The sequence below is a fragment of the Zootoca vivipara genome, chromosome 14 (assembly GCF_963506605.1).
Source record: "Zootoca vivipara chromosome 14, rZooViv1.1, whole genome shotgun sequence".
NCBI classification, from domain to species: domain Eukaryota; kingdom Metazoa; phylum Chordata; class Lepidosauria; order Squamata; family Lacertidae; genus Zootoca; species Zootoca vivipara.
The window spans coordinates 2,369,822-2,946,537 of NC_083289.1; the positions used below are offsets into that span (position 1 = coordinate 2,369,822).

Sequence of the window (576,716 nt, forward strand, 5' to 3'; positions counted from 1 at the left end):
AATGTAGAAGCCCAGCCAACCCAAAGCCCACCCCTACTCAACTGATCATGAAGGCTGGGCTGGGGCATAGGGGGGCTCTGGGCTGGGGATTAGCCACCCCTGGCTTAAGACATGCCTTACCTTGAAGCGCCGATTATTTCCAGAAAGGTAGATGTGAGAAGCTGCTGCTGGCAGAATTTTTCTTTTGATGGGGCAGCCCTACCATGAGGCAGAATGAGGCAGTCGTCTCCGTGAAGGAGGATATCCCATCCCCAGAGTCCAGCTGTCAGTCTGGGTTGCTTTTATAGTTGGAATGGAGGGAGGCGCCATCTTCTTGTCTGCCTCCACTCTCTGCTCAGGGATCCTCTGATAACCTTTGTCTGCTGGCCCTCCAAAGTGCACCAGCTCACAGCCTTCCCACTCCAGCTATTCCTATTGCACCAGCAATGGACTCGTTCTTTATTATTACTGTGTCCTGTAAAGAAACTCAGAGTGGTGTTCATGGGGGTTTTGCCTCATAAGGACCCTGGGAGGCAGGTTCAGCTGAGAAATGCTGGCCTTTAATAGGAGAGATGTTTGACCTGAGACAACGCCCCACTTAGTATTTTTCACTGCCTCTTCATGTATGATTTCTGAGGACAAGAAAGGAATCGGAGGTTTCCAGTCCTAAGGAACAGGATCCACTGAAAAGCTAGACTTCCTTCTGAGTAAAATGTATTAAACGGTGCTGTAAAGCACAAATCATTGTGTCAGGCATTTTAGTCCAGCAAATATATCCAGACAGAAAACTTCTTTCATTCCAAGGGCCACATTTCCTTGTGGACAACATTCTGGAGGCCACATGCCAATGGAGGGTGGGGCCAAAGGTATAATAATAATGATAAAAATTTTATTATTTATACCCCACCCATCTGGCTGGGTTTCCCCAGCCACTCTGGGTGGTTTACAGCATATCTAAAAACATAATAAAAACACCAAGTGTTAAGAACCTCCCGCTACAGAGCTGCCTTCAGATGTCTTCTAAAAGTTGAGTAATTCCACAGGGAGGGTGCCACTACCAAGAAGGCCCTCTGCCTGGTTCCCTGTAACTTTGCTTCTCGCAGTGAGGGAACCACCATTGGAGGAGGACCTTAGTGTCCAGGTTGGATGATGGAGGTGGAAAAGCTTCTTCCGGCATACAAGGCTGGGGCCACTGGCTTTGAAGGTCAGCACCAACACTTTGAATTGTGCTCGGAAATCTCCAGGGTCCCAGCAGCCACTCCCAGTCACCCGTCTAGCTGCCACATTCTGGATTAGTTGTAGTTTCTGTGTCAGTTTCAAAGGTAGCCCCACATAGAGTGCATTGCAGTAGTCCAAGCGGGAGATAACTAGAGCATGCACCACTCTGGCGAGACAGTCTGCAGGCAGGTAGGGTCTCAGCCTGCATACCAGATGGAGCTGATAGACAGCTGCCCTGGACACAGAATTGACCTGTGCCTCCATGGACAGCTGTGAGTCCAGAATGATTCCCAGGCTGCGCACCTGGTCCTTCAGGGGCACAGTTACCCCATTCAGGACCAGGGAGTCCCCCACACCCACCCGCTTCCCTGTGCCCCAGAAACTCCACCCCCATCATTCTGCCCAGACTCTGAGGTCCAGTGCCGAGGGCCTTCTGGCAGTTCCCTCGCTGTGAGAAGCCAAGTTACAGGGAACCAGTCAGAGGGCCTTATCGGTAGTGGCACCCACCCTATGGAACGCCCTCCCACCAGATGTCAAAGAGAAAAACAACTACCAGACTTTTAGAAGACATCTGAAGGCAGCCCTGTTTAGGGAAGCTTTTAATGTTTAATAGACTATTGTATTTTAATATTCTGTTGGAAGCCACCCAGACTGGCTGGGGAAACGCAGCCAGATGGGCGGGGTATAAATAATAAATTAGTAGTAGTAGTACTTCTGTCTTGTCGGGAGGAGGGCATTGGATGTGACTTCTACACACACACACCACCCTCTGTCCAAATAAGCAAAAGGCATTTTCACAGTTTAAGAGCAGACGCTAGGAGTGTCTGAATCAGGGTCAGGGATGGTGTGATCCAGGGAGAGTCATGAGAGCCAGAGAGTCTTGTGGCCGCAACGTCTGACCTATGCAGTTGAAAAATAAAAACAGTGAAACCCAAGGCACATATCCATAACTCAAAAATATTGTTTTTGGATTATATCTGTGTGAGAACCACAAGACAGAAACATTTTCACTCAGATTCTAAAATGTCCATAACTGTTTCCATATAAAGATTTTCTAAAGAACTGGGAATTTTTACTCAGTCATCTGGAAGGGTATGTTTAAAGTCTATGAGCCAAGTATAGTTCCCTTTTTATCCTTTATTTTTTAACTCTTGATGTAAATCTTCAACTTTCTGAGTTGGTTACTGTAAAAAGAGCAAGAAATTGAATCCAAAAACTGACAGCTAAGTCCAACACAATTCTGCTGGTGGAGGCAGGAGAATACTGCAACCATTTTAAAAGATGCATCTTATACCAAATTTAAGAACATCTAGGGCAGATCTAAAACCAAGCTAATAACTTTGCAACCTGATTCACAGGCGGCTGCAAAATCTCTCTCTCTCTCTCTCTCTCTCTCTCTCTCTCTCTCTCTCTCTCTCTCTCTCTCACACACACACACACACACACACACACACACACACACAATGGCCCTGTTTGTTAATGCTTTAGGTGGCGGGTGACAAAGAAGGAGTCCTTCAAGGATCAGTATTGGGAGCTGTGCTTTTTAACTTGTTTGTGAGCAATCTGGAGTCTGGGTGAGAAGTCAGGTGGTCAGGTTTGTTGGTGATACTAAATGGTTCAGGGTTGTTAAAACAAAAATGATTCTGCTCAGCTCCAAAAGGACTTCTCCAAACTAAGTGAATGGGGGGGCAAAATGGCAGATGCAATTCAGCATATATACTCAGGGTGTGTAAACTTTCTGCTATGACTTTGGGGTCATAGCCACTCGATGAAGGTGTTTACCCACTTTGCAGCAGTTCTGAAAACAGCAAATTCCATGCTAGGAATCATTAGAAAAGGAATTGAACATAAAATTGCCGCTGTCAGAATGGGATTATACAACTCTATAGTGAGACCACACTTGGAACATGGTGTACAGAATATGATAGAGTTGGAAAAGGTTCAGAAAAGGGCAACAAAAATGTTTAAAGAGGGAAGATGGCAGCTCCCTGGAGGGAAGCGGGACAATACCCCGTTAGGAAACTACTAAATCTGATCACAGCAAAACAACCAAATCTCCACTGACAGTCATGTCTCTAGACATCCTTAAAGCCTTTGATTGTATGGAACGGAAATACTTAATAGAAGTATTAAACAGCATGAAATTCGGCCCTAACTTCCTAGATATCCTTAAACAAATTTACTCTATGGTTTCAGCAAAAATCAGAATCAACAATCAACCATGCAATAGAATGAAAGATCATTCTCCCCACCCCCTCCTCTCTTTCCCCCCAACTGCATAATGCATATGATAACAGTATCTCATACTGAATGTAAACAAACTTTTTCAGACTCTGAATGGAAAGTAGAGACTCTATATGTAGTTTTCTTTGTGTGCTTGTTACATGAGAAAATCTTTAAGAAAAACTACAATTCTTAAACATCAAAATGTTTAAAGAGTTAGTGCAACTTCCCTTTGAGGTTGCAACATTTTGGGCTTCTTGATTTAGAGGAAAAGTTGCTTAAGGGAAGAGATGATAGAGGTGAGATTATACATGGTGTGGAGGAAGCGAATAGGGACCCCCCCTTCTCTCATAACACTGGAATTCATTGCCATCCAGTGAAGCTGAATGTTGAAAGACTAACTGTGGAGAGACAAACTGAAGTTGTTATTCACACAGTGCACTGTTGGAACTATGTGAAGAAGTACCTACTTTTATCTGTACTGAATCTTCCAACGGGGGTGCAAAAATTCTGCTGCTCCCCAGGGGCTGCCACTTCACCCTGCCTAATTGTAGGACTGGCCCTTCTTGTCTAGTATCACCTCATCAATGGCAGACAAAGACTTTCCACGGCCCGGGGCGGCACCGGGGGCGTGCAGCATTGCCACACACACACAACACATGCACAGGAGGCACGTGACGCATGCACTGTGCGCGGCAGCTCCGCGCATTTGTGATGCGCGACAGAACCGCTGGAGGACCTCAATGCTGTGCAGGGGTGCTGCCGCCTGGGATCCTCCGGCGGCTCTGCTGCGTAGCGGGGCATCGGTGGAGGTGGGGAGAGGGCGCTGCCCCCTGTCGCCCCTCCCTTCCTACACCGCTGCACCTCATGACTTCATGGAAGAGGCAGGATTCGAACTGTGCTGACATTACTAACCACAAAAGACAACTCACAGGATGGGATGTTTGTTCAATTTCTTTATTTCCCCCCCAATAATAAAAAATAAATTAGTCATTTAAAAAATCAAACTTTTTCCCCATTGGAGAATACGTATACAAATATGAAAAAGATGCTGTACAGAATTGGTTCAGGTGCATTGCTGGTGATAGATATTCCTGAACTAGTCCTTAAGTATTTTTAAACTTATACATCTCCCACTTTTTCTTTTAAAAAATCCGTTTGTAGAAGTGGATTATTAACCATGAATTAAAGAAACCATTAACTATTGATTTACAGTACAATACTTTTATATATGTCAATGTGGTATAAAACTCTAGGCCAGAGACTGGTTAGTATTGCCAAAAGAGCTGGACAGAAATATCAATGGCATATATAAATAAATCCACTTTTAGTCCCTTTTTGTAAAAAAAATGAACAAACAAATTCATATTCTAAATAGTAGAACTATTTTGATGCAGTGGCTTATTCCATATAGACACAGCTTAGAATACATATTTTCCTATAAACATCTTGTATTTACAAATATAAAAAATAAGTTATAACAAAGTACAGTATATCCTTCCTTGTTTCAGACAGGCTGGGTTAATTTCAGGTGGGTGGTGATCTGGGCAATTCTCCACTGCGTGGGCAGACCTGGCCGAGTTATGTATGTGTCTGTTGACTGAAGATGAGCCAACGTCCTGCCTGTGCTCAGATTGGTCCAGAAAGAGCAGATTTTTTCTCTCCCCTAAATCGGAAATGGCTCTGCTGGTCCCTGAGGCAATCTGAACTGATTTAGGAGCTGGGTAGGCAGGTTGGAGATGGGAGAGGGTGGGATTCTTCTTCCCCTCTGGTTGAATCAAAGCTGAACAAGAATCCAGGTTCATAACATTCTCCGTCTATTTGAGGTGAGCATTACAAGCCCCACAAGGCTAATATTTCCAGGCTAAGAAATACGAGTCTTGGTGCCATCTTTACCACTGACAACTTCTTTTGGCGTCTACACCAAAAGCGCAAAGCAACTATCAGGTTGTATCAGGGGTAATCAACACAGTGCCTTCCAGATGTTGCTGGCGAACAATTCCCTTTGTCCCTGACTGTTCGCCAGGGTGGCTGAGGCTGATGGATGTTGAATTTCAAGAGTCATCTAGTGGACACCACACTGACCTACAGCATGCTGGTTCTGTCATGGGCATATCTGAACATTGAATACAGAAACACTCTTTCCCATCACTGCTAATAGGAAGAAATGAGTATTACTGAACAACAGGAAAAGGAAGAGTGAGTACGTCATGCATTTGAGCTGGGATAGTCAACAAGGGGTGCCCTCCAGATGTTCTAGACTACAACTCCTATCAGCCACAGCCAATGCATGGCCAATGGACAGGGATAATGGGAGGTGGAGGCCACCATGTTGTCTACCCTTTTACTAGTATTACACATGAAATATGTAGGTTGCTCTAGCCATGTTGGCTTACAGAGGCCACATCACCAAAGAAAGGAATGTAGATCAGAAAAAAGAATGTTTAAATCACATGCTTATTTACTACAGATCATGTGGGGAACATTCTTCAGGACCTTTGGGGTCTGGGTCCTTATGATACAACCTTCCCCTGCTCTTCAGTCCTAATGGTGTTTGTCTTTTAATACGGCTAAGATAAAATGAATGATGAGTCAAATGTTGGGTGGGTGGCCAGCTAAATGAAGCTCTAATCCAGGCATCCCCAAACTGCGGCCCTCCAGATGTTTTGGCCTACAACTCCCATGATCCCTAGCTAACAGGACCAGTGGTCAGGGATGATGGGAATTGTAGTCCAAAACATCTGGAGGGCCAAAGTTTGGGGATGCCTGCTCTAATCACTAGGAAGGAAGGATGATACAACTTCCAGTCACGTCAGATTTTGCACACAGAGTGGAGAATGCCTCAGGCAACAAAATGGATTAGAACACTCTTGGGAAGCAATGACAAAATGGCTGCCATGTGGGGATGGGGTGGCATAACACAAAATTCCTGGCACTTCCAAAAGAGCAGAAAATGAGTTAGGGCCACAACATGGCCCCTGATCAGTGGGGGAAAGGCACCTGCTTCACTGCTCTCACATGCAAAGAGAAGTTCTTTGTGATTCTCCTGGGTGGAGAATGGATTGGAAGAGGATGGGTGTCCATTGCTAGCATCCAATGAAATGTGGGCATGGTTGGTTTGGGTTGGGTTTTTTTGCGGGGGGGGGGGGGCAGGCTCAATGCAGGACAGGCTGAGTCAATGCAAACAGGTACTGACTATGAAGAATGAACATTTTCTCCTGTAATGTGGATTTTTGAGGGGATATTTACTGAGACCTTTTGCAGGCACCATAGGAGGTATTGGCAGGCACATTGCTGCCTGTGGGCACTGTGTTGGTGACTCCTGACTCAAAAGGAGGCCATCTGAGGTGCAGAGCATTAAAAGTAAATGCACGGGTTGAATGTCATCAAATGCATCATCCCAAAAGAGGAGACAAATTTGTATAATAATTTTATATGCTTATTTATATGGATAGATGCAGATTTAGAAATAATGACTATAAGTTAGAAATAGAAACACAATACATCCCATCATACCAGGGACAGCAACCAGGGGGTCTGTGTGTTTGCTTAGTTGCCTGACCGGGTGTCGATGGGCAACTTGGATGCCCCATGTGCTCCCCCTTCATTAAACCGGATTACAAACAGAGGCTGGTCCTCTGAAAAGCAGAGAATGTGGCCACCTCAGCTACCGGCCAGGGAATGCAATGAATGTGCTGGGTGGAGAAAGAGTCTGACTTGGTATAAGGTGGCTTTCTGAGTTTATTTTTAAGTGATCACAAGACGGATTACCGTAATTGTAGTAGAGGGGGGCCATCTAGTAATTGCTGCCATCATGAAATTGGTCGTGTGCATCCTTTTTGACTTTGCCCCACAGTATTCAACAACTATTGGCATTTGCCAACACCAACAAAGAAAGCAATACAAAGGTAGGCTGCTGTGTTGGTCCATGGGGGGGGGGGACCCTGAACAAGGACAGCAACATAATCACCATAATTGGGACCAACAGTGTGTATGTGTCACAAAAAATGAGCTAGCCTTCAAATTTCACAGAGGTTTTCCTCAGGAATGATGTAAACTATTGAAAAGAAAGGGGAAGTGGTTGAAGGAGGAGTGGTTGAAGAGAGAAAAATATGTATGTTGCACTTGTAGCACTGTGGACTGGATGGATCCTTTGAGGGAATTGGGGCAGCATTGCCCAACTGCCCTCAGCCAGCCCCCACCTGCCTGACTTCTGATGTAGAAGTTCCCTCTTCCACTCCCAGCTGGAGGAAAGGGACAGAGCTGGAAGGCATTGACTCTGCCTGTTCTCGGCCTCCCTGCCTTTGGCTCTACCAGTCCAAATGGGCACCAGCCTCCATTGTTTTGCAGGGCGGGGGGGGGGGCCTCCCTGTCTGTGTTACAGTCTTAGAATGGTACTTCTGGAAGCTCTTTGAAACTTGCTCGGCAGGTTAGGTTATCCTTGGTACAAAGTATATATTTTGTTTGTTTGCAAAACTTATAGGCAACCCTTCAGTACAGTGGTACCTCGGGTTAAGAACTTAATTCATGCCAGAGGTCCATTCTTAACCTGAAACTCTTCTTAACTTGAAGCACCACTTTAGCTAACGGGGCCTCCCGCTGCTGCCGCGAGATTTCTCTTCTCATCCTGAAGCAAAGTTCTTAACCTGAGGTACTATTTATGGGCTAGCGGAGTCTGTAACCTGAAGCGTTTGTAACCCGAGGTACCACTGTATAAGTATTGCCAATTAATGAGGAAGTGTTTTGCTTGATATGCAAGACTGCCATCTGCAGCAAATAAGCAACAGGCAGTCGCCATTTGAAAATACAGGGGCATGAAAATAGCATGTTGTTTCTGCTTGCAGCTGACGACAAAATGTTAAAAAGCAGTTCAGCAATGGCGTAAATAACATGTAGTACCGTAAATGGAATAGGATAAAAATACATATGGGGCTATCAAAAGGCCTGCACCAGAAATGTTATGTATATATATGTCATATATAAAATATAAAGTCATTTTGGGAGGTTTTGTTCTTGGGTGGGTGGAGGAAAATGTTTTAAATGTGGAGGTTCCAACCCAATCAAGTTTTGGCTGCTGTGGTTAACCCCAGTATTAAATGCCCACTAACATCCAAGCCATTTGTGCAATGCTGTGGTTTTTTGGGTGTTTTAATTTAATTTCTTTTACAAAAAAGGCCTGACTAATTATATGTAATTTTATATGCGAAGGTATGTGCAAAATTTCAAAATGCATATATTATACATATAAAAGTGTCAGGCCCCAATGTGGCACTTTATTACTGCAGCATAATTTTATAAGCACTAATACAAAAGTATTTCTGTATAGTTATATGTATTCTTGTATGTATCTGTTTGAGAGTTGGTTGCTTTGGGAAACCTGGAGTGTATATGTATAGAAAATCATACATATAATAATGCATATAATCATTTATTAGAATAATGAACATGATGTGTGAGCATAGCTCGTTTTTTAGGCAGAACTGGGTTTTTTTTAAAAAAATAATAATCAAGATTTTCTGGAAATGTCATCCCTGGTTTCATCCTGGTGGGAACCATTTATTGTGTCCAAGCAGGAACTAGAAGCTCTGCCTTGATACTAGCAAAGTTTCCAACATTTTTATTAGGTATCATAGAAGTATTATGTAAAGGAAAATGGTTCTGAGGAAGAGTTTGATGCCAGTCAAGCTCAATGTTCTGGGATTTTCTCAGTGCAATCCTATGCATTGGAAGTAGGTTCTGCTGAGTTCAATGGGGCTTCCTTCCAGGTAGGTGGGTACAGGATTGCTGCCTTCATTGACCCCTACTGTCCCTGCATGGATTATTAGTTTGACTCTGCCTGAGTCAAACTAATAATTACATCTCCTTACACCTCCCAAGATGGGCTTTTGCTTGGCTGTGCTGAATGCTGTTTTGAAAAACAACAACCCAGTTTTACAGTGTACATTTCCAAAAGGGTTACCTATACAGTGTTCTAGTGATATCACAGAAGCGTGCACATTCTCAAGGGGTGCGCCAGTATGGGAAACCTCTCTTTTTAAAAGGTAGACTCTGTTTCAGTCCAAGCAGCCACAAATGACTGGGCAGAAGTCCAGCGATGCCAGCGATGGAGCCGTGGTTATCTGCGCCCCAGAAACCCAGACTGCCTGTTGGCCACTCTCAAGCAGGAAGTGCAACACGCTGTTTTGTAATATGTGTAGACACACAGCCGGGCTTGCACGACAACATTGCAGTTGTAATATTTGTCCTTGCAGTTTTCATCTGGAAAGGACAAAATAATTCCTTAAACAGGCAATGGCTAAGGGGTTACCTTGTGCCACAGGAACTTTTGCACTGACTGAGACCAGCAGGGAAGTCTCTGCTCCATGTCCCCACATTGTCCCCCTCACCACAGGGATACAGCTAGTGATGGCAGGAGCCCCTTTCAATAGTAGCACCTCAATCAATCTTCACCAACCCAGTGCCTTTCAGATGCTTTGGGCTTCACAGTGGCCATGAAGTTTAGTATGGAATTCTCATAGTAAACACATTTTCTGTATGCAGTTTTGATTAATTTTAGAAAGCAATTGTCCTTGACGTAATGCATTTTTGTATAGTTTTTGCATCAATCGACCACTTCAATCGGCAGAATTGGCACTACTGCAGGTCCCACATAATGCCCATTCTGCATCGGAAAGAACTTGGTTGTTTAGTGTGGCAGCACCTGCCCTTTGGGACTCCCTGCCTGGGGAGAGCAAGCGGGAGCCGGCACTGTCTTGTTTAGGCAACCCTTCCCAGGTACTTAGATATGCCAGTGTGAATTTTAATCTGTTTTAGCATTTTAACTTTTGGTATAGGCCTGGGTAGCTCAGTTGACTAGAGTGTGGTGCTGATAATGACAAGGTTGCAGGTTCAATCCCCATATGGGACAGCTGCCTAGTCCTGCACTGCAGGAGACTGGACCAGATGATCTCGGGGGACCTTCTACCTTGACAATTCTATGATTCTGTATGTTTGGCTCCAATTTTTTCTTTATTTTCTTATTTTTTCCTTTCCGTTAGCTGCTTTGAGGGTCTTTTAAAAAAGCATTGAAGCAGTGTATAAATTTAATGAAATAAATAAATAAAATGATGAATTTGTTTATTTTATATTATTTCATACAATTTATATACTGCCTGCTTGTAAGAAGAAAACCTCAAGCAGTTATTGTTCCTTTCATGGGTATATAAGATATTGGGCAATGCTGCAGTGAAGGCAAAACCCTTGGAACTCCTCAGATGAAATTCCACTCCATCAGGGTCTCCTGCTTATGAGAAACATCCATGGATATATATTTTTTTTGAAGAGAGCAAAATTAGGGTCTAAGGGCACTCTATCTGTGCCTTGTTAAGTTGACCCTAGAAAAGTTGCCCAGAGCCTTCCAGTGCAAAGATGTTTGGAAGGAGATGACATAAAGTTGTTTTGTTTTATTCTTGAAAGCAGAGCAGAGCCTGCCAGCTCTCCTCTGCTTCCAAGTTTTGGATTATGTTTGACATTCAATGGGGTGCAAGTTTCTTCCTGCAAAGCTGCAGTTTGAGCTGATCTGTAGGATTAAGGCTTTTTTAACTGTAGATATTAATATCAAATTTTGTTTCTAAAACTCTTCAGGGGAAAGTAGAAGTCTAGATGAGCATTTAACATTCACAGTGCTGCTTGGTGGTTTGTGTATGTTGGCGTTTTTTCTTCTTCCTAGGTTTGCTTAAATAATACATTTCCCTAAACCACATGGCTTAAATAATACATACACCCAATCACTTTTGTTCAAAGTCAAGTACAAATCAATTTCATTTTCATGATACCTAAATGCAAGGTAGCAAGCCGTTGTGTTTGACTGGCAGGCACTATAGCGAAGCGTTAATTGCTCAGCAAAACCCAGCTGTTTGAAGTGGAAGAGAAATTTCAAAAACAGTGGCAATTATTATTCATACAAATCCTACACTGCGGCAGATGCAAATCTTGAATTTGAGCCGTAGTCCTGGAATGTTGTACATGGGGAACTTCTTTAGCGACTTCAGCTTTGAAAACTTGACAGTAGAATGGGGGAATTAAAATTCCTATTTGACAATTATTTTTCTCCCCTTTTCTGAGGAGTTGGATCAGAAGTGGGAAATCTGTGCTCTTCCAGATGTTTTGGGACTCCAGTTCCCATCATTCTCTTCGTCTACATCAAGGGTAGCCAATGTTGTATCATCCAGATGTTGCAGAACACACATCCCACCGTCTCTGATCCTGTTGGTCAATGGGAGTTGAATACCACAACATCTGAAAAGCACATTACCTCTCCCTGATGTAATGCCATACAGGTTGCAGGTGGAATCTTTTAGAGACTTCCTGGGCACTCAAATGTTGTGTGTGTCAATAAAAAGACTAAAGCCTAAATGAAAAACCAATATACCTTTCAAAAGAAATTTGCTTAGGACTTCCAGTCTACCACCATTGCTGACCGGCGGGAGAATCTCGAGTTAGGAGTCTTGGCAGACCACAAACTTGACATGAGTCAACAGTGTGATGCAGCAGGTAAAAAAGCCAATGTAATTCTGGGCTGCATCAATAGGAGTATAGCCTCTAGATCAAGGGAAATAATAGTACCACTGTATTCTGCTCTGGTCAGACCTCACCTGGAGTACTGTGTCCAGTTCTGGGCACCACAGTTCAAGAAGGATACTGACAAGCTGGAACGTGTCCAGAGGAGGGTAACCAAAATGGTCAAAGGCCTGGAAACAATGCCTTATGAGGAACGGCTTAGGGAGCTGGGTATGTTTAGCCTGGAGAAGAGAAGGTTAAGGGGTGATATGATAGCCATGTTCAAATATATAAAAGGATGTCATATAGAGGAGGGTGAAAGGTTGTTTTCTGCTGCTCCAGAGAAGCGGACACGGAGCAATGGATTCAAACTACAAGAAAGAAGATTCCACCTAAACATTAGGAAGAACTTCCTGACAGTAATAGCTGTTTGGCAGTGGAATTTGCTGCCAAGGAGTGTGATGGAGTCTCCTTCTCTGGAGGTCTTTTAGCAGAGGCTTGACAGGCATATGTCAAGAATGCTTTGATGGTGTTTCCTGCTTGACAGGGGGTTGGACTGGATGGCCCTTGTGGTCTCTTCCAACTCTATGATTCTATATGTTTTTCTTTTTTATGTTTTTATTCCTTTTTTGTTTTGTTCTTTGTTTTTGTGAATTTTTGTTATTTGGAATGTTAGAAAATCAATAAATATTATTTGAAAAACAAACCATAGAAACTTGCTTATTTTGGTCTTGTTAAACAGAAAAACACACACACCCAAACTTTTACATCTTGTTAAAATCTGACCTTATTGGCTTGCCTTAGTAGGCACAGTGGGTCAGTTTCTTTTTTCCTCCACTAGATGGAGATCCCCAGTTGTCCTACCTATTTCGGGTATGCAGTCTTGAGTGTTGCATTGCTCCTTCTCTTCGGGTTTAAGCTGGGAGTCACATCTGCTGCTGGGCGTCATTTCATCGGAGAGACAACGCACCTCTCGGACTCGGAAGCCGCCTTCGCAGGACTTTGAGCACTGCAATGCATTTAAAATAAATAAACAAATGCTCTGGCAAAGTATGAAATTAAGAAAGAAAGCCACACTCACAGTGCAGCCCTATGTATGTTTACTCAGAAGTAACCCTCTCTGCAACGCAATCCACCACACTGTGACCAGTACCAACATTACTCAGTCATTTTGGGAATTGCCACAGATCAGGAGTGGCATGCCAGGTGTTGACCCACGATCAACCCCAAATCAAAACATCAACGGAACATCAGCTCTGTCATTTTGCAGCTTCTAGTTTACTGCTTTCTCAGAATGCTGTTCTCTTGCCTTAAAACAAGAGTGGTAAGAGTAATTTGCCCTTCTGTGTGTTCAAGAAAACCTATGCAGGAAGCAAAGCACTCAATGTAGATGAGTGGGCAGAGTTGGGACAGTCAAAGCAATTTCCTCACTTTAGCAGTCTGAAGCAATTTGGGATCATATTGTTTTCAAGGACTCTGGGAGGCAGGAGGTTGCAAGAATGAAATCAAAAGAGAACGAGAAGGTTCATCACACACACAGCCCTCTGAAGATACCCAAGTAAGAAGGAGCTCTTCACAAACCACTTGATGTCCACTAGACCTATTTTTATCTCAGTTGAAGGAGATACAGGAATGTTTTGACTTGTGCAGAAGAGACAGGTTTTCCTGCCAGCAGGGTGACTGTCAAGAACCTTTATATGCTTCTTTCCTTGTAACATTTACAGCCCACCTTTCTTCCAAGGAACCAAAGGTGGCATGTCTGGCTCTGGTTCCTCCCTTTTGTATCCTCATAACCTCCTAACCCAAAGATACCCAGTGATTGGGCAGGATCTGTAGTCCTAGTGCCCCAGGTATCCAACACTCTAACCGGGGACGGACGGACGGACAGACAGACAGACGGAGGACCTCCAGTAATGCAGTCAATTGTGATCCTCCAAGCTTCTCCATCTGATTCTCTTCAGGCCACACACACTACCAAGTCACACCATCTCCCCCCGAGGCCACACCGTACCCTCCTGGAGTGTTTTTGCTAAACTGGGATTTGCCCTTGCTTGCCTGGATGGAGGATAGAGCTAGCTCTCTCTCTCTCTCTCTCTCTCTCTCTCTCTCTCTCTGTGTGTGTGTGTGTGTGTGTGTGTGTGAGAGAGAGAGAGAGAGAGAGAGAGAGAGAGAGAGAGAGAGAGAGTTCTAGAAACTAGCTTACATGTCAAAGGCATAGCTGCCAAGTTATCCCTTTTTTAAAGGGATTTTCCCTTATGCTGAATAGGCTTCCTCACGAGAAAAGGGAAAACTTGGCAGCTATGGTCAAAGGTAAAATTCATATTAATTGTTCTACTCATTTTTGCCTCTGGCCCCACCCACCACCAACAAATGGCCCCTGGGGTGCTCTCCACAAGAGAAGGCGGTTCACAGTTTGAAAAGGGTTCCCTCCTTCAGCTCTAACCAAGGGTATTCAAGCTCCCCAGCTAAGATAGCTGATGTTCTGGGGTCTAGAAACTTATTAGTGGGAAATGGCAGCTGCATGGGTGAACAGGATGCTGATGACCAGCCAGTTGGGTTCCTTGCTGAAGATGCTTTCATCAGCGTCTTGGAAGCAGACTAAACAGACAATTCCTTACTTGCATTCCTTCAGTGTTAAATGTCACTGCACAGATTACTTCTTTAAGTCAAGTCCTCAAAAGGATTTGTTATACACTGAAAAACTTGGAAGGTGTCAGGTCTGGTAGCCTGGAGGCAGGCAGATGGTTCAGCAGAGAGGAGAGGGAAGCAGTTCAACAAGGAATCCAGCGGGAAGGCAGACTATGAGCAACTCATCCTGTATTTCATCAATGCATGGTACAGCTGAGTGACAGAGGTTCCCAGGTTCACTTCCAGCACCTCCAGGTAGGGCTGCAAAAAGCCCCTTGTCTGAAACACTAGAGTCACTGCCAGTCAGTGCTGACATGAGTGAGCTAGATAGAGATTCCTCTCTTCAGTTTGACCAGCCACTTTAAAGGTCTGTGTGGGAGCTCCTCAGGTCCCCTAATCCTTGGAGGACTAGAAGCTGCACCTCCACTAGCTATCATGTCACCTCTCACTTGCCCCAAACTCTGCAACCTTTCCTCCCAGGGGAGCCCCCCCACCCCCTGCTGCTAGTTTGGGGCTTCCCACACACCTCTGGTTGGCCACTAGGAGAAGAGGAGGCTGGACTAGGAGGGCCTTTGGCCGGATGCAGCAGAGCTCTGCTTAACCTCTCCAGGGCTGGCCATAGGAACAGACTTCAGCTGAGCATTTGTGTTTTGGGGCTGAGAGAAAGGCAGAAGAATTAACCAAACACAGCTGAGTACTTACCGTGCTCCATTCGGTGCTAAACCATTTAGCGCCACAAGGCTTGAGGTAGCAGGTCTGCTGGCTGGGAGGTCTCTCCAGAAATGAGCACTCCTCAGGGCTCAGCATGTCAAAGCTGCTTTCAGTTTTTCGAATACAAATCACTTCTCTCTGCTGAGTTCCACGGCCGCATTCAATGGAGCACTATATATAAAGAAACAGAAAACAGAGGTGGAGATACATACTCACTTACTTCATAAACTGTAGACTGTCTTTTTAGTTGAATGCTTAATTTTAATTGTTTTTTTTTAATTAATAGTCACATTTTTCTATTCTGTTTGGAAACCGCTCTGAGGTTTCCTGCAACCAAGTGGTTTATAAGTTTTATGAAGCAAAGAAGAGATTTACAGACAGAATAGAATAATACTCTTATCAGTAAAAGCAGATAAAAACAACTCTTTAATGTGCTCAAAAGGTAAAATCAGCAATAGACTAAAAACAGATTAAACCATACTTCAACACTCTACATGTCTAGGGGCTCGTCTACACAAAACTGTTTTTAGCAGGCGCTGGAAAGAGTGCAGAAAGGCCCCTGCCTGGCGTGAAGAGGCTCCGTGTCCCAGAGTGCAGGTGCTGCCAAACATCAAAGATCCATTTCTAACAGATGTTGAACAGGTATTATGGGGCACCTGTAAAAGGGCCAGTTCCATTGATCAAAGTGGTTGAGTGGGCATATATGGCATAAGAGGTATTCTTGCAGGTAAACAGGTCCCATGTTGTTAATGACTTTATATACTAATAGTATCACCTTGAACGTGGCCCGAGAGCAAATGGGCAACCAGTGAAGATCTCTGAGCACAAGTGTTATACCCTGACACGGCCTCACTCCTGCCAGCAATCATGTTGCAGTATTCTGCACTAACCACAGCTTCGGGATAGGTGCAAGGGAAGCGGCACAGAGCACATTGTAGTAAATGTAATGGAGGTAGCTCCACCCCCCACCTCAATTGGTTGCTTACCATTTTCAATAGGCAAATTTGATGAATTAAGATATTTCACCCGATCTCCATAAGTGAACTAGCTTCTCTCCCCACCCCCAATGGAGAGAGCGCAAAATATAACCATTTTTTCACCATCAATTTTTTTGCAGCTGTTAGCAAATTCTAAACAGAACTTTTAGAAGACATCTGAAGGCAGCCCTGTGTCAGAAAGTTTTTATGTTTGACATTGATTATGTTTTTATATGTGTTGGAAGCTGCCCAGATTGGCTAGGGAAACTCAGGCAGATGGGTGGGGTATAAAGAATGTTGCTGTTGTTGTTGTTGTTGTTGTTGTTGTTGTTGTTATACCGGTTGCTGGTGGATATTGTCAGAACTTGTCTGTATTTTTTGTTCCTGTTTGTTCCTGTGTGGTGAAGGAGAAGCAGCTGGTCTTTGGTTTTTACACTTTGCCCCTTTGTCTTTATCACAACTTTGTTCCCAAAGACAGATAATGCTGCAATCGTTTGACTTGAATCAGAAGGATTAATTGATTTTGCCCAGCAAGCAAAACAGACAGGAGGCTCCACCTTTCAGGTTTAATAACTGTTCTCTTTAGCAAAGCAGCTATATCAGTCCATGAGAATAAGGCAAATAGGTCAGGACTCTTCTCGCGCCACAGAAATGTCTTGTTCCACTTTAAGATTATGGAAATATATGAAGGGTCAAACTACACATTTGCAGTCAGTTGCATGAGACTTTGTTTGTTTGTTTGTTTACTTAAACAATGAATCCACAAGCAGTTGTCTAAAGCTGCAGTCAGCGAGGACTGATTATGTTTCTTTTCCCCATGGGCACATTTCTTATCAAAATATTACCTCCCAACAACATTTCTTGCCCTGTAACAGACCTTGATCTCTTAACCTGAGTCTCCTGATTTAATGGGATTATTTTAATTGCATTTTTAATAGTATGGTTGGTTATATTTCAATGCTTGTAAAAGGTAAGGTAAAGGTACCCCTGACCGTTAGATCTAGTCATGAACGACTCATTTCTCTCTATAGGCCGAGGGAGCCAGCGTTTGTCCACAGACAGTTTTTCTGGGTCATGTGGCCAGCAGGACTAAGCCGCTTCTGGCGAACCAGAGCAACACACGGGAACACCGTTTACCTTCCCGTCGCAGCGGGACCTATTTATCTACTTGCACTTTGACGTGCTTTTGAACTGCTAGGTGGGCAGGAGCAGGGACCAAACAATGGGAGCTACACCACAGTGCCACCCACGTCCCACATATTTCAATGCTTGTAAAATTTGTGAATTCACTTCAGTATTACTGAAAAGTCTATTTGGGCTTTAAGCAGTTTAGATGATGGTGATGGTTCTTTGCTGGCAGAGCTCTGAGGAAAGCCCTGAAATGGGGCATTCTGAGTGTGGGTGGCAGCAGCACCCACTGAGGCAGCATTGGGCCTTATCCAGGCTTGACTGCTGTGCCAGTCTTGAATTTCCCTGCCACCCTCACCCTTCACTGTGGCCATTGTGGGTGAGGCAGTAGCTCTGCCCCTCTGCAAAGTCCTGCCAGCAGTTGAGGTGGCTGGGTTGCAGTCTAACTAAATTAGGCCGGGGGGGGGGGGGGCGGAGTCTCCTCAGTGGTGCACTGTTCTCCTGAGAAAGTGGTGCATTTATCAGAGGTGAGGAATGGTGAAATTGACCCTGTTGGGGTTTGGTCAGGAACAGGAACACAGGCAGGATCTGGCATGCAGCAATGTTGTTCCCGCAACCTGGGGTGGAGTCTGACAGCTTTTTATCTCTGATGGGGTAATGGCCGGTCGCAATCCCCCGACGACTCACCACCCTGTCTCGCCCGAAGGCGAGCACTCCTCCTGCGAGTACTCAGGTCTCTCCTTCAATCAGACCTGAGTCTCTGCAGCTCGGGAGACGCTGGTGGGTTACTAGACCCAGGAGCCGCCTCAGCCTCTCCTGACTCAGCCGGTAGTGGACCAGCTGTTTGTGAAGACCCAGCTGACGGCAACAAAGTATTCCCTGCTTCTGGAGCCAGGACAGGCTCAGGCCCCTGACTCGGCTCAGCTGGTGCTTGTTGCAGGGGAATCTGTGCAGACTGAGGCTCCTCAGAATTAGGCCCCAGACTTGGTTCAGCTGATGTCCGAGGCAGAGGATCCAGTGCAGACTGAGACTCCTCTGGTTCAGAGTCCGAGCCCGAGTCCCAGGCCATCACATCCCCCATCCCTATCACCTGAACCAGAGCCTATCCGCCACGAGAGCACCCATGCTCTCCGCCAACCACTCACACCTGTAAACAATCCCTTAACCCCGCTGACACGGAGGTCAGCCACAAATCATTCCCAATCACAGACAGATGAACACCGCCAAGCCTGTAAAGGGACACATCACGGAAGGTAATGCCCGGGTGACAGATCACCGTCCTGCCCAAAGCTAGAACCTTCTTGGCCACTGCACTCTGGACGTGCCTCCTGGCCCTCTCAGTGGCAGCTGGGCATCAGCTTCCTCGCCACATACATTGCTGCAGCAGCTGCGACCAGAAAATTTTGAGTCCGGGAAGAGCTGCCTTCAACTCTTCCAAGTCCTCCTGCATGCAGGTCCGCAGGCTCAAGCCGGGAGCTTCTGGCAGATTGTTCTCGCCCAGCTGCACCACCACTGCCACAAGCATGCCTTCCGCAGACACCTTTGCCCGCACTGTTGGGAGAAGCTCCTCCCAACGCATTCCTCGTCTGGACACCCACGATACGCTCACGTGGTCAGGGAGCCCAAGCCTGCGTCCAAATCCAGACTCCACCACCCTCTAGCTGGCCCAGTGGACAATGCTGTGCCCGACTATCCAGATGTGCAGGGTGGGTGGACCTAGGAATGAACAGAACAATATTAATAACTGCACCTCAGCGCTGCTTCTGCACATAACCCCTGTATGCATCAGACTTTCAGTGGCCCAGATCCTTAATCCCATCAATGGACAGGCCCCAATGTGCAGCGGTGGAGGCTGCCCCAATGCAAAAGCAATGATGTGCAAACGCACCGGCCGACAGGCCGCACGTGGCCAGTGCCTTGCACATTACTGCAGCAAATTGCTGCCTCCTCAATGGTGACCCATCCATGTGGACCAGGAAGGGACCACCCCCAGGAGGGCGAAGTGACAAATATTTCTTGGCATCCTTAACCGGACAAGGGCCAGGCTTACCAGTGGCAAGCAGCTTCATCAAGGCACTTCTGCCCAATTGGTCCATTTTTGAATTACGAATAGTGAGCACCAGCTCAACGTCAGACGACTGAATATCCAGCAAAAGCAAGCCCTTGGGAGCCCTGCCCTGTGCTGACTCCAGCACCACTTCGCCCCCACGTAGTGCACCAAAGAATGCAGTTGAAAAAGCCACTAGAAAGAGTCTCACCTCATAAATCAACCGGCAAACCAGTCTCAGCTTGCTGCATACAGCGCATAAAATATTGAATGTGACTGGCCTCCTATCTGGCGACTTAGGTGGCTGCAACCTGGCCCAACCCTCAAGAGCCTTGTGCACCACAAACTTGTGCACAAGGGTCTCTAGAATAAAGAGACTTACAGAAAAATGAGATGGCAGAAGATTGAATTCGGATGGACTTTACAGCACAACCCATAAACTGAAGGTGAGCCAAATACTGCAACACCTGGTGCGTGGATGGTGACTCTAGACTATCGCTAGCGGAGTGCTGTGCTCTAAAACTTTAAAATCCACCCAGGCCTTCTTAGAAGACCTCAAAGTGGAAGGAGAAATAGACGCTACTACTCCCTGCGAGACTAATTGTTGCCAAGGTTCCAAAGCTGAACCGGGAAATATTCCGGAAACTGCTTGGCATCTGGAGCAAGGGATCTGAAGCGCTCCATCTGAAAACAGGATACGACGTCAGCAATATCGTTATTAGTGCCAGGAATAAAACAGGCAGAAAATACAATATTAAATTTGAGGCATCACAGCACAAATGCGTGTAACTCTTCTGGAGTGGGATGATTGCTTTGCCAACATGCTCACCCTAGCCTGATTATTGGACCAGAAACAGACCCACCGGTCCTTGAATTCCATGGTCCAGATGTGGACTGCCACTATGATGGGGAAAAACTCAAGAAAGGTTAAATCCTGGGTACTGGGGTACTGCTCAGGTTAAATCCTGTGTACTGGGGTACTGGGGTACTGAGGTGGTACTGCTCAGGCCACCTCTGAGTGCACCAACGGTCACGGAAATAAAGCCTGAAACCCAGGGAACCGGCAGCGTCCGAGTGAACCTGGAAATCAAACTGCAGATTCAAGGTATCCTGCCACAAGGATACACCATTGAACTCCCTCAGGAATTCAAGCCACGTTTCGAGGTCAGCCCTGACCTCGCTGGGCAACTGCACCCGGTGATGGGGTGAGCTCAGGCCTGCAGAGTTTAGCCAAGCATGTGCAAAAGGGGTGGCCAGGGGCAACTACCCTGTAGGCAAAATTCAAATGGCCCAGTAGGGACTGAATCTGCCTTAAAGTAACTTTTTCCCATGGCAAAAATTCCATAATAATGTCACGCAAAGCCACCAATTTTACTTTGGGGAAAGCGGACGTTTGAGCTACAATTTCCAATTGAATTCCAAGGTACGACAAAGACTGGTTTTAGGGGCATGACCCAACTCTTTAGTTAGGTCATAAAATGCTTGCAGTAATAACGAGCATTCCTCATTGCTTCTTGGCATTTTGGCTATGATCAACTGCAAGCATTCCTCAGAATTGGCTGCAGAACTTCAAAAAAAAAAAGTCATCCACATAATGGGTCATGCCCCTAAAACCAGTCTTGGTATGCAAAGCCCAGTCCAAAAATGTACTGAAAGCCTCAAAAGCTGCACAAGATACAGAGCAGCTCATCGGCATAGCCTTGTCCACATGTGGATGAACAGGAAGAAGGCGGAAGGCAGCTTCCATGTCACACTTTGCCAAAAGTGCACCTTTCCCAAAACTCCTGATCAACTTAACTGCTTAATCAAAGGTGGCATATTTCACAGAACACAACTCAGGAGGTATTGCATCATTTACTGATGAACCCTACGGGTAAGATAAATTGTGAATTAAACAAAATTCACCAGGGGCCTTCTTAGGCACAACACCCAAAGGGGAAAGGTGCAAGTCTAAGGAGGGTGCTCAAATGGGCCCGCCATCCTACCCAGGGCCAACTCCTTCCTAATCTTTTTCTTAGCAACATCAGGCAAATTTTCTGACAGACTTCTGGTTTTCAACCTTGGTAGCCCTGGGCGGGAATGTCACTGGGATACGAAAGCCCTCAGAAAATCCAAGCCAGATAGGAAGTGGCAGCTATGTCGGGGTACTTGCAGAGCCACGCCCACAAGGCGGGCAGCTTAATGGGAGTAAGGGCTAAGGTCAGTAAGACCTTACTTGACATCGCAGGCTGCTGAAGGAGAGGATCCTTTCTGTTCATGCTGAGGACCTCTCCTCGCCCCTCGAAAGGGCCGCTTAACTCCACATGAAGTAGACGGGTGACTCCCAAAGCACTTGTCACAAATGTGAGAGGACTTTCATCCCTGACGATGGCAGGGCCCTTTATTATACTCCCAACAAACAAGGCGCCTTCCTGGCTTCTTAACATCCTGCTTGTATTTTGGCTGCTCAGTGGACTTGCTTTCAAAGTTAGGAAAGACGTAAGTAGTCCACACATCCAGATCCTTATGATCCCATCGAACAGAAGGGATCTTGGCAGCCCGACGACAAAAATTCTCATCGTAGCTTATAGCTGCCGCCTCACCAGCCATTGCAAAGACCTTACACACCAAGGATTGATATATCCACCGGTGCAAATGTCTCTTGGGATAAGCTGCAGAAATTACCCCCGCAAAAACCTGAAAGGCATCAAGCCATCTCTCAAATGTTCACTCCACCTTAAGGGAGTCAGCCTTGCCCTTTCCTGATGTGACTTGCTTATCCATGTCTGGGCATTCATTTGGGGGAAGGAGTTTGAAAATGTCCACATAGTGACCACTGACTATCCTATTTCTCATCCTGGAAGGCACCAGGGATAATATCCACACTGGTCGATACTTTAGCGTCCTTGACCGGTTCACCATTGATGCATTCGAGGGGAAGGTCATACCTAGCCCTTTGTGTGTTGACTCTACGCTGCCATGCCCACCTGGGGAGTCCTGAAGCCCCTTCGCTGTGGCCCCAATAGAGACCCAGAACCACATCAGCATCAGCATCTGAGGACTCAGAAGACGTACCAGTAGAAGATGAGGAATCACAGTCTCCGCATCTCTTGGCCATGCATTTGGATCAGCGACTCTTCTGACGCTTGCCACAGGAAGGCAGGACATTTGGCACCGGGAGATTCTTTTTCAAAGACTGGAGGCTGATCGCCTCCCTCAAATGAACCTGCATAGAACTAAAAACATGTGAGGAGCTAGACTGGGAAAGAGTCCCCCTGCTAACATGCTGTGCAACTTGGGGGCCTGAACCCCCGACCCTGGGGGTGCTGACTGCGAGTGAGGCAGCCCAGGTCGGAAGGCCTGTTGCACCATGGCAGCCAAACTCCTAGGAAGACCCCTAGGACTGGCTGGAACTGGGATCCTTGAAGGCTGAAATTGAGAGAGCAGAGGGATCATAAGCCTCGCTCCCCTCGCTCGCATCTGAGGGGCCATAGGCTTCATAAACAGTGGAAGATGTGGAAGGGCCTGTCTGAGCATCAGGCTGCCTCCCAAACTGGTGAGCCAAAGACTCCAGTTCAGTATTGAGTCTTGTCAAGGCTGCAGGGTCTGACCCCATGTTAGCCATGATGGAATCCAAACAATCAAGCGCATACTGAGGAACAGCCGGGGCCTGTGCTGAATGGAGTGCCTGAGACGGGCCTCTAATCATCCTTTTTGAAGGGAGAGCAGTACTACGATTCCTTTTAACAGGCATCCTGATTCCTTTACCAAAAGCAGGGAGAACCCACAAAGGCCCAAAAGGAAACAAAGACTCAGCAAGTAAAACAAAATGGCGCTCCCGTCAAATTAAGATGGTGCTCAGCACCCACAAGATGGCACTTGTGCCAAAATAAAATGGCGCTCGGGCCAAAAGCGCTAGGAAAGGAGGCCGCAGTATACCGAAGGAACTCCGAGTACGTGCGGCTAGGCGAAAATAAAAAACAAGCTCAGAATTGGCTCAGAACTACAATCCACAGCACCCTGAAATGCATCCGCTGCTGTATCGATAGCCAAAAAGCCGCTGTTTAAACAGCGATAAGTAAAAAAAAAAAGTAAAAAAAAAAAGGCCCGCAACAAATCTCTCCAAGAGACTACGGATTGAATCATAGAGTTGGAAGAGACCACAAGGGCCATCCAGTCCAACCCCCTGCCAAGCAGGAAACACCATCAAAGCATTCTTGACATATGCCTGTCAAGCCTCTGCTTAAAGACCTCCAAAGAAGGAGACTCCACCACACTCCTTGGCAGCAAATTCCACTGCCGAACAGCTCTTACTGTCAGGAAGTTCTTCCTAATGTTTAGGTGGAATCTTCTTTCTTGTAGCTTGAATCCATTGCGTCGTGTCCGCTTCTCTGGAGCAGCAGAAAACAACCTTTCACCCTCTTCTATATGACATCCTTTTATATATTTGAACATGGCTATCATATCACCCCTTAACCTTCTCTTCTCCAGGCTAAACATACCCAGCTCCCTAAGCCGTTCCTCATAAGGCATTGTTTCCAGGCCTTTTACCATTTTGGTTGCCCTCCTCTGGACACGTTCCAGCTTGTCAGTATCCCTCTTGAACTGTGGTGTCCAGAACTGGACACAGTATTCCAGGTGAGGTCTGACCAGAGCAGAATACAGTGGTACTATTACTTCCTTTGATCTAGATGCTATACTCCTATTGATGCAGCCCAGACTTGCATTGGTTTTTGTAGCTGCTGCATCACACTGTTGACTCATGTCAGATTTGTCAACCAAGACTCCTAGATCCTTTTCACATGTACTGCTCTCAAGCCAGGTGTCTCCCATCCTGTATTTGTGCCTTTCTTTTTCTTTTTTTGCCGAAGTGTAGTACTTTACATTTCTCCCTGTTAAAATTCATCTTGTTTGCTTTGGCCCAGTTGTCTAATCTGTTAAGGTCATTTTGAAGTGTGATCCTGTCCTCTGGGGTATTAGCCACCCCTCCCAATTTAGTGTCGTCTGCAAACTTGCTCAGGATGCCCTCAAGCCCATCTTCCAAGTCATTGATAAAGATGTTGAATAAGACTGTGGTGTGGCACCCCACTTCTCTCCAGAATGAAGAGGAGCCATTGATGAGCACCCTTTGGGTTCGGTCAGCCAGCCAGTTACAAATCCAATGAATGGTAGCATTGTCTAGCCCGCATATTATCAGCTTCTTTAAAAGAATATCATAGGGCACCTTGTCAAAGGCCTTGCTGAAAACAAGATAGGCTATATCCACAGCATCCCCTTCATCTACCAGGCTTGTAATTCTGTCAAAAAATGAGATAAGTTAGTCTGACATGACCTATTTTTCAGAAACCCATGCTGACTTTTAGTGATCACAGCGTTCCTTTCTAGGTGCTCACAGACCGTTTGCTTAATGATCTGCTCTAGAATCTTTCCTGGTATTGATGTCAGGCTGACTGGGCGGTAATTGTTTGGGTCCTCTCTTTTCCCCTTTTTGAAAATAGGGACAACATTTGCCCTCCTCCAGTCTGCTGGGACTGGATAAGAGGGAAAACTAAATCTAGGGAGAAAAGGGGAGAATGGAAAGAAATCACCAAGATGAAACCGTCAAAGGCAAGTTGCGCTCTCTCTCGGACGCACAAAGGACACACTGCTGCTGTTCCAAATGCACACGCTGAAAGAGGAAGCTCTAGGTCACATGCATAGGCATATATAGGTCCCTCGATCCGTTTGGACTGTGTCCCATTGGCCAGATTGAACCCAGAAACGAGGGACCTACCAATCAGGTGTTGTGGCTGACCAATCGAACCCACCCACAACACAGGGGATCAGGTTCCAGGTCTCACTGCAGCACATGCCCTCTTTAAGGGAGGACCCAATTTACTTCTGGTAGATATTAAAAGCACAGGATGCTAACCAGCCCCAAGTAATCACTTTTAAATTGGCCCAGGGACACTCTTCAAAGGCCTGAAGGCCTCTCAAACAGAAGAGAGCAAAAACTTGACCGTTGCTTCTCAGGAGGAGAGGTGTATATGGCGAAGATGCATGTCTTCACCCTGGCCTTTGATACCTGAGGTGTGTGTTCGCAGGAACCTCCATGTTCCTGTGCATGTTAAGACTTCCGAACTGTTTTTTTACTTCAATTGTTTCCTACCAGGCCTTCAGCTTTGAATTATCTATGGCCTCCTTTGCTGGGTGGGACGTTTTAATCCCCCCTCCTCCTTCTATTACTACTACTACTGTATACTACCTCCCCTTCACCCTACGGTGCCAGGGCAAGTTATAACATGTGAAACAACATTAAAATATTGTCTTAAATTAACATGAAAACTTAAGATCTTTCTTGGGTCAGTGAATGGCCCATGTAGTTCAACATGTCCTCACAGTGGTTGACTCGCCCACAAGCGATACATGAGCGCAATTGCTCTCTCCTACTTGAGATCCCCAACAGGCGGCATTCAAATACATGCTGCCCTTGATCACTTTACCCCCCTCCATTCATTTGTCTAATCCCCCTTTAAAGCCACCCAGACTGGTGCTATCCACGCCATCTCCATCCTCTAACTACGGCGCAAAACAGGGTTTCCTTTTGTCTGTCTGGAATCTCCCAGGATTCAGAGGTTGCCCAAATTTCCTTGAAACATCATTTTCCATAGGAATTTGTGTGGCTGCTCTAGATGGCTGATATGAAGCATAGAATGATGGAATAACTTTTTCAAGCATGGTTGGAAACTGTCACAGGCTCATAATGAAAGCAATTTGGAAGAGACATTGATAATCTGCTCTAAACATGACTACAAATCAGGCAGCCGCCATTTTCACTACAAATCAATGTTCTACACATTTTTTTTTACAATATATTATATATTGTAGCTGACCAGAGGAGAATTAAAATATTATGGGTTTCTAAACATAGCTGCCAAGTTTTCCCTTTTCTCGCGAGGAAGCCTATTCAGCATAAAGGAAAATCCCTGTAAAAAAGGGATAACTTGGCAGCTATGGTTTCTAAATGTCCATGGCTGCATATTCCTGAATAATTTATTACTTTAGATAAACAAATTAGAAGCCTGGAGCAATATGGTAGATTTATGGATAAATTATCTGTGGGTGCTCGGGAGTTAAAGACATAATTCTTGTTAACAGCATTGTAAATTGCTGGTCCCAGAGAAAATTAACTCTTGGGATGCCAGTTAACATAACAGAACCTTGGAGCTGCTCCACCATTTACTGTACAACCTAGCATTACCATTCAAAGGTATATGCTGGGGTGGGGGAAGATGTTTATGCAAGAAGAACAAGGATTGGGTGCTTTTCCAGGACTATTAAGCAGATGCACCCTAACAGTGCCCCAATATGAAACAAAGCTGTAAGAGCATAGCTGCCAAGTTATCCCTTTTTTACAGGGATTTTCCCTTATGCTGAATAGGCTTCCTCGCGAGAAAAGGGAAAACTTGGCAGCTATGTGTAAGAGGCTGATTGTAAATGTTTGAGAGGGGCTTTCAAGTTGCATCAGCTTTTATCCTGAGAGAGAGAGATGGGGGGGGTCTGTGTGTGTTGGGCAAGTGCTGCATTTCATTATGATTCCATAGCTTGGAATTCTGTGAAATTCTCGGCTGGCATTTTTATTGCTTTGAGTTGCTTTTGTTTACATAGCTCACCACTAATCTAATTGAGATTTCCCCCCCCCCCCCGACAATATGTGTTAAGAGGGGGGGCAGAGGGCAAGAAGGATTAAGGGGGGGCAGTTCTATTGCAGAAAGCCTTGAAGTCCTAAAAGCTTTATCATGCATTTTGTCAGACTAATCAGTTTATTGGCATGATCAGCCACATCAGAGAGTCTATTATAAAAAATGATAGAATTCTGATAATCAAAGTCAGAGATATAGGCCAGGGGTCAGCAAACTGGGTGATCAGAGGCCCATCTCAGTAACTGTGTTCAGCACCTCCCCCAGCGGTTCCCCAGCATACGCTGGATCGTTTGGGTGCAATTATGGCTGATATTGGATCAGATCCTGCAGCCGTGTCAAGGTTTAATACTGAGGTGAAATCTTTGGCTTAGCAGTTTGGAAGGCAGCCTGTGTCTCAGCCCGGCCCTTCCATGTCTTCTACTCATGGTCCTTCAGATGTGAGCGAAGGGAGTGAGGCTTTTCTTTTGATTCTTCTGGTGCCTTGTTCTCCCAATTCCAACCTTCCAGGATTCCAGTCCCAGCTAGTCCTAGGGGTCGTCCTAGGAGTATAGGTGCTATGATGCAGCGGGCTTTCCAGTCTGGAAACCAGCTGCTGGTTCCCTGGGTTTTGGGCTTTATTTCTGTGACTGTTGGTGCACTCAGAGGTGGCCTGAGCAATGGCAGGGTGCAGCCATTACCTGTGATTTAACCTTTCTTGAGTTTTTACCCATTGTAGTGGCAGTCCACATCTGGACCACGGAGTTCAAGGACTGGCAGGTCTGTTTCTGTCCTGATAATCAGACTGTGGTGAGTGTTTTGGCAAAGCAGTCATCCCGCTCTAGTAGAGTATCTGCCCTGTTACACACGTTTGTGCTGCGGTGCCGCAAATTTAATATTGTATTTTCTGCCCGTTTTATTCCTGGCGCTAATAATAATATTGCTGATGCCGTATCCCATTTTCAGATGGAGTGCTTCAGATCCCTGGTTCCAGAGGCCCAGCAACTTCCTGAATATTTCCCGGTTCAGCTTTGGAACCTTGGCAGCAGCTAGTCCTGCAGGGAGTAGTAGCATCTATTTCTCCTTCCACATTGAGGTCTTACAAGAAGGCCTGGATAGACCTTTTAGCTTTCAAAGCACAGCTTTTGACTAGCGACAGTACAAATTTGCCATCCACACACCAGGTGTTGCAGTATTTGGCTCACCTGCTTTTATGGGCCGTGCTGTGAAGTTCATCCAAATTCAGTCTTCTGCCATTTCATTTTTCTGTATTTCCCTATATTCTAGAGACCCTTGTGCAAAGTTTGTGGTGCACAAGGCTCTTGAGGGCTGGGCCAGGTTGCAACCACCTAAGTCGCCCAGTAGGATGCCGATCACATTTGATATTTTGTGTGCTATGCGCAGCAAGCTGAGGCTAATCTGCTGGTGTTTATGGGGAGAGACTCTTTTCGGCAGTCTTTTCAATTGCAATTTTTGGTGCACTGCATGTGGGTGAAGTGGTGCTGGAATCAGCACGAGGAAGGGCTCCCAGGAGCTTGTTCTTGCAGAATGTTCAGCTATCTGATGCTGAGCTGGCACTCACAATTCGCAGTTCAAAAACTGACCACCATGTGCTCGTGTGGCGGATACGCACTTGTTCTGGTGATAGGGGTGGGAGAACACTCTCACCATCCCTATGTGAAGGGTATTCTGTTAAAGGAATCCAGGGACTCAAATGGTTTGGTCAAGGGCGTTGTGCCCATGCCTGAGTCCAGGGGGACATCTGGATGGCGGACATAGCCTATTCCGGGCTTTCTGCCTATCCAGGTGTTCACCCTTGGCTGAACTATGCTGGTGTCCTGGGTCAGCACTACCTGCAAGGGTTCAGGGAGCTAGTCGCACCAGAGCCTATGCAACCAATCACTTTCTGTAATCAATAAAGTTATGGCCTAAATTCTGCCAAAAACCAAACCAACATTTGAGTCATGTGTGAATTTATTTAGGGGGGAGGTTTCTGGGTCTGAACACGCAAAAGGACACATTGTACTCATGTAAAAACATGCTGATTCCCGGATTGGGCCGGATCCGACCCCTGGCCTTAGTTTGCCTACCCATGATATAGGCCTTTCCAGTGCTGAGGCTAAACCAAACTCCACTGAGAGTAATGGCTTGTCCACGCCAGAGTTTGCATTCCCATTTATTTATTTTTTAAATTTTAAAATAATCTTTATTAAGAATTATATCAACACAAATAAAGAGTAACACAAAAAATAACACAAATACAAAAATAAGACAATACATCAATACAATAAAAGAAGAGATCACATAATTAACAACCTCCATCACCTTGATCTTTAATATTTAATATCTCTTCAATTACTACTCATAACCCCCCATCCCTTTCTCTCCCCCTCCCCCCTACTTCCTTCACCTATTGGTATTTCCCTATTTTATTCTGCTATGTTGCTTATTTTTAATTTTAATATACACTTTATTTTTGTTATATTAACCAATAACCTTGCGATTCATAATCTTCTCTATTTCCTATTTCCTACTTTCCCTTTCCCTCTTTCTTCATCTATCTTTCTTCACTTTCCTATTCTTTATTTTCTTTCTTTCATATATAATTCTACGCTTTCCCATTCTTTGTTAGCTTTCTGGATAGAGCCTCCTCTCATGAACTCACAAATTTTTGATCTCCATTCCGACAATTCTGGTATTGTTGATATTTTCCAATTCTTAGCAATTAATATTCTTGCCACTGCTGTCCCATATAGAAATATATTCCTTTTATCTTTTGGGATGCCATCCGTTAGTAAACCCAGTAAGTATACCTCTGGTTTTTTGTGAATTGTTATTTTGATTTTTTTTAATTCTTCATGAATCTTAACCCAGAACTGTTTTATAGACCTACATTCCCACCACATATGATAGAGTTCCTACCTCTGCATTGCATCTCCAGCATAGATTGGAGTGGTTTTTATAGATCTTGGTCAACTTCACCAGAGTGAGATACCAGCGATGACACAGTTTCATAATATTTTCTCTTATTGAATAGCATGCGGTAAAGTTCATATCGTGGCTCCATAATTTTTCCCATCTGTCTAAATTAATTGCTTTGCCCAAATCCTGCGACCATTTTATTGTAGTTTCCTTTATAACTTCTTTTAACTCCCATTCTAATAAAATATTATACATTCTTGTTACCGTATTATTATTTTTTATCTGATTTTAATAATTCATTTTGTGATTTAGAAATTCCTTATTCAAAACCTTTCTTCTCGTCCTCTTTGAACAGGTTTGCAATCTGATAATATTGAAGCCAACTGCTACAATATATTTTAATCTCCTCATAAGGTTTTAATTTTACTACACCTTGTTCTTTTACTGATAACTCCTGGTATGTTGGCCAAATCTTTCCCATGTTTAATTTTAAGTCCTATAACCTCTAGTGGTGAAACCCACCAGCGTGTTTTTGGTTCAAGTAGCCTTCGATGGGTTACCCATACCTTATACAAGGATTTTCTAATTATGTGGTTTAGGAAAACTTTGTTTGCCGCCACCTTCCCATATATCAGGTAGGAGTGCCACCCAAAGGCGTTGTTCTACCCCTCCATAGCCAAAATCTCAGTATTTCTCAACATAATCCAATCTTTAATCCATCCAAAGCAGGCTGCATGATAATAAAGTTTCAAATTTGGTAGTCCGAAGGAATCTGTTAATACTTTATACTTTACCCTTGGCTTCTTTCCTTGCCAAATGAATCGCATGATATCCTTCCTCCAGTTTTCAAATATCTGATCTTTGGTAATTATTGGTAACATTTGAAATAAGAATAATTTAGGTAATACCACCATTTTTATTCTAGAGATCCTTCCCCAAAATGATAATTTTAATTTTTGCCAAATGTCCAATTGCTTTTTAATTTCTCTCCATGTTTTATTATAATTCTCTTCAAATAGGTCAACATTCTTCATTGTAATTTGGATTCCAAGATATTTTGCCATTTTTACAATTTGTAAGCCACTTCTCTCTTGTAATAATTTCTTCCGTTGACCGTCCAAATTTTTAACCATAATCTTAGTTTTTTCTTTGTTCACTTTGAGCCCCGCCACCGTTCCAAATTCTTCCATCCTAATCAATAATTTCTGTATACTATCTACTGGGTGCTCCACCATTATTAACATATCGTCAGTGAAGGCCCTAATTTTGTATGATTTTTTTCCTAATTTTATACCCTTTATTTCATCATCTCTCCTTGTTTCCTCATTCAAGACCTCCAGGGTTAATATGAATAATAAGGGGGAGAGTGGGCACCCCTGTCTTGTTCCCTTCTGTATTGGGAAATAGTCGGTCATCTCATTATTTATATTCAAATTCGCCGTTTGATTATTATATATTGGTTTTATTGCTTTTATTATGGGGATGCCCAATTCTAATTTTTCCATTAACTTCACCAAAAATTTCCAGAACACGTTGTCAAATGCTTTTTCAGCATCTATTAAAACAACTGCCACTGGTTTGCCTGGCTTCATATCCAAATATTCTATTGTGTCAATTAACAATCTTATATTATCCAACATTTTCCTTCCTGGAAGAAAACCCATTTGGTCTTGATTGATATGGTCTTTTAATATCCTTAATCTCTGGGCCAGGATGTCAGCATAGATTTTATAATCATTGTTGAGCAGGGATATAGGTCTATAGTTATTTATATTTTCTTTATCCTTGTCTTGTTTTGGGATCACCATGATATGAGCCTGGTTCCAAGAATCTGGGTTCTTCCCTTCTTTCATAATATGATTCATAAGTAAATGTAGTGGTTTTGATAGTACTTCTTCCATTTTTTATAATAGGCTGCTGTAAGTCTATCCGGGCCTGGTGCTTGCCCTTTTTGGCCCTTTGTATAGCTTCTTTGATCTCATTTATTGATATTGGCGCATTTAAATATTCTAATTCTCCTTTCTCTAATTTTAATGACCACTTATCTTGTAAATAATTTAGAATTTCTTTTTCTGTCTCTTCCCCTTCTTTGTATAATTTACTAAAATGTTTTACAAATATCTTTTTTATTTCCTCCTGTGTGGTTATAATTCCCCCCCCATCCTTAATTTTGTCAATTTGTATTTCTTTTTGTCTTTTTTAAAATTGCCATGCCAATAATTTCCCCACTTTATCCACTGATTTGAAGGTTCTCTGCTTCATATACCTTATACCCATTTAATTTGTGTAGTCCACATGATGTGACCCTCAAACCACATCAATCTCAATCCTTTCCCCTTGTAAATTTGGTTTTACCTGATAAAGGGATAATCCAATAAATTGGAGAAAATTAGGCTCAAAACTGCTTTCCTTGGGGTTTGCAGACTATTTGTTTTAGTGTTTTGGGGTGGGTGGATCCACTGTCACTTTCTGCTACTTCCCTTCCCTTGCCCACTAACTCATTACTTGAATTTCTTTACCACTTTTGCTTGTAACTATTTCTGGTGTGCTTCAGGAATTCCTTGTTCTTTCATCCTTCAGATTTGCACAAGCAATCACCATTAGACATTTCTACAGTAGATATATTGAGTAGCAATCTGAAAAGTGCGTGCTGAGAATTTACAGTTGCTTTCATTTTCTTTTCCAGTGTGCTAGTAAGGGTGAGTCAGGAGCTTAGCCACACACATATATTCTTTTGACCTCTCAGATTTGCACAAAACCAGAAAACTGCAGAAACAGATTTACGATTACTTGACATTGTGTTTTGCACAGTTCTTTGGTGGGTTTTTAAACCAACAACAAGCCTCTGCAGACATGCCCTGTCAGTACTTAACTGCCATAATAGAATCAACAAATTAGAATGCAGGGACATACACAAAAGCCTAGTCCTATGCACAGGAAACACTAACTTTGCTCCTCATATACTAATTCAAATGCATGTTGTGACCTGCCCTGGGACATTAGTATGAAGGACATGTAATAAATCAAGGGCTGAATTCAACTAAATAGTGACTGCATTGGGAGCCATCTGGAGCCAGCACAAGTCCTGCTGGCACAATGGGCTTCCCCTACTCTTCCCTGGAGAACCCCCAGAACAGCACACAGGGATCGAGAGACATTTAAGGCACAGATTTTCAACCTTTTCAAGTCCATGGCTCCCTTGACCAACTACATTCTTTCTGCAGCACCCCTGTGGGGCTCAGGAGCCCAGTTATGTCACCCTTGCCTGCAGAGCCAGCAGCCCCTCACCCTCCTTTATGGAGTGTTCCCTCAGCCTCCTCTCCTCTCCCCTCTCCTTGGGAATGCTCTGGGCAGCCACTGCTGCCCCCCCAGCCCCAAAGAGAGGTGCCTCCTTACACTGCCCCACAGGGGCCTGGGAAGAGGATGCCCCCAGCCTTAATAGCCTGACAGAGACTGACCAAAGGTGAACGTGAGGGTAGCACCTTACCTTGGGAGGCAGCAGTGGGTGCTGCCAGGCCTGCATGGCATAAAGGCTCCCCTTCAGCACTGGGCACTCAGCTCCCAGGCACTGGCAGAGGAAGAGGGGTGTGGGGGAGCGTACCACCCCTGGCAGCACAATCCCGGTGGGGTGCCATCACACACCCCCACCCGCACTGGGCGCCACACCGCCAGGACGTGCATCACGCCCCTGCGGGCAGCGCACCATGCCCCCGGGACACACGCTAGCCATGCCCCTGTCTGCTCTCCGCCCCTGGTGCCGGAGCATGAAGCTAGCCACTGCTCCCAGGCAGGCCTTTCTCATGGCAAGCACAAGGAAGGCCAGCACAATGCCTGCCTGCCTGCCTGGCCTCCCACTTGTTTGTCCATTCCCAACAGCAAGGGCTGGCAGACTGGCTGGCTGGGCTCCCTCGCCTGCCTGCTTGCTTGCTTGCTTGTTTGCTTACTCTGAGGCCACCTCAGTTCCTGGCAACCAGCACCCCCTGGCCAGCCCCAGAGGCACCATTCACCTTTGAAGCTTGTAGCCAGGGCTGCTGCGACAAACAGCTGTGCAAGCCTTTGGGAATCAGTGCCATGAGAGGGCATCAGAGGAGGGAGGGAAAGAGGCAGAAGCCCGTGTTGCCTGCAGTAACCCTCATCATCATTCAAGGCACCCCAGGGTGCCATGGCATACTGGTTGAAAACCACTGACTTAGGGATCAAGCCTTGCTACACTATTCCACATGTGGGCAATTGTTCAAGGGCTCACTTCCAGTGGCAGGCAGGACTAGAGGCAAACATGAGCAGAGCAATGAATGTAAACCTTACCTTTGCACAACATACTTAGCTTCTGCAATGGTGGACTCACCCACCCTTTCCTATCCAGACAAACCAGGGCCAGATACAGAGGTTTGGAGGATCATATTTGGACCCCAGGCCTAAGGTTTCCCACCACAGGTCCTAACACATTCCCAATGATGTCAGAATCCAATTTGGTCTGAGTGATCTCTTCTGGTTTTCATTTGGGCTTTGGTGTTTTGGGGGATTAGCTTAGCCCTTCTATTGCTAGCTAACTGTTATGAAGAAATGGCCAAATAATTAGGGAGAGGGACAGATCCCTAATTGATCTGTCAGCACCCGTTTCTCTCCCGTTTAACTGGTTGAGGGAAAGTGGCCAGAAGGAATACAACCATAGGAGCAGAGAGAGAAAGCAACACCATTCAAATCTCTTAATGAAATTGTGTAGGGTAAAAAGACATTGAGAACATATGGAGCCAACAAAGGATAATTCTTCAGGAATAATAATAATAATAATAATAATAATAATAATAATAATAATAATAATAATCCCAAACATTCTGGAATGTGATGATTGCCAAAAGTATTTTCTCTTTATATTGTGGGGATAGGATGGGGGGGGTTGAAGGGGGGGCAGAACATGTGCTGATGAAGATACCATGAGTTTGCCTCAGTTCCACCCAAAGTCCCAGTGATTTCAATGGGAGATTTGCACCACAGCCCTATTACTCAGAACTAAGTCCCATAACGTGACTTCCGGTTGAGCACCGACCATTTTCAGAAGCAGGTTTCCTCAGCTGAGGAAACTCTGGCACTTTGAAGGTGGGGGAAAACTGCATCAGCACTGCGGACCCCCGAAGAAACCCCAATTTGAGGGGGCTTGGGCTACCTGGCAGTCACCAGAGCGAACTCCCCTCTCCCTCGGAAAGCTCTGTTTGAGCCTACATGAGCGAAAGGGTCAGAGTCGCGGTGCTTCAGGGCTTTTGCTTCCTTCAAGAGTGTGAAGCTGCATTTTCTGGATGGTGCTGGTGGTCAATTCTCAGCAAAAAGGTCAAGATTACTTAATTTGGATTAAAGATTTGAACTAATTTGGCTACGGATTGGGAGTTTTAAAATGCGGAGGTCGCTCCCTTTCTCTGGATGCAGGGGGAAGCAGGGACGGAGATAGCCATGGACTGTTTGTTTTAACATTTTGAAACCCCTTAAGGAAGATTGTGAAATCTCCCCCCTCAGCAGGAGAGGTGGAGAGAAAGTAAAAGGACTTAAAGATCCTGTAAAATTGGTGAAAGGACTTTAAAAGCTGCCCCGCTGCTAGAAGCGGACCCCCCAGTGAGCGGAAGAAAAGACTTTATTGTGTGCAATACCCTTGTGGAATGTACTGCTTTCACTATCCTAAGCTAAATGTTACAAGGTAAGTGAATTTAATCAATTGGATACGAAAATTAAAAGTTGCTATTTTCTATAAAAGATAAGTTATATTTGGTGAGTTTTAAGGAGAATAAGATTTGAAGGAATTGTGGAAGGAAATAGAAAGCTCTCTTTTGGAAAAATGGACTGAAAAACGGGCTGTTTATTTTGCCATTTCCTGTGTTGGCGACCTTGGACGAAGACAATGAGTGAGGAGGCTATTTTAAGCCTGCTGAATGAAATTCTATATGAAATCAGACTGGCTAGACATAGCTTGCCTGAGCAGTAAAAAGAGAAGTTCACACATGATTCTAACCAGAAAAGCAACTTAAAGGAGACTTCATTACTGAGAGCTTTGCCAGAGAGACAGGAAGACAAAGGGAAGGAACCCATGAAGATGGAATTAATGGCCTCATGGGAATACCAGGACAATTACTGGATGGACTTTGGTGAAAATTTGAAGGGAATGGCAAACACTTTTATTGCATCACAAAAGGAAAGCAAACAGGAAAATGGGGAAAGGAGAGTTTTGACACTGATACAAGAGGACAAGTGGACATATTTGGTGGGCAGAGACTTGCTTTTTCTTTGGAATTGGCAGGATCATTGATGGGTTTATTGGGTGGTGAAAGCTTATAGGATGGGGATAGGTTGAAAAGGATAGATAAAAAATATATGGACTGATTTATAAGGTTTGGACTAGGAAAGGTAACATATAAGAAATTTCTTGAGCAGATTGGGGTGTGTGCGAACAGAAAGTGGGGTTAGTAGAAAATAAGAGAAAAAATGAAAGATGAAAATTATATTAGATTTAAACAAGTTTTATAACCTGAGGGAGGAAAGATGTAGAGCAAGGTTTGTCGTAGTGAATATGGGTTATAATTTTATATTAAATTAATAAATTTAAATAGGAGAGGTAGGAAAGTTTGGGGGGAAAGAAGTTGAATAATGATGAGGTTAATAAATAAAGGATTAATTAAGTTAACAATTGGTTAATTAGAAAATGGTGAATAATCTGCTAAAGAGGAAATAAAATGAAATCCAGAAGGGGGGTCAAGGGAAGTCACCAAACGATGTGAATGAAAAATGGAGTTATATAAGAAAATAGTTGTGTGTTTTTGTTTGGTTTTTTATGTTTTGTTGGTATTTTTTTCTTTGTTTTCTTTTTAATGTTTTTATAAAATGAATAAATATTATTTGAAAAAAAGAACTAAGTCCCATAACATTCATAAGATTGCAGCTTTTGTAAGTTGCTTTGAGTTTACCTTTTCCTGAAAAAAGACCAATAAATATAATAATTAATAAAAAAGAACCACATAATTAATTCACCTGTACTCCATTTTCCTTTATTTTGACTGGATCTTTCCCCAAACATTTTGAAGATGAACAGTACCTGGCTCCAGCTTCCAGCAAACCATTCCACTTTCCCCAAACATGGTCCATTGTCACAGGGTGTGGTCTCTGGTGGTCTGTTGTGTCCGCAGCCCTCCAGTGGCAAACTGCTGATGTGATTGGTCATGCATATGATGGAGCGTGTCCGGACACCAGAGCCACATTCGGCTGAGCACTGTCATCGTGGGAGACAACAAAGACATCCGTTAGCCCAACTGCTGCTTTAGTGAAAGCAGTTGTGAAATGCTTGGAAGATGACTCGAGGGCTCCTGGCACAAGAAGGGACACAAATCCAGATTAGGTTCTGACAGCAGGAAATCCACATTCTGCAATCAGAATGTATATTCAAAGAGGAATCTTGGTATGGAAGAGGAGAAAGGGCAAAATGGAGAGAGAAAAGACTGGGAGACATTTCCAAGGTGTCATCTGTCTCCTGCCACGTTTTCATGAAGCTTAGAAATCTGCTCTAGATAATGATGATGAGGATAAGTAAAAATTCACAGGGTGCTATATTCTATGCAAGATAGCATAATACGGTGATGGGTGACCTTCTGGGCAACTGAATTGAGGTTTCCATCAAAAATACTTGATAGTGACACTCTAGACAGTGTTATAGTACAGTGGTAGCTCTGGTTGCAGACACAATCTGTTCCGGGGTTTTGTTTGCAATCCCAAAAGTCTGCAACCAGAGCGGTGCTTCTGTGATTGCGCAAACTGCACAGAATGTTTCTGTGCGTGCGGAGAAGCTCAGAAGTAAACACTTCCGGGTTTGCTACGTTCTTAACCTGAAAAGACGCAACCTGAAGCAGATGCAACATGAGGTGTGACTGTACTTACACAGCCTATTCTGTTGGAAAGAGACATGCAAACTTTTGGGATTGAGGACCACAATCCCTTTGGTGAATTGGTGGTGCTGTAAACAGCCCAAGCAGAAAGTGGCTGGGGGACACTGTCTGTCTGTCTGTCTGTCTGTCTGTCTGTCTGTCTGTCTGTCTGCCTCCCTCTCTCTCTCTCTCTCTCTCTCTCTCTCTCTCTCTCTCTCTCACACACACACACACACACAGGCCTGATCATCCTGATTTGCTTGCAGAGTGTCTATACAGTGGTACCTCGGTTTACGAACACCTCGGTTTACGAACTTTCGGTTTACGAACTATCCTAACCCGGAAGTTAGTAAACCGAGGTGCCGGAGGTCTACTGAGTGTCCGATGCCTTCGGGGAGGCCGGGCCTTCGCTCCGATGCCTCCTGGAGGCCCGCAGCGAAGGCCCGGCCTCCCCGAAGGCATCGGAGCGAAGGCCAAACCTCCCCAAAGGCATCGGAGCGTTGGATACCTTCGGGGAGGCTGGGCTTCGCTCCGATGCCTTTGCGGAGGCTGGGGAGCCGCGAAAGCGGTCCCCGGCCTCCGCAAAGGCATCTGAGCAAAGCCCCAGCCTCCGGAAGGCATCGGAGCCGGGACTTCGCTCCGATGCCTTTGCAGAGGCCGGGGACCGCTTTCGCGGCTCCCAAGCCTCCGCAAAGGCATCGGAGCGAAGTCCCGGCTCCGATGCCTTCCGGAGGCCGGGGAGCGTTTCCGCGACTGGGCTGTGCAGCCGCGAAAGCAGTCCCCGGCTACCGGAAGCCGGGGACCGCTTTCGCGGCTGCACAGCCCAGTCGCGGAAACGCTCCCCGGCCTCCGGAAGGCATCGGAGCGGCTTCGCTACGATGCCTTTGCGGAGGCCGGGGAGCACTTTCGCGACTCTCCCCGGCCTCCGCAAAGGCATCGGAGCGAAGTCCCGGCTCTGATGCCTTCCGGAGGCCGGGGAGCGTTTCCGCGACTGGGCTGTGCAGCCGCGAAAGCGGTCCCCAGCAACCGGAAGCCAGGGACCGCTTTCGCAGCTGCACAGCCCAGTCGCGAAAGTGCTCCCCGGCCTCCGCAAAGGCATCGGAGCGACTTCGCTCCGATGTCTTTGCGGAGGCCGGGGAGCACTTTCGCGACGCTCCCCAGCCTCCGGAAGGCATCGGAGCCGGGACTTCGCTCCGATGCCTTCCAGAGGCCGGGGAGCGTTTCCGCGACTGGGCTGTGCAGCCGCGAAAGCAGTCCCCGGCTACCGGAAGCCGGGGACTGCTTTCGCGGCTGCACAGCCCAGTCGCGGAAACGCTCCCCGGCCTCCGGAAGGCATCGGAGCCGGGACTTCGCTCAGATGCCTTTGCGGAGGCCGGGGACCGCCTCCGCAAAGGCATCGGAGCGAAGTCCCAGCTCCGATGCCTTCCGGAGGCTGGGGCTTTGCTCCGATATCTTTGCGGAGGCCGGGGACCGCTTTCGCGGCTGCAGCCCAGTCGCGGAAACGCTCCCCAGCCTCCGCGAAGGCATCGGAGCAAAGCGGTTAATCCGTTCTAGGGGGTGTTTTTCCTCGTCTAGAACGGATTAATCAACTTCCCATTACTTTCAATGGGAAAGTTCACTTCGGTTTACGAACACTTCGGTTTATGAACAGACTTCTGGAACCAATTGTGTTCGTAAACCGAGGTTCCACTGTACATCTTTCTGCTAATCATTCATTTATTGTGCACTTTTCAATGCATTTCTCTATCCCTTTCTTAACCACAAAGTGTGTTTCTTAAAAAAACACCCCAAACCCCACCCCCACCCCATTGATTTGTTATGCTAGGGGGTAACAGAGCATTTTAATCCACTTTAACTTAAATTTCTTGGTATTGTTTGAATTCCTCCCACAAAACACTCACAGCCTGGTGGTACCATTTTGGGTCATTAACATTCCACATCCCCAAAGTATTTCAATTGGCTTCTGGTGCTTTCAGCACACTCAGCAAGCAATATTACTTGCTGAGGTTCTCCAGGAACTGTGTTCTGTTCTAAGTAAGCGGAACAGACGGATCACATTTCAAATTAGATGCCAACTAATAAGATACCGACTTGCCCCACTCTGTGCTGTGATATTTTAGTGCAGATTAACTGCTTGCAAAGGATATTAAAGGGCTTCAGCAGCAGACTTGGAGCCAGGATATTGTTGGGCTCTTGAGCTTTACTTCCATCTTTTAAAATTAAAACAAAGACATTTCTCTGTGAAAACCAGACACCCAACAGCATGCTTAAGCTTCTTGAAAACATCTGAGTGACATCATAAAAGCAGCAGAGGAGCCTTGCTGGCTCAGACCAAAGAGGCTTGTGTAGGCCAGCCATGGGCTCAGAACTCAAGACTCAAGAGCCTCAGGCTACAGACTTTCCTGCTGTGGACGGCCAGGGCAGGTGTCATGCTCTGAGCTTGTTGCTGGAGATCATGAAACAATGGAGCCTGAGAAACAAGAGCCCCCCGAGAAGAACCTCCTGGGTGCTCATGGGTGTCTTCACCTGAGGAACTGAGGGCCCACTGCTAGGATTGCCATACATCTGGTATTTGGGATTTGGCTCAACAACTTTGCAAAAAAAAAAAAGCTCAAGAACTTTTGTGTCCAGAGTTTCACTTTTTGAAATATGGCAACCCTGCCACTGCAGGACCCAGCCAGCTCAGGGAGTGCACCATGGAAGAGGCTGGGGAGCAGAGTGGGAGTGGCCATCTTCAGGTCAGAGGGCTGGCTCTTTAAGAATGCCCTAAGTCACGAGGGGGTGGAGCCAGAGAGGAGTTGGTTGCATACACACCACACACTTAAAACACACTTCTGCCTCCAAAGAACCCTGGGAGCTGTAATTTGTTAAGGGTGCTGGGAATCTTAGCTCTGTGAGGGCTAAACTACAGTTCTCAGGATTCTTTGAAAGGGGTGTGTGTCTCAAATTTGTTTAAATGCATGGTGTATATGCATAATTTTTCTGATGCTTTTGCCCACACCTTTCTTCCAGAGAGTTCAGGGCAGCATGGATGGTTCCCCTACTCCTGCCCTCGAGGGAATCCAGAGCACAGAGCACCCAGTGGGTGAGCTCATCATTACTCCATGTGAGCAGCAAGTGTGCAGTCTGGCTTTTAGCAATTGCTGTGCTAAAAGTTCTTAGGCTTGAAATGGTGGGAGCAACAGGGAACTCTCTTACTAGGGGTGGGGGGGTAGGGTGGGGATTTGGTTCAGTTCACATCTCATAGAATCCTAGAGTTGGAAGGGACCCTGAGGATCACACAGTGCAAGCTCCTGCAAGGCAGGAATAGGGATCGAACCTGCAACCTTGGTGCTGTCGCTCTAACAACTGGGCCATCTGTGCTAATGTGGACCTACCTACTTTGCACTTCCCAAAGCAAGGCACAAATCATAGCCATGCCTAAAACACACAGACCTCAGAATTTTCTTGTAAAGTTGTGCAACCAAAAATTTGTACAAAAAAGGTGTATATGTTAGGGGAGAGCATCCATAAGAAGAAGAAAATACAATCACTATTTGAAAAAAGGGCTTGCAAAAATATGTATAGTAGGAGAAATTGTGGGGTCAAATGAAGACTTAAAAATAATCACAAAGTGACGTGCAAATTGAGAGAACCGACAAGGGGTGTGTGTGTGTGTGAGAAACTGAGAAGAACCAAAATTGACAATTGTGTCCATGCTGAGTTTTTACCAGTGGCTACTGGCTGCCATTACTTTCCCACAACCACCATCAGCCTGGAAGCCACACTGAAATGGTGCTCTGTGAAGATGCCAGTGGTATGTTTGTGCATAATCCATAATGTCACCTACCTTTCTACCTTCCGAGATTCACAGCAGGTTTATTGGGTGATTTCAAATAAGGAAACAACACAAAGGGCTGAACATCTTTCTTCTCAAGTACTGAGGCCCTGATCCAAATCTCTCTCCCCCCCCTCACACACTGAGCAAACACACAGCTGCTTTCAAACGAGTTTTGATCATGGACCTCCCATGGGACCTTGACAGTAAGGCAACCGTATTTTTGTGGGTACGTGTGTTTGAAAGAAGTCACCTTAAAATCCAAACTCCAAAGGTAATAATGAGAGAACAGCTGGTGAATTGTGCCCAACACAGAAGCAAACATTTGGAAATGGTTAATATGAAGAATGCACCCAGTGTTTCTCTTGTTGTACATAAAAGCATGCATTGCATAAAAACAGATCTTACCCCACTTTTACACACACATAAAGGCACCTAGGACTTCCATTTCTCTGCTTCAACATAAATTAATGCAATAATTCGTTCTTTAAAAAACTATACAAAATTTACAACCTATCCTTTGGGCATTCAGCAAAAAATGTTCTAAAAGCATTCTCCAGCATAAAAATAAATAAATGAAGACATATTTTTAAACTTGTGTGGGAACAAATAGTACATTCAGTGGGAGGGGGGAAAGGAAAATGAACTCATAGCTGATCTGTATGTTCAAGCGGGTGGATTTGCACCAATCCTGGATCTAATCCAGAACGCTTTAGTCAGCTTATTTATATTTCGCTGTCTTGGATAATAATTCTTTTTCTTTTATGCACGTGAGACATTGCTCCAATAAATTTCTAAAGAGACGTTCATCTCTGTGTAAAAGAAAATAAGCAAACACACTCAAGAATACTTTGTGATTATAAATTAAAAATGAGTCTCTATTACATGAAGATCCTTTAAGCCTATGCCCTGACAAACAAGCTTTTGAGGAGTGGGGAGATTCTGGCAGAGCTCCACAACTGCTGGGAAAGAGGTAAGAATCATCATAAAAGGACTGGATTGGAAGACTTTAAAAAAGGGGTAAGACCCAGTTCCTTCCCTTCTCCCCCACAGACAGGAGCACCTACTCATCAGATCCCCATGTGCAACCCAAATGGCAGTGTAATCCCCACCCCCAGAGGCATGTTAGTACCTAGGAGGAAGCCATCTTATTCCAGGTCCAGCTAGCCTGTGCCAGGGCAGACTCACCTGTGGCCCCACAGCCGAACAGATGCCAACTCTTGCCAGCCGCAGACAGAATGGCAAATGGACAAGGGTGATGCCAGAAACACCCAGAGGCCATTCCTGGCCTACACTGGCTGGAGGCAGTTCTCTAGGGCCTCTGGCTGATGGGTTCCCCTCATCTGCTGCCTGCTTTTCTTTCTAAACTGGGGGTGTTAAGGTTCGAAGCCAGGTGTCGTGAGTCCCAAAGAGATGTGTTTTGAGGAGACATAGTGGAGGGCCTGATCAGACCCAGGCACAGGGTGAGGGAGCTGCCTGCTGCCGACTGTGGAGACAGGACCCAGCAGTTGAGGGAGAGAGCAGTTACCCCAGGAGGGAGTGACAGACAAGGAGCCAGATACCAGGGAGGGTCCCAGGGGGGTAGCCTGCCAGCCTCTTTCCCCTCTCGTCTGGCTCCATGCCAGCCTTGCCTCAGATCCCAGTGCCCCCTCTAGCACTGCCAGAGCCCACTCCTGGCCCATCCTCTCAGAAGGACTTGGGTGCTCACTTTTGCCTCCTCCCCTTTTCCATGCTGAATTTCTCCTGTTCCCACACAATGGGACCCAATGGGGAGGTGCATAGTCTGTTGGATCAACATCTTCGCTTGCTTAGCATCTGTTGGGTCTCTGAACCCCATTTTGCTGAGGTGATGTACTGATTTGAGCATTAAAGCACTGGGACAGAGACATACTCCAGAGTTTCATATCTTTATCCAGCAAAAGCCAGGGAACTGAGACATGATGCATGCAAAATACATGCCTCACCACTAAGCCTGAGCTGGAAGATGAGCATTACAAGCCTTACCCGGTCACTCCATTCTGTAAGGAACCAGCTTTTTGCACAAGGGCCCATGTCACAGTTCTCGATATCATTTGGGCGCAGCTTCATGTTACATTCTTCATCATCAACAACATCTCCAAGATTGCTGACACACTTCACATCTCGTGTCTTCTGACCCACTCCACATGGCACGGAGCACTAAAACAAGAAAGATCTCTCTGTTGGGCAGGCACACAGGGATTGCATGCATTTATTCATTTGGATTGCATTTCACTTCATTTGTACCCTGCCCTTCCTCCAAAAGCATCCAGGCAGCAAGCATCATAAAGAAGTACAATTCAATTTAAAATGACCAAAAATAAAACAGAGTTTTCCTGAGGTTTTGATAAAAATCAGTTGGCTAAGAGAGAGAAAATTAGAAGCTAAGGTAACTTCATATGTGACCAGAACTGTGTAAATCAAAGGTCTTCATCTGCCATGTTTGGCAACAAGAGCCTATTTTCACACAGTGAAATTGTGAAACCACAGTGATTGTGGTTAGTGAATTTTTAGAAAGATAGTTCAAATTGCATATTATGAAAATCTTCCCAAGTTATGATACTTCAGCAGTGCAGCAAAGCTAAAAATGTCTTTGTGGGACTGATTTCAAGGGATGTTGAAGTCATACAGAATACTAAATGGAGCAAAGCAACACTTTCGAGACAAACTTTTTGTTGCATTCTGAAATCTGCTGGGTTTCTGAATTTATGATTTCAAATGTGAATGTCAGATTTTGACATCAAAATTGAATACTGAGCCTTTGTGATTGAAATTAGACTTCAGACATAGAAAACTGATACTTTGGATTGGGAGGATAATGATGTTGTAGCTAAAGCCCTGCACCAATCTCACCTTGCCAAGAAGGAGTGCAAATATAACAATGACCTCATCCCTTTCACGATTCCCACTTCCCCTGTCCAGCTTACCAGAATGTGTATGTGTGTGTGTGTGTGGATTAATGCAGTGGAATATTTTTGAGCTTGCTAAAATTAAAATTTAAAAATGCAACATTCCCCTTCCAGAATTCAAGATCAAAGGCATCTCCATTTATGCTTTTTTAATGATGGAGGAATGTGGCCACTGAACATACAATTTTAAGCCATGTGTTTGCTTTTAAGATCAGGAGAATACTTCGAAAATTGGGGGCCTCCTTAGATTCCAGAAAGATTATGTAAATCAAGATGTTGTACCTCTATAATGCCCTCACCTTTTAAAGTAGTTTAAAAAGAATACTTATTTCCCAAATGAAAGGCTTTCATTTTTAGCTTTGTCTTGGGAATAAATGAAAAAATACATTTTTAGAAACATTGTGCTGGAGAAACCTTGAAGTCAAACACTTCCAAACCCCATTCTCAGGGCAGGATCCTCCCACCTGATCACAATCGTATGAAGCCAGCTGTCATGAATGAGCAGCCCAGACAGCTCCCAGTGAAGAGAGTAGCCAGGGAGAAAGAGGGTTTACTGCGAGAGAAGGGGAGCATAACATAGTGTCAACTCCCCCTCCTCTCTTAGGAATGCCAGCTGATAAGGAGCCGGAGCCCTGCCAACACTCTAAAGGTAAAGGTAAGGGACCCCTGACCATTAGGTCCAGTCGTGACCAACTCTGGGGTTGGGGTGCTCATCTTGCTTTACTGGCTGAGGGAGACAGCGTACAGCTTCCAGGTCATGTGGCCAGCATGACAAAGCCGCTTCTGGCAAACCAGAGCAGCACACAGAAACACCGTTTACCTTCTCGCTGGAGCGGTATCTATTTACAGTATCTACTTGTACTTTGAGGTGCTTTCGAACTGCTAGGTTGGCAGGAGCTGGGACCGAGCAATGGGAGCTCACCCTGTTGCGGGGATTCAAACCGCCGACCTTCTGATCGGCAAGCCCTAGGCTCAGTGGTTTAACCCACAGCGCCACCAACGCTCTAGAGAACTGCAAATACCACGGAAGCAGTTCCTGTGGCAGGAACAGAGACAGAGATAGTGACCCGGAAGAGCTTGGAGTTGATCCAATCTCTCACCAGAGCCAGCGTTTTGGGGGGGGGTTGCTAGTCAGGAAGCAAAAAGGACATCAGCTTCATACGTTCACTTTCTGTTTTAGAAAACAGAAGGGAAGAGTCATCCCTTCCGCTTTCTAAAACACTTTCCCACTTTCTGTTTTAGAAAGCGGAAGAAGAGTCATTGTAATTCATGATGGCAACAGCTGGGTTATGCTGTCCATAGTTATCTGTTGGTTCTGACAATAAATCATCATTTTAATTAACTACGCTTACTGTGTTATCAAGCCAGGGACCGGACTCCTGGCATCAGCCTTCTGCAATGTGGTTTCTTTCAGACAGCTCTTACTGTCAGGAAATTCTTCCAACTTCCTCAAGTACCTCAGGACCAAAGGTGGGCACTATATACCTGCAGTCATCAAATTGTTTGAGGCTAAATCGATTGCACAGCTGTTATATGGTGCCTAATTAGGCCCCTCCGCCAACTGCACACCACTAGAATTGGTACAATCCAAATTCTTAAGATCTGCTCTACAAGTGAAACACGTCTCAAATACGTCTTGAAACTGGATCCATAAGAATCAAGGCCAAAGTGTGGCTCGCCACTCTTAATCACTGGTTGAGACTACTGTATCTTTCTTCCCGAGCGGCCTTGCTCCCCTGACTATTAAGGACGATTGCCAATCGACATGGAAACGAGCAGTGAAAAATATGATAACTAATCTAGGCATCAACACACAGATTCTACTTGACATGGGGCATGAACAAGCTAAAAATAATAATTAAACATGTGGAAGACACTGAAAGCCAAGCAGGCCTAGCCAGGTTCCCAAAATTTCTAATCAGTGAAGCCAGAAGATACTTTACCTCCCAAATGTCATATATAACCAACCTTGAAATCTCAAAACAGTGAAGGACTTTCACCTTGGCTCGTCAGGCCAACAGGAAGGCCGCTATAGAAGGACACCATACGAGGAGAGGAAATGCCCACGTGGTTTTGGGCAGCAGGAAACAATGGAACATGCCTTTTTCCATTGCCAGTACTATGTAGACATATGAGCCAGGTTCATCCTGCCTATCCTGCACAAATTCCCAGGATATACAGAACAACTCAACATCTCCCTGCTACTCCAGGATGAAAACCCAGGTGTTACATACTCAGTTGCTAGATTTTGCGCTCCCAAGATGGATATTTGCCAAAGGGTGGTTTGTGCTACTAACCAGTCCTAAACTGAAGGCCCATATTGGAAGACATTTATTCCAAGGTCCAGCCCTTATAGTTGTTTTAATTGCATGTATTTTAGTCCTTATCTGTTTCAGTTACCAGTTATTACTCATCAATTATTTGTGTTTAATCTCGTATTCTATTCACATGTTTTATCCTATGCTTGTTTCTTTGTTCTTATTTGCTTCAACAATTACTTGTCTAAATCCTAACTGCTATTTTATTCATATGTTCCTCTTACGCTGTTCTGTGACTATTATGGTCACAGTTTTATATGTGTGTGTGCGCGCACACACAGTTGCAGGGCTGTTTTACTGCATTGCAATGAAGTCAGGAATTGATGGCTGTGGCAGTGATTGTATAAACCTGCCCTGCCAGGCAAAGAAATATCCGGGACTAAAATACTATATTCTATTATGTAATTGTTGCAAATTGGATGGAATACAGATTATGTTTTACAGTTGAAGCACATTTTAAATTGTGAACACTAATGTAACATTTGGAGCTATCCAACAAATGGCCTGAAATTTTGATGTTGAAAGTCTCTACTCTGTCCCACGTAGATGCATGGAAGATGAGGAAGTTTATAGGGCCACAGTACAATGGTCCTGAAGCTCACCATCAGCATTTCCAATGGTCTCAGCAAGAAGGAGCAGGTGCCCTGATGGATCAGGCTGAAGGCAGGGGTGGGGAAGCCTAGGCCAGAGGGCCAAAGGCAGCCCCCCAAACCTTTCTATTTAACCCTTAGGACTCTTCCCTGGCCTTGCTTTGCAGCTTCCAGGAGGGTTTCTGCCAGGCTCCAATATGTCCCTGAACTCTCTTAATGCTTCTTGTTTTCCTGGATGGAGGGCAGAGAAGGGTGTGCAATGTGGCCCTCAGGTTGAGAAAAAGCTATCCACTGCTTTCAGTTATATACTTTTCCCCTTAAAGGGCATCCATGTTCCCCAAGCTCACAGCTGCGGCTTTCCTGCTAGCCTCTTCTACCTGCCCTTTGGTAAAACATTTGGACAACTTCCACATTACGGGTGACATCCAGTGTTTCGGTTCCATGAATGGAAGGACGTTCTGATTGAGGAAGGAGAGTTGTGAAAGGAGTCCTTCCACAAATGGAGTGAGAACACTGGATGTTCCCCAGTGTTGCAGGATCAGGGCTGGTGCAATGTCAGCTGCAGCCACTGCTCCTGAAAGGTAAGCCTGTTGGGCGTGTTGTGTGCTGTGAATCATTCCTGTTTACCGATGTCCATTCTGTCCGAATTTGCCATTCGCTGCAGATCTTCAGCTGGCACGTACTTGTGGTCTCTGGTTTCTCCAGATGGTGGCAGTGGTGTGACTGGACCGTCAGGGTGCGGTTGGCATAGATCTGCCGGCACAGGACTTGGCGGTGCTGCATCCCGAGGCCACAGGTCTTGCTGCATTCCGACCACTCCCCTATATCCCAGCTAAGAAATGCAGGAAGGAAGAAGAGATGTGGGTCATTCAATATCTCTTTCGGGGTGGGGAGCCTTGGTAGGGAAATGGGGCCCTCTATACCTCTCTGTCTGGTCCTTGCGACTCTTCCCAGGCCATGCCTTCCCCAGCTCCACCCTCCACTGGCCTTGCTTCACACCCTCCTTGGGATATGAGGGGCTTGCGTGTGGGTAGAACCTAGCCCACTGTACAAAGACAATATTTGCCTTCATTGCCCCACCCACTTTTACCTTTGGCCCCACTCACCACTAGGATGTGGCCCCCAGAAGGGAATGTGGCCCTCATGCTGGGAAAAAAGTTTAGCACCCCATCTATCTACGTGCTGGACAGAAAAAGTGTTTGAGTTCAGCCATTGTTCTAGCCCAATGTTTCTCCAACATTTTTCTCTGGGCCACACTTTCAGAATAAAAATTTGCTTGTGCCACACTGTGTTTTAAATGTATGTGCGGATGTGGCCCAAATCAATGTACAGGGAGTGAAGTAGCATATATTATATTTGACTGGTGGAATTGGCACTGTTATAGGTGTTACATTTGTAAGAACTGCGGCCAACACCTACACTTGGGAATGCCCTGCCTATTGACATCAAGCAGGTGCCTTTGCAGTACTCTCTTCAGAGCCTGCTAAAAACAATTTTGCTTAGACAAACCTACTCAGGTGTTAAGAAAGTCTTAATATGGACTTAAATTATTCTTGTTGGTTTTCTAAGTGATAATGTTATTGTCCTACCTTTTTCGTAAACTGATTTTAAATCAATTGCTGCATAAATTTTATTAAATAAATAATATTCTCGATTGTTTCATTGTCTGGAGAGATAACGGAGCGCACCACAGGGGGTGAAGTCAAATGACTGCACCAAAGTGACCTCCCCAGGGCGAAAGCCTGGTCAGTGGGTATGGAGGTCCTGGACTGGCCAGGCGACTAGTCTCTCAGCCTTGCTGACGTGGTCCAAAGGAAAGCAGAGTAATACCAACCCTGATTTAACCGTACAAGTAATAAGCATCATCCTCTTACAAGGCTGGGCACGGGAAGGTGTTGCAGGCTTCCTCTTCCGGGGTGGGCTTGGTGCTGGTGTCACAGTAACTCTCAGACACCTCCTCGTGGCTATTTCGGTTGACGCAGCTGAAGATGGGATACTGTGAGCCTGGGGTGAAAAGCAAGGAAGGAAAAGTAAGAAGCAGTGGGGGGGGGGGGGAATCTCAGGGTCGTATGCTGGGTGAAAGATTCCTGTATTGCCCTGGACTAGATGAGATGACCCTTCCGGTCCCATTCAACTCTACAATTTTACGATTTATTCCCTTGGTTAGAGAAAAAGACAACACAGTTACTAAGTTCTTCCCGTACTCCACATTTTGCCTTTGGCAGACCAGGATCCCCCAGGGTAGAATATATGTGTCAACTGTCCACACACTCCAGACCGCCTGCCTACCTTTCCCACACGTGGCGGAGCATTCAGTCATTCCAACTTGCTTCCAGTTGTGCTCTCGGCTGCGTCTTGCTGGCTGAGCAGCAGGCACCTGGTTGTCTGGCTGATGAGAGGGAAACCTTCCTGGCTGGATCACCGGAAAGGTCCCCACAGGCTGCCCCATGTGAGTGCCTGTCTCCCCATGCAAATCCTTCTCCTCATAATTCACTGTCTCTGTCACATCCAACTGGCCATTGAATGGCTCCCCTGGGGGAATGGAGACAATAACTGCTTAAAATAGTAGTCATTCCTTTCAACCACGAGCCATTCCAAATGTAGTAAGGCAAAATCCCCGTGACAAGCTGGGATGTTTATGCAAGTCCAGAAGAGAGTTTTAATAGGAAAACACAACATTTCTTCATATATACAAAGGCTGTATGGTTCTTTTGGAACAAGGCACCTCATTTGTCACAAAGCAGAAAACTGATGAGCTCTCTTACTGGTATCACAATTAATTAATTAATTAATTAGAAGATCATTGCATTGGGGGGATATAAAGGCTGTTTACCAGTGGGGATCTCTCTGTTCATGCATTTGGAGATTTGAGGGGTGTTCCAATGAAGGCCTGAATAATGGGTCATACCTAATAGAGTCATACTCAGTATGAACCCATTGAAATCAATGAACTTCAGCAACTATTTTTGCAACGAAAGAGCATGATCTTAACTAGATATATCTAAGCTTACAGAGTTTTGTAGAATCATAGAGAGTTGGAAGAGACCCTAAGGGCCATCTAGTCCAACTCCCTGTAATACAGTTTGGTTCAGAGGAGCTGACTTGTGCCCCAAATTGCAGGGGACCAGTTTTGTGCACACACAATGTAACATCATGACATCATGCATGCTATCATATGCATGAGGTGCCAAGCGCACATCTTTGGGAGGAGGCCCCTCAACATGGTGGGAAGGGGCTTGGCCCTCTGCCTACAATATTGTTCGACCCCATAAAGATGGCGCCTATGGTATGTCAGGTAACTCTTTCAGAATAAAACAGTCATCTTACCTGGCCGTCGATGAAGAGGCACCTGAGGGCTGATGACATTGGGCCCTGGAATGATGTACTCATAATGTATACCTGGGTTGGGCTGCTGATGAATCATCTAAGGCAGAAAGGAATCAAATGAGTGTCTGGGCAGATAGGGGGCTTAAGCTTCTCCACAGCAAACATATCAACTAGAGACATTGATCAGACCCCAGATTCAGAGATAGGAGACTTGGGGGCTTGTAGTTCTTGCCTCAAATAAAAAGTGAGCATTGGGACCCCTGAATTCTTCTGCAGCTGAGATGGAAATGAAAGCCAACCTTCTTTTCAATTTTTAAACCACCCCTCATCACAATAGATACTTAAGCCATTTACAAACCATTATATGAAAGAGAACACAATCTGCAATAAAAGATATTGTTCAATTATTAACACAACAATAACAGAGAAACATTTTGATGAACATGGCAGCAGTCTGTTGTAACAACAGTACTAAAACCTTGACTAAGACAATTGATTTCTACCCCACACCAGGCTGAACAAATATGTCAAGGCAAACCCAGGCACCTACAGTTCCAAGGGGATGGAGTTCCACAGTTGGGGACTGCAAAGCAGTGTTTCCCCCCAAAATTCAGTGGTTTGCATACTAATAACTATCAAGGGTGGGTCTTCTAGGTTAGAGAGAGAGAGAACAAAATGTACTTGTAGTTAACTGAAGTGGTATTATTATGCCTAATATTTGCAGCTTACATAGACATCCAAGATTTCATTTGTTGGGCCATCTGCTAGAAAGGATTCCCCTGCAGTACTTGAGATTTCATTGGGGCGTTTGTAGGTGAACATTGTTCCTCCTCCCTCATATCGCCCAGGTCGATCAATTGCCCAGTTCCCATTGATAATAGACCGCCCTGATCGACTCCGCAGTGCTGTAAAAAACAAGGGGGGAGATAGCATGTGTTAAGTTATATAAATATGTATTTATGATATATAAATGTTCATATTGACACAGCAATATCTACATCAATAAAACCTGAGCACAAATTCCGTAAACTGTTTGGTGGCAGAACATGTGCTGTATCTGCAAAGTGTATCTCCAGACTCCAGGTGAGGCTGGGAATGATTCCTGCATGAAATCCTGGAGACCCGCTGCCAGTCAATGTCAACAATACTGAGCTAGACAGAGCAAGGGTTGTACAGTACTTGGTATATGGCAGCTTCCTGTGTTTCTGGGTGTCTAGAACACATCTCTAGGTGAGCTCTGGAAGCAGTAACAGGAGAAAATAATTCTTTTTGAAAATCTCACCAAAAAAGAAGAGGAAGAATTGCTTCCAGTGACTCTGTATCACTCACCATGAGCTCTTGGAACTGTTTCCTTTATGGCAAGAATGGGGAACCTGTGGTGTCCCAGATGTTTTGAACTACAACTTCCATCACTCCCATCCACTGATCATATTGGCAGGGGCTGATGGGAATTGAAGTTCAACAACATCTGGAGGGCCACAGGCTACCCATCACTACTTTAGGAAATTCTCAGGTACCAATCGCTTCTTTCCAGAATGCCCTGCATCACTCAGCATCCTGCCTTCATTGCAACACCACACCCAGAAGTGGCAACAGAATACCCACCGCCAGAGGGATAACACGGAGGCCTTTCTAATATAGAAAAAACGTGAATGGGAACATGATATGGGTCTATGAGGTTGTATACAGTGTGAAGGAAGTGGATTGATAGAGGTTTTATCCCTCTTTCATACTACTAGAACCTAATGAGATCACCCAATGAAGGTGAACTTTAATAGATGGGTTCCCCCCCCCCAATGATTCCTTCACACAGTGCATAGTTAAACTTCTTGCCTCCACAAGAAGGTGTGTTGGCTACTGACTTGGAACAGGGAAATTTATGGGCAATAAGGCTATCAATGGCTACTGGTAAAGATTTTTTATTTTTACTTATTTATATGCTGCTTAATACAATAGTTCCTAATGTGTACAATTGAAATGCATCCTAAAACCAGTTAAAATTAACCAGAGTGAAAACTGAAACAAATGCAAGTTGGTCACATATTCTCACCAAGATGAGAGGCAGTATGCTTGGGAGTGCTGCTGCACTTATATCATTCTGGTGGACTTCCCCAAGGCATCTAGTTGGCCATTGTGAGACCTGGATCCTGAACTAGATAGACCTTTGGTCAGATCCAGCAAGGCTCTTCCTATGTTCACTCCAATTATAAGCTGGTGTTTACCAGGCCAGATGGAGTTTAAGCCACAACCGAGGAGGTATTTGTCCACAGCAGGATCATTCCTCCTAAGATATATCTGCTTAGCGACATTAGTGATGTATCCATTTCCCCTGTGATCTGTCCATGGTTCTGACACCTTGCCAGTCACTTTCCATTTGAACTGGGTTTTCTTCGTATGTACAGTGGTACCTCGGGTTACAGACGTTTCAGGTTACAGACTGTTAACCCAGAAATAGTACCTCGGGTTAAGAACTTTACCTTAGGATAAGAACAGAAATCGTGTGTCAGCAGCGTGGTGGCAGCAGGAGGCCCCATTAGCTAAAGTGGTACCTCAGGTTAAGAACAGTTTCAGGTTAAGAACGGACCTCCGGGACGAATTGAGTTCTTAACCCGAGGTACCACTGTACTTCCTTCTTGCTGACACTTAATTCAACCTACCCCCTGGGCTGAAGGTTCTTTCCAAAGTTCTGTTCCATTACTGGGAAGGAGCTCCTCCACAGGGGTGAGCCTTGAATAGGCACCTGGCACAAATGAGGAACATCTACCCTTTGATTCTAGTTACAGGTAGGTAGCCGTGTTGGTCTGAGTCGAAGCAAAATAAAAAAAACTCCTTCAGTAGCACCTTAAAGACCAACTAAGTAGCACCTTAAAGACCAACATGCACACGAAAGTTCATACCAAAATATAAACTTAGTTGGTCTTTAAGGTGCTACTGAAGGAGTTTATCTACCCTTTGAATTAGCAGTGGAGAGCCTACACACACACACACACACACACACACACACACACACACCGATATTGTTGGACTCAAACTCCCATCAGCCCCTCTACTTGGGGATTATTCCTTTGAAATATTTTATTCCTTTGAAATATTTTATTTGATGGTGTTCACAAACAGTCAAGACCTTTTCCTCTTCTTTCCTTTAGCACAATGGAATGGAAATGTTTCCTTGCCATCATTGGGTCCCGCTGGCATGAGAATGTACTCTATGTGTATGCTGATGTATGCACATAAAGTCCATCCATACGAAGAGGGACCCTTCATATTGAGCCAGAATCCTTCCTTGTATAGAGCTCTTCCCTGCACTAGCTAAATGTGCAGATGGCAGGGAAGGGATTCTGTTGCATAGGGCTAGCACAGGGATAAGTTCCCAGTACAAAGTGCTATGGTCAATCTGCATGGCTCCACATCCCCACTCACATGTTCTGTCAACATGGAGAAGATATGAGAACCTCCCTCCTGACATGGGGAGAAGTGTGCATGATTAACATGGAAGGATTCCACCACTTGCATTCCTTTCTTTTCAGGATTCAAGGTCCACCTCTTGTTAAAAGGACAGGGTGGAAACTCTAAACTGTCTGCATCAATAACTCACAGTCGGCAATTTAATTAGAACACCTGTGCTACAGAGCTCTTTGGCAAGCTTTCACTTGGCCTAGACTTAAACTAATTTTTAATATGGAATACATCTATTAAAAGTGTAAATGTAGTTTTATTTGATGATTCCTAATGTAGTTCTCTGGTTCTTTTCTTAAATCAAAAGCATAGAAATAAATAGGAAAAATGCTGGCAAAGACCTAGTGGTGAACATTGCACAAAGCTTGGATTGGTGCTTGGAAGCTAGTTGGTCTTGTCAAACTCCAGCTTGATGATCAACCTACATTAGGGTCGCCAGTGCTATACTGTGATTAAAGCACCACCAAATGTGCTGTCAAAATGTTGGGAGACAATATGGAAATGAAGTTCTCCTGAGCAAAAGGCGGGAATGAACTTTTAGGGGTTATTCTGCAGTAGCAAATTTCTTCACAAACTTAGATTAAAAGAAGCCTTGGATCCCCAACAACCCATTGCTGCCAGCCTTTTCTATTCCACCAAACTGTTGTCAACCTAAGGCCCATGGGCCACAAGCAGCCCACAGGGGTCATTTAACTGGTCCACAAGTCGCCCCCGAACCAAGTCGCACACTTGGCTGCGCTAAACCAGCATAGTGCGGCACAGGGACTCACTTCTGCGGCTCTGAAATTCACATCTGTGCAGATGCAGACACCGAAAAGCACATTTGTGCAAATGCAGACACCGGAAATTGCATCTGCGCAGACGCAGGTGCCGGAAATCACAGGCAAGTGCACGATCCGGCCCACAGAGGGATCTCCGCTAGAGTGAACTGGCCCAGGCAAGGTAAACCTTGCTGACCCCTACTCTACGCTCTTCTTCCAACTATGCCTCAGGTGAATGTGGTGCCTTGAAGGCACACCTGAATAAGCCTCCCTGTCTGAGGGACTGCAACACAACAGCATTATCTCCTCTAAGGTCCTCTAAGGTCTGACAAATCCCTCCTTTGCCTCACTGACAATTTCATTTTCTAGAAGGTGGGGAAAGCAACAAGGGGATCTTCTTTCTTGGACCTGGTCCTCACCAACAGGGAGCAACTGATCAACAAAGTCGAAGTACCTGGAAACTTGGGAGGAAGTGATCAAGTTCTCCTGGGTTTCATGATACAGAGGCAAGGAAAAGCTGAGTGTAGCCAGACCTGCACTCTGGACTTTAAGAAGGCCAATTTCAAAAATCTTAAGGAGCTACTGGGTGAGATCCCATGGTCAGAAATATTCATAGAGAAGGGAGTCCAAGAAGGATGATAGTTTCTGGTAGAGTCCTTTAAGTTCTTGGGCTCTGTGATCTCTCAAAAATGGAATTGGTCAGATAACATCAATATTATTATTTAAAAGGTACACCAGAGATTGTATTCTTGCAGCAACTAAGGAAATTTAATCTGCCCCAAGAATTGCTGGTCCAATTTTATAGAGGTACTATTGAAACTGTTCTCTGTAATTCCATTACTGTCTGATATGGTACAGCCTCAAAGCTGGACAAGAAGAGGCTCCAAGGAGCAGTAATAACTGCAGAGAGGGTAATTGCTGTTAGTTTGCCTCCAATAGAGACAATTTATGCTGCTCAAGTCAGGAAGAGAGCAGAGAGAATTGCTGTAGACCCTTCGTATCCTGGCCATCACCTGTTTGATTTACTCCCATCCGGACGTCAGTACAGGACTCTATATACAAAAATGTTTAGGCACAGGGATAGCATTCTTCCTTGTGCCATAAAATTGTTGAATCTGTAGTTGTGGGCAGAAGGGAGGCCAGTTGGTGGTAGGGGGTCTTTTTGCTGTGCTGTTGTATTGTGAGGGGAATAGTGTTTGTATGAGGTACGTTTTTTTCTTTACATTGCAATGTAAAGGTAAAGGTAAAGGGACCCCTGACCATTGGGTCCAGTCGTGACCGACTCTGGGGTTGCGCACTCATCTCGCATTATTGGCCGAGGGAGCCGGCGTATAGCTTCCAGGTCATGTGGCCAGCATGACAAAGCCGCTTCTGGCAAACCAGAGCAGCACATGGAAACGCCGTTTACCTTCCCGCTGTAGCGGTTCCTATTTATCTACTTGCATTTTGACGTGCTTTCGAACTGCTAGGTTGGCAGGAGCTGGGACCAAGCAACGGGAGCTCACCCCGTCACAGGGATTCGAACCGCCAACCTTCTGATCAGCAAGCCCTAGGCTCAGTGGTTTAACCACAGCGCCACCTGGGTCCCTATATTGCAATGTAGTCAAAGCAAAATTTCAAGTATGGTTGATACTTGGCCAATAAATTATTCTATTCTATTCTAAAGGAGAAATATTGAAGGCCCAATTTCAATAAGAAACAAAAGTGGGAGGCATCTAAAGAAACCAGTGAGGCTGCATAAGGAGCTGACAGATGAGCTGAGATGTAAGAAGGGCATGTCTAAGAAATGGAAGAAAAGGAAATCACGAAGAAAGCATATATACGAGTAACCAACAGCTGCAAGGAAAAGGCAGGCAGGGCAAAGCTCAGAATGAGCTAGGACTCAGACTTGCAACAAAGTTTAAAAACAATTTTAAAAGGTTGATTTGGCTATGCTTGAAGCAAGAGGAAAAACAAGCAAGTGGCAGGTCCTCTTCATGCAGTAGACGGAGCAATGCTATTGGGTAACAGAGAGAAAGCGAAACTGCTCAACACCTACTTTGCCTCTGTCTTCACCCAAAAGGAAAGTGATGCCAACCTGGTGATAACAGGTAATGATGTAAGGAAAGAGCAGCAGCCCAAAATAGAAAAAGAGGTGGTAAGGGACCACCTAGATACTTAAATGAATTCAAATCCCCAGGGGCTAATGAGCTGAATCCAAGGGCACCAAAGGAGCTTGCAGATGTATCTCAGAGCCTCTGTCCATAAACTTTGAGAATTCTTGGATCTTCTATGATCCATTGGGCTAGGGATGTGGGGAATAACATAGAACAGAATCATGGGGAAAGATGTGGAAATGTGGGTTGAAATTCACAGCATGTTATACCTTTGAGGGAGAATTTTATGAAATTGGTATATAGATGGTACTGTACAACAAGAAAATTACCAAAAATGTATAAATAAATGTCAAATCTTTGTTGGGAATATAAAGAAGTAGAATGTTCATTTTACCATATGTGGTGGACGTGCAGTGTAGCTAAGGACTTTGGGGGAAAGATTTATAATGTGTTGAAAAGATATTTAAGGTAACTCTCCCCAAAATACCAGAAGCTTTCTTATTGGGGATAACTGGATCTCAAGGCTGTCACATGGAAGTGGGAACAAAGCTTGTTTTCTCCTGCCCTGGAGGCTAGGAACTGAACCAATGAAAGACGAGGACATTTTCCTTGTAGTGCTAGCCTGAAGGAGACAGTTACACAGGAAGTTTAGTTCCTGTTACTTGCATAATGGTCCTTGTGTCCCATTATGCTCCATTGGTCAGCATCAAGGAAATGTGCAGACCTTGGCTCACTAATCTGGAGGGGATCCCAGGAAAATGACCCAGACAGAGCAGAGGTGAGTCAAGACCAAAGAGCAGCACCAGTCAGGAGAAGCTAAATGGCCAAATACAATTAAACACAGCTCTATTTTTAATCTGTAATCAAGCCATTACATTAACAAAGGGATTTATTTAATTGAAGCCTTCATCCATAACATGCAATATTACTTTAGCTGCAGTGTTGTTCGTTTTCCTTTTAATTCCCTTGATCTGAAATCAGTCTCTGTGCCTTATTACACAATTCAGGTGAAGAGCTTAACAAAACTCAAAAGGATGATGAAGACATTTCTCTGGTGAAGGGAAAGGAAAAGCTTCACATCATAGTGGGCATGCTCAAAAAAGGGGTTTCGCATATGAATTCACAGGCAAGCACTGCCACGCCATTCTTCCCAGAGATTGCCCTCCTATCTCACTTTGAAATCAGGAAGGAAGAGCCATGGCGAGTCCATCTCCCTTATTTCTTCATTACAACAAATGTTTCATTGTCCCTGGTTTGCACAGGAATGGAGTAGAAGTTTCAGACCAAGACATTCTGCTGCCACAGAGCCTTTTTGCTCTAGATCACTTGTGAGCCACAGCCTAATCCAAGGTGTATTACAACAGGTACACTGACACCCTGCAAATATATGGTCAAAGAGAAAGAAATGGGTCCCCACATGCATATTTGGGCCTGAAAAGGTTGGTGGCACCTGCTCTAGACTTGAGGTGAGGGGTCACTTTTGTCTAGTGGTCCAGATAAAAAAGTGGCCACCTCTCTACAGACATTTGATAGGTGGGCAGGTACACCCATCTGTCAATCATCTGACATCATATGTGCTCCATCCAGAGTTTATGACCTATACAGGGGTGCCAACTTGAATAAAAAAATGGGTGGGGGAGATAGGTAAGCCTTGCCCCTCATAATCGAACACAAGGCACAACATGCACTCACCACTTGAATGGCAATGCTCATCAACTTTTTGGGAGGGCATCCCCCTCAAATATTTTATTGTGGGGGCTGAAGGGACCTCAGCCCTAGGAGCTGGCTCCTGTGGACCTATATCATGGTTTCATTTAATATACTGACAAGAGAAGTGACTTTTCTCTCTCATCCTTTTCCTGCTTATGTTACAGGGATGTGGAATCCAGACAGAACCTTGTGGCACCCCACTAGTCACTTCTCTCCAGGATGAAGAGGAGCCATTGATGAGCACCCTTTGGGTTCGGTCAGTCAGCCAGTTACAAATCCACTGAGTGGTAGCATTGTCTAGCCCACATTTTACCAGCTTCTTTACAAGAATATCATGGGGCACCTTGTCAAAGGCCTTGCTGAAATCAAGATAGGCTATATCCACAGTGTTCCCTTCATCTACCAGGCTTGTAATTATGACAAAGGAAAGACCCCTTCATCGTCTGTTTAACTCGTTGCTTGTTTTCCTTCTCTTCCTGTTTTGTGGGATGTAGGTTTTGTTGGGATAGTACCGTGTTTCTCATAAAATAAGACGCACCTTGAAAATTAGCCATGGCAGGATTTTCCTGGGTTGAAAAAAAATATAAGATACCCCCAAAATAAGCCATAGTGGTGGGAGCAGGTCTGGATGGCGCCATGGAAGAGGAAGATGCCTCTCAGCGCCCGGAACCAGATGCTGCTGCCCCTCCAAAATGCCCAGCAGTGTGCGCCGCACCAAGCGTTGACCTGACGGCGGGACGCAGCAAGAGCCACAGCACGCGCCGCTCCGAGCGCCGACCCGTGGAGCCCGGACCCAGCGGGACCCAGCAGCGGGCCCTGCTGAAGCGCCGACAAAGCGCCCAGCAGCGCAGCAGCCAGTTCCGGGCGCCTAGCCGCGACAGGAAGAGGAGGTAATTTTTTTAAATAATAAGACACCTTATTTTCTTGAGTAAAATAAATATAAGACGGTGTCTTATTTTATGAGAAACATGGTATGCAATGAATTTTAATATTTTTAATTATTGTTGTGTTGATATTTGTGTACAGGCATGGTCCTCACAATAAACGGATTTGTTGTTGTTGTTTGGGTCCTCTCTTTCCCCCTTTTTGAAAATAGGGACAACATTTGCCCTCCTCCAGTTTGCTGGGACACGTGCTGGCTATTTGTTTGAATTCCTCTCTGGTGGTTCCCCCTTTTTCCATTTTTTGTACATATCCCTTTTAAATCTTAATTCAGTTAAAAGCTCTTTAGATAGCCACCCTGGCTTCTTTAGGCACCTTCCATGTTTCCGTCTCATTGGTATTGGCTGAAGTTGTGCTTTTAATATCTCCCTTTTAACAAACTCCCAACCATCATGAACTCCCTTCCCTTTTAGTATTTCTGTCCATGGGATTTCACCCAGCGTTTCCCTAAGTTTTCTGAAGTCGGCTTTCTTAAAGTCTAGAATTTGAGTCTTAGTATGCTTGGTTGCTCCTTTCCGCTGTATAATAAACTCCAGAAGAGCATGGTCACTCCCACCTAATGATCCTGCCACTTCTACCCCGCTAACCAGGTTCTCCTCCCCTTGGTGGTAATAAAGCATGGAAATCTCAAATGGGGGTAATAAAACTGCTACTTTCTATGCTAGAAACAGATGCTCAGGCCGTGGCATGTTAGAACTAACAACAAATAGCCTTGCATTATCAAATGTCACAAGAGAAATGAAGGGACTTGAAGAAATCTGATCTTTTAAAAACCAGCTTGGATGGAATATAAATAGCATCAGGAACTTCATCAGGAACAGGTGAGGGGTGTCACCTACAAGCGCCAGGCAAATCAGTTTATTTTGGTTTCTCTTAAATTCTCATATTTTCAACCTTCATTTCTCCACATTTTTGCATCAGTTTTTTTTTAAGTCCTCATGAAAATTCAGCACTGAACACACAATTTTGTAAAAACATTTCCCCTAATTTAATGCATTTTAAATGCTATTTTTACACTAATGTAAGCATTTTCAGGCACATTTCCCTCTAGGATATGCATTTTTGTACACATTATTTGGCTTGAGAACTGAATTGCAAAATATGGAGAAGTTCAGGTTTAAAGGTGGGTGTGTTTTCGTTCGTGCATATTTTCAGAAAGTATGAATTAGGTTGATACTCTGTTAAATGTGAACTGAATCAAATTTCTCCCCCTTCTGTACTGACTACATACAAGCAATGCTATTTTTCAGGGGGTACTCAGTACCAACACTTCTTTGTGGTTATTAAAAAGTGTGGCATTTACTCTAACAACTTCATGGTGAGTTTCAGCACCTATTTTTCTAGAAAAAAATGCACTGCATACAAGTGGTTATGATTTTGAGTTGTATCCTAGGCTGGTCCCATTCAGAGCAGTCCCACTGAAATTGATGAACATGACTAACTTAAGTCCATATTGATCCCCAACATACAGTCAGTGTTGGAGACATGGTCTCTGTTGAATGATCTATAAGGGTGTGTTTCTCAATCAGTTGTTTTGTGCCCCCATTTCCCTAAACACTCCTGCTTTTCTTTCTCCACTTTATGCTGGAAAGCACCTCCAAAAGCTGCAGGGAAATTTCCAACCCAATGGTTCCAAAGAAACCAACACCAGCTGATACAACAACAGTCCCTTTTACGTGCTAGTCAACGAAATAATAGCACACATCTGCAATGAAAGCCTCTCCTCCTCTTACAAAAAAAAGGGGGGAGCCAAGGGCTGATACATCACAGAGCTGCAATGTAAATAATGAGTTGGCTGCACAAAAATGCATAATGGCTGTAAGTAGCAGTTTAGATGCTGCCAAGAAACAGTGAAAGATCTTTGACACTCACTCAGGTTTTCCAGCCAATCAGTTAAGCAAGGTTTCTCCTCTCACCAGGGAGAAGCGCAATACTTTGCTTTAACCCACCCTCGCTGCACTTGCTGGCTTCTTTTCACTCTACAAAGTGATTGACTGAGAAGTTTCATAGAATCATAGAATTATAGAGTTGGAAGAGACCACAAGGGCCATCCAGTCCAACCCCCTGCCAAGCAGGAAACACCATCAAAGCATTCTTAACATATGGCTGTCAAGCCTCTGCTTAAAGACCTCCAAAGAAGGAGACTCCACCACACTCCTTGGTAGCAAATTTCACTGCCGAACAGCTCTTACTGTCAGGAAGTTCTTCCTAATGTTTAGGTAGAATCTTCTTTCTTGAAGTTTCAACCAACAGGCATTAAAAAGAAGCTAGCATCAATGTCAAATGGAATATTTCAAGGAGATAAAGCATGATACTCCTAATCTCAGGGTCATTGGTTTGAGCCCCACATCGGGAAAGAGATTCCTGCATTGCAGGGGGTTGGACTAGATGACCCTCATGGTCCCTTCCAGCTCTGCAATACTGATTCTAAGAGTGGCGGTGGCAATGATTGTAAATGGATGTTCAAATGAACTTGTTTATCATAGTGATCCACAAAGTGTCATAACAGCAGGTGACAAAGTTTCAAACCTTTCCTAAGAAATTCTTGACACAGCACAGTTAGCGTTAGCTCACATATTAATCATGATTGCTTTTGAGTATAATGCCTTCTCCTTTGTATGTGTTGACAAAACGTTTCCTTAGGATTCTGATTTACTGCAGATCTAATCCAAAGATATTAACATATTTTCACAATTTAAATTAATTTAACAGGATTCCCAGGGATGGTAGTACAACCTTAACTTGTACCTTGTAACAACTCTGCAAAACTGAGCCTCTCCTTCTTGAAAACAGGCCAGACAATCTCTTGCCTTAGCTGCTTCTTAGGTGGCGATGCACCAGTGCTTTTTTTCAGGGGTATGCAGTAAAAAGTGTGGCACTTACTGTAACAACTTCATGGTGAGTACCGGCACCTATTTTCCTAGGGGGGAAAGCACTGAGAGGCTTTGTAATGGCAGCAGCAAGATTACACAAGGGGAACTGTAAGGCCAAAGTGACCCTGAAGTCCTATGCCAATATTTCTGTCACACCAAAGCACATAAATCAGCCATTCTCTCTATTCCTAGTCCTATTTTGCATTCTTTAAATGCAACTTGATGGCCTGGCTGGCTCTATCAAAGCTGATGCTATTCCCGACAAATGCATGGTTGGCAAGCGGGAGAGTGTCTGCCAATCGTTCACAGTCGCCAACAGCTATCAGTCAGTCAATCACCCGTTTCCACCACCCTTCTGAGTGATACCCCTCCCCACCCTTTCCCTACATAAGCGCCTGGGGACTTCTGCTTCAGTGCAACCAAATGGTTAGACTCAGGTCCAGGCAGATTGTAAAGTCTTCAGGGAAAGGTCACTGATCTAACAAGAGATTTCTAGCAGAACTAATTAAGTAAAGTTACTGACTTTATGATGTACAAAATGAGCTTCAGTCCAAATCTCAGTGTTAAAAAGCACCTGAAAAAAGTCTCCTACTCCAAAGTAAGAGGCAAAGAACCTATTGTTTCTTGCTTTTCAGAAAAGCACATCCCTGGTAAAGTCTTCCAACAGGTTACTGAATCCTGATTTCATTGTGGACTGTACAATTCCTTCTTAATGTGTGTTTGTTTTCCTGATCTCTATATGCTTCCATTTTTCTCTACTTTGCTTCCTAAGCCATCACAGAAGGTAGGAGTTTGTTTGCACCGTACTTATTGCCAAATTCATGAAAGGCGTAGCCATACTCAGTTTGTGGCATGAGGCAGCCTAATTCTGTTTTGGCTGCAGTAGGGTGATGGTAGTAGAAGTGGTAACTAGAGATGCTGGAGAATTCAAATGAAATGAGAGTGGAATTACTTATTTGTCCCACGTTTAGAAATCCATACAGCAAATACAATCAATATTAACTGTTGTTGCTGGTTTCAATATGTACAGTCATACCTCGGTTTATGTACGCTTCGGTTTGAGTACTTTCAGTTTAAGTACTCCACGGACCCGCCTGGAATGGATTAATCCACTTTCCATTACTTTCAATGGGAAAGTTCGTTTCAGGTTAAGTACGGACTTCCAGAACCAATTACACCCATCCTTTGGGTTAAGTACGCTTCAGGTTGAGTACTCTGCGGACCCGTCTGGAATGGATTAATCCACTTTCCATTACTTTCATTGGGAAAGTTTGCTTCAGGTTAAGTACACTTCAGTTTAAGTACTCCACGGACCCACCTGGAATGGATTAATCCACTTTCCATTACTTTCAATGGGAAAGTTTGCTTCAGGTTAAGTACGCTTCAGGTTAAGTGCAGACTTCTGGAACCAATTGTGTTTGTAAACCGAGGTACCACTGTAATTGATTATGCTGTTTTTTCCTCTCTATTTGTATTGCATTCCCTTTGCACTGAAATTGATGTGGGTGGAATAATCCAATGGTAATATAATTTACATAACTTAGTCACTGATGTAAATTAGGCAAGTTATATAATTTCACCAGAGCAAGCAGTGAGACAGTGTAATTTTTGGCAGGAGACAATCTGTAGTGGAATGGAAGCAGTGCTGCATGTGATGAATACAGAGCTCTTTAGCACTAAAATGGAACCAATGGCAATTCACACAAAACCCCATTGCCATTTGTTCCAATTCCATGCTAAGCCACGAGTTTTCCTAAGGGGAAGCAACAGAGCAAACAGAAGTGTGGGTGAGGCCTGAATCATGCTTAAAGTATACTTATTGAAAACAATGGGACTTCAGCCTAACTGATTTCAGTGGGTCTGCTCTAAGGGTTCAATTCTCAATACACTTATGTGGGACTCAGCCCCACTGAATTCAATAGAGCTCACTTTTGAGTAAACATAGTCCAATGGGGTCTCATCTGACAGTAAGATTTCTGTTCTCAGAATGGAGAGGTAAGCAATTTGCAGCAATTCTCCCTCCCTCCTGCAGCCCCGCTCCCCAAAGTTGCTCTGAAGCAACCCTCTGGGTCACATTTAGCAGAATGTGACTGATCTAGGGGAGAGGAAACTACTGAGCATTGCTTTCCTCCTTCTTTTGCTGACAGATTCTACCTTGCCATTATCTAAGTGATGCTATGAGATGCAACCCAACAACTTGATCCTACCCATAAAATGCAGCTCTGTTGTGTACATAACATGATGCAACATAAACAGCAAACTATTGTGCCAAAAACATATTGAGAAGCATTCTTTCCTGTAACAGAATTTAGAACACTACTTTAAAGTGATGAGCCAAAATCTCAATTCCAGCTCTGGAAAATACACTTTGATTTTAAATAACTATCATTTGGCCAGACAAGGAGAATGAATTAAACGTTGGGGGAAATACATTCCTGTATGTTAATTTTATGGCCCATTTACAACAAATGAAGCATTAATTGAATGGACTCCATGGTGTTGTCCCAGGTGTCTAATCAACCATTGCTGCTAGATACGGAGAACCACATGCAAAATATGTTAGACATGTGGCTGTGGGGAGAGGGCAAATACTGTTGAGGTTTAAACAAACAATAATAATAATAAAGCTCCACCCTTCAGGCAGGTTAGGATTTTTCAAACACTAGACTTCCAGTCTACCGCCAGCATCGAGCTCTGAGGTTCCTGGCACTGTGAGGGAGGGGGGAGTCGTGAGAGTGCCGCGGACCCGACCCCCCCAAAAAATACCCAGATTGAGCTTTCTGTGGACGTGAGAGCTCGGCTGTGCCCAGAAGTGACTCCTCCGCTCCCCGGTAAGCTCTTTTAAGAGCCCCGAGAGCGAGCGGAGTACAGAGTCGCGGGCACCATTTTTGAGCAAATCGCTACCCTCACAGAGCAAAGCTCTGAGCCAGCAGCGGAGGAGCGGTGGATTTTTCACAAAACAAAGGATTTGAAGTCATTGGACACCGTGGGTAAGGGAAATTTTTTTTAAAAAAAATATTAATAGGAATTGGCCACGGGAGGAGATTAAAACAGGAATTTGATCTCCCCCATTGAGAGAACGGTGATGCAGTTAATTTGCCTGCAGCTGGAAAGTTTGACAGGGATTTATTAACTTCCAAGGATTGGACTTAAAACCTTCCCCCTGAGGCAGGATAAAGGGGAGAAGGGACAAAGACATTAAAATCCCTGTAAAATCTTTAAGTTGGACTGGGGAAAGTCCCCCAGGAACTGGAGTCGGGTCCCTGGAGGGATCAGCCAGCCGCCATTATGGCATCACAATAGGAAGGAATTTGTTTACTTCTTGGAGGTTAGGGTTAGGGTTAGGCTCTTGAAAGAGCGCAAAATATAAGGCTGCGTACAAGAAGTTTGACAAATGCTCTTTTCAGAAATGGACATAAGATTTTTAAAATATGAACAAGAAATAAAAATGAGAGTTGGTAACCAGATCGGACGTAAACTTTGTTTCTGATGTTTCGAAATACGAACTGCGCCACTTCCTGCATTGTAATCTGTGCCGTTCCCATGGAATTTGAGACAAGCAGGATGTTAGTAGACACAACATCATGTGGCTCTTTAGACTTTATGGACTTTCAAAAGGAACTTTTGGAATTGCTTTTGGACTTTAAAAATGAAGTGCGGCAGAATAATATACAGATTGGCAAAATAAACCAGAACTGTGTGGAATGTGAAAATGGATTAATTCTGATAGAGAATGAAGAGAAGCAAGACGAACAAGCACCAGTCAATGTAATTGACCCTAAAGAAGAGGAGGAAGATCCATCAGTCCTGGACAATATAATTGAACTTTAAAAAGAGGAGGAAGATGTATGGAACATTGTTCCCCTAGTGAGAGAGGGGGAACAAGACTAATGTTCGATTCAAGGAGTCCTCAGAGAAGAACCAGCATGGAATAATGTCCTCCCAGTGAGAGAGGGAGGGCAGGATCCATACTGGGGCCAGAGTTTAAGTGGAATAAAAATTGAGATAGGGCTGAAAAGTGGAAAAATAGTTGGGTGGTACTGTGCTACAGTTAGAAAATTGGGGGGGGGCAGCAAGGGACAAAGAAGGGAGAGTGGTGGATAGGTGGCGAAAGAGTGGGAATAGGGTGAGGAGTAACAATGGGTTATTTTCTGATTGAGTAAGATGGTCCAAAACTGGAACGATTTATGGAGCTGGCTGATGCATCTGGGAGATCCGGAGTCCAGGGGAAGGGGGGGTAGAATTAGATATAAGTGGTTAAAGGTTATTATGATAGAAGAAATAATATTTGAATGTATGGAAATTGAATGTATAAATTGTGAGGCTAAGGGAAGAAATAGAGATGGATGGGAAAATAAATTTAGATTTGGATTAATTAATTAATGAATTTTAGGTTGAGGATAGTTGATGTTTGTTGTTTTGTAGATTAGAATTGGCTGTGAGATAATGGAAATTGCGTTAGAATGATTTAAGATGATAAATGAAATGATTTAAGATTTGAAAATGGACCAAGTTTACATTCTACTCATGTAAAAACATGCTGATTCCTGGACCATCCACGGGCCGGATTTAGAAGGCGATCGGGCCCCTGGTTTCTCAGGCCTCACACATTCCCCAGTGTCCCTGTGGCTTTGCCTGTGCCAAGGTGGATACTTTTAAAAACCTGTCACGGATGGTTCACTTTAAAGCTGAGGGTCTGGCTGTCAGGCCTCTTGGTGCAGTAAATCAATCTTTCCCCCTCCCAACAAGGAAGGTTCCCATGACTGCTGTTCCACCCAGCAGCTACCAGACACTTTGCATACACCATAAGGCAAGTGTCTTTCCTGTTTTCACAAGTTGCAACCAGTTGATGAGAGACTTGGAGAGGCCACACCTGCATTTCAGATGCAAAGCAGATAAGATGAAATCAAAGCCAGGGCATCACACAGGGCTGCAGGAGATGGATATAGAGAGCCCAGGCTTCTGTTTTCAGCCATACTATCACTAAGTAAGATGCAAAATACAAATGTGGATAAATATGGGAACATATATTTGTGTGTACAAATTGTATGCAATTTAAATGGTCTTTGTATATAATTTATATCAGTAGGCAATGGGTTAAAGGTAAAGGTAAAGGGACCCCTGACCATTAGGTCCAGTCGTGACCGACTCTGGGGTTGCGCGCTCATCTCGCATTATTGGCCGAGGGAGCCGGCGTATAGCTTCCAGGTCATGTGGCCAGCATGACAAAGCCGCGTCTGGCAAACCAGAGCAGCACATGGAAACGCCGTTTACCTTCCCGCTGTAGCGGTTCCTATTTATCTACTTGCACTTTGACGTGCTTTCGAACTGCTAGGTTGGCAGGAGCTGGGACCAAGCAACGGGAGCTCACCCCGTCACAGGGATTCGAACCGCCGACCTTCTGATCAGCAAGCCCTAGGCTCAGTGGTTTAACCACAGCGCCACCTGGGTCCCGGTAGGCAATGGGTTAGTATGTATTTATGTCACAACACTTGAGTGTAAAAGAAAATGGCCTTAAAGACTGAATGCATCTGAAACTATGGAACAAAGCCAGGCTGGTCTATCCCAATCGATCCCTCTTCTGACCTCCTAACATCAAGTTTTTAGTTTAAATGAGACATGACTTACCTAAGTAATTGTTGCTCTTGGACATTTCTGTAATGTTGATTTTTGTGGCGCCCTCTGGGATTTCTACTATCTTGTGGTAGCCAAGGTTGGTCAGAGTGTGCTTGAAGACCCCTGAGACCACTTGACAAGCTGTGTTGTCCCCTCCGCATATCCCACATTTGTCGACCACTTTGTCTGAGCCCAGATAGTCATCACAGCCAATGCTCTGTCAAGAAGAGACAAAAAGTGTAAATCAGTTACAAGGATAACTGAAAAGCTTCTATGCAATGCCTTGGCATTGGGTGTTGTTGTTGTTGTTGTTGTTGTTGTTAAAAAAAGCAGCATAACTAATAGGGAGTTCTCATAGATCACTGGAAGAACACATACTTGGCTTGCAGAATTTCCAGGATCTCCACTCATGGAGAGCAGGTAGTGGAACTGGAGCAGGAAACTTGAGGAACAACAGACTGACCAGGCAGCACAGGGCTAGATAGTGCAAAGGTCTGGATGAGGACAAGGCAGCTTCTTATGCCCCTTCTTATGCCTCCTTATTGAAAGGGCCACATGGGTTTGAGTAGGGGTGGGCATCCTTTTTTCTGTGGAGGGCTGCACTCTCTTGAGGGTAATCTGTTGAGGGCTACACATTGGTGGTGGGAAGAACCAGAGATTATTATGGATGGAGCCAGAGACAAAAGTGTTTTGGATTCATTAATCTGGGATGAAGATCACCTTGCTTCAGGTTTTCACCATAGTTACCTTGAATTCCCAATCTTACACATATGCACTCAGAAGCAAACCCTACTGTGTTTGATGGGGTTACTCTGAAATAAGAATATGAAGGAGGAGGAGGAGGATTTTAGTACAACAGACCAATTCGGCTATTAGAAACTAACCAATTTTAGTCTCCCTCCCTCCCTCCCTCCCTCCCTCAATCTCTCTCTCTCTCTCTCTCTCACACACACACACAGTCTACTAATTTGTTTTCAGACACCTTGAGGCTGGGGTGATTTATTCCCTCAAGCCATATGATTACAAATAAAAAGTTTTGAAAAATAAATTTAACTTTTTCAAAACATTTCCCCTTTGTTTGTTGTGAAACTACCTAAAATCAAGAGGAAACACTTTTAAAATCAAGGAAACAAAAGGAGGGAATGAACAGGAAGGAAAGAACTCTGATGGGATGGGAGGATAGACCAGTTTCAGAAGGTGAGGGGGCTACATGAAACAAGGGAATATTCTCACCGTAATTTATTGCCTCTTGATATTTGCGTAGCTTATTCTGGGTACAATGTGAGGTGTTGGCAGACTTAGAAAACTCAGTGTAATTATTGCCCTAGTCCTCCAAGAAGGCTTCCCTCATTGTGATGGGTGTTCCAGCACCACCTCTGCCACTGGTCAATAGCTACCTCCAAACTGTGCTATGAGTCAAATCTATTCAATGAGGGCAAAGAGGGAGACCCTGCTGCTGTTCACCATCCCTCTCCCTGCCTCACTCTCAGAATCATAGCTGCCAAGTTATCCCTTTTTAAAAGGGATTTTCCCTTATGCTGAATAGGCTTCCTTGCGAGAAAAGGGAAAACTTGGCAGCTATGCTCAGAATGGCCAAGGGGTCTTTCCTCCAAGTGGAGCACTCTGAGCCTGGTGACCAGGAAAGTGCCCACACCATGGGTTGCTAAAGTGGTAAGAAATGCTTTTTAAACTTGGGGGGGAAATTAAAGAACCAGGTAATGGTAAATGTTTTCTCTACGTTTAAAGAGCTTTTCTAGTCATGGCTGCAAACTGCAATGGCACCAAATAAGAACATAAGAACAGCCTTCTGGATCAGGTCAATGGTCCATCTAGATCAGCATCTTGTGCTCACAGCAGCTAGTCAGATGCACTGTGGGAAACCCCCAAGCAGCACTCAAGCACAAGAGCCCCTCCCCCCTGCAGCTTCCAGAAAATGGTATTTAAAAGCATCATTGTCTCTGCTTGACACCCTGCCTACCGTAGTAGCCACTGAAAGCATTCTCCTCTTTTAATTTGTCCAACCCTCTTTTAAAGCCATCCAAGGCAGGCTTAATCAAGTGCTATATTTTAACTATGTGCTACACGAAACAGTCCTTTCTTTATCTTCATCTTTTTCACTTAGCTTCATTGGACATCCATGGATTCTAGAGTTATGGGCAGGAAAGAAAAAAACTTTCTCTACCTACTTTCTCCTTGCCATGCATAATTTCAACAACTTCTATGATGTCACCTCTTAGATGCTCTCTCAGCTACCTCACATAAAATGCCTCATTCTGAGGAGTGACCCCTTGATCTTTGGACTCAGGGCTGAAAGGAAACATAGAATCATAGAACTGTAGAGTTGGAAGGGACCCCAAGGGTCATCTAGGGACCCCAAGGGTCATCTAGGGACCCCAAGGGTCATCTAGCCCAAGCCCCCTGCAATGCAGGACTCACAACTGAAGAATCTCTGAAAGATGGCCATCCAACCTCTGCTTAAAAACCTCCAAGGAGAGTCCACCATCTTCCTAACATAGCAGGCATCTATGTGGGCTGTGGGGTTCCAGGCACCCACAAATTTTCAGTGAAGCGCCCCCTGATCTTCTATTTAGCCATACATTGACATGACCATGTGATGTGACATCAGTATACCCTGGGCACCCACTGTTGCTGGGGCAAGGTGCCCTTGAATGCAAGAGAAGAATATGTGGTTTATCAACCACCACGACAACCTGGGCCCCAAAATCTGGGGACAAAACAAGGCTGCAAACCCCACATATACTAAGGACCCTCTTGCTCCAAGGATCTTCAGTGGAGACTGTGTTTCAGCATCACCAATGGCTTTCAGGGATGTAGCACATTGACATGCAACCCAATGGAATTAAGATTGGAGGAAATGGGTTAACTAATTTACAAACTGATTTGACCCAAGCCTAGAGTTGCTCACCCACTTTTACTCAGCATAATTTATGAGAGTTGCCATCAGCTTCTGAATTCAACTTTCATTGGGGGTGGGGGGCGGGGTGGGGTGGGGAATCAGACGTGCTATGCCAGACATTGGCATACAGAGAACTTCTGTATTCTGTTGGATTACCAGGAGTCTCCCCCTTCCAATAGAGGGAAGCAGATGTTTATAACACTGATGAGTTATGGCATATTGGACCAGACACCAGTAATTGGTGCAAAACTTAATATTATTGGTCTTGGGCCAAACTAATTTTAGGGGTGAAGAAAAAAGCAATTTTTCTGGCAGGTTACTTTCCCCCCAGTTTCTGTTTGTTTTAAAGGCAGCTGCTCAGTGGTGATCATAGCTTTGGAATGTTCAGCAAGGATGGAGAAAATTTTCAGTCTTGCAGCTCAACAGGAAAGGTGAGTTATTAATGGGAGATGGAGCAATGCTGGCAACCTGTTTTGTTCCATCCTTCATCAGGATAAATTGTGACCAGATGGTTAGAAGAAGAAAGGATAAAAACAAAACAACAGGAAGAGGTAAAGAATGCAAGCTGAGACAATAGAAGAAGGACATCACTCAGAGTAGACCTATTGAAATTAATGGCTCCCACTTGGTCATTAATTTCAAGGGATCTACTCTGAGCAGAATTTAGTTGAATGTCATCCGTTCCCTCGCAGGTTGGGCCTACAACTTGCATAGCTCAAAGTGGAGTCCATTTGAGCTATGGGTGAGGGGTGTCATTTTCATTGCTTCCCTGTGTACAAAAGTTCCAGGCAAAGAGTGGGACACCAATGAGAAAATATCTAAGTTAGGCTTTCAGTTTGGATAGAGTTTTTATTTTTCTTAATATTTTTTTAGCCCCACAACCTCCCCATTTGCAATCTAAAGTGGTACATTCCATTACTACAGAATGGTATGATGAAATATGAGGAGTGCTGCAGGTTCAGGCCAAAAGCCTATCTATTTCTCTGCTCTCCTGGTGGCTAAATCCCCCTGGAAAGCCCACAAGCAGAACTTCCCCTGCCATAGCAGCCACTAGCCTTATCCTCCATGAATTTTCCCAGTCGTCTTTTAAAGCCATCCAGTTTGGTGGCCATCATTGCCTCCTGCAGGAGCAGGTTTAACTGTGAACTGCATGAAAAAACACTTCATCTGTCCTGAATCCTCCAACATTCAGCTTCATTGGATGTTCCTAAATTCTAGTATTATGAGAAAACTTTTCTTGATCCCCTTGCTCAAATCCATACATATTTTTTATACATGTCTATTTGATTCCCCCACCAGCCTTTTCTCTAAACGAAAACATCCCTAATGGAGAGAAGTTCCTCCAGCTCCTTCCTGTCCTGTTGGAGGTGAGGCAACCAGAAATGCACACAGTATTCCAAGTGCAGTTGCACCATTGATTTGTACCTTGGTACTCAAACGGCTTAGCACCCAAACAAATTGGCTCCCAAACACCACAAACCCGTAAGTAAGTGTTCCGGTTTGCGAATGTTTTTCGGAAGCCAAACATCCAACACAGCTTCCACGGCTTCCGATTGAGTGCAGGAAGCTCCTGCAGCCAATCTGAAGCTGCACCTTGGTTTTTGAACGGTTTGGAGAGTCGAACAGACTCCCAGAACAGATTAAGTTTGAGAACCAAGCTACCGCTGGAATGGCATTATGATATTGAGAGTTTTATTGTCAGTCCTTCTCCTAAAGATCCCTAGCGCCACCATCAAAGGTGTAAGAAGGCACTGCTTTCCATTTTGCCCATACTCCTTGCATGCAACACATTTTCCAATTCACTGCAGTCCATCTCCCCCCAAAAACTCAGGATCCGTCTTACTGTCCAAGTGGAGAAATTATGTAACACAAGTTACATGTTATGTAATTGTGTTATTCTACTCCATTCATTTCTTTTTCTTTCTTTTTTTAAATGCTTTTTATTAATTTTTTCATTGGTTATTCATACACATATTCCAATAATATACCAGACAATATCAATATTTCTTCACAAGTGACTTTCCACCACCTCATTGCAACTTCTTCTATCGTCTTTCTCTTTTTGACTGTGTTGTTTGTCTTTATTACCTTTCTATTACATAATATAACTTATCTATCTGTTCTTAACTTTGTGAAATTTATTTGAAACATATCAAGGATTTTTTTTTGAGAACAATGTTTTCTAAATAGTCTTTTATACATTCCTACTTTTTAAAATTTTTTTGTTTTAGTTGGTTCCTAATTGCCTCTGTCTTTTTGCCAATTCCAAATACTCACACAATTTGATTTGCCATTCTTCCTATATTGGTGACTTATCTCCCTTCCAATTCCTAGCAATTAATATTCTTGCTGCAGTTGTAGCATATAGAAACACTTTTTGTGTGTGTCATTTGTCATATCAATTATGGGTATATCAATTGTCATAATGCCAGTTCTTTTATGATCTTTTCTTCAATATTCTCCTCCTGGTGTTCTGGTAGGCTCCTAAAACACAATGTCATCTTTTGTTGGTGCATTTCCAGTGTAGCAATTGCATCCCAAGTTTTTTCCTGTATTTTTTTCAGATCTGTAATTTCTTCCTTGACTTTTCCTTGGCTCTCTAATTCTTTCTCTACTCTCTTCTTATTTTATTTTACTTTTCCCCTAATTTCTTTGCTTCAAAGAAATATACCAAATTTATAAATATAAATTTATACCTTATACCATTTTTTTATTTGCAAACCTCAGTTATATACAATTTATTACCCACAGTTAACTCTAACACAAATTATTATTGCTTGTCTATACACACAGTCAATTCATTAAGGATTTATCAATATATAATAGAGGAGTTCTTAAAAATAAGGTTGGCAGGGAGAGATCTTATCGTGTGCTCTTTCGCTTATCTCCCCGAGATGCCTCTTGGTGTGCTGTCTCTGCCAAGGGTCGGGCTGCACATAAGTCTGTTTTCCCTCTCGAAAATGCTTTTAGGCTAGCCAAATTTTATACTTTTTAAAAACTATGTAATAATTTTTTGCTTTTGAGTTTCTCTTTCACAAAGTTCTTTTCCGCAGTTATTAAAACTGTGCTGAGGTGGACCTCCTTTTCTCCTTCACTCACGGTTCTGTTTTAATTCCAAATTATTGCTTTTCATTTCATGTACCTCCGTTATGCATAACTTGTTCTTTGTTGTTGAAAAGCAGTAGTTGTAGTTTTAATTCCAATTTATGGATAAATTTAGCACTGATTTGCTCAAATCTCAAGGTGTCTCACAGCTAGGAATGCCCTGTTCTGAGCGTTGAGGTTCTTCCCTCCTCCGTCACTTTTAATTAGTGTTGGAGTGATTGGGAAACTCCTTTCCTGCACCACTTGGTACTTCTGGGGCTTGAGATCCCCTCTCAAGGCTTTTCAGGGGTCAACGTCACCTTCGTTTCACCCCTAATTCCAATTTCTGTTATGGGGTACACCTCAGAGAGTGGACCCGCGACCCGATGCAGGACGTGCTAAACTGGAAGTGTAAATGTCTCCACCCCATTCATTTCAATGCAAAGGAAATGCAATGCAGATAAGGAAGGGGGAGGTTATCAATTGCATATCACTTGCAGACCGAAAGTAGAAATATTAGTGAATATGGGTCACATTCACTGGATTGGCTTCCATTCTGGATTGATTTTTTAATACTTTGTTTATATCATTAAAACAGCAAAATAATAGATTCTAACAAACAAGCCTCAATAAAGTAAATAAAGACAGCTGTTTACAAATACTAATAGGATCACAACAAATTGAAGACAGCCTAAGGCTGAGCATCATCATGAAACTTGTTATTCCAATGCATTGAAAGAATATCAATTTTTCCTTCAACTTATTAGGTTGATTTATGTGTCCTCTGTTATATTAACTTGACATTTCTGTTTTTATCAGAATTCTCTGACACCTCTAATCTTCATTAAGCTATCCACTGTGGCCCTAAGGTCAAACTGTTGGAAGGTTACAGCGCATGCTGTGGTTGTAGAGATTGATAAGGGAGAGACATGTACTGTTGCATCTGGGACAGATGAAGGCGTCTGGTGGTTGTGCTGCTGCAGATGCACCAAGGCATTTCTTCTCTCTGCGCTCCTCCCAGCAGTCATTCCTCCTCTGGCCACTGCTATGAATGCACAACCTGACTGTCTGTCTCCAGGCATTACAATCATGGCAGGGTTGATGTCAGCCTCCATGTCACATTTACAGACATCTTTGTGGTGCAGAGTTGGTCTGCCTGGTGCCTGAAGCCTTTCCCCTGTTGAGCACATCCTTGGGGATCTTCCATTCTGTGGATATGACGAATCCAGAGTAGATGTTGCTGAGACAAGAGTGCAAACATGCCGGGAATATGTGCTTGGGAGAACACAAATTTGTCTGACACTCTGTCCTGCCATTTGATGCCCAAATCTTCCTAATGCAGCGGATGTGGAAGGCACTGAGGCATCACTCCTGGCGCTTGTAAGTTGCCACAACTCGCTTCCATCAAGCAGCATGCTCAATATGCAAGACTAGTAGACCTTCATCTTGGTATTGGACATTAGCATCACATTCTCCCATACCCTTTTGGAAAGCATCATTTGCATACTGCACTTAGGTGAGTTAAGGTCACAAGGTAGCTTCTTAGAGAAGGCCACTGAGGCACTGGAAAGTGGATGCTAAACCTTCTTGCTTTTCAAGAGAGAGCAACTGTTTGAAAATTTTCAGCCTCCCATTTTCAGTTCACCTCTAGCATCAAACATTGCATCAAAATCACAGCCATGTGAAGTAAGAAGCTGAGAAGTAAAAGGGAAAGTGAGCAAGCAAGCCAGAAACTGCAACCAGATCAAGGCAGGAAAAGTGATCAAATTGATGTTAAACACACCCAGAGAGAGACTGATATGAGGAGTAAGACTCTGAGCTCGGTACTTTGGGGGGTTGTCCTACATGAGTTATGTTGACATGCCTGGGAACTGTGCACGAGTATGGAAGGATTGGGCCCTTAATGGTTAAAAAAATGTTTTGAGGACTGTTCTTTTTCCAAGGCACATAAATAGAGGATACAATGCTCTATGTGGGGCTACCTTTGAAGGTGACTCAGAAACTACAACTAATCTATATATATATAAATGTAAAAATCGTGAAAATCCAGGTTCCACTTTTCTCTGTAACTGCTTGACCGATCGTCCTGAAATTTTGACACAATGATCCAGGCCACTCCCCGCACGTTGTTGGGGGCAAAAATCCCTCAAATAGCACACCTGCGCAGGTACAGACCTGCTTTTCCACCAACTCAAACAGCGCCCTCAAGTGGAATTCCTCCTGCGAAATCTAATCCACACCCACAAACCAAATGACATCATAATCAACCAAGCAACTGATTCTCCAAGGCGGCCATTATCTAGGCCTTTGTTTTATGTAGGCCCCTGACAGGCCCGGGGAGGGGGGAAACCCACAGCAATGCACTTGGGGGCACGGCAAGGGGTTTTTACTTTACCATTTAGCACCACTACCCCCCCCCCAAAAAAAAACCACCAAAAAACCAACATTGCCAAGTGGAGGTTGGGGCCTGCCTGGGGGGTGGGGGTGGCACAGGTCGCAGCACAGCCTTTGATTTATGTAGGCCCCTGCACGGCAAGGGGTTTTTACTTCACAATTTAGCAACACTACCCCCCCCCAAATCCCCCACCAAATAACCACAAGACAAAAATAAATACCATCCTTCAAAACGTCATGAGATACGCCGGTCACGGAGAGGGGGGACACACAAACAGAATAGATAATGGATCGGGACACATGGGGCCAGTCACAGGGATTAGCCACAACATCTGACGTAGTCAAAACAAAATAAAAAAATTCCTTCCAGCAGCACCTTAGTTGGTCTTTAAGGTGCTGCTGGAAGGAATATTTTTATTTTGTTTCAACTGAAAACAGGCCTTTTCCAGCAACAAGGTCCAATGAATAGAAGGCAGGGATACGTAATGGGTCAGAAAGGGGGGGGGGAGAGACACAGGGATGAAACCTGCCCTCTCCACAATATCTCACCTCGGCTTTGCAGACTAGGCCGCTTTCCAGACTAGGCCAAGTGGAGGTGGGAGGGGCGAATATAGGGCAGGGATACGTAATGGGTCAGAACAGGGGGGGGGGGAACACAGGGATGAAACCTGCCCTCTCCACAGTATCTCGCCTCAACTCAGGGGGATCTGAAGGGGGGCTATTACCCTCCATTTCACATATACTACGACTGAATGCAACCCTCTGCGTCTTTTTTAAAAAAACAACAACAACCATGCACTTTCTCTCCCCAGTTTAAGTCCTCAGATATTTGCAGTGCCCAATTCCAACCCCCTCGATTTACAATGCCCTACTTCCCCTTGCCACTTCCTGGGTTTTTTATGGAACTGAACAACTCGGTTGCTTCAGAACGCACCTTCTGTTGCCAGGCCCTTGCAGGGCCAGACAGAGACCGGGGCCAGGTAGATAATGTGACCCTGTTTTTAACCCTTTTGTTACTTTTTTTTCATTTTACTGATTGTGAATATGCTGACCGAGGCCCCCTTTGGATTTGGAGGCCCGCGCCAAGTGGCCCATATGATCCCCCTCCTTCTGTCTGGGCCTCTCTGTTGCTACAGGGCTGTGGGGCTTCGCTATTTGACCCCCCCCCCGTCAGGATTTTAAAAGTAGTTCTCTGGGTCCCAGGGCACATCATCACCCCCAATCCTTAATCTAAATATATAGAAATGTTCACGATGCGTGCACAGGGGCCAATGTATGGAGATACAGGGGGAGGGGACAACAGAGGGCTCACACAAAAGTAAATACTGGGAATTGGAACCCAGAAACTGACAGTTCCTTCTCCAAACATAGCTGCCAAGTTCAGCCCAGAGAAATAAGGGACTGGACTGGAAGTAGCAGACCGGAAGTAGCGCTGCTGCCATTTGGGAACTGGGCGGAGCATGCTCAGAAGCTACTTTTGATGCTGCTCTGCCCTGTTCCAAAATGGCCGCCGCACCAGAAGTCGTGCTGCAGCCATTTTGGAACTGGGCAAAGCAGCATCAAAAGTTGCTTCTGAGCATGCTCCGCCCAGCTCCAAAATGGCCATTGCGCCACAATAAACCGGGGAAAAACAAAAAATTCCATTTTTTCGGCTGGGAACAGCTGGAAAAATGGGGGTTTCCCGGGGAATACGGGAGACTTGGCAGCTATGGGTGGGGGCCAATGTAGGAAGATACCAGGGGTAGGGGCCAACACTTCCCAGGAACAACAGAGATTTCAGACAAAAGTGCATGCTGGGAAATAGAACCCAGAACCTAACAGTTCCTTTTCGAAGGGTGGGGGCCAAGGTATGGAGATACAGGGGGTAGGGACCAACACTCCCCAGGGTCAACAGAGGGAAGGGTATCCTACGGAAACACAGGGATGAGCTGGGGTGGAGGGAGGAGGGGCAGGATACGTCATGGATCGTGACAGGGTGGGTGGGGATCACAGGAAAGAACCACAGCAACGTGTGGCCGGGTCAGCTAGTCCAAAATAAAAAATTCCTTCAGTAGCACCTTAAAGACCAACTAAGTTTTTATTTTGGTATGAGCTTTCGTGTGCATGCACACTTCGTCAGATACACTTGATACCTGTTTCAAGTGTATCTGAAGAAGTGTGCATGCACACGAAAGCTCATACCAAAATAAAAACTTAGTTGGTCTTTAAGGTGCTACTGAAGGAATATGTTTTATTTTGCTTTGACTCAGACCAACACGGCTACCTACCTGTAACTACAACTAATCCAGAATGCGGAAACTAGACTGGTGACTGGGAGTGGTTACCAGGACCATATAACATTGGTCCTGAAAGCTTTTCATTGGCTCCCAGGACATTTCTGAGCACAATTCAAAGTGTTGGTGCTGACCTTTAAAGCCCTAAACGGCCTCAGTCCTGTATACCTGAAGGAGCGTCTCCACCCCCATCATTCAGCCCGGACACTGAGATCCAGCACCGAGGGCCTTCTGGTGGTTCCCTCACTGTGAGAAGCCAAGTTACAGGGAACCAGGCAGAGGGCCTTCTCTGTGGTGGCGCCTGCCCTGTGGAACACCTTCCCGTCAGATGTCAAGGAAATAAACAACTGTCTGACTTTTAGAAGACACCTGAAGGCAGCAAGTAGCTCTGTATACAGAAGTTTTTATACATTTGTTATCATAACTGTTTTAGTTTAGAAAAGAAGCATGGTACAGGGGGACGAGATAGAGGAATAAAAAGATAAGTGAAGTGTGAAGAAAGTTGCTAGAGAGATTTCTCTCTCCCCCATGATACCAGAATCCTTCTAGAAAAAAAACGAATTAGTAATGAGACCAAAGAAAGTGCTTTGTCCTGCTTCTTGGTTTTCTACAGAAATCTGGTTGGCCAATGTGAGAGCAGGATGCTGGACTAGAGGGGTCATTGGCCGGATCCAGCAGGGGCTTCTGATTTTCTTATTCTTAGGGGAGCACCAAGGTTTGCGGAAGTAATGGGATGGGGTGGATGAGCTTCTGTCCACTAAATCTGGCTCACCTTTTTAGTCCGTTAAAGAAGCTCTGATCAATCATTGAAACTGTGTAGCTCTAAATTTAATTCTTATGTTCTGCATAGTCTGGACTTCGCAGAATACTAAATCAGAGCCCCATGAACATCTGTCCTCCTAAAATATATTTTGTAACAATAAGATTTACACTTAAGATTTAACTCTACTCTTTTTTTTTAAAAAAAAGCCATGCTACATGCCAAACATCTTTCAGATTCACAAATATATCCAGCAACACATTTCCAAAACCTTTATAAGTTGCAGATTCCTGCTACAGAAACTGTTCAAGACTTACGCCCAATTGTGTGCCAAATTTAATTTCGATGAAAACCCTGGAGAAAAACATGGGGCAATCTGGATGAAACATTCAGTGGTGGACTTCACAGGGATTTAAGGCAGTGTACACAATGGGAAGGGCTACTTGCCAGCCATTCACGGAGATGAAGTGCTGATTCTCCAAATGGAAAACAGATGTTAACATTTCATTGCTAAGTGAATGTATTTAAATAGGCGCAGCAACGGCCGTGTACATAATGGAAAGTGACAATCATTTGTTTTCGCTGATCTAGTGGCAGCAGATTGTGAATGATAACAAGAATTATGCGTTGATGAGGGACTCCAATACTGAAGCATTAGGACTGGCATAGTGGCAGCTGGTGATTAGGTGAGAAAAATGATCCAACAGCAGCTCACACAGAGTGGTGCATGCTAGGGATGAAAGAACGGAAATGCAAAGAGCCAGTCTAGTGTTGTGGCTACACAGCTGGGCTTAGCCTGCGGAGAGCTGGATCCAGACCTTAGCCACAGAGCTTGGTGGGTGAACTTGAGTTCAGGGGTGGGAGGTGGGGAATAATAAGGTCCACTTTACACAGCTGACCAACCCAAAGCTCACCTCAGATGGCTTATGTATGAGGATGCAGAGCCCAGTCATAGCAAGCGGCCTTATACCAAGTCAGACACTTTGGGTCCATCTAGGCTGGGTTTATGGGTTCTCTCCTAGCCTTCGCTGGGGGTGTCTAGGGGTTACATCTGGAACCTTCCCCCGCTGTATACGTGGGTCTTTCCCATGAGTGTCTGCTTTGCATTTAGTGTTTTTTAAAAAATGTATTGGCTGGTGTGCATGTGTGTTTAATTTTTTCTTTTTACTTCTCTTTACCTTGAGATGATTGTGCAGAAGGTGATTAATAAATTGATGGTGCTGATGATGTGATAACAATAGCACTCTTCTGCACCAAGAGTAAGCAACATGACGCCGTCCAGATGTGCTTGGCTCCAGTTTCCATCAACGTCACCTCACATGCACAATGGACAGGGATGACAGGAGATTTAGCCAAGCAACACCCGGAGGGCACTACATAAATTGTCTCTGTTCTGAGCAGACCATCATATAATCCCAAGACTAACATTCAATATAGTGATTTGGAGTCTTCAAGCCAAGTCCAAAGCCGGATAGTCTCTCATTCAAGTATAATCCACAGTGCAAATTCTTCACCCAATTATTTCTGATCTGCTGCACCAGATTTCATCTTACCAGAATTCTGGGCATCATGCCAGTGTATCAGCTTTGATTAATCTACTGTTTGTTTTTTCTTAGCAAGACAGATAGGATTTGTGTCAACATTTCAATTGGTGGCACTTTGGAAGTTCAATTCAGCATTTCCCTTCCCAAACCTTCTCACAGCATCCCATCCACAATCCCATCATCCATCTCTCTCTCTCTCTCTCTCTCTCTCTCTCTCTCTCTCCAATTTTGCTACCGAAAAAAATGTTTTTCTTCATCTCATATTAGCCCTTTCCAGACATACTGAAAGCACACAGAACATACAGAATCTGTGACCCACCAGTTGCTGCCCAAGCCAGCAAGGCCAATTATCAGGGATGATGGGAGCTGTAGTCCAATAACTTCCAGAGGGCCATAGGTTCCCCACCCCTGATCCAAAATCAACATGTGAAGGAAGGGAACAGGATTGTGTCCGCTGCTTCTGCCCCCAGCCCCACACCTGCACAAGGGAGAAACCAGGTAACTGTGGTGAATGGGAAGACTATGGTGGAGTGACTCTCCTATGAAGAAAAGTTGCAGCATCTGAATACCCTCCAACTTGTTGAGGGCGAAAACTGGGATGTACGTCTTCCTGGCCATGCCTCTGTGTGAGACACATGACCTGCATGAGAGCACTGAGCCCAAAATTGTGTGTTTTGGGGCTCCGTGATCTAGTGCAAGATTGTAATCTCACCCACCCAAGAATGGGATGTCCTGATTTAATTTGGGCAGTTGAGGAGTGTGCATTTGGGCCCTTTTAGTTCAGAGAAATGGTAAGAGGTGACATGACAAAAGTGTATAAAATATGCATGGCAAGAAGAAACTGGGTAGAGAAAAGTTTTTCTCCCTCTCTCCCTCTCTCATAACACCAGAACCCATTGTTTTTTGTAATCATTAAATCACAGAACTGTAGAGCTAGAAGGGACCCAAAGGGTTGTCTAGTCCAACCTCCTGTAATGTGGAATGTAGAAAAATGTGTGCGTGTGAATTCTGAATCATCCTTAAACTTTGCTTTGGGGTCAAGCAGGTTTGCCACCTGGTTGAACATGGCCTACAGGCTAGTCAGTGGTGGCTCATCAAAGGCTTAAGGAACCTCCTGGTTTTCTGCTTGTGAAAACCAAGCTCCCTTAGGTTTAGAAAAGTTTTCCTAACCAATTCACCACACCATCTCAACCATTATCTTTGAAAAACAGGAAGTAATAAAAAGATTTCATCGTCTCTGTGCTATTTCTAAACACACCAAGTAGTGAGCCACAGAAGGACAGTCGGATGGATTCCTCCCACCCCCAAAGTAATACCAAACTAGTTATCAAGTGTTTCCAATCAGATATCTTGGAGGAAAGAATCTGTGTTTCATCTCTTAGAATGTTTTCCATTTGTCTCCATGGATGTGCCAACAATGGATTTTCTCATCATCACCATTTTTATCTCCTCCGTGTCAGCTTTATGAAGTGAAAGCAGTTTAGAGCAGGTAGTAAACTTGATTAAAACTGGCCGAAGCTGTAAGGCCAGCTTTACGTCTCCAAAAGTGAAGGTATCTGGAGTCCCTTCATTCTGCACCCATGCTGGAAACCATAAACCGTTTAAACCAAAACAAATGTGCACATGCGGCAATTTCCTTCAGGTTCACCTTCTTAGTGATTTTCTAAGGCAAACAAACATACACACACACCTTTTCAATGCCAAAACCTGCTTCATGTGGATTTTAAAAGAAAAGGAACATTTACAGTGATGGGGGGAACTTGATTTCATTAAAACTTAAATGGCTCAGCACTTAAAATTATACCAGAAACTTACAGGGGAGGGATAAAGTATGACCGTGAAGAAAAGTTTGATAAGTTGAGTATGTTTAAATGGGAGAAGCAATGATTAAAAGAAAACATGACACCAATCTTTAAATATTTGAAGAGTTGTCACATAATGATGGGACATAGATGATGGGACAAATTTGTTTCCTATTTTTCAGAGGGTAGGACCCAAACCAATAGGGTTAAAAGAATAACAAGAAAGAGGATCTAGAAGCATTGCTGCCAAGTCTCCCGTATTCCCCGGGAAACCCCTGTTTTTCCAGCTGTTCCCAGCCGAAAAAACGGATTTTTTGTTTTGTTTTCCCCCAGTTTATTCTGCCGTGGTGGCCATTTTGGAACTGGGCGGAGCATGCTCAGAAGCTGCTCTGCCCAGTTCCAAAATGGCTGCAGCGCGACTTCTGGTGTGGCGGCCATTTTGGAACAGGGCAGAGCAGCATCAAAAGTCGCTTCTGAGCAGGCTCTGCCCAGTTCCAAAATGGCGGCAGCGCTACTTCCGGCCTGCTACTTCCGGTCCAGTCCCTTATTTCTCAGGCAGGAACTTGGCAGGTATGCTCAGAAGTCTTCCCAATGGAAGGAGTTGTTTGACAATGGGACAATGGAACTCCTTTGTTAGAGGTTTTTAAGTGGAGCCTGGATGGTTGCATCTAAGTGCTTCTGTGTCAGCAGGGATTTAGACCAGATGACCTTTCAGGTAACTTACAATTCTATAATTCTATGATCACAGTTCAGTGGTGGAGCCTGTGCCTTGCATGCAGAAGTCCCTAGGTTTAACCCTGCCTATCACATGCTAAAACAGCCTTCTAAAAGAAACTCTGGGTCTACAGATGTTGTTGGAATACAGCTACCTTTGGCTCTAGCCAGCATGGCAAATGGTCAAAGATGGCAGGGGCTGCAGCCAAACAGCATCTGGGGATATGAAGCTGGGAAAGGCTGAGTTTAAAAGACCAACCAGCAGATTCAAACACAGAGCTTCATGGTTGGGACCTAACATTGTAAGCTAACTGCAGGTTATGTGTATTTTGACCTCAGAGCTCTCTTCAAATGAAGAAGGTGGAAGCCTTGTTACAACATTGGTTTGCACTATAAACACATTAGGTTTTCTGAATTGTGGGGATGGAACACGGCAATCCTAGAATGTATATACCTCCTTAATGTCTTAAAAAAGCAAATCCAGAAAATCTAGTCCAACCGGCTGCAATGCAGAAATAGCAGCTAAAGAATCCCTGACAGATGGCCATCCAACCTCTGTTTGGAAACCTCCAGTAAAGGAAAATCCACCACCTTCTGAAGTAGTCCAACAGCTCTTTTCATCAAAATGAAAAAATTCCTTCCAGTAGCACCTTAGAGACCAACTAAGTTTGTTATTGGTATGAGCTTTCATGTGCATGCACACTTCTTCAGATAAGTGTGCATGCACACGAAAGCTCATACCAATAACAAACTTAGTTGGTCTCTAAAGTGCTACTGGAAGGAATTTTTTTTATTTTGTTTCGACTACGGCAGACCAACACAGCTACCTACCTGTAACTCTTATCATCAGTTCTTCTAACTGTTCCGCTGGAATCTCGTCATTTGAATCTGTTAGTTTGGATCCTGCCTTGAGCAGCAAAAAACAAGCTTGCTCCATCTTCCATGTGATAGCTATTATATCACCTCTGAATATTCTCTTTTCCTGGCTAAACAAACCCAGCTTCCTCAACCATTCTTCATAAGGCTTGTCATCCATCTTGGTCACTCTCTTCTGAATACCCAACATGACTTTTTACATAACGAAAAAAGCACGTACCTGGGCAGGAATAATGACTATAAGGAATGGAGAACAGACCCATTCATAACATGGGTTTATTTAGATCTTGTGACTGAATCCATTAAGTAGTGGTTGGTTGATTGTGTAAATGCATTGCTAATTTATTCTCAAAGAACATGTGGTGAACAAATGGATTCATTATGACAACAGAGATCCTTGAACTTCCAAATGAGCTACAGATTGTTGTGCATGCTTAATTAAGTATGACTTGACCTCTTTTAAATAAAAATACACTGTCAGGTTTACATAATATTTTGAAAGAAGGGCTTCAGGAGGTCAAAATGAAAATGGTTTGATGTTGAAGCTTACCATTAAACTGAGAAAACAACAACATGATATTGTCTAAATCTTGGGGTGGGGGGTGCTTAATATTTTATATTGCTCATTCAACCAGTTTCAGAAAAGGATAGACGAAGAGGAGTAGTGGGAGACACCAGCCAAGGAATCCGAAAGGGAAAACCCACAGGAGGAAGGCTCAGAGCCAGGGCATTGGTGGGGGGACAAAGAGGAGCACTCAGTGGGAGAAGATTGGTGGGAGGAGGTGTTAGAAGTTAAGGGGCAACAGGGTTTAGTGAGCAGGAAGAACCTGTGACAGGGAGCAATTCAGGCTCTGAGGCTGAAGCAGAGGAGAGGGTGTCAAGAGACCCCCCCCCCAATTCCCTTTTAAATTTCCAATCACGTATTGATCATTAATCTTTGCTCAACAGATGATTACAGATTAAATCCTGCTGAGAACAGATGCATAGCTGCCAAGTTTTCCCTTTTCCCGCGAGGAAGCCTATTCAGCATAAGGGAAAATCCCTTTAAAAAAGGGATAACTTGGCAGCTATAAACAGATGATGCATCCAATGCTGAGTTAAACCTTTTTCCTCCTTCTCACCAGCATATGTGACCAGTGACATCAGCTGGTGGGTAGGTGGGCATGGTTTGGGGAAAACACTCTGGTGTGACAAATTCAACCCCCTAGTGGTCAAAGATTGCCCCATGGGCTGGAAGTTCCCGCCCCCTGCTGTACAGGATGGGATAATGGCCAGTCTGAGTAGGTAGATACACTTCTGTCTGAGCTACTAGAAGGGGTCTCAGAGACTGTTTTGGAGAACCCAAGAACTTTAGTGTTGGAGAAATTCCATGTCCAAGTTGAGATTGCCGTGTCAGGTCTGGCTCAGGAATTCATGGCCACCATTAAAACCATGGGGTTGCCTCGCTACACCTTGGATCTAACCCACAGAGTGAGCTAGGCCTTGATCTGGTTTTTGCTAGTGAGCATCCAAAGGTTGGGGGCACCCAAAGGTTACTGGACTGCAACGCCCATCATCCCTGACCATGCTTGGCCGGGCTTGATGGGATCTGTGGCCCAACAATATTTAGAAGGTCGCATGCCCCATAAAGCCTGCACTAGGCAGTCAATTAGTGAGGCCATAATCTATTCCCACAGCTACATTTCTGGTTGTTGTGAAGGGTAAAAAAGAACCAGAACAAGTATTTTAAACACATGCTGACTTCTTACAAAATACCCAGGAGCCTTCCTTTGAGCCTTCCTGTGAATCTTATGCTCTCCCTCTCCCATGCATTAAAGCTTAAATTGGCCAGCCCTGGCTTTCACAGTCCAAGAGATCATAGGAAAGGTAGAGGGACCCCTGACCATCAGGTCTAGTCGTGACCAACTCTGGGGTTGCGGCGCTCATCTCGTGTTATTGGCCGAGGGAGCCGGCGTACAGCTTCCAGGTCATGTGGCCAGCATGACAAAGCCGCTTCTGGTGAACCAGAGCAGCACACGGAAACGCCGTTTACCTTCCTGCCAGAGCAGTACCTATTTACCTACTTGCACTTTGAGGTGCTTTCAAACTGCTAGGTTGGCAGGAGCTGGGACTGAGCAACGGGAGCTCACCCCACGGCAGGGATTCGAACCGCTGACCTTCTGATCAGCAAGCCCTAGGCTCAGTGGTTTAACCCACAGCACCACCTGCGTCCCTGAGATCATAGTACCGGTACGTAGCCATAAATCACTTTAAACCCAAGAGAGTCAGGGTGGTGTAGTGGTAAAGAGCGGTAGACTCGTAATCTGGGGAACCGGGTTCTCGTCTCCGCTCCTCCACATGCAGCTGCTGGGTGACCTTGGGCTAGTCACACTTCTCTGAAGTCTCTCAGCCCCACCCACCTCACAGGGTGTCTGTTGTGGGGGAGGAAGGGAAGGGAGATTGTTAGCCGCTTTGAAACTCCTTCAGGTAGAGATAAAGCAGGATATCAATTCCAAACTCTTCTTCTCTTCTTCTAAGTGCTGGGGCTTGACTGGGTTGCTAACTGGGCACTCAGCCTGCTAAATACAAACAGCTAAGTTTTTAGAAAGTTCTCGCACACCAATCTCCTGCTGACTTCCAGTCCTCTTGCTTAGAATTACCACTTTGCATATTGTGCCATTCACTGCCTAGGGGGAAAACAGCAGCAACAACATGTCTCTTTTAATACAAGCAGGCAGAAATACAGGCAGAAATCTCATGCTGTGCACTGTAAATGTGCATTGAAGAACCCTTCCAAATCTGGTCCACATTTCTTAGTAAGGAACATTTCAGCCATAAAACTTCAAGGACATTAAACATCTCTGCAGAAAGCTCTTCGTCTACTCCATTCCCACACTGTAACACAACAACAGCTTAGCAAAACCTTAGTGTTCTTCTCCCTGTTTAATAGCCACGGCAAACCCACATCAGCCAAGTGGCAGATGGTCACCATTTGCAAATATACATGTGTGAATACAGAGCAAAAAATAAAGAGGGGTCATTTCTCACATTAACAAATAAACACATCTGGTCTATAACCAGAGAAAGTCCCCTTCCTTTTCTGTAAGTGCAGATCTCCTACCTACATCTAAAGGCACGGTTTGTTTTAATTTTGCTGAAACAACTTGAAACAACCTTTTGATTTGGCCACCTATTTAATAAGAAATAGGGGAGGCAGTGGCCAATGGGGGTCACCCATCAAGGATGCTTAACTGAATCTGCTACACATTTAGCTATTGAAAACCTATCGCAAATCAGAGTGCATCCATTGCTTTCCTTTTCAAAAGATCTTGATCCCCTTTCAGTGTCAATGACAATAGCAACACAAAAGGTGTTTCTCATTAGAGACCCCCTTTCCCAAAGATGCACCAATATTACTAGCCACTAAGGTTTCGCATTCTGCCCTCTGCCATCCCCCTGAAAGGCAGGTGGGCCTCCAATGAGCTTCAGATGAGCTCACACGCCTCACAGGCGCACAATGGCGGCTAAATCTTCATTGGCTTAAAATTCTTTCCTCCCCAGAAACATACAATAGTGTTGCAGTGGGACTTTACAGAGTTATTGATGCAGGCAGAGATCCGGTTGCATTTCAAGTGTGTCTAAGGGCAAAAGAGGCTGCATTGCTAGGCGTTCTGATGTGTCTGGTAGAAACGCTATGTAGATAAAGGGCACTCCACGTTCCCCGTGTCGCCCCATCTTTTCAGTCTCGCCCATTGCTTTAAAATAGCCTGTGCTTAAGCTCATTACACATGTGCATAAACCCTCTAAGACATTTTGCTAGTCTTATTGTTTTCTGGAAATCCCGCCAACTACTTACCCAAGCAGGACTCTCCATATTTGCTTCAAAACATGCAGCAGTCTGAGCTCCTCAAAAGAAGAGCCAGATAACAGATCCGATGTTTTCTCCTCTGCTTATGAAATACAGAGTAATGTGCTTCAAAGCTCTGAATGGCTGGCATGGGAGTTAGATGCTTATTCTGTTTTCATTTCGGAAGTAGACTTTATCTTAAATCAGAGATGGAGAACCTGGTGGCTTCCAGACGCTAATATAGATCAGGCCAAGGGGGCTGGACCAGAGGACCCTGGGAGTCCCTTCCAACTTTATAATTCTATTATTTTAGTCCTGCGTCCTGTTCTCACAGTGGCCAAACAGGTGCCTGCCTGAGCTGAACATAAGAGCCCTCTCCCCTCCTGTGACTCCCAGAAACGGGTATTAAGAAAGATTGTGGAGGCAGCACTGATAGCCTTCTCCTCCTCCAAGAATTTGCACAATCCTCTTTTAAAGCCATCCAGGTTGGTGGCTGCCACTGCCTCCCGTGGTAGGGAATAAAGGTAGGGAATAAATACTTTATTTTATCTATCCTGATGATGTTGGACTCCAACATAATATATAAAATTTTAGACATTAAAAGAAAACCAGCCATTTTACCCCCTGAACATGTTCAGGCCCACTTAATCTAGGCTTCTTTAGGGGGAGTGGTTTGGAAGGAACGTTGGGCAGATTTATGCTCAAGCCCAGCTATGTGAAAAAAATTGATTATCCATTGATTTCAGCAAGGCCTTTGACAAGGTGCCCCATGATATTCTTGTAAAGAAGCTGGTAAAATGTGGGCTAGACAATGCTACCATTCAGTGGATTTGTAACTGGCTTACTGACCGAACCCAAAGGGTGCTCATCAATGGCTCCTCCTCATCCTGGAGAGTAGTGACTAGTGGGGTGTCACAAGGTTCTGTCTTGGGCCCAGTCTTATTCAACATCTTTATCAATGACTTGGATGATGGGCTTGAGGGCATCCTGAACAAGTTTGCAGACGACACCAAATTGGGAGGGGTGGCTAATACCCCAGAGGACAGGATCACACTTCAAAATGACCTTAACAGCTTAGACAACTGGGCCAAAGCAAACAAGATGAATTTTAACAGGGAGAAATGTAAAGAACTACACTTGGGCAAAAAAAAATTAAAGGCACAAATACAGGATGGGTGACACCTAGCCTGAGAGCAGTACAGGTGAAAAGGATCTAGGAGTCTTGGTAGACCACAAACTTGACATGAGTCAACAGTGTGATGCAACAGGTAAAAGAGCCAATGCAATTCTGGGCTGCATCAATAGGAGTATAGCATCTAGATCAAGGGAAGTAATAGTACGGTACCACTGTATTCCGCTCTGGTCAGACCTCACCTGGAGTACTGTGTCCAGTTCTGGGAACCACAGTTCAAGAAGGATACTGACAAGCTGGAACGTGTCCAGAGGAGGGCAACCAAAATGGTCAAAGGCCTGGAAACGATGCCTTATGAGGAACAGCTTAGGGAGCTGGGTATGTTTAGCCTGGAGAAGAGAAGGTTAAGGGGTCCTATGATAGCCATGTTCAAATATATAAAAGGATGTCATATAGAGGAGGGAGAAAGGTTGTTTTCTTTTGCTCCAGAGAAGCGGACACGGAGCAATGGATTCAAACTACAAGAAAGAAGATTCCACCTAAACATTAGGAAGAACTTCCTGACAGTAAGAGCTGTTCAACAGTGGAATTTGCTGCCAAGGAGTGTGGTGGAGTCTCCTTCTTTGGATGTCTTTAAGCAGAGGCTTGACAGCCATCTGTCAAGAATGCTTTGATGGTGTTTCCTGCTTGGCAGGCGATTGGACTGGATGGCCCTTGTGGTCTCTTCCAACTCTATGATTCTATGAACTTCTATGAACAAACACATGGAGTCAAGGAAAATTGTGTTTGTTTCTTTATCCCTGCTACGCTGAATAAAGATGAAGAAATCATACAAAATAAAATATTCCTAGTACAGGAGATCTATTAGCTGAGTAATTATTGGGGGGGGGGCATTTTATCATGACATATTAATACTAAATTGCTATTTTAGCAGCAGTCCTAACCCCACCCACCTGAGAATAATCCCTATTGAATTTCAACAGGCCTGGGTATGCGTGGCTAAGATTGTGTTATTCGTGTTTAATATGTAGGTGAGGAGGGTGGGTGGATCTCAAGGTTACCAACAGGCCTTGAATTCCAGGTGTACAAGGGCAGGTACCCCTACCTGACATGTGCTTAGAGGTTCTCAATTCTTCCTAATGTTGAGGTGGAATCTTCCTTCTTGTAGCTTGAATCCATTGCTCCGTGTCATTGCTTCTCTGGAGCAGCAGAAAACAACCTTTCTCCCTCCTCTATATGACATCCTTTTATATATTTGAACATGGCTATCATATCACCCCTTAACCTTCTCTTCTCCAGGCTAAACATACCCAGCTCCCTAAGCCGTTCCTCATAAGGCATCGTTTCCAGGCCTTTGACACTAGTGCACTAGTGTGGTCCAATGGAGAAATTTTTGTGTTACAGTACTTGCCTTTTCACCAAGGCAGGCATATTAAAATTTAAAGTTCTTAAATTGGATGTAAGCTATCTGGGTTCTGATTAAGAATGTTGCCAAACTTCCCAATGCAAGTGAACCTCAGTGACCTTCATGTTCACCTTAAATACAAGGCATATCACCACCACCACCCCACCTTTTTACCAGATTGGGACTCAAAGTGACTTACCCAATTTACCTCAAAGCTAAAATCATATAAAAGATAATGGATAAAAAGCAATTAATAGAATTAAGAGAATATTAAAAATGTGCATGCTGATAACAAAAGCAGCACAGCACTGCAAGAACAACTGTTGCTCCCAAGAAGCTGCCCTGCAGAGATATCATTTGTGGGTCTGATCCCAGAATTTGCATAGCCATGGTGACAGGCTGCCATTGATAGCCCGGCCTTCTACGAAGTCTCAAATCCACTTTTAACACCATATAGGTTTGTAGCTATCACCAGTTCTTAAAGTACAGTGGTACCCCGGGTTACAGACGCCTCAGGTTACAGACTCCGCTAACCCGGGAATAGTACCTCAGTTTATGAACTTTGCTTCAGGATGAGAACAGAAATCGTGCTTCAGCAGCGCAGCAGCAGCAGGAGGCCCCATTACCTAAAGTGGTGCTTCAGGTTAAGAACAGTTTCAGGTTAAGAATGGACCTCTGGAATGAATTAAGTTCTTAACCTGAGGTACCACTGTATCATTATCATTATTAATTAAATTTATTACTCACATTTTTGTCACACATTCAGACATTAAAATCAACATTAAAAAAACAACTAAAAGACCATTCTACTGTTAAAAACTAGATTAAAACATTCCACCCACACGAAAAGACCATAGATAATTAAAAGCCAAAGGCAAAAAGAAGAATAAATACTTTTGTCTGGCACAAAAATCATATGTAATGATGGTGCTAGCCAAGTCTCCCTGGGGAGAGCATTCGACAAGTGGGAGCCACCACTGAGAAGGCTCATTCTCGTGTTTGCTGCCCTCCAGACCTTCCATGGAGGGAGTACACAAAGGAGGGCCACAGATGATGATCCCAGGGTCCAGGCTGATTCCTATGAAGAAAAGTGGCCCTTGAGGCCTTAGGGTCCTGTGCCTCATAAGGCTTCATAGGTCAAAGCCAGCACTTTGAATTGGGCCCAGAAACTAATTGGCAGCCAATGTAGCTGAGCAGGATGGTGAATTCTACAGTTCAACAAATGCTCTGAAATATTTCAAATGGTGTTCCATCCTCCCCCCCCCCGGCCACCCCTACTGAAGTACCAAGAGCATCAGTGGGGAAGAGGAGAGTCCCTGAGACTCTCCCAGCCCTCTTCATGGTTCCTGTATTGGGAATATTTTAATGCAGAACATGGCTTGTTTAGACAGTAGACCTTATCAGTGGTCAGGGATGGTGGAAGTTGTAGTCCAGGGACATCTAACTCCCAATAGATTGCAATCTACTCACTTGTTAAGCTTTTAAGCCAAAGTTGTTGAGCTTTTTTTAGGAAGCTGAAGTTGCTGAGTTTTGGGGTTTTTTGATTTTTTTTGTAAGGAGATCCAGAGATCTACTGGGATCTACCAGGAACACCCTGCGATCTACCAGTAGATCATGATCTACCTGTTGGACCGGCCTAGTCCAACAACATCTGGTGTGCCATTGGTTCTCCATCCTTGTTTGAAGTCCTCTTTGGAATGCTTCACTGGGCTACAGTCTTCAACGAAACCTGCCAAGCCTCTTGTTTATTCTCTATGCAATTACGTAAGTGTGCTTTAAAGAAGGATCAGGGCCCAACATCTCTTCCAGAAGTCCATCTACTCAGGAAAACTTTTTTTAAACAGCTAAAGACCATGAAGAAAAAAGTCTTTTAACATTACCCCAAAAACATAAGCGACCAGCATTTTGTTATACTGTTTATTGTCAAGGATGAAGAGGAAAGGAGGAAAGGAGATAGGCTTAGGAGGTGATGAGTGCTTGGCCTTCTCTCCAAGCCCCGTTCCCCAGCCCCATCCATGGTTGGTTGCTCTTTCTAAACCAGGCAGGGAAGCAAATCCAACAAGAAAAATGACAGGCCCACATTTGGAGAGCAGATGTCAGGCAACAATATATATATATAGGCTGAGAAGGCTTAAGACTAAAGGGGGGGAGGCCTTGTTGTCATTCCAGTAGAATCCCACAGATAGATGTTTAAAGTATTAGGCCTCTGCTGTTTTTCTGGCTGAACTATTTAGATTAACATGATGTAAAATCAGAAAGCAACATCAAAGAATAGTTGCTATATTTTCCGGTTCCTTAATCCCCCATTTCTCATCTCTCTCTGTCTCTGTGTTTAATTGTTAATGCTGTGTTAGAAACCTGGCAATTAAACACAGAGACAGATAGAGAACTTTCGTAACTAGAGCTGAAACAAAATTTGCCACTCTGGTCATGTGTGGAAAATGTGTGTGTGTGTGTGTGTGTGTGTGTGTGTGTGTGTGCGTGCCATTTTTCACAGGGGGTGGACTTTGGTGAGAGCCTTATCTTTGGTGTCTATGACAGCTGTTTCTCCCTCATTTACTTCCTTCTGCTGTCATCCTAGGAATCAGTTAGGTCCACCGGTTTGTCACAAGCTACCCACTTGGAGCAATGCTAATCCATAATGTAGCATCCCATGGCCAATGGTCAGGGATGATGTTATAGTCAAACAGCATCTGGAGGGCACCAGGCTGGGGAAGGCTGTTGTGGTGTCGTTTTTGGGGCATTTAGAGAGAGCAGGTTATCATGGCTGTCTGCAGGAGCATCACTAGGCGGTAGCCAAACGAACATTCTTGGTGGTTGTTTTTTAAGGGAGAGGTTACCTTTCATTTCAACATGGAGTCAAGTTGCTCTTTTTTTAAAAAATGTAGAGAAACCTAGCAAGTCATCAACATTTATTTTGGTGCCTTTGACAATAGCCTTTCCACTTTTTTTTCTGTGCAAAACAGCCAATTAATTTTGAGGGCATCCAGAAGACTCAGTAAGCAGAATTTCTCTGGGATACTGGATTCACCTCCACTCTGGCTTTGGAAGGCTGTCTGCTGTCCTGGGCTTCTTGTGTGGAAAAGAACGGCATCAATAAATGTTTATTTGTTTAATGAAAGTTCAGGGTCCACATTGCCCAAATGCTTCCATAATGAAAACTGCAATCTTGTAGCCAACGCCTATGGATGGGCAAATCTGTCAATGCTGGTTTCTCATTTCCCCAACCTTATGTTCAGTTCAGTTCTTGACACTTCCACATCAGTTTGCAACGATGATTATTTAGCTCACCAGGATTTTAGTGTGAATGTCTCATAATGTACACATTCGTCTATGTATTTTTGGCCATTATAAACATTTTTTTGCAAAGCAAGTTCCCCTAAAACAATGCATTTTCTATGTTAATTGCACTACCATATGCATTTTTGCACACATTACTTGTCTAGAGAGCTGTGATGCAAATTTCAAAGGGCAGCTGTGTTTTGGTTTGCACATTGTGTCAGGCAGTGAACTGGGTAGGTTCACCTTTAAATGTGAATTGAATTTCTTTCCCAACTCTAAGCCAAGCCTGGGTTAGGGTTTCAAGAGCCTTCTCGTTCATATATCATCCAACTGGAGACACCTCTTCCAGAGCCAGCCTCCCCTGTGTTCCTTAATCCCACCTCCATCCCTTTGGTCATACTCCGCTTGGTCATTTTTCAGTCCACACCTGTGTTTGCTCCTGCCTCCAGCTATGTAAACAGTTGCTTCATTTAAAAAAATATCTGAACACAAAAACAGGTTGTTTTAGGTTTGGAAACTCAACATCTGGCTTCCTCTGCCAGTGATGGCAAATGGTGAATATATTAGCTAATTAATTCTGCTTTCCTGGCACACATCAATCAGACATATAAAACTTGATGCCAACTCATAGTGCCATGCAAGACGGCTTCCAAGGCATGATTATTTCGATACACAAGCCCCCATTGCCCCCTCATATGCACAGGCTCAAAAAGATCAAGGGGAACAAAACCCTCCACAGCACTAATACGGATTAAGGAAGGAACTCAAAGCCTGTACCTGCTTGTTTGGAAATAGGAATTAAATCAAATCCCACCCACGATGCACCGCATTGCCAGTGCATTAATGGAACATTGCATAAGAAACAACTGCGGGGCATTCCTGATGTACTTGTCAAAAATTCAGTGACGTTAAAGAGCTGTATTATCAACTCCTATTTCGAGACCCCTTCCATTTCAGAAGCAAGCAACTTCTGAAAATCATGTTCAGTTTTGTTAACTCCTCTTTTCTTACTTTCCCCAGGCTTCTGTTACACAAAAACTTCCTAGAAAGAAATAGGAATGGAACCCCCTTGCCCCTTCCTCCCCCCTCATTCATACACAAGCATACAAAGGGTGAGGTTCTGTGTGAGCCACACAATTCCAACTGTGTGGTTGTGAAGTTCACCATGGTAGTTACCTTTAAATGTATGTTTGCAGTCTTACAAATGCAAACATAACCTACTTTTTATTGCTTTTATTTCATAAATAGCTCAGCCATTTCATTTGATCGATAGCTCCATAGGAAGAGGTTGTGGGTCAGAAGTGAGAGGACGTGGTGGAAAGAATGGAAAGGGGGGGTTGGTGTTTTCCCCACCTGCTTCCCAATGGGCCTAAACTGCCCTTCACATTTCACAGGCCTTTCCATGGTTAGTGACAATACTGGCTAGCACTGGCTGTGCCAGTATCAGGCTGCACTTTCATGAATCACAAGAGTCTTTCAAGAGTTGGTAGCTGGATCTTATTTGAAACCAGAGCTTGAAACCGAAAACAAAAGCAGGGGATTTAAAATTATACTGGATTATGCAGTGCACTAAATAATCTTAAAGTAGCTATAATCTCATAATTATGGCATGTCTCTAATATTTTAATTTGTATTGCATTTAGATCCCTGTTTACAGTAAACATTAGCAGTGCTTAACAGTGACTGCTTAAAATGAAGGGATAATTGTAATTCATGTTTGGAAGATTGACATTTTGCTGGTCCCCTCAGTCTTAACTGGCTAATATATCACGCTTAGTACTATGAAAGCAAAAAAGAAAAGAAAAAATATTTCTTATGATACATATAGAGCAGGGATGGGTAACCTACTTCTTTTTAAAAAAATCTTTTTCTAAGCTCAAAACAGTTTATAATATATAACCATAGGTTGATACAAAAGCTAAGGAATACTAAAAGGTAAGACATTAAACAGCTTGTAGGAGTCAAGAAACACCTAATAGTAAAGGCATTGCTCATTTGTGATCCTGATCCCACATTCACACCATGCAGTTCTCCCACCTGCTAAGGTCTTGAATTCTGATTCAGTCTTCTGCAGCATTAGCTACCCCTCCCAGTTTGGTGTCATCTGCAAATCTGAAGCACATTCCATCAATTCCTTCATGCTAATCCTATATAATAAAGTGCAAGTGTCTCTGCGTCCAGTATTCCCTGTGTCCCTGTGTCCACGCTACTGCGCATGTGCCCCACAGACACAGGGATTGGACGCAGAGACTTGGAGCGCAGAGACCGGCCCCTCCTCCGCCTCCTCCCGCTGTCCCGAGTGGCGACTGCCTCCTCCTCCTCCCTTCTCCTGAGGAGAAGGAAGAGGCCTCTGCCGCCACCTCCCGCAGCGTGCCTCAGGTAAGCGCGCCGCCCCTCGCTCTCCCGCCTCGCTGCCCCGCGTCACTCTGCCGCAGCAGGGAGGTGGAGGAGGCCGTCGCCACTCGGGACAGCTGGAGGAGGCGGAGGAGGGGCTGGTGGGCCTCAGGCGCTCGATGGAGGCGACGCCTGCGCGGTCCCAGGGCTTCCCCTCCGTTCCCACCCGGCTAGCGCCCGTTTACTGAACGGGCTGAATGACACTAGTCATTTATAAAGACGTTGAGCAACAATGTGTCCAGGACAAAACCCTGTGGCACCCAACGTTTTTGGTTCAGCCAGCCAACCAGTCAACAAATCCACCTAAGGGTTACCTTGTCCAGTCCACATTTTAGTATCTTCTACCACATTTTAGCACATTTAAAGCTCTATGATACTACTTTAAACAACCATGGCTTCCCCCCAAAGACTTCTGGGAGCTGTAGTTTGTTAAGGGTGCTGTGAGTTGTCAGGAGACCTTTATTCCCCTCCCAGAGGTACAATTACCAGAAAGGTAAAATCAATCCCTTTTCATGAGGAACTTTGTGAATTCTAGCTCTGTGAGGGGACTAGAGGTCTCCTGACAACTCTCAGCATCTTTAACAAACTCTTTGTTGGCATCCATATGTCTCGAGAGGCAGTGGAAGTGTGTTCCTTTGGGGTAATGCCAAACTGTGGGAGAGGGACAGCACCTGCTGTGGCTGTAGGAAACCTTAACAAACTTTGTATCTCAGAATTCTTTGGGGGAAGCCATTGCTCTTTAAGTGATATCCTAGCACTTTAAATATATAGTGTGAATGTGGCCAGAGTCTGCAGTACAGGTGGACTAATCAATCTATTCACTGTCTGAGTCACTTTTGCATGTGTTCACTCCAAAGTCTGTTCCATTTCCTCATTAATTTTTTAAAAAGTGTCTTTCTATATCAATATCTGCATGAAAATATGTATTTATGAGCATATTTTCTCACAAAATACATATTCATAGATGTATTGTCTTCCAAAATGTACATTTTAAAAAAAAATGCATTTCTGAGCCAAGAACTGTGCTGGAACACTCAGGAAGTATGAATCCAGTGCAGAATGCAGTTCTGATCTATACATGAGTCTGATCAGTTCAGTTCATAGCAGAATTCACAAAGATCACAATTCTCAAGTATCCCTTTTTTGAAAATCTTATCAGATGATGTAAGAGGTGTCCTTGGTGGATCAGACCTGTCCTCCTTGTCCAGCATGCTTTGCAAGAATCTAGCCAGCAGGGGTGGAGGGACAAATCTGTCAGGTTTTGATACCTTCTGCTGTCCAGCCTTAAGTTTAGTTCACCACATTGGTTTGTGATTTATTTGTTTTTTACAAGTTGTCATGGAAATCTGCTGACATTGCATTTCTTCTAATATACTAGGAATGTTCACTGGCTCTGTACGGGGACCAAATAGTGACGAGAATTGGGGTGGTCACCTCCCAAGCAGAAGTCCAGGGTCAGTAACCCCACAAACTGTGGCCCACAGAAAGCTTCCCTCCTGAAGAATCCTTCAAGACACATATTCTGCATTTGTGGCTTTGAAGCACAGAACATTTGTGATTCCCAACAAATTTTGACTAGAATCAAAGGTGATAAAGTTATTGGCAGAGCATGCTTTGCATGTTTGGGTGTCATTTCCAATGCTGAGTTTTCAGCAGAAGTTTGGAAGATACAAATTGGGCAGTTTAAATGTGTCCCCACAATTCCCACCCACCTCCAGTACAAGATGGAAATCTTGCCATTGCCAATAAACTAGCTTCAACCTGATTTACATTAGAGTTCTGTTGATTCAAGTGTTCTCTTTTATGAAGAAATGCTTGGCTGCCTTTCAAGGCAAATGGAGTGGGGAACCTCCTTCAAGCAGTAAAACATTTTAAAGGACAGATGTCGAATCTTGTAATGGCAGGTAACATTACAAGAATATATCTGTGTAATAAACACTATATGCATTGTGGAGTTCTGAAACAGCTACTATTACTTTCTGCAGTAAATGTTAAAGTGGCAAAATGTAAAGAATGGGTCATTAGATGGGAAATCTACAGGCTATTACACCCTAGAGGATGGGGATTTGTGGTCTTCCAGATGTTGTTGGTCTCTGAAATTTTGCCTAGCCAGCATGGTCATTGTTCACGAAAGATGGGAGTTGTAGACCCTGTAGGGTCATGGGCTCTCTATCCATGCTGTACCTACTTTATCCCAAACATCTCTGTTCTCTACTAAAAATCCTTCAGAGCCACCCAAACCCCTTTGAGATTCCACAGGAGGGTTGCAAAGGCATGAAAGAGGTGAGGGGAAATATGTTCTGGTAAGACTAAAACCACCCACTAAAAGCACACTGTGGCTGCATTGGTGTGTGAACAGAATCTAAGAAATTTCACAACCACTTTTCAAAATCCTCATTGTATATTAACTCAGATACAACCTCCTTGGGGTTCATAATGCTAAACTCTTCTTCTCAGGGACTGGAATATTAACATCTTCATAAAATCTGAGCTAGAGAAGAATTCCTGATTTACTCCCACCCCTTCCTTTTAAGTCCTTTTACCCAAGTGAGTTAGTGGCAACTGCACTCTGGCCTTGGGGAGAGGGAACCCGTGAAACAGAGCCCAAGGCTCCATTGGCCCTTGGAAAACATAGTTTCTCCAACAGCAACTGACACAGCAATAGTACTGCAGGTACTATGAGGGAAAGAGTAGAGTCAGGGTTTCATGGGCATGAGGGCCTGGCACAGAAATAAGTCAAACCACACATGTGGAATAAGTGGGGAGAGATGTTTAGGGGCTTTATGCATCCCAATTTCCACACACACCGTTTTTTATTTCATTAGGGATAACAACAGGTAACCTGCAATTGCTTTGAAATACAAGTTGCAGTGGATTGTTTGCCCTTCTAATGTGACCCCCAAATGCCACTCAGAAAATGAATGATCCGCATTCTCTGGGCACTTATGGAAACTGCTTTCTCATTCAGCAATATGCTGCCTTTGCTCTGAGTGCAGGACGTCACCGCTTAAAAGCTTGGAATCCAATCAGACCTATCCATCTTCCTATCAAGAGTGAAACCACAATATTCTGGGAACTTGAGCCTGTAGAATACCCCACAGCACGCTTTATAGCAAAGGCTCCTAATCCATTTCTGTTCTGCTGGCTAATGTTTCCTCCACCTTTCATGCCAAGGCTTCCTTCAAACATAACATGGAAGATAAATAATATTTCCATGAGTCAAATGAGGGCAAGGATGAGAGAGTTTGGGCAAGTGGGAAGGATGAGAGCAAAAGAACAAGGGTTCATGGAGAAAGAGGAAAAGGAGATGGATGGTCAGCCAAAGCGGGTCAATAGTGGAGAGCAACAGCAGTTTGTATAAGACCAGCTGTGCCAAAGAAGGCATTGATTCCTTTGAGTTGTAGTAAGGCAGCTTCCAGGTAGAAGGTGTTCTTTAGCGATGGAACACGGCACATGGCTAGGACAATGCCTCACTAAGAAGATACCATAAGAACATAAGAGTTTTGATGGATCAGTGCCAAAGACCCATCTAATCCATCATACTGAGTCTCTAGAGTCTCTAGGACCAGGATAAAAGTGGTAATCTAAATCAGGGATAAGAAATTTGTGACCCTCCAAATGACAAGACCCATCATCCTTGGATGCACTGGGATCCAAGGCCATTGACCATGCTGGGGCAGGTCTGGTGGGCGTGCGAGTCCAAAACACAGGTTCCCTATCCCCCAAGATGCAAAGAAGCAACCCATTAGTGCACAGTACCAGAGTCAACAATTGATTGGAGCACAGGAATGTCACAGTCCTGGTTGCTGGAGCTAATAATCAGAATTTTGTAGCAACCTGGGTTATCCATTTGAGTGTTTTCGAACTGCTATTCAGCTTTGATATATTGGTGCATGCTGTTCAATACTAAGCACAGTTTCAGACGGATGGTGAGCATCTGAAAAGAAAATAGGGGAATCATTCATGGAATGACTGAAGGAGCAATGTATCCTAAAGTAAGATGTATGGAAATTAAATGGAGGGTGTTCTGACTGGTTTCCAATATTTAAATGACTCTTAGAAGAGGGGGGAAGACCTGTTCACCCTACCTACTGAAGGTAGGGTAAGGAGATAATTGTTTCAAAACTTTTAGCAGATTTATCTTAAACTTTGCAAATTGTTTCCAGAACATCCCAAAGCATCATGGCCACAAAACAGCCTTCTTAGGCAAGCTATAGAATCTCCTTGGTTGAAGGATGAATGCAATTATATGGGTGGTTCATAATTATTTAATTTATTACTATTAATATCATTATCATTATCATTATTATTATTATTAGAAGGGATCATGAGGGTCATCTCCTTCAACCTTTCCTCCTAAAATTTGGTCTCCAGGCCCCTCACCATTTTTGTCACCCTCCTCTGAACATCTTCCAGTTTGCTGATACACCCCTTAAACTGCAGTGCTGAGAACCAGGCACAGGACTTCAAATGAGATCTGACCAAAGCATAACAGAATTACTTCTTGTCATCTCGATGCTATATTTTTATTGAAGTCTTTCTTTCTTTCTTTCTTTCTTTCTTTCTTTCTTTCTTTCTTTCTTTCTTTCTTTCTTTCTTTCTTTCTTTCTTTCTTTCCTCCTGGTATATCAAAGCCCCTAGATCCCTTTCATACATACTGCTGTCAAGCCAAGCATCAGCTATCTTCAGGGGCGTAGGAAGATAGGGGCGGTGGGGGCGGTGCACCCCGAGCGACGCAATCCCAGGGGCGCCGTCACTGCTGCTGCCCGCCTCACCCCCAAAACGTGCACCCCGCCCCAAAACGCGCACCACGACGCGCCCCGCCCCAAAAACGTGTGCTGCACCCCGCCCCCAGAATGCACGCCACGTCACTGGGGGCAGCGCGCCTGCTCTCCGCCCCCGGTGGCGGAGCATGATTCTGTCTTCTAAGTGTTCAGTTCCCCTGGAATAAGTATCAGCAACACTTTGAAAGGTTTTAACAAACAGTTTGATGGGGACCTTCTGGAGATGTTTCAAGTGTACAACTACCGGCCATGGGATGGATGCATCAGTGGAGGAGATGACCCCATTCTTGTACTTTTTCAGGTCCATCTCATTAGGTCATGCTTGCTTGCCAGATGAAATGATTTCCTCAACTGGAATCTATCTGCATGGCCTTTTGCCTTTGCATTTCATAACCACTTAATAAATAACTCATGTAAAAGGGGTCTGAAGGTCCAGGTTCTGCCCACACTAATGCATACAAGCACCGGGGGGGGGAGGGGAGGGAACAAATCCTGAGTCATTTCCTTTTTTCAGCTCTGCCATGTGCCTGTAATAACCTAGCAAAACAAAAAGCAGCAAATTAAGTAGACCTTAATTTTTCTCTTGCACAGTGCTGGACAAAACCAGCAACCACAACTGAGTTTTCAATTTATAGCAGGGGAGCTATACATTTCTCTAGGCATGGCAAGGGATCCCCCCTTCCTCCTCACTTAAGAAAAACAGCCAAAGGATATAAGAAAACAGCCAGAGAAATATATCCATGACTGGCATGGGGAAATCTGGACTATATTTTATATATAAGAACAACTATTAATCTCCCACCTTGAGGACCGAGAAGCGAAAGAAAACCAGGGAGAGTTTCTTACTGGAGTAATTTAATAAGTTTGTACTGAGTGTTCAGTTCTTGGCAAGGGGTGTGTGTGTGTGGCAGAGGCCCTGGCCCATGCCTCTAAACCAAACACAGAAATACAGGTACAGAAGTGTAATTTTACATCCTTCAACCAACTTAGAATCAGAGTTGGAAGGGACCCCAAGGGTTATCTGGTCCAACCCCCTACAATGCAGGAATCTCAACGAAAGCATCCATGACAGACGGCTATCTAATCTCTGCTTAGAAAGCTCCAAGGAAGGACTTGCTTTATAGTTTATTTATATAGCATCGCCTGCATATGGCACTTGGAGTTACATACATAGGCAAACAGATATCAGGCCCCTGGACAGGAGAACCTACAATCTGAATTATGAGGGTGAAATGCATGGAGGGAAGAGAGGAAATGGAGAGAAGCCTACTGTGTGTTCCAGTTGCCCATGTTGACCAGTGTTTTTAAAGCAATCACTGCCCCTAAGTTGCCTTTTAGGGAGATTCAAAGAAATTCTTTTACAACATTTTGCACCTGTGTTGACATGTGCACAAGACCAAATGAATACTTTCCTTCTCTTGCATCTCTTCCCACCCCAATAACTGTCTTTCTAGATACCGTAGCAAGTGTCCTTCAATCCATTTGAGTTTCAGGACATAGCACAGTGGTGGACCATCTCATTTGCATGCAGAAGGTCCCAGGTTCAATTCCTGGTGTTTCCAGGTAAGTCAGGAAAACAGTTGCTGCCAGTCAGTGTAGGCAGTACAGAGTTAGATGGACCACTGGGTCTGAGTCAACAGAAGGCAGCTTCCTATGTTCTTTTGTTGACAGTGCCTACTAGTAACCCCTTTCTTTCCTCCTTCTGCCCACCTCTGACATAAACATTATCCTTCCTCAGAGATGCTGGAAAACAGACACCCCCAGCACCGGGTTGTTATGGAACATCACATTTGGGGGGGGGGGGCTGACCCTGACCTCTGAAATATTATGGATGAAAACCCTCCTCTACAGAAGAAGGTCCTGCATGCCACAAACATCCACTTGAATGAAATACTCTGACACCGCTGGAACCTTTTAGGGCCACAGCAGGGGCAAAAGTCCTCATATAGTCATCATTTATCACCACTAAAGTGTCACAAAGTGAGGAATGATCTATACTAAATACTTTTGTGGTGAGCAGGGAGAGAAGAGTTATGTTCTCCACTGACAGTTTGGGCTGCCTGTCCCAACACTGGCTGTTGACCTTGCTCAGAGCCCCAGAAAGGGCATCAGGAAGCAGGGAGGCTGCAATCCTGCCTCGGCTGCCCCGTGAGCATCAGGACTCTGTGGGACTGACATCTCAGCAGACATGCAGAGGTTGTGCCATGACAGATGCAATATATTAACCTGGCCTTTGGGCAGTTATTTTGTTTTGCAGAGCCCATCTTCTTTTAGCTGAATTTATATTTTTACGTTCTATTTGGAATGTTGTGGTTGTTTTTTATGTGCTTTACAACTTCAACGGTTTTGTTTTTAGAGTGGTATATTCTGTTGTTGTAACCCTGGGACCTTCTGGGGAAGGGACACTAAGGAATCAGAACAATAAATATTTCTCTTTCGTTTCCCCACATCCCAGTGTGGGTAGGAGAGGGTGAAGTAACTTGAGGCTGAAATATTTTGTGCACATGTTTTTCAGCCTAGGCAGCCCTGCCGGGGGGGGGGGCGGAACGTTTACTATCAGCTCCTGACAGGACCACCATTGGCCTGAGAGAGATGTTGGGGCAGCTCCTCCCCCACCTCCCTCCGGGGGTGATGGAGACCAGTGTTTCTGAAAGGAAGGCGGAGGTGAGGGATCGCAGGCCAGGACGAGCACGCAGACTATTCTCTCCTATTAGAAGGTAAGAACACAAGAAGAGCTTGCTGGGTCAGGCCAAAGGGGGTCCATCTAATCCAGCATCCTTTTCTCACAGTGGCTCCCCAGATGCCCCAATGGGAAACCCAGAAGCTGAACCCAAGCATGAAAGCCCTCTCCATTCCTGTGGTTACCAGCAACTGGACTTCAGAAGCATTACTTCTGAACTGTGGAGGCAGAGCATAGCCATTGTGGTTAATAGCCAGTGATAGCCCTCTCCTCCTCCATGAATTTGTCTATTCCTCTTCTTAGGCCATCTAGGAGTGAGGCAGTGGGGAGGTTGGCATGATGCGAACTCTCCTCACTCTCTCCTCCCCTCCTTTTCCCTCCAACATCACTAGTAATAATGCCGGTCAGGAGAAGAACACCAGAATGTTTCACACATCTATGTAAATCACCAGGTAACCCAATAGCCCAATTTGTTCATACTTGGGCTAACCCAAATGAAACCCATCTCAACCAGCATGGAGATTGAGGTAAGGCAGGAAGTGACCAGATAAAGTCTTCTCAGTGGTGGCACCTCATTTGTGGAATTCCCTACACAGGGGCAGGCAAAGGCTTTTTTTTTTAATCATCCCAAGAGTTTAACATATCTTTAATATATATCTTATTTAAGATACTGTAAAAAAAATGTTTTCAGGATCTTCAGGTAGCCCTGTATAAGGAAGCTTTTTAAGGTTTAAATTTTTGCTGTGTTTTTATATATGCTGGAAGCCACACAGAGTGGTTGGGGCAACCCAGACAGTTGGGCAGGGTCCTGTTTGTTTGTTTGTTTTCGATATTTCTATTTGTGCTTTTTACCTTGTTTCTGTAAACTGCTCTGAAATCTCCTCTGAAAAGTGAGGTGTGAAAGATTCAAGTAAATAAATTTACCTGAACACAAAGAATTGTGCAAACCTCCTGTTACAAATCTGTGCAATAGGGAAGAGCATCCACACTAATTCTCCAGCACGTGAGTGACAAGACGAATCTGACTGCTGGATCTGGCCAAAGGGAGCCCCTCTAGTCCAGCCAGGCGCGTAGCAAGAGGGGTGTGTTGGGAGCGCGATGCTCCTGGTTTCACTCGATTCCACTCTGGGGTGGGGGTGACACTTTGGCAGCCCCCTACCTCCACTGATGACGGGCGCCGCTGCCGCAACATGGCCGCTATTGCGGAGAGGCCCTGATGTTGCGCCAGCAACCCGCTCAGGAGCACACCCCACCTGCGCAATGTTTGTATTCTTGCCAAATGATGTTGGCAGCTACACCTTCAGCAATTGCAAGTTGGTTGCCCTACTAGAAGACAAGGTCCAGCAACTTCAGGCCCGTGTAGCTATGCTCCAGAGAATGAAAGAGCAGGAGCTTTTCTTGGATGCAGCAGAGCATCCAAGGAGGAGACAGGGGACATCCCTGAGGAGAAGGTCAGTTCCCCAACACAAGCCTATGAAGAGGCGTGTAGTGGTGATAGGGGATTCCCTACTGAGGGGTACAGAAGCAGTGATCTGTGGGCCTGACAAGATGTATCGAGAGGTGTGCTGTCTCCCCGGGGCCAAGATCCAAGATGTAACAGAACGGCTGCAAGGAATCATAAAACCCACTGACAAATACCCCTTCCTTTTGGTCCATGTAGGAACCAATGACACTGCAAGCCATAGCCTCCAGAAGATCAAAAGTGATAATGAGGCTCTGAGCACAAAGTTGAAGCAATTAAATGCACAAATTGTCATCTCATCTGTCCTCCCAGTTGAACGACATGGCCCAGGGAGAGAGGGGAAAATAGGGAAAGTGAACAACTGGCTTCGCAAATGGTGCAAATAGGAACGGTTTGGATTCTTAGATCACGGTCTGCAGTTTCTTGAAGACAGACTTCTGGCAAGTGATGGGCTGCACCTCACAAGGGTTGGAAGGAATGTTTTTGCCATGAAACTCAAAAACCTCATCAGGAGGACTTTAAACTGACTTATGTGGGGGAGGGAGACAGTGGTCCTGAAGGTAGAAGGTAGGAGTCTATCAAGTGCTGAAGATGATCATCCGAATGTCAAAGACCAAATGGAGTAAACAGCTCACAGTGGTGGGAGGAAAAAATCCTTAAATAATAGACATGGGGGAATGATCAATGGTCTTCAGTGTCTGTATACTAATGCACAGAGCATGGGAAATAAACAAGTATTTCTTCTGATACTCCAGGAAGTACGCAGTTATATTGACTAGTTGCCCTAGTCTCCTCCATACATGCAGGTGAAGCAAATGCTGCGGTTGTTCAGCGTATAGTTACCTAATCACTCACTGATAAATGTAAGGCAGTTCATTTTAAAAGCACAACAACAACAACAACAACAACAACAACAACAACAATCTTTATTACGGTCCATAGACCCATCAATTCGTTACAAAGTGATACCCAATAAGGACATCCTGCCTTCAGGTTTCAAAAACATTTTGTTGGGATCATTGATTCTTGCAACCACCGATATATATATTTTTAAGAGTATATCTCTGCTCCCCCATCTCTTTAAGAAGAATCTGACACTCTCTATGATAATCTCCATTGAGCCATGAGCCATAAATAGTTCTAAGGACTCGATCCAAACCCACTGAAGTTTGCTGAAGACTTGCCAATGGGCTTTGGAAAAGGCCCATAGCCGGTGCTGCTTTTCATGTGTTTCATATTATCCTAAAGTTTCAAGGCTTTCAAAATACCAAAAGAGAGTCAGTACAATTCCATCAAAGAAATAAAGAAAAAACCCTGTTTCAAAAGAGAGAGAGAGAGAGAAACTTGAGTTACTCCTTTTAACTCCTTCCTATGTTCTCTCCCTCTCTCCCCTCCCCCCTCCCCCCTCATGAAGAATGGATCAAGGATTTTCAATTCTCCTTGGGATCATGTGTCAATATTTAACAGAGAGGGTGAAGCACAATTATTCTTCAAACTGAAATCCTGGGATTCAGGGCTGAAAGGAATCACAGAATCATAGCACTGTAGAGCTGGAATGGAACCCAAGGGTCATCAAGTCCAACCCCCTGCAATGTAGGACTCTCTGGAGCAGGAGAAAACAAGCTTGCTCTATCTTCCATACAACAGCCTTTGAGATATTTGAAGATGGCTAGCATGTCTCCTCTCGGATGAAGATGCCTCCCAAGTCACTGAGAACTTATGCAGAACTGTTCTGTTTCGGTAAATTAATACAAAGAATGTAAGACAGCATCTGAATTTTCAGAAGAGCACTAAAAGCCTGATTCCATGAGCAGTTAGGTGTAGCAAAGCCTGTTGAACTTGAAATCCAATGTTCAGGTTTGGTGATGGGGAAAAATGAATAAATATCATTAAAAAGGGGGGGTTTGGAGCAGCACAAACTTAACAAGGATCAGTGGGAGGAAAGGATCCAGGTGTGGCATTAAGAAAATCGAGGAATGCTCAGAGAAGATGCCATATTGGAATATCTGAAAATTGCACAAGATCTGGAGATGTATGGTGTGAACTACTTCAGTATTAAGAACAAGAAGGGCTCAGAACTTTGGTTGGGAGTTGATGCCCTTGGACTCAACATTTATGAGCACAATGACAGGCCATGGTGCGCATCTGAGAGGGAGTGGAAGTGAGTTCTGGCGAGTTCTGGCTAGAAAAAGCCCTACTGCTAGTGATACTAAAAGTGGATACTAAAAGTGAATGCATGAATCAAGTGACTCTGTTCACGAAACAAAGGAAAAGGACAGGTGTGCAGGGAGCACACAGGTGGCAGGGCCCTAAGAGAGGAAGGTTGGCAGAAACATCTTCTAATTCTCTGACGGCCTCTGGTATCATTGATGTTCCCAAAGAAATAAAAATTCATTTAGCAAAAGGGCCAGTGCCAATTGTCATAATCTCCTATAAGGAAAGGTATGCTGCAGAAAGGAAAATAAAGATTCTGACCCGTTCGAACAAACGCCAGAAACATTCATGAGGTCTTAAAGTATTTTTGCATACTAATTAAGTACTGTATATACTTTATATACTTTAAATATATACTGCAATAAAACTTCCAGTTAATTCAAAAAAATAATAATGAAATCCAATGGCTTTGAGGAGAAGCCTAGCTCTGCTGGAAGAAACCCTGCTGCTACGGAAACCCCTGCTCTGAAGTTGGTCGGTCTGAAAGTGATCTCATGAGTGCCCGGCAGAAGGTCTTGTTTAGCTGTGACAAATGTAAGAAGATGAGGACTCCAGTTTACAAGGGGGGTCCCTGCAAAGTGCAGGAAAAGAATGACGTGCGCAAGCCTTGGCACAGCAGCATCCCCTCTTGCAGCTCTGGAGAGGGCAGGCTTTTCATTTCACCTCCTTTAAACTATGCTGCACTTTTATTCCCATGTGGTTCCATCTATATTGTGTTACAACAGAGTTGTCTGTTTTAATTCTGCAAGCTCTTCAGATATAAACAGGAATCAACTAGGAACTCTGGTGATTTGGGGCTTTGCTTGCTCTTGCTATGGACTTAGACTTAGGGTTCTGTCTTGGGCCCAGTCTTATTCAACATCTTTATCAATGACTTGGATGATGGGCTTGAGGGCATCCTGAGCAAGTTTGCAGACGACACCAAATTGGGAGGGGTGGCTAATACCCCAGAGGACAGGATCACACATCAAAATGACCTTAACAGATTAGACAACTGGGCCAAAGCAAACAAGATGAATTTTAACAGGGAGAAATGTAAAGTTTCTTGGGCAAAAAACCCCAAACAAGCCATGAAAGGCACAAATACAGGATGGGTGACACCTGGCTTGAGAGCAGTACATGTGAAAAGGTTCTAGGAGTCTTGGTAGACCACACACTTGACATGAGTCAGCAGTGTGATGCAGCAGCTAAAAAAGCCAATGCAATTCTGGGCTGCATCAATAGGAGAATAGCATCTAGATCAAGAGAAATAATACCACCACTGTATTCTGCTCTGGTCAGACCTCACCTGGAGTACTGTGTCCAGTTCTAGGCACCACAGTTCAAGAAGGATACTGACAAGCTGGAACGTGTCCAGAGGAGGGCAACCAAAATGGTCAAAGGCCTGGAAACTATGCCTTATGAGGAATGGCTTAGGGAGCTGGGTATGTTTGGCCTGGAGAAGAGAAGGTTAAGGGGTGATATGATAGCCATGTTCAAATATATAAAAGGATGTCATATAGAAGAAGGTGAAAGGTTGTTTTCTGCTGCTCCAGAGAAGCGGACACGGAGCAATGGATTCAAGCTACTGTACAAGAAAGAAGATTCCACCTAAACATTAAGAAGAACTTTCTGACAGTAAGAGCTGTTCGGCAGTGGAATTTGCTGCCAAGGAGTGTGGTGGTGTCTCCTTCTTTGGAGGTCTTTAAGCAGAGGCTTGACAGCCATCTGTCAGGAATGCTTTGATGGGATTTCCAGCTTGGCAGGGGGTTGGACTGGATGGCCCTTGTGGTCTCTTCCAGCTCTATGATTCTATGACTGCTTCATTATTCTATAGCCTCATGCTGTTTTATTTTGAATTTCTAAAACTGCTTTCCAATAAATACAGCAGACGCAGCTTCTCTTGTCTTTTGGGAACCCATTGAAGAGCTTCATTTTTCATTCAATTTGAAATTGTTTAAGTATGCCATTTATTCTATTTTTTAAAATAAAAAATTCACATTATTGTTGCTTTTGATCGTTAAATAGCTTTGAGATGCTTTAAAGGAAGCACTTTATAAATGTTGTCTGTTAACCACTTTGAGCACTTTCTGCTGTTACTCTTAAATCACAACATACAAATAATAATAATGATGATAATAACGATGATGATGATGATGATAATAATAATAATAATAATAATAATAATAATTTATTTGTCTCCCACCCATCTGGCTAGGTTTCCCCAGCCATTCTGGGCAGCTTCCAACAAAGATTAAAATACATTAAAATGCCACACATTAAAAACGTCCCTAAATAGTAAAATGCACATGTGGTGGAAATGTGCAGAGATAAGTAAATATTGGAATAACATGTATAAAGAGTTATAGAAAATGTTGAAATATAAGATTATAAAAAAACCAGAAATGTTCCTACTAAATACAATACCAGAAGAAATAAAATGTGCAAACAGAATATTACTTATGTATGATATCGTAGCTGCGAGAGTTTTAATCGCAAGAAACTGGAAAAGTAAGAACACACCCAACATAACAGATTGGCAAATTTTAATGAAGGAATATTCACAGCTAGCCAGGGCCACTGGGAGAATTAGAGGACAAACAAAACAAAAAATAAAAAAGGAATGAAGGATCTTTGACGATTATATATCAATGAGTAAAGTAATAAGATCATGAAGGCAGATTGGAACTGAACCTGCTGGAAAATAAGAGGAGAAAAAGCAGAGGTGAACTTTCTGGGTATAATAAGATGGACTAATATAAATTGCATAGGATATGATTGGAAGATCGTTGTTATTTTTTGTGTTTTATTATATATGTATAGGTTTTTCTTTTTTCTTCTGCTTTTTTTTTTCTTCGTTTTCCTTTTTTCCTTTTTCTTTTTTTCTATTTTCATTTAGAGGAGAAAATTTGTGTATAGACTAGGACATGTCGTGGTTGACATTGCTGTGGTCTTGCTTCCTCATCTTTTTTTCTATTATTTTGTAAATGATGACTCATGATTTTTTCTGTATGGTTTTAAAGATTGAAATAAAAAAAAAATTTTTTAAAAAAACTTCCCTAAATAGGGCTGCCTTCGGATGTTTGCTAAATGTCAGGTAGTTGTTTATCTCTTTGACATCTGGTGGGAGGGTGTTCCACAGGGTGGGCGCCACTACCGAGAAGGCCCTCTGCCTGGTTCCCTGTAGCTTTGCTTCTCGCAGTGAGGGAACCGGCAGAAGGCCCTTGGCGCTGGACCTCAGTGTCCGGGCTAAACGATGGGGGTGGAGACACTGCTTCAGGTATACTGGGCCAAGGCCATTTAGAGCTTTAAAGGTCAGCACCAACACCGCTGTTATGTGGTCTTGGCGGCCAGTCCCAGTCACCAGTCTAGCTGCCGCATTCTGGATTAGTTGTAGTTTCTGGGTCACCTTGAAAGGTAGCCCCATATAGAGCGCATTGCAGTAGTCCAAGCGGGAGATAACTAGAGCATGCACCACTCTGGCGAGACAGTCCGCGGGCAGGTAGGGACTCAGCCTGCGTACCAGATGGAGCTGATAAACAGCTGCCCTGGACACAGAATTGACCTGCGCCTCCATGGACAGCTGTGAGTCCAAAATGACTCCCAGGCTGTGCACCTGGTCCTTCAGGGGCACAGTTACCCCATTCAGGACCAGGGAGTCCTCCACACCAGCCCGCCCCCTGTCCCCCAAGAATAGTACTTCTGTCTTGTCAGGATTCAACCTCAATCCGTTAAACACCATCCATCCTTCAACTGCCTCCAGGCACTCACACAGGACCTTCACCCCCTTCACTGGTTCTGATTTGAAAGAGAGGTAGAGCTGGGTATCATCCGCATATTGATGGACACCCAGCCCAGACCCCCTGATGATCTCTCCCAGCGGCTTCATGTAGATGTTAAAAAGCATGGGGGAGAGGACAGAACCCTGAGGCACCCCACAAGTGAGAGCCCAGGGGTCTGAACACTCCTCCCCCACCACCACTTTCTGGATACGGCCCAGGAGGAAGAAGCGGAACCACTGTATAACAGTGCCCCCAGCTCCCAGCTCCTCTAGACGGTCACAAGGATGTTATGGCCGATTGCATTAAAGGCCACTGAGAGATCCAGCAGAACTAGGAAACAGCTCTCACCTTTGTCCCTAGCCCGCCGGAGATCATCGACCAGCGCAACAAAGGCAGTTTCAGTCCCATGATGAGGCCTGAATCCTGAATGGAAGGGATCCAAATGGTCCGCTTCTTCCAGGCGTGCCTGGAGTTGTTCAGCAACCACCTTGCCCAAGAATGGAAGATTTGAGACTGGGCGATAGTTGGCCATATTGTCTGGGTCTAAAGATGCTTTTTTAAGCAGTGGTTTAATGACCGCCTCTTTCAGTGGGTCTGGGAAGGCTCCCTCACAGAGAGAAGCATTCACCACCCCACGAAGCCCATCGCCCAGCCCTTCCCGGCTTGCTTTTATTAGCTAAGATGGGCAAGGATCAAGGAGACAGGTGGTTGGTTTCATGCATCCAAGCAGTCTGTCCACTTCCCAATTACTGGGAACATGGTGGAATTTATTAAAGGAAGGGAGCAAATTAATAAAGAAGTGGGGAAGTAAGAAAAGCAAAGAAGAAATGCGGTCAAGCAGAGGAGAATTGGAAGAAGAAGAAGATGCCTACAGCTACGAGGGCAAAGGCAACCAGGCAAAGGAATGAGAGTCTATGTAGGAAGCAGGCAGGCTCACCCCACAGCATACAATAGTAGGGGCTTCATTCCTTGCTCCCTTTGTCATCGGGGCAACTCTCAGGCAGAGTGAGTTACTGGCCTTTGCCATTCAGTGCACAATTAAAACTATGGAACTTGCTCCCCCAAGATATAGTGATGGCCACCAACTTGGATTCCTCTAAAAGGGGATTAGAAAAATTCATGGAGAGCAAATTGAACAATGGCTGTGGCTAAGATGGAGATGGAGCCTCTAACTACACCAGGGGTCAGCAACCTTTTTCATCCATGGGCCAGTCCACCGTCCCTCAGACCATGTGGTGGGCTGGACTATATTTTGAAACAAACAAACAAATGAATTCCTATGCCCCACAAATAACCCAGAGATGCATTTTAAATAAAAGCACACATTCTACTCATGTAAAAACATGCTGATTCTCAGACTGTCCATGGTCCGGATTGAGAAGGTGTTTGGGCCGCATCCGGCCCACGGGCCTTAGGTTGCCTACCCCTGAACTATACTGTCAGAGGCAGTATGCTGGGAATCATGAGTGAAGAGAGTGCAGTCACATATTCTGTTCACAGGTTTCCCATAAGTATCAGTTTGGCCCCAGCAGGTTCTTCTTATGGTCTCATTCTGCAGTGCCATCCAAATTATGGCCACAGAGGGGTCAACTGGATGAAGCAATTTGCAGAGTGGGGGCTAAGGGTCTGCCTGGCCTTATATAATTGCTGCCTAAGTCTGGATTCCTCAGTCTGAGGAACTTCCCAGGTGGGGTAGATGCTTTGGAGACTTCTGTGCCTCACCTGGCCTGCGCTACTACCTTTTGAAATGTGAACATCTGCCTGAATTTGACTACAACTTACAATGATGATATTACTGTGCTCCAAAGTAGCATGTGCATTAACTCTTGGTCAACCTTTCTTTCCCTTTGCCCTCATCTGCAGGTGCCTTTAGGGAAAATTCCCAAACAGTTAAAAATTTCTTCATTTCACCAGCCAGTTCTAAGATAATTGACATGACACAGCTCAAAATCATCTCACAGATGATGTCACAACTTGTGAGTCTGAAATTTAGGATTGAAAAGAAAACTGGACATTTCCTTGATGTGCCTTGTCATAAGTAATTTATCAAATGGTAAGACTACGCCGCAGAATACCATATACATGGCAAGAGACAGCATTGATAGGATAATGTCAGGGCTGGCCTGGGGGAGCAACTGGACCCAAATCCAGACTAGATTCTCGACACCCAGGGTCCCTAAGGTCAGCTGCTGGAGACTGAGGACTTGGGTTGCAGCCTGAATTAGAGCATGCCGAAGCTGCTAGTTTCGGGGGCAAATTCAGACATGTAGGTCATCACGACAGTTCCCATACCACATTGGTGAGCAGCATATATTGCCATGCCCCCAAGGGGAGTCAAAAAATGTGGACAGGTGATGCAAACACACAGCAGCACATAGCATAACTGCATTTTATATAAGATCAGCTCACAGTCACAAAAGAAGACCCAGGTAACTACCGACCAGTGAGCTTGACATTGATATCTGGAAAGTCGTAGAACAGATAATTCAACAGTTGGTCTTTGAGCAGTTAGAAAAGGATGCTGTGATTACTGAGGTCCAGCATGGGTTTCTCAAAAGCAAGTCATGCCAGACAAATCTCATTTATTTATTTCTTTTATGAAATTACAAGCTTGGTGGATCAGGGGAATGCAGTGGACATAGTGTATCTTGACTTCGACAAATCCCCCATGATATTCTTGTGGAGAAGCTTTATAAATGACTTAGCTGAAGGAATCAAGGGGATGTTCATTCAAGCTAACTAAATGAATTTCAATGGGGACAAACGTAGAGTTTTGCACATAGGCAGGAAGAACCAGCTGCAAAAATATAAGCTGTAATGATCTCTGGCAGGCAAGCAAGTAATAAGAAGTAATGACTCTCCAGCAGTTTTATGTACATTTATTTACCATAAAACACATCCAGAGCATGGCTTCTCACCTGCTTGCATTGACGATAGTTGGCCAGTTTGAAATTTCACCCCTCCCATAGCAGGAAGGACACCAAACTCCCGCCTTTCCCCTCTTGCCCTTCTGTTGTCCTCTGATCTTATCCAGTCTCCTAGAACGGGGACTGAGAGACTGGCCTCCCCCCTCCCCACTTTCACTTGACACAGTCTCAGACCTCTGCTTATCTGCTGATAGCCTAGCAACGCTCTGGCTGACTTCCAATTCTTCCTCTTCTTGAGAGCTAACAGTGTCTTCCTCTGGAAGGGGGGCGGGTCATACTGCCCATCTCAAGTTTGTCAGCCAGCTCTCATCTCCAGAGTCGGTCCCTCTTTCACTTAGTTCAATTTCTGAGTCTGACTCTTCCCTTGCGCTCTGGTGAGCCACGTTTCTGACATAAGATGGGGGACACCTGGCTTACTAGTAGTACATGTGGAAGGGATCTTGGTGGACCAGAGGCTTAACATGTGTCAGCTGTGTGATGTAGCAGCAGAAAAAGCTAAGGCTATTATAGACTGCATCAGCAGAAGTCTAGTGTCCAGATCAAAGGAAGTAATAGTACCACTCTATTCTGCTTTTGTCATACAACACCTGGAATCCTGTGTCCAGTTCTGGGCACCACAATTTAAGAAGGATGTTGACAAGCTGGAAAGTGCACAGAGCAAGGCAACCAAGAAGACAACAACACTGCCAAAGATGTTGCAAAGCTGCTGCTAATGAAATCAAGAGTCGACCATCCTGGCCCAGATAGTCCCACTCAGCGTAAGGCAGCTGCTGACATTTCAGTCATTAGCCATAGCGTGTGAGTGATGATGCAGCAATTTGCCTGTGTCATTCCTGACCATATCCAGTGATTAATGGTGAAGATATAAGCAACAGGGGAAATTTGTGTTTGTGATGTGCCATCCAAAGCAGAAGTCTTCAAAGCAAGAGCAGAAATCCCCTCAAATCTCTGTGGTCCTGTTATTCTTTGACATAAATCTCTCAGCAGCTTTTAATCATGTGTCATCTGCAACCACATCCAGCTGTTTCATAACCAAATAACCCACAGCAACCAGGCATAAAACTTTCTTTTAAACAAACAGTTCCACTAAATTCCCCAGCTATGGTTGTGACACCACCCCACCACCCCAAAAAGGGACAGGGCGCCTGTGTGTGGTGGCAGCACAAGGCCGGGGGGGGGGGGGAATTGCAGAAGCTTCATCACTGATATATAAATAAAGACTTTCATACATCCATTCATGTAGGCAGATTCCAAAACAACCAGACAAATAGCAAGTTGCAGTTGCTATAAAGGCATTCTTTCTACAATTTCAATAATGATGAGGCAGGTGGGTTTCATAGGCATCCCAGTGGTTACTAAAAGTAGTTATAACCATAGTGGTGCATTGCATGGATAAGATGGCAAAGCACCAGTGGTAAGGCAAAACCACACAAGACATTGAACCACTTGCCATCAGTTGCCTATCTATCTATCTATCTATCTATCTATCTATCTATCTATCTATCTATCTATCATCTATCTATCTATCTATATCATCTATCTATCTATCTATCTATCTATCTATCGCATGTGAGTCCTTCTTTACAGCTGGAAGGTTTGATTTGCATCACTGGAAAGTGGGTGTACCAGATTAGCCCCACCCACACAGTATTTTAGCTGCATGTAAGAAGTCTGCAAGTAACAGGCTATAATAACAATAATTTATTATTATTATTTATACCCCGCCCATCTGGCCGGGTTCCCCCAGCCACTCTGGGCGGCTTCCAACAAAATATTAAAATACAGAAATCCATCAAACATTAAAAGCTTCCCTAAACAGGTATGTACAGATGTTATTATGTTGTCTTTTGTACTAAATCAACCTTCATTGGTAGGGTGCTGGAACAAACAAGTGGGCTGCAAGCCATTACTTAATTAAAGTTTTGAACTACTGTAGATATATTATAAGCTGTTCAAAATAATGCAAATAGACAGAATGAAAAAAGATTGCAGCAGTTTAGCTTCAGAGAGAGACAGAAACAAAATATATTAATGCTGATGTATCACTTCCAGAATCCCTGTGACGGAATGAGCTCCCGTTGCTTGGTCCCAGCTCCTGCCAACCTAGCAGTTCGAAAGCACTGCGGGAAGGTAAACAAAGCAGCTTTGTCATGCTGGCCACATGACCTGGAAGCTGTCTGCGGACAAACGCCGGCTCCCTCGGCCAGTAAAGTGAGATGACCCCAGAGTCGGTCACGACTGGACCTAACGGTCAGGGGTCCCTTTAGTTATCACTTCCAGATATGTGGTAATAGGAGTCATAATGAATGTCTCTGATGGTGGTGGTGATAGAACCACACCCATCTGATTGGGTCTCCCCAGCCAATCTGGGCAGTTTACAGCATATACAGAAACATAACAAAACAACAAACATTAAAAACTTCCCTATACAGGGCTGCCTTCAGATGTCTTCTAAAGATTTTATAGTTACTTATCTCCTTGACATCTGATGGGAGGGTGTTCTACAGGGCGGGTGCCACCACTGAGAAGGCCCTCTGCTTGGTTCCCCGTAACCTCATTTCCCACAGTGAGGGAACCACCAGAAGACACTTGGAGCTGGTACTCAGTGTCCGGGCAGAACAATGGGGGTGGAGATGCTCCTTCAGGCATATTGGGCCCTGGCAGTTTAGAATGCAGCACACAGATCTACAGTGCAAGTCCTAGGGATGGGTAAGAAATGCAATTCAGTTTGCAATTATACCTAATTCATCCTTTCCAAAAAATACGTGAAGCAAAACACAGCCATCTTTTGACATTTGCACTTCTCCAAACTTCACAATGATGTCATCTGGTCAAGAAATATGTCCAAAAATGAATATACTGTACATTAAAACACAAAATTGAGTGAAAATAATATAGGCAATATATTATATAAGGAGAAATTGTTTTGCAAAAAAAGAAGAATATTCAGCAAAATTGCATACAACTGTGTGCATAACAGAAGAAATTCACATTTGGAGGCTGATGAATTTTCATGAGGACATTGCAAACAGATATGGAAATGCAGACACTCAGACTGAAAATTTAAAAAGTGAGAAACTGAAACTGAAATCGAAGAGTTAACAATCCCTAGTTCCAACACTGGCAGAAATTACTTGGTCATTAAAAAAATATCTTTACTGTGAAAGAAAGAAAGAAAGAAAGAAAGAAAGAAAGAGAAAGAAAGAAACCCCGCCCATGACAATTTCACTAAATTATTTCCCTCCCCTTTAATAATTTTCAAATGCAGTTTCTTTTTTCATGAATTGATGGGGAGTAGTAAAAAATGTGGAAGAAAATTTCAGCACAGCACTGCTTTGTTCATGTTATGCTGGATTTTCCTACCAGTTTACTTTTTACAAGTGCTTCTTATTATCATGCTAATTAAGTGAGAGAGAGATGGCTAAGAATGCTAATGAGTAAAAAAAAAGAACAACCCTCTCTATGAGAGCAGAACAAGAAATTGGAACCCAGGATCCAACGCTGGCAAAATTGTGACTTTGATCCATTGATGGGATTGCAGAAGAGCATTCTGAATTTTCAAACAGTTTCAGCACCCTGTGTATAAACAGAGTTGCTCTCAGAGGTTCTGTACTAAGTTATCCTTTTTCGCTTGCTAGGGTTCTATCATTTTAGTTTCCAAAAGAAAAGCACAATCACTGTATATGCATAGAACCATTTCAAAGGATCCAAAGGGTCATCAAGTCTAATCCCCATTATGCAGGAATCCCAACTATGAATCCCTGGCAGATGGCCATCCAACCTCTGCGTAAAAACTTCCAAGGAAGGAGAGTCCACCACCTTCTGAAGTAGTCTGTTCCACTGTCAAACACCTCTTCGAATCAGAAAGTTCTTCATTGGTTTGGGTCCTACCATCTGGTACAGCAGTAAACAAGCTTACTCAAATCTTCCATGTGACAACCCTTCAGATACTTGAATACGGCTCTCATACCACCTCCCCATCTTCTCTTCTCCAGGCTAAACGTACCCAGCTCCCTCAGCTGTCCCTTCTAAGGCTTGGTTTCCAGACCTTTTATCACCTTGATCACACACAAGTATCACCGCCATGTGTTTGAGTTTTCTTTGGGAATGAGTTAGCATATTTTATCCTGAAGGGTAGTACTGTATATTCCTGTGTATGAGACTACTTTTTAACCCAGGAAAATCTTCTCAAAAGTCGTATTTCTTATACAGTGAGTATATCCCAAACTCTATATTTTAACTGGAAAAGTTGGGGGTCGTCTTATATGCCCAGTCGTCTTATACACCGGAATATATGTAATTAAATTACATATACCGGGGAAGAAGAAGAAAAACTTTATTCAACTGAATCTGCCAAAAAAGATGGAAGTTTACACATGGAGTTGCATCAAATATTCTACAGTTTCAATTTTTATGATTTATTTATTTTATTTCTACACTGCCCGTTCTCGCTTTGGCACCTAGGACAGTGTACAGGTAAGCAAAAAATTCAAACAAAATTAAAATGTTAAAAACATTGTACAATATAATGCATTGACTCTTATCTGAATAATGAGGTGGATTGGAGTACTACCAACTCAGATTGCACCACTAACAAGGCATGTCAAGGTGGAGCAGAGATTCACCCATCTTCCAACTAGCTCAGTTTTTCCATAAAGCTAAATGCATGACCATCATCCTCACCTTTCTCTTCATTTCTCTGAGAACCAGAACCAGACTGACTGAACAAACTCAGAGTTCAGGGGGGGGGGGGGAGAAAAGGCAGCGAGGCGAAGGGAGATGGAGAAGGTGGAGAGATAGGAGGTCATCTTTCATTTTGACAGACAGGTCTAACCTTTAATTACAGCAAATTATTTCCCCTAAACACACCAATCCGTGATTTGGGACAGGAAGGAGAGATGTTGAAGGAAACACATGGATCATCCTTAACCTGAGTTTTGATCGTGACAAAAGGGCATTAGCAATGGAGTTGGACAAACAGGGCCCCCAGAATGCTCTATCAGGGCAACGCTATATCTCTAGGCAGCCTTGTTCAGCCATAGGGCTCTGGGCTGGGTGAGTTTCATCCCCTCTCCAAATTTACTGTGGTGCAGGGCCAGCTCTACCATGAGGCAGTATGAGCCAGCTGCCTCTGGTGACAAATCCTGAAGGGCAGAAAGGGGCTAGAAAGGCATGCCTTGTGGTCTGTCCTGCAGCCCTGAGGCTAGCTTCCTGCCCCAGCATGGCCAGCATACCAGTGAGAAGGTGTGAGGTGACCTGCCTTGGGCAGCATGCTCCACATGGGGCAAGAGATCTTGATCCGAATTCAGCTTCAGGTAAACCAAAAACATAGATGAAAGCCAAAGCCAGGGAAGCAGTGGCAACACCTCACAGAACGCCCCCTTTTCACCATGACTCTCTGTGGAAGTGGGACCATCCCACAGACAGGCTGCATTGCCACTGGCCTTCATGGGCCTGGATGGCAAAGGTTGTTGGGCCAGCCCTGCTTGGGAGTCAATCCATCCCACACATTTGGTTTGCGTTTTCTTCCAGTTTGTGTTTCTATTTGAACAGAGCTCATGGTCAAGATAAAAAATATGCCTGGATTTAGGCTAGGCCTGAAGTTGAGATCACAACCTCACCATAGATTGACCTTTCTTGGGAATCTGCACTTTGTGTATCTTAGGCCTCCTGTCTTTAACCCAGGCAAAGAAACAAATTCTGCATTTGTTTGTTTGTTTGTTTGTTGCATTTATATCCCACCTCTTTTTCCAAGGTGCCACACATGGTCCTCCCCCTCTTCATTTAGTGAAGTAGGTTAGGATAAGAAATGGTGACTGGCCCAGGGAGCTTCATGGCTGGGTGGAGGCTAGAATAGGGTTACCAGATGTCCCCGTTTCCCGGGTTTGCGAATAAGTCCCCGAACAAATTCCACCCCCGAAATGTCCCCGGATTTCATCTAATGTCCCCGGGAAACGCAGCAACGACAGTCTCAGCAGCCTGGAGCAATTGGTTCTGGCTGGCTTCAGGAGCTGCTTGGAAGTCCCCATAGGATGGTGATGCAGGGACTCAAAGATGCAGCTTCCGAGCTGCCTCCACCTTCCCTGACCCCAGCAACTAAGCTGTGAAGGGAGGCTTCATGCTGCCTATCAGAGCTTGCATGCAAGCAGGAGGGGACAGGGATCTCTCAGTTAGGCAACAGGAAGCCTCCCTTCCCAGCTGAAGGATCCCCGCCCCCTCCTGCTTGCACGCAAGTAGGAGTTGGGATGGGGCTGCTCTGAAAGGCAGTGTGGAGCCTCGCTTCCCAGCTGAGGAATCCCTGCCCCCCTCCTGCTTGCATGCAAGTAGGAATGGGATTGGGGCTGCTCCAATGGCAAGGGAGGCATCAAACTGCCTGAGCCTCGCCACTGCTGCTGCTCTCAGCCCTCCTTCTCCACCTTCCATGCCTGACCCACTGCACACTGCTTCCCCACCACCACCACCACCAAAGCACCAACAACTTAGGGGCTGCCCAGGCTCATGGAGAAAGGAGATAGAAGCCTTGGAGGAAGGGGAAACGTGGCGGTTGAGGTCAAGGCGGGAACCACCACCCTGCCACTGCCATTGCTGCAGCATCAACGTCCCGAATGTGTAGTAATTAATTAATTAAAGTGTCCCAGGATTCATTGAAAAAATATATTATACCCTTAGGCTAGAACCCCAGACTCCCAGGTCTGAGTCTCTAACCACCACAGCATGCTATCACTGTTGAATTCAATGATTCAAAAGAGCATTGCCCCACAACCCAGGAAACAGCCACACCAATTCTAGGGCGCAGAAGCATTGCCAGCCCCCTCAATATTCCTTAGCAGGGGGCTCCAAGCCCCGCCCCCAATATTCATGGGGCAGAGGAGGCCAAACTGCTGAGCTGAGTGCAATGCAGCATCAGAGGCCGTCTCCTCCTGAGCACTAGAGAGAAGCCATTACCATTGAAGCTACATGGTACTGGGCAAGGCAGCCTCCCGATGCCGTGCCTCCTCCTGACATCACACGCACAATGTGCCACTGCTCCCCTCCCCAATCTTTGGCGCAATGCACTGCCTCTGCAGTGGGAAAGGAGTAGGACAAGGTTGTATATTGTCTCCCTGCTTATTTAACTTATATGCAGAATTCATCATGCGAAAGGCTGGACTAGATGAATCCCAAACCGGAATTAAGATTGCTGGAAGAAATATCAACAACCTCAGATATGCAGATGACACAACCTTGATGGCAGAAAGCGAGGAGGAATTAAAGAACCTTTTAATGAGGGTGAAAGAGGAGAGCGCAAAATATGGTCTGAAGCTCAACATCAAAAAAACCAAGATTATGGCCACTGGTCCCATCACCTCCTGGCAAATAGAAGGGGAAGAAATGGAGGCAGTGAGAGATTTCACCTTCTTGGGCTCCTTGATCACTGCAGATGGTGACAGCAGTCACGAAATTAAAAGACGCCTGCTTCTTGGGAGAAAAGCAATGACAAACCTAGACAGCATCTTAAAAAGCAGAGACATCACCTTGCCGACAAAGGTCCGTATAGTTAAAGCTATGGTTTTCCCAGTAGTGATGTATGGAAGTGAGAGCTGGACCATAAAGAAGGCTGATCGCCTAAGAATTGATGCTTTTGAATTATGGTGCTGGAGGAGACTCTTGAGAGTCCCGTGGACTGCAAGAAGATCAAACCTATCCATTCTTCAGGAAATCAGCCCTGAGTGCTCCCTGGAAGGACAGATCGTGAAGCTGAGGCTCCAATACTTTGGCCACCTCATGAGAAGAGAAGAATCCTTGGAAAAGACCCTGATGTTGGGAAAGATTGAGGGCACTAGGAGAAGGGGACGACAGAGGACGAGATGGTTGGACAGTGTTCTCGAAGCTACGAACATGAGTTTGACCAAACTGCGGGAGGCAGTGCAAGACAGGAGTGCCTGGCGTGCTATGGTCCATGGGGTCACGAAGAGTCGGACACGACTAAACGACTAAACAACAACAACAACTGCCTCTGCCAGAAAGCATAGCCGTAATCCAGCTATAGCATAGAACCCTAAAGGAAGGGTGGGTGTCCTGATGCTAACAACCGAAAGGTCACACAGTTACTCAGCAAATAATGAGCCAGGTCCATTCCCTGATGGGTTTCTGGTGGAGATGCAGAATAATTCCATTGGCACACTTTTCTCTCCCAGACAGAGCTGAGCACACTCAGAAGAACAACTTGCCAGAAGAATGCTCCACATAGGAATGAGCCAAAATCATTCTACAGCCAATGTGCTAAAAGGGGGGGGGGGTAGACCAGAGTTTCACAATAACATCTAATGAACATGTATTGTGAGGCTTGAAAGCTATTTGTGTGTCTCTTTATGTCTCATGGTATCCGAGAGCTTCAGGGCAAAAAAACAACAACACACATTTCCGGATTGATACAGGGGGAAATCACAAGCACCATCTTTTTAAAGAGCTGTTTGGATAAGATGCATATCATTTCCAATATGGGGGAAAGAGTTGGTCAATTATTTTGGCATTTTTGCAAAAATGTGCCTTGCTGTCAGCAGGGCTTGGGGAAAATATTTTAAATTCCTGGGCACTGATATAAAATTTCAAGGTGTCATTTGTGCACAGGGATAGACAACTGTTTCAGATTCTGGGGGAATCATTTGCCTGGGCACCTGGGCACCACAGCACCTGAAACTCCCCAGCCTTCCTTTTAATATTATAAGACTCTAGGAAGGGAGGGAAATTTCATTTGATCTAAAGTGAGCTGTCTTGAAGGTGTGTTAGGGATGATATTTTTAAACATATAAAGAATTGCCACAGAACATATATAACTAATGCAGCTTGTATGATGTTGACTTAATATGAAATACTAATAACGACAGTTTGGGTTCTTGTAAAAAAAAAACCCACAGCCTTAAACATTGCTCTATTTTAGGAAATCATAACATGCAAGTAGATATTTCACAATTATTGAGATTTCACAAGTTTTTATGACATTTGATTTAGCTTGTAAAATTTGGCACTGAGAAGGAGAAACGTCGGGAGATCAAAGCCAACAACTTCCTCCCCTGTTCACAACCATTGTTCTCTTTTGCTGCTGCTTAAGTGCCATTGGCATGATCACCTGACAGCAAGCGCCCTCTAGCCAATCAGATCTGACTATGTGACAACATCACTGAGAGTGAAGAGTTTGGAATAAGGTGAACTGAAGGACCGCCATCCCATGTGCAGATGCCTTGCTCCACATCCGGCTGTCTTCAGAAGCCCAGCTATCAATGACAAAAGAACCAGGTTTCCTCAAGGACACCCAGGCTGTGGAATTCCCTGTGATGTTTCTGTGATGTTTTCTCAGAAAATTGCAGTGGGTTTTTTTTAACTCTGCAAAGTGAAGTTTTTATTTACTTTTTATTTATGTTTTCTGCTGGCTCTGGTTTGTGTGTATGTACGTATTTTGATATGTGTTTTGCATATACTCTCAATTTGTGTAGGGTTTACTCCTTAGCTTTTTCTTCTCCCAAACTTATCCCAAAAGCACCCCAAAGTTGATGGGCATTGCTATTCAGATGGTGTGTTGCACTGCATCTTGTGACTGATTATGTGGGACAGGGGTTACCTGCCCCCCTCCCCAATATTGTATTCAAGTTGGCACCCATGCCTGCATACAGGGCCGGTGCTAGGGTTTTTTGCGCCCCCTTTCCACTTAACCCTTGGCAAGCCAATCACACTCAGCTCACGCTTCTCTCCCTTACCAAACAGGAGCCCGGCAGGAGCCATGTGCGTTGCGCACCCCCAGTGAGGGGCTTTGGGGGGGGGCTCTTGGCAGACGTGCTGAGCTTCTCCCTCCCTTGGAAACAGAAACAGGAGGAGCAATTTGTTGTGGGGGGGGGGGGTGAAGGCTCTGCAGGAAAGCCCATCACAGAATCTGAGAATCCGCCACAATTTGCGAGCCTAGCGCCCGCACCCGCTGCACCCATCCTCCTCCTCCTCCTCCTCCTCCTCCTCCTCCTCCTCTTCCTCCTCCTCCTCCTCCTCTTAGTCTAGACTAGAGGATAGCAAGGAGAGGAGGAAGGCAGGCAGCCCACCCCTCCCTGGCTCCTTCCCCAGCCCCTCGCACGCGGCTCCCCCCAGCCTCCTCTCCCTCCCCTGTCCCTGGGGGCAGCCATTTCATCAGAGTGCCTCAGTGGGAGATATGGCAAGAAGCGTTCACTCCACCAGCTTTGCTGAAAGACCAGCTGCATCAGGCATCACCATAGCTGTCAAGTTCTCCCTTTTTTTAAAGGGAAATTCCCTTATGCTGAATAGGCTTCCTCGCGAGAAAAGGGAAAACTTGACTGCTATGGGCATCTATCCCTGAACTTTGCCAGCTGCTCATTAGAAGAAGAACTGAGGTGCCTGTCCCTTTCCCCTTGTGTGTGTGTGTGGAGGGGGATATTTTATTGGATTGTAAGCCTGCAGCCAGGGACTGTCTTGCTATAGTCGGTTGTATGAAAGCTGCTCTGAGATCCCTTTGGGCCGAAAGCAGGATACAAATGCTCTAAATAAATAAAATCAATAAATTGAATCCCCAACAGGAGAGGCATGTTTTGTGGGTGGGATGGAAGACACAAATGTTCACAAAATGCACTCTCTCCTTCCATTCAAGCAACGCCTTAGCTCTTCTGCGACTTTTATCATAGCAGATTCCACTCCCCCCTCCCGCCCCCGCCCCTGTTTCAGAGACAATAAAGCAGAGCCTGTTTCCACATTCTGTAGGCTCTGGGGCCAGAGAGCTAAATGGACTGGGGGAAGTCTAAAGCATGTGGCAGCCGGTTTCCAGTGTGAAAACATTCCATGCTGCACCTCCTCCCCTGGCCATTCATTTCCAGGTAAGAGCACAGCCCTCGCTTTAACGGCTAATAAGGGGAACTGGCAGCCCAACTCTGCTCTGCCGTTCTGGATTTGAGCTTTATATGGTTTTCTCAAGACCACATGTGTGCTCTGCGGTGACAGAAATACTTTCCATATGAGCAGCCACAGTCTCTCTCTAGCCAGGGCAAGGTAAGTCGGGGGAGGGGGGGCTCCAGCTAAGTGATAGAGCACATGCTTCTCATGCAAAAACCCTGGTATCTCCAGGGTTAGGGATGAGAAAGACACACACCCCCTGAAACCCTGGAAAGATGCTGCAGTCAGTGTATGCAATAATGAGGCACTTGGATCAATGACCTGACACTGATAAAGGCCACTTTCTATGTTCTTATGTCAGTCATATTTCACTGTTTGTCACCCATGGCTGTTACAGTATAAATCACACTTGTGCTCTTGTGGGATAAAGCCATAGCTCAGTAGTAAGCATCTGCTTTGCATGCAAAAGGTTCCAGATTCATTCCTCAAGCACAGCATTTCTGGGAGAGACCTCATGTGAAATCCTGGAGAGCCACTTTTGATCAGTGTGGACTATAATGAGGTAGATAAGAGAACCACTTGATTCGGCATTAGGCAACTTCTACAAATTCAGTAAGAAAAAAATCAGTGCAATAAATTTAAAGTTCTTTAAGAGCAATCCTGGGGCAATGGGCAGCCTCCTGGCACCATGAACTTCTATGTACTCAAAATTAGTTCAGACTCTGCTCCCAGGCGACCTGTGCATTTATATTTAATTACTGGTACATCAGACAAGGCAATTGCCAACCCAGAAGGACTTCCAAATAAAGCTCTGGTTTCAGAAATTGCCGGACTGATTCATCCTACATCTCCTCCACAGGCGCACAGTATATGGCTAGGAGTGAAAGTGATCTTCAGCCTCAAGCCAGCTGCCGGAGACACAGATGTAAGTTCAGCTCACTGCAACAGCAGGGAAAGTAGCTGAGAGGAACCTATAAAGCTGCTGGAAATGTCTGACAAGACTAACAAAAGGCAGAGCTTGAAAATAGAGTCTCTGTTCCTCCTAAGACTGACACTTTTCCACTAGTTTTCCTGCACACAAGACGACTTCTGTCCACTGGTCATTGTGTTGTTGTTTAGTTGTTTAGTCGTGTCTGACTCTTTGTGACCCCATGGATCAGAGCATGCCAGGCATTATAAGCAGACATAAATATGTACTTTAATTACACAACTACAACCAGAATTTTCATGGTAGTACTTAGAATAATCCAACCATTTTTTGTGACGTGTGGTTTTCCAAATCCATGTACTAGATCTCTGAGATTTTTCATTTAAGTACGAGAACATTTGACATGGAAAGCTTGGATATTAAACACAAAGAAGGAAGCCCCAATGATTTCAAATCATATTGCCTTAAAGTAAACAAATCACAGCATGTCTACTCAAAAGTAAGTCCTGCTGAGTACAAGAGAACTTACTTCCAGGTATGTAGGATTACAACTTCCATAAGAAACAGTAACAATCAACAACTGTAACAGTAACTATCAAACGTAACAAGAATCCAACTTCAGATATTCATTTCAATATGATTGTAACCAAACACATTCTAAATAAAACCACAAACATGCATTCAAAAACACAGGCAGCTTTCACAATTCCTTTGCTAGTGAATCCAAGACTTCTCAAAACATGTGTCATGGAGATGCTCATAACTGAAAGGGTTGGGATATTTTTCCAAAACAAGGCAACAAAAAGTAGTGATCAACAACTTCTATCACACACACATCTTCCTACAGAACCCTCTAACTGCAAAGCTTTCACAGAGTGTTGCAAACTGTCTAGCATTTAAAGTGATTCCTACTGTTCTGCAAAGCAGAAAACACAACATACCTCCTCCTCAAACAAAGCGAGGTGAACTAACTTTTTGGCAGCTGGTCCTGTCCCTTCCTTTGCACTGACGGCATTTAGCGCAGCCACCATGCAAAGCAACCTGCTGTCTTTTTGACAGGACAAGGTGGGACAGAAGAAGGACCCTGACAACAGAGGTGATTTCTGACAAAGTGTTCCACTCAGCTTACCTCTTCTTCACGTCTTGCTAGCCTCACAGCTTGAAAGTGGAGCAATGTCAATAGCAGGTAGCTGGAAAACATGATAACCCGACCTGACAAGTCTCACAGGGTTGGGATCCCTTTTCACCAAGCACTAACAGTTCACAGATGGACTGGTTTCTCCAAAGTTTATGCACTGTTGCTCAGTGGTCTCTCTCTGCTGCCTCACTCACTCTGCTAACTACCGGGAGCTTCTGAGCTCAGCCACTCTGCTCTGAAGACAAGTGGTAAGCTGATCTTTTCATGTAATGACTTCTCTCTGCTTGGGGAGGGGGCTCGTAGCAGCAATGAGCTAAGGAAAGGGGTTGGGTTGTGTGTGTGTGTGCATGAGTGAGTGTGTGTGTGTGTGTGTGCGCGCACACACACACACATTTAGTATTAAGAAGGGGAGGGACCAGGAAATGGGCAACAAGAAGTCTGGCATCTGCTCTGATTTATAAAACTTTTAAGCATCTACAGCAACTCCCCCACCCCTGCAAAAGGAATCTCACCAGTGCCTTATTAAGTTAGGCAGGCATGACTGGAGGATTGGAGGCTGAAGGTGCCTCTGGACAATTAAACAGTGCAAGCTTTTCAAGCTGCTGCCACTGCTCCAATTCCTTGCTATCTCCCCTCCCCAACATTTCTAGGAAATAATCAAGTATAACTTATTGGGAGGAAATGCAGAAAACCCCAATTTACAGATACCCTGAAAACCTAACATTTCTCTGCAGTGATACTAAATGCTGCAAGATATATACCTGCATCAGTGGCTATGCATCCCAAGCCGACAGCTTAGGAGAGTCAACAACTAGCAGCTCCTGTGCAATATCTGGCCCAGCTTCCACTTGTCCCCTCCACTGCCAACTCCATAATAAAAAGACAGGTGTGAAACTGGAACTTGGCAAAAATGAACTTGGGCAGGATGGGAACAGACTGAGGCCTACCACATCCACTCCATTCTTGAACTGGCCCAAGCCAGCCACTGACCAAGGCTGTAACCATGTGATGGAGAGCAGTTCTGCAATAGCCCTATAAGCCCCATATTCCCAGTTGCTTGTTGGTAACATTAGCACAGATGGCTGTCAAGCCTCCGCTTAAAGACCTCCAAGGAAAGAGACTCCACCACACTCCTTGGCAGCAAATTCCATTGTCAAACAGCTCTTACTGTCAGGAAGTTCTTCCTAATGTTTAGCTGGAATCTTCTTTCTTGTAGTTTGAATCCATTGCTCCGTGTCCGCTTCTCTGGAGCAGCAGAAAACAACCTTTCTCCCTCCTCTATATTTTATCTATATATAAAAAAAATGGTGAAGGTGCATGTGTGTTATTCCCCACTTTTCTCCCACAAGCACTTACCTGATCGTCCTGAAATTTGGCCACAACCTCAGAGCAGGTAATCGTGCACTTACACTGACCAGCTGACACACCGAACACAGGTAAAAACCTGGATTTGTGGTCAAAAAAATTGTGCCCTCCACTGGACATTCAACGAACAACAGACAAACATACTCCCACAATCCCTCACTCCCCAGAGACCACGCCTCCAACAGAGAGCAAACCGCCCTGAGACCAAGCCACTCCTCAGGGAACCAAGCCCGCCTCAGAGATTGCACATCCGAGACCAGGCCGCTCCTCAGGGAGCGCCTGCCCCAGGGAGGCGCCCACGCAGGAGATCACGTACAAGCGACCCCCTCCCCCCGACCAAGCCCTCCACAGCGACCTCCTCCCCCTGAGCAAGCCCACTCCACACACACACACACCCCACAGATCTTGCCCCCCCATGGCGACCCCCTCCCCCCGAGCAAGCCCACCCCACACACCCCCATCCCACGGATCGCACCTCCCGGGACCCACTCCCGCCCCGGAGATCACACCGATCCACCCCCACCCCACGGATCCCACCACCACCGATAACACCACCCCCACGGACCAGGCCGCCTCCACAACCCCAACCCCACCCCACGGATCCCGCTGTCGCGGATAACGCCACGCCCATGGACCAGGCCGCCTCCACAACAGGCCTAGCCCTCTCCAAACTACCTCCCGCGACCCCCCCAAGCAACCCCACTCCACACCCCCACACAGCACGGATCACACCCCCACTGATCCCGCTGCCTCCCGGGAACCACCCCTGCCCCGGAGATCACACCAATCCACCCACACCCCACAGATCCCGCCACCACCAATAACGCCACCCCCACGGACCAGCCCGCCTCCACAACAGCCCTAGCCCTCTCCAAACTAACTCCCGCAACCCCCCCTCCCCCGATCAAACCCACTCCACACACCCACACCCCACGGACTTACACCCTCCACACGCCTCTCCACAATCAAAGACCCATGACTCTCATGGACACTAATCCCCTCGGAATCCTACCACAAACCCCCCACTACAACCCTCTACCCCCAATACCCTCCACCCACAATACCCTCCCCAACCAATACCAAGACCCTCCGAGGACCCTCACCTTTCCTCAACCCTCCCCTCCCACCCCCCAAATGCCAGGATCACCCAGGGAACCACATCTCCCCTGTGTGGGGGTTACTGGGAAGAGGGAGTTGGGGGATTCACAGGGATAAGCCGATGGGGGGGGGACACAAACAGAATAGATCATGGATCAGGACAGGGTGGGGGAAATCACAGGTATTAGCCACAGCAATACGTGGCAGGGCCAGCTAGTATATTATATATTTGAACACGGCTATCGGCTTTCTTAAAATCTAGAATTTGAGTCTTAGTTTATTGCTATGGATTTCTCTCCACCCTTCACCATGCACTCTCAAGGTGGGTAACATACGGCTTAAAACAGCAAGTAAGCTACATAACACAGCACAATGCTGAATAACCAATTAGACTATACCAAGCAGCAAGCAAAAGCAGCAGCAACACTGGACTTGAACCCTGGTCTCCCAGGTCTACCCACTGTGCTGTACTGGATGACTATTGTCTGATGTGTGTTCATACCATTGCTGGTTTGTTCAATTGTGTTATAAAATTTCAGTAATAATAGAAAAACAACAGCCAGTTCCTCATCTTCTCCAGGGCCATTGGAACAGAAAAGACAGCAGACTCCCTTGCTACCACCCTTCTTCAGCTAGCTGTATGTGAGGTACCTCACAAGGTGGGAGCGCTCAGACAGGGACCTTTAAAGCACAGAGTTGTGCCTGGAAAGAGTGCAGCAAAATGACAACAAGGTCTGGCTTCCCTAGGGAGGGAGTTCCAAAGTCTGGGAGCAACCACCAAGAAGGCCCTCTCCCACATCCCCACTAAGCATACCTGGGAGGGTGGAGGGACCAAGAAAAGGGCCTCCCCTGAAGAACTCAAAACCCCAGCAGGTTCATAGGAAGGAACACGTCTTTCCAATAGCTTAGACCTAAGCCATGTAGGACTTCATAGGTGAGAACAAGCACTTTGATTTGTGCCTGGAAGCAGACTGGTAGCCGATGGAGCTGTTGTACTAAGGGAGTTGTCTTCTCCCTATAACCAGCCCTGGTCAACAATCTCACTGCAGCCCTTTGAGACAGCTGAAATTTCTGACCCCTTTTCAAAGGCAGCCCCATGTAGAGCATGCTACAGTAATCCAAACGGGATGTAACTAAAACAGGATGTTTTAATGTGCTTCATTTTTAATATAAGTGCTGCCAAAGTGAGCACTTATATGCTTCCTTTTTGACCCACCAGAATTACCGTTATTTTCTTTTATTCTCTGTAGTACATTAGAGTGAACCTCTGAGGGCAGGTGCCAAGCTTTGGTCTCTTGGGGTCTGTGGACACAACATTACACTGTATGCACCTATAAGTGGTTCAACATGCTTATAGATTCTGATGTGTGAGAAAGTCCTGCCATACTAGCATTGAAAGAGGCAGGGTAAGATGGGGACCCCCCCCCGCCTTCAGTGCAAAAGCTAAATTACCATATTGCTGCATTTATTGATTCAATTTGCATTTAAAGGCAAACCAACCTAATCCCAAAACAATACACAAACCGAAACACAACCATCCTTTAACACTCCTCCAACAGTTGCAAGGCAGTTTTCCAGCCAAGGAATGTATACAAACACCGCCATATACTATGAACTTATAAATGCATGTACAGTATTATTGAGAACAGCAAGCAAAAATGTGCTAATAAGGGGAACTGTTTTGCCAAAATGCATTTATTAGGTGAAATTGCATACAATAATCTGCATATTAGGGGATACTCGCACTAAAAAGCTGGTTAATTTTCATGAGGACTTTTTTTTAAAAAAAAAATCACAAGCCAATGTCGTACTGTGGAGAACTGAACTTAAAATGGGGGGGGGGGGGAGAAAGTGAAAGAAATCAAAATTGACAAATTCACCCACCTCTTCTTAATATCATAATAAAAGCCTCATAAATCAGGCCAATGGCCCATCTACCTGTTCTTATGATGGCTGACAAGATGCCTGTGGGAAACCAGTGATTTGCAGCAGCTGGAACATAGAATCCTAGAATTGTAGAGTTGGAAGATACCTTTGAGGGTCATCTAGTCCAACCCCCTGTGATGTAGCAATCAAGAACTAATGAATCTCTGACAAATGTACATTCAACCTCTGCTGAAAAACCTCCCAAGGACTTCTTTTTACCATTAGAACATTATCACAATCTTTTCATATGCCAGCAACAGGCCATTCTAACATTTTATAGCAACTGACAATTACTAAAAATACACATTGATACTGGAAACCAAACTTTATGAGGAATGGTTGAGGGAGTTGAGTATGCATTGCTTGGAAAAGAGGAGACTGAGAGAGGATATGGCAGCCATCTTCAAACACCTGAAGGGCTGCCACATGGGTGTTGGAGCAAGCTTGCTTTCTGCTGCTTCAGAGGAAAGGACCCAAACCAATGGTTTAAAGTTGCAAGAAAGGAGATTCTGACTACCGTAAATATTAGGAATCACCTTCTGATGATAAGAGCTGTTTGATAGTGGAATGGACTACTTGGGAAGGGACTGAGTGGCCACCTGCCAGGGATTCATGCATTGCAGGACATTGAACTAGCTGACCCTCGGGGTCCCCTTCAAACGCTATGAATCTAACAGGATTGTGGAAGTTGAGGAAGTGGACAGCATGGCACCATGTGATGCAAAACACAGCTCTTGCTGGGAAGACTGGGATGGGGGGGAGAGTTGGCAGCAGGCATGATGTGTAGCCAGGCCTGGAGGAAGTGATGTAAAGGAGAGAGTCACCATGATGCAGAAGGAACTGAAAACCACAATATTTTATGAGGTCACCGAAAGACACTAATAGACCCCGAGGAACCCAGCATAACAGAATGAGGTCAAGATCCATATTGGTGTGATATACCATATCTTTCTGTGTATAAGATGCCCCATGTATAAGACTATTTTGGGGGACTCCAATTTAAGAAAATGGAGGGAGATGGCCCAGAGTTGTTTAGCTTTTGGGGGTAGGTGCCGAAAATCACTCACCAGACTGACAGACGTCACTAAAGCCACAAAGCGTCTGCCCGATTGCCACCACCAGCCGGCAAGCGCTAGTGCATTTGCCGCAGTGGAAGCCAATCCACATCAGTCCTTGCCGCAGCCACCAATCACCCACCAAAATCACTGCTGACAACCTCCTGCTCGCAGCTGCAACAAATCGCCTGTCCCCCCGCCTTATATCCATGTATAAGACAATCCCTGATTCTGAACATTATTTTAGAGGAAAACAACCTTGTCTTAAACACTGAAAAAGTACATGGTGTGTGTGTGTGTGTGTGTGTGTGTGTGTGTGTGTGTGTGTGTGGTGCATTTATCAGTACAGTTTAAACAAGCCACACTGTGGTTCAATAGTTAAACGTCTTTAACCTGCATTGCGTGGTCTCCATTTGTATTTCATTAACACACACCCCTTTGGCAAAATAGCCAGGTGTGGACAACAGTGTGCAACAGTCCCAAGAATGCACAGCGCTGGGGAAGGAGCCGCATGGGCTTTCCTTGTCTCAACCCAATCAGGTTTCAGTTTACTTCAGGAAATCCAAGGGTGAGTAGCTTAGCAAATGGATTACTCATGCTCTTAAAAGAAAAAGAAAAAGAAAGAAGGAGAGGGATGCATATGTTTAAGTGCTTTCCTGGATCTGGGGTTAGTTGAAGACCTGAGACTCTTTCCTTCAAGATTAATTCCCAGGGACTGCCCATGCCCAGAGCCTTGCAGTCCATAATATGGACCGCATGGTTATTTCGCAAGCCTGTTCCAGACTAATTTTCTTCACCTCTCCACTCTGTAGATTGTTGTAATCCTTCCAATCTGCAAAACACACAACTTCTGGCTACAGCCATTTACTGGAACTTGGGTCCCTTCTATGTTATTCAGCAGCACCAAGAAATCTGGCATGGAAGCCTGATTAGATCAACTTGCCTATTTAAAGTTTTCCACCCTAGTCTATCTGGCTCTAACTGAAGTGCAATTTTCACTTAACCCCACCAACAAGGCCATATTTACACTGAGGCAGTCAACTCATACCTGATTTGATCCTCTGTGTTAGTGGTTCCCAAACTTTTCGGGGCCAATGGCTCCAGTAGCCTCCTCATCCTTCATAGTAGCAACTTTTGCCTTGCTCCAGTACTGGCCAAAGACTCCGTGTGCCTCTCTCACCTCTCCCCCTCTCCCCATCCTGACTCTGGTGCCATGGGCCAGCCACTGTAGTGCTAGCACGCTGGTGCATGGCACAGAGCAGCAGAGGAGGTGTCCGATGTGACTACAATGAGCATGCTGCAGCTGCCACTACTACCACCACAGCCACAGCAGGAGATGCATTCATTGGAGGCCAGATCCTGTGGATTCTGCTGCCCAAGGCAGTCACCTCATGTCGCCTCATGGGTGACCCAAGATGTAAGATCCAAGATGTAACAGAACGGCTGCAAGGAATCATAAAACCCACTGACAAATACCCCTTCCTTTTGGTGCATGTGGGAACCAATGACACTGCAAGCCATAGCCTCCAGAAGATCAAAAGTGATAATGAGGCTCTGAGCACAAAGTTGAAGCAATTAAATGCACAAATTGTCATCTCATCTGTCCTCCCAGTTGAACGACATGGCCCAGGGAGAGAGGGAAAAATAGGGGAAGTGAACAACTGGCTTCGCAAATGGTTCTTAGATCACGGTCAGCAGTTTCTTGAAGATGGACTTCTGGCAAGTGATGGGCTGCACCTCACAAGGGTTGGGAGGAATGTTTTTGCCAAGAATCTCAAAAACCTCATCAGGAGGGCTTTAAACTGACTTATGTGGGGGAGGGAGACAGTGGTCCTGAAGGTAGGAATCTATCAAGTGCTGAAGATGATCATCCAAATATCAGAGGCCAAATGGAGCAAACAGCACGCAAACCTAGTGTTGGGAGGAAAAAATCCTTAAATAGGAGACCTGGGCGAATGATCAATGGTCTTCAATGTCTGTATACTAATGCACAGAGCATGGGAAATAAACAAGATGAACTTGAGCTCTTGGTACAGCAAACTAAATATGACATAATAGGCATCACTGAAACCTGGTGGGATGAGTCTCATGATTGAAACGTAGTAATAGAGGGATACAATCTATTTCAGAGAAATAGACCAAACAGGAAAGGAGGAGGAGGAGTTTTATACGTCAGGGATGTGTATACCTGTGAAGAGATCCAGGATTTAAAACTTCAAAGCCAAATTGAGAGTATCTGGGACAAAATTAAGGGACAGAAAAATAACAGTGATCTCATTGTGGGAGTTTACTATAGATCCCCAAGCCAAACTTAGGACACAGATGAAGCATTCCTGGAACAGATGGCCAAGCATTCAAAAGGAAGTGAGATAGTAGTAATGGGGGATTTCAACTATCCTGATATTTGTTGGATGTCAAACTCAGCCAAGAGCATAAGGTCAAACAGATTCCTCACTGGCCTTGCAGACAATTTCATTGTCCAGAAAATGGGAGAAGCAACAAGAGGATCAGCCATTTTAGATCTGGTCCTAACCAATAGTGATGACCTGATTAGTGGGGTAGAAGTGGCAGGATCATTAGGTGGGAGTGATCATGCTCTTCTGGAGTTTATTATTCAGCGGAAAGGAGCAACCAAGCATACTAAGACTCAAATTCTAGACTTTAAGAAAGCCGACTTCAGAAAACTTGGGGAAATGCTGGGTGAGGTCCCATGGACAGAAATACTAAAGGGGAAGGGAGTTCGTGATGGTTGGGAGTTTGTTAAAAGGGAGATATTAAAAGCACAACTTCAGGCAATACCAATGAGACGGAAACATGGAAGGTGCCTAAAGAAGCCAGGATGGCTATCTAAAGAACTTTTAACTGAGTTAAGATTTAAAAGAGATATGTACAAAAAATGGAAAAATGGGGAAACCACCAGAGAGGAATTCAGACAAATAGCCAGCACGTGTAGAGACAAAGTCAGAAAAGCTAAGCACAGAATGAACTCAGGCTTGCTAGAGAGGTTAAAAGCAACAAAAAGGGCTTTTATGAGTATGTCCGTAGCAAAAGGAAGAACAAGGAAACAGTGGGGTCACTTAGAGGAGAAGATGGTGAAATTCGAACAGGGGACAGAGACAGGGCAGAACTCCTCAATGCCTTCTTTGCCTCAGTCTTCTCCAAAAAAAGAAAACAATGCCCGACCTAAAGAATATGGAGCAGATGATTCAGCAGGGGAAACACAGCCCAGAACAAGTAAGGAGGTAGTACAAGAATGCTTGGCTAGTTTAGATGTATTCAAATCTCCAGGGCCAGATGAACTACATCCAAGAGTATTAAAAGAACTGGCAGAGGTGATTTCCGAAACACTGGCAGTAATCTTTGAGAATTCCTGGAGAACAGGCAAAGTCCTAGCAGACTGGAGGAGGGCAAATGTCCCTATTTTCAAAAAGGGGAAAAGAGAGGACCCAAACAATTACCGCCCAGTCAGCCTGACATCAATACCAAGAAAGATTCTAGAGCAGATCATTAAGCAAATGGTCTGTGAGCACGTAGAAAGGAACGCTGTGATCATTAAACGTCAGCTTGGGTTTCTGAAAAATAAGTCATGTCAGACTAATCTGATCTCATTTTTTGTCAGAATTACAAGCCTGGTAGATGAAGGGAACGCTGTAGATGTAGCATATCTTGATTTCAGCAAGGCCTTTGACAAGGTGCCCCATGATATTCTTGTAAAGAAGCTAGTAAAATGTGTGCTAGACAATGCTACCATTCAGTGGATTTGTAACTGGCTGACTGACCGAACCCAAAGGGTGCTCATCAATGGCTCCTCTTCATCCTGGAGAGAAGTGACTAGTGGGGTGCCACAGGGTTCTGTCTTGGGCCCAGTCTTATTCAACATCTTTATAAACGACTTGGATGATGGGCTTGAGGGCATCCTGAGCAAGTTTGCAGATGACACCAAATTGGGAGGGGTGCCTAATACCCCAGAGGACAGGATCACACTTCAAAATGACCTTAACAGATTAGAGAACTGGGCCAAAGCAAACAAGATGAATTTTAACAGGGAGAAATGTAAAGTACTACACTTGGACAAAAAAATGAAAGGCACAAAAAATGAAAGAAGATTCCACCTAAACATTAGGAAGAACTTCCTGACAGTAAGAGCTGTTCAACAGTGGAATTTGCTGCCAAGGAGTGTGGTGGAGTCTCCTTCTTTGGAGGTCTTTAAGCGGAGGCTTGACAGCCATTTGTTAGGAATGCTTTGATGGTGTTTCCTGCTTGGCAGGGGGTTGGACTGGATGGCCCTTGTGGTCTCTTCCAACTCTTTGATTCTATGACCCAGCCCTGCTTCAGACTCTGGGTCATGATCATTGCTGGATTCTGGGGTCTTGACAGGTTTGGAGTGAAAGGGCAGGGGAACTGCCTTCTCTCCTTCTCATTTTGGGTAGGGCCCTTTAATTTTTGGGGTGGCGTTGAGACTCACCAGTGTTCTCGTATAGCACTTTATCAGCAGGCGCACACCCTTTTCACCACCAACACACCAAAATATATTCAGTTCCAATGAACTCTGGGAGGAAATAGCAATATTCCCAATTCCTCCCAGAACTGGGAATTTTTGAGAGAGAGGGAAAGTGGGTGTCAACCAGTCAGACCTCTGAGGCTCAAATCCCCCAAATGACGTGGTTTGAAAATAGGTATACAAAGCAGGAGGGCCTTAGATTTGCTCAAATTCTTCTAAAATGTCTAAAATGTATTTATGACTTCATTGGCTTTTCATTGTGCTAAAATCATTATCTTCTTTCCGTGCCCGGAAATATGGTTTAGATGCTTAGAGAGAAAGCAAGCAAGCAAGAGGTCCTCAGTTGCCACCTGCCTAGACTTGAGCTCAAGCATTTATTTTGTCTGGCCTGACTTCAATCTTCTGTGTTCTGATGACAGATTCCTGGTCTCCATCCCAGGTTCTCCCATTCAAAAGGGGGGGAAAACCCTCCAACCTTCTCTCTCATTCCTGACAGCAGTGAGACAGTGTATGAAGAACAAAAGCCTATTTATAAGGCACTGCTATCCCTCCAAACCCTCCAATTTGACTACAAACAAGGGACAACCTCATGCTGAACTTGCTTTTCATATGATTAAAAACCTGCCTTGTGCAGACCAATGTTTGGGATGTTGTCATTATGGAATGGTCTCTTTTGAACCCATCTCTTCTCAAAACAAACCATGAAGAACTTTAGCAAGCTCTTCTAGCCTTTAGAGTCATGCTACGCAAGTTCCTCACTTTGTTTATTCTGTTCTGAATGCTGCAGCTATGACCAGGACTGGCTCCAGGCTTTCATGGAAAGTGGGTGGGGCATGCTCCACAATTTCAATTTCTAATGCTGGTCTACAACAATATTCTAGCAAAGGGCTCTTCATTATAACAGAGCATACTCTGGTTTCAGAGAAGGTGAGATGCCGTGTGCGTAGATAGGAAGAAACCTGCACATCCTGCCGTGTTCGCCTGACAGGTTATTACAGCACAGTGCTCCTGCACTCTCTCACTCTCTCCACAGGAAAAATCACAACAGAGAAAAAGTCACAAAGCCATTCACCGTGCCATGAGATATCTATATCTTCTCTCCTAAAGGTTTATGTCCAATGCAGGGCCGTCTCAAGCACGCCGGACACCCTGGCGCTGTGGTGCGGAGATCGCCCCCGCCCCGCCCTGTTTCTTGCCGTGGCTGGTGGGCGGGCGCAGTGCGCCACGTGGCGCCCCCCTACCAGGCCGGCGCCCTGGCACCCCGCACCACCCAGACTACCCCTAGAGCCGGCCCTGGTCCAATGTCATGCTAGATTGCACCTTCTGCAGGACAGGAGGGTGTATCACAACAGAAATCCAGTGAACAAGAGAAAATATGCCTTTGGCATATACCATTGAAGAGTTTACTCTCTTAACTTAAGAAGTGACAGGCTGTATTTAGTGTATCATATCAGCAATGAGTAAACATGAAAAAGAGATACACACCTCTGTGATGCCACCAGCAACATTTATTCCTCTAGAGATGCCCATACTTCAGCAACATCCAGAATCAAAATCATCTATGCATAGAACATGCTACAGAGAATAAAGTTTTATTTCCAGATACATTTTAATATCAATTTATTGGAGAAATGCCAGGTTTCAGACCCCTGTACGTACTTGCAAATGCTGCTGAGAGGAACTACAGAACTGCAAACCAATCACCAAATGAACCCTTTGACGGAAATCTTGAGCCTTAATTGAAAGCAAGATCAAAACACACTGGATTAAACTTTGCACAGCTGGTGTAAAGGAACACCAATGCCCCTTCACCCCAAAAGGAAACATTAAAAAATAAGAACCAACAACAAAGCAAATTCCTAAGGCATTCTCCACACTGCAAGGAACCCAAAGAGAGCAGTCCAAGAACTGATCCTGTTCTTATATTACTAATACATCAGGCAGCGCCCCGGGGGTTTCATGGTCCTTTCCTACAAAGTTCTGGAATCACTGAAAGCCACAACTATTTCATAAGGTGTCCATTTTCTGTCCTTCCCTGGATGTATACAGACTATTGAAATCAGGGTGATTTATGCATGGTTAACTTTGTTCCTTGCATAGAAGAAGTGGCTGTAATGCTGGCCAAGGTGTCCGGAGGTGTTGGGACTACCAACCAGGACACAAGAGCTGGCATAGGCTGCTGCTGCTGCTGCTGCTGCTGCTCTTTGTGTCAAGCCTTCCAGGCTGTAGGTCACAGTGTTACCTGGCTGGTCAACTGCTCCCAAGTTCCAGAGTGACCTCATTAAGGCCAACAGTTAGGAACCTCTGAGTAACAACTGCCTTCACTGCATCCGACCTATTCTTATTTCTTTTCATGCATTTACAGCATATCCCACATTTCTTCCATCATGTAGCCTGGCAGTGTGCACGTGGTTTGTGGGCAATTACCCATCCAATAACTGAACATTGGAGACATTGCGGAGGGGCTCGTTGGATCAGGATAGGGGATGGAAGGAGCAGAGGAATCACCCCAGGAGGGAATTACAGTTTAGGAGTCAGATCCCAGGGAGGGTCCCAATGGCATAGTCCCCCTCCGCTCTGCTTTGTCCCCTCTTCTGTCACCCAGATACCCTGTGCCTACTTCAACCCCCGGCTCCCATGCCAGTCTCTTCTCCAATCCCAACGCTCTCTGGCACTGCTGGATCCTGCCCCTAGCCCATCCTCTCAGGAGAGGTCAGCCAGTCTGTCTGATTTAGAGCTCCTGCTGCCACTTCCCCCATCACCTAGGCAAAGGAGACACCAGCACAGAACTGAACAGATTCCTCAGCCCTCCAGAAGTAGTTCCTGTTTGCTTGCCCATTCCAAAGGAAGTTGTGCCACCCCATTTCCTAAGGGTGTGTGTTGTTAGTTGGATCAACCACATATGGAATACTGTGTCCAATTCTGGGCACCTGTCAGGGAGCCGGCAAGGAGAACAGGTTGTTTGCAGATGAGAGAAAGAGAGTGCAACGCTTGGCTAACTTACAGTTAGTTTCTTTATTAAGGAAGCAAAATAAAGAACACCCAGAGACTTCAAAAAGTTGCTCCTGTCTTGATGAAGCAGTTGTCTGGACTGGCTTGTAGCTCCCCCTTCACTCCCTAGCCCTCTGTGTCAGGCCCCTCTGTCTGCCTATGGCCAGTTCCAAGGGACCCTCTCTGTGTCTGCCTGGCTCTTTGCTTCGCAACATGCAATGAACATCTCGCTCGGGGGGGGGGGGGCTTGCAAGCTGTCAGCAGTGGCTCTGTGAGAGAACTGCCAAGTCTGACTCCTGTCCCTGGCCTGTGCTAGAGCACTTGCCTGTTTCTCTTCTTCACTATCTCTCAAGCTCCCTGCCTCCAGGACTTCCCAGGTCATCCCCTCCTCTAGGGTGTGGCCGGTTTCCCACCACCAGGAGCCAGCATCCAAAACCTCTCCCTCTGTGCTTTCCCTTAGGGACTCTTGGTCAGGTCAGGCTTCCATCACTCCTCCTCATCAAGCCAATCCCTGGCAGAACCACAACTTAAGAAGGATGTTGACAAGCTGAAAGGTGTGCAGAGCAAGGAAACGAAGATGACGAAGGGTCTGGAAACCAGGCCTTATGAGGAATGGTTGAAGCAGCTGGGTATGTTTAGCCTGGAAAAGAGGAGACTGAGAGGAGAAATGCTAGCCATTTTCAAATATCTCAAAGGCTGTCACATGGAAGATGGAGCAAGCTTGTTTTCTCCTGCTCTGTAGAGTAGGACTCCAGAATGGCTTCAAGTTACAAGAAAGGAGATTCCAACTAAACATCAGAAAAAAAACTTTCTGACAGTAAGAGCTGTTTGAAAGTGGAACAGACTCCCTCGGGAGGTTGTGGACTCACCTTCCTTAGAGGTTTTTTAAACAGAGGTTGGATGGCCATCTGTCATAGATGCTTTAGTTGTGATTTCTGCCTTTCAGGGTGTTGGACTGAATGATCCTTGGGGTCCTTTACAACTTTATGATTCTATGATACTATGATTCTTAGCTTGTTGGATCAAACTCTTAGCTTGCTTAGCCATGCATAAACTCTGGCTCCCAGCTCATGACACCTGGTTCTCTCTTAAGTAGTTCCTAAGCTCAGCACAGACACAGAGAGACCTGCTCAACCATGAGCCTTCAGTCTTGGGCAGTAACCCAGCGGGAGGGAGATGGTTTGACTGCCATTTTGTTGTAGTTGTGTTCTCATGCTTCTTTTAAAATTTTTTTAAAGAACTTCTAGAAGCACAAAAGCTGATGAGTACATATTGCTTCTCACTGAAGTACAAGCTAGCCCCAAAGCAGCAGTGTATTAATAGTAGCTACCTCTTGTCACATATTTAAGAAACAAAGCACAATTAAGTTGAGTCAAATACAGATACAATGAACCCTGGCAGCCAGAAAGTCGGGGAGGGGAGCATGGCCAAACAGCAGATCTGTTACATGCCTGGTACAAATTATAATTCTGACTCAAATGCAAGAACAAATGCCCAGAATGACTCTTGTTTTAATTAACAAAGGAAACAAAGATGGGGCAATTAACCTAATGAAAATAATAATTTGGAAACCACCCCATCACATCTTTGTTTGGTGGTGGGATTTATTGTGATTATCTATTCCAACACAGCATTTGTCTTCTGTTTGCCTCTTTTTTTTGTTTTGTTTTGTTTATTTTATTTTTGTTGGACAACCATTATATTGTCCCCTGTGTGCCTAATGCTCCACTGAGGACCTCTCCCTCTCTGAGCCCTCTGGTCTTCTAAGTTGCACTGGGAAAGCCCTGCTGAGACTCTCCATTCAGGAGGTGAACTCAGTGCTCGCTGGGGTGTTACAAGGCCTCCCCAATGGTCTCTCTGATGCAACTCTCTCTTTGATTAAAAGGTCTGTCTAAGTCCAACTCCGTAAGATGCCACAAAGCAATGTTAAGGTTTTAGAAGGCATTTCTGGAGCTGCAACCAGCAAAATACAATTCAAGTTCCAATCCTATGCATCCACTCCAGAACCTCCCACATCTTGCACCTAGCAATTAAAATTAAGAACCCTGGAAATGATTGCTGGAGATTGCTGGGGAGAGCCAGTGTGGCAGAGTGATTAGAGTGTCCAGCTAGGACCTCAGAGATCGGGGTTCAAATCCCCACTCATCCATGAAGCTCACTGGGTGACTTTCAGACAGACAGCCTCTCTCAATCTAACCTACCTCACAGGGCTGCTGGGAGAATAAAACAAGAGGCACACACCAGGGGTGCCACTTGACACACCCTTGAAGGAAATGTGAGGGAAGTGTGTGTGTGGCATATCCAATTGCCTACCCAGTGAAAGAGAAAAATAAAAAGATGCTCCCAGTGAGAAAGAAAATGGACCAAAAGGCAAATGGAATGGAATGTAACAGGAAAAGTATTTCAAATTGATACTGTACAACCTCAGCAGATTTGCCAGAAGTCTTCTGTGAGTGTAGTATGGAAAAATTGCTGGAAGTTTAAATTGACACACTTTTTACTCAACACAGCAGATCTTCTACAAAACATCTGTATTATATGCCCCAGGAACCAAGGTATATTGAATTTACAGCTTTGTGAGTATACAAAAGCCAGATTGGTCCTTTTAAATTGGACTTTCCCTTCCAGGTTGCCCACACAAGTTGCTTTTGAAATGGGCTGAAGATGCAGATTTACAAGGCTAGACAGGGCTTCCATACAATGTCTTAAACATCTGTTAGATGTCTACACCGAGTCAAATATGCAGACATACTCAGCTTTCACAGGAGGCTGTGCATTCCCCCACTCACTCAACCTGTTCCCTACAAAATCTCTTATTTCTTGGTCACAGTGATATTATTATCTAAACGGCAATCTGCTCCCAAGCAAACCTTCCAAGCCTTTAAGAACTTCCCTGCAGGTCCTTCTCCAGAGGAGAGCCATTTCAGCGGTGGTGAGGAAGGGGTGAATTTATTTCCATTTTACTTTCTCTTTTCTCATTTTCCCAACCTTCTACACCAGTTTGTGAGGGTTTTTTTTTCCAAGTCCTTATGAAAATTCATCAGCATTTTGGTGCCAATCTCTCTTGCTTTACACATTTTTGCATGCAATTTCACCTAATATACACGTTTCTGTATATTGAACGGCACCACTGATCTAGCATGCCTACATTTGTGAGACAAGAAAGAGAGAGGAGCTCCCCTCTTCCAACAGGCACATAATATCACACATAAGGCGGGTGCTCCACGGGGAGGATTTTAAGTGCAGGTCTGGCTCTACCTTTAGGCAGAGTGAAGGGGCTGCCTCAGTCAGCAGATACTGGGGAGCAGGAGCGGGGGCAGGGGCAACGTGTTGGAGGACAGATCTGTGTGCCCCAGGGGTGGCTTGCTCTGCACCCCCTAACCCCCCTAATTTCTGCCCTCTGAAGTCATGGAGGCTCTACACCATCCTGTTGCCAGTTGAAATAAGATTCAGCTGCCAGCCTTATTGGCTTTTGTGCATGGCATTTGGGAGGTGGTGCCATCTTGGCCTATACCCAGGGCTGCAAAATGTACTATGGCTGAATGCATATTATTTTCTCCCTCAAGTGTGCAGAAATTGTATAAACCAGGTCTGAGTCCCATTAGGGAAAAAGGGAAAGTTTAGCTCTGCCACCTACCTTTTCTAGGTAGCTATCTCCTGGTTCATAAAGCCACAATAGTGAATGATTTTAGGCTTTTTCCCTTGTGAAATGTTGCTAGTCATAGTGAAACCTCCACCCATTCATTTGGCAAATGAGGCTAGGCTATTTACTCTGTCATCATGCTTTTTCTGGATTAAAGTCAAAGCTGAAGCTGGTAGGAGAAAAGGATTCTTTTTTAACTGTCTGAACCAATATTTGGAACCAGTTTACCTTTTTAAGTACACACTTTTTCTGAGTAAATATTAGCTAAAAACCAAAGTACAACTTGCCATACATGCTACATTTTTCAATTATTCTCTAGTTAGCAACAGCGGGTGAATTCTGAATCTGTTCCAAGACAGGTGCTTTGTTATCTCTGTAGATGTAGTTGAGCTTGGAGAAAACCACAACATCCATTATTGGGTCACCCATAATGTTTGCATAGCTACTGTGCTCGGGGTGGTAGGTTTGACTTTAAATGTAGGGGAAAGGGAGAATAGATCCTTCTGCTAGTGCCATGGGTGCAATCTAAATCTCACACATCCTCAATTCAGTCTTGGGGAAACAGAGGCCATAGGTGAGCCAGAGGGATACAGATGCAGCAAGTAGTCTGTGGCAGAGAAAGGGGACAGGGAGAGCTCAATCCTGGGCAAAGGGAGGTTTTCAGGACCCTGGACAGAGACCATAGAGCAGCTAAGTTGCTCTGATAGGATTCAGTCTCAACGGGTTTGCCTCCATGCTGCGGAGCACAGATATATAAAGAGGCAGCTCTTTGCCCTGGAGTCTACCATTCCAGTGTAAATAAATGTTTTCTTGCTAGGTGCATTTCCTGATTACAAGAAAAAAAAAATCACCCTCCTCCCAAACCTAGGCTTGGTGGCAGCCTCGTTCCATAGACCTTTGGTGTTATATGTTCCATTCTCCCTGCTTCAGTTAATATCCTGGCAATCCCATTTTGAACCAGTTCATTAACTTTCTTCTATGGCTACTAATATCCATTTGCTTATCTCCGTCTCCCATTTAATGCCCCAAATGAATAACCCAAAAGTTAAAAATTATCGGGGCAAGGTGGAATAACAAGCCAATATGTGCAAGTCTGCATCACTTACGGTACACAAAGAAATGGGATGCATCTGAAAATGTGACTGTGCTTGGGAGGCAAGAACACCCAGTCTTCTCCCTAGGAAACTGAGCTGGCTTTGAGCCTTGGTTGGTGCAAGTAAGCTCTGTCTCTGGGGATGAGTGCTAAGCCTGAACCGTCAGGTTGGGCCTATGTTGTTGCTCCTATTTGGGGCAGGTGAAAGGTGTATCCTAAGGCCTCAGGGATTTGGGAATGTGTATTCATCCCACTCCCCAGATGCAGATGAGTGTCTCTTGAATCTCTCTAGGTACAATTGTAGCCGAAGAAGCCTGGGGCTACGAAATGCATGCTGTCCCATGTCTGGGTTTCCATTGTTTTTTCTCTTGTGTGAGTGAGTGGTTGATTCTGCAGCCTGGCTTCATTCTCTCTGGGGGGAGTGCATGTGTAGAGCAGGATGTATGTTGCTTCATTGAGTCTGGGAAGAATCCTGTAATAGCACATTGTGGGGGGAAACAAAGATGCTTTTTCCTTAATGTATAAATGAATATTTGTATGATTAAATTAACACACACACAAAAAGACAAAGAAACAGGATGCTTTTTGCTTATAAAATGGCAGGTTGTACAGCCAGAATACCCATGGTCCTGGATATCCTTTGCAAGTCCATAATTATCTCTAGCTTGTAGCAAATCTTCAGGAGTGTGTGTGTGTGTGTGTGTGTGTAATAAATCTCTATCTGGAATTAATTACATTTAATTACATCAACACGTTAGGGTCGTTTAAAACTCTGCTTATCCTCACATTTCAGCTAGTTTTTGGCTGATCTTTCCCAAAGGGTGTTTGGCAGTCCATTTGGACTCCTTGGAATATGTGAGATTCTCACTGACACTGGAACCATTGAAGTGCTGGACACAGATGCAGGAATCTGGTAAATTGAGACAAGGGCAAGTTTTCCTTGTCAAATAAACACAAACTAATGTTCTTTCTATAGTATCTGCACTGGGCAATTATTCACACGAATGAGTTTTTCTCCCAGTTTTCATGCAGCTAGATATCAGTTTTGTCAAATACAACTTTTTTGTAGCAAGCCAAGATTCCCTCTTCTATACATGTTGGAAAATGACTTCTTAAAGGTATGGGAAAGGGACTGACGGTCAGGGATAGAGCAATTGCTTTGCATGCAGAATGTCCCAGGTTCCATCTGCATAAGGGTAGGCAAGAGCTCTCTACCAGAAACCTTGGAGAGCTATTATCAGTCAATATAAATAAAATTGTAAAGATAACCTTGTTCAAAATCGATAATCTCCGGAAGTGCTTGACCAATTGCTTTGAAAATTTGACACAATGTTGTCACACCATACACAAGTGTTTTATATACCTAGATTATATAGATGTCTCACCTGTGACAGGTAAGAACATGCTTTTTTAGAAAAAAACATTGACATCTGCTAGATGCCTTAGCATCCAGCAGCAAAGCAGCAAAGATGCTTCAGCTACTGCCATTGGCTACAGACTATCTGTGACATCACAATAACATGGCATTGCCCAGCATTGCCAAGCCAGGAGAACAGGCCAGGCCCTTCCCAAGATGCACATGGGGTGTGCGGGTGGAAGAGAGAGAGGGGTCGGGGTGACATGCGCCATCAGGCGGGAGGAAGATGACCATGCGGGAGGAAGCGGGGGGACCAGAGAGAGAGGTGCCGTGACGTCTGGGGTGAGGAACATCTGGGGGGACATCTGGGGTAAGGAACGGGGGGCGCTGAGTGGAGGAGGGCCATGCCTTTGGGGAGGATGAATGGGTTGGGACGGGGTGGGGGGATTTAACAGAACATTGCTTTCTCTTTCTGAGCCACAGCAACACGTGGCCGGGAACAGCTAGTAATAAATAATAGGCATGAAATGTGATGGATGGGGCGCTCCCCCACCTCCTAGTGCCATACACAATGTCAGTAAACCTCCTCCGTGAGTCAGATGGGGCCCCCACAAAGCCCCATGTCATTTTGTACTTAAAAGCATAGCTTGATGTTGTCTTATATCTCAAAATTTGCCTAGGCTCATGGGTTTTGCATGAGGCTGTCCAAAATTCTGCTTGTGCAGCATTGAAGAACCTCTGTGTTTTGTTGTTGTTAAAGGGCAGCAGTGAGTGATTTTTTAATGGTAAGAAGCTTCATTGAAGGTTTTAACATACAAACAAACATGTTGCTCTGATTTCAAACAAACAAATAAAACAGAGCTATTCAAAAATCTGAAGGCTGCTGAAGAGCATCATATTCTAAGTCCTATATGTGGACACAAACTAGCACAGGAAATTAAACCAGCTTGAAACTGCAAAGTTTGTTTGTTTGTTTGTTTGTTTTTTAAAAAAACACCACAGAAGCAAGAATACACACCACTAAGCCACCTCTTAGGGACACAGGTGACGCTGTGCTCTAAACCACAGAGCCTAGGGCTTGCCAATCGGAAGGTCGGGTGAGCTCCCGTTGTTCGGTCCCAGCTCCTGCCAACCTAGCAGTTTGAAAGCATGTCAAAGTGCAAGTAGATAAATAGGTACCGCTCCGGCGGGAAGGTAAATGACGTTCCCGTGCGCTGCTCTGGTTCATCAGAAGTGGCTTAGTCATGCTGGTCACATGACCTGGAAGCTATACGCCGGCTCCCTTGGCCAATAATGCGAGATGAGCACGCAACCCCAGAGTCGGTCACGACTGGACCTAATGGTCAGGGGTCCCTTTACCTTTACCTTTATCCCTTGCCTGCTCGCTTGCTGCCCCAGCCTGACCAGTTAGTTATTAAAGAAGCTTCCTGCGGGGACCTGTCATCCAGTCACCCTGTTCAAAAACAAAATGGGATTCATGCAGCCCATCAGAACCACCCAATTTAACCACTTAGCAAAACAGAGGAATCAAAACAGTGGGTCACACTTTCAGAATAAAAACTTGCTCATCCCACACCGTATTTTGTTTATCAGAAATACATTGGGAAACAAAAAGAAACAACTCCCAACAGTGCTTGATTTACAACACAGAACACAACTACTTTAGAATATGATCACAAGACATCCATAAATGCAGTCCCTTACAGTACATATGTATCTGAAGTATGCATGCAGACTCAAAGTGTGCCAACTTGAATAGGATATTGTGGAGGCCCAGCTAAACCCCACCCCACATAATTGATCACATTATGCAGTGCACACACGCTGTTTGAATGTGGATGCCAATCAACTTTGTGGGGTCCCGGTCCCCTCAAATATTTTATTGGGGGCCTGAAGCCTCCATAGCCCCTAGAAGTTGCCTCCTATGGTTTGCAGTATCACTTGATGCTCTCCTCATTTTAGAAAGGTCATATTCATCATATTCTGCAAATAATATTATTTTGATAATATATTATACTACACTGAAATGTTTAAAGGTTTCTTTGATTGCCCTTGAATCTTCCTGCCCACACTTGCCATCCTCTCCTGCCACACCCTTTGAGAACCACTATCTTAAGATTAAAATAAGTTTCTAGTCCTCCATGTGTTTTGAAAGCACGTTGAAAGTACCTACCTACAATATATTCCAGTGTGAAACTTCAGGATGAAATTTTTCTGCAGCACATTTATTCATTCCTACAATATATTTTTTTGCAATTTAATAGGCAATGTCAATGATACAATCAGTCAAGACATTGACATCACAGTCTCAGATTTTACATTCCTCATTTAAACTGTTCCAATACATAATAAATGACTTCCAGATGTAGGGCTTTTCCACCCGTCTTTCTCTTCTCCTGGATGCTTCTCATGTGCTAGTTTATCCCCTTTAAGAATTATTTTATTTTATTTTAATATTTGTATCCCATCTTATACCTACGTTTCAAGGTGGCTTATCAAAACAACAACAAAACATCACAACAAAAGAACAGAAAAAAACACCCCATTTTCCTTACTTTATTCATCTACCTGAGGAAAATCGCACCAGGAAGCTTATTGCAGCCTTCCTCTAACCTAGGGGCCTCCAGCTGTTGTCGGACTTATGTGTGACAGAGACTTGGTTGGATGAAGCAGATGGGCCTGTTCTTGCCACTGCTTGTCCACCAGGTTTATTTTATGCACAGCAACCCAGGTCATTGTGGGTTGGAAGGGGGCATCACAGTGTTCTTTAGGAAGTCATTCGCTTGCACTAGGTGTCCTATTGGAAAGACCCAGTTTTCTGAGTGCATGTTTTGGAAGCTGGGCAATGGAGCAGTACAGGATTCCCACTGGTGTGCCAACCTCCTCTAGGATTCAGGCCTCATCATGGCACTGAAACTGCCTTGGTGGCACTGGTTGATGATCTCCGGTGGGCTAGCGACAGAGAGCGGCCTTTGATACAATCGACTATAACATCCGTCTAGAGGGGTTGGGATCTGGGGGCACTGTCCTACAGTGGTTCTGCTCCTTCCTCCCAGGACGTGTTCAGAAAGTGGTGGTGGTGGATGAGTGTTCAGACCCCTGCGTTCTCACTTGTGGGGTGCCTCAGGGTTCTGTCCTCACCCCCATGCTTTTTAACATCTACATGCCGCCGCTGGGAGAGATCATCAGGGGGTTTGGACTGGGTGTTCATCAGTATGCAGATTGAGGTTGAATCCTGACAAGACAGAAGTACTGTTTGTGGGGGACAGGAGGCAGGCAGGTGTGGAGGACTCCCTGGTCCTGAATGGGGTAACTGTGCCCCTGAAGGACCAGGTGTGCAGCCTGGGAGTCATTTTGGACTCACAGCTGTCCATGGAGGCACAGGTCAATTCTGTGTCCAGGGCAGCTGTCTACCAGCTCCATCTGGTACGCAGGCTGAGACCCTACCTGCCCACAGACTGTCTTGCCAGAGTGGTGCATGCTCTGGTTATCTCCTGCTTGGACTACTGCAATGTGCTCTACGTGGGGCTACCTTTGAAGGTGACCCGGAAACTACAACTAATCCAGAATGCGGCAGCTAGACTGGTGACTGGGAGCAGCCGCCGAGACCACATAACACTGGTCCTGAAAGACCTACATTGGCTCCCAGTACGTTTCCGAGCAAAATTCAAAGTGTTGGTGCTGACCTTTAAAGCCCTAAACGGCCTCACCCAAGTATACCTGAAGGAGCGTCTCCACCCCCATCATTCTGCCTGGACACTGAGGTCCAGTGCTGAGGGCCTTCTAGCAGTTCCCTCCCTGCAAGAAGTGAGGTTACAGAGAACCTGGCATAGGGTCTTTTCAGTAGTGGCGTCACCCTCCCATAAGATGCCAAGAAAATAAACAACTATCTGACTTTTAGAAGACATCTGAAGGCAGCCCTGTATCAGGAAGTGCACTCGGAACCGAGCACCAGCACCGCACACACACGCACACACACACACACACACATTCAGGCCTGTAGTGCCAGGAGGAGGGCTGCGCCTGCACATAAGCCTTGAATTTTAAAGGTGTGGTTTATTTGCGGGTGCATCTTATATTCGGGCCAATACTGTACTCCCTCCAAAGATGGACTCAGAGTAGGCCTAGTCAATTGCATTGTGTAAAGAAATACTTATGGCCAGTTTGACAACCTAATTTAAGGGTGAACAGGAGGGAGGGAGACCGTGGAAACAATTTGAAACCTCCCTTAAATTATTCTGTAGATGGAAAGAAAGAAATATTTGCCTTGCTACTAGAGTAGTTAAAGGTGATTAGATTGCACCTAATTAAAATGCTAAATGTTGGCTTGTGGCCAATTCAGGCTACCAATAACATTCCCACTGTTTAATGAGTTCCATTAAAAATATTTGGGAATGTTTTGCATTTTTGCACTCCATCTGTGCTTGCAGGAGAAGCAATAACATCAGATGTGGGGTCTGAATCCATTTATCAAATTATTTTTGATCAGGTTTGCCTCTACCCACACCACTTTTCCTGCCTGGCCTTTGCTTCCATGGTATTGACGTTTTAATTAAACCACAGCCAACACTATAAAACTATATCACTATGCACTGAACTGGGCTAAGAGCTGCATTTAATCGGCACCAGTGTGTACAGCACTGAAGCACTGTTTGATAGGGGAGGGGTAGTTAGTTGGAGGAGAGGCAGAAATAAAAGTAACCCGCAAACTAGGCAATTAATGCAGCTAAGTAAAGATTCTGTGGCATTTAAATGCTACACATTAAATTTATGCATGAATCCATAGCAGTTGACCCTCCAGCATTTCAGCAAGCTGCTAAGTAATTAAAATAAGCTTGATTAAAATAAGAAATAAAATTTGCTGAGTATTCTCAGCTCAGTGCAACAAAGAAAGCAGAAGGTATGCAGCCTCTGAAGTATGCCAGCCTTCCCCAACCTGGTGCCCACCAGATTATATTTCCGATCTGAAGCAGACAAAGGACAAGATGGGAAGTGATGAGAGAGTGACAGTGAGCATTGTAGATGCAGTAGCAGGGAGCCTCGTGGCAGCAAATAAAGAAAGATCAAAAAATTCCTGTCCGCTCCATTAACAGGGCTTTGAAAAATAAGAAAAGGTCTTTCTTTGTCTTTTTTGCTGCTCCTTATTCCAAATGTGACCCAAGTGGTGCTGTGGTTAAACCACTGAGCCTAGGGCTTGCTGATCAGAAGGTCGGCGGTTCAAATCCCTGTGACGGGGTGAGCTCCCGTTGCTTGGTCCCAGCTTCTGCCAACCTAGCAGTTCGAAAGCACGTCAAAATGCAAGTAGATAAATAGGAACCGCTACAGCGGGAAGGTAAACGGCGTTTCCATGTGCTGCTCTGGTTTGCCAGAAGCGGCTTTGTCATGCTGGCCACATGACCTGGAAGCTGTACACCGGCTCCCTCGGCCAATAATGCGAGATGAACGCGCAACCCCAGAGTCATTTAAATTAAAACAGTTTGTGGATTCAAAAGGTTTGCATAAAATTCCCTCGGGGGGGGGGGGGAAGACCCTACTCAATGAACTAATCACGATGCAAGAAGTGGAGAGAGCAGTAAGTCAGATGGAAATAGGCAAAGCACCAGGACCAGATGGTCTAACAGCAAAATATTACAAAGTCTTAAAACAATGGTTAATCCAACCATTAACAAATGTTTGCAACAAAATTATGAGGGGAGACAAAGCACCTGAGACCTGGAAAGAAGCTTCCATAACATTGATTCCTAAAGCAGATGTGGATAAAACACAAGTGAAGAATTATCAACCAATTCCGTTATTGAATGTGGATTACAAAATTTTTGCAAATATTCTGGCAAGAAGATTGAAGTATGTTTTGAATGAGCTGATTCATAAAGACCAGGCAGGTTTTCTGCCTGGCAGGCATATGAAAGATAATGTTAGAAATATAGTAGATATTTTAGAATTATTAGAAGCTAAAAAGAATAGTAACACAATTTTAATGTTTATTGACGCAGAGAAATCCTTCGGTAATGTTTCTTGGAGTTTTATGAAAAGAAATTTGCATAAAATGGATGTCAGTCAAAAAAATTTAAATGGCATTAATGTGATTTATTCCGAACAAAAAGCAAAAGTTATAGTGGTATCAGAAGATTTAAGAATTGAAAAAGTACCAGGCAAGGATGCCCATGCTCCCCTCTATTATTTATAATAGTCCTGGAGGTTTTGCTGAATATGATAAGGAAAAATGAAGAAGTAAAAGGTATTAGAGTAGGGTCAAAGCAGTATAAATTAAAAGCCTTTGCCGATTATTTGGTTCTGACATTACAAGAACCAGAAACCAGTGTGATTAAAGCACTAGAACTGGTTCAAGAATTTGGTTCGTATGCTGCTTTTAAACTTAATAAGAACAAAACTAAAGTTTTGAGTAAGAATCTTAAGAATGAAGAGGTGAATAGATTGGAAGAGTGTGGTGGAGTCTCCTTCTTTGGAGGTCTTTAAGCAGAGGCTTGACAGACATCTGGTCAGGAATGCTTTGATGGGGTTTCCTGCTTGGCAGGGGGTTGGACTGGATGGCCCTTGGGGTCTCTTCCAACTCTATGATTCTATTATTCTATGACTACACTAGGGATTATATAGCTACATCTGAAATTTCATGCATATCAGTTAATATCTTGACCCTGCTCCACTGAATTGAAATTACAGCCCTCACAACATAGGAAAACAGCCAAGTAAACAGCTATTTTCATGGAGGAGGGTCAAGATATTAACTGATATGCATGAAATTTCAGATGTAGCTATATAATCCCCAGTGTAGTAATTGTACCTTGGTAATTTGTCACACACACCCTCCATGATGGCAGACCACCCCCTGGCCCCCTTCCTACACCCCTGGTCAGTATTACACCAGGGAAACCAAATTATTCCCTACAAAACATGAGAAATGGTTCTGTTTATTCTGAGCTGAATAAGCCATAATATTATCAGGAGCAGTTTCACCTAATTTATGCATTTTTGCAAAGAATTTCCCCTAACACACTTTGGTATGTTATTTTCACTCATTTGTTCACATTTCACCTTTCAGTATACACAACTTTGTACACATTACTCTGCTGGAGAATTCCTTTGCTAAATTCAGCAAAGTGTGAATTTCAAAGGAATTCCCTTCCTCTCTTCCACCTGCTTAGCTGGTTTGTTCTTCCTGCTGTGGTGCCAGTCAGTTCTCTCCCCAAATGTCTCAGTTCCTGCCCTATATTGCCCAACCCTACAGCTGAGCAAGCCCCCATACTGCTTTGGTTCAAGCAGGGGGGCTTCCTCAGAGGCAGAGAGAGCCTGAGAAGCAGGTGCTTGCCCCTCTCAGGCTCCACACACCTGCCTCCTCCACATCTGCTTTTGCCTGAGTGGGTTGGCTGCCTCTTTCCTCTTTCCTCCAGGAGTGAACAACCAGGAGGAAGAGGGCAGCCTGCCCGCCCAGGTGAAGGTGGAGACAAAGACAGGCAGGTGAATGGAGCCTGAGGTGGTTCCAGGCTAGCACCTTCTTGGGCTCTGCCTGCCTGTGCCTTTGCCATCTGCAAGCAATTTAAGAGGGCAACACACCTCAGTTCCCCGGGCACCGCCAGCACAGCTCAGGCAGGCAGGCAGGCAGGCAGGCAGGAGGTGCTTTGTACTGGCCGTGGCTGGGGAACTGAGATGTATTGCCAACTCAAAACATCTGAAACTGGTCACACGAGCTGAATGCCATACTGGTTTCAGATAATTTATCAAAGTATTGCCCAGCTGTGGTGTAATGGTGTAGTGTGATGTAGTGGTTAAGAGCGGTAGACTCGTAATCTGGGTAACCGGGTTCGCGTCTCTGCTCCTCCACATGCAGCTGCTGGGTGACCTTGGGCTAGTCACACTTCTCTGAAGTCTCTCAGCCCCACCCACCTCACAGAGTGTTTGTTGTGGGGGAGGAAGGGAAAGGAGATTGTTAGCCGCTTTGAGACTCTTTCGGGTAGTGATAAAGCAGGATAGCAAATCCAAACTCTTCTTCTTCTCTAGTGTTTGAAGGGGGAGTCAGGGGGAGTCATGACATGTTGGAAGAAAAATCCTTCTTTAGGAGGAAGAGAATATTTCAATCCAGCCCATTGCACATTAGATAATGAGCAATTCAAGAAACCAAGCATTGCAATTACAATAAGTAACCAATACTTTGAAGACTGAAAATAAATCTAAGACATTTCTTAATAGCATCTTCTATGCCTGCTTATTTTTTAAAAAGAAAAAGGGGACTAATTAATCTCAAAATTGTTAACCAGCTCTCTGCTGTCAATTCTAACCAAGTTGGCCAGTTTATAACTTATTAATTTTATTTTTCTTTCAAGAGCAGTTGCAACTGCCCTATGCTAAGTCACTGACCCAGCAGACTGTTGTCTCAGGAATGGCTGAGGTGAGGGGAGACACTTTGAATGTTGTTGTTGTTGTTTAGTCGTTTAGCCGTGTCCGACTCTTCGTGACCCCATGGACCATTTGAATAATGAGGTCCAATGAGGACACTTTGAATAATGAGGTCCAATGCCCTTGTCATTTCATGGGATTATTCTAATTTATGGCCCATTAAAACCTAAATGGTAGTTCATTAGCCAAGTGTATTACATTAATGAAAGGAAATGGTGTCCCTCAAAGCAGAGCTGCAATCTACAGGTAAGCTTTAAAGACCTTGGGATGGAAAATGGGCATGCAAAGGGTCCATTTTCTTCCCCACCAGGTGTTCTGCTTTGGATATTGCTAGCTGAAAATCACTCCCTACATGGTTTAGTTTCACATTAAAGGGTCAGGGGCTTTGGGGAGACTTTTGTTTTGTCTCTTGTTTTGTTTTTGATAGAGAGTAAGGAAGATGTTTTTATTATGGCAGATAAGAGGCTCACACTCAACATCGGTTAATGAGTCACAGCATCTGTCATTATGCTCAGGCTAGTTGACAGGAAAGGTGAAACCAGCAGTCCAAGTTTAAGGAGTCTGAGATCAAGGTGGGGGGGGTCAAGGCAGGGGGGGGGTCAGAACTGCATGGTAGGAACAGAGCTGTCCCAATGGATTGGCATGCCCCCCACCAAGCTTTTGGGGGGTTGGGAGAAATTCACATATTGGAATGAATGGTTTTCCATGATAAGATATGAGGTAGCAGAGGGTTGAAGTCTTTTTTTTTTTCTTTTACTATTCTGTAAATCTAAAAGCACAATATTGCTAAATGTTGATCTGACATCAAAGATGGCTTTCCCCAATGCAATATGATGAATTTATGCATGTGTGCTTTTATGGAAGAAAATCTTTAATAATGTGCCAGGTGTGCTGGTTGATACTGCCAAGACCATGTGCAAGACCTAATTTTAATTTTGTAGAAGTTAAATCTCTGCAATGGCTACCCCCCCCCAAATTACTGCACCATATAAATGATGGGACACAGTGGTGCTCCTAACAAATGATGGCCCTCAGTATAGGAGAGCTTCATTATAGACTACAGTGAGCAGGCTGTGGAGGCTGAAATTGCCTCCATGTGGGTATGCCATAAGTTATTTTCAGAGAAATAGAGCTCTAAATGTTTGAATGGATGGCACTGTTCAATCCTGTGAACAGCCAGAGCCGATTTACATTGCTCATGCCTCTTGGCAAACACAACAGCTTCAGCCTTGCTGTAATGAATTAACAGGACTTCCTGGTTCCAATAAATTCCAAATTTAGTAAGTAAATGCCTATTTGAGTTGATGAGAGTTTAAAAGCTTTGCTGCCACTTTAAGTGAAGACAGTGCAATGGTAGGGAAGCCCAGCAGCATTCCTCATTGAGAATGACCCTATGGGAACGATGCTGTGTCATGACTGGTCATTTGGGACAGCCATTCATTTTTACCAAGAATGCAATATGGAGTGATGCTATGTCCTGATGTAGGTTTCCACTGGGCTAGAGCAGCCTTTCTCAAACTTGGTCTCCAAATGTTGTTGGATTACAACTCCCATTACCTCTGACCATTGGTCCTGGTAGCTAGGGATGATGGGCATTATAGTCCAACAACATCTGGGGACCCAAATTTGAAATAGGATGGGCTAGAGGAAACACACACCCACTGAAGGCCATTCTCCTGGTCTCTAAGCTGAGGTAGCCAATGTGGTACCTACCAGATAGCTGTTGGATTGCAGCTCCCATCATTCCTGACCATTGGTCATGCAGGCTAGGGCTGTTAGAGCTCAGCAATTCCGAGAGTGCAACATGTTAGCTACCTGTCCTCTCTGCACACCACAGGAACATAGGGAGCTGCCTTATAGTGAGTCAGACCAGCTATCCATCTAGGTCAACAGCATCAACACAGACTGGGGAATCTTTTCCAGCTCCACTTGGAGATTAAACCTGGGAGCTTTTGCATGCAAAGCATGTGCTCTACCACTAAGCTACTATCACACCAAGAAAGAAAACAATACTGAAGACTTACAGAGTTGCAAGTGCCATTTCTCTGAACAGAAATCCATTCTTTTTAGCAAAATGGAGTCACAGGCCACCTGTTGCATATAGACAAAGCCCTCCATTCCACCCAAGAACTCTCTGCATGCGCTGTACAACAGCAGTACAATGTTCAAGACAGCAAAACTCCCCAGCGTAAGGTGCTCAGCCATAACCCATCCTGCATAATGAAACCTCAACTTATTCTATCCATTAATGAACATAGTCAGGATAATCAGTTACTTTTCAACCTGAACAATTGTGGTCAAAGCTCACTGAATGGAAGAGTCTTCTGGCAAAGAAAAGCCTTCTTTGGTCTCACAAGTCTGATTTCAGCCTGCCTGAGAGCTCTGGCTACACCATCTATTTCTCAAGGCTGGCTTTTCAGTTTAATAGAAGTACAAACTCCTTGACCTTAACTGGTTTCCACAAAGACAAACCAAAGTTGATTGGCACACTGTGTTCTTCCGCCGACATCTTTCATGAAAAGACTCGTTCTTCTCCAGGGAGACATCTCAATGAATTTCAGCAGCTGCTATCAAATTCATTGGAGAAGCATGCTAATCTGAGAATAATTAAGCCATGTTTGTTTTCCCACACACACTTATAAAGGCAGACAATCGTCTTAAGGCCTCCTGTAACAAGCTGAGATTTGCAATCTCCCCAGCTGGGTCTGACTCTTTCCATGAGAGTATTGTTGTTCCAGGCTCTGCATTCACTCTCTGTGTGCAGCAAATCATATCTTCAAACAGGTCAGAGAGGCAAGGATTTCCGACAGCCAATGAGAGCCAATAATTCTCCTCCCCTGAAAATCATTCTTTTCAAAGGCAAGACAATTAAAAAAGGTGTGTCTTGTCCCTCAAACTTTGTAATGGATGAGAACAACATATAATGTTAACAAAAAACCAAATACTGTATTCCTTTGTCGTTTCATAAATTAAAGAGTGACACTGTCTTGTTGCTTAGCAGAAAACAACACATACATCTTTGGTGTTCTTTGCTATTTTATTTAAGACCATTTATATATTTTGGAGAGATTATGCCACAAGATTTTAATGCAATTGAAACCCACCTTCTTGCAATTGTAAACAAACTTGCACTGCTAAAATGTAAAGGTAGCTTTATATGGATGACAGACGGGGACACAGGAATATGGGGAACTACCTTTTACTCTGTCAGAGCATTGGTCGAACTAGCTCTGTATTGTCTACACTGACAGGCAAAGACTCTCCAGGATTTTTAGAGAGAGGTGTCTCCCAGCAGTACCTGGAGATGTTGGCAATTGAACCTGGGTTCTTATGGATGCAAAGCAGATGCTCCACTATGGAGCCACGACCTTCGTTTTGTCCCATTTTGTGCAAATTTGTTTGGACAGAATGCACAAAAAGTTCCCATTTAAATTGCACACATTCTGTAAACATTCAATAAGTAAAATGTGCACTTTTTAATTCACAGATAAACACTTTGCATCCACCCTTTATGTAACATTTTTGTGTGTACTTATTGCACAAAAAAGCAGCATCGCAAATTGTAGAGGAGTTGTCAGGGACTGGGCAGAGGAGGAGGAATGGTGGAGACAGCCTCCCCATCCTGACCCTTCCAGGGAGGAGGAAGAGGGAGACAGTATAGATTTACAACAGAGGTTTGAGGAAGGTCACAGCTCAGAGGCAGATGAGGGGGAAAGTCGGGAAATCATGGGTGAGCCAGAGCAACAACCGGCTGACATGTTGTCATTAGAAAGTATTCCAGACCCTCCATCTCTCAGAACCTGGCAAACCTTATAGGTAGGAAAGCAAAGAGCTTGAAGACAGAGGGCACGTAGCAGCACCTGTAGAGGAGACAATGAATGATTTCCCCAGGGCACTCGAATCACAGTGATTTGAGGCAGGAATAAACAGGGTCATTCTTCATGTGGGTCATTATTCTACTCCAAATTTTGGCTAAGAGAGCTGGGCATAAGAAGCAGAGTTATATTATTGGGATGGTCTGCTTTCCCCTCCAGTCTTTCCCCTAAGAAATATATCTCACTTCCTTCATGGAAGGGGGAGTTGCAAAGAATTCCGAACTGGGACCTGGGAGACCAGAGTTCAAATCAACTTAACCTACCTCACAGGGTTGTTGTGAGGAGTAAATGGGGGGGGGGAGAACCTTGTAAACCACATTGAGCTCCTTGGAGATAGAAAAGGTGGAATATAAATGCAATAATTTTTTTAAAAAGGTGAGAACTTTGGAAGGTTCCTTACCCAGGGGTGCTTCCCTCATGTCACCAGTTTCCCATCTGGTTATTTCCCCTCCCTCCCCCTTAAAAAAAAAAACCTAGGGAATTGAACATTATTTCAAATTTTCCACCTCTCCACTTGCATGAGAACCACTGCATCCATGTTTTTGAAATGTGGCCAGTTTCATCCTTTCAGATGGGGCATCCATGGCTGCAGTATGCATCCAATTGGGGCAGAGGGGAAGAATACTGAGTTTAAAGGTTCCCTTCACAAAACCCTGGATGGCTGTACTTGAACTTTGACAAGCACAATTAGTTGCCTGCAAATTGTGTCCACCTATGTGACAGGTAGCGCTGTGGGTTAAACCACTGAGCCTAGGGCTTGCTGATCAGAAGGTCGGCGGTTTGAATCCTTGTGACGGGGTGAGCTCCCGTTGCTTGGTCCCAGCTCCTGCCAACCTAGCAGTTCGAAAGCACGTCAAAATGCAAGTAGATAAATAGGAACCGCTACAGCGGGAAGGTAAATGGCGTTTCCATGTGCTGCTCTGGTTTGCCAGAAGCGGCTTTGTCATATTTGGCCCCATGACCTGGAAGCTATACGCTGGCTCCCTCGGCCAATAATGCGAGATGAGCGCGCAACCCCAGAGTCGGTCACGACTGGACCTAATGGTCAGGGGTCCCTTTACCTTTACCTTTATGTGACAAGGGGGCAGGGGGAGTTACAGCCATTTTTATATTCCCCATTATAGTAAATAAGAACAAAACAGAGTTTGGGATTTCAAATCCAAATCTGCAGCACTCCCAAAACATATTGAATCCGATTGACACAGAGGAGATCTGAAATAGAGATGCAAGGTGGATCTTGTGGTCCTTGTACACTCCAGCTATCCAGCCTCATCCTGAATCTTGCTCCATAGAGAGCTCTCCATGGTCCTGACCCTCTACGGTCTGACCTGCACTTTACACCATCTAAATGTCACCCACCCACCCACCCAAGTCCCATCCTGGAACAGGAGAGATGGGGACAAACACTCTATTTCAGTTGACCAAAGTTCTCTTCCTTGGCCATGCCTTGGTGATTCTTATCAGTAGTATTAATATTACTGACTTTCTGCAAAAAGTTATAAATGCAACTGTAGGTGCACACTGGGAAAACCGAAGGATTGCGGAACTGTCATTTTGTCAGCATAGCTTAACAGGTAATGGCTGATGTTTACCTTTATTTTGACGTCTTTTCATCTCACCAGAAGGAAGAGTAGGTGGGCAACCAGTAGACTCTGCCAGGAAATTCTTTATTTACATATAGTATGATGGGGGGGGGGAATATTGCTTTAAAAAAACAACTTGCATTTTTTTCTGGACCAAACAGCCCTGAAATTTGATCCACCGGCACTGTCCATAAATTCTTCATTTGAGCCCCATTTCAAACATTTTGGTGAATAAGACAGGGCAACTGATGAGTGCAAAGCAGCCCACGATTAGGAAACAGGCTTGTGGAACATGCCACAACAATTCAAAAGTAGTCTCAGTCAACAACTATGCCTCTTGTTGAATACAAAGTGCTCTATGGTAACTGCAGTGCAGATTTCCAGGCACCTACAGGCATCATTGTTTCCAATATAGTACATCTGAATGTGCTTAATGCAGAAAATCAGCCTTTTCCTAGAGTTACATGGTAGGTTTGGATTGGTTGACATCCAACTCCAGAGTAAACTATATCCTTTTAGGAAAGCTGAAGCGGCAGCAGCAGCAAAGTTTGCAGACAAACGCTACATTGAAAGACTGTTAATGCGGCACCATAAGCCCTCAAAGGACTATTTTTACTTAGGAATGAGCCTTCAGTTTCTCCTCACAATGGCAAGTCAATAGGAGCAGGATTTAAATGCACTGTGCTGTATTCTCTGTGCTTATGAAATCTCAACCTGTGGCTTTGTTTCTTAACTTCTAATTGTTGAAGCCCAAACCAGGCACATGTGTTTGCCATTATTCCATTGGCGGGGGCATTATTAGAGGAAAGGCAAGTGAGTAGGGATCAAACACACAGTTGTGGCATTGGATGCAGAATCTTCCTCGGAATTACAGCTTTCATTTTAAATGGAATATAAGTTCCTAGCCCTCAGAGCTGTGCTCCAAGTGCTTCGCAGATGCCTGGTGAGACCTCACAAGCCAGAGATGTCACTGCATAGTAATTCCAGTGATGGAGCAGGGCCTCCAGTAATGTTCACGGCCCACTTATCCTACTTATAATTAGGCAAAGCCAGACTGAATTAGGCAAACCAAATGGCATGGTTCAAATTTGCTCACTTTGCATAATTTACATGGTTATCGGAATCAAAAAGTTTTCGACAAAGAATCTGGAATTCCTGAGCACTGAATAATTATACTCATTAACATTTCTTTATTAAGAGGTGATGTAAGGGGTCAAAATAAGTAAAAAATGAATAAATCTCAAACTGCTTGTGAAAATGTCCTCTGCTTCTGTCCCATATCCCCATCTGTCCTGATGGATTACTGATGTAAAGACAAATGAGCCCCAAGGCTTCAATGGCAATGAGCAGTTAGTGGCTCACTTCTTTGGTTCTTCATAACCCGGCCCCACCCGGGGGGGGGGGGAGAGAAGCATAGCACAAAAGGTGGGGGGCGATGGCATTTTTGTACCCAAAGCAAAATTTAATTTCTCTTTGGGTTGTTAACTGTCCCAGAGAAATGCAATGTGTGTTGTGGTTGAAGAAGAGGCTTACGTCTGCTTTCCTGGATCTGGTTTTGTTTTTTTTGTTTCAAAAGCCAGGGGCTACATTTATATATTTTTATCCCAGGATGCTAATATCATCTGGGGCAAAAGAAGGGATTTCATGTTTTGCATGACTGTTTTGTTTTGTTTTGTCCAAGGCTCTTTTTGCAGCAATAGATCAATAGATCAATCTGTGGCAATAGATCTATTTTGATTGGATTCTTCTTTTTTTATCTCAACAAGTCAGTGTTGGCCAGGACAAAAAAAAATGGGGGAGGGGGACACTTCACGTGTCAAATTCAGTTGGCTTCCTAGGGATAGCTGCTTTTGTCCTAGGCACTTTTTTATTTTATTTTTTACAGAGTTCTGTAGAAATTTTGCAATGAGAAATGCACTGGGGTGTAATTTTGCCACAGAGGTCTAGGCGAAAGTAATTCATTTTTATTTCAGGCGACTGCTTTCAGGACTTCCTTTTTCATCTCACACAACATGGTTAACCAAGAAACAAAATAATCTATCAGGCCACATTCATGCAGCCTAGAACATACTAGAGTTTTGACTATTGTGCGGCAAGATTTTTTTTTGGGGGGGGGGAGATACAGAGAGAAGAAGAGAGTGTTGCATGGCCTCAAAATATAGGATCCATTTCCAGCTGATTTAGAGACAATATGACTTCCTTTCCCTTTTGGAGTACACACATCAAGAGTACAGGAATTGTCTTCCCCATCCCCAGGTTAGCAACAGCTGACTGCATTTGGCAGCCTCTCCCATCTTAGGAACCCAAACTTGATCCGAGTGGCCCAATGGATTAGAGATGGCCAAGGATTAGCAAAATCTCCTGGCCTAGTTCAAATGGTGATGGCTCAGAAAGAATGGACCAATTTCCCAAAACCCTGGAAAATTTCCCAAAATGCTGTGAAACAGCTTCATTTGTTATCAACCCAAGCCCATGATTTCCAGCCGGAATGAACAGAAATAACAAAGGCCGTGAAAACACTAAATCATATATATGCAACCGGAGGGAATGGAATACATAACACATGTGTTATCCCCGTTTGATTGGCAAAAGCGAACCGTTGCGGTTTGTGAGAGTTTTCAGCCTCGTTAAGTTTTAGTGTATGGACATGTTGATGAAGTCCATCCCTTGAAGAAACTGTACCAGGGAAACAGGGATAACACAAGCTAGCCGCCCGTCAGAGGACAGACGAGGACGTCTGAGAGACCTTAGCACCTTATTACATTGGACTTTTTGCACATTGAACTTGGCACTTTTCGAGTCTTATTCACCTCTTCAGAGACAATTGCATATGTGTTATGTATTCCATATATATGATTTAGTGTTTTCATGGTCTTTGTTATTTCTATTCATTCCTGTAGTAGTACCGTGTGGTCTGCTGTTTGTTGCTATTCTGTTTATGCAGACATGATTTCCAGCCAGCTAGCCCCCAAACCTTCCCCCTCCCACCCAGAAGCCAGTTCTCAAAGCAATGCCAGTAGCCCTTGGGGAAATGGCCGGGAGAGGGAAGGCCTGATGGCTAGTCACTGTCTGCTTCATCCACACAAACAGGTCCTTAAGCTTGGCTTGAGGTGCTAGCCAGAGGGCACTGGGCCTGAGGCTTTCAGCCATGGGCCAGAAGCCATTGCGTAAACCATTAAACAGTGGGGAGAGCTGGGTGCTCACCGAGGTGGTATTACTTCTATATACCAGCACAATAAGGAAATGTAGAAGGCAAGGAATTTGGGAAATGATTATGATTTGGTATTGCCAAGCACAACACAGACTGAACAGGACCTCAACTTGCCCCAAGAGCTGCAGCCGGACAAGATGGTTGACCGACTCTAGTCCCTTGTTGCAACAGCTCCACTGGCTACCAGTCTGTTTCCGGGCACAATTCAAAATGCTGGTTATGGCCTATAAAGCCCCATATGGCTTAGGCCCAGGTCACCTAAAGGCTATCCCATAAATGAAGCTGCCCATCTCTGAGGTCTTCTGGGGAGGCCTTTTGCTCAGTCCTGCCACCTTCACCGGCATGTTTGGTGGGGTGCAGGAGAGGGCCTTCTTGGTGGCTGCTCCCAGGCTTTGGAAATCCCTTCCTAGAGAGGCTAGACTGGCTCCCCCCTTGTTGCCTTTCACCAGCAGGTGAAGACCATTTCATTCTGGCAGGCTTTGGGGAACTGACTGGAAAAGGCTCTGCTGTTCTTGCTATCTGTATTTTAATAGATTTGTTTTTCACATTGCTTTAATGATAGTTTACCGTAATTACTTTTTAATTACATGTTTTATCCTTTAAAAAAATATTTGTGTGCCTCCTTTAGTCCAGTTTGGGGGGGGGGGGGAGAAGTGATGTATTAATAAATAAAATAAAAGCAAATGATAATACTGTAGTAATAATAATAACAACCATATAGCAGAAGCACCAGATGTGACTGGAGCCCAACTCCCACCAGCCTTCGCCTGCGAGCCAAATGCCCGCCTGTCATTGGCTCCCTCGTTTGGATAAGTGAACGTGGCTCTGGGTCACACTCAACTATGTGAGTATCTCTGAGCTAACACAAGCAAAATTAAGTGAATTCTAATTTATATGCAGTGAAAACGAATTCATTCTCTCCTGATCTTTATTTTATTTAACTTTTTTAAAATGCTGGCATGCAGCTACACGCTGTCTGTTTTCTGGGTTTGTTTGTTTTTAAAATGCAACCCTCCTTGATGTGTGCCATGAGAAATCCAGACATTTTTTGGGGCTCAGAGCAAAACGGAATAAAATTACTTTCTTGTCACAGAGCAGCCAAGCGCAACTCTTGCAGTGTCCCAGAAGGGTCTAAGTTCTGCCTTGCCTGTTTTGAGTTTGGAACCTTCTATTTCTATGAACTACTTTGGTGTTTTTTGTTTTTTTTTTAAGGTTCTCAGTGGCAGCCTCCTTTAAACAAAGTTCATGGGCCAAACAATATTCTCTTGTAAATTTCCCTCCCTCTCTCCCACCCCTCCCTACTTTATACACACATACGACTCCTACCACCAGAACTGTCGGACATGGGCCAATATGGATCCCTTCCATGTGGAACACAAATTCCTCCAAGGTTTTATTTTAAAAAGCAGGGATCTCACTCATTCATTCTGTACAGATGACTTAATTATATTGGCTAAGACCACACCTGCACAGTACATTCAAAGCAGTACTGTACCACTTTAAGACACCATGGCTTTACCCAAAGAATCTGTAGGGAGACTCCTATACCCCTCACAGAGCTACAAACCGCAGAGTGATTTAGCAGTCAACCCCTCATCCGAAGCATTACCCCTTCAAGGGTGGAGGCAAAACACAACTGCTGTGGCTAGATGCCATCAATAGCGCTGTCCTCCATGAATCTGTCTAATCCTCTTTTAAAGCCCATCCAAGTTGGTGGCCATCACTGCCTCCCATGGGAGTGTGTTCCATAGTTCAACTGTCTGTTGTATGAAGAAGAACTTTCATTTATCTGGGTAAGTGAATGTGGCTACACTGAGCTTCATTGGATGTCCAGGAATTCTAGTGCAACGGGAGAGGGGGGACAGTGTAAAACACATAATCTGCCAGAACACACCCACCCTGCTCTGGGGAGGTTTGTGTGCAGATGGTCCCAGGTTCAACCCCCAGCATCTCCAGGTAGGACTGAGAAAGGACACTCAAATCCTGGAGAGCAGCTACGACAGTCTTGTTTTGGGGGGACAGGGGACAGGCAGGTGTGGAGGACTCCCTGTTCCTGAATGGGGTAACTGTGCCCCTGAAGGACCAGGTGCATAGAGCTGGAAGAGACCACAAGGGCCATCCAGTCCAACCCCCTGCCAAGCAGGAAACACCATCAAAGCATTCCTGACAGATGGCCATCAAGCCTCCACTTCAAGACCTCTAAAGAAGGAGACTCCACCACACTTCTTGGCAGCAAATTCCACTGTCGAACAGCTATTACTGTCAGGAAGTTCTTCCTAATGTTTAGGTGGAATCTTCTTTCTTCTAGTTGGAATCCATTGCTCTGTGTCCGCTTCTCTGGAGCAGCAGAAAACAACCTTTCTCCCTCCTCTATATGACATCCTTTTATATATTTGAACATGGCTATCATATCACCCCTTAACCTTCTCTTCTCCAGGCTAAACATACCCAGCTCCCTAAGCCGTTCCTCATAAGGCATAGTTTCCAGGCCTTTGACCATTTTGGTTGCCCTCCTCTGGACACGTTCCAGCTTGTCAATATCCTTCTTGAACTGTGGTGCCCAGAACTGTACACAGTACTCCAGGTGAGGTCTGACCAGAGCAGAATACAGTGGTACTATTACTTCCCTTGATCTAGATGCTATACTCCTATTGATGCAGCCCAGAATCGCATTGGCTTTTTTAGCTGCTACATCACAGGATGCCAGCTAAGTATTGTTATCAATTGATTGTCCCATCAGTATGCATGATATTTTTAGATGTTAGAAGAAGGCAGGTCCCTGTGCTAAGGACCTTGCACTAATTACGCATCCAAAAGCAGAGGGAATATGCCTGAAAACCTGGAGAGCTGGCTGGTAGTAATTGCCAACAGTCCTGAGGTAGGTGGACCAAGAATCTGACTGTGTAAGACAGTTTCCTATGAGATTGCTCTATCCGAGCACTGAATCTAGACAGCCAAACCTATTATTGCCATTTTTCTTTTCCTTAATTCTGAGGAATTTTCCCATTGTTATGTTCAGAAAGTCTCCATCAAGGAAATATCAACCATGACATATTGGCTCTCAGCAAAGACAAATGACACATCCCAGGTTATCATTGGTCAAAACAGAAAATCTGATTACAGTAAGCCTGGTGGCATGCTTGTGCAAATTGAACACATTTGGTGGAAGCATCACTTACAAGACAAAATGCAACTGGCTGTTTGGTTTTAATGATTCTTAACCAGCACTACACATGAAGGACAATGAGACAGCACATCATTCTCAAGTATGAGTGGTAGCCGGATATGGCATCAAAGCTGAAGGTTTGCATAACTTTCTTCATAACAGCATAACGTAGAAAATATATGTTATGTTTAGCCATTCCCTATGTATAGCCATTCCCACCCACCCCCACCACCCTCTGTATATATATATAGGGTCTGACACTTCTGTTTCTAGTGTATCTGAAGAAGTGTGCATGCACACGAAAGCTCATACCAAAATATAAACTTAGTTGGTCTTTAAGGTGCTACTGAAGGAATTTTTTTTATTTTGCTTCGACTCAGACCAGCACGGCTACCTACCTGTAACTAGAAAATATAATTATGTGAACCACGTAAGAATATGTTGATTGTCTCAGAAAAGAAAGCAGTATGGGTGAGATCAAAACCCCACTAGCTGCAAAATTAGATTTAGTAGTAATGGACACTCTACACCACCACCACCCCAAAAAAACCATATCTTTGTGGTTTTACTTCTGGCCATGCCTCATTTCCCCTTGAGATCTCCTTCTCTTCTATTGCAGTAAGATGAAGAAAGGTGATGAAAACTCATGACCAATGACCTTTCACAATCCCACCATCCTCCTTGACAAGCTCATGAGGCTTGTGGGAGTTGGAATCCAGCAACATCTAGGGGTTCATAAGTTCCCCAACACTGCAGAACTATGGGATTGTATCAAAGGCTTCATGGAAAAGGTAGACTTTGATTCAGGAAGATGGTGTCACACAGGCATACTGGAAGGCAGTTTTGAACATAGGGGAGAAGGGGCTAAGTCATCAGAGGGGTGCAGGGGTGGTGGAGATCAAAGAGTCAAATGTCATGCGCAAGTCTGGATTAGAATCCAAGCAACAACAAAAGCCTGGCTTTTTATCATGTTCTGTTAAGGACTCTCCTTAATCCCCAGGCGCCAAAATGCAAGGAAATTAAAGATTCCATGCCCTTATTAGGCATGTTACTTAGGCAATGCTGATTTGGTATTTTATCCTGTGGTTAGTTCGAGCTTTACGTCAGCCAGACAAAAGTAAACCAACACCTTACAAAAGGCAGGTTATGTGTATTATTGACAGGGATCATGTACAGTTTGGCTTATTTGCACTTTTAAAACCATCCCATCTTTTCTCCTTATAAATGAGCAAAGACTCATTGAGCTTGCATTCTCCCTGCCCAGACCCCCATGTCAAAGCTGATGCCAAAACATTGTTTGTCTAGACTCTGCTATGTATAGCTGCACGTGTTTTACATACATGCTGTGAATGGAACTTAGATATCTTATTTTATGCTACACATGTTCTCTATTTCTCATTTGGCACCAGAACCAAAATACTGTATGCATTGCCTAGGAGCCAAACTTCGCATAAGGTATCTATTCAAAAAATGGACAAACTGAGGAAATGGGTCTCAAAGCAACATGACGAAAATTAAATGTTCCACAAGACCTCTTTTCCCACCCTCAGTCCAGGATGGTTTTATTTTGCACTTAGCAGGTCTGTATAGACAGCCAGAAGAGGAATTCAGCTTTCTCTCCCTGCCGCCACACCTCAAAAAACAAAACAAAAAAGATGGGGAGGGAGAAACCTCTTAAGGCTACACCAAGTATCTCTATTGGAGTTAAATCCATTCCCTGCTGTCGAGCTGGAGTGGAGAAGCTGTGCTAAATATTTAAGGAACAAATGGCAGTTCCAACTTGGCTACCTTTTCCATGAAGAGATTTACTGAAGGTCTCATGCAGATGGAGCTGAAGACTGTGATAATGTGAACAGGACATATGGCAGCCTGCATGAAACCACCCTCCTCCAGCTCACCTTCTGGACTCCGCAGCCCTAATGAGGATGGAGGATGGAGATCTTTGGAATCCCAGTGGTTGGTGGAAACCATTTCCCAGCTCCATCCTTGAATTCCCTATAAAAGTGAAGGCAGGAAGCATATGCCCCTACTTTGCTTTCAGGACAATGCCCTCTCATCTCACCATAAAGCGTTCTCATGAAGCCAGTGCTGAGTGAGGGCAATGCTCCCTGACCTCACTCTGGAGACCTTGGACGGGGTGGCATCACTTGTCTGCAATTGGGACTCTTGGAGTTGCTACCACTGCAATCGGTAAATCTCACACTCACACACAGAGAGAGACACACACAGAGAGAGACACACACCCACAACAAAATGTCACCACCCCCAAACTTCTCAGTGTGAGAAGAAAGCAGTGGAGTTTGTGAAGGTATTTCATTGTCTGGCTCTTCTTCAACATTTAGGGCCTGAAGGAAGCAGTGTCAACACAGAAGATGTTAGGATTCTTGCTCCGTGTTTGCAGTCATGAGATTGTTGTCTATCACATGACATTGTATGTTTTCATTCCACAGAGTGGGAAGTGACGGAGACAGGATGTTTGTGTTACTGTGTTCTGGAATGTAGGACTATTTTCTTTTGTTCTTTCTCTCTTTGCTGTCTGCTGAGAAAGAGGAAGCAACTAAGTCAGAACGCTCCAAGTGTATTATATGTAAATAAAAGTAGATTAGCCAAAATGCTGTGCTACTGAGTTCTGTTACGCAAACTGCGAATACTCTGCAGGATCCCTAATGTGCTGATGCTTCTTGGTATCAGTCTCTGTGATGTTCGGGCTGAAGAAAACTTTTGAAGCTCCCGAACAATCAACCAGGAGGGAGAGTACATCAGGGTCCTACATGAGAGTAGGGACGATCCTAACAGAAGACTCACACATACCCCTTATCTCTCAGTCAGAACAGAATGGGTTTTTCCAGGATGATATTAGCAGCCATATTTGCGATATTAGCAGCCATATTTGCGATATTAGATTTGCAAATATATCACAGCAGAATTATTTTCGAACACTCATTTCTTCCTGCGAAATGAGGGTGTCTCTTCAAAAATAGTTCACTACAATTTTGGGTTCTTTTAAATGAATAAAATGATTTAAATTAGTTAAGTTAATTGATTATTTGACCAAGGCTGCACTCCAATGAGCACTTACTCAAGAGTAAGCCCCATTGAACACAATGGGGTTTAGGAAGCTATCACCTCAGGTTACAGGCGCTTCCGGTTGTGTCTTTTCAGGTTGCGCCCTGTGCCGAACCCAGAAGTACCCGAACAGGTTACCTCCAGGTTTTGCCAATTGAGCTTTGAGCCGAATTGCGACCTGCGTGTGCGCAGATGTGGCACTGCGGGTTGCGAACGCGCCTCCCGCACGGATCATGTTCACAACCCGAGCATCCACTGTAGTTACTACATGCTCTAAAAAAATTATATTTTATATATGTATATAATTCTATCACAATTTGTTTGTTTAATTATTGTTTTCTTGATGTTTTTAGCAGTTCTTATTTTTATCTGTAAGCTGCATCACAGGGTATAAATTATTATTGTTGTTGTTGTTGTTGTTGTTGTTATTATTATTATTATTATTCTCCAAGAAGAATACCAAAGCCAATTCTTCCAGGCTTCTGGATCCCATGCAGGAGTGTTTCTAACTGATGTGTTGTTCATCATTCCAGTTCACAGTGGTGCTGCTCAGCTTGTGCCTGGCCTCTTAACCATCTTGCAAGATAATTCTCAAACAACCAAAAGGGAAAAATAATAGGATGTATTTGTTACCCTGTTTATGCCCTCAGTTGATGCTTTAAGATTCCAGTGCAATTTTGGTTTCAAAGAATGCTGTGCATTCCTTTGAAATGTGGAAGATGCTATCCAACCTACTTTATCAGATAAATTTTAACTCTGTCATCACAATTTCCCACAAACAGCTTTCAACAAAGTGTACAAAAGTGAATAGTCAATCTGTTTTTCCTAAAATGACTAAGACACAAACATAGGGGATGACATCATAATAATCACCACAAGAAAGGGTATAAATCCCAAAATAATTGCACAAGCTCCAAATTAGTTTTGCAGTTTACAAATTCAAGATTTAAAGGAGGACATTCATTCCCAGATAATATAGAGCGTACACACACACACACACACACACACACACACACACACACACACCAATGGATATTCAAGAATTCTCTTGCCCACTGATCCAAGCTGGAATTCTGCTGGGGGAAACAGTCTTACTGCACTGGTCTCTAGGTGAAGTTAACAGGAGACAAGAATGGCTGAGTAGCTACGGGAATTTAAGGGATGTTAACAATGGACATACTGTAGGAACAATGTTGCAGGTGACACAGGAGGACCATATTTGTTCAGAACATAGAGACACCACCAAACACAATGCCCTTTTGCTGAATTCTTCTGTTTTGGTCACTGAAGGCTCATGAGACACGATTGTGAGATGGAAGTGGAGGCTAACAGGTGAACCGGGAAGAGCAAGCAGCAGAGAGCAGATTGCAGAACAAAGCAAGATGGCAGGAAACAGGATTGGCCAAACACAGTATGCAGGACCTTGGACAGCTCCAAGGTACAGTGGTACCTCAGGTTGTGGACCCGATCCATTCTGGGTTGCTGTTTGCACCCTGACAAGCCCGCAACCCAAGTGGTGCTTTTGCACGAAATAGAGCGCTTCTGCGCATGCACATGCGGGGAAACCCAGAAGTAAACACTTCCAGGTCTGCCGTGTTCGTAAGCTGGAAAAACACAACCCGCAGCAGACGCAACAAGGGCTATGACTGTAAATTCCTCTAGCTGCCAGGGCTGAACTGAATGTTTATGCCAACCCTGATGTCTTTTTTTTAAAGCCCCACCGCCTTGATGAGGTGCAACATCATAAAGAGCTCATGGCCTACCTTGAAGACTCAATTTCTTTATATCCCAGGTTAAGGAAAGTTGAAGGAGTGACTTCATATGGGGCTCTGGATACTTGCTTCAGTCAACTGGGCCTAGGTTTGCATCTAGCAGTGCCATTCTGTTCATAGTTACAGGCAGGTAGTTGTGTTGGTCTGACATAGTTGAAACAAAATGAAAAAAAAATCCTTCCAGTAGCACCTCAGAGACCAACTAAGTTTGTCACTGGTATGAGCTTTCATGTGCATGCACACTTCTTCAGATACACTGAAACAGAAGTCACCAGACCCTTATATATAGTGAGAGGGTGGGGAGGGGTATTACTCAGAAGGGTGGTGGGAATGGGTGATTGACTGATAGGTGTGGTAAACCTGTGGACGATTGTTAATGACTGCAATTGGTCTTACAGGAAAAAGCAAGGGGTCAGATGGCTAAAGATAGCTTTATCATGTATAATGAGATAAGAATCCAATGTCTCTATTCAGACCAGGTCTCTCCACGGTTTTAAGTTTGGTAATAAGTTGCAGTTCAGCAACTTCTCTTTCCAGTCTATTTCTGAAATTCTTTTGTAATAAGACAGCTACTTTGAGATCTTGTATAGAATGTCCTTGGAGATTGAAGTGTTCTCCTACTGGTTTCTCAAAGTAGCTGTCTTATTACAAAAGAATTTCAGAAATAGACTGGAGTAACCAAGAGAGAGTTGGTCAAATTTGGGTTTCATTCTCCAAATAACAATTATATGTAAAATTATTCATTTGTAATCCTAAACGATAAAATAGTTTTGCTTCTTTCTAATAAATTGCCAAAGCTATTTTGGAATTGCTACAGAAGCTCCATGAAATGCACACTCTTGCTTGCTTTCCCTTTCCTCAGAATGTGTAGAATCCCAAAATATAACTACCTACACATGTTCTGAACCCAGTCTGCCATTGGATGAATAACAAAACATGTTATATAGCGGAAAAGTATACATCATTGATGCACAAGACGGGAAAGAATATTCTTCCCAGATCATGGCATCAAGGGATTCCCAAGCTTTTGCCGTAAGATCTACCCTCCCCTCAGGGCTTCTAACACACAATGTTTTAACACACTGAAGTACATGGTAATGTTTTCAATTGTATGAAAATGCTACAAGTAATGTGTGTGTGTGTTCACACACACACACACACACACACACACACACACACACACACACATATCCATAGTTTTCTAGCTTTACGTGAATTTTCTATTCGAAATCAATCTGTGTTTAGGTCAGCCTTCCCCAACCAGTTATATTGGAAAACAACTCCCATTATCCCTGGCCATTGAGCATGCTAGCTGAGGTTGATGGAAGTTGTTGACTAACATCATCTGGAGAGGACCAGACTGGGCCCTCAATGAACCTCCAGCACCTTGTGTCCCCTCCCACTGGACTCATACCATGCTTTTTATGGAATCCACCCCCTGCCAGGCAGGAATCTCAATTTAGAACATGTGATCCAATGAAAATTCAGCAGGGAATTTCTCCTAAGATACAAATACTTGGGAAGCAATTTCCCCTAACATAATGTTTTTTTGACTGCCATTTTCATACAGGCAACTCCCAATTTACATGGGGGTTACGTTCTGGGCCTCTGTGCATGTGACCGAAATGGCATATGTTGGGAGCACCCTGAAGAACCCCAAGAGGAGCAGCAGGGCTTACACAGCTGATGTGCGGGGGACGTGCAGGGAAGCGGCAGCTACTGCTGTACTACCCCACACGTCAGCTGTTAGGCGGGAAGGCTTCAACAAAGCCCCACTGTGCCTCTGGCTCACGGGGAGACCCTCCCCAGAGCCCAAAGATGACATTCTCTTCAGACTCAGCGGAAGGTCTCCTTGTGAGACAGGAGAAATCTCCAGGGTGCTCCCAATTTCTGGGTTTCACTTCTGGGTTCCTGGCACTCTGCATTTGCACGCAAATAAAGAGCGCATAAACAGGGAGCTGCCTGCATTTATCCTCGTGAGCCAGGAGAACTATCCAGAATGTTCTCCATTTCCAGGTTCCCATCACCATGCATATGTGCGGTTATGTGCAAATAGTGTGTGTGTGAATTGGGAATTGCCTCTATTTGTGCACACTTTCTTTAGTATGTACATTTTTGTACACATTGCTTTGGCTGAAAAATTTGGAGACATGTTAATTTCAAAAGATGGAAGTGTTTTTTGTTCTCATATTGCTTCAGAAAGTGCACATTATGTAGATTTTCCTTTAAAGGCAACCTGAATCTAATACCTCCCTCATCCCTAGGTTAAACACAATAATCACCACTTGATGCAGCAAAAATCAAATTTGTGGCCATTGTTTCTTTTAATTGTGAAGCTTCTCACATTTTCTCACGAGCTTCTTCTTTGCTTTAGAGAAGCTAACAAAAATACTGTATGTGGGATCACACAAAACTCCATACATACATACTACACAAAATCTGAAGAAGTGTGCATGCACACGAAAGCTCATACCAATAACAAACTTAGTTGGTTCCTAAGGTGCTACTGGAAGAAGAAGAAAATTTTATTTTGTTTATACTACACAAAGTTATAAAGCACCTGGTTTTTAAAAGAATGGCTTGTGTTTCATCCACTTGATTCATCATTTATTCTGCACCAGACCTAGGGCACGAAAGATACTGTTGGATTTAAAATATGGGAAGAAATCTGAAACTTTTTAGTTTAGAGAAAAGGTAAGCAAGAGGTGACATGATGGGAGTTTATAAAATTATGCATGGCAGGGAGAAAGTGGGTAGAGAAAAGCTTTTCTCCCTCTCTTGCAGCCCTCGAACTCTGGGCATCCAATGAAACTGAACAGGACAGATAAAACAACTGATTCATGCAGTGCACAGTTAAACTATGGAACTCACTCCCACAGGAGGCAGGGGTGGCCACCAACTGCCTCCACCATCAGCGGCAATAAATGCCTCTCCACACAGACATCTGGTTGGCTACTGTGCAAACAGGATGCTAGCCTAGATGGTCCAGTGGCCTCATCCAGCAGGTGGTTCTTATGTTCATATGTGGCCAAACCAAAAGGGTTCAGAAAATTAGGGGGTGGAATTTATGGGCCTCCTCTATGCCCCCCACCAAGCCTTATACAGCACATTCAGAATCTTCAACGCTCACAAGCATCCTGCAGAAAAAGCAAGGATATGAGCAGAAAATAACATTCATAATTAATCATTATGCTGAAAAGGCAAAGGAAGAAAATGTTATACATTTTTCCTGCTTTTTGGAAAGAAACTCTTAGGAGGTACATTAAATCCTTTCATTTCCTCTGCATGCCAGCCTTGCAGTGCTCCTAATTAACTCCAAGTTGGAGGTCAACTTGCAAACTGGAGCTGAATTAAGACAGGAGAAATGTATTCATAATTCAGAAAGGAATTAACGTGCACTCTGTAATTCTGCAATGCCAATGTTGTGTTACATAAAAAACTAAGAGACATACAAAACCCCTTTCCAGTTAGGTGAACTAAATTTCTACAGTTGAATTTTAGTGATTAAAGAAATTAGATGAGATGATGGATGACATTTCTTTTTAGTTTGAAACAGGTGGGGATCTGATCAAGAAATTGTTTCACCCTTTTGCTCACCCATTTCTCCAACCAAAATCCTCCAAAACTATTTCCTTCACAGTTACCCATAAGTGTTTGGTGTGTGTGTGTAAAGATTAGGAAAATAATGGAGAAGTGTTGATTCCGCCCAAAGTTCTACTCCCCCATCTGTCTCCCATTTTCTACAGCAGGAGTGGCCAATATGGTGCCCCTCATATGTTGATTAACTCCAGCTCCTATCTACCCCAGCCAGCCGGGCCAATGCTCAGGCATGGTGGGAGTTGTACTTTTTGTCTAATTTGGCCCAAACAAAAAGGGAGGACCCAAACAATTACCACCCTGTTAGCCTGACATCAATACCAGGAAAGATTCTAGAGGAGATCATTAAGCAAACCTAGAAAGAAACGCTGTGATCACTAAAGGTCAGCATGGGTTTCTGAAAAATAAATCATGTCAGACTAATCTGATCTCGTTTTTTGACAGAATTACAAGCCTGGTAGATGAAGGGAACGCTGTGGATATATCCTATCTTGATTTCAGCAAGGCCTTTGACAAGGTGCCCCATGATATTCTTGTAAAGAAGCTAGTAAAATGTGGGCTAGACAATGCTACCTGTCACAGTGGCCTGGGTGGGCTACTTCAGAGTAACGACTCCACACAGCTCTGCATTTTATCCTTTTATTGGTGCTGTGTATGTACAGAGCTCAAGGCAGTTTTATTTACAGATAGTGGTGCATGCTGTCAGTCTTCCTCAGTACCTCCGAATGGCGATTCGCACGTTTCCCCCCAGCAAAGTAATCTAGGCATGCTGAATCTCCGCCCCCTGTGCTTTTTACGCAATTTCGGAGTAGCTGGGATTGGCCTCCTCCCTACCGTCTCCCTGCTTCCTTGTTCCTTTCCCCGGCGGTGCCTGTGCTCCACTAAGGTACTCGTGCTCCCGTTTCCACTTCCTGAATCGCCACTCGAAGTCTCCCCCTCCCTGCTGGGGGAGGAGCTTGTATTCAGTATGGGAGGGGGCTCCCGGTATCTCTTATCCCTCACACTACCATTCAGTGGATTTGTAACTGGCTGACTGACCGAACCCAAAGGGTGCTCATCAATGGCTCCTCTTTGCTTTGCTTTTTTGTTTTTTTCCCCTTTCCCTTTTTTAATTTTCTTTTTTTGATATACAGTATTTGTATCTTATTCTTTCTTTGTAAGTGATTCATTTTGCAATTTGTATTTTTAAATCTTTTTTGTATTCCTTTTTTGTATTATTTCTTGATTTCTTATTGTACTTTTTAAAATATGCAAATAAAGATAAATTTAAAAATTAAAAGAAAGGAAGGAAGGAAGGAAGGAAGGAAGGAAGGAAGGAAGGAAGGAAGGAAGGAAGGAAGGAAGGCTGGATTGGATGAATCTCAAACCGGAATTAAGATTGCCAGAAGAAATATCTACAACCTCAGATATACTGATGACACAACCTTGATGGCAGAAAGTGAGGAGGAATTAAAGAACCTTTTAATGATGGTGAAAGAGGAGAGCGCAAAATATGGTCTGAAGCTCAACATCAAAAAAAACTAAGATCATGGCCACTGGTCCCATCACCTCCTGGCAAATAGAAGGGGAAGAAATGGAGGCAGAGAGAGATTTTACTTTCTTGGGTTCCATGATCACTGTCATGGACAGCAGTCACGAAATTAAAAGACACCTGCTCCTTGGGAGAAAAGCAATGACAAACCTAGACAGCATCTTAAAAAGCAGAGACATCACCTTGCCGACAAAGGTCCGTATAGTTAAAGCTATGGTTTTCCCAGTAGTGATGTATGGAAGTGAGAGCTGGACCATAAAGAAGACTGATTGCCGAATAAGTGATGCTTTTGAATTATGGTGCTGGAGGAGACTGCAAGAAGATCAAACCTATCCATTCTTAAGGAAATCAGCCCTGAGTGCTCACTGGAAGGACAGATCCTAAAGCTGAGGCTCCAATACTTTGGCCACCTCATGAGAAGAGAAGACTCCCTGGAAAAGACCCTGATGTTGGGAAAGATGGAGGGCACAAGGAGAAGGGGACGACAGAGGATGAGATGATTGGACAGTGTTCTTGAAGCTACGAACATGAGTCTGACCAAACTGCGGGAGGCAGTGGAAGACAGGAGTGCCTGGCGTGCTCTGGTCCATGGGGTCACGAAGAGTCGGACACGACTAAACGATAAACAACAACAACAACAAAGCCAAAGTCATTCTTTGGTTCACCATCTTGATTCAAAATGCTCCTTGGCAATCAAACATTGATGAAGACTGCTGCCCCTTCCTCAGGAACCCTCATGCAGAGTCTGGTGAGGATATATCAAGAGGGGACTAAACCCATGCCGTGCCAAAAACATGGGCAAAGTCATGCCAATGTGACATTTTGGTCTGCCATCTTGATTCAAAATACTGTCTGGCATCCAAATGTCAACAAAGGCTACCACCTCCAACTTGGGAAGGGAACCCTGGTACCACGTTTGGTCAACGGTGGGTCACGAAGAGTCGGACACGACTAAACAACTAAGCAACAGCAACAAAAACTTGAGAGGTGGCCAAATGCATAGAGAACAGACAAACCACCTTCCAAAATATATAGCAGATTATGGTTACAAGGGTTGTTGTTGTTAGTAGCAGTAATGATTGAACAGGTTTATATAAAACTCCCAGGCAGGGCTCTTAGCACACTGCTGCAGCACGGCTTTTCGTAGCCCCAGGGGAAAGAGGGATCTGGCTGCTGTACTGGGCTTAGCAAGACAGGGCACCATTGACCAAGAGCATCACCCCACGCCCAGGGCAGGCTCTTTTTCAAAGGGTTGTACTGGGGCAGCACAGGAAACATCCTAGTAGCTTTAGCAAACAACCTGCTAGATACCTAATGAAATAAAGGCCCACAAAAAAGCAGTTTCTGTAGCTGGGGAGGGTGGGAAAGAATGAAGTCCTCCTAATGACACAGAGGAACCTTTGATTTAAACTTCAAACATTTCAAGCTAAAGCAGCATGCTAAAAACTCAAAACAGAGTAGGTTTTTTTAAGAGCAAAGCTTACCGTGTGAATTCCCCTGTAGAAGTTCCAGTGAACAGTGAAAGCTATTTATTTAAAGCTCAGTTTTAATTGGAAACATATGTTTGGAACAAATGAATAAAATCTCAGTAAGTGTCAGGGACATGGCTCAACTGAGCGCAGGGGAAGAATCAGGTCCAGAAATTGACCCAAGTGAGAGAGAAGCCGGCTCTACAGATGAAAGCTGGTTGACAGAGCTGGGAAGGGGGAGTTGAACTCCCCTTCACAAAGAAGTCACAGTCAGATAGCTCTCAAGAAGCGGAAGAGTTAGGAGGCAGTCAGAGGGTTGCTAGGCAACCAGCAGAGAGGCAGAGGACTAAGAGTGTATCTAGTGTGTCTAGTGTCATTTTAATGTCTGTCTGCAAGTAACCCCCCACATACATACATACATACATACATACAGGTAAAGGGACCCCAGACCATTAGGTCCAGTCGTGACCGACTCTGGGGTTGTGGCACTCACACTCATCTTGTGTTATTGGCCGAGGGAGCCAGCGTACAGCTTCCACGTCATGTGGCCAGCATGACAAAGCCGCTTCTGGCAAACCAGAGCAGCACACAGAAAGGCAGTTTACCTTCCCGCTGTAGTGGCACCTATTTATCTACTTGTACTTTGACGTGCTTTCGAACTGCTAGGTTGGCAGGAGCTGGGACCGAGCAATGGGAGCTCACCCCCTTCGCAGGGATTCAAACCACCAACCTTCTGAGTGGCAAGCCCTAGGCTCTGTGGTTTAACTCACAGCGCCATCTGCGTCCCAGACAGATACATACATACATACATACATACATACATACATACATACATACATACATACATATTGTTAAGCATCACTGCACCCAACATCAGCACCAAGAATTTTCCATTTTAACTTCTCAGAAAGTGACAAGGAGAAGTACCTAAAAATGGGTCCTGAAAAAGCATCTAAGGGGGGTTCTGCTGAGGTCCTATCAGCTCCCCCAGGACAACACATGGCGGCAGCAAGCTTGGTCTCTTTAAGCCACACAGTCCCATCCTTTCCCCCCAGGGATTATAGGGGTCATAGTCCAGCAACATCTGGAGGGATGCAGCATCCCCCTCATCATCTTAGAAGCTCTGGCTCTCTTTTCCTCTTTTGCTCATGGGGTGGAATCAGTCTTCAAAATTAGCCTCAAAAAAAGCAACTTTCCCCGTGGGAAGCCCACCTGCTCAAGCATTTATGCATAACTCAAATGTAGACTAAACGGAACTGATAGAAAGAAAGAAGGAAGGAAGGAAGGAAAGGCAACCTTTTTAGCATATAAAGAACAGGCCTGTATTGTTGGGGGAATCGTTTTTGTGTGGCCAAAAAATATTTTTCCCCCATCTCTAATTTCTATTATTCCAACAGTCTGCCAACCTGCAGCTATCATGACTAATACTGGCACATTCTTGTCGAGGGAGAGAGAGAGAGAGAGATGCCTGGGCAAACATTTTCCATTCGGGATATAACAGAAAGCAGATCCTGAGTCCAAGCTCTGTCCTCCGTTTGCAACGAGCAATATATATGTAGCTAACGTATGTTTCCAATTTATACCACACAGGAGTCTGTAAAAATTACAGACAAGCCTAATTAAAATAAAATACTGCCAGGGAGCAATTGCAACTGCCTGGCCATAGGCATAACATGATAACAGTATATGGATGGATGGCGGCTAACAGATTGAGGTTGAATCCTGACAAGACAGAAGTACTGTTTTTGGAGGACAGGAGGCGGGCAGGTGTGGAGGACTCCCTGGTCCTGAATGGGGTAACTGTGCCCCTGAAGGACCAGGTGCGCAGCCTGGGAGTCATTTTGGACTCACAGCTGTCCATGGAGGCACAGGTCAATTCTGTGTCCAGGGCAGCTGTCTATCAGCTCCATCTGGTACGCAGGCTGAGACCCTACCTGACCGCGGACTGCCTAGCCAGAGTGCTGCATGCTCTAGTCATCTCCCGCTTGGACTACTGCAATGCGCTCTACGTGGGGCTACATTTGAAGGTGACCCGGAAACTACAACTAATCCAGAATGCGGCAGCTAGACTGGCGACTGGGAGCGGCCGCCGAGAGCACATAACAGCGGTCTTGAAAGATCTACATTGGCTCCCAGTACGTTTCCGAGCACAATTCAAAGTGTTGGTGCTGACCTTTAAAGCCCTTAACAGCCTCACCCAAGTATACCTGAAGGAGCATCTCCACCCCCATCGTTCTGCCTGGACACTGAGTCCAGTGCCGAGGGCCTTCTGGCGGTTCCCTCGTTGCGAGAAGCCAAGTTGCAGGGAACCAGGCAGAGGGCCTTCTCGATAGTGGTGCCCGCCCTGTGGAACGCCCTCCCATCAGATGCCAAAGAGAAAAACAGCTACCAGATTTTTAGAAGACATCTGAAGGCAGCCCTGTTTAGGGAGGCTTTTAATCTTTAATCAATTATTTTATTCTTCTGTTGGAAGCCGCCCAGAGTGGCTGCGGAAACCCAGCCAGATGGGCTGGGTATAAATAAATTATTATTATTATTATTATTATTATTATTATTATTATTATTATTAGAATGGGGAAAATGTATGAGTAAGAAATTAAAATGCTAAATTGCATCCAGGGAGGTTTTCCAGAAAACTTCAAGAAGTTTTGTTTCTTGAAGATTGGAATTATAATCTGCGCCATTTCCTGCCCCACAACTCTGCTGGGTTTATGAAACTTGAGAAGTGTAAGATGCCATCAGACACAACAGCACCTGACTCTGCTGACTTCCAAGTGGAATTTTTGGAACTGCTACGGGAATTAAGAAATGAAGTACATCAGAATAGAATACAGATTGAAAAAATGAGCCAGAAGTGTGAGGAAATTGTAAAAGGACTAATTCTACCAGAGAGCCTAGAGATGCAAGATGAGCACTTATCAGTCCTGGACAATGTAATGGATTCTAAAGGAAAAGAGGAAAGGGCATGGACTATTGTTCTTCCAGTGAGGGGGGGGGCAAGACCCATGCCCGAATCAAAAGGTTTTTGAAGAAGAACCAGTGTGGAATAATGCTCTGCTAGTGAGAGAGGGAGGGCAGGACATTTTACATTTTTGCTTTTTTGTATTTTGTATTGTTTTTTTCTTTATAAAATGAATAAATATCATTGGGGGAATAAAACTAGTTTTGAAGAGAGGGGTTTCAGGAGAACAAGTTTTGCCTTCTTTAAAAGTAAGAGCAGACAAAACTCTTTCATAAGGCAGGTCAATGCTTCACTGCATGGCTGGGCAGTATAAGAAATTCCCTTCTGCCATGCCCTCCACTTTGTGCCAAGGCAACAATGCAACCCTATATATGTGGTCTTTATGTCTATTCAAAATAAATTCTCATTTGAGATCAATGAGACTTACCCCAGGGTCATGAGTTTCCTTGTATTCCTCATCCCTCACCATCCACTTGTTCCTTTTGTGTTGTGTCTCTTTGAGTTGGAAGGGACCATGAAAGTCATCTAGTCCAACCCCCTGCAATGAAGGAACCTCTTGCTCAAACCCACAACCCTGAGATCAAGAGCCTCACGCTCTAGGGGCAGGGATTGCCTTGTTGTTGAGCTGCTGCCCTTATCAGTTAAAAAACAAAATAAAGACCACACAGAATGAAATAAAGCATAAATAAATGAAACACAGTAAGCATAATAAAATGCATACATTAGTAAATCAAATAAAGCTGCCATCCAAAGCTGCCAACTCACATTTGATGTAGAAACTACAGTGGTACCTCGGTTTATGAACACAATTGGTTCCAGAAGTCTGTTCGTAAACTGAAGCGCTCATAAACTGAAGCGAACTTTCCCATTGGAAGTAAAGGAAAGTGGATTAATCCGTTCCAAATGGGTCCGCGCTGTTCGTAAACCGAAAATTCATAAACCAAGGTTCCGCTGTAATAAATGCCTGTGACAGTAGGTATCTTTAAGTTAAATACAGTATGAGCCTCTGCCCACCTAGATGTTGTTGGACTCTCGTTCCCATTGGCCTTGGCCAGCAGGACCAGCATGTCAAGAATGATGGGAAATGGAGTCCAGAAACATCTGCAGCATCTGGGAAAGGCTGGCTTAAGAGCATCAGTATTCATTACCAGTGAATATTACTGCCTTATAAAGATGTGGGTTTTTTCTGTTAGACTTTTTATCAGGTCTAAAGTTTCATTTAAACTCCACCCCCACAAATCCTCACCTGGTTTCAAGTTTCCTTTTCACTCACTCTTTTGGGAGGCCCAGCTGACATGCCAAGTGGTGACTTGACATAACTCTGCCCAGGGCCACAATCCAGGCTGCATTCCTTTACACTACAGTTAAAATTTATTTGAACTCCAGGGATGTGAGATTTGAAAGTGATGGAAGATCTGCTTGGACCCCAGTGGATCAACTCAAGCTCCCAAGAGACACTTGAGACTTAAATGGGAAAAGGCTACGTTCTGGATTCTCTTAAACATACACAGTGAGGGGCACACATCTTGGTTGTTCCAGAGTTGAGGCAGTCGAGAGTCTTGCAAATTGCACAGAAATGAGTTGGTCAGACACCCCCAACCTCAACCAGCATGGCTACAGCCACTGGCAGCCTCCCCACCATGAATTTCCTTAATCCTTTTCAAATACATTCTGAACCTCTGGTCATAGCCAGGTCTGTGCACTGTGTGAAGCTAATCCTCCATTTGCTGCTCCTGAATCTGTTGCCTATCTATTTGACTGAGCAGCCACCAAGTTCTAAAATAAGGGGGGGGGGGACACAACAACGACTTTGCCCTGTTGATATGACATCATATGCTGGGGCTCACGTTTTCAAAATCCTTTCTCAAAAATGAGGAATAGAAGCTCGCTGGGAGGAAAGTAAACCAGGAAACTAAGTAGTTTATAATCAGATGTCAAGAAATTGGTTGCATGCTTTGATAGCCTTTCCCTTTTCAAAATGTAACTTAAAGTACATTTGCTTTTTTCCGCAGCTGCTGCTTCTGCCAGCTGGCAAGTGTCCTAATTTATGTCTGGGGTGCAGATGGCAGATCTGTCCACTTGCTGCTGGGTTTTGGAGCACCTTCACACAAGCAAGACTCTGTGTGTATGGTTGAGTGAGTCTCCTTCTCCATAAAGGCCTCTTTGGAGATCAGATTGGATATACATTTTCCTTGGCATGTGGGTTTTGGGTGGGGATTTATTTCATTTAACTTTTATGCAGCAGGGGGCAAAATGCTATAAACTACATTCTTGCTGAGAGTTCATTCATTTGGAAAAATCAAATTATAAGCCCACTGGGAAGCAAGACAGCTCAGTTGCACGCTGCTTTGGAAACAACGCTCAGGCAAAATCAGGTTGCATTCACAGGTGCACATTGTGAGAAGTAAAAAGTCCTATGCAGGCTTTCTCCTCCTTGGTGTGATTATAATCAAATAAGAAGAGAGAGGGACACAGCAGCTACCTCTGCCTTTTGCATTGTGCCTCCATCAACTGGTCACTCCCCATGGATGAAAGGCAGCCATCAGCAGGAGGCCCATGAGATTGGATCAAGTGGGTATCCTATTCCAGCTCCAGCAGTCTTTAATTTTTCCTTGCTTGCCCTCCAAGTCATGCAGAGTGATGAGGATGTAACTTGTTTGTTTAAATGTTTATAATCCACAGTTTCATAAAGTTTCATAAAATATATCAAGGCAGCTAACCAAATGTAACACCACCAGTCCATGAATATCCATAAATTATAATTTAAAAAATCAATAAATTGTGGGTGTGGTCGAAGATGGCTGGTATGTCTTCACTATGGGGAAGTGGTTGAAAGAACTGGATAGGTGAACCCTAGAGAAGAGAAGGTTAAGGGCAGGCATGATAGCAGTCTTCAAACAGAAGATATCAACTTTAAAGTGGAGATTTCTGCTATTGCTCTTTTTCTACTTGCAGAATGGTTCCTGGTGGTTATTTTGGATAGCAGTATCCAAAATAACCATCAGGAACCAGCCAGACCTGATTGTTCCTTCTTGAGTTTTACACACAATGTAGATTTCATTCTTTAGAGTGGAGCACCACTGTGTGGCCTTTGTGTGATGGAAATGAATTCTGTATAACCTTTCCATTCTCCACTGCAGTGCACATGTTCCCCATCCATCTTCTGCACTCTCTGTCCTTCTGGGAATGGGGTGGGGATTTAATTTTGCTTGTAGGTGTGCTGGGAGTGGACTTTTACAGTGAATTGAGGGAAATAAGAAAAGAAACAAAAGGAGAAGAAACAAAAGGAAACAGAGGATAACAACACTAGCACCAAGGAGGAGTTAAGAGACAGGGGGAAATGGGATAACCCAAAAACCATTATATGGGCAAATGCACACTCCCAGGAAAATCGCCATGTAATTGGTTCTGAAACCTTACCACATTACTGCTGGTGAGTGAAAAGTCAGTTTTTAGCCATGCAAAAATTGGCATCGCATCCAGTCAGTATAAGCATCATATGCTTCATCGGTGGGGGGGGTGAGGGAGGAAGTGAAAAACAAGGCAGTCGGTGTCCTTTGGGGGCCCCTTCCACAAATGCTTTCACCATTCCAAGTTCCTCTGAGTTAAGGAAGGAGAGGGCAATGTGTTTGGGGGTTAGAAAGGAGTTATGGGCTGACAACATCTTTCTGAGCCCTCAAATTGCCTTAGGAATTATTTTCCCAGGTTTCCTGTCTTCCTATCAGCTTCTCTGTGCGAACCAGCTGAGGTCTCCCAGGTGACATGGACTCTGTTAGGCAGTTGAATGTGCATGCGTACTCCATCCATTTCCTTCCCTCCCACTCACCCCTTCCGCATGGCCCAGGGCACTGGCAGTCCCTGCTACACCACTGGTTTAACTATACAGTGTGTGAAGAAGGCCTACCTTTTGATTTCCCTGCAACTTCATTCACTTTCATTTGATGACCCCACTGGGTTCCACTATCTCCCCAAGGAACTATGTCTGACATCAACCTTGCCACCTTTTAGGTGCCAGGCAAAGATGTTCCTGTTCTCCCAGGGTTTGGGATCTTAAGGTGGGAGTGACCTTTGACCAGTTTTGCTGTTTATCTTTAAGGGTGGTGTGGCATGGAATCTCCCGTGTTATTGTTGGATAAACACAATTTTATACAGTAGTTCTATCTATTTCATGATATGTTTATATTTTAGAAAGTTACTTTGCATTGTACGTATTTTTGTAAGTTACTTTGAGATTGATTTAAGTGATTAACAGATTTAGCAAAAAATAATAGCAGCAGTATTTCCAGGGGGAAGACTATTCTCTATCCACATTTTCAGAGGTCATTACAATATATGCCTTTCTTTTAACAAGTGCAATGGAATAGCAGATTGTCCACCAGGTGGCACCAAAGGTCAATTTAGCTCACTATGATATGTGGCCTGGGACAATTGGGGAAGAAGGAATTGGCAACCAGAACGGAATTTTACTTTTCACGATATGTGCAGCACAGAACCTTGTTATTACCAACACACTCTTTCAACAGAAAAATAAATTTAAAACTTCATGGAGGCATCCTCGGTCAAACCACTGGCACCTCTTAGACTATGTTATTGTCCGTGCTAAAGATCGCTGTGATGTGCTCCTTACCAGAGCTATGACGAGTGCCAACAACTACTGGACAGATCATCGACAAATATGCTCCACGATGACTATCAAGATTATACCTCAACGCAGACTTCAAGGAAGGAAGGTAAAAGGTAAAGGGACCCTGACCATTAGGTTCAGTCGTGACCGACTCTGGGGTTGTGGTGCTCATCTCGCGTTATTGACCGAGGGAGCCAGCATACAGCTTCCAGGACAAAGCCACTTCTGGTGAACCAGAGCAGCACACGGAAACACTGTTTACCTCCCTCCAGAGCGGTACCTCTACTTGCACTTTGAGGTGCTTTCGAACTGCTAGGTTGGCAAGAGCTGGGACCGAGCAACAGGAGCTCACCCCGTCGTGGGGATTCGAACTGCCGACCTTCTGATCGGCAAGCCCTAGGCTCAGTGGTTTAACCCACAGCGCCACCTGCGTCCCTCAAGGAAGGAAACCAAGGTGCAAAATGAACACTCAAGCCCTTCAAGATCCCATTAAGCGGGATTGCTTCCAAACGACTCTTAAGGACCATCTGCTTTCACAATTCCCTGATAACATCGAGGAACACTGGACCAAGCTAAAAACATCCATTATTGCAGCCTGGGAACAAACTATTGGATACCAAAACAAGAAACACCAGGACTGGTTTGATGAGAATGACAGTGAGATTGAATGCATTATTGACAAGGAAAGGAAGCCTTTCAGATCTGGCAAAGAGATAGAAACTGTGCCACTAAGACAAAAACCTATGCCAACGCTAAGGCTGAGGTTCAAAGAAGAACCAGAGAACTAAAAATCACCTGGTGGATAAAAAAGCTCAAGAGATCGAGCATTTAGCCGACACTCATGATGCACAGAGTTTCTTTAAAGCCACAAAGACCATCTATGGGCCAATAAATCATGGCATATGTCCCCTACACTCAGCAGATGGTAACACACTTCTAAAAGCTATTGCACTGCACTGGAGAGAACATTACCAACACCTCCTTAACGACAACTCCCCCATAGCTGCTGAGGTTCTGTCACAAATTCCACAAAACTAAGTTAGAGATGAGCTTGCAGTATCTCCAAATCTGGGTAAGTTGTGTACAGCTATTAACCAAATGAAAAACAACAAAGCCAGCAGACCTGATGGAATACCTGCCGAAATCTTCAAAGTAGGTGGAATTGAACTTACACAACAACTTCACAAGCTCATCAAAAAATCTCGGCTGAGACTGGCTCAGACTAGACTAGATTAACACTTTGTTGTTGTTGTTTATTCATTTAGTCATTTCCGACTCTTCGTGACCCCATGGACCAGAGCACGCCAGGCACTCTTGTCTTGCACTGCCTCCCGCAGTTTGGTCAAACTCATGTTTGTAGCTTCGAGAACACTGTCCAACCATCTCATCCTCTGTCGTCCCCTTCTCCTAGTGCCCTCAATCTTTCCCAACATCAGGGTCTTTTCCAAGGATTATTTTCTTCTCATGAGGTGGCCAAAGTATTGGAGCCTCAGCTTTAGGATCTGTCCTTCCAGTGAGCACTCAGGGCTGATTTCCTTCAGAATGGATAGGTTTGATTTTCTTGCAGTCCATGGGACTCTCAAGAGTCTCCTCCAACACTAGATGTCACTATACCCTAATTTTACAACTACAACTACTACTACTATTTGCACACACTGTACACTTCAGAACTATTTGAAATAGGAATAAGTCCCAAACACACAGAATCCCCAATTGCCATTCTTGGTTGCAGATACTTTTTGGGTCACTTTGCATGATATAGAAGAAAAGACACCCAGCTGCAGAATTCACACATGTTGCAGCGGGTGGGAAAGCTTTAATATTAATACATAATACTTGAGACCGTTCCCCTTCAAAATACTGACAGTAGATGGCCTGATCCTCTCCCCAGCTGCTGTTTGTACATATTTTAAAGGAGCAAGCTGAATTGCAACACTCTTGTTCTTTTCCGCCTGAGTCTCAGCATCTCTTGCTTTCCTGCATGAACATGAGAACATAAGAATGTAAAAAGAGCCCACTGGATCCGGTCCAGCATCCTGGTCTCCCGGCGGCCAGCCAGATGCCTACGGGAAACCAGTGAGCAGGATTCGAGCACAAGAGCATTTTGTGGTTTCCAGCAACTGGCATTCAGAGCCAATATGGTTAAATATGGTTAACAACCATCAACAGCCCTCTCCTGCATGAATTTGTCTACTCCTATTTTACTTGGTCTTTACACTCTCCAGGTTCCACCATTATGCCATGTAGTCAATGTGAGCACCCTGTGTCATTCCATCGTGGCACTGGGGAGTCCTGGGGCCCAGGAGGGAACACTTGGGACATCCCAGGGCTGGCCAACCTATGAGACAAGGTGAGGCAACCATCTCAGGCAGCAGGATCCATCTGGCGCTCCTCAGCAGCCTCCTCCACAGCAGTCTCTTGGCAGAGAGGAGCCAAAGCTGTTCTCCTCCTACCCTTGTTCCCGATGCAGATCTTTATCCCCTTGTTCCTGATGCAGATCTTCACTCACCTCTTCTTCCCTTGCAACAATTTATTGGGTCAGCCCTGGCACACGGCTTAGCAGCAGAGATATCCTGACAGCTGCCTCTTGCAGCTTTCAACCCCGTTCTGAAGCTGCTTCCTGCACAGCCGAAAAGCTTTTGTTCCAAGAGAGAAGCTTTAATCTCTCTGCTGAAAATGTCCAGGCCCTCAGGGGTGGCAGCTCTTGCTCAGGCACACCTGCACGGTGCCTGTGACAGGTAAACCAAAAGCTGGTCTACTTACCGCCCATTCTGTAAAAAAAGCATTTGGCTGAGGACTTCACATGCTTAGCTCATTCCTTTTTCAATTATTGTGCATTTCCACAGTGTATCTGGCACCCTCACAAATGCTATTTTGATAAGGACAGGGTAGAACCCAAACCAATGGATTCAAGTGGCAAGAAAGAAGATTCCAGCTAAAGTTTAGGAAGAATCTTCTGGTGATGAGAGCGGAATGGACTCCCTCAGAAGGTGGTGGACTCTCCTTCCTTGGAGGTTTTTAAGCAGAGGTTGGATGGTCATCTGCCAGGGATGCTTTAGTTGTGATTACTGCATTGCAGGGAGGGTTGGACTAAATGACCCTCAGGATCCCTGCCAACTCTACAATTCTATGATTAAACATAAACATATGGGGAAATTGTGCATGAAAATGCACATATTTGGTGAAAATAACACCTAACAGTACATATTTTTGTGAAAGTAACCTATAAGAAGAATCCTTGGAAAAGACCCTGATGTTGGGAAAGATTGAGGGCACTAGGAGAAGGGGACGTCAGAGGACAAGATGGTTGGACAGTGTTCTCGAAGCTACCAACATGAATTTGACCAAACTGCGGGAGGCAGTGGAAGACAGGAGTGCCTGGCGTGCTATGGTCCATGGGGTCACGAAGAGTCGGACACGACTAAACGACTAAACAACAACAACAACAACAACCTATAAGAATGCATTGTACTCCTAACATGAATGAGCAGTTACTGGGAGACACAGAGGTTGGCCCATTCGCCCATTCCTATGCACAAGGTTCAAGGCTGTTGCCTGAATCATCCACCTCCCTTCTGTTAGCATTAACAGGCTTTGCTAATAGGTTTGGAATGGGAAAGAAAGTCTCAATGATTATGTCAAGAAAGGAATGGCATTGCCAGCTGTAAAAGAAGAACAAAGAGAGGCTTGCCATGACACCATCCCACAATCCAAGTGAACTTTCTAAAAGGATTATGGTGCAAGACATTGCACAAGGCATGAGACACAATTATCCATGAGCCACGGTGAAAGCAAAATCGAAAAAGGAGATCCTACAGAACTCAATAGGAAGGGCTGGCAGCTGTAACACTGGACAACTCTAAATACACATGGCTCCATTGATAACCTAATTGTGCAATGGACATTCTCACCTTACCTCTTTGAATTGCTAAAAGCGTGTGTGTGTGTGTGTGTGTGTGTGTGTGTGTGTGTGTGTGAATAATTCATCATCACCACCCTGTTTGCAAGTGAAGATACAAGAAAAAGGAGATGGACTATCACTTTGTTTTTTTTAAAAAAGGTATTGAGAAGAAGAATTTTAGGGGAAAGAGTAACCCGAGACACAGTTCCCACAGGGGCGAAACTAGGCTTTATTTCACCCGGATCAAAGACCCAGTTTGGCACACACACACACACACACACACACACACACACCGCATTTGTGTACACACACAGAGAGAGAGGCTGGGAGCCTCAGTGGCGCCACTCGGGAGGCTTCATCTGGGGCAAAATACCTGGCTAGCCCTCACCCCCTGTAGCCACAGTTCTAGTTCCCATCCCATTTTTGCAGCAATTCAAGCTAAGTGAGAGTATGATGATGGGTGCAAATGTTTTCACCATTGTGCTTATTTCCTTCCTACTTCTAGAAAGGCATCATTTCCTAGAATCCTTTTAATTGGAGTTACCAGGGATTGAATCCGGGATCTTCAGGAGTCAATGCAGGTACCCTACTACCAAGCTCCATCACAAAGTAGTAATGTACATTAAAACGTCAATGAAGATTCAAGCATATTATGCATCAGTGCATCTTTTGATATTGTAATGCTTTGTAAATAAAAAAGAGATCCTAGAAGTGAAAGCACTAAGCAAAAGAAACAGCTAAAACAAGAAAGAGGGTGCTTTTTCTCTCTTTTTTTGAAACTGGCTAGCTCTCTCTGATGAATCTGAGGGCTGGAGGAGGAATTCAATACAAACCTACCAAATCCACACTTTCTGGAACAATATGTGAACTGAAGCACAGCCACACTTCTCCTGTATTTTACAATGCGGTTCTCCTGCTAAGGAAAGTGTAACCAACAACTGATTGATTGTTTTGGCAGGCATAAAATGCAAGAACATATCAGCTGGCAAATAACAGCCACTCCGCGTCATCTGTGAAATGCTATCGGATACAAAATATAGTCAAACACTAAATATCATGCTATCAGATCCATTGCATTCCAGCTATCAAATCCTGGCAAATAATATCAAATATTGACATCAGGATATCTCAAAATGTCAAGTAACTGGAGAATATCCAGCAAAATATTCAAAGGATTACTGACATCAGCGTTCAAAGGAGAGTGCAGGGAGGCAAATTAATTTAGTTGCTATGAAGTTCTCTGGAATACAGATTAGTTACATGCCAATTTTGCTTCTGAGGTTTATTGAACATTAGGTCATTTGAATGAAAGTACAAGTTCAACTACCGGTAATCAACTAGCAGCAATCTGTACATTCTTACATGACAGCTCCTTTAATTTTTAATCCCATCACTCTCCTGTTTTGATCAGAACCTGCCTAAAAGAGATTCCCTCTGTCAAGCACAGAGAGAACATAAGCTGATGAACAAGCAGAACATCGGATGCTGCCTGACACCATGCCAGAAAAGTGGTCCATACAGTCTAGCATTGTCTGCTCTGACTGGCAACAGCTCTTCAGGATCTCAGGCAGGGAGGGGTTTCCCCTCACCTGCTCCTAGATCCTGTTTCAAATGAAGATGCTGCCAGGGGCCTCCTGCAGGGGCTGTACCACTGAACCATGCTTCCTCCTGGCCATTCATTCCTTCAAAGCATTTGTTGCCCTCCTTTCCTCAGCAGGGCTCAAGGTAGCTAAGTACAATGCCATTAAAACAAGCTTCCAGCAGGTAAAAAACAAGTCATCCAAACTACTTATGGCACATAAGTCAGGCAAAACCTGACTTTCTGCAGGCAGATAGCATGAATAATATTAAGTTGTCACAAGATACATAAATATTGTTCTAGATATTACAGTATGGAGGCACTAAGAACGTTGTTGATGGAGAGATGTGGCTGAGTGGGGTGGGGTCTCCATGGATGAGGTTCCTGTAAGAGGGAGGTGTCTGGAGCACCTCTTCCCTGTCCTCCTTGGTCTCCCAGTGGAGTCCTATGCATCATGGATGACGACCCTGTGACCTTCAAGATGTGGTGGTACTCCAGCCCCCATCAGTCGTAGGCAGCATGGCCAGAGAGGATGGGAGTTGTAGTCCAGCCATATCTGTAGGGCCATAAGCTTGTCTTCCCCACTATTAATTCATTCATTCCTTTCAAATGTTATAAACTGATTTAAGATTGGTGGTCAGAAACAGAATATAAAGCATAATACAAATAAATAAATACAATAAATAAAAATAGAATGTTGACTCCTATTTTATTGAGTTTCAGCTTATAGTCGATTTTAATTATTTTTTGAACATTTCACATAGTTATTTCCCAGTGTTCTTATGGATAATTTCACCATTTTATACTTTTGAGGGCTTTTGTTAGCTTTTTTAATAATCAAGGGGCATATAATTTTTATTAAATAATTTAAATTAAAAAAAACAAAATAAAATACTTCAGAATGGCTTGGGAAAAGGGAAACCTTTCAACAAATGCCAAGAACATAACCATACTGGGACTTGCTTCACTTGTAAGAGAGGAGATTTCCAGAGAACCCGTCTCATAATGTGGCAAGCAGATGCCTGAGAGCGCCTGGCTGCAGGGGCCCATGTGGCACCATCAAGAGATCTTCATCCATTGATCTAAATGGCTGGTGCGGATGCAGGAGGGGAGGCAGGTTTTTCACACGTTTGCATTACAATCCTATGAATGTCCACTCAGAAGGATGCTCCATGGACTTCAGTGGTGCTTACTCTCAGATTAGCAAGCATGAGATGACTGCCATACTGTCCTCTGCATTTGTGTCCCCATCTCCCCTCTCCCAAAAACCACCCAGAGAGTGGCAAAGCAGCTACATTGTGAAGACCCCAGTTGAGCTTCAGGCACTCAGGATCAGAAGAGCCTTTGGCTTTAGGTCAAGAGATCGCTTGGTGAACAATCTGACCTTGAAAACACACCTGCCATCCACAATAAGGTCACCAGATATATATTTTTTCAATGAATCCGGGGACACGTTCCAACTTCCTACTAAATAGATGGATTTTGTCAGTGGACTGATTTGTAAAATCCGTGGACTGTCCCCGGGAAATGGGGACGTCTGGTAACCTTAATCTACAAGAAAATGCTACACTTCCAACTATGCTACAAACAAAGCCCAAGAACATGCACAAGGTTGTCTGAATATGGACAAACCTGGAGAGAGAGGAGAAAGAGAAAGAGGAAAGGTTGTCTTTGTCTCTGCGACGTCCCCTGGCATGGCAAACAATATATTTTAAACCAAAACATTCATCCACCCCATGCACATACTTTGCTGGTGGGTTTTTTTTAGTTTAGTTTTGATTTTGAGAAATCAGCACATAGAAATGACACATACAGAGAAAAGACACCCTCTCCAGGTGGGCATCATCCCTACCTTGCACTGCCCAGACACGCAGACGGAGGTTGCATTTTGGTCACACGGCGTTCCATCAATGACCTTCTCTGCTTGTCTCACGTAGAACCGATAACCTACTGCTCGGCAATTAAGTTCGCATTTCTGACTGCCCTTAACTGAAAGAAAGAGAGAGGGAGAAGGCCATGAGTATGGATAGGGCTGGGTTATACCACCATAGCGCAAACAGCAAGCTTGAGTGGGAAGAAGCTAATGGCGGGTTGGAGCTCCCCAACCCAGCCTTCACTACTTCTGCCTTAGGTGCACTTGGGGACACTGTTGGCCCTGGGTTCTATAGGCAAGAAGGCCCCAGTGGCCCTTCTCCCTGCATGGGCTACCTCTGCCTAGAGATGGAGAAGAAAATTTATGGGGTCACATTTTAATGCAAGCTCACCAGATTTTCACTTCCCCAAACAATACAGGCTTGTGATGCTTCAGAGCATGTTGGGATCCATCAACTGCCCTCAGCCCCAGCCAGCAAGGCCAATTGTCAGGGGTGATGGGGGCCATCATAGAGCAATGTCCGGATGGCCAGAGATTCCCCACTCTTGCAGTGCATGAAGCATTACAAAGCTCTTATTTGAAACTCAGACGTCTTTGAATTTTGCAATATAGTTATCAAGCCAAAGAATGGAAAATGACCTGTGAAGAAGTGGCAGGAGAGAGTGAGAAGGGCAGGCAAAGCCCACGTCCACCATCACTGGACCACCCACTACCAACTTCCCAGAGGGAAGGATTCCAAGGGAAAGGGAGGCAGTCAAAGTTAGCCCAGACCTCTGCTCTTGCTCCAGCTGGGCTCAGGTTGTTGTGTTTCCTTGTAGTTTTGCATATTCTTTAATGCATATGTGTATTTTGCAAGTTTGAGAGTGCCAGTCGAAAAGCAGGATAGGAAGAGCTTTTGACATGGATGTTAGCTGCAGAGAGGATTTCAATGACCCTGCAATAGAAAACCTTGAAAAATATGCATATGGTTGTATGGTATAAGAAGGGCTGTCCAACTTCCAAGAGACTGTCCAACTTCCACAACCACCATTTAAAAAAACTGGCAGTGATCTACCCATTCAATTGTCCAGAGTTGTTGATCAGGATCGACTAGGGGCATTCTGCAATCGACTGGAAATCATTATCAACCTGTTGGACAGCCCTGGTATAAGACTTACAGACTTTAACTATGGTAGCAGGGGACTCTCTCTCTCTCTCTCTCTCTCTCTCTCTCTCTCTCTCTCTCTCTCACACACACACACACACACACACACACACACACACACACACACATGCTGCATGTTTCAAGGGTGATGAGAGCATCCAGAACATGTTTATGTCTTCTGGTGGGACATTATTTCCTATGCTTCAGACTTTAGATGCTCAACATTCACCACCCATGCCAGCCTGGGAAATATTTATGCCTTCATTCATATTGGTGTGTCACCATGTTTTCCTCTCATTTGTTTGCTTTGTATATGCTTTGATGTAATACCCTGCTACCACACTTTAGGGCTGTTAATAATGTTGAGAAAGGTACCCCACAAAAGCTGTGTATAAATCTTATCAGTGTATAAATCTAATCTACGGTAACCATGCTTATTTCTGTGCAGTGAAATACTGTACTATGCCTACTCATTTCTGCAGATAACAGTGCTATTCAAAATGCACTGGAACAGGCCAAGTCTTCTCTCTTCCCTCCCCCCTACCAGTAAATTGGCATCCCCAGGTACAGATGCATCCCACCCTCCTTTGCTCCTGGCCACCCAGTGACCTTGTATCAGGATCTGGCAACACTTAAGAGATAAATGCTCACCAAAAAACCTCATTAATGACTAAAATTTTGGACACAAATGAGAAGGAAGAGTTATGCCAATTGACAGGACTAGAAATTAAAAATAAAACAAAATATCTGGGAATTTGGATAACACCGAAGTGTATAAATCTGTATGAAGATAACTATAAAAGAGCATGAAAGGAGATTAAAAGAAATATGGAAGTGTGGAATAAATTACACCTGTCGCTTTGGGGAAGAATATCAGTTGTTAAAATGAACATACTTCCCAGGATGATTTTTCTATTCTGGGCCATACCGATATTAGGAGGGGTAAAGTGTTTCCAAGAATGGAAAAAAGATGTTTGGAATGGTAAAAGACCAAGAATAAAACATCAGTTGTTAATGGATAAAAAAGAGAGGGGGGGGTTGCACTTCTGAATTTTGAGTTATACCATGCGGCGACAGGACTAACCTGGATAAAAGATTGGATAACTTTACAAAACCCAGAAATATTAGATCTAGAGGGATTAGACCAGGGGTAGGCAACCTAAGGCCCTGGCCGGATGCAGCCCAATTGTGGCCCGCGGATGATCCGTGAATCAGCATGTTTTTACATGAGTAGAATGTGTCCTTTTATTTAAAATGCATCTCTGGATTATTTGTGGGGCCTGCCTGGTGTTTTTACATGAGTAGAATGTGTCCTTTTGTTTAAAATGCACCTCTGGGTTATTTTGCTTGGATTACAAAAATTATTATTTTTTGCCTTTTCTTGGCCAAGCAGCTTGTAACATAGTAGTTATTGTGGGTAATTAGAAACTTCCTTCTCCTTTGGACCAGGATTTCTTTGCTTCCTGCTGGGCTGGAAATGAAAGCCTCATGATGGCAGGGCTAAACGGGGGGGGGGGAGGGGGAGCTGGGGTGGATGCCTCCCCCCCAACCCACAGAAACACTTTGTTCTGAAAGAGACAGCTACAGCTCTTCTGCGAAAGCACCAGACTCGCTCAGCAGGGGGCCTTGCCAAAATAGCACTGATGTCATTTCCATGGAGTCATAGCTGTTTAGGAACTAACCTTCTCCCTTGAGCCCTGCCTCCCTTTCCCCAGCCACCTTCCTCTCTTGACCAACTTGTGTATTTTTATGGACTGTAAGCTCCTTCAGCCAGGGACCCATTCTCTCAATCTTTATTAAGTGCCATGGAGACAGAAGACACAATCTAAACAAAAAATAAAAACAAGCAACAGAAAAAAGGATAAAACATATTTATTTATTTTTAATTAAATTTGTATACCACCATCCCTTGATCTCAGTGCAGTTTACAAGAAAAAAATGTGAGATAAAAACAAATAAAACATAATAAAAACAAGAACAGAAAACCCCACAAACCAATATCCCCTCCATCCCCTCACACAAAGACATTTAAAAGGGTATAGGATGTTAATCAGCCAAAGGCGTGGGAGAAGAGGGACGTTTTTGGCTGGCACCTAAAAACATACAATGCAGGTGCCAGCCAAACCTCCTTGGAGAGAGCATTCCACAAGCAGGGAACCACTGCAGAAAAGGTCTGTTTTCATGTTGCCACCCTCCAGACAATATAATAGTTAAAAGGTAATTGAACTATAACAGGATTAAAATTACGTCAAAACAAAACTTCACCTGCTGGCACACGGACAGCAAGGAGGGAGCCAGTCGAGTCTCTCTAGGGAGGGAGTCCCAGAGTCTGGGAGCAAGCAACCACAAAGAAAGCCCTCTCCCACATCCCAACTTTCTCCCAATAAATGTGTTTTTGTATGTTTTTTTAAACAAATGTACACATTTCTCAAGCATTTTCTCATCTAATGCATTTTTGTACATTATTCTCACTAGTATATTCATTTTGATGCGTATTTTCCACTAATATACACATTTTTGTAAATATTGCTGGAAGAACATCATCACAAAAATTGGACGTGTGAATTTTGAAGGATGGCCGTGTTTCTCTTCATCTTGTTTTAGAAAGCACAAATTTGATCAATTCTTCTTTTAATGTGAACTGAATTGAATTTCTCCCCCTTCCCAACCCAGAGCAACCTTCTATGAGATTCCCTAAGGCATAAGTGGGGGAATCCAGCAATGTGCAAACTCAGGAGCAGAATCAAACACAATGCCCACCTGGATCAGGACAGGATCTCCATGCCATCCTTAGTATATAAATGCTGTAATGATCTCAGGCAGGCAAACAACCCCCGATAAGAAGTAATGACTCTCTGGCAGTTTTATGTATGTTTATTTACAAAAAAAAAAAACCACACAAAAACACGCATTCAGAGCATGGCTTCTCACCTGCTCGCATTGACGATAGTTGGTGAGTCTGAAGCTTTGCTCCTCCCACAGCAGGAAGGACACCAAATTCCCACCCTTCCCCTCTTGCCCTTCCGTTGCCCTCTGATCTTATCCAGTTTCGTAGAATGGGGACTGAGAGGCTGGCCACCCTCCCCACTTTCACTTGACACAGTCTCAGTCCTCTGCTTATCTGCTGATTGCCTAGCAATGCTCTGGCTCCCTCCTAACTCTTCCACTTCTTGAGAGCTAACAGTGTCTTCTTCGAGAAGGGGGCGTCAAACTGCTCCTTCTCAGCTCTGTTAGTAAGCTCTCATCTGCAGAGTCTCTCTCTCTCTCACTTAGCTCAATTTCTGAGTCTGAGTCTTCCCTGCGCTCTGGTGAGCCACGTTCCTGACAAATTAAGAGGTTTTCTGCACTGGTCCAGTAAAATGCTTCAGCTGCGCTGTACAGACCAGGAACAGTTCTCTTTGCAGAGCATTAAGCACAGCGGCTGGATTCTTCTTGTGGTAAAATCCTTGTAGCTTTGCAGCAGAAACGACCCACGGAAGCCCAACTTTCGAAGACAGCTTTATTGCAGAAAAATAACAGAAACACCTCCAGAGCTTTTAGGCAAACAAAACAAACGCTCTATATATACTGAGCATCTTAACAACTTAATGACTTAACAACTTAAATCACATGACCTTGCTAATTTGCCAGCGTCTTAGGTTTAAAGTCCTAACACAAATGCCTTTAAAAGATAAATAACGTCAATCATTTTTATATAAATGTGGCAGTTCACCAGCTGCGGGTGGCCACACAATCCTGACTCGTACCACCTCCAAAATCTTAATTAAGCAGATAGAGAGATAATTTTCCCCCATATTTCTTTAAATATTGTTTTTTTCCACACATTAAGCACAACAGCCTGCTCCCAGGACCTCACTTTTTACCTGAGAGATTCTTCAGCCATTTTCTACAGTGGAGGAAAGAAACAAGAAGCCAGACAAAACGCATGGCAGTGTTCCAACTACCCCCTCCGAAAGTTGCCTCAGTAAGTTAATTATATACAGTTACTGCTCTTTCTTTGTTTAATGGGGGGTGAGGAGAGAGAGAGAGAGAACAGAACTCTCTCCCATGCAATGGGGCTATGATGTGGTGGAAATCACCAATGAGAAAGAACAACTTAGTTCTTTGTGGTAGAACAGGAGATCGAGAAAGATGACTGCATCAAGGAAGGCTTACAACCAACCACTTCTCAGGGTTCCAGCCAGCCATGCCCTTTCCCATTCTGGCCAGCATTCCATGCCTACTGAGCATGCTCCGTCCCCATTGGCCTTCCCTGCCCTTAGCGTTGTTTCCCCAAAACTATTCCTCCAAGCCAGCTGATTCCTCCCCCCCCCCCGATCCTGCATTTAGTTCTTGGTAAAGATGAGGAAGGGAGAGTTTATGAGTAGGTGCCAAAAAATCAGGAGGCCTGAAGGACAGACAAGGAGAGCTGTGAGAAAGTACACAGAATGACTTCTCTCCCAGTCTTGTCTAGAATCTTAGAATTGGAAGGGATCCTCTGCCTAGTTCTGGGCACCACATTTTAAGACAGATATTATTATTAATTATTATTACTATTACTATTATTATATTTGTATACTGCTCTATACCTGCAGGTCTCAGGTTGGTTCACAGGATATTGGCACAATGGAGCATATTGAGAGGAGGGAAACTAGGGAGACTAGGGTGGTAAAGGGCCTGAAAACCAAATCCTTGAGGGAGCTCTCAGAAGAGCTGGATATGCTTAGCCCAGAGAAGATTAACGGGAGACATAGTAGGTGAAAGGACCAGCATTCCCATTAGCTTGCATTTTTCAGTTTCATTATCGGGTTTATACTTAACAGCATTTAAAAACAACACAATAAAATACAATGTAATAAAAACCAACTAGTTAAAAAACAATAATTAAACATGCTTGGAATAAGCAATTAAAATACAGTTTGCCCTGGCAGCAGACCAGCCTCGCCTGCACCTTAGTTTCCAAAAGCCTGTCTGAAGAGGAAGGTCATAGCTTCCTGGCAAGGAAGAAGCTGGTCTGGCTCTCTCGCAGGTCACCACCAGCTGTGCTTCTGATGTTGATGGAACCAAGAGAAGGCGTTTACCCGAGGATCTTCACTGCACAGCCAGGAAGGTTCATATGGGGAGATATGATTTTTCAGGTACCATGGGCCCAAGCCATACAGGACTTTATAGGTCATAACCCACAGTTTGACTAGTGCCCAGAAACAGACTGGTAACCAGTAAAGTTGTTTTAACAAGGGAGTTACATGCTCCCTGTAATTGACCCCAGTCAGCAGTCTGGCCACAACATTTTGGGCCAGCAGAAGCTTCCACACACTTTTAAAAGGCAGCCCCTGCATGGAATTGGCTGTGGACTAGATGACCGCCAAGACCCCTTTTCACGATTCTACAGCTGTTCCTTTTGCAATCCCATTGTGAAACAATCACACAGTTTGTTACTCCACTGCAAGAGAGCAAGGTCTTTGGAAATTTCCATCAATATCTGAAGACTCCATACTTATAAGCTGTTTAGAAAATAACTGGAAGTTCCCAGCTGGACCACCATTTAAAAGCAGCATCTTTGAGAAGGCAAAGGCATCACGCTTGTGGTTCTTCCTATCTATGCAGGAAGGGGTTACAGATTACATTTGCTTTAAAACAAAACAAGCAAGCAAACACATTCTTTCTTTTCTCTTATGCAATCTGTTTGCATGTCTTAAGAAAAATGTGTTCACCCAAGGGAAGAGAAAAGAGGTAAAAAGGTGCTTATTTTGACTTTTAAATGCAATAGAATTTGGAAGGGCAGCAATGAACTGATTATACTCTGGGCACCTTCGCTGAATCAATCAGAATCTAAGTCACAAAGAAAAGGCAATCCAATAGGCAGACTTGAAAAGTGGAACTGCAACTTGTAAAGTCCCTCTTTAAAAATGGGGAGAGGAGAGGATTTGTTTTTCACAGGCTCTGTGAAGAACCCTATGAGATCACCTCTGTGGTGAGAGTCAGGATATGTTGCTGGTTCCCAAAAACCAGAGCCAAACAGCACTGGATGGCTCTTGCCTTCCTAAACCGAATGTCCACAGCAAGATTACTGTAAATTGCGAGTTACCGAACTAGGTTCGTTTTTCACCTTCCCAACCCAATTTTTGAAGCTACAGCTCTGTTCAGTTCTGCAGCCCTGCATTGCCCCCCCATTTGCACATTTACCCTCATGTCCATGCCTCCCCTCCCCCTCCCCTTCCCCCTTTTGTGTGACCCCCCCTTGCACAGATACCACCCCCATGGAAACTGCCTACATCTTCCTCCTCCCCCACATTGCAACTACTAAGCACCCTTTTCACCTTCTGCCTCCTAGTCTCCAGACTCCTTTCAAGCCCCTGCTTTCATATTCAGAACCATGCTGCCTCCTTCTCCCTCTTTGCAACCCCCATTTGTACCCTTCACTTCCTTGTCTCCTCCACTCTCCTGCTTCTTTCATCGCCTCTCTCTTTCATCGCCTTGCACACAGACCAACCCCATTTCCACGCCTCTCTCCTATTCCGCATCCTCCTTCATGGAGTGTGTAAGGTGCCCAGAATCTTAACAGCATGTCTGTCAGCTTGTTCAGTCAGAGAAAGTTTAGTTCAGCTGGTGGTGGTTGTAAATGTATGGCTGCTTGCTTCTCCTAAATTACTACACTGAATTGGGAACTTCATGTTCAAGACAGCACATGGTATCAAGAGTGAAATACATTGTAGGAAGGTGCTGTGGAATATTTGGGGGCTCTGCATCCTATATCTTTTTCATGTGAAGCAACTGACAAATGGAACAGGAAGAAGTTTAAAGTCAGGGCTCCCCCATCCCCACCCCACTTTTAGGGTCCATCCTTAACAATGGCAGAAGATTGAGTAAAGTGTTCTATTAGCTTTATGATGTTAGCCTCTTGGTTGTACCCATCTCTTTAATTTCTCCTTGTTGAAACTTGTCTGTTTGTTTGTTTGTTTTGAAAAAAAACCTGTGTGTCTCTTGCTTGGTTCCATTCTGGGCAACTGAATGGCATCGCTCCATCATTCAACCATCACTACTTCCATTAACATACCAATGCTTGAGAACTGCATTTATCCACTGGATAACCCTATTAAAAGTTTGTGGGAACAACCCTGATGGAATGCCATTTGTTTACTCCAAAAAACTGTTCTGCTTCATGAGTGTTCCACTAATAAAACGTACGCATTAACCTCTCCACCCTGCCCCCCCCCAAAAAACCCTATATGTTCAAACGAGTATAACTAAGCTTGAATATTTCACTGGAATAACTTGTTTAACTCTACAGTATTTTTATTACATTGTGTTGAGATATTTTCTCCTTATTAGGCCTCAAGATGAATCTTTCATTTTTCTTCTGGCAAACTTTTCTCCCTGTTCATATGGTTTTCCTTGCATTAAGTGGCTGCTGAGTGTTCATATGTCATACGTTCATAATAAACTGGATGTGAGGGACAGGGGATATCGCGAAGTCCCTCCCCTCCTGAGTTCAAGCCCGTCCCCGAGCAAAGGGGAAAGCAGGGAGAGTTCCGATTCCAGTGGGGAAGCAGGAAGTCGTGTCCGAGGCTCAGGCAAGGTAGAGGAGCCAGGGTCCCAGGTGGGACAGGAAGGGGCAAGCAAGGGGGGAAGACCCATCCCCCCAACTCCAGAATTACGCAGGAAGAGGAGGGGCAAGAGGATGGGTCTGCCAAAGCTTTTGTGTTGGAGAAAGACGCGCCAAAAGCCATTAGGAGGTTCTGAAACCGACTGACCACATCACTCCGTGTAAATAGCAATGACTTGAGCACTGTAAATACGCAGCACCAATAAAAGAATAAAATGCAGAGCTGCGTGGCGTCGTTACTCTGAAGTAGTCCACTCCGGCCACCGTGACAGCAACCTCCTAATCATTTTTGGGCTACTTTGGAGTTGCCGGGATGAGCGTGTCAGAGGCGGAGAAGTGGCGGCAGATCGCGGAGCAAGCCCAGCTAGAACTGCAGCAGCTGTCGCTGCAGGCGCAGGGAGAATTGAAGGCAGCTAAAGAGGAGACTAAGAAGGTCCGGGACGACCGGCTACAACTTGCGGAACAGGTGAGAGAGCTTCAGGAAAAAGAGCAGCAATTAAGGGCGGTGGCGGTAGACCTCCAAAACAAGCTGGATGCAGAGAAAAACAAGGCGGGAGGGGCACCCCAAGTCCAAGTGCTGCCAGGAAGGAGAGCTGGGACCCTAGTTAGCAAGTTCAATGGAGACCCGAAGGAATTTCAAGGCTTTGAGACTGAGATTGTGTATGCTCTTGAGCTGCACCACGATGAGTTCCCTGATGATGAGCACAGAGTAGCGTTTATTGTGGAGCACCTTACCGGGGCAGCCAGGGAGTGGCTAAGACCGTTAATTGCAACAAGGAATCCTTGCATGAAGAATGTCAAACTATTTCTAGAAGGTTTGAAAACGATGTATTCGTCCGATAGTCATATGGACCAGACTAAGGAGGAACTTCATAATTTACGCCAAGGAAATATGACAGTTCGCGCGTATTGGGCGAAATTCACCATGCTGGTGCACAGATTGGGGTGGGAACTGGGGTCCCCCCCAATGCAAGCGGCGTTCTACTTGGGGTTGCATGAGGAGGTGAAGGATGAGCTCTCGAGAGGTCCAAAGCCCAGTGATATGGATCAGCTGAGCAAAGCGGCTCTGGCGGTGGGGGTGAGACAGGAATCCCGGTGGAGCGACAAACAAGCAACGCGCGCAAAGCGGGCTTGGTTCCCACGGTCGCAGGAGAAACCACTCCCCCAACAACCCTTTCAAGCCACGCCTGGGGCCAGCCAGGACCAGGAACCCATGCAGATTGATAGCGCGCGCGCGCGGGCTTTTCAAACCCCAGCGGCGCCAAGACGCAAGGAGGGAAAGGGCGGGAATTGCTTTCTCTGCAACTCCCCCCAGCATCTCGTCAGAGACTGCCCACATCGCAGGGAGTGGCAAGGAAGGGCGGGAACGGTGGTGCCCTCCCCCACTGACGCAGCACCACAGCAGGGAAACGGGAAAGCCTGGCTGCAGGAGACAAGGGGCAGCAGCCAGGCACAGTCAGCAGACAACAGCCCCAGCCCACCCACCCGCACAGAGAGGAGCAGAGCCAGCCCACCCCTCCCAGAGCAGGAGTGGTTCTAGAAGTCACGCTAACGCTCCCTAATGGCTATCCCCTGACAGTCCTTGCCTTAATTGACAGTGGTGCCTCAGCGAACTTCTTCTCGAGAAACTTTGCAGAAGAGCACCAGATCCAGCTTCTGCAGCTGGATTTTCCCCTTCACGTGGCAACCATTGACGGCAGAGAGCTGCTGGGGGGGGCCATCACTCATCAAACCCCCCCCATGAGAATGACGGTGGGAAGGCACTCAGAGACACTGGCATTCAACGTCACCACCATCTCAGACCCCCCCATCGTCTTGGGCATGAGCTGGCTGGCGCGCCACGACCCCTCCATCAGTTGGCACCAGAGATGCATCACTTTTGGATCGGACTTTTGCCTGGAACATTGCATGCAGCACCAACCAGGGGAGGGGCCTCCGATAGCCACGGTGGCCACCATGCACGTCAAAGGGGGTGAGGCGATACCCAAGCCGTACTGGGACCTGCAGGAGGTCTTCAGCGAAGCGGAGTCCGACCACCTACCCCCACACAGGCCTTTTGACTGCCAGATCAACCTGGTGCCAGGGGCAACTATACCCCCAGCCAAGCTGTACGCCATGTCAGACCAGGAACTGGAGGATCTGCGCGCTTTCATCGACAAGAACCTCAAGCGGGGGTTCATCAGAGAAAGCAAGGCAGCAGGGGGCAGCCCGGTCTTCTGGGTGGACAAGAAAGACACGCAACAGCGCCGCCTGGTGGTGGATTTTAGACGGCTGAATTCGGTGACAGAGCCAGTGGCTTTCCCCATGCCCAGAGTGGATGATCTCCTGACAGCAGCACGCAGGGGCAAGATTTTCACCAAGCTAGACCTGAGGGGGGCGTACAACTTGATCAGGATCCGGGAAGGCGATGAGTGGAAGACCACGATGTTCACGCCTCTCGGCTCTTTTGAATATCTGGTGATGCCCTTCGGTTTGCAAGGGGGCTCAGCATGCTTCCAGGCCTTCATGCACCACGTCCTGGGGTCCCTCCTCTTCAAGAACTGCCTGGTCTTTCTGGATGACATCCTTATCTATTCCAATGACCCAGTGCAGCATGTGAAAGATGTCAGGGAAGTGTTGCAGCGCCTGAAGGAGAACCACCTGTATGTGAAGCTGGAGAAGTGCAAGTTTCACACCAAGGAGGTGGACTTCCTGGGCTACAAGCTGTCAGACAAGGGGCTGGCGATGGACAAGGACAAGGTGCAGGCCATCCTGGACTGGCACAGCCCCAGGACGCGCAAAGATGCCCAACGCCTACTAGGCTTCGCCAACTTCTACAGGAAGTTCATCAAGAACTTCTCTCGCGTTACGGCTCCCATCACTGACTGCCTGAGAGGCAAGCAGAAGTTCAGGTGGACACCAGAGGCGCAAGCAGCGTTCGAAAGCCTCAAGAGGGTGTTCGCCTCGGACCAGAACCTGTTCCACGTGGTCCAGGACGCGCCCCTACGCATTGAGACAGATGCTTCTGAGAAAGCTGTGGGCGCCATTTTGTTGCAACTGGACACCAACAGGGAGTGGAGACCCTGTGCCTTCTTCTCCAGGAAGTTGACACAGCCCGAGCGCAACTACACCGTGTTTGACAAAGAACTTCTTGCGATCCACGCTGCGTTCAAACATTGGAGGCACTTCCTGGTGGGCGCCAAGCACCCCATCCAGGTGTGCACAGACCACAAGAACCTGGAGTTCTGGAGAACTGCCAGGGTGCTCAACCAGCGGCAGATACGGTGGGCAGAGTTCTTCTCGAACTTCAACTTCTCCATACACTACATCCCGGGAGAGCAGAACGTCAGGGCGGATGCCCTCTCCCGCAAGCCAGAGTACATGGAGGAGGAGGAGCCACCAGCCCCAAGGCACATTTTCCCCCCGTCGGCATGGTCCTGCGGAGCAGCAGTGGTGAGCGAGGCAGAACTCACAGCACTGACGGCAGCGGATGACTTTGCCAACCGCATCTTCAGAGAACTGAGAGGGGGGAGGGAGCAGGCAAAAGACTTTGCAGAACGCAGAGGGCTGCTTTTCTACAAGGGGGCACTGTACCTGCCCACCACCCAGCTCAGACGTACGGTCCTCAAACAGATGCACGACAACCCAACGGCGGGGCATTTTGGAAGGGACAAGACCACTCACCTAGTCATGAGACACTTCTGGTGGCCAGGGGTGAGGGAAGATGTTCGAGACTATGTACGGGGCTGTGACACCTGCCAGCGGGCAAAGGTGGTCAGAGCAGCGCCACCAGGGTTGCTGGAGCCCTTAGCCACGCCACACAGGCCGTGGGAAGTGCTGTCCATGGACTTCATCACAGATCTGCCTTCTTCCCGGGGTAAGACCGCAGTGTTGGTGGTGGTGGACCTCATGTCCAAAATGTGCCACTTTATACCGTGTGCCAGGGCAGTCTCTGCAGAAGAGACAGCCAAACTGTTTGTTGATCACGTTTTCAGACTGCATGGATTACCTTTAAGGGTTATTTCGGATCGTGGCCGCCAATTTGTTTCCAGGTTCTGGCGGCGGCTCATGAACCTCCTGCAGGTGGAGGTCAGCTTGTCGACGGCTAGACACCCGCAGACCAACGGACAAGCGGAGAGGGTCAACGCCATTCTGCAGCAGTACCTGAGATGCTACGTCAGCCAGAGGCAAACGGACTGGGTGGATCGCCTGCCACTAGCAGAATTTGCCTACAACAATGCAGTGCACGTCTCCACAGGGGTGTCGCCCTTTAAGGCCAATTACGGGCGCGACCTCAGATCTTTCCCAGAGAGGGAGGGGGAGGAGGAGGAGGAGGGCCCACAGGCTGAGGATTGGGCAGAGGAACTGGAGACGGTGCACCAGCAGCTCAGAGAACACTTGGAGAGGGCCAAGGAAGCGTACAAAAAGGGGGCAGATCGCCACAGGCGACTAGGGGAGGTCATCAGGGTGGGGGACAAGGTGTGGTTGTCCTCGGAGGGCCTTCCCACCAGAGGGAGGTGCAAAAAGCTGGCACCCAAAAGGCTGGGCCCCTTCACGGTCACGCAACAGGTCAACCCGGTGGCATACAGGCTGGCACTGCCAGAGGACATGAGGGTGCATCCAGTGTTTCATAGATCGCTGCTGTCGCCGTACAGGGAAAGCAGCAGGCTCCGAGACAGCGAACAAACCCCCGAGGGAGGGGGGGAGAGGGAAGGCAGGGAGCAACTCAATGAGGCCACGGCCATCCTGGATTCAAGGTGGGGGGTGGGGGGACTGGAGTACCTCATGGCATGGGAGGATGCTCCACCGTCCCAGAATGAATGGGTCCCAGCCACTCAGATACAGGAGGAATTCTTGGTGGAAGAATTTCACGCCCTCTTTCCCCACAGACCCAAGCCCTGGCACATGGAAAGGGAGGGGGAGGAGGAGGAGGCACGGGAGAGCAGCTCACCATGGCGCTGGGAAGCGGAGTTTGAGGAACCAGAGGATGAGGTATGGGTGTCACCGAGATCCACCCAGTCAGAGGAAGGAGCAGATTGGCAGAACGTTTTTACCCCCACCAGCTCTGACGCCACGGACTTTTTGGGATTCCCGTCCGCCCAGGCGGAAGGGGGGGGCTCGCAGGACTGGGGGGAGGTATTCACACCAACGGGCTCGGAGAGCACTGAGTTCTTAGGCTTCCAGTCGTCACCGACACATGGGGGGGGGCCTGGGGAGGGGTGAAGGAGAGCTTGGGAGGGGGGTGGATGTGAGGGACAGGGGATATCGCGAAGTCCCTCCCCTCCTGAGTTCAAGCCCGTCCCCGAGCAAAGGGGAAAGCAGGGAGAGTTCCGATTCCAGTGGGGAAGCAGGAAGTCGTGTCCGAGGCTCAGGCAAGGTAGAGGAGCCAGGGTCCCAGGTGGGACAGGAAGGGGCAAGCAAGGGGGGAAGACCCATCCCCCCAACTCCAGAATTACGCAGGAAGAGGAGGGGCAAGAGGATGGGTCTGCCAAAGCTTTTGTGTTGGAGAAAGACGCGCCAAAAGCCATTAGGAGGTTCTGAAACCGACTGAACACATCACTCCGTGTAAATAGCAATGACTTGAGCACTGTAAATACGCAGCACCAATAAAAGAATAAAATGCAGAGCTGCGTGGCGTCGTTACTCTGAAGTAGTCCACTCCGGCCACCGTGACACTGTTTAAAGTGGTGATGGCAAACCTATGACACATGTGTCAGCACAGCGCCTGATATGCTTAAGACGGCCCTGGTCATGACTATTTGAAGTGTTTTAATAGCTTTCAATGAATGGTGTGAGTATGGACGTGGTCTCCCCCCTTGACCCTTTTTGAGTAAAGAATGCCACTGATATTGGGCGAAGTATTTGTCATTTGAATCACAGAATTGAAGGGGTCCCTTGAAGACCGCCCAGTCCAACGATGCCTCTCCTGCCTCTGCTCCAACCCCTCCACACAAGGCGATCCCACCACCCCTCTGGCTTATGGGTTCCACTTTCAAACTGCTCTTACTGAGGTTGTGTAATTGCTCCAGCAAGATGCCAAGCTGAATTGCACCGAATGGACACACAGTGAACTCAGGCTGTCAAGGAGGGGGCAGGGTGGATGCGAGCAAGGAGAGGAAGAAGTAGTAAATGGAGATACCTTTCTCTCTCCCCCTCCCCCCCAAACCCTGCATGTTTAAAATTCCAATTAAACACGTGGTAAGGAGCAAGGAAGAGGAAGAGAGGTCAAGCAGGTTGCCTGTGTCTCCTCTCCACCCAGCACCCATCCCACATGCTCTCTTGGGCCTCGCACTTCTTTGGCTTATGAAAAACAGCAGAGAGGGTGGGAGTGGAAGCGCAATGCATCTCTGTAAAGGGGGAGTCTCAAAGAGGCAATGATATCTCAGGAAGTATAGAAAGAAGGGGACTTTTCTCATGAGGAGCACCCCAAACAGAACATTGCTTTTTGAACACTGCTCATGGAAGGGCACAACGAATCTTGCAAAATCTGTGCACCCCTAATAGACACAGGAGAGCACATTTGCACGATCCTCCGTGATTAATGTAGATCACACTCTTCCTCCTTCGGTTGAAAGTAATCAAAATAAATGGTATTATAAGTAACAGATACACAAATAAATGTCACTTCTTTAAAGATGTTACATTAAATTAATCAAGCTGCTCCCTGGAAGAACAGTTTTAGGATGAAAGAACAAGGACACTTGGGAAATATAAATGCTAAATTATTTTGCAAATATTTTGGATATGTGGGATGCCGCCAATGAGCCTGGTTTTAAAAAGTTGAGGAGATGTGGGGTAGAGAAGTCTGGTGATACATTTTGCAAACCCTGGGAGAAATGCTGATAATATCATCTATAAACACTGATGCCTGTTTCTGATAATGGCATGACATAAAGCTATGAATATGTTTCCAAAGCATTGTGCCCTTGTTGGCTGGTGATCTGTATTCCGTGCCATTAGCTCAGCATGAGGCTCATCCAGATGCCCTTTTGTGCCATGTTTCTAGGCAGAGTTTTGTGCTTTAAAGCTCCATGTTCCAGCACTTTCTTTTCTCCCAGCACTTTCCCCACAAAAACCTACTCCTTGCTGCTGAAAACAATTTCATGGAAAACTCAAATTGCTGTTTGCTCCAATTCAGCATTAAAGAGTGGGTTTTCCTGGGGGAATTGGCAAGGCAAAAAGAAAGGGCTCAGCCTCAGAGCTTTAAACCACGGACCTGTAGAAAACACAGGGCAAAGGATCAGGGCTTCTAGACAGGCATTGTACGGAAGCAAGCCCTGCCTCACAAACTCCTGCTAGGCAGGTTCCCCTGGGGCTTTCTCATCCCTCTTTGACAGGAGAATGCCTGAGTGGCTGTCATGCAATGTGATCTGGATTCAACCTCAAGCCATAGTCCAACACAACAGACCAGCTAACACTCTTTCTGCACTCTCAGTCCAAAGGCATTGCAGGGCTCTTCACACTGGCAGTCCCAAATGTCCTTCCCTCAATATTTCTGGAGGGGATATAACTTTAAAATACCCTACCATGAGCGCAAGTCCCCCTGCAACTCTGCAGGTGTGACTGCAGCTCTGAAAGGGCAATAGGGGCTTCCTAACAACTCTCAGCACCCTTAAGAAACCCTTAAGAAACCACAAAACTGCTTAAAGTGATATCATAGTGTTTTGAATATACAGCACAAATGTGGCCTAAGAGAGGCAGCTTAGGTAAAGGAAAAGGAGCAAGACCTCTAGCACAAAACCTTAGCAAGAACAGATGCTGCATTTAGAGGAAGCGTCCACAAGGGGTCTCCACTGCTCCACACTGATGCAATGTAAAGTTCTCATCTGACAGGGCAGATGCAAATTCCTTAAGTTTCCTTGTAATGTTTTTTATATTTGCATAACTTTCTTTGCCCTATAGTTTATGGAAAGGAAAAGCTTCTCTATGCAACCAACCATCACATTGTTGTTGTTGTTGTTGCTGCTGCTGCTGCTGCTGCTGCTGCTGCTGCTGCTGTTTATAAGCCACCCATCTGACTGAGTTACCCCAGCCACTCTGGGCAGCTCCCAACAGAATCTTAAAAACACAACAAAACATCAAACATTAAAAACTTCCCTGAACAGAGCTGCCTTCAGATGTCTTCTGAAAGTCAGATAGTTGTTTCTTTCCTTGACATCTGATGGGAGGGTGTTGCACAGGGCAGGCACCACTACTCTGCCTCGTTTTCTATAACTTCTCTTCTCACAGTGAGGGAACTGCCAGAAGGCACTCAGAGGAGGCTGGACAACGGAGGTGGAGACGCTCCTTCAGGTCCGAAGCTGTTCAGGGCTTTAAAGGTCAACACCAAAACTGATTTGTGTTTGGAAATGTGTACATCCTTTAGGACTGGTGTTATAGGTCCCAACAGCAGCTCCCAGTCACCAGTCTAGCTGCCGCATGTACGTTCCTCAAGATAATAGCTCCTCATGGAGCATATTTTGAACAACTAGCTCTGATGAAGAGGCCAGGCCAGAGCACCTGCCATTTAATTAGAAAGCATCCACATCTATTGAGGAAAAACACATTTTGCCCATGTTGTTCATAATGAGAGCAATAAAACTATAGCTCAAACACATCTTACACAAAATACAACATAAATGCCTTAGACCAGCAGTCCCTTCACAAATTGCTACTTAATGGATCATCAGTCTCTCTCTCTGTATTATTTATTAACGTATTTTTGGATCCTGTCTTTTAAAAACAGTTGCAACAAGAAGTGAGCCAGACACTTATGGAACAGTTGTCTATCTAAAGAAATTGTTCTATCATCTATCTATCTATCTATCTATTTAACTTGGTGTGCTGATTTTATCCTTTTTATAACTTGTGTTTGTATACTTGCTTCTGTTTTTATCTTGTATGACACTTTGATGACTTGAAGGCTATGAAGCAATTTTTGTCATTTTTTTTCATTCACCAGTGTTCAGCTACCTCCCCCCCCCCCAGTCTCTCTATATGTTATGTATCTGAGAGATGTGGAATAAATTTTGCCTCAAATGCAGTTATGAACACTAAAAAGCACCATAGTTTGATGTCCCACGCAGTGCAGCGGCTCAAGTATGTATTGAGCTCATGATAACAGATTGTAATACGATTATGGGCATAGCTGTCAAGTTTTCCCTTTTCTCGCGAGGAAGCCTATTCAGCAAAAGGGAATTTCCCTTTAAATAAGGGAAAACTTGACAGCTATTGGGGGGGGGGGCTGCCAAGCATATCTTCAGCTGAAAGTATAATCATCCTTCTGGCTTTCAAATCAATAGAAGAAAAGCTATTGCAGAATAAATGAGTACACCATGAACCGGGTGGGAGAGAATCTTCAGGAATGCATTTGGGAGGGGGGTGTCTTTCAGGGTTTTACAAGCATGTAAGGTGACCACCTGCCCTTCTTTACAGAGGAGAGTATTGTTGTTGAGGGCAGTTGGCATTCTTTCCTTTGAAGGATTCCTCTGTTTGAACTTGGCTGTCTGGTCTAAGTCTTTTTGGTGGGGGATGCAAGAAGAAAGAGCAGAGGCCTTGACGCTGGGGAGAAGACTGAGAAGCACACCTGTTTGCATCAGGGGTCACCAAAGTGGAGGAGAGCTCCCATCAGCCCCAGGCAGTGTGGCAAGAGACAGGAATTATGGGAGTTGAAGTCCACACCATCTGGAGAGCACCTTGTTGGCCACCCCTGAATTAGATTATAGTAATTCTTTCTAAATTTCTTCCAGGTGCATAAATTAGCATATGCAAAACAGTAGCATCTTCTGTCCTCTTTTCCAATGTGTCAGTGAGCATTCTACAAGCTTGCCCCTGTGCTCATGTGTGACATCTTGAGAAGGGCATGGAAACATGTAATTGCAATAAGAAAAGACCCAGAAACAAAAGGAGGAGGAGTTGGAAGTAAATCATATAAAATAAAAGCCTTTGCGGATGATTTGATAAAAACTACAGTACTGAAAATCCGGCAGAAAGCAAACCAAAAATATTAGAAAGAATTTCTGAATTTGGGAAGGTGGAGGGATTTAAATAAATTTAAATAAAACTAAACTATTGGCAAAAAATATACATGCATGCACAAGAGAAAGAAGAACTGCAAATAATTTCAGGTCTGATAATAGTTAATAAGGTCAAATACTTGGGAATCTGGTTTACAAATAAAAACAGCAATCCTTTTAACGCTAATTCTATAATGATATGGAAAGAAATAAAAAAGGATTTAGAAATATGGAACAGCCTGAACCTGCCACTCTGGGGGAGAGTATCTGCAGTAAAAATGAGTGCGCAGTAAAAATGAGTGTGCACCCTAAGATGATATTTATGTTTCAGATGATCCCAGTAATTGGGGGGGGGGGCGGGATGTTTCGAGTCTTGGCAGAAAGACTTATCGATGTTTATTTGACAGTATAAAAAACCTAGAAAACACAAATTATTAATAGACAGGAAGAACTGAGGGGGACTCACACTGCCAGACCTGAAACTTTATTACGAATCGGCTTGCTTATGTTGGGTAAAGGGTTGGATGACACTGCAGAACTCAGATTTACTAGATTTGGAAAGTTTTGATAACCGTTTTGGGTGGCATGCATACTTGAGATATGAGAAAGTTAAAATTCATAAAGGCTTCCTGAAGCATGTTATAAGGAAACCACTATATAAGGTATGGGGAAAATATAAACTAATCTTTATTTCATGATGGAATAACCTTTGGGTGGTAATATATTTTCCTCAAAAAGCATTTTATTTTTTAAAAAAATCTGATTTAAATTTTAAAAAATCCGATTTAAATTAAAAAACTGATTTTTTAAAAAAAAATCAATTATTTTTATCCACCCTGCAATTAACAGTTCTTTCTAGTCTGGCCCTTGGTATGATTTAATCCTAATTGCTCCTGTTTTAAAGCTCACTTTGGCTGGCAGTATGCAACAGAGAAAGATGGATTGCTTTTGGCTCCTCCAAATTACAGTTAACATTTTCAGACGCAGCAGGCAAAAAGTAAGAGTACTAATTTCCAGAATGTTCCCTGGGTGTGCCAGCCTTGTCCTAGAATGTGTCTGGCTGCTATGTAAAATATCAGATGATCTATTGTTTGAAAAGCACCAAGTCCTCTCTCTAGGAAATTAGAATTCTCTCAATGCATTCTCCTGTATCCAAATTAGGCCAGACACACACTTCATAGCTAGAGATCAGAATTTTACATTTCTTAGGAATGGTGGTTATTTGCATCCAGAGTGTCTGCCTGTACTTGACGCTTCTTATCAGGCAGAAATTCAACATATAAAAGTTCCCTCTTCACTACATGTTCACACTAGGGAAATGTATAGTAACTGTGCTGAATGTTAACCGGTTGCGCAGCTTTTAAAGGTACAGCACCCAAGCCAGAGTCCCACATCTTTTTGCACAAGATAGTGACCACCGAGGACTCCTTATCCCTTTCCCTTCTCCCCTCTTCATTGTATGTCTCAGAATTATATTATATATAGATGGTTTATATGATTTTATTGTTATATATATATGCCAATAAAGGTGTTGAATTGAATTGAACTGACCAATCATGTCAATTCTGCTCCCCCCCCCCAAAAAAACGTAGCTACGCCCATGCTGGAAGGCCAGTAAATGCAGAGTCTAAAATTACCAAATTGTTTCTAAACACTTTAATAGCAACAAGTTATTTTTAAAAAAACTATTCTACCTCTCACTCCAAAGATGCTCAAGCTGGCTCCTCGATGATTTTTTATTAGCATCTGCGCACGATACCGGTGATTGCATGGCATTAATGCAGGCTTTCGCCAATCTGACAAGAGAATTGGGTGTTCCCCTAGCAGTGGGGGAAACGGAGGGTCCTTCCACTCAACTGATATACATAGGTATCCAGTTGGATACCATGTCTCAAATGTCGCGATTGCCCAATGATAAGTTAATTGCATTAAGAGAAGTGATTGAGGAAATGCTCCCCCTTGCCAAGGTGACTCTACGGCAGCTTCAGTTCCTCTTGGGCCATTTGAATATTGCATGCAAAGTAGTGGCTCCTGGACGCCCATTTTGTGCCCGTTTGATCAGGCTTACGGCCGGCCTTCGGGCCTCGTCTGTCAAGTAGCGAGAAGGCAAACCTTCGGGTCTGGTTGGAATTCTTTCAGGAATTCAATGGAGTGTCCTTGTGGCAGGATACCTTGAACCTCCACAACGACTTTCAAGTTCATTCTGATGCTGCCGGTTCCCTGGGTTTTGGTCTCTATTGGAAAGGGAAATGGTGCACACAGCGTTGGCCGCTTGCTTAGCAGGGGGAGGCTGTTACGCGGGATTTAACTTTCCTTGAGTTTTTTCCTATTGCAGTAGCAGTCCACATATGGGTGGTGGAATTCAAGGACCACTGGATGTGTTTCTGGTCCGATAACCAGGCGGTGGTGAATGTTCTCGATCACCCAGGGTATCGGCCCTATTACAGGCTTTCATGCTGCAGTGTTTGCATTTTAACATAGTGTTTTTAACTCGCTTTATCTCTGGGATTTCTAACGAAATTGCTGGTGCTCTGTCCCATTTTCAGATGGAGCGGTTCAGCTCTCTGGTTCCGGAGGCCCAACCACAACAAGAATTTTTCCCGGATCATCTCTGGAATCTTGGCAGCAGTTAGTTTTGCAGGGAGTAGCAGCATCTATTTCCCCTTCCACGCTTAGGTCTTATTAAAAGGCTTGGACTGGTTTTCTGTATTTTCGCGGTCAGTCCTTATCGGTTGAGGCAGAGTCACATCCCTCTACTTCTCAGGTGCTGCAGTACCTGGCGCACCTCTTTCAATTAGGGCAGGCTGCCAAATCTATTAGAATTCAGGCATCTGCCGTTTCCTTTTTTAGCAAATCTTTTTTCAATAGAGATCCCTGCACCGAGTTTGTCGTTCGTAAGGCTTTGGAGGGCTGCGGCAGGCTATGTCCTCCATGAACTCCGCCTAGGAAGCCTGTGACATTAGATTTGTTGACCAATATGTGCTCAAAGTTGTGAGTCGGATGTTGGTCTAAGTACGAAGCAAGGCTCTTTTCCTCAGCCTTTTCCATTGCATTTTTTGGAGCACCAAGGCTAGGTGAGGTAGTCCTGGAAACTTTTAAAAAACGGGGATTCCAGGGGCCTATTACTGTACTTCAAGACACCTGCTTGTCCCAGTCTGAATTGACCCTTACCATTAGAAGTTAAAAAACTGATCAGCGGCGTAGAGGCACTGCCATTTGCTTGCCTGCTACTGGCCAAGTAGGCCTTTGTCCCATCAAGGATATGTCTAGATACCTGGCCCTTAGACCTCCAGGGAACGGCCAATTGTTAAAGCATGAAAATAGGCTCCCTTTGGCAAGGCAGCAGTTCGCCAGGGTGATGCAGAAGGTGATAGTAGCCTGCGGCTTTTCAGCCACTAATTACGCTCCTCACTCTATTCGTATTGGGGCCGCCATGACTGCCGCCCATTGGGGTTTGTCAGTCAATAGGATCAAAAATTTGGGCCTGTGGAAATCTGATGCTTAAAAACATTATGTGAGAAAGCATTGTTAATTCCGGTTCTTGTTTGCCTGTTTGATTCTTCAGGTTTAGTGGTGCTGCACATCTGGATTGTGGGACACAGCATTGTCCACTGGGATGGCATCAGAGCGGGGGAGTCTGGCCTTGGCCTTGGTCTCAGCCTTCCGTAGCATGTGTGGGTGTCCTGAATGGGAAGACGTGGAATGCGGTGGGGGGGGAACGCCTCCCATTGATTCAGAAGTGGGTGTCATTGGAGGGACACCCCACAGCGATGGTGCTGCAGCTTGGGGAGAATGATTTGCCAGCCACTCACTGTTTTACTTTGCGTTCCACAATCCAGAAAGATTTGGGGGAGTTAGGGTTCTTGTTGCCTGAAGTAAAGATTTTCTGGTCCCAATTATTGCAAAGGCATGTGTGGTGTGGCAGTAGCTGCCCAGCTGCCATGGAAAAGGCCAGAAAGCGCACTAACAGTGCAGCGGACAAGGAGGTATTAGAGCTGGGAGGGTCGTTAATTCAGAACCCGGATATTAATTTTAAAGCCGCTGCCCTTTACCAGGATGATGGGGTGCATCTGTCATCGCTAGGGAGTGACACATGATTGAAGGCATGCAACAATTTAACATGTAGCACTTAAAACTATCTTTACTGCACCACACAAGGCAATAGGTAGGCAACCAAGTTGCTGAAAGGTCATTAATAAAAGTTAAATTGCCTGAATATAATTGCCAACTCTCCACTTGAACGTTCCCCTCAGGCACCGCTGTGGCATGTTAATCATATAATAGAGTTGTTACAAGGTTTTGGCATTTTCCAGCTCACTGTTCCCAAACAATTAAGAGAGTGCGTTTTTTCTCTTTGTGTGCTGGCTTGGGTGATTTTAAAAATTATTTTAATCAGTTTGACCTTTAAGGCCCATAAGAAAATGCCTCTTTGTTTTTAATGAGATAACCAAAACCAGGGCTTTTTAAAAAGGCACGGGCCTGCTGCTGTGACAAGGGAAAAAACTAATTCTTCAAAAGTTTTGTTTCTGCTGCCACAGGAAGCTTTCTGATCTTGGGCAATCATGGATCACATGAAAATATATAAGCAGGCAGGGTTCTCTGGGAGCTAGAGGAAAGAGGGCAGCGAGAGAGCAGAATTCTTTTCAAATTGGGAATGAGGGCTGTGGAAGCCAGTCTGGAGACAAAGTTATCGTTGTTGCGAAGATTTGTTGGTAGCTTTTCTGTGAGGTTGGGAGGAAGAGAGACTTTGACACTACTGGGTTGGTCTGCCAACGAAGGGGCTGTAGCCACAGAGGCTGGTCTGTCAGGGTGACTGGAACACTGCTCCACCAAACCTCCGCCAGCCTCACCTGTCAATGTCTTCCAACTCACAGCTCAACCAGGAGGTGCAACTGCTTGCCAGCTATCTGCACCTTAGTCTCTGGGTTGCTTTTGTATAACTCAGCTGCAAGGAGGAGGAAAAGGACAGGGACAAAACCAGAACTGGTTGGTTCCATCTGGCACCGCCTCCAGTTGGCCTCCCTTTCTTCTGCCCTGCGCACCAGCCACCACAAGGCCCTAGGTAACTTCAGGAAGAATATAGGGCTATTAAGAATGCACAGGTGACAGATTCCAAAGCAGACTCACCTGATTTGATCTGGGTGTGAAATGACCCACGTTGGATCATGAGACCGCTACAGAATCTGAAGTCCTGCAAGTCCCTTCAGCAAGGCATCCAAAGGTCACAGAGCTGCCTCTTTCTGGTCACATTTTTAATTCCATTTTAAGAACCCTTGGACATTTAGCTGCCTACAACCTAGAGCTAGTATGGAGGGCTCCTTGCTGTCAATAGAGGAAACCCACCACCCCTACTACCCCAAGCACACACACACACACACACACACACACAATTTATTTATTATACCACATTGCATCATAAGATCTCAGGGCAGTTCACACAATAAAAACCAGATGTTTCCTTGCTCACAGTGGGAATTCTATGGAAAAAAACTGGTGTGGACATAACTTTAATGGGCCTGTCCACCCCTCTGAGAAGTGCCATCCTCACAACTGTTACCAAAGGCAGAGTTGGTCGTCAATAGTATTAGGAAGAGCTAATACCCAGTGTTAGGTGTAGGCACTTCCGGAACCAATTACACTCATACCTCGAGTTAAGTACGCTTCAGTTTAAGTACTCCGCAGACCTGTCTGAAACAGATTAATCCACTTTCCATTGCTTTCAATGGGAAAGTTCGCTTCAGGTTAAGTACAGACTTCCGGAGCCAATTGTGTTTGTAAACCGAGGTACCACTGTTTACATATACATACATATACATATATATGTATTTGTATACACACACACACACACACACACACACACACACACACACACACACACACGTGTTTGTGTGTGTGTGCTTTGCAGGAGGAGCCTGAGTCAATAAATGAAAAGTTCTGGGGCCATCTTCTGGGAACCCTGATTCAAGAAAGCCCTGGTGTTTTACACGCCAGATTTTCCAGCCAGTCCAGAAAGGGTACCTGGGTGCTCTCATGAACGGTACAACCCCCACAACTCTGGAAGGTCAATTCTATATATGTGGAAAAGTGAACGGAGAAAAGTGAACAGAGAATGGTGCCTTTACTGGTTGCCAAAATTCCAAGAGGAGAAAGAGAAAGAAGCAGTGGGATATCTTTGGAGAACTCCTGTTGCGGAAAAAAATAATGCACTCCAAGCTGTAAGCTATAAATTATTCCTTTTTTTTTTCACCAAAGAGCAGCTTTCACAAAAGCTGATGTTATCCATTATGCACTCTCCATTATAACCATTCCACGTTGGCTCAGGCCCTCCAAAACACACACAGAGGGAGGGAGGGAGGGAGGGAGGGGTCACTGCCTTTCAACAGCTCCCTCCAGCCCTGAATTACCAACTGTTATTTTGCACACACACCCAAAAAAGTCAGATAGTAAATGCACTTAAAAGTCGCTTGCTGAACTTGATGCCCTGACTGCATGGAATATTTTAGGATGTGAAGAGTACCAAACCTAAAAAGCAAGTTAGGAAGAGGTGTTTTCTTAGAGACCATTCAATGTGTCCAGGCAGGAGAAAAAGCATTAAATACTTAAGGAGGGGTGGGAGGAAAGGGATAAAGTGGGCTCAACAATGAAATGAGACAAATGTTTTTATTGATTTTATTGGTTTGTATTGTTTTTTCTTTTTTTGATATCAATAAAGTTTATTTTAAAAAAATAAAAAAATACTAAGGATCAAACTAATATGGGTTTCAAGTCCCAAAGAGAAAAACATACATGCACATCTACAGATAAATGTCCTGAATAAAGCAACAGGTTTCTGAACTGTTATACTGCAGATCCATAATAAAAATAAAACCTAGCCACCTTTTGTGCTGGATGTTGTACAATCAATTATAGAATCATGTGTGTGTTTACATGGAAATATGCAGGGTGTCTCCCCATTTTACCCTCAGAGGGAGGTCAGGCTGAGAGATCATAGACTTGCACAAGGTCACTCAACGAGCTGCATGATCAGGTAGGGATTTGAAACCTGAGTTTCCTCAGTCCTAGTCCTGCTCTCCCACACATGCCTAGGCTGCAATCCTATACTTACCCAGAATTTAGTGGGGTTTACTTCCAAAGAGGCATGTCAAGGATTGTACTATTGCACTAAGTTATGGAGCTGGTTGGCTGCAATGTTAAACTCCAGCTGAGCTGAAGTCCGCTCTCCCCTCTTGGTGTGATGGCATTGCAGGACAGTAGAGGCTTCACTGGGGCCCCGACGAGAGAACTGGAACAGTGGTGCCCTTCCTGGTAGGCGGAGGGGAACTATCAGGAACTGGATCCTAGCTTGCACCCTGCTTTGGCTAATGAGGATGCAGGCTGGGAACTCAGGCTGTGCCAGGGGCCGGAGCCGTAGGAGCAGGTATGCGTCCCTCAGATCCGCCCCTTGCCCATTTAAGCAGCCTGCACATAGGGCACTGTGGGATATGTCAGTCAAATCCAACATTCTAAGAGAGGACTAACTGCCTCTATGTGACAGTCAATTTGTCAGTTGCTCGGTTGGTCTGCTGCTGGTAGGAGTGTTAAGTAGTAAATGCTCTGATGGAGTCTTTTTAGGACTCACTAATATCTAGCATATAGTTTATATGTTATGTAATCTAAGTATGTACTCAATGAATCTGACAGTAAAGTAGTTTATGTTATTATCATTCAGATTCATGTGTATTTTTCTTTAAAAGGGACAAAAAGGGATTATCAACCAGGAAGGCAAGAAGGTAGAAGGCATAATTATTAAAAGGCCTCAAACGAGTTAGCAATCCGCCTTCTGCGGTGTAAACTCAAACAAGGAATCTTTTAACTCTGCTATAATATATAAGAATTGATGCTTTTGAATTATGGTGCTGGAGGAGACTCTTGAGAGTCCCATGGACTGCAAGATTTGATTATTGCTACATCAAATGAAAATGAGTATGTACAAATTACAAGTAGGTATCTGAAGAAGTGTGCATGCACATGAAAGCTCATACAAGTGACAAACATAGTTGGTCTCTAAGGTGCTACTGGAAGGAATTTTTCTATGAACAAATTGTAAAACATTTTAGTAAAAAAGTAGATGTTAAGGAACTGAGAGAAGTACAGTAATATCTTGGAATTCAAATTGAAAGAGAAAAAGATGGATCATTTATTCTTAGTCAAAAGCAAAAGATCCAAGAACCTATCGAATGCATGCAAGATGCAAATACAGTAGATACACCCATGGTCACTGATTTCTTTAAGAATCAGCAAAACTCAAAACTGTTACCAGGCGATAATAAATATAGGTCAATTATTGGTAAACTTTTATATTGAGTCACTACATGTAGACCTGATATTGCTAATGCAGTGGGAATACTTAGTAGTAAAGTAAATGCTCCCACTGAATATGATTGGGCAGGTGTAAAAAGAGTGGTGTGGTATCTAAAGGGTACTATGTATTATAAATTAAGATTACCATCTGTCGGTAATCCTAGTTTGTTTGGGTATACTGATTCAGATTGGGCTGGTGACAATGTTGATTATAAATCTACATCTGTGTATACATTTATATTTGGAGATGGACCTATTTCATGGGGAAGTTATAAGCAGAACTGTATAGTGTTATCTTCCACAGAAGCAGAATATGTTGCAGCTACAGAAGCATGCAGAGAGGTTGCCTGGCTGCATCAACTCATTAAAGATTTTGGGTTGGTGAGCAAAGTACCTGTAAAACTGCTGGAAGATAATCACCCTATTTTATGTAAGTCTTAGGAACCCCCACCACATGTCAATTGCCCCATGCCCAAGCCAAACCTCTTTCATCTCTCTCTCTCTCTCTCTCTCTCTCTCTCTCTCTCTCTATATATATATACCGGTATATATATATGTAAACTGGGCATGTGTGTTCCTCTCAAATGTTCAACAAAACTGCTTGACCGATTGCATTCAAATTTTGACACTAAGTCAAATGTGACTGCAAGAGCAAGCTCAGACCATTTTCAAAGACAAAACCACCCCACTCAGATGAAAGTGCATGCTGGGAAATAGAAGCCACAAACTGCATCTCCATTGGCTGCAGACTATCAGTGACATCACAAAATTCCTTGGCAACCAACTGAAAATGGGCCTTTCGCAGCAACAAGGCCCAGCATTGCCAATCCAGAATAACTGACTAGGCCACCAGGGGCCTTTCACAGCAACAAGGCCCAGCATTGCCCAGCCGGGAAAACTGACTAGGCTGCAGGGGTTTCAGAGGGGGAGAGACAGAGAGGGGTGGGAAGCTGGGAAATAGAACGGTCTCCATTGGCTGCAGACTATCGGTGACTTCACAAAATTCTGTGACAACCAACTGAAAATGGGCCTTTCGCAGCAACAAGACCCAGCATTGCCAATCCAGAATAACTGACTAGACCGTAGGGGACTTTCACAGCAACAAGGCCCAGCATTGCCCAGCCAGGAAAACTGACTAGGCCACAGGGGTGTCCAAGGGGGAGAGATAGAGAGGGATGTTGTGACATCATGCAACAAGGGTGAGGAACGGGGGCGCTGAGTGACTTTGGGGAGGATGAATGTGTTGGGGCAGGGTGGGGGAATTTCATAGAACATGCGTGGGATGGGGAGTCAGGGTTGGGACAGGGCAAAACATGTGTATTGGGGGGAATGATTGTGTGCAAAATGAAGGGGGACTATGAAGGTGAGGGGCCTCTGAAGGGAGACTCTGAATGTCCATTTAACATAAAAAGGTCCATTTGACACAAAAAGCCACAGCAACACGTGACATAGCCAGCTAGTATTCAATAAAGTTGTGGCCTGTTTTGACCCAAAAAACCAGCCTCATTGGTCTCTTATTTGCATGGGTTGGGGTATAGGGAACCCGACGTCTGGTCCTACAACTCCAGAAACTCACAAATAAATGAAAGAACATTGTTTATTCATCATTCCAGCTAAAGTCCTAACTGGGCATGAATGCAGTGAACATCTACATTGGGGGGGGGGCGCTAATCTCAGCCACGCAGGGCCCTCATAATAAACATTAAAAAATTAAACATAATTTAAAAATTTGAAAAAAAAATTAAAAAACAAAAAACTTTCCTATACAGTGCTGCCTTCAGATGACTTCTAAAGGTGGTATAGTTTCTTATCTCCTTGGCTCAGGGGTCAGATAACTCCATAACTGCAATATGGATGGAGTGCAACTGTCTGCTCTTCCAAGCAATAGCCTAGCACCAGTTGAAATAGCAAGCAAGTGAGCATTTATGCATTCATTAGATTTTTATATTATATTTCTATGCTGCTCTCCCCCCTTCCACACACAGAGAGAGGAACAACAAACCATCTAGCCAGATCGCCCACACTTCAATGAGGCAGAATAATCAGCAATAGTCCAGCAATAGCCCAGCAGGCTCCTTGCCTTGGAAGGTGGGGAAACAAACCAGATATAACCCCAAGACGTCATAAATGAAATCTTGCAATGAAAAGCAGAGCACAATGACTAACAGTGATTGTGCTCAAATACTGAATCAAAGCCATACTCCTGCCCTGATCCAGAAACCACAGTGGTATTTTAAAAATGAGAATAGCATCAAATCAAATCCACCAGATTTTCTTTTTCTTTGTACAGTTTGGAGAACATAGATTACTATGATGACCCCAACATTTCACTCAAAATGGGTAGTGGGTGGGGATATCATTTAATATTTATGTTTAAGGTTTTCCAGATTTACTAATAAACATCCTAAATATTAGTTTATTCTGAAAGAACATTCACACACAATCATAAAGTTGTTGACTATACTCAGAAATATGTCAATAGTTCAATAAGTCTTAGACTGCCATTCTATAACCACTTATGTGGAAGTAATGAATAAACTCAGTAGGTTTTACATCAAAATATATATGCACAGAATTGAGCTGTTTGAGTTCAATATTAAATATATTTATTCAGAAGTGCCACTGAACTCTATGGTGCTTAATCACAAACATGCACTGGACTTCGAGTTTCATTGTATCCAAGAAATAAGATTGCATGTACTGTAGCTTCACTCATTCAACCCAATCTGTGTATAGGACTGCAATCTGCCTAAATCTCACTGACCTCATTATTGCTTACTTCTGAGTAGACAATGAGATAGGATCACACCAGTCAAACTGCATTTAGGCAGACTTGAACGCTCAATGGTGCAAACATAAATTAATAGCATTATTCATCCAGGTAGCACTCCCAAACGTAAAAGTCACATTCATTATATGGAGCAATTAAGAAAGACAATCAGTTAAAGAAAAGGTTCCCAAATTCATTTGACCTACCACCAATGCTATTTTTGTAGAAAAAGAGGTGCTGGAACTCACCATGAACAACCCCCCTGTTCTCTTAGAATGGCATGGTGCCCACCTGAGAGGTGCCGGAACTGAGTTCCAGCGAGTTCCAGCTGAAAAAAAGCCCTGCCTACCACCCCCTTTTCAGAAATCTGCCTTCTTTAAGTGAACAGATCTGGCACCACAACATGCCTGCCATTGGCCAAATAGGCAGGCAAGCTGCAATTCACTTCCCAAACCTGGGTGAAGCAAAAAAGGATCCACCAAAGCCCAGGAAAACTCCTCGCCTCCAACACGACTGCCGGAAACAGGGAAGGCATTGTTGCTGTCCTGCAATGGCACCCAAACTGGCAGTAAACCTCATTACACAACACAACACAAAAGATAAAACATGTACAAACATTTTTTTTCAAAATACTCTTCTCTTCTTTCTTTATGCTTTCCCCACCCCCTTAGTTTTATTCAATGCCCCCAACTGCACTGCACCCAAAGCTACAACTGCCCCCCTGGATCATTCCAATGCCGCTGCCCACCTGAGGGTGGTATCAGCCATATTGGGAAACTGAATTAAAGCATCAGCTCTTCAGTGCTGTCTGAAAAGGACCTCTCTGCACAAAAAAGTTGCCAGTGTTGTTTCCTTTCTGCAAGGCAGAAATCCCCTCAGTCAGTTCTTCCTGCAGCTGTTCAGGCAGAGAGAAAAAGCAAGCCTGAAGTTCCAAGCATTATCAGTGTGCAATCTGACCTTCCTTCAAATTGGAGTTTATCCAGTGTTCCTAACAATGCCCCAAGGGCAACTGAATCAGGAATGACTTTTTAAAGCAATCATCCAACAATAGGTTCAACATGTCTCAAATATCTTATCTTATGGAAGGTGCCTAAAGAAGCCAGGGTGGCTATCTAAATAACTTTTAACTGAGTTAAGATTTAAAAGGGATATGTACAAAAAAATGGGAAAAGGGGGAAATCACCAGAGAGGAATTCAAACAAATAGCCAGCACGTGTAGAGACAAAGTCAGAAAAGCTAAAGCACAGAATGAACTCAGGCTCGCCAGAGAGGTTAAAAGCAACAAAAAGGGCTTTTATGGGTATGTCTGTAGCAAAAGGAAGAACAAGGAAACAGTGGGGTCACTTAGAGGAGAAGATCGTGAAATGCGAACAGGGGACAGAGAAAGGGCAGAACTCCTCAATGCCTTCTTTGCCTCAGTTGTCTCCAAAAAAGAAAACAATGCCCAACCTGAAGAATATGGAGCAGATGATTCAGCAGGGGAAACACAGGCCCGAACAAGTAAGGAGGTAGTACAAGAATACTTGCTAGTTTAGATGTATTCAAGTCTCCAAGGCCAGATGAACTACATCCAAGAATATTGAAAGAACTGGCAGAGGTGATTTCCGAACCACTGGCAGTAATCTCTGAGAATTCCTGGAGAACAGGCAAAGTCCCAGCAGACTAGAGGAGGGCAAATGCTGTCCCTATTTTCAAAAAGGGGAAAGGAGAGGACCCAAACAATTACCGCCCAGTCAGCCTGACATCAATACCAGGAAAGATTCTAGAGCAGATCATTAAGCAAACGGTCTGTGAGCACGTAGAAAGGAACGCTGTGATCACTAAAAGTCAGCATGGGTTTCTGAAAAATAGGTCATGTCAGACTAATCTGATCTCATTTTTTGACAGAATTACAAGCCTGGTAGATGAAGGGAACGCTGTGGATATCTTGATTTCAGCAAGGCCTTTGACAAGGTGCCCCATGATATTCTTGTAAAGAAGCTGGTAAAATGCGGGCTAGACAATGCTACCATTCAGTGGATTTGTAACTGGCTGACTGACTGAACCCAAAGGGTGCTCATCAATGGCTCCTCTTCATCCTGGAGAGAAGTGACTAGTGGGGTGCCACAGGGTTCTGTCTTGGGCCCAGTCTTATTCAACATCTTTATCAATGACTTGGATGATGGGCTTGAGGGCATCCTGATCAACTTTGCAGATGACACCAAATTGGGAGGGGTGGCTAATACCCCAGAGGACAGGATCACACTTCAAAATGACCTTAACAGATTAGACAACTGGGCCAAAGCAAACAAGATGAATTTTAACAGGGAGAAATGTAAAGTACTACACTTGGGCAAAAAAAAAATATGAAAGGCACAAATACAGGATGGGTGACACCTGGCTTGAGAGCAGTACATGTGAAAAGGATCTAGGAGTCTTGGTAGATCACAAACTTGACATGAGTCAACAGTGTGATGTAGCAGCTAAAAAAGCCAATGCAATTCTGGGCTGCATCAATAGGAGTATAGCATCTAGAATAGATCAAGGGAAGTAATAGTACCACTGTATTCCGCTCTGGTTAGACCTCACCTGGAGTACTGTATCCAGTTCTGGACACCACAGTTCAAGAAGGATACTGACAAGCTGGAACGTGTCCAGAGGAGGGCAACCAAAATGGTCAAAGGCCTGGAAACAATGCCTTATGAGGAACGGCTTAGGGAGCTGGGTATGTTTAGCCTGGAGAAGAGGTTAAGGGGTGATATGATAGCCATGTTCAAATATATAAAAGGATGTCATATAGAGGAGGGAGAAAGGTTGTTTTCTGCTGCTCCAGAGAAGTGGACATGGAGCAATGGATTCAAGTTACAAGAAAGAAGATTCCACCTAAACATTAGGAAGAACTTCCTGACAGTAAGAGCTGTTCGGCAGTGGAATTTGCTGCCAAGGAGTGTGGTGGAGTCTCCCTTTTTGGAGGTCTTTAAGCAGAGGCTTGACAGCCATCTGTTAGGAATGCTTTGATGGTGTTTCCTGCTTGGCAGGGGGTTGGACTGGATGGCCCTTCCAACTCTATGATTCTATGATTTCCCAAACATTAATAGACAGTATTTTCATTTTGATAAGCATCTAGGCAGGTCAAAAGAAAAGCGAACAAACAACAACAACCAGGATTCATATCACTAGCATTTTGCTGATCCTGGACGCACAGAACTAGTCCTTGTCCTTTGCATGACACTTACAAAAAGTATGAGAAATAATTAAGATGGCTTCAAAGACTGGGGTACACCAGCCTCTGACCTCTCAAGAAAATGGAGGGATTTAAAGTATTTAGATGGGATTTACCTCTTGTGGCTGTGTGGCAGGGCTGCTCTCTTTTTAGTCTGACAACAGCAGATGACCTCTTGGTGATGGCCAGCTACTGACCACCGTTGTCCCAGATATAGTCTTGTTTTGGGAGCATTCAGATGGGGAAATGGTGCCCTCATGTCCAAGCTGTTCTTGATATCAGACTTGGTAGCTTCGTTGGGACTCTGCAAGGAGGCTTTGCACCTCAACAGAGCTCCCTCCCCCATATGTCTACCCTGGACCCCCCCAGCACTCTGAACCAGGCAGTGAAGTACCTGCCATTTAAATTGTTCGCAACACCCCGAGCCATACTCTGGAGCTAATCCGAGTAAGCCTGCCACAATGTTAGCTCACCCGGGAGGGGGGGGCACTGTGCTGTGCCCCTCCCTGCAGGTCTGGAATTGACTCTGTTTGAAATATTTCTATGCATCAATTTCCTCACATTCTTCTCTTATCCCCCACTTTGGAGCTGAGAAACCATCTCTATATATCCTTTCCTTGCACTGCCAAAGAGAAGTATTGGGCGGGGAGATGACACGTCTGAAATGGCTGTTAGTTGCCAGAACACTTAATCTAGCCACCACCCTAAATTTTAAAGGGGCCCCCCAGATAATGCCTTGAGGACTTTCCATTAAACTGTCTGTAACAAGCTGGAAGCCACTGTAGATTCCTGCTTCCTATGACAATTCTTGCCAAGGATGGGTTCAAGATATGTGCAACAGTTCCACAGCTTGTGTGTGTGCGCGCATGCACGCACTCGTGCACATATACATTATTAAAAAGAAATAAACCTGCATATCATCAATTCCTCCTAAGGAAAGCCTCAGTCTGCAAAAGAATTTGATCATTCTCATTTCAGCAACAGGGAACTATCACCCTGGAATTTTCCCCAACTTTCACTGAAAGAAGATCTACACTGATACTGGTTTCAAAATTGCCAGGGACTCCAAGACCTGCAACATCATTACTCTCTACCAGAATCCAAAATATTAAATTTCAGCAACATGTTGCTGTTTTCTTTTTTAAAAAAAATAACAGCAGCAGCAACAACATTGAGCATCTGTTTAAATTTAGGACAGTCATTTGACTGTATTCAAAAGCAGCAAAAAGAAAGGGCTGGAACTAATGTTTCTCTGCTCTCTCTCCCACTGGAGAAAAATTAAGGAATGAGCAGAAAAATGTATGCTTTAAAGTAAGGAATCAAAGAGCAATTTACAGTGAAAAAAATCACATCATCTGCATCAAAATATTAGGAATGGTAAGAGGAGGATGTTTGCTGTACAAAATTCAGAATACTCTTTATCTAGTTTATCAGTGCTCAAATGTATTCTGAACTGAGATATTTACACCACAAGTAAATGAAGCATCCTCAGCATACATGGAAAATGTCCTTTAATTTAGGTCAATTAACTTTGCCTATACTATTGGAACTTTGGGTTGGGAAATTGCCCAGATCTTGTTCAGAAAAGCTTAGGGACTACACAGCTCCTGCTCCTCCTTGCCCCCAGCTGGGGAGCATCCCTGGGTTTGCCCAGTAGTCTCTCCCTGGAAGTGTAGATTCAGGCTTTGGGGATATTTCCTTAGTTCTGTTTGAGCTCACATTGGTATCCAGAAAGGACGCACACACAGAGGCTAAATTTTAAAGCAAACCAATGAAATGCAAATAACATTATGGGTTTAAAACTTTCAGGCGGGAATTGAAGTCTTATGTATCCCCATGTCATATTCCAATGATGCTCCAGTTCTACTGTCCCAATAATTCTGTGTGTGCAAAGTGTTTCACATCCTTATAACAACCCTGAATGTGTAGACTACTGCTTTTCTTCCCATATTGTCTGGGGGGTGGGGACTGAGGCTGAGAGGAAGTGGCTTCTCCCAGGCCATCAAAGGAGATCACAGTTCAGTGGTGGAGCACGTGGCTGACATATGCTTCCCGGTTCAATTCCCAGTACCTCCAGTATGAAGGGTCATCTAGTATGGTGGGAAAGAACTCTGCCTGAGAGGCTGCAGGACCAGAGGCGCTCGACTTTGACGACTCCAAGCTAGGGGGACAAATAATCTGACTCTGTATATTGAGTGGTTAGGCAAGATTCCTGACACAGAAGTTGATCTGGCAAACTTGTGCATTTGCATTCATTCATAAGATGCTTGGAAGACGCTTCAGGAGTTGGAGGCAACCTCTACTTCCTCCAGACAGATACAGAAGAAACACAGAAGGCTGCCCGGGTGCATCCATCAGGCTAACTGTGTGTGTGTGTGTGTGTGTGTGTGTGTGTGTGCGCGCGCGCACACACACACACACACACACACATGAATAAGCCTCTCTCTTTCAACCCCCTCACTGGGTAACAGTTTCTTGATAGACTTGCTGTGAACATTTGAACAAGGGCACTGGCATCTAAGGGAGCACCCCACTGCTTGGTTCACTATCCAGAACCCCATGTGCAAAATCCCATGCTGAAATCCAGCTTTTACACCCACATTTAGCTTTGATCCTCTGCATCAGACTTCCTCAGCCTGATGCCCTCCAGATGTTTAAGACTACAGCTCCCATCAGTCCCAGACAGCATGTCTAATGGTCAGGGATGGTGAAGACTGTGGTCCAATATGCCTGCTCCAGATTGGGAAAGGTTGCAATTCACTGAAACCCAAGAAAGTCAGAGTTTGCAATATGCATGCAGAGAGAAGAAGCCACTTAACTGCTTCTTTATTTGTAGTCCTGCCCATTAGAAGTCCATGATTCCTAATATATTCAAGAGTTTTTTCTGTTTAATTTGCATCTCCTGCTTATACTCACATGTAAAATATAGGATTCAATGCACCTTTTAAGAGATTAAGTAATGATTTTAACATGTCCTTCAAACCTTTAAAATTCTTTGTTAGAAACTGCATGTTTGCTATTCAGACATAGTAGGCTAATAAAGTTCTCCATGAAATTACTTTAACATGAAATTACTTTAACTTGTTCAATTTGCAGTAGGAAAAGTTTATTTAATTAATTTCTATCTGCATGTTCTGGTTTTCGAAGGATGATCCCCAAGGGATTGGGCTAAGAAAACAGAGGATACTTCCCATTGGTTAAAACCAGCTGGGCACAAATAGCATGGATGGTGGGATTGTGGCTGTACAAAGAGAAAAAAGTTTAATCTTTGTTTAGCTTATAGGTTTTTAAAAAGCTGATAATGAAGGACCCTGGAATGGGTTTTTAATTGCTATTGCTCTTTTATCTGCATAGGATTTATGCTGGCCTGTGTTAATAGCATTGTTAAAACTGCCAATATCATAATGTCATTATACAAATGCAACTGAATTTGGAAGACTGTGTGTAGTTCTGCTTGCCTCACATCAAAAGAGACATTGTAGAGCTGGAAAATGTTCAGAAAAGAGCAACCAAAACGATGAAGGGATTGGGCAAGACTCCCCTAGGAAAATAGCTTGCAGCATTTGGGACTTTTTTGTTCAGAGAAAAGGAAGGAAGAGGTGACATGATAAAAGTTTATACATTTATACATGGCATGGATAAAGTGGATAGAGAAAAGCTCTCCCCCCTCTCTCATAATTCCATACCCTCCAAGTGTCCTGATTTTCCAGGGACAGTCCCGCAATTATGAAAGCCTTTTGATTTGAATTTCCCTATTTCTTCCTCCAGTGTTTGAAATCCTCTGAACTGTTATTTTGGAGTACTGTAGATTGAATCCAGCAGATTTAATGGGAAGCCACAAGATTAGAAATTAATCATAGCCATTAGAAATTAATCATCATGAGCAAGGTAGGGTTTAAAAACCTGGGAAATTTGCTTTAGTTTCAGATTGCATTTCTTTTTCCCATTCTAGGAAGGAACATATGAAAAGGCCTTAATCTAAGTTAGCTCAGTACTGCCCTCCGGCAACAGCTAGCATTGCAGACAGGATAACCTTGGGTTTATTAAAGACTGCAACAGCACCATCCTCTGTAGATTCACTCTGAAGCAAGTCCCCTTCTGTTCGACACAGCTGATTCTGAGGTAATTGCACATCGGATTGTGCTGTAATACCTGAAAGTAAGCTTCAGTGAACTTAATCGGACTTACTTATGAGTAAGCATAGGATTGGACTGTAGGAGTATTATAAAAAAAAAAATTCTTTCTATAGTAACAAACCTGCAGTGTGCATTCCATGGTATAAACAGAATCTCTTTCCCTGAAGCCACAGTCTATTTTGACAATTAATATTATCTATGTTTATACATTTCAGTGTTCTCCAAAAGCTTGATCAGCTGTTCCTTAAGTGCAGGCATGATTGTAGATTTCCAGTATCAAATCAAGGTTATATAAGCAGCCAATAAGGGATTTAATATAAGTACTGTTTATATAACGTAGAATCATAGAATCATAGAGTTGGAAGAGACCACAAGGGCCGTCCAGTCCAACCCCCTGCCAAGCAGGAAACACCATCAAAGCATTTTTGACATATGCCTGTCAAGCCTCTGCTTAAAGACCTCCAAAGAAGGAGACTCCACCACACTCCTTGGTAGCAAATTCCACTGCCGAACAGCTCTTACTGTCAGGAAGTTCTCCCTAATGTTTAGGTGGAATCTTCTTTCTTGAAGTTTGAATCCATTGCTCCGTGTCCGCTTCTCGTATCACCTGTATCATAAGGTAGTAAGGACTATGGGTCCAGTGCAGTATTGACACCCATAATTTGAGAGTACGGTACTCCCCCTTCAGAAAACCAGAGGCCAATAGGGACATGATTACACTCTTCCCAAAATTTCAACAAATGAGCACAAACTGCTGAGCTTTTTAATCTAATTAAACTTTTTATGTAAGCTGGCTGGTAGTGCTACTGATATATCAAAAATGTGCTGGTAGCAATCTCAATGACTGACTGGAAGAGGGCCAGGGGTGAACGACAGGGTAGGAGGAGGACGAGACTGGGGTATTCTGGAAAAAGTCTTGGTTGGCTAGAATCCTGAAGAGTCGGAGCATTCCAGATTGCATATGATATTGTAATAGATCGGTGGTGTTAATTTTTGTAGGTTTAGTAAATATTAGCTTTTGATTAGAACTTGTATGTTATTACTGGACTATATTATAAGACAGTCTCAATGTCAGTTTAAGGTTGCTTACAGATAAAAATAAGAACAGCTAAAAAGGGGAAAGAATTAACAAGCAATTAAACACTGATAGAATTAAAACCACACACACAAATTTTCTTAAAACTATACAAATAATTACAATAAAAACAGTACAGCTGTTTCAATGCACAGCCCTTTCAAATATGGCTTTTTGTGCACTTCAGCCTATCTTCCTATGACTGGGGGCGAGTGCTGGTGGGTGGCTGTAAATGTGCTGAAATACACTTGGGTTCATCGTATTTATGCAATAACTGCACCTTTGCATTCCATGCCAATTGCAACTACCCAGCAGGTTACCTTGGTGTCAGAATGCGCAGAGATGAAAAGTCCCAGATGTCAGATAGGCTAGACCCACGGAGCTCACACTAATCTGTAACAAATTTGAGGCACATCTGAATTGCTTGCATTTAGGGTTCTCTCACTTCTATGGAATTTACTTCCCTCACAGGGCTTTTGATCCCAAAATAGATTTGCTGGCAGTTGTCTGGGCTGTGGCAAGGTTATCAGGAGAGCCCTGACTTTTCAAAGCCGTTTATGTGGTTGCAAGCTGTTTTTAACTGTTTTTAATGTTGTGTTTTAATGTTGTAACCTGCCCTGAGTCCTTAGGGTGAAGGGTGAGTAATAAAATAGGAGAGGGGGGGGAGAGAGAGAGAAGCTGGCATGGCATCTGAAACAGAAAGGTTCACAGCCAAGAGGAGGAAGCCAAGGCAGCATCACTGAGCAGATGCCTGGGAGGCAGAAGGGTGGCCTTGCATCAGCAGGCCAAAGACAAGTTTTGCTTTAGCTCTTCCCTCCAAAAATAGTTGGTACAAGCTTGTGCTATCAATGGGATACCATGGCAAAGTATTTCCCTGGGTAGCAAGTGTGAGTTTGAACACACACACACACACACACACACACACACACACACGGGCTCCGGTGTGCCAGGAGGAACACTTCAGCCTAGATTTCTGCCTGGCTCCATATTTCTCTGTGTATAGTCCAGAATGAGGGGTGGGAGGAGTTGCCCCTTAACAAGCCTGGGGAGAGGCCAACTACCGGTACCTGGGTCCATGCCAGGGCCTCAGGAGACAGAGGGAGTCACAGGTGTGGAGTCAGATCCCAGGGAGGCCCCCCAGCGCCTCACTGTGTCTCCCTGCACATCACCCAGATGCTCTGCTCCTGCATCACCTTTGGCTCTTGCACTGTCCCTGCCTCTCATCCTGGCACTGCTGGACGCACCCCATAACCCATCCTCCCAGAAAGAGCCCACTGCTCAGTCTGATTCAGAGCTGCCACGGCCACCACCTCCATCATTTAGCTGACGGGGACACCAGAGCAACCCTTTCCCATATATGGGGACCCTTGTTGGATCAACGTCTTTGCTTGCCTAGCCATGCAGAGCACCTGCTGAGCCTTTGAACCCCTGCACTGAATTACAGAATCATTCAATGACAGAATGGTAGAGCTGGAAGAGACTCTGGTGGACTTCAGGTCCAACCCCCTGCAATACAAGAATCCCAACTAAATCATACGTAGCAAATGACCATCTCTGCTGATAAACCTCCAAGGAAAGAGAAACCACTACCCCACATGCACCTGTTGAACAGATCTTACTGTCAGACGTTTTTTCTGATGCTTAATTGGAAGCTCCTTTTTTGTAACTTGAAGCCATTGGTACAGGTCTGAGCCTCCAGAGCAGGAGAAAACAAGCTTGCAGGGAGCAAGAGCTTCCATGGGACAACTCTTTAAAGATGGCTATCATATCTCCTCTCAATCCCCTCTTTTCCAGGCTAAACATACCCAGCATCTTCAACCATTCCTCATCGGGCTTGGTTTCCAGACCCTCTATTATCTCAGTCACCCTCCTCTGCACACATTCCAGCTTGTCAACATCCTACTTAATTTGTGGTGTCCAGAACTGGACACAGGATTCCAGGTGTGGCCTGACCAAGGTTCTCCAACCTGTTAAGGTCATCTTGAATCCAATAAAGCTTGCAGTAGAAAGATACCCAAGTTCGATTCCTCCCTCTAGTGGGAGCCAGGACACCATTGCCAGTCACCTGCCAGTCCAGCTGCCTTCTGTACATGGAATGTGAGGGTGCAGGCTCCTTCTTGGCCGTCACCTGCAACAGAAACATGTCTAGGGCCGGTGTCATTGATATCAATGTCTCGATTGCAAATCTCTTGGGACAGGGACCAGCCAAACCTGTCACTTGTTAAGTGCTACATAGAGAAATGCAATAGTGATGGTGGTAGTATGAGGAGCAGCCTAGAAACAGAAGCACATAGAGAGTAGCCAAAGACGTGCATCAGCCCACAGAATAAAAAAGGCTGCATCATAGCCAAGATTTGCACATCTGGCAATCATGTCTGGCCCTTTGTACATCCCAAAAGAGGCACATCTCCAACAATTTCCTGGCCATTTCTCTCCAACGGGTTCCTTAAAAGCACAAATAGTAAAAATGTAACCCTAGAAGAGGCCTTGAGAAGAATGTGGCTTTAAGTAAACACTTGCAGAGTCAGAGAGACCACAAATAAGAGCAAATATTGACACGGAAGGGGGGGGGGAGATGGATAACTGGAAGAATTATATTTGTAGCCAAGAAAGCAGAGAGGGAGGAACCATCTAGAGTTTGCACTGCAGAGACACCATAAACTTTGCCCTGCCGGCACTACTATCTACATGACAAGCATCAACACATAACCTGAATTTTTTGCATTCTTCTTCCACCCTGAAACACACACACACACACACACACACACACACACACACAAACACCCCAGCAGATTTCCAAGCCATGACTTTATGCAAGCAAAACAGTACTGTACTTTGGTTTCTAATGTACTACAGAGGCAGAGGGAAGTAGTAACAATTTACTGAAATCTCTGGGTATCTAGTTTCTATAGTTTCAAACTTATTATTCAGACTTATTACTTATCCTAAGGACCAAGCTGCTGGATGTGATGCCATGAGATCTGTGCTTGGAATTCCTGCACTTTTTAAAAGATGAGACGCAGTGGGGAGACCAGATCAGACAATGGTTGCAGCATTAGTAGGGCCAGAATCAGGGGCCATTTGCTGGGGTTGCACCCCAAAAGGGGGCCCACTGCCAAGCCCTGGGAACCTTCTGGCTGGGGGAGGATGGGGGCAGAAATTAGATGCAGTTCAAATGGGAATGCAAACCTACGTAATCTGCACTTCCCAAAAACACGACCCGAACAACTGGCGTCCTTCATACCCTTCGGAATTTTGCTGAGCACGATATGTACAAAAATGACTATATGACAGGAAAGTGTACATAACAGTGCATAGATATATATAGATACACACACACACACACACACACACTTGTGAAAATAACATACATGAATGCTTTCAGTTAGGAGAATCATAGAATCATAGAGTTGGAAGAGACCACAAGGGCCATCCAGTCCAACCCCATGCCAAGCAGGAAACACCATCAAAGCATTCCTAACAGATGGCTGGCAAGCCTCTGCTTAAAGACCTCCAAAGAAGGAGACTCCACCACACTCCTTGGTAGCAAATTCCACTGCTGAACAGCTCTTACTGTCAGGAAGTTCTTCCTAATGTTTAGGTGGAATCTTCTTTCTTGAAGTTTGAATCCATTGCTCCGTGTCCGCTTCTCTGGAGCAGCAGAAAACAACCTTTCTCCCTCCTCTATATGGCATCCTTTCATATATTTGAACATGGCTATCATATCACCCCTTAACCTTCTCTTCTCCAGGCTAAACATACCCAGCTCCCTAAGCCGTTCCTCATAAGGCATAGTTTCCAGGCCTTTGACCATTTTGGTTGCCCTCTTCTGGACACGTTCCAGCTTGTCAGTATCCTTCTTGAACTGTGGTGCCCAGAACTGGACACAGTACTCCAGGTGAGATCTGACCAGAGCAGAATACAGTGGTACTATTACTTCCCTAGATCTAGATGCTATACTCCTATTGATGCAGCCCAGAATTGCATTGGCTTTTTTAGCTGCTGCATCACACTGCTGACTCATGTCAAGTCTGTGGTCTACCAAGACTCCCAGGTCCTTTTCACATGTACTGCTCTCAAGCCAGGTGTCACCCATCCTGTATTTGTGCCTTTCATTTTTTTTGCCCAAGTGTAGTACCTTACATTTCTCCTTATTAAAATTCATCTTGTTTGCTTTGGCCCAGTTGTCCAATCTGTTAAGGTCATTTTGAAGTGTGATTCTGTCCTCTGGGGTATTAGCCACCCCTCCCAATTTGGTGTCATCTGCAAACTTGCCCAGGATGCCCTCAAGCCCATCATCCAAGTCATTGATAAAGATGTTGAATAAGACTGGGCCCAAGACAGAACCCTGTGGCACCCCACTAGTCACTACTCTCCAGGATGAGGAGGAGCCACTGATGAGCACCCTTTGGGTTCGGTCACTAAGCCAGTTACAAATCCACTGAATGGTAGCATTGTCTAGCCCGCATTTTACTAGCTTCTTTACAAGAATATCATGGGGCACCTTGTCAAAGGCCTTGCTGAAATCAATATAGGCTACATCCACAGCGTTCCCTTCATCTACCAGGCTTGTAATTTTGTCAAAAAATGAGATCAGATTAGTCTGACATGACTTATTTTTCAGAAACCCACACTGACTTTTAGTGATCACAGTGTTCCTTTCTAGGTGCTCACAGACTGTTTGCTTAATGATCTGCTCTAGAATCTTTCCTGGTATTGATGTCAGGCTGACTGGGCGGTAATTGTTTGGGTCCTCTCTTTTCCCCTTTTTGAAAATAGGGACAACATTTGCCCTCCTCCAGTCTGCTGGAACTTTGCCTGTTCTCCAGGAATTCTCAGAGATTACTGCCAGTGGTTCGGAAATCACCTCTGCCAGTTCTTTCAATATTCTTGGATGTAGTTCATCTGGCCCTGGAGACTTGAATACATCTAAACTAGCCAAGTATTCTTGTACTACCTCCTTACTTGTTCTGGGCTGTGTTTCCCCTGCTGAATCATCTGCTCCCTATTCTTCAGGTCGGGCATTGTTTTCTTTTTTGGAGAAGACTGAGGCAAAGAAGGTATTGAGGAGTTCTGCCCTTTCTCTGTCCCCTGTTCGCATTTCACCATCTTCTCCTCTAAGTGCCCTCACTGTTTCCTTGTTCTTCCTTTTGCTACGGACATACCCATAAAAGCCCTTTTTGTTGCTTTTAACCTCTCTGGCGAGCCTGAGTTCATTCTGTGCTTTAGCTTTTCTGACTTTGTCTCTACACGTGCTGGCTATATGTTTGAATTCCTCTCTGGTGATTTCCCCCCTTTTCCATTTTTTGTACATATCCCTTTTAAATCTTAACTCAGTTAAAAGTTCTTTAGATAGCCACCCTGGCTTCTTTAGGCACCTTCCATGTTTCCGTCTCATTGGTATTGCCTGAAGTTGTGCTTTTAATATCTCTCTTTTAACAAACTCCCAACCATCATGAACTCCCTTCCCTTTTAGTATTTCTGTCCATGGGATCTCACCCAGCGTTTCCCTAAGTTTTCTGAAGTCGGCTTTCTTAAAGTATAGGATTTGAGTCTTAGTATGCTTGGTTGCTCCTTTCTGCTGAACAATAAACTCCAGAAGAGCATGGTCACTCCCACCTAATGATCCTGCCACTTCTACCCCACTAACCAGGTCATCACTATTGGTTAGGACCAGATCTAAAATGGCTGATCCTCTTGTTGCTTCTCCCACTTTCTGGACAATGAAATTGTCTGCAAGGCTAGTGAGGAATCTGTTCGACCTTATGCTCTTGGCTGAGTTTGACATCCAACAAATATCAGGATAGTTGAAATCCCCCATTACTACTACCGGTATCTCACCTCCTTTTGAATGCCTGGTCATCTGTTCCAGGAAGGCATCATCTGTGTCCTCAGTTTGGCTTGGGGGTCTATAGTAAACTCCCACAATGAGATCACTGTTATTTTTCTCTCCCTTAATTTTGACCCACAGAGAAGTTGCTTGCAAAAATATGTCTGTGAGGCAAACATGCATACAAAAGTTTTTACACAAAAATATTGGAAAAAAATAATGAGGACCTTGCAAAAAATATTGAAAACTGATTTGGACATGTGAAAAACTGAATGCAGGATTGGAAAAGTGAAGAACTGAAATGGACAGGTCCACCCATTCCTAGTTTCTTCTCTTCCTTTCTTTTGGTGCCTGTTCACCTGGCACCTCCACCCATCCCCCACCCCCAACCCGCCGCCGCCACCACTACCATCTCTCTCTCACCAGTGAGGCTGATTGGGCACGAAGGAACAAGGCAAGTGAATGCACAGGAGCAACAGTGTGTAAGGAGCAAGTGCAGGGCTCACTATGAACATTTTTTGTTTTCCAATAGTTGAAATGCTGAAACAGTGATGATAATGCATAACCTAAATTTTGGCCAAAGAATCTGTGCATAAGTGCAAAGTGAGTTTGCCCCCTTCCAGTGCACCCTTTGGAAAGCCCCTTGCATCAGTATTTGAAATGTTCTCTCTGCTTCTGCATGTGGATCTTCCAATTCCAGTCTCCAGGGCTGCATTTTGCAATGTATTTATTTTTAACCTAACTATCCACCACCCAGTATCACGTCTAGTTTGGTCCCAGCACTGAAATTTCAGAGAGAGCCTTGTTTGCCTCAGCTGTGCTTTCAGATGAGACAACCCCCGTAACAATAACACCCGTAAAATATTAATTTAAACAAGTGTAATACAGAAGAATAAATAAGGAAAGAAGTTTATCCAATGGGTAGGTTTGTTTATCTCCCATGACAGCCCACCCACAACTCAGTGGAGTGACAAAATGCATCTTGGTGATTAAAAGAATGAAATAAAGTTGTACCTAAAATAGCTAAATCCAAAATGTCAGTAACTGGAAGTTTATTTCTGCAGCTTGACACACTGAGCTATTCCAAAACAATGTTTTTTCTGCATTCCAGAGCAATGCTTCCACTTACCATTTTTAATTCCCTGGTTCTGCTCCTGGATTTACTGCCTCTGTGTTGAATACTTCAGTTCAGCAGCATCCACAAATATCACTGTTCAGACCTTATGACTAGAATACACAGAGTGGGATTTCACCTGATGGTCCTACTTCCTGCTATCTGTATATTCAGCATAATTTCACCATACAGGCCGTTAAAAGACAGGGACTCCATGATGCGTCTAGACTAGAGCCTTCGCAAAAGGGGTGAGGAACCTCAGACCAAATGAGCCACCACAGGCCAAATGAGCCATAGCCCAAATACAACACTCCAGGCCAAATGAGCTTCAGACCAAATGCACCACCCCAAGCCTTACAATGCAGTTCATCAGACCCTTCCTAGGTTCCAACCCCTCTTCCTAGAACAGACCCCTCACCAGGACTGGCACCAACAATTTTAATGTCAACCACTCTTAATATTTGATTTTATAGGTATTTTAATGACTATTTTATATAGCTTTGTGTGAACTGCTTAGATTGGGGGGGGGGAGGTTGGTTGGCTAAATTATATATAAATCTTGTTAAATATATAAATCAGAAATTTAGAGCCTAGGAGGCTGCCTTAAACCAACTTGGGCTGTCTGTCTTGCTCAATACACTGATTGGAAGTAGTTCTCTGGAAGTCTGCTTCAGAGAGCGACATCCCAAAGATGCCAGGGGGAGGTAAACAGGACCACCAGTGTGCAAAAGAGGGGCTCTATTGCTGAGCTGGGACGCAGGTGGCGCTGTGGGTTAAACCACAGAGCTTAGGGCTTGCTGATCAGAAGGTTGGCAGCTCCAATCCCCGTGACGTGGTGAGCTCCCATTGCTCAGTCCCAGCTCCTGCCAACCTAGCAGTTTGAAAGCACATCAAAGTGCAAGTAGATAAATAGGGACTGCTCCAAGCGGAGTTTCCATGTGCTGCTCTGGTTCGCCAGAAGCGGCTTTGTCATGCTGGCCACATGACCTGGAAGCTGTACGCCGGCTCCCTCGGCCAATAACACGAGATGAGCGCCGCAACCCCAGAGTCGGTCATGACTGGACCTAATAGTTAGGGGTCCCTTTACCTTTATTGCTGAGCTACAGCCTCTCCAAGCAGACAAAAGCAGCATCCCTCACACACAGGAAACATTTGGGGATTGAGCCAAGGTGAACACAAATGGAATTATAGACTTCCACTCCCAGGTGCCAGTAAATCAACTACTGGAAGATCGGGGAGAAGAAAATTGTGCCAAGTAATACAATGAATTACTGTGTGTGCTTTAATGAGTGCTTTGGAAGGTGGCAGCTATTAAAAAGTAATCTCCACTGATCTTTTATTCAAGAGAACTGAACACAAACTTAACACTTTCTTTTTTCCTTTTGAGGTGGTGGTTTAATCAGCCTGGATTCTAGCTCCCATTCTTCTGAAATTATTGCCAGGTTACATAAAGAAACTGCTGGAAACATCTGAGGTCCAGGAAACCCAATATCAGATTATTTACAATATTGTCAGTAGCCCCAGTGCCGAGAAGTCTGCTAAGTCCCGAAGCTGCTAAGTCCTTCTGCCCAACATCTCAGCTTTCTTCTCCCACACCCACCTTTGTGTGAGTGGCATGAATACTTTTAGCAGCTTTTGCAAATAGGGCTGTTTTATATGTGACCCTCTTGTCACAGTCAGATAATAAGTAGGAGAGTCAATGAGCACAATAATATATGAAGAGCCAAAGGCCCATCTAGTCCAGCATTCTGGGCTCCACCGTGTTCTCTGTGCACTAGGGAGAACCCTTGTGCTAGGAGATGGCAGAATACAACAAAGCAGTTGTGCTACGAGAAGCTAGTTGTACAACAGCTGGTTTTTGTTGTCCAACTTGTTGTACAACAGTCTTTGTTAATGATCTTGTGTTTTTGCTTATGCAACCGTATTCCATCAGTACAAGTACAAGTATCCTGCTAAATGACTAACAGGGTTGTGGTGGACACAGCCCCCTTTTCTTACCGTGGCCAAGCAGGTGCCCATGGGAAGCCCAAAGGCAAACTCTCCCCGCTTGTGATTCTCAGCAACTGGATTCAGAGGCATACTGTATCCGATAGTGGAAGCAGAACACAGCCATCCTGGCTAATAGGCATTGATAGCCTTATCCTCCACAAATTTAATCCTCTGTTAAAGTCTTTCAAACCATAATGTTCAGAACATGAGATGTAACAGTTCTACTATTTTCTGTTCTGTTCAGGTCACCTCTGGAAGCAGGTCTGGCTACCAGATTATAAGAAGGACATTGGAACTTGTCCAGAGGAGGACACTCAGGATGGCGAGGGTATCTGGAAACCAAGTCCTAGGAGAAATGACTGGGGGGGAGAGAGAGTTTGGCATGTTTTGCCTGGAGATATGACAGCTGTTTTCAAATACAGTCATACCTCGGTTTAAGTACACTTCGGTTTGAGTACTTTCAGTTTAAGTACTCCGCAGACCCGCCTGGAATGGATTAATCCACTTTCCATTACTTTCAATGGGAAAGTTCGCTTCAGGTTAAGTACGCTTCAGGTTAAATACACACTTCCGGAACCAATTACACTCATACTTCGGGTTAAGTACGCTTCAGGTTGAGTACTCTGTGGACCTGTCTGAAATGGATTAATCCACTTTCCATTACTTTCAGTGGGAAAGTTCGCTTCAGGTTAAGTACACTTCAGGTTAAGTACAGACTTCCGGAACCAATTGTGTACTTAATCCGAGGTAGCACTGTATCTGAAACGCTGTCAGCTCAAAGATGGAGTAGGATGACATTCTGTTGCCCCAGAGAGCACAACTACAACTAGAATCAGTGGGTGGAAATTGCAAGGAAGCAGATTTCAGCTGAATGTCGGAAGAAACTTCCTAATGGTAAGAGCCATTTAACAGTAGAACTGTCTGCCTCAGGATGCTGTGGGCTCATTTCATTGGAGGTATTTAAGCAGAAGCTGAAGGTCCATCTGTCAGGGGTGATGAAGCTGCATCCAGCTTTAGAGAGCCCACATTGAGCAAGGAGTTGGGTCACAGCATGCTCACATCAAAGGCAATGTGCCGGTTTGTTTTTGGATGAGCTTGGGGGGCTCCTGCTCTTACGTCTCAAGAAGCAGTGACTGCTCCTACCAGCAGCGGCGAGTTGTGCCCAACATCGTAAGGGCCCATCATGTGTCATGACATCACACACACAATGCCCTTCTCCCCCGCTGCCTGTGATCCTGATGGAAATCACCCTGCCCTGCAACTAGAAATAGGAGAAATGCTGCTCTTGACAGTATGAGGGATCCCACCCCACCCCCCGGGCATGTGAATTGTCAAAATCATGGCCAAGGAGGGAAGGGTTAATCCTTCTTTTCCCATGTGCTGCAAGGTGGGTGGAAAAATTGTGTCCCCATGCCTAGGATTTCAAAAAATTAATCCCCCAAAGTGAGGGGGAGCCAAATCTTTGGCCCCATAGAATCAGACAGATTATGGGAGAATGAACAAAGGCCAGTAGGTGTTCTCTGGCCAACAGCGTAGTGCTTTGGTTTGGAAGGCAATGTAGCAGTAGAAGACGAGTCAGGTTTGCACAACAAATTAGATTTCTCATGTCATCATTTGAATCCAACATAACTGTAACCACCCACTACCAGGACTCAACAATGCCTTCCCATATCTGCCATCAAAAGAGGCAGTTTTGTTATTTCTCTCCCTCACTGAAAAAACATGGGCTTGTACCCCTATTCATAAGAGCACAGGAAGCTGCCTTGTACTAAGCCAGACCCACTGGTCCCCACTGGTTCATATAGCTCAGTACTGTCTTCACAGACAGGCAGCAACTCTGCAGGTTTTCAGACACAAAGTCTCTCCCATCCCTAACTTGGAGGTGCTGGGGATTGAGCCTGCAGCCTTCTGCATGCAAGGCGGATGCAGCCCTTCCCCAGTCAATCTACTGGGCTCTCCAACCCACCAGCATGTCAATGCCCCTGCTGGCCAGTGAGTCATTTTGCACCCCTGGATTAAACACTTTGAATTCCTCCACAGATGCTTCATGGACTAGCCTTGTTTAGCTGGAGAGCATCTTAGTGTAGTTGCAGTATTGCAACTTACATGCACAGAGCTGCCTCCTTATCAGCGATAATGACACAAAGGAATACAGAGGGTGGAGGGAAACATTCTATATAAAATTTCCAACTCCAATGATGTCACCAGCTTTTTTTAAAAAAAAAATCCTGGCCCAGTGAAAATTGCAGGCCCCGTTCTTTGAGGTCTGTTTTTATACTTGATACCTAAAGAGGCAGCCCAAGCAGAGCCAAACAGTTTCTTGTGATCCTTTTCCACAGCTGTCACATTATTGTTTCACCAGCAATTGCACTACAAAAAGATTCTCATAACTTTCCCCCACTTCTCAAACCTTTGCATCCTCCTGTCCCACGAAAATGTCCCACAAAGGGCCAAGATTTGCATTTGCATTACCAGTATTTGCCCCTGGATCTAATCTGGAAAGCAGATTACACAATTAATAAAGCAACAAGCCATTGCAAATGTAGGATTCGTAAGACTCTTGGCTCACTTATTTTATTCATTTTTAAACATTCTTAGCAGGAGTAGAATATTTGCAGGAGTGGCTTAATAACCTTTCCTAGTATCCAGACTCAGTCTTGAATATTATTTATCATATCCTGAGATGAATCACATCACAATCCTAAACTGAAGATATGATTGTTGAGGATTTGGCAGAATGCAACACAGGTAGAGCGTGAAGATATGCCAATGGGACTCCTCAGAGATGCCAGCAGAACAAGGTGGAATGAGTAAGATGTGAGCAGCACAGAGACACAACGCTGTCACAAATCTATCCCTGAGACAAAGAGCCTCTATCACATTGATGTCAATGGGAGAAGAGAATTTAAAACAGCTGCCGCTTCAGTTTCAGGGGGGAGTGGATGGATACTAGCATGGAATCAAGAGATAGCGTATTTTCAAGAGGGGTTCTTGAGAGGAAATGGAGACTGGCCCCCTTCCCCACCCCATCTCAGAATGAAGCAACACGTTGCCATGGTGTGTTTCCACAGGCTTTCCAGGGGCGTAGCCAGGATCAAAACTAGGGGGGGGGGGCAAGCCATGGTCGTTCAGGGGCGGGGCCAAGGCACAGAAGGGGAGGGGCCACAAAGTGGGCGGGGCTAAAGGGCCAACGGGCCTGATGACATCGTGGCGGTGGCAGCAGCGGCCACCTTGTGCTTCTGGGGCTGGTAGCGTTGGCGGCTACCCTGCTTGGCTGGAGAGGACGGGAGGGTCGGGCAGGCGAGAGGGGGTGGCAGGGCGGGCGAGGGCGAGGCAAGACATGGCCGCAGCCACGACGGCTCCGAGGCGTTGCTGCATATCAGCATAATATTTCAACCATGGTTCAAGCCCCACCTTAGGGAAAAAATCCTGCATTGCAGGGGGTTGGACTAGATGACCCTTGTAGTCCCTTCCGACTACAATTCTATGATTCTATTGATATATTACCATAGCATATGCATCATTCTGCTTTCTTGAATTGTCCTACTCCTAGGCATAGCATCCAACTCCTGGAGGCCTAGGTGCCCCCCCCCCAATTACTGGTAAATACCGTATTTGAAAGAGTCATCCCCCCATGTTGATGGGCTTTCTATGTGGGGCTTATCTGCCCCCCCCCTTATTTTATTAAGGATGGAAGAGGGAGGGAAGGAAGGAAGAAATAGAGAGAGGGATAACTCATATTTGTGGGTGCCTCTGGGTGACACTGTGATGCTGGAACTCTGCATGTACAGGAGCCTTGTAAGCAGCTTTCTCTCTGCTTGATTTACAGCAGGCACGTCCAACAGGTAGATTGTGATCTACCAGTAGATCACTGGATGTCTGTGGTAGATCACTGGTAGGTCACTGGCACCCCTAAAAAAAGCTCACCCAAAATTTTCCTCCTCCCTCAAAAAAATTGAACTATGACCTGAAGCCCTAAACAAAAATGGGCCTCCCTCCCTCCTAAAAGAAGCTCAACAAGTTTGACCTAAACCCCCCAAAACAGGGCTTCCCTTCCTTTAAAAAAAAACTCAACAGCTTTGACCTGAACCCCCCAAAAGGGGGTAGATCACCCCCAGTTTTAAACTCTGAGTAGATCAGAGTCTCTTGGGAGGTGGCCACCCCTGATTTACAGTATACAGATGCAGGAGGAGGGGCAGACTGGAACACCAATGCTTTTTATAAGCATCACTGTGTCTGTCAAAGCTACAGCCCCCCCTTTCTTATTCACTTCCTTTTAGCCTTGCAGAGCCACCTTAGTCAAATTGAATCCTCTGAGTCTGCACCCTCATTAAATCGCCAATAGAACTCTTAATGCTCCTGAATGCTCATTAACAAGTCCCACTTAAGAACAATAGGGTGAAATGGTCAGCTATCAAATCTTGCCTGGGGATATATGCTCCATTGTCTTAACTGCTTAACTACTGGTAGCCACTTTGCTTTATTTATTTGATGTGTTTTTGTTACTGCTGTGTTCCCCCCCCCAGCAAGCGGAGACTTAGCTGCTCTTGCTAAAGCAAAGCCTTTTCCACTTCAGTTTTTGGAGGGGAAAAGTGCTGGTTATGGTCTGTAAAATACATTAATTTTTTTGCTTCTGGGGGGGGCAGCTGCCCCCTCCTGCCCCCCCCTGCCTACGCCCATGAGGCTTTCGGGGGAATCAAAATGGTGTCAAAATTACCAAGAAGGAGGTGATGATTAGAGATTCTATCCATGTTTCAGCTGCCCCCCTTTGACCACAATATCCCCCCAAAACTGAGCCAACAGCTCAAAACCACAAACCTTCAGTCCTAAGCAAAACCTTTTCATTGCATTGGTGCAAATCTGCCAGAGCGTTGCACATCAAAAGCATGCTAGTTCATAAATTGTTTTTATTAGATGTTTGTTTGTTTGTTTGTTTGTTTTGCTTTTCTTTTTACAGCTTCTCAGCATCCTGCCGGAGACCTGGCGCCTCCTTCCCAAAGCCGAGGAAACTTCTGCCTGGCTTAGGAAGGGAGGAGCATTACTTGTGTGTACAACATCAGAACATGGCAACGCCATGTGCGCAACATGCCCCCCATCACCTTTTCAAGCTGGCGCCTCTGGCCCGAACTGTTCCCCTATGAAAAATTTCATTGCATGCCATTTCCCACCTTTCCTCCAATCAAAAGCACAGGGCTGCTTCACTTAGGAAGTCATTAAAACAGCTATCTAAAATAAACATAACCATAAAATCACTACATTGCACTGGAAGTACAGCTGCCCAATCCCAGTTAAACCACTTTGGGAACTGCAACTGTGAGGGACTAGAGGTTCCCTGACAAGTCTCAGCCACCCTTAAACTACAGCTCCCACAATTCTCTTCATGCTTTAAATGTATGGTGAGAATGTGGCCCTATGGTTGACCACAGCCCTAAATTCCCCTCTCTGCATTAGCGCACTCGTGCATCAGGTCTGTACACACAGCACTATAATTTGAAAGATCCCAGTTCTTAAAGCATCTCTAAGTAGAATTTGCTAAACCGATGTATCATACATTTATGCATATTCAATCACTCGAGTCGAGATAGCTTTATAAGATACAGAGTTCTCTAATCAGTTTCTTCATTTCAACAAGGAATTGCACAAAGTGTTCCCACCCTTCAGAGGAAAACCAAGCCATGATCCACAGAAAGTTAAAATAACTTCAGCTTATAGTTTCAGAGGGAAATACACACCTGGCTTTTCCTTTAAAAAAAAAACAATTTTCCAGAACAAAATGACAGAAAGCTCAAAAGATTCACAATACATGGCTGGTTTCTGCACAGATCAGTGAAAACATCTGGAAAATAGAGTAGGGGGGGGGAGCTAAGCACTCTACTCTAGTTGTTTTACCATATGCTAGCATTAACATTTGAGAATTCCTAACAAACAAGGAAGCGATTAAGCCAAAGATGATCTACATGTGTTCTATTCTCACTGCTGAATCCATGGAATCCATTTCAATAAAATTATCCTCTCTACAGCAAAAAAGTTCACAAAAGTCACATTACACAGCAGTGCCCTTGCTCTGAATGAGCTCTGTTTACCAGTAGTGAGAGCACCCCGTAGCCAAATCTGGGTACATGGTGATATCATTGTTCCAAAGGAGAGCTCCTCTGAACAAACAAAGATGGTGCTGGAGCAAGGAGGAAAATGAGAAGCTGCCTTACTCCAGGCCAAAAGATTTCTCCAAAGGGCTACTATGATTTATTTCAAACTGGCAGTGAGTGGCATTCTAGAGTCTCTGGCAGAAGTCACCTACCCATCACCTGCTACCTGACTTTTTTATTATTATTAAGGAAGAGAAAACAAAAATTGAACTTGAAACCTTCTACATGCAGCTCATGTGCTCTGCCACTTACCTGTGGCATCTTCCTTACCAGATTCTGGGGCCATTCAGTGAAAATTAAGGACAGACCAAAGAAGGTACACACAGCACAGAGCTAAACTATGAAATTCACTTCCATGAGGTGTAATAATGGCAACCAACTTGGATGGCTTTAAAAGGGGATCAAACAAACCCATGGCTGATAAGGCTATCTGTGGCTGCATATCCCTTTTCACATATTGTCAGCCACCTTGGAGGCCTGTTATCAGGCAGGTAGGCAGGATATAAATGTTATCTTTGTATCAGCAAATAAATAAGTAAATGAAAGCCTCTGCTTCAATTTCAGATACAGAAAGTGAAGATGTTTCTTGAACCTATTGGGTGGGCCATCACCTCTCCACAGCCACAAAACCCCACACTCACACAAACCATCAGAAATGGAGTCCCTTCAGAGCATCACCCGAAAGGGAGGTCACGCTTCATCAGGAGGATGAGAGAGAGAAAGCCTTCATGGCATGAATCCTCTGTGTTTTGACTCAGCCCTCATGGCCTGTAAAATGCTGCACCCTTGATCCTTCATCATCAAACTTCTCACTGTTAACCCACCATCAATGTTTCTTCTAGAAGACATTCACTCACTTGCAATCATTGCCTACCGTAGTTGTTTTGTGAAATGCAACTTTCTTCTGTCAGGCAGTGACTTGGCCTCAAGAGGCTTTTGTCTCTACTAGGCTTTTAAAGCAGAGAACTTGGTTTCTTATGCCCAGGGGCAGCAAAGGGCAGAGGATCTGCATTACAGATTTTTGTTGGGTTCTGAAGTATGAGGCTTTGAAAAGGCTGATTCCGAGAGCTCAATGGAACAGGTTGTTAAGGCTTAAAAACCAGTCTATTGTTTCTATTTTTATAAAGTGATTCAATAGTATGAAGAGGTGTGCCAGTAAATTTTGGCAGCAGAATAGAGGCAGAGTTAAATTACTTCAAAGAAATAAGGACTGACTCCTCCTCCTCTCACCTCACTGTGTCTCGACACAGCACAAAATTAATGGCTACGTTGATGTGCTTCAGGAAAATAGCTTGTTTTCCTCCATTTGCCTCGATCTTATCTCCTATTTTATGTTTCCAACAACTGTTTAGCCAACAGCCTCACACATACAGAATCTCCCAGTCCCTTTCTGCTCTCTCTATGGCATCCATTTTGAGATGCCTCTAAGGCAGGGATGGGAAGCAGGAGGCTCTCTGGCCACATATGCTGGAAAGTAGGGCGGGGGGTGGGGGGAGAAGGAGAAGCATTAGGAGCTTTATACCAGGCATCCCCAAACTTTGGCCCTCCAGATGTTTTGGACTACAATTCCCATCATCCCTGACCACTGGTGCTGTTAACTAGGGATCATGGGAGTTGTAGGCCAAAACATCTGGAGGGCCGCAGTTTGGGGATGCCTGCTTTAGACTCTGGTGCCATCAAATTTTGGCTCTGCCCCATACATCATTGGCTTTCACCTGGCGGGTTGGAGCACTGCAGCCCATCCTAAATTAAGGGAATTGAAGAAGAGAAAACTGAGAGGTGTTAGAATAGACATCTTTAAATATCTGACAGGCTGTCACGTGGAAGATGAAGCAAGCTTGTTTTCTGCAGCAACATTAACCCATTGTGGTTACATAAATGATTGAGGTATTTAAAACATTATTGTTTCCTTCAACTTATGAAATGCATGAAGTACAGCGGTTATTTAGAAGGATTTAGATTGGATACAAAACTGGTACAATACAGCACAAGTTAAGCACTTTCAAGCCCCAATGATTCCAGTGGGAAAGATTCAAGCATGTGCCTCAAGCTCTCGTTTAAATGAATGAAACATAAGAGTGACTGACTTTGGTTGAACTGTGACCTGTGAGGTTCTGATTAAAGCAGAATCAAAATCTTGAGGAGGCGCCTGAATGTGAAAACAGAGGAAGAGATGGTTGGGTGACCAGCAGAAGACCATCCCAGCGATAGATCCAGAAGGGAAAAGGTGGGCAACAGAAAAAGCAAAACTAAAGTGTACTAATTGGCATTCGTATAGTGAAAGGTCTGAGAAGGATCATACTGAACATGCCTGGGGAATCTGTATTAGAATCCAGAGGTTCTAATGCCCATCACATCAGCCAACTAATTACAGAATCAACAGAGTAAAGGATGTTATGGTAAAATTTCTGTGTTTTAGAGTAAGGCATGGTTGAAACTCTAATATAGGACAGGCAAAGTTTCAAGCCTTTGCAAGTTATTTTTACTGAGTATAAAGTGAGAGGCATCTAAAGAATCTGGTTTGGCTGCCTAAGAAGCTTACAGATGGGCTGAGATTTAAAAGCAGAAATAGAAGAATGGGCAAATCATGAAAGAAGAGTATAAACAAGGAGCCAATACTTGCAGAGCTGAGGCTTGCAAGAAAGAGTAAATATAACAATAATAAAAATTGGTTATCTTTGAAGCAAGAGGAAGAAGGAGGAGGCAGTATCTCTGTTTGGAGAAAACGGATAAATGCTATTGGGTGGAACTTCTCAACACCTGCTTCACTCAAAAGGAAAACAGTGCCCAATCTGGTGGTCACAGAATAAGAGGAGGGAGCTGTAGCCCAACATAGGAAAAGAGGGAGCAAGGGAAGACCTAACTATTTTAAATGAATGGGGCCTGAAGAACTGCATCCAACTCACAGGTGTAATCTCCCCAAGGCTCTGTCTATAGCCTTTTAGAATTCTTAGAGAACAGAGGAGGTCCCTGAAGACTGTAGGTAGCACACTGACCCTGGCAATTCTACGATTCTATGATTATTATTGTCAAATATGTAATCTATTGTTTGATATTTTTAAACAATCAAACATATATAAATTTGATGAAATAGGTAGATAGATAAATAAACATATAAATACTTGCATTAATAAACAACATTTTTAAAAATAACATTTAAAGTGAAGAAGAGACAAGAAACCAGTAAGGATATTACAAATATGTGATATTATAAAAAATATTGATCTAGGTTCACTGCGATGATGCATGTGAATTGCTAACGGTTTAAATACTACTTGCAATTATCCATGCATCTGTACAGTCAGTCATGCCAAAGGCCTGATTTTATGAATGAAACTTATTTCAAGATGAACAATACACTTGGAGCACGACTGCTGATATTTCAGTTTATACCCACAGATGCAATGGCTGCATTGTGGAGAATTTAAACAGGACTGAAGTAATATTTTTTCTTGTGTAAAACAGGAACAGCTTGTAACCCTCACTAATGGGCTTTCTACAGTTCACTAGCATACTGGGGGGGGGGGGCGGAACACCCTGGGCAGCACTTTGGGGGGGGGTGGCACTGGCCCTGCAGGCGGCCGAGAGGGAAGGGGAGGGCACATCCACCAGCTGGCCGCAGTTCCAATCCCAGGAGCGGAAGCAGCGGAGAAGCAGCGGCAGCGTTGCTGCCCCTTTCCAACGCTGGGAAAATGATGATGATGGTGATGATGACGACAAAACAACAACAACCAGTTTATTATTTATACCCCATTCATCTGGCTGGGTTTCCCCAGCCACTCTGGGCAGCTCCCAACATATTAAAAGCAGAATAAAACATCAAACATTAAAAACTTCCCTAAACAGCCTTCAGATGTCTTCTAAAAGTCAGATATTTATTTCCATGACATCTTGTGGGAGGGCGGTCCACAGGGCGGGCACCACTACAGTACTGAGAAGGCCCTCTACCTGGTTCCCTGTAACCTCACTTTTCACAGGGAGGGAATCACCAGAAGGTCCTCGGAGCTGGACCTCAGTGTCCAGGGTGAATGATGGGGGTGGAGACGCTCCTTCAGGTATACTGGGCCGATGCTCGGAAACATACTGGAACCCAATGTAGGTCTTTCAGGATTAGTGCTATATCCTCTTGGCGGCCACTCCCAGTCACCAGTCTAGCTGCCACATTCTGGATTAGTTGTAGTTGCCGGGTCACCTTCAAAGGTAGCCTCGTGCAGAGTGCATTGCAGTAGTCCAAGCAGGAGATAACCAGTGCATGCACCACTCTGGCAAGACAGTCCGTGGGCAGGTAGGGTCTCAGCCTGCGTACCAGATGGAGCTGATAGACAGTCGCCCTGGACACAGAATTGACCTGCACCTCCATGGACAGCTGTGAATCCAAAATGACTCCCAGGAGACTGGCTGATCAAATAATTTGTTATGGATGGGGGAGCTCAAGAAAATGAACTGACCAGTCCATAGCTGCCAAGTCTCCCGTTTTTTGTTGGAAACTCCCGTATTTAAACCCGTCTCCCCGCTGTTATCCGGAATAGAGAAAAATCCCATAAATCCCCCGGATTTCCTACCTGTCAGGGAGGCTCCTTCTGCACATGTCTGGACATGCGCAGAACCGATTTCGGGTGCTGCTCTGCCCATGTCTGGGCACCAGAAATCGGGCAGAGCAGCACTGGAAGTCGCTTCTACGCATGTCCAGACATGCGTAGAAGCGACTCTGCTGGTCCTGAGGAGGACGGGAAGTAACATGAGGGAACGTTTGGAGCTTGCTGAGCTGACGAAGGGGCTGCACGGCCGGGGAGAGGAGATGGTGCAAGAAGTTTGGGGGGAAAATGGACTTTTATTTCCTGGAAAAAATCGTAGTATTATCTAATAAATATTATATTCCTTAGGGAAGTTATACAGGTTTTGGTATTGAATTAGGAGTTAGATTTTATAAGATAGAATATGATTTTAAAAGATAGAATGTTATAAAGGAATTAATCAAAGGTGGTTGTGTTAGGAGTTAGATTATATCCTCCACACCTGCCCACCCCCTGCCCCTCAAAAACAGTACTTCTGTCTTGTCAGGATTCAACCTCAATCCTGCAGAGGCAGTCTCTTCTCGCGGCACCCCAGGGCTTCAAGTAGGCCACAGCACGGAAGTGGTGAGCTCCCATGTGCCACCCTGCAGCACCCCCAGCCCCAAGGAGTGACCACAGACACTCGGCCACTGCTGCACTTCAAAAGCTGACTGCGCCCACATTCTCACTGCTCAACATCCCTCAGCATGGAAAAGTGAAAGCACTTTGGGACTGCTAAAAATTGCCTTAGACTTGGATTTCATGTTTGAACTTTTGGTTCGCTTCACTGGAGAATTCTGATCAGACAGAGCAGTTAGTTACACATTAAATACAAGACCTGCAGCCCCCATTCTCAGAGAGGCATTTTTCCCACATTGGGGGAATGGCTGGAGAATTTCTTAGTTAGCAACTTCGTTTTAGCAGTCTGAGGCTTCTCCTTTTTAAATGTGAGACTGTTCAGATCTTATGTAAACATATTTCTTCTTACAACTTTTCAAAGTACCATTCTTGATCCATAAGTTTTCAAACTGGGCCAACCCTACTGTTAGGTAAAGCGAAGTGATTGCCTAAGGGGGCAGGTGCAGGTGGGGGGCAACACCGGCATCCATCACTGCCCTGCTTCCCAATCAGGATAGGATGAGGCTTCAAAAGTAATTCCTTATGGGCAAAAGCAACAAAATGTGGAACACAGCATATACTTTACCTCATAGTAAATATTTACCCCTTGCCCCACAGACCTACATGCATCTCTTGCCATATGGGAAGTGCAGGTAGGTAGAAGAAGCATAACCTATTTGATCCTGTTATCTACTAATCAGAAGTAACACATTCCTTTAAAGCCAATCCTGTTCAGAGATACGAAACCCTCTGAGACTTGCTTTCACTACTCCACCTTAGGGAGCAAAATGTCTTAGGCCAATCCAGCCTTCAGATCATAAGTGCTTCTAAATATCAGCTCTCAATCAGAAGCTGTTGTTTGCTTCTCCACTTGCTTACAAGTCTCATGTATCACACAACACAATGATATAACTGACAGCATCTGGATCCGTTCCGCTAAGCCCTCATTTTCAACCAGCATGAAGTCAGACCTCCAGTATTTCATGGCTGGTTAGCGAAACTTTAAAACTTTATCCCTCCCTTTACATAAACCTACAAATCCCTTATGGAGATTAATGATAATTGGCTGTGCTAATGCATGCCTGCATTGCTCTATTGGCGAAAGGCGCTCATTCAGAGCTGGCAATGTTTGTTTCAAAAGAATTTCAAAAGCGGAAGAAAATGAAGGCATTGTATGGGAAGAGGCAGGGAGAGTGTTGACAGGTGGCTGAACTCTTGGATCACAAGTGCCTGAAGTACTTTACGGTGACATTTCTCAGGACCTTCTCCATTAGCTCTAGGATATCGCAAAGAGGTTTTTGTTGCTGCCATTGGTGCCATTATCCTAAGTGTTGACAGAGGAAGCTTACTGTATACAAGGAAAGCAGGAACAAAGCAGGAGGACGGGCATTGTGAACATACTTTTTATTAATTTTACAAAATACAAAAAAGCAAAAAAAAGGTACATACTTAAACCCCTTTTCCACCTCCTTCCTACCCACCCACATGGGTCCTCCCCTGCCACAGAAGTATCCCATGTATGTGAACAGTCAGAGATGGTCCATTTTATGCTTGGGTTTCTGTCCTCCCCCCCCTCCCCTGACCCCAAAGCCCCCCCCTGCCACCAGGGAGCTCCAGCAAACCAGGGCAGTACGCAGGAGGACATCCATCCAACCATCTATTGTCATACCAAAAAAAAAAAAAAGAAAAATAGAAATAGGAAAAAAGGGGAAAAAAAAGAAAGGGCGAAAAAAGAAAAAAGAAAAAACAATACAAAACAAAAAAATTTTCTTGCATTCATAGTTGTAAAACCATATTTTGTGGGCTTCCCCTCCCCCCCCCTTCCCCGGTTTTCATCCCTTTTTTATCATCTGCAACAGTTTCTTACTTTATAAAAATACACCTTTGCATCTTATACAACTTATAAATCAATTGTTAACATTTTCATCTAATATTCAAATCACTGAGAAATCAAACTCCCATTTTCTCTTCCCGTGCCTAATTTTTTGTTTTTTCTCCCTCTATAAGCCTCCATATTTTCACATTTTCCAAAATCCATTCACTTTTAAAACTATAACTATTCTCAATTTAACCTTACATCCCCGATTGCCGGCTTCCCCTCCCAATCCAGCAAATTCCAAAATCAGCAGACCAGTTATAAACCTGTTAATCCATCCTTAATCACAACATCACTTTCCCTTCACCCCACCCCCTGTTTACAGTCTTTTGTCATCCAGGCCACCATACAGGACCCCTGAATTTCTTCTCTTCTCTGCATATTTTTTCCTTCTTCCCTGTGGGCGTTCTGGAGTTCCAATGATACCAATCGTGCCCCCCTCAAAAGCAGGGCACTCCATCCAACTTTTTGTAGAGTAGAGTCATCATTTTTTTCGTGGTGTGCTTCATTTTGTGTTGAATCATCACAATCCTCATCTTCTTCTTTTCCTTCCCCATCATTGTCATTCTCACATTCATCTTTTTCAGTGTCAAAAGCTTCATCTCCTAAAAAATCATATTCCGCCATCACCTCCTGGAATTTTTCCTGTAACTCTTGCCGTCGTGTCTCCTCTTGACATAACTCTATTCTTGTTTCCCACATTAAGGTCAAAACAGACCGCTGGAACTCAGGGGAACACTTTTTTGTTGACATATTTCAGTCCTGCCAAGGTCAAAACTTGTCACGTGGGGTGGAATATGATCACAGTTTATTTTTCGACTCCATTTTAACAAGCTGGCTGCATTCTTCAAGTCTTATTGACAATAAAGTTCGAACTCACATTTCACAAACACTTAAGCCAAAAAAGAAATTCCACAAAGTCCAGAGATACAAAGTGAAGTAAAATTTGACTTATAAATCCTGACAACTCACTGGGTTGTCTGGGCTGCCGGCTCCCGAGTGGAAAGGTTTTTTCTTAGGCTGTACCTCTTATTGCAGGGCAGTCATAAACCGCAGTCTCTCTCCCCTTTTCACCCTGCATCAAAGGGGAGATTCTCTTTGATGCCTTTGAGGGATCCTTTGAATTGTAAATCTTCTGTTTATGGCTTCGGGTTTCTATTTACTGTCTCTTTTGTTGCCGTGGGGGGGTGGCTTCCTCTTTTCTCCCCTCTCTCCCAGATCCAAATTGTTTTATAATAATCCAAATCATGAGGTTACTTACAGTCTTTTCCAATCGTTTTATTTTCGGAAGAATCCAGCGCTCTCCGCCTTCGGCTTGAAGCTTCTCCCTGCTAGAATAACGTTGCCGCTCAAAATGGCCCCCGCGACTTCTACCCTCCTCGCTCCGGAGCTCTTATTAGAGCTAGCCGAAGAGTTGGGGAGTCCGGATTGGGTCTGTGCCGAGCAAATTGCCCTCGGGACGCCCTTCCCGAGGTTCTAAGGGGCGCAGCGTCGCTCTCGCTGCCCTCCCCACTCCTAGCAGAGACGGGCCGTCTCGGAGACGAGACGAAGCCCCGCCGATCGACGCTGGCGCTGAACCCGGAAGCCAGGAGGACGGGCATTGTGGAAGGATTGCTTAACTGGAGCAGCAGAAGGGCTGTGTTCCCTAGGTTTGCACACCTGGTTTGCACACAAGAGGAACCAAGTTTAGTCGCTGGCACCTCCAGGCAAGGAAAGACTAATCTGAAACTATGAAGAACCACTGCCAGTCCGTGAAGACATTACATCACTAGATGGATACTCAGCATAACGTAGCACCTTGTGTACCTCTCTTTTTCTTGTGGGATAGGACTCTGGTTCAGTGGCAGAGCACATGGTTCAATCCCCAGCATTTCCAGGTACGGATGAGGAAAAACTGCAACCCTGGAGAACTAACACCACTCACATAACTGAGCTTCACAGACTTGTATTCCTAAATGTGGACCACCCATTTGAGACTAACAAATCAATCCCAGAAGTTTGTGGTTTATCAGTTTCTCAGAACTAGCCACTCCTCCAAGAGAAGAGGTAGAATAGCTTCACATTGTGTCCCTTGGCATCATCCATGTCCTGTTCTTGTCATCTCCCACATAACCTTTCCATTTTTATTTATATCTCTATTAAATTTGTATGCCACCCTTCATCCGTTCGCAGCATACACATTACTTGCCCAATGCTATGGCATAAAAAGAGTCCCTGGTAGATCAAACCAACAGTTCCAGTGAGACAGTGGTCATAACTAACTTTATCTGGATCACGGCCACAGAAGGTAGGACAACCGATAGGCCATAGCAGCTAAATGGAATCTCCATGTTTAAATGCAGTATACAACAGGGTATACACAAACAACAGGGGACAAAAAATACAAAAAAATCCTTCCAGTAGCACCTTAGAGACCAACTAAGTTTGTTATACCCCTGACAAACTTAATTAGTCTCTAAGGTGCTACTGGAAGGGGAAACAATTGTTTTTTGTTTCGACCACGTCAGACCAACACGGCTACCTACCTGTAACTAGTAACAGGGGACAGTTATCAGCTTCATGACATGGTTTTTTTTGGGGGGGGGGGTCTTTCCAGAAACATCTACTGCCCCCCTTTTGGAGTCAGAATGCTACACTCCAGAAAGTCAGTCTTGTATTATTACTCACAGCCAACTCTTATCTGCAGCACTACTAGGCTCAAGTATCTTGCTTTCCTATGTGGAAGAATCAAAGCCAGTAAGCCTGTTAATTTTAATTGGTTTCATTTGGTTGCTTCAGCTTTGCAGATGATATACCGAGCCACATACTCAAGAATCTCAGATGACAGAAATTGTCTAAGACACATTTTACTTGAGTGCCTTTGACATCCCATATGTGACATATTTTCCAGGATTATGGAATTAGGAGGAAGTCTGATGTGGCTTAGCATCTTTGCAATGGGAATACTGTATTTTCCTGCACATAAGACTACTTTTTAATGCAGGAAAATCTTCTCAAAAGTTGGGGGTTGTCTTATACACAGCCACAGAAGCGATTTCTGGTGCTGCGAACATTTTGGATATGTGCATGTCCGGCCCATGGACGATCGTAGGAAGAGGGGTAGTCTTGTATGGCGAATTTATCCCAAACTCTATATTTTAACTGGAAAAGTTGGGGGTCGTCTTATACACCCAGTCATCTGATACACTGGAAAATACGGTATATACAAATGCCTTCACTAGTCACGTTTCCCCTTTCACATTCTCAAATTGCTCTGCACCTCTGCTTTCCTATGGCAATATTTCTGATGGCAAAGATAAACTTTAACAAAATGCAAAAGCAAAACAAAAAAACAAAGAACAGCGCAATGGTCATGCAAAGTGAAGTGACCATCTGTTCAAGGTTGTTGTTTTTTAACTTAGCTAAAAATTAAAGATGCTGCTTTAATAAGTGCTCATTGCTAGTAGATTCTTGTGTAATCATCTTGATGGCTGGTGGCAGAAAACACCCCACTTGCTTGTATAGAGACTGGAACGAGTGTACATTGGTGGAGGGGGATGGATGGTTTAATAACTGGCTTTTCACCAATGAAGTACTGCAGATTGCTAATAAAGAGGAGCCCTTTCTATCATGTCTCAAATTAGTGCATTAAATAGTGCGTTCCGTTCACTTTAATGTTCTCCCCTCAGCTATTTTGGAAGGAAGATTTAATAGCATTCCACAACTGAATCAGTTGCAAAGTTTGTATTTCTTGCTACAAAGATTTATATGGTTCTGAAGGGGGTCAAGGCAGTCTCTTATCTGGCTCCGGTATCTTTTCCTAATAGGAAATGGAACTTCAGGTTTATAAGGAATGCTGCAATCCTGGCAAGGTTCAGAACATTGTTGTTGTTTAGTCTTTCAGTCGTGTCTGACTCTTGGAGACCCCATGGACCATGACAGAGTTGATTCAGAAACTGCCAGACTGAAAATACACACTTCTCAAAATGGTAGGATCTAGCTCTGGCTATTTAGAAGCTTCCCCAAGGGGACACTGCATATTTCACTAACAACACTGTATTTACAGGTGTTATTTACCATTTCCAAGACAAATGCAGGCACAGCAGATGGCCAGGAAACAGAGAAATTGATTAAGCACCAGGTTCAGGAATTGCCTCATATTTTAAAAGTTGCAAACTCCCATCTGTTTTCCCTGATGCATCTTTCACAAACCAAGAATTAATGCAGCTAAAAGGAGATGCATGGTTTTCAATAAATAATCATTTGCTCCTTTTGTAGTTGACTAGATTTTGATTTTGCTGCATTATTTATTACAGCATTGGAAACATTTTGTCCTCAAAATTCCTGGGAAATGCAGTTTGACAGTGCTAAGAATTTCCTACTGGACACATCTAAGAACACAAGGAGAGCCCTACAGGATCTGACAAAAGGCCTGCCTGGTCCAAGCATCCTTTTCTCTCACTGGCCACCCAACTGCCTCAGAAAGACCCATACGCAGGAGGGCAATAGTCCTCTCTACTGTTGTTCTCCAGCAAGTGGTATTCAGACCCACAGGCTGCATTTGATCCTGGCGGCAATATAGTCATCGTGACTAGCAGCCCTAGCGTTTCTCACTTTGTGTAATTTCTTTTTAAAACCACCCAAACTGGTGGCCAACACTATGACTTTTAAAAAACAACAACTAAATTCCTTTATTTACAATGGGAAGAGATTATTACTTTGGAATATGGAGTAGATGAGGCACCACAGGAAAAACATGGAACAGTCAGGAGGCAATGGCGATCCAAGATGGAAAGAGACTAACCTTGAAAGTTGCCTTCCTCTACATCTCACTGCACCGGGCAATCACCACTGGCGGCCTGGGCTTGTTATCTGGACCAGTGGACGCATTTTCCATTTTTCTCTTGACATGCAGCCCATCAACTATTTTACCAAAGACTACATGCTTCCCAGCCATCCAGCCACACTTGGAGCAGGTGGTGAAGAATTGGCAGCCATTAGTGCTGAGGCCACTATTTGCCATGGACAGCGGGCCAGGAGCTGAGTGTTTCAGCTTGAAGTTTTCATCTGTGAAGGGACCCCAGTAGATGCTCGCCACTCCGGTGCCATCTCCATTTACAAAATCGCCTCCATGAAGTCCTTTATGACCCTGTGAAAAGTGCTGCCTTTGCAGCCGATAGGAACACCATCTTTCCTGAATTCACCTGTGCAAAACTGCCTTGGCATTAGGAGTTCCCCCACCAATTTTGACAGAAAAAGAAAGAAAGAAAGAAAGAAAGAAAGAAAGAAAGAAAGAAAGAAAGAAAGAAAGAAAGAAAGAAAGAAAGAAAGAAATCAGCCATGTGGGTCCAGCACAGCTTCCCACACACATATCAGCCAAGAGGCATCGCTCTAGGCCTGCAACTCACTTGTGACCCACTGCCATCATCTGCCAACACTATGATTTGTGGCAGGGAACTCCATATGTTAGCAATGAGCTCTGTGAAGAAGTACATCCTTTTTCTGTCCTGAATCTCTCAGGCATGCAACTCAGGTGCCCTACCACCAAAGCTATGTTGCTTCTCCACTAACACATATTCCCTGATGGTATTCTATACACCAGGAGAGTGGATAGCATCCTGCTTCATAACCACACCTCAACATGGGGGAGCCCTCCCAACATCCATCGCTCCCAGCAGCTGCCTGGTTTCTGAACATTAAAGAATTGTGATGTCTCCTGTTGGAACTTAAAACTTTCTCAATCACCCAACTCCTTTTGGTTTTAGTTTTCCCGCTGCCCTATCAGAGTTTTCAACAGTAGTTCATGCAAAAGTGAGAACAACAAAACTGGTTTATGTCATCCTTCTGTAACTGGAAACAATTAAAATGGAAGCTTAAAAAACAGATAATCCCTTCCCTACAAAATGAAACAGGAATAACAAAACAAAATCTCTAACAGGTGGAGTTAAAGAGTGAAGGCAGGGGGAAAGGGGATCTATCACCATGAGAAAGAGAGCCATAAAGCAGCTGGTACAGTGGAAGTAATAATTTACAGCTGGAAGAAAAGCAGCACAGCTGGATTACTTCTTGAGATAAGCATGCGGATTGTCAAAACATCTGCCAGGCAACCAATTTAGATTAGTTTACTCAAGGTAAATTGCAACTAACGAGATCATTCTTGACTTTGGCTGAAACAGTAAGTAACTGGGATGGTGACATTTTTGCATAAGTCAGAAGATTAGTATTGATTGGTCCCAAAATGAACATTTGTGGAAGGCACGATCTGGAAGGCCAAGACAACATCGGTTTTTGCTTCAGAGATGACCCCATCCGAGCCAAGAATTTACAGGCCCACGGGAAGCATCCATCATGGATTACCTTACTGTGTCTTCTCTGCAGATGTAAAGACTTAAACATGCAACCAAACCAATGCACTGGGCCATCCGAAAACATGTCTGCTGCTTCCCGTTCTGAAGGATGAGTGTCTGTGGGTTCAACTGACATCATTTATTCAAAGCTGGGCAAAACTTTAAAATAAATATTTTGCCCTGGGCAGAAGTGTAGCAAGCTCGGGTGGTACCCGGGGCGGAATTTTTTTTGTCACACCCCCCCCCCACACACACACACCGCTTTTTGACAGCCCCATTGACTTGGCTTGGGAGTCGCCAAGGTAGGCTTGGGAGTCGTGGGCGGGCGCCAAATGCAACCCCCCACAGCAATAACACCTGGGGTGGTCTGCCTCCCCTTCCTACGCCTCTGCTCATACCTACATGTCAACAAATGTGTGATATGGCACCCTAGGAGATCCAACCACACTGTGGAGCAACTGTAGCATAAACCATGTTTCTGGAGGCCTCCACACTGCTATCACGACCACCTCTTAAGAACTAATCTGCTGGATCGGAGCAAAGGTCTGTCTCCTCTAGCATTCTCTTTCTGCCAACAACCCTTGGCTGTCAGTCACCCTGGCATATGGTTATTGGGAGCTATGTTGACTAATATGGATGTTCAATTTAGTTATCATGGCTGGCAGGCTAGATCACTCTTTAATGGACTTATCAAATCCTTAACACACACACACACACCTTATATAAGCTAGTGGCCACCACAGTACCTTGTGGCAGTAAATTCATCCCCCCTCCCAAACAAATGCCCCTCAGATAATCCCAAGACACATAAAACCACTACTTGTCTTACAACCATAGGATAGTTAAAACAACCTTTTGAGGGTTCAAGAGGAGGGAAGGCAGGCAGGTAAAGGGGATGATGTACATTTCACGGGGAAGTTGAGAAGCAGGATCAGCGAGATTCCTGCCTCCTCCGCTTCCTCATTGAGGCGCTGCTGCCGCTCTGAGAAGGAGAGAGGGGAAAGGGGGCTGGGAGCCTCCCGCTTCCCTTCTGCCCCAGGACGAGCTGAGTGGAAGCCGAGGGACCACCCCACCCCTTCCCCCGGCATGGGCACAACCGCGTCACGGTGAGGCTCTTGCTCTGGAGCCAGAGCCAGAAACCAGAGCCAGAGCCTCACCGTGATCCTGTACAAACTGCACAGTTGTGGGCGGAGGGGAGGGACGTGCTAAGTGTCACACCCCCCCAGGGTGGCACCCGGGGCGGACCACCCCCAACGCCCCCCCTTGCTACGCCCCTGGCCCTGGGCCTCAGGAAATAACATTACTCATCCCACATTCCTCCAATGCAACCTTTCCATCCCACAGTGTCCCACAGTATTCACAATTCATTTGGGGAGAACCCCTAAACCATAGAAATTAAGAAATGGTAGGATTTTGATTATTTGGGATGTGAATGGAGAAGTACAAGAATTCCCGAGCTAACCTATGCAAAACAACCTGGCCAAGCTAGAGTCATTCAGAAGCAATACAGGCTCCTTGAGGGCCATTGGCAATGAAAGAAAACAGTCCGTTTCACACACCCCTGCCGTGAGGTGGGAACAGAAACTGGGGATTTGGAAGGTTGCCAGGGCAACTGGGTGTGAGGTGACGGGGAAAGAGAGTATTTAGCATGGTGTGCTGGTAAGAAGAAAGGGAGAAGAAAGACTGAGATCCATCTTGGGCAGGCTGGCTGAAGGCTGGCTGGGAGAGGTGCTTATTTGCATATGATTTGCATATGTTGATTTATATGTATAGATACAAATTTAGAAACAATTACTATGATTTAAATAGAAATGCATCTCACCATAATGACAAAGGCTGTAACCAACTGAGTTCTGTGCCAGCTCAGTTTGCTATCCAGTGCTGTTGATGGGCAGAGGCGGAGCTACCTCCGGAGTGGGGTGGGGTGGGGCTAGCCACCCATGGCAGCATTGTGCCTATTGGCCCACCTCCCACGCAGCGAGCATCCGGGGGTGTCACCCATGCAGCGAGCGGGAGAGGTGGTGCGGCGATGTCACCTGCCCTCATGGCTGACACCCGGTGCACACCGCACCTGCCTTCCTCCGCCACTGTTGATGGGTGAATTTCCTGCCCTTCCTTCTAATGGTTCTTTATTTTTAAAATGGACATTGATTGTTTATCCCTTCAAACAGAGAACACCTTCAACTGCAGGACTGTCCTCAAATAGTCCTGCAAATGATAGGTCTGTCCTCAATAAAGGTCTGTCCTCAACATATGGCCACACGATACACAATGCTATTGTGGAAGGAGAGACCCTGTTATTTGAAAATCCCCAACCATCAATAAAAACACAGAGAGAAAACTAGGGGTTCTGACCAATGTTTACTCTACTCAGAGTGAACTCCTTGAAATTAATGGACATAACTAACTTAGGTCCATGAATTTCAGCAGGTGTACTTGGAGTGGACTTGGGCCCCATTCAGGTGGGAATGCCCTCCCACCAGAGGTCAAAGAGAATAACAATTACCAGACCTTTAGAAGGCATCTCAAGGCAGCCCTGTTTAGGGAAGCTTTTAATGTTTGATGGATTTCTGTATTTTAGTATTTTGTTGGAAGCCGCCCAGAGTGGCTGGGGGAACCCGGCCAGATGGGTGGGGTATAAATAAATAAATTATTATTATTATTATTATTATTATTATTATTATTATTATTATTATTATTAATTCACACCATTTTAAGCATTGTGATACTGCTTCAAGCAGGCTTGACATCCCTCAAAGAATTCTGTGAGTTACAGTTTATTAAGAGTTGTTAGGAGACCATTCCCATCTTGGAGCTACAGTTCCCAGACAGGCTTAACAGTCAATCCCACTTCACAAGGAACTCTGGGATATGCAGGTTGCTTTTCTCTCTGCAGGGAGGAAGATGCAATCAACTACAGCATTTCCCCCCAAGGGAAGGTAGTAATTTTGGTTTGGGCAGGGGGAGCAGCCAGAGGGCATGGCCTTAGCCTGCACCTCTCTGCACCCCACCACCCGACACAAACACATTGTTCCACCGTTTAAACTGTGTGTGTGAGAGAGAGAGACATACAGAGACAGATTCTGGTTTGAATGCAACTATAAAGAAATCAAATAACATGGGAAAAAGTTTGTGTTTGAGAATGCAGCACCTTTTCAGGTGTGATTCCATATTGTAACTGTACTTACCCATGACGTACAATGTACGGTTGTACTGCTGTTACTGTTTTTCCTTTTTAAATTGTTTGAAAAACACACTTTAAAACCAATAAAACATTATACCTCAAAAGTGGGTGGGTGTGTGCATGTGTTTTAACATCTAGTTCAGTCGTGTCTAGTTTCAACCTTTTGCCAGGGCTCCAAAGCAGAAGGGTGCTTTCTGGTAATGGCAAGGCTTCCGGCTCTCCCTTGAGCCTCTTATCTGCAGCAAGGTCTGGGAATCCCAGTATTAGGGCTAGGAATCCTATCTCGGGATGATGTAGCTCAATGGTAGAGCATCTGCTTTGCATGCAGAAGGTTCCTGGTTCAGTCCATAACACCCACAGGTAGGGAAGACTACAGCCTGAAACCCTGCAGAGCTGCTGCCAGTCAGTGTCAAAGATACTAAGCTAGACAGCCAATGATCTGACACATGATAAGGCAGCTTCCAATGTGTGCAACCAACTTAGATGGCTTTAAAAGAGGGCGGAAAAAATTCATGGAGGAGATGGCTATCAAGTCATGATGGCAATGCTCTGCCTCCATGCTCAGAGGCAGCAAACAATGATGAATAGCAGTTGCTGGAAAGCACAGGAAGGAAGAGCATTGTTGCTGTGGGATCCTGCTTGTAGGCTTCTCACAGGAATCTGGCTGGCCACTGCAGAACAGGATGCTGGACTAGGTGGGCCATTGGCCTGATCCAGGAGGTTCTTTTTGTGTTCTTAAAGCTCCTTGATGTCATGAAGAGGCAATCAGCCCAGCCCACTTTGTGCATACATTGCTCTGTTTGATTCCGGCACCATTGCTACTCTACTGCAGCATTTTTGTTGTGGGACTGATACCAGGCAGAGCAGTGAGCAAGCAGTGGTTAAGTGTGGTTGCCATGCAGTGAGCCCACCCAACACCTCCTAAGCTAACTTGCTGCTCTCCCATATGGCAGAAGACTCAGCCCATCCAGCTTCTGGGGAGTTACATCTTGTCCTTCACCTTGGGCAGGAAAAGGTCTTGCACTGGCCAGGCAATGGAACTCATGCAGCCAAATGTCCTGGGAAGCAAGCAAGGAGCAACTATGCCCCCAAAGCTTCAATATATCTTTAATTAAGGGGCACAAAGAAAACCATCTCAAAATATATTTTTCATTGTTATCAACTTGTACAAGGTGGCAGAGTCAGCCAGCCCCACAGAATTGCCGCCTAAGGCAAAGAGCAAGATAATGCCGTCCTACATTCCACCAACAGAATCCCACTTAACTGGTACCAGTGCCTTCTCGGTAGTGGCGCCTGCCCTGTGGAACGCCCTCCCATCAGATGTCAAGGCAATAAGCAACTATCTTACTTTTAAAAGACATCTGAAAGCAGCCCTGTTTAGGGAAGTTTTTAATGTTTAATGCTGTATTGTGTTTTTAATATTCGGTTGGGAGCCGCCCAGAGTGGCTGGGGAAACCCAGCCAGATGGCCGTGGTATAAATAAATTATTATTATTATTATTATTATTATTATTATTATTATTATTATTATTACCACCATAATCGTTCTTCCGTGCCGGCAAAGGGACAACATGGATAGCAGGCTAACTTAGGGAACCGTGAGGGGGCCTGCTACCACCCGAGCATCTGTTTCACCCTGTCTAACAGTAGGGCCGGCCCTGTTAAAACATCTGCGCTAACTGCCCGTCTACTACCAAGACAGGTTCAAGGTCCTTGAATCAATTCCAAAAGCCCTGAACAACTTTGGTCCAGGGGGCCTCAGGGATTGCCTGAACCCTTTTGTCACAGCTCAATCACTCATTCTGCTTCAGTCTCTTCAGCCATATATTATTCTCCTCTCTCATTAGCAAAGTGAGAGGTTCCACTATGCCAGTAGCATCCTTCATTGTAGATTCTAAATTGATAGGGTTCTTCATCCCTTAAATATGGCCCCTTTTAATAAATACAAAAGTTTGTATTGGAGCAATAGCAAATAAAACATGGTTTAAAACTGCATCTGCACCACAGTGAATGAGGGAAAAATAAAACTGCATGCCTTACATGGTCACACAGAGATACTTTAGAGGTAGGGAAGGTGGTAAAATTATTTTGAACTACATCGTTAGGGCTTGGCTGTAAATTATGGGTGAGGTGCCATTCCAAGAGTTCCAATTCAAACAAGAGGTGTAAAATCCAACCCTTCCTATAAAGGATTGTGTTGTTAAGGAGAGCGAAACAGAAATGGTAGAAGCTATACATTGAAGCCCGCAAGCTTTCTTTCCTGGCACCATAGAGAATGAGTCATGGCTGGTGAATTGTGGGAAGGAGGAGGTCCCCAAAGTAGCACACACAGTGTTATTGCTTCAAGGAGCAGCAGGAGACCCTGCCCACAGTATGGAACCAATTACCATCTCTGTGCAATTACAACATGGCCTAGACGAGCATTCCCTGGGGCTGTCTTGCTCAGCAAATAAGTTGGCATGCTCACTCACTGTTGCCATGTGCGTACACACAGGCCATTGAAATACACAGTTGTGAAAATGACTACTTCCCTTACCTGCATTCCTAAACCCACTTAAGTTGGGGAGTAAATCCCATTGAGCTCAGTGGGATTTACTTCCAAGGAGACATGTATAGGATTACACTGCAAGTTGGCTATGTCCTTTTCTATAACACTTGTGGCAGAATTTTGATAATCCCACCAAGAGGAACTGTTAAAGCTAATTTTTAATAATCTTGTAGCATTATCATTATTATTATCATCATCATCATCATTATCCCTATGACAACTTTGTGGCCTACTCAATCCTGATAGTTTGGGGCAGGGCTCACCAGAACTAGGGTTGCCAAAAATTGTTGAGCAAAGAAATGTGATTTTTTTGATTGACTTGCCTAAAATCTAGGACAAAGCACCGCCTTTCGGAAATTCCTCCCAGACATCAATTCCACCTCCGAAATCCCGGTAATGTCAGGGTAAATCAGGACATATGGCAGCCCTACCAGAACTCAGTTCTGGCCCCTCTCAGGTGGGCACCATTGCCATTCTAAGAGAACAAGGGTGAGTTCACTGGTGAGTTCCGCCACCTCTTTTTTAAAGAAAGATAGCAGTGGTTTGGGGAAAGGTTTGGGAAATAACAGCCAAGTTTCTGCAACATGCAGTGAGGATTTGTGAATGTTACACAACATTAACTTGAGTGTTAGATGCAGATTTTGCTGAGTGACTTTAGTGTACTGATCCTTAATGGAATCTTGTATATATGCCAATAACGGTTTGAGAACTGATTGCATGAACGGGTGTCAGGGAACCACCAGGGGTCAGCGAAGCGCCTGGTGGGTCAGAGCGAGGGCTCCTGGACGCTGCCAGAGCCCCAGCACCTAGCCCCTGGCAGCTTCCTCCGGAAGGTGGGACTGAGGTTCAGGAGGAGTTGCAAACCCTTAGGGATTTTGAGGAGAGGGGAGCTCCAGAGAAAGAGTTGCAGAGGGCGGAACCAAACACTCGAGAGGAGGAGGCTCCAAGAACCACAGCACTGGCCCCTCAACTGACCAGCTCTAGTGGATAGGATGCTCAACCAGCACCCTCACCCCAACAGAGGATGGGGGGAAAGAGGAGGGAACAATGGAGGAGGATCCGGGAGGCGCTTCCGGATTCTGATTTGGATTAGTACAGTCAGGGCTGTTAGAACCCTTGCCCACACCTAGTAGGCCTTGGGAGGTGGTGTCTGTAGACTTCATCACAGACCTGCTGCCATCATGTGGCAAGACAGCCGTTTTGGTCATAGTGGACCTCCTGACCAAGATGTGTCACTTTGTAGCGTGCGCATGTGCGGTGTCAGCGGAGAAGACTGCCAAACTGTTTGTGGACCACGTTTTTAGGCTGCATGGGTTGCCCTCGAGAGTGATCTCAGATCACAGAAGGCAATTTACCTTTTGGCGCAAGCTCATTAGCCTCTTAAACGTGGAAGTGAGCCTCTCCACCGCTAGACACCCCCAAACCAATGGCCGAGCGGAAAGGGCTAACGCGATCCTCCAGCAGTATTTAAGGTGTGTGGCGTTTCACCTCTAGGGGACCAGCAAGAGTTAAGTTGTATGGGAGGTGAATAGCCAATAGGAGCTCTCCAGGCAGAAGCAGGGGTATATAGGGAGAAGCAGGCAGTCAGAAGGGGGTAGTTGATGAGTGAGGTGGAGAGGATTTGAGATAGAGAGAGGGTTAGAGAAGCTAGTGAGGTGAGCTGTGGTGTTGAATCTGAGAGAGTAATAAGAAGGGAACTTCAGTCGGGGAGGAAAAGGGGGGAACTAGTACTAAAGGTTAAGTTTAAGCAAAAGTACCTGAGAAACCGTGAAGAATTTATATGCTTGTAAGATCATCACTAAATAAACTTAATTGTTTGGTTTACCTTTCACCTGACTGGAATCCAATATATGTGTACCAGTACGCAGACGTACTGGTTGGTGGCAGCAAGGAAGAATATAGGCGAGGGAGGTACTGGGTCAATAGACCATGAAACGTCTGGGGGCCTTTACCGGGTCACCTCGCCACAAGGTGCTATGTCAATCAGAGACAAACTGATTGGGTGAATCGATTGCCCTTAGCAGAATTCGCTTACAACAATGCAGTCCATGTCTCCACAGATCTCACGCCCTTTAAAGCCAATTATGGGCATGACCAGCGTGTGTTCCCTAGGGGAGGGTTGGAAGCAGAAGAAGGGCCGGCAGCAGAGGAGTGGCGGAGGAAATGGAGCTGGTACACCAGCAACTTAAGGAGAACCTGGAAAAAGCCAAGGAGGCCTACAAAAGGGGGGTGGATCATCATCGGAGACTGGGGGAGATCATCCGGGAGGGGGATAGGGTGTGGCTGTCCTCGAAGGGGATCCCCACAGAAGGGAAATGCAAGAAACTGGCTCCCAGAAGGTTGGGACCCTTCAAGGTCTTGCAGCAGGTCCATCCGGTAGCGTTCCGCTTGGAGTTGCCAGTCCATGAGGATACACCCGGTTTTTCACAGGTCACTGCTCTCCCCCTACAGGGAGGGGCATAGGTTCCAGGAGGGGGAAGGAGGTGGAGGGTGGAGGAGGTGTTCGCGCCCACGAGCAGTGAGGAAGAATTTGGGGGGTTTCTGCCGAGCAGAGAAGGGGAAGAGGAGCAGGAGGCAGGGGACGAGAGCCTGCAGACTACAATGTGGGGGTGGGAAGTGGTTTTTGCAGACACGGATCAGCAGGAAAGCTCTTTCAGTGATTTTCTCAGCAGTTCGCCGGAAGAGACTGACTGGCAACAAGTGTTCACCCCCACAGACTCGGACGACACGCATTTCGAGGGTTTCCCGCCCTCGCCTCTCACGCAACCCAGCTCGGGAGGGGAGGGGGCATGGGGGTGGATGTCAGGGGGACTCCCTACAGGGAGCCTCCCTCCCACCATCCTAACCAGCACTTCGCCCAGCGAAAGCGGCAGCAGCGGGTCAGGGTGAGGAAATGAGGATGGGAGTGGAGTGGAGGAGGCAAGGCTCAGTGATGTATCAGAGCCCCTGCACCACTCCAACCAACAAGTAGGAGAGGGAGCACAGCTGCTTCCGGTGCCCGAATTGAGGCGCATGCCCAAACGCAAGGTTAGAGGGTGGCGTTTCGGGGTGCCCAAGCATCTTAACCTGTACATTAATTAATTGTTTTTTCTTTTATGTCTTATTGTAATTTTACTGTGTCAGCCGCCCTGAGCCTGGCTTTGACTGGGGAGGGTGGGGTATAAATAAAATTATTTTATTTTTATTTTTATTAATCTTTCTATCTATCTCTATCATCTCATGGGTAGGAGTAAAGATTTGACAAAAATCCACAGCTGATCCGTTCTCTCTCTCTCTCTCTCTCTCTCTCTCTCTCTCTCTCTCTCTCTCTCTCTCTCTCTCTCTCTCTCTGTTCCCTGAAAGCATAGGGGGGGAAGGGGGGCCTCTCCTGATCTGGTCTGCTGCTAAGAGGAAAAGTAACTTCCTGCCAATAATAGAGAGCTAGTTGATTTGTATTTCTTGTCAGCAGGTATCTAATATTAACCTGCAAGTGATTTTACACATCCTTGGAGGAAACTCTATAACAATATATTACTGCAGGGGCTTCAGAAATGTACACTCAAACCCTGCCAATGCTTTGCAAAGAGAAAATAATCAACATCTACATCGCACCTTTAATTAAAGCTGTTCCTAAGCAAATAGGTCAGCCATGAGGCTTTAAAAGCAATCCAAGTCTCAAACACACTGACCTCCAACATTTGTTCCTCAATTGTATTGTATAGCATAGTTTGATTGCACACTTTTTGTACAGCACCTTAGAGAATTGATTTTATAAGGCATTTTATAAATATAATAAATAAATAACATGATTGTAAAAATGCAGGGACAATATACCTAGCACCAGTTTCACAACTGAGAGTAGTCAATCACCCAAATCATTGCATGCTAGGTTACCAGTATTTGTGTCAAAAGAATCATGGAGTTGGGGGGGGGGGGGTCTTATAGGTCATCTTGTCAAAGGTCCCATTTGCACCATACATTTAAAGCACAATGATAGCACTTTTAAAAAGTTGTGGCTTACCCCAAAGAATCCTGGGAGCTGTAGTTTGTTAAGAGTGCTGGAAGCTGTTTGGAGACCCCTGTTCCCAGGGCCAGCCCATCCATGAGCAGAAGGAGGCAGCCGCCTCAGGCAGAGTGATCCCCCACCACTGCTGGAGAAGTAGCCGTGGCAGCTTCCAGGTTCCAGTGAGATCCTGCAAGTGCCCACAAGATCGCACAGAGGCCTCACAAAATCTCACCAGAAGCTGCAGCCGCGTGACCCTGGTAAGCAAGGCTTGGTCAGGGGTGGCAAGGGGGCAGGCAGCACACACCCAGGGTGGCTCGTTCCCATTTCACCTCACATGACGAAACAGGATGCCCCCCCCCGCCCGCTTGTTCCCCTAGCAGAGCTACACTTCTTAGAATGGCTCAACCCCCCTTCCCAGAGAAATCTGGAAACTGTAACTCTGTGATGGGAATGGAGAACTCCTAACAACTCTCAGAACCCTTAACAAACTACTGTTCCCTGGATTCTTTGGGAGTCCTAAAGTGGTATTAAATGTATGGCTGGGCTTTGCCTCAACTCCCTGCTTCATGCAGGAAGCCCAGAGCTGGCGTATCTATATCAGATGGTTGCCCAGCTTCTCCAACATAGAGAGCCCACCATGAGCCCTCCAGGTTCCCACTGCCAAAGTGATTGTACTGTCGAGACATTTCTCCTGACATTCAGCTGAAATCTCTCCTCCAGTTACTTAAGCCCATCAGATCCACACTATTGTCATAGGGCAACAGAAAATACGTCTCTTGGCTCTTTCATGAAATAGCCCCTCAATATATTTGATTATATTGAAAAGCCAAAAAGGTCATATTTAAAGGAGTGACCTCTAAATATCACACCCATGTTCATCCACTGCACCAAAAAAAGACCCCAAATGAAGGGTCCTGTGACATCTTGAAGATTGACACATTTGATGTGGCAGGTTTCATGGGCCTATGAATCAATAAGGACCATGTCAGAATATTTAGGAAGTACAAGAGCTGGTGTACAACTAAGTTCTGATCCATTCATTAGTCCGGGTCAGTTTGCATCCAATTCCTTAGGTATCCCTATTCAGCAGTGTCAGAGGTGTGCGGCTACTCGCGAGTAAAGACACTCCACTCCGTCTTCCTTTTTAAGGTTTTATTGTGCATAGTATTTACAGTGCGAAGAACTCAGCAAACATGACTGCCTAGTCCGTGTCAGAACCCCGCAATGGCTTCTTCCGGGTTTTCCTCCAACATAAAAGCCTCGGTACCCCAAAGTGCCGCCCTCTAGCCCTACGGGTGGCTGCTCGCCTCAATTCTAGTGTTGGAGGGACCGGCCTTCCCTCCAGCTTTCTGCGCTCTCTGGCTTTCCCAGCTCCTCCTCCCCTGCTCCTCTCTCATGGCGATGTCGTGGCTCTTTCATCTGCAACAGCCCTGACGCCTCCCTGCTCACTTCCTCATTCCTTTCTCCTGACTCGCTGTCACTCTCGGTGAAGAGCTTGTCAGGAGAACCGGTGGGGGCTCCCTGTACGTGTGTCCCCCGACAAGCAGCTTCAGCCCTTGAAGCTGTCATGTTGCAGGATGGTGACAGGGATGGGGAACCTCAGGTCCAGGGACCAAATTCAAGCCTCCAGGCTCCTCTATCCAACCCTCATGATTCCCTCCAAGCCACACCTGCTTTTCTCAGGACACACCAATTGCCAGCCTGCTTTGTGCTCTCCTCCTGGTGTGCTTCTGGATGGGATGTGTCCTTAAAGTGTTTACATACCTCTCCCTTTCCTTGATGGAGAAATTTATATGGTGGAAGGGATGTGAAGCAAGGCGCCAGAGACTTTTGAGGTGGTGGTGGTATGGTAGCCTGCTGGTATTCAAGACAAGAATGGCATCCCTTGTTCCACCTGCTTTTGCCTCTGTTTCCACCACCACCCCTGCAGTCCCTTGGGTTCCTCCCCCTCACTTTAAACTCTGCTGCAAAATATGTTGGGGGAGTGAAATGTTCCCTACTGGTTTCCACTGTTTTGTTTGAACTACCGTATTTGTTGTGCTTTTATCTCGTGTTTTTATCTTGAGAACCTCCGAGAGGTTTTGATGAAGGGCAGTATATAATGTAAATTTAAAAACAATAATAATAATAACACCAAAAAACCCACATCAGTTAAATATTGTGTGGTGGGACAGTGAAAGCCACACTATGTTGCCTAAAGGAAGAAGCTTCCCTTACCTTCCGCAAAAGGTTCCCACTCATAGAATCTCCCCATAAAAGGCTTGCTGTTGTAGAAGGAGCACTGCAACTCCCTGATGTTTCTGTTTTCAGGACACACCTGTCAAATAAGGTAGAATTAGATCAGAAACATGTGCAATTGGCATGGCTGCTGACATTCTCTCATGCATTAATGATAGATCACATCTGAACATCTGAATGATAGATCACATCTGTCAGTGTGATCTCCAACAGAGGTGTAATCAATTATTTGTGATATTAATTTTGGTGCATCAGAGCCAGGCCGTCCTATACATATGGAAATTACAAACAGGCAATGCTAGTATTATGGGAAGGTTTGCTTATTTATTGGCTTTCAAAAACTTTCTCAGTGTTATTGTTAAGTGTTTTTATTTATATGGAAAAATCAATAAAACATTTTTTTAAAAAAAATATGTTGGATTTCAAACATACATATTCAGGGGGAAAACATAATATCTCTTATATGTTTGCATGCATGTCAGTAAAGACAAAGGCAAGTAAAAGAAAATGCATAATAAGATATCCTCTGTGAGGTAGAAACAACCATATGCCACAATATATTTAAGTTATGTACAGATTATGAGACACTTAATTACAAGTCTTGGTGGCTACTGTGAATTTCTGTGTCTGCCCCCACCCCACCTCACCCCCCAGTTTCTTACTGTCTTGGAAAGCTGCAATCAGAGGCAAAGGGGTGGTTGGAAGTGGGGCATAGCATAGTTTTCCCTTTTCTCACGAGGAAGACTATTCAGCATAAGGGAATTTCCCTTTAAAAAAAGGGGGAGAACTTGGCAGCTAGGAAGTGGGGTGCTGCTTAACCCTTTCTACTGCTATTTGTCTGTTAAGCATGCCCACCAGCAGCAGCAGCAATTTTCCCACTCATAAGTGAAAAGTATTTGACCCTTAGCACATCTCTCAGTCTACCGCTTCTCTTCAAAGTAATTTACTAAAATGCATTTTGAAAACTGCCTCTGGAGACTTGTCCATTGTTTGGAGCTTTTTGGCCAAGTGCCCTGAAAATGCTACCACTCTCCCAGACACTTGTGACTTCAGACTGGTTGTGTCAGGGGATTGTTGCGGCTACTCTCGAGTAAAGATGCTCCAGTCCACACTGTCTTTAAGAGTTTTATTGTGCATACTATTTACAGTGCAGAGATAACAGAAAACATGACAGCCTAGTCCGATTCAGAACCCAGCAATGGCTGCCGCCTGCTTTTCAGCCAGCATAAAAGCCTGGGCACCCCAAACCGCCGCCCCTTCACCCTACGTGTGAGCGCGCGCCTCAATTCAGGCGCTGGAAGGAGAGGTTTCCCCTCTTGCTGGCTGGGGTGGCGCCTGGGCTCCGACGTCTCGCTGAGTCCCTCATCTGCTGACCCCCGACACGTCTCTGAGCCCTTCCTGCACGCTCTGTTCTGGCTGCTTTCTCCTCCTTCATACCTGTCCCCCTGCCGCCGACAGCAAGGACAGGTCCCGGGGTTCGGAGAAGTGCTGCGCAAGCGCTTCTCCGAACCCCGGGATGTCTCCTTCCTGTCGGCGGCTGGGGGAGAGGAAGGAAGGAGGAGAAAGGTCCGGCCCCGGACCTTAGTTTGGGGACCCTGCTGAATAGGCTTTCTCATGAGGAAAGGGAAAATTTGACAGCTATGCCAAGTGTTTTGAGTAATAAATTTTGAGGCAGGGGGACTCTGATCCTCAAGAGCACCTTGATAAGATGGTGTTGTGTGTGTATATATACACACACACACACACACACACACACACACACACACACACACCTTTTCTATTTCTGTAACATTTTTTATAGCTTGAAATACAAAGCCTGAGGTATAGAAAAGGATGAGGCACTAAATTGGAAGAATGGAAGAAAACCAATTGGCAGGGGTAAGATGGAGAGGTTCCTCCGCTCCCTTCTCAGATGCTCTGGGCACAGGGATTAATCTGGAGTTTGTATCACTGCCAGGAAGTCTGGGAAATAGAATTCTTAATGTGCCCTGAATCATTTCATTCACTCCATTTTCCAGACTCTCTGGCAGCTACGAATTCACACAAATGTATAGGACGTCCTTCATTCCACTTCTCCCTCCTACCAACCCTCCCCCAACTTAAGAATTGTGCATTTTAGGGAAAACAGGGGCCTGGATCAGGGGACACTGGAACCAGGTTAACCCCACTTCCAAGGCAGGAGGCTTGGGCTTCCTTCTTTTTCAAACCCCCTATGCCACATGATGTCGCAATAGTGAAATGATAGAGAGAGAAGCAACCATGACTAGCAACCCAAAAAGGATGCTTGGGAAAGGCTTAAATGAAGCTCGATGGCAATCACCACCATGTGGTAAGTCCTACATCAGGGGTGGGGAACCTGCAGCTTTATGGATGTGGTTGGACTCTGGCTCTCATCAGCCCCTGCCTACATGGGCAATGGTCATTGATGGTCAGTTGAAACCCAACAACACGAGGGGGTCACGTCTTATTCATCCCTGCCCTAGTTACTAACTTCACTGTAATGTGTTCTATGTAGGGCTGCCTATCAACAACGTCAGGAAACTAAAACTGGCTCAGAATGTGGCAGTCAGATTAACAGGGAAATATGTAGATACAATCTTATGGAAACAATCCTTGCAGCTTCCATTTTGTTTCCAGGCCCATCCAAAGGGTTGGTGATTACTTTCAGGGGCCTTCATGGTTTGACACCAGGACATTTGAAGCGCCACTCTCTCCTGTATGGACCTGCCCATCTGCTAAGGTATTCATGAGAGCTTCTATGCTGTGTCCTCAAATCCCTGAACTACTTTCGTTGAGATCAAGGGGATGGCTTTCTCAGTGGGCACACCTGGGAAGGAAGGCTCATCTTGCCTTCTCCTTAGTGGACTTCTGTCAGTTGGCAACTTACCAACTTTGAAGACAGCTCTGTGCTGTGTGCATTACAGTACAAATGTAACCAGGGCACATATAATTGAGGAAGGGTCCACTTTCAAAAGATAGAGTCACTGCACTGAATTGTTTGAATGGCTGTGATGCATCTTTTTATATTCTGCTACTTTCCGCGATATCAGGGGGTTGTTGCAGCTACTCTCGAGTCCGCGCTGTCTTTAAGAGTTTTATTGTGCATACTATTTACAGTGCAGAGATAGCAGAAAACATGACCGCCTAGTCCAATTCAGAACCCGGCAATGGCTTCCATCTGCTTTTCGGCCAGCATAAAAGCCTGGGCACCCCAAAACGCCACCCCTTCGCCCTACGTGTGGGTGCATGCCTCAATTCGGGCGCCGGAAGGAGAGGTCTCCTCTCTTGCTGGCTGGGGCGGCACCTGGGCTCTGACGTCTCACTGAGTCCCTCATCCGCTGACCCTCGACCAGAGCGGTGCCAAGGCTCTGATGCATCTCTCAGCCCCTCCTGCACACTCATTTCCCTATAGCCTTGCCAGGGATCAGGCGCCTCACTGAGCCCTCTCTCCATTCCGCTCCATTCCTCATTCCCTCCTCCTGACTTGCTGCTTGTGCTGTCGCTGGGCAAAGTACTGGTCAGGCTGACGGGGGGAGGCTCCCTGTAGGGAGTCCCCCTGACACGCAATTATTTACTTTATTTGTTTTTAACTTATTAGCCGCCTTGAACTTTTCAAAGGTAAAGCAGGATAAATATGTCTCAAACAAGTAGACAAACTACAAGAAGATAGAAGGCCTTGTTAAAAAGTGCTTTAAAAAGCGTACCCTCCCAACATTTATCCAATGAATAGGGACGTCCTAAGGAAAAGTGGGGTATTCGGAATCAAATCAGAAACTGGGACAGCTTCTGTAAATTGGGGGATGTCCCTGGAAAATAGGGACACTTGGAGGGTCTGTCAATTGAATACAATTGTTTAATAACAAGGGAGCAACACTTCAAAGCACCCTGGGGCACCCCCATTTAATAACAAGGGAGCAACACTTCAAAGCAGCCTGGGGCACCCCCATTTGACTACCAGTACATTCACAAAACCTCTGACCATTAGCCATGCTGGCTGGGGCTGATGGGGGTTAGAGCACAAAACACTTAGTGATTGCAGAAGTCTATTATTAATATTGTTTCTTTCTTTGTTTGTTTGTTTGTTTGTCTGTCTGTTTGTTTGTTTGTATCCCGCCCTCCCCTACTGAGGCCGGGCTCAGAGCAGCTAACATCATAAAAACAACATAATAAGCATAAAAACAGACATCAATTAATTAAAATACATCTTAAAATTAATTCAAACAAGTTAAAATCTGGGCAGGTGGCAATTATCAGGGTGGTCTACATGCAAGATGATCTACATGCAAATTTGATGAAAAGATAATCACATATACGCCTGAGCCGAAGATCAGGTTCAGCGTGTGGCCTGCTTGATGTGCGGGGCCCGAAACAAACTGGGAGAGCCCTAGTGTCGCCATGGAAGACACCAGCTCCAGAGCCTGCAAGGAGGGGGCGGCTTCAGCATGGATGTTGAAGTCCCCCAATACCAATAGATTGGGGAACTCCAAGGCCCAGCCGGTCACCACCTCCAGTAGGTCTGACATGCTGGTGCATTAGGTGGCCAGACATCCAAGCTCTTCTTGGAACCCCACACCAGGTTGACACATTCATTGCCAGGGATCGACGGCGATGGCAAAGCCCTGAAAGAACAATCTTCCCATATTAACAATGCCACCCCTCCCCCGGCCCTTGGTCTGTGACTGGTGGAGGACGAAGAAACCCGGGGGCACCATCTCTTGTCTCCATCACACAAGCCAGGTCAACCCCCTGCAAGGTAAAGAAATCTCGCAGGGTGGCTGCCTATAGACCTGGCATTGCACAACACCAGTGAGGGAGGTGGTTTTTGCCTATAGGATCTGCCCCCACCGCCATACCTCCCTTGCCCTTCTACGGTACCAGTAGTAATTCCATGTTCCATGCTTGCCTCCTTCGATAACATTGGTGTTATTATTAGAGCCTTATAAGCTGTGGTGGTGAGTATGGGGCCTGCCCCCATGCCCAAGGTGGGAAATGGGCTTCAAGGGGGAGTGGTCCTCCCCAATACTCACAGGCAGATCAGCAGCAGCAATGTCCTGAGGCCTTTTTTTACACACACACATTTGTTGTTGTTGTTGTTTAGTCGTTTAGTCGTGTCCGACTCTTCGTGACCCCATGGACCAGAGCACGCCAAGCACTCCTGTCTTCCACTGCCTCCCGCAGTTTGGTCAAACTCATGTTTGTAGCTTTGAGAACACTGTCAAACCATCTCGTCCTCTGTCGTCCCCTTCTCCTAGTGCCCTCAATCTTTCCCAACATCAGGGTCTTTTCCAGGGAGTCTTCTCTTCTCATGAGGTGGCCAAAGTATTGGAGCCTCAGCTTCACGATCTGTCCTTCCAGTGAGCACTCAGGGCTGATTTCCTTAAGAATGGATAGGTTTGATCTTCTTGCAGTCCATGGGACACACACACATACACACACGCAAACGAGAACTCCATACTGTATATCAGTGGTTCCCAACAGGTGGTCCGGGGACCCCCAGGGGTCCGCGAGCTATGCCAGAGGGGTCCGCAAGATGCTATTAGAATAAAAAATATATTAAATATATTTCGTATGATAACAGATTTTTTGTTTTGGCCGCTTTCTGCATGAGCAGAGTCTAGCGCAAAACTAGAATTAGATAGAGGCAGTAGTTCTGCTGTATGCCGTTAGGTGGCGCTTTACAAACACTACTGTTTTGCAAAGAGGCAGCGCGTGCATTCTACTAACGCTCACTTCCCCAAGATGCTTTGCGCGCGTCGGCTTCATTTGTGCGCTACTGTGCAGGTACCCTGTCTTCTCCATTCCCCTCCCTCCTCCCTGGCGCGCGCTGCCTCTTTGCAAAACAGTAGTGTTTGTAAACAAAGCGTTGTTTTTCGCGGAAGCTACAGTTCGCGTAGTTAAAAATGGACTGTTGGTTTAAAAGTGGTTCGTTAAAACGACAAAGGCCTACAGATGAAGAGGAAGAACTGTAAAAAACGTATAAATATAAAATGACTCTTAATTTGGCTCTCACTTTTTAATTTTAGGATTAGGAATTAATGGGGGTCCTTGTCACAATAGCGGCTCGATGAGGGGTCCTCGAGAAAATTTTGTTGGGAACCCCTGCTGTATATATATAGAATTCTATTTTGCTGCATCTGTATCTCTTTCTCAGAAGCACTGAATATTTCCAGAAAAGAGGCAGCCTCAGATGGCCCATTTAACATCACAATTCAGATTCAGGACTATGAAATAAATCAGAGGAGAAGGGTCATGCAAATTCACACCCAGGCTGACCCCCTTGTTAAGTATTCTCCCCAACTAAAATTGCTTTGCATATGTCAAGCACAGGCAGCTGAACTTGGCCAGTCTTCCCAGATCCTTGAAGGCCAAGAGCAGACAGCAAATCAGAGGGAATAAATTTGGAAAACAGGAAAAAATGTTCCTGTCGTCGTTTTTCCAAGTTTCTGTTGGAGCTCAGTTCACAGTGAGATGCAGAAGCAATGACGTCTTTGGTCTTGACTTTCCCATGGATCTTCTCTGAATGATCCCAGAAAGGCAACAACTTGAGGCCACTGCTATTTCGAGCAAATCCTCTAACTACTTTTACAAACCTGTCCAAATATCCCTTGCCTAGAAAGTCATATTTATAGAAAATGTGTGTAATGCAAGAGGCACTTGGTTAAAGGGATTTCCATTTGACAAAAACTGGCTGAAAGTTATTTCCATTTGACAAAAACTGGCTGATGGTTTGAAGGCCGTCCAAGCTCTAATCACCGTCTAGCTCCTCCATTGGCTGCACCAGGCAAAAGTGCTTAAAAATCAGCATTCCCTAACCAAGTGCCCTACAGATGTTTCTGAACTACCAGTTCCATCATCTCTGACCATTGGCCATGTTGTCTCAGGCTGATACGAGTTGAAGCCCTTCAGCATCCAGAACAGGCTGATGTAGTGCCATTCCATTTATTCTGGGAAAATAAATATGGTGGCCCCCAAACTAGAGTGTGCCCTAGCAGTCCGTCCCCCCCGAAATGGGGAACATACCACCACAAAATATGAAAGAGGAGGCCATATCACCTCCTGCAGTCCAGGTGTGGATTGGCTTTGCAGCTGACCTGAGAAAATTGAGTGGCATTGTGAAATAATGGCCATGTTCCAAGAAACCATTTTGGACTTCAGTAGGGTATAGGATCAGAGCTTTGGGGGGGCAACAGCAATATTTTAAGCAAGGTTTAAACTCCTGTATAATCTTATTTCATTAACAAAATTTGTATGCCACACCATTGTAACAAAACCTCTAAGCACTCTGTTGAAATTATTAATTTTAAAAAAAGTAAACAAATATTAAACAGCATTTTTAAAAGTTAAATTACTAAAAAGAATTGAATTAAGAATACCTATTTATGATTGTGGTTCTGCCCTCAAAAATGCAACCCAAGCCTGCCCAGGGTGGTAACAAGAAGTGCTTATCTTGAGAAAAATTATAATATAAACAAAGGAGACGAGTGGCATGAGACGAGTAGGAAGATTACACATTCCTTGGCTGAGAATCTTCAGAGACTCCAAAACCAGGGACACAGGCAGTTGGCAAGAAGGCTCTTGTTGACTTCTTCCTACCTGCAGATAAATCAAGGTCTGGCTTGTTTGGTGATGACAAGAACTACTGTTCCCTCAGTGAGTTCATCAACCTGCAACATGAATGCTATAGAAATGTAAGGAATTTGCTGCTCACTCTCCTGTCATAAGGAGGATAGGCCTGAAAAGTAGAATCATATGAAAGTACCCCATGGTTCATCTAGTGACTAGTCCAACCCCCTGCAATGCAGGAATCTCAGCTAAAGCATCCATGACAGATGACCATCCAGCGCCTCCTTTAAAACCTCCAAGAAAGGAGAGTCCAACACCTCCCGAGGGAGACTGTTCGACTGCTGAACAGCACTTACTGTCAGAAAGTTCTTCCTGATGTTTATTTGGAACCTCCTTTTTGTAACTTGAAGCCATGGGTTCAAGTCCTACCCTCCGGAGCAGGAGAAAACAAGCTTGTTCCTTCTTCCATGTGACAGCCCTTCAGATATTGGAAGATGGCTCCCATATTTCCTCTGTGTCTCCTCTTTTCCAGGCTAAACATACCGAGTTCCTTCAACCATTCCTCATAGATGCCATTGGACTACAACTTCCACCACCTCTGACCATTAGCCATGTTGGCTTGGACGGATGGGAGTTGCAGTCTAGCAACATGCAAAGAGCCATATCTACCACAGGTTGTTGAGGGGAAACACCTCTACCTGAGGCCTGGAGAAAGAGAGCTGCCACCAGTCAGCAAAGACCGCACTATTGCAATGCACTCTCTGTAGGGGCGGCCCTTGAGTCCAGTCCAGAAGCTACAGCTACTGCAGAATGTTGCAGCTAAACTGCCGTGGGGGCAGATGATTGATGGCATAGGACACCTTTGCTAAAATATCTGCACTGGCTGCTCATATGGTACTGGGCAAGGCTTAACATACAACACCCTGAATAACTCAGGTCTGGGGTGCCTTAAGAATCATCTGTCCTAGCCTGATCACTGAGATCATGCAAAGGAGCATTGCTATCTGTCCCCCATGTTACAGAAGCAGGGAAAGCAGTTATCTGGAAAACATTCACTATTTGCATTCTGGAAGAGTAGAAAGGGTAGCTTTGACTCTTAAAAGTTCCTACAAGGACAGTGATGGAGGGCGGGGGTGAGGCATCCTGCCAGTAGAAATTGGTCTGTCCTTCTGTCTGACACTCTCCTTTTCTATGTTCAAAAAGCCTCCTCCCACCATGGGAGGAGCATTCAAATAGGCCGTCCTCTGCCTGACACCTGAAATTGCCCAGACTTGTCCCACTTAGTTCTCCTGCAGAGGTGGGGAACTGGCATCCCTCCAGATGCCGTTTGATTCCATCTCCCATCAGTTCCAACCTGAAAAACCAACAGCCAAAATGGTGGGAGCTGCAGACCAGCAACATCTGGGTGGCCACGGGTCCTCACCACCACCATTCTGCTGTTTCTTTTTCTTTTTCAAATAATTAATATTTATTCATTTTAAAACAATACGAAATACAAAAAAATCACAAAAAGAAAAAGACAAAAAGACAAAAAAGAAAAAAGAGAAAAATATCAATTACAACAATCTTTCATTTTTACTTGACATTGTAGACTTCCTCAATTCCCCCCCTCACTGGGTCCATTTTAAAATCCAACTTAAGCAATTTTCATGTTATATCTTGTCTTGAATCATTTTAACACATTTTTTCATTATCTCTCAATTATTCCTAATCTATAAACATCAACTATCCTTAACCTATAATTCATCCATTATTCCAAATCAGAAATTATTTTCCCAACCATCTATCTTCTATTTCACCCCTTAGCCTAAAATTTATTACCAAAAATTATCCATAAATTCAGACATTACTTCTTCTATCCTAATAACATTTAAACACTTAGATCTGATTCAGCCCCCCCTCCCCTGGACTCGAGGTCAATCCAGTTTTGGACCCCCTTAATCAGTCAGAAAATAACATCCATTATTACTCCTTACCCCACTCTCACTCTGTCACTGCCTATCCACACTTCCTTCTTCATTCCCTGCTGTCTCCCCAATTCTCTAACTGTTACACGATACCGTCCATCTAAATTTCCACTTTTCAATCCTTTCACAATTTTTATTCATCTTAGATTCTGACCCCAGTACGCATCCTGCTCTCCCTCTCTCACTGGGAGGGCATTATTCCATGCTGGTTCTTCTTTAAAACCCTTTGAGTCAAGCATGGGTCTTGTCCCCCCTCTCTCACTGGGAGCACAATGTTCCATGCCCCTTCCTCTTCTTCTTTAGATTCAATTGCATTGTCCAGGACTGATGAATGTTCATCTTTATTCTCTACACTCTCTGATGAAATTAATCCTTTTTCAATTTCCACACACTTCTGGTTTATTTTTCCAATCTGTATTGTATTCTGATGTACTTCACTTCTTAGTTCCCATAACAATTTCAGGAAGTCCTCTTGAAAATCAGAGAGGTCAGATGTTATTATGTCTACTGGCTTCTTGCTCGTCTCAAATTTCATGGGAACAGCACAGGTTACAAAACAGGAAATGGCGCAGTTCGTATTTCCAAACTTCAAAGACAGCAATTATATCTGAACTGGTTGCAAACTAGCATTTTCAGTTCTTCTTCATACCTTAAAACTCATGTCCATTTACAAAAAGAGCATTGATCAAACTTCTTATTCACAACCTTATATTTTGCGCTCTCTTCAATACTGACAGTTCCCGACCTCAAAGAGGTAAACAAATTCCTTCCTATTGTGACATCATAATGGCGGCTCGCCGATCCCTCCAGGGACCCAACTCCAGCTTACAGGGGGACTTTCCCCAGTCCAAAATAAAAAATTTTACTTAGTTCAACTCTTCTCCCCTTTACCCTGCCTCAGGGGGAAGGTTTTAAATCCAATCTTTGGACATTGAAAGTTTCCTGTCAATCTTTCTGGCTTCAGGCAAGTTAATTGCGTCTCAGTTCATTCAATGGGGGAGATTGACTTCTGTTTTTAAATCTCCTCCCGTGGCCAATTTTTTCAAATTAAAAATCCCTTTTCTTTTACTCACGGTGACCAAAGTCCTCAATTCTTTCAAAACTGGAAGAATCCACTGCTCAACAGGCTGTCGGCTCGGAGCTTCATGCTGCAGAGGTAGCAAATCCACTCACAGGCACCCACATCTCAACTCTGCTCGCTCTCGAGGCTCTTAATAGAGCTTACCGAGGAGCGAAGGATACGTTTTGGGGCTCAGCTGAGTCTCCACGACCCCAGAAAGCTCAACCTCGGGTTCTTTTCGGGGTCCGCAAAGCTCTCGCGGCTCCCCACTCCTTCATAGCTCCAGGAACCTCAGAGCTTGAGGATTCCTTGCTGCTCAGCGATGGCGGTAGACCGGAAATCCGTTCTGCTGTTTCTGTTAAAAGCCTTTCAGAAAAACTTTTCCTCAAAGATCAGCGTTTTGGCATGAGAGAAACGCAGTCCTGCCGACTGATGTTTCTAGTCATAGGCTCCTCTAATGACCCTTTCCCCCCCTTTCTGAAAACAGCATACTGTATATTAATTTGGCACAGACACATCACGTTCAATGAATATATACCTGATTTAAACTTCATTGTCCATTGCATGCCAGCCATGCAGGATTTAGGGGCTTGTATTCTCTGACCACCAGGCAAGGGTTCAGAACAGACCATTTTCCCCCTTCCATGAAAGGGAAAGCAGCATTTTCCAAGGCCAAATACTAGCATCACAATAACTGTTGTCGTCCCTCAAGCAAAATCACACTCCTCCCCAAAGAGTGTGGCTCAGGGCCCATTCAGCCTTGACTCCCGGCCTGTGCCGAAGACAGAGCCACCCTGACCAATGGAAGGAAAGCCTGCCTTGCTATCAGGAGTCTTTCAAAGCCGCAAGTGGGAATGAAGCATTGGGCAGGGATATAAAACTGTAACAGGAGGAGTGCCTGCAAGAGGAAAAAGTCCTTGGGAAGGAAGCTGCTGAATGCAAACTCCACTTTTGAGCCACTTAAGAACTGAACCACTTTACTGCTTTCGACCCACATTTATTATTGAAACTCATCTTACAGTATTCATTACTACCAATTTATGGTCATCTGATTGATTCAGAATCCTAGATGCCACTGTTATGTACTCTGTGAAACCAAAGGACACTGCAGCCTCAAGGGAGGGCTGGGCTTGTTTTTATGCCCAGAAAGCAGACCTAAGTAAAGCCTTTGGCAGGAGTCTGCATCAGCCCCCTCCCCAGTGCAGCCATGCCCCAAGCACACTGGTGATTGGCCCAAACTGCCAACAGCCATGGGACCCCAAGACCAGGAGCCAGGAAGCAGCAGGTGGTGGCCAGATATTGCCCCAGTCAAGGTGCCTTTTTGTTATTTTTAATATGTTCTTACCCACTCTGAGCACAGTTTCTGCAATGGAAGGGTGGGGAGGAAAATATTCTCTGTAATATTCTCAGTGCTCACCACTGAAAACATCTTCTCTTGAAAGCAGTCCACATGCAACTTTAATGCCCCAACAAGAGGCATTGATCTCAGTGCATGAAGCACTTGCACACTGCTGCTATGCAACTATAAAGAACTGCAAAGCACATTCCTCATGCATTTGGCACACCACACATTTGGCACACCACACATGGAGCTTAGCCAACAAAGTTGGCTAAGACATTTACCATTGATCCAGTGCACTATTTCTAAGCCACAAATCTGTGTCCAATCATTCATTTTCCTTGCAAATTCAAATCGCACAGTCTCAGCCAGCCTGCCTAAGCAGTTTTACAGAAATCACTCACAAGCTAGCAGCAACACTCAAATCTATTTTTTAAGGCTTACAGCAGGAGTGTGAAGCTTCCAAGTCATAGAAGCTGAAGTTTGGTTTTCCAACAACCAATATCAGCTCATGTCCTCTTCCATCTGTGCTAATTTAATGGGAAGAGCACCTGTTTCCTCATGAGTGTTGCCAGACGCTAGTGTGAACCAAATCAGGGCTGACCAAGTGTACTCAAGATGCAAGATTGCAGGGCAAGCTACACATTACCAGAGCCGTAGCTAGGTGATCTTGCGCCCCTGGCAGAACCGTCCAGAATGTGCCCCCTAGCCATGAACAAATTAGCTGTTCTTTCCGACTCTCCTCCAACCCACCCCCCATTCAATTCACACTTCAGCTTGTAATGAATTCTTTCACAGAAAACCCAATATTAAATTTATAATTTCTTAATAAATGGTTTCAGCAAAGAAAATGACATTTTGATGTGAGTTTACAGGTTTTTTAAATGCAATTCAGTTGCAAAACAATACACAGATAGGCCTAAGTGAAACATACAAACAATATCATAGTGATTTGGTCCACAATGATAACTTTACATTATAATACTATGTGATGTAAAATGGCATTATTATAAAGTAAGAAAACTTATTATTATTCACAAGTTACAAGTTACAAGTTCTTATTCACAAGAGTTGTCATTTTAAAAAGGAAGTCAAGTTAGGCCAACTCTGGCTTTAAGTAGCAATCTCAATGATGTCTGATGTGATTAGAACTTTATTTTTCTCGCTTTAACCAAAGAAAACTCTTGTTTTGGCAATGATCCACTCAGGTCACAGTAGGATTCAGCTATTGATGTACTGGAGCTGAGAGGGGGACATTTGTCGTTGTGTTATGTGATTGCTATCAAATTGGTTGGGGTTTTTTTGTTCTTCCATTTAGTGAGCTTGTAAAACGTAATAAAATTAAAGAAGAATTGAGAGACTGTGCCTTCGTGACAGAAGAAAATCATGTGGGTGTATTCAAGATGACATGGTGCAATGGAATGAATCATAGAATCATAGAGTTGGAAGAGACCACAAGGGCCATCCAGTCCAACCCCCTGCCAAGCAAGAAACACCATCAAAGCATTGCTGACAGATGGCCGTCAAGCCTCTGCTTAAAGACCTCCAAAGAAGGAGACTCCACCACACTCCTTGGCAGCAAATTCCACTGCCGAACAGCTCTTACTGTCAGGAAGTTCTTCCTAATGTTTAGGTGGAATCTTCTTTCTTGTAGCTTGAATCCATTGCTCCGTGTCCGCTTCTCTGGAGCAGCAGAAAACAACCTTTCACCTATATGACATCCCTTTATATATTTGAACATGGCTATCATATCACCCCTTAACCTTCTCTTCTCCAGGCTAAACATACCCAGCTCCCTAAGCTGTTCCTCATTAGGCATTGTTTCCAGACCTTTGCCCATTTTGGTTGCCCTCCTCTGGACACGTTCCAGTTTGTCAGTATCCTTCTTGAACTGTGGTGCCCAGAACTGGACACAGTATTCCAGGTGAGGTCTGACCAGAGTGGAATACAGTGGTACTATTACTTCCCTTGATCTAGATCAGGCATCCCCAAACTTCGGCCCTCCAGATGTTTTGGACTACAATTCCCATCATCCCTGACCACTGGTCCTGTTAGCTAGGGTTCATGGGAGTTGTAGGCCAAAACATCTGGAGGGCTGCAATTTGGGGATGCCTGATCTAGATGCTATACTCCTATTGATGCAGCCCAGAATTGCATTGGCTTTTTTAGCTGCTGCATCACACTGTTGACTCATGTCAAGTTTGTAGTCTACCAAGACTCCTAGATCATTTTCACATGTACTGCTCTCAAGTCAGGTGTCACCCATGTTGGATGTCAAACTCAGCCAAGAGCATTAGGTCGAACAGATTCCTCACTGGCCTTGCAGAAAACTTCATTGTCCAGAAAGTGGGAGAAGCAACAAGAGGAGAAGCCCAGGAGTTTTATCCCATTTCTAAACCGGACCTTTCAGCCTTCTCTTTACATCCTCCCTACTCCCTTCCTCTGCTCTTATATATCCCTGGCCAAGAGCTTGAGGTGGGAGGGAAGGGAACTGTGTACGCCACCTTAAACTCCTTTGAATAAAAGTGGGTTATAAGATATAGATAGATAGATGATAGATGACTGGCAATGATGATGAAGGAGGATAATCTTGTCCATTTACTACAGCGGTATACGTCCACTGCATCAGCATGTAATTCAAATGCAAGCAAAAGGTAAGGCAAACTCTACAAAACTCCACTCTACAAAATAAAACTGCCATCTGATCCCTCTCTTTTTCTGTAGCAGTTTGGAAGAGAGTTCCACTCTACCACTTTATTCCTCACAAAGCTCACTAGGGGTAAAATCTTAGAACTCTCCCACGAAAGAGAGCAAATAGCCTCTTATATATGCGAAAGAGAGCAAATAGCCTCTTATATATGCAACATGGATTAGAGCCATTTAGAGGGAATTATTTGTAATTGAAAACCCCTGCCTTTGCAAAAGAGGAAGAAGAGGAATGCCAGAATGCAGACCTGGCCATGAAACTGAAGTTCCTTCACCATATAAGCAGAGGCAGGATTGCATGCATTGAGTTTAAATGACTTTAATCAAGGATGATGGAGAAATATTTTTGGGCACACCAAATATGAAAGCCAAGTGCGTCCACACAGTTTGCAAAAGAGAGAGAAAATCCTGAAGACATGAAGCAATTTAGAGGAAATTCACAGGCAGGGAGGCTGTCAGGCCTGGCAACAAATGGTTCGAAAAGCTAAATGTGTCTGCATTAGCTGAGTGGTAGGTGAGGAAGACATGGACTGGGCTATAGGTATGAATAACAAGAAAGGGTGAGATGTTATGGATGAAGGAGGGAATTATACCTAGGAGAAATGTGAATAATGAAGTGAAAAACTGAGACACACACAAAAAGAGAGAGAAACTTGGGGTGAAAACTAAGGAAAATGTCTGCGATTTCAATGGAGTTCGTTGGGGGATTCTGAAAAGGGGAGGGGGAAGGATGGAATTTGATCTAGTCACACTTCATTGAGTTTTTAAAAGAACAGACTCTTTGGAGTGCTGTTAGTTTTTAATTTTCATTTCAGGGCAAAGAGAGTGGGGAGGGACACCAGCTGTTAGAAGCAGACGTTTGCCACGTTTCAATAGAAACACCTCCCTTTCGGCTAAGTTGGGGACTAAAGGGAAACTTACAACTTGTCATATTTTGAGAACCTGAGAGGGACACATTACACACTTTTGTTTTTCAGGCATAAGCTTGAGTTTGCTTTCCCCCAGACACATCTGGGGTTGAACCTGCAATGTCTAAACAAATCAATGAGCCAGAACGTTCGACTCCCGAGGCGTTTGGGAGCCGAGGTACGACTGTATTTTAAATAAAATAAAAACTATTCCATTTTGCCAAACCTCTGATCCATGTGTTGAATTCACAGCATATTGATCTCTCACTCACTCTCCGAAAGAGATTGTATTGCATACATTAGGGCAGAGATTCAGGCTCTGGCCTCAGTCCAAACCAAAGTTGTCGGATCTAACTGCCATTAAAATGAATGGAACTTAGGTTGGCCACAAAGTAACATATCCCATTGATTTCAGTGGCACTTAGACATGACCAGATTTCTGAGCTCTGGGACCACTATATCCACGTTGAAGCCCCATGTTTTCTGGGAAATACTAGAGCTTGGGATCACCAAATGAAATAGATGGATCAACATCTTATCTCATACTTAGCTGTGCAATTCACCCATTCTGCCTTTATCCCTTGCCTTGCCTATGGATCACTCAGAGCCATTTATTAATATAATATTGTTAATAATAATATTAATACTGATTTTTAAACATATGAATTGTGTTTATATCCCACCTTCCCCCCCCCCAGGATCTCAAGATCATATACCTAGCTCTACCCCTCCTCACTTAATACCACAACAACCCTGTGGGGTAGGTTGGGCTGAGAGGCAGCAACTGACCCAAGGCCACCCAGTGAGCTTCATGGCTGAGTGGGGATTTAAATGCTGGTCTCCCAGGTCCTAGTGCAACTACTCTAACCACTACTTCACATAGGTTCTCATGGCAGCTATCTGTGCATTAAAGAGTCTGACAGGAACAGGAACCTGAGTTCAAGTTCTTCATCTGGCAGTGAGCTCCAGGACACTTCACTCCCATGAACATATTCCAAGCTGTATATCTGACTACTGGCCACACAGTGAACCCAAGGCTGCCATTTCTTTCGCCAGCACAAATGACGGCTTAGATACAGATGTTAGCTGAGATGGCTTTAAAAGGGAACCAGGCAAATTAGGAGGACAGACCTTGCAGAGGAGGCCGTTCCATTAGGGCAAATGCAGCACTGTTCCACCCACTGCAGCCTACTGGATGCCCCTGTGTTTTAGTATTATGAGAGAGGCCTATCCACTTTGTCCACATCAGGCATAGTTTTATATAGCTCTGCAACTCCCATAGAATCATAGAATAGTAGAGCTGGAAGGGACCTGAGGGTCATCTAGTCCAACCCCCTGCAATGCACAAATCACAACACTGATGACTGGCCATGCTGGCTGGGTCCAGCAGAGCCCCAGGTTCTCCATCTCTGCTCTAGATATCTTCACATTCTGCTTCTGGGCCTTCCAGGAGCATCTGACTAGCCACCGTTGTATAAACAGGATAGTGGATTAAGTGGACCCAGCAGGACTCTTGCCACACAAGCCTGAGAAAGCACCACACGATTCTTGGGTTCTGTGCAAGTGCCTGGCACCTGATATTAACTAGCAGAGAAGGAATGCTTCCCCTCTTGAGACCCATCTTTACATCTCAAGCCTCAACACTTTCCCTCTAATTTAGTGACTTTTTTACATATATAAAAGTTTTGTTTGTTTTAATTATCCCTTTCCCTTCTCACTTCAAATCCTATCGTGTCGTGTTTGTAGGTTCTAAGCAATCAGCAAGGAGTTACTTGCCCTGGTTTCTTTGTAACTTGTACAACACTTAGCACAACTTCAAGCACTTCATCAAAAACACTACAGAATAAGACTTTCTTAACTAACCACCAGCCTCTATATCATTATTATTATATCACACAAGCTGAAAAATGTAAGCTCATTCACATGCTCCAAAGTGCCAGTCACAAGAAAGCAAGTTCTGCCTTAAATGAAAAAACAATAAAAATATAATGATGAGGAAATGACCTAATGGACCAAAGCAGATTGACTTAATTTGTTATTAATTAACTGCCCCAAGCAGAATCCATAGGGGGAAATGACCCAACACCAGGATTCCAAATAACAGTTCTTTCCCCTTGGTAAATTATATTAACCTCACAGAATGTTCCAAATAAAAGAAAAAAACTCAGTGTTCTCTGGATGCCAGTGGGGGTCCTCAAAACATCACAGCTAATAAATTAAATTACTGCCCAATTGTATGAACTGGGATGTCACATACTATATGGAGAAACACTATAGATTTCCCAGCGTCAAAAGCTTGCTCATTTTCCTAGCTTTCTGATTTGGCTTTTGAGAAGTTCCTCTAGGGCCGCCTTCACCATCCTGATGCCCTCCAAAAGTTCTGAAATACAGCTCCCATCAACCACATGGAGCAGAGCCAGGCTGCCCAGGGCTGATGGGAGTTGTGGTCCAAAACATCTGGAGTGTGTCAGGCTGGCAAAGTCTGATCAATTGTATTGGTGGGGCAGAAACCAGAAGAATCTAGGAAGAGCCTGCTGGATGAGGCCAATGGCCCATCGAGTCTAGCATCCTACTCTCACTCTCAAGAAGGCTGAAGGTAGGCTGGGAGAGATGCCTTGGACTCCAGGGCTGCCAAGCCCTTCTTGAGAGGACCACGTTGTAAGATCCGGACTCCCTCCATCCAAATTCAGGTGTAAATATGTGAATAAATCATATTTCCTAAAGCTACAACAGCCCTTGGCAAGTCTTGATTCTCAAAGGCACACAGCCCCTGGAGAGAGTGGGGGGTGGCATCCAACTTTTGTAATGAAATTATGTGGGTGGTTCTCATCCAGCCGAGCAATTACTACTGTCTTAACAGTCCAGTGAATCCCGCAAAGTTCCTAAAAGCAAAAGCAAAGGGGGCACCACTTACATTTGTGTTGCAGAGTTTGTACTGCTTATAGGCTCCAGTGCACACAATCGCAGAGGTCCTCTGAGTGGGAGTCTGGCTTTGAACTGACTGGTGAGCAACAGGAACATGAGAGACCAGCTCTGTGCCGTGGAACAAACTCTGAGATGCTGGAAAGGCTTGCAAGTGGGGCCCGGCCTCGGGGTAAACAGAGTCACTGGAAACCGGAGTCCTGGGCGGGGGCCTGGAGTCCTCTTGGTATAAGTTTCCATGGCGAGGCGAAGGGTTAAAAGGATGAGCAAAAGAGCTCTGAGCCGATGTTGCCCATTGCTGGCTGGCTGTATTCTGGGCTGCCTGCCGCTGCCTCCTGCGTGGCTTGTTGGGCTCCTGCCCAGTGTCAGTCTGCAGTGGTAGGATATAGGGCACTTGTCCGTAGCCATACTTCCCAGGTCCAATGGGGCTTTTATTTCTGCTTCTGGAGACAAGAGGGGCAGGGTGTGAACATGAATAGGTTAACTCAGCAACAATTGAAAACAAGCATGAATTTATGGATAGTTTCAAGGAGAAGGCCAGGTTAGGGGGGGATCCTAGCAGGATGTCCTGAGGCTGCCAGCCCTGCTTACTCCCCCAAGTCATTGACTCAGCTCAGTGTGGTGCACCCCAGAGGTTTCTGGCAGTCCCATCATCTCCAACTGCTGCCCATGCGGGCTGTGTGCGATGGAAACTGTAGTCCGGCAACACCTGGAAGGTACCATTTTGGCTGCCCCCAGCTTAGCTGGTGGAAGCAGCTGCCTATGGGAAGCCATTCACCATCTGGCCTTGTTCAAGGTGCTTGTGAATAACTCTGCATTGGGTATTCCAGGGCACTGTGGGGATCAAAATGGCTGGTAGCTTCCCACTTCAAGGAATCAGGTAGGTGGGCAGAAGATTTGCAGCAGAATGGGGTCTTAGCCAAGGCTCTTGGGTCCCAGCAGCTGCCCCAGGAGAGCAAATGTTGCCACCTTTCCAGTGCACTTTGCAGCCTTATAAGAGCCTAGATGTCCAAGAAAGGACCACTGCCCAACCCCCTTCCTGCCTCCAATACTGTTACACATCCCTGAAGACTTTGCTTCAGCCATGGGATGTTGTATTGCTTTAGGTTGCGATAAATTTCCTCTGTGTCAATGGCAGCAGCCAACATGGAGACCTCCAGATGTTGCTCCAGTTTCCATCATCTCTGACCTATTGGCCATGTTGTGGAGGGTACCATGTGAGCTACTCCTGATTTGGAAGTCAAGAGGCTTTCGTTCTGTATGACGATCTATTTGGAGGGGAAACACTGTTGTACTACCAAAATAAATAAACAGCAAATCCCACACACTGCTTGATTGCAGCAAACCTCTAAGTGGTTTACATGAAATATTAAAATTATCAGCAAAAACAGATTTTTAAAAGTAATTAAAAACATTTGAAATTCAAAAAATTCCTTCCAGCAGCACCTTAAAGACCAACTAAGTTTTTATTTTGGTATGAGGTATCTGAAGAAGTGTGCATGCACACGAAAGCTCATACCAAAATAAAAACTTAGTTGGTCTTTAAGGTGCTGCTGGAAGGAATTTTTTAATTTTGTTTCGACTACGTCAGACCAACACGGCTACCTACCTGTATTTAAAATTCAATTCATAAAAACCTAAAAACAGCCTGCTGCATCAGGCCAGTGGCCCATCTAGTCCAGCATCCTGGTCTCACAATGGCCAACAGATGCTTGTGGGAAACAAGCAAACAGGATTTGAACTCACTTGTCATTCAGCTGGTTTTCAGAATCATTGCAAACTCTGGTTCCCTCCAACCTCCAGTTCTGCACACTGGAGCAACAAAGAACAAGCAGAGCTTCCATGTTCACAGAAGGGATTATGCAAAGGTTGTGTATGTGATTGTAACAAGTAGCTCAGGGGTAGAGCATTTGCCTTGCAAGCAGAAGGTCCCAAGTTCAGTCCCCAGCATCTCCAGGTGGAGCTGGGACAAACTCCTACCTAAGCCCCTGGGGAGCTGCTGCCAGTCAGTGTACGCAGAACTCAGCAAGATGGACCAATGGTCTGGCTTGGTATAAGGGAGCTTCCTCCATTCCGCTTTCACCAGGACTCACTTGACAAATTCTGCTCACTCAGCATACAAAAGGGATTCAATAGGTAATTAACCCAGCTACTCCCAATAACCAGCAATTTAAATCCAGCCTGGAAATTGAATGGGAGCCAGAGGAGCTGTCATAGCACAGGTGAAACAAGTGCAAACATCCTATCCCACAATGCAGGAGAGCTCTTTTTATGCCCTGGGAGGGAACATGCACTTGGAGATGATGCCACCCTGGAGCCAAACATGCCTTCTCCCCTGATGCTTTCTCATGCTAGTCAAGCAAGCAGGGTCTTAAGGACTTCAAAGTGCCTCTGCTAGGGTCTCCTTTGTTCAGAGCCAGCCCCCAACCCCAACTCCCTAAAGCACCACCTTCTTCAGCTAAAACAAAAGCCTGGGACAAACAGTTCTGATATGCATTTTCAGTAGGAAAGGCAAGCTCCAAGCCTCAGTTCAGAGGCTCTTCCCAAATTCCTTGTCTCGGGAATGTTTGTTTTCTTACTCACCCTCTCCCATTGCCAGTCAGGGGGCTTGTTACACTGACGTCTTTGAGATCATTTACATAACCTTTCAGCATTTGGGGTTTATGATCCATTTCCACCCTTCAACCATGTATGAACCAGAGTGTTGTTCACCAGCCCTACGAGAAACTGTCACTCAGGACTTGTTTGCATGGCTTCGTTTGTTTCTTCTAGCCCATCTTCAAGAAACTGCAGACCGTGATCTAAGAATCCAAACCGTTCCTGTTTGCACCATTTGCGAAGCCAGTTGTTCACTTCCCCTATTTTTCCCTCTCTCCCTGGGCCATGTCGTTCAACTGGGAGGACAGTCTTGAAAGACCTACATTGGCTCCCAACATGTTTCCGAGCACAATTCAAAGTGTTGGTGCTGACCTTTAAAGCCCTAAACGGCCTTGGTCCAGTATACCTGAAGGAGCGTATCCACCCCCATCGTTCTGCCTGGACACTGAAGTCCAGCATCGAGGGCCTACTGGCGGTTCCCTCGTTGCGAGAAGCCAAGTTGCAGGGAACCAGGCAGAGTGGCACCCGCCCTGTGGAATGCCCTCCCATCAGATGTCAAAGAAAAAAACAACTAACAGACTTTTAGAAGACATCTGAAGGCAGCCCTGTTTAGGAAAGCTTTTAATATTTAATAGATTATTTTAATATTCTGTTGGAAGCCGCTCAGAGAGGCTGGTGAAACCCAGCCAGATGGGCGCAGTACAAATAATAAATTATTATTATTGTTATTATTATTATTGCTCTGGTAACCTCAAGGTTAGATTACTGCAGTGCATTATACGTAGGGCTGCCCCTGAAGACAGTTCAGAAACTTCAGCTAGTCCAGAATTCAGCGGCCAGGTTGCTTAGCGGAGCAAGATAGTTTGAGCATATTACATTGATCCTGGCCTGACTGCAGTGGCTACCAATTAGTTTCCAGGTGTCATGGACATGACTGACTACAACCAAGAGGAGCAGGCTGAATGGGGGGGGGGGGCAGCCAGGCAGAAGTGGAAGAGGGAGACTTGCCTTTTTCTTAGACAGTTGAAAGTCGTGGCCAAAAAAACCCTTCTCAGAAAGGAATGCGCCTTATCAAGGTAGTGAGAGCGGGCTGGAGGAAAGCCAGCTCTCTGCTTGGGGGGGGGGATTCTTCCTCAGAGGAAGGGAAGGGAAGGCAGCTGGCCCTGTGAGCCCAAGGTATTGACAAATAGCAAGGGTCAGAGACATGTGTTGACCCCAGAAGCGGAAGGGCAGGAGATTCCGTGTTTCCTGCTGGGGGAGGGACTCAAGTTCAGACGTTTCAATGGAACTATGATGTATAGTCGCTAGAGAGCGTGGCTCCGAGAATAATTGGCTGTAGACAATAAATCTTCTTGTAATTACTACCACTGCTTGCTGTTTATCTATGCTGGCAGCCTGATACCGTGCTGGTTTTGACCTATAAAGTCTTAAACAGCTCAGGACCGCAATACCTCAAGGACCGCTTCTTTCCATATGAACCTACCCGGATCCTGAGATCATCTGCTGAGGCCCTTCTTTGTGTGCCTCAGAGACTATGGGAACAATCATGGAAAGTAAATATAAGGTTTACAGCATGCTACACGCTAAGAATAAACATCACGAAGATGATGCACAGGTGGTATTTGATGCCAAATACTAGCAAAAATGTCAAAATCAACAAAGGGCAACTGTTGGAAATGCAAGGAAGCAGAGGGAACTTTTTCCACAAGTGGTGGTCATGCAGCTTAATTAAAAATTATTGGGAAATTAGCCATAATAACCTTCTTCTTTTTTTGAAGAAAAAAAGCTTTTCTAAAAATCCAGAAGCATTTTTGCTGGGGTTAATAACAGAAGTTACTAAAAAGGAAACCTGTTCCTATATGCAACAACTGCCATACATCTGTCATTAGCACAGAAATGGAAAAGAGATAAGGGACCAAGAAAGGAAGAATTGCAGGGATGACCACTAGAATAAGAAATCGAAATTATAAAAGATATAAGGAGGACTGGGTATTTTGTACTGAATATACGAAGAAGTTTTATAAGGAGAGTGGGAAGCCGGCAAGCAGGACCCGAGCACAAGAGCATCTCTCTCCCCTCCTGGGGTTTCCAGCAACTTGCCTTCAGAAGCAAGGCGGCCTCCGACTGTGGAGGCAAAGCATGGGCATTGAAAGCTCCTCCACGATTTTGTCCCTTTCTCTGTTAAAGCCACCCAGCTTGGTGTCTGCCACTGCCTTCTGTGGGAGCAAGTTCCCAGCATGACTAAGTCCTTTCTTTTTTCTGTTATGAGGGAGAGAAAAACTTCTCCCTACCCACCTTCTCCATGCACTGCATGATTTAATTCACTTTGGTGAATCATCTCTTAGGGCTATAAAGGGAGGAGGATTAAAATTGTGGGAAGTTGAGAGATAAATACTTTTAAAGGTAAGGAGTTAAGGTTTATTGTTTATTTATTTCCAGTCTTTTCTCCAAGGAGCTCAAGGCAGCATACCTGGGCCCCTCTCCTCTTATTTTAACCTCACAACAATCCTGAGGTACCGGTAGGTTAGGCTGAGAGACTATGACTGGTCACCTAGTGGACTTCATGGCTGAGTGAGGATTCGAACCCTGGTCTCCTGGGTCATGGCCCAACAACACTTTAACTCCTAGACCACACAGTAACTTTTAAACACCACTCCACAGCCTGCAAAATGACCTGTGATCAATGAAATACAAACACACAGATCACTTCCTTTGACAGTGCGAAGCTGCAGGACTGATTGGCGACAGCAATTGATACTTCCAAAGGACAATTACTAAAGGATGGTACCGTGAGTACTTTGAACATTTGATTTGGCAAATTTGGACTAATTTGGACATAGAATTGGGGTTTTAATTGGGGTTCTGGACACGTTCCAGCTTGTCAGTCTCCTTCTTGAACTGTGGTGCCCAGTACTGGACACAGTTCTCCAGTGAGGTCTGACCAGAGCGGAATACAGTGGTACTATTACTTCCCTTGATCTAGATGCTATACTCCTATTGAGGCAACCCAGAATTGCATTGGCTTTTTTAGCTCCCAGTGTTCTTTCACCTTCAAAGTGTACCGTAAATGGTAGTGCTACATTTGAAACAAATTGAATGCTACTCAATCAGTCTGCACTAAATCCTCCCATCTTCTTTCAAGATCTTTTAAAATAAGAAAACAACATGTTAGTGCCTCAAAAAAGTTTTTAAAGCTGCTCCAAGGCTGGAGTGAGGTGTGTTCTCGATCACACTGGCATTATGCAATCAGTGCTATGCACAACAAGAATCTTGGAGATCCATTTCTCTTCTGACTTAAATCTGGGTGAGAAAACTTACCACTTACACAGAGTGGAGGGTCCCAAGCTAACCAGAATTCTGTTAAGAAATCCCTTGTCTAACATTTTTGAGAGACTGAGTTTTGAAATGTAAGGCAATTTTTCCGCTGCCAGAAGATTTTAATGTTCCAATAAAGAATTGATTTGCTTAGCATACTTTCCCTTTTTTATGAGCGGTAGCCTCCTCAAATTATAGTAGTTCTTTCCCTCTGCAGTAGAAACTCCTAAAGGTCAAAAGAAAAGCAAAATTCAATCACATGGTTTGTGCCCAGCTTCCTTGATTCGAGGTTTGTTGAAATAACTCCCATGTGTGCGTGTCCCAACCCCTGGATTCACTGTTATGTGGTAGTTGTGGTAGCACCACAACTGCGAGACTCCCTTCCCATGGAAGCTCCGCTGGTCCAATCTTGTTTAACTTTTCTGAGACATGTCAGGGTCTTGGTATCACACCCAGCTGATTCTCTGAGGCTTTCTGCTGCTTTACTTATGTTTGTGATGTCTTTCCAGGCTTTTAATGTTGGTAACTTTAAAAAAATCATGGTTACTTTAGTGCCTCATCCCTGCATACCTGAAGGAGCATCTCCACCCCCATCGTTCAGCTCCAAGGTCCAGCTTCGAGGGCCTTCTGGCAATTCCCTCCCTGCTAGAAGTGAGGTTACAGGGAACCAGGTAGAGGGCCTTCTCGGTAGTGGCACCCTCCCTGTGGAACGCCCTCCTGTCAGATGTCAAGGGAATAAACAACTATCTGACTTTTAGAAGACATCTGAAGGCAGCCCTGTATAAGGAAGTTTTTAATGTTTCATGTTTTATTGTGTTTTTAATATTCTGTTGTGAGCTGCCTAGAGTGGCCAGGGCAATCCAGTCCATAGCTGCCAAGTTTTCACTTTTCTCGCGAGGAAGCCTATTCAGCATAAGGGAAAATCCGTGTAAAAAAGGGGTAACTTGGCAGCTATGATCCAGTCAGATAGGTGGCATGTAAACAACAACAACAACAATTTATTTATATCCCGCCCATCTGGGTGGCTTCCAACAGAAAGATTAGAATACACTAATTTCTTAAACATTAAAAGCTTCCCTAAACAGGGCTGCCTTCAGATGTCCCCTAAAAGTCTGGTAGTTGTATATAAATATGAGGATGAGGATGTTTTCATCAAGCAAGCCATCTTAGTGAGGGGTCCAAGCTCACTATTAAGAATGGAAAAACGGAGAAAATTGTTCTCAAAAGGTGCCAGCTAAGAATATGTATCATAGCTCAATGTGTCATGGACCCTTTTCAAGAGGAATCCCAACCTTTTAAATTCCAGAGAATAGCTGAAGCCAGCTTGCACAAATACTGCTACCGTATGTGTTTCACACCAAGAGATCTCACACTTTCATGCTCCCAGATGGGGAGCAGCATTTGCGAAAGCTGCTTCAGCAATTCTTCAGAACCTGAATTTGGGCTCAACCACCACTTTTGATTGACCCATATTTTGATGGTTATTATGTACCAATAAATGTATGCTGGTCCAAGAGCTTTTCTTGTTCTTCTGGGACTATGCAATCATGCCCCCTGAATCAGAGATACTGTAAATAGATAGATAGATGATAGATGAGGCATCCCCAAACTGCAGCGGCCCTCCAGATGTTTTGGCCTACAACTCCCATGATCCCTAGCTAACAGGACCAGTGGTTGGGGGTGATGGGAATTGTAGTCCAAAACATCTGGAGGGCCAAAGTTTGGGGATGCCTGTGATAGATTAGATAGATAGATAGGATAGATGATAGATATAGATATTCAATTGCAATAATCCAATAAAAGCCACAATAATCCAATAAAAGTCACAATACCAAATTACAATACAATTAAAAAAGCCAATTATTCAAATACCAAATTAAACCATTTTAGGTCACTTCCCATGTGCTGGATTTCAGGGTGCTAAATCCAGAAGAACCTCTGCCCATAATGGCTGCGTTGGAGGGGTACTGATAAGCGAAGTGCTTTGCACTCAGCACCTCTTGCCTCTCGGAGCGAGAGCCAGGTATTAGACGATCTGCGAGTGAAGCTCACTCCCCCAGGGTCGGGGGTGGGGCTTGCAAGGACCACTGCACTCAAATCATCCTTTTTTATGCTCCGCAAATGATCTCTGCTAATTTGGGAGCTGCCTCCATTATGGCAGAAAACACCAGAAGCCATTCCCTGAAACAGATCTAATCAGATCTTAAAAGATGTGCAGAAAATCCAAAGAGATTTAGCTCAGCCAAGCTTCAATTCAGCAGGTAAGAAACTGCCCCCTCAAAAACTATTAGAGCCCTGGTGGGAAGCTGGTTAACAAGCAGATGAGTGAATAATAGCAAGCAAGCAAACAGACAGACAGACAACCCACTCAGCAATCTTTGGAAAAGGCCCTGCTCATTTCTTCTTATTTTAGTTATTAATGCATTTTCTTCCTGGTTTAGAAGCAATGATAAAGTTCCAGATCCAGCTGCTGGCTAGCAGGTCCAGCAGAAAGACTTTTGCAGTGTGGGACTCCAGAGCCCCCTGCCTCTCGCCTCTCCCCATCATAGCCACTGATGGCTTCAAAAGGATCCGAGAACAATTGGAGATCTCAATAAATTTAATCCCCACATTCCCCTTCCCTCATCCATCTCCACCGCCTCCAGCAGACTCAAATAAAACACCTTTTATTGCCATGATAAATGTCTCTCCCTCCCAGATTTCCAGCAGAGTTCAAGTTTCTCGTTATATTGCTTATCATTCTTTTTTCACAAGATGCTGCCTTCTGTAATTTCAGACGTTTCCTTCTTTTAAAATCTCGAACCACCAATTCAAAACATACATCACAATGAATAAAACTCCAAGACACTGCAGATTAGTTTTTGCTTTTTGTATTGAAGTTGGAGTTGAGTTTAAGGTTCTCCATTACGTCGACCCAAGGGACAAATTTAGACCTTGTATTTCAAGTAGCATTTAAAATGGTTCAGTGTGTGTGTGTGTGTGTGTGTGTGTGTGTGTGTACAACATGGGCACTGGGCTTATGTTCACCAGTTTGATGCACATGGTATGAACCTATTGACATATCAAGATCAACTGCACAATCAGATTCTCAGGTCCCATGGGCCTTAAAAGGTTAAAAGGAGCACCTTGAATTGAGTCCCAAAGTAGAGTTCATTTTTTTAAAAAAAAGAGTCCCATTTTAAAAAAACCAAAGACAGGGCTCAGTTCAAAAAACAGGTAAATGCTTCAGTAAAACAAGAGGATGTGCATTGGCATAATGTCTTCTGTCATGGTGTCCCGTTGTGCCAGAAGTGGTTTAGTCATGCTGGCCACATGACCTGGAAAGCTGTGGACAAATGCTGGCTCCCTTGGACTGAAAGCAGAGATGAGCGCCGCACTCCATAGTCAAATTCAATTGGACCTAACCATCAATGGGTCCTTTACCTTTACCTTTACCTGTGCTAAATGATCAGCAAAGGTACAAATGCAAATTTAGGTGAGGCTTTCTATTTTTTAAAAAAAATTATTCATTTTGCAATAAAACATATAATTAACTCAAAGAAGACTTCTGGTCGATCGCACAGCCATTTTGGTCAGGGTTTTGCTCATCGGAGCGAAACCCGGTGCGTCAAAGGCTGGGGACACTGCTCCAGCGCAGCGGGTCCCCTTAGAAATCCCAAATCGAGCTTTTTGGGAACGTGGACATTTGGCCAGCATGGATTGCAGGCTCCCCCCTCCCCGGAAAAGGCTCTATTTTGAGCCCCCGAGAGTGAGGGGGTCAGAGCTGCAGCGAAAACGGATCTATCACTTCCTTTGACAGCGCGAAGCTGCAGGACTGATTGGCGACAGCAATTGATACTTCCAAAGGACAATTACTAAAGGATGGTACCATGAGTACTTTGAACATTTGATTTGGCAAATTTGGACTAATTTGGACATGGAATTGGGATTTTAAAACGGAACGGAAGCCAGCCCCTTTCCGCTGATTCAATTAGAGAGCAGAAAAGGTTACCAAAGCCTGGAAATCAGTCTAAGACATTTGTAATTTCCATAGAAGACTGTCAACCCTCCATAACAGAATTAAAAAGGATTAAAAAGAATTAAAAAGAGAGAGGGGACTTGGAAAAATCGTTCCTCTGTTGGAGCGGAGGACCTGTCAGGCAGCGAGAGGCTATTGTGATGTAACAAATACAAGAGTGACAGTGCTACTTTTGTTTCCGCTTAGTTACTTGAAATCCAAGCTGGAAACAGACTTATTAGAGGCAAAAAGTAAGAATCTTTCCAGGGTATATAATCTATTGCTGGAGTGGCATACGAAAGACGAACAGACAAAATCAGTGATGGTTGAATGGGATAAAGATGTGAGGCATAATATTATGATGGCAGATTGGGAGAGGTTGTGGAAGAAGGGAATTACGTTTACAGCATGTATTGTATTAAAGGATCTAGAAAATGATCTAGGAGTCTTGGTAGACCACAAACTTGACATGAGTCAACAGTGTGATGCAGCAGCTAAAAAAGCCAATGCAACATGTTGTTTTCTTATTTTAAAAGATCTTGAAAGAAGATGGGAGGATTGAGTGCAGACTGATTGAGTAGCATTCAATTTGTTTCAAATGTATCACTACCATTTACGGTACACTTTGAAGGTGAAAGAACACTGGGAGCTAAAAAAGCCAATGCAATTCTGGGCTGCATTAATAGGAGTATAGCATCTAGATCAAGGGAAGTAATAGTACCACTGTATCTGGTCAGACCTCACCTGGAATACTGTGTCCAGTTCTGGGAACCACAGTTCAAGAAGGATACTGACAAGCTGGAACGTGTCCAGACGAGGGCAACCAAAATGGTCAAAGGCCTGGAAACAATGTCTTATGAGGAATGGCTCAGGGAGCTGGGTATGTTTAGCCTGGAGAAGAGAAGGTTAAGGGGTGATATGATAGCCATGTTCAAATATATAAAAGGATGTCATATAGAGGAGGGTGAAAGGTTGTTTTCTGCTGCTCCAGAGAAGCGGACACGGAGCAATGGATTCAAGCTACAAGAAAGAAGATTCCACCTAAACATTAGGAAGAACTTCCTGACAGTAAGAGCTGTTCGGCAGTGGAATTTGCTGCCAAGGAGTGTGGTGGAGTCTCCTTCTTTGGAGGTCTTTAAGTGGAGGCTTGACAGCCATCTGTCAGGAATGCTTTGGTGGTGTTTCCTGCTTGGCAGGGGGTTGGACTGGATGGCCCTTGTGGTCTCTTCCAACTCTATGATACTACTTTTTTGACCTCTAGAGATTCTCAGTTTATGTCTATTTTCCTAATAAGGCTGCTTCCCATATCTTCACGTAGCAGTAGGGAATATCTGTTCGAGCTAGATGCCTCCAAAATCTGGCTATCATGACTCTGACCACAATGTACATATTGATAATCAACTCCTTCCAGCCTTATCATTTATCATTCTCATCAAACACTCTTTTCCAGGGCTGATGCAAGCCACAAATTTCTCCTACGTATCCTCTTTTAAAGGCCCCCAAGTTGGTGACCATCCCTGCCTTCTGTGGGAGAGAGTTTCATAGTTGAAGTATGCACTGTGCCAAGAAGTCCTTTCTTTTATCTGCCCTGAAGATTCATTTTCTGTATGTGGAAAGGGAAGGTGCCACCTTGTTCCTGTAGCAGCAAAATGTCCTGGGCCAGCCCTGGCATGACTCAGCCCCCGAGATGGTTGGTATCATCCTCCACTTTTTGTTTTTTCTCAGCGTTCTCTAAAAATAAATTCACTAAATCTGTTCGCTGCTCCACCATTGCTCTAGCCTAGTTGATCCTTGGAGGGTTACTTTAATCAGGGGCAGGATTGGGGCTGTCCGAGTGCTGTGCACACACTGTGTGCTGAGCTGAGGCGGTGCCATCTCAAAGCCCTGTAGGCAAGTTGGCAGGCTTTGGGAAGGAGGCATGTGGCTCTGACAGGATTCTAGAGTCCTCCTTTCCAAAGCCTAGTTAGTGCTTTCCCAGCTTTGAGAAGGAGGTGGGAAGGCTCTTGGAGCCTGCCAGAGCTCTCATGCCTCCTTCCCAAAGCCAGGTGCCTCCTCCCCCATCTTTGGGAAGTCAACATGAGGGTTGGGGGGGAACCCAAATTTTGGCCTCACAGGGTGCCATAGCACCCAAGTCCACCGTTGTTTTAATGAAATCTGGCAAACAGCTGGTATTTGCAGGATGATGCTGGAAGAGTGCAAAGCCATCTTCTCACACAGGAAAAGAAAAGTGTTATCTGAACAGCCTGGTGGATTTATTGCCTCATCTGAAGCAAAGCTGGCCATATATCACCTTTTGGTAGCATATCACTGCCACCAGGCTGTGCGGATTAATATTCCAAGAGTTCCCATTTCACTGTGATGCTCTTAAAGCAAATGAGGTGTTTAAGGTTTAAATGCAACCCATTCTAAACAGACAGCCAACAAGGGGAACACCTCTGGCCAACTGAAAGGAAGAATGTTAAAAACATGTATTTAACATTGCACTGCTACAATGTCATTGCTTATTTTGCTATCTAAATGCCCATGCACAATGTCTTACCTGAAGCTCAATCCAAATTAGACTGAAGCACTTTTAGTGGGAGGTGGCCCACTCTCGGTGGGGTTGCACGCCCTCTGAAAGAGCAGGTATGCAGCTTGGGGGTAATTCTGGATTGATCTGTCTCTCTCTTTTTTTTAAAGTGCTTTTTATTGAGTTTTGTGACAACACATAAACACTCAAAACAAAAAGAAAAAGAAAAGAAAAAGAAACTAAAAAGAAAACACACACAAAAAGAAATTACACACATATAACCATAAATCCGAAAGTTCTTACAAACGAACTCATGTTGTCTTCTTTTCTACTCCCAATTCTTATTCTGTTCTTATAGACGTCCTTCCTCCTCAATGCGGTTCTAATTTTCCTTTCTTGGTAAACTGCTTCCTTCTCTTTTCATCATTACTATATTTCTCCATATAATATGCATGTAACCCTTATTATGTTTTGCAAAAATTACTCAAAGCAAGTCCAGGTTTTTATTTGAGGACCCTGTTTTTTAAGATACTCTTTCAACATTCCCCACTCTTTGGGGGATTTTAACTTGGACTGTCCCCTAATTGTATCTATCATTTTCGCCAGTTCAAGATAATCGAGTAATTTATCCTGCCACACTTTTTTAGTTGGTACTATATCACTTTTCCAATTTTTGGCAATTAATATTCTTGCTGTCGTGGTTGTGTATAAGAATATTTTCTTATTTTCATTTAAGATATCTGATTCTATATGCCCAATAAAAGGGATTCTGGTCTCTTTATAAAATTTTGTTTAAATATTGGATTCATCTGTCTCTTGAGGCTCAGGGGGTCTCGGTGGTGCAGGGTGGCACCTGATCTGGATGGAAACAACCTTTTCTTGTCTACACTCCCCACTGAATTTGGCAAAATGTCCCTCCCTCATTTGGCTGCCTGCAAACAGGATGCAGAATTTCACTGTAGTGATGTGAGAGGTTGATGGTTTCTTTGTACAAATGACCATTTCCTTCCCTCCTCTATCCGCATATAAAAATATCTTTGAGAAACTATCACAACCGCTACTTCCCCATTAATATTTTGACAAAATTGTGGGCAAGGTCAGTGTTTTTGATTACTGGGGGGGAGGTAATTCCTTTCAATTCACACTGTTTGTTTAAGGCTAGGCTACCCACCCACCTCATTAACCTCTCATAAATCTAAATGACAATTACGGGGTTTTTTCCCCTCAGCAAAAGAAAGCGTATAAAGGGTTTGATTCAGACCAGAGCCCACACCAACCTCCATCAGTGGAAAAAAAGACTTGGAGCTCCCATAATTAACCAAAAGCCAACGCAGGAGCACCAATGGTTACTTGCTAAGCAAAGGCCAAGAGGAGGTCAAGCTTTTCTTGATACCCATTCCAATTCAGGATCTTCCCAAAAGCTGCATTTCCAGACTCAGAGATACAATTCTCGATGGGCTCAGCTCGTAATCCTCAAGTCAATATGATTGTGAGACATGCATTACAACTCCAGAATTTCTTCTTTAGCTCAGATTTTAATCTAACTCAGAAAGGAATTTGTGGGGAGGCCTCCCACACTGCCAACCTGCCTCAAAATCCCCTTTTAGCAACACGCTCCTCTTTCTTGATGCTCTGTCAGTGGTGAAAAAGTGGGAGGTTTCTCTTCCTCCATCCCTTGCAATGAGTCATGAAGCTCACTGGGTGACTTTGGGCCAGTTCTCAGTTTAAGCTACCTCACCGGGCTGTTATGACAATTGCATGGGAGGGGGGAACCACATCAACCTTGGGTCCCCTGAAACACTCAGACGGAAAACTTCCCTGATAAAATGTTCAGATACACTCTGAACATTTTGACAGTGTAGACAGGACTTTTCTTTACAGCACCGAAACATTCTGGAAGTCATATTTTTATTACTTATTATTAATTAATTGTAGCATGTTTCTATTTTCCCCCCTATTGTCTTGTCCTTTTCAGGGTTTTTTCCTCCTTCTTTTTTTGATAATCCTTTTTCTTTCTTTTTTCCTGTCACATAAAAGCTCCAATTTGTCTTGTTTGTTTCCCATACTCTGTGCATTTATGTTAAGACAACTGAAACCATGAGTTGTTCAATCCAGCTTCTGCCTTCTTGCAGTTTCCTGCCCTTTAGCAGGTTTCTGGAGCAATACCTCACTTTCCTGTGCATCAAAGAAGCTATTATCCCCAGTAACAGATGTTCTTCTGTTGTCTGTAATGTTGTCTCCCTCCCCCTCTAGTTCTAGTTCTCCCCTGATCTGGTTCACAAGTCTCTTAGCAAACACATTTGTGCCAACCGCTGTGAGGTGCAGCCCATCTCTTGCCAGAAGTCCTTCCTCAAGAAAACAGAGACCGTGATCCAAGAAGCCAAACCCTTCCTGATGACACCCCCTGTGCACCCAGTGGTTTACTTCCAGTATTCTCCTCTCTTCCTGGGCCACAACCTTCAACAAGGAGTGATAAAATAGGTTTGCCATATTTCAATAAGCAAAATCCCCTCAAGAAAGGATGCTACTTCGGGAGGTATGGCAACCCGAGATAAAAAGACCCAAGGCACAGATACTTATTATCAATAAATATATTTATTATCAATAAATAAGTTTGATAGGCAGACAGGGTGGGTTTGATTAAAATCAAATCAATTTAAATCACTAGTCAGTAAGGCCTGATTTAAATCATTTTTAACAGAAAGACTCATTCTTGCTGGTATATCTTAATATGTACAACCAGATGGAGGTTTCATTTTTGGAATAATAAATTTTCAGAGTAGTTTTTACAGTTATATCAAAAATTACTGATTTGGTTATACTATTAGAAATACCTACTTCCTGTTTGGATGCCATGGCGATCGGCTGTACCCATAACAGTAGAGCCCTTTTGTGCGGATAACGAGGGTAATATGGGAGTAATTATTCTCCCAAACCCCCCAGGGATGGGGGGGGGAACAACCCACCCGCATTGTCCAATACCTGCTGCCCGTCCTGAAGGAATGAGAGGGGCAGGAGGAGCTGAGTACAAGGCACCACACATCTCAGTAACTCTCCGCTGCCATGAACAAAGAACACCTGCTTTTTAAGATAAAAAAATTAATTAACAGGTATGCTCTGAGCTGGCGGAGATAAAATAACTTGCTAATTTAAACAGCCACTTTCTCCACTCGATCTGGAGAAAGACGTTCGCCATAGCCAAAGGACAACTGTTGGAAATATGTGAGTAGACGCTAAGCTTAACTATGAAACGGACTGTGTGAAATTGTTGACTATGAGTCTGGCAATGACTATTAAGGGAAAGATGAAAGGAATTCCTGATTGTGCTAGTGTGGAGGCACTATCTCATCAGCAGCTGGAAGGAGTCCAAGAATAGAATTCTGGATATCTGCCCGGGATTAATGGTGGACTGACGCAGTAAAAATATCCCCAATGCCATTGTGGTTTAATTATAATACAGTGGTACCTCAGGTTACGAACTTAATTTGTTCTTAATTTCAGTTTCTTAACCTGAAACTGATCTTGACCTGAGGCGCACTTTCGCTAATGGGGCCTCCTGCTGCTGCCGCACTATTTCCGTTCTCATCCTGGGGCAAAGTTCGCAACCCGGAGCAACTATTTCCGGGTTAGCGGAGTTCATAACCCAAAGCGTTTGTAACCCAAGGTACCACTGTATTGACTGGATGCCCTCAGTGGAAGGATGGAAAAATTCTGGGTTGGAGTTATTGTATATTGGCAGAGGTACCAGCATGTTGATAGATGGAGCGAGATTACAGAGGGGAATTCCGGATGTTTGCTCGGGGCTAATGTTTGTTTGGGATGTGGCAAATTATGGCTCCTGTGAGCAGAAATTGAAAATGGAATTGCTGGACTGTGGAAAACGTCAGGGAAAAACATTTCATACAGAACTAAGAAGGCGAAAGTTAACAGACCAGTGGTTGCAAAAGTAAATGAAAATTATATGAAGGATTAACATGGGAATGGCTTATTGATTAATTAAGAAATGCAATGTGATATTAGATGATCATGGGAAGTCACCCAAAGATACAAAATTCGGCATTTATATTTGTTTTTTGGGTTTTTTTAAAAAGGTTTAATGTGGTTTGTATTGGATTATTAAAAAAAGAAATACATAGATGGATAATTAAGAAATTATTGTGAGGTTTAATAAGTTAACTGTTTATAGGGGCTATATCTCCCAGCAGCCCTGGCTTTGGAGAGGCTGGCCTTCCTTTTTCTAGAGGGGGGAGGGAGATACAGTTGGTTGGCCTAGGCTGGTACAGGCTTGCAGAAAGAACAAGCTGAGGAGAAACAGGAAATATCTGTATGGCTTAATATATTTTCCTCTCAGAATAAGCACTTCTAAATGAATTTTGATACCTTCTTTGACTGAAGAATGGTTATGGGGCTTTAGCTCATCAACATCCAGAGAGGACCCTGTCAGCTACCCCTGGTATAGATGAACAGGTGAGATTACAAAGCCAGGGAAAATAACAACAACCACACAACTTCAGCTGGCACTGAAATTACATCAAAGCAAGCACAAAGAAAGTTTCCCTGGGCAGAATATTCCACAGAATGTGAGCTGCCACCAAAAAGGCGCATTTTCACAGGAGCCACCCACTGTACTTTTGAAGATGGAGGCACCTGAAAACCACCCTCTTAATCTACAGACAGACATGTGTGGACTGTGGAGATGATCTTTATCTACAAATAGAGACAGTAGAGGTTTGCAGGGGGGAGGGTCAATGGGACTAGTAAGGCAGAGAGCCCAACAGTAGGTGGAGCCACAGCAAACAACTCTAATCCACTATAAAGCAGAGCCAACTAATCCTGTCTTTGTCCCCATCTTTTTCCCTGCTCAGTTCTACAAAGGTAGCACAGGAAACTACCTTATACAGACCAGTGGTCCATTTGGCTCAGTCCTTGTCTATAGTGCTTGGCAGGAACTCTCCAGGCTTTTAGGCAGGTCTCTTTCCCGACCCCACCTGGAGGTGCTGGAGTTTGAACCTGCAACCTTCTGCTTGCAAGGCTGATGCTCTAACACAGAGTCATGGTTATAAGGAAGGAGACAGGCAGGTGGCTGGAGACACACAGAGCTTGGTGGGGCAATGCCCTCTTAGCCCAAATGGGCCAGCCCCTCCCTCATGCCAAGTGGTGAAGGGCTTTGGAAATCAGAACCAGAACTCGCAGAGCTCCTGGCCTGAGACTCCCTCAGAGCCCATCACTCGATTGCATTTTTTAGTCTGTTTTCCTGGTGAATTGTCTAGCAGCAGCTTGAAGACATTTCCACTTGTCTCCAAGTGGTACAAATGTTATATTTTGCATCTTTGAAGGATTTCCACAGCTCTCCAAGGTTGTTTGGTTTGGACCCTGTCCCATTTCATCTTGAACTACGTTCTCCAGAATGAGTTAATTTCAGTCACAAATCTTTATCCCAACTTTACTGCTTCATAGATGTCGATGAGGGGGTGGGTATCCGAAAAGCTTTCCATCAGTACAAAGCATTATTGTATTGGATTCACTTCAGATCTCTAGGCATTCCCCATTGCCAACTCATTCTGCTGGCTTTGCCATTCGTCTTTCTATCCAGGTACAGACGATGCCCCTTCCCTTGCATTCCACATTTGATCTCTGGAGCCCATGCAAAAATTTAGAAAACATATTAGGCTTATCACACTCAGCCACTTCATTTAAAATTTTATCTTCCATTCCCCCATAGATCTGTATCTTGTTAGCAGGGGATTATCAGCAAAATGTCAGGAAGGTGTGTCCATTTTGCGTGGACACACCTTTTCCTAGACTGTCAGACTCATAGTGTTGTAACCTGCTGAAGACCAGGTAATAAGTTTATCAGTAAAGTAAATCATCATCAACAACAACAACAACAGCTAGTATAAATAGTAGTACCAGTTATCATTATGTATCATTAGGTATTATTGTTTTATGTGCAACCCATCCTACCTTCTTTCAGCTTTGGGGCTGCGCCTCTGGGACTGTGAGGGCCGGCGGCCTCTCAAGGCTCCCCTGCTCAAGTGGCTGACATTCCGCCCTTCGGAGGAGGCTCTGGCCTGGAGTCCTGCTTGCAGCCTATCTTCGTTCCGATGAAGAGGCACCGACGTACGGATGGCAGAGATGATGTGCCCAGAGAACGGACTGAGCACGTGTTCGTGTCGGTGCGGAGGCTGGAGAGCAAGAGTCCTTTCAGAGGTTGGGAACTGCCCAGGCCTGACGTGGCTCCTCTCGTAATAGTGTCCTGGGAGGCAGGGCCTTGTCTGCTCCATCACGCCACCACTGCAGCTTCGGGAGCAGGCCGACCAGGGCCCCCAGGTGCCCCATGCCCCCGGGGCTCCTGCGCTGTCGGCTTCCGTGGCAGCACTTGGCTCTCCTATCCTCTGTGGAACCTAAGGACACCAGAGCAAACAAATTAGCTAGAAAGAAACCCCCAGGGTGGTCGTTGCATCTTTGGGGACCAGCGGCTTCACTCCACCATCTCCGAAAGGCATGGTGCATGTCTTGGGCAAAGCAGAAGGTGGTCCTTGCATTGGAGCACAAACTGCCTGTTAGGTTAGAGCCGATAACTAATGAGGCTCAGCTGTCGGACTTGGCTGATAGCCCGGAACTGGAAGGGAGGCTTGCTTTGATAAAGGAACTGGCTGGGAGGGGTGAGCAAATGGCAGAAATAACTCAAACCTCAGAAGAGAGTTTGTCCGAGTCTGGTCCTAGTTCTTTAAAGTTACAGGAACGTAGGAGGGGAGGGTTACAGGATAAGAGGAAATGGCAATTACAGAGAGAGAGGCAGAGGGCGTTGTTCGAGCGTAGGAATAAAAGGAGGTGGACTCACGCTAGAGAGCTAGATGAGTCATCATCTGATTAACTAGTGGTCTTGAGCAGGAAGTTGCAGTCTTTCTTGTGGTTACTTGCCTTTGTTTTGACTATTTGGAATAAAACTCACTATTTACACACAGACTGTGTGCTAGCCATTGCTGTTGCTCACAGCATGACTCATCTAACTTGCTGCTGAAGGGGAAGCATGTGGATTTAAGCAAGAATGGAAGAAAAGGGGAAGCAGCAACCGGCTGGGGATTTATCAGTCGGCGCAACAGCAATGGAGATGAAGTTAGAAGATAATACTGAAGCTCTCTGGGCAGAGAACCAAGAGTTGAAGGCAAGATTAGCACGGCTGGAAGGAGTGACCTCAGAACAAGCAAGACAACTCTCTGACTTATCTGGCAGGCAAGTGGCAAAGAATTTTGTTCCCCTTCCCCCACGTTTTAGTGGGAGCGGTGCAGAGTATGATTCATTTCGGGCTTCCTGCTTGTATTATTTAAGGCTTAAGGGAGAAGAATACAGAGATGATGATGCCAGAGTGGCCCTGGTGGTGGGGCTTTTAGAAGGGAAGGCGCGGCAGTGTATTGCCCCTTACCTAATGTCTAATGACCGAGTGCTCACCAACTTATCAGCCTTCTTGAAGCTTCTGGATAGCATGTTCAGGAATCCTGCACAAGAAGCAGAGTGGGAACAGGAGTTCTTGAGCCTTAAGCAAGGAAAGGGAACTGTAGCACAGTTCTGGTCCTCTTTTGTGAGACTTGCTAGACAACTAGGCTGGGAAGGAAAGGCCTTGGTTGGATTGTTTAAGGCGGGACTCAGTGAAGAGATTCGGGTGGAGTTGGCAAAAAATCCTGGGTTGAAGACCTTGGAAGAGGTGGCACAAGTCGCCTTGCAACTAGACCTGAGGTTCCAATCGCTGGACAGGTTGCGTAGGGGCCAAGGAAGGTCAGAGAGCCGCAGGACATTTGTGCCCTTAGAGCTGCCGGATTCACGAAGGGTGGAGGAAGAAGCACCCATGCAACGTAGTTCTATCAGAAGGGGTACAACACCTAGTATTACACACGCTGAGAGAGAGAGAAGGTGGAGAGATCGGTTGTGCCTTATCTGCGGCTCCCCCAATCACATGGCTCGTCAGTGTACTGTAGGAAGAAACCGAGGTGCGCTGTCTGGCACAAATGTAACAACACCTGGAGAGGGCATAGTGGAGCAGTCGGGAAACGAGATGACCCAGCCCGTTCTGGAGGCCTCGGGTTGGGGGAAAAGAGACCCAAAGGGCTTCCACCTGGACCGATCTTACCAGTAATTACAGCATTCGCAATGCTACGACTCCCAGATGGAAGGGGCGAGCGTGTGGAAGTTCTTATTGATTCTGGAGCCTCGACTGATTTTATAGACATGGACTTGGTGAGCAGGTTGGGAATAGAGACACAGTCATTGGAAGAACCTTTAGAAGTTAGAACAATTGATGGTAGAGTGTTGCTGTCTGGCTGTGTGTCAGAGGCCACAATGCCAATTGGTCTAGAACTGCCGGGACACCGAGAGGTCATTGCATTCCATATCACCAGGTTGAACTCCTACCCCGTGGTTTTGGGGATGAGTTGGCTATCCCGTCATGATCCGATGATCTCCTGGGGCCAGAGATCGATGACCTTTTCGTCAGTGTATTGCCGACTACATTGTTTGGGAATCAGGGCGGAGAAGAATGGTGAGGCCAATGGTACGCCAGACTGTGGTCCGCTCACTGGGGAAGAGAGACAAATACCCCCACAGTATAAGTCTTTTAGAGACGTATTCTGCGAGAAGGAGGCAGATCGGTTACCACCGCATCGCCAGTACGATTGCAAAATAGATCTGGTGCCAGGGGCTGAGATACCCGCCAGCCGTATCTACGCTATGTCAGAAGTGGAGTTGGCAGAACTGAGGGAGTTCCTGCGAAAAAATTTGGAACGGGGTTTCATACGGCCTACCAAGACTCCGGGAGGAGCTCCAATTTTCTTTGTGGATAAGAAGAACACTTCTGAGAAAAGACTTGTAGTTGATTACAGGAAGATCAACCAGCGCATGATTCCCAGTCGTTACCCGTTGCCACGAATTGGGGATTTGCTGGAAAGATTACGGTCGGCTAAAATTTTTACAAAACTGGACTTGAGGGGGGCATATAATTTGATACGAGTAAGAGAGGGAGATGAATGGAAGACGGCCTTTAACACCAGGTACGGCACATTTGAATATCTTGTCATGCCGTTTGGACTACAGTCGGGCACGGCCACCTTTCAGGCATTTATTAATTACGTGTTGTCCGACTTGTTGGATCGTTCGGTCCTTGCTTATTTAGATGATCTATTAATCTACTCGGAGAGTCTGGAAGAACACGTACAACATGTGAAGGAAGTGTTAGAGCGTCTAAGAGAACATCGATTGTACGCTAAGTTGGAGAAATGCCACTTTCACGTAACAGAAGTGGAGTTCTTAGGCTATAGAATCACCCCAGAGGGGGTGCACATGGATCCAGCAAAGGTTCAGGCAGTAGTGTCATGGCAAAGACCCAAGACTCGAAAAGATGTACAAAGATTCTTGGGGTTGCCAATTACTATCGGAAGTTTATACCAAGGTACTCAGGCCTTACAGCACCGATAACAGATTGTTTGAAAGGCAAAAAGGCGTTTAAATGGACTGAGGAAGCCCAAAGGGCGTTTGAGAGACTTAAGAACTTGTTTGTGGAGGAAAGATACTTGGCTCATCCAGACCCGTACAAGCCGATGGTCGTGGAAACCGATGCTTCGGACAAAGCCATTGGGGCGGTGCTTCTCCAGGAAGATGACAAAGGGGAACTGAGACCATGTGCCTTTCACTCAAGGAAATTAAACTCGTCAGAACAAAATTATACTATATGGGAGAGAGAGTTGTTGGCAATAAAGGATGCTCTACAAACTTGGCGGCATTTCTTGGAAGGGGCGCAGCATCAGGTGGAGGTACGCACTGATCATAAAAACCTAGAGTACTGGCAGACGGCTCGTCAATTGAACCAACGACAGATTAGGTGGGCGCAATTCTTTGCCAGGTTCAATTTCCGGATTAAGTATGTGTCTAGTGCTCAGAACCAGCGGGCGGACGCATTGTCCCGAAAACCGGAGTATTCCGAAATAGAGACCGGGTTAGAACGGAGATTGATCCTGAGCCCCGAACAACTGCAGCTAGCAACGATGACGGCATTAGAACGGTCAGACTTTCTCCAACAAACGCAGAAGGATGGGTTCGCTCAAGAGAAGAGGAAGGCAATACGTAAGGGGGAAGTCCAAGGGAAGGAGTTTACTGAGAGAGGAGGGCTGCTGTACAAGGGGGAAGCTCTCTATGTGCCAGAGGGAGAGCTTCGTGCGAGGGTGCTGAGACAATGCCATGACAGTCCAACAGCAGGACATTTTGGGCAGTGGAAGACAGAACGTCTGGTATCAAGGGATTTTTGGTGGCCACGGATGCAGGAGGAGGTCAAGGAGTATGTCCGGGCATGTGAAGTGTGCCAACGGTCCAAAAGACCTCGCGAAACACCAGCCGGGCTACTTCAACCACTGCCCACACCACAAGCACCGTGGGAAGGCATTGCTATGGACTTTATCACTGATTTGCCCGAGTCGCAGAAACAGACAGTGGTTTGGGTGGTAGTAGATCTGTTCTCCAAGATGGCACACTTTGTTCCTTGCAAGAAATTACCGTCGGCACAGGAGACCGCGCAACTCTTCATAGAACATGTGTTCAAATTGCATGGATTGCCGCAGAAGATTGTGTCTGATAGGGGAACGCAGTTTACCTCCCAGTTTTGGAGGAGACTGATGCAATTGCTGAAGGTGGAGGTGTGCCTCTCATCGGCTCGGCATCCTCAGACAAATGGAGAGGCCGAACGGACGAACGCGACGTTGCAACAGTACCTACGTTGTTACGTGAATTATCAACAGGATGACTGGGTTGGGAAACTAGCGTTGGCTGAGTTTGCTTATAATAATGCTGTGCACGCTTCTACACAGCAGACGCCATTTTTTGCCTGCCATGGGCGACATCCACGGGTGTTTCCAGGTCAGGGAGATGGACTGGCAGTGCCTGCAGCTGAACAGTTCGCAGAAGAAATGGAAGCGTTGCACAGTATTCTGCGAGAACAGCTAGAAAAAGCGAAGGCTCTGTATAAGGCAGAAGCTGATAAACACCGGCAAGTGGGCAAGGAGATAAGGGTAGGGGACCAAGTTTGGCTATCCACTAAAGATTGGCCGAGCAAGGGACGTTGTAAGAAGTTACTGCCGCAACGGGTAGGGCCATTCGAAGTGTTGGAACAAATAAATCCTGTTTCATATAAGTTACGTTTACCGACTTCAATGAAGATGTATCCGGTGTTCCATCGGTCACTCTTATCGCCAGTAACGCCAAGACACCGGTATCAGAAGAGGAAGGAGCCACCACCTTTGCCCATCTGGGTGGAGGGTGAACCGGAATATGAAGTGGTTCAGCTATTGGACTCTCGTAGAAGGGGCAGGGGGGTACAGTATTTGGTGGCTTGGAAAGGGTACGGACCAGAGGAGAACTCATGGGTGAATGCGAGTGATATACATGCATCTAGGCTGCAGAGAGAGTTTCACCATAGGTACCCAAATAAACCCAAACCCCGGGGTTGGGTAGAGGAGCAGGCAGAACAGGCAGACTGGGAAGCTGAAGTGAATGGTGGGTTTGAAGAGGAGGAAGAAGTAGAAGAGTCGCAACCGGGTTGCAGTTATTGGGGAAGTGAAGAGGGAGAATGGTGGGAGGTATCTCATAACGCCCCAAGTAAGGAAGTGCGGAGGCGGGAGGAAGGAGAGGAGGCCCCTAGAGGGGGGGATGATGTTAGGTTAGAGCCGATAACTAATGAGGCTCAGCTGTCGGACTTGGCTGATAGCCCGGAACTGGAAGGGAGGCTTGCTTTGATAAAGGAACTGGCTGGGAGGGGTGAGCAAATGGCAGAAATAACTCAAACCTCAGAAGAGAGTTTGTCCGAGTCTGGTCCTAGTTCTTTAAAGTTACAGGAACGTAGGAGGGGAGGGTTACAGGATAAGAGGAAATGGCAATTACAGAGAGAGAGGCAGAGGGCGTTGTTCGAGCGTAGGAATAAAAGGAGGTGGACTCACGCTAGAGAGCTAGATGAGTCATCATCTGATTAACTAGTGGTCTTGAGCAGGAAGTTGCAGTCTTTCTTGTGGTTACTTGCCTTTGTTTTGACTATTTGGAATAAAACTCACTATTTACACACAGACTGTGTGCTAGCCATTGCTGTTGCTCACACTGCCCTTTGTTCAGAGGCCACTGTGGCTTAAGGCAGGCTTCCCCAAACTAAGGCCTGGGGGCCGGACGTGGCCCGCGAGGCTCTTTTACGTGGGCCCCGGCGACAACCACCGCCCGCTGCCACCACCCGCTCTTAACAGCGCAGTGCGGTGCAGCTGCCCACTTCCAGGTCACCGGAGCACCGGAAATAGCTTGTGCGCATGTGCCAGCATCATTTCCGGTGCGCTTCCAGGCCAGAGGCCCATGCACATGCGCACAAGCTATTTCCATTGTTCCGGCAACCCAGAAGTGCGACGAAATTTGCGTGTGCGCACGTGTTTGGGTGCGCGCTCCGGCCCGCAGCGCAATTGGCGCTGGCAGCACCAGCCCTCAGCAAGGTAAGTTTGGGGACCCCTGGCTTAAGGCAACATCTGCAGCACACTTTCAAGGCAGTGCTATACTTCTTCAGTCACGGCTTCCCCCAAAGAGTCGTGGGAGCTGTTGTTTTTTTTTAAGGGTGCTGAAAGTTAATAATAATAATAATAAATTTTAATTTATACCCCGCCCTCCCCAGTCAAAACCAGGCTCAGGGCGGCTAACACCAATAAAATTACAATAAGACATAAAAGAAAACAAATTATTAAAATACAGATTAAACTACAATATTAAAATTTAAAATGCAGCCTCATTTTAAGTAGTCCATAAATCCAAACCATGAGGGAGGAAAACACAGGGGTCAGACTGAATCCAACCCAAAGGCCAGGCGGAACAGCTCTGTCTTGCAGGCCCTGCAGAAAGATGACAAATCCCGCAAGGCCCTGGTCTCCTGTGAAAGAGTGTTCCACCCAGTTGGAGCCAACACTGAAAAGGCCCTGGCCCTAGTTGAGGCCAATATAGCCACCTTCTGGCTCGGTATCTCCAGAATATAAAAGATCTTTAAATGTGAGCTTCATTTTACAGTGGAAAGGAGGGGGTTCTGAAGAAGATAGGACTTGGAAAGAAAAGAAAAGTACTTGCAGTAGTACTGAATCCATTGTGTCCTGGAAACCCCAGATACTACCTGCAACCCACCCCTCCCTCAACCAGGTGGAGAAGATGAAGATGATCATCCAAATGTCAAGGACCAAATGGAGCAAACAGCACGCAGACCTAGTGATGGGAGGAAAATATCCTTAAATAAGAGAGATTGGGGAATGATCAATGGTCTTCAATGTCTGTATACTAATGCACAGAGCATGGGAAATAAACAAGATGAACTTGAGCTCTTGGTACAGCAAACTAAATACGACATAATAGGCATCACTGAAACCTGGTGGGATGAGTCTCATGATTGGAATGTAGTAATATACAATCTATTTCAGAGAAACAGACCAAACAGGAAAGGAGGAGGAGTGGTGTTATACGTCAGGGATGTGTATACCTGTGAAGAGATCCAGGATTTAAAACTTCAAAGCCAAATTGAGAGTAACTGGGTCAAAATTAAGGGAGAGAAAAATAACAGTGATCTCATTGTAGGAGTTTACTATAGATCCCCAAGCCAAACTGAGGACACAGATGAAGCCTTCCTGGAACAGATGACTAGGCATTCAAAAGGAAGTGAGATAGTAGTAATGGGGGATTTTAACTATCATGGTCACCTACAGTCACAAACATGCGCTTCACCCTGCTCAACAGGCTGAGAAGTCCATTTTTATCAGAATCAGCTTGAATTTCAGTCTGTGGGTCTGCTCTGCCCACAGCACCACTTGCAAAACCACAAGACATTCATCAGATTGCCAGCGCCTAAAAACTATCACTTAAAATTATTCAAAAATTCCTTCAGTAGCACCTTAAAGACCAACTAAGTTTTTATTTTGGTATGAGCTTTCGTGTGCATGCACACTTCTTCAGATACAGTGAAATGGAAGTTTCCAGGCACTTATGTAGAGAAGGGGTGGGGAGGGGTGGGGATGGGGAGGGGGGATCACTCAGAAGGGTGGTGGAAATGGGTGATTGACTGACTGATAGCTGTTGATGACCGCAAACGACTGCAAATGGTTTTGCATGAAAAAGCAAGGGTTGAGATGGCTGAAGATCGCTTATCATGTATAATGAGATAAGAACCCGATATCTCTGTTCAAACCAGGTCCCTCCATGGTTTTGAGCTTGGTGATAAGTTGCAATTCAGCAACTTCTCTTTCCAGTCTATTTCTGAAATTCTTTTGTAGTAAGACAGCTACTTTGAGATCTTGTATAGAATGTCCTGGGAGATTGAAGTGTTCTCCTACTGGTTTTTCTGTCTTCTGGTTCCTGATGTCAGATTTATGTCCATTTATCCTTTGGCGTAGGGTTTGGCCTGTTTGTCCAATATAGAGAGCTGAAGGGCACTGTTGGCATTTGATGGCATACACAATGTTAGAGGATGAGCAATTAAATAGTCCTGAGATGGTATGTTGGATGTTGTTGGGGCCAGTAATGGTGTTGTCTGGGTGTATGTGGCAGCAAAGTTGGCATCTGGGTATGTGGCAGCAAAGTTGGCATCTGGGAAACCCAGGACGCCCCATCATCTCAGGTATTGGCACCATTACAGTGGGTGTTTCCGGCTATATGGACTCTGTTCTGAAACCATATGCTATCAGTGCTCCCAGCTACGTACGTGACACCACAGATTTTCTGAGGAAAATACAATATTTGAACAATCTTCCTAACAATACTATACTAGCCACTATGGATGTGGAATCTCTATATACCAACATCCCACACAATGATGGTTTACAAGCCATAAGGAACACCATTTCAGATAAAACCACAGCGGACTTTGCTACCAAACTCTGCCACTTTGTCCTTACCCACAACCACTTCAAATTTGGTGATGACCTGTTCCTCCAGATCAGCGGCACAGCCATGGGCACCCGCATGGCCCCACAGTATGCCAACATCTTCATGGCAGATTTAGAACAACGTTTCCTTAACTCCTACCCACTCAAACCTCTCCTGTACCTGCGATACATTGACGATATTTTTATTATCTGGACACATGGACAACAGACCCTGGAAACCTTCCACCAGACATTCAATGACTTTCACCCCACCATCAACCTAACAATGAACCAATCTATGCAAGAAATACATTTTTTGGACACTACTATAAAAATACAGGATGGACGTATAGACACCACCTTATACAGAAAACCAACTGACCGACAAACATATCTACATGCTTCTAGCTACCATCCCAAACATACCAAACAATCCATCGTATACAGCCAGGCCTTACGTTACAACCGCATCTGTTCCAACTCTACAGACAGAGAATCTCACCTAAGAGATCTACAGCAAACCTTTTTAGAACTAAAATATCCACCTGATGAAGTTAAACAACAGATCAACAGAGCCAGACAGATACCTAGAGAGAACCTGCTGCAAGACAGACCCAAAAAAGAAAATAACAGAACACCACTAGTCATCACATACAGCTCTCAAGCTAAAACAGTACAACGCATCATCAGAGATCTACAGCCTCTCCTGGACAATGACCGCTCCCTTTCTCAAGCTCTGGGAGGAAGACCTTTCATTGCCTACAGACAGCCACCCAATCTTAAACAACTCCTCACCCACAATAATACAACCACCAGACTTAACATGGACACTGGTACCAGAGCCTGCAATAAACCCAGATGCCAACTTTGCTGCCACATACACCCAGACAACACCATTACTGGCCCCAACAACATCCAACATACCATCTCAGGACTATTTAATTGCTCATCCTCTAACATTGTGTATGCCATCAAATGCCAACAGTGCCCTTCAGCTCTCTATATTGGACAAACAGGCCAAACCCTACGCCAAAGGATAAATGGACATAAATCTGACATCAGGAACCAGAAGACAGAAAAACCAGTAGGAGAACACTTCAATCTCCCAGGACATTCTATACAAGATCTCAAAGTAGCTGTCTTACTACAAAAGAATTTCAGAAATAGACTGGAAAGAGAAGTTGCTGAATTGCAACTTATCACCAAGCTCAAAACCATGGAGGGACCTGGTTTGAACAGAGATATCGGGTTCTTATCTCATTATACATGATAAGCGATCTTCAGCCATCTCAACCCTTGCTTTTTCATGCAAAACCATTTGCAGTCGTTTGCGGTCATCAACAGCTATCAGTCAGTCAATCACCCATTTCCACCACCCTTCTGAGTGATCCCCCCTCCCCATCCCCACCCCTCCCCACCCCTTCTCTACATAAGTGCCTGGAAACTTCCATTTCACTGTATCTGAAGAAGTGTGCATGCACACGAAAGCTCATACCAAAATAAAAACTTAGTTGGTCTTTAAGGTGCTACTGAAGGAATTTTTTTATTTTACTTCGATCCAGACCAACACGGCTACCTACCTGTAACCATTAAAATTATTCAGTTATCCAGGGCGGAGAGGGAAGCTGATAAGTGACAAGTGCTGGCCTGCAGCAGAGGCAAAGGAGGTGGGGGCAGGCCCCCAGCAGCTGCTAAAGCCTGAAGTCATCAGGAGCAGGTTTGAGATAAAAAGGATATGCTGGAAGAGCTCCAGGCAAGTCAGAAAAGGTACAGTTTCACACATGTTAATCCCGGAGCTCAAGATCTGCTGGCAAATGACTGCAAGCAGAATCCTAGGTACTGAAATCTAATCATTTGTAATGCAGAAAGGCTCAACGCAAGAATACAGATTTGTCCAGGGCTGTGGCTCTCCATCTCTCTCTCTCTCTCTCTCTCTCTCTCTCTCTCTCTCTCTCTCTCTCACACACACACACACACACACACACACACACACACCTTGCAAACCATACTCTTAATAATGGCACATGCCCACTTTTTCTCTTGTGAGACTTGCATGCACCATCCAGGAACAAATGAAGTATGTTTCTCACTTTGGGACTATTTTGTTTACCCACATGCATGTTTTAATTGATTTGTGCACTTTAAATGGATAAGTTGAGTAAAACCTCTGTGGCTAATTGGTAGAGATTTTAAGTGAGAGTCCTGATTTCTACTACGCATGGCCAAAACAGCAGAGGCCCTTCGGTGGCTGACTGCAACCCAGCTGTTCCCTGGCCATTGGCCATGCTGGTTGGGCCTGCTGGGCGTAGAACTGTAACTCCGGAGGGACACCGGCTCAACAGCCCTGCTATAAATCTGCAAAGTTCCCATATAAGCACAATCTGGATGGGAGCACAAGTAGTTTATTTCATTTCCTCAGCATTTTCCTAACTGTTGATTTCTGCATTATACTTTAGCTTTCACATGATGTAAAAAAAACTTATGAAAAATTAATGGAATCTAGCACATGTTCGGCGCTCATTTCCATGTTGTTTGATTCCAGAAAATCCAATTGCAGCCCCTCAACTTGGAAAACCACAGGAGTTCAATGATGAAATTTCAGGCAGTATTCTGGCATGCAGTCCTTTCCTACTGTTTTCATGGGGAAACAGAAGTACACAAATGTGGAAAAGGTTTGGGAAGCAGCAACGCCATCCATTGAAACTTGCTGTTGTGCCACATTGTGCCCACTGGTGCAAACAGAGTTTAGCATAACATGCTGGTAAATTGCTCGTAAAGACGCAGTTCCATAACTCAACAGATATTGCAGTGTAAAAGGAATATTAGAAATATTCAAAGAAAAGGGAGTTCAAAATGCATGGGAGTTTCTTAACGGTGAAATATTGGAGAATCAAAGGCAGAAAATTTCAACAAGAAAGAAAAGTGGGAGGCATCTGAAGAAATCAGTGTGGCTGTGTAAGGAGCTTACAAATGAGATGAAATTTAAGAAGGGCATGTATAAGAAATGAAAGGAGAAATAAATGAAGGAAGAGCGTATGTATGCAAGTAGCCAACAGTTGCAGGGACGAGGTCAGAATGAACTCAGGCTTAAAGGTTTCTTCAGCTATATTTGAAGCGAGAGCAAGAACAAGCAAGTATTGTGTGCCCAACCTTATAGCCTAAGACAGGAAAAGAGGTGGTCAGGGTACACCAGGATATAGTGGTACCTCTGGTTAAGAACTTAATTTGTTCTGGAGGTCCATTCTTAACCTGAAACTGTTCTTAACCTAAAGTACCACTTTAGCTAATGGAGGCTCCTGCTGCTGCCGCGAGATTTCTGTTCTCATCCTGAAGCAAAGTTCTTAACCTGAAGTACTATTTATGGGTTAGCAGAGTCTGTAATCTGAAGTGTCTATAACCTAAAGCATCTGTAACCTGAAGCACCACTGTACTTCAAATGAATTCAAATCTCCAGGGCCTGATGGGCTGCACCCGAGAGTACTAAAGGAGCTTGAGGATGTAATCAGAGCCTCTCAGAGTCTATAATCTTTGATAATTTTTGGATAACAAGAGAGGTCCCTGCAGGCCAGAGGCACGCAAATTTTCAAAAAGGGGGGGGGGGAGATCCAGGTAACTATTGACTGGTGAGCTTAATATAGATTCCAGAAAAGCTCCTATAACAGATAATTCAACAGATGGTCTGTGAGCACTTAGAAAAGGTTGCTGCGATTACCAAGACCCAGCATGGATTTCTCAAAAACAAGTCATGCCAGAAAAATCTCATTTCTTTTTTTTGATGCAGTTAGAAGCTTGGTAGATCAGGGGAATTCTGTGGATGTATCTTGATTTCAGTAAGGCTTTTGACAAAATCCCCCGTGATATTCTTGCTGATGAGTTGGTAAAATGTAAGGTGAATGATATATAGGATGATAGCCAGCCCAAGGCCTGGTTGAAGAGGAACGTTTTCACCAGGTGTCTGGTTGAGTTACAGCAGGCATAGGCAAACTTGGCCCTCCAGATGTTTTGGAACTACAACTCCCATGATCCCTAGCTAACAGGACCAGTGGTCAGGGTTGATGGGAATTGTAGTCCCAAAACATCTGGAGGGCTGAGGTTGCCTATGCCTGAGTTACAGGAAATTCCCCCCCCCAATTTATTTAATGCTTTGGTTACAGCAAAGTATGTATGTATGTATGTATGTATGTATGTATGTATGTATGTATGTATTTATTTATTTATTTATTTATTTATTTATTTATTTATTTATTTACCGTAACTTGTATGTCACCTTTTCCTCTAAGGAGCTCCAGGTGTCATACGTGGTTCTCTGTCTCCTTATATAATCCACACAACCACCCTGTGAGGTAGGTTACCCTGAGAAACAGTGACTGGCCCAAGGTCACCCAGTAAGCTTCATGGCAGAGTGGAGATTTGAACTCTGGTCTTCTATATCCTAGTTCAGTACTCTGCCCACCGCAACACATTGGCTCCCTGAACATTGGCAAGGAACAAAATAAGTATTAAATGAGAATTAATGGATGCCAATATCCACATTTAGGCACATTCTCTCTGGTGAGAGAACCCCAGCAGAGAACCAGTGGTACCTCTGGTTAAGAACTTAATTCATTCTTGATTTTGGAAAAAGGTGAAAATATGGAGGCTTATAGAGGGGGGGGGAAATTAGGCACGGGAAGAAAAATGGGAGTTTGGTTTTTTAGTGATTTAGATATTCGGTGAAAATGATAATAGTCAAGTTTTAAAATAGTATGAGGTATAAAGGTAATTATTTTATAGATTAAGAAACTGTTGAAGAAGATAAAAAAGGGACGAAAACCGGGGAAGGGGGGAGGTTGGGGAAGCCCACAAAATATGGTTTGTTAATTATGAGTGAAAAAAAGATTATTTCTGTTCTTTTTTTTTCTTTTCTTTTTTTTGTATATATACATATATATATATTTATTCTTTTTGGTATGAGAATAGATGGTTGGATGGATGCCATCCTGCGCACTGTCCTGATTTCCTGGAGCTCTCTGGTGGCAGGGGGGGGGCTTTGGGGCAGGGGAGGGGGAGGAGGACAGAAATCCAACCATAAAATGGACCATCTCTGACTGTTCACCTGCGTGGGATACTTCTGTGGCAGGGGAGGACCCATGGAGGGGGGTGGGAAGAAGGTGGAAAAGGTGTTCATGTATGTACCGTTTTTTGTAATCTGTAAAATCAATAAAAATTATGTTTTTTAAAAAAAGAACTTAATTCATTCTGGAGGTCCGTTCTTAACCTGAAACTGTTCTTAACCTGAAGCACCACTTTAGCTAATGGGGCCTCCTGCTCCTGCCACGCCGCCGAAGTTCTTAACCCGAGGTACTGTTTCTGGGTTAGTGGAGTCAGTAACCTGAAGCATTTGTAACCCAAGGTACCACTGTAACAAAATACGTACCAAACTAAAGCATGGAAATATAGGCTGTTAGACCAGGGGTCCCCAAAGTAAGGCCCAGGGGCCGGATGCGGCCCAATCGCCTTCTAAATCTGGCCCGCAGACGGACCGGGAATCAGCATGTTTTTACATGAGTAGAATGTGTCCTTTTATTTAAAATGCATCCCTGGGTTATTTGTGGGGCATAGGAATTCATTCATATTTTTTTTCAAAATGTAGTCCGCCGCCCCCCCACAAGGTCTGAGGGACAGTAGACCAGCCCCCTGTTGAAAAAGTTTGCTGACCCCTGTGTTAGACTTTTAGATTGTGCCCTTGTGAGTTCCAAAATAGTCCCCTCTTCCCCCAGCCTAGAAAAAGACCACACACTTGGTAAATTAAAAATGCACTCCAATCTACAGTATTTTACTGAAGAGAGTGTGAATGATTGGAAATCTGCAATAACTTGGTTGCTAAGCTGTGGCTTACTTCCTGATCCACCTCCTTTATTCTTGCTCTCTGATTTGAGACATATAAGCCATCTAGATTATTTGGTTCTCCACAGTAATGTTATAAGTAGAGGATCCTGCCCTGCCCAGTGACTAAAAGGCAACAATGGTTGCTTCACAGCCCAAGTGTTTTGGATGGAGCTGCGAAGTCATCTAAGTGTTTCTTTGCTTTTTGTCAAACCCAAATGGGAAATAACAATTTTTCATTCCCTCATTGGAGAGGCACAGATGAAACAAAATTAAATGCTCAGGCAAGTTGGACTACCAGTTTAAGAACTGGGTGCAGGCTGGGACGAACCCATGCAGACTCTTAAGAACATGGATGAAAATACTAACATTTGAAGTTGAGGACATGGCCAGCAGGAGTTCAGGATGGGTGCATAAGTCATCACTGAGCAGTGCAAATTGCCATAACTCCATGCTAAAGAAAGCCTATCCTAAGGTTAGAGTCTGCCTGCAATAACAAGTATAACCCCTTGTCCAACCATAACAATAGATTCTGCTTACAGGTAGGTAGCTGTGTTGGTCTGGTGTAGTCGAAACAAAATTTTAAAAAAATTATTTCTTCCATTAGCACCTTAGAGACCAACTAAGTTTGTCATTGGTATGAGCTTTCGTGTGCATGCACACTTCTTCAGATACACTGAAACAGAAGTCACCAGATCCCCACATATAGTGATGAGCGCCGCAACCCCAGTGTTTGTTCGCAACTGGACTTAACAGTAAGGGGTCCCTTTACCTTTACCTAGACAAATTCAGGGAGGACAATAAGGTTCGAAACGGCTACTAGTCATGATAACTGTGCCCGGATTCCATGGTCAGAGGCAGTAATGCTTCTGAATCTCAGTGGCTGGAGACCCAGGAGGGGAGGGCGTTCTTGTGCTCAGCTCTTGCTCAGCACAGGGGCATTCGGTTGGCCCCTGTGAGAACAGGAGGCTGGACTAGATGGGCCATTGGCCTGATCCAGCAGGCTCTTCTTTTCTGTTAGTTCCTATTGCAATGCATCTTACAATATGTTTTGTTCTGAGATTCTTGTGTTCTTTATCAGGCCCATTGACTCTAGTGGCGCAATGCACCACGGTGCCTGGGCGATCAGGGGGCGCTGAGGGGTGCCCCAGCAAGTGGGGGAGCTTCGTGGCGGCCTCCCTTTTCCCTCCACCAGCCACGCCGCGAGAGCAGGAAGGGAAGCGAGCAGAAGGGGGCACTAGGACCCTGTTCCGCTCTGCAGCGCCAGGGTCATCCCTCACCCCGGCGCTGCGTTTCATTGGTAGAGGTGACGCCACATGGCAGCACCTCTACCAATGAAACGCAGCACCCTATTGGCGGGAAGGAACCCAGCGTGGCCCGGCCTGCCCAGGAACCCCGCTCCGCTGGGAGAAGGGAGGAAGGCCGCACGGAGCAGCAGCACCCCCTCCCCCACTCAATCCGGCGGCATTGGACAGGCAGGCGGCCTCCGGCACAGTGCGGCCCTGCTGTGAGGTGCGGGGGCCACCGTGAGGCTCCCGCCGCCCGGCACGCCAGGTAAGAATTTTCCTCTTTTTTTAAGAGTGGGGGGCGCCCGAGGGATCCCTGCACCAGGGCGCCCGATGACCTTAAGACGGCCCTGTTCTTTATGGTTTTTATTTCTGGTCTATTGACTGAAATAAACTGATGAATAAAGAGGATATAGTCTCTCTTACACACATACAGAGCTCCAGACTTGGATTGGGGCCATAAAGTACTAAGTAATCTGGATCTAGAGTAGCCATTGCTCAACAGCTGCTTCCCTTAACTATTCTTATATTTTCCAGACACCTGAGGTTTTGCGTGCGCTTGTTGGGGTCGAGTAAGGAAATGGAGGTTAAATGTTAAGCAGACCTATGAAATTTGCATTCCTTTTTGGATTTTGAAATAGGCCACCATTAGCTCAACCTCCTCATTTGCCAAAACTGTGTGTTACTATTAGATGAAAAATCTCTTAATGACAAAAGATTATGTTGATTATCACTCAGAAGTAGCACTCATGGACTTCCTTTGTACATTTCAGAATTATGCCTGTGGTAGATTGACTTAAGATGTTTGCTAAACAGGGAATAATAGACCAATAATTTCTCAAGACTTGCATCGATTTCTCCAAACACACACCTTGGCTCTGGAATCCATTCAAATATTTCCACTAAGCACAGCAGTTCATAAGCTATTTAAACTGCTGTTTTAAATTGTAACAGCACTTCCATCTAGACATAGAGGAAATGGGAGCTATGTCTTGGGACTTGGTCTACTTTTGTTGAAACTTCACTATGCAAGAACACCCCTGAGGAAAAAATATCACTGGAATTAGAAGCCACAATTATTCCAAAACTAACTTGTGCTACAAGAAACGGAATACATAACAAGGGTTCAGAAATTCTAATTTTCTAACATGGTGCAAGGCTTCAGCAAGGCACAGGGACGAGCACATGAATATGTTCACCCAAAGGTTTTGACACACATTAGCAGTTCAGTGTTTGGACACTACTAACTCTACTGATGGGTGTCATCATCATTTGGAGTGTGATCTAGAGAATATTTGAGAATATATAATACCAGATACAAGCACTCATTTTCACAGAGTGAAACAAACAGTTTAAAAACGGAAAAGGAAGGTCCTCAGCTCAGTTTTAGAGCACCTGCTCTCAGATTCAATCCCCAGCATTACCAGATAGGGCCTGAAACCGTGGAGAGTGGCTGCCAGTCAGTGTAGAGACAATACTGAGCTAGAGACACCACTGGCCTGACTCAGTCTAAGGCAGCTTCCAGTGTTCCTAATGCTTCTTCCTTCCTAAACTGATCTACATTTCAACTCTTTTTACATTAAAAATACTGGAAACAGAGTATCTTTGTGGCCACAGACCTCCTGTGGTGGCCAGCAAGGTCTGGGAAGCACCACCAGGGACTTAAGCACTACTGAAACTCTTGATAGGGAAAGCCACCCTGAATCAATTCCATGCATGCCCTCTTGCCTCCAGAGCTTCCTCAAACCTAGCCTCCCATACCAAACAAAACAATATAGGCACTGTGGGCTGGTATTTAAGACACCGAGTCTTGCATCTCATGCAATTAAGCTAGGTGCAGTTTCCTGCATTCCAGCCATTCCTATTTGCTAGTGGAAGTTCTAATTCTGGCAGTTCTTTCTCCAGCAGTGGATGATGTCGATTGGGACTGGTAGGGCACATGCCAGGGAGACCAACAGGAGGTGGCACCAAGAGCCCATGGCAGGAGGAGCCAATTATTCTTTTATAATATTTTCATTAAATTTTCAAATTTTACCAACTCTATTAGAATAAGTTGACTTCCCACCCACCCTTCCATTGTGTTCTTTTATTCCCATACTAGTGGATTTTAGCCCGTTTAAAAACGGGCGCTAGAGGAAGCGGCCTGCCGGGACTGGCTTGGCGGTGGCGGGTCTTCCCGCCACCGCCAAGCCAGTCCGCAGCGGGGGCTTTTCGCCGTTTGCCTCCCCCTGGGGGAGGCAAACGGCGAAAAACCTCGCCGCGCCGCAATTCGGCTCCGGGACTGGTTTGGCGGTGGCGGGTCTTCCCGCCACCGCCAAGCTAGTCCGCAGCGGGGTTTTTTCGCCGTTTGCCTTCCCCTGGGGGAGGCAAACAGCGAAAAACCCCGCCGCGCCGCAATTTGGCTCCGGGACTGGCTTGGCGGTGGCGGGATGTTCCCGCCACCGCCAAGCCAGTCCGCAGCGGGGGCTTTTCGCCGTTTGCCTTCCCCCGAGGGGGAGGCAAACGGCGAAAAACCCCGCCGCGCCGCAATTCGGCTCCGGGACTGGCTTGGCGGCGGCGGGAAAAAGGGGAGGAATTCCTCCCCTTCTTCCCGCCGCCGCCAAGCCAAAGCGGGCTTCCCTCCGCGCCCGCTGCCGCTTCGGCTTCCTCGGGTTCCCCGAGGAAGCGCCGTCCCATGCCGGAGGTGTGCGGCAAGGCTGCCGGGGGGGGGAGCGCTTCTCTCCCCCGCCGCCTCACCGCGCACCTCCAGCATGAGACTGGGCTTCGGAGCGGCGGTTGGCGGAGCGGCAGTTGGCTGTTCCCTGTGTCCCGAGAGCGCGGGTCCAATCCCTGTGTCCCTGGTTGTCCCTCCGTCCAATCCCTGTGTCTCTGGGGGACATGCGCAGTACCCCAGGGACACACGGGACAACTGGACGCAGGGACAACATGGACATTATTATATAGGATAAAGATGCTATGTTAGTTATATTTTATCCATTATATACATTAATTCTAAATTATTAAACTGCAAATTCTCAATACTTCAAATCCTGCATAACCGTGATCTTTTTTCAAATATTCCACAAAATATTTCCATTTGTCAATTTTATTTCTCATTTTGTTGTCTCATTCTCACAGTTAGTCTAGCCACCTCAGCATATTCCATCCATCTTCTTTCATTGTGACTTCTTCTTTCCATTTTTGTGTGTATTCTTGTTGCTGCTGTTGTAGCACACATAAACAGATGAAACAGTTCCTTCGGAAGCTCTGGTCCAATTACCTAACAGAAAGGCCTCAGGTTTCTTGGGAATCACCACTTGAAACATTAAAAAAAAAACCTCATTATAAATCATTTCCCAATAGACAGGGGGAATGCTAATGCTAATGCTAGTTTTGCCCACGTGCTTCTCACTGCTGAGTTTGACAAGGGCAGCGTTGAGACGTAAGAGGGGGAAGCTGGCAGGCAGTCATAGCTGCTCATAGCTGCCAAGTTATCCCTTTTTTTAAGGGATTTTCCATTATGCTGAATAGGCTTCCTCGCGAGAAAAGGGAAAACTTGGCAGCTATGCAGGCAGTTCATGTAATGGTGCTGGCTGCTTCCTCACAAGTAATCCACTCCAAACTCTGTGGCTGGTTTTTACAGAGTTGTATTATATACAGTGGTACCTCTACTTACAAATAACTCTACTTACAATTTTTTCTACTTACAAATGGAGCTCCGCCCGCCATCTTGGATGCGGTTTAGATAGGATTTTTTCTACTTACGAATTTTTAGATAGGGTTGCTTCGACTTACAAATTTTTTCTCCCAATGCATTCCTATGGGATTCGACTTACAATTTTTTTTGACTTACAAAGGTGTGTTCGGAACACATTGAATTCGTAAGTAGAGGTACCACTGTACATATTTACAAGACAGAGCTACAAAAGGCATGACTGTTCTATCCCGAATCAGAATCCGGAAGCACCGCCCTTTGTGACTTCCGCCAAAAGAACACGCTGGGCGTTCGGAACCTCCTCCTCTTTGCGTGCCTCTTTTCACCCCTCCGCTGTTGAGGTGATGGGGCTGATGGAGAACCCTCCCCACTGGAACTGCCCCACCAGGGAGCCAGTGTTGTCTCCCCTGGCACCTCCCCTTCCTGAGCGCTCTGGTCTGACCCTCCAACACTTCCCGCTGGGAACCTTTCCCTCTCAGCATCCTCAAGGGTCTGCACCACTGTCTGAGGGTCAGTACCACCTTCCACGGACAGCTCTGAAGCACTGCCATCCTGGGCTCTCCCTGCATCAGGGACCCCTTGTCCGCACTTCATGGAGTCTCCGCTGCCCCCTGGAGGTCCCCTGACAGTTCACCCCCTGGACTGGTTTAAGACGACTCAGAAATTTCAAGTGGTCCACAATGAAAGGGCTGGATTACTGGCAGGGGTTCTGCTTAGATCCCACATAACCCCTGGTTTAAAACCATTACACTGGTTGCCAGTTTGTTTCAGTGTTCAATTCAAGGTGCTCACATTTGTGTTTGAAGTCAAACATAACACAGGCTTCACCTACCCTTCCCTACAGACCCTCTCAGGTGACGAGGTCAGCAAAGGGGGCCCTCTAGGTAGTTCCTCTGCCCTCAGAGCCTTAGGGGGCAGCAGCCTGGGAGAGGGCATTATCTGGGGTTGCCTCCAATTGTGAAACTCCGCATGCACAGAGGTGTACCTTACACCTTCACTATACAGCTTTTGGGTGATGCTGAAAACGCCCCTCTTAATCCTAGCTTTTGAAACTTGAGGTATATATTTTAGGACCCACCTTAGTATTTGTGATTGTAAATTGTTCTAAACAATGGCTGTAACCCGCCCTGGAACCTTAGGGTAAAGAGTTGGTATTAAATGATGATGATGATGATGACTAAGAAGACAGGCAGGTGACGGCTGGGTGAGGGCAGATTGAGCTTAGTGGGGCAGAGCTGCATTCCCCTTAATGGACTACTCTTCCCAATCCTGCATTTTGCAAAGATTTTAATAAAATGCATTACTGCTAGTTGCCATCCTTCAGGTTTCAGCTCCTTCCGCAGCTTCTCCAGAAGTTCAGCCCTTAAAGCTGGGAGGAAATAATACATCTTGATCAGTAGTCGGGACTCGCCTGCCCATGAGCCACACTGACAGAGTGGGGCTCTTTGCAAAAAGGCTTCCATGCAGCTCCACACTGTGCTTTAAAGGCCCCAGTGTTGGGCCTTCAGAATGTAGCATCACCTGGCATCCCACTGACACCAGGTGATGTCAACTGTGGCCCTCCAGGGATGGGGAGATACAGGCCCGTCTTAGCCATAGAGGCTAGTGGCGCGGAGAACCACGGCGCTGGAGGGCGCTGGGAGGGCGCCAAGTGAGCGCAGGGTTCCGGCGATCTGGCCAGGACTGCACTCCACGAGCTGAGGCTGCGCCACGTCTCTCTCCTTCTCCGAGGACTCCGCGCTGCGCCTCCTTCTCATTTCCCCAGCGCCCAAGCAGCTCTTGCTGGTCCCGCGGTGCGCGCGCTGGTGGCAAAGCTTGACTGAGCGGAACCCAGCGCTGGGGAAATTAGAAGGAGGCACAGCGCAGAGTCCTCAGAGGTGGCCTCCCGCTGCTGCCGTGGTCCGCTTGGCACTCCCGGGTCCTTGGAGGGGCTCTGGAGGGGGGCGCTGGAGGGACCTTAGTGCCAGGGCACTGGATGGGCTTAAGATGGCCCTGGGGAGATAAGGATGTGATCTGCCTGCAACAAAATGTTCCTCACTCCTGCTCTAAATTTTGCAGTAGTGTGAAGACTTTCCTGTTCAGGAAGGCCTTTGGTTGCTTGTGATGCTAGTGAACTTTGATTGATTGGTTTTCACTTCTATTATGGCTTTAGCTTTATGGGTCTTTTTTCTTTTCCATTTACGTAAATGATGTCAGTGGTGCACCTACTTTCACTCAGCTGTCATTCCTGCCTTTCGAGAGGCTTGGGCTAGGTGACCCTTGGGGTCCTTTTCAGCCCTACGCCTCTATTATTCTGTGATCCATTTATTTCTGGTTACATGCACAATTTTGGATTGGAGTTTTATGGTAAGAAAAACAACAGCTATGAGTATCTTTTCTGCCATTGCACCTGCACTCAGGAATACCCTTTCTTTCTTTCTACCATATGGGAAGTGCCGCCTATCAGTTGCTTCCCCCTGACCCATAATGCTGTTACTGAATTTCTGTTTTTAATTATACCCTTTTATGTTTTATGTTGTATTCCTGTGTGCCACCTAGGCATGTCTAAATATTAAGCAGTTTAAAAATGCTTTTTAAATAGAATAAGTAAAATTATTTAAAAGGTGCTGCCAAGAGATGCAGAATATCAGAGTTCCTAACCAGACTTCCATTTCGTTCCGTCAGAGCGGCTTTAGAGAAGGGAGGACTCGGCCCCTGGCCCTGGACTCTTCTGCTCTCCAGGGTTCATTTTACCTGCTGATCTCTTTTGGAACTTGTTCATAGTAATTACGCATAATGCAGAGATACTATCACTACTAATTAATTCCAATATTTACTAACGCTGCTTTGGGTATTCATAAAACTGAAAAGACAGGATAGAAGTGGTTTTTTAATGTAAATAAAATGAAAACACACCCACAAATAAATTCTCCGTAAAGAATGGTGTCCGGGGAAACTGAACTGGCAAGTCAGTTGATTCCTGTCCAATACGCTGCAGATTTTCTTGTTGTCACTTCATTTTCCAATGAACTTTGCCATAAAGAAATATCAAACTATTTACAAATATCTTAATGGAAAATTCCCTCAACGATCCAAGCCTCAAAGCCTGATTATATTTCCTGTGCTTACCTTCCAGAGCAAAACCAGATGTATGAGGTGCACACAGAGGGATCCTAGCATTTCCTTCACCAAAAACTGAACACTCTGATCCTTAAGAACTACATGCCTTGCTTTAGGTTTAAGGGAAAGCACATGTGTTTGGTGGGGGGGGTAAGAAAGTGAGGCTGGTTTAACTCAAATTCATTCTGCCAAAGCAGTGTTGAAGGCTCCGTGGGTCAAGGTTGGTCATTGTTCAGCTTTAAAATACACCTTTAAAAAAATGTTAGCACAGATCAGTCTGTCAGTTTCATATTGTTTCAGTGCTATGATTGCAAGGAATCCCACTTTCGAGGCAGAATATATTCATTCTCTAGATTGATTTATGTACAAAGCTTTCCCTGTAGCCAGTGGATAAAATTACCGGGGGGGGGGGGGGATGCCAACACTGAGCAACCTAAGCCTAGGGAACCTAACCTTGATCTAGCACTGGTTGGAAGAGCATGTGCTAACCAAAAGTTGATTCCTTCTGCTTCTTAGGGATGGAGGCAAAATTCATTAGGACACATTTTTAAGTGACCTGACCGAATTTGGTTCAGTTGTGAGGGTGGGATGGAAATTGTGTTTTTTCAGGGCTGGGGGGGGATGCATACAGAAATGTGTATTTTATGAAATGCATTGGGAAAGTGCAGATTTTCTGGGGAAATGCATACAAAACAGCATGTTTTAGGAGAGAATGCAGAAATATGTACTTTAAAGAAAGAATGTATACATCATGGATATTTTAGGGGAAAGTGCATCATTTTAAAACCTATTTAGGGTTCTCTCTTTTTCAGCTGCTGTGAGTGCCACCATGGACTTAGCCATGGGGTCAAGGGGGCAGCTGCCCCCCCCAATCAAGTAAATAAATAAAAATATGTAACTTAAAAGCAGAAATTGTAGAAAGATTTTGACAGATTGTTCTGACCACTTGGGGTCAAAATAAAGTAATTTCAAACAACTGTTATTGATACATTTCATTCCAAATCTGTTCGACAGAGCCAGACAGAGGATGATGCCAGGTGGGTGTCTTGCACACACACACACCCCAACATAAATCCTGGCTATGCCCATGAGTGCCACAGAATTTGGGTGGGGAAACTTTCAATTATGTGATATCATGATGCAAGATAAGATGCACTTAAGAACAAGGCAGTGATTCATCAGCACAGTATTCCAGGGCTCTACACATCAGGATAAAAAGGAGGGCACCCCACATTTTAAAACGCCACCATTTTGGGGAGAGAAGCTACATACGCTAATCATGTTAATACATGAGCTCTTCTTTGTCTTTGTTTTGTTGTTACTACAAGCATGGAGGCAGAGAGAGATTTTACTTTCTTGGGCTCCTTGATCACTGCACATGGTGACAGCAGTCACGAAATTAGAAGATGCCTGCTGCTTGGGAGAAAAGCAATGACAAACCCAGACAGCATCTTAAAAAGCAGAGACATCACCTTGACTTCAAAGGTCCGTTTAGTTAAAGCTATGGTTTTCCCAGTAGTGATGTATGGAAGTGAGAGCTGGACCATAAGAGAGCTGATCGCCGAAGAATTGATGCTTTCGAACTATGGTGCTGGAGGAGACTCTTGAGAGTCCCATGGACTGCAAGAAGATCAAACCTCTCCATTCTGAAGGAAATCAGCCCTGAGTGCTCACTGGAAGGACAGATCGTGAAGCTGAGGCTCCAATACTTTGGCCACCTCATGAGAAGAGAAGAATCCTTGGAAAAGACCCTGATGTTGGGAAAGATGGGAGGCACAAGGAGAAGGGGACGACAGAGGATGAGATGGTTGGACAGTGTTCTCGAAGCTACTAAGGTGCGTTTGACCGAACTGTGGGAGGCAGTGGAAGACAGGAGTGCCTGGCATGCTCTGGTCCATGGGTCACGAAGAGTCGGACACGACTAAATGACTAAACAACAACAATGCCAGGCATTTTAAGCGAATTCAGAAGGAGTCTCTGAACTTGCAATTTATTTCGTTTACTACTCCAACATACCCAAAGAAACCATTTACAGTTTTATCACACCACTCTGGAGCTTTGAATGAAGTAGCAACCCGGGGGGGGGGGGTTGCTCTTAGTCTGGGCACTTTCCCCCCTTTTTTCTTAAGTATCTTAATTATGCTGTTCTCACCAGTGCTGGCATTGTGGAAGGGCAGGAAAAATAATAGAGCCAGTACTGACCAGAGAAGCCTGCCCATCTCAGTCCAGGCAATGCAATCATTTCAAGAGCAACATGCTCTGAGGGGCCCTGACTAACCAGCTCAACACAAAAGGAAGCAAGTCAGGACCATACACGTTTTGAAAATATAAGCTGTTAAAAGTTTCTCGTAACCCTGTTTAACCTGTGCAGAGAACCTGAGTACCTTAGCATGACAACCACATTCTTTAGGAACAATGGAAATGTCAATCCCAAGGTGTGTTTGTGCGCAGGGAGGGGGGGAGTGCCACCCAAAGGAAACACTGCATTTCTCAGAGGTCAGCATATGGTTATTACTAGGCTGTAGCAAGAAGGGGGGGTCCATCCCTCAGCAGAGATTAAAGGCGTTGTGGACCTCACTGTGCCTTCGGGACAAAAATGTCACTTGCTTACCCACAATAGGTCAATTCTTAAGGATGAAAAACATACATTCATCTAGGGGGATTAACAACCAGATCAGGGTGTTATTGCAGGATTGAGCCCAGAGATCAAACTGAAATGGAATTTCTGTCTGGGACAGCTTTGCAGGTTGAGCAGTGAGCACCACTTCATTTGAAAGCCAGCGTGAATACAGAGTTCTGGGGCTGCTGGGTGCTAACCTCACCTCTGCCATAGACTTGTGGTCGGTCAAATGCTTCCTTCTCCTCTGCCCCAGTTCCCCATCTGTGGAATGCAAATCTTACTGGGCCACCTACTGCCATGCTCAGAAAGCACACTTTTGGGTCTGCCTTTGGGGCCTGGAAATCTATGATTAGGAACTTTAGTGCTTTTTTTTTTCTCTACTAAATTCGCGCCCTATAAGAAAAAGCTCTAGAAATACTGTTGTGGGTTGTTGGGGTCAGTTTGGATGACGCTTCGAGTCCCTTCCCATTCTTTGGGTCCTGAGAACCTAAATAGAGGATTCCATCACTGAAGGAGTCAGACAAGTTTCTTTGTAGGACAAGAACCTTAGCAGGTCACTTAAGTGTCTTCATCCACATCCCAAAAGAATAAGCTAGCCTGCAAGAGCTGCAGCTAAGGGGGGCTAACGGGGGGGGGGACCTTTCCTCCACCCCCCTCGCCTGCCTCCTAGGCAGAAGAACAATAGCCAGAAGGGGAAGCAGGCTTGGAAACTGGAGATGCAGAGAGCTGCTTGCTCTGTGCTGGATCCAAAGCTGTGACTCATGGAGAAGAAATTTCTGTTGGGGTGCTAATGCTGTAAACCCCTCCATCTTATGTTCACATCGTATGTTTGTGTAAATAAAACCACATATCCTAAAGACACCCCAGACTCCCCTGACCTTCATCCCAAGGAAACCAAACCCAAAAGGGTAAGTATGTCTGGAACCCCTGAAATCTCTCTCCACTTGGACATATGAAGGAGCCTAACATGACACAAGGCAGCTGTTTTGCAGCAACAGCCTCACAATTATCAGGAGATAAAGTGTAATAGATTGTCCTGAAATACTGTGTGGGTCACTTACCTTTCTGTGTTCGATGGAGGGCTGCGGAATGACAAGCTGAAATCCAAGGACCACAATGGAGCTCAGAAGCCTGCAGGACAAAATAGTTTCTGCTGAGTTCCAGGAGTCAAGGAAAACCACAAGCAACGGTTATGGTTTCTTTTGCTTCCACTCAGCTCCCCCCCCCCGGCAACGACACCCCTAATCAGCCACAGACCACACAACGGGGATTCTAGGTCAGAGAGGAAACAGCTCCTGTGAAAGGTTGAACCATGACACTTTCCTATTTAGAAATTAACCACTGCCCCCCCATTCCTCCCAGGTAAATTACACCACCGCAAGTCAGATCCTTCTGGAACCATCTCAAAAGGGTGTGAAGGTCTAAGAGAGCATATATAAATAAAGAAATATTTATTTAGGGGGGGGCAAACTAACACAAACTATGATTTTGCTTTTCCCTCTCTTCCAGATGCTGCCCTTCATTCCATTGTTATTGTTGTTATTGTACTTATTTATATCCACCTTTTTCCCAGATTGGGACTTAAAGTGCCTTACACAAATTAAAACAGGCATAGTTTAAATCCAAAAAGGAAGTAACAAAAAATTATGAAAGACAATAATCAAAAATTAATTAAACTCAAATTGAAATAAAATATTTAAAAACCCAAATCTATTAAAATACAGGTGATCAAAACAGCACTGCGCTATTTAAGCATTTTGCTTAAGAAAAGTCAGTCTGTTCCCAAAGGCCTATCAGAATAAAATAGCCTTCTGCTGCTGGCAGAGGGACACCAGATTCTGTTTGTTCCGCATTGCAGCCCTCCCTCTACTGAGAAGTCCAGATGAGCTGTGCTGCGAACTGGGGCGGGGGGGGGGGATTCTACAGCCCATGATCCGCACTGCTTGGCAGCCCCCTTCAGCATGCTGCTGGTGGACGAGGCAGAGGCAGCAGTGGGTCTTAGCTTTGTATAGACGCTCAAAAGCCAGAGGTTTCTGCACATGCATCCTCCATCCTCCAAGTGGGCAAAAGGCATTGTCATAGCTTCAGGGCACATCCACACCTTGCATTTACAGCACTATGATGCCGCTTTGAACAGCCGGGGCTTTCCCGCTTGTGCTAGCAGATGGAGAAGGTTGGATACAACCCACAGAGAGTAGCTGAAGGGGAAATTTGAGACATTTTCCTGGAAGAGATTAATCTTAGTTTTGTTAGATATAGATAGGTAAATACGCACACTGAATAGATTACAGTGAGCTCCACAATGCCTCTGTTTCCTTGTCACATGTTTGGCTCACACACACTCCCTGCTGGGCATTTTAACCCTGAGCAATGGCCCATAAACAGGGCGCAGTTAGACATGCCTTAAATCATTTGTGGGGAGCCAATATCCTACTTGGGCTACAGGTTCACCCCTGATGGGAAGTGAGACTTGGCATGAACATGTAGGGATGTTATAGCATTTATTCATTCATTCATTCATTATTTACTAACTAACACTCCTACGTTGCTTGATTGGGGGGGGGGAATCAAAGAAATTTACAAGAAAGATAAAACAACAGAATTATCTTTAAAAGTTAACAACCACAATTTAAACAATTCAAAAAGTTTAAAGTTAACAACAAACAAAAAATGGATAAAAACACACATCAACAGTCTAAGCATCTGAATAGACTTGTCTAAACAAAAATGGTTTTAGAGGGCACCGGAAAAAGTATAGTGAAGGTGCCTGGCTAAGATCAATAGGCAGGGAGTTCCAAAGTGTAGGCACTGCCACACTAAGAGACTGATTCATTGCAAATGCAGAAGGGGTCCTCTTTGGCACATGGAACAGTGTCAGTTCTGCAGATTGAAGTGGTCAATTGGGCATACATGGGGTCAGACAATTTCACTGGAAAACTGGATCCCAATCTCTTAAGGGCTTTACATACTAATACCGGTAGTAACATCTTGAACTCGGTCAGGCAGCAAATCAGTGCAGAGTTCTGAGCAGCAGTATTATATCCTGGCAAGGCTTCACTCCTGTCAGCAATCGTGCTGCAGCATTCTGCACTAACTGCAGCTTCTGGGTCAAAGTCACCCATGCAGCTCATTGCAACATTCCAATCTTGAAGTGACCAATGCATGAACTACTACAGTACTGTGGCCAGGCTGTCCTGGTCCCAGAATGGCTGTAGCTGTTGAACCAACTACCCGTACATGTGTCCCTTTTGTCCTCTGTGAAGTGTTCCAGTGCATAGAAGGATAGCCCAGTTGGTAGAGCAGGAGACTCTTAATCTCAGGGTTGTGGGTTTGAGCCCCACATTGGGCAAAATATTCCTGCATTGCAAGGGGTTGGCCTAAAGGACCCACATGATCCCTTCCAATGCTATGATTCTATGAATTGAAGGTAAAGGTAAAGGGACCCCTGACCATTAGGTCCAGTCGTGACCGACTCTGGGGTTGCGCACTCATCTCACATTATTGGCCGAGGGAGCCGGCGTACAGCTTCCGGGTCATGTGGCCAGCATGACTAAGCCGCTTCTGGCGAACCAGAGCAGCACACGGAAACGCCGTTTACCTTCCCGCTGTAGCGGTCCCTATTTATCTACTTGCATTTTTGACGTGCTTTCGAACTGCTAGGTTGGCAGGAGCTGGGACCGAGCAACGGGAGCTCACCCCGTCACAGGGATTCGAACCGCCAACCTTCTGATCAGCAAGCCCTAGGCTCAGTGGTTTAACCACAGCGCCACCTGGGTCCCATGAATTGAAGGTGGTGTTATGCAAATTCGGGGATTAAACAATTCCACCCCCTGCACCAATGAGCAGTTGCTTTTAACTTCTCTGTGCCCTCTTGCGTTCTCTCTCTCACTCACTCACACCGTTCATTCAGTAGAAAGTTCAACACAGGTAGGAGGAAAATGGTTCTACAGCTTGCATTTCAAAGAGAGAAAAAGGCTCAGCAGTTCCTAATCTGTGTGTGGAGATGTGCGTTTCCATGAATACATTCTGCAAAAAATCCCACACAAGGGGGGGCAACCATTTGGGAGTGAGCAGAGCCCTTAATCTTCAAAGCAAATTACTTAACGGATTAAAAGTTCTTTCTCCAGATCTAAAAGTCCTCAGGACTGGGGTGATTATTCTGTGCCAAGCTTATCCCAATCATTTTTCCAAAGAGAACATAATCAGGGCCTGTCGGTGGATGTGCATGGAAACCCAGTTGGACAATGGGGCTACTTTCTAGCAAGCCCTGGGTGTACAGTCTGGTAGACTCAAGTTGCAAAGCTGTTATCAACTTTCAGCTTCATGCACATAGGAAATTTGGCAGGGATCTCCATTTTGATTCAGTGTGTTGTGATTTTAAAAAATATATTGGTATATTTCATGTTCCATCAAATGATGGTTTGCTTTGGCTGTATTAACTGCCTCTTAAATGCTTTGCCATGCTCTATTTTAAAAAGGAAGGAGGCTTCTTTCTTTAAAAAAAACAACAACCCAAAAGTCTTCCTAATCCAGAAGGTTTGCTACATACTGGCAGTCTTAAAATGCAAGAATGCCATAAAACAGAGCTAAATAAAACTTGGGCTGGGGGGGGGGGGGATTCCATCCTTGCAGCCCTTTGGAATGGGAACATGGATGTGTCTCACAGCCAAGGAGTAAGATGCTTCCACAAATCACACCAAAAATGCTCTGGGTGTGTCGCTTGTAAATGTTGGTTGATTTAGGAAAGCAGGAAAAGACATTCCAAAGGAGACAGCAGTCTCACTTTTAGTCAAAGGGGCCAGCTGCATTCAATTAACATATCTGGAAAGTACAAAAACATAGACCTGTACACTGAAGATGCAATCCTAAAAAATACTTGCCGGGGTGTTAGCCCCCACTGAACACAGTAGCACTGACTTCTGAGTAAACATGGGATTGTACTCCAAGGGCATCTTGTGAACAGGGTTACCAATTGGCCGTTGTATTACTAATCTGACAAGTAATCCACATTCTGGAGGGCAAGTGCCAGGTTCACCATCCTTGGATCCATTGGCAAAGCCCCAATCAACTTGGGTCCCTCGGGGACCTCCTGAACCCTTTCTCCCCAGCTCAGTCACTGAGATCCACCTGCAGAAGCATCACTGGTGAGTTGGTGCTTTGGAGTTTTTGTGAAATAGTGGTATATAAACGTGTGTGTTTTAATAAATAAATAAAGCAATATAAACACCTGACAGGCTTAGTCCTCCACACTCCATGCTAACATTCCACCCTATAGCGGGGGGAGGGGTAGGAACCCTCAGGCCCAGGGCGCAAATGATGCCCTCCAGGTCTCTCTGCTTGGCTTTCTGAACTCTACCCTAGCTATGCCCCCTGCTCAGGCCACCCCCTTCCTTGTAGACACCCCCCCTCACTGGCCATTCTCTGTGTCCCCAACCTCTTGCTTGCCTGGATGGAGGGTGCGGGGGGGGGGGGTAGATGGCTGGATGCGTGTAAACCACCAACTTTTGCTGATGGTTCAGAAGTAAGGGTCCTATCTGTTGCTTTGCCCCTTTTGCCACCCCCACCCCGGCATATGGCTCCCTGGCCTAAGGAAAGCAGCCCTTGCACTCGCCTCACGCCTGCCTCTCAGGAGAATACTGGAAGCGGGGGGGGGGGGGAGAGATTTGCATTTCCCTGGCGAGGCTCTGGCCTGGCTGGGCATGTGCCTGAGCTCTACCGGCCAGAAGGGGCCACCACTGTCCCTGCCTCCATTGGGACCCTGCCTCAGGCCCTGCTGCCATCGGAGCTCCAGCCACCACCAGCCATGCACTTCACCCCGTCCTCCCCATAGACATGTTTTACCCGGTGATGGGGCTTACAATGGATGATGAGTCAGTAACCTGAATCTTGAAACCTAGGCTCCCATGTGCACTTGGCCAGGAGTTGTATGGGAGCCTCCAAAGAAGGGACAAACCAGAAACTCAAAAGGCCCTTCTTTTGCACTCCTCCTCCTCCTCCAGTCCATCTGCCTCCCCCCCCCATTTCCTTTTTTCCTCTTCCTGCAACTTTCGCCTGCTCTCTCAGTCTTCCTTCCCCCTGAGTTCCTCTCACACTTCTAATAGTGCCACCAGCTGACTGGAGAGGGGGTCCCAGAGGGCTGCTGCAATGGCCCATTCCAGTGGCTGGATTCCTCCTCCCAGAGGAGCCTGCACACCTCACCCAGCCACCCAGAGCAGCGGCCCAGAGAGTGCGCAGCCAGGCAGACGGACTCCTAGCCACTCTAAGCCAGAGGGTAGAGGTGCCACTTTTACACCCACCCACCCACCCTGGGCCTGGGCCGTCGCCGTCATTCCTGGCCAGCCCCAAGGAATGCCCCTGCATCGAGTCCAACCCCTGCAATGCAGGAAGCACAGCAAACAAATTGTCTTCCAAACTGTCTCTGTTCAACACTGGGCAACCTCCATGCGAGATTCCCCAAGGTACAATGTTCAATGTAAGGCACTTGAAGAGGGGAGGGGGATAGCAATACTCACCTTAAAAAGCCTTTAAAATTGTGTGCCATGGTTAGTGACTCTTAATGTGATGTGTCCAGTGTGATAAAGAAATTCAGGGTGGGTTACAGTAAGCTCCTAGGGAAACAACAAAAACAAGATAGATTACTTTTCAGCATGTCACAACAGAAAGCCCACTACCCCTCTAGGTAAGTGGTCCAATTTGGGGGCTGCTCTTACCATCAGCAAAGCATGGTCTTGGTCAGGGGTCCCCAAACTACGGCCCCCGGGCCGGATGCGGCCCAATCGGCCTCCCAATCCGGCCCGCGACGACCCCCGCCGCCCGCTGCCGCCGCCCGCTCTTACGGCGCGCGGCGCGGCGACGATCAGAAAAATGGGCAAAAAATCGCCGAAAATCCATTTTGCGCATGCGTATGGGCCTCTCCCGACCCAGAAGAGGTCATTTCCGATGCACTTCCGGGTCGGGGGAGGCCCATACGCATGCGCACAAGCGATTTTCGGCGATTTCCCCCCCGCCCGTGTGCGTGTGCGCATGCGCACGGGCGCGCACTCCCCTGCCCTCCGGCCCGCCGCGCGGTCTGCGCGGCGGGCACCGGCCCACTGCGCGGTAAGTCTGGGGACCCCTGGTCTTGGTAGTGGTGCCACAGCCAGGAGCTGCCTGGTTGGTGCAGACCTGTGACAGGGCCTTTTCAGTGGTGGCTCCCTGATGGTGAAATGTCTTCCTCATTATTAACTGTCAGGAGGCATTGGGGGAAAGTCCTGTTTACCCAGGCATTTGGTGGTTAAAGACCGTTCCAGGAAACCCTAAGATTATTGCATGGAAGAATGTTTTTATAACTGTGTTTAATTGCTTTTAGAATGCTTTCCTGTATTTTAAAAAAAGTACGTGATTTTTGGTGCTTTTAATTGTAATGGTTTTAAGAATGTTTTAGAATTTTAAAACAGATTAAGTTTTAAAAAGTTGGTTTTGGATTCTAATAGTGCATCTGTTTGTTGCCGCAGACTCCTTGGGGTGGAAGAACTGGAAATTAATTAAATCAATCAATCAATCAGGCACTTTTCCTAATGTTCAATCCTATGTTGAAAGGATTCAAAGAGGGACAGATCAGTGTTTCCCCAGCCGACATCAATTTTGCATTCATTCATAAATCTGTTCTGTCCTGTTCCCACATAAAAAAGAAATCCATACAATCATCATCATCATCATCATCATTATTAATTACTACTTATACCTCAGCCAGACTAGGTTATCCCAGCCATATATTTAAATATGTACCTAAATGTTTAGTTAATATTTTACACTTTATACTTGCCCGTCTTGTCATCATTATGTGTTATTAAAACTTGAAAGAAGTGCAAAATCTGATGGATAATTGTTTTGTATTAATCCAGGAGGTGCAAATTAGATCAGGTCACTTAAAATTGCAGACCAAACGAAATTCTTCTCTGTCACTGGAAAAGTCTATGTAAACCTTTTTCAACTGTTGTTGCTGTCTCTGTTGAATAAGGTGTAGACAGGCTCTGCTTCTTCTACAGAGCCGGGTTTTGGTGCCTTTTGCTGCTTACAACTAGCACAGTGTTTGAACAGAGCCTAGGGCTGTGAAGTGAAACATTACAGCATCATTCCTTGTAGATAAGATGTTATCCATTTCTGTCACCCAATCATATAACCACAAGGTGGCCAAAGGAAGCCTGGGTTTATCTTACAAACTTGCCATGTGCACAGCTCAGTACAAAGCTTACAACCAGTTTATTATACAAACTTTGACATTATCAGCCAGATAACATTGGTTTTTAATCATCTGCCCAAGACAATTGTGGCTTGTAATTTTGCAAAAAGAAAAAGGAAAAAAGCAAAGCAGCTTTTGACACCTCTCTTAACTCAAGTGGGCAGCCAGGCCTGTGCCAGTTCAGGGAAGTCCAAGATCCATGCCAAGGAAATTGTAAATCTGAACTCTGAATAAGTTGAAACGTATTCCATTTAATTCAGAGTCAGCACCAGCGAGTTCAAATGGAATTCTCTTCCTAGTAAGCATGCATAAATTACAGAAAATCTTGCTTGACCCTGAGGTTTTTAAGTGCTCTTGAAGATGCAGAATGAGAGTCATTGCGAAAGGATATTTACAGGGACATCCACATCCTTAAACAAAACACAGATAGTAAAAACAAAGAGGTAAACATAACCTACACTTTTCTAGTGCATTTCCATTTCAATATACTACACGTTAAATATCTGGTTTTGTTCAAGGTTAAATCACCAGTCAATGGTTTTTCTTTCCACTGAACACTAAACGTTTCTATAAATCAATAGCTAAGGCTAATTCGAAAGTTTGTGCATGCCTCAATACGTCATACGTACCTGAAGGCAACTCTGCACCAAACCAGGATCCCTCCTTAATGTGTAAACAACGTGGTTGTTTCATTTAGAGAAAAGACTAGTAAGAGGCGACAGGATAGAAGATTATAAAATTATTCATGGCCTGGAGAAAGTAGACAAAGTTCATAACTCTTGAACTAGTGGACACCCCATGAAGCTGAATGTTGGAAGATTTGGGACAGAAAAAAATAAAGGACTTCTTCACACAGCACATAGAGAGCCTCCGTGTGATGGAAACAGTTTTATTAGTACTGTAGTAGTATTACCGGTACCAGAGGAGGAGAAGGAAGAATTACTATTTAAACTTTCACTTCAAGAAGAAGAAGAAATAAGGAAGAGGCCAGATGTGCAACCCCAGGTGTCAGGAGACCTTCCTACAGGGAACCTCCCCACATCCTGCTGACCAGCACTTTGCCCAGTGAGAGCAGCAGCAGCAGCAGCGGGTCAGGTGGGAGGAATGAGGAAGTTAGGGGGAGAGCCCTTGCGCTGCCTTGACCAACAGGTGGAGGGGAACAGGCAGCCCCTTCCGGCACCCAAATTAAGGTGCGCCACTAAACGTAAGGTCGGGGGAGGCGTTTCGGGGTGCCTAAGCTCTTATGCTGATCACGCAACAGGAAACATCCACTCCCGGATTCTGTGAGTGACTGAGAGGTCATGTTTTCTGCTATCTCTGCACTGTAAATATTATGAACATTAAAACCGTTAAAGACAAGCACGGACTTGGGCATCTTTACTCGAGAGTAGCCACAACAACACAATTACACCAGGTAAGGTATTCCATAGCCCAGGTGCGACAACCAAGAAGGTCCTGCCTCCAAATGGCAAGGGAATGCAGAGCAATATCTCTGAAACTGATCTGTGTGTGTAAGAAGAGTAGATAAGGAAGGAGGCCACCTGCCCATTAATGTTCTTCGGTTGGGTGGATTTGCCACCGTGAAAGCAGCAAACCTACATGCATCATAGAGGTGGAAATACAATGGGCTGAATCCAAAATATGCCCTTCTGCTTAGGAAAGGAATCCTTGCACCCACAGAAGTTCAACATTGATGGAAGACTCTGACCTACAGAAGGGTATTTTTGCATCCAACCCAGTAAGATTTGAATTTCCAAAAAATTGAAAACTTTGAGGGTCAGCAATAGAGACAACACACCACCGTTAATTACCCAAAATGGCACAATCCTGCCCCTGGATGCCTCCTCAGGCATCTGCTTCATTGAGCTCCATGGGGCTACAGCCTTAAACAAGATCCTGTAAATTATGATGCAAAAGGTAAGAGAAGGAAAACACCGACTTCCTAATTGGTAATTTTGATTTCCTCGAGGCAGCTCCTGTGGGATTATATGACTTTACCCTTTGTTTATTGAAAGCAGACAAATTTCACTTTTTAGAACTCCCAAGAGGCGACAGGTCACACATGAAAACTCTTCCTGTATCACTCTTCCTGTATCACTGCTGTCTTTAAACTGCCACCCCTCAAACTCCCCAGCCTCTTTTAATCTCTCTAGATGCAAACATGGATCAAAAAAGTTCACCTGCAGCAACTGTGCTTCTACTCAGTCAGGTGCAGGATAGGTCTGTGCTATGTAATCCATTTTGTCTTGTTGACTTAAATGTCTGCCATGCCAAGCCAAATTTCCCTTGGTATTTATCTTTCTGCTTAGGGTGTGTGCCTTTCCAGCTGCTACTAACAATTCTAGTGGAAGTAGCAAAGAAACTTCAGGGCTTGCTTGCTTTTTCTTTCCTTTCAAAGGACTATTTCCCTTTGATTTATAACCCTGTTCCTTTTGTTTAAATTCAATGGCCAACCAGGCCAAGCAAATAGCTTTTCAGGGAACAGAAAAAAGTGCCATCCCTTTCAAGAAGTGTGTGTATGTGCATTGCAGTAAACACTCAAAATTTTGTGAATGCTGATATGCATTGTGCAATATAGGAACAAATCATAGTGCAATAGTTAGAGTACTGGACTTGGGTCTGGCAGAGCTGGGTTCAAATCCCCAATACGCCTAACTTACCTCACAGGGTTGTTGCAAGTATTAAAAAATGAAATATGGATGTGGAAAGTGGAGGAAAAGTGGGGTGTGGATGTAGTACAATGTAGAAAATATACCTTCCTCGTCTCTGCTCCAGAGGAATCCATCAAAGCAACTAATAAAGTACCATATATAAATACGACATAGATAACAAAATATTCTATATTATATATATATATATATATATATATATATATATATATATATATATATATATAATGTCTATATACATAATTATGTCGATAATATATATTGGGAAAGGAGTACGACAAGGCTGTATATTGTCTCCCTGCTCTTATTTAACTTATATGCAGAATTCATCATGCAAAAGGCTGGACTGGATGAATCCCAAGCTGGAATTAAGATTGCCGGAAGAAATATCAACAACCTCAGATATGCAGATGACACAACCTTGATGGCAGAAAGTGAGGAAGAATTAAAGAACCTTTTAATGAGGGTGAAAGAGGAGAGAGCAAAATATGGTCTGAAGCTCAACATAAAAAAAACAACAAGATCATGGCCACTGGTCCCATCACCTCCTGGCAAATAGAAGGGGAAGAAATGGAGGCAGTGAGAGATTTTACTTTCTTGGGTTCCATGATCACTGCAGATGGTGAAGAACTGATGCTTTTGAATTCTGGTGCTGGAGGAGACTCTTGAGAGTCCCATGGACTGCAAGAAGATCAAACCTATCCATTCTTAAGGAAATCAGCCCTGAGTGCTCACTGGAAGGACAGATCGTGAAGCTGAGGCTCCAATACCTTGGCCACCTCATGAGAAGAGAAGACTCCCTGGAAAAGACCCTCTCAAGAGTCTCCTCCAGCACCATAATTCAAAAGCATCAATTCTTTGGCGATCAGCCTTCTTTATGGTCCAGCTCTCACTTCCATACATCACTACTGGGAAAACGATAGCTTTCACTATACGGACCTTTGTCGGCAAGGTGATACAGAAACACTATAAAGCCACTAAGTTGTCATGCCTATTTTCCAACTACAATTTCAGACATTGGCTAAAATGTTGGTATTTGCATGAAGAAAGATTGCTGGGGAAATTATTAAATCCTTGGGAAAATATATCTTTGCATATTTGTTCAGTAAGTTGTTTGGGAGTATGCTGACATCCATCCTCAAAATATGGTGAAGAAAAGCAAAATTGCCAACTTCCTGTAAAAAGATAGTTTGCACACCCAGACTTGCCTGTGAAAAGGCCACATTGAAACTACATTTCAAGAGTGTCCTGCACATTTGGAAAAAAAAAATCTGAGAATTTCAGTGTACCCTAGGGGTGATCTTAGGGTCATCTTGCAATACAGTACACAATCTGTACTTTGGGGCAGTCCCATTTTATCTTCACAGCAGTCCTGAAAGGGAGGATAGGTTCTATGGGGTGGAGAAAGCCGGGAGGGCAGGCATGTCCAAAGTCCATTTTGGGAGCCTAATCCAGCCCCTGTGGCAGTTTATTTCCTGGGGTAAAAGAAGCCTAAAAGAAGCTCAACAACTTTGGGGTAAAAAAAAAAAGCTCAACAACTTTAATCCCCAAAAAGGTCAACAACTTTGGTTGGCCCTTCACTTCATCAAATCTGGCCCTCTTTGAAAAAAGTTTGGACACCACTGTGGTAGGGGAAAGGTTTCTCCCTCTCTTATAACACTAGAACTCAAGGACATCCCATGAAGCAAACGTTGGGAAATTCAGGACAGAATTTTTTTTGCACAACACGTAAATTATGGAGCTCACCTTCCATAGAATGGAGTGGTGGCCATCCACTTGAATGGTTTTAAAAGAGTATCAGAAAAAAATCATGGGGAATGAGGCTGAACAATGGCTGCAAGATGGAAATACAATGAAACTACAGTAAGTCTAAAAATGGGAATATACTACAATAAATCAATAAAAAGACTAAATAGCATTGTCACAGTGGCCGGAGCAGGCTACTTCAGAGTAACGACGCTACGCAGCTCTGCATTTTATTCTTTTATTGGTGCTGCGTATTTACAGTGCTGAAGTCATTGCTATTTACACGGAACGATGGGGTCATTATGTTGCAGAACCTCCGAATGGCTTTTGGCGCGTCTTTCCCCAACACAAAAGCCTTGGCAGACCCATCCTCTTTCCCCTCCTCTTTCTCCGTAATTCCGGAGTTGGGGGGATGGGTCTCCCCCCCTTATTTGCCCCTTCCTGTCCCACCTGGGACCCTGGCTCCGCTACCTTGCCTGAGCCTCGGACACGACTTCCTGCTTCCTCACTGGAATCGGAGCTCCCTCTGCTTTCCCCTGTGCTCGGGGATGGGCTTGAACTCAGGAGGGGAGGGACTTCGCGATATCCCCTGTCCCTCACATCCACCCCCCTCCCAAGCTCTCCTTCTCCCCTCCCCAAGTCCCCCCCAGGTGTCGGGGACGACTCGAAGCCTAAGAACTCAGTACCTTCCGAGCCCGTCGGTGTGAACACCTCCCCCCAGTCCTGCGAGCCCCCCCCCTTCCGCCTGGGAGGACTGGAATCCCAAAAAGTCCGTGGCGTCCGAGCTGGTGGGGGTAAAAATGTGCTGCCAATCTGCTTCTGCCTCTGACTGGGTGGATCTCGGTGACACCCATACCTCGTCTCCCGGTTCCTCAAACTCCGCTTCCCAGCGCCATGGTGAGCTGCTCTCCCGTGCCTCCTCCTCCTCCCCCTCCCTTTCCATGTGCCAGGGCTTGGGTCTGTGGGGATAGAGGGCGTGAAATTCTTCCACCAAGAATTCCTCCTGTATCTGAGTGGCCGGGACCCATTCATTCTGGGACTGCGGAGCATCCTCCCATGCCATGAGGTACTCCAGGCCCCCCACCCCTCTCCGTGAATCCAGGATGGCCGTGGCCTCATTGAGTTGCTCCCTGCCTTCCCTCTCCCCCCCTCCCTCTGGGGTTTGTTCGCTGTCTCGGAGCCTGCTGCTTTCCCTGTACGGCGACAGCAGCGATCTATGAAACACTGGGTGCACCCTCATGTCCTCTGGCAGTGCCAGTCTGAAGGCCACCGGGTTGACCTGTTGCGTGACCGTGAAGGGGCCCAACCTTCTGGGTGCCAGTTTCTTGCACCTCCCTCTGGTGGGAAGGCCCTCCGAGGACAGCCAAACCTTGTCCCCCACCCTGATGACCTCCCCCTGTCGCCTGTGGCGATCTGCCCCCTTCTTGTATGCTTCCTTGGCTCTCTCCAAGTGTTCTCTGAGCTGCTGGTGCACCATCTCCAGTTCCTCTGCCCAATCCTCAGCTTGCGGGCCCTCCTCCTCCTCCTCCTCCTCCCCCTCCCTCTCCGGGAAAGATCTGAGGTCGCGCCCGTAGTTGGCCTTAAAGGGCGACACCCCTGTGGAGACGTGCACTGCATTGTTGTAGGCAAATTCTGCCAGTGGCAGGCGATCCACCCAGTCCGTTTGCCTCTGGCTGACGTAGCATCTCAGGTACTGCTGCAGAATGGCGTTGACCCTCTCCGCCTGTCCATTGGTCTGCGGGTGTCTAGCCGTCGACAAGCTGACCTCCACCTGCAGGAGGTTCATGAGCCGCCGCCAGAACCTGGACACAAATTGGCGGCCTCTATCCGAAATAACTCTTAAAGGTAAGCCATGCAGTCTGAATACGTGGTCAACAAACAGTTTGGCTGTCTCTTCTGCAGAGACCGCTCTGGCACACGGTATAAAGTGGCACATTTTGGACATGAGGTCCACCACCACCAACACTGCGGTCTTGCCCCTGGAAGAAGGCAGGTCTGTGATGAAGTCCATGGACACCACTTCCCATGGCCTGTGTGGTGTGGCTAAGGGCTCCAGCAATCCTGCTGGCGCTGCTCTGACCACCTTTGCCCGCTGGCAGGTGTCACAGCCCCTTACATAGTCTCTGACATCCTCCCGCACCCCTGGCCACCAGAAGTGTCTCATGACTAGGTGAGCGGTCTTGTCCCTTCCAAAATGCCCCGCAGTTGGGTTGTCGTGCATCTGCTTGAGGACCTTACGTCTAAGCTGGTTGGTGGGCAGGTACAGTGCACCCTTGTAGAAAAGCAGCCCCCTGCGTTCTGCAAAGTCTTTTGCCTGCTCCCTCCCCCCTCTCAGTTCTCTGAAGATGCGGTTGGCAAACTCATCCGCTGCCGTCAGTGCTGTGAGTTCTGCCTCGCTCACCACTGCTGCTCCGCAGGACCATGCTGACGGGGGGAAAATGTGCCTGGGTGCTGGTGGCGCCTCCTCCTCCATGTACTCCGGTTTGCGGGAGAGGGCATCCGCCCTGACATTCTGCTCCCCCGGGATGTAGTGGATGGAGAAGTTGAAGTTCGAGAAGAACTCTGCCCACCGTATCTGCCGCTGGTTGAGCACCCTGGCATTTCTCCAGAACTCCAGGTTCTTGTGGTCTGTGCACACCTGGATGGGGTGCTTTGCGCCCACCAGGAAGTGTCTCCAGTGCTGGAACGCAGCGTGGATCGCAAGAAGTTCCCTATCAAACACCGTGTAGTTTCGCTCTGGCTGGGTCAACTTCCTGGAGAAGAAGGCACAGGGTCTCCACTCTCTGTTGGCGTCCAGTTGCAACAAAATGGCGCCCATAGCTTTATCAGAAGCATCTGTCTCAACGCGTAGGGGCGCGTCCTGAACCACGTGGAACAGGTTCTGGTCCGAGGCGAACACCCTCTTGAGGCTTTCGAACGCTGCTTGCGCCTCTGGTGTCCACCTGAACTTCTGCTTGCCTCTCAGGCAGTCAGTGATGGGAGCCGTAACGCGAGAGAAGTTCTTGATGAACTTCCTGTAGAAGTTGGCGAAGCCTAGTAGGCGTTGGGCATCCTTGCGCGTCCTGGGGCTGTGCCAGTCCAGGATGGCCTGCACCTTGTCCTTGTCCATCGCTAACCCCTTGTCTGACAGCTTGTAGCCCAGGAAGTCCACCTCTTTGGTGTGAAACTTGCACTTCTCCAGCTTCACATACAGGTGGTTCTCCTTCAGGCGCTGCAGCACCTCCCTGACGTCTTTCACATGCTGCACTGGGTCAGCGGAATAGATAAGGATGTCATCTAGGAAGACCAAGCAGTTCTTGAAAAGGAGGGACCCGAGGACGTGGTGCATGAAGGCCTGGAAGCATGCTGAGCCCCCTTGCAACCCGAAGGGCATCACCAGATATTCAAAAGAGCCCAGAGGCGTGAACATCGTGGTTTTCCATTCATCGCCTTCCCGGATCCTGATCAAGTTGTACGCCCCCCTCAGGTCTAGCTTGGTGAAAATCTTACCCCTGCGTGCCGCTGTCAGGAGATCATCCACTCTGGGCATGGGGAAAGCCACTGGCTCTGTCACTGAATTCAGCCGTCTAAAATCCACCACAAGACGGCGCTGTTGCGTGTCTTTCTTGTCCACCCAGAAGACCGGGCTGCCCCCTGCTGCCTTGCTTTCTCTGATGAACCCCCGCTTGAGGTTCTTGTCGATGAAAGCGCGCAGATCCTCCAGTTCCTGGTCTGACATGGCGTACAGCTTGGCTGGGGGTATAGTTGCCCCTGGCACCAGGTTGATCTGGCAGTCAAAAGGCCTGTGCGGGGGTAGGTGGTCGGACTCCGCTTCGCTGAAGACCTCCTGCAGGTCCCAGTACGGCTTGGGTATCGCCTCACCCCCTTTGACGTGCATGGTGGCCACCGTGGCTATCGGAGGCCCCTCCCCTGGTTGGTGCTGCATGCAATGTTCCAGGCAAAAGTCCGATCCAAAAGTGATGCATCTCTGGTGCCAACTGATGGAGGGGTCGTGGCGCGCCAGCCAGCTCATGCCCAAGACGATGGGGGGGTCTGAGATGGTGGTGACGTTGAATGCCAGTGTCTCTGAGTGCCTTCCCACCGTCATTCTCATGGGGGGGGGTTGATGAGTGATGGCCCCTCCCAGCAACTCTCTGCCGTCAATGGTTGCCACGTGCAGAGGAAAATCCAGCTGCAGAAGCTGGATCTGGTGCTCTTCTGCAAAGGTTCTCGAGAAGAAGTTGGCTGAGGCACCACTGTCAATTAGGGCGAGGACCGTCAATGGATAGCCATTTGGGAGCGTTAGCGTGACTTCTAGAACCACTCCTGCTCTGGGAGGGGTGGGCTGGCTCTGCTCCTCTCTGTGCGGGTGGGCGGGCTGGGGCTGTTGTCTGCTGACTGTGCCTGGCTGCTGCCCCTTGTTTCCTGCAGCCAGGCTTTCCCGTTTCCCTGCTGTGGTGCTGCGTCAGTGGGGGAGGGCACAACCGTTCCCGCCTTTCCTTGCCACTCCCTGCGATGTGGGCAGTCTCTGACGAGATGCTGGGGGGAGTTGCAGAGAAAGCAATTCCCGCCCCTTCCCTCCTTGCGTTTTGGCGCCGCTGGGGTTTGAAAAGCCCGCGCGCGCGCGCGCTATCAATCTGCATGGGTTCCTGGTCCTGGCTGGCCCCAGGCGTGGCTTGAAAGGGTTGTTGGGGGAGTGGCTTCTCCTGCGACCGTGGGAACCAAGCCCGCTTTGCGCGCGTTGCTTGCTTGTCGCTCCATCGGGATTCCTGTCTCACCTCCACCGCCAGAGCCGCTTTGCTCAGCTGATCCATACTACTGGGCTTTGGACCTCTCGAGAGCTCATCCTTCACCTCCTCATGCAAACCCAAGTAGAACGCCGCTTGCATTGGGGCTGACTCTAGTTCCCACCCCAGTCTGTGCACCAGCATGGTGAATTTCGCCCAATATGCGCGAACTGTCATATTTCCTTGGCTTAAATTATGAAGTTCCTCCTTAGTCTGGTCCATATGACTATCGGACGAATACATCGTTTTCAAACCTTCTAGAAATAGTTTGACATTCTTCATGCAAGGATTCTTTGTTGCGATTAACGGTCTTAGCCACTCCCTGGCTGCCCCGGTAAGGTGCTCCACAATAAACGCTACCCTGTGCTCATCATCAGGGAAGTCATCATGGTGCAGCTCAAGAGCATACACAATCTCAGTCTCAAAGCCATGATATTCCCTCGGGTCTCCATTGAACTTGCTTACTAGGGTCCCGGCTCTCCTTCCTGGCAGCACTTGGACTTGGGGTGCCCCTCCCGCCTTGTTTTTCTCTGCATCCAGCTTGTTTTGGAGGTCTACCGCCACCGCCCTTAATTGCTGCTCTCTTTCCTGGAGCGCTCTCACCTGTTCCGCAAGTTGTAGCCGGTCGTCCTGGACCTTCTTGGTTTCTTCTTTAGCTGCCTTTAATTCCCCCTGCGCCTGCTGCGCCAGCTGCTGCAGGTCTTGCTGGGCTTTCTCCGCGATCTGCCGCCATTTCTCCGCCTCTGACACACTCATCCCGGCAACTCCAAAGTAGCCCAAAAAAAAGATTCGGAGGTTGCTGTCACAGTGGGCGGAGCAGGCTACTTCAGAGTAACGACGCTACGCAGCTCTGCATTTTATTCTTTTATTGGTGCTGCGTATTTACAGTGCTGAAGTCATTGCTATTTACACGGAACGATGGGGTCATTACGTTGCAGAACCTCCGAATGGCTTTTGGCGCGTCTTTCCCCAACACAAAAGCCTTGGCAGACCCATCCTCTTTCCCCTCCTCTTTCTCCGTAATTCCGGAGTTGGGGGGATGGGTCTCCCCCCCTTATTTGCCCCTTCCTGTCCCACCTGGGACCCTGGCTCCGCTACCTTGCCTGAGCCTCGGACACGACTTCCTGCTTCCTCACTGGAATCGGAGCTCCCTCTGCTTTCCCCTGTGCTCGGGGATGGGCTTGAACTCAGGAGGGGAGGGACTTCGCGATATCCCCTGTCCCTCACAAGCATCAACACAGGCGCACCATGAATCATACTTGATGCAGTCATGGTGGCTTTTTCCACCTGCCTGGCTCACCCTCCAGCCCAAGGAGCCTTCACAAATGAGGCACTTTAAGGGGTATTTTTATCTGATATACTAGCAAACTGTAGGCATGGTTAAATGGGTAATTGTTGGTTTGTTAGTGTTGTGGTGCACTGATATTATATGTCTTCTTAAGTATTGTTTTTTATTAAGTCCTACAAAGATTCCCTTTAAAATTAATAAAGATGAAAACAGATAAACGTATTCTCCGCCAATTAGTTCCATCATTATTGAGAATAAAAGTTCTATAGAATCTTAGATGAGCCAGATGTTGGCATATACTGGTGGCTCTCTATATTTGTATAAGAAATAAAACCATGCCACCTAGCTAAAAAAGATCCCCTGAGCTCTACGCTTTGCAAACTTTTAGTTCTTATGTATTGTCATTGTATTACAGCGCTGAGACTTTGATTTTTCTGTGAACTGCTTTGAGCACAAATTTACTGTGGAAAATATATTATGCAAACTACCAGTGACAATGAGCTCATTTGTGCTCTCACCACAACACAACTGTCCCAGCCATGGACTCCTCCCTGCAAGCAACGGCAGCTGTGGCCAAGCTCTTACAGGTGCCCCCCAAAGTGGGGCTGGCTGGCTGCAGCAAGGAAGGTCCGGGGGGGGCAGCCTACATGAACAGCAATAGCCGGAAGACTGCTACCTGCCCACCTCCAGTTCCAGTTCTCATGGGGAATCAGTCAAGCAAGAGGGAGGGTGGGATTCTGGGGTCTAACAATCAAATCCATCTTGGTTTCAAGGCTGAAAATCCTTTGGGGCATTTGCCCCAAGAATGGCTCATTTCAAGGCCTACTGCCATGCTAGCTCCATGCTCATATGCAAGCATGGGAGGAGACTCCGTAGTGGACAGACCCCTCCACTCCTCCCTACCCCTTCCAGCCAGCAAATCTGGGGCTTAGAGTTGCACTGCTAATTCTCAAAGTTTGCTACCAATCAACCAGCCAAAGCTTGAGTCCAATTATCTACCAATTAAAACCAATCAAAGCTTGCAAACTTGAAATATGCCCAAATGCACTAATCTGTAACTACTTCCAAAGATTGCATAGAGGCATGTAGAAAAAACCAAAATGCAGCACTTCCTCCTGTTCTGCTTGCTTGGAACATCTGAAGCTGAGCGATCCCACCCTTCACCACCATGAACTTTTCAGGAACCAGAGAGTGCCAACAGCAACATGATGGTATCCCAAAGCAAATTGCCATTCTCAGAGGATTTGTGGTTCAGCTGCAGTATTAATATTCTGGATGGAACCAAAGCCTAGCTTGCTAGCTTCTCTTAAAAGTTTATGATCCATCTTATTAGCAAGACCTTAGGAAACAATAAATACTTCCACGCGGCTAATTGCAAGCATGTGTACACAGAGATTAAAGTACAGTGCCTGTCAGGGTGATGTAGGGCCAACCCAAAACCCAGTGAAAAATTATGTTGCCATGGTCAAAGGTACTTCCGTACAGGACCATGGAAAAAAAGTGTGGCAGGAAACATTATTCCACAACCTCACCCTGTTAATGACAACCACTGTCTGAGATGTGACGAGGAGCTACCTTTTTCTGTTTCTAAAGCAAATGTTTTGCATCTATCAGGCTATACTAAAGCTTCCACTCCCTTTCCTGAAAGCAGAATACCATGAACATTTTTAGTGGCAGCTTCATTCTGAGAAAGGGGAAGACTGACTCTTAGGTTGCAGCCCTTCAAGCACAGCCTTGTTTGGCATGGGTTGAACGCTGCTATCAAGTGACAAAAGTGAAGCATCTAACTTCCAAGGTGGTCTTCCTCTGGTTTAAGAACATTAGAGGAGCCTGCTGGATCAGGCCAGTGACCAATCCAGTCCAGCATCCTGTTCTCACAAGGGCCAACCAGATGCCTGCGAGGAACCTGCAAACAGGAACTGAGCACAAAGCAATCTCTCCCGTGGTTTCCACACACTGGTAGGGAAGCAGTGCTGTCTTGATCTACATGCAAAAGGTACAGGTCTGCTGGAAGTGTACCACTTCAACATGCAAGTGCAGGAATCATATGACCAAATGCTCTCAAACAGCAAAAAATCCCCTGGTTGTGGAAAGCAAGCATGTCAGGGACCAGGGCACATACTCAGGACATTTCTGGTGCTCGTGGTTGTTACATGTGCCTCCGTTAATCACACATCCATTTGTGTTGCTCTATAATATTGTTGCCACATTATACTCCTGACACTCAGTTGTTTTGTTTTTAAAATAAAGGGTGAGGGAATCCCAGGTTTTGCTGAGATTTTGCTTCCTGCTTTTCTGCACCAGGCACCTTCAGTATACAGTATAGCAATTCTTTGCCCTGGCTCTTGACAGTTGAGGGTGCATTTTGGGGTGTGACTGTAAGCTGCTTTAAGATGTGTTTAATACTGTGTTTTTATGTTGTAATCCACCCTGGGACCTTAGGGTGAAGGGGCAGGTAAATAATAATCCTGACGTTTTGGACTACAGTTCCCATCAGCCCTGGTCAATGTGAGTTGTAGTCCCAAACATAAGGAGGGCACCAGAGTGGTGAAGGCTGGTCTCTGAATTGTAACTCCTCACCCTTGGTAAAATGGCTCCCCTCATACATTCAGCTGCGTCAGGTCAACCACGCCAATGAATGCAACATATATTGCGTTCCTTTTAAAAGAGCTTATACCATATGATCTTATTAAAACATCTGGTCACGCACACAACTGCTAGCAGATTTACTGGCATGGTGAAAAGGCTGGGTGAGTCATTTTCAAGCAGAGAATCGTTTTGATACATTTGTGGCAACATTATCTCACAAAAGGTATCCCTGCTCTTGATGTGCTTCCAGTGAAGGCAAGAAGGATGGAAGAGATTATCCCGCAATTCCCAGAAACAAAGCCTCAATGAGTTTGACCTGGTGCTTCATACCCTCCAGGTGTCCCAATTCTCCAGGGACCGTCTCAGAATTACAAAAGCTACTCTGGCTTCTAATCTGATCCTGGAATGTCCCTAGTTCCCCCACCAGTGCTGCGGCCACCAAGCTCAGAGTTAGGGTGCCATACGTCCAGATTTTCCCAGACATTACCAGGATTTGATATCCAGGGAGAATTTCCCTCCCCCCCCCAACCCACCTTGCAGGGTTGCTGTGAAGATAAAAGGTTAGGGCAGAATCTGCATGCAGTGCTATGAATGGGCCCCTGTAGGGCCATTCCCTTGACTTTCAGTGGGGCTACTTTGAAGGTGACTCGGAAACTGCAACTAATCCAGAATGCGGCAGCTAGACTGCTGACTGGGAGCGGCCACCGAAAGACCTACATTGGCTCCCAGGAAGTTTCCAAGCACAATTCAAAGTGTTGATGCTGACCTTTAAAGCCCTACCGTGTTTCTCATATTATAAGACATGTCTTATATTTATTTTTTCCTCAAAAAAACACACTATGGCTTATTTTCAAGGGATGTCTTATTTTTTTCCTCCTCCTCCTGCCGCGGCTGCCATTGCTGCTGCGCCTATCATTATGTCTTATTTTCGGGGTATGGCTTATATTCCTTGAATGCTTAAAAATCCTGCTATGGCTTATTTTATGGGTATGTCTTAAAATATGAGAAACAGGGTAAATGGCCTCGGCCCAGGATATCTGAAGGAGCGTCTCCACCCCCGTTGTTCAGCCTGGGCACTGAGGTCCAGCGCCGAGGGCCTTCTGGCGGTTCCCTCCCTGGGAGAAGTGAGGTTACAGGGAACCAGGCAAAGGGCCTTCTTGGTAGTGGTGCCCGCCCTGTGGAACGCCCTCCCATCAGATGCCAAGGAGATAAATAACTATACAACTTTTAGAAGACATCGGAAGGCAGCCCTGTATCGGGAGGATTTTAACACTTGATATTTTATGTTTTTAGATATGCTGTAAGCCGCCCAGAGTGGCAGCATATATTATTATTATCCCTGCCTCTAATTTTAGACTCCTTGGGCCAGACACCTGCCTTCCTGTACTCTCCAAGGCAGGAGTAGCCAATGTGGTACCCCCCCCTCGATGTTGCTGGGCTACAATTACCAGGGCCCTTTTTCTAGAAAAAGAAGTGGGGTGCTCAGCATTTGTGGACAATCTCCCTTCAGCCTCAGCTGCATCTCCAGTTGACAATACCAGCAGTGGACTGCACCGCAGGCTTGTCGTTAAGCCATTAGTTCTTAGCTACTACTCCCTAATCTGCAGCATGGGCATGATAACTGTATTATATATTCATCAGCATAACCATTTTAATGCTTAAAAATGTGTTGCTTAAAACAAATACATTTTACAAAAACAAGACCTGAGTTAGAAACAACATGAACAGCAACTCAGGCATCTGTTCCAATCACAACTTTTTTCCCAACCACGCTGTTTCCCAATCACAACTACACTGAAATCCTGGATTCCCCTCTGCCGTTGCTTTCCTCTCCAACAGAAGAGTCTGGGTGGAAGTGGGGAATTGCCAGCAAAAGAATCCAGGAAGCTCCATCTCTAAACCATGCAATCATCACTCTATTTTTTTTTTTAATATAACGTCTATGCTAGTGTGTGCTTTCCTCGCCTGCTTGCCTGCCTGCCTTGGGCCTGTTGAGTAATGCTCTAGGCTTTGTCCATTTGCTCCCTGCCCCCTTGCCCGCTCAGAATTGACAGAACGGATGGATCAATTTTCCAGGCAGCAAGCTCAGCCCAGGGAATTGATTTGCTCCCTGAGAAGCCATCCCCAGAGCTTTCCCTGGCAAAAAAGAGGTGCCACTACAAAGTACTGGCATGTACCAGCTAAAAGAAACACCCACACTACTTCTTCTTATTATTATTCTCATTACAGTATTATCATTGTATTATTATTATTATTGTATTATTATTATTATTATTATTATTATTATTATTATTTACCAATTACAATTCCCATCATTTCTGCCCATTTGCCGTGCTGGATAGAGGAGATAGGTATTGTAGTCCAACACATCCTGAGAGCGCCGTGTTGGCCGGTGCTTTTCTAGGGCAGCATGCACCCTGGTGGCACTGGTCATTCCGTAGTATGCTCTTCACATTCAGAAGCAAAGCTCTAAGAATGATGCCACATGCAGGATTTATTACTCACTTTCAAGTCACTACTAATTAGATGTCTCTGAGACCAGAAGAACCCAAAGGGGCTTCCGGTCCAGCGCCAGCGCCGATCGGCGGGGTCTTTGTCTCGCTCCGAGACAGCCCGTCTTTGCTAGAGGAGGGAGGGCAGCGAAAGCAACGCTGCATCCCATAGAACCCCGGGTCGGGCGTCCCGGGGGCAAAACTGCTCGGCAGAGCCCAAAACCGGACTCCCCAACCGTCCGGCTGCCCTAGTAAGAGCGCCGGAGTGAGAAGGGTCGAAGTCGCGGGGGGCATTTTGAGCACCATCGTCGCTCTAGCCGGGAGAAGCTCCGAGCCGGAGGCGGAGAGCGCTGGATTCTTCCAAAAGAAAGAATTAGAAATTAAGACTGTAAGTAGTTCTCAAATTTGGATTGGATTTTGAATATTAATCTGGACTAATTTGGATTTGGGAGAGAGGGAAATAAAACGGAAGCCACCCCCTCCCACCGGTAGCTAAGGAACAGTAAAATAAATACCCGAAGCCACGAACTGAATGTTTAAAAGGTTTCCTCAAAAGACATAAAAAGTTCTCCCCTGGATGCAGGGTAAAAGGGGAGAAGGACGATTCTCTGCAGAATGATGAAAAAGAAAGAGGAAAACCTTTTGTTTCCCCGGGAGCCGGCAGCCCAGACAACCCAGCGAGCTGACGAGGATTTATAAATGAGTTTTACTTTATTTAGACTCTCAAGAAGCTAGGAGTATATGCTTTTGAAATGTTTGAATTGTGAAATGTTGGTTTGGACCTTTGTGAATCTGGAATTGGAAAATGCAACTACTTTGCTGAGACTGGGAAAATAAGCAGTGACCATTTTCCACCCCACACGATAAGCAGTGACCTTGACAAGACGGAACTATGTCAACAAAAAGTTACTCGCCTGAGTTCCAGCGGATTGTTTTGACAGCCATGTGGGAACTAAAAATAGGACTATGCCGAGATGAGATTCAACAGCAAGAACTAAAGCAGCAATTTCAGATGGTGATTGCTGAATATGATTTTTCAGATGATGAGGATATTGAAATGGAAATGGAGGAGGAAGATAGCGACAATGATAGCGATAGCAATTTGGATGATCTGGTCAATGAGGTGGACTCTGACGTGGAGCATGAAGAGAACAACGATGATGACTGGGACAATACAACACAAAATGAAGCACACCACAAGGAAAAAGTTGATATTGCTTTACAAAAAGAGAAGCGGAGTACCCCTCCTTTGAGGAGGGAACGACAGGAACCAATGGAATTACAGATTTCCCACAAGGAGAAGGACATGAATAACTTAAGAAGGGGAGAAATTCAGGGGGGCCCCATGGATATCTGGGGGACAAAACATTGGAAAAAGGGGGTGGGATGAAGGAAAAATGGGAGTGTAATTATTAGGACGGATTATCAAGAGCAAATTAGGATTGTTGATTACGGAACTTGCTGGATTGGAGGGAGGTAGTCGGAATTTGGGGAAGAAAGGTTATATTGGGATTTTTTAGAGTGTAAGAGTTAATTATGGGAAAAGTTAAAATAAAAGAAGTTTAGGGATTTAAAATTTTAAGAAGTCTATTGAGGGGGGAAAAATTAGGCAAGGGAAGAAAAATTGGATAATGAATTATAAGGATTAAGAGATTCAGTGAAAATGGTATTAGCTAAGTTTAAAAATTTTATGAAGAGGAAAAGTAAGTTGTTTATAGATATGGAAACTGTTAAAGAGGATAGTAAAGGGATGAAAACTGGGAAAGGGGGGAGGTAGGGGAAGCCCACAAAATATGGTTTATCAATGTAAATTTGAAAAAGATTGTTTTTATTATTGTCTTTTGTCTTTTTTCTTTTTTATTATTCTTTTTTTGAAATTTTCTTTTTCTTTTTTCTTTTAGTGTAGCTTTTTTCTTTTTGGATTGCTGGGTGGTTGTCTCTCTGCTTTCTGCTCCTGGAGCTCTCTGGTGGCAGGGGGGGACTCTGGGGGGGTGGGGGAGGGGGGGACATAAACTCATCTACAAAATGGAACATCTTCAACTGCCTGCCTGCATGGGATACTCCTGTGGCAGGGGAGGGCCCATGGGAGGGGGGGGTGGAAAGAAGGTGGAAAATTTGTCTATGAAAGTGTTTCTTTTATATATGTTTCTTTTTGTAATCTGTAAAATCAATAAAAATTATATTAAAAAAAAAAACAGAAGAACCCAAAGGTTCTCACTTTGCTCAGAAACCAAATCACAGAGAGAGAGAACCCAGGGAGCTGTACAAAGCAATGGAGCTAAAGCCAACAGAAACATTAACTCAATGCAGATGTGCCAGCGTTGATGACATCCCTCATTCAACATGCACCACAGGCAGACAGACAGCAAATCCTACAGCCCAAAATTGTGCTTCTAAGCGCTAACCTGACAAAGACTGGCTCTCTCATAGAATCATAGAGTTGGAAGAGACCACAAGGGCCATCCAGTCCAACCCCCTGCCAAGCAGGAAACACCATCAAAGCATTCTTGACATATGGCTGTCAAGCCTCTGCTTAAAGACCTCCAAAGAAGGAGACTCCATCGTACTCCTTGGCAGCAAATTCCACTGTCGAACAGCTCTTACTGTCAGGAAGTTCTTCCTAATGTTTAGGTGGAATCTTCTTTCTTGTAGTTTGAATCCATTGCTCCGTGTCCGCTTCTCTGGAGCAGCAGACAACAACCTTTCTCCTCTGAACGTGGCCGAGGTGGAAGGGAAGCGTGTATAAAAATGCAAAAAGTAATCTGTCAAGGGACAGTTTTATTCACACGTGTGTTCAGGAATCATTATTTGCTCCATTACAGGGAGCTGCTTTATACCAAGTCAGACCAGTGGTCCACATATTGCTAAAACTGCCTGGGCCTCACCTGGTTCAAGCACAGCTGATCAGACTTTGAGGCCTGTGCACAGCATCCATGCCTTTCAGGGATTTCCCCGCTTCCCCTAATCCAATGCCACCAAGCTGCGATTCTTCAAGTGTTGTTTATCAGCAACTAGCGCAGAGGGCCCAGTGCTGCCCAGGAATTTGTAGAAACCCAAAAATTCTGTGTTTTTAACTGCACCATGCTATTTGTGAGTTTGCACCCATCGTGCCAAAAAAAGCAGGCGACCAAAAGTCACATTCGGGTCCACCATCTTGCTTCAGAATGGCACCCAGCACCCAAACATAAATAGCAACTGCTGCCCCCACCTCGGGAACCCTTGTGCCATATTCGGCAACGACACCTTGAAAGGCAGCCAAATCTATAGAGAACAGGTTGTCAAAACCACATTCTGAAACATATAGTAGTAGATATTGGTACCCTACATTGGTTTTCAAACTGGATGGGTGTTTAGAAACCATAAACATGCACATAAAGTTACACACAAGCACTTGCCTGCAATAAATTAAATTAAATAATTCCTGCCCCAGAGAGTGGGAGGCACGATCCTGCTTGGCTGACATTTCTCAGCTGTCATTAGATTTGGCCTATCAGCCAAAACCCCTGGGGAAGGCAAGACAATTGCCTGGATTGCCTTCACAAAAATAAAGGCAGAGATGAGATATTTGAGGAAACTGCTTTCTAAATGGTTGCTATGTCATATTTTAGCAGTTTGCTTAATGATAGAACAATGCAAGGTTTTTCGCCAATGCTGCAATAGTATTTGTAACATACATACACACATACACAGGGTTCTGGTCAGTGGAGGCTGGTCCATGAGGGCAAATGGGAAGCTGCTCCGCCAACTTTAGCCTGTCCTAAACCAGCCAGCCAGCCAGCCCCACCCACTTGCTTTATTCATACCCAGTTCACCGGGGGCCCAGGCAAGCAGCTTCTGCCTCTTCTTTAGTCTTGCTGTTGTGCCACACAGAACCCAGCAGGCAGGGATGCCAACTTGAATACAGTATAATATTGGGAGGAAGGTAAGCCCTGCCCCCACATAATCGATGACGAGGCGCAGGGCATGCACGCTATATGAATGGCAATGCCTGACAACTTTGGGGGACCCAGCCCACGCTAATATTTTATTGGGGGACAAGGGACTTCAGCCCCTAGCAGTTGGCTCCTGTGCCAGCAGGGAAGAGGATGGGGGCAAACTGGAATTAGTTGCCTGGTCCTGCCATTGGCTCTAGTGCCGCCTGCTGCCTTCCACGCACAGTCCCAAGGGAGTAGCCTCTACTAGCGCTGGTTCCGCAGGTAGGGGTTACAGCCAAATTACCTGCTTTTCAAAATCTGGTTCCCCAAGCACTTCAGAACAGTTTGCTGAAAATCTGTAGCTATTGGTTTGCGTAGTCCAGAAGTCCTTCCTATGGTCCAACTCTCATCTCCCTGCCCATTAGCCACAGTGGGCTTCTTGGAGTTCAGAATCTGGCAAGGCTTTGAGGGCCACAAGCTCCCATCCCTGGTCTATGCTGGCTAGCAGTAGCTCCCCAGAATCTCAGGCAGAGAGATGTCTTTCAGCACCTGAAACGGAAGAGAGCAGGAACCAAAGAATTTGAGAGGTCCTGAAAACTTGGGAGGGGGCTATAGCTCCATGGTAGGGCACATGTTTTGCCTAGAGAAAGCCCCAAGTTTGATATACTTTGATCCTCCATGAATTTGCCCAATCCTCTTTGAAAGCCATCCAAGGTGGAGGGCATGACTGCCTCCTGTGGCAGTGAGTTCCATAGCTTAACTGTGCTGTGTGAAGTAAGGTAAAGGTAAAGGACCCCTGACAGTTAAGTCCAGTCGCTGCTGCTGTGGCTAAATAGAATCTATATATATATAAATGTAGGCATTGCGCACGCGGATGAAACAGCCTTTCTCCATAACCGCTGAACCAAATTGAAACCAATTTGGGCAGAACGTACCTTGCCCATCAGGGAGGGATCTGGCATTTTAAAAATTATCAAAAAACCACACCTTTCACACCTAAAATAATGATTAAATACAAAAAGTGGCGCCCAAATTAGACATCACCACCAGAAGCTCTCAAGACTCCAGCAGCATCCAATAGAAAGGCAGATCACACTCTGCTGCCTCCAAAGCTGCGCTGCCAGATGACATCACAAAACTCCACAGCAACCAACAGTCCTTTTGCAGTAGGGCCTTTCACAACGGGGGGGGGGCACAGGGATGAGGCACAACAAAGGGAGGGGGGACACATAGCCATGGGGGGAAGCGAGGATTCTGAGTCAGCCAAAGCAGTGGGGGGTGGGTTGGTACAGGGAAAACTGAGTAGGCCGACTGCCAAAACGGCCATTCCACCTCCAAAGCCCAAGCCCAAAGCCTCTCCCGGCAGCTGCATTAATAAACACCTGGCAGCATTAGGCAGTCGTTCATCATTTCTCCTAACACGCACTTGGGGGCACGGCGAGGGTTTTTTGCTTTTTAATTTAGTGGGCGTTGTGTCACATGCGAGGCTACGGCGGCCATTTTAAGTAAGGGCAGTTGTGCCCCTTTTAATCTAGGCTTTATACTATGATTGCCAGCCTCTGTGTCTTTAAAAAAAACAACCACCATGCACTTTCTCTCCCCAGTTTAAGTCCTTGGATATTTGCAGTGGCCAATCCCCCACCCTATTTGCAATCCCCTACCTTCCCCTCGCCATTTCCTAGGTTTTTTATGAAACCGAACAGCTCGGGCGCTTCGGAACGCGCCTTCTGTTGCTACGGGGCTGTGGGGCTTCGCTATTTGATCCCCCCCCCGGTTGGGATTTTTAAAGTAGCTCTCTCGGCCCGGGGTGCATCATCACCCCCGATTCTTTTCTTTGACCAAACAGACCTCTCCCCACCTTCCTCAACACCAAATACAACTCAATTATACCCACAATAAAAACCATAAAAATAAAAAAGTTACAAACAACACATTAAAAAAACAAAATACATCCCATCCTGCATTCCAAAAAATTACACCAAAAATTAAAAAACCAAAAAACAACCACCCACACCAAAATCATACACTACATGCCAAAATAAATGACAACCCCAAGTAGAGAAATAAAACATTGCAAACAGCACAATAAAAAAAACCAACACCACATCCTACATTCAAAATACCTACTCCAAAATTAGAAAATCGAAATAACAAAAAAAAACGCCCAAATCATACAAACCCACCAAAAGAAATTACAATCCCTAAAATAAAACTTAACAATAGTAACTTCTGCTTCTCATGTTCTTATTTCAAAAAAATTAATCTATATATATATTTAAATGTTCATGATGCATGCGCAGTAGCCAATGTATACAGGGGGGAGGGGACAGCACTCTCCGGGCACAATAGAGGGCTCAGACAAATGTAAATACTGGAAAATAGAACCCAGAAACTGACAGTTCCTTCTCCAAGGGTGGGGGCCCAAGTATGGAAATACAGGGGGGAGGGAGCAACACTCCCCGGGGACAACAGAGGGCTCATACAAAAGTGCATGATGGGAAACAGAACCCAGAAGTTGACAGTTCCTTCTCCAAGGGTGGGGGCCTTGGAGGTATGGGGAAACAGGAGAGAGGGGGCAAAACTTCCCGGAGACAACAGAGGGCTCAGACAGGGGGGTGGGGGAAGGAGGGGCTCGATAGCTCATGAATCAGGACAGGGTGGGGGCAGTCACAGGGATGAACCAGGGGTGGAGGGAGGAGGGGGCAGGATAAGTCATGTGTCTGGACAGAGTGGGGGGAATCACAGGGAAGAACTACAGCAACACGTGGCCAGGCCAGCTAGTAGAATCATAGAATCATAGAGTTGGATGAGACTACAAGGGCCATCCAGTCCAAGCAGGAAACACCACCAAAGCATTCCTGACATATGGCTGTCAAGCCTCTGCTTAAAGACCTCCAAAGGAGGAGACTCCACCACACTCATTGGCAGCAAATTCCACTGTTGAACAGCTCTTACTGTCAGGAAGTTCTTCCTAATGTCTAGGTGGAATCTTCTTTCTTGTAGTTTGAAGCCATTGCTCCGTGTCCACTTCTCTGGCGCAGCAGAAAACAATCTTCCTCCCTCCTCTATATGACATCCTTTTATATATTTGAACATGGCTATCATATCACCCCTGGCTATCATATCTCCAGATATGGCTATCATATCTCCAGGCTAAACATACCCAGCTCCCTAAGCCGTTCCCCATAAGACATTGTTTCCAGGCCTTTGACCATTCTGGTTGCCCTCCTCTGGACACGTTCCAGCTTGTCAGTATCCTTCTTGAACTGTGGTGCCCAGAACTGGACACAGTACTCCAGGTGAGGTCTGACCAGAGCAGAATACAGTGGTACTATTACTTTCCTTGATCTAGATGCTATACTCCTATTGATGCAGCCCAGAATTGCATTGGCTTTTTTAGCTGCTGCATCACACTGTTGACTCATGTCAAGTTTGTGGTCTACCAGGACTCCTAGATCCTTTTCACATGTACTGCTCTCAAGCCAGGTGTCTCCCATCCTATATTTGTGCCTTTCATTTTTTTTGCCCAAGTATAGTACCTTACATTTTTCCTTGTTATAATTCATCTTGTGTGATTCTGTCCTCTGGGGTATTAGCCACCCCTCCCAATTTGGTGTCATATGCAAACTTGCTCAGGGACTCAAGCCCATCATCCAAGTCATTGATAAAGATGTTGAATAAGAAATATTTGAATGAGAAAGCTACATTCTTTGTTTATTGCTGCATGAAAAATCCATATCTGGATTTTAGTCTTCAGAAGAGGACAATTAAATAATAATAATCTTTGTTTGGCAAAGGGATGCTTCTTGGCAATGAATAAAAAGCCCACTTTGGGCAAAGATTAATTTCCTGAAGCAGCAATGACTTCCAGGAGCATTTCTTATGGTTACCAAATTACGGTATACAGTGGTGCCTCGCTAGACGATTTTAATTCGTTCCACGGGTTTTTTCTTATAACGAAAAATTCATCTAGTGAATCCCATAGGAATGCATTGAATTTTTTTGATATTTTTTTTTTTGCCCATAGGAACGCATTAATTGAATTTCAATGCATTCCTATGGGAAACCGCGATTCACTAGGCGAATTTTTCGTAAAACGAATTCGTCTAGCGAGGCAACCTCCACTGGAAAAAACCTTTCGTTAAGTGGAAATTTCGTTAAGCAGGGCATTCGTTAAGCGAGGCACCACTGTACTCCATAACATGGTACAATCACAGGTAAAACAGAAAGAAAAAGGAAAAACACATGGACCTGAGCTGCTGGCATTCACACCTGGCGGTAATATGTAGCTCCATTGAATGATTTATAATCCTGGGGTGGGGGGTGGAGATACAAGCTGTCCTCAGAAATAAACACAGGGGATCTGAAACACAGCAGGGAGCAGATACCCTCATTGGAGGGGGGCTGTCTTTCTTAAAGAGCACACCTTTCCAAAAGCTACCTGCAATCCAACATCCTGCTTCCCTAAGAGGGTTAAGTGATTGCATGCTGTCCTGAATGCTGCCTTCACACAACAGCAAGATAAAAATGCAATTAAACAAAAGTAAGAAAACCTGCAAAAGGTGCACACAGAGTGCATTCATTCTGGTGCGATCTGTGGAGGAAGGAGGCAAGTCCTGCCAAATCTGTCCATGTGCATCTTTCAAGGCAGGCCACACATTTTCACTGGAGACACATTCCTTGGCCCCAAGGCATGGATCTTGCCAGAGTGCAAAAAATCTGGAGTAGTTAATGGTGTGTGCTCTTTTTAAAAATCAGACATTTTGCTTTCATGCGTCTGGAGCCAGCTTCCTCATTATCTCCTTCCATCATGAGAGACTTCAAACTTCAACTGTGGAGCAAAGCCAAGGGGAAGGCATGTTCACGCCCCCGCCCCCCACCCATCCCCAGTCATTTTAGACACACATATTTATCACTTGCTGTGACTAGGATACCTCCAATGGCTGGAGCCTGGGGGCAAAGGGGGGGAGTGATTCTGAAATGATCACTTGCAAGAGGAGAAGGTGGGGGATGCAGCCATAATTTGGGAGGTAAAGGGGAGTGTGCAGATAAAACAGGAAGCCTTTGAAGCAACAGCATGGAATCATATATACAGGGCGAGTCCTTTAAAAGAGGCCCCGGGATACAGAGTACACGTTCCACGGGGCCTCTTTTAAAAGACTCACCCTGTATATCGCTTTTGTGCAGGATCAGGGAGCTACACAACAGGTGTGCCACGCCAGAGCAACTCCTCTGGCCAAATGAGGACCTGATCCAACTGAAATTACACACCTTAAGGCAGCAATTCTCCAAGTAAATGCACACATATGAAGGGGAAATGCAATGGGCTTTCCGCATAAGGCTCCTTAGGCTGCAAATCACCTGGATTTCACGGGGAGAGTTAGGAACATGTTTGAAATCAAGAGAGTTCAGGGGCTGCGACCTGTTACACACAGACAACCTCCACTCTTTTTGGAAAGTGCTTCCCAATACAGTTCCGAGCCTGGAATCCCCTTTGCTCTGCTCAAGCGGTCGTCTGCCGTTCTCCCTAAATCCAACTCCCCCCCCACACACACACAAAAAGGTTTGGCAGAATTAGTATCCCAAGCACCTGATCAGAGGGAGCCCCCGCAGGCCCCCTTCATCACCCACCCACCCCCGGCTTCCTAGCGAAAAGGAGGCGAGGCGCAGCAGGGACCGAGTCTAGGGCTGCAGCAGCGAAGTCCCCATTCCTTTCCTTACCTTGTCAATATCTCTGGGCTCTCCGGGAGATTTCCAGGCTGAAGTCGCTGCTCCAAGAGCTCCACATGGGATGCGGAGCGAGCGCTCCTGCTCCTTGCAGTCAATCCCAGAGCCCAGGACGGGGAGAAGAAGCCCCGTGGGATCCGCAGGCGCCTTTCCTCCCGCGCTTGCCAGGGAAGAAGCCCTTCTCCTCCCGGCCGCGCGCGCGGACTCTCTCGCGCAACCGCACCGGCTGCTGCACACGCCACCTGGTGGCCGCCACGGGGAATAGCGCCTTCGCAGAGCCTCCGGGAGCTTTCAGGGCAGGTAAACCTACAGGTGAGGCCTTCGACCCGCCCAATATTGTTTTGTTTGCTCGCTTGCTTGCTATTTGGGGTATTTTCACACCGACCGTCGTGTTTTTCATTTCATCTTCAAGTTTAGGGAATAAGTGCATAAACACACACAGGTAAGATAGAACGCTGGCACATATCCAAAGTTTGTAAATAGATATGCACCTGTCTTCACCTATAAACTGACTCAGTAAATTGACTTCTTAAAGAAATAAAAATAAACACTTTCCTTTTGTCACACACACACACACACACACCCCGCAACACACATTCCAAGGCAGTTTCTATCAAGCCTTGCCACATTTTCAACTAAATTAATGGTGTTAAAGGAAGGAGGAGCTTTTTCCGCCCCAAAAGCCACATTCCCTCCCAAGGGAGCTTCCGGGGCCACAACCTTTGGCTGGTTGTGCCAAAGGCAAAAGTGGACCAAGCAACGGACATTCCAGCCCTGCCAAAAGGTCAGAGAGGTTTTGATCTGCATCCATCTCACCCAGGTAAGCAGGAGGCAGTTTCACAGTTGCAGCCCAGCCAGAGCACTGGGGAGGGTGAGGAGGGAGGGGGGTCTTCTTGGAGGGAGGGGGGAGGCCTCCAGAGAGACTTGACAGCCACATTTCAGCCTCAGGCCTCTCAGTCTCTAAGGTAGAACATTTAAACTTGCATCCTTAAAGGACAATCACCGTAACAGAAGTGAGGCAGACAGAATATGGCAGGTAAAAACCCAGTGAACAGACAGTTTGGGTTTTTAAAAATGCTTCACTGAGTTTTCAAAAGCAATATGCAATAAAAGCAATACAAAACAAAGAACAAGGGCAGAGAGGAACACATCACTGCAGCTGGAACTGAACATAAGGGTCAGAACACCGTTGCAGACACAGAGTCATAAAACAGATTCCTCAAAGGGACATTTTGGAAGGAAGAGTCAAATTGTGCAATAAGGGAGCTTCTCTGCCTGGCACAACATAGGAATCAGCTTCTAGGGGCCAAGGGGTCTTCAGCCCTCCAATAAAATATTTGAGGGGGCCAACCCTGCCCCCAAAGTTTAAGGGCATTGTCATTCAAATGGTGTGTGTGCACCGCATCAGGTGATCATGTGGGGCGGGGCTTAACTCCCCCCATATTTTATTCAAGTTGGCATTCAGTGGAGCAATATGTCGTTGGGGGTCTATGAAGCAAGCTGCTTCTCTTTATGAAGGATGTAAGAAGCCAGGCAACATAAAAATGGTCTCATTTTGTACCGTCTCTTAGAACCGTCCTGTTGTTGTTGTCGTTTTTGTTGTTGTTGTTTAGTCATTTAGTTGTGTCCGACTCTTCATGACCCCATGACCCAGAGCATGCCAGGCACTCCTGTCTTCCACTGCCTCCCACAGTTTGGTCAAACTCATGTTCGTAGCTTCGAGAACACTGTCCAACCATCTCATCCTCTGTCGTCACCTTCTCCTAGTGCCCTCAATCTTTCCCAACATCAGGGTCTTTTCCAAGGATTCTTCTCTTCTCATGAGGTAGCCAAAATATTGGAGCCTCAGCTTCAGGATCTGTCCTTCCAGTGAGCACTCAGGGCTGATTTCCTTCAGAATGGATAGCTTTGATCTTCTTGCAGTCCATGGGACTCTCAAGAGTCTCCTTCAGCACCATAATTCAAAAGCATCAATTCTTCGGCGATCAGCCTTCTTTATGGTCCAGCTCTCACTTCCGTACATCACTACTGGGAAAACCATAGCTTTAACTGTATGGACCTTTGTCGGCAAGGTGATGGCTCTGCTTTTTAAGATGCTGTCTAGGTTTCCCATTGCTTTTGTCCCAAGAGGCAGGCGTCTTTTAATTTCGTGACTGCTGTCACCATCTGCAGTGATCATGGAACCCAAGAAAGTAAATCTCTCACTGCCTCCGTTTCTTCCCCTTCAATTTGCCAGGAGGTGATGGGACTAGTGGCCATGATCTTGGTTTTTTTGATGTTGAGCTTCAGACCATATTTTGTGCTCTCCTCCTTCATCCTCATTAAAAGATTCTTTAATTCCTCCTCACTTTCTGCCATCAAGGTTGTGTCATCAGCATATCTGAGGTGCATATCTGAGGTGCCCCATGCTACACCACTGTGCCCCACACCCTCTCAAACTATCAATCCCTAGAGCAACCTGATCCAGACTTCCAGTGTTTGATTATTTTGAGTCCATTTGCAACCAGCAAAAGAGCCTTGTGAACAAGGGTGGGATTTAAATCACTTCCAATGGCCAGGAGGGCTAATACGGAGTCTGGAGTTAGAGACTGGTTCATTGTTGCAGAAAGGCCTGTGAATATAGACAGATAGGTTTCAAAAAAGCTAAAGGGGGAATTCTTGTGCCATGAATTTCATAGTCTGCATTGTTCAAATATCATGTATTTTTTAACTTTATTGTAACAATTGGGGTGGAATGGGGGGGTTAATCCAGCCTTGTAATTAAGTCCATTATAGTTCTAGGCTGAAAATAAGAAAATATGCAAAACAAAACCAAAGCAGCTTGTGGTAAGAACATGAGAAGCCCTTGACCCATCTAGGCCAATGCCTTCTGTTCTGCTCAATTCACTACGTCACCATTGCAACACGCTGCACCGCTCCTAGGCTGGGTATCCAGGGTGGGGGAATCGGTCACACTGCCCTGAATCTGCCTCCGTCTCCAGCAAATGGCATTACTGTATAGCCATTGTAGCTGGTAGCCACTGGTAGGGGTTCTCCTGTCTCATGGCATCAGGTGATTGGCATGCAAGTGGCCCTGCCCACCTGCCTAAAGTGGACTCCAGCATGTTCCATTGACCGCCTCCTGCCCTGCTATAACTAAAGCCAAGTATATGCAATGGAAATCCACGCAAAGGAGAGGAACCTACAACCAAATGTTGCAGCATGGAGTGCCTCCAGTCCAGTTTGGGGCTGAAGTCATGCCCCTTTTGCACAGTACTCCATTCCATTCCCTCTCTACCATCTATCCTTTCTATCCTTCCCAGCAGAAATAAAACTGAGGCGAGGTGAGGCGTACCCTTGGGCCTCTCATAATCAGTCCAGGTAAGCAAATCACTCATCACCTTTGGCACAACCTGTTTACTGACAGGGAGAAGCATGCTTGATGCCAGCACAGATTTGTCCCCTCCAAGATTCTTTCCTTTGTGAGTGGGTAGAGATGGAATGTGGATTGTACTCCCTCAAGTTATATCACTGTTGAAGCTTAGGGATTTCTATTCATTTACCTGGATTAACCTTGCTGAATGACAGAAGGAGTTGTGTAAACTTGCCTGGGTGATCTCATTAGACTAGGCAGAGGTGGGTTGAATGAATGGTGAGGGGGCAGAAGAGACAGATTTGACCCTTAAATCCCAGAACAACAAAGTCCTCAGGGCACACACGTGAAAACAGGAAGCAGTTTGCCTACAGTGTTTTCCCAACAGACGTTTTTGAGGCACCCAAAGGAAATGTAAAGTCAAAAATGTGTTTCTTCACCTCTTGCGGTGGGTTCTCCTTTCTCATGAAAGACTAAAAGAATTATCTCCTGGCTGTGGCTGCAATCCACACAAGTGTAGCCAGGGCTACCCATTCCTGGTTTGTGTCTCAGAAATCTATAATTCCACACTCTTATATAGCAGCTGCCCAAGGCTCTAATGTTAATGGTCCATTAATGCAGCGTTTCTCAACCGCTGTTCCGCGGCACACTAGTGTGCCGCGAGACGCTGGCTGGTGTGCCGCGACGTGCGGCGACGAGAAGGGCGATTTGCATTGTCACGTGCCTGGCGGCCGCCAATAAACAACACTAACCCGCCGGAAAGCAATATTTCTCCTCCTCTTTCCCAAAGCTCAGTGCAAACGAGCCTGGCGGCTGCCAATAAACAGTGCTAACCCACCGGACGGCTTGTGAAGCCTTATTACAGGAGATTGCAACCAACACAGCAATTGGCAAGTGTTTCTTACAGTCATAATTATAGTCAATATAGGGCGGCACAGAGTTAATTTTTTAAACTTTTTTAATGGTGGTGTGCCTCGTGATTTTTTTCACGGAACAAGTGTGCCGTGGCCCAAAAAAGGTTGAGAAACACTGCATTAATGCATCTAATCCTTTGAAAAGAAATTGCTATCAAAAGTGGCCAGGGCCTCATCCTGTGGGTAATGATTTCCATCAGTTAATTTGGGACACAGAGATCAAAGTTCTTCCTCTGTCAATTTGTGAGCAATTCAGATGTCTCTTTTACCATCATGGATGAAATAAATGCTGAAGCTTTTATCTGATGTGTTCCAATATTTTGTCAAAAAATACCTATCCTCTTGTGGCTGGGGATTTGGGATAGATAGTCCTTAGCCTTCTCTATCAGTGTTCTGTGCACTTCTCACCCTCAAAAAAAAAGGAAAAAATATCCATTATTTGCTTACTTCTTATTTTACTAGTAGCGATTGCCCTGTGCTGCTTGGGAATTTGTAGAGACCATCAAATACTGTGTTTTTTAAATGGATAGTGCAATTTGTGAGTTTGGATCTGTCATGCCAAAAATCAGACAAAGTCATACCAAAGTCACATTTTGGTCCACCCTCTTGATTCAAAATGGTGCAGGGCATCCAAACATCCATGAATATGGCCACTCCCACCTCAGGAGCCCTCATGCTGAGTTTGGCAGCAGTATGTCAAGAGGCAGCCAAAACTAGTATGTCAAAACATGGGTGAAGTCATGCAAGAACATGTTTCAGTCTGCTATATGGAATCAAAATGGTGTCCATGAGGACCTTGGGGAACCCTCTTGCCGATTTTGGTGATGGTATCTTGAGAGGTGGCCGAACCTGTGGAGAACAAATGGCAGATAGGCAGAAAAACCACTTTCCAAAATATGTAATGTATCTTTTAAGACATAGCTATTTCCCAAGTTGTTGAAGAATATATATTAATCAACATTCAATACCTCCCTTCCTTCATGATGCAGCAGGCCAGTGTAATGTCAAGCAGACAGCGAAACTGTTGCTGAACCGTCACTCTTCTCATGTGGAGATGCAAAGCAGATGCAAGCCAGCAACTTTGGGACATGACTCTCCTGCTGTAGGTCTCTGGTTCTGCTGGAGATTAAGGCAGACAAGTGAGATGGATGTTCCTGTGACATACGTAGGAGATACTTGCACTTTGAGTTGGAAGAGACCACAAGGGCCATCCAGTCCAACCCCCTGCCAAGCAGGAAACACCACCAAAGCATTCCTGACAGATGGCTGTCAAGCCTCCACTTTAATGTTTAATAGATTATTTTATTTCATTTTTCTTTTGGAAGCCACCCAGAGTGGCTGGAGAAACCCGGCCAGATGGGCGGGGTATAAATAATAAAATATTATTATTATTAAAGACCTCCAAAGAAGGAGACTCCACCACACTCCTTGGCAGCAAATTACACTGTCGGACAGCTCTTACTGTCAGGAAGTTCTTCCTCATGTTTAGGTGGAATCTTCTTTCTTGTAGCTTGAATCCATTGCTCTGTGTCCGCTTCTCTGGAGCAGCAGAACATGGGTGTACCCACCATGGGGCAGGAGGGGGCAGCCGCCCCTCCCTAGAAGCAGGGTGGTGGGTACGCCCATGCTTCTCCCCCCCCCCCCCGCCTTCTTCTCAGCGGAGCTTCTGAGGTGACGCAGCTTTGCGGCACGATAGGAGATTGCCACGGTCGGCGGGGACACAGCTGAAAGCAAGCCCCCCCCCAAGGAGCACGGCAGCAGCGGGCCTAACTGCAGAAGCGCGGTGGTGCTTCAAAAGACTGGCGGTGGTGGAAACAGGCGTCCCCCATGCTAGGAGATGTGGGGCGGGGCGGGCTTGAATAAGGCTGCGCACATCCGCTCACAGCTGATCAGCGGGAAGCGCCCGCCCACGCGCACACCGGAGGGAGCGCAGCAGCGCAACTTCAAGCCCAGCGGCCATGGAGGTGGCTGCCGGAGGCGAGGGGGGCGAAGCGGCAGAAGCGCCAGGGAGCACAGCAGCGCGGCGGCAAGCCCAGCTGCAACGGAGGCGGCTGCCGGAGGCGAAGGGAGTGGATCGAAGCGGGGCCTGGTAGCTCGCGGAGCGCACAAACGGTGCACGCCCCTTGGCCAGAAAAGCGCTGCCGCTGCTGCTCCCTTCCCGTCGAGTTGTTTCCTGGGCGCACTCTTTCGCTTTGCTTTTCAGTTTCTGTCGGCACTGCTGCTGCTGCTGTTTTCCTCGCTGCCCAGAGTTCAAGGTGGGGGGGTTCTGTAGCCCCGCCCACATTCCCACTTTGTGGCCCCGCCCCTCCCGTGCCTTGGCCCCGCCCCATAACGACTATGGCTCCCCCCCCCATTTGATCCTGGGTACGTCCCTGCAGCAGAAAACAACCTTTCTCCCTCCTCTATATGACATCCTTTTATATATTTGAACATGGCTATCATATCACCCCTTAACCTTCTCTTCTCCAGGCTAAACATACTCAGCTCCCTAAGCCGTTCCTCATAAGGCATTGTTTCCAGGCCTTTGACCATTTTGGTTGCCCTCCTCTGGACACGTTCTGAACAACGGTCCCAGGAGCTGGGACCAAACAACGGGAGCTCACCTCGTCACAGGGATTTGAACCGCCAACATTTCGATCAGCAAGCCCAAGGCTCAGTGGTTTACACCACAGCGCCACCTGCATCCCTCAGGTGATACCATAGCCACCTTCAAATATCTGAAGGACTGATTGTCACATGGAAGATGGAGCAAGATTTTTTTCCCCTGGGTTCCATTTAAGTACAAATTCTCACACATTATTATACATATTATTGTGTGCACTGATTATATGCTGCATTATATGAGTAATGTATTATACATGTAATTTATGTGCATCTACACTCCAGTTTTCCTAAAATAACCACCACAAAAATGCAGAAAGACACAGGAGCATAACAACAATGCATTGATGGCGAGAAGACAAGAGAGAAAACAGCATTAGTTACAAAGTGCACATTTTTCAGTGGTGCTTACAAAGAACCATGTAGCACAAAAGAATTACTAGTGTATTGCAGAATGCTGTAAGCAGCTGAGAAGAGCTTCCACATCATGTCCCGTTTCAGATATTTTCCTCTGAAGGGAACACCACTAGGAGGACACCAGAAATATTTATCTCTCCAAAGAAGTTACTTGATTCCAAGAGGACAAGGTCTCTGCAAGGTCCACATTATAAACCTGAAGTCTTCAAGTCCTCCTAGTCGTGAAAAGACTTTATTTGCGGACTGAGCAACGGTTGGAGAAATAGCTCTTTCCTCTGCTGCTTCTTAGGATCTTCTGGCCGTTTAACATTTACTACAGTGCTTCAGTGTGTGAGGTGAAAGTTGGCCTATTTCCAGTTGTGGAACCAACGACAGAACCAGTGAAAACTTTTCAGGAAATGGCTATGGCATTGAATGCCCCTCCCCTCTCTTTAAGAGCCTGCCTATTTACCCCAGTCTCCAAAGGATTAATGAATTACCTCATTGGCTGTTCTGATGGAGAAATGTGTCAAAAGTTTCAGGTGGTGGTGAAAATGTAGTTTTATTCATTTGTCTGACATTTCTTACACACGGTATGAAGAGGGTAATGTTGCAGTCTCCACAATGTGCCCACAGCTGCACAGGCTCAAGGAGAAACTGGCTCATAGCTTTGATCAATGGTGTTTGTAGAGCATCCAGAAAGGAAGTCCTAACCCCTGGCCTTTGAGGGAAGCGCTGAGGGTTCATTCCAAAATTCCTCCTCCCACAGATTACAGTTCTTTCGGTGTGGTTAATTAAAGCCTGTTACAAAGCCAAGCAGGCAAAGGGGGCAGAGGAGGGGACATTTGACGGCATGAGCATTTACCTCATGAAGCAAGGTGTGCCAAGCAGACATACATGCACATCTTCAGAGAGGTTGTGCTTTAGCCAAAAGCTACCTATTAAAATGCAAACTACACTAATGAAGTCTTCTTGGCAGTGGGGTTTTATTTACAGTTAGGCACGGCAAGAGGGGTTTTACAATGACCGTTTAAAAAACCAACAACCCACCGGGAGTTCTAAAATGTTTGCCAAACTTAGTAGTGCAAGATTTCTCAAGGTCGCTCATGGAAACGAGGACTTGTTGCCATTTCATGGTTAGAGGGTGTGCCCAGGCATCGAACTCAAATACCTCCTAAAACAATTTAGCCATGCTTCCAAAATTTTCCTCATTTGTATTTCTCACTGGTGTTTAAAGTCTCTTCCTATCCCGCAAAAGATCAGGACTAATGAATTTGAATTCTCCATTGTTCTAATACGTGATCTAATAGCTAGTTCAGGTGGGAAGTGCCAACAGAAACAGTCCAAAGGGAAGCTACTGAGAAGGGAACTCTCTCCCACAGGGGCAAAGACGGCCCCTAACTTGGATGGCTTTAAAAGAGGATTAGATCAATTCATGGAGGAATACTAGCCATGATGGCAATGCTCCGCCTTCATGGTCAGAGGCAGCCGTGCTTCTGATACTAGTGACTGGAAGGAGGGAAGAGAGCTGCTCTGATGCGCAAATCCTGCTTTCAGGTTTCCCAATGGTATCTGGGTGGCCAATGTGAGAACAGGATGCTACACTAGGTGGGTCTGATCCAGAAGGCTCTTTTTATGCTCAGAGGAATGCTGACATTTGCAAAAAAAAAAAAACTGCATTGGAGGAAAAAATGAGGCACAACCCTCTCCGCCTCCCCTCCCCCTAAAAAAAAACCTCAGACAAGGACTAAAGGCCTCCGCTTAAAGACCTCCAAAGAAGGATAGAATCATAGAATCATAGAGTTGGAAGAGACCACAAGGGCCATCCAGTCCAACCCCCTGCCAAGCAGGAAACACCATCAAAGCATTCTTGACATATCCCTGTCAAGCCTCTGCTTAAAGACCTCCAAAGAACGAGACTCCACCACACTCCTTGGTAGCAAATTCCACTGCCGAACAGCTCTTACTGTCAGGAAGTTCTTCCTAATGTTTAGGTGGAATCTTCTTTCTTGAAGTTTGAATCCATTGCTCCGTGTCCACTTCTCTGGCGCAGCAGAAAACAATCTTTCTCCCTCCTCCATATGACATCCTTTCATATATTTGAACATGGCTATCATATCACCCCTTAACCTTCTCTTCTCCAGGCTAAACATACCCAGCTCCCTAAGCCGTTCCTCATAAGGCATTGTTTCCAGGCCTTTGACCATTTTGGTTGCCCTCTTCTGGACACGTTCCAGCTTGTCAGTATCCTCCTTGAACTGTGGTGCCCAGAACTGGACACAGTTCTCCAGTGAGGTCTGACCAGAGCGGAATACAGTGGTACTATTACTTCCCTTGATCTAGATGCTATACACCTATTGATGCAGCCCAGAATTGCATTGGCTTTTTTAGCTGCTGCATCACACTGTTGACTCATGTCAAGTTTGTGGTCTACCAAGACTCCTAGATCCTTTTCACATGTACTGCTCTCAAGCCAGGTGTCACCCATCCCTGTTAAAATTCATCTTGTTTGCTTTGGCCCAGTTGTCTAATCTGTTAAGGTCATTTTGAAGTGTAATCCTGTCCTCTGGGGTATTAGCTACCCCTCCCAATTTGGTGTCATCTGCAAACTTGATCAGGATGCCCTCAAGCCCATCATCCAAGTGATGGAGGAGGGTGCAGCTACTGGGCTAGAACTATGGAAAGGGAAAGGTGAGGATGTGCTGTAATGCTTTGCTGCAGTCCCCATACCTGCCAAGTTCGGGACGTAAAGATCCGGGATCGGCAGTGCGCGCATGACCGTAAGTTGCGTGACGCAACTTCCGGTGGAGCTTCGCCCTTCTATGGGCACCAGAAAATGGCGGCGCCAGCGTCTGAAGTCGCTTCCGCGCATGAACGGAAACATGTAAAAGCGACTGCCGGCGCCGGCGCCGCCATTTTCTGATGCCCATAGAAGGGCAAATCGCCACCGGAAATCGCGTCACGCAACTTCCGGTCATGCGCGGAAGCGACTTCCGGTGCCGGCGCCGCCATTTTCTGGTGCCCATAGAAAGGCAAAGCGGCACCAGAAAAATGGCCGCCGGGCAGAAGCTGATTTAAGGGACAATACCGGGATTTTTCACTAAACGGGAGACCGCCGGGAAACGGTAAGAAAAAAGGGGTTTTCCTGGCGGAAACGGGATACTTGGCAGCTATGCAGTTCCCACTTGACCTTTTTATATGTCTGAATTTTGCACACTGGACTTGCACAACACGTACCATCAGTTTGAAGACCTGCATCTTTCTCCCTTCCACTTGCATTACCCACGTAGATAGCCTTTAATCCCTTGAGAGTCCTCATTAGCAGAGACAGGACAGAGCAAATCTCACCTGCTCAGAGAGAATGGCAGGGCTGCCTTCTCAGGATTGATGAGCTCATTCGTGGGACTCGTCTTAAAACTTGGGGTGTCTAGGGTGGCATCCCTATATAACACATTCCTATCTGTTGCACCTAAATGCTAAAAGTTAGATTCTGTTTTGATGGATAGGACCTTAAACACTAAATCTTTCTCTTGAGCAGAGAAATGTAAACAGAGAAAAGAATTTGAGGGTTCTTGATAGTGCTAGGTAAAACCAAGCACTAAAGCTTCTGAGCATTCAGTCTTTAGATTTTGACAGTTTTAAGAGAAGTTTTTGGTTTTTAATTAGATCAGTGGTCTCCAGTAGGGAAAGCAAAGGAAATTTGTTCCCTAGAAATGCTTCTTCATACACAAGATAGTAGTGATAGTTTTAGAGCCAGCCCACAGGTGAGGCAGGGTGAATGAGCCGACTCAGGCAGTGAAAATCTAAGAGGAGGTGCATTCCCCACCCCACCCCACCCCACCCCACCCCACCCCACCACTGCAGCTCTGCTTTGCCAGTGATCTCCCCAATTGGGGGGGGGGCAGAGAGAGGGACCAGCAGCAAAGCTCTGCAGGATGCCTTCCCTCACCAAATGAGGGAGAGGAGAGATGTTCTGCCACCCAGTGTTGCCACCAGGAGAGGGGGGGGGAGCCCTTGCAAAGCCTCACAATTGTGGGGCCAGCAGTGGTGCATTTTGCCTCTGGCTAACAACGTCTCAAGCTGCCCTGGATATCTGTAGAAATGATTCCATTATCAGAGGATATTAAGACTTCACAATGCAAGAGCCCTGCTGGATTTAGGAACATAAGACGAGCCTGCAGGATCAGGCCAATGGCCCATCTCGCCCAGTATCCAGTTCTCAATCTGGCCAACCAGATGCCACTTTTGAGAAGCCAGAAAACAGGATTCAAGCAACACACTCCTCTCCTGTGTTCTCCAGCAACTGGGATTCAGATGTTACAACTTGCTTCCCAATGCGGCCACCAGACAGATGCTTTTTAATAGCACAAACACAGCCCCGCTGGATGAAACTGAGGGTCTACCACATCTGACCTCCCATTTCCTTGCAGTGGCCATCAGGGTGCCTCTAGGAAGCCCACAAGCAGGGCCTTTCCTGTAGCTGCCCCTCATTGCTTCACTGCCTTTGCACAGTCAATGTTTTGTTTAGTTGTCATGGGTCACATCCACAACATACATTTAAAGTACAACGAAGACACTTTCCCAGAGCTCTTCAGCTCAAAAACTAAGGAGGAATGTATCTTTTGAACCCAGAGCATGTTCTAAAGATTGATTAAAGAATACAAACAGCTTCCCGTGCTGTTCTTGTTTCTGCTCAAGCACCTTAGCTGGTACCAGGCTACACCAGGCGTGCATGAAATCTTGGAGCATCCATCAACCACCTCCCCCTGCCAAGGCAGGCCAAGCCAGAGATGGTGTTTGTTAAGCCTCTTGCTTATGTCAAACCTTTGGCTTCTGTTTCAGCTTTGGCAAGATGGAGCATGTAGAATTGCCACACTAATAAATTTAAAAAATGAAACACACAGAGAGAGGAAGACTAAATTTAGAAGCTGATTCTGTAAAAGAAAAATGTCAAAATTCTTGACCAATGGGAAAGCAAAGTTATTTCAAGACCAGCCAGTTTCTGGGCAATCGTGAGTTTAGGGAGGGAGATTAATGTGGGGAGATTTGTTTACAACATTTTTGTTTTTTAAGGAGCTCAAGGTGGAAACATGGTCCTCACTTCTATTGTTCATCCTCACAACAAGTCTGTGAGGCAGGTTAGATGAATAACAGCAAGGAATGACAGAGTTGTGAACAAACATCCCCCAGGACACATCAGAAATACAGCCCTTTTTTTGCCTGAGGGCACATCTCCCTAGAGTTGGACCTGCATATATCCCTGGGGAAGGAATGCCACAGAGTGGGTTCTACAATAAAGAACATTTGATTCAATGTCCTGGCAGATTTTGCTTATGGAAATAAAAATATGAGGAGCAAGGCCTCTCCAGCTGATCTAACAAAATAGGGAAATGTATTCAGGAGGGCCCTAAAATAGTCTGTTCAAGATTATGAACATTTTGAGCATTTTAAAGTACAAGTGCCTAGTGCTTGCTGATCATTCCTGTACCTTCACTGGGCAAAAGACTAGAAGATGCAAAGCAATCTTATTCTTAGAAGTTTATTTTGTGTGTTTGCTAGATCATTTGCTTATTTGTTTTCATTTTTGGACTGTGTGTCTTCCCATAAGTTCCCATAGCAGCTCACAACATAATCAGATGAAACACAACATCACAAAACAATATTTTAAACAATAAAAAACCTTCCGATGCAAACACATTACAAGCATAAGCACTTCCTGTATGGCAGCAGGCTAAATAATAGCTGCTGAGCTCCACAGAAGTTTTATCCCTTAAAAGCCTGAAGCAAAAGGTATGTGGTCAATTGACAGGGCCGGCCCAAGTAGAAGTGCTCCCCATGGCAGAACAGCAAACGATCCCTGATCCCCAGCAAACAATCTAATAGGAATGGGAGAGAAATGGAGCAACAGCACGCAGACTTAGTGGTGGGAGGAAAAATCCTTAAATAAGAGACATGGGGGTCTTCAATGTCTGTATATTAATGCACAGAGCATGGGGGAAAAACAAGATGAACTTGAGCTCTTGGTACAGCAAACTAAATATGACATAATAGGCATCACTGAAACCTGGTGGGATGAGACACATGATTGGAATGTAGTAATAGAGGGATACAATCTATTTTTGAGAAACAGACCAAACAGGAAAGGAGGAGGAGTGGCATTATATGTCAGGGATGTGTATACCTGTGAAGAGACCCAGCATTTAAAACTTCAAAGCCATATTGAGAGTATCTGGGTCTAAATTAAGGGAGAGAAAAATAACAGTGATCTCATTGTGGGAGTTTACTATAGATCCCCAAGCCAAACTGAGGACACAGATGATGCCTTCCTGGAACAGATGACTAGGCATTCAAAAGGAAGTGAGATAGTAGTAATGGGGGATTTCAACTATCCTGATATTTGTTGGATGTCAAACTCAGCCAAGAGCATAAGGTCGAACAGATTCCTCACTGGCCTTGCAGACAACTTCATTGTCCAGAAAATGGGAGAAGCAACAAGAGGATCAGCCATTTTAGATCTGATCCTAACCGATAGTGATGACCTGGTTAGCGGGGTAGAAGTGGCAGAATCATTAGGTGGGAGTGACCATGCTCTTCTGGAGTTTATTATCCAGCGGAAAGGAGCAACCAAGCATACTAAGGTCCAAATTCTAGACTTTAAGAAAGCCGACTTCAGAAAACTTAGGGAAACGCTGGGTGAAATCCCATGGAGAGAAATACTAAAAGGGACGGGAGTTCATGATGGTTGGGAGTTTGTTAAAAGGGAGACATTAAAAGCACAACTGGAGGCAATACCAATGAGACAGAAACTTGGAAGGTGCCTAAAGAAGCCAGGGTGGCTATGCATTGAAAGGGCAAAGATTTCCCAATATTTCACACGTCCAAGCTGCTTTGATGAGGTAACGGAAAGCAGAACAAAAAGAGGACTTCTCCAGAAGTTTCCAACAGTTCTACAAACGTTGTCAATGGTTAATTGTATCAGAGGGGGCCTACTTTGAAGGCCTGTAAGGCATGTATGTTCGAGTATTTCTCTCTGTTTGATTTCTGTGACAATTTACTGAACTTTCCGGCCACACCTTATATTTGCATTGCAAGTTTTATTCCCCCTGAGCTCCACAAGCAAGGAGTTAGTCACTATTCCTCATTTCCACTGGTGGCTCTTCTAACAGTCCTCCAAAGAAACACCATGGCAGTTACTATGGGCAATTGGAGTTTAGAGAAACTTCTGAGTGGTTGCTCCATTTCAGAGATGGGGGAAAGGCAACTGAGGACGGGCCAGAGAAGCAAAGAGTTTAGTGGGTAATTGCTCTGCTTCAAGAGGAGCATATAGACATTCCTGGTTAACCAGGGCAAAAAGTCTTTGGACAGAACCTCTGTGCTCTGGCCCAGACCACACAGAGCAACCCTGCAAGGAGCTGCCGGTGGGAAAGCTGAAATATCAGTGCTGCATCTGGAGAAAAATATCTGAACTCAGGCAAGCCACTGGCTGCACCTCCCTTCCTGCCAGTGAAAATAGTTTTTTAGCAAAGGTCTGAAGGATAATTGAATCAAAACAGCAAACTTCACAAAATAAACCGCCCTGTTTGAAGAGGCATCAGGATCATGTTGATGACTTATAATGCAATTCTGTGCACATTTGCTTGGAAATTGTTTACCTGAGACTTGAATGCTTTTTTAAAAAAAATGTATTGATATTTTACATCCCTGAGCTGCAGCTCAGTGGCAGAGCATTATTTTAATTATTGGTATTATCTGGTTTCTTTTACAACAAGAGAGACAGAGAAAACTAAACCTGAACTCAAAGCAATTCACAAATATTAGAGCATCTGCTTTGCGTGCAGTACAGTCAGGGGGGAAAGTATTTGATCCCCTGCTAAATTTGCCCGTTTGCCCTCTGACGAAGATATGACCAGTCCATAAATTTAATGGTAGGTTTATTGTAGCTGTGAGAGACAGAATAGCAACAGGAAAAACCCCAGAAACCCAGAAGACAAAAGTCAGAGATGGATGTGCATTATAATGAGTGAAATAAGTATTTGATCCCTTTGCAAAAGATGACTTAGTACTTGGTGGCAAAACCCTTGTTGGCAATTACAGAGGTCAGACGTTTCTTGTAGGTGGCCACCGGGTTTGCACACACCTCAGGAGGTATTTTGTCCCACTCCTCTTTGCAGATCCTCTCCAAGTCAGTAAGATTTCAAGGCTGATGTGTAGCTACTCGAACCTTCAGCTCCCTCCACAGATTTTTGATGGGATTAAGGTCTGGAGACTGGCTAGGCCACTCCCACTCTAGGACCTTAATGTGTTTCTTCTTGAGCCACTCCTTTGTTGCCTTGGCCGTGTGTTTTGGGTCATTGTCATGCTGGAATACCCATACTCAACCCATTTTCAATGCCCTGGCTGAGGGAAGGAGGTGCTCACACCAGATTTGACGATACATGGTCCTGGCCATCGTCTCTTTGATGTGGTGAAGGTGTCCTGTCCCCTTAGCAGAAAAACACCCCTAAAGCATAATATGTCCCCCTCCATGTTTGACTGTGGGGATGTTCTTGGGGTCATAGGCAGCATTCCTCCTCCTCCGAACATGGCGAGTTGAGTTGATGCCAAAGAGCTTGATTTTGGTCTCATCTGACCACAACACTTTCACCCACTTCTCCTCTGGGTCATTCAGATGTGCATTGGCAAACTGTAGATGGGCCTGTACATGTGCTGTCTTGAGCAAGGGGACCTTGCGGACTCTGAGAGAGCTCAGTCCTTCACAGCATAGTGTGTTACCAACCGTTTTCATGGTGACTATGGTCCCAGATGCCCTGAGATCATTGACAAGTTCCCCCATTTAGTTCTGGGCTGCTTCATCACCGTTCTCATGAGCATTGCAACTCCATGAGATGAGATCTTGCAGGGAGACCCAGGCCGAGGGAGGTTGACAGTTATTTTGTGTTTCTTCCATTTGCGAATTATTGCACCAACTGTTGTCACCTTCTCACCAAGCTGCTTGGCAATAGTCTTGTAGCCCAGTTCAGCCTTGTGCAGGTCTAGAATCTTGTCCCTGACATCCTTGGACAGCTCTTTGGTCTTGGTCATGGTGGCTACTTTGGAATCTGCTGGATTGATAGCTTCTGTCGACAGGTGTCTTTTGTACAGGTACTGTAACGAGCTGGGATCACAGGTAAGACCTCTCCCTTACAGCAGGTGCTTCTAATCTCAGCTCGTTACATACAGTGAAGATACCAGGTAGCGTGACATCTGGCTGGTTGATAGGGGATCAAATTTCACTCATTATAACGCACATCAATCTCTGACTTTTGTCTTCTGGGTTTCTGGGGTTTTCCCTGTTGTTATTCTGTCTCTCACAGATACAATAAACCTACCATTAATATTATGGACTGGTCATTTCTTCGTCAGAGGGCAAATGGGCAAATTTAGCAGGGGATCAAATACTTTCCCCCCTCACTGTAAGTCCCTGGTTCATTCACCAGCATCTCCAGGTGGGGCTGGAACAGAGTCCTGCCTGAAACCCTGAAGGGCTGCTGCCAGTCAGTGTAGACAATATTGAGCTACATGGACCAAATGGACCAATTCAGTAAAAGGCAGCGGTGCTCCTGTGTTCATAGCCACCACCTTGGGAGACCTTTCTAAAGCTCAAAAGTGGTGTGGGATAGTTTTATAATTTAAAAAACTAAATGTCTCCTTAAGTTCAATAGGGCTTTCCTCCTGCTAAAACAATCTGGATGGGATGGATGGTGCAGCCTTAGAGGAGCATGACACCCCTGATTTCTGTTTGTGATGGTGGGAGATGTACTCTTAAAAAAGGCAGAGTAGATGATGATGATGATGATGAATCAATTTATCTTGTCCAAGATAACCCAAAGTGACTTACAACCAAACGGGTAAGTGCATTCCACAACCCAGAAGGCTCTCACCTGATAGAGAGGTAGGGATCCTGGAGAAGGAAGGGTACCTGAGGAGATCCAGATTCATGAGGGGAAAGGTGGCTTATTCTGGTTGCACTTTAAACTTTGCTTGCCCTTTCCGTGCTCACAAAGGCAGTCTACAGTCAGGGGATTTCTTTCTGGCAATTGAGAGGTTCTTTTTTGGTCAAGGTAAGCCAGATGTTCCAACTTTGCTAGCTCTGTCCTCCCCTGATTTATAGTCCCTGCCACCAAACAATCCTAGGAGTAAAAAGCGGCTCCACATTCCAAGTCTGCTTGGCCTAGGAAGAAAAACACAGGCTAGCGGGGGGGGGGGGTTAGTTTGTCACTCGAGTTCCATGTAACTGAGTCGTTCAGAAGCCAAGATGCAGCCTTGAGATAGTTGCAGACCTATACAGAAGGCTATGGGAAACAAGGACAAAGCAGAGTTCAGCTCCTAATGAGGTATGAAGATGCTGCCAGATTTCTGCTGGAAATCGTTTTCAATTGAGGTGAAGTTGATTTTCTACTAAACCGCTTAACAAACTCTTCAGGGCCATTAGAACAAAATGCAAAGAGCTCCAAAAAAAAGGATCTCTCCAAACAGAAGGAATGGGCAGCAAAGCGGCAAATACAAATCTATATAAACAAGCATTAACTGAAGCACAGGGTTGGTTTTTTCTTTCTTTCTTCATTTCACATATACACTCATAGGAACTAGTAGTGACTGACCAGGAGTGAGATCTTGGGGTCGTATTTAATTTTTACTTGTTTCATTGCATTTAAGTTCCCCTTTTCTCCAAGAAGCTCAAGGTGGTGTACATGGTTTTCTCTCTCATTTGATCCCCACAACAACCCTGTGAGGTAGCTTAGGCCAAGAAGCAGTGACTGGCCCAAGGTAACCCAATGAGCTTCATGGCCAAGATTTGGACCCTGGTCTCCCAGGCCCTATTCCGACACCCTAACCATTGCAGCACACTGGCTCTCAATGAAGATGCTGACTGAGTGCGAGTCAGCTGTAGAAAAAGCAAATTCCATGCTAGGGGTCATGAGGAAGGAATTGAAAATAAAGCTAACAATACCAATAAAGGTGACAACATTTTCAGGGATCCAGATCAGCAGAACAGACCCTCAGAAGCTCAGGAGATAGTGGTGGCCCAAGAGAGAACATTCTCTGCATCAGCCCAAACAAAGGGGTGTTTGACAACCTCATTATACAGGTTTTTTTGGCAAATACTTTGGCAAATACTATGGGAAATTTGAAGAGAGATTTTGCTCAATTCAGCTGGTAAGATCGGTTTTTCACAAGGCACAGCCAAGAAATAACGAGAAAAGCTCTCATACCTGGAGGGAATTGATCGGTACACAATCTGGTAAAACTACAGGTCTAGTAAAAGTGCAGATCAGCTCTGCAGTAGAATCATAGAGTTGGAAGAGACCACAAGGGCCATCCAGTCCAACCCCCTGCTAAGCAGGAAACACCATCAAAGCATTCCTGACAGATGGCTGTCAAGCCTCCGCTTAAAGACCTCCAAAGAACGAGACTCCACCACACTCCTTGGCAGAAAATTACACTGTCAAACAACTCTTACTGTCAGGAAGTTCTTCCTAATGTTTAGATGGAATCTTCTTTCTTGTAGTTTGAATCCACTGCTCCATGTTCCCTTCTCTGGAGCAGCAGAAAACAACCTTTCGCCCACCTCTATATGACATCCTTTTATATATTTGAACATGGCTTTCATATTGCCCCTTAACCTTCTCTTCTCCAGGCTAAACATACCCAGCTCCCTAAGCCGTTCCTCATAAGGCATCGTTTCCAGGCCTTTGACCATTTTGGTTGCCCTCTTCTGGACACATTCCAGCTTGTCAGTATCCTTCTTGAACTGTGGTGCCCAGAACTGGACACAGTATTCCAGGTGAGGTCTGACCAGAGCGGAATACAGTGGTACTATTACTTCCCTTGATCTAGATGCTATACTCCTATTGATGCAGCCCAGAATTGCATTGGCTTTTTGAGTCAACATCACACTGTTGACTCATGTCAAGTTTGCGGTCTACCAAGACTCCTAGATCCTTTTCACATGTACTGCTCTCAAGCCAGATGTCACCCATCCTGTATTTGTGCCTTTCATTATTATTATTATTATTTTGCCCAAGTGTAGTACTTTACATTTCTCCCTGTTAAAATTCACCTTGTTTGCTTTGGCCCAGTTGTCTAATCTGTTAAGGTCATTTTGAAGTGTGATCCTGTCCTCTGGGGTATTGGCCACCCCTCCCAATTACGTGTCATCTGCAAACTTGCTCAGGATGCCCTCAAGCCCATCATCCAAGTCGTTTATAAAGATCTTGAATAAGACTGGGCCCAAGACAGAACCCTGTGGCACCCCACTAGTCACTTCTCTCCAGGATGAAGAGGAGCCATTGATGAGCACCCTTTGGGTTCGGTCAGTAAATCTTTTCTTTCACAGTACTCAGCAACAGAAACTCATACTGAATTCTAATTAGTGTGAGCGATGTCACTATTACATATGTGGCAATGCTTAGCATTCTTGGCCTAAGTCTGGATAAGTCTGTCAATAGCTCATGATGGAAATATAAAACCTCCCTGTACAGATGCAGTCTGGATCCCAGTTGCTGTGGTCAAACAACCAGGGAGGGCTGTTGCCTTCACACCTTGCACATCGGATTCTCATTGGCCTGATCCAGCAGAGCTCCTCTTATGCGAACTTTTCAGTGCAATTGTTCTACAGCCAGACCACTAGACCAACTAGCACCCCCCCCCCCTCCATAGGATGATAAGCTGGCAACAGACATTTAGTCAAAGTTATGGTCGGGGTGAAAAGTTTACTGCATCCTGTTGACACACACTCAAAATTAACAGATCCTAGTGAGTTGCCTTCTGGTTTCTTGGCTGGTTTTATCACAGATAAATAAGATGAGCCATTAAGTCTAGAGAGCATAGATGGATGCCTGCTATGGGGCTACGAAGGCGCAAGGGCAAGCGCTCAGACACAGCAACACACACACACCCAGACAATTCACGGCTGGAAAGCCAAGCCTTTCTCAAAACGCTGGCATGACTTGTTTCACCAAATGTAAATTACGTTAATGCCATTAAAGTCTCTTGTATACCCAAATAAGATGTCTAGACGATGGGAGTGTATATAAAGTAATGCAAACACAACATTTCATAGGCCCAGTTTCTTCACCACTGTATTTTGAATTAACTTTACAATCATTTGTCTAACAGTATATTTCAAGCCGATGGAAACCAGATGTGATTCTGGGCGATCCTCCCTTGCACTTACGTGTTAAAGGCACGAATGGAGACATGCAAAGGGCTGGGGTTCTTCCCCCCCCCTTTCTTATCGTGATTCATGCATAGGTACAGAATACGCAGAGTTTCTTGGGAGGTGAAATCTAGCACCTTTTGTGCATGGTCCCCACTTTAAGCAGAAGGGGGTTTCACTTCAGTATCCAGATTAAGCCCCCAAACACTTGAGGTGGAATATGAAGCCTTGCTAATGTATGGAGGGGGGTCATCAGTCAAGCTAACTAAAAAGGGGAATGTTTGGCCTGAACTGAAATAGTATCACTTCCATGGGCACGGCTACTGAGCCAGCGCCAACAGGACTGATCTGAGCACATTACTCTTTGAAGAGGTTTGGAAGGCAACTGACAGGGGGCTCAGAGCTACACTATTCATAGTGAAAAGGCAACACAGTTTTTGTTGTTGTTTTTAAAAATACTACCAATAATGGATTTATACTACCAAGCTGGATTTCGAAAGGGCAGAGGAACCAGAGACCAAATAGCAAACATGCGCTGGATTATGGAGAAAGCTAGAGAGTTCCAGAAAAACGTCTACTTCTGCTTCATTGACTATGCAAAAGCCTTTGACTGTGTCGACCACAGCAAACTATGGCAAGTTCTTAAAGAAATGGGAGTGCCTGATCACCTCATCTGTCTCCTGAGAAATCTCTATGTGGGACAAGAAGCTACAGTTAGAACTGGATATGGAACAACTGAGTGGTTCAAAATTGGGAAAGGAGTACGACAAGGTTGTATATTGTCTCCCTGCTTATTTAACTTATATGCAGAATTCATCATGCGAAAGGCTGGACTAGATGAATCCCAAGCCGGAATTAAGATTGCCGGAAGAAATATCAACAACCTCAGATATGCAGATGACACAACCTTGATGGCAGAAAGCGAGGAGGAATTAAAGAACCTTTTAATGAGGGTAAAAGAGGAGAGCGCAAAATATGGTCTGAAGCTCAACATCAAAAAAACCAAGATCATGGCCACTGGTCCCATCACCTCCTGGCAAATAGAAGGGGAAGAAATGGAGGCAGTGAGAGATTTTACCTTCTTGGGCTCCTTGATCACTGCAGATGGTGACAGCAGTCACGAAATTAAAAGACGCCTGCTTCTTGGGAGAAAAGCAATGACAAACCTAGACAGCATCTTAAAAAGCAGAGACATCACCTTGCCGACAAAGGTCCGTATAGTTAAAGCTATGGTTTTTCCAGTAGTGATGTATGGAAGTGAGAGCTGGACCATAAAGAAGGCTGATCGCCGAAGAATTGATGCTTTTGAATTATGGTGCTGGAGGAGACTCTTGAGAGTCCCATGGACTGCAAGAAGATCAAACCTATCCATTCTTAAGGAAATCAGCCCTGAGTGCTCCCTGGAAGGACAGATCGTGAAGCTGAGGCTCCAATACTTTGGCCACCTCATGAGAAGAGAAGAATCCTTGGAAAAGACCCTGATGTTGGGAAAGATTGAGGGCACTAGGAGAAGGGGACGTCAGAGGACAAGATGGTTGGACAGTATTCTCGAAGCTACCAACATGAGTTTGACCAAACTGCGGGAGGCAGTGGAAGACAGGAGTGCCTGGCGTGCTATGGTCCATGGGGTCACGAAGAGTCGGACACGACTAAACGACTAAACAACAACAACCAATAATGGCAACATTGCAGGACCACCACCATCAAAATTCCAATCAGTATATCCCAGCTAGTGTTATAAAAGACCATGGGTGTCACCAGAGGGGGCGGGGGGGGGCTCCCTCCCCACTTTCTCCCCTGCCACATAGCTAAACTTCTATCATTAACATGCACTGTTATTTTAAAATGTAGGATGCAAGTCACCCACCTAGAAACATACTTTGCCCCTTCAGTATCTTCACAGAAGCTTACGAAAAGCATGGCCTATTGCTCAACATCCATAAAAAAGTGCTGCACCAACAGGCACAACGCAACCCCTCTGCAGTGCCACAAATCCAACTCAATGGTGTAATGTTGGAAAGTGCTCCTACCTATCTTTCCACAATGGCTGACATTGATGCCAAAATCCAGCATCACCCAAGCTCTGCAAGTGCAGCTTTCTCCCGATTGAAGTGCAGAGTGTTTGAGGACCGGGACATTTGCAGGGAAACCATGATGCTTGTTTACAAAACTATTTACTCCCAACTTTACTGTACACTTGTGAAACATGGACCACTATAAACGGCATCTCCTACACCTTGAAAGATTCCATCAATGGTGTCTCTGAAAAATTCTACATATCACTTGGGAAGACAGGCGAACTAATGTCAGTGTACTGGAAGAAGCAAAGATCACCAGAATTGAAGCAATGATTCTTCAACATCAACTTCGTTGGACTGGTCATGTTGTACAGATGCCTGATTATCATCTACCAAAGCAACTACTCTATTCCAAACTTAAAAATGGAAAGCGTAATGCTGGTGGTCTTGCAGCAAGTTCTCTCTGGGTATCAGTCTGGCTCTGTTGATCTGTTGTTTAACTTCATCGGGTAGATGTTTTAGTTCTAAAAAGGTTTGCTGTAGATCTCTTAGGTGAGAGTCTCTGTCTGTAGAGTTGGAACAGATGCAGCTGTAACGTAGGGCCTGGCTGTATACAATGGATTGTTTGGTATGTTTGGGATGGTAGCTAGAAGCATGTAGATATGTTTGTGGTCAGTTAGTTTTCGGTATAGGGTGGTGCCTATACGCCCATCCTGTATTTTTATAGTAGTGTCCAAAAAGTGTATTTCTTGCATAGATTGGTTCATTGTTAGGTTGATGGTGGGGTGAAATTCATTGAATGTCTGGTGGAAGGTGTCCAGGGTCTGTTGACCATGTGTCCAGATAATAAAAATATTGTCAATGTATCGCAGGTACAAGAGAGGTTTGAGTGGGTAGGAGTTTAGGAAACGTTGTTCTAAATCTGCCATGAAGATGTTGGCATACTGTGGGGCCATGAAGAGGAAATTGTTTGTGGTAAGTCATAACTGAAGAATTTCTATGGGATTATCTGGCTGGGAAATCAGTTGGCTCACTTTCTGTGGCATTTAAAGTCTTAATTTGCATATACACATATGCAGTAGCATTAACACATTTTTTGCAAATGTAGGCCCAAGGGCCCATGCCCTGCATCTTTGAAGCACCGGAACCCTTGAAGGTTAATATGGTTAGTATTCCAGGAATGGTGGGAAATGGAGAAAAAGCCAAGAGGATGAAAAGACTTCAAAGTTAAAAGAAGTCTGAACTTACTAGAAAACAATAGATGAAGCCACTAAGAACTTCCAGGGGTCTAAGTTGCGCCAAACCCGTTTGTTGCCACAAATTACAACAGCAAAGCAAACCTATGGCTGAAATTAGCAATATCCACCCACTGACTTCTTTTAAACTGGAGAGGTGTGTGTGTGTGAAATGTACTTATGCTTGTTTGTAATGGATGAGATACTTAGGGCAAGTATGCATTTGAGACAGGCTGAGCTACAGGACCGTTTCAATTTGTACTTTCAAAGGCTTGTAATTAAATGATGAAAAGGGGAGATGGCCTATATAAACCTGTGCCAAGGTGGCTCAGAGTTTGATCGCTAGATGGAGAAGCTCTTTGGAGATACAGATCTTTATTGGCAAACAAGGCAACTTATCTAACATGGGTTGCATGTGAATGAAAAACCTCCAATACACCCCCCCACCCCACCCCTTTAGTTCTTTTCCCAATGTTGGCAAAGGCACGTCATGTTGAATTGCTGCTCCTTTCATGCTACAGAGACTCTCCAGATAAACAAAAGAGCACACATTCTCTTTTTCCCTTTAAGATCCTCTTTCCAAAGCAGGAAACAAGATACAGCCTTAGTCATCAAGATCTGGATTCCTACTCTGAACAAGAATGCATAACAAATGGGAAAACATGTCCAACCCGTGAAAGGCTTCAGGAGGTACACGCCCTTACTGTGCATGCAGAGGGACAAGCATTCCCATGGGGAAGAAGGGGCTGTACATGCTCCAGGGATAGATGGATCAGTCTATTTATGGCCTGCACTGTCTTGGCTCTGCATCCATATGAAAATGTGCATCTTATTCAAATATGAATCTTATCTCTAAAACAAAAATACATACCAGTATATTATCTCAATACATGCATGTATTTTATCTTAAGATGTATGTTATGTTCCTTGAGCCAAGAGATGCACAAAAAAATTAGGGGAAGTGAGAAACCCAAAGGATAATTATGTTCCTAGCCGTGTATTAGTTTAGGGATGACGCTGGGCGATCACTCAGCTAAGAAACCTAATCTGAAAAAGCAGATAACCAGGACACCAAGTTCCCCTTGCTGCAAGAATTCTTCCCGAGACGTGCAAATGAACAGATTCACCCCTCCATCGGAACATCACACTCACCTGGATGCAATTGCCTGATACCTCTGAACAAAAATTGGGATCAACAAGGAAGGCATCCTAAGACAAATCTGATAAGAGCTGTTAGTTAGTTTGATTTGTAATTGACCTGCCTCCTGCACAAACCTGCCAGAGCCTTGAGGTCATTCTCAGAAGCCTTTCCCTACGCCCTCTTTTGCCCACCTTCAGAAGTGAGATGAATGGTTAACACAGGAAGCTGCCTTATACTGAGTGAGTCCACTGGTCCATCCTGTTCAGCATGTTTACACTGAAGGGCAGTAGCTCTCCAAGGTTTCAGACAAGGGGCATCTCCCAGTCCTCCCTGGAGATGCCAAGATGGAACTTGGGACCCTCAGTGTGCAAGGCAGATACTCTGCCACTGAACTATGGGGATGCAGCCATTTCACTGAGGTTGCCCAGCTTTACTACAATAGCACCAAAAGAATTCTTTTTAGACAAAATACATTTTTTTAATGGCCAGACCTTTTAGATCCATTTTTGATGAGCATGCCTAACTTTGGTGCATTCATTTCAATGAGTCTGCTCTGAGTCTGCATAGAGCCCTTAGGTTTTTTCTGTAGGGAATGCCAACACTTTTTGCCTGGCTCTAATTTGTAATGCTCATGCTTCATTTGAGCTTTGCATTTCAATCTTTTTAGATGTCTACCTGCCACCCTGGCAGCCTTTTTTAAGATCAGGGATGGAGCACCTGGAGCCTTCCAGATGCTTGGTTGTGCTTGCTATAGCTGGTTCAAGTGTTTATATTGTTTTAATAAGCTGTTATGAGTCACTTTTGTTTAGTTATAAACAACAGTCTCCACCAGAGACCAGTCTCATTTGCTGCTTCTGGGAAAAAGAGGAGGCAGTGAAGCCCCCTACATCAACTTAGCAGGGACTGTCCTATGGCTCCTCTCCCAGAACTGCTTCTATCAGCAGCTTCACAGGAAGAAGAGGAACAGTGAGGCCCCTTCTATTGGCCTCGCTGGGACCAACAGTTGTTTAGCTGCTCCTCTTCCAGGACTGCCTCCTGCACTGACCACTCCACCAGGAATCCAAACCATTGCCTGGATAATCTTAAATGCAGATTATGTAACAGTGTGAAAGAGTTGGTGGCCTACAGATGTTATTGCTCTCTTCCCTTTCCATTCCTTTCCTTTTCTATCATAATGGTTCAATACACATACACAAAACCCCACCCTGAACGCTTTGAAAGAATATAAAAAGAATGCACCCAAACATTTAGCTTGTAGAACTGTATTGTATGTTCTCATTTAACTTGGAGCCACTTCATACATTATCCAAAGGCAAACATGCATTTGCTATCAGGTGTATGCTCAAAGGGAACGTGACACTAATCCCTAATGTGTGTATTTGTACAAAACGTGAGTTGGATTTGCACATTACACTTAAAACCTCTTTTGGTGTGTGAAGGAGCCCTCAGGCTGACCAATTCCAATTGTTTCTTAATGTTTTAACAGGAAAAATTAAAATAACTAAGGGGACAAGACAAGACAAGGCTGTTACTGTTATTGTTTATATTGGTTTTAGAGGTTCTGACTAGAAGAATTAGATCTAGTGATGAAATCAAAGGGATAACAGTGGGGCAGAGAGCATATCAGCTCAAGGCATTTGTTGATGATGCAGTGATATCCGTAGAGGAACCTATGGCCAGCGTACCAAGTGTTTTAGAACAAATTTCTGAATTCGGAGAGGTAGCAGGTTTCAAACTTAACAAAAACAAGATACAAATTATGGTGAAAAACATGAATGACCAAAAAAAAAATTAAAAAGTGGCGCAGTGGGTTAAACCACTGAGCCTAGGGCTTGCCGATCAGAAGGTCGGCGGTTCGAATCCCCGCGACAGGGTGAGCTCCCGTTGCTCAGTCCCAGCTCCTAGCAGTTCGAAAGTACGTCAAAGTGCAAGTAGATAAATAGGTACTGCTACAGCAGGAAGGTAAACGGTGTTTCCATGTGCTGCTCTGGTTCGCCAGAAGCGGCTTTGTCATGCTGGCCACATGACCTGGAAGCTATACGCCGGCTCCCTCAGCCAATAATGCGAGATGAGCGTCACGACTGGACCTAATGGCCAGGGGTACCCCTTTACCTTTACAATCAACAGGAATAATGATTGAAAAGAAAATTAAATATTTAGGAGTGTGGTTAACACAGAGGAATATAAATATTTTTAAAGATAATTATGTGAAAGCTTGGAGAGAGGTTAAAAACAGCCTAGAAGGGTGAACTAGTCACTTATGCGAAGAATATCTGCAATAAAAATGAATGTGCTACCAAAAATGTTATTTTTGTTTCAAACAATATAAGATATTTTAAAGAATGGCAAAAAGATATCACTACTGTAGGTTTATTTGGCAGGGGAAGAAACCAAGAATACAGTACAGTCATACCTCAGTTTAAGTACGCTTCGGTTTGAGTACTTTCAGTTTAAGTACTCCGCGGACCCATCTAGAATGGATTAATCCACTTTCAATTACTTTCAATGGGAAAGTTCACTTCAGGTTAAGTACAGACTTCCAGAACAAATTACACTCATACTTTGGGTTAAGTACGCTTCAGGTTGAGTACTCCGTGGACCCATCTAGAACGGATTAATCCACTTTCCATTACTTTCAATGGGAAAGTTCACTTCAGGTTAAGTACGCTTCAGTTTAAGTACTCTGTGGACCGTTTGGAATGGATTAATCCACTTTCGATGGGAAAGTTCGCTTCAGGTTAAGTAAAGACTTCCGGAACCAATTGTTTACTTAAACTGAGGTACCACTGTATAAAGTATTGACTGATGCTAAAGGGAGAGGCGGATTCTCCTCACCAATTTGAAATTATATTTTGAGACATCTTGTCTTTGCTGGCTAAAGGAATGGATACCATTGGGAAACGGTTCCATATTAGATCTTGAAGGCATGATAACAGATTTCGTTGGCATACTTATTTGTGGTATGACAAGGTTAAAGTTCATAAAGCTTTTCTGAACCATGTTATACGGATAAATGTAAAAATTTATTGGAACAAAAAACACCATAGTGGCTCTCTCCACTAGAAGCAATATCGGTGAAAAAAGAGAGTATGAGAAATGATTGGGCAATCTATAAAGAATTGTGAAATGATGTAGATCAGGATTTAAAACTAAAGAGGTTTGAAGATATAAGGGAATTAGTAACAGATTGGTTGCAATATTACCAATTTAATGAAATGTTTAAGTTGGATAATAAGGTTTTTCAAATAAAACCTCCCAGTTTGAAAGGAAACTGTTAGGAAATAAAATTATGTTAATTTCCAAAATGTATAAACTTTTATTAGAGTGGCAAACAAAAGATGAACAGGTCAAATTGGTTATGATCCACTGGGCCAAGGATTTTGTTTATAACACTGAATGAGCAGCGTGGGAGAGACTATGGACAACAGGATTAAAATTTAGTGTGTTATACTCTGAAGGAGAATTATATGAAATTGATATAAATTAGCTATGATGTACAAATCAAAGTCTAAAATGTGCTGGAAATGCAAAGAAAATGGGGGTACTTTTTATCCTATGTGGTGGTCAGGTAAGATGATAAATGATATATCATGAACTGAAAAAAATGTTGAAGATAACTTTTCCTAAGAAACCAGAAGCTTTTCTTTAAGGCATTATAGGACCAGAGATCCCGAAGGACCAGACAAAACTATTTATGTACGTGACCACGGCTGCATGGACTCTGTTAGCCCAGAAATGGAAAGAGGGTACAACTCCAACCAAGGAAGAGTGGCAGTTAAAATTTATGAACTACGCCGAGATGGCAAAACTTACAGGAAGAATTAGAAACCAGGAAGAGGAGGTCTTTAATAAAGAATGGGGAAAGTTTATAATTTATTTGAAAAGCTATTGTAAACAATTACATACATTTGTAGGATTGACGGAAAACTTGTAGTAAAAATTTGAACTATGGATTTACAAAGGATTTATAACAAATTGAGTTATGAAAGAGATGCAGAGGGGGAAATCATTACATTAAAATCTACAATGGGGGGGGAGGGAAGTCAAAAGGGATTATATGTATTTAATTCATTTGTTTATGCGAAACAGAAAATGCAAAAATAAAATATATTTTTAAAAAATCCCTGATTTGTTTCTTAGTATTTGCAGGATCTATTAGTACCTTTTGCTACTGAATCCTTAAGCTTAGCATTGCAGGGTGGCATTGTAACCAAATGAAAGCAATTCTCTAAAGATCAAATTTGGAGTTTACAAAAAGAATAATTTATTGATTTTTCAATCCCCACCAATCCAGTATTTCCATCTGAGAAGTTCTGCCCCAACCCAAACAACAATAGTGCCAAATCAGGAAAACAGCTGAAAGGATGAGGATAAGAGCGAGTGGGACATTTTACCTCTTAATTTGAGTGCTTTAGCAAAGAGCAGCGCCACAAAAAACAGATACCAAGTTACCTGCATATTGCTGCTTTAAGCTGGTGTATAGACAAACGGGTGTATATTTGAACAAGCAAAAAGAACTCCATCTGAAAATGCAAAGGAGGGAACATTTTACAGTCAAAATGAGGCTTCTTCAATGGAACACACACACACACACACACACACACACACACACACACACACACTGTCCTAGAATGATGGTAATTTTTACACTATTTTGGTCTTTGTGGAAAATGTAGAGTGACCCTGAAGGGCAGAGGAAGCCATGCCCCTACGATTTCTGGCAGGTGATCCGCTGCAGGCAGAGCTTCATGTAGGAATCCTTATTGCGAATCTCAATCACTGCATCTCTGACGAGTTCAATGAACATCTGAGGCCAGAGCTTCTGCAAGGACTCATTCTTCATATTGATGTCAGCCGCTTCCTTCACCAAGTCTTGGATGTACGAATGGCAGAAGTCCTTCCTGTCCTTCGCTTCCTATGCAAAAGAGCCATTTGCAAGGGTGAAAGTCAGGAAACAAATTCCTCCATAGCAGCTAAGCTTAATTTAAAAAATGCCAGAGACATAAGAGCAAAACGGGCTGAAATGTTGGTCCTCAGTGAAACAAGGGACACCAAAGGATCTGTTTTGAGAGCAAGTTCTGCTGGGGTAAAAGAATGCAGCTGTTTGAGCATTGCCAAGCTCCCTTTGGCAGAAGGGAAAGGAAGCTATTTTTCAACTTATAAAGCAAGCCAAGGTAGGCTAAAAACAAAAATATTCTAGTCACTTCAGACCATAGCCTGCTGTCAAAGTATTTTCCACTTCAAATGAATACACAAAATGTTAGCTCAGTTCAAATGTCAATATCAAAGCAAGGTGTGACCATTAGTGCCATGTGCTCTCCCTTGCTTGGGAACTATTTGTTTATTGTTTGGGATATTTATAAAGCGCTAAACACTACAAAATACCACATCAGTGTAGAATAAACAACATTCCTTTGTACAAAAATACAAACAAATAAATCTATCATCAATTTTCTGTTTTTTCTTTACTTTTCCACAAAAATAATTGCGACAGGAGAAAAAGAATCAAACATCAAAATGCATTTTCAAAAGCTGTGTCAAAGAGGGAACCTGTTAGATCTCTCTGGAGGAGATCCCTACGTGCACCACAGAGAGATCTTCATTCCGCCTGAACAGCTGCAGACAAACCCAACACATGCATCTTGTGTCCTTTTATTTAAAATGCATCTCAGGGTTATTTGTGGGGCATAACAATTTGTTGTTTTTTTAAATTCCAAAATATAGTCCAGCCCCCCATAAGGTCTGAGGGACAGGGGACCAGTCCCCCTGCTGAAAAAGTTTGCTGACCCCTGCCTTTTACCAACATTTCCCTCAGTCCCAATTTCCTTTTCTCTCCATGGTTTTAAGACGCAAATAGTCAAAAGCAAACTTCCCCAACAGTCCTAATGTTAATATCGCGCAAAAATCAATGTGAGCAAAAGGAAATATGGAGTGCCTCTTGTATTTCATTTTGCTTAAACAATAGCAGCAAAATCCAAAACACGTGTATTCTGAAGTAAGGCTTTCCCACAGGTAAGTGGGGTAATAATTTAAATATCTATACCCCACCCATCTGACTGGGTTGCCCTAGCCACTCTGGGTTGCCTCCAACACATATAAAAACATAATAAAACATCAAACATTAAAAAACTTCCCAATACAGGGCTGACTTCAGATGTCTTCCCAAGGTTATATAATTATACTAGCTGACCCAGCCACGCGTTGCTGTGGTTCTTTCCTGTGATCCCCCACCCCACCCTGTCACGATCCATGACGTATCCTGCCCCTCCTCCCTCCACCCCGGCTCATCCCTGTGTTTCCGTAGGATACCCTTCCCTCTGTTGTCCCTGGGGAGTGTTGGCCCCTCCCCCCGGTATCTCCATACCTTGGCCCCCACCCTTCGAAAAGGAATTGTTAGGTTCTGGGTTCTATTTCCCAGCATGCACTTTTGTCTGAACCTTCTGTTGTTCCTGGGGAGTGTTGGTCCCTACCCCCGGTATCTTCCTACATTGGCCCCCGTCATTGGAGAAGGAATTGTCCGTTTCTGGGTTCTATTTCCCAGTATTTACTTTTGTCTGAGCCCTCTGTTGTCCCCTCCCCCCTGTATCTCCATACATTGGCCCCTGCGAACGAATCGTGAACATTTCTATATATTTAGATTAAGGATAGGGGATGATGATGTGCCCTGGGACCCAGATAACTACTTAAAGAATCCCAACCGGGGAGGGGATCAAATAGCGAAGCCCCATAGCCCCGTAGCAACAGACAGGCCCAGACAGAAGGAGGGGGGTCATATGGGCCACTTGGGGCGGGCCTCCGAATCTAAAGGGGGCCTCGATCAGCATATTCACAATCAGTAAAATGAGAAAAGTAACAAAAGGGTTAAAAAAGGGCCACATTATCTACCTGGCCTGGGCAAGGGGAAGGTAGGGGATTGTAAATGGGGTGGGGTGTGTGCACTGCAAATATCTGAGGACTTAAACTGGGGAGAGAAAGTGAATGGTTTAAAAAAACAACAACACAGAGGCTTACAATCATTTGTTTCTCCTAAAATAAGACATACCCATAAAATAAGCCATAGCAGGATGTCTAAGCATTTGTGCAATATAAGCCATACCCCAAAAATAAGACATAGTTATAGGCGCAGTTCTGGAGGGCCCCAAGGAAGAGGCAAGGCTGGACGCGTAATAAAAAATAAGACATCCCTTGAAAATAAGCTACGTCAGCCCATGACCTATTTGGGCTCCTCCTCCCCCCACTTCCCACCCAGGGCTCCATTTGGGATAGTATTTAATGGGCTGTAGACCTGAGGCCTAGTATGTAAAATGGAGCCAATGCCTCCTGTTTTACAGGATCTCGTGGCAGAGGCGGGGTTTGTGGGTGTGGTGTGTTGTGGCTATTCCCTGTGAATGGCCCCATGTGTCCCGATCCATGATCTATTCAGTTTGTTCCCCCCCCATGACCGGTGTGGTAGTGTTGCTAAATGGTAAAGTAAAACCCCCTTGGCATAAATCAAAGGCTGTGCTGTGGCCTGTGCCACCCCCCCCCCCAGGCAGGCCCCGACCTCCACTTGGCAATGTTGGTTTTTTGGTGGGGTTTTTTTTGGGGGGGAGGGTTAGTGGTGCTAAATGGTGAAGTAAAAACCCCTTGCCATGCCCCCAAGTGTGTTGTTGTGGGTTCCCCCCCCCCCCCCGGGCCTGTCAGGGGCCTACATTAAACAAAGGCCTAATGGCCGCCTTGGGGGATTTCAAGTTGCTTGGTTGATGATGATGTCATTTGGTTTGTGGGTGTGGCTTAGATTTCACAGGAAGGGGGGTGGAGGAGGGTACTACGCCACTTGAGGGCACTGTTTGACTTGGTGGAAAAGCAGGTCTGCACCTGGGCAGGTGTGCGATTTGAGGGATTTTTGCCCCCAACAACGCTCTAGGAGTGGCGTGGATCGTTGTGTCAAAATTTCAGGACGATCGGTCAAGCGGTTACAGAGAAAAGTGTCAAACGGAATTTCACGATTTTTACATTTATATATATATAGTAGCAAGGAATGCAGTCTTTAAAAAGCAACAATGTGTGTTTCTTTTAATGCCACAGTTGGCAGGAATTCGCTATTTGGATGTAACTATTAACAACACTGGTGTGTATTTCTTGAAGCTGGCAGTCATTAATCAGTTGGATGCAGCAGCTTCTACTGTCAATACTGTTGGAAGTCTATTGTTATGAAAAAGTTTGTTAGCCAGTGTACTTTAATATTGTGCCAGAGAGCACCATTTCCCATTATTATGTATTGATTTTGTATCGCTGAATTATCTCTCTACACCCACCCACCAGTATTTCTTCTGTGTTGGACACATTTTTTGATCAATGAGATCTAGAAAACCAAGCAATTTGGCCTCCACAAAGCCCTATGACAATTGGCTCTTTGGAAGCTGTCACAGTGTTTAATCCAACTGATTTATAGCCCAGCTGAAAATGTGAGGTCATGACTTGCTCCTGCAAACCACACAGAACTGTTTTTAATGGGTAGTAGGAGAGAGGGCAAATCCCTTCCAGCTGCCACAATCTCAAAATGTAACATTAACTCTCTGCCCTCAAGGGTGAACTACCCGTCACATTTATGATGATAGTTTGCAGTTGATGACAAGCTGGGTTGGCAGTTACTCTTCTTCTTACTTGTTCCCATAGGATGTTTGGTAAAATCCACAGCAGGGGTGGCCTATGTGGTGCCCTTCAGATGCTGGACTCCAACTCCCATGAGCCCCAGCAACACAGTCAATGGTCAAGGATGATGGGAGTTGGAGTCCAACAACACCTAGAAGGCTCCATGTTGGATACCCCTGATCTACAGGCACATGTGGAACATTGCCTTTCCTACTAACCCCGCCCCCCCCCGGCGCAAAAAACCCTGCAATTTACCCAGTTGCGAGATTCCTCAAGGGACCTTATTTTGCTACATAGTCTTTTCTTGAGATGTGATGGAATCATGAAGTGAAGCCTTGTTATTAGCTTGTCTCACATACTATTTACTGCTTCAAATCCCTGTGTTACACAGCCTCACTTTTCTTGATCTTTATAAGAATTCTGTACACATGGCTCTGGGAGTGGGGAAGGTCCTCTGTTCATAATTGACCTTGGCCATAAAAAGCACTAGCTGGCCTCAGCCTCAGGCCCACCTATCAATATACAAAAGGTGGTCTCATGTCCTGGCCACATGCAGGCTAGACTACTGCAGTATGTTATGAAGCCTTTGAAGACTACTCAGATCCTACAAGCGGTGAAGAAAAGGGAATGTAGACTACCGAGCCCTCTTTTGGTGGTGGGTTGTTTTTTTACATGAGTTTTTACATAATGTTTTAATCTGTCTTCTATCTTCTGCTACTTTTTTGTCTATATCCAGGCAATTCTAAACACAATTGCCTGGATATACATGCTGTTGAACCCAATGGGATTTAGGACATGTGTAAGACGCGGGTGGCACTGTGGGTTAAACACAGAGCCTAGGACTTGCCGATCAGAAGGTTAGCGGTTTGAATCCCTGCGACAGGGTGAGCTCCCGTTGCTCGGTCCCAGCTCCTGCCAACCTAGCAGTTCTTTTTTGTTTGTTTTTAAAGTTTAAAAAGAGTTCTTTATTTCAATTATTAAAATGTTACACTCAAAAAAGAAACAGAAATACAACATAAAATAATCTATAGATATAAAGAATATAAAGAAATATCACAAAAAACATAACTTACATAAACATAAACATAACATAATATAACTTAGCATAACACAACTCAAATATAACTCAAATAACACAGATAATTCAACTAACAATCAAACTTAATTAAAACATAAATTAAGATTAAAATACTTCCAATTGACGACTAACCGCTTACTATTCTTAACATATTTACCTTGCTTTCTTCTTCTATATCTTTTAAACCACCTAACCTAGGTGTGATTTCTTCATTTATCTAAAAAAAAGATTCTCTCTTTATACATTTTTTAATTTAGGCAGATCACCAGATTCGTTCTTATCCCTTCTTTTTTAAAATAATCCTCTAATAGTTTCCATTCATTCTGAATTTTTTGTTTGGGAATATTTCTTATTGCAGCTGTCATTTTAGCCAGATTCATATATTCTATCATTTTGAATTGCCAATCCTCTACCGTTGGTACAACCTAGCAGTTCAAAAGCACGTCAAAGTGCAAGTAGATAAATAGGTAAAGATAAGGAAGGTAAACGGTGTTTCCGTGTGCTGCTCTGGTTCGCCAGAAGCGGCTTAGTCATGCTAGCCAAATGACCCGGAAAAACTGTCTGTGGACAAATGTCAGCTCCCTCGGCCAGTAAAGCAAGATGAGCAGCCAGTAAAGCAAGATGAGTCGGTCACGACTGGACCTAATGGTCAGGGGTCCCTTTACCTTTTTAAGACCATACTGTTAGCCGCTAGGAGGTTACACTAGGAGCCACAAGACACATTTCTCAATGACAAACAAATTAACTGTTTGTCCAGGGCCCCTAAGTGCTGCAGTTGGAAAGCAGTTGGGAGTGTCTGGAGGGGCACTCAGCCTGCCTGAACTCTAGAAGGCTACCAAGGCACGTGGTGGAGATGGTAGTTGTTGTTGTTTAGTTGTTTAGTCATGTCCGACTCTTCATGACTGACCCCATGGACCAGAGCACGCCAGGCATTCCTGTCAAAAGATACCATACCTCTCTCATACACTTTGGCTGCCCCCCCCCAATCCCACACCGCCAACTGATTCAACGGTGAATTTTAAACCTGGGAACTCTCATTGCTGAAAGGTGGTCAATAAAAATAAACACATCTGTATTTGCTCATTCTCAACTGCACATCTGCACCAAATATGTATCGGCAGCTTTCTGCCCGTGAAACCCTAACCTGTTTATATTCATTTTAGAGCAACAAAGAAGGAGAAAGAGAATGTCTTTGGGTATGTCCAGCCTGTGCTGAATATCTCCATTTATGACAAATGTGCATATGAATATTTTTAATAGTGCTACCGCTAGGTTGCGGAGCAGGAGGTATCGGTTATGTTCCAGTTAAATCTCGAAATAAACTGTTTCGCTGGATAGAAGTCAACTGGACTGTTCCAAGCAGAAGAAAATATACAATAAACCCATTAAAAAGTAAATGAGCTACTGTAACAAAAACAAACAGTTGGGAATTTTTATAGTCTCTGCTCTACCTGGGACTCCTTACCTCCAGCTTTTCTGTCTGGGAATCTCTTGTGGTGTAATTCAGCGCCAGCCGGCTGGCATTCTCTCCACCCAGCTTTCGGCGATCATTGCCATCCTCACTGGCAGTCCCCAATTTCTTCCCTTTTGCTTCCAAAAGATAACACAATTGTTTCTTCCTAAGGACAGGCAAGGCAGGAGGGAGAGAGAGATTTACAGAGCTAAATTATTGTAGGTTGGCCACTGCCTTAATAACCTTTCATTTGTGCTTGTCCATTCAAATTCATGAGCTTACTGAATATCTTGCTGCCTGATTCATGCAAGGTATTCCTCTGTTATCTCAGAACTGCAGCCCCTTGATAGATGTGTTTGACAGATATTGTAAATGAGTCTCAGAAAGAGAGAGAGAGAGAGAGAGAAATGGGGGGTTGGGGTTGGGAAATTTAAACACATTGGCGATGGACCAAAATGAAAACTGAAAAAAGGAGTAGTGAAACTAAACATTTTCTTTATTTAATTTTATCTGAATGTTTCTATCTTGCTCTTCTGGTTCCCATGCCACCACGCAGGGCAACCTACAACATCTTAAAATAAAAATACAATAAAATATATATTAAAATACAAAGAATAACAACAATACAATTATAAAAAACATAACAAATCAATTTAAAGAAACCATCAGATATCAGGCAGCAAAAAATGTCCAGAAAGGAAGCCATCCATTCAACAGGTCAAGGTATTCCACAATACTGATACATCCACCATAGCTGCCAAGTTTTCCCTTTTCTCACGAGGAAGCCTATTCAGCATAAGGGAATTTCCCTTAAAAAAAGGGAGAACTTGGCAGCTATGACATCCACTATAAAAGGCCCTCTCTCTAGTCATCATCAACCATGTCTCCACCCGAAGTGGGATCTTTCCTAGTGATCTTAGGGAGCTGGAAGAATAGCAGGGGAGGAGGCAGCCTCTCAGGAACTTTGTGTTCGACCCATTGATGACTACACACTGTCAACCCCCAGACCAACTATCTCAGTGGTTCCACCAAGACATGTGAGCCTAATTGAATTTATAAAGCTGCTTTATGTTAACATCAGGATAATAATGCTCTATGAGCACAGCTTTGGAACTTTTGTGTTAAGTGGTTTGTTAAATCTTCTAAATAAGGGAGGGTGGCTGTTTTTAATTCTGCCGTTCTACAGGAGTCGTCAAAGTGGCTTTCAACAATTAGAGAGAAACACCACACTACAAAAACTAAAGCACACCTAAAAGCAGGAAGTTTGGGGAAAGAACAGCTTGTCTTACCTGTGAAAGGGTATCCGTGTGCACCTAAATCTGCCATCATTATGGGAAGATATTGCCACCTTGTGGTTGTAGGCAAAATCTGAAACTGAAGTCTCCCAGGAAAAAAGAATGAAGAAGTCTCCACTGAAGCAGCATAATGATGGCAGACACATGCACACTAGATTTCCATGCAAAATGAAAAGGGAAGTGGAAATTTCTGGTTTGTGTATTTGTCTGTGATCAGGAATGTAAATCATTCAAGCAGATACGAGAGTTATTCATTTATGTTGTGGGCGGCGGCTTTAAGTCCACAAACAATACATAATTAATTAATTACCAGTATGTTCACATTGTTTTGATGTTTCCTTTACACTGTAATGAATGTAAGTTACATACATTAACTAGCATACAGTGAGAAAAATAACATAGTATTTGGCAGAAACCATCTGCAGCAGAATGGAAACAACCATTTGTGATGAATCTCTACTTGAAAGTCAACATACTAGAACAGCAGAGTTAAAGAAGAAGGAAGCACAACCTTACAGATGGCACAATTCTGAACAATTGCACCAAAACAGGATGGTCTTCATGGCAGTCAAGGGGAGATGTACCTCTCTAAGGAGGACCTTCCATTTTATGGGTATCACAAAAGAAGGAGGTTTTCTGCCAGGGCCCTATTTGTTGTGCAGTAGGGGACATGAAGGGTGACCTCTAGGGTGGAATGGCGTTCTCATGCAGGTTCACGAGGGGGGAAGCCAACTAAACAAAATCAGTCTGCTTGTCCCACTACTGTACTGTCTATTCCAAATGTCTCCAGAGGTGCTCTTGTAGACCTCCTCCAGGCAGGGGCAAAGGAAGGCTAACCGTCACCCAGTGCAGGGTGTCAGGGGGTGGGGCAAACCGCCCAGCAGCGCATGCATGTGTGCCGTACATATGGTGCACACGCAGCGTCGCTACGTGCCATGCATGCGCCGGCGGGATCCTCTACTCACGGCTGCAGCTCTGAGAGAGCTGGAGCTGCAAAACTGCGCGCAGCCAATGGCTAGCGGGGTAGGCTTGCCTTCCGCGCCGCTTTGCAGCTCCCCCCTTTCCCCGGCTCACTGTAGGCTTGGGAGTTGCGGGCGGGGGGGGGGGAGGAAGCAGCTCCTTCACAGCTTTGTGAAGCAGAATGTCACCCCTGTCAGGATGGCACCCGGAGTGTGCCACAACCTCCTTGCTCCGCCTCTGCCTCCAGGGACATCCGCAGGAGGCTTCTTTTTGTGCATTCAAATAAGCGGCCCCTCTGTTAAATTGAATGGGGAAGCACAATCCCAGGGGAGCTCTATGTGTATGCAACTAATCAGAGCCTTGGCATACAAAGCAAAATGACTCTCATGTGTGTATTTATGTTTACCTGCAATCTCCGAGTAATGAAAGCAGGCGACAGTAGGGTACATCTGAAGATGCCACATATGCTAAGACACCAAAGAGATTTTCGGCCATGACCATGTCATTCTGGGTAACCTGTAGAAGGGGAAAGATGAAGGGGTCAAAGTGGCACAATCTGGGCCATGGTAATACACAATGGGCCAAGGACCTCACCACTCTGGTTGCATTCAAACATATTTCACACATTTGGTGAGGATACTGTACCTATTTGGACAGCTGAAGGGCTTGTGTTAACTTACACGTTTAATTTAAGATTCATGTACTGATAGTCACTCTACCCACAATATGAACTGAAGGAGGTCTACTCTTATTATTAGAAATCTCTGTTTATTATTATAAACTTTATTATTAATAAAGTGACAAAAATCAAACTTTAAAATCTTCCCTAAACAGCTGCCTTCATATGTCTTCTAAAAGTCAGATAGTTGTTGATTTCCTTGACAACTGATAGGAGGGTGTTCCACAGGGCAGGTGCCACCACCGAGAAGGCCCTCTGCCTGGTTCCCTGTAACTTTGCTTCTCGCAGTGAGGGAACCGCCAGAAGGCCCTCAGAGCTTGACCTCAGTGTGCGGGTTGAAAGATGGGGGTGGAGATGCTCCTTCATATGGTGCCATAGCCTTTATATTATCTTTCAAAGGCACATTACTTACACACTCTCTCTGCAGCACCATTATTCTCCCCCCTCATCTTGCAGACTTAGCTGCAGGGATCCTCCAGCTCACTTATTTTCCTTTCCCTCCTCTTAAATGGCTGCAAGGAAGAGAGTGGAAGCTTCCACTTCCATGTTAGATTCACTACAATTTAACCCAATTGCATTGATCCATTGCATGGTTATTCTTAAATCTTAATTGCTGAAACAAGCCAGCTCCATAAGCCAAGGCTTAATACTGGCTTTTTTCCATAGAACAGGGGTAGGGAACCTGTGGCTGGCTATCCATATGCTGCTGGGCTACAAAGCAGCCCATTCTCTGGCCCTGCTGCTGACTAGGCTGGACAGTGTGAAGGCTGGACAGTGTGGACTAAGATAGACTGAAAAGGGAGGCATTCATTTTGCTTGAGAGTACAAGATGGCTCTACAATGTTCTCATAAATTATGCTTAGCTAAGAAAAATGTCCAGACGGAGGTATGGCGTGTTCTGCTTTATAAGGTCCTGAGTTAATGGGTAACTATTCCCTGTCTTTCTTTTTCCTCCCTCTGGGAGGTTTCAGTTGAGTTTAGTGATTCCCCCCCCCCCCGGCCGCCCCCATATCCTCTGCTCCATGGTTAATGCATGCCAGAAAAGAATTGGAAAGTTAATCTTGCCATTTCTACTCCTAGGTATATATTTCAATAGTTATCTAATATAACCCCAGTTTGTAACAAATTATAAACAATGGTTTCCAATTCTCAGTTAATTTAAGGGTCTCCTGCATGACCAATATAACCAATTAAACATACTGAACTTAACATAAGATAGAATAGTTTTGCAAAACAAAAACAAAAAAACTAATTACAGCACAGATCCTAATTTATTTATTTATTGCTTCCTGACCTCCGGATTTCTTGCTTAGCTTCTACAATGACTTCATTTTTTCTGTTGGAATGACAGTTGGCTCAATAGACAGATCTGTCGCCTTGTAGAACACCAGAAAAATGGCCCAGATAAACAACCAATTCATGTAAGCAACGCAAAAGAGACAGGAAGAACTCTTGCAAGTCCTCTGTAACTGGGGTTCCTTGGAGATGAGACAGCCCTGCTGTGGGACTCCTGCAAGCATGCTTAGATTGTTTTACACTGTGAGTAGACCTCTCACACAAGCATTTTCTCTTGTAGAAGTGAGTCAGTGATAAGATCAACTGAACCAGCTCTAAGGCGTCTGAATGCCCCCCCCCCTGAAAATGCTGCCTATTCTTACCTCCATTCCGTTTATTTTTTGCAGGTTGAAATGACCCAGTCTAAACATCACATAATACTTCCACAGGGTGAAGGTGACAACTGGATTTCCTTGAGCATCAACTGTTAGCTGCTCAAGGCGGCGAAGTTGGGCTAAGGCATTGAACTGTTTCAACACAGCAAGGTTGTTCTCCTTAAATTTCAAGTGCTGTAAAGAAACAAGCAAAACAAGGAGGCAGGCAGCATTAGACATTTAGTGGAAGCTACAATAAGTACAACAAGGTTGTATACTGTCTTATTTAACTTATATGCTTATTTAACTTATATGCAGAATTCATCATGTGAAAGGCTGGACTGGATGAATCCCAAGCCGGAATTAAGATTGCCGGAAGAAATATCAACAACCTCAGATATGCTGATGACACAACCTTGATGGCAGAAAGTGAGGAGGAATTAAAGAACCTTTTAATGAGGGTGAAAGAGGAGAGCGCAAAATATGGTCTGAAGCTCAACATCAAAAAAACTAAGACTTTAAAAAAACTTTAGGTATGTATGTATTATGTATATGTATGGTATGTATCTGTATGTTTTAATTTTTGTAATAGTCTTTGTGTAATGTATGGTATGTATGAATATGCTTCATCTTTTGTATTATTCTTTGAGCAAAGTATGGTATGTATGTATGTGTATGTATTATCTTTTGTGCAATAAAAAATTATTTTAAAAAAAAAACTAAGATCATGGTCACTGGTCCCATCACCTCCTGGCAAATAGAAGGGGAAGAAATGGAGGCAGTGAGAGATTTTACTTTCTTGGGTTCCATGATCTCTGTAAATGGTGACAGCAATCACGAAATTAAAAGACGCCTGCTTCTTGGGAGAAAAGCAATGACAAACCTAGACAACATCTTAAAAAGCAGAGACATCACCTTGCCGACAAAGGTCCATATAGTTACAAGCTATGGTTTTCCCAGTAGTGATGTATGGAAGTGAGAGCTGAACCATAAAGAAGGCTGACTGCCGAAGAATTGATGCTTTTGAATTATAGTGCTGGAGGAGACTCTTGAGAGTCCCATGGACGGCAAGAAGATCAAACCTATCCATTCTGAAGGAAATCAGCCCTGAGTGCTCACTGGAAGGAATAGATCCTGAAGCTGAGGCTCCAATACTTTGGCCACCTCATGAGAAGAGAAGAATCCTTGGAAAAGACCCTGATGTTGGGAAAGATTGAGGGCACAAGGAGAAGGGGACGACAGAGGACGAGATGGTTGGACAGTGTTGCCTCAAGCAGCAAATCATCTTGAGCCGGACCTGGTAATAAACCAAGGACTCTTGCAGTGAGTATTCATGAGCTGGACAGGACCTTTATTAGACCCTGGAATCACTCAGCACATGCTGAGATCCACATCCAAACAGCCTCGGCCCAGTATACCTAAAGGAGCATCTTCATCCCCATCGTTCAGCCCGGACACTGAGGTCCAGCTCCAAGGGCCTTCTGATGGTTCCCTCACTGTGAGAAGTGAAGTTACAGGGAACCAGGCAGAGGGCCTTCTCGGTAAAGGTGCCCACCCTGTAGAACACCCTCCCATCAGATGTCAAGGAAAGAAACAACTATCTGACTTTTAGAAGACATCTGAAGGCAGCTGTTTAGGGAAGTTTTTAAAATTTGATTTTTGTCAATTTATTATTGCTGTTATTACTACCTGGCCTGGCCACGCGTTGCTGTGGGTCATCCCTGCGATTCCCCCCACCCTGTCCCGATCCATGACATATCTCACCCCTCCTCCCTCCAACCCCCTGGCTCATCCCTGTGTTTCGGTAGGACACCCTTCCCTCTATTTTCCCCGGAGAGTGTTGTCCCCTCCCCCCTGTATCTCCATACATTGGCCCCTGCACACGCATCGTGAACATTTTTATATATTTAGATTAAAAAAAATTGAAATAAGAACATTATTGTTTGGTTTTATTTTTGGGGTTATCATTTATTTTGGTGGGTATTGTATGATTTGGGCGTTGTTGTGTGTTTTGGGTTTTTTTTGTGTGTGTGTGTTTTGTTATTTGGATTTTCTAATTTTGGAGTAGGTGACCCAGAGAACCTAGAGAACTTTAATAATCCCGACCGGGGGGGGGGTCTAATAGCGAAGACCCACAGCCCCGTAGCAACAGAAGGCGAGTTCCGAAGCACCCGAGTTGTTCGGTTCCATAAAAAACCCAGGAAATGGCAACCTGCGATCCAAATGGCAACCTACGATCCGGGTGCTCGCCCTCTCCCCCCCCCCAGGCCTAGTGGGGGCCTATCAGCCTGGCAGGGGCCTAGGGGTCTGATAATGGCTGCCTTGGTGGTTTCAGTTGCTTGGTTGATGATGTCATTATTTGGTTTGTGGGTGTGGTGTAGATTTTACAGGAAGGGAGGGGGTGTACTGTGGGAGGAAATCCACTTGAGGGCGCTGTTTTACTTTGTTGAAAAACAGGTTTTTACCTGCGGAGGTGTGAGATGTGTGTGGGGTTTTTTCTAACAACACTCGGGGAGTGGCCTGGATTGTTGTGTCAAAATTTCAGGACGATCGGTCAAGCGGTTACGGAGAAAAGTGGAGCCCGCACTTTCATGATTTTTACATTTATATATATATAGATTATTCTGTTAGGAGCTGCCCAGAGTGGCTGGGGAACAAATATATTATTATTATTATTATTATTATTATTATTATTATTATTATTACTGCTCACCCCTGGAGCCCCTCCTCTTCTTTGCTGTTCACCTGCTCTCTCCAAGCACACATGTACAAATATGAGCAAGGAGGTAGAGCTTCCTCTACTCACTTTGTCTCTCTCTTCCAGGCAAGCAAAAGCAGCAGTGGTGGTACAGACTAGATGGCATGACTATGTGCTTGAGGCTGTGTGGGTGTGTGGTCTGGGTGCCAATTTATCTATGCTGTGATGCAATCTGCTCTTCACCTAATTATTTTCTATGGCTGAGAAGAGCAAACCTCTGTCATTCCATCATAGCAGTCAGCAGCATGTGCCAAATTCTGCTTTTACAAGTTTGCTCAATCTTGAGCACTACTTGCCACATAATGTCTCAGGAGGCCACACATTTCCTCTACAACGTGAATGTCTGCCATCCACGGGTGAAAGTCAAGGGCTGTATGATAAATTATCTGCTGCATGTGGTATGCCATACAAATAAGAGAGACAGACAAGCTACATCAAATGACATCCACAAAAGGTAGAAGGTAAAACTGGTTGGCTGTGGGTTCAGGACAAGCAAAAGAAAAGTACTTCTTGTCTTGCCACAAGATGTGGCACCGGTCATAAATCTGAAAGTTTTAAAGGGGAATTATACTACTTCATGGAGAAGTAGTATAATTATACTACTTCATGGAACCTTCACTGTTAGCCATGATGGCTAAACAGAATTTATCTCTTTATCTCACCTCCAAGGAGCTCTAAGTAGTGTACAGGGTGCTCCCTCCCTAACAAGCCTGTCAGGCTGAGAGAATGTGGCTGGCCAAAGCCACCAAGTGAGCCTCATGGCCATGGGTCTCCTCAGTCTGAGTCAAATGGTCAAACTACTAAACAAACTACTAAACATTCCACAATTAGAGGCAGTGTGCTACTAAATATCAGATACTGGGGAGTATTGAAGAGAGAGTGTTATTGCCCTCATGTTCTGCTTGTGGGCTTTTCCAGAGGCATATTGATGTCCACTGCGGGAAACAGAAGGCTGAACTAAATGGAGTCTTGGCCTGATCCAGAAGGGCCCCTTGTATGTTCTTTCTTGAACCAAATTAGACATTTGGGCATCCTGCCTCTTGTCCCAGATTGCTGAAAGATCAAGAACAAAACTTCTTACTAGAGAATTGGGAAATCTGATCCTCAGTTTTGGCAACACTGGAACAATTTCATCAAAGTCTATGAAATTAAAGGAGATTGTGGTGATGCTCCCAGCCGTCTGAACACTCCAATTTCGATCAAGGGATTCCAGAGCTCCAGAGCCATATAGGTACACGGTGTCACCTTCTATCTCTACCAAGTGTGAATCCAGGACAGACAGCCCTTGTGTGCCTTTGTTCAAAAGTGAATCAAGAGACCTGCAAGGAGAAATAGAACAGTCTTTTAAAGACAAGCCCTACTGATTGGCAACTAGCATGTGGCTCAGTAACACTTCTACAACAAAATAGATGAACTTGATGCTGTGATACCAGCTTGTCATTTACACCTCCAGCACCCCCTGCTGCCCCCTTATCTCTTAACAATTTAAAAGAGTGGTCATGGAACTCAAGCCCAACAAGGACTGAATAGGGGTCTTCAAGAGCCACAGAGCATTAGGGAAGAGCATAAGAAGGGAATTGAACTGGCTCATCTTATGGTGGGGGGAGGTCAGGATAATGCATGGCATGAGATTAGAAAACTCCCCTCTCGATCACAGGTCGGTTTCAGGAGGGAAGAAAGGGGAAATGGCACTATTTCTCTTTCCTGTTCTCCAGAAACCTCTTCTCATACAAAATTTAGCAATGCTCAGGTTCAGGATTGGCATCCAGCCCCCCCCCCACTTTTTTACAGGATTTACAGGAAGAACAGGATGTTATCAAGGCAGACATGAGGCTTATTGGGTAGGCAGGATCAATTTGAATTACAACCTGCTCTGCTTGACACGAGACAAAAATCCAATGTCCTTAGAATAAGAGATTTGCCATAGAATTAGGGAGAACGGGATTTGACAACATATATAGCCAAGACACTGATTGGATGGGGGAGAGCCAGGAATCTTTGGTGGAATCAATAGAAAGTTGTTACCAAATTTGATCCAAGAGGTAACATTTACTTCTAAGAAAATCAAAGGTGCTATCCTTCAAAAAAGCTATGAAAGCTGTCTCCAGGTTGACAGTACTCAGGTGACCATGTATAAGGAACACACACACCCCAATTATGACAACAACGCCAGAGATTCCATTTTATAACGAATGGTTTGAAAAAAGCCAACATAAGATTCAGATAGGACTTTCCGGAAGGACTTTCCTTCAAATTTAAAGGCAAAAAACATAGATTGGCAAATGAAGATCAAGCACAAGAATTCTGGTGCAAATATGGCAAAGATTTTGAATTTGACAACCCATATTCAGTACCAGCCCCTTTGGGCTCAGCAGGACAGGGAGATAAATCACCAATGGGAATAGAAGGAGAGGCAGGCAATGCAATAGGTGGCGATATAGATAATTTAAACAATCAAGAAAAATGTGAAGCTTAAACAAACTTTTAGGTTAAAACAAATAAGAAAACAAAATGGCAAATTTAAAGATATTAAGTTGGAATGTAAATGGCTTAAATAATAAAACAAAAAGGAACAAAATACACCATATAATTCTCAAGCAAAATTTAGATATAGTTTGTCTCCAAGAAACACATATAGAGAAAAAACATCAGAGTCCTTAGTAACAAAATGTTAGGTATGGAATTCATAAAAGCAGATAAATAAATAAAAAGTGGATTCCAATGTACACAGAAGCAGCACAAGAATTGATGTGATATGGATGTCTAAAGAATTAGAATTGAAGGTAAGGAAAATACAGATAATGCCAAGAACAATATCAGACCATAACCCTATATTTTTAGAAATGCAAAATGAAAATCAATCCACCTTCAGATGGAGACTAAATGAAGATTTGCTAGACTAGAGGATCAAAAATGTTTTAGAAAAAAGCACAAAAATTTTTAGAATATTATTTTCAATTAAATCTTAATAAAGGCACCAAAACACAGGTAGTATTTGATGCCAGTAAAGCAGTCATGAGGTGTTTATTCATTCAGCAAAATACATATAGAAGGAAACAGAGAGAAAAAGAAAAGGGAGATATTAGAGGCATTAATGAAAAATGAAAAAGAGCTAATAGACAAACCTAATAAAGAGTCCATAAGCAAGCAATAAAATTATTACAAACACAATATTCAATGATTATCAATAGAGTGAAAAATAAAAAGAATGAAACAAAAGCATTTTGAATATGCAAACAAACCAGGGAAATAATTAGCATGGCAATTAAATAAAAGTGAGCAAATAATATCATAAATAAAATTAAACTAAACGGAAAAATCATAGACAACCCAAAAGAAATTAGGAAGGTTTTTGTTAAATATTTCAAAGAATTATATAGGAAAGGAAGAGAAAAAAGCAAAGAGATAGACCAATATTTGAAGGCTAGTAATCTGCCAAGGATAACAGAAGAGAAATCAGCAATTTTAAATGCCCATATAACAATACAGGAAATATTAGATGCAATTAATATGGCAAAAAAGGGAAATCGCCAGGACCACATGGATTATCAGTAAAATCTTATAAAAAATTAAATGACCAATTGGTGAGACCATTACAGGAGATAATGAATGAAATTTTAATTTCAGGGAAAGTCCCAGAGACATGGAAAGAGGCATCTGTAACTTTAATTCCCAAACAAGAGGCTGATGTGTTACCTAGTAGTTAATAACTATAGACCAATTTTATTATTAAATAATGATTATAAATTACTTGCTAACATAACGGCCAACAGAATGAAATCAGTATTGGAAGATTACATACATCAGGCGGGATTCCTTCCAAGCAGAATAATTATTATTATTAATAATAATAATAGAATATAATATTATTGACATTATAGAATACCTGGAAGTGTGAAATGAAAAGCAAGCAGCATTTATGTTTATAGACGCGGAAAAAGCCTTTGACAATGTCTCTTGGGAATTTATGGATTATTATTTTTTTGCAAGAAATGAATTTTGGAGATAAATTTGGGAAAGGAATTCAATCCATATATTCAAACCAAAAAGCACAATCAATTGTTAATCAGGTGGTAACAGAGAAATCTAGTATACAAAAAGGAACAAGACAAGGATGTCCGTTATCACCTTTATTATATATATTAGTATTAGAGGAGAAGAAGAAGAAGAAGAGTTTGGATTTGATATCCCGCTTTATCACTACCCGAAGGAGTCTCAAAGCTGCTAACAATCTCCTTTCCCCTCCTCCCCCACAACAGACACCCTGTGAGGTGGGTGGGGCTGAGAGACTTCAGCGAAGTGTGACTAGCCCAAGGTCACCCAGCAGCTGCACGTGGAGGAGCGGAGACGCGAACCCGGTTCCCCAGATTACGAGTCTACCGCTCTTAACCACTAGACCACACTGGCTCTCATTAGAAAACCTGGTGAGAAATATTAGGGCAGATGAAAATATTAGAGGAATTAAAATAGGGGGGAAATCATATAAACTGAAAGCCTATGCAGATGATCTGGTAATTACAGTAGAAGATCCTAAAGATTCTCTCCCAAAAGTAATAGAAGAAATTCAGGAGTTTGGGCAAGTTGCAGGGTTTAACTTAAATAAAAGTAAGACCAAATTATTAGTTAAAAATCTAAAAGAAGTGGATAAAAAAGAATGATCACAAATTACAGAAATAGAAATCCACAAAAAAGTTAAATATCTAGGAATTTGTCTCACAACTAGAAATATTAATATTTATAAAGACAATTATGAAAAATGCTAGAATGACAGAAAAGGAATCTAGAAATATGGGGAAGAATGAATCTCTCCTTAATAGGAAGAATTGCAGCAATCAAGATGAATGTTTTGCCAAAAATGTTGTTTTTATTCCAAACAATAAGTGATACGGTTTCCCTCAAGAAGTGGCAAAAAGATATATCTAAATTTATCTGGAAAGGGAAGAAGCTGAGAATAAAACATAAAATATTAGCAGATGTGAAGGATCTTCCAGACTTAAAATTGTATTATGAGGCAAACTGCATTACTTGGATCTGGGATTGGGTCAAATTAAAAAATAATGATCTATTACATCTGGAAGGACATGATAACAGATTTGGTTGGTATGCATATTTATGGTATAACAAAGGGAAGATACATGAAGGATTTCATAATCATATAATTAGGAAAGCACGGATAAAAGTATGAGAAAGATACAAAGATCTATTAAAGCAAAAGAAACACCCTGGTGGGTGGCCCCTACAGAGGCAATGTCAATTAAAAGAACAAATATGGAGGCAAAATGGCTGAATATGGGGGGTGGGAGGGTTCATGGAAGGGGAGGAAAGACTTAAGCCTCCCCTCTTGATATTCTGTGGACCTGATGGAGTACCCCCCCACACACACACACACACAAACACACCTGCCATCAATTTTTTTTAAAAAAAATCCTGATACCACTCAGCATCACATATCCTTTGGTCCACAGATATCAAAAGCAGAAATGTCTTCTTTGTGCATTGAATTAGTGCTAGTTACCATAAAGAAGGCTGATCGCTGAAGAATTGATGCTTTTGAATTATGGTACTGAAGAGTCCCATGGACTGCAAGAAGATCAGACCTATCCATTCTGAAGGAAATCAGCCCTGAGTACTCACTGGAAGGACAGATCCTGAAGCTGAGGCTCCAATATTTTGGCCACCTCATGAGACGAGAAGCCTCCCTGGAAAAGACCCTGATGCTGGGAAAGATGGAGGGCACCAGGAGAAGGGGACGACAGAGGACAAGATGGTTGGACAGTGATTCTCGAAGCTACGAACATGAGTTTGATCAAACTGCGGGAAGCATTACGAAGAGTCGGACACGACTAAACGACTAAACAACAATGATGTATATACAGAAACAATGCATTGAAATGAACTCACTTGCAGGATTTGTATAGAATCATAGAATCATAGAGTTGGAAGAGACCACAAGGGCCATCCAGTCCAACCCCCTGCCAAGCAGGAAACACCATCAAAGCATTCTTGACATATGGCTGTCAAGCCTCTGCTTAAAGACCTCCAAAGAAGGAGACTCCACCACACTCCTTGGTAGCAAATTCCACTGCCAAACAGCTCTTACTGTCAGGAAGTTCTTCCTAATGTTTAGGTGGAATCTTCTTTCTTGAAGTTTGAATCCATTGCTCTGTGTCCGCTTCTCTGGAGCAGCAGAAAACAATCTTTCTCCCTCCTCCATATGACATCCTTTCATATATTTGAACATGGCTATCATATCACCCCTTAACCTTCTCTTCTCCAGGCTAAACATACCCAGCTCCCTAAGCCGTTCCTCATAAGGCATAGTTTCCAGGCCTTTGACCATTTTGGTTGCCCTCTTCTGGACACGTTCCAGCTTGTCAGTATCCTTCTTGAACTGTGGTGCCCAGAACTGGACACAGTACTCTAGGTGAGGTCTGACCAGAGCAGAATACAGTGGTACTATTACTTCCCTTGATCTAGATGCTATACTCCTATTGATGCAGCCCAGAATTGCATTGGCTTTTTTAGCTGCTGCATCACACTGTTGACTCATGTTAAGTTTGTGGTCTACCAAGACTCCTAGATCCTTTTCACATGTACTGCTCTCAAGCCAGGTGTCACCCATCCTGTATTTGTGCCTTTCATTCATATAATATGCTTACAATGGACAAATGTAAATAGAAAACACAAATATTCGGTAAAAATGTTAAGAATAGATTAAGAATACAATTTTAATTTTAGTATATAAGGTATATAAAATTATAAGCAGAACAAACAAATGTTATAAACCAGAAAGGGAAGTTAGTTGGGGGAAGTTGCGGAGGGGGTGTGTGAATTGAAATTGTAAAAAGCAATTTGAATTTTTGAATATGTTAAAACTTGTTGAAAAATCTTTATAAAATTTAAATAAATAAAAAAGGATTGGCATCCAGCCCCAAACCCAGTAGGAGATGGTTTCAGGAATATGGGAAAGAAAGGGGGAGTCACTGTTCTTCCTCACCACCACTCCTGTGAACGGAAATCCAAGTGGATGGAACCCTTCTGTTAATAGCTGGGGATGCACTTCAACACTTTGTTGTAGGCACCTCTTTGGAGGTATAATCCTAATATATTTTACATGGCTATTGAGAGAATATATATGAAATACTTCCAACAGTAATATGCTTCACAGATGCTGTATTAGGAATAGTCTTATTAAGCTTGCTCCCTACCCAGTTCTGAAGTTCTTGTTTATTTAACATAAAACATTTTAATCTAATTTTCCCTGTCAGATATTTGGGGATATTGTAATGTACAATTTGTCTCAGCACTTACTGGAAAAACCCAAACTTTGCGCCAACATGTTTTTAAAAAAATATTGGCATCAACATCAATTGGGCATATTTCTAGAAATCTAAAGGAATCTAGGCACCACTCAGAGAATGTTCATTGTGCATTAAGTTTACTTTCCTTGTGCTGTGCTGTACTGGCTCAGTTCATCAAATTTATCACATACAGAGCTTTTTTTAAAAGTACCGTAATTCCAGAGAACAGTAGAACAATGACATTGGAAATAAGTTTGGTTGTGTTGACTTTTTTAAATTAAAAAAATCAAACATTGCCTCTCTGAACTTGACCTATTATACCATGACACAGTCTTTGCCAACAGGGTGCCCTCCAGATGTTTTAGACTATGGTTCCCATCAGCCCCAACCAGCATGGAGGATACCACATTGGCAAAGGCTTGCCATCGTAAGTGTAAAGTTATGGTGGGGGAGTGACTGAAATTTTATTTTATGTTTTAGTTTGCTGTGCTACTTAGCATATTGGAGGAAAGTGTCTCATGGTCTTTCCTAATCCACGCATGATTCATGTCAACAGCTGGGACCTTCTCAGTGTCTTCCTAAGAACTACAGACCCTCCCATGCATCCATTACACTAAAGCTACTAAAAAATCTGTCTTTTTCTGAATAAATATGAGATTAGACACATGCCTGCTGTATCGTGGGTTCTAATTGTTCGTTCCCTTGCCAAGACTCAGTGGATTATCTTTGTTCTTTGGAAAGTATATGGGTACTGAAACTCTCTCTTGGGCCCAGCTCATAGCTGCCAAGTTTTCCCTTTTCTCGCGAGGAAGCCTATTCAGCATAAGGGAATTTCCCTTATAAAAAGGGAGAACTTGGCAGCTATGGCCCAGCAGAGAGTGAGAATGTTGTAGGTCTCCTGTAGCTCCCTCCTTTGGCCACCACAAGGTGAGAATCTCTGCTTATCTTCCCTTGGTCCTGGTTTCTAGGGGCCACAACAGGCTCAAATCCTGGCACTTACTTAAAGCAACAGCTTCTAACTGTATGTGCTCAGCAGTTTAATAAAAAGGGGGTGATCTGTTATTTTATTACCTACATAATTCTGATTTATTGAAATTATTGAAATGTGAGACAATGCCCTGAAAAAAGCCTCAAGTTGTGGAGGGGAGACAAGCCCTGAAAGCCATCCCAAAGTTGGTTACTCCAACACAGGCGTAATAGTCTTCCTTCAGTGTAAATGGTGCCATGAACTGCAGGCCCACTTACCAAAGAGAGGGAGAAATTTAAAAACTCACTGTCTGGAAAATGCCCAGGATCCTTTTAAACTCTGCAAGACTGTAGCCCAGCAAACAGTTATTTTGTAATAAAATTAGTATTTTTGCCACTTTATTTTGAGAGGGGGAAAGGCAAGAGTGATGGTTGGCGGCTAACAGATTGAGATTGACTCCTGAGAAGACAGAAGTACTGTTTGTGGGGGGCAGGAGGCGGGCAGGTGTGGAGGACTCCCTGGTCCTGAATGGGGTAACTGTGCCCCTGAAAGACCAGGTGCGCAGCCTGGGAGTCATTTTGGACTCACAGCTGTCCATGGAGGCGCAGGTCAATTCTGTGTCAAGGGCAGCTGTCTACCAGCTCCATCTGGTACGCAGGCTGAGACCCTACCTGCATGCGGACTGCCTCGCCAGAGTGGTGCATGCTCTGGTTATCTCTCGCTTGGATTACTGCAATGCGCTCTACGTGGGGCTACCTTTGAAGGTGACCCGGCAACTACAACTAATCCAGAATGCGGCAGCTAGACTGGTGACTGGGAGCGGCTGCCGAGACCACATAACTTGAAAGACCTACATTGGCTCCCAGTACGTTTCCAGTACATTTCCGAGCACAATTCAAAGTGTTGGTGCTGACCTTTAAAGCCCATACGGCCTCGGTCCAGTATACCTGAAGGAGCGTCTCCACCCCCATCGTTCTGCCCGGACACTGAGGTCCAGCGCTGAGGGCCTTCTGGCGGTTCCCTCACTGCGAGAAGTGAGGTTACAGGGAACCAGGCAGAGGGCCTTCTCGGTAGTGGCACCCGCCCTGTGGAACACCCTCCCATCAGAGAGAGATAAACAACTACCTGACATTTAGAAAATACCTAAAGGCAGCCTTGTTTAGGGAAGTTTTTAAACTGTGATATTTGATGTACTTTAATGTTTGTTGGAAGCCGCCCAGAGTGGCAGGGGAAGCCCAGCCATATGGGCGGGGTATAAATAATAAATTATTTTTATTATTATTATTATTATTCTTCCAACATCTTCTCCTATAAAAGTAAATTACAGCTTCCAGAAAGAACGTGGAAACTTATTTTACATGTTACCATTTTATTATAGACAGCTTGGCTAAAGAACCACAGTGTTCACAATCAGGAAATTACTAAGTATAAACCAGCTTCACAGCCCGTCCGAAAGTAAGTAAAAGAAAACATTACACAAAGAACTTTGCTTTAACTGGACGGAGGGGGGAAATCTCTTAATACTACACTAATGCAGAGTTCCTGGGGCAAGGAAAGGGGTTATTAACATTAATAGATGCTACTGTAGGATGCAATGTTTTTACAAAATAAAACTTCATACAGATGACAGATACTGAAAAAAAGGCCACGACAAAATATATTCAGGGTAATTTGTTCCACTTTGTTGCAAAGTCTAACGAAACTTAACTTGTTTTTGAATGCTTTGAATTAAATATGCATATGGGAGGGGGAGTAAAAGCAAGGCATGCTGGGATTTATTCACATTTCTGCCCTGCTCTGGTATAACGTGGGGCTCAGTCACTTCCCCCCCCCCTGCCTTTCCTCCCTGAATTCCGCTGCCAGAGGCTTCCCCACTTGGACCAGCTCACTTCCACTCTTGCAGCTGAGCCTGGGGAAAGGGGGCTTGAATTTATCTGAATGCACAAAGTGCTTTTCTTTAAGATATTCATTTAAAACATTTCTAGAGCACCCTTCATCCACACAGATGCCAAGGCAGGACATAATGGGGACGATGAATAAAGCTATTCCAGACAGATACAAAAACAACCAAAAAGTAGAACATCAACTCTCATAATGCCATAGCAAAATGGCATTTTGCCATCTTTCAGAGGCAGGATGCCATTGAATACCTGCTTGCAGATTTCCTGGCAACATAAAGCTGTGGGCTGTGTAAAGTAGGCTGCTGGAAAAGATGCATTTGTGGTCTGATTCTGTGGACGCTTCTTATGTTCTTTTTTATATATTTGCATTTCTATCCCACCTTTTCCGCCTATGAGCTCAAGGCGGTGTACGTGGTTCTCCCCCTCCTTGTTTAATCCCCACAACAACCCTATAGTAGGGTTAGACTGAGAGGCAGGGACTGGCCCAAGGTGACCCAATGGGCTGCATGGCCAAGTGGGGATTTGAACCCCCGTCTCCAAGGTCCCAGTCCGACACTCTCACCACTACCCCACCCTGCTTCTCTCATGTTCTGCAGTAAGGCAGGGCACATCATCAAGACGGGTCCCCTGTTTCTCAACCAGGACTAAGACAGAGCGAGCATTACATTTGTGCTGTCCCACAAGGAGGAACTTGCCATTCCCATGTATGAACTTACAGAAAGGAGTTCAGACATTTCTGCCTCAACTTTATGTCAACAAGAATTCCAGTATCAAAAAGTTTCCATTTAAGAATCCTAAAAGAAGCACTGGTGCCATTAGTTCAAAGATTTTTTGTCTCTTTTTTTTCTTTTAAAAAAAGCTTAAATAAATTACAATTATTAGCTTTGGCAGGCAAACTCAAAGCTATATGAGGAGGAAAACCCAAAATAATTCCAGAAATTATCTTATGAATCATCAACAAAGTAACAGTTAAAGAACAGTTTCTGTTAAAATAACACAGGTGCAGGCGTCAACCAGGGAAGCAGACGGTTCAATTTGTGAAAAGCTGTTCAGAGGAGCCTGTGTTTATGAAGTCTATTCATGCACAAAGAATTAACAGCTTCATTCAGCTGATTTTGCATTATCCGTTTGCTTGTTTGATCTTATTAAACTCACTGTATATTTTGAAAACATGCTGCCAATGGGGAAGGGAGAGAGGGGGAAAAATCAGGATTTAAATACCAATGAAAAAACAGTATTTTGGAAGACTGGGGGACCATATGAGGGATCATATACTCCTTTAACTATGAATACTTTTTAAAGCCAAATACTAAAATCACTGCACAAATTTAAAATACAGCACACTTACACTCTCTTGCAGCTTCCCTCCAGATGTTGGTGGGCTCACAACCCCCATCACCATAGGCAGCAACGCCAATGGCCAGGGATGAAGGGAGCTGGACTGCAGCAACATCCAGGTGGCTGCTGGATGGATCAAGGGAGCACTTTCAACAGACCTTCACTGGTATTTCTGAAGATGGAATCCTACCATCTACAAAAGTACAGAATCAAAGAACTGTAGAGCTGGAAGGGATCCCCAAGGGACATCTAGTCCTACCCCCTGCAATGCAGGAATCTCAGCTAAAGCATCCAGGACAGATAGCCATCCAACCTCTGCTTAAAAATCTCCAAGGAAGGAGATTTTTAGTAAGAATCCATCGATTGGAGTCCTACCCTCCAGAGCAGGAGAAAACAAGCTTCTTCCCTCTTCCATGTGACAGCCCTTGAGATATTTGAAGATGGCTATCCTATCTCCTCTCAGTCCTCTCTTTTCAAGGCTAAACATACCCAGCTCCTTCAAGCCCTCCTCCTAAGGCTTGGTTTCCAGACCCTTGATCATCTTTGTCTCCCTCCTCTGCACATGTTCCAGCTCGTCAACATCCTTCTTAAACTGTCATGCCCAGAACTGGTGCACCAGTATTCAAGGTGTGGTCTGACCAAGACAGAATAAAGTGATGAGGGAAAGGTAAAGGGACCCCTGACCATTAAGTCCAGTCGTGACCGACTCTGGGGTTGCGTGCTCATCTCGCATTATTGGCCAAGAGAGCCGGCGTACAGCTTCCAGGTCATGTGGCCAGCATGACAAAGCCACTTCTGGCGAACCAGAGCAGCACATGGAAACGCCGTTTACCTTCCCGCTGTAGCGGTTCCTATTTATCTACTTGCATTTTTGACATGCTTTCGAACTGCTAGGTTGGCAGGAGCTGGGACCAAGCAACGGGAGCTCACCCCATCGCGGGAATTCAAACCACCGACCTTCTGATCAGCAAGCCCTAGGCTCAGTGGTTTAACCCACAGCGCCACCTGGGTCCATTAAAGTGATGAAACACACTGTAAATTTATTGTTTTTCTAAAGTAAATGTTTTACTGTGTATGTTCTACCTTTGTCCATCTCTCGTTTTGTTTTTCTCTTTAATTCATATTTTTTTAAAAATGGAGATGTGATGGGGTACAAACCGGATGCAAAGAGATGACGATCAATGGCCTACAAACATATTGGCAAATAGTGTCACTTTAAAAATGAAACTTTCAAATGGAATGACCAACTGTCCATAACACACATTCATAGAATAAAAGGAGTAGATTGCACAATACATGAAAACACCACAAGAGATAACCTGAAGAATAAAGAAGATTGCCCAAATCAGATAGCTCAGTCAGCAGAGCATGAGACTCTTAATCTCAGGGTTGTGGGTTCAAGACCCAGATTGGGCAAAAAGATTCCTGCACTGCAGGGGGCTGAACTAGGTGACCCTCATGGTCCCTTCAAGCTAAACAATTATATGATCAAAATATAAAAAAAAATATAAAAAATGTCCAGTCGCACCTTAGAGACTTACCTGAAGAAGTGTGCATGCACACGATAGCTTATACCAAGAACAAACTTAGTTGGTATCTAAGGTGCTACTGGACCATTTTTAATTTTATATATATATATATTTCAACTGCATCAGACCATCACGGCTACCTACCTAATTCTATGATCAGTTGCACCAGGAGATGGAGGATGTAAACTGAACTCAATTACTGAATAAATAGCAAGCCTCTGTGGTCACACTAGTAACTTGAGCTACCTGGATCCATGTAATCGCCTCAAAACTCTCTCACTAGCTCTTTACTTACAGCCAATGATGTGTGATGGAAAATTGCTTCATTCTTCAAAGAAAAATTGCTTTTCACATGCTAATTATTAACAATGAATGACTGTCAATTGTAAATAAATATTGGCAGTTTCAATTTTTTTAATTTTATTACCGTATCTAAAGATCTGGCACACAGAAGATGGAGCAAGCTTGTTTTCTCCTGCTCTGGAGGGTAGGACCCAAACCAGCGGCTTCAAGTTATAAGAAAGGAGATTGTGAATAAACATCAGGAAGAACTTACTGACAGTAAGAGCTGTTTGACAGTGGAACTGTCTCCCTTGGGAGGTGGTGGACTCTCGTTCCTTGGAGGTTTTTAAGCTTTAGTTGAGATTCCTGCATTGCAGGGGGTTGGACTAGATGTCCTTTGGGTATACCCTCCAACTATACAATTCTAGGACTCTAATAAATACAAATAATATGCTCTATGCCAGGGGTCAGCAAACTTTATCATCAGGGGGCCGGTCCACAATCCCTCAGACCTTATATTTTGAAAAATATAAATTATAAATACCCTACAAGCCGGTCCCACAGCTACCTCCGGCCCTGGAGGAGGAACGCACTCTGCACGTGCTCAGGAGCGTGTATCGGCGGCGCCCACTCATCGGCGCTGTTGACGAGCAGCAGCCACTCCATCAGCCCTGGCAGCAGCACGGAGCTCCCAGGCGGGATGCCCCCCCGGCTGCGGCCCGTCATCCGAGGCCAGGTCTGTGGCTATGTTGCGCACGCAGAGCGCCAGGCAGGTGGTGCGCATCTCACCCTCCAGATGCTCCAGTGCAGCCACTGAGCGCCAGCAGTGCCGACCGGGCACCAAGCTCCAGCTGAAGCCCCACAACACACCCGTCACGATGCCCATGGCGCAACCCAGACCTGCCGGCTTCTCCGTCCATGGCCGCGCCGGGTTTACCTCAGAGTGCCAGTGGAGAGTCTTCGTATTGGCTCCAGGAACTTCCTGCAACCAATACGAAGCCGCACCAGCGTCGCCGCCTGCCCAGAGGTGTCTGCGGCTGCAGATTGGCTGTAGGAGCTTCCTGCAGCCAATCGAAGCCATGGCAGTGTCATGGAAGTCAGTCCCCGCGCAGCGAGGCGTCCACAGCTTCTTTTCAAGGAAACACCATGCCGCACCGGTTTAGCTTAAGGCGGGGACTGACCGAGCAGGCGGCAGGGTCTGTGGGCCAGATTTATGAGCCTGGTGGGCTGCATCCGGCCCCCGGGCCGTAGTTTGCTGACCCCTGCTCTATGGCATGCAAACTAAACATTTTCTGATGCAAGCTAACTTTTCTGAAGTGAATTAACCTAATTTGCACAGAGAAACTGTCCAGTTCAACATTTTCTGGAAAACACACATCACTGCTTATAGCAGGCTGTGCTTTTGAATTGTGTGGATGAATTTGGGGAGAGACTGCAGGTGTGTAGGATTTTACTGCAGATTTCTTTTGGGGTGGTGTATGTTTATTTTAGTGTAGTTTATACCGGTAGAGAAGGAGGGAGAGAAAGTGAGCCGCCTTGAGAACTTCACACCAGAAGACAGAATATAATTTCCCTAATTACAGCTAGGTAGCCGTGTTGGTCTGAGTCGAAACAAAATTAAAAAATTCCTTCCGTAGCACCTTAAAGACCAACTAAGTTTTTATTTTGGTATGAGCTTTCGTTGGTCTTTAAGGTGCTACAGAAGGAATTTTATTATATAATTTCCCTAAATAAAGAAGAAGAAAATTCTTGATACATTACAATAGCTTAACCCTTTAATTCCTATTGCAAATGGAATTTTAAAATGCATGGCATTTTTAAAATAGAACGGCAAATGAAAAATACTTTCATGTTGCCTTAAAATTCCTGGTACTCTGAACACTTATAGAGAATTCTCTGGTTTACTTTAGCAAAAGACCAAATGTGTATACTTCTCCTCCTACTTTTTGTGGACATCTGATCATTTAAATTCCGCCACTACCTTTATAAACAACAGGAAGATGGGGCTATCCAAAACAAGCTGAATCAAAGAGTCACAAAAAGCCTAAACTCCAATTCCAAAGAATCACTAATACGGGAGAATGCAGAAAGACACACATTAACGTTGCCTAAACCTTTGAAAGAAGTTTCAAACTGATGAAACAGCCCAAATTACACACAGAGAACACCACTCTGTAATATACATCAGTGTAATGGAAACTTTCTTTAAAGTTTTTTCAGTCTCAAATGCTGGGTGGCAAAGTCTTTGACAAAACTAGTGCTCCCTCCCACCCTCCCCACAGCTAACAAATCTCCTCCATTCATTTTAAGAGGAGTTTGACCATCCAGTTGCATAATGCTTTAGGCAGTACTTTTATCCCACATTCCATAATTAATATGTTGAATGACAAAATTTAGAGGGAGTAATCGGGCATGTAATAATATTTTGAGAGAGATTACCAAACTTCCTCCAGAAACCATGGTTCCACATGTGGTTCTCTGAGGGCCTCTAGTGGCCAATGGCAGAATCACATCCCACTTCAGTAATGGAGAAAAACCATCTCCCATGGTAACATGGGGAGGGAAGCATGTGGTTCTAGATGAGAGGTTCCCTCTCTGCTCCATCTCCACATGGCAATCTGCAGAAGAGGTGCGCAGGATTAAACTCTAAGCAAGATGCCCCAGGGTTTCACCTTCAATTTTGGGTTGTTTGTTGTCCCCTCTCCCCAGTACAAGATCCCATGCCTCATGAATGAGGCTGCTGTTGGGCTGGAGCCTTTCCCACTTTATTGTGGATTTTCTGGATTATTCCCCAAGAAGCCATCAAAGTCCAGCTGACTGTTTGATTTTGGCTGCTAGAGCCGGAAAAAGGGGAGGAGGCAGTGGGGGAGCAGAAGCAAGAGAATTAAAGTGAAGGGTTTTTATTTGTTGATTTCGTTTCTTTTCAGAAAGTGAATATAATAGCAGGGAAGAGAGCAATTCAGAAGCTATGAGTGAGACCAGGGGAAAATCAGACCGTAAAGAGAATGAAAAGCAAGCTGTCTGTTTGGGATGCCAGGAAATGAAACTTGGGAAACACAGAGAGGAAGAGGAGGAGGAGGAACTTTCCAGCTGATCATGGGGACTTCCTGCCTGGGCGGCTCTAAGAGGCTGCATAACCCTTGTTGGCCAGGAAAACAAGGCCTCCATACCTGGTTTCCTCGGGAAATTCATATGGAGTACTCCTGCTGTTCTGAGAAGATTCATTGTCTTCGTTGTTTTCTTGGCTGGAAGGCAGGTGGGCAGAGCGGTTCTGCTGGCTCTCCCACTGATGGGCAATATTGCTAATAGTTAATCGTTTCTTTTCCTGAAATGAGATACAAATATACAGTTTGAGAAAAGAGTTTGCTAAAGTAAAACAAAATGGCATTCTGGAAACCAAGATCAAGGAAACAGAATTACTGTATAGCAATCAGACAAATTATGTTGATTTCAGTTGGCTATCTGTTTGCTCTCAACAAGGAAATCATAGAATTGTAGAGTTAGAAGGAACCACGAGGATCATCTAGTCCAATTCCCTGCAATGCAGGAATCTTTTGCCCAATGTGGGGCTCAAACCCACAACCCTGAGATTAAGAGTCTCGTGCTCTACCGACAGTGCTATACTCCCATCCTAAAGTGCTATCAGTTTTTCCATGGAGAAAAAAGAAGACTAAGGGAGGGATGTGGCAGGGGTTTATAAAATCATATTTGTGTGTGGGAAAGGTTGAAAGATTTTCCCTCTCCTTCCTGAGGAAGGGACTAGAACTCCTCAGAGTCATTTGATGAAGCCCATAGATTCAGAATAGACCAGGCATGTCAAGCATGCGGCCCTCCAGATGTTTTGGCCTACAACTCCCATGATCCCTAGCTAGCAGGACCAGTGGTTGGGGAAGATGGGAATTGTAGTCCAAAACATCTGGAGGGCCGCATGTTTGACATGCCTGGAATAGACAAAAGGAAGTTCTTCTTTACACAATGCAGAATAAACATGTGGAATACAATATGTAGCGATATCCACTGGCTAACATGTCTAGAAAATGGTATATAAGACAATTCTGTAGATTGTTCCATCGGTGGCTTTTAACCATTGGTGGCTTTTAACCTTACAATCAGAGGCTGCTAGACCCTCAATGACAGTTGCTGGGAGTTTGTGGGCTCCCCATAAGCCTGTGAGAAGTAGAATGCCATGACCTGTTCCAGAGGACCTCTTGTGTTCTTATGGGTAAGACAGTAGGAAGCATGGACAGACTAGATCAAATACTCTATTAGCAGGAGTCCCCAGTTGGCCAAGTTCTGCAGACCCCATTTTTCAAAAGCCAAGCCATGCCCCCCCTACATTTTCAAATGTTGTTATCTCTGTGGTCGTTTTTGATATGTGAATGGTTCCGCCATACTCTCCAACATGTCCCAGAGCAAAGCCAGACTGTGCTCCCACATGAGTCACATGACCCGCACAAGAGCACGGCACCCAAAAACAGGATGTCCCATGCAGTTGACGGGTATGTGCCTGGGTGGGTTATGCGACCCACCAATAGGGAGCCACGGCTTTATAGGAACATAGGAAGCTGCCTTATACAGAGTCAGATCACTGGTCCATCAAGCTCAGTGCTGGCAGCAGCTCTCCAGGATTCTCTCCCAGCCCAACCTAGAAATGCAGTGGATTGAACCTGGGACCTTCCGCAAAAAGAGCAGATGCTTGACCACTGATCATTCTTCCCCTGCGATGGAGGATGCCATGTGGTTTGTTTCCAGCAGGGAAGGAGCAGCCATAACAAGGAGACACAGCTCTCAGGGGGGTGGGATAAATGAAGGGAGGGAGGGGCCTGGGTCTCTTCCATTTGCATCCTACAAAGGCCACCGCTTGGTACCTTCAGTAAGGTCTGCTTGTGGCTTTCACGCCTCTTCTCTTCCTCTTTTCGTAAGGCAACAGATGCCATGCGCCTTTCTTCTTCCTGGGTTAAAATAAAACAGAACACTTTACTGTAAGACTCATGACTATACTACTCAGACTTTGCAAAGAGCCAGTCCATTGCAGGGGTGGAGGGATCTAAAAGTAACAGGGAAGTCATACTGGATTTTGTAAAAACACTGAAGTCATGAACAAGCTTTCAAGTTCCACAGAGCAGTGTGTCCAGCTGCTAAGCAAAAAACAAAGAAACAAACCCAAAGTATCCCTACTGGGTGGACTGTGTAATTCAATTAAGAGAATTTAGAATACATATCTTCCAAGTACAAAGCAATGCTCACAACTAAATCAAATATTAAAAGGTTAATAATAATAATATTTATACCCTGCCCTTCTGACTGGGTTGTATATAGTATATAAAAACATAATAAAGTATATAAAAACATCCTAAAACATTAAACATTTAAAACTTCCCTATACATGGCTGCCTTCAGATACATTCCACTGGGAGGGGGCCACTATCTACATAGTGAGGGAACCACCAAAAGGCCCTCGGAGCTGGACCTCCATGTCCAAGCTGAGCGATGGAGGTGGAGATGCTGCTTCAGGTATACTGGACCAAGACCGTTTAGGGCTTTAAATATCAGCACCAACTCTTCAAATTGTGCTCAGAAATGTATTGGGAGCCAGCAAAGATCCTTTAGGACCAGTGTTATATGGTCCAGGCAGCCACTCCCAGTCACCAGTCTAGCTGCCGCATTCTGGATTAGTTGTAGTTTCCGGGTCACCTTCAAAAGTAGCCCCACGTAGAGTTTCAGAGTCATTTCTTTCACTATAAAGTTGAACTAGACCCATTATCTCTCTTCTGGGAAGTAAATAAAGCTATCCTCTATAAATGGCTAATGATCCATCTCCTTACAGCTGAGCAAATGGAAATAGTCTTTCTCTGGAAAAGTGAGCAACAATCTACCCCTCCAAAGGTGGTATGACAGGAAGCTTTCTCTGATAAACTTACCCAATGATGTAGCCTAGCCCAAAGTGAAATAAAAAGTGACAGGTTCTTATATTAATTGCAATCCAGGAGAACAGACTATCTCTTTAACGGTGAGGTCATCCTCCAGGTATTATTTATATTCTTGACATAGAAGGTAGTTTTTCTTTCATTTGTTTGTCTCTTTCTGTGGGGGCTATTTGTATTCTTGTGTCTTTATGTAGTACAATAAGCTCACAATTTATGCAAGGATTGGGTTCAATGGCAGGTGGGATTGCCCATGCCATTTCCCCCCTTTCAATTTTTTAATATTTTTTGCCATGCAGTATGTGTTAAGTATGTGTCGGGGACCCAGGTGGTGCTGTGGGCTAAACCACAGATTCTAGGGCTTGCTGATCAGAAGGTCGGCGGTTCGAATCCCTGTGACGGGGTGAGCTCCCGTTGCTCGGTCCCAGCTCCTGCCAACCTAGCAGTTCAAAAGCACGTCAAAATGCAAGTACAGTAGATAAATAGGAACTGCTACAGCGGGAAGGTAAACGGTGTTTCCATGTGCTGCCCTGGTTTGCCAGAAGTGGCTTTGTCATGCTGGCCACATGACCTGGAAGCTATACGCCGGCTCCCTCGGCCAATAATGCGAGATGAGCGCGCAACCCCAGAGTCGGTCACGACTGGACATAATGGTCAGGGGTCCCTTTACCTTTACCTTTTATGTGTTAAGCTGAATGACCACAAGTTACATGTGCATAAATTGTGAGTTTACTGTACACAAAGGCTGGTTTCAAAAACAGCTTACCATGCAATTGGGACTGCTACTTCATATTGTGTTTATTTATAATATTTATATGTTGGCTTTCTGCTTTAGAGTGGCTTTCAACAAAAATACCAGTAAAACTAAAATGCAGAATATAAAATGCAACCTTAACAACAGTGAAGAGAAGATGCATCTTAACTAAAGGCCCAGTGCCTTTAGTTCCATAATTTGGGAGTGGGGGAGAGGGGGAGCCCGCTCCAGCTCTACCTGCCTAAATTCTGAAAGAGCCAACAGCCAGAGAAGAGCCTCAGAAAAATGATCTTATGGAATGGGAAGCTCATACTGACACAGACAGTCCTTCCGATGCCTTATTCCAAATATAAAATCAATATGTGTAGACCTCACTCATTATGGGGTTGTCATTAAGACAAATCAGAGGAGATTGCTAAGCATTTTGGATATAAAAGGTAAAGGTAAAGGGCCCCCTGACCATCAGGTCCAGTCGTGTCCGACTCTGGGGTTGCGGCGCTCATCTCGCTCAATAGGCCAAGGGAGCCGGCGTTTGTCCGCAGACAGCTTCTGGGTCATGTGGCCAGCATGACAAAGCTGCTTCTGGCGAACCAGAGCAGCACACGGAAACACCGTTTACCTTCCCGCTGTAGCGGTCCCTATTTATCTACTTGCACTTTGATGTGCTTTCGAACTGCTAGGTGGGCAGGAGCTGGGACCGAGCAACGGGAGCTCACCCCGTCACAGGGATTCGAACTGCCGACCTTCTGATCAGCAAGCCCTAGACACTGTGGTTTAAAATAGTAAAAATATTCTTAGTAACTGTAATAAGTTTTTTTAAAAAATAATAAAAAACACAAAACCTGTTGGCACTGTGAATCGTCTGGTTAAATAAAACTCCTTGCTTATTTCAAGGTTTAACCCATCACAGAGTTTTCCCCACGGAGTTTCTCTTACTGTGATCTTCTTCATATCCAGCTGTCGGAGCTGCATCATATGGTGGAGAACAGTATGCTTGTAAAACACCTCTTGCGCTATCGGGTTGCTATCAAGGGTGATGTCTGAAAGGGATGCAGAATCGGCAAGGCACAAGATGTCATCAAAACTAGGTGAAAAGCAAAAGGAATGGAACACAGGTCACAGATCTCAAACATACAATCATCAATTTCTATTACTATTAACCTTAAAATAACCATTAATATCATTCCACTAATTAGAATCATAGAATCATAGAGTTGGAAGAGACCACAAGGGCCACCCAGTCCAACCCCCTGCCAAGCAGGAAACACCATCAAAGCATTCCTGACAGATGGCTGTCAAGCCTCCGCTTAAAGACCTCCAAAGGAAGAGACTCCACCACACTCTTGGTAGCAAATTCCACTGCCGAACAGCTCTTACTGTCAGGAAGTTCTTCCTAATGTTTAGGTGGGATCTCCTTTCTTGTAGTTTGAATCCACTGCTCCATGCCCTCTTCTCTGGAGCAGCAGAACAGGGCCGGCCCTACGGCTGGGCTGGGTGGCGTAGGGCACCACGGCGCCGGCCCGCCAGGAGGGCGCAGCTTGCGGCGGCCGGTCCGCCAGTTCGCCGCGCAGCTGCGCCCACGGCAACCGCGCTGCGCCTGCCCGCCCGCCGCGCAGCAGCGCCTGTGGCAGCCGCGCTGCACCCGCCCGCCCAGGGAAACGGGGCGGGGGGCGCCGGAGGGATCCGTCGCTCCATGGCGCCAGGGGAGCTTAAGACGGCCCTGCAGCAGAAAACGACCTTTCTCCCTCCTCTATATGACATCCTTTTATATATTTGAACATGGTTATCATATCACCCCTTAACCTTCTCTTCTCCAGGCTAAACATACCCAGCTCCCTAAGCCGTTCCTCATAAGGCATCGTTTCCAGGCCTTTGACCATTTTGGTTGCCCTCCTCTGGACACGTTCCAGCTTGTCAGTATCCTTCTTGTACTGTGGTGCCCAAAACTGGACACAGTACTCCAGGTGAGGTCTAACCAGAGCGGAATACAGTGGTACTATTACTCCCCTTGATTTAGATGCTATACACCTATTGATGCAGTGCAGAATTGCATTGGCTTTTTTAGCTGCTGCATCACACTGTTGACTCATGTCAAATTTGTGGTCTACCAAGACTCCTAGATCCTTTTCACATGTACTGCTCTCAAGCCAGGTGTCTCCCATCCTGTATTTGTGCCTTTCATTATTTTTTTGCCCAAGTGTAGTACTTTACATTTCTCCTTGTTAAAATTCATCTTGTTTGTTTTGGCCCAGTTGTCTAATCTGTTAAGGTCATTTTGAAGCGTGAGCCTGTCCTCTGGGGTATTAGCCACCCCTCCCAATTTGGTGTCATCTGCAAACTTGATCAGGATGCCCTCAATTAAAAGTAACCAGTAACAATACAATTCTTCCCATCAAATAGAGAAAGGTGAATTGTTGCAATAACTGGTCAAGGTTTTTTGACATATTTGGTTTTATGTGACTTTTAAACTTAATGGGATGTTTCAGTTAACTTTTACAATATTCCCTGGTTTTCTGTTGTAAAGGTTTGAAATGTGTGAATTGGGTTATATCCAGATCTGGTCCTGAGGGATGTCATATCAGTTACATCTATCATTGTCATGGTTTCAATCACTCAAATGCTTATTATGGCTGAGTGACCAATAAACAAAGCACCAATGCTGTTAGGAATGAAATATGCTCAGGAGAGGGCTGACTGTTTCAATTGTCCTTTAAAAAGAAAGAAAGAAAGAAAGAAAGAAAGAAAATATATTTCTTTCTTTTTATCAGTAATTTATTAGAAGAATTTCATTTTTAAAAAGATAGATTAAAAAACAATCAGAAAAAAGAAAAACATAAATAAAAATAGAAAAGAAAAATACTCACATTTCCATACATTAGTATACAGATGTGTATAGTCTTATTATCCTATTGCAAATATTTTTTTATGAATAACCTAATATATTCTTAGTAAATTCATTCCAAATATCATTATATTTATCCAAAGAAAGCCTGTGTTGCTAATATTGTCATATTGTCAAGCCACTGATTAAGGGGAATCCTATCTCTATTGTTCCAGTATCAATCTCATAGCCACCATCAGGGCACGTAGAATCCATTTTGACTGTCCCATTGTCACCTTCCATACAATAGGTATATAGGTCAAAATAATGTTCACCTCTGAAAATCTTAAATTCCTCCATAACTTACTATTTATATAATCCAATACTTTCTCCCAAAACTTAGTAAGTGTGGGACATTGTAAAAGCATGTGGGTTCAAAGAAGCATTATCCATTTTACATCTCCAGCAAAGGGCTGCATTATCCCTTTTTATACAAGCATAAGGGAGTCCAATAAATTCTATATAGTATTTTCTGCTATGTAAGCCTTAATTTTAAAGATCCATCAATACATCCAATACAGAAGGTAAAACACTTTCCCACTGTCTGGGTAGCAGTGAACATTCCAATTCTTTATTCCAATCATTGCTTAAAGTCTGGATATCAAATTTATTTATTGATAATTGCTGGCTTTTTAGTTTCTAATGAATTATCCAATTGTTCCAGTATTTCATGTGTCTCAGATGCTGAGAAGGCCGCCGGGTCAAACAGAGTTATGAAAAGATGTTGCCACTGGGCCACAACCAGTGGATGGTATTTTTCCTCCCAATGCATTGTACATATAAACTTCCTCATCTATCAGTTGGTCCAAGGTCAATTACCCTTGCTCCCAGGGTGGATTTGATTTAAATCAAATTTATTTAAATCACGATTTAAATCACGATTTAAATCAGTAGTCAGTAAGGCTTGAATTAAATCATAGTTTTCTACATAAGACTAATTCTTGCTGGTATAACTTTAATATGCTGGTAGATGAAGATTTTTAGAATAACAACTTTTCATATTAGTTTTTTTATCCCCAGTTTAATAGGTTAATCATTCATACTGTATTTGGACAACTTTTCTGTTGTACTTAGGAAGGAGAAAAATAATCATTACCTTAATAATAACAATTTAAATAGATTTATTCAACTGAAACAATAACATTACAGCATATGTTATTTGCTTAAACAAACATCCAAACAACAGCTAAACCCTCCAGCATGTCATCACAGAAGAATGACCCCCTCCAACGTCACAGCACAAGAATCAGTTAGCAAACTCAGGAAAGGGCCATTTAAGTTCAGCCCCAGTCTAGACATTGCAGTTTTCTTTTTCTAATTCACAGTCTCCCCTCCCCAAGTACAGAACCACCACCACCACCACCTAGCAGAACTTTGCTAGAGAGAAACTGGGACACTGGAAGAACGATGTTCAGTTACACTGAGCAGAAAGTAATTCTCACTGACTGCAGGGTTTACATCCTAAAGGCAGAGCAATATACCTCTGCAGTCTTTCAACTGCTGAGCCCAGCCAAACACTCCCCCACCCCCCAAAAAAGTTAAATCAGGGTAGGATTTATGTATCATTCAAGTGAAACAAAACAAAACAAACAAACCATAAAGGAGGGTGGGGCAGATTAAGCTGGAGTGTTTGTAGATGTCTAAATAATGCTGCCCAATCCAATCTATGGAAGGATATGCACTGAATGTGAAGTTTAGGTTCTCAGCACTGTTGCAATACATAAACTCCTAAGTACTGAAAACTCCACCCAGCAAAGTGGCACATATCCTTCCACAGGTTAAACTGCAGCCAACAAGCAACACTTTCACAACAAAAGAATTACCGTTTTCACTTATTTCAATTAGTTCACTTCCCATTCCACTTCTCCAGAACATAAGCACAATAAAACAAACAGCAGTAGTTCCACGTGGTTAAATTCCACTGAGAGCAATTAATAAAACCCCTTTCTTGCCTCCCCCACCCTCCCAATGTGTCAGTAATTGCTGCAATCACAGGCTGAATATCCTGCAGTGAGGCATCGCTGCAACACGTAATTGCCTGAGAAAGGATGTTAGACATACTAAATTGTGATCAAGGAGGAAGTGCATCCAGGAAAAGAATACATACAGTACACTAATTTTGAAAACAGGCTTAATTAAATGCTGCAGCCAAAATTATATAAAAAACAGAATAAAGGAGGGGGGTGGGGAGAATAAGATTCAGAAAATGTATTTCCTTTATTATACTCTTATAAAAGAAAAGGGTGTGTTACTCCTGACTTCATAAGTAGGTTCAAGAGTAGCATAGCAAGGAACAAGCAGCATCTTAGTAACTAAAAAAAGGATGTTCAATGACCTGTACAAATGGAAGCCTGTTACTTCAATTAAAGAAACATCAGTTTACATTACAGTCTGGAGCAAATATAAATCTAAACCCAGTTAGGGCATTTTTTTAAATAATGAGAATAATAGTGATTCACAAACTGACTCAGATAATATAGACTCTGCAGTATCAATATCCGGACTTTCTACGTAAGTATGGTAATAACATATTTTAAAACAGAAGAGAAACATTTCTTCTCTGTGCACTTAGAAAAAAAGATTAAAGGTTTTGCTAAATTTTGGTTTCATAGTTGTTCTCCTTCTCCATATACTGTAACATTTGTCAGACAGTCAGACAAAAGTAACCACTGGCAAATATTTAATTTAAAATGGATAGTGGTAGTAAGTGAGGCACTGAGAAAGCAAACAGATTCTCTCCCCGCCCACCAGCCGTTTCTGCTTACCGAGATATATTGTTAAAGCTGAGGAACAGACGTTGGAGGCAGGGCAAAGTATCCACATCTTTCTAGAACGAGAGAGAGAGAAAAACCAAATTCAGCATGTGAAGGACAGCATGCTCTACATGCTCTTGCTTCTCTGGAGAGTGAAACATACCTACTGCAATTTACTGTAACCTTGCTGCAGTGGCAACTGCTATCGAACACGCAGCTCCATCCCTCTATGGTGCAGGTTACAAAGGAGTGTTTCAGTGCATAGATCCTCTTGGAAAATAAGCTGGACTGCTTGCAATAGAAAGTGTTGAGAAAAAGAGAGGGGGAGACGCAGCGGCAGTAGATGCTGGCCTCTTTTTGAGCAGGCTTCCCAAAAAAGGAGCTGAGGTGCTGCCTCAGCGTTTCAGCTGCAGGGGGAAGTATGCCGCTATGAAACAGCGAGCAAAATAAAATCCAATTTTGTAGTCATGCTGTTGTCTAAAGCATCAAAGTGCTAACTCATGCATGTAGCTGTCCAACCAGCAGCAAGAAATACTGAAATGTGCTCTGCAGACATTTCCCTGCTTCAAGTAGGTTAACGAGTTGGAGTCCCATCACAGACAACACAGAGATGCACTCCAGATCTCACAAAATGGTTATCAGTTTGTAATGCACAGCCTTTGTGGGAACACAGGGAAGGTATATTATAGTTAGTATTATTATTGTTGTTGTTATCAATATCAACAACCACAACAACCATATCACTTTAACAATCCAGCCAAGTCTTCCATGAGTCAGAGAAGTTTATTTTTGCCATTGCCACCACCAAACTGATTAGTCAGTGGGTGAGGCAACTCTCCAACTTTCAATTACAGTACTGTAGTGGATACAAATACACCAAGATGATGTTGATAATGATGGCAATGATTTATTAAATTTATATACCACCCTTCATCCAAGGATCACAGGGCAGTTTACAATATAAAAACACAAAAATTTATAACATAGTAACAAACAAACCAAAATAACCGAGGGGTTTCCTTGGCTTTCAGGAGCTGGACAAACAAATATATGGGTCATGATATGGCCCAATCCATGGTGTTTCTCACCCACATCATGATAGGCAAGATTGTTGATTTTCTGGAACACACAAAAAAACACCTTCCCTACACGATGCGAAAAGCAAGACTCATGTCATGCAGATGTTTCTCTCTCACCACCACAAGGTCTATGCTCAAGATAACAAGGATTAGTTGCTTCTTTAACAATTGTCCTGAGCACACAGTCTAGATGGCTAATGTAGCAAAAGGTTGATTCTTACAGACAATGCAGCAACTTCAATCTATTTATACCTTAACTCTCTAAGAGAGCTGGATAAACTCCCAGAGTGTCTTACAAATAAAAAAAAAGTTCTTGCCCTCAGGCTTAGAATCTAAAAAGCTGTGATATTCAAGGGAAAAGGGTCAAAGAGGGGAAGAAGAAAATGGGCAAACTCTAACACCAAATTCTTAATGTTATAAGATCCTCAGGACCAGCTTAGCACATCGTTGTGTAGAGAAAAAAACAAACATTCCCAGCAAGGAGGAAACTATCACAGCAACGAATGGCCTGGACAATTTTGTCCCTCTCTGACGCACTGATTTTTTACTCAAATGGACTTCATGGACCACCTCTCTCCATATGAACCAATCTAGACCCTGCAATCATCATTTGAGACCCTTCTTCATGTGCCTCCTCCATGAGAGCACACGAAAGCAGGCCTTTTCTGTGGTGGCTCCCCACTTGCTCTCCCCAGGGAGCCTTGCCTGGAGCCTTTGTTACATATCTTTAGGCGCCAGGCGAAAACATTCCTCTTCTCCCAGGTCTTTGGCTAATTAAACAATTTTTTAACTATTGGGGGAACATTCTCTCTCTCTGGCCTTTCCCTGCTGTCCAATTCAGACCACCACCCCTTTTCTCTGAGGCATGCTCTTCTCCAATCCTCCTTTCCTAAAACCTATTCCTTTCCTTGGTGTATGGATATCTAACCTCTGCTTCTCTCTGCTCTTACTCAAGAACAATACAGTTCAGCCAATGGCAGAGACCTTCTGTCTGCCCTGACCTTCCATGACCTTAAGATTTCAAGGCTTGCAGCAATTCAAACATCCCTTAGGTACATCCCTTTATAGACCTTCTGCAAAATATGTATTCATAGGCTCTCTCTTCAACTGAAAACTATACATGACAATAATACATTGATTTTTTAAAAAAACACCAAAAGAAACTGAAATTTCTTTAATCAAATTTGTTTTAAAATTCCAGGAGCAATATAGTGTTTTTTTCCAGAGCAAATGGATTCAGTTCACTTACCACAATTCTGATCTGATTATATCTAAGATTAAGTTCCGTCAGTGAATCTAGTCCATTCAGGTTTTCAATGTATGTTAAGCAATTCCGGGCAAGATTCAGCACTCTGAGGTCACTTAAATGGTTGAGATTTTCTATGATAGCAATCTGTAAAAGAGAAGATGAGGAAGAATGAGGATTGTATCAATTGAGCCCTACCCTTCTTCCCCCCCCCCTCTAAGAATGACACCATGAAACAAGCAGCTTCTAAGCCTGAACTGTGCCTCCGGATCTTATGGAGGTAAAAAAGTGAAATGTTTATGATCGCACCCCTATGCACACTTTCATGGGAGCAAGCTCCACTGAACACTGTAGGACTTACTTCCAAGCAACCATGCAAAGGATAAGTTAATTGTAGAGCACCAACTACTTAAGAAGCAAATAACTGAAATAATAGGGTTAGCAAGCAGTATAGCTAACATCACACAGAAATGGAGAACAGGAACAAATGGCTAAGAATGAAGTCTGGAACTCTCCAAAGATGGCTTCTCACTAGGAGTCCCTGCAGTGCCTGCTTTCTAAAGAGCAGCAGCATTTATTGGAACAGCAGAAATCTGGGATTCATGAAGAATTCATAGAGATGTTATTTATGAACTTCCTCTGTCAGTGTTAATGGAATTCCTTCCTATCACAGCTTTTCTTCTTTCCTTCTTAAAACCCACGCAAACTTTCTATATATCTGCACAAAACCACACACATATATATGGTTTTATAAAATTATAATGTTAACTGAAGTAGAAACAAAGCATTATATGAAACAGAGCTCAAATATTACAGTATGTTTTGAACACACACAAGATTAGGCATGATTTTCTCAGCTAGTCTGTCATCCTTCCCCAACAACTAATACTCAGGATACTCCCTCTGTACACATGAATTCCTTTTAGCAAAAAGTACCATGAATCTTAATTCCTTTTGAAGCTATTTAAGCCAGTGACCATCAATACAGTTTAAGACAGCAAATTCCATAAGTTAATTATGTATTGTGTGAAGAGGGATCTTCTTCTCTCTACCCTGATCCTACTGGAAATCAACTTCTTTGGCCGGCCTTGTTGTACAAGAAAAAGAAGCATTATCCCCATCTAATTTTTCCACATCGTTTTGAATAAATTGATGGGCAGTTTTGCATGTTTTGGTTGGCTGCCATTTCTGCAAGGCCCAGAGTTCACCGCTGCTCCCAATACCTCAATAGTGTCAGGTCTAAATTGGGGAGGGCTCTTGGGCACGACACCTTCCATGCTTCGCCTTCACCCTGTCCCTCAGCAAGTGAGCCTGCTCATCGCAACAGGTCCAGGAGGGAAGTCTTCTCCATCAGCCTCCTATGGGCCCTTAGCAGGTGCTCAACTCTGCTGATCCTTGATGTACATGAATTGACTAAGGTCACAGAAAATATAGCCATGTTCCTCACCATAGCCATCAAAACCGGGTCAGTTACTAAATGGAAAAAGTGGTCAATCAAAATATTATGTATTTTAAACTATTTCTGGCTGTTAACACATTTTATTATTTTAAAAGGCACATATATGCATTTTCTCTCTCTGCTGTGGTTGTTTTGATAACATATGTTTGATGTTCAATGTCTGTAGACCAAATAAAAAAATTCCTTCAGTAGCACCTTAAAGACCAACTAAGTTTTTATTTTGGTATGAGCTTTCGTGTGCATGCACACTTCTTCAGATACAGTGAAATAGGAGTCCCCAGGCACTTATGTAGAGAAGGGGTGGGGAGGGGGTGGGGATGGGGAGGGGAGGGGGGATCACTCAGGAGGGTGGTGGAAATGATTTTAACTGATTCATGAAGTGGCTCACAACAATCTTCGCTAAAAAGCACAGAACTGTACAAATATAATGAATCAACATGATAACATTAAAATGTCACCTACAGGAGAGATCAATTATTTCATTTATTTGATTCCACTTAATAATTGTTTCTCAAAAAGTAACTTGAAGTGATTTCACAGTGAAACTATCAATAAAGGCCATTACAAAAATTCCCTATGTCAAAACAATTTTATATGTCAAAACAATTTCAAATCCAATACAGTCGCAGATTAGATTTTCCCCTTCCAAGGCTTGTTGAAAAGGTAGGGTCTTTGATAGGCACAGAAAAGAGAGATGGCACCTGAAGAGTAATGGAAGGATACTTCGAGGAGTATGTGCCACCACATACTAATAAGATGGTATCTGATTTTGTAAACATTCAGGTGTGCTCCCCCCAACCCAATGGATGTCTTTTTCTAAATAAAAAGCCCCCAAACACTTTAACTCTTCAATATAGTGAAAGAGCAGGTGGTTATCTAGTCATCTGACAGCCCCAATGAAATGAATGATACGCTAGACTCCACAGGCTGGTGGCATAATTATCTCAATGTAAGATTCTGAAATACTATGCAAAGTTAAGTTCCTTCAATTTGGCAGGTCTCATGAAAACAAAGGGGAGATACAAAGCAGCATTACACCTAAAAAACCAGCAACAGGTACCCCATAGTACAAACTGAAAAAGCATTTATTGCATTATACCTGGTTTCCATGAAGGTCTAAGACATCAAGGCTTACAAGGTTATCCAGGTTTGATATTCTCCTTATTCTGAAACATTCAAGCATTCAAGAAGTATTTTTATTTCAAGGAGGGGAGATTATTCCCATTTGACCCCTGCCCACCACCTGAGGATCTAATCCCAAGCAGAATGCCAGTGCATCCCAGAACCTCCAACATACACAGCTCCCCAATGTGAAGGCAAGGACAGTGGGATTCAACCACAGATCTACCCCTGCCACTAACGTAAATGGTAACGCCAACATGCTGAAGAGAGGCAGAAAAAAAGGGAAGACCTCCATACACCAGCTTGAAATTGTATGGATTCTGGAAGTGCTTAGCAAGAAGGTGGATACAGAACAAGATGCAACAGCAAACTTGGAAAAACAGCAGCTTCCAAGATTTTCGTGCAGTATTAAGCACTCAAATAAAGGAGAGTGGAATTATGAATCTCCAGCAATCTGTTCCTGACTGGCACCAGGAACTCTCCCTTCTCCAATCTAAGGATGGTTAGAAGTAAATAAAGAAGAAACCCCCACTTAATTCATAGTTACTTGTGGTTTGTCCCCTATTCAGACTTGCATTAATAGCCACAACTGAACAACCTCCCCTCCAAGTCTGAGGCATCTCGAGTACGTGGAAGAGGATCTTGCATTTCTCCTCCACTCTCAGCTGGTTCCCGGTTGAGACCAGCAGGAGTGGTAAGTAAAGCTTGGTAAGAGTATCCGGGGGAAATGTTGGGATTTGCAAGAGCTGCTCACTCCTTCTGCACTGTTTGGGGGGGGGGAGAGAAGCCTCACAGAAGAAAAATAAGACTATTTCCTCAGGCTCCCCTCATGCAAGACAGGGCAAAGTTGGGACTCTTTCTGGGGTTAGCTCCTGCTCCCAGACTATCCCAGCCCCTATATCCTCAGATAGTACAGAGTCTGTATTGTGTATAGTTTGGCTTGCTCTCTAGCAGGGTGCAAGCTGATATGAGATATTCTGTTTTCCTATTTGTTTGATGTTTTATGATGTTTTTATATACAGTCATACCTCGGTTTAAGAACACCCGTTTACGAACTATTCGGTATACGAACTCCGCAAAAACGGAAGTAGTGTTCCGGTTAGCAAACTTTACCTCGCTCTACGAACGGAAGCCGAACGGTGGAAGGGCACCAGCAGCGGGAGGCTTCATTAGGGAAAGCGCGCCTCGGTTTAAGAACGGCTTTGGTTTAAGAACAGACTTCCGGAACGGATTAAGTTCGTAAACCGAAGTACCACTGTATTCTGTAAGCCACCCAGAGGGATATTAATAATAATAATCTTATTCTTATTATTTTTTATTATTCAAAGCCAATATGTACATTTCTGCCATCAACTGGAAAAATATGAAGAGCTTATTAGGGTCTTGAAATATGCATGCTGTCGATTTCACGCATGTTGTTTTTTTAAAAATGTATTTTTTATTAAAGATTTCTTGGTTTGCAAAAGTATGTGCAATATCTTTTTTTCAAGTTACATTTTCTACAGATCAGTTTCATTTGTTGAGACATTAGTGTTACATTAGGAAGAAAAGGGGGGAAGAGGTGGGGGGAATGGTAAGTGGGGTGGGGTCGGGTGGCGATGCTTCTATTGTACTTAATGTATGTGTGGGGTTTTGTGTCAGCATTGCTTGTCTTGATGGGCTGTGTATGAGATAAAAGGGAGCCATACCGGGGTGAAGGCGTCTTCTTCTATTTATAATAATAATAATTCTACCCCGCCCACCTGGCTGGGTTTCCCCAGCGACTCTGGGCAGCTACCAACAGAATATTAAAATCTATTAAACAATAAAGCTTCCCTAAACAGGGCTGCCTTCAGATGCTTTCTAAAAGTCTGGTAGTTGTTTTTCTCTTTGACATCTGATGGGAGGGTGTTCCACAGGGCAGGTGCCACTACTGAGAAGGCCCTCTGCCTGGTTCTCAAAGCTTGGCTTCTCAAAACGAGGGAACCCTCAGAAGTCCCCCGGCGATGGACCTCAGTGCACAGGCAGAACGATGGGGGTGGAGACGCTCCTTCAGGTATATTTGTCCCCATCTCAGTTTGTTTATTGATTAATTTTTCTAGTAAGGCTGTTTCCCATACTATTTGGTACCATTTGCTTACTCCTGACAGGTCCCTCCAGTGTCTGGTTATGATGTTTCTGGCTGCTGAGAGTAGGTGGGTGATGAGTTCTTTGTGATGTGAGTGAGAATTATTGTCTTGAAAGATGTTTAGTAGGGCCAGTTCAGGGGTGATTTCTAATACTTGCTTAGTTACTTTGCATATTTCTCTTATGGTTGTTGTCCAGAATAGTTGGATTTTGGGGCATTCCCACCACATGTGGAGGTATATGCCTGTGGTGGTGCACCCTCTCCAGCATTTTGGTGAGGTTCCTGGGCGTATCAGCGCTAATTTCCTTGGTTTTAAGTACCACCTGTGAGTTTCAGAGTGAGTTCTTTCCTTTTTGTTGATATGGATTTAAAGGGAGGTTTGTGGGATTTTGGAGTAGTATTTTGTATATGGCAGATACCATCCCTTTGCCGTTTCCCTTTGTTGTTAGGAGGAGGTTTTCGAAGGTTGTCAGGGGCCTAGTTGCTGCTGATTTTACTACCGAATTGTTCAAGAGGGCATGTAATTGGTGGTGTGTTAGCCAGGGCATTTGGGTGTCTAGTATGTCTTGTATTTCTTGTATTGTCTTGTATTTCTTGTGTTGATAAGGGTTTGTTATTTTTATAGAAGTCTAATAGGCGATATAAGCCTTTGGTTTGCCGGGTTTTTATCTGGAGGTTTTGTGCTGTGTGATGGACTAATGGGTGGTGTGCCAGGCGAATTAGTGGGGCTGGGGCTGGGGACAGTTTACCTATTTCTGCTTTCCATGCTTTAAGCATGGTCTGTGTGTACCTGTTTAGTGTTGTGGGAATTTTCCTTAGTTTGGGAGGAAAGGGTATGCTGTGGTGCAGGTATTTTCAATTGTGTCCCTCTCCAAGTGTATTCATTGTTTTGTCTCATCTTCTAGTATATATGGGATTATGTGGCGCACCTGGTTGGCAATATAATATGCTTCTCTGTTGGGGATTCCCCATCCTCCCTCTGAGGAGGGGAGGTGCAGGTATTTGGGGCTTATTCTTGGTTTTTTTGGGTGACAAGATAAATAAGTGTATGTTTTTCTGCCATTTACGGAGTTGGGTTGGGGGAATCCAGATTGGGAGGGTTTGGAATAGGTAGGTTAGTTTTGGGAGGGTGATCATTTTGATCATGGCTATTTTGTCTGAGAGAGTGAAGTTTCATCTCTTTAGGTCTTTGTTAATTTCTCGCCACAAGGGGTTGTAGTTGTGGAGGTATAATTTATTGAGGTTTCTGGTTATTTATACCCTTAGGTATCGGAACTTGGTGTGGCAAAGTTTTACTTTGGTGATGTTAGTGCAGGCATAGGCAAACTCAGCCCTCTAGATGTTTTGGGACTACAACTCCCATCATCCCTGACCACTGGTCCTGTTAGCTAGGGATGATGGGAGTTGTAGTCCCAAAACATCTGGAGGGCCGAGTTTGCCTATGCCTGGGTTAGTGAGTTCTTTTTGGATGTCAGGAGGGGTGTTTCCAACTTTGCAAAATTTACCTGTAGGCCCAACACCATTGCAAATGTGTTGAGTTCTCTGATTAGGGAGATTGCTGTGTTTATGGTGTCTGGTGTTGTGACCATTAGGTCATCTGCAAAGAGCCCTGGTTTATAGGTTCAATTTCACCCATGTTGTCAGTTTACACTTCACTGTACTGTGGAAGTAGCCAACGGTTTTAATAGCACAGGTCTTGCACTGAATTTGGGCAAACCATGTCTGTGTGAGTATAATTACATAATTTGGCCCAACATTAACAGTCTTCGTCTAACAGCCGACCAATTCTGTCTACTCCGTTTGCTTCTATACTCCTTCCCACTGGCAGCCCAGGTTCCCACTTGCCCTGGGCTTTGTATGCTTCTGAGAAGTCGGAAGGTTAATAAACATACCATAATATTTTGGCAGCTGAGCTAGTGACTTGTAAGGGTTCATTTCAAGGTACAGCTATCCACAAATTCTGTACCGCAGTCACCTCTGTGTTGTCACATGTCCCAATTACTCACGGCTGGCTTTGACTTTGCAAGCAGACAGCCGTGATTTGCAAGCAGACAGTCGTGATTCCCAAGCAATAAGAAGTAGATTGTGTTGCACTCCATCTCTGCCAACAGTAGGGGGACTTATCTGACATTACAGAGAACACACCCCATGCAAGTTTCACAGAGAACATTAAAATTTTAAGCATGCCAAGTTCCCCTCCCTTTTTTACCTGTTATTTCCTAACAAAAGGACACGGAGGGACCTTAGTGTAGTAAGGCCGCTGATTTCCTCTATCTGATTATCATACAGATCTAAGAAAACAAGATGCTGCAAATTAGAAATATTCTGGATCCGTGTTATACAGTTATGCTGGAAGCTCAGCAGACGAAGATGCTCTTCTCCTTCAATAATTGGGCAAACAGTCAGCTTTTGTCTAGGAGGGGGAAAGTTTTAAGAAATGTTTAGTACAGGTGACAACAAACATAGGGAATCACTTCTAATAGCAAACTCAAGCGAAGTGTCGGCATGACTGAAGCAGTGATGAAAAATGTATCAGCATCCTCAGGGGAAGGCCAAGGTTATAAAAACCACAAAAATATCAGGAAGTCAAAAAGATGGCAATGAGGACAGTGTAGCCATGAGTACCCATTAAAAGAGAAAACCAGAAAACCAGGGGGAAGCGGGGATGCAAAGGACCTGATTTCCCAAACAGGTAAACTCCTGTTCCGAGGGAACATTTTGCCCTCAAATATTCCATAGAACTTTATTCAAACTTCTGCTGTTGTTTAAATCCATGATTTTCCTATCGGCTTCCTCCATCCCTGCTTTATTCAACCTTTTGTTGTTATTTTAAACCATCACTCCCCCCCCCTCGCTGTTTCTTCTTTCTCGCTCCCATGCCATGTTCACTGCTATTGTGCAACCGTCCTTCTCTTTTGTTTCCCTCCACCATGACTTCATGGAAATCCAGGATTGTGATGTGGCACTACAAATCCTCCTATGGGGGTTGTGCAGCCTTACATTTTTATGTACATAGGAATAAAACCGTTAAAGTTCTTAATACTAGCCACTGCTCATGATTTTCCCAGACAGACTAACAGTGCAATTCTATTCTAGTCAGAAATAAGTACCACTGAATTCAAATGGGGCTTACTCCCAGGTAAATGGGGTTATGACTGTGGCCTATGAGTATGTGTAATATGATATCATAATACAGTGGTACCTCTACTTACAAATAACTCTACTTACGAATGTTTCTACTTACGAATGGAGCTCTGTCCACCATCTTGGATGCGGTTTAGATAGGATTTTTTCTACTTACGAATTTTTAGATAGGGTTGCTTTGACTTACGAATTTTTACTCCCAATGCATTCCTATGAGATTCGACTTACAATTTTTTTTGACTTACAAATGTGCATTCGGAACGCATTAAATTCGTAAGTAGAGGTACCACTGTAACTCTTTCTATGTAAACATGTACAGTACATTACTGTGAAAGGCATCACCCACCAATTCTATTCTTACCTTTCAAGGGTCAGCCTGTCAGAATGCTGCATTTTCTCTTCTGCAGTTCGGTGCACTAGGGGAAAAGCAGTGTTCCCATAAGTGATATTATCTAATAGAAAAATAAACATTTAAATGAATTTAACTTTAAAAAAAACACTTATTACCATTTTACTGTCCAATGATGCACATACCTAACTAGCTCTAACAACAAACATGAGAGACTTGGTGCCAAGGTTGCAATGCCAGAGTTAAGGAAGGGGATGTGCTCCTTCTGCGCCAGCCTGAGGCAGTTTTGTTGGAAAGTGCTTGTAAGTGACATGGCAATATGGCACATAGAAGTAATGTATGTATATCCTAACTTCACATCTATGCTTATAGGGTCCAAATCAGCCATGACTATACAGGAAAGAGAAGTAAGGGTTATTGTGGAGACCTGATTTTTAATTATTGAAGTACAGCTGTACACAGTTGTCTTGTGTGTTTGATGTTTTGTGTCATCAAATGATAGCAGTACAATGCTGGTTCACATTATTATTATTATTATGGACTCCATAGCCTTCCCCAACATGTTTTGCACTATAGTTTCCATTATCCCTGGTCACAGGAGACACTGGCCGGGGCTAATGCAAGCATAGGCAAACTCAGCCCTCCCAATGTTTTGGGACTACAATTCCCATCATCCCTGACCACTAGTCCTCTTAGCTAGGGATGATGGGAGTTGTAGTCCCAACAAATCTGGAGGGCTAAGTTTGCCTATGCCTGGGCTAATGAGAGTTAGTGCCTTCTTAATGTTTCAGACTACAAGTTAGGGAAGGCTGGATTAAGAGTGTCTGACTGGGGAGCTGCAGGTTCAAATCCCTGCTCTGTCATGATTCTTACCAACCAATCACTATTTATCAGTCTAACCTGCATCATGGGATTGTTCTAAGGATAAAGCATGACTGGGGTGGGGAGATCCATGGAAGACTTAAATATATTACTTAAATATATTACTGATGAATATAAATATTATATGAACTGGAATAAACAAGCATTGGAAGATATGAGAAAGGTGGAAAGGAAGATGCAGTGCCCGTTATGTGAAGAGGAGCGAGGCACACAGCAGGGCTGAGATCTGTGCACAGATGCCCAATGCTTCATACCCAGCATGAAACCTGGCAATAATAATTTATTATTATTATCATTATCATTATTATTATTAATTAAATTTATCAGAAGATCCAAAGGTGGTAGGATACAACTAATAACTGTACAGTGGTACCTCGACTTACGAATGCTTCGACTTCCGAAGGTTTCGACTTACGAAGTCTGCATACCCGGAAGTATTTCCGCCACGTGCACAGTCTGCGCATGCGCAAAGTGCAAAATCGCGCTTTGCGCGTGCGCAAAATGGACGCTTTGACTTACAAAGGATTAGACATCCGAAGAGCGCCACAGAACGGATTGCCTTCGTAAGTCGAGGTACCACTGTACTTACTAGTTTCTGCCTCAGATAATGAAGGTAGTACACAGGTATCATGGCTAGTTACCAATGGCAGCCTTACCATCCATGTATTTGTCTAATCCCCCTTTAATGTGATCCAAGTTGGTCACCCTCACAACTTCTTGCGATAGCAAAATTCCTTCTGTCCAGCCTGAATTTACCACCATTCACCTTCACTGGATGCCCCTACTGGGTTCTAGTTCTATGAAACATAGAAAAATTCCTGTTTCTCCATAACGGCCACATCATGCTCACCTCTATCATGTCCTCCTTTACCTGTCTTTCAGCAGAAGGCTAATGTTTGGAGGCCTGCTTTATCCACCACACCAGTGCTCATCACTTACCTGAAATATTTGGACTAGCATTTTGACAGCCCTGTTGAAGTCTGTATTTTGAAGGGTTAGGAAAGGAGGAATCTCCAAATGTTGCCAGAGAGCCTGCACCATATTTCACCTCCATGCTGGGAATATCTGCAAAATTTGGTGCTACAGGGACATACAACTTTTTACAGCGTGATAAAGGACTTAATCTTCCATCGGCTGGGGGGGAAATATATATATATATATAAGGGTTATGACAGTGCTGCTCATCAAAATACAGAACTTGGGATGAAGTCCCTTTGAAATCAGCAGGTGTGCTATAATTTATCAGCTATACCTGAGAATTTCACAAACTATCATACTTGCTATGACCACAGTCTCCCTCCATGTGTTATAGACTCAACTTCTACATGCATAGGAGAGAGCCTACATGAGTAGAAGTTACCCCTCGAACTCATGGAAAGAAACAGAGACTGCAGTCAGGGGCAGAGCTGGAATGATCATCTCCTATCCCCCTCATCGAGCAGCAGATCATTATTATTATTATTACAGCTATTCACTGCTTACTACATCCAATGACTCAAAGTGGCATACATATATAAAAAGTATATACAAATACAAAAGCGTAACACAACATCAAAATAATAAAACACCAGTATTTCCTAGAACGTGCATGTCAAATGTGGATGACCTGTGACTTTGGAAGTCCATGCAAAAGTTTAAGAACCTGTTTGGACTGGGGCTCCCCAACACACCCCCACTAGGAGTGATAGCCACCCTTTTATGTGTTTGCTGCAGGCAACATCAATGCAACAGCAGTAAATTCACAGTAACTGTATCTGCCGTGTGGATCTCAAAGCTGTCCTAAACTAGAAAAAAGGTTTGCCTGCAGACAGCTTTGCTACCTATTTCAAGAAACAGTGAGAAATTGAATTACAAATAATGAAAATATGCTACAGCTGTAAAAACATTTATTCTTTTCATAGTTGGCATGCACTTTAAGAAAGAGGAGTCAGTCTCCCAATGTTACCTTGTTTTCCTGAATAGTTCTTTTCAAGATCATGCTGCAAGAATTTGTTATGAAGATACTGCTGCTCTTTGTGTAATCTGAACTCAAGCTGCAACAGAAATTATTACAACAAACCATTATACGTCAATGCAAACACATGAGAAAGTAAGAAAAACCTGGATAAGAAAAAAGTGGATCTGCATGTATTGGGACTGCAATGAGGCTGCAATGGAAATTTCATATAACAACCCAATGATACGTTAGTGTGGTTGGGAAATTCAGTCCAGGCACAAGAAACTGGAAGGGCCATAACTCAGTGGTAGAACTTTGCGTGCAAAATGCTCCAGGTTCAACCCAGGTAGGGGTGAAAAAGACCCCTGCATGAAATCCTGGAGAGCTGCCGCTGGTGGTCTATGCAGACAATATACCCAAGGACAATATAAATGGACCAATCTGTTTCAGTACAGTGGAACCTCGGTTTACGAACACCTCGGTTTACAAACTTTCAGTTTACGAACTATCCTAACTCGGAAGTTAGTAAACCGAGGTGCCCGAGGTCTACTGAACGTCCGATGCCTTCGGGGAGGCCGGGCCTTCGCTCCGATGCCTCCTGGAGGCCCGGAGCGAAGGCCCGGCCTCCCCAAAGGCATCGGAGCGAAGGCCAAACCTCCCCAAGACACCGACACCGGAGCGTCCGATACCTTCGGGGAGGCTGGGCCTTCGTTCCGATGCCTCCCAGATGCCTCCCAGAGGCCGGGGAGCGCTTCTGCGACTGGGCTGCAGCTACGGAAGTGCTCCCCGGCCTCCGGGCCTTCGCTCCGATGCCTCCCAGAGCAGTGTGTGGTGGGGGAAAGTGGAGGATACTCCGCTTCCCCCCACCGCCCGGCATTGCGGGGATGGGGCGAGGCTTCTCTAGCCTCGTCCGATCCTGGGCAGTGTGTGGGGAGGGAAAGCGGAGGATTTTCCGCTCCCCCCCCCGCACCGCCCGACATTGCGGGGATGGGACGAGGCTGGAGAAGCCTCGTCCGATCCCGGGCAGTGTGTGGAGAGGGAAAGCGAGGATTCTCCGCTCCCCCCCCCCACCGCCCGACACTCTGGGGATTTGACGTCTAGAATGGATTAATCAACTTTCCATTACTTTCCCCTCACCACACATATAACCAACCTTGTATATGATGGAGAATACCAATGTATGTCAGTATCACATTTCATAATACCCTTGTGGGATTCCCTTGCCGTTTGGGACAGAGAAGTAGATGTACAGTAAATCTGCAATTTGCACTCACTTCACATGCACAATCACAATATTATCTGGGGGGAATAAATAAGCAACATAGAGTGGAGCTAACCCACCACTCCCCACCCTGCTCTTCCTTTATTTATTTCGACAGACACACATGTACACCCAGAGGATTTCTCTTGCTTTGGGGAGGTCATGGCAGAGCCCTGGGAAGCTCCCAGAGCCCTTGTACCTCCTTCCCAGAGGATGGGAAGCAAGGTGGCACCTCACCTACTGGGCTTTGGGAACGAGAAGCAAGGGTTCTGGGATGCTGCCAAAGCCCTTGTACCACCTTCCCAGAGCCCAGTAAGCAGCCCTCAATCTTGGGGTGGGGGGGCAGTTCCAGGGTTTCCTGAATTTGGGCAATTTTGCAAATCAGTAGCCAAGTGAAGTGCTGCTGGCTATTCTCACCAGAGTGATGTAGCGTGTGTTTTCAAGTCCTCGATCACCATTATTATTATTATTATTATTATTATATGCTGCCCATCTGACTGGACTGCCCCAGCCACTCAGGGTGACTCCCAACAAAATACTGTATATAAAACACAATAAAACATCAAACATTTGACCAGCCATTGTCAACCTGGAGCCCTCCAGATGTTTTGGACTGCAATGCTCATCAGCTCCAATCAGTACTGCCAGGAGACTCCGCCCACGTGCTGGAGGGAATGGCAGACAATACCACCAGCTCCACTCCAACAGTGTTTTTCGGTGGCTGCTTCGGGAGTATGCAACCTCCCCCACCCCTCCCGGGACGCTACGGGAGGGAGCCGCTGGCCCTGCGGGGGGGGCTGGGCTGAGCACCCGTTGGAGTCGGCACTCCTGGAAGCCACCCAACAGGCACACGGGTCCCATTACAAGTTTTGGGCGTGCCTCAGATGAAAGAGCGAAAATTTATTGCCTATGGACACAGCCCTGAGTAGCAGAGAGAACAATTTGAACTACGGCCATTGAGAGATAAGAGGGAACATCGCAGGAATGAAGATGGATTATCTGGAGAATCCGAGACGCCTTACAGGGAAGTGCAACACTTTTTGTTCTTTGCTTATATAATACTGTATATCAAATACCTTTCCTGGGCGGAACATCGGACTTGATCTAGGGCAGCAGGAAAATGGAAAGTATAAACTGTGTGGACATGAAAATATAAATAAATCTGAAAATGGAGGAATTATATATAATTTGACAATTTTGCAAAAACCTCCCCTAAAATCCTGGCCCTGGTTGAGATGCTTCAAGATTTGAGACTTTAAGGAGGATTTATTTTAACTGTGTCACAGTTTGTAATTAAGAGAAGATGGCGCTGGAATGGAATGCAGCTAAAGGCGGGGAAGAAGCCGATCGGTATTTCAAGAAGAGTGATAAGAATTGTCTGGCTGAATTTCTGCTGGTCAAGCTGCAATTCTATTTTCGGAGGAGCCATGGAGTGGAAAACACAATAAAACATCCTCAGCTCTAATCAGTACTGACAAATGTGCTGGGGCTGGTGATTGTTGTACAGTAGTCCAAAACATCTGGAGGACACTAGGTTGACAAAGGCTACATTATATCATATGCACAGTTGGGCAAGTGATCCCCTTTGTCCCTCTGTGAACATGGTCCCCTAACAGATGTGAAACCACACCTATGTGCAGAACATGGGAAATTTCATTGAAAGCATTGTACTGCTATCATTTGATGACACAAAACATCAAATACACAAGACAACTGTGTACAGCTGTATTTCAATAATAAAAATCAGGTCTCACAGGTTTCGTTCTTTCTGCTGCTGATGTACTCTGGAGAACCAGCTGAAGCCCATAATTGTTGCCCTGGAAATTGAAAGTGGTATTATGAGCCATCAAACCTCGGAAATACACTTTCCCCAAAAGGTTTCCACAATTTTGGCCACTAGTGTTCATGTAATAGCAATAAATACAGATGAATGTGTACCAGTATTCATTATTACATTCTTCTGCATTATTATTATTATTCTATTTATATCCTGCCTTTTTCCCTAATAGGGATTCAAGGCAATAGGGATCTTTGCATCCATAGATATGTACAGTATAAGGATGAGAAAACGTTATATAGGTAGATGGATATTAAATACCGTATGTGAATTTAAAAGTGGTAAATACACAAATGCAGGTGACTGTGATAAGTCCTAGATGAAGGCGCGGGTTCTGCCTCTCCCTTTGTGTCTCTCTACATAACGGGCTTTGGAGGCGGCGGCGGAGGAAGCGCCATCCCGCCCAGCGGCGTCCCCTCGCCTCCGCCCCACCGCTTACCGAGACGGCGTGTCCCGGTCGAGCCCCGGCGACGGCCGGCCGGCATTTGCTGGGCACCATGGCAACGGGCTCCTCTTCCTCCTCCTCCTCCTCCTCCTCCCGCGGCGGCGGCGGCGGCGGCGGCACCCAAACCCCTCAGGGCGACGGACGCCTCCTCCCGCTCCCCTTCGGCCGGAAGCCGCCTGGCAGTCGTCATAGCAACCGCAGCGCTTCCGGACAAAGCACCGCCCCGCCCTCCCACTCCCTCCTTTCTCTCGAGGCTTCGAGGCGACCTTGCCGGGGGGGGGGGGCTCTCGACTTTCCTGGACTTCAACTCCCATCAGGACTCAGCGCCGGCCGCGCTTTGTTGAGGCTGATGGGAGTTGGAGTCCAGCAGCAACCTGGAGGGCTACCCGCCGCCTTTAAAGAAATCGGCCTTCACGGGGACACTCTCAGTGGAAATACAGGGCTTTCTTTCGGTTTTGTAAAGGCGCCCCGAGAATCATACACTCGTAGAGTTGGAAGGGATCCCGGGGGTCATCTAGTCCAACCCCATGCAATGCAGGAATCCTGACATGTGTCAGTCTCCCATCTAATTCAAAAGCATGCTGCACCCTGCTTAGCTTGGAAAATATGCTAGCAGTTTTGTTGCCTGCTGCAAGAGGAGGAGGCCAATAAACCATAGCTGTCAAGTTCTCCCTTTTTTTAAAGGGAAAATCCCTTATGCTGAATAGGCTTCCTCGCAAGAAAAGGGAAAACTTGACAGCTATGCAGTAAACTTAATACATTGTTGTTGTTGGCATCCATCTGTCTCAGAAGATAAAGGAGGAGGGCACTTTCGGCAGTGAAGACAAACTGTTGGAAGGTTACAGCACCAGCTTTGGCTGTAGAGGAGCGACATACAGGAGAGACATGTTTTGTTGCAGCTCTGGCAGGTGAAGGTATCCACTTGTGCTGCTGCAGGTGCACCAGGGAATTTCTTCTCTCTACACTCCTCTCATTGGTCATTCCTCCTGTGGTCACTGCTGTGGATACACAACCTGTCTGGTCTCCAGGCGCTGCCAGGGATTCCCACATGACAGGGTTAATAATAATAATAACAATAATAATAATAATAATAATTTTTTATTTGTACCCCGCCCCTGCCCCAGTCAAAACCGGGCTCAGGACAGCTAACACCAATAAAATTACAAGACTTAAAAGAAAGAAAAACAATTAATTAAAATACAGGTTAAAATACAATTTAAAATTTTAAAATGCAGCCTCATTTTAAAGTAGCCCATAGAATCATAGAGTTGGAAGAGACCACAAGGGCCATCCAGTCCAACCGCCTGCCAAGCAGGAAACAGCATCAAAGCATTCCTGGCAGATGGCTGTCAAGCCTCCGCTTAAAGACCTCCAAAGAAGGAAACTCCACCACACTCCTTGGCAGCAAATTCCACTGTCGAACAGCTCTTACTGTCAGGAAGTTCTTCCTAATGTTTAGGTGGAATCTTCTTTCTTCTAGTTGGAATCCATTGCTCCATGTCCACTTCTCTGGAGCAGCAGAAAACAACCTTTCTCCCTCCTCTATATGACATCCTTTTATATATTTGAACATGGCTATCATTTCACCCCTTAACCTTCTCTTCTGCAGGCTAAACATACCCAGCTCCCTAAGCCGTTCCTCATAAGGCATCGTTTCCAGGCCTTTGACCATTTTGGTTGCCCTCTTCTGGACACATTCCAGCTTGTCAGTATCCTTCTTGAACTGTGGCGCCCAGAACTGGACACAGTACTCCAGGTGAGGTCTGACCAGAGCAGAATACAGTGGTACTATTACTTCCCTTGATCTAGCTGCTATACTCAATTGAGCCCAAATCAAAACCATAAGGGAGGAAACCATAGGGGTCAGACTGAGTCTAGCCCAAAGGCCAGGCGGAACAGCTCCGTCTTGCGGGCCCTGCGAAAAGATGTCAAATCCCGCAGGGCCCTGGTCTCCTGTGAGAGAGAGTTCCACCAAGTTGGGGCCAGTACAGAAAAAGCCCTGGCCCTAGTTGAGACCAGTCTAACCACCTTATGGCACGGGATCTCCAAAATGTTGTTATTTGTGTTATTTGCTGCCTGCCCTCTTGTCATGTTGGCAGACATCTTTGCCTGAAGCCATGACCAACCCAGCATAGATGTCTCTGAGAGAGAAGTGCAAGCATGCTGGGAATGTAAGCTTGGAACAGCACATCTTTGTTTGTAGTTCTGTCCGGCCATGTGATGCCCAGAATCTTTCTGATGTAGTGCATGTGGAAGAGGTCAAGGCATTTCTCCTGTGGGCAAATGTCAGGTGCAACCAGCTAAGTCATAAAGGGAGTGAGGCCCCTTAGAGGCGACATCTCCTGACCACCCTTTTAGCAACATTCACATGGAAGCTGGAGGTGTGGATTGTGTGAGGCACCTGCCTTGCTTCACCCCTATGGCAAGGGCTGGGGAACATGTGGCCTGCCAGATGTTGCTGGATTCCTACCGGTATTAGGCCCTAGCCCCCGCGGCCAATACTCAGGGATAGGGGAGATGGGCTTCAGCAACATCTGGAGAGGATGCCATTGCATTGTTTAAGGACATCAGAAGAATCTGCTGGATTTAGTTGAGATTCCTGCACTGCAGGAGTTTGGACTAGATGACCTTCGGAGTCCCTTCCAACTCTACAATTCTATTATTTAGTGCAGCATCCTCTTCTCCCAGTAGCTGACCAGGTGCCTGTGGGAAACCAACAAGGAGGACCTGAGCACAATAACTGCTCCCCCTCCTGTGGTTTCCAGCAAGGAGTATTCAGAAGCATTGCTTCCTTCAATTGTGGAGGCAGAGCACAGCCATCGCTGCTACCAACCATGGATAGCCCTCTCCTCCATGAATTTGTCCAGGCCTTTCCAAGTTGGTGACCATCACTGCCTGAATCTTTCAACATTCAACTTAATTGGAAGTCCACAAGTTGTAGGTAAAGGTAAATAACCCCTGGGCAGTTAAGTCTAGTCAAATTCAACTATGTGGTACAGCACTCATCTCAGGCGTTTGTCTGCAGACAGCTTTCCAAGTCATCAAAACCATCGAGCCTCTTGAGCTTGATGATCCTAAGGTCAGCAATGGAATTTGCCTTTCTCACAGCTGCTGCACACTAGGTCAACATCTTCAGATGTCCACTATGACCCCAAGGGCTCATTCCTGCCAGTTCAGATCCTATGAGCATTTATATGAAATTGAGGGGGGTTGTCCCAAAATGTTATCTCTTGACACTGGTTTAGATTTAATCACATCACCATTTTACTGCCCTTTTACTCTGTTTGGGTAGATCATTTTGAAGTTATTTACAATATCTTTTTGTTTCAACCTAAACATTTTAGTATTGAAGACTTGGCCACCTCACTGCTCACCCCAACTCTCTCTCCATTCCAATATCTGACAAACTATTCCTGCTTCCAGCTTCTTAACCAATTCCTGATCCGCAAGAGGACCTCTCCTCTTATTCCATGATTACTGCTCATCTTACTCATCAGTGAAAGCTTACTGAAAGTCCAAGCACAGTATGTCAACCAGATCACAGCTACGGTATCTGTATGCTGGTTGATGCCCTCAAACAACTGGAATAGGTTCCTGAGACTTGCTTCAGATAGAGCAGCTGACTATAAAAGAGACAGGTGGGGTTTGGAGGGGGGCTGGAATTAATTGTGGGGCCCTGGCCATCTGCCTGCCCCTGGAGCCGCCATTGCTATTTCCATCCCTGGTGTGGTGTAGTGGTTAGAGTGTCGGATTCAGACGTGAGAGAGACCAGGAGTCACCTCTCCACTTGGCCCTGAAGCTGACTGGGTGACCTTGGTTGGTCCAGTCCCTGCCTCTCGGCTGAACCTGCCTCGCGGGATTGTTGTGGGGATTAAACACGGGGAGCTCTTTGGATTGCGATCCATGCACTCGCTCGATCAGCCAGGGCTGCTGCCCCATTGACCTGATGCAGCCCGATCCCACAAGGCGGTTCCCTCGGACGGCGCTGCCGGCGACGCGCCCGGCTTTGCGGGGCTGGAGGAGGCGGGCAGCAGCTGGACGGAGGGCGGCTCCTCCTGCGGGGAAGAGGCGGAGGCTGGACGCGGCGCCTCCCGGCTCAGCTGGCCGCTTCGTGCCGCGGTGGCCACGGCAGGCGGAGGCTCCGGGCCCGGCGGCGCTGCTTCGGCGCGGCATGGCGGAGGCGAGCGAGGTGGCCGGGGGCACCGGACCCGTGGAGATCCGTGTCGCCGAAGCGCCTGATGCCCGGCTGGACGGCGGCGAGCAGGAGGAGCGCCGCGCGCGCCTGCGCCTGGAGCCGTTGGGCAGCGGCAGCTGCAGCTGCAGCGAAGACGATGCCGGGCGGTGCAGCGGCGGCGGGAGGTCCAGGTAGGGAAGGGGCGCCCGCCGGGGGAGCCCCGCTTGCTCCGGGGCGAAATCGGACTCCCTCGCGGCCTCGCCTAGCCGCGGAGCTGCGCTGTGTTGGCTTGTGTTTACTCCGAATTAAGCGTGGTTGGAATTAAGTTGCGAGTCCGGGGTGTCACTCGGCAGTCAGGGAGCTCCAAAGCTGGCTGCCTCGCTTCAAGGCTGAAATCATGCAGAGCGAGTGACATGTGTCACTATTCGGGAGTCCGCTCATAAACATTCTCCCGGTCTTTCCCCCTCCAGGCCCCGGGCAGAGAGATGGGTGTTGGTTGGGCTAGACCAGGCATCCCCAAACTTCGGCCCTCCAGATGTTTTGAACTACAATTCCTATCATCCCTGACCATTGGTCCTGTTAGCTAGGGATCATGGGAGTTGTAGGCCAAAACATCTGGAGGGCCACAGTTTGGGGATGCCTGGGCTAGACCAACGTGGTTTGACTCGCGGTATGTGGTGGATGATCCAAACGGTGCTATTAGTCCGCAATAATGAACAAGGGTCACAATCCACCAGCGAAGTCTCCTGCTCCTGCTGGGGAGGTAGGACTCGATTGCTTCCAAGATGCATTGAATTCCAAAAGTCAAGGATTTCTGCATTTGGGGAGTGGAAAGGTCTTTGCAAAAGAAAAAGGGAAAGCCCAATGGCAAGGGAAAGTCGCAAACTCTCCTCTACAGAAAGTGGGAAGTGAGAGGAAGCAAGGAAAGAAAGAAGTTTGTTTTCCACGAGCAGGGCTTCCATAGGAAGTTCAGCGGTTTCCATCTATGATGGAGGGGAGCTTGCCCCGGAGAGCAGGCGAGTGAATCGGGGAAACCGCTAGCTAAGCCTCCAGACCTGTGTTACCGTAGCTACAAGGAGGCAGTTTGCATCCAGCTCAGGTTATGTGAGCATTCACTCTTTTAGGCACTCGTGGCCGTGTGTCTGTGAGACTGTGACTGCATTTGCTATAATGCACTTCAGCTCATACTCCATCCACACAGTTGTTGTTGTTGTTGTTGAGTCGTTGAGTCGTGTCCGACTCTTCATGACCCCATGGACCAGAGCACGCCAGACACTTCTGTCTTCCACTGCCTCTCGCAGTTTGGTCAGACTCATGTTCTTGGCTTCGAGAACACTGTCCAACCATCTCGTCCTCTGTTGTCCCCTTCTCCTTGTGCCCTCCATCTTTCCCAACATCAGGGTCTATTCCAGAGAGTCTTCTCTTCTCATGAGGTGGCCAAAGTATTGGAGCCTCAGCTTCAGGATCTGTCCTTCCAGTGAGTACTCAGTCTTGCAGTCCATGGGACTCTCCAGCACCATAATTCAAAAGCATCAATTCTTCAGCGATCAGCCTTCTTTATGGTAACTAGCACTAATTCAATGCACAAAGAAGACATTTCTGCTTTTGATATCTGTGGACCAAAGGATATGTGATGCTGAGTGGTATCAGGATTCTTTTTTAAAAAAAAATGGTGGCAGGTGTGTTTGTTTGTTTGTTTGTGTGTGTGTGTGTGTGGTACTCCATCAGGTCCACAGAATATCAAGAGGGGAGGCTTAAGTCTTTCCTCCTCTTCCATGAACCCCCCCACCCCCCAACTCGAAGTGTCAAAATCTGCTCACCGGCTACTATCTATCTATCTATCTATCTATCTATCCATGACCATATGAAACTGTCTTATTAATCCAATTAACACCATCAATCAGTCCCCCAAGCTCCTTACTTAGGGGCTTCAACCTGAGACCTCCTGCATGGAGAGGATGGGCTCTGCCACTCTGACAAACTCCACCATGATTGCTAAAGATGTCACTTCCCGTTTGGCTCTGCAAAGATGTGAGGTCCATAAAAAAAACCCCAAACCCTTATAGTTGCCCTTTGGGCATGGGGACACCCTTTCCATGAAAATGTTTCTACCCCAATTCCTCCCTCTCCTGTCCAGTGCCGGATTTATGTATAGGCTAAGTAGGCATTTCCGTGTGCTGCTCAGCTTAGTCATGCTGGCCACATGACCCGGAAGCTGTATGCCGGCTCCCTCGGCCAGTAAAGCGAGATGAGCACCGCAACCCCAGAGTCATCCGCGACTGGACCTAATGGTCAGGGGTCCCTTTACCTTTAAGTAGGCTGAAGCCTAGGGCCTCTAGATCTAGGGGGCCTACCCAGCCCACCTGCCCCCCAGCGGGCAGTCTCCCATCTCCCAAAATTGCAAACCCAAGACTTCATGCATCCACCCACCCACCCTGTGGAACACCCTCCCATCAGAGGTCAGAGAGATAAACAACTACCTGACATTTAGAAAATACCTAAAGGCAGCCCTGTTTAGGGAAGTTTTTAATCTGTGATATTTTAATGTATTTAAATGTGTGTTGGAAGCCACCCAGAGTGGCGGGGGGACCCGGCCAGATGGGCAGGATATAAATAAATTATTATTATTATTATTATTCATGCGAGGGCAGGGCAACCCGGGCCCAGCAACTATGAGACTCAGGGCCAGCCAGTGGGGCCCAATTTGAAACTCTAGGGCCCATCTTGCACTTTTTTTGTGGGGCCCTAATTCACAGCCACAATCAGCAGCATCTTAGAGATATAAGTCTGTGTGCTAGGTCATTTTCACAAGGTCAGCAAAGCCCTTCAGAAATCAGACCTGTTATTGAGTTCTTGTGCAAGTTTGTACAGTTCACATCTGGATTTTTTAAAGAGAAGATTTTGATGAGCTTGAGAAACAAGCAAAAGCCACCTTGCCAAATGTTAACTACAAAACAAGGAGACAAAGAGTGAGGGAACAACAAAGAAATGACAGAAGTGCACCCGATGCCTCAGATGCACTTTCTTCAAGAGATAAGTTTAGGATAAAATCCTTTATTCCTATATTAGATGCACTTGAAGCCAATTTAAAAAGAAGTACTGTATACAGTGAGGTTGCGCAATTGTTTTTCCATTCTTGCTATTCTGATAGCATCTAAGCAAGAAATTCAACAAGGTGTTGAACTGTTGATGGAAGCATACCCAGAAGATATTGACCTGAAACTTATTGATGAACTTTTGCACTTTCCCTGTACAATGGTACCTTGGTTTGTGACCACAATCCGTTCTGTGGAGGCGGTCGCTCGCTGAAGTGGTCGCTCCCCAAAGGTACGCTTCTGCGCATGCGCAAAGTGGTGATAGAGCACTTCTGCACACACGCACACACTGTGCAGATCGCGTCTGCGCATCCGACGCCGCAGAACCCAGATGTAAACACTTCTGGGTCCGCGGCAGTCGCTCGCTGAAGCGGTCGCAAACAGAGGTAGGTGTAAACCGAGGTTTGACTGTACATGAGACAAAGCCATAGGCTTACAGCAGAGCACTCTCTGTCTCATACAGACCTTTATCAAATTACTGTACATACGAGGGGGGAAATCAGATGGCATTTCCTAATGTGGAAGCAATTTTGCAGCTATTTCTTAGCTTTATGGTCACTAACTGCTCGGGAGAGAGGAGTTTTTCAAGATTGGGAGGGGCCTCACAAGTGGAGTAGCCTAGGGCCTTTCTTCATCTAAATCCGGCCCTGGTCCTGTCCCTTCACATTTGCCCCTCTCCAATTGCAGAGTCTGGCAACTCCCAGCATTCCCTTCCCTCTGCTGTGCAGGAAGCAACTGTTTAGCCAACATTGGAACTGTTCACATTGGCAAAACTCTGGCCACCTGCCTTCCTCAACCAAGGAAGGAACAGAATCACAGCCCTTAGTTCAGAAACCGTTCTATCAGGGATGGGGAATCCGTGACTGTCGAGATGTTGCGGGACTCCCACTCCCATTGACATCCCACCCAGCCTGGCCAATTGTCAGAGTTGGTGGGCAGAGGGCCGGCTCCACAGTCCCCTTGACTCTGCATGCAGTTTGGGAAGCGGTGCGCACGTGTCCTTATCCACCCTGGTGTTTCTTAAGAAATGCTCTGCTTTGATGCGTTTCCTTCCCAAAGCAGCTTTGAGTCGAATTGAGGAAAAGAGCGACCTCACATTTTAAGCAGCAGGCCATGTGTGCAGAGCCTCAGAGTGTTGCAGCATCTGGAAGAGAGAATCTCCTCCTCCCCGCGCCACCCCCGTCAGGCCCTTTGCTTGATGTTTTGCTATTGCTCCATACAGTATTCTCTCCTGCAATAGATGCTGTTAAAACACCCCCTTCCTTAAACAACGAAGAGGGTCCTCTGCCAAGGGGGCACGTGGGCTATCTCCCCCCCACACACACACACACAAGGAGCAGGCGTATCCCCTGCATCCTCAAGGGGATCCTATCGCAGTAGCTGACGCAGGCACCGCGTGACGCGACCGAAGGGGCTCCCAAATCCTGCAGGAAGCTGGGTGCAACTGGAGCCGGATGTTGCACCAAGCGGCGCTCGCCGTGTCCTCCTCCTCTTCCTTCTCCTCCTCCTCCTCCTCCTTCTCCTCCGGTCTAGCCCATGCGATGCTGCAAAGTCGCCTTTGGCAGGGAGCCTGGGAGACGAGGTTCCCCCTACCCTACCCCCAGGAGCGTGGAAGGGATTTCCTGCTGACCTGGCACTGGCTGGGGAGGGTGGGGGCGAGAGCGCGAGAGAGCGCTGTGCTGCGCCAGCTGAGCGCCTGTAATCTGATGCCCCAGAGGATGAGAGGATGAGCAGAAGGAGGTGACCTCCGTTACTTTTCCATCCCTCTAAATCCGTCTGACTCTGCTCGAGGAGGCCTCCTTGGTGCGCTCGGAGGGTGTAAGCAGCCACCTTCGGAAGCGCTTACAAGTTAGGGGTGGGGAGCTGGTGGCCCCTCCAGATGGCGCGGGGCTTGAACTCTCGGGTGAGGAAAGTTGGAATCCAGCAACATCTGGAGGGTTGCACCTTCCCCAGTCCTATTACAGATGTTGTCCTCCAAGCGGGGGCGGGGGGGCGGGGAGATAATGCCGCCAGCTAAGGATGTGCCAAATGGGTTTTTCTCCACCACCCATAAACTTTCTGCTTTCATAAAGAACCTGAAAGGGGGAACCTTGGAGGTCCTTTAGTCCTACCAGCTGCTCAATACAGGATCCACAGTTACAGCCTCCCTGACAGATGGACCTCCGGCCTCTGCTTAAATACCTCCAGTGAAGGGAGTTTGCCCCACTGTCAAACATCACCATTGGGATGCTCTCCCTCAAGGTGAGCCCAATTTTAGTTCCCTGCCTTTCCCATCCACTGAATATATCTGTATTGTCTACATAACAACCATTCAGATGTTCTCTTCTCTTGCAACCATTTCTTGTAAGGCTTTGTTTCCAGGAACCCCTCTGGATCAGATCCGTGGCCCATCTAGTCTAGCCCAGCATCCTGCTTACCAGATGCCTAGGAAGCCCATAATCAGGGCCCATGGTGAACCCCTTTCCCCACTGTTATTTCCTAGCACTTTATCTTCCTTTCCGATGGGCAGATTCCACTCCTCCCTGAATTTGCCTGATTCACTTTTAAAGCTATCTAAGCTAATAGCCAGCACCATAGCTTGGAACAGTGAACACAGAAACCTTTTCCTAAGAGAAAGTAGCTTCCTTGATGAAATGTTATGGAAGAAATATTGTAAGGTGAATGAATCAAGAAAGGAAAGACATAGATTTAAGGAAATTGTGTCATAACAAGGTGATCTAAAGTACAGTACATAACAAACAGCAGACATAACGAATTCTAATTCGATTGCAAATTCAGTTCAGGGTCATTAATATTGAGAAGTGAATTTATTATTCTCCTGTACAAGAGGGGGATGGGCAGTGGTGCCAGCCAGGGGAGGATTTTGGGGCAGATGCACAGGGCCCCACCTGTCCAAATGAGCAGGAGAACTCGCAAGGGCAGTAGGACCAGCTTAGCACATTTTGAAGTTGGGGGGGGGGGGGGAGAGAGAGAGACTGAAACCATTAAGTCCAAAGTCTAAAATTACCTAACTGCACCACTGGGGACACCAAGACCTGTTTGCTATCTCCAAATGACACTTGGAGAATGGGGGTGTTTTGTCTGTGCTGGATGTATGTGTGTGTGTGTTGCAGTCTTATGCAGTCAGGGCCTGCAGGCAGGCATGCATATGAACGAATGACCTGCTGGGCACCTGTTTCCATCAAGACTCTGGAGCAGGGGGCAGGTGGTTGTTTTCATGGTGGAAGAAAAAGATTAGGGTGGCTGCATCACTCAGAGATTAGTGAAATAGGGCAGGACTGCCTGTTAGGAAGCTGCTGTTAATTAGTGTGATTGGCTTGTTTAAGTCTCCCTCTGGACTATGACGCAGTACTGCCTGCCTGCAAGGAGTCACCTAGAAATAAATGGATCTGGAAGATCCTAGGCATAATCTTGGATTGCCGCTGTCTTAATGAGCTGGTGCTGGGCTTCCCCCATAGCAGTGGTGTAGAATAGTAGCTCTGCAGCATTCTGTGGCTGCCTCTCCCTTCTTCACTTACTACTATTTTCACTTGACTTTAGAATAGGTTTCAATCATGCATACATTTGGAGGGTGTGTAGCATTACAGGGGGGATGGGGTAGGGAGAGATCTAAATGAACTCTGGATAATGTTTAGCCCAGCCAGTAACCAGGACTCTAGCTTTTGCTCAGTAAGTAGGAAGCACATCCGGAAGACCCACCTGGGCTTGCTAACGTGGCCAAGCATAGAACTAACTGATAGCCATAACCCAAATCAAAATGGTGTGTTTGACCTGAAAAACTTTCTGGTAGGCTACAGAATTGTTGTGAGGGGGTGCCAGAAGAGAGGGTCTCTCTCATTCTTGTCCAACCAGCATCCAAATCATGTTTGGCTAGAAAATAAAGAAGAGCCTCCACACAGTGGCTCTCCCACCCAAGAGAGTCCCTCCTTACCTCTCCCTGGTGACTTTCTATTGGCTTGCAAAAGCTCTTCTCTTTGGGAGGGGAATCAACACTGGCTGGTGCCCCTTGAGCCTGGAAGTGTGGAAGGCAGGGGGAACTACTGTAGGTGATTGTAAGGGAGGAGACAGGCAGGTGGGGAAGTGAGGGGCTGGCTGTGTGCAGACTGAAGATTGGCAGGGCTCCCTTTGCCCTTCTGAACCATCCTCCACTGGCAGACATTTGACTTGCCTCACTGCTGATGTATTGAATACCCTGGGGCTTCTTTGGGGAGGGGGTTCTCCTTCTGTCTCCTGGTATCTTTTATCTTTTGGTTTATTCTTGCATATTTCTGTAAGTGGCCCTGACCATTTTAATGAAAAGACAAGGGTGTAAATGTCCCCCCTCCCTCCAATGAATGCATGCATAAATAAGGAGCAGTGCAAGAGTCAGAGATGAGGAGCCTGGGGCCTTCCAGGTACCTGCCGGACTCCAGCACCCGCCCTCCCTGAACGCTGGCTGTGGAGACTGTGTTGGGAGATTCATTCCCCATCTGTAGTCATAGGATTGTTGTGTATCATATGACTGCATGTGTTTTCATTCCACAGAGTGGAAGTGACGTAGACAGGATGTTTTGTCTTCCTGTAGTGGAACTGTTGTTCCTTTGTTCTTTATTCACTGCCTGCTATGCTAGAGAGAGGCAGCCATGCTAAACAGCGCTGAATGTCTGAGCTGGGCAAACAGAGACAGACTCTGCATTTTGCCACAATAAAGCAGTTTAGCCTTATTCAATGGCTTGTGTGTGTTGTTCTGCAAGTTGGGGAACAATCACAATAGTGACCGGGCATGTGTGCACAATGCATTTGTCCTAGCTCTGGGGCCCCAGGCAACAAATGCTAACAGACTGGAGCTGATGGGAGTCAGAGTCCACCAACATGTGGAGTGTCACATACATTGCCCAGCCCACACCAGCTCTGCAATGCATACATATATACAAAATTTTATTTGTATGCCACTTTTCCATAGTTCAAACCATGTCAAGGTGGCTTACAACATGAAAAATGTACGTAATTACATCACAACAAAAGTAGTCATAAGGAATAAATTAAACATCAACAAAATATACAAACAAATACAACAATTTACACATACAAAAATTTTATATCAACAATATTACGTAGTGAGCAGACGACACATCGATTCTTCAAAGCAGCTCTTTATTTGGAAGCTGGAACAGAACTGAACTGACTGCTGAGCCGGCCTGCTTTTATAGAGGCTGGCTCAAAGAATGTAACAAAACATAATTCAAAGTTCCCTCCTAAAGTTCCCTCCTAAGACAACTGCCAAGAACCTGAGGGAAAACTACATACACCAATACATAACACCCCTCCTCACCAAGATAAGGCATTAGTTAAGATCATGTGGTTACGTTGTTTACAGCAATGTTCGTAATGGTTCCTTTTAGGCATAAAGCATAATGGTTACAGTTTACATGTGTCCTCTCACTAGGTATTATACAAGTTCAGTGAACATAGTCCTGATGCTGGACACTTGGAAACTCTGCCGGACCGCCGGGGGCCAGTACCAGAGTCCGGTGCCCCACCCGATTCCTGCTGAGATTGTGGTGTGGCCCAAACTGGCGTGGAGTCCGAGTTCTCGAGCTCTGCAGGTATAGCCAGTTGCGGGGCTGCTGTGGACACGAGATTGTTCTGCTTAGTTGTCTCGGTGGGTGGTGAATCCTCTGTTTCCCCACTTGTCCCAGTTGCTGAGTTGCCAGCTGCTTCTGTTGTGCTGCCCTGAGTTCCGCTGGACATACTGGGTTGAGAGATGGCCGGGGTCTGATCTGGTCGAGGTGTCTTTTCCAAACCAGTCCACCCTCCAGCCCCACCTCATAGGACACCGGGCCTGTACAGCAGCCTATGGTCCCTGGTACCCAACTCTGTCCTAGCCCATAGTTCCGGACATACACATGATCCCCTGGAGCAAACCCCTTAGGTGCCTTCCACTCCATGGTAGATGGTTGCTGCTCTAAGGCCCTGTCGGGATGTATGCGATCCAGGAGAGTAGTGAGCCTTCTTCCCATTAGCAACTCAGCTGGGCTACGGCCAGTCTCTGCGCTTGGGGTTATGTGTTGGGCCAGCAAAAACTCCGTTAGATGGAGGGTCCAGTTGCGACAAAATCCTTTTCTTTCGTCTTTTCCTCTTCAACCTCTATATTACTTAAAGAGCTCTATATTACTTAAAAATGAAAGGCACAAATACAGGATGGGAGACACCTGGCTTGAGAGCAGTACATGTGAAAAGGATCTAGGAGTCTTGGTAGACCACAAACTTGACATGAGTCAGCAGTGTGATGCAGCAGCTAAAAAAGCCAATGCAATTCTGGGCTGCATCAATAGGAGTATAGCATCTAGATCAAGGGAAGTAATAGTACCACTGTATTCTGCTCTGGTCAGACCTCACCTGGAGTACTGTGTCCAGTTCTGGGCACCACAGTTCAAGAAGGATACTGATAAGCTGGAACGTGTCCAGAAGAGGGCAACCAAAATGGTCAAAGGCCTGGAAACGATGCCTTATGAGGAACGGCTTAGGGAGCTGGGTATGTTTAGCCTGGAGAAGAGAAGGTTAAGGGGTGATATGATAACCATGTTCAAATATATAAAAGGATGTCATATAGAGGAGGGAGAAAGGTTGTTTTCTGCTGCTCCAGAGAAGCGGACACGGAGCAACGGATTCAAACTACAAGAAAGAAAATTCCACCTAAACATTAGGAAGAACTTCCTGACAGTAAGAGCTGTTCGGCAGTGGAATTTGCTGCCAAGGAGTGTGGTGGAGTCTCCTTCTTTGGAGGTCTTTAAGCAGAGGCTTGACAGCCATCTGTCAGGAATGCTTTGATGGTGTTTCCTGCTTGGCAGGGGGTTGGACTGGATGGCCCTTGTGGTCTCTTCCAACTCTATGATTCTATGATTCTATGATTCTATGAGCTACTAGGGAATCCTGAGGTAAAACTAACCTCCCTCTCTCCCTTTCGCCTAAACCCTTCTACCCCGTGGGCTTGATAGTAATGAGGTTTTTCTTCCAGCACACGCGGCCAGGTATCATTTGCACCTTTTGGACTATTTACGAGACTTTCCCTTTTGTCCACAGTTAAGGGGTTCCCTCTCCCTGAACTTCCCCCACTGCAAAAGATTCCCTCTCCACTGAGGCAACACTGTGACACTTTAGGTTTGTCCTCCTATTCAGCCCCCTCAGTGAGACTCAAAGACACAAACTATCCATTCTTCTCTTGTAGGAAGTTTTGTCCTTTGCGGTGTCTCCACCTAAACAAGTGCTGATACCTTGCTGGAAAATAATACAGATGACTCTTTGCTTGGCACTTAAACGATGAATATTCATTTGCTTCTAGTCATAACGGAATACTTTATGGTTTCATGTGTACAAGCTTGGTTTTGGTTATTTCACCTTTGTCAAACATTCAATGTATATATCTTTTCCAACCTTTACCTAAACCTATCCTAACTATAAGGCCTTCTTCTTCTTTTTATTAACCACACACGCTCCCGTTCCCCAAAACCCTCTACTAACTGACAAACGGCTGCTCCTCCCTTTTAAACAGGAGCATCCCTCCCCTCATAGAATGTTCAGTCAGCCAGCCTGGAGTGTGGGGTAACCCCTTGACAGGTCAGGTAAACAAAAAACCTAAACATCACAAATAGTGTTAACCCGTTACACCAGTCTCCCTGTATTATACGCCTGAGCGCATCTTTAGTTGTGCGTACCATACGCTCAGCTTGGCCATTAGTGGCTGGATGAAAGGGCGCTGACCTGACGTGGCGGATTCCGTTCTTAGTCACAAACTCTTGGAATTCCGCCGACGTGAAAGCAGTTCCATTATCACTCCTCAGAAAATCAAAAGCCAGGATTCCTGTGCTGAATCTCAATTGGAAGGGACCAGTGCCACTAAATGCCCAGCTTTTAGTTGAAGCCAGCTGGGCCTCTGGAACATGGGGGACAACTAACAGTTCTTCTACATAAGATCTCCATGATAGAGCTGGGATGCAAGGGCTCTGATTCTACCCAGTGTGGCAGATGGAGCCTCCCTTTTGAAATGGCAGGAATGCATGTGCTATTGAATCCATGTGGGGGGGCGGGGGGGCGGGGGGGTGGAGAAGGAGAACCCCCAATGACTCCACAGAGCTTAGCAATCTGCATTTGAAATATCCAATGGGGGGTGGTAAGGGAAGAGGAGGGGTGCAATTTATGGAGAAGGTGAATGCCAAAAAACAAATGATCAAGGAGCCAGAAAAACAACCACATTAGATTGTGACTCATCTGCCTGTGAGTCATCAGACAAACCAAAGAAGGGCCACCGTCAAGGCTAATCCTTGTCCCTTTTGCCTCTCCAAAGCTGCTGAGGCACAAGAGTATATTGCACTCTTCAGTGTGATATATTCGAAAAACACAATCTGTTTTTAATGGGGGGGGAGCAGTATTCAGCATCTTTGCTCTCTTTTTTCCCAGACCAAGTGACACTTGTAAGACAACAGCACTTGATGAATCATATCTCTGGTGGGCCATCCCTTTATCAAGACCTGGCATAATTCCATCACTTAACAAAGTGGTTTTTAACTGCCCTTGAAGACTAAAACATGTGGTTTTTGTTCCCAGAAGATGTAGTGATGGATAAGGCTGTCAGTGGGTACTGTTAATATTAGGAAGGGGCTTTCTCCGTACTGTTTCTGATGCCTGCTTTAAAACTTTTACGTTTGAGTAAGCCTACCCAGACATGTAATTCTAAATGGTTGACTTTTAGCGCCCCCCCCTCTATATAGCCGGGAGACACCCACATGCCTCCTGTTTTAAAAGCACACTTCCATGTATCTAGGGATTTTATCAGTATTTTCTTTGGAATATTTCATATTGTTTTATGTAAAGCACTTACGAGACTTTTGTTGATTAAAAGGTATATAAACCTTACTAAGTAAAACAAAAATAGCCACAATGGCCGTATGCCACCTCCAGTATTGGGAGTGCTTAGGGGCACAAGAGGGCTGGGGGCTGGTACTCTTAAATCCTGCTTGTGGGCTCTCTAAAGGGATAGGCTTGTTCACTGTGAGAACAGATGGGCCTGTGGTCTAATCCAGTTCTAGGGCTCTTATTTTGTTCTTATAGGATTGGTAATTGGTGCGTTAAATTGTTCTACATAAGTTGCAGAATTCAGCATTTCTTGGCTTTCGATTTCTGCAAAGTAAAAAGGCGTTTTTCTGGGCCTGACATCAGTAAGTCAAGCAAGCTTGTTAACCCTGTAAAGTGCACAGATTTTATTATTACCAGTATGCCATCATTCCCAGGGCTGGCAATCATGTCCAGTTCTCCCTCAATACATGAATTTTACATGTTTTCTTTCCTGCTCTGTCACATTGGGACACGTGTGTAGGGGAAACACAGAAGACCATTGTAATTTCGAGGAGTTAGATGATGTGTCTCATTCCCTTTTACATCCCCGGTTCAAGGTTTGCCGATTCATGATGGTATAATTTGTTTTTCACACCTGTGTCAGGAGTTTCCTGGGTCTCCTCCTGTGTTCTAAGTGCTGATTGGCTCGTGGGGAGGATGCCCAGTTGCAGTTAGTTGGGTTGGAGACTCTCAGCTGCTCCACATTAGTCACACCCGGTGTCCCAGGCTGATCATGAGTGATGCCTGCTAACCAGGTGCAACCACTCAAATCAAAGTTGGCTCTAAAAGCTGTAGGCTGAAGGGGCTCAGAGAGCTTCTTCACAGATTGAGGTACCAGATGCTGTGAGACTGTCGGCCAGGGACTTTTGCTGCTCTAACTGGAGCTCCGGGCAGCTGAAGGGGAGATTGTGTGTGATTCCTGTCTGGTATGCTATAATTTGTGTTTTGTATGCCTGCTGCTATCTGTTGACCTTACACAAATAAAGCATTGCTTATTCTTCATCCACTGGGGTGCTTATTGGCTCCAGATCCGGAAAGAACTCTGCCCTTGGCAGAAGAACGTGAATGAAAATGGACAATCTCATAAGACTTTGGTTGCCATTTAGAATTGTAAGTAAGACCATTGTTGCATAGCTACATATTAAGTGTGACATGAAACCATCATTTTAGTTTCCTATTCAGTTGATTCCATTAAAAGAAATGCTTCTGCAGGTCAGAAAGGACCCTCTTCTGACAGTAGCCTTGCAAGAATGATTTCTCCTTGCAGCAATATTTCCCTTGGAAGAAGAAGAAATGCAGGTGTAAAATTGTAATAAGATATCAAGGTGTGTTGATCAATATAGTCGTCTTTTCTCTCTCTTCCTAGCAGTGGTGAGAATGACGGGGATGACTTTGGCCACAACTGGAAACCTCCAGAGCAGGAGCTGATCATGAAGCTGGTGACCCAGATTGAGTATTACTTCTCAGATGAAAACCTCGAAAAAGATGCCTTTCTCCTGAAGCATGTTCGGAGGAACAAAATGGGATACGTCAGTGTCAAGCTCCTGACATCTTTCAAAAAGGTGAGCTTTGTTGCATGGTGGCTGTAAAGTGTTGCTTCCAACCAGAGGGGCCAGCAGAGTCTGTTTTTAGGCTATGCTCCTGGATGATTCTGGTTTTCCCATGTGTCAGCCCACAATTTGGATACCAGAGGGCATTTCCACCATAAGAAAGCTTTGCTGTCTTTCAGTTACATGGGCCATGCAAAAAAAAAAAAATTCCTTCCAGTAGCACCTTAGAGACCAACTAAGTTTGTCATTGGTATGAGCTTTTGTGTGCATGCACACTTCTTCAGATGGGCCATGCAGGCAGCCTAAAGCTGCAGGAGCCAGTCATAGAATCATAGAGTTGGAAGGGACCCCAAGGGTCATATAATTCAACCCCCTGCAATGCAGAAATGCAGTCCTGGCTGTCTTACAGGATATGCAGCTGGCCCAGCACACCACTGAGTGTCCTGCTGCTCCCTCCAGCAACCTGAAGTCAGTAGTTTGTGTGTGCCTGTGTCCCTTGGTTTGCCAGGCAGTTAGTACTTGCCCCAGGCTAATGGCAAATTATACAAGTGAATGAAAGCTTCTCCCATTCACTCATGGCTATGTTATACTATTCTGGTGTTTTGTTTGTTTGTTTGAATTTCTAAAGTGCCCTTCACTTGAGGATCACATGGCTGTTTAAAATATAAAACCACAAAAGACATAATATAGAAAGAAACTAAAACAATACCCTCAACAGTTTAAAAGACCATAGATAGTTCAAGTAGCCAAAGGCCTGTGAGAAGAGGAATGTTTTTGCCTTTCCCCAATGTTTCCCCAATGTGTTTTACCTTTCCCTTACAGGTAAAACACTTGACCCGTGACTGGAGAACCACATCTTTTGCCCTGAAATATTCTGATATTTTGGAGCTGAACGAAGACAACAGGAAGGTCCGTCGTAACACTCCTGTCCCCGTCTTCCCTAGTGAGAATCTCCCAAGCAAGATGCTGCTTGTCTATGACATCTGCTTGGTTTCTGATCTCCATCCTCCAGATGGAGGGCAAGAGAATGGATGTGTTCAAGAGAAGATAATGGAGCATCTCCTCAAAGTCTTTGTCAGGTTTGGTGTCATCTCTTCGGTTCGCATCCTCAAGCCCGGTCGGGATCTTCCACCAGATATCAAGAGATTCAGCAGCCGATACAGCCAAGTGGGAACCAAAGAATGTGCGATCGTAGAGTTTGAAGAGGTAGATGCTGCTATCAAAGCTCATGAGTCAATGTGCATCAGGGACAACGAAACTGCCATGAAGGTTATCCTCATTGGAATGAAGCCTCCAAAAAAGAAGGTCTTCAAAGACAAGAACCGTGAAGAAGACTCCAGCAAGGCTCTCAGCAAAAGGCATTCAATGAACAAGAGAGTTGAAGAACTTCAGTTCATTGGTGACGAATCTTCAGCCAACAGCTCCTCCGAGCCTGAGAGCAACCCAGCATCACCAGTGTCTGGGCGCAGAAGCAACTCTTCCAACAAACTGAGTCTTTCTGCCTACCAGAACAATCATCTTAGCCCAAACGTGTCTCCAAGATCCAGCCCTTGGAGCAGCCCTTCTGCACTGCGCAAAGTGTCCAGGATGTCCCCACTTGCCGGAGAAGGAAGGCTTAGCCTGAGCACCAGCCCTGAGACATCCGGGAGGTGTGTGGATTATTCGTCGGACAGTAGTCTTACTCCTTCCAGCAGCCCGTGGGTCCAGAGGCGGCGGCAAGCTCAGACTCTGACACAAGAGAAAAGTCCTGTAGGCAGCCCAATGCAGAGTCCCAAAATACAGAATGCAGTTGGGTTACCAGTTGGCGTTCTGCGTCTGCCCAGGGGCCCTGATGGTACGAAGGGATTCTATAACAGCCACGAAAGGAACAGGCCCACGAAGAACGAAGAAGCTTTGTGTGGCGCATCGAACTGATGGACTATTCCAGTGTTGTCCTCCTCAAGGACTTGCATCATTGTAGTATTTTCATTGCTTTTAAAAAAATCTTTTCTGTCTTTGTAGCTTTGTATGTTTGTATTTGCACTTAAATCTATATGTTGTCTTCATTTTCTTTTCTTTTCTTTTGGTTGAAATCTCAGCTGTGCTGCATTTTACTTATTTTTTTTATACCAGAAATAACCAAACATTTTAGGGGGGAAACCTTTTTATTTTGCAAAGTGCAAATATATTTAGTGTGCGCAATGGTCAGAGTTGCACCCATTATTTTAACAGTATGTTGAAGCCTCTCTTGTATGTAATCTTTGAAAGGAACTCTGGAGTTCTGACATAGTGCTAGTGTTGACTGTCAAAAAGACCACTCTTTAGACAAAAAGTGTATTTGTATGAATAAAAAAACCACAAACATTAAAAAAATGTTTCATCTCCTGGCTCATCAGCCTTCAAACTGAGCAGGTGTGGATTGGATTGTAGAATGTATAAAACTCTTTTCAGCCATGGGTTTGCTTTGTCTTCTCCTGCCCTGCAGGACCCTTGAGTGTTGCAAAGAATACTGGGTTCAGCAAAACTAATATGAAGTGAATTTTGGGGCCCTGCTGTGATGGGAAATATTTACACAAATTCTGAGGGAATCTGTAAACACCTGAACCAAAATTTGCTACTTTATCTGGGTTGGAGGTGGGGGAAGTTATTGGATCATGGTGGCACATTCTAGCGTAGGACATCAGTGTATCTGGGGTCACCAGGTTATTTGGACCTAGACATCACCCACCTGCATAAGCTGAGACTGCCCCTGAGTGGGCAGGGTTGGGTATTTCAGAGAGAAACCAGCAACAGTGGGGGTGGTTTTTATTCAGTGAAGCTGTTTATGGACCTTGATAAGATTTTGTTCTGAGGGATCTAAAGGTTACTGGGAAATACAGTTGGGGAAAGTGATGTGGCAGACTACAAGAAGTGAGATGTTTATGTGTCATACTCCCAGTGGGAGTGATTGAGAAGATCAAACAAAAGGAGTGTTCTTACCAGAGTTTATTTAATAATCACAGCAAGAGACAAAGGAATGCATATCTCCCTAAAATTGTATTGCTCCCAGGAAAGGTTCACTCCCTCCATCTCCATTAATCTACACCACTCCTACATCAGGTAATCTGAGCTTGTTGCTGTTGCACCTTAGAACAAAGGGCATTTTTTATTTTTTATAAAGATAATTTTTATTAAAATTTCCAAATAAACAAAAAACAACAAACACAAAAAAGGATTGCAATTTATCTTAAATTTCCCCATCTCAGTCTTTCGCTCCACCGAGCTGTGACTTCCCTCCCTCCCATCATTCGGCTTTATTTCTCACTCCTGTCTCGCCGTTCCTTTTTGTAAACATAGATAAGTTCACTTCGTAGGATTTATTTCAGTCCTGCTAGTGTCTTTAAGCTTCTACAGTTCTTCTCCATATAGTCAATAAATTTACTCCATTCCCTCTGGAACTTTGTCTCTCCCTGGTTTCGAATCCCGCAAGTCAACTTTGCCAGTTCTGCACAGTTTGCCACTCCTCAATTGTCTGTATCTCCTGTAATTTCCACTTTGGGGCTAATAAAGTGCTTGTCGTGGTTGTAGCATACATAAATAGTCTCTGATCTCCCTTTGCTATTTCCTGTCCCATTAAACCAAGTAAAAAAGCTTCAGGCTTTTTGGGAAAGGTGTACCTAAACATCTTTTTCAACTCATTATAAATCATTTCCCCAAATCATTTTACTTTCTCTCATGTCCACCACATATGGTAAAACTCCCCATCTTTTTCTTTACATTTCCAACATGTTTTATTACCCACCCTATACATTTTAGCTAATTTCACTGGTGTTAAGTACCATCTATACATCATTTTCATTACATTTTCCTTCAAAGCGGTACATGCAGTAAATTTCAATGTTTCATTCCATAATTTCAACCACGCATCATATTCAATATTATGCCCAAAATCTTTTGCCCATTTTATCATCACATCTTTTGTCATTTCATCTTTTGTAAACCATTGTAATAAAAAATTATACATTTTTGATAACAATTTCTCTCTTCCTTCTAGCAATTCAATTTGGACCTTTTATCTTCAAACCCTATTTTTTTGTCTTTTGATAATATATTATTCACTTGGTGGTATTGCAACCATCCTGTCAACCCTTTATTTCCTCATATGGTTTTAATTTCCAACCTATATCTGATTTTGTCCAAATCTCTTCGTATGTGGCCCTCCTCCCTTCCATATTTGTTTTCTTGACCATTAAAACCTCTACCGGTGATATCCACCATGGAGTCTTCCTTTCCAACAGCATTTTATTCCTTTCCAAAAATTCATATTCCTTTCCCAAACTTTCATATCACCTTATCACATGATTTGTAAAACCTTTATGTACTTTTGTCTTCTCATACCAGAGGTAAGCATACCAACCAAACCTGTTGTTGTAACCTTCTAAATCTAATAAATCTGTAGTTTTCAATATTATCCACTCTCTTAACCAACATAGACAGGACGCCTCATAATATATCTTCAAGTCTGGCACGGAGAATCCACCTCTTTCTTTCTTATCCATCAATAATTTAAATTTTATTCGTGGTTTCTTCCCCTGCCAGATAAATCTAGATAAAATTTTCTGCCATTCTTTGAATTGTTCTGTTCCTTTGATTATACCGGTAGGAATTGTTTGAAACAAGAATAACATCTTAGGGAACACATTCATCTTAATTGCAGCAATTCTTCCATAAAACGACAACTTCAATCTATTCCATACTTCCAAATCTTTCTTTACCTCTTTCCACACTAATTCATAATTATCATTAAACAAGTTAATATTCTTTGCTGTTAACCATATTCCCAAATATTTTGCTTTCTTGGCCACCACTATTCCATATTTTTGCTGTAGTTCTTTTTCTTTTATCTTCATACAGTATTTTTGACCACCATTTTTGTTTTAAATCTATTTAATTTAAATCCTGCCAACTGTCCAAATCTTTTGATTTCCTCTAAAGCTTCTGCAACACTTTCAATTGTGTTCTTCTAAAGTTAGTACCAAATCATTCGCAAGCTTAAATTCTTTTGTACCCAGTCTTATACCTTTAATTGTTGAAACTTCTCTCAATCTATTTAATAATACCTCCAGGACCGTGATGAATAGCAATGGGGAAAGTGGGCAACCTTGTCTAATACCTTTTGAAATATCAAAATAGTCTGTCAAAATGTTATTCACAATCAGTTTTGCTTTTTGTTTGGAGTATATTGCCTCTATACCCTTCATGAAAGATCCTCCTACTCCCATCATCTCCAGATTCTTTTTCATAAACTGCCAAGAAATATTGTCAAAAGCTTTTTCTGCATCTATAAACATTAACACTACAGGTTTATCTATCCTGGTCTCCACATATTCTATTATATTAATAATATGTCTCACATTATCTTTTAATTGTCGTCCGGGAAGAAACCTTCCCATTCTGATTCTAGAGCAAGGGAGGGGAGCCCTTTTTCAGCCCAGGACCACACTCCCTCATGGGAAGCCTTCTGGGGGCCACATGCCAAAGAGCAGCAGGGCCAGAGGCAAAAGTGGGGAAAGCAACAGATGCGGCTCTTAGCTGTTGGTAAGGCCAGTTGCATTCCAGCTACGTCTGAGGTTTTCCTGTGCCCACCTCTCCATCCAGGCAAGGGAGAGGCAGGGCTGGTGAGGGTGGGTTGTTTGGAGGGGGGCTTAGGGAAGGTCTTGGGTGGGCAGATAGTGAGGTCTGGAGGGATACATTGGGCCCACAGGCTTCTGTATTCTACCGCTTGTGAATAAACAGTTTTGTTTTTATTTGCTTCAGCCTCCATAAGTCTTGGTATCCCAGGAGTCCAGGCTGGCAGTGAAGCCACACAGCACAATGGCCAATCAGCTTCAGGCAGCAGCCATTGTGAGATCATGGGTAATACCTATGTAGGGTAATAGTGGTATAATAATAATCAGACCTAGGGCCAGCCAAGTGCTGGGATGAACACAACATGGCTTTCCCCTGCAGGTAAGTGTCATCTGTTCAGATGAGGTGGCTTCACACCGGGGTCCTCCCTGCTTCTTAGGGCTGTGATAGAGGATCTCTAAAGCAGGGGTGGGGGACTTGCCAGGGTCATCCAGATGTTGCTGGATGACAGCTCCCATCTCTGCTGACCATTGGCTATGCTGGCTGAAACTCAGGGCTGTCTTACCCATAGGCGCTAGGGGTGCGGGGCGCCGGGCTATCAGGGGCGCTAGGCCAAGAGTCTGGTGCCCAAGAGTTGAGTCCAAGGAAGAGCCTGCCTGTTGGTTGGAGCACTGCAGCGGAATCTTCTGCTACAGGCGGCTCTGTGGCGCATGTTTGGGGGTGACCGAGTCAGCGAGACGCTGAGGTGGCCGGCCAGCTCCACCCTCCTGTGTGCCTGGGCCTGGGCAACCTGGGGGGGGGGAGGGTGCCGGGCAGATCTTTGCACCCCAGCACCGCATATGCTTAAGATAGCCCTACTGAGGCTGGTGAGAGTTGGAGTGCAACAGAATCTGGAGAGAACCACATTGGCGGTAATAACAGGATGCTGGGCGGGCCACTGGCTTGATCCAGCAGGGCTTGTGGGTTGTGGTGGGAGTATAGGAAGCAGCTGGTTGATGGCGCTTACATTAAGGAGCCACCCATGTATTTGGACCATGAACGGTTGACAAATAAATCACCTCAAGTATTAAGGATGTTTCCCATGCGTTGCTTTGCCAAACTCAGCTGGCAAGTGCCGAGGGAACTTTACCCAAAACAGGGACCCTAAGAAACCGGGGGGGGGGAGGTGTCAACATGATAGTTGGAACTCCCAGGCTTCTCAGAAGTACAAAATCTTTAGGGAGGTAGCAACCTGACTCTCACCCAAAAAACCAGAGTCCAATGAAACCTGCATTTGCTCAGTGGCCACAGAATGTTAAATACTGTTCCAGGTGAAACGCGGGTTTGGAGTGGGGAGTTATGGGGAGGGGCGATATAGTTCATGCCAGGAATAATTCTATATTTTTCTCTTTTACTAAATTCATGGGCTCCTGCCCTGACCTCTTCCTCCCCACCCACCCACCCCATGATAGCATTGTTAGTTGTTTCTTTTTGTGTGGCTATCTGCCTGTGAAATTTCATTGGCGTGTTTAGAGATGGTCAACAAGACATCTGGGGAAGGGGGAGGAAACTGCCCTGCTGGGGGGGGGGCACAGCCTTTCTGGATTCATTTGTCAGAAAAGAACAGGAAAACTAAACCCTACTTGTCCTCTGCCATGCCTTTTTCACAGAGCTTACATGCCTCCTTATGCCATTGTCCCAGAATATGACATTCACAGGCCCGCCTGCCTCTATGTTCCTAGTCCCGTAAGTATGGATTCTCCTCCCCCTATGTGTAGCTCCAAGCCTAGACAACTGCATTATGAGCTCAGTGTAGGGCTGCCCTTGAAGAATGTTTGGGAGACAATGTTTCCTGGCTGGGTTGGGTGACCAAAAGTGCACACTGCCCATGGTTGAAAGTCTGGATTATTTCCCTCTGCCATAAACAGGGAACGACCATCTTGCGCTCAACCAAAACACACGAAACTGCTGATGCACACACCTCTTTTGGCCCCAGAAGGGGAGGAATGGGCTTACATGGAACTGCTGGCACAGATGATAACCCAGAACTCAACCCCCGTGCAAATAGAGAGTTGCCTGTACTGCACTTGACATGGGCAGTTCTATGGTGTGGGTCTCTATTTAAAGGACCGTCCCTGCCCTGTGCCCCATTTGCAATTTATTTGAACAGAGACTGTCTCCTTGTGTCTACAAGTCTAAAGGCTTTGAAATGTTTTTCCTGAGTCAGCCGGGACCCAATTTGCAAGATAAGCTTCCAATGTAGGAACCTCTTGGCATAACTGCAAACTTCATTGTGTGTTTTCTTGAAGATGTGTAATCAACTTGGCTATTTTTTATAAGCTTGGTTTGTTCTCTCACTCACTCTTTCTTTCTCTCTCTCTCTCTCTCTCACCCCACCCCAACAAGTACTGATAATTTATTCTGTTTTCCTAAAAGTAAGCTTGTATATAAAGCTGCCATTGATCCACCCACCTTAGTCCAGTATTGTCTACTCTGACTGGCAGTGGCTCTCCAGGAGTGGGAAGCTATTTAGGTGGTGATGCTGGCGGGGACTGACCCTGACACCTTCTATGTGCAAAGTCAATGGTTACTACTGATGTAGCTATGGACCCTCTCCATAATGGAGGTGATTATGATGAACACAGCAGTGCAATTTTTGAAAATTAAGTACATTTTAAAAACAACAACACAAAAGATTATTACTGAAGGAGTTTGGGGAAAGCATGTTGGTAATGCGATTGGTGAAGGCCCGTGGATCAATGGCAGAGCTTCCACCATGCATGCAGAAGGTTCCTGGTTCGATCCCTGGCATTACCATGTAGGCCGGGAGAGAGTCCTGCCTGAAACTCTGGAGAGCTGCTGCCAGTCAGTGTAGACATTGTTAGCTAGATGGGTAGATGGGCCAACTTGGTACAAGGCAGAGCTTCCTATATTCCTAATTTTATTTTTTTGTCTCCTTGAAGATTGTAGACTACCGTGGGTTCATGAGAGAATGCATTAAACACCGGGGAGCCATGATCATTGACCTGAGCGAGGCTACAGGTACTGTACTAAGTTATTAGGGTTCAGTTGATGTCTTGAAGGTGCCTCCATCCCTTGTTGCCACCCAAAGGCCACAGAATGTGATTCCCAGGAACTCCTTGCCAAGGTTTCTGCAAACATCTTGTACTTGAGGCATGTTTGTTTGGATTGAAACTGGAAACACAGTTCACTGTCTGCTACAAATTGCCCTGGAGAATTGAAAACAGGATAAATGCACCTTGATATAAATTCATAATGTTTTGTGCTAAACAAAGTGATGTATGTTTATTATGCTCTAACAGGAATATGTTCTGTTTTTTTAAACCCTAATTACTGATATAATTACTCATTTTAAAGGGTAGTGATTTTTAATGATGCAAGTCTATGTGAATTCTGGATTTAATTTTTGTTATCTCGCTTAGTGCTGCTGAGGTCTGAAGACCAATGTAATAAAAGATATTTGATTCTGCTCTCCAAGTTTTCCGACATGGAGTCTTTCCAAGCCCAGGGAGGCCAGGGATTGAAGCTGAAGCCTTCTGCACACAGTGCATTCTCCCACTGACCTGCAGCCATTTGTTGTTCTTGGCATCTGTCTGTCTCAAGAGACAATGAGAGACTTCACCTCTGGGGGTGAAGTCATGCTTCTGCATTAGCAGCCTTAGTGCCCTCCCTGGGGTGCAAGCCTGAGCAGTGTGTAGGGAGGTCCTGAGCTGCCCAGACGACAAGATCCCCCCTTGGCCTTGCTGATGTGATCCAAAGGAAAGCAGAACAATACCTTTGACACCGGTTTGCGTTGCTGGTGTACTATTGCTTTGTTGGCAAGTATGCAGGCAGAGCATGAGTAGAGGGAGGCAAATGGCAAGGTCTCCTCAGGTTCTGACCGCAGTTTCCACCAGATCCAGCAAGAGAGGTTAACTGCATTGGAGGAAGAGCTGCAGCCAAGTAGAAGGTCCCAGGTTCCATCCCTGGCACCTCCAGAGAGGGTTGTGAGAGTCCCCTGCCTGACATCCTCGAAAGCATGCGCCTGTCCTTATGGGCAGTGCTGCCCCTAGGTCTCACTTGTATAAGGCAGCTTTCTGTACTGCTCTGTGTGGGACCCAAAGCTGCGACTAATGGAGAAGCAAGCAGTCTTCAGGGGACGGTGCTGACTCTGTGAGCCGCTCCATCCTGTGCTCAGGCTGCACATAGGGATAAATAAAACCATCCATCCTAAAGACATAAATAAAAATAAAAATAAAACCATCTATCCTAAAGACACCATGGTCTCTGTTGACCTTCATTCCAAGGAAAGTGAACCCCAAGTAAAGCGCTTGGAACCATTGGAGTCTCTTGGTGTTTGGAGACTGGGGGGGGGGCATGTATTATCCATTCGTTCCTAAGAAGAAATTTTTTTCTTCCATACATGGGAAACTGTGCTAAACTCATCACTTTCCTTTCTTCAGGACCTGGCCTTACGTGGGAACAAAAGTGGATTAATTATGTCAACGTTGTCAACTCCATCAAGCCCTGGAGAGCAGCTGGCAAACCCTTTGGTCAGTGCCTGGGTCTCCCCCTCCTTTCTCATCTTCTTTTATTTCTTTCAGATGGCACAGCCTGTGGTTTTCAATGCTAGCTCTGCCTGCACAAAACAGCCCCCTTCAAGATATGACTCGCTTGGTTTTATTAATTTCAGCAAAGCTACTTTGAGTGGGATTAGTTGAATACCACCTGCAGGTTCTTGGAGTGGGTTTGGGCCAGTTCACACATGCATGCCCAGCACTCAAGCAATGCCTCCGCCTGTGCGAATGTGGTCACAGGACTTCCTCTGTGTTCTTGAGAGCCAGTGAAGGATCATGACTACAGTAGCTTGGACTAGGGAGGCCTGGGCTCAAGCCCATGAAGGCGATGCTTTGCCTCCACAGCCAGAGGCAGCAATGCTTCAGAGTATCGGTCACCGGAGAGCACAAGAGCAGAGAAGGCTCCTGGGCTCAGATCTTGATTGCGGGTTCCCCCCAGGCATCTGGTTGTCCCCTGAGCTAGATGGGCCTTTGTTCTGCCACAGCAGGCTCTTGTTAGGTGACTTTAGGCAAGTCATGCACTCCCCTGGCAGGGTTGTTGCAAGGATAAAGAGGGACCATCTGGAGTTCCTTGCAGGCGGGTGGGATAGAAGTGTGAAAAATAAAGAATGAAATGTGATATTTCATAGGCACAGAGGCTACTAAATCAGGCTATTTTGGCTGCATAGCCCAGTATTATTGACTCTGACTGTCAGCAGCTTTCCAGAGTCTGAGATAGAGATAGGTCTACCTCCATTACCTCGTGTTTGCTCACTTTCAATCAGGACTGAATGGCGGGGTAGGGGGGTGGGGAGATGTCCCTGAGAAGGGAAGGTGGACAAGTTCTATCAGTATACGCTATTAGGACTACTATAGCAGGGGTGTTGGACTAAATGACTTCTAAGGCCCCATGTAGCATGACACTCTTGCAAAGCTTGGAGACCTAAGTCAAAGGCAAGGAAACTGGCAGCTGGCGGCCCTCAGTAGGCCCTCCCTCCTTGCCCCAATTTTAGGCTTGCAAAAAGCCTCTTATAAAAGGCTGCTTGAGAGCCTCCTGGCAGTGCTGATGGCCATTTCCAGAGAGGCAGCAGTGGGGTCGGAGCAGTATCCCTTTCTTTGCACCTGCAACCCTCTGCTGGAAGGATGAAGTCAGGTAATAAGCCTCCCTACCTAGCTTTTGTCCAGGGGTCCCTTGCACTGCGAGATGCTCCACCACCTGGGAAGGCAAGATGCTCATCTTCTCTTGGGGCTTTGGCAGTGGGCTCTTTCATACAATTTGCAACTCTCTTTGGTATTTTGTAGTGTGTGACCGACACTGCCTCTGGACCAGTTAAAAGGCAAGAAAGCAAGATAAGGAAGGAAGAAAAGACCTGGACAGCACCAAATGAGAATGTTTTGCTGGGGTTAAGTTGGAACCTGCAAGTGGTAAAATGAAAATAAACCAGAGCAAGAGCAGTCATTTGACAAGAGCGGATCAATGTTTACTGTAAACGCAGCCCTCTTAAAGCATTCCTGAATGTGCCTTTGCTCGCTCTTTGGAATGTTCTGGGCTCCTGGCATTTACTCATTCACTTTTCACTTTTCAGGGAGGATGTCACACATAAGGTTATTCCAACAAGCAGAGTTTACAAAAGCAAACGGTTACAATAGGATGGAAAAGACAATCTCTCTGTTTAGAAAAAGCTGTTGCTGCTGCTTCTCCTCCAGCCTTTTGAATGGCTCTAGGAGGGAGGGGCCACCAGGGGAGTGTGATGCCATGAATTTATTTCTCTCCACAAAGGGCAAAGGTGGCCCTTCCATCTGCATATCAATCTGGCTGCTTCCACTTCAGTTTAAAATGGCCATTCGCAGCTCCCATTATTTCCTTTGGGCCTCAGTGTTATACAACAGGCATTCTTATCCTGCATTTTAATGCCACCTGCTTAAGTGCCTCTTAGACTTCTCTCTCTTTGCTGACACTTCTCTCCTCTTATTTAGAGTCTGGGACTGCAATCTTGCACATTAAGCTCGGAAGAGGGGTGTGAGGGGGGGAGGGGGGCACTCTAGAAATAACAAATCTCCTACTGACAGAGGCAGCTCACACTTTGCCCTCCCTACAGCAAAGAACAGAAAGGAGCCTCAGCCACCTTCTGCCTGCTGTGAGAACATTCCATCCCAGGATAAGGTCTGCTAAATTTTCCCAGCTATGCAAAACTAGCATATCAACTTTTCCCCTGACACATTCATTTCCTACAGGCAGGGAGTTTTAACATCTGGGCCATTCAAAGACATGAGCGGCATACAGACCGGCTTCACCAGCTAATCCTTCTGAAGGTATAAACTGACTCAGGAAACACTCTGCGCTATTTGCAGATGACCTAATGGTCACAACACCAGGCCCCATAAACACAGCAACCTCCCTAATCAGAGAACTGAACACATTTGCAATGGTGTTGGGCCTATAGGTAAATTTTGCAAAGGCGGAAACCCCCCTCCTCACACCCAAGAATAACTCACTAACCCAGGCATAGGCAAACTCGCCCCTCCAGATGTTTTGGGACTACAACTCCCATTACCCCTAGCTAACAGGACCAGTGGTCAGGGATGATGGGAGTTGTAGTCCCAAAACATCTGGAGGGCCGGGTTTGCCTATGCCTGCACTAACATCACCAAGGTAAAACCTCAAAAAACCACAGGGTGGCTTATTTTCGGTGGGATGTCTTATTTTTTTATTACGGTTTTTACGGTACCTCATGGTCTCCTCGGCTGGGCCAGGCTGCTGGCTCGGGGTGCTGTTGGGCGCTGCGCGCAGCGCTGCTGGGCGCTCCGCGTGCTCCAGCAGCCGTTTCCAGGCGGCGGGATGGCAGGCCTCCTTGGCTGGGTGGAGGCGAGGCCGCTGGCTGCAGTGCTCCGTGCGCTCCAGCAGCCGTTTCCAGGCAGTGGGGAGGCAGGCCTCCTCCTCCTGCTGCTGCTGCAGCTGGCATACTGGATCCCACTTGCTCCACATGGCATGGAGGTATGTCTTATTTTCGGGGTCTTATATTTTGCAAAAGGTTAAAAATCCTGCCATGGCTTACTTTATGACTACGCCTTAAAAAAGGGGAAACAGGGTACCTAAGGGTACAAATAACCAGAAACCTCAGTAAATTATACCTCCACAACTACAACCCCTTGTGGCGACAAATTAACAAAGACCTAAAGAGATGAAATTTCACTCTCTCAGACAAAATAGCCATGATCAAAATGATCACCCTCCCAAAACTAACCTACCTATTCCAAACCCTCCCAATCTGGATTCCCCCAACCCAACTGTCAATGGCAGAAAAACATACACTTATTTATCTTGTCACCCCAAAAAACCAAGAATAAGCCCCAAATACCTGCACCTCCCCTCCTCAGAGGGAGGATGGGGAATCCCCAACATAGAAGCATATTATATTGCCAACCAGGTACGCCACATAATCCCATATATACTAGAAGATGAGACAAAACAATGAATACACTTGGAGAGGGACACAATTGAAAATACCTGCACCACCGCATACCCTTTCCTCCCAAACTAAGGAAAATTCCCACAACACTAAACAGGTACACACAGACCATGCTTAAAGCATGGAAAGCAGAAATAGGTAAACTGTCCCCAGCCCCAGCCCCACTAATTCGCCTGGCACACCACCCATTATTCCATCACACAGCACAAAACCTCCAGATAAAAACCCGGCAAACCAAAGGCTTATATCGCCTATTAGACTTCTATAAAAATAACAAACCCTTATCAACACAAGAAATACAAGACATACTAGAAGACACCCAAATGCCCTGGCTAACACACCACCAATTACATGCCCTCTTGAACAATTCGGTAGTAAAATCAGCAGCAACTAGGCCCCTGACAACCTTCGAAAACCTCCTCCTAACAACAAAGGGAAACGGCAAAGGGATGGTATTCCTGCGCAATGTTTGTATTCTTGCCAATGGATGTAGGCAGCTACACCTGCAGCAATTGCAAGTTGGTTGCCCTACTAGAAGACAAGGTCCAGCAACTTCAGGCCCGTGTATCTACGCTCCAGAGAATTAAAGAGCTGGAGCTTTTCTTGGATGCAGCAGAGCACACTGTCTGCACCAAGGAGGAGACAGGGGACATCCCTGAGGAGGAGGTCAGTTCCCCAACACAGGAGCCAGATGTATGGAGGAACGTGACTCATAGAAGTAGAAGGCCCAGGGATCAGCAGCAACTAGGCCCCTGACAACCTTCGAAAACCTCCTAACAACAAAGGGAAACGGCAAAGGGATGGTATCTGCCATATACAAAATACTACTCCAAAATCCCACAAACCTCCCTTTAAATCCAGATCAATGAAAAGGAAAGAACTCACTCTGAAACTCACAGGTGGTACTTAAAACCAAGGAAATTAGCGCTAATACGCCCAGGAACCTCACCAAAATGCTGGAGAGGGTGCACCGCCACAGGCACATACCTCCACATGTGGTGGGAATGCCCCAAAATCCAACTATTCTGGACAACAACCATAAGAGAAATATGCAAAGTAACTAAGCAAGTATTAGAAATCACCCCAGAACTGGCCCTACTAAACATCTTCCAAGACAATAATTCTCACTCACATCACAAAGAACTCATCACCCACCTACTCTCAGCAGTCAGAAACATCATAACCAGACACTGGAGGGACCTGTCAGGAGTAAGCAAATAGTACCAAATAGTATGGGAAACAGCCTTACTAGAAAAATTAACCAATAAATAAAACTGACATGGGGACAAGTAGAAGAAGACGCCTTCACCCCAGTGTGGCTCCCTTTTATCACAGCCCAACAAGACAACGACAAGAATCCACCAACAGCATACGAATCAATCAATATGGCTAACCTGATCCAAAAACACCCACCCCACTCACACATGAAAACAAAGTTCACCACAGCCAATCACAAGCAGCCACACCCTCGGCCAACCCCAACTTCTCACCACCAAAGGAACACAAGCAATAGTAAAGAGAACCCGCACAAGTGACGCTGACACAAAACCCCACACATACATTAAGTAAAATAGAAACATTGCCACCCGACCCCACCCCCACCCCCACCCCCACTCACCAATCCCCCACCTCTTTCCCCCTTTTCTTCCTAATATAACACTAACGTCTCAACAAATGAAACTGATATGTAGAAAATGTAACTTGAATAAAGATATTGCACATACTTTTGTAAACTAAAAATCTTTAATAAAAAATACATTTTTTAAAAAAAAGAAAACACTGCGCATGGAGCATGAGTGCCATAGTTGTTGGCGGTCTGATATGGCTATTCAAGCACAGATGGTTTCAGTTGATGCCACTGCTCCTTCAGTTTCGTTTTTGTATGACTGGAAGCAAAAATGCAGTTGATGGCATTGTAGGAGAGTTCCCAGATCTGTGCTTTGGATAGCTGGAATGTGTCCGCAAGCAGCTGGTACTCCTGGCTCAAGTCGGTCGCAAAAACCCCCTTGTCGTCCGTCTGGCAGTAAAAGAAAATGGTAAGAGAGTTAATTTTATAGGCTTTGGGCACTTAAAGGACTGCATCACAGAATGTTTTCCTAGCCAACAATGTAGTCTGCCTTCCAAAAATACTTTTTATATAAAGCTTTCTGTTCCTGATGTCAGTGCTGAGGGCCGTCGCTCGTGAGGCCAGAATGGTGTGGGAGGCGCCAGACAGGCCATGATGAGATGGCTCAACTAGCAGCCATTCACGAGGGGCAAGCAGAACTTCCATGCCCAGGGGCAGCATACCTGTGAATGCTGCTTGCTAGATACAAAGTAGAGGGAAGGGCTGTTGCTTTCATGTCCTGTTCATGGACTTCCTGGAGGCAGCATGGCGTAAAGGTTGGAGTGTTGGGCTAGGACCTGGGAGACCTGGGTTCGAATCCCCACTGGGTGACCTTGGGCCTTTCAGCCTAACTCACAGGGTTGTTGTGTGGAGTAAAAATGAGGATGCCACCTTGAGCTTATGGAGAAAAAAAGTGGGCCCCCAATGTAATAAATAAATATCATTTGATTGGCTGTTGTGGGAAATCACAATGCTGCAGGATAGCTCCCCCTGATCTGGCAGGGCTCATCTTCTTATGGCAGAGAAGCAAGGCTATTATAACATGTCAGTGGGGGTCTCCCTATCGTTTGTGAAGAGGTTCTCTACCCTGGCATCTTTGTGTGTCTGGATAGCGCAGAGTGCCTTACGCAAAGCACGATGGGATGACCCAGGTTGTACCAGAATCTGAAGTGGTGTTGGTCGCTAGAAGGCACCGTCTGGCTTTTGAGGTTTGACGTCAGGCAGAGTTCTGAGAAAGACGAGAGAAGTCTGGTTCAGGAGGGGTCAAATGAGGAGAGCGAGCAGGGGAAGGCCAGCGAAAGAACTTGCCCTAAAGCGGACATGGTCATCTCGCATGAGCAAAGCCTCATTCCGGCCGAAGTGTAGCAGTGAAGACAAAGAAGCAGACCCCAGTCTGAGGGCCTTGGTGTTGCTCTGGTTGTGTCTGGGGACACATCAAAGGAATGCTTTGATGGTGTTTCCTGCTCGGCAGGGGGTTGGACTGGATGGCCCTTGTGGTCTCTTCCAACTCTATGATTCTATGACTCAACATGAGATGGTGCCAGTAGTGGCATGTGGCACCCCCGTGGCATGGAACACCTCATACCTCACTGGCTTGAGAGGCCTTCCACATGGAAACTGGCCCTGCGTTAAAGAAAGGCTTTTCCCAGTGGAAGTGTCCCCAAATCCCCTCGTGAAGCTAGAAACGGCATGTTTGATGTGGACGTTGTGAAGAAGGAAGAAGAGAACCAACGGCGGTCAGCACTAGCCACCTTCCTTCCCTCCTCTCTCACCAGGGACTCGCCTCTGCCAGGCCTGAGAAAATGCTGCCGCAGCCACAGTTATCAGCTCTGCCAACTGAGGGTGAAATGGCAAAGGGAAAGTGAACCCCAAGGACCCTCAATCTTTCCTTCAACGCCTTTCCTTACCTAGGGGTGTGTGATTTTGCCGAACCAGCTGTACAAGATCCCCTGAGGCCAAGGATGAAGAATGAAGAAATGTACCGTGTCCAATTCTGTCAGGTGGTAGGCCCAAGAGAAGCCTGGTCTCCTCTTCCTGGTTTGGGATCTGAGAGAAGACACACAGATTAACTATGCACTGTCTTTTGACCGCCCTGAATCCACCATTCAGCTTTGCGGGATGACCCCCTTTGGGTTCCAGTATCATGATGAAGGAAGAACCCCCCCCCCATGTTGCCATGATTCCCCCCTGCTCACCTTCATCCCCTCATAGAATCATAGAGTTGGAAGAGACCACAAGGGCCATCCAGTCCAACCCCCTGCCAAGCAGGAAACACCATCAAAGCATTCTTGACATATGGCTGACATATATATATATATAAACACTATGGAACTTTGTTCCAATATATGATTAGGACAGTGAAACCTATATACACAAAGATTGAAAGATTAATCATTACCAACAATGGAGGAATGGTTATTAAAATTATTAGACTTATTAGGCTGAGATGGCAAAATTGACACGTTTAATCAGAGAAAAGTCACTGTTATTAAAGACTGGAAAGCTCTCATAGACCTTTTGCATGAAAAAGAAAAAGAAATAATGGCATTTTGGTTTGAAGGCTGGAGATAATGTTGGTTTATAGAAAGTGGCCATGCTGGGGGTTAGATTGGAGTGGATGAGTTGAATAATGTTTATATATTTTGCTGACAGATGAAGAATTGTAAGTTCCTTAGTTTCTTAACTTTCTTAATTTTTTTGTTCTCTCTCTCTCCCTTTCTTTTGTATCTGTGTTTTTTATCTAGATTAATGTTTTAGTCTGGATAAAAAAAGATATTTGATAATAAACTTTGTATATCTCTTTTTAAATTGTAACAAAATTTATTCAAAAAAGAAGTAGATGATTTACCCACGGACAGGAACCGCAGCTTGCCGTTTCAAGCTGCCAGCTTGAAGGAAGAAATAAAAAGTTTTGGGGAAAGATCAAAGATCCCTCCATTGCCTCCTCCCCTCCCCTGTCACCTGACTGTCCCAGTGGGAGAGACAGGAAGCAGGGCTAACTCCGCCAGGGACCTCATTCCCTGAACCAGAACCAGGCCGGCTGGCCAATCCAGGAACTGCTATTTAGAAACTGGTTTGATTTTCCTCTTCCCTCCCTCTCCCTTTCCCCTTGCGTGTCTTGTTTTTTAGATTGTAAGCCTTGTAGTCAGCCGCTTACTACAAATTTATTTATTTATTGCCCATGCACAGTTCCCATGTTACCAGTGCGAAGTGAACAGGTGGCCCCTACATAGGCGGGACTCTCACACTGCGGCTTTGCAGCGGAAATGGAGGCCATGGCGGCCTGCCAGCACTGTGCTGATGGCAAAGACAACCTGCCTTCCAGGTGATGCAGGGAACCCTGCACACATCACTTAAAATAAATAAATCCTGCTGCCACATTTAGCCTGAGAAGCTGTTCAGTGAGCATTCCTACGCAAGCCCCTGCAGCAGAACGTTACCTCTGAAAGGTGCAATGCCAGCTTCAGCCCGGCTTTTTTCGCTTCTAAGAGAGGCTCCAGAAAGTCCTTCCCATGTCCTGCCTTGAAGGTAAAGCAAAAATATAGCTTAGGAAAGAAGTTTATATAATTATGCATGTCATGGAGAATGTGGAGAGAGGCTAGAACTTGTGGGCGTCCAGAAAAACCGAATGTTGGGAGGATTCAGGACAGATAAAAAGAAAGTGCCGCTTTAAGCAGTGCAGAGTTAAACTATGGAACTTGGGTGGCTTTTAAAAAGGGGTTTGGCAAATTCATGGAGGAGGAGAGGGCTATCGAGGGCTCCTGGCCATGAGGGCTATGCTCTGCCTCCAGAGTCAAGAGGCAGTAACGCTTCTGAATGCCAGCTCCTGGAAGCCACAAGAGAGGAGGGGAGTCTTGTGCTCAAATCCTGGTTGGCCACTTTGAGAACAGGATGCTGGGCTAAATGGGCCATTGGCCTGATCCTGCAGGCTCTTCTTAGGTTCTTAAGAAACAGGTGAACAGAAGCCTTAAAACAGCCTCCACCAACCTGGTCCCCTCCAGCTGTTTTGCATTACAACTCTGCTCAGCTTGAGCCAGCAGTCCCAGCATCCACTTACGTATTTATTTATTTCCCACCATTCACCCAAAGGTCCCAAGGCTGGCTTGAATCATGATAGAAACATAGGATAGTCTGGGTGATGGCAGAGGTGTTTCTTTCTTCTTCTTTTCAAAGAAAGCTTACCAAAGGGTTTCCACTGAGGTCCAAGCCTATCACCACTCCATCTGTGGATAGCAGGAACTCTTCGGCCAGTTTGACTGTTTCCTTGGCAACTGTTTGTCCTCCTTTTCTATCCACAGATAACAGAAACCTAGAATATAGATAGCCATATTATTGCAGAAGTAGCAACCATCAGCTCACAAATGAGGATTGCGATGTAGGGACTGGTCTGGGTCGAAAATTGTACAATGGCAGCCAACTTCTTTTCCTGCTCAAGTGTGTGGGGCTCCTCTTGCAGAAAAGGCTAGGGAGACAGGGCAAACACCAGACAAGCTCTGGGAATCCTTTCCTGGGGATTGAGCACTAGAATCAGTGGCATTTAAAACAAAAGGCATCTGGCTTACAAACTTACCTAACATCTATATCCAATCCACCTTCCTTGCATTGTCTTATACCCTCAAGTACAGCTTCCACATAGGTCCTTTTGGTCATACCTATGAAGAGAAGATCTGCATTCCTTTCAAACAGAAGATATAAAGTGTTTGTGACAAACACACTCATGGCTACCCCAGGGTTTTGCTTCCTGTTATGCCTGGGCCACAGTCATGCCCCAATCCATATATCACTAAAGGTCAGACCACAACCCCCTTGCTTTCTTTTCACAGCACTCAAGCGCAAAAACAGGCTGGACATTTGCCAAGCCAGAGTTGCATTACTGCAGAAAGCCACTGGGGTCAAAAAATGGCAGGGCTTTAGCTCCATCCTGAAAGCCAGGAGGTTCCAGGAAAGGGCACGACATGAGGCTATTCATACCCAGCCCGGTCCAGTCCGGCCCACTGCACCAAAAACCTCTCTATGCCATTTAGTTATTAAAGATGTGTGCTCTCATATAGTCTCGTTTCTTCAGCTTGTAAGATGCCTTGTGTATAGCAATGTAGAAAGCTGGTGTATCCCAATTAAAAAGGGAAATGAAATGAAATAAATAAAATCTATTCCCAATAGTTATGGACTGCTTTTCACCCTAGATGAGCAATCTAGGTGGGGAACCTCCACCAGCCCTGGCCTCCCCTTTGGTCCCCAAGGGCCTTTTAGGGAAGCCCTTCCCCCCTGCCTTATGATGTCAGCTGGCGAGCAGGTTCTTCAAGGCAAGAACTTGGAGCTGCCAAGCTTGGAAGGGAGTGGCTGTTGTAAGGTATTTGGATGTTCCACTCTCCCCAAATCCTGGTGAGGGGAGAGCATTTCTTCTTGGACGTGAACTTGGGGGTCGGGGTGCTTAGTGGCAAAGAGCAGGCAATTATAAATTGAAAGGGAAATCCATTCGTTACCGGTGGTCGGCTCATCTCTGGGTGTGCTCCTTAGCTCTAGGTACTTGACTCCATCAGCAGCAAATTCCTGGACAACATCTTTTATTACCTGAAATTATAGTGGTATTTTGAACCTAGAGGCTATTCACAAAGCACGCCGCCATCGTTTCAAAGCTTTAACACACATGCCCCCCCCCCCCGGAAAAAAAATCAAATCTGAAATTCACTCACATACCTGGTTCCATGAATCTATTTTTCAGAAACAATTATCATTAAATATAAATATATGCAAAATCTAGGATATAAAAGTTATGCTTCATATACAATTCATTTACAATCCTAACACTTCAAAAATACTGAAATGTGAATTGTGAAATAGTAAGACATGAGTCTGTATTCATCTCCATGCCTCTAAAAAGACTCCATCCATTAAGAATTAATTTTTATTGACGATTGGAATTCAGCTACATACCACTTCACTGATTTTTAATAATTGCTCCAGCTCCTCCTTTATTTAACCACTCCTTACATGCTAATATTTTTCTGTTTCTTCTGTCCATCAGTCTCAAAGCAGCACACACAAGGCAGCCTCAAATCCTGTTCAGCCAGTAAGCTGATCTTTGGCCAGTGATGATCCCCGAGTCTAAACCTGCTCTGCTCCAAGGATAACGTCTGAGTTAGGAAGGGCAAGAGAGGGCTGTGTTCCCCACTCTGAGCTCCTTAAAGGGAAGGGTGGAAGAAAAGCAGAAATATATATAAGTAATACACCCAGAATACAAAACAAAAAAGAGCCCCATGCTGGGGCAGTGATTGATTCCTTTTCATCACCAGCAAGAGACTAATTCTATGCTATTCTATGTATTTACTTACTGCATTTTTATTCCACCTTCTTCCCTCCAAGGAGCTCACGGTGGCATGGCTAGTTCTCCCCACCCCATTTCATCCCCCCAACATCCCTGTGCTACGTAAGGCTGAGAGTCACACAACACGCTTCATGGCTGAGTAGCGATTTGAACCCTGGTCTCCGGGTCCTAGTCCAACACTTGAAGCACTACACCAGGGGTTGGCAACCTGCGGCCCATGGGGGTCGTTGAACCGGCCCATGGACCCCCACCGTTTCCTTGATCGGCTCCCGTGCGCCACGCTAAACCGGCAGGGAGCAGAGCAGGGACCGCCTTCCGCGATGCTGGCCGGCTTCCCATTGGCTGCAGGAAGCTCCATGCTATGAGAACACACATTAAAATTAAGTTTGAGTTAGCTTACCATCAATATGTCTTCAGTCCTATTGGTAATCTGATGGATGATCTGGAACATCTGAAAACACCTAAAGAAACAAAAGGTTAAAAAGAGAATTGCAATGAAAAGGCATTCATCAAAACAAAGGAAAAAAGTGGCACCCCCCCCAAAAAAATCAGCCTTTTGAACTTGTTTCCAGATATCACCTTTGTTTCAAATAGATTTTTGCATTTATCATGCACCCCTTCCCACACGCATGCACCTCTGAATTAAATGTACACATAAAAGGAATATAAAATATATAAATGATATAAATATAAAATATAAAAAGGAAGACAACCTGTCATCAACATTATAATCTAAAAAGACTCAACACAAAAGGAAAATGGATAGGGAGGGAGGAGGAAAGAAACAAACCTAAAGTTCAAGCTCTTACAAGTTGTTCTAATGACCAGCTGGGATGAAAGCATTCAAGGAACAGAGGCATCAAAAGAACTGGTCCCTTGGATGCTGATGCAGAGGTCCTCATCCCTTCTCTGCTACAGCCTGTGCAGCGCAGGAGGAACAGGAGTGCCGAACAAAGAGTTTGGCCGGGAATTAGGGGGTGAGGATGCAGAATCAGGTCTATGCTTCATCTGAAGGTCAGCTGCTGCTGCTGCTATCATATGCAACCTTGCACCAGGCTGGAGTTGCAGTTCAGGGATTTCTCCATCTGACCAAGAGGTGCAGAGGGTGGGATTGGGATATGTTGTGGGAGGAGGCAGCCAGGCAGATGGTTCACCTAAGAAATTCCAGGCTCAGGCTTAAGACATACTCACTCTTCCAAGCTTCTTCTCTTGCCCTTGTTAATCGTGGTCATTCCATTATGAACCTGAAGGTCTGGTTTCTGGGCCATCAATTTCTTCATGGTAGCAGAACTGATGGAGCCATTCAGGTGGGCATGCAGCTCCTAATTCAGAAGCAAATACGAGCTCAGCTCCCCCCATATTTCATTAGAAGCATTTTAAAAACACCACCTCCCCGCCCCTTCCTTAACCTTAAGCTGTGAGTTCTTATTTCTGGCTGCCTGCACAACACAAGAGCAGGGGACTTTTTTAAGCATGAAGGCTGCATTCTCCTCTTGACAGCCTTCTGGGTGTCACAAGAAGTAGAAGCGGTTGGATCAACAAAAGTTGATAGATAGCTTCAAGATGCTTCACAGGAAGAAATTCCTACATGGGATATATAAATAAATCCTCTCTCATCATCCATTGGAACTGACTGGCAATAGAAACAAAATAAAAAAATTCCTTCCAGTAGCAAAAGGTTCATGAAAGACAAAAATAATGGTTTTTTACAGAATGAACCATTCACTTACAGAATTAACTGCATGCAGTGAAGGTCACTAACTTGGGTGGTTTAAAAATGGGGGGTTAGCAAGCTTAAGAAGCTGTCTTACACCAAGACAAACTATTGATCCACCCAGCTCAGTAAAGGGATTGTGAACATCCCTTTGGATAAAGGAATGGATCACCTTGGAAAACCATGAACTATTAGACCTAGAAGGATTTCAAAACAAATGTGGTTGGCATGCCTATTTGCAGGATGAAAAGGTAAAAATACATAAAGGGTTTAACACGCATGTTATTAAAAAATCTCTATTGAAGGTATGGGAAAGACATAAACCCCTGATGGAACCGAAGACACCAAAATGGTTGTCACCTATTGAAATAATAACAGTGAAAAAAGTAAATAATGATGGAAAATGGATAAAATATAAGGACTTAATAGAGGAAAAAGAAGGGGTATTTAAAATTAAAAAATATGAAGATGTTAAGCAACAATTGGCAGGGTGGCTCCAATATTATCAATTAAATAGTAGGTTTCAAGAAGATATGAAAAAAGGAGGGTTTATGTCGGAACCATCCCTACTTGAAAAAAGTCTATTACATAGTGAACGGAAAATCATATCAAAAGTGTAGAACACCATTCTAGAATGGGAAGTGAAGGATAAAGTTGTGAAAGAGACAATGACGAAGTGGGCAATGGATCTAGGGAAAACAATAGAAATGGATAAATGGGAAAAACTCTGGAGTGTAACATGGAAATTTACGGCGTCAGAAACAATTAGAGAAATTTTGACGCCGGTCAAAATTTATAAAATGTATAAAGTTAAAGACAATCATTGTGGGAGGTGTGAAAGAGAAGTAGGTACGTTCCTACATATCTGGTGGCATTGTCCAAAAATTAAACCTTTCTGGAATGGAGTACTAGAAGAATTAAAGAAAATATTTAAATACAACATAAAGAAGACTCCAGAATCTTTCCTATTAGGAATGGTTGAAGAGGAAGTGGCAAAAAAAGATGAAAAGATATTCTTATACTCAGTAGCGGTGGCGAGAATTTTAATTGCAAAATTATGGAAAAGTAAGGAAGTACCCACCATTAGAGATTGGCAGGAGAAATTAATCGGTTATATTGATTTGGCTAGATTGACGAATTCGATTAGGGGCGGTTCCAATAAAAAAATTATTGACAACTGGGAAAAATTTGGAGTATATTTAAAAGAACTTGGGTTTGAAACCAATATTTTGTAGTATTCCAAGGAGGAAAGTCAATGGAAGCAGTAGGAAGATAAATAATTTCATAGTCAGGATAGAAGAGAAGGGGAAGTCGATTTACAAAAGAAGATGCGAAGATAGAATGGAAGATATATAAGACAAGTTTATGATATATTTGAGAAGATGGAGTAAGTTTTGTTTGAAATTGTATTATTATTTATGTATGTATTGATTTTGTTTGTACTTTAGAAGATTGTTTTGTTTTATATCGATTTTAAATTTAATAAAGATTAAAAAAATAACAATGGTTTTTTACAGAATGAACCATTCACTTACAGAATTAACTGCATGCAGTGAAGGTCACTAACTTGGGTGGTTTAAAAATGGAGGGTTAGCAAGCTTAAGAAGCTGTCTTACACCAAGACAAACTATTGATCCACCCAGCTCAGTAAAGGGATTGTGAACATTGACCCTCTCGGTCCTATGCCTGGGGAAACCAGGGTCTGAACCTGGGACCTTTTGCATGCAAACAAGACATGCGCTCTACCACTAGGCCAGCAGCCTTCACCAGCCGGGTGCTTTCTGGAAGGCAGCAGAGCAGAGGACTCTTATTTATTGCCTATTATTTCTCGGCATACAGTACAAGGTTCTCCTGCTCCTCCTTTCATCCCCGCGACAATCCTGCGAGGCAGCGACCGGCGCCAACCACCCAGGGAGCTTCCTCCGGCGGCCTCTCCCGGGCCTGGTCCGCCCCTCGCCCCGCCACCCCTCTGGCAGCGTCTGTCTCGGGAGACGAGCCTGGAGGCGCCTCGGGGGCTGAACGTCCCGGAAAACGCCGGAAGCCGAGCGCGGAGGCCCCGGCGGCCCCGCCTGCCTCTCTCCCGCTCCCCGGCCGAGGCAGGAGCCGCTCCCAACCTCACCACTTTGGGCAGCTCCTGGTAAAAGCGGCGCGCTCCCTCGGGCTCCGCCGCCATCGTGGCGCATCTGCCGAGCTGCCTCTGCACGAATCCGCCACCGGCGCCTCCCGGAGACCCCCAGAAGGAAGCCGCCGCCGAGCCCGCGGCCGCCGCTTGCCAAGGCGCCCTTCCTTCTCCGGGACGCAGGCGGGGGGGGGCGGGGCGGGCGCCGGTTCTGCAGCGCCGCCTCCCGTTCTTGCTGGCGAAAAGCTGCCCCGCGACGTTTACTCGAGAGTAGTCCTGCAGCTACAGCGCTTCCTCGGAGGCGAGAGCAGCAGCAGCAGCTGCGTTAGCCGGATTGTGGAGCCTGCGGTGCGATGCAAGGCAGGCTTGCTAAAGGAGCTTTTGGCGGAAGCCGGAACCTAGGAGGACTGCATTTTTCAGCGCTACTGTCATATCACTATCATCTCTGCCTCTACAGACTTCAACCAGTAAAAATAAGAATCACCATCTGGCACTTTTTTGGGGCGGTGCCATTTCTACATGGGGTTTTCCTGCAAGCACTGCGAAGTGCTCAAATCCTCACTGCCCTTATAGACTGAGCCATAAAAATCATAGTCCCATACTTTGCTGTGTGACTGACACAAAAAGATGGATCAGTCCCACAGATGCTCTGGGTTGTTGTTTTTTAGAGGGACTAACCCCACCCCACCCCCACCAGGAAGACCACAGGTCCAGAGGTTTGCTGCATCACCACTGCACACAAAAACCCAGAATCCAGGTGACATTACAGGTTGCCAGGCAGGGCTGCTTTGATTCTCAGCATGAGAGGAGAAAAGGCCTGCAATCTCTGTCCTCAGCAATGCCTGGGGGAGGTAAAGGCAGGGGTCAGCAACCTTTTTCAGCCGTCCCTCAGACCATGTGTGGGGCCAGACTATTTTTTTTTTGGGGGGGGGGGGTAAATGAACAAATTCCTATGCCCCACAAATAACCCAGAGATGCATTTTAAATAAAAGGACACATTCTACTCATGTAGAAACATGCTGATTCCCAGACCATCTGCGGGCCGGATTGAGAAGGCAATTGAACCGCATCCAGCCCATGGGCCTTAGGTTGCCTACCCCTGAGTAAAGGTAACAAGACTCCTGGAGAGCTAAGGCCTGTTGAATTTGATGCTGGGGTGCGGCTCCCATCTTGGTTTCCAGGCTGAGGGAACCCCCTGCATCCTAATGGCTGGGAGAACAGAGCTGCAAGTGCAGTTGTGAAAGACATGGGAGTCTTCCATCCCTTTCTCCCATCAGCCTTAGAAGGCTTTTGCCCCATTGATTCTTATTCTTACAGGATATGGGAGCCTGAATGTTAACTTTGGGTCCTCCCAAGTTTTATATCTGAGGACAAAGAAGCGGAAGTGGCCAGAGCAGACTCTGTGTTAAATTAATGGTTCTAGCCAAGTCTGCTTTTCTATACTTGCCTCCAGCATTGCTGTGGCAATTCAAGTGGGCCATAAATAAAAGGCTTCACTGTACAGCTTAAGTCCAGGTGTCTGCCCCTCTACTATACAAATGGCAGATTGAGCAGATGAGACCAGTGGGTCCAATGGTCCAAAGGGAAGAGCCCATACAGGAAAAGGAAAAGCATTAAAGGAAATAGGTGTGGTGAAAGAAAATTTTATTAGTCATCATATTAGAAGACTCAACTTCTAAGGTTATCTAGCAATAATAATGTAACATTCAGTCCTGTAGGAGCCAAAGTATCAAGTCAAATTAACACATACACTGCATGTACCCTTCTCAGAAATAAAAAATAACTGAATGCAGGAGATAAAAAGGGAACTTGCTAGACATGTAGTGAATTAGTTTACATCTGTCCAAGAAACAGAACTGCACAACTTAAAACACCTTTTTTCATAGAAAAAAATTAAGTGCATTTAATAAGCCAAAAGGAAACAAACTCCAGAAAACCCCCATCATCCAATGATCCATTCATTTATTTCACCTTAAGTTAAAGGCAGTCTAAGTACAGATGCTGTACATTAAATATATGTGAAATATGGAACAAGTGCTCCTAGCTGTCTTTTTGAAGTCCAGTTTGTGTGTTTCCAAGTGCCATCCATCTCTGACATTTCTTGCCTTGATGGTTAGATGTAAAGTGAACCGTCAGCAGGGCCCACATAACCAACGCCTATGAGCAGTACATCTATGAGAGTCCAGATTCCCAGGCCTCCAAAGCTGAAAAGTTTGCCCAGGCCTTCTCGCCACTGGCCCAAGTAGAAACGATCAGCTCCAAAACCTCCGAGTGTGATGCTGCAAAAACAACACAATTATGTCTTAGAAGCTGTCCAAATTCAGACATCCATTATTGATGCCTACAGCAAAGCATTTAAATTTGTACCTGACAAATAGCATAATGAAGTTGATTAACACTGACTTACAAAATCATCTACCATGTCTTGATGCGGGTTACCTGTAAGAGGTTTAGTAGTGCGGTCATACCCCATTTATGTATCCCGCTGATGCCCTCAGTTTTATATTTTTATATTTTTATGTATCCCGCTGATGTCCTCAGTTTTATATTTTTATATTTTATGTATCCCCCTGATGCCTTCAGTTTTATATGTTTATCTTTGTATTGAGAAATGTTTTTGTTCTGACTATCGGTCGAATAAAGTATATTGAATATTGAATTGAAAAATCATCTACTTTAAATGAGGCTACCGGTGATTTTTTAAAAAATGAAAACTGCACTTATTTTTACACCTTAATACAAAATACTGGTAGTATCCCATTCTACTTCCAAGACTCAGGACAGGCAGCATGCTTCAGAACTGCCTGAAGACAAAGTAAAGTACCGGTAACCAGACTCCCTTAACCAAACATCAAGTCCAAAACAGAAAGTATTTTATTTAGAAATTTAGAAAGCAGGTAATCCTATTCCTACCTTAAAGCCAAGGCAGTTGACCATTTATAGCCTCCTGTCCAGTTACAATAAAGCATCTTGGGAAAAGTACGGTTACCTTAAAATAAACAGACATTGAAATCATAAAGCCAAGACCACAAATAGGAATAGTGCTGCATAATGAATCCTGCTAGGTTGGCAGTGTGCGCTTCGAAATTATCTTAATTGATCTTATTGCAAAAACTGTGACAAATACTTTACAGCCCTGATTTAAGAGTGATAAAGGCTGACCTGTTATCAGTGTTGCATCTTCCCCTTTTTATTCATTAGTATTATTTTTTGCATTGCTCCGAAGTCTGGCATTTTTGCCACCAAAACATCTGTTAAAAGAGTTTTATGGAATTCTTCAGGGAGACCATCTTACTCAGGAGCCTTTTTGAGATCTCCTCTTTTGTTGAATTCCAAGGGTGGTCAAAGAGGTAATTTCACAACTGATCAATTTTCGTCATAAGGACAAGATCCCGGATCAGAATCCTTTTCATGTTGAGGTGGCTCACCCATCATTTTCAACAGCTACTTACCACTAAATTAGATGCCAACACACATAATTGATAACCTGCAAGGCTTTCCCCTCTGCCTAGTGTCTGCACAAGTTGGTTGTGATTATTTATTGCAGTAAGGTCCAGCAATCATCTAATAACCAGAAACTTTCAGGAAGGTAGACAGTTACTATACTGTCTAACACCAAATGACCATCATGGTATCATATTACTATAACTGTGGGCCAATAGGAACCCCCTGGGGGTGTGTGAGAGAAAACCTTTATCAGGAACAATGGGATTGGTGATTTGCATTACAATACCCTCTAGGGACACGAGTGGCACTGTGGGTTAAACCACAGAGCCTAGGGCTTGCGATCTGCGGTTCGAATCCCGGTTCGAATCCCCGAGATGGAATGAGCTTCCGTTGCTTGGTCCCTGCTCCTGCCAACCTAGCAGTTCGAAAGCATGTCAAAGTGCAAGTAGATAAATAGGTGGGAAGGTAAACAGCGTTTCCGTGCGCTGCTCTGGTTCACCAGAAGCGGCTTAGTCATGCTGGCCACATGAAGCTGTCTGCGGACAAACGCCGGCTCCCTCGGCCAATAAAGCGAGATGAGCGCCGTGACCCGAGTCGTCTGCGACTGGACCTAATGGTCAGGGGACCCTTTACCTTTATCCTCTTGCTGCAAAGTGGTGGGCATGGGCAGGGAAGGTTATAACAGCTATGCCTAGACCAATGTATCTTACTTCATTTAATAAGCTTAGTCATAACCTAAGATCCCAAACTTTTTCTGACTTGTATATTCCTACTACAAAATTATCAGCCACAATAACTTGGTCCGAACACGATGCTCTGGAAACAGTGAATAATATTGTTCAGAAAGACACCTTTCCTCTCCCCACCACGTCAAACACAAACACCAAGGCATTGCTTACCCAGACAATGAATATGATCACGCACTGTACAATTGGCACTATATCGTTCTCGTGGACAAGAGACCGTTTTGCAGTTTGTAGGATTGGAACAGACATAATCTGATGGAGGGAGCTGCCAGCAAAGCTGGCAAGTCATGTTGATTGTGAAAGTTTCTGGGCGATTGTTCTTCTCATCCTGCATGAGAATCAGAAATCTTAACTCACCCTTCCAGAAATAATACACAGGTTAACCAGAGAGCACTTACAGGAGTGTGACAGAATCACCAAATACACTTGATTTTTTGGATGCTGAGAGCACCTAAGTTCTAGATACTTTTACTAAATTAAGCAAGCACAAAGTCAAACACATGAGCTGTTATGTGCCAAAAAAGAAAGTCCTGTGGGAATATACTGAAGCATAAGCTTTCCTGGATTAGACTTCAACAGGTGCATGAAGGTTCGCCCTCAACTGGTGTAGCTGCATGCATTATTTGAGGAAACTGATTGTCTAGATTCATTCCAATCTGGGTTAGTGACCAACTCTACCTTGGGTGTCCTAATGGACGACCTTTATCGAGGGAAGGACCTGGCTGCTTCTGCTTGATCTCTCACCTGCTTCTGATACAAGGGAGCATGGCATCTACCTATACTGTCTGAAAGAAATGAGTATCAGGGGCATTGCTCTGGTCTCCTCTTCAGGGACAGTTCCAGCAGACAGCTGGATAGCAGCCAACAGACTGAGTCTGAATCCTGACAAGACCAATGCACAATTTGTGAACACTTATTGAGTCCGTATAACTGGTCAATTGCCTGCTTTGGGTGGGGAATGTACTTCCCCCGAAGGAGTGGGCTTGTTGTCCGGGGGTCTCCTGGATCCATCTGTCACTAAGGTCCCAGGTGACCTTAGTGGCTAGGAGTGCCTTCTAATAGCTTTGGCCATTTCTAGACTGTGGCAGCTGGACCAGGCATCCCCAAACTGCGGCCCTCCAGATGTTTTGGCCTACAACTCCCATGATCCCTAGCTAACAGGACCTGTGGTCGGGGAAGATGGGAATTGTAGTCCAAAACATCTGGAGGGCCGAAGTTTGGGGATGCCTGACCTGGACCATCGTAGGTCATGCACTGAGGACCTCCCAACTGGTTTAGAGCATCTATACACTCTTTTCAGCACTTGTTAACATTTGGATCCCTTCCAGTCAGGATTCAGGCCTCATCATGGGACAGAAACTGCCTTGGTCGCACTGATTGATGATCTCCGGTGGGCTAGGGACAAAGGTGAGAGCTGTTTCCTAGTTCTGCTGGATCTCTCAGCGGCTTTTGACACCATCGACCATAACATCCTTCTGGACTGTCTAGACTGGTTGGGAGCTGGGGGCACTGTCATACAGTGGTTCTGCTCCTTCCTCCTGGGCCGTGTTCAGAAAGTGGTGGTGGGGGGATGAGTGTTCAGACCCCTGGGCTCTCACTTGTGAGGTGCCTCAGGGTTCTGTCCTCTCCCCCATGCTTTTTAACATCTATATGCAGCCGCTGGGAGAGATCATCAGGGGGTTTGGGCTGGGTGTCCATCAGTATGTGAATGATACCCAGCTTTACCTCTCCTTCAAATCAGAACCAGTGAAGGCAGTGAAGGTCCTGTGTGAGTGCCTGGAGGCGGTTGGAGGATGGATGGTGGCTAACAGATTGAGATTGAATCCTGACAAGACAGAAGTACTGTTTGTGGGGGACAGGAGGCCGGCGGGTGTGGCGGACTCCCTGGTCCTGAATGGGGTAACTGTGCCCTTGAAGGACCAGGTGCGCAGCCTGGGAGTCATTTTGGACTCACAGCTGTCCATGGAGGCGCAGGTCAATTCTGTGTCCAGGGCAGCTGTTTATCAGCTCCATCTGGTACGCAGGCTGAGTCCCTACCTGCCCGCGGACTGTCTCGCCAGAGTGGTGCATGCTCTGGTTATCTCCCGCTTGGACTACTGCAATGCGCTCATGTGGGGCTACCTTTGAAGGTGACCCAGAAAGTACAACTAACCCAGAATGCGGCAGCTAGACTGGTGACTGGGAGCAGCCGCCGATATAACGTAACACTGGTCCTGAAAGACCTACATTGGCTCCCAGTACGTATCCGAGCACAATTCAAAGTGTTGGTGTTGACCTTTAAAGCCCTAAACGGCCTCGGTCCGGTATACCTGAAGGAGCGTCTCCACCCCCATCGTTCTGCCCGGACACTGAGGTCCAGCGCCGAGGGTCTTCTGGCGGTTCCCTCGCTACGAGAAGCCAAGTTACAGGGAACCAGGCAGAGGGCCTTCTCCCACCCTGTGGAATGCCCTCCCACCAGAGGTAAAAGAGAACAACAATTACCAGACCTTTAGAAGGCATCTGAAGGCAGCCCTGTTTAGGGAAGCTTTTAATGTTTGATGGATTTCTGTATTTTAATGTTTTGTTGGAAGCCGCCCAGAGTGGCTTGGGGAACCCAGCCAGATGGGCGGGGTGTAAATAAATTATTATTATTATTATCTCGTTCATGTATATCCAGCATCTCTTGAATATGGTATCTATTCAATTACATATTTTACAAAGCGATTATTCTCCTTCAAACAAGCAAGGAATAATATTTCCACAAGATTCATGTTCATATTACAAATGAACAAGCATTCTACTTACAACACAGTGGACCTGGGATCTGGCTTTACATTCAAAAACAGCAGTTTTGCCATAGATGCAGGAGCAATTTGTTTCACAGTCCATACATCCTGGAGGCAGTCGGCTGCACAGTCCATTACTAGGGCATTGGGTCATATATGATGGGGTCGCTGTGGCGTCTGAAGAATTAAAATCTGGTAAGAACAAAAGTTTCAGTTTTCCTCACAAAAAGGCTAGGGAACAAAACATCTGAAATTCCTAGGTTGCTGAACACGAATTCCTAAGCAACTACTTTTTCCTAACCTGCTCAATTTGCATTTCACCTATTTTAGTAATGTGCAGCCTATGCATGTTTACCCAGGAGTAAGATCCACTGTGGGTTAAACCACTGAGCCTAGGGCTTGCTGATCAGAAGGTCGGCGGTTCGAATCCCTGCAACGGGGTGAGCTCCCGTTGCTCGGTCCCAGCTCCTGCCCACCTAGCAGTTCGAAAGCACATCAAAGTGCAAGTAGATAAATAGCGACTGCTCCAGCGGGAAGGTAAACGGTGTTTCCGTGCGCTGCTCTGGTTCGCCAGAAGCAGCTTTGTCATGCTGGCCACATGATCCGGAAGCTGTCGGCGGACAAACGGCGGCTCCCTCGGCCTATAGAGCGAGATGAGCGGCGCAACCCCAGAGTCGGACACGACTGGACCTGATGGTCAGGGGCCGCTTTACCTTTACCTTTTAAGATCCACTGTAAGGTCCAAAGAATTTAATGGGTCTCCCTTCCATGTAAGTTCTTTTTAGGATTAGGAAGATATGACTGTCTTAAACTGAGCCAGAACTTTAGACCATCTAGCTCAGTATTGTCTACACTGGAATGCTCTGTGACCTTCTAGATATTGTTGGAATCCAATCCTGATTAGTCCCAACCAGCAAGCCTAATGGTCAGGGAAGCTGAGAGCTGTACGCCAGCAATATCTGGAGGGTCCACAGTGACAGGTGTCTTTCCCAGCCCTGCCTGAAAAAGATGGGCACAGAACTGGGGACCTTTTGCAGAACCCAAGCATTTTTCACAATTCCGATACATTTCTATGGGGAGTTATGGGTCATATTCAAATGAAAAAGCAAGTGACTGACTCATAGGCTATATAGAATTGGCTATATTAATACTCAAACAAACAAAAAAGGTCAGGTAAGTATTGAGAAATATTACTGGATATTTTGAAACACATTTGTGTACCATAGCTGCTATACAAATAGGAGCTGCATCCATGGAGTGGGATGGTCTCACACAAGGGAAAGTGAAAAGAGAAAGTACTCTGGCATTTATCAATGTCACATGGTGATAGTATTTGTAATCACATGCATGAGTATTTATTCAGACCTGCTTACAATAATTCATGCTGGCTCCTCTGCTCAATTGGCGGCAACACCTTTCAGTTTCATTAGTGTTCTTTGGCTCTTAGTAGGAGATAACAGCTTCTTTATCTGCAGGGTACAATTGTTTTGTTTCCAAATGGAAGACCTCCTTCATTTTTAAGTTCAAGAAAATTATTTTTGTTTCCTTGAGTCACTCAATGGGCTTCATCCGCAGAAAAAGCTTTTGCTTCTAGTGTTAGAAATGCCTCTGAATAAGTGCTTTTGGGAAACAACAAGAGGAGTGGCTACTCCTGCCCTACTTGTGGGCGTCCCAGAGGCATCTGGTTGGTCACTGCGGGAAAGAGGATGCTGGACTAGATGAACCCTTGATCAGATCCAGCAGGGCTCTTCTTATGTTTTTGTTTCCTGTACAGGGGACCAAAGAGTCCATTTCCCTCCCATTAAAGGCCACATTATATAGTATCACAAGTGGAACAGATTGTTGGTGCAGCTTGGGGCAGTGTTCACAAGAGAGACCCTGAGTTGCAAAATACTAGGAACTTAAGATTTAAGGATCAAAATATAACAGAATGGTGTGTCTTCTCTCATTAGCAAATGTAAAGCCCTAATTTCCTATTTCTTACATTTGATAATTTGTTTCTAGAAATTAGGGGTTTTTTTTACATGGAAGAAGTGGGACGGAGAGTCCTTCAGAAATAAGCTGTTCTGTAGGCAAATATATCTCACAAACCTCTAAAGATCTGTGCAGAATAAGGTTTACAAAGACAAACATTTTCATTCTAAGAAGTACAAGACGGAATGGGAAAAAAATACATACCTGATACTTTAGACACTGGAATGTGTGTGCTTGTAGGTACTATTGCAACCTTTGCCAGCTGAGCTTGTGGATGAGAGTGTTCTAAGCTCAGTGATCCTGGGGGTGGGGTGGGGGGGAAAGAAACACAAAATACTAACAGGATTCAAAGCATGTTTAGTTACGACTTGGAAGCAACAGTGTGGTCCAGAGCATCAGGCTTGGGTTCAAATCCCTTGTGTGTTCAAAAGTAAGTGGTGCTGGTAAGAGAAAGTGGCTTGAATTGCTCAGTACACTCCTCCTCTAGAGACTAGTTGCCAGTGCTGTACTGAGTGACTTTCTCTGCCCAGGGAACTCTTACTCTGTAACAGTGCTGTCCCTCAGAATGTACAAGTGAAACTCAGAAAATTAGAATATCGTCGAAAAGTGCATTTATTTCAGTAACGCCACTTAAAAGGTGAAACCAATATGTGAGATAGATCCATGACATGCAAAGCAAGATATGTCAAGCCTTTATTTGTTGTAATTGTAATTATTTGTTGTTAGGCGGGTCATGTATAAATGGAATGTAATTAATGAAATGCAATAGTGATGTTTATTTTTTTATTATTGTAACTATTTGTTTTATTACTGTGGAATTTCCAAAAGAAAGCATATGTAAAAATTAAAAGAAAAATAAAAAATAAGTTGCATTACTGAAATAAATGCACTTTTCAACGATATTCTAATTTTCCGAGTTTCACCTGTATTTCTCATCTTCCTCACCCTAACCCAGGACCTCCAGTCCAAGAAGTAGTACTGTTATCTTTCCACACTTATTTCGATTTGAATTTTAAAAGGGTGGGTAGTTCAGACCCATGAGCCGGTTAAGTTAAATTACACAACAGTATCACTACTTCGAATTAAGGTGCTGGGTTGTGGAAAAGAGAGAGAAGAAAAATTGCCTGGTATTTGCACCCTTGGCAACAGGTCTCTCAGATCTTTCAAGGTCTCTTAATGATGCGCAGCGCAACAACTGAGACGTTTGTCTTTGTTGGACATTTCTTGTTTTAAAAAGTCCTACAGTAGCAAGACTGCGTAAGACCTTTCTCTAGCTGAGATCCTAAAGCAATGCTGCCAATCACAGCAACGGAGAGCAGTGAGAAGCCCCAAAGACTGACTTGAATATAATAGCTTTGCAAGTCCTCATAATCAGATTCAGGAGTAAGGCAAGAAGGGCCCTGATGGATCACAAGAAAGACCCATCTAGTCCAGCATCCTGTTCTCTATCTGAACCAGATAGATGCCTATGGGAAGCCTGGAAACAGGATCCGAGCACAGCATTCTCTCCAACCACAGTTCCCAGCAACTAGTATTCAGAGGCATACCCTTTAACTTAGCTTTGTAAATAAGACCACCAAAATGCAAAAATGTTTACTGGCCTACTGGGGAAATCCCTTCTCCATTAGCCCCCTCACTCCCTGCATGCAATTCCTGGTCACCTATGGCTACCAGGTAATACTTAAACACAAGAAAGGCTGTGTCCGCCACCATATCAAAACCCAGGTACGGTATATATTAACAAAATAAAAACATTACTTTCCCCCTACTCCATTTCGCTCTCCTTTCTTGTTTCTCCACCCCACTCCCATCATCTCAATGCCAATTTCTATAGTGCAAGCCTGATGGGGCAGAGACCCGTTTTCTTAAGATTTTGAGAAAATGACACATCACCATTTAGGAGTCTGAAAGAGGTTGTTCCAGCCTCGTAATTCTAACCCGCAGGGGAAGCGATCAAAGGATGGCGGGAGCTGCAGTCAAAGGACAGGTTCCCTCTCTCTCTGCTTCTGGGCAAATGTCAACGGAGCACAACGACACTCACCGGGGGAGAAACCCCTCTGCGCCACGGAGCTCTCCCGGGGCCCCAAGGCCAGGCCTCCGTCCCTGCAAGGGAGCCAAGGACCAGAAAGGACCCCGGGGACACCGCTCCACGGCAGAGGCCCTGGGAGCCTTCGGGAGGGAGCGGAACGGAGCCGGGAGCCTGGAGCCCTTCCCGGGCCAGGCCGGGAGAAGCAAGGCCCGGACGCCCTCCGCCCCCAGGGAGAACAAAAGGGCCCCTGAGCGCGTGCAGAGTGCAACGGCCCCGCCCCAAATGGCCGGGGGGGAGGGAGGGGGTACACCCCCTGAGCCCCAGCACCTCTTCGATGTTAATTAGTGGGCGCTCATAAATGATCAGCTAACAATAGCAGGCGACTTCCCCCGCGGTGCGGCCCGGCCTGTTCTTCCCGCGTCCTCGCACTCACCCCGCCCGGAGAGGACGTAGAGCTGCGAGAGGAAGAGGGCGACGCGGCACAGCCTCTCCAGCGCCCGCAGCGCCGCCGCCATCTTGGCCTTATCCGGGGACTCCGCTCGGCTCCGCCCCCCGCCAAGGGAAGAGCCGGAACGTCCCGCCTCCGCTGCGCTCTACGCATGCGCGAACCCCAAGAGCCCGCGGGGTTGGCCGGGAGGTGTTCTTTGCTGCCGCCGCGAGGCCGGGAGTAGAATGGTCTGTCTTAACAGCAGACGCCAGAGGGCGAGACCAGGATACAATCCTAGGATTGTAGAATTCGAAGGCACTCCTAGGGTCATCTAGTCCAACCCAAATGCAATGCGGGAATCTTTTCCCCCAACGTGGGGCTCCAACCCATGACTCTGAGATTGAGAGATGCTCTACACACCCAGAAGAGATACATCCATGCACCCAGTTATCATTTGCTTACATTTATAGCCCTCCTGTCCTCAAAGGAGCAGTGAATAAATACATTAAAAACCTCCTATCTACTTCTCAAAGGAAGGAGAAGTAAAGGACAAAGGCCTTGTTAGAGAGGAAAGCTTTTGCCTTGTACCTGTAGATAGAATGATGGCACCTGGCGAGCCTTCCTGTGACGAGGAGATAAGATGGCATGTCTTGGAGTTCTCCCCATAGCCAAGCTGCACCCCAAATTTAGCTTCTGTGTGGATATTTCTTTAAGGGAAGAGAGCTTGTTGACCACAGGTGTTGCCAATTAAGAGAATGCTTTCTATAAAAGGCAGGCATTTGGGATGGGAAGGGAGCCTGCCTGGAGGAGAACCAAGATAGGTTGCATGTCCTTGCTACCCAGTTGAGGGGCTCCGGGGAGCAGATTGGGGACATTGGGTGTGTATGTTTTGTTTTATGTAATAAAGGTTCTTTGGTTCACCTTCTACCTCCTCATTCCTTTTGTCCTGATATCTTTAAAAAGAACCGCTGCATTTGGCAGCACAGGAGCGCATCCCACAAATAGGGAGCCAACACTACTCTCAGTCACTCACTTCCTCCTTTTTGTCCTGCAGGGACCCTGTGGGACAGACTGGGATGGCAGGAAGCCCACCAAGGAGGAGCTGGAAGGCAACAGGGATTGTAGGGAATGGAAGGTGGCTCTGCCAAAACATCTGCAAGGGGAGGGAGATGTGCGTTGCTTGTGCAGCTTCTCTTTTGTTCGCTTGTGTTCTGGTGGTGTGTGAGATTTGGGTTGGCCTAGGGCAGGCATCCCCAAACTTCGACCCTCCAGATGTTTTGGACTACAATTCCTATCTTCCCCAACCACTGGTCCTGTTAGCTAGGGGTCATGGGAGTTGTAGGCCAAAACATCTGGAGGGCTGCAGTTTGGGGATGCCTGGCCTAGGGTGTGGTTGTTCATTTGTGATTGGCTGTGGTGGTCTTTGTTTTCATGTGTGAGTGGGGTGGGTGGGTGTTTTGGATCAAACCCTACATATATTAAGTAAAATAGAAATATCACTACCCGATCCCACCCCCCCCTCCCTCCCCCCCCTATCCACCTCATTCCTCCCCCCCAGTGTATCAACAAATGAAACTGATTTGCAAAAATGATACATGTAAAAGCATGAGAAAGAGACACTGCACATACCTTTGTTAATCAAGAAATCTTTTTAAAAAAACAAGGGGAGGGAGAGACCAGCCTGGCCCCACCCACTGGCTAAAGCCAAGAAGAGTACTTGGCTTCAAGTGCCAGTTGTCCTGGGACTGTAGAAGCAGGGGGAACTAGGGCAACAGGCACTTGAGCACTCTGGCCCCATCCATTGGTGAAAGAAACAAGTCACTAATTAATTGCCTTTTCAAGCAAGGGCAGCATCCAGGGGAGATTGGCCTGGCCAGAACTGGACTAGCCTTGTGGAACTGATACCCTACCCCCTCTACCTTTCCTCTCTCCTTGTGTGTATTGTCCTTTTAGTTTGAAAGTCAGACCTGATTTAAGCAGGACCCTTTAAAAAAAACACACACAAGCCACTTGGGGAGACAATTGCTTGAAAAACAGGATAAAAATATAGGAAATAGGCACTTCACCTCCTCTTGCTCCCAAGTGTACTGATTTGAACTGCATGAATTCCATTTAAGCCAACATGACTAGCAACCATGGGAACACCTCTTCCACCACCACAATTTTGTCTGATCCCCTAAAGCCATTTAAATTATGACGTTCACCACATCTTGAAGCAGCAGATTCAGTAAGTAATTGGGCATGTTGTGTGAAATAGTACAGTGGTACCTCTACTTACGAATTTAATGTGTTCCGAACGCACATTCATAAGTCGAAAAAAATTGTAAGTCGAATCCCATAGGAATGCATTGGGAGAAAAAATTCGTAAGTCAAAGCAACCCTATCTAAAAATTCATAAGTAGAAAAAAATCCTATCTAAACTGCATCCAAGATGGCGGACGGAGCTCCATTCGTAAGTAGAAACATTCGTAAGTAGAGGTACCACTGTACTGTTATCTGTCTGGATAGGTAAAGGGGCCCCTGACCATCAGGTCCAGTTGTGTCCGACTCTGGGGTTGCGGCGCTCATCTCGCTCTATAGGCCGAGGGAGCCATCGTTTGTCCGCAGACAGCTGGCCAGCATGACAAAGCTGCTTCTGGCGAACCAGAGCAGCACATGGAAACGCCGTTTACCTTCCCGCCGGAGCGGTCCCTATTTATCTACTTGCACTTTGATGTGCTTTCGAACTGCTAGGTGGGCAGGAGCTGGGATCGAGCAATGGGAGCTCACCCCATTGCAGGGATTCGAACCGCCAACCTTCTGATCAGCAAGCCCTAGACTCTGTGGTTTAACCCACAGCGCCACCTGGGTCCCTTTTATCTGTCTGGATACTGTCCACTAATTGAAAACTTCGAGGAGTTAAAGCACTGAGGGGAGGAGAAGGCCTTAACCACTTTTTTGTACTATGCTGTAAGGATCGTGTGGTGGTTGCGCACGAGTAACGACGCCAAAGTCCAACCTGACATTTACAGGTTTATGGTGCATATTATGTACAGTGCAGAGCTACAAGTTCATGACTGTCTCAGTCACTAGCAGAATCCGGGAGTGCCCTTTTCCGGTTACGCGCCCAGCAAAATATCTTAGGCACCCCCAATCTCCTCCTACCCTCTTTGCGTTTGAGCCCCCTGTGTAACTGGGGCGACAGAAGTGGCGTCTCCCTCTCTGAGCCCTCTGGGCGAAGGTGGTGCGAGGGCTCCAAGCCAGCATCCTTGAGCCCCCTCCTCCCCGTGCTGACCAGCTCCCTCTCCTCACCACTGGAGGCGTTGCTGCTTTCCCAGCTGGAAGAGGTGCTACTGGAGAGGAGGGGCCGGGGCTCCCTGTATCCCGATCTCCCTTCCACCTCCTCCCATGGACCCTGTGGGAGCCCCCTGACATATGCATAATAGTACAAACTTCTGTTAATTAGGTTTTTCACCCCAGGCATCAAAGTTAAGGCCAGCCCTTGCTGGTTCAGGGGCTACACATAAAGAAACATTTCAATAATTTGTCTAGAGAAATTATATATTTGTAAAGTGCCACCATTTTTAAAATGTCAAGCAAACAAACACATCCATATTTTAAAAGATGTTGTAGCAATCATGATGATCATTTTCTCAAATATGAAGCATGAAGTGCTGGTTTTCCTTTTGCCCCTGTGTAAGGCATTGACATATCAAATCAGTAATGTAGCTTTCTCTATGCAGGAATACTGCACATTTAAATATAATAATAATAATAATAATGTATACCGGTACTTTAAGGTAAAATAGTGGTAATTCTGACTTGAATGTGTTATTTCAAATAAGAAAATTACTTATAGAAAAAAGAGGCAAATCATGCTCATTATAATGTAATTTTATTCAAAAGCTATGTGGGCTTATTCATTGCTCTATAGGGGAAGCAACTCTATTTTGTCAGAGTTTGCTTTTTTAAAAAATAAGAACATGTTATAAGGCTCAATCCATCAGGAAGGTGCACACCCAATGAAATGGACCAAACATCCTGTTCCATTTCAATGAGGCTCCAGTAGGACTTCCTGATGGATTGTGCCCGCAAAGCGACAACACGACTACGTAAATACGGAGGTCTCCCATTTGTGCTGCACAGAACTGTAGCATAACCATACATCTAAGCCAGTTCTCGGCACAATGTAGAATCTGACACCATCGAAAGGCTATTCGAGTTCCACACTTTGGAGTCACCCTTCACTTGACCTCTAAACATAAAGGCAACTCCAACATATTGATGAGAGAATCTAATATGAACAGGTGAGGTTGCTGCAAATAAGATTGCTCGGACAGCCTCAAAATAACTTGCACACTTGTTCACAAAACGTTGCATTTTGAGGATATGTTACTCTCCTCAGAAAGCAGTAGCAGTAACAGAACTTCTGTATGAACCTCCCAAGGCCTTTCATTCTATGAAAGGGAGATTTGTTGTGTAATTTTGAAGTGTTTTTTTTAAAGCAAGATGCCTGTGGTATCTAATAATGCTTCTGCTTCTTCTTTTTTTACAGTTTACACAACAGCTTCAAGGAATTTTGTGTCACCTTAAAGACTAACAAATTTATTATACTATAAACTTTCATGGACTACCGTCAACTTATGCAGATGCATGAAGCTGATAACCTGAGTAACAGGTGTTGAGTTATGGTTCAGCTTGTGCCATAATAAATAAATAAATAAAATTGTTAGAGGTGCATTCAACTAAATTATATTCAGAGGAGACCCCTTGAAATTAATTGACCAGTTAGTTTATCCATTATTTTCACTGCACCTACTCTGAGTATTTACAGCATTTATATATTGTCTTATTGTCAGTTTACAATTTTAAAGCACTAAAACAAATAATATAAAATGTAAACTGTAGAGAAGGCTCTGAAGTTGTCTTTGCCTGCTCCCATCACACGATTCTTCCTTCCTGTAAGACTAACCCTAAACACAACCCTAAGTCTTTAAGGTGACACGAGCCTCTTGGTTATCTTTGCTACAACAGACAGGCTACCCATCTGAAAATCATTTCAAAGGAACCTGCATCATTTAGTTTTCTGAATGTCTTGATATCTACCGCATAGCATCAAACTACTGCCTTGATGGAAGGCTGCAGTCCTAAATGTACCTGCCAAGAAGTAAAGCCCACCAAGCATAGTGGAACTAAATTCAAGGTGAACACATCTATGATAGAACCAATATTTCACCTTTCAGTACACTCTCCATTTGCAATATCTAGAATTCCTCTTCTGCATGTAAAGTGTGTGATGCTTTCAATGCCTTTAGTTTTTCAATGGCAGATGTGACTGAAACTTCTCCGTGAACCTTGTTGTCTCTTGTTCGCACATTCACAGCATTATTGGTTTTCTCCTTTTCTCCAACCACTGCAAGAAACAACACAGAGCAATGTTATTTGGCAGACAGCCACAATGCCTTGTACTGCGGCAATGCTACACACTTACCCAATAAGATGTCCTACTGGATTCAGTAGGGTTATTTCTGAGCAATGCTGTGGCTCACACTAAGATTTAAGAGGCCCATGAAAATCCACAGATGTACTTTTTCAGACTATATCCTGTGCCTATAATTTATTCACTCACATGAACCATCAATTCATGTACTTCTCTCTCAAACATATATAATTTATACTGCCTTCTATTGTGATGATGCTATGGTCTCCCTTTTATACTCTGGCAAATCAACAAAGGCCTTGTGCACTGACAGATTGTTACACTGCTAAATGGTTCAATTTTTATGAACATTCTATATCACCACTGCAGCTCAGCAAATGTCTATCAAGTTCTTATATCATTCTACTAAACTCAGAGAACTTGTAGCCAATAGTGGTTTCAACTGGCCAGTACTTACTTTGGAGAAATAATAGCAAAGCCAGTTTTCCTACAAATTTACATGTTTCAATGCTTTAATTAAAACCTCTGACCAAAAAAAAAAAAAAAAAGGAAAGCTAAGTTCACAAGAAAACATTCAGATCAAGAAGCATTTGCTGGTGCTGTTTTTTCCCTAGGCTATGTGCTTTGCTCTTACTGTATATGTTTAGAAGCCCACCTTGCGGACTTCCAGTCCTCCGCCATTGCCGATCGGCGAGGGATTTTCACGCTCCGAGAATCCTTGGTGCGGTGAAGGAAGGGGGAGCCACAAGAGCGCTGCGGACCGCCAATAGAGCCTCAGATCGAGCTTTCTGAGGACGTGGGGAGGGGGAGACAGTGTTCTCGAAGCTACGAACATGAGTTTAACCAAACTGCGGGAGGCAGTGGAAGACAGGAGTGCCTGGCGTGCTATGGTCCATGGGGTCACGAAGAGTCGGACACGACTAAATGACTAAACAACAACAACAACAATGCCGGTAAAACTAGCTACCGGTAAGATTTATCACACACAAGATAACAAATGTTGGAAATGTAAGAATGTGGAAGGAACCTTTTACCATATGTGGTAGACTTGCCCCAAAGTAAAAGACTTCTGGGAAAAGATTTATAATGAAATGAAAAAAGTGTTGAAAAACACTTTTTATTAAAAAACTAGAAGCCTTTTTACTTGGAATAGTCAGGGAAGAAATTCCCCAAAAAGATATTACATTCTTTTTGTATGCCACAACAGCAGCAAGAATTTTAATAGTAAAGAATTGGAAGACACAAGATTTACCAACAGTGGACTACTGGCAAGTGAAGATGATTGACTTTATGGAACTGGCTGAGCTAACCGGGAGACTGCGCGACCAGGGAGAAGAGTCGGTGGAAGAAGATTGGAAGAAATTTAAAGTTTATTTTAAAAAAGAATTGCAATATTGGAAGTATTTGACTCAGATTTGGAAGTAGATAGAGGTTGTAGAGGAAAAATATGTTAAGCATTTTAGGTTTTATGTAAAAGTGTTAAGGAAGAACAAGTGAAAAGAATGTGAAGAAGTAATAAGTTGGTTGAAATTCTGATACAGAAATTACTAAATATGATTTACAATGAAACACAGTAAGGGGGGACTCGAAGTCAAAATGTCAAGAATGACCGTTTCCCCAACCTGAAAGGGGAGGTGCATATTGCGCAGTTGCGTGCAGCCCCCTTGGGATCCCTAGGGCAGCCCTGGAAGTTCGGAAGCCGGCACTGCCTGAGGCTGGAGACTGGTGTCTCCGCCCACTTGGTCAGTCATCCAATCCAGCCAAGGGGAGGCGTGCCGGGGGATTGGCCAGGTAGGAACAGGTAGCCTTACCTGGCGCACAGAGGAGCCATTCTGGGGAAGCAGCCTACGGATTCAGAGCTTTCTCACCCTCCACTCCCTAAAATAATGCTTGCTTTACAGGTTTATTCCTTCCACAGGCGTACACGCACGCAGGCGCTGCTACGACAAGGCTGCTGTTAAAGGGCCGGAAAGGAATTTCCCTGCATTGGCAGGTTTCGCCTTTCCCGTAGCAATTCGTCACAACTTGGCGGTTGCAGGCCTTGGGCGGAATCCTTTAGTCATTTACATAAAGGGGGGGGCGGAGACCCCCTTCCCCATTGCGGTGGTGATTACAGGGTTCCCGTAAACGGGACAAAGGCTGTTATTGCCCTCCCCTTCCAGCGGCAGCGATCACGGGGGGTGGGCTATCTGCTTGAACATATGTTCTCCAGAGTTAGCCCAACCCCCGCACATGCTGGACAACCCTGAAAGTTACCCCTGGGAGGGATACACGCCCAATGCCTGAGCCAAGGTCTTCCTACATCTGAATTGTAATAAAGTTGTGGCCAATTTCAATCCCATAAAAGTGGTCTTGCGTCTTTATTCCGCTCGGAGCTGCCCGGGGGTTAGGGGGGACTCCGCCTGACTGCGCAAATAAGAATTTTCTCCCTCTCTTTTCTTTTGTGTGTGTTTTGTAATTTTTCTTTTTTGCTTGTCATATTTTGTTTTTATGTTTTTTTTAATGTATTTTGTTTTTTGGATGTCTTGTATGCTTATATTAAAAGATATAAAAAAAAGTTGGGGGGGGAGCACACCTTGCAAATAAACTATTAAGTAGCCCAACGAAGTCAGAGAAGAACAAAATAGCCGCTGAACCTATTAAGACTTAGTATGTTATCCAAACATTAAAACTGGGGAAAGCTACCCTGAAACTGGCAGTAAATGAGGGACAGAACTCTTTCCTCTCCCCAACAAGAACAACATTCTCTACTTGTGTCAACCATATTGGGTTTTTCATTCTGAGTAAGGTGGGAGGCAAGACTGATGAATGAAAAGTCATAGATACCAAAAATAAAATTATACTGAGCCAGTTGTGCATTTCTTATCTTCTTGTTTAAGGTGCAGCTCTGATCTAGATCAACATCAGCCATGAATCCAGCCGCAGAAAAGTCACTGCAAATCTTAAAAAAAGAGAGACAATGTAAAAATGTGTTACATTTAACAATTTGGTAACATTTCTGTGCCAAATGATATACAGTATTCTGACATATCTTGAGAAGCAGACATTTTCAACGCTCCAAGGCTAGAGAAGCTTTTTCATGGCAATCTGTCACTGTGTGTCTGCCACAAAACCCCATGAGTTGCAAGGTATATTTCTGGGGTGTGTGTTCTAAATGGGCCCTCTCCATTCAAATAGGGCACCGACCACATTATGTTGGGTCACATCATTGGCCTACCGGTAGGTCTAGTGACAGTGCATTTGAGAAGCCTCCCTGTGGTGGTTCATTGGCAGGGAAACTCTCTAAAGAAGCTGACCTTCTGGTAAGCTTGGCCTTCATGATCAAACATCTCAGTGCAGAAGAGTCATCAGCCCCGAAACAATAACAACTTCTGCTTCTCATGTTATTTCAAAAAAAAAATTAATCTAAATATATAAAATGTTCACGATACGTGCGCAGGGGCGAGGGGACAACACTTCCTGGGGAAAACAGAGGGATGGGTATCCTACCAAAACACAGGGATGAGCCAGGGGGTTGGAGGGAGGAGGGGCGGGATACGTCATGGATCGGGACAGGGTGGGGGGAATCACAGGGATGACCCACAGCAACGTGTGGCTGGGCCAGCTAGTTTTTATATATATAAATAGAGAACTACACTTGACCTTAGCCAAAATGCTGAGAAGCTCAGTGGTAGAGAAACTGCCTTGCAAGCAGAAGGTCCCAGGTTCGATTTCCAGCATCTCCAGATAAGATTGGGAGAGACGAAGGCCTGAAATGCTGGAGAGCTGCTGCCAGCCAGTGTAGACAATACAGTACTGAGCTAGATGGACTAATGGTTTGACTAAATACAAGGCAGCTTCCTATGTATACCTGAATAGAACCAAAAAAACTTCAGTTGTGCAGTTGACCCCCCGCTTTTCTGCAAGCAATTCTGCTCTTACCTGTTGAGCATATTCTTCACAGGTGTGGCTGACAGGAACTACCATGACCTGCCGAGGAGAAAGCCAAAAGGGCCTGTCCAAAATAAGAACCTCAGTGAATATGCAGCTATTATAAACTTTTTTCCACACAGCATTAATCACAGTTGCTTATACGTTATGGAAATGTTAAGTTTGTATTGTGTTGTGTGCTCATGTTTGCACTACAAACTTCGTAGAGTGTTTCTCGGACTCAATTTATATAAAACGCAGATCGCAGGTAAGTAATTACTTGTGCAAGTAGTCTATGCCTAAAAATTTTTACCCTCTATGCCAACCCATGCTCATGCAGCACTCGCTTGCCAGCAGCCAGTGTTCTGGCAGAGTGTGGTGCTGGTGTACAAACATCCACTGTGACAAAAGCATTTCACAGGGTGGGGGGGAATGGAACGCTCAGGCAGATGGGTGCTTTACATTGGGCCTTGCTGTTTTATGTTTGGAGGAGCTGAAATGCTGCTCAGGAGCGTCTGCTCTATCATCCAGTAGGGAAGTCTTTGCCAGCTGGGCACTTTTGAGGGGTTTTAGGCTACAACTCCCACCAACTCCAGGAAGGGAGGGAGCTGTAGTCCAAAGCATCTGGAGGGCACCAGGGTAGCAAAGGCCGCACTGTAACAGGATGAAAATGTTCTAAAAACCATATTTCTGCAGAAATTTAACTTTGTGATCAAGACCACAGGGTGCTTTCTACTCTCTGCAACTTTCAAAACTGCTTCCAGTTACTGCTACGCACCATTTTCCACCATAGTTTTCTGCCAGAATGGCAATCATTCGCTCCACCGAGCCCAAAATAGCTCTATGGATTATCACTGGCCTCTTCTTGTCATCTCCATCTTTTCTGTGAAAGAATGGAAGTTAAAAAGTGGAAAAAATTAATACAAGCTTATTGCTATCTTGATTTGAATCTGGTTTTAACCCTCTTTTACCACAGTTAATTATAGCACATTAAAAGGCATAGTTTCTAATTACATTACATTACTGAATTGCAACAAGGAAGGAGTTGGGAAGAGTGCCATTTCAACAAGTTGCATCCCATTGACAGATCACACAACACTTTGCATCATCAATCTATTCTGAAAACCTTGAGGCTCTCTGGAGCCTGCTGAAATCTCTTCCCTTGTTCATGATTCTTCTTCCATTTTGGCTACAGAAGGATTGGCACTCAGATAATTTTTCGACTTACGAATGGAGCAAATGGCTGCACGCTTACGAATTTCTCGACATCCGAACAGAAACCGCGGTGGTTTTAGATAGGGTTTTTTCGACTTACGAATTTTTAGATGGGGTTGCTTCGACTTACGAATTTTTCCGTTTCCAATGCATTCCTATGGGAAATCGCGTTTCCAATGGCGCTTTTCGCCCAACGAATTTTTCGACCTACGAAGGTGCCTTCGGAACGGATTAAATTCGTAAGTCGAGGCACCACTGTATTTACATCAGATTGTTGCAATCCTTAAAAGAATCCTCTGAAATAAGAGAGCAATTTTATCTCCTTGTGGTAGTCAGTGCTGATGTGGCTCACCTGAAATCAGACTTTGGGCTCGTCCACATGGGCCCTTGTCCTGTGCTTTCTAACCATGGGCCTGAAAGGTTGTGCCTCGGCCCCACCACTCCCCCCAAAAAAACTTGCACTTTAGCAATTAATCAGAACAAACAGCAAACTCTGGAAAACATGATTCAGCGCTAAACCATGGATTTTCATAGGGGGGGAAGCAGTGGGGCAAACGGAAGTGTGGATGAGCCCTTACTGTGCTCAGTTACTATGCCACACCAATGCTCCAGACATCTAAGCATTTCTTCAGCTTGTCACCTAGTACCTCCAAGTCCATTTACAGCCTCCTCTGACCCCTTGTTTCCTTGTTTTAGGCTCTACATATTTAAGCAGATCAGCTCAAGTCCTAAAAGACTCTTATGCAAACTTACCCCACATAAGTAAGATTAAATCTGATAGGTAGCTGGAAGTCAAGCTGGATAGTAGCACACTGATGGTACCGACCAATAGCATCTCTGATGTTAATATCAATCTGTAAAGGACAACAATGGCAAACTTATAGCTGGGGCTTTGCCATTTATCCTCCACCTGTAGGCTTCAATAACAGCATGAGTACAAAAGCATGAATATTTACTAACCTTGGGACCATAAAAGGCTCCGTCTCCCAGATTTAGCTTCCAGGGCTCCCCCAAGTCATCCAGGCTGTTCTGGAGTTGCTAAGAATAAATCAGAAGAGCAGTTCTTCATTTACATTATCTTGTTGTATTCCTTACAACAATCCTCCAAAATAAATTAGTATTATCCCCCTATTGCAGATGGGAAGCGGATACAGTGGAGCTTCGGTTTATGAACACCTCGGTTTACGAATTTTCGGTTTACGAACGCCACGGACCCATCTGGAATGGATTAATTCACTTTCCATTACTTTCAATGCGAAAGTTCGCTTCAGTTTATGAACAGACTTCCGGAACCAATTACTGTACACCCATGCTTCGGGTTAAGTACGCTTCAGGTTGAGTACTCCGCGGACCGCCTGGAACAGATTAATCCACTTTCCATTACTTTCAATGGGAAAGTTTGCTTCAGTTTATGAATGCTTCAGTTTATGAACAGACTTCCGGAACCAATTGTGTTCATAAACCGAGGTACCACTGTAGTACAGTACTGACTGCGGCTCACCTGAAATTAGACTTCTTCCAGCTTAGCCCCCATGGCACACCAATGTTTAAAACATCTAACCCTCCTCCGATCCATGTGTCCTCATGCTCTTCCTTGCTAGTTTAAATGCCAGAAATATAAGAACTGTTGCTATGACTGCTTCCACTTCTACTTCTTATTTCTAACCTGTCCTTTACCATAAGGTCCCAAGGCAGGTTAAAGCAATTTAACAGTTCAAAACAAATTAGTCACAGGCACCCCCAAACTTCGGCCCGCCAGATGTTTTGGTCTACAATTCCCATCATCCCTGACCACTGGTTCTGTTAGCTAGGGATCATGGGAGTTGTAGGCCAAAACATCTGGAGGGCCGCAGTTTGGGGATGCCTGAGGTAGGTCCATTAACACACACACACACACACACACACACACACACACACACACAGAGAGAGAGAGAGAGAGAGAGAGAGAGAGAGAGGCATTGACCAAATTGTAAAGGGGTTATGTCCCTCACCCCTGTCTCTGCCCCCCTTTCCAGCCATTTCCGGGTTGCCATGATCGTGCATCCATCAGATATTTGTAAATACGTAAACACACACTTATAGAGAGGGAGAGACGTCTTCAGCATACAATGGAAACCACATAATAAAGGTGCCACACATGCCTGTGGTGAAGGATGTCCACAACTTAGGGGCTGCCACAAAAAACATCCTCTCTCAGGCTGCCGGCCTCCCAAATTGTGAGGGTGGTAGGACTACCAAGAACATCCTCCCCCAGCTGATCTTAACACCTGAGGGAAGGAAGTGGTTATTCAAAACAAAGTCGTTGTGTTCTCTTTTTAGAGTGGCAGAATTAAATTACCCTCTCTGCCTGGTCCCAGATCTCCTTTTCCCCTAGAAAGTTGACGGGCCTTGTGGAAAGATGTAGTTGGAAGGTAAAATTGAAGACAGCATATACAGACTGCAAGAAGTTCAAGCAGCCTTTCATCTCTTCTTCAATCTGAAATTTAAAATGCAAATAAATTTACAGTGGAGATGTGTGTGGGATGGGTTTTAATGGGTAGGAGACAAGGTAGTAATTGCAATTTATCCCTCCAGGTGCCCACATGTGTGGGTTGAACAGAGTTTTAAAATCCCACCTTTGGCAGCAAAATTAAAAGCATGGGAATTAGGCTGAAAAACCTTGATTTAAGCAAGTCCCCCTTCTTCTTCCCCCATCTTACCCCGCTTAAGAATGTATCATGCTACAACCTGTAAAAGTAGTTTAAAAATAATATTTACTTATGCCACTGGTTTACAGCAAAGGCAGCAGTTAAAACTATGCAGGCACTTTTATTTACAGTATAACCAGCTTTAGAGCTGGAGTGAGCTGAGGCATGTCTGCATCCATCACTGGTCAAAGGAAGAGAAGGGGAGGAACAGGGAGTACGATGTGCTCTGGCAAAGGAGGGGGAAATGACATCACACAGAACCATCTCTGCTAATTGTAGTTCTATGGTCTGAATGTCTACCTATCAGCAATAGAAGTCTGTGGATTTAGCCCAGGCATCCCCAAACTGCAGCCCTCCAAGTGTTTTGACCTACAACTCCCATGATCCCTAGCTAACAGGACCAGTGGTCAGGGAAGATGGGAATTGTAGTCCAAAACATCTGGAGAGCCGAAGTTTGGGGGTGCCTGGTTTAGTCCCTTCTCATGTTAAGTAGCAATAACATGCACTGGTTTGGTTTAGTTAGGAAGCCCTTTCACAAGAGCTGCCATCTATTTAGCACTCAGACCACATAGGGACTAGTTTATCATGAACTCTTTTATCATTAAAAAAACAGTGAAGACATCCCTCTACTGTGGCAACCCCAACATAAGTGCACGACCTGCTCCATTGTGCAAAAAATATGGGCGTCGTCCTGTTGAAAGCGCCTGACCCGAGTCAACCCGCTTAGGGTCCCTGAAAGCTCATTTCGGTGAAGAACTCCAAAGTCAGCAAGTCTTAAAGGCATCTCCCTCCAGGACCGGGGACGATGGGCAAACATCAAGCTAGAGACATGAAACAGTTTATTAGATCCAAACACAGTTACTTGACCCATTTGTGTCCTGCCCTTTGTCCAGATGGGTTTTCCCAAATTTTATCCTCACAATAATCTTGTGAGAAGGGCAAGCCAAGAGGTGGTGATTGTCTCAGGGTCACCCAGTGGGTTTCATGCCATAGGGTCAAAATACCTAGATATGGAGATATGCAGTCGGTTCTCCTGACATTTTTAATCTTTTTATTACAGTTGCTAAACCAAACAATCCACTGGAAGACTTTTGTATTTAAAGCAGGAGTAAAAGACTCCATATTTGATTGACCTAGTGGTGAAGGGAGAGGTTTGGTGGGATTTTTTTTTTAAAAAAATGCTTCCCCCATGCCATTTCCCCCACCTAAATCCTGCCTCCACCTGCCATTAAACCTTGCAGGCATGTATGTTTTCTCCACTGCAGAGCAATATTGGGGGGGGGGGATGGCACACCAATGAAAGGTCAACCCCTGTAACAACATAGCCGCTCTGAAGAGATATAAAGTCCACTGCCGCTATTTCTGTTTTAATACATAAGTGAATATGTTGATATGCTGATACTTCCAAGTAAAGGGTTGGTGACCTTCTGTCAGCCTGCTGCCGTCCATTACCCAAAGAATGGCTCTGGGACCCACTTGCATTATCTGGGTGGACTTCAATGTCACTCTAACAGGATTGTTCCGTCAGCATGAGCATATCTGCTAGCCAGATGAAACACGTTTGCCTCTTCTCCCTCTCTACACTGGGGTTTGGTGGTTCTTTCAACCCTCCAGAGCAGTGCTAGAAACGGAGATATGAAAGCTAGGAGCTAAATGGCACCTTCAACCTAGGTCATGGGTGCCACAATGGAGTATCTAGGTGTGCTTTTTTATAACAATACAAAGCTGAAAATGAATGAACTGCAGCTAAAAACTTATGTTCATTTTTTACATAGTCTAGTCCTCATCTGAAGGTTGCAAGAAATAAAGCCATACTTCCCCTGCCCACCCCCCTAATATTCTTATGAGGGTCCCTTCTCCAGTCTTCAGAGAGTGGCTGGAAGTGGGGAGACAGAAAAAGATCCTCCTTTTCTTCCAGCAGTGGTGGTTTTAATCTGAAATCTTAGGTTCAATGCTGCACCCAGAACTCAGAAACTGCTCGCATTAATGAAATTCCGTCACAAATCACACCTGCAAACAAGGGGAGTTTCGAACACTACTCCACAGCAAATCTGGGGAGAAGCAGGGGTACTGACTAGAGCAAGCCAGCAGTAAATCACACTGAGCAAGTTGGAGTTAACTCTTTAATAGGAAAAACAGGATCTCCCTAGGAGTGTCAGGCCTAATGAGCACAGCAATTCAACTCTGGCAGGTCTTACCCCTATGCAGCAATTGTTGAGACTGACGGTCCCTGCCTCCTCACAGCTGTCTGTCCCCTCCTTTCCAGGGTTTTCCCAAGCAATCTGAGACAATGCCTACGTGAAGCTAACTTCTCTCCCACCCTCTTCATGCCTCTCCTGGTTCTTGGAGACCAGGGGGGAGAGGAGCTGGTCGTAGCAGGCGGGAGAGACACCCGTGCCTCTTCACCAGCTGGACTCCTCTCTGGCCCTCTAAAAAACCAAGATGGTAGAGAGCTGGAGCCTCACCCACAGCATGTCTTGAAGTGCACTTAGCCAAGCAGAAAAGGAAGGGGGGGCTGCATACCATAAGTAAGCTTATGAGGGGAAGGAGGCAATGCAGAGTGATCTGGGTGTAATGCAGGGGAATTAGAAAGGAGAACAGTTAGCAAGGAGACAGAAGAAAGCAAGAGGGCACAGGGGTCAGGAAAGAGAGAAGGCACACCCTCATAAAAGTTTGGACCAGTAAAAGAGATCTTCTTGAACAGGGGTGGAGAGTATTTTCAGTCCAAGGGGTCACATTCCCTTCTGAGGGCCACATACCAGTGGTGGGTGTGGCCAGAGTAATATGCAAAAGTTACATCTGCACAGTAGTTCCTGTGCACACACGCACACACGTGCACCTATCCTGCAGGGGAGCCAAAGTGTTTATTGGAGTTCAAGGGCATAATCCAGGCAGGAAAAAACACTCAAGCATAAGGGAATTTCCCTTAAAAAAAGGGATAACTTGGCAGCTATGCTCAAGCAGGGTGTGAAGCAGGGCCTGTAGCAGATGTGGCTAAGGAAGAGCCCCAAAGGCCAGAGAGACTTGGAGGGGCACATCTGGCCCCCAGGTTTGAGGGCTCCTCACCTCTGCTCTTGAATGCGCATGCCCCCCCATTATGACTTATTTTTTATTTGATTCAAACTAAAATAAATTTCCAATAGTTCAGAATAATTGGGAGTAATAATGAAAAGAACCACAAACCAGTGTCCAGGGCAGTTCATTGGCTTCAGGGCAAACATTTCCTTCTCAGCCTCAAAAGAGAACATGTTGTCACTGTAGTGCTGCCAGTGGCCAGAAGCCTCCCAGAGTTTACTGTTGTAGATATTAGGAGACACAACCTCTGTGAAGTTACGCCGGTGATATTCTTCCTGCACAAGGAAACCGAATTCTCAATAAGCAGTAGGCAAACACACACACACACACACACACTTTCTCTTTAAAGCATTTGCATTATTATTGATTTGATTTATTCCCAGCCCTTCACCTTAAGGTCCCAAGTCAGGTCACAATTTAAAGTACAGTACTAAAAACACTACTAAAAAAGTAAACGAAAAACTAAAACAGTACTAAAAAACCACATCCAATGCCAGGCAAAGAGGTACATCCTTGTCACCTTAATTTATACCACACTTGCAAACAGGAATGGCCTTGCTGATCCAACCATTTAATAAGCATGTCAATAATTCTACACTCAAAGCTCATACCTGCTTGGAATTTATAATACTTTTATCCTACCCTTCCTCAAAAAGTGTTGAGAGGGGGTGTACACACACTCCAAATTTCATCCTCACAGTAACCCTGTAGGTACCTGTGACTGAGCCAGTATTATGCACTAAGCTTCATGGCAGAATGGGAATTTAAAGCTGAGCCATGCCAGTCACAGCTCCACACTCTAATCCCTACCCAGCACTTGCTCTTCAGTGGCACCACCTACAAAACGTCACAGTTTGTAGAGTTCCTGCTCTGGGCTCCAGCCCATCAGCCATGCCACTTTCTAGAATACTCCATTCCGCACCCCAACAGTCAGCCAGTATCTTGTAGCCTCTGAGCCTGCTCAGGCCTCACTGGGCTGTTCTTTGGAGTCCCCCTCTTTAGGGTTTCTTTTCTCCTAAAGGTTGTTTTGTACTTCTGAAACCCTCAAGCCAGCTGGTATTTGTTTCTTCCAGGTGGACAACACTGTTTGGGCTAAATAAAGATCTAGGCCATAACAACCATATACTGTAATTAAATAAATAAGTAGCAACCAATGTTCATTTCTCTGCAGGAAAAAATATTTTATAACAATTTCAAATTAGTAATTGTCACTTACTTTGATAAAATCCATGAGTATATTATAAATAAAGGCACCTCTGGGCAGAAAGAAACAACTTCCTGGACTCAGTTCATGGAAGAAGAAGAGTTCTTGTTCCTGTATCCGCACAATCAAACATCAGAAGTTAAAAGAAGACAGAAATGAGGCTTCCGGTCTCTGCAAGATGGCGAATAGAGCACAGATCTGATTGCTCCAACAGATCTGAGCCCCCCGGAGAGTCAGGGGGAAACGCCAAGGCGAGGCATACCCCCAAAAAGTCATAGAATCACAGAGTTGGAAGAGACCACAAGGGCCATCCAGTCCAACCCCCTGCCAAGCAGGAAACACCACCAAAGCATTCCTGACAGATGGCTGTCAAGCCTCTGCTTAAAGACCTCCAAAGAAGGAGACTCCACCACACTCCTTGGTAGCAAATTCCACTGCCGAACAGCTCTTACTGTCAGGAAGTTCTTCCTAATGTTTAGGTGGAATCTAATGTTTAGGTGGAGTCTTGAGAGAGTCCTCAAAATGTCGAGGGGTCCAGCAGATTGCAAAGAGCTCTCCCGCAATTCCCAGGCCCCTGCGACGAAAGGCTCAGGAGAGTGGGTGAAAAAAGCGGGATTGAGTGCAGTCTGGGCAGCAACGCATCTCCACAGGAGCGAAGCCTTAACACTCTGGCCACCAGCAGAGATTTTCCATAACCAACATTCAAGCTGATGGGAATGCAAGAAGATTTACTATTGAAATTAATTAAGTTTAATTCGGTGCCAGACGAAGGATTAAAAAGGAAGTCCGTTCTTCGTCTCCTGCGTAATTAACTGTACATGGAAAAAATTGCAAGTGGAAAACTTTATCTTATTTGATATTTACGGTTGTGGGCCTGCTGATGGGAGAATTCAAAGAAACTGAAACCCATCTGTCAAAAACTCTCCCTTTCAGCAGCACTTTGCAAGGTGCTTTGAAATCCCTACTTCAAGACTTCAATATATATTGCATATGGGGTCAAATTTGGCCCTCAAGACAGATCCAGATAACAGAGCCAAAAAGCCCCCCCCCCCCCGCTTCTCTTTTAACCCTCATGTCAGAAAGCTGCTTCACACTTGAACACAGCTGCACAATGCTGGACTGCCATTGTTGCTTTTAAATGACAGACGCCTAAAACTGCAACAGTCCTGAGTTTCAGTCTTGAATCAACCCCCCACTCCTGAAAACATGACAACTGTTCTGCAGTGTACACTTTTAACAGTTCTAGGGAGCCAAAACAATAAAAGGACTCGTATGTCACATTAAAACCAACATTTATTGCTGCATTTGTTGCACATTTATTGCCTCTGACAAAGAAACTACCGTAGTCCACAAAGGGTTCTGCTGCAATAAATCTGTTAGTCTTAGATAAAAAATGTTTCAAAGCCAAGAGGATGCATACAAACCATACTTTGCCAATTTTCCTGTGATCACGATTTTTGGCTTCCTCCTGGACCTTCTCCCACTCTTTCATCATTTTGTTTTCCGGAAAAGATATTCCATAAATTCTCTGCAGTGTTTCCATGTCAGCCTTACCCTCCCAATAAGTGGAGGAATTCTGTTGTTGAAAAAGTTACCCCAAATGTAAATACATTGCAAGAAAAAAAAAGTAATCTGAGCCATTTGTGGGAAATAAACCAGTAATTTTTTATGAAACTAAGCCTGCAATCCTGTGAATTATTTACTTCTGCTTAAGCCCCACTGAATAGTCTGACAGTAATATCCATTCCTTTAGGTCTCCTGCTGCCCCCATATGTTTGGAACTTCCTCTGCAAACACTTGTGAGATCCACCCCCCTCTCCCTCCCCACCTTTTATGCAGGGAAGCTCAAAGCAGCGCTGGGAGCGACCAAGTCACCAGGGGTCCCATCTGCCCAAATAAATTAGTGGCTCCCACCTTCTGAGGTGACAGATGTCCCAAAGGTTACAAGAATACCTAGAAGAAACCCTCTGCAGCAGACACTAGGTAAAGGTTTAACAGAGAAATTTGTCACTTGAAGCTTTTAGGGTTAGATCTTTTCTCTCAGGCTCACAAGTTGAACAGGACATCACTAAGCAGCTGACTCAATTTGAATTCAATTGAGCAAATAATCATTTAAAAGGTTTGATTTCTTTATTATGTAAAATGTTAATAAATATTTCATTTCAGTCTGCTCAGAATCAGAGACTCTGGTGAGAACTCAATTAAGATATGTACTCCAGTGGAAGAGGAGTGGTGGAAAGAATTTTGGCTTAAACCACATTCTAAGTCTGTCTGCTCAAACAAGAGAAATCTCACTGAAGCCAGTTCATGGCAGCTTTCATTTATGTGGCCAGCAGCTCACCCATGTGCTGGAGGGGTGTTAAATTACTGGCATCTATAGAGACATGTGGTGGGACTGACCTAAGGTTGCGGAATTTTGGTGTAAACTCTTCAATGACCATTTCTTTAATTACAAACCAGACAGTAACTCCATCTCCTTATTTATTTTATTGACTCACAGAAGAGGAAGCAGCTTTACAAAGTAAAGAGCTTACCTTACATTTATTACGTAACACTACACAGGCAAAATTTTGGAAGACATTTGGTTTGGCTACTTTAGAATATTGGTTTACAAAAGTATGGCAGATAGTCCTCCTCAAAAAGATTTCTCATTAAACTAAAAGTACCCAGAGGACCAATTACAAACAACTTTTCTTTTGCCAAATGGTATAATTTTATTTCATATACAAATTAGGAAGCTCATGGCCAGATGGTTCCTTCGGCATATGCCAAGATATGGATCTTGTGATTTCAATTTGTTTGGGAGTATGTGTGAGTGAGTTTTCAATAGATAATAACTGAGTTAGAACACACCAAGTACAGAGAGTACAGAAAATGGGGTTGTTATATGTTTTTCATAACAAGCCTGCAAACATAATGATAAATGTATATATATATCATAACTCTGCTATGACCAACTGTTTATGCAAATCTATACTGCAAGTTTTCCCCCTCCTGTTTGTGAAGGTACTGGTTATTATATGCTCCCCCCCCCCAATTTCTCTTTGACCCTGCATATTTGTTGCTCTCTATTTTCCTTAAAAAACTCAACAAAAATATTTTGAAAATAACAAAAATTCAGTGGTTTACACATTCAATTCTATCAATAAGAAAAGACCCCACCTCAAAAAAACAATGTTTAATATCCTCTATAATAAAGTGCAAGTGTCTCTGCGTCCAGTCCCTGTGTCCGTGGGATTGCGCTACTGCGCATGTGCCCCACGGACAGCTGTTGGGACTTGGAGTGCAGAGACTTTGGGCGGCCGGGCAGAACTGTTGAAGCGACGAGTGTGCGCGGGCACGCGGCGGGTGCGCGGGCACCCCCATTCTCTTGCACTTCACCCTACTTTTCCCTCCCCCTTTCCTTCCTCCCCCCCCCCCGCCTGAGAAACCGGAGAAGGAATGGCCGCTTCTCCCCACCACTTGAGGAGGCGGTGTCCCTGCTCTCCAGCACTGGGAAGCTTTTTTGCAGGAGGTGATGGAAAGCGTAGCGGGGCTCCCCGCCTTCCTCTCTGCAGGCGGCCATCGCCGCTTCTGCGGGACACGTGTGGTTCCCATGGCAACAGGCTCCTGCTGGCCGCTCAGTGTTGCACCTTTTTTTTAGTCCCCCCAGGAAACAAGCAGCTCAGTGACAACAGTTCCGCCTCTGTAACGCAGGAGATTTAACATCTGCAATCAGCTGGTGGGGGGAGGTAGGGAGTGGGGCGGCTCCCCCCACCAGCTGATTTTCTCCATATTTAAGTGGATGGATATACTTAGCCTTTTATGAAGTTTTGGTCACTCTCTCTCAATGTATATGCACGTGTGTGTGTGTGTGTGTGTATTATATTTGTGTGTTGCTGTGTTTTCTATAAGATATATATATAGACACACACCTGTTTTGGTTAGTCATTGTTATATATATATATATATATATATATATATATATATATATATTACACAGCGACTAACAAACACATTTATTATGTCTGTGTATGTCTATTACGCTCACAATAGCACATGATGGGCACACTTGGCCACTTCCATTGGTGGAATTGGCGCTGCTATAGGTGTGACTACAAGGTAGCCCTGTTCAGGGAAGTTTTTAATCTGTGACATGTTAATGTATTTTAAATCTTTCTTGGAAGCCGCTCAGAGTGGCTGGGGAAATCCAGCCAGATGGGCGGGGTACAAATAATAAGTTGTTGTTGTTGTTATATTTGTAAGTTTTAAAGGTAAAGTTTTAAAGATGGGCAGGGTACAAATAATAAGTTGTTGTTGTTGTTGTTGTTGTTGTTGTTATATTTGTAAGTTTTAAAGGTAAAGGGGCCATTAGGTCCTTCGTGACCGACTCTGGAGTTGCGGCACTCATCTCGCGTTATTGGCCGAGGGAGCCGGCGTACAGCTTCCAGGTCATGTGGCCAGCATGACAAAGCTGCTTCTGGCAAACCAGAGCAGCACACGGAAATGCCGTTTACCTTCCCGCTGTAGCGGTACCTATTTATCTACTTGCACTTTGATGTGCTTTCGAACTGCTACGGTAGGTTGGCAGGAGCTGGGACCGAACAACGGGAGCTCATTCCGTCGCGGGGATTTAAACCGCCGACCTTCTGGTCAGCAAGCCCTAGGTTCTGTGGTTTAACCCACAGCGCCACCCACATCCCTATTTGTAAGTTTAGATACCTCAGAAATCTCAGAGCCTGTCTTTACTGAGGATCTGTTTGCAAAATATTGTGGACTTCTTTGACTTTTTCATTTTTTTCAGCTTTGTGGCTAATCCTTAGCTGATAATCCATCTTGAAGACTCTGGTTTATTGCAGACTTTATGACTTGAACATAAAGACAGCTTTTTGTTCACTGTTTTGTAGCGCATGTCCCCGAGGTTGCTACAGCAACAGGTCTGTTCTAGCACCCGTTAATTTAACGGGCTTCATGATACTAGTACAGTGGTGCCTCGCTAGACAAATGCCCTGTAAGACGAATTTGTCGCTTAACGAAGAGATTTTTCGAGCAGAGGTTGCCTCGCTAGATGAATTCATTTTGTGAAAAATTTGTCTAGCGAATCGCGGTTTCCCATAGGAATGCATTGAAATTCAATTAATACGTTCCTATGGGCAAAAAATAAAAATTTCAATGCATTCCTATGGGATTCGCTAGACAAATTTTTCGCAAAATGAATTGACTCACAGAACGAATTAAATTCGTCTAGCGAGACACCACTGTAGTTATAGAAATTGCAAGGCTGAGGCAATATTATTATTTGTTTGTTCTGAAATAGAAGTGTTTAAACAGCCAAGCAATAATAATATAATAATAATTTATTATTTATACCCCGCCCATCTGGCTGGGTTTCCCCAGCCACTCTGGGCAGCTTCCAACAGAAAAATAAAACACAACAATCTATTAAACATTAAAAGCCTCCCTGAACAGGGCTGCCTTCAGATGTCTTCTAAAAGTCTGGTAGTTGTTTTCCTCTTTGACATCTGTTGGGAGGGCATTCCACAGGGCAGGCGCCACCACCGAGAAGGCCCTCTGCCTAGTTCCCTGCAACTTGGCATCTCGCAACGAGGGAACCGCCAGAAGGCCCTCAGTGCTGTACCTCAGTGTCCGGGCAGAATGATGGAGGTGGAGACGCTCCTTCAGGTATACTGGACCGAGGCCATTTAGGGCTTTAAAGGTAAGCACCAACACTTTGAATTGTTCTCGGAAACGTACTGGGAGCCAATGTAGATCTTTGGCGGCCGCTCCCAGTCACTAGTCTAGCTGCCGCATTCTGGATTAGTTGTAGTTTCCGAGTCACCTTCAAGGGAGGGTAGCCCCACGTAGAGCGCATTGCAATAGTCCAAGCGTGAGATAACTAGAGCATGCACCACTCTTGCTAGACAGTCTGCAGGCAGGTAGGGGCTCAGCCTGCGTACCAGATGGAGCTGATAGACAGCTGCCCTGGACACAGAATTGACCTGCGCCTCCATGGACAGCTGTGAGTCCAAAATGACACCCAGGCTGCGCACCTGGTTCTTCAGAGGCACAGTTACCCCATTCAGAACCAGGGAATCCTCCACACCTGCCCGCCTCCTGTCCCCCACGAACAGTACTTCTGTCTTGTCAGGATTCAACCTCAATCTGTTAGCCACCATCCAACCTCCAACCGCCTCCAGGCACTCACACAGGACCATCACTGCCTTCACTGGTTCTGATTTGAAAGAGAGGTAGAGGTAGACAACAGTCTTTGGAAGATGAGTGGACACAGAACCATACAAAACTGCATTCCATATTATTTTATGTGCAGTCTAAGTTTACTACAAAGCAACCCCATTTCAACACAAGGGTACTTACTCCCTGCTATAAAGGTGTTTCACTCTTGAAAATCCTAATTTTTTAAGGGCTTGCTTACCTTAAAAATCTTTAAGGCCTTAATTTTTCCAGTGTGCCTCACATGAGGGCCTCTGCATAAGTCAATCAGCGGACCACACCTATTAGAAGATTATAAAGGTTAAGATGAAATTAGAAAAAATCAGGTTCCCAGTTCATTTAAGTCTATAGCCAATCAAAAGGTTATCCACTCTGAACTTTGTCACACATGCAGTTGTGTTAATCTGAACTTCTTGCACTTAAAATGAACCTGAGGCATCACACCAAGCCATAGTTTGTGCTTCCAAAAATATAACTGGGAACCATGCTTTATGGGTGCTTGTTTGCTTTTGTTTTGCATCCTTGCAGCACCTGTTCTCAGAAGTACACCTCTCCATGGCGCAGCAGCTTCTAAGATGGAGCAACAGCTTATACTTACAGCTTTTCAATTGAGACATTCCAAAATATAGCTCAAAACCACTGCCTACAAAATTCACCTCAAACCATAGCTTCCATTTCTGATTGCATTGCACAAACTGTTGACATAAGGTGCTACTGGAAGGAATTTTTTAATTTTGTTTCGACTATGGCAGACCAACACCGTAGTTACCTACCTGTAACTAAAATAATGAATCTTAGTTATACTTCCCTTTAGCATGATGTATGAATCTGTATGTATATATTGTATTTTACAGATTATATGTTTAATTGAAACAAAAGAACTTCACGAAACTGCATTTACTGCTCCTTGCCTCACTTGAACCTCCTTTTGTAGAGTTTAGACTGTCAGATTTGTGCAGGAGCAACCTGCCTTTTGCTTACATTATTCCATAATGCACTGTGTACACTGATGGTGTGATCAAAGAATCATCATAGAATTGTAGAGTTGGAAGGGACCTTGAGGGTCATCTAGTCCAACCCCCTGCAATGTGGGAATCCGAGTCAAAGCATCCATGTCAGATGGCCATTCTGCTTAAAAACCTCCAAGGAAGGGGAGTACTCAACCCCCTGAGGGAGACTGTTCCACTGCCAAACAGCTCTTCCTGTCTGAAAGTTTTCCCTGATGTTTAGTTGCATTCACTTTTCTTGTAACTTGAAGCCACTGGTTTGGGTACTACGCTCCAGATCAAGAGAAAACAACCTTGTTCCCTCCTCCATGATGTATGTTATGAGCAATAATAATACAACAACTATGTTCACATTATATATTTTTTCTAAATTGCTTGAGCATACAATTTTCTCTCAAAATTTAAAATTACATACATCTTACAAATGCCTTCTTCCCAAGTATTTTTAAAAATAGCAGATTTGAAAGTTTGAGTCAAAATTGCACATCCTTTTACCTGTACACTGTAGTTGTTGGTGTGTCAACCTTGTCATTCAAAATTCGGCATTTAAACTGGTTATACTACGTAGAAGAGGAGCAAAAAGGTAAGGGAGGAAACAAAATGAGAATTTGAATTTTCTTGAACAAGCATGAAGCCATATACTAGCCTTCTGCAACCTGGTGCCCTGGAGATGTTACAAACTACAACTCTTATCACCTCTACTGAGTGTGGCCAATGGTCAGGAATGATGGGAGTTGCAGTCTGGGCTGCCTTATTCTGTCAGACCACTGGCCCACCTCACTGCCTATTTTAACAAGCAGCAGCTCCAGGGTGTTACTGCTGAATCTTTGTGAGCATCTTTTCAAACTCACAAGGTGTCCTGCATGCTCCTCTGCGTTGTCAAGCCTTTTGCAGACACAATCACTGATGCAATAAACTCACTTCACGGCCATGATTCAGGCAGTAAGGTTTATTGCCTGTTTACAGCTTAATGATTCTGTACATCATTAGCCTATAAATCAGTCACTAGCATGCTGCTAGGACGGTCTGCATCTGGAGATGGTTCTCCCCCTCCCAGCAGGGAGAAGAGCAGAGAGAGAAGAAGTGTGCATGCACACGAAAGCTCATACCAAAATAAAAACTTAGTTGGTCTTTAAGGTGCTACTGAAGGAATTTTTTTTATTTTACTTCGACCCAGACCAACACGGCTACCTACCTGTAAGCAGAGAGAGAGAAATGAACAAACTCAGCTCTTTCTCAGTCTCTTTATCTAAGCCCAAAGACACACTGTGCAGAACCTCATGCTTCTGACCTTGAAGCCACCTGCTTCTAGATTGTTTACATTACACTAATGGCTACTAGTTTCCGTTTCACATATACCTACAGTTACTCCATATCCTCTTATAATTGAAAATGCCAGAGATTGAACTCTAGAGTATGGTCCCTCCAGAGTATGGTCTTCTGCCTCTACAGTACGGTCCCTCCTACATTCTTATTTAAAACTAGCTGGCCCGGCCACGCGTTGCTGTGGGTTTTTTGTGCTAAGTGGACCTTTTTCTGTTAAATGGACCTTCAGAGTCTCCCTTCAGAGTCCCCTCACCTGCTCTGTCCCAACCCTGACTCCCCTACTGTAAGTTTTAAAAATAAGACTCCCCCACCCATGCGTGTTCCTGAAAATGTCCCCATCCCCCCACTGCTTTGGCTGACTCAGGGTCCTACTTCCCCCCTCATGGCTATAGGGTTCCCCCCTCCCTTTGTTGTGCCTCATCCCTGTGAGCCCCCCCCCCCCCGTTGTGAAAGGCCCTATTCTGTTTTGGTTTTGCCTGTGGCCTAGTGAATGGTGCGGCCTACTCAGTTTTCCCTGCTTGGCAATGCTGTGGCCTACTGAAAAAGCTGGGCCTTGTTGCTGCCAAAGGACGGTTTTCAGTTGGTTGCTGTGGAATTTTGTGATGTCATCTGGCAGCGCAGCTTTGGAGACGGCAGCGTGCAATCTGCCTTTCTACTAGATACTGCTGGAGTCTTCAGAGCTTCTGGTGGTGATGTCTAATTTGGGTGCCACTTTTTGTGATTAATCATTATTTTAGGTGTGAAAGGTGTGTTTTTTTGGAAATTTTTTAATGGCAGATCCCTCCCTGATGGGCATGGAATGTTGTGGCCAAATTTGTTACATTGCAGTTCAGCAGTTACGGAGAAAGGCTGTGACCTCCGTGCTCACAATGCCTACATTTATATATACATATATAGATGGGCACAGCAGCCGCCTTATTGTGTAGCCCTTGTAAGATTTCTGGATGTCTGGCTAAGAGCTTCTTGAGTCCTTTCTTCAGACATAGCCTGGGAAGATTGACATTCCTACCAGCCAGAGAGTATGTTACGAAACATGCAGGGGAAACTAGACAGGGAAGAGATGGGTTGGCTGCATATTAGCTATATTAAGCACAGCTTCTTTCAGGACACAATTTCATCACGAATTAAAGAAGATGGTGAGGTCACCAGGGCCAAAGTAACTGCAGGCTAAAGCAGTCTCCTGCTTCTCAAACCAAACACTGCTAACAGAAGCTGCTGCTCTGAAATAACTACAGGCTTAAGCTATACACGGCCACTCATGGGGACTTTAGCTCCCTGTCCCAAGCATCTGTTCAGAAAAACAAACAAACAGACTTTGTAGGACAGGGCTAGGAAAGAGTACTGTGGGCATGTACCTGATGTGCGGAGCAAGGAGCATAAAAAATGGTTTGCAGCCTGTTGGGCAGGGAAGAGGAAACAGACAACTGAGAAGAAAACACCATTATCCCTAGGTGGGATGGGGAACCCGTGGCCCTCCATGGGTTGTTGGGCTCAAACTCCCACCATCTCTGCCCACTGTCTATGCTGGGGGGGTTATGTGAGCTGGAAGTCCAACAACGCTGGAAGAGGGTTCCCTATCTGTTAAGAAAGGAGAAAAGCAGCATTGAAAGTATTTCCCCCTTTCCTGCCTGCTGCCTCCCTGACATCAGACATTGTACCCCAGACTGTGGAAAGTCAAGGGTTTGGAGAGAGTATCTGCATTTACATGCTGTGGAAACAGCCAGCATGAGCAAGTACTAGTCTTCAGATTCCAAAGTTCAAGCAACATTTGCAGTGGATGATTTTGAACATTAGCAAACCCAGAGACTTACCTTAAACATATCCAGCAGGATTTCTTTGCGAACTTCTAGCCTTTCAAAAGGCTGCTTCTGTTTCATGATGTTTTTACACAGATTCTCCAGTGTTGGGAATTCTGTACTAGATACAACTCTAGAAAAAGGAAAGGCCAATGATCTTAAAGTAAAAGAGCATGCAGAACAGAATCAAAGTATATCACCCTCCATTACAAGCTGAAAATCCTATGCAGTTCTTTTTTTTCACCATTGTGTGGCAGTTTAAAGAAGATGGTCTTATTTATGGCTAAAGTTCCTTTAAATTATAAACATGCAGCGCAGCCCTAACCATGTCTACTCAGAAGTAAGCACTACTGAATGCAATGGGGCTTCCTCCAAGATAACTGGAGTTAAGGTGCCAGCCTTAGTTTCCATACATTTAAATATATAAATAATGATGCATTTAAAGGGCAAACACTTTAATGAGCAATATAGACTTTTAATATTGATTCAATCATCTTGGATTTAGGGGACAGTGGCAAGGTTGATGTTTAGACACCAGGAAAATATTTTTGTTTATTTCCACATCTGTGTGACCATTTAGCTCACTTAGCTTTGCTCTGCATACCTTACTGTGCTATGTTGCTATTTTTGTTCTGGAGTGCCTTTGATCATTGTAAACCACCTTAGATACTATTTTTAGAAAAGCAAGGTATAAGCATTTTAATAAATAAAATATGTTTTAAAATGCATGCAATCAAGACATTCAAGTGGCAAAGCTTTGCCTGGGCTGTCATCTGAGCCTGCAGGTGGGGAGATTTTGCATGCATCAATTTTCCCTTTCCTTCTTTATCTTTTTTAAAATGGTGCCACATGGTTGGACAGAGTATGCAACTATTCCAACATCCCGCCTCCAGCCTCAACTGATCCTCTCCACATCTGTACTACTTGATTTTGCTAAGTAAAGCTAATATTGCCTAAAATTTGCTATATAAAAATATTGGGTTCAGCCAGCTTTGGAGTATGAAATTCTATAACCAATGGTTCTTTCATTAAGAACAGTCATAATTTGCCTCTATATTTCCACTGGTGAAAGGAAATACAGGCACAAATACCTCCTTTGCAGAAGACATTACTGCTACTATGTTCTGATGCTATGGTGAAGTTGATAAATATTTTAACATAGGTTTAAGGAGGAGGTTACATTAAAACCCAAGTTTATACTTCAATTGTGCTATACCAATTCCAAAATGTCAACACTTGTTGACAAAACAATACCTGTTTTCAATGTACATGTCATAATAGAAACCATTCTCAATGGGAGGTCCATAGCACAAGCATCCACCATAATAATTTTCCATTGCTTCTCCAAGAACATGAGCACTAGAATGCCAATAAACCTACACACAAAGATAAAAAATAGATCATTATGTTATCCATAATCTATTTTTAATTTTTTTTTAAATAGGACTTTCCAGCATATACTACAGTAGTCAAAATCCTAGGATATGCATGTATTTGCAACCACAGGCACATCCAGATATGCATTGCAATGTGGATGCACATTTGTGTTTGCATTGGCTATTTACACAGTACACAGTGCTTTTTTTCTAGAAAAAGAGGTGCCAGAACTCACCATCCTGATGAACATCAGTGAAGAAGTTGTCCCTCCTCCCAACTGCCCCATTATTGCCAAACAAGCAATGAGACCCATCCTCTTACAACAGTATTGTATTTCGTGAGGGAGGCTCTGTCTTCAAGTACTCCTGACATCCACCAGCCTACAGCACGCTGAAGTGCATATGTCACACAGGTGCAGCCCACTCCAAGAGGAGCTGCCATGCAACATCCCTAGGCTAATGCCATCTCATTTCCCGCACTCATGACCTGAGAGATTTCCATGGCACTCTGCTGTGTGGTGCCACCACCTCGTCCCTTGCCTTCCTGCTCTTCCCTCCTCAAATTGCCTCAGAGGGCACAGAACTTTTTGCCACAGGAGAGGGTGGAGAAGTGCCAGTCCAGGACACAAGGCATGAAATTGCTTATGCACGGTGGAAGCCACAGGCAGTGGGCTTGCTTCGTGTACATAACCTACCATCATAGGCACCAATTCTAAGAAGCCCAGAACCCTTCACACCCACAATTTTGGGGGGTGCGTGTGCTGAGCCACCTTCTCCACCGCTGCTGTGTGAGAGTGCAGGTCAGGCACCCAATTGCCCACCTGCCTCCCTCTCTCCCAGGCTGCCTCCCTCCTGTCCTCCCCCTCCAGTGCCCTTGGCTTCAATCCAGCACCCTGCAAGACCACGCCATGGAAGGGACCTGGCTGCCACAGCCTGCTGGCATCTGGGTGAGGAGAGGAGCGGGCAGTATGTGGACCGTGGCTACTGTTGTCCCCTGGCAAACCCCAGCTCAGCCTATCAGTGTTGGCCCCAGTCTGGGCAGCATCGCCTCTGACGCTTGGCTGCCTGGGCCTCAAACACCAGGTGAGGAAAGAAGGTGGTGCAGCTTCTGAGGGGCCACAGGGTCTCACCCTGGGCTGTGCTCGATTGACTCTGGCTTCCCTCTCACCGTCCATCCTCCTGGCGACATACCAGTGAGAGGAAAGCTCCCCCAATATTTTACTGAAGTTTGAACTTGGTGCCATTGCCAGGCAGCCAGTGGGAAAGCCGGGGGGGGGGAGCGCCAGCCTGCAATGGCACCCACCTTGTTCTGGCAGAAAAAAAAGCCCTGCCTGTACAAGGATTTCCTTTGCTGGATCAGGACTCTTGTTTTCAAATTATTTTACAAAGAGAGAGATAAAGAAAAAAGTTTACGTACAGCTTGAGCTTCTTCACTATCAAACGTGAGCAGCTCCAAGGAAGAGTCTCTTTCCATCGGTCGATCTAAATCCCACAGTTCCCCATTCACTTTGGCTATGATGGCATTATCAGCAAGTCCACGACTAAAGAGAGCAAAGACATGCTAAAAATGTAACCTCTAAAAAACGTGCCAGAGATGTCCTCCTTTTGAGGCCATCAAACTTTTAATTCTATAGTTGCAGAGAGATGCGTTTGCTGGTAGGTCAGAGAGAAAGGTACAGATGTTAAAGTTTAATTGTATGTAAAACAGATGTGCAAAAAAAGATAATTTAAGCTTTAACTTTCACACATAGTCAGGCCCGTCTTAACCACATCGAGTGCTGTGGCGCAAAGGTCCCTCCGCCGCCGCCCCCCCAACTCACCACGGACGCAGAGGAGGGACATGGCATGGGTGGGCCGGGCGCTGCCTGGTTGTCCTCTGGGGCACTGGCATCGCCTCCTCCTGCGCGGAAGCCTCTGCTGGGGGGGGCGGTGCCGCGCAGCACCTGGCCTTTTGTCCTTATGTCCCCCGACCCGACCCGCCAGCCTGAGGCCGGGACTCAAACCCGCGGCGGGCGGGCGGGAAGCAAGGAGCAGGGCGAGTGGGAGGGCGGCTGGGCTGTCTGATGGGCGCGGCGCGGCGCCCCCTGGCGGCTCCCGGCGCATTGCGCCACCCAGCCTTGCCTTAGGGCCAGCCCTGCACACAGTATTTTTAGCATTCCCCCCCTCTAATCACAGCTACCATATTATTTATTTCTCTCTACGTGCTTTTTTCTGTGTGTTCATGCACACATAGAATCATAGAGTCATTCATCTAACCCCCTGCAATGCAGGAATCCTGGCCCCAACCATCCCTGGGTGGGTTCAAACCACTTTCCTTCTGGTTAACAGCCAGAGACACTGACCCATTGCGCCACCAAACCTGCCACCTGAGGATGACAAAAACCCAGTCTGCAAGGAAAATTACCTAATTCGTAGAGCTAGCTGTTGTGGAGTTGTTTTCCAGGATTCCCCCTCCATCTTCCTCCCATCAGCAAGAGTGATTTTGATAGGTCTGCTTTGGCTGGATGCTCTGGAATCAAGGAGAGCATCGTGCTCTTTCTTCAATGCTTCATATAACTTCAGCCTTTCTTTGATGAAGCTTGGTTCCTGTTGTAGCTGTTAAAAAGTGTGCAGGGCAGAATGTCAGTGCAGGCCTTCAACACAAATAGGGCATGGAGAACGCATGTGAAATATTAATAATATCTATATGTCACCCATCTGACTGGGTTGCACCAGTTACTCTGGGTGGCTTCCAGCAAACTATAAAAACAAAATAAAACATCCATCATTAATAACTTCCCTATACAGGGAATGGGAGCTGCACAATTGCATGGATGCTCCCATTCATTGCAAATTCCCACCACAAATTTCACACCTTTTCTAGACTGTATCAATAGTAGCTGTAAATACGCGGGACAGAATCATGAACAGCTTGGAAATTTTCAAACTGCTGTTGTTGAAAAGGCAAGTCACTATTTAGTCTAAAAGTGGCTTATATCAAATGGAAATGGCAAAGGCAAAAATACAAATCTGAGTTCCATCCTCCTATGTGTGTAGCTCCTCTGGACCATGATTCTATATCTCCTATAACTCTTATCCTAGCTAAGTGATAACTCATGCTTCTTTTTAGCTATCTGGTCCTTATATTTGACAGCAGTGGACATTTGTAAAGCTCATGTGTTTTAGGGTTAAGTTCCACAGAATAGAGCAAATGCCATGTTTATTGCTGCTCATCTTCAAGACTACTGCCAACTCCTTATTGAAAACTGGGAATCTGCAGATAATCATAGTCCACCTCTTGAAATCACAATTGTATTGTAGTGGTACATCTGTGCTTGGGCTACAACCACCTCAGGATGTGCAGGGAAACTCCTCCAAGCAAAATATCAAGACCACACCACTGGGGAAGAGAGTTTGATCCTTTCCTCCCAGCACTGTTTTCCTGATGACTTCTACCCACCCAGCAGTTATTCTTGAATCCTAAAATTGTAGAACTGGAAAGAACCACAAGGAACATTGAATCCAACCCTCTGCAGTGCCAGAATCCTTTTGCCCAACTTGGTGCTTGAATACACAACCTGTGATTAAGAGCCTCATGAGCTAAAAAGAGGAAGGTTAAGGTCATCTAGTCTCATCTAGTCAGGCACAACAGAGACAAAGACAATACCAAGAGTGGCTTACCTGGATACCCTAAAAAGTTCACATACCTCACTTCTACATCCATCAGCAGCTTGATTTTCCTTCTTCTCCCTTTTATGTTTACTCTCGTGAACAACAAGGTTTGCATTGGGAGGATCCTAAATAAAGAAAAGGTAGAACTACATTATATAAATATTTTTGCCAATCCAAATGCCAGAATTAAAGTCAAAGCAAAAAAGTGGTCGTAATTAGAAGCACAAACACAAAGAGGGAGCCAAGGAAATTAATTTCCAAAGCTCAAATCTCTGAACTGTAATGCCAATTACATTACTTAAGTACCATTTATTCTAGAGATACTTCAGATCAGTCATTAACAGTTACAGGGCCTGCTGTACCTGTAGAGACCAATATGGTGTGTGTGTGTGTAGATATGTATATAATGTTATAGATTTGGGTGGGGGCTAAACCCTAGAAATTAATAAATGGTAGGATTTTGATTAATTGGGATGTGGATGAAAGTACAACCTGCAGACCATTGCCAGACAGAAATCCCTGGGCTGGCTTATGCAAACCAGCCCGGCTGGCCTAGCAAAGAGAAAAACTGTTAACATGACAAGATAGCCTATGGAGATAGAAGTTGCCAAGGTGCTGGGGTGTGTGTTGGAGATGACAGGAAAAGAGAGGTTTTGAGCAAGGTATTCTGGGAAGAAGGAGAAGAAGGAAGGAAGAGCAGGATGCATTTTGGGCAGGCTGGCTGCAGGCAGGCAGGCAGGCTGGGAGCGCATGATTCCTTGGTCTCCACGGCTGCACTGCTGTGGGGGTCAAGCCCCTCTTGAGATGACCATGCTGTAAGATCTGGACTCCCTCCATGCAGACCAAAGGTGTAAATAGGTGAAGAAACCATCATTCTTAAAGCCATGACAGTCTCTGCCATGTCTCAATTCTCCAAAGGACTGCAGACCCTGAGTGGGCACCCGGAACCCCCAGGAATCTTGCTGCAGCTCGGCAGAGAGTGGGGGCAGCAGCCAACTTTTGTAGCAATAATACTGTCACTGTTTGTATAGGATTGCAACTTTGCAAACCCTTCCCTTGGAAACAAGTGTGCTCCCTCCTTCTCAAACTTGCACACGCACTCCAGTTGAAAGAGCAGAAAGGAAGCGTGCCGGGATCACACCCTCCTCTCCCCAGCTGAGATTCCTGCCTTGCTAGGGGGTGGGCCAGATGACCCTTGGAGCCCCTTCCCGCTCTCTGCTTCTAAGGGCGGACGGGAGGTCGTCCTAAGGGAGCCCTCGGGCTCGGCGGACACAAGGATCGGGCTCTCCCGCGCCCCGTGGCCCCCGGAGCAGCGGAATGGCCCCAGCCTCCCCTCCTTCCCGGCCCCCCGCGAGGCCTCCTTCTCCCGCCTCACCCACCTGTGCGCGCCCCCGAGGCGGCTCTGGCCGGGGCTCCGGCGGAGGCCTTGTCCCGCTCTGCTCCTTGGCCAGCTCTGCTCCGAGGCTCCGCCGCAGGTGCCCCAGGCGGTAGCGGAGCTTCTCGTTCTCGGCCCGCAGCGCCGGCAGCCCCGGGCTCGCGTCCGGCAGCGGCGGCCCAGCGAGGCCGCCAACGCCGCTGCTGCCGCTGCCGGGCCAGCGCTCCGGCTCCTTCAGGCGCGCGATCTCGGCCGCCAAGCAGCGGATCTCTTGCTCCTGCCGGGCCAGGCGGGACGCGATGCCCTCGGCCGAGGCGGACGCCGACATCTCCCGGCCCTGCTCTCCGCGCCCCGGCCTGGCAGCTCGGACGCCGCTCTCCAGGCTCCAGCACGCCCGCCTCTGGCCTCGGAGGGAGGAGGAGGAGGAGGAGAAGGAAGGAGGAGGAGGGAGTTTCGTCATCCCTCTCAAAATGTATAATTCAGACACATTTTAAACAATAAATTCTGTAAATGAGGCCAGGACGAAGATAGATAGATAGATAGATAGATAGATAGATAGATAGATAGATAGATAGATAGATAGATAGATAGATAGATAGATAGATAGATGGGAGTTCGTTGTGCAATTCTAATACATAGGATTATTATTAATAATATTGAAGAATACATTCATTATCTGAGGCTGATACCTGTTTCTCCCATGAACATACGGACATGTTCCTAAGGAAAAGTGGGATACAGTATTCTGGGATCAAATCAGAAACTGGGATGATGTCTGTAAATCTGCGACTGTCCCTGGAAAAAGAGGGACCCATGGAGGGTCTGGAAAGTTCAGCAAAAGGCAATGGCCAGATTGCTCACCAGAACAAGAGATTTGAGCACCATCACACCAATCTGACAATTGCTTCTGGGCCCAATTCAAAGGGCTGCAGTGGACCTCTAAAGCCTTAAGTGGCTGAGGAGCTCAATGCCTTAAGAGCCGCCTCTCCCCGAACAGACCGACCCGGACCCTGTGCTTGTCTTCGGAGGCCCTTCTCTATGTCTCCCCTCTCTGAGGCGTTTGGAGGGCAGCAACAAGAGAACGGGCCTTTTCTGTAGTGGCTCCCCGATTGTGGAACACTCTCCCCAGAGAGGCTTGCCTGGCGCCATCATTACATGTCTTTAGGTGCCAGGAATGCAAAAACATTCCTCTTTACCCAGGCCTATGGCCATTAAATAATCTGTGGCCTGTAAAAGTGTGGGAGAGTGGACTGTTATGATGATTATTTTACAATTAGGCTATTTGTTAGTATGTTAGTATCTGAAGAAGTGTGCATGCACACGAAAGCTCATACCAAAATATAAACTTAGTTGGTCTTTAAGGTGCTACTGAAGGAATTTTTTTATTTTGTTTCGACTCAGACCAACACGGCTACCTACCTGTTAGTGTGCTTATCATTGATGTTATGTGATGTTTTTAATGTTGTACACCACCCTAAGATCTTTTGATAAAGGACGGTATATAAATTGAAATAATAATAATAATAATAATAATAATAATAATAAATTGGATGTTTGGCAGAGTTCTATGAAGCAAACAAACAACTTTGGCCCATATAAAGGTAAAGGGACCCCTGACCATTAGGTCCAGTCGTGACCAACTCTGGGGTTGCGGCGCTCATCTCGCGTTATTGGCCGAGGGAGCCGGCGTATAGCTTCCAGGTCATGTGGCCAGCATGACTAAGCCACTTCTGGCAAACCAGAGCAGCGCACGGAAACTAGGTTGGCAGGAGCTGGGACCAAACAACGGGAGCTCACCCCGTCACAGGGATTCGAACCACCAACCTTCTGATCGGCTCTGTGGTTTAACCCACAGCACCACCTGCGTCCCTTTGGTCCATATGAACTTTGGTCCATATAGAGGCATGTAATAGCTGCCACCAAGCACAAGATGGCGGTATTCTTGAACATTTGGGTTTTTTAAAAAATAACACCAGCTCATAGTTTCTCAGCAATAGCAATGAACATACCTTAGCATGAAGTGTCACCCCAGCCCTAAACAATTAGTAATCGAGCACTGCCAGGAGATATACTGTAAAAACCAACTGTTTATGTATAAGGTCCACATTACCTTCATAAAAAAATAGACTGAAGATCACATTTTTACATAGTAAGTGTACAGATTTCTCTAATTTCCAAAATTTATGAACTTTGGCACAACATCTGCCAATAAGATCCTCACTCCTTGCAGCCCACCTGATCCTGTAATGTGAGCCACACCTACTGGGATAAAAGACCACCAATTAGTAACATAAGAGTTCTCCCTTACGCTGACAGAAACCAATCTAAAGGGTTGGGTGGACCAGATCTTTGTCCATGGAGAGGCACCAAGATGTTCCTCAAGATCTGACTCCGTTTCCAATTTAAGTGAATCCTGGGACAAAATTGTAACTGAAAAAGTAGGGAGCATATGATTTATATCATTCCCCTCTGGATGCCCTGCTTAGTTCCAGCAGGCATTTAAAAGCTGAAACAGAAGGCACCAGCTGAATCTCACTGGCAGGAACCTTCAGCCAGAGTCCGCTGCCATCCATACCAATCAGACTGAATTTTCCTGATCCAGGCCCCACCTAATGAAATCTTAAGCATCAGCCTCTCCCTTCCTCCCTCTCCTTCTCCCTCTTCCCTTGTCAGAGCCTGTCACCATGAATGACTGCTATGTAGGCTAGGCTTGTACTAATTTACAAAGCCCTGAGCAACTTAGGCTCAGGGAACCTCTGTGACCTCATTCGCTCAACTGCTGAGATCACCTGCAGGAGCATTGTTGGTAGTCCTTTGAGTTGGCGAGGCTTATTTGGCCCAGGATTGTGGAACACTGCCAATAGAAATTCAGCAGGCACTTTCTGTGCCCACCTTTAAACACCTGCTGCAAACTTTTCTATTCCACCAGGCCCATGCATACAATTAAGAACACATCTTTCCATAATACTGTCCTTAGCTGATTTGTGATTTTAACCTTTTCATGTTTTTTATTTCCTGGTTTTCTGTACAATTGTAAACCGCTCTGATTTATTTATTTTATCATGAATAGCAGTAGAAATAGAAAAATAAATATTGTAACATGACAAGGCCTCATGGCTCTGTCAAAGAGGTCACAGAACATTTTATTTTCATTCCAAATACAAACCTATATACATCATGTCTTCACACATCTCAACAATTATATGCACTGAGATCATTCTGTTCACATTAGACTCTATTACCAAGGGGCAGAGCTATCCCAGCATCCTGACGTGAACTTCCAAGCAAGATCAGGAGACATGGTAACCTGTGGGCCAGTCTTCACCAACCTGGTGCCCTCCAGAGTGTGCTGGTGCTGATGTGAGTTCTAGCTTCAAATTTCCGGAGGACAGCAGGTTGCTGAAGTCTGCTGCAGGCTGTATCTCTGCAAGTTATAAATGTGATAGTAATAGCATATGCAGTGGGAAACAGCAGAAATATCTTTGAAAGTATATCTTGTGCTGGGGGCTGAAGGTGACAATCTGATGATGATTGAGGAAGGGAGTTGAATGTCTCAAAAATCCTGGAGAAAGCAAGCAGATCAAAAAACAAAACAACACTGCTGCAGATTGCAGGAATTTACACGTTAAGAGGGGATGTTATACAAGCATGATCCACAGTGAATAATTACTGCTGGCAGCACACCTACATTGGAGCTGTAAGAATCTTTCTTAATCCTAATTCATTAAGTAGACACTATGAGAGTTTTTTTGTATTTTATTGTATTATGGGAGTTGACCTAGTAACCACACATGATAGACATGCTCAGTGATGAAAGTTACGAATGTCAGGCTTCAGGGAGAAAACAAATTATTACCATAGGTCTTTCTGTTCATAAATGTGTTGCATGGAACATATTTCCTATGAAATACCTCTTAAAAGGAGCAATCACCAATCAATCATACTGTGATTTGGGTGGCAGTCCTCCCAGGGTCAAACTTACTACAACCCTGAAGACACATCCTCTTGTCTTAACACCAGTTTGTCATGGGTGATTCATCTGATATTTTGTCTTCTTGAAAAAAATCATTTTCATCTTAAAAAGAGGGTCTATCTTTTGAAGATTGGTTACAGAATTAAAAAGTAACATTAGCCCAGCTATTTTCCTATCTCCTTCACTATGGTTGCAGAGATGCTTATTAACGCTTGTAAAGGGATAATTAGTGTAAAGTAATCCTCTTAGGGGACTGAAAGCCCTGGGCGTGAGCTTTCCCCCCTCCCTTTTATAATTTCGACATAGGCCTTTTCTATTCCAGTTGAATTGCAATAACCATAGGCAGGCAATACACACTTGCACTCCCTCCATCCTTGCATTATGCTGCTATCGCCCGCTAAAGACTGCACAGCCCAAGCACAGTTGGAATATCTGCATTTATTTTTAGCTTAAATGCAAACATGTTTGGATGGTCGGCTCGGTCTTGGTTTTATAACTGTACAAAACTGACAAAAAAAGATAGCAGAGAGAGGAACCGCTGGCTTGCTGATATCCTAAGCAACCACAGGGAGAGAATCGAAGCAGAGCTGGATGTGCAGAAAGTGCTGTCATATCTGGTTTATGAGAGAGTTTTTTCCTTGGAGGAGTACAAAGACATTTTGTCCCAGGAGTGCTATGAGAAGCAAGCTGCGTATCTTTTTGAGAAACTGACTTGCAAGGGCCCCGGCGCCTTGTCCACCTTCTGTTCCGTGCTGGAGGAGGTCTGCCCCCAATTGCTCCTTTCCATTCTCCTTGACTATCAAGGTAAGGTCATAGGTCCTGCTCTGAAATGTTCCAAGTGTGTTATTGGCAGTGCCCTCAAATCTTTCCACCCTAATAGTCTATAATTAGAGGCTACTTTCTCTCCTGTGCTAGGCATTTGCTCTCTTTATAGCGTTTGCTAAAGGGAGACCCAGGAGAAGAGAGAAAACTGAGATGCAGAAAGAGAATGTGATATATATGTAATTTAAAGCAGTGTTTGTAAAATAGAAATTCTTACATGATTTAGTTATTGATTATTACATTTATATCCCACCTTTTATCCAAGAAGCTGAAGAGGGCATGCACCATTATTCCTTTCTCCATTTTATTCTAATTAAATTGAGATGATCACTGATGCTGAATAACCCATCAGTTGATGAGAAACTTTCTCAAATTAAAAAAGGAAAAGAAGAAAAAAATCAATGATTCATCTGATTATATAGTGGCCACTTTGTTCTATATGTTTCAGTGGATTAGTCAGTGTAATTTGCAGTGTAATATTGCCTATGAGACAGGTAGACAGATGGAAAGTCAAGTTACATTCATGATAGGTTCTACCACATTTTTTAAATTTACTTATTGCATTTATATCTCACCTTTTGCTTCAGTGAGCTCAAGGAGGCTTACATGGTCCTACCCCTCCTCATTTAACCCCCACAACAACCCTGTGAGGCAGGTTAGGCTGAGTGAGAGCTACCGTATTGACTGGCCCAAGGTCACTCATGGCTGAATGGAGATTTAAACCCTGGTCTCCCTCTTCCTAGTCTGATACTGATATGCCACACAGGCTTTGAGTCATACGATCACTACATGAAACCATCCTTGGTTGAGTCATTACATGAAACCATCCTGACAGCTATTACTGAAGAATGGAATGGTCAGCAGACTGTGGAAGAACAACTGCTAAAAGCAGGTTGCCAGCTACAAGTAAAGGCAACATAGCATCAGGGACAGTTATATTGCATATCATAAAGAGATTTTGCAGGTCAACTCACAACACCTAAATCAGAATAACTGGATTGCTGCATTTGACTGAAGTCTTAATCCCATTTTCATCAGGGAAACTGGATCAGTTTCTCCTGTGCATCTTTGCTCAGGAGCATGTCCATTGTATTCAGTGGTTTACTTCTAAGTGTGCTTCGAGCGCAGCCTATTTTAGCTGAAGCAGCCTGGGGACATGAGGATCATTTTGCTTGGGGTTGGGAGGCTGATTTATCCCAAAATCGTGCATAGCATGTGAGTTTATTGTATTGATTGCACACATCTCAAACAGAAACTTAAACGACCCGAAAGGCTTTCTATAGTAACAGCTGCATTTCAGTAACCAATTGCACACCAAGGTGTGCTGATTAAAAAATAACACACCAACATTAACTTCTCTTCTGAAATAGCCACTGCTTGCTCTGCCATTATTTCACACTTGTAAACTTAATTACCGGTACCTTTAAAATTGACAGTTGCAAATCCAATTATGCAATAAGGTGACGGGCCGTTTACCATAATTTATCTATGAACAGACCACTATGCATCTCTCTGCGTTTCCTTCTTATGATTTACTGGACAGTTTTATGATGCTGACCAGGATGCAAATGCAAGAAATTGTGTTTTCCAAATATCCAAGTGAATTCTCACAGGTGCTGATACAGTATGTTACATGTTGCCCCTGGGGACAGAGTAGGGAATCACATTAATGGGGATGGGGAGCCTCTATAGCAACATTAAAATAGTTTGCAGATCATGTTTCTATCCTTCATTCAGTATTTCCTCACCATTGCCATTTTGCTTTCTTTCTAAATTTTGTCCAGCCTTTGAATGAAGGCCCTTTTTTTGTGAGGGCATCTGGATAAAAATATTATTGTGAATTCTTCACTTCCCTGAGCAGTGAGAAGTTCCAGGGTGAGCTGCTCAGCAGAAGTTTACTTTGGGTGAGAGAGTATTGGACATTTTCTGTGCCTAGACCAGCACCCCATTTCCACAGTAGTCAGCCAGATGCCTCTTGAAAGCCCACAAGCAGCGCAGGAGGACAACAGCACTCTCCTGCTTGTGTTCCAGCTAATGGTATTCAGAGGCATACTGTTTCTGATACGGGAGATAATATACAGTCGTCATTTCAAATAGCCATTGATAACCACATCAGTGGAACCTACATGCAGGTAAAGGGGGCACTTCTACAGTGTTGGATATATCCTACGCTGCTACACATGAGGTCCCCCAATCCCAGCACCTTACCTCTCTCTGGGTGTCCTTATCTCTCCTAACCTGTTATTTCTTCCCACACACCCCTTAGGAGTGCATCATCCTCTGCCCCTTAGCTATGTCTGTGTTTATGATGGCAGGAGAGAACCCCTCCCTAGTGCTGGATGGTTATTCCAGGGTTATTCCATAGGCCATAGCTTAGTGTTGGTGTGCTGCTTTGCATGCAGAAGAATCCAGGATCATCCCATGACATCTCCAGTAGAAATATCAGGCAGTAGAATGTGGGAAACGCCTCTGTATTTCTCTGTCTCTGTGTACCTGAGACCCTAGATAACTGGTGTCAGAGCAGACAATATAGGGCTAGAAAGCTCTTCGTTTCTCATTATGCTTCTCTGCTTGTTATTGGTATTCTTAAACATTTTTAATTGTACTCTGTTTTGGGACTCCAACGGAGCTGAAAAGTGTGTGAAAAACTGCATAATTGTTTAACAAATCTGTCATAACAAATCTACATGACTTCCATTGAACTAGAGTGACTTTGAATCCAGCACCAGTAATCCAAGGAATCTCTTTGTTCTAATCCAGGTGTACTGACCAGGAGTTTCACAGGCACATATTTCAATAATACAAAACTGAGGACAATGCCAGATATGGACATTCATGAACCGAGTGAAGCTAGTGACCAGGAAGGAAACCCTTTGCCCAAGGATCACATAAATTTTTCCTTTGACAAATACAGGTAAAAAGTTCTACACTAGTTTCATTTTGTTCTGCTTTAGTCAATCACAGAATGCTTTCTTGCTGACCTCTGAATATTCTGAATATTGGATAGGAGGAGTAAAGGAAGATGTGGGGGGAAAGCAGCCTTGCGTTGTGTGCATTATGTGTGTGCATTATGTGTGTGTGCATTATGCCAAGATACTGGATCTAAGAGACAGCTGTATCGCTTCTAGAGGGCCAGGTTGCCACTGTGTCCAGAAATGTCCTTCAACAGCTTTGGCTGGTGTATGGTCTGTAACCTTGAAAAAGCAGGTCAGGCCCACGGGGGGTTAGCACTGAATAGGTGGTGGGTTGGTTGGGAGCACAGGACAGGCCCTTCCTTGTGATGATGCCAACCCAATTCACCAGAAGGCTTGTCTCTCTACGCATGAGGTCTGCACCACTGAGAAGACATCTCTTTATAAACACACCGCTGAGATCTAACTGATTCCCTGTTTAAATTTTGATTAGTCTCTGGTTGCTGTTTCAGTTCATTATGAATGTTTTATTTTATGTGATTGATTTGATCTTGTTCTTAATACACTGCTATTGATTGTAATATGCTTTGAGGTCCTTGAGCATGGTGAAATAGGGGAATAATCGAATAACTGAATGTCATTACAAGCACCCACCCACCCCTTAGGGCCCAGATCCCCAGTAAACCATTTACACTAAGTCAGGGATGGTGCTGTCTGATCCTCCAGACTGCAGGGGGCAGCATAGTGAGGCTGTGTTGCTCACCTAACCTCCATCTGACTGAGTAGCATCCTGAACTGCAGAAGGCGATGGGCATGATAGCAGAGAGGCTGGCACAGTGCAAACCCACCAGCGGAGCCAATCTATTGCTCCTGTCAACACATTTGCACTGTGCACACCTCACCACCATGTCCCTCCCCGTCTCCATCCCAGGATGCAACAGCAGTTCGGCCAGATGCAGGTCAAGTGAGCAATGCACTGTCCACTTTTGCCTCCCATCAGCCCCAGTCACTGTAGGCTTCCTCAAACATGGCCCTCCAGATGTTTTTGGCCTACAACTCCCAAGATCCCTAGCTAGCAGGACCAGTGGTCTGGGATGATGGGAATTGTAGTCTCAAAACAGCAGAGTTTGAGGAAGCCTGCTGTAGCCAAATGTGATAGCCCTGGGTAGCTGCTGCCTGGAGTGCCACAGGTTACCTATCCCTCCCTTGACTGACCTGTGAATTCCCTTCTGTTTCAAGGTGGATTTGTGAATGTTCATATATTCAAGTACTCCATTTTTGAGTCTCTACTCAAGCCAGGATTATATTCATGCTTTAGTTGGTGATTAAAAAAAGAAATAATTGAATTTGGCAATTTTGCATCTATACACATAAATATTCAATTTATATATTGTATTTTTAAAATAAATAAAAATCTATTCTGTTTTTTGCCACTGTAGACAGCCATCCTATAAACCATTGTTTTTAAAAAGAAATTATATAGTGTGCTAGGCAAAATGTAGTGACTTGTGTGTGATCTATCTATATAAAAACAATATCTCAACCAATAACTGATCTGAACAGTCTCTGTTGTTGAAATTCTGACCTTTTGCTCACTGTGTTTAATTTCTTGTTTTTCATGTTGTGCACAGCTGAAATGAAGACATATTCACTCTACAGGGCTGTGCTTATTATATCACAATGTAAGGTCACTTATAGAAGCAAACTAATTATAAAATGCCCAAATGCTTTCTTAAAAAGAAAAGAAATTGATAAATACGGAGTCAACTGTCAAACTGATGTACGGTGTGAATGCTTAGTGGCACTAAAATAAATAAATTAAATTAAGCCACCACAACATACATTAGGCTGTGATCCAACCTTGCTTTTCAGTTCATTTCAATTGAGTTTGTGTTTCCATTGCATAGGGGTTTAATTGGAGGGTACACAATCTTGGTGTTCTTATTTTGTCTATTGGCCCTGGTTCAGAGATTTGTGTAGGGAGACAAGCTCCTTCCACCACTTGCCCCTGTTTGTAAGAGGCTTCGAAGGTTAAAATGGGAGATACAAAACTGATGAAACAATATTGTTTGGCATGCCCCGCTTTTCCCAACAGTGAGGTGTTCCAGTGGTAGTGCTACTGGGTTCGGTTTCCTTTTGATATGGCCTTGGAGCCTTGGCTTTCTTTGCAATATATGTTTTATTTACAAATATATAAGTAGAACACAAGTAGAGGCAAAGAGACTTGTCTGCTACAGGCAGAAGATCTCCCAGAGAGTAATTTGGACAAGACCATCCTCAGACTGCACTCCCTAAATTGGAGTGATGCCACTTCGAAACACCATTCCAAACTGCCGCACTCAAAAACTCACTGAGAGATTTCCAAATATCAGAATATCCTGATCCATTGAAATGCCCACCACTATGGATAGCTGAAGGAAGTGGGGCGGGCAGGAGTCCCAGGATTCTAGGCATGCAAGAAGGCAAGGCAAAATCAGCACATTGGAGAGGGACCTAGGTGTGGATTGCAGGACCCCAGCTAATGACCCTGTAGTTAAGGCAGAACATAGAAGTTGTCTCAGCAGCATCCTGGTCTCAGTGCATTTCCCTACGGCAGGGATGTCCAACAGGTCGACCACGATCTACTAGTAGATCCCTGGAAGGTTTTAGTAGATCGCGGTTGCACAATGTACATACAACTTTGACCTGAAATTCCCCCCCCCCCAAAAAATCGGGGCTTTCCTGTAAAAAAGCTCAACAACTTTGACCTGAACCCCAAAAAGGGGAGGTAGATCACTGCCAGTTTTTAATTCTGTAAGTAGATCACAGTCTCTTGGGAGTTGGCCACCCCTGCCCTATGGTGTCCAGCGTGCCCCCCCCCAGCCTTTGGATTCTTCTAAGCACTGCAGTTTCAGGCTGTGGGAATAACCCCGCAGTGCTGCCCTGATCCTCTGAGGAGTGTGTGTTCCATCATCCAAGTCTAGTGACAGAAGTGTCTCTGTGGGGGTTTATGGGAGGATAAACAGACTCCAGTGACTATGTCTCCACATGGGATGGACCGGGGAGTAGATCCATTTCCTCCTTGGGGTTGCCATCATCATAAGACTTTGCTTCTAAGAATTCCTGGTCTGAGCCCATAACACCAGACACCAATAGCTATTATTTCCCTCCTATTGATAATACAGCCGCCAGCTGACTTGAATATAAACCAGCAATCTGCGTAACAGGTCTTGTATTGTCTGACCCAAAGCTACTGCTTATCAATTTAATTGTGTGTTTCAAAGTTTTTAGCTGGGGGATGGGTCATTCCAAAAAGAATTATTAAAGCAAGCTTGTAAATTTAAACTACCCCAGTGACCACCTGTGAGTAAACTTTTCTCCAAGTAACCATGCAAGCAAGCTTTTCTAGACTAAGAGAGGGTTGGTTTTTCTCCTTCATCTATATTTTACTGAAAACCTTGAAGGCTAATAACTTTATAGGTTTTATTTGCAAGGCTAGGTTAAAGCATATCCCAAGACGACTCAATCCTTATATAATTAATTAATTAATTGTAAGCATACCTTTGGAATTCAATCATACCTGCTTCACAGTTCATCTTTATTGGTTTATTTTGACAAATATTCAGGAAATCACGTTGTAACATCTCAATTCTTCTGTAACTAAACATGTGATTCTAAAACATAATAAAGAAAACAAAATATATACTTATTTATTTGATTCATTTGTACTCCATTTACACTTGACTTCCCTCCCCTTCTTACTTGAGTCCTCTATTTTACTTAGTTGAAAGCCCCTCATAACAAATCTATATATTTGGTAACCTATTTTTCCACTATATTTTAATACTTTTCCTTACAAGAGTTATTCTAAACCAGTCAAAAATTTAATTCTCCATAATGGTCTTTCAGATATTGTTTAAATATATTCCAATCATTTCTGAATTTTTGTTTTGTTTGATCTCTTGTCTGCCCTGTCAGCTTATCCATCTCAATGTACTCTGTCAATTTAATCAGCCAATCTCCTTTTTCCAAAGGGAACAGAGTCAACACTTGTTAAAAAATATAGACTCTTCTCCTTACTTAACAATGATTATAAAATATTTGCAGACATCTTAGCAAGTAGACTGAAATGGATACTGAAGAACCATATCCATGATGATCAAGCAGGATTTCTCCCAGGCAGCCATATGAAAATAATATAAGACATGTGATAGATATCTTAGAGTATCTAGAAGCAAGAAATGATAAACAGGCGGCGCTGCTGTTCATTGATGCAGAAAAGGCCTTCGATAATGTTTCTTGGGGATTTATGAAGAAAACCTTAAAAATTATAGGAGCAGGAGAAAGTTTCTGCAAAGGAATAAATGTAATATACTTGCAGCAAAGAGCCAAATTAAATATAAACAATAATTTAACAGAGAATTGCGACATTAAGAAAGGAACAAGACAGGGGTGCCCCTTACCTCAATTGTTATTTATATTAGTGTCAGAGATTCTAAACACAAACATCAGAAAAGTAAAAAACATAAGGGGCATAGTGGTAGGAAGTAAGGCCTTCAAGGTAAAAGCATTCGCTGACGACTTGATAATAGCGATGGAGAACCCAGGAGAAAAAGTGCCAACAGTTTAAAAGATTAACAAATTTGGGTCAGTTGCAGGCTTCAAATTAAAGAAAGATAAAAGATAAAAGCATATTCAGCATAAGGGAATTTCCCTTAAAAAAAGGGAGAACTTGGCAGCTATGGTCAAAAACATGAAAGAAGAGAATAAAAGAGAACAGTTTACAGGCCTTATGGTCAGCAAGAAAAACAAATATTTAGGTATATGGATAAAAGCAAAAAGTATAAATTTGTACAAAGATAATTATATACCCAGGTGGTGCTGTGGGTTAAACCACTGAGCCTAGGGCTTGCTGATCAGAATGTTGGCGATTCGAATCCCTGTGACGGGGTGAGCTAGGGACCCAAGGACCCTCACCTCTCCTCAACCCTCCCCTCCCACCCCACCCCAAATACCAGGACCACCCAAGGAATCACAACTCCCCTGGGTGGGGGAAAGAGGGAGTTGGGGGATTCACAGGGATAAGCCATGGGGGGGGGGCAACAGAATAGATCATGGATCGTGACAGGGTGGGGACAGTCACAGGGTTAGCCACTGCAACGTGTGGCAGGGTCAGCTAGTCTACTTATAAAATGACAAACTGCAGATGGAATGATATCTTCAATAATATTGCCATTTACAAAAATATAAAAAGATGTCTTTTGAAGAAAATGTAACTCAGAGCCAAGCACATATGCCACCCCAACAGCCCTGCATAAATTTACACAGCGTGGAAAACCAAGGTAACTGTTTCTCCTGCCAACCAACAACCAATTGGAAGCTACCAATCTTATCTATAAATAGAACTATAAGGTGACTATGGCATCAATAAAAATATGAGGAAATCTTGATGAAATTGCAACCTTATTTGGAAAAAAAGCAAGTAACTGCTAATAACTTGTCTCTAACTCTATTTTTATGAGGGGAAACGACTGATATTATGGTCTTCATTGGTGAAAAATAACTCATTATCTTGTGTCTATTACAGTGGTACCTCTGGTTAAGAACTTAATTTGTTCTGGAGGTCCGTTCTTAACCTGAAACTGTTCTTAACCTGAAGCACCACTTTAGCTCATGGGGCCTCCTGCTGCCGCCGCACCACCGGAGTACGATTTTTGTTCTCATCCTGAAGCAAAGTTCTTAACCCGAGGTACTATTTCTGGGTTAGCGGAGTCTGTAACCTGAAGCGTTTGTAACCTGAAGTGTTTGTAACCTGAGGTACCACTGTACTTCCCTCCCCTTTTTAGAGATGTGGAGGCTCATTTTGAACAGTTGATAGAATCTTGAGGTTGGATCCAACGTAGCACTGAGTTAGAATTGCTTAGCAGCATATTCATTCCACTGTGGAAATGTTTTGGGCCGGCAGAACAAGAGTAGTGTAAGAGAATGCTTAAGCAGGTTGGTGGTCATTTTGTTGCATAGTAGATTGTGCAATCTGTTGCGCAGCTACTTTCCGCTAGTGTAGCTCTTGCATTGGATCCCTTTGTTGTACAACAAGAGCGCTTGCGCTAGCAGACGGAGAGCGTTGAATGCAGCCCATGGAGTTGGAAGGGTCCCTGAAAGCCAGCTAGTCCAACCCCACTTGTCAGCAATACATAACAGGGAGTTTGGGCAATAATCTTTGATTTGAGGCTAAGAGTGTCATAAGGGTATTGTTATCAGGGCCAGCCTGCCCAAGAGTGAAGCCTCGGCTGCGGAATCCCAAGCACCTCACCCGTCCATGCCATTGCTGCCAGGTTTGTGCGGCCGGGCTGGCTCTCATGGGAGTTCTGCAACATCTCGCAGAACTCACTCAGAGTGACCATTATAGCTGTGTGACCTCAGTAAGTGAGGCGAGTTTCACCTCTGGTGGCAACATGGGATGGGCCACCCATCAGCCTCATGTTCACCAGTGAAACGTTGGAAGGTATGTAATAAAGCTTTTCAAAAAATACTTTGAAGACTGAATCCAAGGAGTAGAAGTATGAAACTGTTTGTAGATTGTGGTGGTTAAAAACAAAGATGAAGAATGTTGGTGGGAGCAGGGATGGAATCCGGATAGTTTCCTTTTAAAGCAGGCATCCCCAAACTTCGGCCCTCCAGATGTTTTGGACTACAATTCCCATCTTCCCCGATCACTGGTCCTGTTAGCTAGGGATCATGGGAGTTGTAGGCCAAAACATCTGGAGGGCCGCAGTTTGGGGATGCCTGTTTTAAAGCATGAGATATGTTCATGAGTTATCAATTGCCATAGTAACCTAATGCAGTTTACATAATTCTGCATTTGATTATTCCCTTCCTGACAGAGAGCAGCAAGGCTGCCCCATTGCTCTTCTTCCTATTGCTTTGAATCAAGGATAGTTTTGTGGGTGAATAACCCCCTCCTGCACAAACAGAGGCTCCACATAAGGGTTCAGTGTAACTTCCCCTCACATGGTAGATTATCTCCCAATTAGCAACTCCCTTGCCAGTAGGGATGTTGAACAGGGATGCTCACCCAAGTGAACACTGCCTGCCTGCTTCATCCTGCAGGTAGATTCAGAGTGTGCCACACGGCCACCCCAAAAGAATACCCGCCCCAAATCTGTTTGCATGCATGCACACTCTTGCAGCTTTGGAGGTAGAGATTGTGCAAGGTGGCAGATCAGGCAGCATCATAATCCATGCCTTTGAGGGTCTTGTCAGGAGCTGCATTAAACAATTCTGTATGGAATTGTTGTCAACTATTTTGGGCCAGTGTCCAAGGTCACTGCATTCTTTGAAATCACTGAATTTGCTTCCAGTTTCATGTTTCTGCTCTGTCTCTGCTTGTTCCACGAAACTTTCACATTGACCACTGTGATCGTCATCTGTATCAAAAGTATTAACAGTGAGTTGAATATTGCTAATGGTGTTTGCTTGACTTGTTTCAACTGTAGGTATAGACAAACTTGTCATTACAAAATAGTTCGTTAGTTTTTGACGTTGATAATTTTCATCACATCACTTTTCCATGCGTTTACACTTTTGTATCCACTTAATTACTTTTGCAAACTCAATCTTGTTCCTTTAGGGTCTTAACCTCTGTTAAAAGTGGGAAAAAATCTGTGCTATGGACTCTCAAGCTTTGAGATGGTTGAACTATATATACAGTATATATGCGTGACTCAAACTGGGCATACTAGACCCAATTTTTTTAAAGCAATGTGGACTAAAGTCATTTCTGCGACCCTTCTGGGATTAGGGGTCCTGAAGCTTAAGCTTCTTTAGTTTCATAGTTGATCTACCCCTACCTGTGTTTTCATTTGTTCAAACTGAACTTGTTCAAACTGATTGTTAATAAAAAGCTATTCAAGTTAATAAGTGAAACACATAACATTTCTTCCATTCCAGAAGAATAAGGTAAAGGTAAAGGGACCCCTGACCATTAGGTGCAGTCGTGACCGACTCTGGGGTTGCGCGCTCATCTCGCATTATTGGCCGAGGGAGCCGGCGTATAGCTTCCAGGTCATGTGGCCAGCATGACAAAGCCGCTTCTGGCAAACCAGAGCAGCACATGGAAACGCCATTTACCTTCCCGCTGTAGCGGTTCCTATTTATCTACTTGCATTTTGACGTGCTTTCGAACTGCTAGGTTGGCAGGAGCTGGGACCAAGCAACGGGAGCTCACCCCGTCACAGGGATTCGAACCGCCGACCTTCTGATCAGCAAGCCCTAGGCTCAGTGGTTTAACCACAGCGCCACCTGGGTCCAGAAGAATAGAACTATAGAAATTTGTGCTGTTCTTCAATCTGAAAAGCAGAAATTTGCCTACTCAAGCAAACTTTTCCCTATCTCTCTAGTATTATGAAGAGGAAAGCAAGCACACTAGAGAACTTGCTTCTTCTCTGGTTGATGAATACGTTTAGGCTGGTCTCCTCCTTGCACCTGTGAAAAGCAAGGGTTGCATTTTTAATGCTTTGCAGACAGAACAAACACATAACCACCAGTTTAAGATGTTTATTAGCTCATCATTATCAAGAATGGTATCAGTTTTGTTTGATGATTTGACCACTAGATGGTACTATATTAATATAATTAAGTAACTTGGATAATAGTCATTCAAAGCATATCTTCAACACTCAGGGCTGGATCGAGGGAAGGGGGGCACCACATAAATTTTCCATTGGCAGATGTTCACAAATTACTTAGTTAAACATTCATTTTCTCATTTGAAATATATTAAAAATCCCAACAGAACAACTATGCAACAAGGAAGGCTGGGTGCCTTATCTCTACTATGTGTAGAAGCAGATGCATTACATAAGATTAGTTCTGAGGATCTGATCAAAGACTTTGCAATTAGAAAAAGTCTAAAATATAAATAAAGTGGAAGTATACAAAAATAAACATTATTTTCCATCTTACTGTAGGTTTTGTTTATTGTGGTTTATTATTGTTAATATGTTGAATTTGTGAACAACAGTGAACAACTGGCTTCGCAAATGGTGCAAGCAGGAACGGTTTGGATTCTTAGATCACGGTCTGCAGTTTCTTGAAGATGGACTTCTGGCAAGTGATGGGCTGCACCTCACGAGGGTTGGGAGGAATGTTTTTGCCATGAAACTAAAAAACCTCATCAGGAGGGCTTTAAACTGACTTATGTGGGGGAGGGAGACAGTGGTCCTGAAGGTAGGAGTCTACCAAGTGCTGAAGATGATCACCCAAATGCCAAGGACCAAATGGAGCAAACAGCACGCAGACTTAGTGGTGGGAGGAAAAAATCCTTAAATAAGAGACATGGGGGAATGATCAATGGTCTTCAATGTCTGTATACTAATGCACAGAGCATGGGAAATAAACATGATGAACTTGAGCTCTTGGTACAGCAAACTAAATACGACATAATAGGCATCACTGAAACCTGGTGGGATGAGTCTCATGATTGGAATGTAGTAACAGAGGGATACAATCTATTTCAGAGAAATAGACCAAACAGGAAAGGAGGAGGAGTGGCGTTATACGTCAAGGATGTGTATACACAGGGCCGTCTCTAGGCCTGGCCTGGGTGGCGCAATGCGCCAGGCGTCTGGCCACCAGGGGCGCTGCGGCGCCAAACTCTAGGTGCTAGCGGGCAGTCAGCTTCGCCAGCCGTGCGCACTCACAGGTGCATTGTGCACGCCGCGCATCCCTGCCTGGGCCGCCGCCACTGGGCTGCTCAGCCTCAAAAAATAGAGGCAGGCAGGCAGGGGGTGGGGAGCGGAGCACATGGGATCAGCACCTTCCCACTGCACCACTGGGTCCTAAAGCGCCTCTTGAGATCCCCCTCGATGACGGGCGACCCAGTGCCCCACTAGCCAAGCCGCTCCGGGAGAGGCTCAAAGCCAGATCCGAACAAGGTGGGCCTAGGGCACGGCGGGTGAAAGGGGCGGCGGTGGGAGAGGGCGAGTAGCTGAGCGGATCTGGGAGGCCGAGGGCAGCGAGAGCGGTATGGCCAAAACACGAAGGGGAGGAGGAAATCCAAGAAAGGGGATTCCCGCGAAAGAGCAGGGAGAAGGAAAGGGCGATCGCGGAGGGTACTCTTCCAGGTGGCTGTTTAACTTGAGCGCACGGCGTTTCATTATCCAATACAGTACAGAACTGTTCGCACACTTCACTTCTGCTGCTGTTTCCAGTGGTTTCCAATTTTCACCCTTTAAAATAATTGGACGAGAAAGCCACGCAAAGCTGGGGAAGGGGGTGGGGCGCTGGAGGAGGCTTAAGACGGCCCTGGCCTTGAGTCGCATCTTCAACTATTTCTCCCACATATTGGGTGGGTGGAAAGTATGCATTCAGCCACCTTGGCTTGTCTGCTTATCATTTCTGCAAAAAGTCTTCCACGGCATCTTGCGTGGAAGAAGGCACCGCAGACACAAAAGCGTGGGAAAGTGAGGCAACAGGTCTGGCGCTTTGCGAGGTGCAGCTGCTTGAACGAAGTGTGCGTGTGCGCATCCCCAAGGCAGTGCATGGCTCCTGCTTTCTGGCTGGGAAAGGGGATGCGGGGCGAGGGCGGGATCTCTGAACCATGGCGCTGGATAGGCTTAAGATGGCCCTGTGTATACCTGTGAAGAGATCCAGGATTTAAAACTTCAAAGCCATATTGAGAGTATCTGGGTCAAAATTAAAGAAAAAATAACAGTCATCTCATTGTAGGAGTTTACTATAGATCCCCAAGCCAAACTGAGGACATTCCTGGGACAGATGGCCAACCATTCAAAAGGAAGTGAGATAGTAGTAATGGGGGATTTCAACTATCCTGATATTTGTTGGATGTCAAACTCAGCCAAGAGCATAAGGTCAAACAGATTCCTCACTGGCCTTGCAGACAATTTCATGGTCCAGAAAGTGGGAGAAGCAACAAGAGGATCAGCCATTTTAGATCTAATCCTAACCAATGGTGATGACCTGGTTAGTGGGGTAGAAGTGGCAGGATCATTAGGTGGGAGTGACCATGCTCTTCTGGAGTTTATTATACAGCGGAAAGTGAGCAACCAAGCATACTAAGACTCAAATTCTAGACTTTAAGAAAGCCGACTTCAGAAAACATAGGGAAACGCTGGGTGAAATCCCATGGACAGAAATACTAAAAGGGAAGGGAGTTCATGATGGTTGGGAGTTTGTTAAAAGGGAGATATTAAAAGCACAACTTCAGGCAATACCAATGAGACGGAAACATGGAAGGTGCCTAAAGAAGCCAGGCTGGCTATCTAAAGAACTTTTGACTGAGTTAAGATTTAAAAGGGATATGTACAAAAAATGGAAAAGGGGGGAAATCTCCAGAGAGGAATTCAAACATATAGCCAGCACGTGTAGAGACAAAGTCAGAAAAGCTAAAGCACAGAATGAACTCAGGCTTGCTAGAGAGGTTAAAAGCAACAAAAAGGGCTTTTATGGGTATGTCCGTAGCAAAAGGAAAAACAAGGAAACAGTGGGGTCACTCAGAGGAGAAGATGGTGAAATGCAAACAGGGGACAGAGAAAGGGCAGAACTCCTCAATGCCTTCTTTGCCTCAGTCTTCTCCAAGAAAGAAAACAACGCCCGACCTGAAGAATATGGAGCAGATGATTCAGCAGGGGAAACACAGCCCAGAATAAGTAAGGAGGTAGTACAAGAATCCTTGGCTAGTTTAGATGTATTCAAGTCTCCAGGGCCAGATGAACTACATCCAAGAGTATTAAAAGAACTGGCAGAGGTGATTTCAGAACCACTGGCAATAATCTTTGAAAATTCCTGGAGAACAGGCGAAGTTCCAGCAGACTGGAGGAGGGCAAATGTTGTCCCTATTTTCAAAAAGGGGGAAAGAGAGGACCCAAACAATTACCGCCCAGTCAGCCTGACATCAATACCAGGAAAGATTCTAGAGCAGATCATTAAGCAAACGGTCTGTGAACACCTAGAAAGGAATGCTGTGATCACTAAAAGTCAGCATGGGTCTTCTCCAAGAAAGAAAACAACGCCCGACCTGAAGAATATGGAGCAGATGATTCAGCAGGGGAAACACAGCCCAGAACAAGTAAGGAGGTAGTACAAGAATACTTGGCTAGTTTAGATGTATTCAAGTCTCCAGGGCCAGATGAACTACATCCAGGAGTATTTTTTTTAATAATTATTTTTATTAAGGATTTTTTGGGTTACAAAGGTAGTGCAGTGTCTCATGCATCATGTTTACACATCAATTTTACTTGTTGAGACCTTATGAGGAAGGGGGGAAAGAGGTGGGTGGAATGGGGAGTCAAAGAACTGGCAGAGGTGATTTCCGAACCACTGGCAGTAATCTTTGAGAATTCCTGGAGAACAGGCGAAGTCCCAGCAGACTGGAGAAGGGCAAATGTCCCTATTTTCAAAAAGGGGGAAAGAGAGGACCCAAACAATTACCGCCCAGTCAGCCTGACATCAATACCAGGAAAGATTCTAGAGCAGATCATTAAGCAAACGGTCTGTGAACACCTAGAAAGGAATGCTGTGATCACTAAAAGTCAGCATGGGTTTCTGAAAAATAAGTCATGACACACTAATCTGATCTCATTTTTTGACAGAATTATAAGCCTGGTAGATGAAGGGAACGCTGTGGATATAGCCTATCTTGATTTCAGCAAGGCCTTTGACAAGGTGCCCCATGATATTCTTATAAAGAAGCTGGTAAAATGCAGGCTAGACAATGTTACCATTCAGTGGATTTGTAACTGGCTGTGTGACCGAACCCAAAGGGTGCTCATCAATGGCTCCTCTTCATCCTGGAGAGAAGTGACTAGTGGGGTGCCACAGGGTTCTGTCTTGGGCCCAGTTTTATTCAACATCTTTATCAATGACTTGGATCATATAATCATAGAGTTGGAAGAGACCACAAGGGCCATCCAGTCCAACCCCCTGCCAAGCAGGAAGTACCATCAAAGCATTCTTGACGTATGGCTGTCAAGCCTCCGCTTAAAGACCTCCAAAGAAGGAGACTCCACCACACTCCTTGGCAGCAAATTCCACTGTCGAACAGCTCTTACTATCAGGAAGTTCTTCCTAATGTTTAGGTGGAATCTTCTTTCTTGTAGTTTGAATCCATTGCTCCGTGTCCGCTTCTCTGGAGCAGCAGAAAACAACCTTTCACCCTCCTCTAGGCTTCTACTTTTCTTCATCGCAGTGGGTTGGACTCTCAGGGTCCCTTCCAACTGTACAGTTCTATGGTTCTATGATCACATACAGGACAGGAGGAAGGGTGTGGATGTCTCAACCCAGGGAGGTGCATGTTCTGTCACTGCATCAGGAGGAAGTACATTGCCTTGTGGGGCTGATAGGACACCTCCGCCCCGCGTGCGCGCGCGCAACACTCTCTCCATTCAATACACAGTAGGAAGGAACAGGGAGTGATGCTCTTTAGAAAAGGGATGAGAACCTTTTCCAGTCCAAGGGGCTGTGTTCCCTCATGGGCCATCTTCCAAGGACTACATGCCAGTGTTGGGCAGAACGAGCCAAAGAGGGTGGCTCTAGGAGAAAGTGGGGAGAGCAATGGATAGGACTCTAATTTTTTTATAGGAGGCTACATTCTAACCAAGCAAGAATCAAAGGATTCTAATCACACCCACATCTCTTCATCCTTCCTCCAGGGAAGAAAGAGGCATTATCAGTTCATTCTTTATTTTGGAGGACAGTGTGTTAATAATGGAGAAGGCAGGTTCTCTGTGTGCCCATTTGGTCATATCACTTGACTTTTAAATGATGCAACTTGGACACATACATTAGGTGTACCTCTAATTTGCCCTCCTCTAAACCCACACAGGTGGCGCTGTGGGTTAAACCATAGAGCCTAGGGCTTGCCGATCAGAAGGTCGGCGGTTTGAATACCCGCAACAGGGTGAGCTCCCATTGCTCGGTCCCAGCTCCTGCCAAACTAGCAGCTCGAAAGCACGTCAAAGTGCAAGTAGATAATTAAGTACCGCTACAGTGGGAAGGTAAACGGCGTTTCCGTGTGCTGCTCTGGTTCGCCAGAAGCGGCTTTGTCATGCTGGTCACATGACCAGGAAGCTGTACGCCGGCTCCCTCATCCAATAACATGAGATGAGCGCCGCAACCCCAGAGTCGGTCACGACTGGACCTAATGGTCAGGGGTCCCTTTACCTTTTAAAGCAAACAGCAGGGGCAGGAGTACTTGCAAAAAAGAAAAGAAAAGTCAAGCCTTGTCTTTCTGTTCAGAATGCATGGAGGTATTTCTGTGAGGATATCCTTGCAGTCTGCTCCTCATCAAGATCCCTAGTGTGGGGTATCTCTCCCCGCCCCGCCCCCCAGCAGATAATATTCCAAGCCAGTATCGTTCAGAATGGATGAAGGTAGAAAAGTCTCTTCCTTGCCTAAAGCTAATAAAATACATTTTCTGCCTTTCTCTAAACAGCTCCATCTCTCTATGGCCCATCTTTTTTGCCAGAGCAAACATTGCACAATTACCAACATCCCTGATCTGTCCTGTTATTTTGGGGTTTAAATGCTGTGTGGTTCCTAGTGCAAAGTCAGCAGTTAAGATCAGCAGCTGGCAAGCCTGTAAGTGGTTTCTGGGGGGAAATTTGCATCTTCATTTTAGCTCCATAAATATGCAATGACTGATGGCTGTTACACTGATCTGGACTGTAGTAGTTTCCTTTCAAAGCCTGAGACATGTGATTCGCTTGCAGCAACGATGAAGGCTGTCCTTGCATTACCCAATATGGATGTTGCTCTGGGGAAGGCTCTGGCTTCTGGTTTCACCCATGGTTAGGTCAAGGTGAATCGCTGAAAGAGGAAGGCATTTGTCTCTGTTTGCTACCTTGAACAGCTGTGCCAAGATTCTGCTCAGCACTACAGAGGCAAAGAGGAGGGAGGAGCTGGTAATCCTATCAGGGTGTATATCCTTCCCTGGATCTCTCCTGAAAGGAATACTCATCCTATCCTTTTGGGTTTCCTTCTATATGCCATGGATATACAAAATTGCTGCTATTTCATATTGCCTTCCCACATTAAAAAAGTTTTCTTTAAATATTGTTTTCAACTAATTGTATTTAACAACAATTTTTAGAAAGGGATAGCTTAATTATACCTTATAGTGTCCCCTGAATTCAACTGGGCTCACCCCCCCCCATGTAGGTAAGTATGTTTAATACTGTAGCCCAGGGGTGTCAAACTCAAATTCATCGGGGGCCACATCAGCAGTTTGGTCACCCTCAAAGGGCCGGTTGTGTCTGTAGGACTATGTGTCCACTCTTTATTATCATAAATTATTGTCACTGCATTCAATTATTACTGTTTTTTGTAATAATGTAAGCTCATTCCCGCCCCCACGCGGATCACATTCCTGCGTCGTGGCGTGTGTGTGGGAGGGGATGTAAACGAGGGAAATTTGAACAAAAGGTGGGGATTGACGGCTTCGGGGGGGGGGGCTCAACTAAACCTTCGGCAGGAAGGAGAAAGCCACTGCTGGGATTAAAAACCTGTAGATGGAAAGAGGGCTTCCCTCTCCCGCCCTACGCACACCCAAACCCCGCTAGGCAGGATGCCACACACTGTAACCCACCCCATGCTTTGGAGAGGGGCAGGAACATGCGGTGCAGCGCCAACTCCCTGCTTTGCTTTTGCATCCTCCCTCCTCAGCACCAGAGTCCCTTCCCCTTGCGCTGAGGGAGGGCAGCGGATTTCCCGAGGAGGAAGGCGGCGGCAGCCCCAGCGGACGTGCATCTTCGCCTCAGAGCTGCTCTTCCCCCCACCCGCGCTGTTGTCGTCTTCGCCGCCGGGACTGCAGGCAGAGGAGGCTTGAAAACCTCCCCCCCCAAAAAAAATTCCCCTCCCACCTACTCAAACTGCGAGGCGACTCCATCTGGAGCCCTACATCACGAGGGGCCGAGAGGAGGAGGCGGCAGAGCAGGAAGAGCAGGAACCCGTGCCGTCGCCGCCGCCTCCCTCCCGGCCGCCCCCAGGGGAGCAGCTCCGCCGAAACTGAGAAGCCAAAGGGCGGCTCGGGGGTGGGGGGCAGAGCAAAAGCCAGACACCCTCCCGAGTGTCTATGAGGAGAAAACGGGGGAAGAGGGAAGAGAAACCCGGCTCCATAAAGAGAGCGACTGTTGCGCTTCGCCTACTTCCCCCTCAGGCTCACTCCGCGTCCCTTTCGCCCGCTCGCTCGCCCACCTCCCGGATGCAGCCGAGGAGAGGAAGGGAAGCGGCGGGCGGCGGCTCCCCAGTGCCGCCTCACTCGCTCTCGGAGACAACAGCAAAGCCCACCAAAAAAAAAAATCCAGCGCTGCTCCGTCCCGGCACCAACTTTGCCGGTGGCGCCTGTAGGGCTTTCCTACCTCCTCAGCGGGCTTCCTCCTCCTCCTCCTCCTGCATCTCACTTCCCCGTCTGGCCACTGTGCCACCGCCTCCCTCAGCCTCATTCGAAATTGAAATTCCCTGGCCAAGGCCATCAGCGCGGCTGCAGCGCCCCGGCCTCCGCCTGCAGCCCCGCCCCCGGTTTTGACCCTCGGCCAATCGCAGGCTCCAGAACTACTGTCAGCGGCTATTGTCGTCGGCGGCTACGCGGGCCACATGACGAGGTCTGGCGGGCCGGATTAGGCCCCCGGGCCTTGTGTTTGACACCCGTGCTGTAGCCTTTCCTTCCTTCCTTCCTTCCTTCCTTCCTTCCTTCCTTCCTTCCTTCCTTCCTTCCTTCCTTCCTTCCTTCACATCTGTAAGGGTGACTGAAAAGACTCTGAGCACAAGGTGAGGGCAGTAATCATATGCTAATGTATATTTATAGCTACAGATTGAAATCTCTGAGCAAATTAAGATGGTGGGTGCCTGGTTGGGGCCTCACTTGCTTTGTACTTTTGCAGAATGCCCAGCAGCCGTCAGCAAAGTGATGACCAAAATGAAGCCTAGATTTAACAGAGATGCAAGAGACATGAGGCCTAGTGGCTAGAGTGAAATAAAAGGTCTGCCAGTGGAGTGGGATGCATAATGGCTTCTGCTTCACACATGTGAGTAATCTCTGAGCTGCTTCTCAGAATACCTACGTGGTGCCACGTCTTCCTACAAATTGCTCCTCAAAATTCACTTTGTCCATTAAACCTTTGGCACAACCCCCCAGGTGCCATGCTGGACTGTAACTCAGCCTAAGAAGGAACCACATCTTGCTTCCATGATCAAATATACTAATTTCAAACACATTCACAGAGTGCCCATCCCCATAGCCCAGTAATGGCGAACCTTTTAGAGACCGAGTGCCCAAACTGCAAGCCCAAACCCACATATTTATCGCAAAGTGCCAACGCGGCAATTTAACCTGAATACTGAGATTTTAGTTTAGAAAAAACAACCCATACATTAACATCTTTTGTCTTAAAAGAAAAACACAGCAACAGAGCTTTCAATGATATAAACAACTTTTTATTGAAAGGTAAAAGTTTGCATTTGGCATGCTTTTGAACAATTAATGTGATTTTTGCTGTTGTACGCATGCTGATAATTTGTCTAACCTTGCTGAACTCAAGGCGGCTTACTCCCGAGCAGGAACAACAGACTGGTGGGAGGCCCTGGTGCATCAAAAGTTGATGCCTGCTCAGCCCGTCGCTCGCTCGCTCGCTCACTTGCTCGCCAGGGTTACCATGGCTCTAAATGCACCCGAGAAAAGAGCAGGAAGGTGGGTCAGGCACAACCAAGCATGATGGTGGGGAGGCAGAGCCAGCCCAGAGGCGGCCATCAGGTTTGGTTGCGGTGGCAGATGGACTTGAGTAGCAGTGGTGCAGGCTTTGGACCGACACAAGCCTTCCTCTCCTCCCCCCACCCCCTGGCGCGGCCCCAAGGGTGAAAATTGTGCCCTAGCAGCGCTGGGACCATGCAGCGCTGGAGCGCCAGCTTCACCCCCTAGCTACAGCCCTGCTGGGGCAACGGCACATGTGCCCACAGAGAGGGCTCTGAGTGCCCCCTCTGGCACATGTGCCATAGGTTCGCCACCACTGCTATGGCCCAAATCACTGCTGTATCAAACCTGCCCTTCAATTTCTCAGAAGTTTTCTTCCCCCACAACAGAGACTTCAGTTTTTCTGCCTCATTTGCAGGGTTCTTTATACTTTATTTTTAATTTTGATGGGTTCTGGGTTGGTCTTACCTTGGTAATCTCGTGAGGTTTCTGTGTTTGTGTTTTGTTTCCAAAAATCATTTCTCCTGAAATCTGCAGCCTCCCTGCCTGCCTCTGTGCTTCCTGATTTGAAAAACAAACCAGCCCCTCATGGGAGGCACTACTTTGTAATATCTTTCCATGTGTTTCAGTTGAAGCCCAGGGAACAGGAGAAGTTGCATACATAATGGCTGAGATGGCTGAGATGCAGTCACCAACCTGTCTGGACTGCCCTGTGTCCCTCACCTTATATTGTCTATCAAACCGAGGGTGTTGTGCTGACATAAAGTGTGATGGGTGGGGGAAGAGGGGATTAGAGTTAGAACTGGGCTGAGTAGCATCTGCACAGCTGTTGTAGCTTACATAAATATTCTCTTCTGATCCTTAGGTATTTCTGTACCTAAAATACCTAGTAGGAAAGCTTCAGGGTTTTTTTTCTTTTACAAAGGTAAATTTAAATATATTTTTTCAACTTATTATAAATAATTTCCCAATATACCTTTTTTTTGTATGTCCACCACATGTGGTAAAATTTGCCTTCTTTCTCTGTGATTTTTAACTTTTTCATAGATGATCTAGAGATGTGGTGAGCAGTGAAGTAGCTATGTTTGCTGATGATACCAAATTGTTCAGAGTGCTTAAAACAAGTAGAAATTGTGAGGCGTTCCAAAAGGATTTCTCCAAACTGGGTGAATGGGCAGTAAAATGGCAAATATAGTGCAAGCAAGTGTAATGTTGTACATTGGGAAACAAATTCTAATTTCACATTTACATGGAAATGGAATCGGAACTGGTGGTTACTGATCAGGCATGAGACTGATGAGTTATCTTGCTGAAGATATTGACCCAACTGAGAAAAAAGGTGAATTCCATGTTAGGAATCATTATTAAAGGGGGATTAAAAATAAAACTGCCAATATCATAATGCCATTATACAAATCTGTGGTGTGACCACTTATGGAATAGTATGTGATCACTAAAAGTCAGCATGGGGTTCTGAAAAATAAGTCATGTCAGACAAATCTGATCTCATTTTTTGACAGAATTACAAGCCTGGTAGATGAAGGGAACGCTGTGGATGTAGCCTATCTTGATTTCAGCAAGGCCTTTGACAAGGTGCCCCATGATATTCTTGTAAAGAAGCTGGTAAAATACGGGCTAGACCAGGGGTCAGCAAACTTTTTCAGCAGGGGGCTGGTCCACTGTCCCTCAGACCTTGTGGGGGGCCGGACTATATTTTGAAAAAAAAAAATGAACGAATTCCTATGCCCCACAAATAACCCAGAGATGCATTTTAAATAAAAGGACATGTTCTACTCATGTAAAAACACCAGGCAGGCCCCACAAGTAACCCAGAGATGCATTTTAAATAAAAGGACACATTCTACTCATGTAAAAACATTCTGATTCCCAGACCGTCCGCGGGCCGCATTGAGAAGGTGATTGGGCCACATCCGGCCCCCGGGCCTTAGTTTGGGGAGCCCTGGGCTAGACAATGCTTCCAATTCAGTGGATTTGTAACTGGCTGACTGACCGAACCCAAAGGGTGCTCATCAATGGCTCCTCCTCATCCTGGAGAGTAGTGACTAGCGGGGTGCCACAGGGTTCTGTCTTGGGCCCAGTCTTATTCTACATCTTTATCAATGACTTGGATGATGGGCTTGAGGGCATCCTGAGCAAGCTTGCAGATGATACCAAATTGGGAGGGGTGGCTAATACTCCAGAGGACAGGATCACACTTCAAAATGACCTTAACAGATTAGACAACTGGGCCAAAGCAAACAAGATGAATTTTAACAAGGAGAAATGTAAAGTACTACACTTGGGCAAAAAAAAAATATGAAAGGCACAAATACAGATGGGAGACACCTGGCTTGAGAGCAGTACATGTCAAAAGGATCTAGGAGTCTTAGTAGACCACAAACTTGACATGAGTCAACAGTGTGATGCAGCAAGCAGCTAAAAAAGCCATCAATAGGAGTATAGCATCTAGATCAAGGGAAGTAATAGTACCACTGTATTCTGGTCAGACCTCACCTGGAGTACTGTGTCCAGTTCTGGGCACCACAGTTCAAGAAGGATACTGACAAGCTGGAACGTGTCCAGAAGAGGGCAACCAAAATGGTCAAAGGCCTGGAAACGATGCCTTATGAGGAACGGCTTAGGGAGCTGGGTAAGTTTAGCCTGGAGAAGATAAGGTTAAGGGGTGATATGATAGCCATGTTCAAATAAATAAAAGGATGTCATATAGAGGAGGGAGAAAGGTTGTTTTCTGCTCCTCCAGAGAAGCGGACACAGAGCAATGGATTCAAACTACAAGAAAGAAGATTCCACCTGAACATTAGGAAGAACTTCCTGACAATAAGAGCTGTTCGGCAGTGGAATTTGCTACCAAGGAGTGTGGTGGAGTCTCCTTCTTTGGAGGTCTTTAAGCAGAGGCTTGACGGCTATATGTCAGGAATGCTTTGATGGTGTTTCCTGCTTGGCAGAGGGTTGGACTGGATGGCCCTTGTGGTCTCTTCCAACTCTATGATTCTATGTATGATGTGGCGAAAGTGGTCATGGAGGAAGGTTAATTCCTCTCTCATAATCCTAGAACCTGTGGCCATCTCATGAAGCTGTATGTTGGAAGAGAAAAGGCAGGACAGATAAAAGAGATATCTCCTTCACAAGTGCATAGTTAAACTATGGAATCTGCTCTCACAGGTTGTAGTACTTGCCAGCAACATGGATGTTTTAAAGGGGATTTAGGTAAATTCATAGTTGGCCTTTGTTCTAGCTGACAACAAGAGTTGTGCAGATCTTAAAGTACTGCTGGATAGCTGACCTGCATTCTTATTTCATCATGAAAATAAAGTATTGTGGAAGCAATGCACAAAATCAAATGCATGTTAACAGCAACCACATTGCAGAAACAGTGTATGAACTGAATCCTGTCTGGTGGGCTGGAACAAGAGAGCTGAGTCAACATTTGAAAGCTTTGCTTGCCTCGGCGCCTATAGCCTAATGCTTGTTTGCCAATGAGCAGCTTTTCTCTCCCACCCTGTGTCACAAGCTGACCCAAAGAACTCCCCCTGGCTCACTATGTGTCAATTTAGTAAAGCAAAAGTATCAAGAATACCTAGAGTAAGATGTCAGCTGCTTTTGCACTTCCTCAAATTATTTTTGGTATATGATCCTGCAGCGAATATTTGGCACTTTCCCTAACATTGTTTTTTAAAAAACTTTGCAGGTTGCATTCTATTCTTCTGCAAGTTACATTTGTCAGGTGTTTCCATGAGGTGGTAGATAATGGTCCCTCTGCTGGCACCAGCCTTCCCCAATCTGGTGCCCTCCAAACGTTATTGACTCCAACTCCCATCAGCCCCAGGCAAGATGGAAGTTGTAGTCCAGCATTTGGAGGCTGACTTATGCCTATTGGAAGCTTATGGCGGCCAGGCTTTGGTTCACTTCTGCATAGAACTGAGCAGTGGCCTTACACTGAGCTTTCAGGGAGGGGGGGAAGATGAAATTACTGATTAAATATCAATAAGAATAAAATCTGTGGAGCAGGTTTAGATGCAGGGTTTCTGCTTTATCTACACCAGCGTTTCTCAATCGCTGTTCCACGGCACACTAGTGTGCCGCGAGACACTGGCTGGTGTGCCGCGACGTGCCACGACGAGAAGGGCGATTTGCATTGTCACGTGCCTGGCGGCCGCCAATACACATCACTGATCCGCCAGAAAGCAATATTTCTCCTCCTCTTTCCCAAAGCTCAGTGCAAACGAGCCTGGCGGCCGCCAATAGCCAACGCTAACCCGCCGGAAAGCAATATTTGGCAAGTGTTTCTTACAGTCATAATTATAATATAGGGCGGCACAGAGTTAAATTTTTTAAACTTTTTAAATGGTGGTGTGCCTCGTGATTTTTTTCACGGAACAAGTGTGCCGTGGCCCAAAAAAGGTTGAGAAACACTGATCTACACTGGCTGCATGTTACATTTTTTTTGGGGGGGGGACATGTACGAGTGTCTTCCTTCTTGTCTTGAAATGGAAACCACAAACAGTTTCCAGATGCATGCATTGAACTGCAGAAAGACAACTTCACAGCTGAACCTAGCTTCAGGAATAAACATTCTACCTTTGTTTCAAATGGTGGTAGAGTAGTGGACACGCGTTAGCTTTAATCATAATGATGGTTTGTAACAGTAAACCATGGTTAACAGATACGGAGAAATGTGGGGGAGGGATTTGTGCACAAGGGAGCAGGAGGTGGAGAGAGAGGCAGCTTGCAAGATTAGGAACCTAGGAAACTGTGTTGTATCAGGTCACACTATTTGTGCATCTAGCCCAGGACTGTTGTCTCTCTCTGCCAGTAGCTCTTCAGGGTCTCTGACAGAGGTACTGCCCACCCCCTGAGCGATGGCCCCTCCTTTCCTCTCAGCTTCTGATGAAGCCAATCCAGCCATTGCTGAAAGCAAAATTCATGGTACTTTTACCACTCAATCAGCTATAGTTCCTGTTTATAGGTCTGCAGCCTATTGTTAACCCTTTCAAAATGACTCTTTCAGAGTCTCAGTCTGGGGTAAACACCAAGTCAGAGAGTAGCTGTGCAGAGACATTCTCCACCCCAGCCTTTTCCACATTCATGATGATGTCTGCAGAGAGTCCAGCTACAGTGCTTTCTTCAGAACACATGGCTCTTCTTCTTCAGGTTGAATATGTAAAAAGAACCTTTGATAGTGGGTGGCAAGGGCCATCTCTGTGCTGACTCTCAATCTCCTATTTGTTCTTTTTTACATTGAAGAAGTCCCATTGTGTTCAGGGGTGCCTATTCTTCATAAGGAAGCCATTCCATAACTCTGACTGCCGTCCATTTTGTTAGTTTCCCACTCGTTCGTGCAACCCCCCCCCTTTCAAAACAAACATCAGACTAGATTTCAGTTTATCTCCACAGGTGCAGTGCACCCAGGGAGTGCCATTGTAAGGATCTGACGGGAAAAAGACCTTAGTTTTGTGGATTTTAAAATCAACTTTTGAGTCTTTAAGATAATGGTCAATATTAACCCTCCCCCTTTTTACCCTAACGTTACTGAATAATAGCTTTTATTATTATTTAAATACCACCAAATATCTTAAATATGTTTTCTGATAGATCTGGGGCAGTAAATCCCTTCTGGACATCTATCTCTGGAATTACATTGAGACGAATAAACAGCTGTCGGGAATATAAATGCTAAATCATTAGAATGCTGACTCAGTGCTGCAGAAATCACAATATGTTCATACAGTGCAGAGGTAACATGTCAGATAGCGGCAACTCAAATTTCCCTGCTTTGGACAGCTGTAAACGCCAAATAAAAAGCTGGAACCTGAGCATGGAATAAAAAGCAAACAGTGAAGTAAGCTTTTTAAAAATTCAGCTTCTGCTAAATGCAAATATAAATGGCTGACATTAATAATCATTCAATTTCCATAACAATTCTACACTACATGTTTAATGTATTACAAGATTATATCATGGTTCCTCCTTCATCCCACATCATGGGAATTGTAGTTTGGTGAGGATGCTGAGAATTCTCTGGGTCTATTCATACCTACAAATACCTTTCATTTCAGCACCAGCATTTTACTCTTCTAGCAGTAAAATACTTTGTGTCAGGAGGTGAAGGCACACCAAAATAACAGTTGTTTATTTTCCACTGTACTGGTACTGCAGAGCCCACAAGAGAAATATTGAACTGCTTCTTTTTTTAAAGAAGTTTTTATTGCTTTTATAATAATTTGCACACAAAAAAGAACAACACAACATTACAAAAAAACAAATGCAAAACAAAAACATAAAATTATTTGCATTTTCCTTAACTTCTCAAACCATTGTTCTTGGGACTTCCCCAAGTCCCCCCATCTGATTTCCCTTTCCAATCATCAATAGCAGTTTCATACTCATTGCCTTAAATATTTTCCACCTTAATAATATTTCAATTCTTTCTATCAAAAAACTTCACCTTACAATCATCTTTATATCTCTCCTGTCATCTATTTATATCCCTAAGCCTAAAATAAATGTCTTCCACAGAAGTCCATGCTTATATACCACAATATTTCCCTAAATATACTTTAAATTTTTTTCCAATCTTCCTCCACCGACTCTTCTTTCTGGTCTCGGAGTCTCCCCATCAGCTCAGCAAGTTCCATAAAGTCCATCATCTTCATTTGCCATTCTTCTATAGTTGTAAAATAAAAAAATTCCTTCAGTAGCACCTTAAAGACCAACTAAGTTTTTATTTTGGTATGAGCTTTCGTGTGCATGCACACTTCTTCTATAGTTGGTAATTCTTGTTTCTTCCAATATTTTGCCATTAAAATTCTCGCTGCTGTCATGGCATACAAAAAGAAATTAACATTCTTTTTGGGAATTTCTTCCCCTATTATTCCAAGTAAAAAGGCTTCTGGTTTTTTAAATAAATGTGTTTTTCAACACTCTCTTAAGTTCATTATAAATCTTTTCCCAGAAGTCTTTTACTTTGGGGCAAGTCCACCACATATGGTAGAACGTTCCTTCTGCTTCTTTACACTTCCAACATTTATTATCATGATTATGATATATTTTCGCCAACTTAACAGGTGTTAAGTACCATCTATACATCATTTTCATTACATTTTCCCTTAACATATGGCATGCTGTAAATTTAATACCCTTCTTCCACAGCCTCTCCCAATCTGCCATCATAATATTATGCCCCACATAATGGTTTTACTCTTATTTAATTTAAAACCTGCAACTTGTCTGAACTCTTATATTATCTGCAGTGCTTTGATCACACTGCTTTCAGGATCTTTTAAAGTTAACAGCAGATCACCTGCTAAGCCATAGGCAGTGCTCCAAGATGTGCCATGAACTGGGAACGAGTAATTGCACCAGGGGATTAAATTTGAGATGAAGACAGAAGTCAGGGCTAGAAAGCAGGTGGGATTGATGGGCAAAATAGGAGACTGGACCAAAGTATAACTCAAGGATACAGGAAAACATCAAAGCTAAAGAAGGCTGTATTGCTTTTGCAAGGCTTTTTAAAAAAATTAATTAAGTTTTCAATTTTACATTTCAAACTAAACATTTTACAAACTTTAAAATATCCCAATGACTTCCCTTCTTCTCCTTCCATGGTTCATTTTATGTATCATACATTCCTGCATATTTTACTATAACAATTCAAATCATTTTCCACTTTTACATCCATCAATATTTTTTTACTCTGTTGAATTTATCTTAATGTCATGGACGACAGCCGTCTTGTTAATCATTGACCTGGCATTGCATAGCAGCACCTTCAGGTCATGTGGATCTCCCTTGTTGATTCCAGTATCCTTCTGGTCAAGACCAGGGATAGTCCTCAGACAACGACTAAACCTGCCTCCTCGGTAATGACGTGGTCTGGTCTTAGCGTAACTCCTCCTCCTACCCGTGATCACTGAGATCGGGTGTCCCAGTGCATGCCCCCCCCCGTGGAACCTGCTGCAGCCATTCTGTTGGCTGGAGCCCACTCCTTAAAATGCTCCTTAAAATGTTTGAAGACAAGTTTAGAGTTCTGTGTGACCCTTGACATGAGAGCTGGCAAAAGCAAGCCAAGAAAGAAGGTGAGTGGATGAGTGGAAGGAAACAAATGTCTGTGAACATTGACATGGTTGGTGAAACATGGATCAAACCATGGCAAACAAAAACCACTGAACCCTTGACCTGAACCCCCAATGACTCTGCTTGAACCTCTCTTCAAGACCAGACAGCCACAGACAGGACTTCTGGCATTTGAAAATGTGTCCCTCAACAGGAAAAAAATGCCTAGCCCACCCCTGCCCTATGGAGTAATGTCTCACTGAAACTATTCCTCTCTTTAGCTACAAAAGATGTGTTGGGCAACGTCCTGATACGACCTCAAAGTTTGACCAAAGTTAGTGCTGAGGGTGCTGCACACTGAAGCGAGTGCACGTTTGTGAAGCAAATCAGCTTCCCCTCAAGTCATTCATCAGACAACTTTTCCAAAGTGCCTCTGCATCCTCAAAACTGTTCTGCAAAGAAGAAACTGCTGATCTTTTCCTTCTACATGTCTTGTTTCTGATCTCTCGGTAATTATTTGTGTAATATAGCTCCCTTGGGGACAGCAATCCAAACCTTGTCGAGGGGATGCTCGCTCGGCCTTTGAGATGAGGTACTGCTGTCTATGCCCTCAGCCCTTTGGCCTCGATGAAAAGGGAAGATGAGCCTGTATGTTTGGAACATTTGGCTTTGGGCATGTACTGAGCGCGGCTGGACATGTAAAGGAGATCAGTTTGTGTTTGTTTGTTTGTTTGTTTACAGGGACACACTCAGAATTAGGGAAGCTCTCTCTTTGCAAAATGGTAAAAATTCTGCTAGAAATTAGTGGTTTGCGCCTTTCTGGAAGTCAGTGGGTCTGGAAATGAAAGATTACAGAACACAATTTAGTGGCATAAAGAAGTTTTTTTGTTTTTTTTCAACCGAGAGAGGGCTGAAGGGCATTATAGGGAAGGCCCAGGGGGCCTGAGCCCATTCCTTTGCCCCTTCTTCCACTGCTTTTATTTTTTAAAACTAATGTTGCTTATGAAGTGGCATTCCCCTGCAAGTCATCCTAAATTTGCGCCTACAAGTATAAATCAGCATATGAAACTGTTATGTAAATCTGTATCTACCCAGAGCTTTTTAAAGGGCCAAGCAGTGTCCCTGGAGAGGACGGACACATAGAGCTTTCTTTGGCCCTCAT

At 44.9% G+C, this 576,716-nt stretch overlaps 6 protein-coding genes and 1 pseudogene across 32 annotated transcripts; 1 reads left to right on the forward strand and 6 right to left on the reverse strand.

Annotated features, from left to right (window-relative positions):
* Positions 1 to 4,363: 4,363 nt before the first annotated feature.
* THSD4 (thrombospondin type 1 domain containing 4) lies at positions 4,364 to 374,074 on the reverse strand. 12 transcript variants are annotated; one of them, XM_060282606.1, is made up of 19 exons: positions 373,279 to 374,074; positions 367,545 to 372,932; positions 340,651 to 340,746; positions 335,200 to 335,269; positions 308,633 to 309,072; positions 290,242 to 290,692; positions 271,764 to 271,863; positions 193,132 to 193,268; positions 68,352 to 68,556; positions 51,615 to 51,790; positions 50,886 to 50,982; positions 49,848 to 50,111; positions 49,433 to 49,562; positions 48,186 to 48,390; positions 43,728 to 43,901; positions 37,084 to 37,257; positions 15,289 to 15,468; positions 12,823 to 12,967; positions 4,364 to 9,678 (listed from the first exon to the last, which is right to left on the reverse strand). In XM_060282606.1, the coding sequence occupies exons 3-19, from the start codon at positions 340,677 to 340,679 to the stop codon at positions 9,536 to 9,538; spliced, it is 3,120 nt and encodes a 1,039-aa protein (XP_060138589.1). In that variant the 5' UTR covers positions 340,680 to 340,746; positions 367,545 to 372,932; positions 373,279 to 374,074; the 3' UTR covers positions 4,364 to 9,535. The 12 variants fall into 12 exon arrangements, with proteins under 12 accessions (XP_060138589.1, XP_060138586.1, XP_060138588.1 ...); XM_060282603.1 differs by having other exon boundaries at positions 367,545 to 372,935; XM_060282605.1 differs by having other exon boundaries at positions 367,545 to 372,935; positions 373,216 to 374,074.
* Positions 253,281 to 261,071, reverse strand: LOC118092770 (peptidyl-prolyl cis-trans isomerase H-like; annotated as a pseudogene).
* A 17,669-nt stretch (positions 374,075 to 391,743) lies between the features above and the next one.
* On the reverse strand, positions 391,744 to 453,577 carry LRRC49 (leucine rich repeat containing 49). 6 transcript variants are annotated; one of them, XM_060282920.1, is made up of 18 exons: positions 453,403 to 453,577; positions 452,881 to 452,943; positions 449,875 to 449,962; positions 448,869 to 449,009; positions 447,060 to 447,150; positions 445,764 to 445,967; positions 441,425 to 441,491; positions 438,870 to 439,013; positions 436,554 to 436,615; positions 431,844 to 431,991; positions 429,098 to 429,181; positions 427,400 to 427,554; positions 411,993 to 412,230; positions 408,163 to 408,348; positions 406,232 to 406,341; positions 403,583 to 403,736; positions 402,275 to 402,334; positions 391,744 to 397,320 (listed from the first exon to the last, which is right to left on the reverse strand). In XM_060282920.1, the coding sequence occupies exons 1-18, from the start codon at positions 453,460 to 453,462 to the stop codon at positions 397,114 to 397,116; spliced, it is 2,262 nt and encodes a 753-aa protein (XP_060138903.1). In that variant the 5' UTR covers positions 453,463 to 453,577; the 3' UTR covers positions 391,744 to 397,113. The 6 variants fall into 6 exon arrangements, with proteins under 6 accessions (XP_060138903.1, XP_060138902.1, XP_060138901.1 ...); XM_060282919.1 differs by having other exon boundaries at positions 447,060 to 447,114; positions 448,869 to 449,063; XM_060282918.1 differs by having other exon boundaries at positions 448,869 to 449,063.
* Positions 453,578 to 457,500: 3,923 nt separating this feature from the next.
* Positions 457,501 to 475,116, forward strand: LARP6 (La ribonucleoprotein 6, translational regulator). Of its 4 annotated transcripts, none has more exons than XM_035132165.2 (3): positions 457,501 to 457,773; positions 470,915 to 471,110; positions 471,921 to 475,116. In XM_035132165.2, exons 1-3 carry the CDS (start codon positions 457,580 to 457,582, stop codon positions 473,010 to 473,012), a joined length of 1,482 nt encoding a protein of 493 aa, XP_034988056.2. In that variant the 5' UTR covers positions 457,501 to 457,579; the 3' UTR covers positions 473,013 to 475,116. The 4 variants fall into 4 exon arrangements, with proteins under 4 accessions (XP_034988056.2, XP_034988055.2, XP_034988058.2 ...); XM_035132164.2 differs by lacking the exon at positions 457,501 to 457,773 and adding an exon at positions 461,977 to 462,417; XM_035132167.2 differs by lacking the exon at positions 457,501 to 457,773 and adding an exon at positions 462,429 to 462,918.
* Positions 475,117 to 486,359: 11,243 nt separating this feature from the next.
* On the reverse strand, positions 486,360 to 496,873 carry ADAL (adenosine deaminase like). Of its 3 annotated transcripts, none has more exons than XM_035130749.2 (10): positions 496,454 to 496,870; positions 493,812 to 493,942; positions 493,021 to 493,081; positions 491,779 to 491,866; positions 490,866 to 490,947; positions 490,478 to 490,604; positions 489,736 to 489,816; positions 488,203 to 488,341; positions 487,423 to 487,523; positions 486,360 to 486,706 (listed from the first exon to the last, which is right to left on the reverse strand). In XM_035130749.2, the coding sequence occupies exons 1-10, from the start codon at positions 496,505 to 496,507 to the stop codon at positions 486,515 to 486,517; spliced, it is 1,056 nt and encodes a 351-aa protein (XP_034986640.2). In that variant the 5' UTR covers positions 496,508 to 496,870; the 3' UTR covers positions 486,360 to 486,514. The 3 variants fall into 3 exon arrangements, with proteins under 3 accessions (XP_034986640.2, XP_034986643.2, XP_034986644.2); XM_035130752.2 differs by having other exon boundaries at positions 486,482 to 486,706; positions 487,382 to 487,523; positions 496,454 to 496,873; XM_035130753.2 differs by having other exon boundaries at positions 486,577 to 486,706; positions 487,454 to 487,523; positions 496,454 to 496,871.
* Positions 496,874 to 498,080: 1,207 nt separating this feature from the next.
* TM2D3 (TM2 domain containing 3) lies at positions 498,081 to 507,938 on the reverse strand. Of its 6 annotated transcripts, none has more exons than XM_035130755.2 (6): positions 507,848 to 507,938; positions 505,590 to 505,685; positions 503,431 to 503,588; positions 500,800 to 500,974; positions 499,367 to 499,442; positions 498,081 to 498,732 (listed from the first exon to the last, which is right to left on the reverse strand). In XM_035130755.2, the coding sequence occupies exons 1-6, from the start codon at positions 507,927 to 507,929 to the stop codon at positions 498,567 to 498,569; spliced, it is 753 nt and encodes a 250-aa protein (XP_034986646.2). In that variant the 5' UTR covers positions 507,930 to 507,938; the 3' UTR covers positions 498,081 to 498,566. The 6 variants fall into 6 exon arrangements, with proteins under 6 accessions (XP_034986646.2, XP_034986645.2, XP_060138394.1 ...); XM_035130754.2 differs by having other exon boundaries at positions 503,431 to 503,603; XM_060282411.1 differs by having other exon boundaries at positions 504,785 to 505,685; positions 507,848 to 507,866.
* A 3,758-nt stretch (positions 507,939 to 511,696) lies between these two features.
* TARS3 (threonyl-tRNA synthetase 3) lies at positions 511,697 to 542,490 on the reverse strand. Its single transcript, XM_035130496.2, has 19 exons — positions 542,096 to 542,490; positions 540,752 to 540,841; positions 539,470 to 539,660; positions 538,483 to 538,606; positions 536,944 to 537,065; positions 535,705 to 535,822; positions 533,063 to 533,127; positions 531,763 to 531,841; positions 526,780 to 526,926; positions 525,363 to 525,461; positions 524,255 to 524,421; positions 521,730 to 521,892; positions 520,723 to 520,860; positions 519,345 to 519,422; positions 519,138 to 519,238; positions 517,948 to 518,052; positions 517,182 to 517,254; positions 516,087 to 516,201; positions 511,697 to 513,233 (listed from the first exon to the last, which is right to left on the reverse strand). The coding sequence occupies exons 1-19, from the start codon at positions 542,417 to 542,419 to the stop codon at positions 513,085 to 513,087; spliced, it is 2,448 nt and encodes an 815-aa protein (XP_034986387.2). The 5' UTR covers positions 542,420 to 542,490; the 3' UTR covers positions 511,697 to 513,084.
* Between the last annotated feature and the right edge of the window lie 34,226 nt (positions 542,491 to 576,716).

Bases quoted from the DNA above. Each gene is read 5' to 3' on its own strand.
- THSD4 (XM_060282606.1), bottom strand. From the start codon at position 340,679: ATGGCACACAATTTTAAAGGCTTTTTAAG. The intron at 335,270-340,650 runs GTGAGTATTGCT...TTTGTCCTGCAG, and splicing joins AATTTTAAAGGCTTTTTAAG to GCTTCTGAGCTCCATTGTGG. The intron at 9,679-12,822 runs GTAGGACAACTG...TGTCCTTTCCAG, and splicing joins AGACTGCATACCCGAAATAG to ATGAAAACTGCAAGGACAAA.
- LRRC49 (XM_060282918.1), bottom strand. From the start codon at position 453,462: ATGGTGCCCAGCAAATGCCGGCCGGCCGTCGCCGGGGCTCGACCGGGA. The intron at 427,555-429,097 runs GTACCAAGCGGT...ATCTCATTTCAG, and splicing joins ACAAGCAGACCTTACTGAAG to GAAAAGAAACGATTAACTAT. The intron at 406,342-408,162 runs GTAAGAATAGGC...CCCCTTCTACAG, and splicing joins AAAAAATAAACGGAATGGAG to GTTACCCAGAATGACATGGT.
- LARP6 (XM_035132165.2), top strand. From the start codon at position 457,580: ATGGCGGAGGCGAGCGAGGTGGCCGGGGGCACCGGACCCGTGGAGATC. The intron at 457,774-470,914 runs GTAGGGAAGGGG...CTCTCTTCCTAG, and splicing joins AGCGGCGGCGGGAGGTCCAG to CAGTGGTGAGAATGACGGGG. The intron at 471,111-471,920 runs GTGAGCTTTGTT...TTTCCCTTACAG, and splicing joins TCCTGACATCTTTCAAAAAG to GTAAAACACTTGACCCGTGA.
- ADAL (XM_035130749.2), bottom strand. From the start codon at position 496,507: ATGGCGGCGGAGCCCGAGGGAGCGCGCCGCTTTTACCAGGAGCTGCCC. The intron at 491,867-493,020 runs GTAAGCTAACTC...CTATAATTTCAG, and splicing joins GGACTGAAGACATATTGATG to GTAATAAAAGATGTTGTCCA. The intron at 489,817-490,477 runs GTAAGCTTTCTT...TTTACCTTCAAG, and splicing joins ACCTCAGTGGAAACCCTTTG to GCAGGACATGGGAAGGACTT.
- TM2D3 (XM_035130754.2), bottom strand. From the start codon at position 507,929: ATGGCGGCGGCGCTGCGGGCGCTGGAGAGGCTGTGCCGCGTCGCCCTC. The intron at 505,686-507,847 runs GTGAGTGCGAGG...CCCCACCCCCAG, and splicing joins CTACGTCCTCTCCGGGCGGG to GATCACTGAGCTTAGAACAC. The intron at 498,733-499,366 runs GTAGGAATAGGA...TTGTTTTTGCAG, and splicing joins TCAACTGCCTTGGCTTTAAG to CATCACACTCGGAGGTTTTG.
- TARS3 (XM_035130496.2), bottom strand. From the start codon at position 542,419: ATGTCGGCGTCCGCCTCGGCCGAGGGCATCGCGTCCCGCCTGGCCCGG. The intron at 538,607-539,469 runs GTAATTTTCCTT...TGCTCTCTTTAG, and splicing joins CAGCTAGCTCTACGAATTAG to TCGTGGACTTGCTGATAATG. The intron at 513,234-516,086 runs GTATCTATGACT...TGTTTCTTGCAG, and splicing joins TCAGTATAATTTTATTTTTG to TGGTTGGAGAAAAGGAGAAA.